This window comes from Strix uralensis, chromosome 13 (assembly GCF_047716275.1).
Source record: "Strix uralensis isolate ZFMK-TIS-50842 chromosome 13, bStrUra1, whole genome shotgun sequence".
Taxonomy (NCBI): Eukaryota; Metazoa; Chordata; class Aves; order Strigiformes; family Strigidae; genus Strix; species Strix uralensis.
The window spans coordinates 23,305,616-23,882,331 of NC_133984.1; the positions used below are offsets into that span (position 1 = coordinate 23,305,616).

General features: G+C 40.8%; 1 protein-coding gene across 1 annotated transcript; it reads left to right on the forward strand.

The window, feature by feature from the left end:
• The first annotated feature begins 426,553 nt into the window (after window positions 1-426,553).
• On the forward strand, window positions 426,554-428,837 carry LOC141949219 (transcription factor SOX-3-like). The gene has a single exon (XM_074882551.1). The coding sequence runs from the start codon at window positions 427,038-427,040 to the stop codon at window positions 427,992-427,994; it is 957 nt and encodes a 318-aa protein (XP_074738652.1). The 5' UTR covers window positions 426,554-427,037; the 3' UTR covers window positions 427,995-428,837.
• Window positions 428,838-576,716: the final 147,879 nt, after the last annotated feature.

The window sequence follows — 576,716 nt, forward strand, 5'->3', positions numbered from 1 at the left end:
AATTTGAGTGCAGAAGGACAAACCAGATTTCTACACTGACCTTTTCTGCCAACATTTATAGATGAAGACCAGTAAAAACGCATATTTGAAGGCATTTCATTTTTTTTTTTTTTAAAGAATGTAGAAATCTGTTGAAAGAATCCAACTCCTATCAACCAAAAGCTAACACACCAGAAAACTGCCCAACCAGTTAGAATTTAATTTTCCTTTCCCACAAATACCAGTATCCTCAGTGGTCACTAGCTAACTAAAATATAAAATTAAAAAAAAAATTTAAAAAAAAAGAAAAACCCACTGATGTTAGAAGTTGGTTTTTTTTCTTTTCAGAAGTCATGATAGAACAAAATAGATTCCTTAGCATGCATACTTCACTTAACTAAAGTGATAATGGACCATCTAGCTTGTCAATCTGGTGTATACCAACATTTTTCTACTGACTACCCCTAACTAATTTATGCTAACTAAGAATGAAGCTCTATGCATCTCGTCATTATATTCTGTGCCGTGCAATTCAAAGATAAATACACACCCTTTTATCTCTGAGTAGGATAAATCTGGAATAAGCCATCTAAAATTAATTGGGGTTACTGCAGTCTTACTCTGATGTCACTCAGATCTGTGTGTGGTCTAGAATAAATACAGAATATCTGCATAATAGCAAATGGATTCTACTGCAAGAAAGGATTCAGAAATTTGCGAACAGCATGGCAGTTCATCACCTGAGAGAGAAATTAAGCCACCTAAGAAGTGAGGCCATTATTTGGCCATGTGCCTACACTCAGTTGCCCCTGCAGAGGCGTGACTGTTGGCTGAGTGTGGGTCTTCACAGAGTTCATTGTGATCCAGCATAGTAAGTCTGACTTCGAATCAGCATCTCAGCCCTCCTAGAAAAGTCACAACTGGAAGTTCTAGACCTTAAACTCACAAAAATGAAAAACTCAGTTATCCCAGTCTTACACGTTAGTCCACAGCAGGCTGCATTCTTCACTTCTACAGCACCAACACCAATGAAAGCTTTTAAATGCATAGAATTAAAACTAGCTTTGCATGTCTTACCTATACTAAGTAGCACATAGTTCAGGCTACAGCTGAAGATAAATTAGTTGAGCTATTCTTTGAAACAAAAAAAAAAAAAAAAAGAAGTAATTTAATACGAAAGAAAAGAAACCAGAACAGCTGATTAGGAATATGGAAAGCAAGCTAATAATGCAGTATATAGTCTGTGTAAATATTAGAGTAACTGTTCTCTTTTCCTGTTCTGTTTAGCTGACTATTATGTAGAATTCAATGATTAGTCCTGGCAGGAGGAGTTTCTCTTTATATTTAGGGGATTTCGCATGCATGGCTATGTAGAGTCCGCTCAGCAATATGCGTGATATCCCAGAGGATGACACAAATAACATGCAGCTGGACCAGTACAGGTTCCACTGATGCTGATGGAATTTTGATTGTTCCCTTTCACGAGGCTGACAATTGTAATAAAAAAAAGATGAAATCCCAAAATGACTCTAACTTTGTCATTCAATATAACTGACACTGCAGGAAGTACCCTATGCAGTTAGAAAAGAAATTAACTGTGTTCTATCCAGCATATCCATCATGCACGAGCAGTATAGCAACTTTGGATAATCACAACTGCTTTTTTCGTTTAGCTAAAAATAAATATTGAAAACACAAGGTAATCATCCATACTGTGAAAAAAAATATTCTTTCCATCTTAAATCATCCTGACATCCATCTAATTGTCAAGATGCTTATGAGCAAGTCTCTCCACTGAGGGATGAAAGATAGAAGACTGATACTTCCCCAAAAGACCAAGTCATTATAGGAAGGATGCTTTTTGATAGTTTCTCTATGTCTATGCAAGCCTTGCTTGCTAGGAGATAAATAAATTTCTACCTTAACACACAATCATTCTTCTGAGACATTAACCCTGTCTATGCACACTAGCACTTCTGCATCCCCACTATGTAATTGCTTATATGTCCATGAGACACATTTACTCCTATCAACCCCACAGAGCCCTGTGGAATTATCTACATGACTCAACACCGGGACACCAGGAACAAAGAGCATGGGTAACATTATTTGCATTTCTAAATTTATCAATTATTGCGCCTCAGTTTCCAGTCTAAAAATAACAACTTCTGGCATTCACTTTAGCATACTGAGACAACAGGAAAAGGTATTTTTTTCAGTCAGTTATTACCAAATATATTGGAAAACATTGCTTGCATGTAATGAAAAACTAACTAGAAACAACACAAACACCTCCGAAGCCCCATCAATTATTATCTAGAGACAGCACCACTGTATGTTGCAGAAAACTGACAGTTCCTTGGACAGAGGAGTCACTGATTTAATAAATGTCTGATGTATAAATGAAGACTTCACCATAACATCTGATAAAAACAGCCTAAGACTTTATAGTGAACTGAGATTAGAATTACAGGTTACCCTGGTTACAGCTACTGATGAATTTCAAAAGAAGCTAGAATTAGCTTGAATCATTCATTGCATGCATTAGCTATCATATGAAAGAAAAAAGCTTGACAATGAATTATCACTTGGGAAGGCAATTTTGATCTGAACTGCTGTTTCACTAAATGTAAACAATTTTTTAATTAGTTTTTTCAATGACTTCAGGTTGTTCTATTATTGATAGTACCCCAATTGTTATTTGCAAATAAGAACAGGCTTTGCTAAGTAAGTTATAGATCACTTTGTAATTAATTTTGGTGTGATCTACTCTTCTTGATAAATCCTCTGGGAAATTAACTCAGATAGATACCAACACAATTATTTGTATTAAACTCTCTCTAATCTTCTACAGATAAGTTTACTTTGATAAAAATATACGGGCTTGGAAGACTTCACAAAGCTGGATTTCAACTAAACATTTCAAAATTCAATTAAATACTATGAAACCTGATAAAAGAAGTTTTAATAATTAATACTTGAGGAATTTTAAGAGAATTTAGCAATTGTACAGTTACAAGAGATCAGACAGATGGGAATGGTGGCCTTCCTAGCACCATGACTACAGAAGTTGACATACAAGAAGGCTGAGAACAACTTTGTTCTTTTCTGTTTAGAACAGGCAGCATTGTGTCATTGTAAGAGGGAGTAAGTCAGCAAAATGGAACATTTTCAAGAAATTTTTCTACAGTATAACAATTAATAAATGATCAGAAAAATATATTATCAACTGGTCCTGTATTCAGGACAATGCCCACCAGTGTAACTAGATTAGTGTTAACTTTCTATACATATCAATGTTTTTCAGAAAGCAAAATTTTTTCTACACAGTTAAGGGACTTATCTTGAAAGATAATTACATGTAAAACTGCCTACTGTGTTCTCAGGTCATCACATACCTGTGAAAATTGTCCTTAAACATCCATATTGTTGTTTCTTCTGATGGATTGAACATACTTGTCAAAATTATCTCTTGTCAAGGACAACATGCTGTTTTGTAACTGCAGTGGAATAATACTATTCACGCCAATCGATCCTATCCTGCAATACTCATTTTGTCTCACAATTCCTAATAAAACTGTAGTATCAGGACATGAAAGAAGTAGTGACAAATCAAATTTAAAAGTCTAGAATACAGTGGATTGTGAACATTTACAGGAGATAAGTTCATAATCATGAAAACTATGTAATTAAACCTGCCATCTTAAAAATAACAGTAATTTTATAATCGCTAAACAAACTTAAAGACTGAGACAGTTCTGAGACAGAATATCAAAAGCATTGTTTGGATACAGATTCCTGTCTAACAAAGGCAGCATTTCAGGCTGTTGATAAAAATCACATCTTACAAACAGAATCTAGATGAAGCAGTAAAGCTTCCAATATCACAAACACTTCATAAAAAAAGGGTATATAAATGAATCATTTCTCTAATTTATGATTCCAGTGGCAATGAATACAAATTAACATCACAAAACTCTATAGACAGACCAACTGTTATTCTATATAACAGAATAGAAATATACTTATCTCATAGCAAACACTGGGGGGGGGGGGGGGGGGGGGGGGAAAGAACTGTGAAACCATTATTAACTTAATTCTTTCTAATACATACTAAGGGACTGAACATCAACAGGCATAAATGAAAAAATCCATTTACTGCCATGCTAATACAGTAATTTCAGTCAGTTCAGAATCTAGCACACACAGCAAATATTATCATTTTTTTGAAACAGGCATGCTAAATATTTATCCAGAAAAATCAATGTCTTTTCTTCTAGAGGTAACTCTTCAGTGGTACACCTCCCTGTGGTATGGGAGAGTTCCTGGCAGAGAGATTTAATGCTGGAGAACAAAGATTAAGTGAGACATTTAAAAATACTAAAAGAATCGCATAGGAAAGTTTACGTGATGTTAGACTTTGGTGTACCCTAGGAGCAAACCACTCTGAAGATCAAGCTCTCTTAGCTTCACAAGCTATTTTGGCCATCATTCATGAGCTATCATTATAAATAACCCTCCTTGGCAAAAAGGCAAAAAATGGAACCAAACACAGTGTTCTTTTGTAGGTGGAAGTTCCATAATGGAAGCAATCTGAAGATCAATCACTGACAATTCTAGCTCCTACTAAAAGTCAGCAATTTTATGAATAGCAGCATTTTGTAACCCAACACATAACAAGGCAAACATCTCCTATCAGTCCTGCAAATGTCTGCCATCAGCAATCATTGCTTCTACTCTACCTAACATCCTCCAAGAAGGAAAGAAACAACCATGGGTTTACTTGTAATTGATGCCAGATTTGGATACATTTGAATTTTCATCTAGTTGTCAATAGCTCATTAAATGTAACTGCCTCACAATCAAGACATGAAAATAGGATATGTAAATTAAGGCATTTTAACATTTAGGCATATGTTTAAAGTATATGAGGTATCTAAAGATCAAAAGATTTCCAGAGTAACAAAAAAGGTCCATGAATATCAGTCTAGTTTCCCAGTGACACAGCAGGTTTAACATCTATGTGCCAGAACACTCACAATGTTAAAGTTCCTTGAGAGTTCCAGGAGAACCCTGAGATCATAACTTGTAGGCACAAGTCAGAACCTTACCAAGCATGTGGCTCCTTTTAAAGACCATTTTGTGATGAAGATGCTTACGTTTAGGCCTATTGTCATGGTTTATGCCCAGACAGCAACTAAGCACTATAACGCTGCTCGCTCAGTCCTCCCCCCACCACAGGGTGGGGAGGAGAAAATATAAAGAAAGGCTTGTGGGTCAAGGCAAGGACAGGGAGGGATGACTCACCAATTATGGTCACAGGCAAAAGACAGATTCAACTTGGAAAAAAACCCCATCAGTTTAATTTGAACACCACCACCACTACTAATTTATCAATCAAATCAGAGTAGGACAGTAAGAAATACAACCACATCTTACAAACCCCTTCCCCCCACCCCTCCCTTCTTCCCGAGCTCAGCTTTGCTCCTGATTTCTCTGCTGTTCCTTCCTCCTCGGGAGCAGGACTCCTCACACTCTTCTCCTGCTCCAGTGTGGGGTCCCCCTCATAGAAGACATTCCTCCATGAACTTTCTCCAACATGAGACCTTCCCACAGGCTGCAGCTCTCCCTGAACTGCCCCAGCGTGGGTCCCTGCCGCAGGGTGCAGCCTTCCCAGTAACAGACTGCTCCAGCGCAGGCTGCCCTCAGAATCCCGACCTCCTTTGGGCGCCACACCCTGCTCTGCCATGGGGTCCCCCATGGGCTGCAGGTCAGCATCTGCTCCCCCAGTGACCCCCATGGGTGCAGGGCACAGCCCACCCTCTCCCCACAGGCTGAGGGGAGTCTCTGCTCCAGCACACCTCCCCCCACCCCCTTTCTTCACTGACCTGGGTATCTGCAGAAGCATTCTTCTCACATCTCTCTCCTCCCCTCTGCTTCCCCCTTGCCCAGCAGGTTTTTCCCCTTCTTAAATACGTTATTGCAGAGGCACAGCCACCATCACTAATTGGCCCAGCTTTGGCCAAAGGTGGATCCAGCTTGGAGCTGGGGGAACTTCAAGAAACTTCTCATAGGAGCCACATTGTAGCCCATTCCCTCACTACCAAAACCCACCACACACAAATTCAACACACCTAGCTATAATCAGGAGACCCACATGTGATGCTTTTTTATGCTTCTTCAAGCCTATTTTTTCCATTCTCCTAGATACCCTACAGTCAATGGACTAAGTTGGATGCAATTGTTCTCCACCCTTTCTTTGAAGCAGGGCTAATATGAATTCAATGTAAGATTCTGAAAATAAGGAAAAATGGCATAAGTTTGTAACACAGCTACTAGGAGAGTTTTCTAAGAGGGCATATCTTGGGTGTGTTTCTGACTTCAGGGATCATCTCAGATTTCAGTAACCAACTGTCCAATGACTCTTTATGATAACCAGTTGCTCTTCACATAAACGCTTCCACTTCAACAACCCTTTTCTACTGCTGCCCAGCCTTCTCTTCATAGGTAGTTCTAGTATGCATTTGTGGGTTTTACTCTGTATCTCTCTCCCTCATTTAGTCCCTCCTGACTTCATTACATTTACAGATAAACCTTCTTTTCCCCTCTATCCTGGCAAGTTTGTAACAACCCTCTGCTGGATCCCCTAGAAGAACCATTCTTCCCACCCAGATGGGGTGGATGAAAACTATGTAGTTTTATAACAAACAAACAAATAAACAGGAACAGAGGGTCAACAGAGCAGCCTGTATTTTCTAAAGGGAATCTAACTATCCAATAACCTAAAATTTAGTAGCAAAGCATTCTCTGAATTGTCTAGCAAAAGCAAAACTAAGTGGGAAATCAGTAGACTCAACCAGTACACTCTTGGAAGCAAGACAGACCCATTTGCACCTAGTAGGCACTTCACAGTACAGAGAAGAAAACACTTTATGCTCAGCAAAGGATGCGAGAGGTTATCTTCCTCCCACTGTAAATGCAATTTGGAAACAGCTGATGGACTTGTCAGTGAGCAGCAGAACCAGGGTTGTTCTACAAAGGTAAACAGACCAAGAACTGATGTTGACCACAGCATGGCAGCAACGACAATCTTTCCTAGCAGGGTGCAGTGCCACAGTACCCAAACAGGGCTAGGATGCTGATAGGAACATGCTCTGATGGCCATACAGTGATCATCAGAGAAGACCAGGTAACAAACCAAGTCCAAGATAAATTTTGGAATCCCATTTGGAAAGTCAGGACAGCAGGAGACAGGACTAGCTACTACACAGCTGAAAAAAGGAATAGGAGCCATGGCCACAGCTTAAATGTAGCTCCTGAAGAAAGAGAAGAGCAGAGGGGATGTGGGTGGTGGTCCCAGGTGAGGCTGCCACAGGCAATCAAGGCTTGTTGGTGTGCTCAGGGCCCTGGAAAAATGGTCTCCTGTAGCAAGTGGTCTCCTTTACTAGCAATGGGTGTCAGCTCCATCCTGGCAGGCACCAAAAGGATGGGAAGAGGATTTTTGCCTTGGAAAATGTGCCTGTTTCATGCACACACACCTTGGTCCCATGGCAATGACATCAGGGGCTCCTCAGGTCTCCTCTTACCTCATAGGAAACACGTGCTCTGCCGAATCCAGCCAGACCTAGGAGCCACCAGCACCTTCTTAAAGATGCTTAGTATCAGGCAGGGATTTAAGAAGTGACACTGTTAATTTTGACTGCATATTCCCTATGCATCTTTGCATTGTAAGCAAAATTTATTGATTCTTTAACCGAGTAACCTTCTTTCAAACTAATGGGTTAAGATGGACAGTCTTCCTAGACAGAGACCTTACACATGCAAAATTGTATGTTGACAACAATTCATCTTTCTTTTCCCCATCCAAAACATTCTCCGCCTAGTACCTGGTTGAAATAACCTAACCTATCACTTCTGTAGAGCTAAAAAAGATTTATATCAGCGGAAATCTGCCCGTAGTCTACATTTTAGCTCCTAAAACAATTCACATGCAGTGCTGTACTGAAGGTTTTTCATCTAAAGACAGAACTTCTTTAAAAGAAAATAACAACTGTCAAAAATAAAGATTCTAACCAATACAATCTGGCTTGATAAATCTAGGCACAGAAAGAAATTTGCTAATATTCTGCACTGAAGCTAAGTGAAATAGGAGATGGGAGCAAAAGATTACTTTCTACTATATGTTTAATCTGCATTTCATTTTGTTCCTGGGTGAAAACGAAAGGCCAAGAGAAAATAGCAGAAATGGAGAAACTAGAACACATAATTTTGGTGGAAGAGTGTAATAATTTTCATCAGAAATATATCTAGTAAGTTTTTAAAAGTTATTAGTTCTGTCTTCAGTGCAATCGTGATACTGTATGATTCATGTTTTCTATTTTCTGAGCAAGCATGTTAAAAGTTGTTAGATGAAAGAGAAAGCAAAACGTAGAACACTGAAGTATTTTTCTAATCAATTTGCAAAGTAAAGAGCATTGAAAACTGTAATTTAGTCCTAGGCCTTTACAATTTTCTAACAAAAGTATCATTAATATGATTTTTTTAAGATCTGCTTGCAATAATAAATACAGAGTTCACTTCATTTATGCCAGTGTATCTACAAGAAGGTGAACAATTTGCAAAGAGAAATTTCTATAAACAAGATTTTAACCTACAGTTTTAAGGCTTCAGAATTGATAGGTAAAAAATTATAGACAAAGATGTTTTCAAGAGCAAATTCATGCTCTTATACATTTGAGAAAAAAATAAGTACTTAGCAGGTTTCTGAGACCATTCCCTGACCTAAAACAACCCCATGGTCAGGCTTCTACTTTCATTTCGCAGTGGTTCTGTACCAGAGATGTTCAGCCTTGCTTTATTCACAGGAGAGTTTCATTGTCCCCTGTCCTTAGTGTATGCCATCAGTTAACCACGGGTCATCCCTGGAAAGACTATTGAGTGTTAGGGACAGCTGCCTAAGTTATATAAATCTTTCCATGTGTTGCATAAAGGGTGTAAGTCTACAGCTGACTACCACCGTGCCCGCTGTTGTGGCAGCCACCTCTGCTTTGGGACCACTGACATATTGCGGTCACAGTGCTGGTACAGGGAACATCCCAAACCAGAGCCACGGGCATACATTAAACATAGGTGCTTGGGAATTTCCAGGCCCTCCAAGTTTAAATGGCAAATGGTCAAATTGCAAGCATCCAAGTCTTGCCTGCACCTAGCTGCCATCCAGATCCAATTTCCGTTAGCTAAGCTTACAAATTAGAATTAGCTATTACCCTATGATTACAACATGAAAAGTTTATTATTTAATTTCTGTATTTGAATATTTTATCTTTTTGTCTACCTTTTTTCTCAGCTGAAATTCTTTTAGCTACACCTACTCCTACGGCGAAAAGAATTCACCAATTTCCATCAAAGCCCTGGCCTTTAAAGGCAACTTGATATGTCATCAAAGCAGTATTATTATTTTCTGAAAAAAGAGAAAAGTCTGCCCTCTAAAAGAAACAAAGGAGGAGAGGAAATTGTTTGAAATATTAAAATGTGTCTGCAGTGAACCATTTAAAAGACAATAGCAAGAGAGACTTTTACTGAAAGGATAATGAGAAAATCACTTAGCAGTCAGTACAAAGAGTATTTATACGTGAAGACTTTCCCTTGTAGCTTTCTGGTTTCAAAAAGACAAGCAACAGTTGGAGTATCCAGACAGAGGAATGAACTAAGTCAAGAAACTAGGCTGTTGCAATTTAAGGTGTTACCAGTGTAATTGGCCATGCCTCCAGGATGCCCTAGCATGAAGCAACTGTTAACAGTTGTTTTAAGAATTTTTCTTCTCATATGACATGAGCTAAACACAGGCATATATGGTATATGCCTGGTATATATGGTAACATGCATGCGTTCTACTAATAATCACCAGTTTGTTAATTGTTGTGATCATGTTTGTTCCACTTATCCTGAAACCATCAGCACTATACAGTAAATGCCATCTGGTTTGCAATTGTTTCTAGTCACATTTTGCCTAGGTTTTCCTCATTTATTTTGCTTTCAGACCCTTGTTTCACTGCATACTGTTCAGAGGAAGCAGGATCTGGTTGGGAAAGGATTTTAGGGGGTCTTGTGCAATTTCGCGTAAACTGTATTGAAAATAATAAAAGCTAAGAAACAAAGAGTAGGATTAAATAGGATAAATTTGGGGAAAATAATTTTCATAATGGAAGAAATACTGTTCTTCAGCCTCAAATTGCTGTAGTTTTTCACTGTTATGGTTACTCTTTCAGTCTTCATAAAATAAGAAAATGTCATTTCTTCCACTTTATGGAGAAAGAATTGAAGCACTACATGGAAAAATTACTTGGAAGCATCAATATCACTCTGGAGCACTGACTTGAACCCAAGATAAACTAAATGTTAGAAATAAAAATCACAGCTAATTTCCTTTCAGCTTCCCTTCTGCTCATTGAAAAATCTGAAAGATTGCAGTCCGTTCGAAATAGACAAGAGTCCTCTCTCTTCTTAGTAAAATTCCTGTCTTTTTCTTAGGGCAGATGTGGCAGCTGCACCAAAAATTTACTTATGAAGCTGGTCCATCAGGCCAGAAGTAATAAAAATCCTTGCTATATCACTACAGTGGAATAACAGAGCATGTGAGTTCATAGAGGCATCATCTGAACACTTTCCACAGCCATTAAATTCACTTCTCAAATAGAAAAGAAATTCAGTGGGGTAAAATAGCCTCTATTGACTAACATTTTCATTACATAGCACCATACAGCTCAGAAAAGAATGGTCTGTTACTGCTGGTTTTTAATGGGTGTTCATTATCCCCAGGCATGCTGCACTGTGAGAGTACTGCAGGTGATTAATGATTTTACCTGCTGTAAAAGAGCAATTGGAGAAATGTCCATTTCATTTATTATCTGAGAAAAACTACTAACGTGTAACTATCCAGGTACTTGTAGAGGAGGACACTTCGTAATCAATAATGAATAGACTCAGTCACCTTAAAAGCCATATAATGTGGAGTTTAGAAGTAACACCTTTTATGAACTGACAGACTTTCCCCAGCTGGTGATTGAGTTACAAAATAGCTTCATCTTTCAGATGAAGATGTTTTGAAAACATCTTGTCACAGAAGGAACTATGCTATCTATGCTGAAAATAGACCATCCAGTCTGGGGATGAGTGTGCCATATGTGTTACAAATTCTGGTCCTTCTAGACCTGCAATAACTCCAACTCTAGAGTCACACTGGTTTTAAATTGGTTCTGCTGAGATGACACATTTCATGCCTACGTAATTCAGTATATTTATTAGCGAGGCCAAACTTTTCTGTAGGTCTCAGTGAGGCCTGACTGCCTCTTTCATACCTGCCAATGTTTTTTGTACCTGCAAACTGAACTGCAGTTGCCTAGGAGCTTCCACGCTGCTAGCGACTTAATGCATGTCAAAGACAGAATTCTCATTTTTAATGAAAAAGAGAAAGAATAACTACAAACCCCAGAGCTCAGACATTATGGCACTCATCTAGCACATTAAAAGTACAGGTTCAAGCTTTTAATTTAGAGCAGTGATTAAAATCTGAGCCTCCCATATGACAGATTCTAAGTATTTTAAGTGCCTGGCTGTTCTCAGGTAGGTGGTTTTCTGTCTCATTTTCATTGTGGATACTGGCCATTTTGTGTATCTTTTTCCTTATCTCTCATTTTGACCAGACCTTCCATTCTGCATCTGTCCAAAGTTTGGGATCAGGAAAGATTCAGTTTAGGGGAATCAGCATTTTTCAAACAGAAAACCTCTAAATCTTTTACAGAATGTTCCCAGCTGATTCTAGCTGTGAACATTTATTACCCCGAGGGCTTCCACCTTACTGCATTTCAAAGGTCTTTTACAAGCAGTTGAGGTGTTGAAAACATTCAGGTAAAGGTTACAAGAACCCTCTATAATAAGAAGTGGCAGGCAGCATAAGAATTGCTACTAGTTCCTCCAGCAAAAATTAGCTAGGATAGCACTGTAATAATGATGGCATTAGAGAATATGAATGTCTCTAATTCCCAGATGGGCTGTTGTCCTGTAACCTACAGATCTGTCTGGGATAATTCCCTCTTTCACTGGCATTCATATCCCAGTGCCCTAGCAGCTATCCATGCGGCCCCAAGAATGTTAGAGATGACATTCTGAAGAACAGCAGCTCCAGTGATTACAGAGCCTCCCCGCTCCAGCCTCCCTGTGTATCATATACTAATATCAGTAAAACTTGCGTAACTCCTAAAGCATAACCTGATTAATTATCAATAACATGCATAATGGTTTTGTGGCAGCTTTTAGGTCATCATGACCATAATAGAAAAAAGGATGTCGTATAGCCATGTGCCAATACCCCTGCAGCATCCACAGTACCATTTCTAAGTGAGACATCATTCCTCTTTAAATTCACTTCCAGGGATTTAGATTTGAGTCAGGACATTTCTTTTCAACCAAGAGACAAAAGTCCTAAATCCCACACCAGTTTTAAGCTGTACAATTCCTCTAACTCCTGTGGAGCAGTTTCTGTCATACACTCATGTGAATGATATCAGAATTAGACAAAAAATCTCTGAACAGTCATGCCTGCTTCCTTCATGTATCTTTGCCACTTGTGCAGTCACAGTGTCTTTGGGTCTTGCTGACAGACTGCCTGAGCTCCCTCTTGCAGCAATTTGGCTACAGAACATACTGCAAAAGCCCGTTGCTTTGACATCACATTTCTTTTCCCCCTACTTTGTCCTTCTTTAATGGAATCATTCATGTTTCCTTTTCCTGAAACGACTTTTCCAGTATTAAAAAATAAACATAGAAAACCCTGCAGAGTGAATCTTCCAAGCCTCCCTCCTCATTTCACCAGTCACAGATTATTCAGAGCTATATTCTCTTAAACAGCAAGTGCTTATGTAAACCAAACCATCACTGTATGTTTGCCACCCACGGGATATCTCTCTCTTTTAAGTTCCTGGGTATCTACTTGTTCCCTCCCAGGCTCAACCTTCCAGCTAACATTTGGTCTATGAAAACACGCAGGAGCAAATGGAAGTTAAATTGGATTTTCATCTTTCTGGATCCTCAGGTGTTTCAGCAAAAGCAAAGGAAGTTCTCTTTGGCAAAAACTGACAAACCCACAACATTCTGAGACTACTTTTTCCAAGTTTCTAAAATATTGTAATAAATACAATGATTTTATCATTTTTGCTCGGTGAGAGAAACCATTTGCACAGCTTTTCCTTTCATCCCAATGAAAGAAAATCATGTGTCTAGTACCTATCATGTGTACATAGCCATACTGGCAGGAAACTTGCATAAAACACATTTGCATGTTTTATCTAAATAATCCCATTACCTGCCAGCAAATAGTGTAAACAGTGTGATACACAGAAACAATATCAAACTGGATTTGAGTCAGTAAACCTCAGAGGAAAACACTAATTTATATTTCAGAGTATAGGAAGTACTCTTAGCAAGTATGTTGGAGTCTTACTTTTTTCATATCAAAACCAGGTTGCAGGGGCAGCTCATTTCATTTCTCTGCCAACCAATCTAAGGGTGGGATATTCACAGAAAAACGGGTGGCTGAAGACAGCAGAGACTAAATACCTAGCTTTAAGGCAACTTAAGCATAATGACATGAATCCTCCTGTTTCCAACTTTGTAGTTTGCTTTTTATCAAATACTAAAATGTGACATTATATAGGGCAGGGAGAGGCAGGTTAGAAGTATAAGGTGTCTCTAAACCATTAATACGCACTCAATTGATCCAATGTGTAAGGAAAGCACTCAGTAGTTTTCCAGTCTTGTCCAAATCTGTCATACATTTGGCTTCTCAACCCACATTCTCACAAGCTGGTCTTAAAGCCAAATGTGCTTTTGTTCCCCCACAGTCTTAGGAGGAAATAATTGCTCATTTCTAAGCATAGTGAGGCAAAGAGAATCAGGAATCTGTAGGCACTTTAGAGTGAAAGGAAATGTCGAAAGAGGAGGATAGTGAAACAAGAGGAGAAAAGCATAAAGAACAAAGGAAAGAGAATGGAGAAGGGATAACAAATGGAAGCCTTCGATAACTGCATAAAAATTGGGGAGGGCTATGAAGACCAGGGGGAAGTTAGTCTAGTGAAAACTAACCTGGAGATCTCGCGTCACTTCCTAAACTACTTATTATCTAGTCTTTTCTTGCACAACATGTGTGTGGAACTGGGTTTTGCTCCAGACCAGCACTTAATGGCAACAGATTTAAGAGACAAGAGACAATGGTACAGGAGACACGCAAATATATATAAGACAAATTGCAATGACAGGGCTGTATTTCTATTGAAGGATGTAATATGTGGCAGTGAAAGAATCCCCCTGGCCAAACAGCTTTCAGTGAAGCTCTACTAAAAGACCTTTGTGCTTATGAAGGCTTCAACTTAAAAAAAGGAAATGTGATATGTAAGCTGCAGGCAACACCTGACATACTGTACTGTAAACCCAGAACCAGTAAACAAAGACGGCTAGGTAGCTCAAAATGTGCACAAAGTGTTTATTATATTTAAATTCTGAACATTGTTATTAAGTCAAATAACAATATAAAGAAAAACATTACAGCCCCCAAACAACCATCAATCTAAACATAGGGATGAGACAATGGTAAGAGCAACATGTACTTAGCACATTACCCTGTTATGGTTTTCAAGCTTCAAACACTTTCATCTATCCCATCAGACTGCTATGAATGAAAACAAACATTAAAATGTATTAATTCTCCTTCTGTAGTCTTAATTCAGTCCAAGCATGAGTTGAATATGAAAATGTGAAGATCAGTTTTCACCTTGTGCTGTAAGAGTGAGTTGTGTTGTTCCCTGAAAAAGATTTTGTTATGAAAGGCCCCATCCCTGCAGAAAAAACTGTGAAATAGAGGGTGAATGCATAGGCAAATGGATAATAGAAATTCTTTTAAGAGAACAAAGGATGAACAAAAAGGGCTAATACCTTATTCTGTAAGTAGCATCTTAGGGTTTTGCATAGCATTTCAAGTGGAAGCAGGAAGTCTCAAAAATTTAAAACTATGCTTCTTTGTAGTCCTAGCTATCATTCCCCTGTTCTTTCCTACCTTTGAAGTTACATCACTGCAGGTTCAATAAAATATACCCAGGACAGAATTGTTTTACATGCCTTTCCAAAGAACCACACCTGAAGTCACTTCAGAGAGGTGTGCACCACTAAATGTACTGGTAATGTTGCTGTTAGCCTTAACAAGCAGATTGTTAAAGTTTTAGTGTGTAATAAAGCAGCCCACTGACTTAACGGTGCTTCTCATTGAAAGCATATTATATCTGTGATCTGTGATCTGTGCATATTCTCAAGTGGCTTGGCATGCTGTAGGTTTTATCATCAAGCGGTTTAAAACTTTCTTACACTGGCCACCAATGTAAAACTCTAAGAGACAGCTATAACTTCAGTCTCACTTAACTGTAATGAGCTTCATTAAATAGGAGTGAAAAAAACAAAAGGCCATTCTGCCAGCTCTTAGTCAGAGGGAATTTTAAGGCTCCAGGACCTGCCAGAGGTGGGGAACAAGTCCTGTTATGGCAGTGAAGTGAGGATGGACAGCAAGCAATGAATGGGGAGGAGGAAGATATTAATGGGAACAGAGGTGTCAAGAGGAAATCCCTAGGCACTGCGGCAAGGCTGGTACTACCTTCTATCAGTTTATCTGGTTAATCCAATTTATCTGGTTATTCCTGAAAAAAAAATAAAGTAAAATTCTTCCAATTGGCGAAACATACTCTGTAACACAGTAAGCTTCCTGAAAAGTTCCAGAACAGTCATTTTTTTAAACTACTTTCCAGAGTAGTACCTAATTCCACAGCAACTTGAGATAAATTGAGATAAATTTACTCTTTCTTAATAGACATGTAAATTGTGACTTCCTGGTAGGCGAGACAGTAAATGCTAGAGGAGAAGGTAGTATCAGAATTTTTATTGTGTTTCAGAAGTTTATTTTCTGTGCAAATGTCCAATTGACCTTGAAAGTAGATTAATTATACAGTCTTCCGACCAAAACAAACCAGCAATTTATTTTTTCATCTTCTTTCAAAATGTACCACAGCTTTTCAATAGATTTTGTGAACAAAAAAAAAAAAAAAAAAAGAGGCTTTGTCTGCTTGCTTATTTTTCATACCAAAAAGCCCATTTTTTTAAGTAATTCCTGTGCTCTCAAAGAACCATTTTGCATTTATAAAAGCACAGAGCAAAACTTCTAGAACAGGCGCGGGCAGAAAGTGATTTTTCTCCCTCTCTTTTCTCTGCTAGTTCACTAAAAGCACATAATATCTCTTTCACTATACGACACAGCATTGCATAGAGATGCTCAGGTTAGTTAAAGTTAAATAAGCTTGACTGGATACTGGAAGTAAAGCCTCCCTGTTAGCATAGTGCTCTGTCTCTGTTCATTAGCCCTGGTGAGATAGCTGGTAAAACAGCACAGGTGGAGGCATGCTAAAATGGCTCGACAGCCTTCTAGTACTCAAGCTGGTATATCTTTTGCAAATCAAGCTAGAGTATCCCCACCGCACTGGGCTTGTTTAAACACAGCTGTTTTAATGCAGAAGAGAAGTAAATACTAGTAATGGCTTCCTCCTTATTTTCATTGCTCTGGTCATAACACTTAATTCTAACAAGGAGAGAATAGCTTCCAGAAAATTCATCCACCCCCCCTCTCCAAAAGTCTGTTCTTAAAATACACACATATGCAAAGAGACAGTCAGAAAGGAAAAGAAAATAGTATCTGGAAAATAAGAACACTCTGTCTTTATACCTCTGGGGAAAAAAAGGATGGGGTAACTTCAATCATAATCCCATTGTACTAAACTGAAAAATATACAGCCAACATTTTTACTGCAAATCTTCAAAACATACTGCTTTTTCTCTTGAAGAATATCTTTCGGGGGGACATCAGGACTATGCAAGAATTTTGACTTTCTTTTAAGAGAAAAATATTCGATTCTTACAAGACAATGTTTGAAAACTTAAATCCTGAATGTTCAAATGCAGTTAAGTCCACCACAAAAATTTGAAACTATCATCATTTTTGAAAGACAGCAGTTGACAGTAGAATAATAAATTCACAATGGCTGTACCCTTAAGAATCTGAGATGAATTTATTGTAAAATCTAGAAAACCAAGAGGAAATAAAGGAGGCTGAAGACTTGCTCTTCTCAGAAAGAGAGAAAATTTCCAAAAATTTTCAGGACCCTCTCAATTAAGCTACTTGTTGAGGACTTAGCACAGATCTTAGAGAGTGAAAACACTTGGTAAGATAACCTTCATTTTACTTCACTTCTCATTACTGATAACTGTAACAAAATGTATCCTTGTAATACAGCATAAATGAGGTTGGGCCTCATTCATTTATTGTCAGCTTTCTAAGAGTTAAGATCAAATTCAGATCTTGAGCTATTTCCATCTTTTATTTACAAGGACTTTTTACAAGGGCATGTAGTGATTAGACAAGGGGTAATGGTTTTAAACTGACAAGATTTAGATTAGATCTAAGGAAGAAATTCCTCCCTGTGAGGGTGGTGAGGCCCTGGCACAGGTTGCCCAGAGAAGCTGTGGCTGCCCCCTCCCTGGAAGGGTTCAAGGCCAGGTTGGACGGGGCTTTGGGCAACCTGGGCTAGTGGAAGGTGTCCCTGCCTGTGGCAGGTTAGGTTAGGTTCCAGCTTAAATCATTTTATGACTCTATGATTATGACTGAAATGCACCTTATACAGCCTCTCCCTTACTATTAGAACTTATTCTGAAGAGCCTTGCAGCAGCTTTTCAACGAATTTAAGTATTATCTTTCCTAAAGTTTAGCATGCAACTTTTGCAGTCCATACACACCAAATCTTCAGAAGTTAATATATATGATCCATGATCACATTTGGCTTTTGAACTGGACACCTATGTGTAAATATTCTTTGGTGTCTGAAATCTGGTTTAGATTATGAAAATTACACCAAAACACACAAAATATATTCCTACATGTTTTGTCGACAGATTTATACATTATCCAGAATTTTCTCTGCAAAGATTAACCTCTGCCCATCTCATCGGGATGGAAATTACTGAATATTTCTGGCAGACAAAATACATACTTCTCAAGCATTTGTAATAATGCTATATCTAATCCCAAACAAGAACTGAAGGCAGGCCAGCAGGGTCTGGTCATACAGGATGCAACATCAACATCCAGACTGGTAAGTTTTTATGGAGGAGAGTCTGCAGCTGATGGCTGCCATGACGTACTCTGATTGTTGTGCTATTAAAGCATATGTATCTCCTCCTCTCAGTCCCCTCTAATGGACAAGGAACAGTAAAACCAGACAGATCACCTGTGTACAATTCACAATATACAAAAACACTAGGATACAGGCTAAGTAAAATTCAGGCACCTCCAAAAGCATATGAAAATTCTTCCTCCGTACTTGTATACATTTATTCATTTAGTACGTTATCATGAAGTGTTGGATAGACCCCATTAACATTCAGTGGCGGGTTACAGAGTGCTGAAGTGTGAATTTGCATACTAATTAACAACAGAAAGTTCTGCAATCAGAAATATCAAAGACACATTGGACTAATCCCTGAAAGAAAAAAGTTCCGATTCTACTTGATATTTGCTAAAATATATTAACCAGTTGTCAATTATAAAGTATTCCTGACTGACAGATAAATTCAATTTGGTTGTAAGCAATTTAAGCATGTCTAAGTTCATACCATGTCTTCAGGAGCGACTTGTATGACATAAAATTTCATTGCATTATGAAGAAAATGAAGAAAAGAAGACTTTCCAAATTGTCCAACCTGATTCTGTGCTGAAAAGAAAGAAGAAATTAAGGCAGACCTTCCATACATGTTTTCCTCCATCAGCTAGACGATCACATGTGGATGTATTCTGAATATGGTGAAAGGCAAAGATAGTCTCTTCTTTTCAAGTGACAAGATGCAAGACTCTCATCCCAAGAGACAGCTGGTCTGTCTCCTGTTTTGATAGCTCATATGGCTGATGAGTACTGTATTTTTTACCTGTTCTGGGATGAGTTTTATCCAGACTGAATGTTTCCTTTGTCCTTTTATCCCTCCCCTTTCCACTCTTTATTAATATTTAAAAGAATTAAAATATTACATTCACCACTTCAATTAGAGAGCCTGTCTTGTCTAACTATTTGCTCTTGCAGTTTCTGTATCATTTAAACCTTTCAGGAGCTTTGAAGCAGGTGGCATCATCCACTGGGCAACAGTAATAGCACAAGCAGTCCCAAAAAAGTACTTGTTAGGCAAACATTGAACTGTTTCCTTTATGCTCCCATGAACAACTTGCAGGATGTGCAATGTGCAATGACAACAGGAACTGGCTTTTGTGTTTAAATTCCCAATTACAGCCGTGTGGAGAGGCCCTTACAAAACAGCCTGTGCAATCCTCCTCAATTGCATGTAGAGCCCTTCGCAGTACAGATCCGTGTTTATGCAAATCCTGCCATCCCCAGTACTCGGCACAGAGTGCTCCAAGCCAGCAACATCAGCACAGCAGTTGGAAAATGCTGTGGGAGGCTCACTTATGCCTTCCTGCTCTCCTCCACTGCTCTGGATTGTTTAGGCTTAGTCTAAACTCTCACCAGAAGAAGTCTGTGCTCCTGCGCTACCCAGTGCAGCGGGCTCAAAACCTCTAACAGTCAACTCCCCAAAGGGCAAAACCAGGCACCTGAAAATGAGGAGATGAAAACTATGGAGTATTCTTTTGAAATTATAGGCCTTGGTGGCCCCTTGTAAGAGAGGAAGCCTCACAGGTTCATTCCTGTGTTACAGAGGGCTGACAGGCATGGAAATGCTAAGGGTGCAAGATTAAAGGCCCCAAACTCAGAAACAAATGCACTGTTTTGCTTTGCAGTCCGTTATGGCACATCGTTTCTCAGTAAGATCTAAAGTCTGTGTCTAACGAGACACATATGCCTAGAATACCTGCTTAGAATACTGTGCTAGCTCAAAGCTTACCAGACATACGTTGTGTCACAAAGTCACCATTATGTCAAATAAAAGAAAGCAAAAATATTAACATGACATCACCGCCTTTATCAGCAAAATTCAGCATCATGTGGAAATACTGAACTAAATTTGTCCGTGACTTCGCTTTCCCTCCTGCTCATATTAGTTTTTCATCTGGTGGTGTAAAGTCATCAGTTATATCCCTTACATTTGGCATTTTGTTTTATTTCCTCTTGCCTAAGCATTACACCTTCAGGTATTCCAATTATATATGAAAGATGGATCTTTTGCTACACTGTGGATGTTTTTCATTTGCCCTTTGAACTTTGTAAATGAATGTTGTCAGCTTTACTTAACTTCAGAAGCTATTCTTTGGATCTGTCTTTTTATTTTTAATGTATAATTTTGTTAGGTTTTAGCTATACAGTTCTTCATTTTATACTGATGGAGGAAAGCGTACAATAAAGTATACAATAAAACAGCAGCTGTTATTAAAGAATCCACTTTACAACAATAAACTTGGAATATCAAGCTCCCTGAAAAAAGAGAAAAATACAGAAAAGAAAGGAAGAAATGATAATAAGAAGCTACAAAGAAGATTGAATTAAAAGGAAAAAGAAGCTGTCCCAAACATGTCGATTATTTGACCCAAGTAATTTTCACAATTATTCCAGTATCATAGAATTTCTGAATGACATTTTTTCAGATTTTCTGTCAAAAAATCAATTAAATTTTTAAAAGGTGGGCAATAATATCAAACTACAGTTTAACCCTGCTTCTAGTTTCTGCTTTTTATCACATTGTAAATTTTAAAAGAGGGTTCAAACTCAAATTTTCTTTAAAAAACTTAAGAAATAAATTTATTGACCATCCCTAATCATAAGAGTTACTCTAAACATGTAATGTTTTATCATGGGAGAGTGATTAGGAATATTTTTCAGATGTGTAGGATCTTGACTTAAAATATCTTGAGAATGTTTCTCAGCTACAGACTTTGTCCTTCCAGCTTGTTGGACTTAATTGCCAACACCTTAAAATCCCCACCCATTTTTTCAATATAGTCAAAAATATACCAATATACTGGAAGATTTCAGCAGAGTCTGATGATGCACTGGCAGCTCGCACACTCTGCTATCAGTTATACTTACTTTCAGGAAAGGCTGGTGTGGCTGTTTGTATTACTAACAAGTATGTACACAGGTAAGCTTTTTAGGTTCAAGCTCAGTGATTTTTTTAAATTTTTTTTTTTTTTTTTAATCTTTAAAGTGTTCAGGGAACCATCATATAATAAACTAAAAAATTCAGTACACTTGGCAGCATCATACCATCCCTCATATCTCAATTATTTTCCTTAATAATTTTATCTCAAGATTGTATAAATTTGTTCAACTCCAAATCAATGCAGAATGGCCTGATTCTGCTATTTCTGCGACCAAAGGCACGGTGTAACTCCTGCCAGTATGGTGTTCCTTATCACACTGACCAGCGAGTATCTCCAGTGAGAACCAGGTCAAGCTGAGTTCAGCGATATTTACATCTCTTACCATGTTTGAGAATTAAATTGTAGGAACATAGCAAATTTTCAAAGCACTGTATGAGCACTAACCACAGCCTCGCACTGCAGACAAAGATTACCATCCTTTCACTGGCAATGCAGAAACACAGCCTCGGAAAGACTAAAGAGGTCCCTTGGCTGCTCAGGGAGTTGGTTACACCAGACTAATCTCCAGAACTCCAACTTTACACTTGTATCTTCCTATAGAAGCTTTTAGTTCTATACTCCGTATTTTTTACTTTGAGATGTTTACAGCTGCTTGGTAGTAGCTATTCAGAGAACAGCAAGTTGGAGTTTAATTTTCCTTTTCTCAACTTTCATAGCCAACCATTTTCTCTGGTTCCTGCTTTGTCCTTTGTACCAGCTCTGCTGGGTTTCTAGTCAAAAGTCTTGAATTTTGGATTGGACGTAATCCAGAATTAGAGCTTGAGTAGTGTGACTTTTCTTGGTTGGTTGAACACTTGTCAGACACTTGTGAGTCTGGTATAAATTGTACACCACTCTACAGTAGTCTGTTAGATTGATTTGCCATACTGAATTTTAAATTATTTACCAACTAAATTGTTTAATCTGTATGCCTGTTATTTGTGCAGACATTAATCTACTTCAGACATTTAATTTAGGATTCCATAGACCACAGTTAAAAGCTTATGTTCCATCCATGGAGTGAGGTAGGGACCTTCAGGAATGTGATTTAAAACATCTAATGAGATGCCCTAAGTAGGCATTATATTTCTCTCCGTATATTTTTGTCTAACCCTTTTTCATCTATCCTAAGTACCACATTGCTGAGTAAGTTCTTATGTTAATTTCTTACATATCCTTAATGAATTGCATGAGGAGCATCTCTAGTTTCACCTCAGCTAAACTTCTGCTCACTGAGAAAATTCTATTTCTCTTCACAATTCATCAAATGTTTCATTAGTTTCAATTTAGAGCATTTTCAACTCTATGTTTCCCCTGAATTTATTCCTGGTTTGAAATGCTGTCACAAATACTTTTGTCTTGGTATCTTTGTGGTAAATATGTCCCTGCTATATTCTGGTATGCTGATTATTGTAGAAAAGACTGCACTGTTTCTGGGTATGCACTTTCCAGAAGTGCCCCCCCCGCCCCTCCACACGCACTGACACTTTTGTGAATAGACACAAGTAGGAGTACTAAGGGCATCTATTCTCAGTAGGAGGTAAGTTAACAGAACACCAGCAATCATGACTGTTCAGCTCCACTAGAGCTGAAGCATTAAGAGGCTCATCTCTATTTAGCCTGTCAGTATGTTCCTTCTATCATAACAGCAACTGCCTTACTCCTTTTACAAAGTGTACGCTCTGCATTTCACTCTTTTCATTACCCTTTGAATGCTCTACTCTGCCCTTTATCTGTCTCATTACCGCAGTGCCTATCACAAGAGGCTGATGACATCTGAAACTGCGTAGCAAAACCTGACACATAAAGGTGTACATGGAGGTAATTCACCGCAGCAGGTGACTAACATAATGTACCTGATTGAAAACTGGCATGATGTCCAGGGCATGGCAGAGGTGGGCTGCTTGGTGTAAGTGATACTGCATGTGTTAAGTACTGCTAAAAGAAGAGAATATAACCAAAGGAAAGAGAGCTACAGGACTCAGTGCTACTGTGTTCATTCTCACCTCCAACACTCACTCTGAAAAGGCACGTTATAAAACTGTCATCTCCGAGGTGTGAAATCCAGTGGTCTGTGTGCTTACCATTCACGTTGTCTCCATGACAGCCCACTGACACACAGAGGAGCAGCTCCCAACACTTCTCAGCACTTAAGGACAAGGACAAGGTGTCTCCAGCACCAGGTCAGCAGGACATCGAGCTTTCTGTACTGGGGACAGGCTGTATTCAGGTGTTTTCCCTGGCTATCAGCAAAGGATTTGTAGATGCAGCAAAGTTCACATACGTTTTCAGGGCTGGGAATGTCAGGTAAAATGACACTCAGACCAATTCATATCTCCCTCCTACAAATAAGCAGGGTGATACTGATACGCTAGGTGTCAAACAGAAAGTTATAACAAGCAGCGGTAACAGAATAACAGATAGCTGGAGTTAAATACAGAGGAAAAAAGTAATATACTGTGGGAAAAGAAGGGCAAATGGTGTATTCTAAATGAAATGTTAGATTGAATCTTGCCTCCAAACAGAAACGGGTAGGTGAAAGGAAGCAGAAATATCTGGTGAAAAGAGAACAACTCTAAGTAGTAGGAAATCCCCTTCTGGCATCTCTGTTTTAAACAATATGACACGTAAAAGAATAAGCTGTTACACATGTGAGAGAGATGGGAAAATAGTTCTTAAGCAATTCCAATTTTTGCATTATTTTTGAGCTTTGCAACTAAAAAAATATACCATTGCTATTTTTCTATTAATTTTTTTAATCATGTTTGACAAGCAAGGAGTTCATGTTATATCACTTTGCACTTCAGTTCTTTTCAGAGGTATACATAAATCAAGCTGAAGAGCTCGTTAACCTTGAATAGGATACTGTGCATGTGCTATTGCTCTTGAAGACTTTTAATACTCTGCTACTTTGGAAAAGGCCACGTTTCTCCCAGGCACATGATATAATCAGAACTTTTCTTGGGTATCTGCTCCTATTGAATGAGCTAAGTGAAAGATTAGCTGTGAAAAGTATCTCATTTATCCCTGATGCATGATGAACCTTGAACAGGAACTGTAGTTGATTTGAGTAGCCCTGTTATGTCTCATTTTTCAGACAGATAAGACTATTTCCGGACTTACTCCAATACCTGTTTTGTGCTTGATTTTTCCTAATGGATTTCATTGTTTTTCTTAAGGAGCGTAATGCTGCCAGTTGCATAGGTTAAAATAGATTTCTAGATTTTCTGATACCACCTCATGGACCTTCACTAATCCCCCTTTCCCAGAATCCTTTGCTATATCTATATTTCTAGACATTATTTTCCTTTGTGGGGTAACATCATGATGATAAAAAGTTATAGCACAGTACTAATTTCAGACTCCACAGCTATGCAGCTACAGGGGTGGGCTCTAAGTCAGGGTCACAGGGTAATGCACAGCCTTGAGTACTTCTTCAGGTACAAAGGTGTTGAGGGCTTTCCAGCCATCCTTGAGGGTCTATAGATTCTGTATCATAGCATTTAGGTACTTTTATAGATGCAGCTGTAAAGAAAGACTTTGAGGTTGAGCCTCCAGCCTCTGCCTTATGTGCCAATCAGAGGCCACCCAAAGAGGGAACTGAGCACACACACAACATGGATATGCCGGTTCTATTTGAAACCCCTCCAGAGGAAACTGCACCTGCTCCCACCCATGCTACAGCTTCAAGCTATCCAATTAATAAATAGAGATAACTTCATATTTTCAGCTGGGCACACCACTTTCTGAAGTATAATAATAATAGGTGATGATGAAATGTTGCATTAAAAACAAATTCTGTTTGATATGAAAAATGCATTGTCCCCTTGAGAGAAAATGTAATACTGTGGCCATAAATCTGCAGCTGGAGCTGAGTGAAAATAAGGAACTTCAGGTCAGGGAACTGCACAGAGGTAGAGGTGGTATAGATCATCTTATAATTTAGAGGCAATGGTTGCAATGTGCTTAGCTCTGATGGGGAGAATTATTTACAGCAAGTGCAGAGAATAATCTAGTGATATGTGAGGCTCCGCAGTTAAATAAAAGAGAGATATCACCCTTTGATCCAAATATCTGTGCACTTATAGCCCTCATTACAGATGTTGATCATCCAAGCCTTCTGCATTGCTGCCAGATGAAAAGAGATGAGAGTGATATTCTGTCTCCTGCCCAGCAACTTATCTATGGGAGTTGTGGAATTACCTGAATGATGGGACACAGGGCTGTACAAAAAATGGAGGCTGTAGTGATCACTGTTCCTCGGTGACTTCACCTTGGAGAACGAATGCAGTGAGTTCTGCCACACAAAACCACAATGACTGTAGAGCAAACAATTTTTCATCCTGAAATAAGCAACTTCTCACACAAGCACCAACAGAAAGATGTACTTTTCTGTTCACTTATTGCATTATGCTTATTCTGTTCACAAATCATTATTATTAGTCAAATGTTTTTCTTAAATAGAACACTTTCCTACCACAACTATAGCCAAAAAGTTGTGTACAGCAACCTGTGTAACAAGATCTCCATCAACTCACTGTTCTCAGTCTTGAGAAACTTACATTTACGTAACTGAGATCTAAACATGAAGCTTGAGGATACTGCATGAGAAAGAAGACAAAAAAACCCCACATCTAAACCCGAGGATGTGAATCTACAGGACAAACACATTATCTCAGAGGGGCGGGTTGTATTCACTGATCATTCTGAAGATTCTGTTGTGCTAAAAGCTGCTTTACTTTCAGAGTTTAGACAATGCCATTCAGCCATTTTGGGTTTAAATCCTCTCTTGCATGGACCTCATAACTCCTAAAAAACAGGAGGAGGCATCAATTGAGATGGAGTTTTTTAATGTAATTTTCCTCCATAGTCAATAACATCAATTTTCTTGGGAGGTCTCGCTGCTATTATATTATTAGCCTGGATAAACTAACCTCCTCAATCACTCTGATTATGGTTGATACTCTTTGAGATTTATGTGCTTTCAGTCAAAACAAGAAAGCTTTTCTGAAACTTACGATTAAAGTAGTGATGCAATTTTTATCATGGCAGGCCAAAAATTCAGTAGAACTAAACAGGAAATGGGGAGGGGCAGCTTTCCTTTGGAAGACTCTGGATTTCCTAACGTGTGTTGATTCAGGTACTGTTCATATACAAAAAAGAGGAACCTACTGAAATGAAGATGGAGAGCTACCGATTTCTTTTTTAAAGGAACTGCAGCTGCAGATAAAATTATCATCGATAAAATGATATATGATCATTCATGCAGCAGAAATAACTAATAGAGCTGAGACTGCACAAAAGTGCAATGTTCATCTTCAACAAGGCATTTTTCAATAAGACTATATGCAAATCAGGTTTTGTGCTGTTGAAGATTCTGATTAAAGTTATAATTTAGGTTTTTAATTGAACTTTTTTATTGGATTTTTCACAATAATTCTGCTTCATTTATATGAAAAATTAACTGCTGTAAAATAAATTGCCAAAATAAATTCATAAATTCTAAGGTGATTTTTTTTTTTTTTTTAAATTCTGGCAAATTTCTGCAGCATACAAACTCTGAGCATCCTATGCTTGGCTTTTACTGTATTCCATACAGATGATCCTAAAAAATCTATACAAGGACAGAATTTAAATAATGTACATCTGGAAATGGTGCAAACTAATTATGAGTTTTTTAAAAAGAGATATACAGATACATATATAAAATAAATCATAGAATGATACAATCACTCCTAAAGATGACTGTTGTCCTGCAGAATAGCTAGCTTTGATACTAAGATATATATCTTATATACAATGGATTGTTATTTTATCCTTAATTATTTTGGCAATATGAACAGATGAAGTAAGGACACATTAGCATCAGTACTCCTGAATTTAATCCTGGTATCTCATTGGTTTACAAATTAATATCTGTCAGCTGAGGCAGTAACTTTATAGTGCTAAACATCAGGGTGATGCAGTACTTGAAACTCCAACAAGATAAAGGAAAAGTAAAACACATTGGAATGAACATTCACGAGCAAATTCTAGGAGAGAAGCTCAATGATCTTACTCATCAACTAAATTAAACCACTTGATGTTAAGCATTTCAAGTTAAAAACCAAGATTCTCCAGACAGATAAAAATAAGACTAAAAGCAATCACAACGCTAACATATCAGACTGAAAGGGAAAAAAAATACCCTGCTTTGTTTGTATATAATAAAGTATAATATGGTAACATCTCAAAGATCATGTCATTTGGAGGTTTAATAAGGGATTAATAGCTGATAACAGGTCATGCAAAATCTGATCGCTATTGATTTTTGAAGATAACACACAGAGGATGCTAAAGATGGTCCATGTTTGTCAGCAACCCATTAGCCCTTACAGCAATCTATAACAACTTATCAGCCATTTATTATCCACAGGGAGATGATCTAGTGGAGTAGATTGAGAAAGAGGGATTGTAAAATAGACACTGCTGGACCCACAGTGCTAGCTACTGCGTAATGGCTGCGTTACTGTATGGTCTCTAAGTATACAGAGATATCACAGGTTTTCAGGGACATCTAGGAATGATCCTTAGACATAAATGAAGTTTATTCGACACTTCAACTATTAATAGCTACACGGGACCTATTCAAAGTCCTATGATGACTGAACTGAAGAGGCATCCATCTGACCATGGGTGTGCCATGCTAATAACAAATGACACCACTGCTTTTAAGAGTCCCCTGGCTGAACTGAGATTACAAACTTAATGCCGCTTTATACTAGGCCTTGGAAAGAAAGAAGTAGCACTGCATTACGGAATCAAGCATCAGACTTCTTTTTTTCTTTTAAGAAGAAAAGGGCTCCAAGTTAACTGCATACCTAGAGATGCTGAATTTATAGTAGTGTAATTCCAGAAAGCCCATTAGCTTCAATGAAATCATTTCACTTTTATGCTGGCATAATTTAGGTCAAATTGTGAATCACTAACTTTTAAATTCCAGCTTTAAGGAATTTAATGTTTCTTTACATCCAGCAAAATCCTGCTTTACTCCCTACTGTCCAAAGCATTTTCACAGATCTGACTGGTAAGAAATCTATTATGTTACCTGGAATTCCATTATTAAGACAGATATTTAGCTGCTTGTTCATAACTAACTAACTTACATCAGCAAAATTAAAATACAGTCCATAAACTGCTAAATGAAATATTTAATAAAGCTGAAACAGAAAGCACTATGGACCAGTGAGTGAAAGTCACACCAGAATGCAGGGGAGAGTTAGTGGCTTTAATGTTGTACCTCCTGTAAGACGTAAAATTTCTTTGGTTTCAAATTCAGTGTTTTCTATGAGGAGACATACACTATACGACTTAGCTGTGTTGTTTACCAACTCCGTAAAAACAAACCACTATTTGGAGGCAGCCCCTCATTCCGTGATGGAAAGTTTGGCTGTCCTGGGCCGTGGAGGCAGGCTTGGAGTTAGTCGTCCAAACCAGTCACCTCAACTTCTTGTCAGAATCAAATCCTGTTTGGTCTTTTTTCCCTTTATAGAGAGAAAGGTACTCCTGCTTGCTGCTCTTGCTGTAACCACTTGCTGCTAAGAAGCAGCCTGGGAACATTTCCAGTAAATGCAACTGCCGTAAACACTGTCTTGAAGTTCTACCAGTGTTGTCAACAGAGGTAGGCACTGAGCAAACTGCCGAGCTAAAAGGAGAGGAAAAAAGTATCCCACACCAAAAGGAAGTTTTTCTTTTCCATTAACTGTTTTAAGCCTCCTGGGTGACTTTGTGGAATCACTGCAGCAAGTTGTGAATGATGTATGAAATGAGAAATCCCTGCCCAGCCAGCTGAAAAAGAATTTACAGACAGTGCTTTGCAATCGTTCATATGCTCTGCTGTTTGATGTAGTATTTAGCCAAGTTACAACCAGAACAGCCTGGCAACCACTGAGACAGCAGCTTTTTTTAAAAATGGGGAAGGAGTCTTCTTCAGCACTAAAAGTGTGGAAGAAAAGTCTATTCTGCAGTCTATAGGGGGAGTTCAAAATTTAATCTGCATTTGTACAAAACAAACTTAATAAGCAAGTGATATATGCTTAATCTAAGACTAGAAGAATATTTTTATCATTTGAGTTACACTACTTAATAAATGTAGAAGAGTTTATATTTCATTTTATTTTTATAATCTGATTATATTTATTTTGTCTATGTAAACAAACGCATTCTTCAAGATATAACAAATGGAGACACAGTAATTTAGGAATATGAAAGAATTCAGTATTTACAAAGGAGGGTATGTATTTTCCTTAATTGTTTATTTATAAAAACAATCCTTATCCATAAAAATGCTGTTCAGTAAGCACAACCATATAAAAATACTGTTCTGTAAGCACACAACTGACCTCCTTTTGACTTAGAGACTTTTAATTTAGAACATGCTTCAAGCCTACTTCAAGGTTTTCTCACTGAACTGTTTCAAAATTCGTGAGGATCAGAAACCCGTTATATAAACCTTAACAGTTTCAAGCAAACATGTTCGTTTAATTTTTAACTTTGATTCAAAAAGAAAAGTGGCTTTATTGAAAAACATTATAATTCAACAAAAAAAATAATAAAAGATGTATGAAAGAGATGTTATTATTATGCAGCATTATTAATAATTAACCACATCACAAGTTTCTCTATTTTTGTCTGAATTCATTCTAAGGGGTTTGAAACTGCTTGCAAGTAAGCATGCATTTTTGACTTGGGAGCCTTTTGCTCCTCAAACCAAAGACACAATCCTTAATCCACTCTGCAAAATACAAAGGACAGACTGAAAGCCCTTTCCCTGTTTAAATCAAAGAACAATTTCTCATGGGTTCAAATATGGCAAGATTCTTTAATGTAAACTATTAAAAAAATTGGTCCTAAAACACTTAACCTACTATTTTAATGATGCCAGAAAGTCTGTAGTTGACTTCAAGGAAAGGCAAATATTTAAAGGAATTTCTACATGAATGAGGGCATATTAATACACATATTAATATCTAGCTCCTGTATAGTTTTTGTCTGTAACAAGGACTAATAGTTAGACCCCAGTTAATCTTTTGCATCTTTTCATATGAAGAGTTAATGGAAAAGAACAGATGTTCCACTGTTTAGGTTCTTCTCTACCTATCAGGGATTAAGCAGAAAAAATACTTCTAAAACTACAAAAAGCCCCAATACTATATTCACAGAAACAATATAATTATCTAAGCTCATCACACAGTAAACAAACTTCCATGGACAGATTCTAGCAGTGACCACGATCACCATAAGACCTAGACGTGTGCTCAGTCCTAGCAGTAGCTCCCTTGACTACTTTGACTACTTGCCAGGCGAAGTCTTACTTTCACTGGTAACTGTGCTATGACATTCACTGTGGCCATGATTTCAATTGGCATGTACACAGTCAAAAACATGAATCAATAACTGAAGGCTCATGGTTTAGTTTCTAAGTTATATAGGAAATTTGCACAAATTGACAAGCCCTCAATTTATTCCCTCCATGGCAGACAAAATAATTTCCATCCAAAAATTCTGTCTTAAGAATATTTTAATTAATAATAAAGGTATTATTCATACGTATTTTTTCTAAATATAGCATAGAAAAATTTTTCAAATTTATTTATTTGTCAGAAACTGGGAAATCTGAAATGAGCATTTTTCCCATGAGATTTGAGCTCTATCCATGTAGGTTCTTCTTTAAAAAAAAAAAAAAAAGAAAAAAAATCTCCAATTTCCAGTGGAAGATATTAAATGATATCTAGATTATTCAGATCAGCTATTTATTGCATTTTGTTCATCAGGTCACAACTGAGATGAACTCAAAAGGCATCTAGTGTTAAACTGGTACTTACATAAACTTCGTAAAAAAGTCTATTGTTTTCAACTGATATTACTGTTATGGAATTATTTCCTCTTCTCCTCCCTTGACCTTCTACACGTTGAACTGTAATAGTCTTTCAAATACTGTAGTTACATATTAAAAAGACAGATCTGCCCAGCATTAGAAAATCTCAGTGGAGTTACATAAATACAGTTTCAGAAGCTTTTCTTTCACAATCTCATGGGCATCCGAAATTCTTGGAAATAATAATTAAAAAATGTTTAACAAACATTTTGGTTGTCTGGGACTTGGTGAAATGGAGTATTCAAAATGACAGTCGATTACAGCAAGATGGGCAAAATATTTGGAAAAAGATTCCGTAGGAAAGTCCACTGCAGTCCATGTGGTTTAAACATGAGTGTCACTTATTGAAAATGTCATCTGTAAAATCAGATTGCCTCAGGCTCTGGATTAGCAACTGATTCATTCATTGTCATTTCTATAAATGCCAGAAGCATTTCTTTGTTGTCCAAATACATTTTGTCATAACAAATCCCAGTCAATAGCTAATATTTTATCTTCTCTTTGATGGGGCCTTACTTTCATTTGATAGTACCTGATTTTAACCTCTATTAATTGTTCTAGTATCAATTTTCTAGTTAATAAAAGGAGCCATATTTCAGGAGTATATTTGGAAAATTATTTCTTTCTTCACTCCTTTCAAACTGCTTCCAAATTCAAGTCCCTTGGAGTTAAAAGAATTCCTCTGGACCTCTGCACAAAACCTCTTTTGTGCAATTCTGAGCAAAATTATGAGGGATACATGTGAAACTCCTATTACTGAGATATATTGGCACTTAAACGCATTCTGCATTTATGCCACGTCTTTATTATGAGCTCAGAATTACTAAACAATACTTTAAATCTGCGCTGTGCTGGTAGTGTGGATATTAGATCCAGATTGAATTTGCTTTCTGCTACATGGAGCATTTCCAGCCATTCAGCAAGAGAACATGCTCTATGCAGCCATGAACTGATTTGGCCCGGAGCTACTGTGCTGGAGGAAAGTGAATGCATCTTGTCAGCAAGAATCAGAATTACTTTAGGATGGAAAAATAAAAGATACCACTTCTGCAGAGACCCGAGCTAGGTGAGATGGAAGGGGGCAACCTCTATTCAATAATTTAAGATTCTACAGCGTTGACAATTTTTTAAAAAGGAAAAGAAAAAAAAATTACACACAACTTATTTACCTGCCTAGCCCACTCTAAGTGAAGAATCTCAGGTCCAGGTGTGACAAAAGAAAGTAAATCTGCTGGCACTTGTTTCTGAGGACAGAGGTCTGAAAATACAGACTTGGATTAGCACTTAGGGGTTCAGAGTTTGAGCATCGCTCCTGTTTCATTTCTCAGTAACATCAGCACAGTTTATGAACTACTCAGGATTCAAGTGAACAAAAACAAGATTCCAAGCTAGCATTTAGTTTTCAATAATTCAAGTAATTATAACTAGTTTTTGCTTCTAACTTTAAAAAAGGCTCAGATGCCTCAAAAATAAAAAAAAGATATGTCCTGAGAAATTTACGGTGAAAAGAGTTAACCAATTAGGAAGAAGTGCCTCAACAGAAATAAGATGTCTCACTCCAAAAAAAAATCAGCTGAATTGTAACAACTGACAATAGTAACTGAATTGTAGTGCTATAAGATGGCTGTACAGAATCAAACTTCTTGCCAGAGACTGATCACAAGGCTTTTGCAGCTCCTCTCACTCACCAGCAGTGGCAGAACCTTCAAGTACAACCCAGCATCCACGCTGGCAACAACATGATTGTCTAATTCTGCCCATCAGTTTACACCAACTGCTGCTCTTACAAAGAATCAGGCCACATGCAAGCAGCAGTGTACATTGCAACCAAAATACAACCACTATTTGGCCAGGAAGGACATTGGTAACATTCTTCCATCCGAGTACAGTCACATGCCAATAGGACTCAAGACAATGTATTTTTGTTCCTTTCTGTAAAACTTGTCTGTTCTCCTCTCATCATCATCTGAAACCGATTCTAGTGGTTCCAAGAACAAAACAGCACATAGCTTTACTTGAGAGCTATCATATCACACACATCCTGAAAATATGAAGGATGGCTTAAATTGAAAGGGACTACTAGAACTGGAAAATATCACTTAGTCAAAAGATTTTTTTGCTGGCAGTTTAACAGAATTTGCTGTTGTTTAGAGGGTGTAGCGCCAAAACACAAATTGTCTCTGCTGAAAGGAGCTGATAAAGTCAGAGATGCTCAATTGTCTGTAACTCAAGAAATGGAAGTCCAGGCATCAGAAAAAGTGAGACAAGTGTACAAAGATATGTGGGCTTGTCAAGAACAACCGATGCTGGATTTCTAATTCGTCGGTCCTTTCCGATAAATTGTGACCCAAATGCTCTTATTTATCTTATTTAAGAATAACTATACTTCTTACTGCATGAATCATCTTAGAGAAACTTTAGGAAAGCATTCGGGTTCATTTCAGCACTGTCATCCATCTGTACAGTCTAGTTCTAAAGCAGAAACTTTTCAAAGCAGCGTGCAGGGTATACAGAAGACATCCCTGAAACAATTCTGATGAAAATATGCACCTGATATCTGTTCATCAAAGAATCATTATTCTTCCTGAGCTCTAGGCACAGTACATTCCTTTCCTAGAATGTATTGTGAAAACAAATGTAAGTATTACATCAATATGTAAATCTAAATCTCTACATCTAAATAATATGGGAAACCTTATGATTCAGCAAAAACACCAAATATTGCAGATGTTCTTAAAAGAAACACAATTATGTTTGAAATTTGCCAGAATCTAGAAGAATAGAATTTGCTCAGCCAGCTGTTGGCTGTTCTCTCAGATTTTCTGATGAAGAAATTTGATATTGATGACACATGGAGAACTGGTTACAGTACAATCCCTAAAAGTTTCTCTCCACACTTCATTTATGACAAGCCTGTGTTAGCTCTGTTGAATCCAGTATAGCAACACCAACGCTTGGTCCTTTGCTATTTTGGTAATTACCACATGGGGACACCTGCTGCAGAGGTACAGAAGTTATTAAACTGAGGATAGGTGCTTCCAAATGACTCTCTAATGTGTACAGTTTCACCGTGACCCCATACAATATTCTCTAATTCAAAAGACTGGCTGTTTGTCTTACAAGGACTGAGTTTTACAAAGCTCATCGCAAGAAGTGCAAAACCACAATCTGGTTTAATGCACTCTCTCCACCACTCTTCTCTTTGTACTGTCTTCATGAGGTGACAAGTACCAAAATACCCAACCCAAGTGCTTGAGAGTAGATCTAGAACTTTTGAAGACAAATACCCAGGCAACACTACTTCTGAATAGTGCTTGCTAACGTATGATTGTTTCATATAATTTATACCTTTGACATTTTTTACTCGATACTCACTTCGTTCTTTAAACCGTAAGGATGAGGACAGCAAGCATCAGAACCACAGGGGTAAAATATGTGCTTTGTTTTACTATGTCAGTGAGAAAATACAGACAAATTCATCTTTGGGATTATTTTCACTGAGGTCCATTCTCCCTTATACAAGGATGATATCTAATACAACACTAGTGTGAACCTCTTTTCAAACAGGGACAATTCACTATGATTCAATAACTCACCATCTCGTTCCAGTACTCCTCCATGCAACCTTTAGCCCTGTGCCCCAACTGCCTTTGCAAGAAAATGCAGAGAGAGAAACGAGCTTGACATTCAAAAGGTCATATTTTGTTCCTACTGTAGCACTGCCATAACTTCCAGGGCCTACATGGCTCTTGCAGCATTACAGGCAGAGAATTCTTGGTATGGTTCTGGAAGTTTTGTTTGGCATGCTGTACTTTTTTAATCAGAGTTTCTCTTTTAGTCCTTAGAAAATTAATTAAAGTTAAAATGCCATGCTTGAATGTGTCATGTATCAATTTTGAAGACTTAATTATAAGAGGGAATTAAGCTTTGATTAAGCTTTCCTTCTGAGAGCAGTAGCTGTCATTCTCCTTTGTCTTAAAATAAGAGAATCTTTCTGGCTCAGTCTACAAAAATGCCACCACATTATTTATTCCCGACAACAGAGCCTAGAAGTCAGCTTTGTCTGAAGACAAAAGCTGCAGATACAACGGTCATTTTCTGCATTCCGCATCCACAGAGAGCCATGGCGTTACATTCTCCCTGCAAAAACTAGCTGAAAAGATCAGTTCAAGGTGGCAATAACAAAACATTTAGAATCACATTGTCTGGTTCATTTTGTTGAGGGAAGGTGACGTTTGAAGAGGAAATAGTTTGTTGTGTCAACCTAAGTGCTGCAAATTTCTATTGTTTTTTTGAGCTCTTAGACATGATGAGAGTGTGGGTAAGTTGCAGAGACTCTTGTATTTAAATTGATACAGAAAAACCTAGGAAAATTGAGTTAATTAAAAATAAATCAGGAAATTTCAGAATCAGAACTCTGACAAACAAAGCACTACTAGCTGAACTAACCCTATCTAGAATGGGGGGGCAGGGACAGGGCCAGACTGAGAAGCAATTCCAGCTGCTATAACTCTTAATCTGCATATTGAGAAGACACCTTGGAAACACCAAATGGCTTGAAATACAGCAAACTTATGAACTCTACAGGTAGCCGGCTTCACCTATTTGATGTATTCTCATGAGAGCAAAATGTATGTAGAGTGACAGGTAGTATGTTCTCAGGCACTAAGATCTTCTGAAAGTGCTCAACACTCAACACCCAGGAACAAAAATTCATCTGCAGCAGAAATAAAGGCTTAGTTTGAACCAGAACTGAAGGCTGCTCAACAGGAAGGAAGTAATACCCATAGAATAGGACCATTTTCACATAATGCACGTGCCCCTCATTCTCTTGGACAGATTCCTATCACTCAAAGTTCTCCCAGAGGTATACATTAATTTTAATGTGGGTATACATTTAACGCTACATTCAATTTGAAAATCGTAATTAACAGCCTCTCCTGGGTTAAAGCAAACTAGATAGCCCCGTAGTTTGGCGGAGGAAGTGTAATCCGATTGATGCAAAACAGAAACAGCAAGAGCTTCTGTTATTATTTGTATTATTACAGCGATTAAAGGGCCCTACTACTGTATTTAGAAAATGGAAGTCAAGACTGCATTTGTACAGACCTGTATTGCTGCAGACAATACTTGCCTGAGAGAATAACAGGGAAGAAAAAGAGAAGAGAAAAAGCAAGCATTCTTCATTTTATAGACAGCAGGAAAGGCAAGGAATTCAGTGTTTTCATACCACCTAAATAAGGTCAAACTAATTGAAATGCCTTAGTTAAGAATACAGAAGCTTAAAGCTTTTTGTATATTCAAGGGGAAGAGATTGGTACAGGTATGTAGAAATGCCACACTTTGTCCATTAACAATTCTGGAAGCCTTAGGCAACAGCCTACTTTGTGTATCATTAAATATCAGAAGTTAGGTGGGATAAATCCAAGCCAGAGAGGTTAGAAGACTTGCCCGGGGTCAGAAGGGGTGATTCGGCAGAACAAAGAGCTGAATCCAAAACTGGGAGTCCCAGACCATTTCCTTGGTCCCAAGTCATCTCTAACACCATTAGTGAAACTGAAGGTACATAAAGCTGAATTTAGCACTAGCCTTGCCTAAATGAAGCCACAGGTAGTTTGGTAAAACCTAGACATGCTGAGAATCTCAACCACACAGCCCCCTTCTGAAAAACTCCCACAGGGAGCAATTGTGATAAAACATTGCTGCTGCTATCTAACTGCCCCCAGGAAAACCTAGAGTGCCTCAGAGCACAGACAGAGTTTCCATTCATTTTTATGTTTGTTTATTGTCATGTATAAACCCTTACAGCTCAGCTATACCACAGAGAGGTTGCTCGCCAAGGATGCAGGTCAAGCCCTCAGGAAGGGTGCAAGTGTCCATTTGTACTCTCTGTTATTTCTGCCTCGGCTTGTTTTACCCAAAGGAAACTCCATGGAAAGTGAGGAGAATAATGAGGTACTACTACTCACCCAAAGCATGCCGTCTTTGAGGTACTTGGAAGAGATGATTGATATCTGAAAGAATGAGTTGACGCTGTCTGTAATTGATGCCTGTCTTAATTGTTTTAATTTCTCTTGCATTACTTTGTCTTGAAGTATGGGGAAAGTTAAATCTGCAATTGTACAGAGATTATGGAAAATTAGGAGGAGGAGGTAATAAACAAAAATATACCACTAATAGGTATCAAGAACAGTTATTTAACATAACACCTGTATGCAACCTATCTAAATACTGACTTCTTTACTTCAGTGTCTAACCTATTTGGATTATAATCTTTTCAGGACATGGACAAACTCTCATACTCAATCTGCACAGGAACTACTACAGGACATTCACTGTCTTATTGGAGGCAATAGCTCCACTGAAATATATATTAATAAGAACATTTCAAAATCACACCAGAGTCCTAATTCTAACAGTCACTAAAATGAGAGGATGCTTCATCTAAAGCCATTAATGCAACCCATAAAACTATTTCTCTCTATAAAACAATTCTTTAGTACTTCAGAGAAAGGTGACAGACACTTCTCATTAATCTCTTTACACTGCACAGGTGTTTGCTTGTGGCTGAAGGGAGGGAATTCCTAGATGGAGGCCAGCATTGTACCTGACTGCCCCAGCAACTGCAAATGACCTGTGATACTTCAGCCAAACATTTAATATTCTAATCAAGCAGAGGAAACGATTATAATGTAGAAAGCTTATGACAGAAATGGCTTTGCAATATTTATATTTAACAACCCCAAATAAAAAGTTACATACAAAGTACAATACATCATTTTCAATTCTATGCATATACTCCCCAGAGCAGCCTACAATAACACAGGAATGCAGGATAACCATATCAGAGCAGATGATTGCTCTATCAAGTCCAGCATTCTGCCTGCATTTCAATGATGGGGGAAAGTATGCCTTGGTGTAGTTTGTATTATAATTTTTCAAGGTTATTGAGTACTTCTGGATCCTTCTGAATGAGAAGTGCTATGTAAACACTGATAAATATTTTTATTATATATATGCAGTTGTGATTTAGTACTAAAGGGAGATAGGCCATGGAGTGCAGTTAAAACTCTTGGAGCTCAGAAGCAAATAATTTTTCTTTTTTTTTTAGCAAATAAACCGAGTGGGAGAGCCATGAAATCATTAAATCATTCTAAAAATTTGTTTATTTAGAAATATATTATTCCTGAATGCAGGCTTTGAGGCAAACTGATTTGAATACAGTGAGTCATGTTGGTTTTTAAATAAATAAGCAGGAAACGTAAAATAACCTCAGCAATATCAGTGCTTACTTGGTCTTCTTAGGTAATTTCCAGCTGGCTTTGATTTGTGCACATTTTCAAGCAACATTTAGGTTTCTCAACACACTGCAACGTATACAGCACACCTAGAGTTCAAATTCTCCACACCAAAATCAGCTCTGAGCCGAAGGGCATAGCCTATGTGATAGAAAGAGGTGTGAATTATCCACCAGTTTAGTCTCACTTCTACTTTTGGGCTTATGATTGTAAATCTGTACTAAACACATTAAATGAAACATGTTTCAAAATGCCAGGTGGAACCAGATGGAGCAATACCTTGGGCAGGCTTTGGAAATATTTATTCAATGGAACATCAGAATAAGTAGAGTGGTTCACCTGCTTAATCAAGTTGTTGTTGCATGCTGTCAACAGAAGCCATCGCTACATGCCCCAGAAGAAGTTATAAGAAGCCCTCCTGTGTCAAAAATCTAATTAGAATTTTAGGATCCCTAATAAACAGGGATGTGTAAAAAAGCCTCACCTTTTATAAGTCATTACTCCGAATTGTTCTGCTCACAGGCGGCCAGAGGCTGGCAAACTCTACAAGACAAAGTCCGAGGCTAGTCATAGTACCTGTGCTCTCTGCTCTTTCATTTGCATTTTCAGGAGTCGTGGGCAAATTTCTTACTTACCCTGCGACCCTATTTCCCCATCCATTCCAATAGGCCATGAAGGGTTTCAGTTAAGAGTTTGTTGAAAAGACATTTTAATCATCCCATAGCCGTATTTGTTGCAAGATACAAATATTTACAACATTCCAACATTTGCTGAAGCTGAGTGCTACCCTCCTCAAGGGATGGAACTTGAAATGATCCAGCAGTATAACGAACTTCCATGCAAAGTCAGGCACATCACACCTACACCCTCTGCAGAATACAGTTTATTGCTAATTACAACATAATGTGTTAGTAGCCATAAACACAATAAGTTTGGAGTTCACTGACACTAGCTGGAATACATGTGACATACTTTCTAATTACATCGACTGTATGGTCCAACACGAATTAAATCTGATAAACCATGTAAACAGGAAGGACCTAGTTGTGCAGTGTCGCAAAAAAAAGTCAACCTCACCTTAAAATATTCAAACAAAAGTAAAAAAATATCTTTGGCTATAAGGAGACAGTCTGTAAAGTGAGGGCTGATTAGCCTTTGTGTGAACTTTCGGTCACTAATTTGGCACTGTGACTCAAAGAGACTTTAGAGATCTTGGCCAGTTCTGACTTTTCTCTGCGGTCTCCTCCTCTGAAGCTCATTGCGCAGTGTGAGACGACCACTTCCTAGTGGGGTTGATTCCTGATGATGGAACAAGTGAGCCTTCAGGGGGTTGACATTTTGTTTATTAAAAAAGAAAAAAGAAAAAAAAAAAACAACCTCTTACTTTTTTTACAAAAATGCCAATTTATTATAATGCTTATCTCTTTTGGTTTGAACTCTGGATTTTCTAAAATGATTTGCTTTAAACATACTCATAGATTTTTTTAGTTAAAGAAAACATTCTGTAGACAGGAAAACTATATGCAATGTGTTATTGGCCTTTACCTTAACCCTTCTGAGCTCTGTTTTCCTGAGTGTTTTTCATTCTGACTATGCAGCACTTCACCTCCCACCATCCTTGTGTTTTTCCTCTTTACCTTGTACCCTAGGAATCTCTTTTGACTTAAATCCCTTCACATTTGAGGTTAAAACATTTAAACACTTGAAATGAGATATAGCAACCTTACTCAGTCTTTATGTAAAAATGGTAGATTTATCACATGAAAAACATGACACTGGATGCCAGAAAGCCTCAGCTACGTTCAGACAAAGAACCACAGCTTCTTGGTATTTGGCAATAAAGGAAATTAATGGCATTGTAACATGAAAGCTGAACACTCAGTACTTTGCAACAACATATTAATCATCTGGTATGTACTAGAGAATGAGAGGAGGATTTGATTTTTCAATACCTAAATAGGAATGACTTCCAAGTTCTCCCTTCAGATAAACTCACAAAAAAATCCTATCTAGAGCTCAGAAAGGATATTGGTCTTGAGATAAATGTTTTTCATTTTGCTGTACCTCTAGTAAACTCTGCCAAACCAAAGGAAAGATGTTTTATATTTTCCTACATAACAATACATGACTAGTTTATTTTGGTCCTGTTCCCCGGTTCTAGAAAAGGAGTTTTCTACTATTATAGAGGGAAAGAACAAACAAATCCCATCCCTTACTTAGGAGGTTAAAAACACTGTTACTACATTTATGTATCTTAACCTATGAAATAGGTAACAGTCCCAGCTGCCTCTCACCTTCATTGGCCAAACATAGGAAGGGAAACTTAGTCACCTTTTCTTTTAAATAACTTGTTCTCCTACAGTGGGTAAGGGTGGCAGGACCATAATACTCAAGAAACCAGCCTGAGGTTTGCAAAGCAGTCTAGGAATTGAGAATAAAAACATTGAGAAGACTTGTACTATTTTTGCAGGGCAGCAATGGAAATCTCAGCTTCCTATTACCAGTTCTGATTTGCAGATATGCCACCTTAAGCTAGGAATCTTTACCAAAAATTTTCTTCATTTTGGTTTCCCTGTGGGGTGGTGTTATAATTAGTTTTATCTGCAGTACGCCAAACTAAACTAATTTTTCATTTTAATTACAAACTGTACTCACTAAATACCAATTTGCAGAGTTTTCATTAAGACTGGGAACACTAGGATAGTGGCATTTTAACAGAAGGTAATTTCTGTAAGACATACTGTTACTGCAGACAGTTCTCTCAGCAGAAATACAGCAGCACCAACAGCCCCACTGGAAATCTAGTTTCAGTGTGACTTGTGAAAGCATACACACACGGTGTGAAACACGCTTTGCTACGGAAAGCCTACATAACAGAGAAGGGCTAGGAAGAAAGCAAAATTGCAGAAAATCAGAGACCTTAATTATACGACTAGGAAAGAAGGGAACAAAATTCAGATCTGTTGTCTCATGGTACAGTACATTTTCTAGAACCAACTCTTACTCTAAGAATTTACCTTAACGTGACGCACACTAATTACCCTTCTCACATGTTTCCGTGTTTGGCTGCTTTTCTTTGCACTATCCTCCTCCCCTGTGGAATCTATGAAGTCAGTGATGTCTTTAAATACTCTGCCTCCATATGGCTGAACACAGCCTAAACATTTTGGGTGCTGTCATAAATAAAAATAATTATTTAAGTCTTTCTGATTAACAGATTAAAGCTCCTGTTGTACAAGGGTCTGGACACAGATTGTGTTTTTCATGGAATAAATCTGTTTGAGTCTTTGGCCTTTAGGGACCTTTTTATTTATCAGCACCATTTAGCATTTTCTCAGCTTTTAATACTCTGTTGTTCAGCCATGCATGACACTCTTCCAGTGGTAAGTTAGCATAACAGCACAACATGTTTTGCCTGCTCATTTGGATTGTAAATATTTGTACTGCTTGCTATCAACAGCTTTGTGATTCTGTACCAGGCTGCATATATATATATATATAAAGACACTATATATAGAACTAGACACCACATTTATGAATAAATATATTTAAATAAACATTAGGCAAAACAAATCCATGTATAATAAGGAATAGCGTAACTTGCAGGAACGGGCAAGTCTTGAAATTGAAAGATTCAGGATGTTTATGGTTAAGGTACCCACATTAAAACATTAACTTTCATCCACAGTGGCAGAAGCTGGCAGATGTGATTTTGCTTGTGTTAACTCAATAAACACAGGTCAAACCCAGTTAATAAATCAGCCATCACTAAGTGTCAAGCAGTTCTGTTGCTCAGAGAGAAGGGAGGTGAGGAACCAGGTTTATGCTTCTCTGTCACTCAGACGCACGTATCTCTGCCTGCTGTCCTCAGAACGTGGGGGAAGAAAAAGAGTTTCTTTCCTCTTTTAATCTCACCCAGGAAGAGACATTCAAGCTCATTCCCTGTTGCTCACATTACAACAGGACTGATCCAGCCCATTTCTTGCGGGACTCAAACTTGTTCAAAAAACTGGCGGCCACGGAGTGCTCTGGCAGCAAACTCCTTGGGCAGCCCAGGGGAATCACACTGCCACATGAGGGCTTCCAGCAGCAACCAAATTACTATGGACAAGTAAGAATTTTACCCAAAATGGCTTCTTAAAACATGTAATTGCACTAATATTTAAATCAACAACTAATAAAGTTATTACCCACCTCTCCGATGCCTAGTACCCATCTCCCTACGTGGATAAGTAACAGCACTGATACAGAGGAGACCAACTGATTCACCTTTTCAAAGGCACAATTTCTCTGTGTGACTTCTGCGAATAGCAATTGGTGTAGAATTTATGATGACTTTTGCTGGCTTCTCAATTATACCTGCTCGTTACTCATGTCTGTTTTTCTTCGACTGAAGTGAGGTATGATGGATTTTTCCATAGCTAAATATAGAAACTGTGTGATTCCGACCTCACATGTCAGATCCAAATCCAAGCCCATTTCTCCTGACTTACTGTGAATGGAATCAGACCCAAATACCGGGTAACAGCTGATCACCACTAATAGCTAAATCATGGCATGGTGGAAGTATATGTTGACTTCTATGTCTATAGAGGTGTATTTGGTTTGTGTGGCAAGGTTTTGATAGTGGGGTGGCTGCAGGGGTGGCCCTGTGAGAAGATGCCAGAAGCTTCCCTCATGTCTGATGGAGCCAGTTCCAGTCGGCTCCAAGATGGACCTGCCACTGGCCAAGGCTGAGCCCATCAGTGATGGTGGTAGCACCTCTGGGATGATGTATTTAAGAAGGGGGAACACTGCTGTGCAACAGCTGTTGCAGCCAGAGAGGGGAGTGAGACTATGTGAGAGAAACAACTCAGCAGAGCCCAAGGTGAGTGAAGAAGGAGGGGGAGGAGGTGCTCCAGGTGTCAGAGCAGAGGTTCCCCTGCAGCCCATGATGAAGACCATGGTGAGGCAGCTGGGCCCTGCACCCAGGGAGGTTCATGGTGGAGCAGAGACCCACCTGAAGCCCAGAGGGGACCCCACGCCGGACGGAGCAGGGGGATGCCCGAAGGAGGCTGTGACCCTGTGGGAAGCCCATGCTGGAGCAGGCTCCTGGCAGGAGCTGTGGCCCCATGGAGAGAGGAGCCCCCACTGGAGCAGGTTTGCTGGCAGCACTTGTGACCCCGTGGGGGACCCATGCTGGAGCAGCCTGTGCCTGAAGGGCTGCACCCCATGGAAGGGACCCACACTGGGGCAGTTCATGAAGAACTGCAGCCTGTGGGAAGGACTCAGGTTGGAGAAATTTGTGGAAGACTGTCTCCCGTGGGAGGGAGCCCACGCTGGAGCAGGGGAAGAGTGTGAGGAGTCCTTGCCCTGAGGAGGGAGGAGCAGCAGAAACAACAGGTGATGAACTGACCACAACCCCCATTCCCTGTCATCCTGCACCGCTGGTGGGGAGGAGGTAGAGTAATTGGGAATAAAGTTAAGCCCAGGAAGAAGGGGAGGGTTGGGAGGAAGGTGTTTTAAGGTTTGGTTTTATTTCTCATTATCCTACTCTGATTTGACTGGTAATAAATTAAACTAATTTCCCCAAGTCAAGTCTGTTTTGCCTGTGACAGTAATTGCTAAATGGTCTCTCTCTCCTTATCTCAACCCACGATCCTTTCAGCATATTTTCTCTCCCCTGTCCAGTTGAGGAGGGGGAGTGATAGAGCGGCTTTGGTGGGCAACTGGCATCCAACCAGGGTCAACCCACCACAAGAGGACACAAGGTGTTCAGCACAGGCTGCTTTTTAGTTTGTTAATGGTGGGAGACTGGCCAAAAATAAGTTAACAGTCTATACATAAATCTGCTGGAAGTAAAATACACTGCAGGGCTCATACTGCATTTTTTTAAAGGTAATATTAATCACATCTGACAACAGACTATCCGTGTATTATCTGAACACACTGGGGAAGGTAGAAGGTCATGAGTCCTGTGGCTGGAATAAGCCAAGATTTGGAAAATTTGCATTCACAGTAGGATTCATCTGGTAGATAAATATATCCTAGGTGAAAAAAGGCAAATGTAGCATGTTGAGCAAGGGGAAAAACATCTCATAACCAGTAAAAACCCATGGGAATTGCATAAGGAGTATGGGTTAGAGGGGAACATTCAAAAAAGAAAACTAAGTAGAATAGGATTCAATGCCTCATACACACAAATACAAAATCCAGACTCCGTGATACACTGGAATATTGAGTTGGAAATCCATGTTCCTCTTAAAAATGAATAAATTTTGAAATATTGAAAAATGAAGAAATCACAGAATACATTGATCAGTGACCTGCATCCATTTCATTTTTTTAGTATCTCCACTAATTGCCCATGGCTCTGCCATGTGTCTGGATTTCACTATCTAATAAAATTTATAGTGGACAGATTTGGGGGACATAATCACACCTACAGTTACTGGGACTTCTGAGGCTGAGGCACAGAAAACAAAAGCGTCCACTGGAAAGGGAAAAAAGAATCTGGTTAAGGAGAAGGGCGCAAACACATTAAATCATCGCTGCTTTACAGATTCCCAAATAGATTTCTGCACTGAGATGAATGGGCAGTTCATACCTCCCAAGCCATTGGGGTTTTCTGGCTAGTCATCAGCTGAGTAAAATGTCATTTCATTGGCTACGTGCCTCACTCAGGTTTCATGATTATTTTTTATTAAAAGCTAACTCTGTATTGTTGTTATCTGACTAGGAATTTGAACAGTATCAAAATTTATAGTTGGACAAAACAATGGAGTATTCATAGCAAAATAAGTGGAAACCAAACGTGAAAAAAACCAGAAGCATCATGATGGGCCCCAAATTTGTATTTAGTCTCTTAAATAGCGAGAACAGCTCTTAGCAGAGTTGCACATTTCCCTTAACAACTCTTCCAGCACCAGGGACCAACACTGCTGCCTGCTGGAACTTTGCATGATAGTGCAGCAGCAGTAGGATTAGATTCATAATGCCTTGCTTGCTCCAAAATTGTCCTTTTTAAGCTACAAAGATTTTTTTTCTGTTGCCTGAAGTCTCACAGATGGACTATTAAACAGGCACTATAATGTCTGCCGTACTATATAAAAACAAATCACAAAAGTCTAGATGCCACCTATGACCACAGACCTATAAGCCTCACCATTAAGTGATGAGTAGAGCAATGAGGGAGTGCAGTGGGCAGGGTTTGGAATTACACTAATGTGCAGCATAGATCATCACCTAGATGGCCATATATGTGGCCATACAGTTCTCTGTGTGGCATAGAGAACTATACCACAGTATATCAGCTTGAAGTCATTCTACAGTGAATCATATCCCTCTGCTCTCACTCGTCTCATCTGGATGATGTGAAGGGGTGCAAATCCAGCGGAGATGCTCTGGAGCAGCAGGGGTTTGAGAAGACAGGCATTAAACAGCTGTCAGATGGTTCAAAATCCTAGTTCAGCTATCTCATTTTACGTACTTAAAAAAAAGAACAACAAAACCAACCAAAGATATCTGACTACTCTTTGAAAGTATCCAACAATCTAATTCAATGTGGAAAAGATACATCTGTTTATCATGCAAAAAAATTATTTTGGTTTACTACAGATAGTACCAATTAGTCCTCACCTAGACTCACAGGTTTTGGCTATGACCAGAAAAGTATCCAGAGTGCGAGTACACCAGAGTCACCCTGAGCTAGAGACACCCAAACAAGTTGCCATCATTCACTGTAGCAGAGTGGAGCCCTTCCCTGAGCTGAACTAGCCCGGGACCTGCACTGTAAGTGCACAGTCCTGGGAGCTGACCCCTCGGAGCCCAGCGAGGTACAACTGCACAGTGCTACACTGCAGAGTATTGTATGTGCTCCGAATAGCATGGGAGCTGCCTGGATGACAGACTATCTGAGACATTGTTGAAAGATAATTAAATCTGGGGTAATCAAAAGACAAATATTTTTGAAGCATTGCAAAGAAGATTTTGGGGCAATATTGTTTGCTTGCGTTTCTGATATTTTTAACATGGAAGTACTGTCCTTCACCTGTTACCTCACCCTCCTTTCCTACACCATCCCCTGGAAGCTTTACGACCCCTTTAAAATGGCATGGCAGGTCCTCAAATCCCACAAATGTTGCTTGTGGCTGCCAAATGGGACTCGGTCTGTCATGCACCAGGTCTCTGAGGGTCTGTTAGAAGTCTACAATGCTTTGAGTTTATTTTGAAATGTAGTCATCCCAGAGGAAAATCTTCAAATTGCTGTCAGGACAGTGACGGTCCTTTGTGATGCTACAAAGCCCTATACTTTGCCTAGGAGGGATGTGACGCTTCATAAGTGTATGTTCTGTTTTTAACATCTCTACCCCCTTCTGCATCAATGTAGAAAGAATGCACAGTAACAATTTTTTTTTCCCTTCCTTCTTTTGCATTTTTTCAGGTAAATGTTAAGTATAGTGCTTGTTTTTCAAGCTAAAGTGGCCTTAAAGGCTAATAGCAGTAAGAAACAAATTACTGAAGGAAATGCATAATATGTCCAAGGAAGAAAGCGAGCTGGCACTGCTATGTATTCCTCATCCAGCAATAATGCAGGTTTTGCAAAATGCTGTCAGGTAGCAATAAAACTCATTCACCTTTCTTATAGCCTGATCCAGGTTACTGCGGCTATAATGTAGGAATATGTTAAGCATAGAAACAGAAGATATCAGCTACTGCATATGGTTATTTTAATTAGGACCTTGAAAACCCGAGTAGTGAAATTTTAAGTGTATGTACTGACATTTTAGGCATATGCATAATGAATATTTAAACAATCCTGTGAAATACCTGCCTAGAATTAGAACCACTGCCTTTATTATGACCAATGATATTCTATTAGCATGGGTTTAGACAGTGTCATTTTTAACATTTTTATACAATAAGAGGCTGCTGCATTAGGTGTGAGTCTTAATTTATGGATGTAGAATGATAAATATCTAAGAAATGATCTCATTACAGTACACATTTCCTGTGTGCTCCTAAACGCACCAAACAGGCTGGATGTTTTCAAAATTGTATATTAAAGATAGATAGATAGATAGATAGATAGATAGATAGATAGATAGATGGATGGATGCCGAGAGAAAGCACGCACACTAGAAGGTGATTATTATACATATAACATTCAAATGACATATTGACAATATCCAGGGTAAGTATCTGTAATGAATCATGCACAGCCCACATCTCTCTTTTTGTGTAAGGCCATAGCAAATGAGGTCCTGAAGCAGGAAAGTGAATAGTCTACTATTACTACACTAATTAGTAGTTAGTAAGTTAAAACTTGAAAATATTCTGCTTGCCATCTTGCACCCTGCAAAGCTCCTGGCCTTGGTTCCCAAAACTTCCTGGACTATAGGGATGGATTAATACACTGCAGAATGCTTTCTAATGTTAACTGTAACAGTCATTATTTGCTTGATGCCCAGCCTCAATCACTGACTGTGTTTCTGCTGGGTGCAGAGGCCTTTTTCACATAGAAGTTGTTCTTTTATAGCCTCTATAGTCCACCAAAAAGATAGAATTCAAAATAAGTCCATAGACAAGAGACAGCAGTTGTAACACAGTTTTATAGCGCAGGAAAAATAAAATGTTTTTGCTGCTAAACACATCCGTTAAAGCAGTATCATTTTTATTCCCTGCATTCTCAAGGAATACTGCTTTCTTTTTCTCCCTGCTCTTTAATTGATCCAGTCAAGCTGACACTTACTGCTTCAGAGCTAGAGAATACAAAGATACAAGGTAGAAGAATATTTTTTTTTCTTTCTATGACTGATATTCAAGTTTAATATATAATACTGGGTAGTCACTGTAGCTCTTGAGCACTACACTTAAAATTTTTGGAGTATTTTTACTAGTGAAATTGCTGCTTCCTCTTCTGAATATAGATTTCTGCTAGTGTAGTTCCTGACTAGCAAAACAGTAAACTTTCTCCAAGTACAGATAGACAAGGCTGAGGTAAAGTCACTACAATTATATTCATTTACACCACAGTCTCCACATCACAGTCTCTTACACCTCAGTCTTAAGGATTTTAAAAGTTGTTTAATATCACTTTTTATTATCTCATTCTCCAATCTTAAAAAAAATGGCTGAAGAAGGGCAATTTTCCAAATAAAATTAACCAGAAACATTCACTTTATGAAAAGCAAAATGGTGCTAGCCATACTTCATCGCTAGCAATTAAGCATAATTTCTGGTGCCACGGCAATAGGAGTAAAGAGATTTAAAGGCAGATAAGGAAACTGGCTTCATGTCCTAGACAGATATAGTACAGTTTGAAAGATTTTTGAGTTTAAAACTACAAAGTATTTGCCTGGATAGTTACCCGAGTCCAGAAACACAAATCCAGTCAAGCTTCAAAGAACTGTCCTTAACCTGTCCTTTGCTTTGAAGGTTGCTGCTTCTATCTAACATATGAAATAAAGAGTAGGTATCTGGGGGGAAAAAAGTTCATTTTTCCCAGCCACATAATTTACTCTAACAAAATCCTTTTGCCTGTAACCTATGAGTCTTGCCTGTCATACATGCTTGTCTGTTAAATGCACACCAGAATTGCTATAGGAGCAGTAGGTCTGACTGCTCTGAAATTTGAAGGCCTGGTAGCCAGATAAACAACAAAGAGTCACGCGTATGACAAATTCCCAGTGGCAGAGGGGTGTTAAACCCAAATACCACAGTACTACTGGCTAACCTCCTTTTAGCACCAGAAAAAAAAACAACAACAACAACAAAAAAAAAAAAAAAATTTAAAAATAAAATAAAATAAATAAAATAATAAAATAAAAGCAGGCATAGCACATCTCATCACTTGCAATCAACTGGCACATGCAATGTTCTTACTGAAAAGTTCACAGAGTTTAAATGAAATCTTCTTTAACAGATATTCTTATCACCATCTGAGTGGTAACACGCAGCATCCGTTGCACTTTAAGTGTGCACATAACAGTAAAACACTGAAGCATGAAATGGAAGTCATAGACTGTGGGCTATCTTGCTAAGTAGTGCTTCACTTGCCCACTGGAAACAGATCATTTGAGAAAATGGCAGGAGCTTTGGCAACTACTGAAGCACAGAAGTTCTAAGGCTACAACCTCTGGTCCAGCTGAAAAATCTGTTCATTCTGACTACCCTGTAATGCCATAGTGGAGTTTATCATATAAAATTCATTACTTACCCTAATGCTTTATCAATATTCCACTCAAATCAACATGTTTATGCTTTAAAACCTTTGCTGGGCATTGCTAAGCATAAAGCCAATAAAGACAAGACAAAAAATAGAAAGGAACAAACGACAGGAAGAGAAGAATATTCCTGTTCTTATTTATTACATTTCAGTGTTACTAGTCACTGAGAAGTTTGGTGATGGAGTCTAACAAATACTGATATTCCTGTCTGTGCTGTACCACCACAAACAAATATAGAAATATTAGGGAAGGTCAAATTCTAGTATATTTCAATGTATGTAATTATAAATCAACAAGACTGGTTAGTTTTAACAGAAGCCTGGCCTTAGTCTTGCTTTTAGCTGATGCCTTCCAGTAAAGCCAGAGATGGTAGAATAGGAAACATCACTCCAAATGAACACGAGCTCTTCTAGACTTTGAGAAATTATTATAATTAGTGTGCATACACACACACATATGTTAGCATAAGCTTGAGCATGTCTAACTATGTTTGAAATATAACTGGCAACACTGAAAAAGTAACATACTAGTCTCAGAAACCCATATTTGCCTTCTGCTTAACTGTGACAACATGGAACATAAAAACGCACAAATTTAGAGCACCATCTGGAAATATCCCATAAAAAAACCCCCATTCTTGGATCTTAAGTCCTTAGCAATTAACAAAAAGTATTAACAAAAAAGTACAAAATCATTGTACATAAGCAGAGTGTATTCAGACAGATCTGTTAAAGGGCCATACATCTACCATGACAGGGACAGAAGAGTTAATATAAATTGCTACTTAGTCTAAAAGTTCTGTTTGTGGTATAAATATGGCCGTAACACAACATTTCTGGTTCTTTACACAGGAGATGACTTACTCCAGTTCTTTGTCTTGCTGTTTTCCTGACAACTTATGGACTTAAGGTATTGATTAATTCCCACCCCTGCCAACATAACTTTTATATGGTGTCCTCTGTAGGCACATTACTACACAAAAGAAGAAAAAATAAAGAAGTAGGAGTTACTATAAAAGAACAAGGGAAACACTGCATTGCTTTAAAGCATTCTGATAGAGTTCTTTCATTTAGTAGTATTTTTTCAGTTGTCCATATCCTGCTGCAGAGCTGAAATGTATTCAGCATGGATGAGAACTCTGCAAAATAAAATAACCTACTGCTCCTACATATCTTCTTGAAATACATCATGGAATAATGCCTTTATGCTTGCCATTTACATAAACATGCAAAAGGTAGCCTTCCTCCTTGAAAATCACTGCTAAAATAAACAAGGTGGGCCAGATTAGCTGTTATATAAATGATGGAGGTCCATATTGATGAGAATACGTCTCCTCATTCAGGATGTCAAACAGGGACTGACTAAATGGCATACTCAAACAATGTAGCCTTCCAAAGCCCCAGTACAACAGAAACACTAATCCTCTCCGATAATCTCCCCAAACCTTTAAAATTTAGGGGATTTATGAATGTTGATATTAAAAATATCCATTTTATGTGTCTGTTTTGGAACAGTTTTGTAGTAGCTGAAAGTGGGAAAAACATGGAAGTGGAACTTTTAACAAAACAGTGTTTTGAAAAATATAAAAACCCCTATTCTTTTACTAAAAAACATGAACAAAAGCCTTATTCTCCAAGGAGAACAAAAGATTTAGAGGGGCAAAAATCAACGTGTGTGTGTGAGGTGTGTTTTTAAATGAAGGTTATGAGCTGTCAATGAAAATCTCTTTGGGCTTATAAAAAAGTTCTTTTTTAAAATATGCATTCGCTAGACATCTTTAGAATAAGTGTGCTTCCTACTTTACAAACAGGTCTGAATCCTAAAAGAATTGACATTCATGCTACTATAAAAGAACTTTCATCCAGATTGTGCTTGTATTACTGGCCACACATTGAAATAGTTTTTCATCATAACGATGATGAGTACTATAAAGGGTAGATTGAACCAATTCTGAAAGAAGTAAGGACAGATTTTGACCTTAGTTTGAAATTGGAATTGCATTGTCAAGGGCATACAATGACATTTGACTCCATGAGAAATATTAAACACATTTGATGCATCCAGGGCTTGTTTCAAGGAAACTTGTTTCTGGATTCATGAAGATTATGTTAGATTCCAAACACCTGTTAAATCCACGCGTGCTTTTAGTCTTTCTATTTATTGTACTCTTAACATTGAGGTGACTGAATTTTCTTTTATGTATTTGTGAGATTGGTTTACTATTTGTATTTTTTCTTTTTGAATGGTTGTTTTTCTTTTTTTTTTGATGACATTCTTTTATATTTGGTGCTTGGCATTCTCCATTTGGTGGATACTTTTAAAAATGGTTTGTTTTGAAAACAGAGTCACCTAAGGAAAAGGACTAGTAAGGCTTTCTTGTGAGACTGCTAAATTTATCTTGTGACTTAGATGATGATCATAAACCATCACAAAACAAAGTAGGTGAAATGAAAAGATGTTTAACTATCCCAAGCAGCAGGCATTCTTTAAAATACATGGTGTATCTCTATGGAAAATAAGTACAGCACCAGAAATTAATATCAACTAAGAACAGACAAAAGGGCTACATTCATCAACTAATCCAGCCTCCAAGATTAATCTAGCTACCTCTCAGCTCCTCTGACTTTAATTAAATCCCTCTGCCTAGTTTCATGAGTTGGTAAATCTTTTGAAATTAATTTCACACTCCTGTTTGCAATATTGTGTTTTACTCCTAAACCTGGCTAGCGTGGCTGAGAGTCTGGTACCTAGTATATGTCCTCATTTGCTTCCATATTTAAATAGGCCGTTTAAAATGTTCTTCATTTCTAAGAATTGAGTTTAAATATATTTCTACATCCAGTAATAGAGGATTGCAGTCACACCAGTTACTTTGAAAAGACCATGTCCTGTAAGCTGTTTAATTATCCTATAAGGATTCAAGTGATTTAAAATGTTCCACCCCAAAACAATCCTGTAAATCATTCCACAATGCTTTATCACATTTAAGTACTCTCCCATTTGTCTTCAAACATGTGAACCATTTCCAACCATTATTCTTCTGTTTTATGGGAGTCTGCAATTTGTTTTAAAGAAACTGGTTGAATTTCAAATTGGAGCTAACATCAATCTATCATGTGTGTATATTAGTGGGGAAAGCATAGAAAACTCCCAATGCTGTGGCATGCTCTGGCTATATTAAACGTCAAGTCTGCCTCTACACTTTGCTTTATTTCTCATCTCCTGCTTTTCCTTTTATACAACACAAGAGGGAAGTTCCTATAAGCCAGGCTGCCTATGGCACTTGCTTCCTGACACGCAAGAGAGCCACTGACCACATGTGAAAATCATCAAGTTCAGCCAGGTGTAGCTGAATCTCTCTCCAGATCTCTAGCCATGACACCTGCATAAATAATGGAAACAGTCAGCAGTTTTGTAGGCAGTAGCAGCACAGTATGACAGGCCATAATGCATCCCCACAGCTAGATACAAACAATACCAGACTATCTTGCCATATGAGCCTGTAGACTCACGTGAAGGTGAGGAATCCACACTACCGTAATCCACTTTCCAGCAGTTCCTTGTAAGCATTAGACAGAAGGCAGAAGCGTGTAATATGTCATTAAGAAATTGCCCTGCTAGCACAACACGATCACCTCTCACTGTGACTGCCTTGTTACAGCTCACTGCTATCCTCAGCTTCCCTCGATCTGTCAGGAGGAGGCACATACTGTGAGCTTTCCAGGTCTATTGATTCTGACATGCCTGCCATTTCCTTAGCAAAATAACTTGCCTGTTTTCTACATAGAACCCAGGCAAGAGAACATTTACCATCTGGCTCTTAAACAAGGGTCAAGGAGCAGTGCCAAGACATATTGTTCTGTTCAAACATGTCAGCAATCCCTTTATCTTCAGATGGGATTTGGTAAGTTGACTTGACTAGCAGAACAGCATCTCTGCTGTGTCACTCTGCCTTTGAAACAGAGAAACTGAAAGCCCTAAGCCCTATATTGCACCCTCTTAAATCCATCAAGGTACAAATAAATATCCTGCCATCTGCACCTTCCACAGCAAAAAAAACCCCTAAGCCAACACAGACCCCTTCCAGCCTCACATATTTCCAGACATTTAAAACACTGATGACCCTGGTGAGAGGAGAGATGGTACAGACTTCAGTGGGCAAGGTTGCAAGATTCAACAGCAGTTGATGAGCAGCTTAGGATCTGGTTCTGTAAGACTCAAGAAAAAACATCGTGCTCTGACTCTGAATAGGGGGGTGCCCTTGATGGTGTTGGGTTCTTGCATCATTTTCTAGTGAGGAGTTAATGACCAAGGGCAATGGTCCCTTGAGGGTAGGGTCTAACAGGAACCAGCTGTGGGGTTTATCAGGAGCTGCAGGACAGCCCCGCACCCTGCTCTAAGCCACTCATATCAATTTCTGTGTGGAAATGCAGCGCATTGGAGACTTTCCGAATGTTCCTGTATTGTCTCACCTGCGACACTGTCTTACGGAAATGTGACACCTCCACAAACAGCGAGTGGTGCTTAGCACAAGTACTCACTCGTTTTACAAAGTACCTGGCATAGCTGTGCTGGTACATGTCTGCACACTATGTTAATCACTCAGTAATGGCATATTTTTTATGGAATCAGAAACTGCTCAACAAAATGGAGGGTCTGATTTTCCAAATCCCTTTTCATGGAGACAAAAATCAGCCAGCAATCTGACCACATCTGCTTCATCTGCTGATGATCACAGCTGAATTCACATCTGCACAGGCAGCCAGTTTATCAGTGTCATGATGATGCCAGAAAAGAACAGATTAGTAAAAGAAGAGGTCTTGGAATAATTTGTAAGGGTTGAGGCATGACTTAACATGGTGGCAATTAAAAGGCCAGAGAAGGTGATAGTATTGCTTGCAAAGGTGTATGTGAATTTGTATGGTTATGATAATTAAAATTATAATTATGAAGATAGAATAAATATTAGTTTATTAATTTACTTCTAAGATTGATACCTCAGGCAAAGAAGAGTAAATATCTTCTGAAAGACAATCCCTGCTGAATAGCACTGCAAGATGTGAAATAAGGATGCTCTTTAATATGATTTCTTCAAAATTATAGGAGCTATCCCCCCCGCTATGAAGAACAAAGCATGTGATATACTTCACTCAGAAAAATTACCCACATGCTGAACTAAAATCAGCAAAATTGTGTGCTCGCAACAAGTTGTATGATAAGGGGCTCCATGGGGAAAACATCTTAAACAAAAGACTACCAGAAATGTCTCTTGCCCACTAAAATAAAGGAAACAACAGTCACTTGCAGAACTTTATGAATGGAAGAATTGAGTTAAAATTATTTAAGCAGTAACTTATTTAATTTTCTATGCTTCTATCAAATTTAAGATTCTGAAGCAAGATTTGCTCTGTTTAGACTACACAGTTGGCTAGAGGACAGTAGAGGTACTTAGACATATCAGGAAACACCACATTTACATGTGTAGCTTGTCAAAATTGAAGACAGCAGTTCAGCAAATCCAAGTCAGAAATATCAGAGCCAGAAATACCCAAAGCTACAAATAAGACACAAACATTTGGTGTTGCAGACTTTGGTACTATTTAGCTTTGTCAGGAAGGGTAAGTATACACACACTTTTGTTTTCCAAATTGTCACTGACATATCAAAGGGGGGAAGATGAAAGGCTTAGGACTTAACTGGTACCATCAAAAAGAAAAAGAAACTTTAAATCGTGGCTCGGATCCAGCATGGTGTGCTAGTTCTGAAGCTGGAAAATGCCCTCTGGAATCTATTTGAAAGAGAGCATACTCCTGAATTGAAATTCCCTCTGTTTTGTTAGGGAGCTTAAGGAACCAAATGGAACTTGTCTGATTATATCTTCTAAGCTACAAAATGGTTAGAAGAGAGAAATCAGTTTATTTCAGGTAAATGCCTGGGACACGCTGCTTTTACTGGGAGCCCACTCTGAAAAAAAACGATTCAAGGTCAATTCAGAGATGGTAGTCTTGAGCAAGTATCCGACTCCCATTGTTTTCTACATGCATTCTTTGTGACCACCCGGCTCTCACAGAGTACACTATATGCATTTGTTCCAAAAGGTGAACAAATTCAACATTGACCTGGCAACTCTGCAACCCAACAGGCATTTCTTAAATAGGAGGAAATGTTCAAACCTCATGCTGAGAATATATCAACCACATCCATTTCCTGAGAAAAGGAACCAACTCTGATGGCAGAGAACTTAGTTAAAGCAACAAGAAAAAAGAAATTAAAAAAAAAAAAAAAAAAAAGAAGAAGAAGAAACACAGACTTTCCATCTGGTTTCCCAGCTGCTTCTGTAAAGACAAATCTCTCCCTGTTGAAAATTATAAAATTGTTGTTGTAGTGCAGCTTTTTCAGAAAAAGGCACAAGAATTCTTGATTGACAAGCCCTTTCAACAATGGCACAAGTCAAGTTTTGTCTTGCACTCGTTACATTATTTGCATGTGAGAGACTTTCAGAAATTACACAGATGAGAGATGAAATAAGACTGAAGGAATTGTAGGAATATGCTATAAACAAAATAATAACTTTAAAGAATAAAGGAAGCACAGGCCAAAGAGCTGCTTGTCTAAAAAAATGTTTTTATTTCCTTGAATTTAAATTCTATGAAGGAATTTTACATGCCTGCTGGCCTGAAGCAGGGAAAGATGGGGGAATGCAGTAGTTCTGACTGGCCAAAAATGCAATTTTTCAGTAGAATTTTTTGATAAAAATGAGGAAATCAGTTTTCGTTGGAACATCCCACAGCAATGTTGTATTCCCTAGCAAATAAACAAAAATGAAATGCACATATAGAGGAAAAGACATTATTGCTGAAAGCCAAAGACTTCCACTCTGCAAATGCCATTGTAGGTCTCTTGATGGGTGTACCCTTACCCTCTGCAGCCCAAGCTCCTTGGTCAACATGTCCCAGCTGGAAAACTGACCCCATGTTGGAGAACAGGGGTGTAAAGAATGCTAAATCCATCTCAGATATGTTGCATTTAGGCTTAACATTATTGCTTTTCTTAAAAAAGATATTTCATATTCTGGCTTTACTCGGCAGCTGGAGGAAAGCTGACTCTTTCCACTCTTTCCTCCATACTTCTCCATGACAGATAGCAGGCAAAGGAGGGTATGCCCCGTGTGAGGGTGCTTCCCACAAGCTGCTCCTGTGTGCAGAGCTCTGCAGCACAAGGCTCCTTCCCAATCCTTGTGGCACCACTTCTGGCCCTTTTCCAATCTCTACCCATGAGCCTCTTCTGGTGTGCAGCATCTTTCTCAATGCATAGTCATCCAGTGCTCTCCTGATTCACCTGGCACATGGGCACAACGGCTGATTCAGCCACCAGTCCAGCCCTGCCACCGCACTCCACCTCCATGTCCCAAGCACCATTCAAGACCCAGAGGACGATGTGGATGTCCCTTTTTGCTTCCTAGGGTTAGAAAGTGTGCTCATACTGTCTCACTCTATCACAAGTAGAGCTTGTCTTGTATGAGAAACTGAGCACCACCCACGCTTTTCCCCAATCCAGTCAGATCTCTGCTTCCACCACATCCCTTCATTTTCAGACTCCATTACTGCTAAGCTGCCTTTTGAAATGCAGCGTGACAGTCTCATTCTTTGCTTTTTTGAGACAGGGTTCTTTGTACTGCCTGGCAAATCCTGGGATTAGTTAATCTGTAAATTCCACAATACATTCCTTATTTCTAAAAGCTTATTCTTATCTAAGCGGAAGCTGCTTTGACTATTTTTGGTTTCACTTTTTTTTGTATCTCAGGCCTTTGGGAGCTGAGTGCTAGCACCACAGCTCTGGGGAGGTAGTTAGTGGGGGCAAAGTTCAATTAATTTGTAGCTGGGCAAAAAAACTGTCAATAGATCTCCACACATCCATAAAACAGACGGAGCAATATGCATATAAACTCTCCACAGAGTATTCTGAGTATTTGTACTTCTCAAATTCTTTGCTGCACCAATAGTCTCAAGGCTGATGACTTTTCACAAAGGACTGAAATTAATGAAGTACTCCTTAACACTCCCTCTTAACTTCATAAGATATGTAAAGTAGTTCCTCCTAATTCTACTCAGCCAACTCCTTGAATTTCAAATGTAATTTGGGATTGTTTTGGTTAAAGAAGCAAGGGCTGTCAGAGAAAATCAACAGTAAGTCAGTTATGAAGATGGAACTTTGCTAAAACAGATGATGTTATCATTTTTCTTATGTCAGTAACTGCCACATGTTATTTTATTTCCCTTTATATTTCTTCCAGAAGTAATAAAATATTACTGTAATATTACAGTTTGTCAGGGAAACTCCTATTAACAAGTAGGAGAAGTGGAAAAATACAGGCAAGGAATCAAAAAACAGAGACAGAAAAAAAAAAGAGAAGACAGAGGAAAATGGAGACCACAGCGTACAAATAAAATTGATATATTTGCTTTTATGCTTTGTGGAAATGGGTGAGACTCATATTGACTAGTAATATTCCATTTAGCTCCACTGGCATCAAAGGTTCTATACTGAAGTTATGTTAACTAACCCCATGTAAATGCATTTTAAACCCATTGTAACAGCTCTCGATGTTCTAGAACACACAGATAAAATGAAGTTTTATTTTTCTCCTTAGAAATCCAATCGTAAATGATGCTTTTTCTTCTGTAGGCTATAAGAAGCCTTTAATTTTTGGACTGACAATTTCAAAAGCACATGAAAAACAGATTCCTGGATTAATAATCTCTCATTCTATGTACTGCAAAATTTAAAAAAAAAAAATCCTGCAGAATTTAACAGAAATGAAACTTGTCAGATTCTCTAGGAAAGTTTCATATAAGATTCTCTAAAGGGAAGAATATGCCCTTCCTATAGGTCTTTTGAACTATTATGTTAGACTCCAAGAGCAGAACTGTAATTTTCTATTAACTTTTATGGGATGTTAAAAAAAAAAAAAAACCTAGGGAAAATTAATTTCTTATTAAATTCCATGATTATTTCTTGAGGCATATTGTAGAATTATTATAAATAATGATAATGTATCATTTGTATTGCACATTCCACCTTTAAAGCACTTCACAAACAGTAAGTGATATTTAACTTTTCTGATACAGTAGAAACATCACTGCTTTCCAGAGAAACAATGTGAGCTTGTCACAACCCGGGCTGGGATGCCAGGGGGTCATAAAGGTTCTGTGATCCCCTTGGGTTAAATTAAGGTGAAATGAGACCAAACAACCCGTTAAAATGTTTTACTTGTGGTAGAAATAGCTTAAACTTGGAAAAGGATAATAAGCAATGAGGTCTCTTATAAATCTATAAGAAAGAAAAGAAAGGAAAGAAAAGAAAAAGGAAGGAAAGAAAGAGTCAAAGAAATCCAGTCACAACCCCTGGATCCAGCGTTGTCTCAAGTCCGGTAATCTTGGGTGATGGGTGCACACACAGCAAAGTTTTCTGTTGCCTTTTAAGTTCATCTTATCAGCTGATTAGCAAACTAGACAAAGAGAGGCAGGTAGTCCATGAACTCATTTCCATGAGAGATAAGGAAAAGGTGGAGCATGGGTTTAGTGCACGCATTGGGGGAAATGGGGTACATTAACCCTTTTGCCCCATTGAGTCAGTGGTCACGATCTCCCCCTACCACCTTTACCTTTTCCTCAGTTTTTGTTTCTTGGGCCATTATAGCTCCATCTGGTGTCAGTAGTTTCTCTCTCTTACCAATCTTTTAGCTCTTCTTCAAGGCTATAGTCGTAAATTAAGGTGTAGGCATTAACCTGAACACACGGCTTTACTCAGTCTACATCTCCTCCCTTTGAGGCTTATCTAAGGAATTTGGCTACACAACTGCAAGGGAGCAGAGCCATTCACCCTTCAATACACTCTGTGCTTCTCTAGGCAGATAATTAATACTTTAGACTAATCACAAAGGCCACAATTTGTCCTTGAGGTTTTCTGTGTCGATGAATGTTCGAGGCATTAATTCCTTCAGTTCCTTACAGAGCCCTATCATCACCTCAGAACTGCATTCAGAATCATGTCTGCCTTTTCTGCATTTCATCATTCCAGTCTACTGGGGCTGAAAATATGGCAGTGAATCTAAACTTTGTCCAAAATTCAGAACTTGCAGTTATGGACCGTTAAAGAGATGCCACAAAATTAGATATAAGTTTCTGAGCCTGGACACAGTTTCCAAGCAGCTGTCAGCACTAAGAGATGGATAGATGCAGAAAAGTTACATGGCTTGCTCAAAGCCACTGATATCAGCATTGAAAACTCCGAGTTGTTAGAATGAAGCAGTGGAAATGTGAAAAAGTGGTGACTAAAACTGTCTGTGCCCCATAGAGTTCCCATTTAAATCAAAGGCAAAACTGACTTCAAAGGAAGCTGGAGCAGCCACAAATAATGTATGTAAAAAATGAGGAACATTTTGCTTATGAAGACAGCTAATATTTTATAACTGTGTCTGTTGTGCCTGAAGCTTATTTCTCTCTTCAGAATGTATTCCCCAATATTTATATCCATTTATATTCACAAGGATTAAGAACAGTGGAGCTGTCTCAACCAGTTAGTAAAATCTCCCATGCAAAGACTGTAATCCTGAACATTACTGGAGTTGAATTGCAGACCATGACCCTCCAAATCTGCAGACAGCCGTTCTCCGAAATGAGCTTCAACATGGCCAACCTGGACTAAACCAGCTCCAACTGGAAATAACTTCTAAGTAAACGATACAAAATTTGATGGTCCAAATCAGTCTTTGGCTTACTGCCACCGACTTCCATGCAGTTACCCCAGGGATTAATTGTTCCATTTTGTCTAAATTAATTTGCTCATATGTCTTGCGGTTACATATTTTTATGGATGCTTTTATGAAATCCTGCATGTAACCTCCACTAATCAAAAAGAACCTCAAAAGTATAGCGTACTGAGTGAATTCCAAGTTCAAAATTCTTTCTGGTTTTAAAATAATCTCAAGTCATAAGCAAAGCATCTAAATAGCCAGATTTAGACTGCATTTTCACATTTCATTCTAGATAGACCCACGTCTATTTTGCTAATAGCTTATTGCTCAGTTATTCTAGTTCCTGGAAGGGAATTGCATGAAAAATTGTCAGGCTACATAACAGACGTGATTTAAAACCAACTGTGACATGAACACAAGGGAAATAAGGTGTCATTAATCTTAATGAAATGTGATTAGAAATTATGAGATAAAAATACCAGACTTTCATTTTTAACATTATGATACAATGTCATGGGGTTTATATTTGTGTGTGTATATATTTGCATATGTATTTGTAAATTCTGTATGCAATATACTGTCATAGCTTGCCTGATCTGAGCCTAGGGAGAGGACTTTCATTTTGAAATCTGTAGGAGTTTTGTTATAGACTTCTTTGGGAAACAGATATCCTTCCTATATTATTCATAACAGTTGACACACTAAAGCCCAGAAAAAGTGAGAGGGATCTGACATGATGTGCAGGTATTATTTTTGTACTCCAGAAGGTGATACAAAGCTTTTAAAGGAAATTATATATCTTTGTTGCTTCAAAACCTATTTGAAGTCTTTTTAGCATTCAGCTATAAATCTTACCAAATTTTCACTATGCCAGCTGCAGAACAGGTTGGCATCACTAAATTTGTTGAACTGTCATAGTGGTCAACTGGACCCATACGTTCAGCATAGTGTTGTAAGGAAAGGGAATGTTCGTGATTATATTGTGTGTACTTGTCAGATGGTGAGTGCTTAAGAGTCTGTCACTTGGATGTTAGAAAATCCAAACACTGTAAAGCATGGGAAAGAAGGCTCCAGTGTTTATCTTGCTTTTGAAACTAGCTGCTTCAAGTCAGACAAGCCCTTTGCCACTGCTGGGTGACAGGACAGAGTTGTGGGGAATAGGCCATTAGTTGGTGGTTGCCTTTTAAAGCTCACAACCTACTGATGACAGAATAAAATTAGGTGAATCAGTTACTGTTTTCAACTTGATAAATACCAAATTCTTACTGGTAATCACAATGCAAAGGAAAAGCAGAAGATATAATTTCTGGTTGCAGAATGTTTTCTAAGTGTCATTTTCTCTGATAAGGGACCTTCATCATAAAAAATAGTCTGGAGAAATGCCAGAGAGTTGTCACTCACACAGACCTCTTCACTTTTCCAGGAGAGGGTTGGTGAAAACAGTCCCTGCAGAGCACTAATTCAGAGCATCCCTAGGCCACTTTATATGGAGGAGCAGAGCTTTTGTGAAAGCCCTTTTCACAGAATAGGAGAGATTTTACAGAACAAGAGAGATTGACAATGTTTACCTTCCTTCAAGGGGGTAATTAAAGGACCATTATGTCTCTGTTCTGCATTGACATTGGTTAATCAGTTTCTCTATAATTACCACCATGTGCATATAATGCAGTGCAATCCTGTATTTTCAGTACGTGAACCTACCATTGCTGCTCACCAGAGCTCATCAACAACACAAGTTGGAAATATGCAACAGATATATGTGAGAATTTTCCCCTAATGGTCTGGTCCTGGCCTTTCTTCTTGGGTAAGAGTTCCTCTGCAGGCAATTGGAGCTGTGTTTCAGTAAAGACATCAGGATGAGTCCTCTGGCTTTGCTCAGCTAAAAATTCTATCTTTGCTACCTTACCTCCATTTTAATGTTGCAAAATAAAGCCCTGGAGTAGACAGGACTGCAGTAGAGCTATTGCCATTGTTACAGAGGTACACCAAAGCAGCTTCACACAGATAATAAACTTGAACAAACTTTAATTTCTAACCAAATCCAAACAGCCAAAACCAATGAGGCAACGGGGGCAATCAAAACAACTCTCTGATAACATTTAACAAACTATAGGTTCAGTATACCAGTTGGGGAAGTTATTACTACACAACAACACAGAAGGACAATGACACATAAGAATGATGACTCCAAAGTGTGCACATGCTCACTCACTGAAGGGGAAAACTCTCACTCAGTGCTACCCAAAAGAGGTAATCGCTCACCCAAAGGGGGCAAGGGCTGGCTCAAGGATATCCAGAAGAAGTATGCACTCACCAAGGGGGAGGTGAGGGCACTCAATCCTGGGAAGCTTCCTTGGGTGGCATCCCAGTCCCAAGGGGAAGGGTTCTGATCACAGACCCGCTGCTCCAAGGAGAACCACTCAAAGGCAATCTCTGGCAGGGGCCCCATTTTATAGCCTGGTTGGCTCTGAATTGTGGTTGTATATGGTCAGCATTCCAGATCCTTCTCTCGACCAAGGTGTTTTGTTGGCCAAGGGCCTTGTCTGTCAACCAGAGGTTCCGCCTTCCTTCTCCCACCAGGGGAGGCAGAGGGGGGGCCATCCTGGTCTGCACCAGCCAGGGTGCGTACGTGGCAGCAACGACGGTGTGTGCCAGAAGTGTGGAAGTAAGGGCATGAAAGAGCCAGTGGCCACCATGCTAAAAGCCCTGGCCCCTCTGGGGGCAGGGGGAGTTGTTCCTGCCACAACCATGGCAAAGCATGGACATGAAGAATTACGGAATCAAATAGCAGGATACACGTGTTAAATTTTCTTCTCCCCGTGGCAAGTGAATGCAGCTTATGTGAAACACTGCTAAAGACTCCAAATATTCTGAAGCAGTGTCTAGTGACAAGACTAAAAAAGCTTTTAATTCAGAGACCCTTTTCTAGGAAGATATAAAGGCGAAGGTAGGAGTCCATGTTCATAAAGGACTAATATCAGAAGCCTTTATTGCATTAGGAACTAATTCTGTTTCACACTCAGGCTATTTGAGTAAGTCTAGCTTTTTATTTTCATCAGCTGCTGTTTATTAAATGTTTGAAGCAGAAAATAATGGCAAATCATTTTCTAATTTTTAATTTAGCTCTAAGATTGTTCTGATAACCGTATTGGCTTGGAAATAAACAACAATAAATGCAGATTGGCATCCACAAAAAGGATAGACAGTTCTCTAACCACTGTAATTAATATTGCTAGGCTGGGTACTTTAAGGTCCCTGTGTTTCTCAGAGTTGTTGTGTGCTAGCTAAAATCTGTTCAGTCAGGCTGATTTTGGCTTTCATCCACATATATTAATTTTGCCCAGAAGCATTCCAGAAACTTAATTAAGCTGGCAGGTTGCGTTCTCTTATGGTCCATCTTGAACACAGTCACATTTTTAAAACTTGAATTAGGGAAGAAAATCATTTAGGCTGACTACTTAAAACTCTTACAGGAGGGGAAAAAAAAAAAAAAAAAAGAACACAAAAAAGCAAAACAAAAATATCTTCCTTTAAAACATGATTATTTAATTTTCCATGAAAAAGCAGGGTTCTTTATACTGAATTATGTTTTTAAAGCACTCCTTTTCCTGGAAGTGAAGGTGCAGGCTTTGCAGTAAAAAGTTGGTTAATGTCTCGCAGAGTGCACACAGTCTGCTGCTGGTTCCCTCCTTCAGAAGTACAGTTCATTCCCTGACATTTTGTGATATACTCAGACCTTGATAGTTTAGCTACTGGCTCAGCACTCCTAACTGTTTAAATCAGCCATGACAACCTTTTTATTTACTGCTAAGCACAGTGAGAGGTGGACCTGAACCAAGACTTCAGAAGACTTTCTGAAGACTCAGAGCTGTATCTTACACCAATGGAGGAAAAGAAGGACATTTTTAAACATTGGAACACACTTTTAACTCCATCTCCAAAACTGTGCCTGTGCTCTAAATCAGTGAAATTCCGTGGCTAGGGACTTTCAGGGATGTAATTTATTAATGTTTTGTTCTAGGTTTCCTGAATAGAGTTCTCTTTTACCCTGTAAAATGAGAAATATAGAGCTGGTTAATTTTTATACCCATTTATGACAGTCACAGCACCAGTGCAGAGGTCCAGTGGTACATGTGATCCGCTGGGCCCTGGGCTGTGGTCTGTGGCAGAACCCCTCTAAGGAACACCAATGAAGTTACTGATATCCTTGGGAAGGCCTGCTAGCCAACAGAAACAAAAAGTCTTGACTTAATCCAAGAGAGATATAATTTACTCATTTTCCCAGATGACTGAAAAGGATTGGAAATTTTGAATTCATGAAGTCTCAGCTTGGATCATTCCAAAAAGCGGGTGAAAAGAGGGACAGAAAGGTCCAAAGCACACGTGCTACGTTAATAATACGTTCACTGAGTTTTGTGTCAGTTTGCCTCAGTAAGAGTTAATTGATCAGGCCCTGCAAATATTTGGTTTATCTTTGAATCCTTATATGTGCTGTATTTTCTGTAGGAGGATTTACATGCATTACTGCGGTAAATGGAAACTCCCACTGAGAAACCGAGCACAAGTATTATTTCACCTACAAGTGTATTGTTAATAGCTGTATAATATATTTATTGAAAAAGATTTTAAATAAGCTAATTCAGTGAGTAGTTGATAGCAATTATGTGACTTCCCCATGCTGAACACAAGCCGTCAAACAGAGAATAGATCAAAGCTCTTTGTTTTTCTTACCCATGAAGTCCCAAGCCACCTATGTTCAAATGACATATTCTCTATTCTGCCTACAGAGGACTTAACTGAAAGAAAGTTATTCCCTATCCAAAGATCAAATTAAGTCTATTCAGGAAACAAAGTTAGAAACTGAATTTCAAATCATTTAATTACACTATATAATTACTTTATAGGATCCGTAAAGTATTCATTAAACAATAGTAATTCCTACCTGATTCCCACCATGACACATATTATGCCTTTGAAACATAAAAGACCTTAAATTCTTTCTTTTACTGAGCTAATGAAAATGTTAAATTACACTAGCAAGAGCCAACTGAGCAATTGAAACAACAATTTCAAACAGATGATTTGGGATGATACAGTGTGTTTCAAGGTGGAAAAACATTATTAAATAAATTGCTAAGGCATGAATGCAACACCCAGTAGTTAAACTCAGTGGGCCATAAATGATTTTAACTATGATTTCAGCATTATTAATGTGTTCATATCTCTGTTCAAAACAATTGGTGAAAATGGATGAATTTTTGTAGACAACTTCTGCAACAGAAAGAAGTCTCATGTTGCCATTCAGTTACCACATGCATTTATGGAGTTACAGTTCCTACTTGTCATTTAGATAGCTACTGATTAAAACAAAAAAGAAAAGAAACCCTCATCATTGTTAGCTGCTATTTTGTTCTTGTTCATTGGGCATTTTAATTCAGATTTGGAAACCCAGGCTGCACTCTGTTGTCCCAGTCGTTTTAGGGGAAATGCTGTTTGGATGCATACTGCACTAACTGTCCCTTCAGTCAAAATTAACACCAGTCTCAATCCATCCACAGTGTGAGAGTCAAGCCTGCATGCTCTTCTCAGAAGGAATTACAGGGTGGGTTTTCCTACTCAGCATTGAAAAACACACATGGGAAGCGGCTGTCACTGAGCGTATCTGGAATTGGAGCTTCTCAGCACTGAGGTTCGACTCATCTTGCCATGCTTTGGGGCAGAGCACTTCAGGAACCAGCCAGGCTCCTCGTAAGACCTGAGCTTGCATCTTGCTCAGGACTGCACTGATGGCTACGTGCATATCGGCGACAGGCAATACCGTGGAAAGGGTGAGGGTCTGGGCTGCTGGGCTCCCATCTCTGCTGCACATTTCTTTTGCAAACACAGGCTGCTCACTCTCACTATTCTTCACTTTTCCGTATTAAACAGAAGAACTGTTACTTCTATTTGTCCATCTTGTCTATATGGACTTCCAATAGACAACAGGTGGCTGTTGGGCATGTTTACATTTAAAATCAGGCCCTCGGGTTGTGGTCCTAAAGCATTTCACATCTGTGCTGCTTTAACTACAAATTCAAGCAGCAATGTCACCCCACCTGAGGTCCAGAGACCCACCTCTCTTGTGATCACTGCTATATTGATATTGAAAACTGAGTTGATGGGTAAAATGGGCAATCCCAGCTGGCTTCAGAGTTCCCTTCTCCCCTGCTGTGCATGCAAGAGAGGTTCCCATTTTTAGCTAGCTTAATTTAATTGTAAATGTAGCTACACCATGTTTAAGCAGTGTCTGGCATAAGGGAGTCCCCAGTCAGTTTATGACCCTCTGGGCATTGCTGTAGCACAAATTATAAAAGCTATTACCAGTATGACAGACCAAGCTTTTCAGTAAAAACCACTGATTGCCACAGATATTGCACACAATCCCAGGGAGCCCCCCAGTCAAATAGATGCCCTTGTATGAGAGCACACCAGTGCGTCTGCTCTGTTATCAGTGGAATGAAAGAAACAGACTTAAAGCGGATGCATTTACAAGGACAAAACTCCTCATGCAGCTCAAGAAACTTCACGCCAAAAGTGGTTTTTTAGTTAGTACCAAGAGTGTGACCATTTCAGAGACTCCACAACATTTTTCCAGGTGTTTTAGGCATCCTCTCAGATAGGACACTGTGACTGGTAGAGGGTACAGGGAAAAGAGCTCTTCTGAGAGCCAGATGAGAGATGGGATTTCTTTGAGTCTAGTGCAGAGCACTTTACTTCCCACAGACCATGTGTGTGCCAGAGGCCTTCAAAAGCACTTAATGGAGCTGGGGACACTCTCGGGTTTCTAGGCACCTTTCTTGCAGGTTCAACCCAAAATTGCATATAGTTTGTCCAGGATCAGGGCACATAATTTTGTCTCATACTGTCATGGTTTGAGCTCAGAGGGTGATTGAGCACCATGCAGCTGCTCACTCAACCCCTTCCCCCTCAGGAATGAGAAGAGGAAAATAAAGCAAAAGGCTTGGGAATCAAGATAAAGACAGAGAGGGATGACCCCCCAATTATGGTCATGGGAAAAAGACAGACTCTTTAGGGGAAATAAAAAGAACATCAATTTAATTCAGACCCTACAAACAACACAACTTAACAGACAGAGTAGGACAGTGAGAAGTGTAACCACATCTTAAAAACACCTTCCTCCCACCCCTCCCATCTTTCTGGCCTCAGCTTTGCTCCTTATTTCTCTATCTCCTCCCCTAACAGCAGCACAGAGGGCAGGCAATGCGGCGGGGGAGGGGTGTGTGCAGTCAGTCCAGCTGCTCCTTCCTCTTCAGGGGGAGGACTCCTCACACTCTTCCCCTGCTCCAGTGTGGGGTCCCTCTCATGGGAGACAGTCCACAGATTTTCTCCAGCGAGTGCTTCCCATGGCTGTAGCATTTCCTGAGCTGCTCTAGCATGAGTCCCTCCCTGTGCGTTGCAGTCCTCCCAGTGACAAACAACACGGGGGCTTCCCACAGAGTCCCGGCCTTCTTTGGGTGCAGCCCCCTGCTCTGCTGTGGGATCCTTCACAGGCTGCAGGTCAGCATCTGCTCCCCCAGTGACCCCCATGGGTGTAGGGCACAGCCTGCCCTCTCCCCACAGGCTGAGGGGAGTCTCTGCTCCGGTACATCAACCCCCGCACCCCGCATTTCTCCTTTCTTCCTCTGACCTCAGTGTCTGCAGAGGTGTCGCCCTCACAACTCCTCCTCACAAACACAACTGCTCCTCCCAGGCTCCCCTTCTTAAATACCTTATCACAGGGGCGCAGCGACCATCACTAATCGGCTCGGCCTTGGCCAGAGGTGGGTCCGACTTGAAGATGGGGGAGCTTTGAGAAGCTTCTCACAGGCGCCACCCACCACTGTAGCCCCTCCCCTGCTACCAAAACCCACCCACACAAACCCAACACACCAACCAATGCCGGGACACCCCGAGGACAGAGGTTGGCTCCGAACACGGGCACCGTGGAGCAAGGCCAGCGGATGCCTCGGCCGGTCGGGAGCTGGAGCGCCGCAGGCACAGGCAGAGACCGAGGGCATGGGCTCTGCTCGGCCTGGAGGGAGCACGGGGGCTCTCCAGCTCTGCCTGCCAGCACGGGCCTTGCCTGCACCTGTCTTTCTCCCGAGATGGACCAGGCACAGACGAGCACTGGGGGGGAACTGTCATCTTTTATTGGTCTCAGAAAAAGTCCATGGCCGCCCAGCGCCGGCTGGCAGCACCGTGTCCTCAGGGCAGCCGAGCACCCGAGGTGCACGCACGTCCATGCAGCCATCCCTCGCGGGCTGCTCCCTCTGGACGCCACACTGGCTCAGGGCCCGCTGCCATCTCCGGGGGACCGCCTGGCGCTGGCAGCGGGGAGCTAATCCTCTTCCCGTGCTGCCGAGCAGGTACAGCAGCAGAAAGCCCTGCGCAGAGCCTTGAGCGCCCTCCTGAAGAGGGAGGGCCGTCGCCTTCGAGCCAGGGCATGCGGGAGGGCAGCGATGCCTGCGGGTGAAGAAAAGCTGCAGTTGCAGGGCAGGGCAGGCAACAGGCAAGCTCCCGCCTGCCCCCCGACACCCAGGGCTTCCCCCAGGGAGGGCTGCCTGGGACACGGCCAGTCCCTGTACTCACATTGCCGCCGGCCTGATTTGTGAACCAAGGGAGAAGCCGCTGCATCTCCTTTGTTCTCCACTGTCGGCGCAAGGTGGGGTGTGCCAGCCTCTGCCGGAGGGTTTTGAGGCGATGCAGAAGGCACTACCATTGCCGCATTCACGCTGTGTGCCAGGGTCCGCTGTTCCACCAGCTGCTGGCCAGGTCCCTGCACCACAGCCACAGCCTTGGCCTGGATTGTGTCCTGCACAGCTGTGTCATAGGCTGCAGGGCTGTGTGGGGCAGGCACCTGGCTCTCTGCCTCTGCTGCCGTGGCCCGCTTGCTGGATGATGGAGAGGGTGCTGCTGGCAGCAGACGCAGCCTGCGGCAGGTGCTGGCAGCTCCTGCTGGCCGAGCAGCGGGTGCGTGCCTGGGTGCCGCTGCATCCTTGGGGAGAGGTATCCAGCTTGGCCAAAGAGCTCTCTCCTCCCACGTCAGAGAGATTTGGGGCAGTATCCTGCACACCAGACTGTCCGTTAGCAAGAGAAGCCAACGGAAGAGGGTGAGTGACTGCAGAAATTGCCCCTGCACCACCATGTCCCGGCCAGAAGAGCTCCAATGTCTGGGCTGCCCTGCTAGCTCCTGGCCAGTGCTCAGCCCAGCATGCGGCTGCTGACCCACTCCCAGAGCTGGTTGGGGAGAGCACTGGACCCCCTGTGGCCCTCTGGGAGACTCCAAGGAGCCCTGCACAGCGGCCGCCACCGTGCCATCGAGGCCGTTCCTGCCTCTCCTTCCCGCCCCGTCCCTCAGCTGCTGCTGCCTCTTCTCCTCTTCTCTCGGCAGCTGGGAGGGGGGCTGGGAGTGGCCATTCATCACCTCACCCATGGGCATCTTTGGCATCCTCTGCCACAGACCTGCCATGGGTTGCACCCAGGGGAGATGCTGCCTCCTGAGGAAGCGTCTGCTCTCCTGGCAGTGGGCACCCCAGCGCTCTCGCTCCTTAAATACCCCCACGGTCACCGCACGGGGCCCGTGTCACAATGGTCTCCAGGGACGATGAGGTCCCCGCATCACAAAGCCCTGGCGGTGGCCATGGAGACGCCCACGCCCGTGGGCCTGCGCCTTGTCCCCAGGCATTGCTCCCACACAGGGCCCCTGGGCCCGGAGATCATTTAAGATTGTTAAATGACTATTTTATATCTATAAACATATCGCTACTTCTCTCTTACAAGTGAACCACATCGCTCAATCCATGACACGAGCTTGCTAAGAACACACAAGTAAGTTGATGGAGGTGATGGGAGCGACAGAAGAACGTGTTTCATTTGAAACCCTATTTCATGCATATGAGCCTGTCCACTCAGAAATACACTATTCAATCACTTTGATTACACTAGCACTTTTATCATGTAGTTTGGGCAATAATCCTTACTTCTTGTTCTTCCAGCCGCACCTAGACTCCTCTCTGAGGAGTCGTCTTCTTAAGGGTGTCCTTTCTGAACCTCGTGACTCAACGGGAGGGTCTCCCTGACAGTTTTGTCCGACTCTGTCCTCAATGCACTAAATATCAAGTGAACCTTGCCATCAAATCTTGTTTGTTAAACCACTGTCGCATTTACCATCAAACCACTGTCGCATTTACCACACATCCCCGACAAAGTGGCATAGTTGGCAGGATGACAAGTAGTATCACTGATTATTTACGGAGCAATGGGGTGAATCAGAGGCCCAGCTTCTCAGAAGAATGGGCTCCTGACAATTGGCATAATTGAGAAGCCACCCAAGAGCACCTAAAAGTAACTAGGGCCCACACAAAGGATGGAAAAGATCAAGGAGTTCTCTCACAGGCGCCACCCACCGCTGTAGCCCCTCCCCTGCTACCAAAACCCACCCACACAAACCCAACACACCAACCAATGCCGGGACACCCCGAGGACAGAGGTTGGCTCCGAACACGGGCACCGTGGAGCAAGGCCAGCAGATGCCTCGGCCGGTCGGGAGCTGCAGCGCCGCAGGCACAGGCAGAGACCGAGGGCATGGGCTCTGCCCGGCCTGGAGGGAGCATGGGGGCTCTCCAGCTCTGCCTGCCGGCACGGGCCTTGCCTGCACCTGTCTTTCTCCCGAGATGGGCCAGGCACAGACGAGCGCTGGGGGGGAACTGTCATCTTTTATTGGTCTCAGAAAAAGTCCATGGCCGCCCAGCGCCGGCTGGCAGCACCGTGTCCTCAGGGCAGCCGAGCACCCGAGGTGCACGCACGTCCATGCAGCCATCCCTCGCGGGCTGCTCCCTCTGGACGCCACACTGGCTCAGGGCCCGCTGCCATCTCCGGGGGACCGCCTGGCGCTGGCAGCGGGGAGCTAATCCTCTTCCCGTGCTGCCGAGCAGGTACAGCAGCAGAAAGCCCTGCGCAGAGCCTTGAGCGCCCTCCTGAAGAGGGAGGGCCGTCGCCTTCGAGCCAGGGCATGCGGGAGGGCAGCGATGCCTGCGGGTGAAGAAAAGCTGCAGTTGCAGGGCAGGGCAGGCAACAGGCAAGCTCCCGCCTGCCCCCCGACACCCAGGGCTTCCCCCAGGGAGGGCTGCCTGGGACACGGCCAGTCCCTGTACTCACATTGCCGCCGGCCTGATTTGTGAACCAAGGGAGAAGCCGCTGCATCTCCTTTGTTCTCCACTGTCGGCGCAAGGTGGGGTGTGCCAGCCTCTGCCGGAGGGTTTTGAGGCGATGCAGAAGGCACTACCATTGCCGCATTCACGCTGTGTGCCAGGGTCCGCTGTTCCACCAGCTGCTGGCCAGGTCCCTGCACCACAGCCACAGCCTTGGCCTGGATTGTGTCCTGCACAGCTGTGTCATAGGCTGCAGGGCTGTGTGGGGCAGGCACCTGGCTCTCTGCCTCTGCTGCCGTGGCCCGCTTGCTGGATGATGGAGAGGGTGCTGCTGGCAGCAGACGCAGCCTGCGGCAGGTGCTGGCAGCTCCTGCTGGCCGAGCAGCGGGTGCGTGCCTGGGTGCCGCTGCATCCTTGGGGAGAGGTATCCAGCTTGGCCAAAGAGCTCTCTCCTCCCACGTCAGAGAGATTTGGGGCAGTATCCTGCACACCAGACTGTCCGTTAGCAAGAGAAGCCAACGGAAGAGGGTGAGTGACTGCAGAAATTGCCCCTGCACCACCATGTCCCGGCCAGAAGAGCTCCAATGTCTGGGCTGCCCTGCTAGCTCCTGGCCAGTGCTCAGCCCAGCATGCGGCTGCTGACCCACTCCCAGAGCTGGTTGGGGAGAGCACTGGACCCCCTGTGGCCCTCTGGGAGACTCCAAGGAGCCCTGCACAGCGGCCGCCACCGTGCCATCGAGGCCGTTCCTGCCTCTCCTTCCCGCCCCGTCCCTCAGCTGCTGCTGCCTCTTCTCCTCTTCTCTCGGCAGCTGGGAGGGGGGCTGGGAGTGGCCATTCATCACCTCACCCATGGGCATCTTTGGCATCCTCTGCCACAGACCTGCCATGGGTTGCACCCAGGGGAGATGCTGCCTCCTGAGGAAGCGTCTGCTCTCCTGGCAGTGGGCACCCCAGCGCTCTCGCTCCTTAAATACCCCCACGGTCACCGCACGGGGCCCGTGTCACAATGGTACCGCACGGGGCCCGTGTCACAATGGTCTCCAGGGACGATGAGGCCCCCACATCACAAAGCCCTGGCGGTGGCCATGGAGACGCCCACGCCCGTGGGCCTGCGCCTTGTCCCCAAGCATTGCTCCCACACAGGGCCCCTCGGGCCCGGAGATCATTAAATTGGTTAAATGACTATTTTATATCTATAAACATATTGCTACTTCTCTCTTACAAGTGAACCACATCGCTCAATCCATGACATGAGCTTGCTAAGAACACACAAGTAAGTTGATGGAGGTGATGGGAGCGACAGAAGAACGTGTTTCATTTGAAACCCTAGTTCATGCATATGAGCCTGTCCTCTCAGAAATACACTATTCAATCACTTTGATTACACTAGCACTTTTATCATGTAGTTTGGGCAATAATCCTTACTTCTTGTTCTTCCAGCCGCACCTAGACTCCTCTCTGAGGAGTCGTCTTCTTAAGGGTGTCCTTTCTGAACCTCGTGACTCAACGGGAGGGTCTCCCTGACAGTTTTGTCCGACTCTGTCCTCAATGCACTAAATATCAAGTGAACCTTGCCATCAAATCTTGTTTGTTAAACCACTGTCGCATTTACCATCAAACCACTGTCGCATTTACCACACATCCCCGACAAAGTGGCATAGTTGGCAGGATGACAAGTAGTATCACTGATTATTTACGGAGCAATGGGGTGAATCAGAGGCCCAGCTTCTCAGAAGAATGGGCTCCTGACAATTGGCATAATTGAGAAGCCACCCAAGAGCACCTAAAAGTAACTAGGGCCCACACAAAGGATGGAAAAGATCAAGGAGTTCTCTCACAGGCGCCACCCACCGCTGTAGCCCCTCCCCTGCTACCAAAACCCACCCACACAAACCCAACACACCAACCAATGCCGGGACACCCCGAGGACAGAGGTTGGCTCCGAACACGGGCACCGTGGAGCAAGGCCAGCGGATGCCTCGGCCGGTCGGGAGCTGCAGCGCCGCAGGCACAGGCAGAGACCGAGGGCATGGGCTCTGCCCGGCCTGGAGGGAGCACGGGGGCTCTCCAGCTCTGCCTGCCGGCACGGGCCTTGCCTGCACCTGTCTTTCTCCCGAGATGGGCCAGGCACAGACGAGCGCTGGGGGGGAACTGTCATCTTTTATTGGTCTCAGAAAAAGTCCATGGCCGCCCAGCGCCGGCTGGCAGCACCGTGTCCTCAGGGCAGCCGAGCACCCGAGGTGCACGCACGTCCATGCAGCCATCCCTCGCGGGCTGCTCCCTCTGGACGCCACACTGGCTCAGGGCCCGCTGCCATCTCCGGGGGACCGCCTGGCGCTGGCAGCGGGGAGCTAATCCTCTTCCCGTGCTGCCGAGCAGGTACAGCAGCAGAAAGCCCTGCGCAGAGCCTTGAGCGCCCTCCTGAAGAGGGAGGGCCGTCGCCTTCGAGCCAGGGCATGCGGGAGGGCAGCGATGCCTGCGGGTGAAGAAAAGCTGCAGTTGCAGGGCAGGGCAGGCAACAGGCAAGCTCCCGCCTGCCCCCCGACACCCAGGGCTTCCCCCAGGGAGGGCTGCCTGGGACACGGCCAGTCCCTGTACTCACATTGCCGCCGGCCTGATTTGTGAACCAAGGGAGAAGCCGCTGCATCTCCTTTGTTCTCCACTGTCGGCGCAAGGTGGGGTGTGCCAGCCTCTGCCGGAGGGTTTTGAGGCGATGCAGAAGGCACTACCATTGCCGCATTCACGCTGTGTGCCAGGGTCCGCTGTTCCACCAGCTGCTGGCCAGGTCCCTGCACCACAGCCACAGCCTTGGCCTGGATTGTGTCCTGCACAGCTGTGTCATAGGCTGCAGGGCTGTGTGGGGCAGGCACCTGGCTCTCTGCCTCTGCTGCCGTGGCCCGCTTGCTGGATGATGGAGAGGGTGCTGCTGGCAGCAGACGCAGCCTGCGGCAGGTGCTGGCAGCTCCTGCTGGCCGAGCAGCGGGTGCGTGCCTGGGTGCCGCTGCATCCTTGGGGAGAGGTATCCAGCTTGGCCAAAGAGCTCTCTCCTCCCACGTCAGAGAGATTTGGGGCAGTATCCTGCACACCAGACTGTCCGTTAGCAAGAGAAGCCAACGGAAGAGGGTGAGTGACTGCAGAAATTGCCCCTGCACCACCATGTCCCGGCCAGAAGAGCTCCAATGTCTGGGCTGCCCTGCTAGCTCCTGGCCAGTGCTCAGCCCAGCATGCGGCTGCTGACCCACTCCCAGAGCTGGTTGGGGAGAGCACTGGACCCCCTGTGGCCCTCTGGGAGACTCCAAGGAGCCCTGCACAGCGGCCGCCACCGTGCCATCGAGGCCGTTCCTGCCTCTCCTTCCCGCCCCGTCCCTCAGCTGCTGCTGCCTCTTCTCCTCTTCTCTCGGCAGCTGGGAGGGGGGCTGGGAGTGGCCATTCATCACCTCACCCATGGGCATCTTTGGCATCCTCTGCCACAGACCTGCCATGGGTTGCATCCAGGGGAGATGCTGCCTCCTGAGGAAGCGTCTGCTCTCCTGGCAGTGGGCACCCCAGCGCTCTCGCTCCTTAAATACCCCCACGGTCACCGCACGGGGCCCGTGTCACAATGGTCTCCAGGGACGATGAGGTCCCCGCATCACAAAGCCCTGGCGGTGGCCATGGAGACGCCCACGCCCGTGGGCCTGCACCTTGTCTCCAGGCATTGCTCCCACACAGGGCCCCTTGGCCCGGAGATCATTTAAGTTTGTTAAATGACTATTTTATATCTATAAACATATTGCTACTTCTCTCTTACAAGTGAACCACATCGCTCAATCCATGACACGAGCTTGCTAAGAACACACAAGTAAGTTGATGGAGGTGATGGGAGCGACAGAAGAACGTGTTTCATTTGAAACCCTATTTCATGCATATGAGCCTGTCCACTCAGAAATACACTATTCAATCACTTTGATTACACTAGCACTTTTATCATGTAGTTTGGGCAATAATCCTTACTTCTTGTTCTTCCAGCCGCACCTAGACTCCTCTCTGAGGAGTCGTCTTCTTAAGGGTGTCCTTTCTGAACCTCGTGACTCAACGGGAGGGTCTCCCTGACAGTTTTGTCCGACTCTGTCCTCAATGCACTAAATATCAAGTGAACCTTGCCATCAAATCTTGTTTGTTAAACCACTGTCGCATTTACCATCAAACCACTGTCGCATTTACCACACATCCCCGACAAAGTGGCATAGTTGGCAGGATGACAAGTAGTATCACTGATTATTTACGGAGCAATGGGGTGAATCAGAGGCCCAGCTTCTCAGAAGAATGGGCTCCTGACAATTGGCATAATTGAGAAGCCACCCAAGAGCACCTAAAAGTAACTAGGGCCCACACAAAGGATGGAAAAGATCAAGGAGTTCTCTCACAGGCGCCACCCACCGCTGTAGCCCCTCCCCTGCTACCAAAACCCACCCACACAAACCCAACACACCAACCAATGCCGGGACACCCCGAGGACAGAGGTTGGCTCCGAACACGGGCACCATGGAGCAAGGCCAGCGGATGCCTCGGCCGGTCGGGAGCTGCAGCGCCGCAGGCACAGGCAGAGACCGAGGGCATGGGCTCTGCCCGGCCTGGAGGGAGCACGGGGGCTCTCCAGCTCTGCCTGCCGGCACGGGCCTTGCCTGCACCTGTCTTTCTCCCGAGATGGGCCAGGCACAGACGAGCGCTGGGGGGGAACTGTCATCTTTTATTGGTCTCAGAAAAAGTCCATGGCCGCCCAGCGCCGGCTGGCAGCACCGTGTCCTCAGGGCAGCCGAGCACCCGAGGTGCACGCACGTCCATGCAGCCATCCCTCGCGGGCTGCTCCCTCTGGACGCCACACTGGCTCAGGGCCCGCTGCCATCTCCGGGGGACCGCCTGGCGCTGGCAGCGGGGAGCTAATCCTCTTCCCGTGCTGCCGAGCAGGTACAGCAGCAGAAAGCCCTGCGCAGAGCCTTGAGCGCCCTCCTGAAGAGGGAGGGCCGTCGCCTTCGAGCCAGGGCATGCGGGAGGGCAGCGATGCCTGCGGGTGAAGAAAAGCTGCAGTTGCAGGGCAGGGCAGGCAACAGGCAAGCTCCCGCCTGCCCCCCGACACCCAGGGCTTCCCCCAGGGAGGGCTGCCTGGGACACGGCCAGTCCCTGTACTCACATTGCCGCCGGCCTGATTTGTGAACCAAGGGAGAAGCCGCTGCATCTCCTTTGTTCTCCACTGTCGGCGCAAGGTGGGGTGTGCCAGCCTCTGCCGGAGGGTTTTGAGGCGATGCAGAAGGCACTACCATTGCCGCATTCACGCTGTGTGCCAGGGTCCGCTGTTCCACCAGCTGCTGGCCAGGTCCCTGCACCACAGCCACAGCCTTGGCCTGGATTGTGTCCTGCACAGCTGTGTCATAGGCTGCAGGGCTGTGTGGGGCAGGCACCTGGCTCTCTGCCTCTGCTGCCGTGGCCCGCTTGCTGGATGATGGAGAGGGTGCTGCTGGCAGCAGACGCAGCCTGCGGCAGGTGCTGGCAGCTCCTGCTGGCCGAGCAGCGGGTGCGTGCCTGGGTGCCGCTGCATCCTTGGGGAGAGGTATCCAGCTTGGCCAAAGAGCTCTCTCCTCCCACGTCAGAGAGATTTGGGGCAGTATCCTGCACACCAGACTGTCCGTTAGCAAGAGAAGCCAACGGAAGAGGGTGAGTGACTGCAGAAATTGCCCCTGCACCACCATGTCCCGGCCAGAAGAGCTCCAATGTCTGGGCTGCCCTGCTAGCTCCTGGCCAGTGCTCAGCCCAGCATGCGGCTGCTGACCCACTCCCAGAGCTGGTTGGGGAGAGCACTGGACCCCCTGTGGCCCTCTGGGAGACTCCAAGGAGCCCTGCACAGCGGCCGCCACCGTGCCATCGAGGCCGTTCCTGCCTCTCCTTCCCGCCACGTCCCTCAGCTGCTGCTGCCTCTTCTCCTCTTCTCTCGGCAGCTGGGAGGGGGGCTGGGAGTGGCCATTCATCACCTCACCCATGGGCATCTTTGGCATCCTCTGCCACAGACCTGCCAGGGGAGATGCTGCCTCCTGAGGAAGCGTCTGCTCTCCTGGCAGTGGGCACCCCAGCGCTCTCGCTCCTTAAATACCCCCACGGTCACCGCACGGGGCCCGTGTCACAATGGTACCGCACGGGGCCCGTGTCACAATGGTCTCCAGGGACGATGAGGTCCCCGCATCACAAAGCCCTGGCGGTGGCCATGGAGACGCCCACGCCCGTGGGCCTGCACCTTGTCCCCAGGCATTGCTCCCACACAGGGCCCCTGGGCCCGGAGATCATTTAAGTTTGTTAAATGACTATTTTATATCTATAAACATATTGCTACTTCTCTCTTACAAGTGAACCACATCGCTCAATCCATGACACGAGCTTGCTAAGAACACATAAGTAAGTTGATGGAGGTGATGGGAGCGACAGAAGAACGTGTTTCATTTGAAACCCTAGTTCATGCATATGAGCCTGTCCACTCAGAAATACACTATTCAATCACTTTGATTACACTAGCACTTTTATCATGTAGTTTGGGCAATAATCCTTACTTCTTGTTCTTCCAGCCGCACCTAGACTCCTCTCTGAGGAGTCGTCTTCTTAAGGGTGTCCTTTCTGAACCTCGTGACTCAACGGGAGGGTCTCCCTGACAGTTTTGTCCGACTCTGTCCTCAATGCACTAAATATCAAGTGAACCTTGCCATCAAATCTTGTTTGTTAAACCACTGTCGCATTTACCATCAAACCACTGTCGCATTTACCACACATCCCCGACAAAGTGGCATAGTTGGCAGGATGACAAGTAGTATCACTGATTATTTACGGAGCAATGGGGTGAATCAGAGGCCCAGCTTCTCAGAAGAATGGGCTCCTGACAATTGGCATAATTGAGAAGCCACCCAAGAGCACCTAAAAGTAACTAGGGCCCACACAAAGGATGGAAAAGATCAAGGAGTTCTCTCACAGGCGCCACCCACCGCTGTAGCCCCTCCCCTGCTACCAAAACCCACCCACACAAACCCAACACACCAACCAATGCCGGGACACCCCGAGGACAGAGGTTGGCTCCGAACACGGGCACCGTGGAGCAAGGCCAGCGGATGCCTCGGCCGGTCGGGAGCTGCAGCGCCGCAGGCACAGGCAGAGACCGAGGGCATGGGCTCTGCCCGGCCTGGAGGGAGCACGGGGGCTCTCCAGCTCTGCCTGCCGGCACGGGCCTTGCCTGCACCTGTCTTTCTCCCGAGATGGGCCAGGCACAGACGAGCGCTGGGGGGGAACTGTCATCTTTTATTGGTCTCAGAAAAAGTCCATGGCCGCCCAGCGCCGGCTGGCAGCACCGTGTCCTCAGGGCAGCCGAGCACCCGAGGTGCACGCACATCCATGCAGCCATCCCTCGCGGGCTGCTCCCTCTGGACGCCACACTGGCTCAGGGCCCGCTGCCATCTCCGGGGGACCGCCTGGCGCTGGCAGCGGGGAGCTAATCCTCTTCCCGTGCTGCCGAGCAGGTACAGCAGCAGAAAGCCCTGCGCAGAGCCTTGAGCGCCCTCCTGAAGAGGGAGGGCCGTCGCCTTCGAGCCAGGGCATGCGGGAGGGCAGCGATGCCTGCGGGTGAAGAAAAGCTGCAGTTGCAGGGCAGGGCAGGCAACAGGCAAGCTCCCGCCTGCCCCCCGACACCCAGGGCTTCCCCCAGGGAGGGCTGCCTGGGACACGGCCAGTCCCTGTACTCACATTGCCGCCGGCCTGATTTGTGAACCAAGGGAGAAGCCGCTGCATCTCCTTTGTTCTCCACTGTCGGCGCAAGGTAGGGTGTGCCAGCCTCTGCCGGAGGGTTTTGAGGCGATGCAGAAGGCACTACCATTGCCGCATTCACGCTGTGTGCCAGGGTCCGCTGTTCCACCAGCTGCTGGCCAGGTCCCTGCACCACAGCCACAGCCTTGGCCTGGATTGTGTCCTGCACAGCTGTGTCATAGGCTGCAGGGCTGTGTGGGGCAGGCACCTGGCTCTCTGCCTCTGCTGCTGTGGCCTGCTTGCTGGATGATGGAGAGGGTGCTGCTGGCAGCAGACGCAGCCTGCGGCAGGTGCTGGCAGCTCCTGCTGGCCGAGCAGCGGGTGCGTGCCTGGGTGCCGCTGCATCCTTGGGGAGAGGTATCCAGCTTGGCCAAAGAGCTCTCTCCTCCCACGTCAGAGATATTTGGGGCAGTATCCTGCACACCAGACTGTCCGTTAGCAAGAGAAGCCAACGGAAGAGGGTGAGTGACTGCAGAAATTGCCCCTGCACCACCATGTCCCGGCCAGAAGAGCTCCAATGTCTGGGCTGCCCTGCTAGCTCCTGGCCAGTGCTCAGCCCAGCATGCGGCTGCTGACCCACTCCCAGAGCTGGTTGGGGAGAGCACTGGACCCCCTGTGGCCCTCTGGGAGACTCCAAGGAGCCCTGCACAGCGGCCGCCACCGTGCCATCGAGGCCGTTCCTGCCTCTCCTTCCCGCCACGTCCCTCAGCTGCTGCTGCCTCTTCTCCTCTTCTCTCGGCAGCTGGGAGGGGGGCTGGGAGTGGCCATTCATCACCTCACCCATGGGCATCTTTGGCATCCTCTGCCACAGACCTGCCAGGGGAGATGCTGCCTCCTGAGGAAGCGTCTGCTCTCCTGGCAGTGGGCACCCCAGCGCTCTCGCTCCTTAAATACCCCCACGGTCACCGCACGGGGCCCGTGTCACAATGGTACCGCACGGGGCCCGTGTCACAATGGTCTCCAGGGACGATGAGGTCCCCGTATCACAAAGCCCTGGCGGTGGCCATGGAGACGCCCACGCCCGTGGGCCTGCGCCTTGTCTCCAGGCATTGCTCCCACACAGGGCCCCTGGGCCCGGAGATCATTTAAGTTTGTTAAATGACTATTTTATATCTATAAACATATTGCTACTTCTCTCTTACAAGTGAACCACATCGCTCAATCCATGACACGAGCTTGCTAAGAACACACAAGTAAGTTGATGGAGGTGATGGGAGCGACAGAAGAACGTGTTTCATTTGAAACCCTAGTTCATGCATATGAGCCTGTCCACTCAGAAATACACTATTCAATCACTTTGATTACACTAGCACTTTTATCATGTAGTTTGGGCAATAATCCTTACTTCTTGTTCTTCCAGCCGCACCTAGACTCCTCTCTGAGGAGTCGTCTTCTTAAGGGTGTCCTTTCTGAACCTCGTGACTCAACGGGAGGGTCTCCCTGACAGTTTTGTCCGACTCTGTCCTCAATGCACTAAATATCAAGTGAACCTTGCCATCAAATCTTGTTTGTTAAACCACTGTCGCATTTACCATCAAACCACTGTCGCATTTACCACACATCCCCGACAAAGTGGCATAGTTGGCAGGATGACAAGTAGTATCACTGATTATTTACGGAGCAATGGGGTGAATCAGAGGCCCAGCTTCTCAGAAGAATGGGCTCCTGACAATTGGCATAATTGAGAAGCCACCCAAGAGCACCTAAAAGTAACTAGGGCCCACACAAAGGATGGAAAAGATCAAGGAGTTCTCTCACAGGCGCCACCCACCGCTGTAGCCCCTCCCCTGCTACCAAAACCCACCCACACAAACCCAACACACCAACCAATGCCGGGACACCCCGAGGACAGAGGTTGGCTCCGAACACGGGCACCGTGGAGCAAGGCCAGCAGATGCCTCGGCCGGTCGGGAGCTGCAGCGCCGCAGGCACAGGCAGAGACCGAGGGCATGGGCTCTGCCCGGCCTGGAGGGAGCACGGGGGCTCTCCAGCTCTGCCTGCCGGCACGGGCCTTGCCTGCACCTGTCTTTCTCCCGAGATGGGCCAGGCACAGACGAGCGCTGGGGGGGAACTGTCATCTTTTATTGGTCTCAGAAAAAGTCCATGGCCGCCCAGCGCCGGCTGGCAGCACCGTGTCCTCAGGGCAGCCGAGCACCCGAGGTGCACGCACGTCCATGCAGCCATCCCTCGCGGGCTGCTCCCTCTGGACGCCACACTGGCTCAGGGCCCGCTGCCATCTCCGGGGGACCGCCTGGCGCTGGCAGCGGGGAGCTAATCCTCTTCCCGTGCTGCCGAGCAGGTACAGCAGCAGAAAGCCCTGCGCAGAGCCTTGAGCGCCCTCCTGAAGAGGGAGGGCCGTCGCCTTCGAGCCAGGGCATGCGGGAGGGCAGCGATGCCTGCGGGTGAAGAAAAGCTGCAGTTGCAGGGCAGGGCAGGCAACAGGCAAGCTCCCGCCTGCCCCCCGACACCCAGGGCTTCCCCCAGGGAGGGCTGCCTGGGACACGGCCAGTCCCTGTACTCACATTGCCGCCGGCCTGATTTGTGAACCAAGGGAGAAGCCGCTGCATCTCCTTTGTTCTCCACTGTCGGCGCAAGGTGGGGTGTGCCAGCCTCTGCCGGAGGGTTTTGAGGCGATGCAGAAGGCACTACCATTGCCGCATTCACGCTGTGTGCCAGGGTCCGCTGTTCCACCAGCTGCTGGCCAGGTCCCTGCACCACAGCCACAGCCTTGGCCTGGATTGTGTCCTGCACAGCTGTGTCATAGGCTGCAGGGCTGTGTGGGGCAGGCACCTGGCTCTCTGCCTCTGCTGCCGTGGCCCGCTTGCTGGATGATGGAGAGGGTGCTGCTGGCAGCAGACGCAGCCTGCGGCAGGTGCTGGCAGCTCCTGCTGGCCGAGCAGCGGGTGCGTGCCTGGGTGCCGCTGCATCCTTGGGGAGAGGTATCCAGCTTGGCCAAAGAGCTCTCTCCTCCCACGTCAGAGAGATTTGGGGCAGTATCCTGCACACCAGACTGTCCGTTAGCAAGAGAAGCCAACGGAAGAGGGTGAGTGACTGCAGAAATTGCCCCTGCACCACCATGTCCCGGCCAGAAGAACTCCAATGTCTGGGCTGCCCTGCTAGCTCCTGGCCAGTGCTCAGCCCAGCATGCGGCTGCTGACCCACTCCCAGAGCTGGTTGGGGAGAGCACTGGACCCCCTGTGGCCCTCTGGGAGACTCCAAGGAGCCCTGCACAGCGGCCGCCACCGTGCCATCGAGGCCGTTCCTGCCTCTCCTTCCCGCCCCGTCCCTCAGCTGCTGCTGCCTCTTCTCCTCTTCTCTCGGCAGCTGGGAGGGGGGCTGGGAGTGGCCATTCATCACCTCACCCATGGGCATCTTTGGCATCCTCTGCCACAGACCTGCCATGGGTTGCACCCAGGGGAGATGCTGCCTCCTGAGGAAGCGTCTGCTCTCCTGGCAGTGGGCACCCCAGCGCTCTCGCTCCTTAAATACCCCCACGGTCACCGCACGGGGCCCGTGTCACAATGGTCTCCAGGGACGATGAGGTCCCCGCATCACAAAGCCCTGGCGGTGGCCATGGAGACGCCCACGCCCGTGGGCCTGCACCTTGTCCCCAGGCATTGCTCCCACACAGGGCCCCTGGGCCCGGAGATCATTTAAGTTTGTTAAATGACTATTTTATATCTATAAACATATTGCTACTTCTCTCTTACAAGTGAACCACATCGCTCAATCCATGACACGAGCTTGCTAAGAACACATAAGTAAGTTGATGGAGGTGATGGGAGCGACAGAAGAACGTGTTTCATTTGAAACCCTAGTTCATGCATATGAGCCTGTCCACTCAGAAATACACTATTCAATCACTTTGATTACACTAGCACTTTTATCATGTAGTTTGGGCAATAATCCTTACTTCTTGTTCTTCCAGCCGCACCTAGACTCCTCTCTGAGGAGTCGTCTTCTTAAGGGTGTCCTTTCTGAACCTCGTGACTCAACGGGAGGGTCTCCCTGACAGTTTTGTCCGACTCTGTCCTCAATGCACTAAATATCAAGTGAACCTTGCCATCAAATCTTGTTTGTTAAACCACTGTCGCATTTACCATCAAACCACTGTCGCATTTACCACACATCCCCGACAAAGTGGCATAGTTGGCAGGATGACAAGTAGTATCACTGATTATTTACGGAGCAATGGGGTGAATCAGAGGCCCAGCTTCTCAGAAGAATGGGCTCCTGACAATTGGCATAATTGAGAAGCCACCCAAGAGCACCTAAAAGTAACTAGGGCCCACACAAAGGATGGAAAAGATCAAGGAGTTCTCTCACAGGCGCCACCCACCGCTGTAGCCCCTCCCCTGCTACCAAAACCCACCCACACAAACCCAACACACCAACCAATGCCGGGACACCCCGAGGACAGAGGTTGGCTCCGAACACGGGCACCGTGGAGCAAGGCCAGCGGATGCCTCGGCCGGTCGGGAGCTGCAGCGCCGCAGGCACAGGCAGAGACCGAGGGCATGGGCTCTGCCCGGCCTGGAGGGAGCACGGGGGCTCTCCAGCTCTGCCTGCCGGCACGGGCCTTGCCTGCACCTGTCTTTCTCCCGAGATGGGCCAGGCACAGACGAGCGCTGGGGGGGAACTGTCATCTTTTATTGGTCTCAGAAAAAGTCCATGGCCGCCCAGCGCCGGCTGGCAGCACCGTGTCCTCAGGGCAGCCGAGCACCCGAGGTGCACGCACGTCCATGCAGCCATCCCTCGCGGGCTGCTCCCTCTGGACGCCACACTGGCTCAGGGCCCGCTGCCATCTCCGGGGGACCGCCTGGCGCTGGCAGCGGGGAGCTAATCCTCTTCCCGTGCTGCCGAGCAGGTACAGCAGCAGAAAGCCCTGCGCAGAGCCTTGAGCGCCCTCCTGAAGAGGGAGGGCCGTCGCCTTCGAGCCAGGGCATGCGGGAGGGCAGCGATGCCTGCGGGTGAAGAAAAGCTGCAGTTGCAGGGCAGGGCAGGCAACAGGCAAGCTCCCGCCTGCCCCCCGACACCCAGGGCTTCCCCCAGGGAGGGCTGCCTGGGACACGGCCAGTCCCTGTACTCACATTGCCGCCGGCCTGATTTGTGAACCAAGGGAGAAGCCGCTGCATCTCCTTTGTTCTCCACTGTCGGCGCAAGGTGGGGTGTGCCAGCCTCTGCCGGAGGGTTTTGAGGCGATGCAGAAGGCACTACCATTGCCGCATTCACGCTGTGTGCCAGGGTCCGCTGTTCCACCAGCTGCTGGCCAGGTCCCTGCACCACAGCCACAGCCTTGGCCTGGATTGTGTCCTGCACAGCTGTGTCATAGGCTGCAGGGCTGTGTGGGGCAGGCACCTGGCTCTCTGCCTCTGCTGCCGTGGCCCGCTTGCTGGATGATGGAGAGGGTGCTGCTGGCAGCAGACGCAGCCTGCGGCAGGTGCTGGCAGCTCCTGCTGGCCGAGCAGCGGGTGCGTGCCTGGGTGCCGCTGCATCCTTGGGGAGAGGTATCCAGCTTGGCCAAAGAGCTCTCTCCTCCCACGTCAGAGAGATTTGGGGCAGTATCCTGCACACCAGACTGTCCGTTAGCAAGAGAAGCCAACGGAAGAGGGTGAGTGACTGCAGAAATTGCCCCTGCACCACCATGTCCCGGCCAGAAGAGCTCCAATGTCTGGGCTGCCCTGCTAGCTCCTGGCCAGTGCTCAGCCCAGCATGCGGCTGCTGACCCACTCCCAGAGCTGGTTGGGGAGAGCACTGGACCCCCTGTGGCCCTCTGGGAGACTCCAAGGAGCCCTGCACAGCGGCCGCCACCGTGCCATCGAGGCCGTTCCTGCCTCTCCTTCCCGCCCCGTCCCTCAGCTGCTGCTGCCTCTTCTCCTCTTCTCTCGGCAGCTGGGAGGGGGGCTGGGAGTGGCCATTCATCACCTCACCCATGGGCATCTTTGGCATCCTCTGCCACAGACCTGCCATGGGTTGCACCCAGGGGAGATGCTGCCTCCTGAGGAAGCGTCTGCTCTCCTGGCAGTGGGCACCCCAGCGCTCTCGCTCCTTAAATACCCCCACGGTCACCGCACGGGGCCCGTGTCACAATGGTCTCCAGGGACGATGAGGTCCCCGCATCACAAAGCCCTGGCGGTGGCCATGGAGACGCCCACGCCCGTGGGCCTGCACCTTGTCTCCAGGCATTGCTCCCACACAGGGCCCCTTGGCCCGGAGATCATTTAAGTTTGTTAAATGACTATTTTATATCTATAAACATATTGCTACTTCTCTCTTACAAGTGAACCACATCGCTCAATCCATGACACGAGCTTGCTAAGAACACACAAGTAAGTTGATGGAGGTGATGGGAGCGACAGAAGAACGTGTTTCATTTGAAACCCTAGTTCACGCATATGAGCCTGTCCACTCAGAAATACACTATTCAATCACTTTGATTACACTAGCACTTTTATCATGTAGTTTGGGCAATAATCCTTACTTCTTGTTCTTCCAGCCGCACCTAGACTCCTCTCTGAGGAGTCGTCTTCTTAAGGGTGTCCTTTCTGAACCTCGTGACTCAACGGGAGGGTCTCCCTGACAGTTTTGTCCGACTCTGTCCTCAATGCACTAAATATCAAGTGAACCTTGCCATCAAATCTTGTTTGTTAAACCACTGTCGCATTTACCATCAAACCACTGTCGCATTTACCACACATCCCCGACAAAGTGGCATAGTTGGCAGGATGACAAGTAGTATCACTGATTATTTACGGAGCAATGGGGTGAATCAGAGGCCCAGCTTCTCAGAAGAATGGGCTCCTGACAATTGGCATAATTGAGAAGCCACCCAAGAGCACCTAAAAGTAACTAGGGCCCACACAAAGGATGGAAAAGATCAAGGAGTTCTCTCACAGGCGCCACCCACCGCTGTAGCCCCTCCCCTGCTACCAAAACCCACCCACACAAACCCAACACACCAACCAATGCCGGGACACCCCGAGGACAGAGGTTGGCTCCGAACACGGGCACCGTGGAGCAAGGCCAGCGGATGCCTCGGCCGGTCGGGAGCTGCAGCGCCGCAGGCACAGGCAGAGACCGAGGGCATGGGCTCTGCCCGGCCTGGAGGGAGCACGGGGGCTCTCCAGCTCTGCCTGCCGGCACGGGCCTTGCCTGCACCTGTCTTTCTCCCGAGATGGGCCAGGCACAGACGAGCGCTGGGGGGGAACTGTCATCTTTTATTGGTCTCAGAAAAAGTCCATGGCCGCCCAGCGCCGGCTGGCAGCACCGTGTCCTCAGGGCAGCCGAGCACCCGAGGTGCACGCACGTCCATGCAGCCATCCCTCGCGGGCTGCTCCCTCTGGACGCCACACTGGCTCAGGGCCCGCTGCCATCTCCGGGGGACCGCCTGGCGCTGGCAGCGGGGAGCTAATCCTCTTCCCGTGCTGCCGAGCAGGTACAGCAGCAGAAAGCCCTGCGCAGAGCCTTGAGCGCCCTCCTGAAGAGGGAGGGCCGTCGCCTTCGAGCCAGGGCATGCGGGAGGGCAGCGATGCCTGCGGGTGAAGAAAAGCTGCAGTTGCAGGGCAGGGCAGGCAACAGGCAAGCTCCCGCCTGCCCCCCGACACCCAGGGCTTCCCCCAGGGAGGGCTGCCTGGGACACGGCCAGTCCCTGTACTCACATTGCCGCCGGCCTGATTTGTGAACCAAGGGAGAAGCCGCTGCATCTCCTTTGTTCTCCACTGTCGGCGCAAGGTGGGGTGTGCCAGCCTCTGCCGGAGGGTTTTGAGGCGATGCAGAAGGCACTACCATTGCCGCATTCACGCTGTGTGCCAGGGTCCGCTGTTCCACCAGCTGCTGGCCAGGTCCCTGCACCACAGCCACAGCCTTGGCCTGGATTGTGTCCTGCACAGCTGTGTCATAGGCTGCAGGGCTGTGTGGGGCAGGCACCTGGCTCTCTGCCTCTGCTGCCGTGGCCCGCTTGCTGGATGATGGAGAGGGTGCTGCTGGCAGCAGACGCAGCCTGCGGCAGGTGCTGGCAGCTCCTGCTGGCCGAGCAGCGGGTGCGTGCCTGGGTGCCGCTGCATCCTTGGGGAGAGGTATCCAGCTTGGCCAAAGAGCTCTCTCCTCCCACGTCAGAGAGATTTGGGGCAGTATCCTGCACACCAGACTGTCCGTTAGCAAGAGAAGCCAACGGAAGAGGGTGAGTGACTGCAGAAATTGCCCCTGCACCACCATGTCCCGGCCAGAAGAGCTCCAATGTCTGGGCTGCCCTGCTAGCTCCTGGCCAGTGCTCAGCCCAGCATGCGGCTGCTGACCCACTCCCAGAGCTGGTTGGGGAGAGCACTGGACCCCCTGTGGCCCTCTGGGAGACTCCAAGGAGCCCTGCACAGCGGCCGCCACCGTGCCATCGAGGCCGTTCCTGCCTCTCCTTCCCGCCCCGTCCCTCAGCTGCTGCTGCCTCTTCTCCTCTTCTCTCGGCAGCTGGGAGGGGGGCTGGGAGTGGCCATTCATCACCTCACCCATGGGCATCTTTGGCATCCTCTGCCACAGACCTGCCATGGGTTGCACCCAGGGGAGATGCTGCCTCCTGAGGAAGCGTCTGCTCTCCTGGCAGTGGGCACCCCAGCGCTCTCGCTCCTTAAATACCCCCACGGTCACCGCACGGGGCCCGTGTCACAATGGTCTCCAGGGACGATGAGGTCCCCGCATCACAAAGCCCTGGCGGTGGCCATGGAGACGCCCACGCCCGTGGGCCTGCACCTTGTCTCCAGGCATTGCTCCCACACAGGGCCCCTTGGCCCGGAGATCATTTAAGTTTGTTAAATGACTATTTTATATCTATAAACATATTGCTACTTCTCTCTTACAAGTGAACCACATCGCTCAATCCATGACACGAGCTTGCTAAGAACACACAAGTAAGTTGATGGAGGTGATGGGAGCGACAGAAGAACGTGTTTCATTTGAAACCCTAGTTCATGCATATGAGCCTGTCCACTCAGAAATACACTATTCAATCACTTTGATTACACTAGCACTTTTATCATGTAGTTTGGGCAATAATCCTTACTTCTTGTTCTTCCAGCCGCACCTAGACTCCTCTCTGAGGAGTCGTCTTCTTAAGGGTGTCCTTTCTGAACCTCGTGACTCAACGGGAGGGTCTCCCTGACAGTTTTGTCCGACTCTGTCCTCAATGCACTAAATATCAAGTGAACCTTGCCATCAAATCTTGTTTGTTAAACCACTGTCGCATTTACCATCAAACCACTGTCGCATTTACCACACATCCCCGACAAAGTGGCATAGTTGGCAGGATGACAAGTAGTATCACTGATTATTTACGGAGCAATGGGGTGAATCAGAGGCCCAGCTTCTCAGAAGAATGGGCTCCTGACAATTGGCATAATTGAGAAGCCACCCAAGAGCACCTAAAAGTAACTAGGGCCCACACAAAGGATGGAAAAGATCAAGGAGTTCTCTCACAGGCGCCACCCACCGCTGTAGCCCCTCCCCTGCTACCAAAACCCACCCACACAAACCCAACACACCAACCAATGCCGGGACACCCCGAGGACAGAGGTTGGCTCCGAACACGGGCACCGTGGAGCAAGGCCAGCAGATGCCTCGGCCGGTCGGGAGCTGCAGCGCCGCAGGCACAGGCAGAGACCGAGGGCATGGGCTCTGCCCGGCCTGGAGGGAGCACGGGGGCTCTCCAGCTCTGCCTGCCGGCACGGGCCTTGCCTGCACCTGTCTTTCTCCCGAGATGGGCCAGGCACAGACGAGCGCTGGGGGGGAACTGTCATCTTTTATTGGTCTCAGAAAAAGTCCATGGCCGCCCAGCGCCGGCTGGCAGCACCGTGTCCTCAGGGCAGCCGAGCACCCGAGGTGCACGCACGTCCATGCAGCCATCCCTCGCGGGCTGCTCCCTCTGGACGCCACACTGGCTCAGGGCCCGCTGCCATCTCCGGGGGACCGCCTGGCGCTGGCAGCGGGGAGCTAATCCTCTTCCCGTGCTGCCGAGCAGGTACAGCAGCAGAAAGCCCTGCGCAGAGCCTTGAGCGCCCTCCTGAAGAGGGAGGGCCGTCGCCTTCGAGCCAGGGCATGCGGGAGGGCAGCGATGCCTGCGGGTGAAGAAAAGCTGCAGTTGCAGGGCAGGGCAGGCAACAGGCAAGCTCCCGCCTGCCCCCCGACACCCAGGGCTTCCCCCAGGGAGGGCTGCCTGGGACACGGCCAGTCCCTGTACTCACATTGCCGCCGGCCTGATTTGTGAACCAAGGGAGAAGCCGCTGCATCTCCTTTGTTCTCCACTGTCGGCGCAAGGTGGGGTGTGCCAGCCTCTGCCGGAGGGTTTTGAGGCGATGCAGAAGGCACTACCATTGCCGCATTCACGCTGTGTGCCAGGGTCCGCTGTTCCACCAGCTGCTGGCCAGGTCCCTGCACCACAGCCACAGCCTTGGCCTGGATTGTGTCCTGCACAGCTGTGTCATAGGCTGCAGGGCTGTGTGGGGCAGGCACCTGGCTCTCTGCCTCTGCTGCCGTGGCCCGCTTGCTGGATGATGGAGAGGGTGCTGCTGGCAGCAGACGCAGCCTGCGGCAGGTGCTGGCAGCTCCTGCTGGCCGAGCAGCGGGTGCGTGCCTGGGTGCCGCTGCATCCTTGGGGAGAGGTATCCAGCTTGGCCAAAGAGCTCTCTCCTCCCACGTCAGAGAGATTTGGGGCAGTATCCTGCACACCAGACTGTCCGTTAGCAAGAGAAGCCAACGGAAGAGGGTGAGTGACTGCAGAAATTGCCCCTGCACCACCATGTCCCGGCCAGAAGAACTCCAATGTCTGGGCTGCCCTGCTAGCTCCTGGCCAGTGCTCAGCCCAGCATGCGGCTGCTGACCCACTCCCAGAGCTGGTTGGGGAGAGCACTGGACCCCCTGTGGCCCTCTGGGAGACTCCAAGGAGCCCTGCACAGCGGCCGCCACCGTGCCATCGAGGCCGTTCCTGCCTCTCCTTCCCGCCCCGTCCCTCAGCTGCTGCTGCCTCTTCTCCTCTTCTCTCGGCAGCTGGGAGGGGGGCTGGGAGTGGCCATTCATCACCTCACCCATGGGCATCTTTGGCATCCTCTGCCACAGACCTGCCATGGGTTGCACCCAGGGGAGATGCTGCCTCCTGAGGAAGCGTCTGCTCTCCTGGCAGTGGGCACCCCAGCGCTCTCGCTCCTTAAATACCCCCACGGTCACCGCACGGGGCCCGTGTCACAATGGTCTCCAGGGACGATGAGGTCCCCGCATCACAAAGCCCTGGCGGTGGCCATGGAGACGCCCACGCCCGTGGGCCTGCACCTTGTCTCCAGGCATTGCTCCCACACAGGGCCCCTTGGCCCGGAGATCATTTAAGTTTGTTAAATGACTATTTTATATCTATAAACATATTGCTACTTCTCTCTTACAAGTGAACCACATCGCTCAATCCATGACACGAGCTTGCTAAGAACACACAAGTAAGTTGATGGAGGTGATGGGAGCGACAGAAGAACGTGTTTCATTTGAAACCCTAGTTCATGCATATGAGCCTGTCCACTCAGAAATACACTATTCAATCACTTTGATTACACTAGCACTTTTATCATGTAGTTTGGGCAATAATCCTTACTTCTTGTTCTTCCAGCCGCACCTAGACTCCTCTCTGAGGAGTCGTCTTCTTAAGGGTGTCCTTTCTGAACCTCGTGACTCAACGGGAGGGTCTCCCTGACAGTTTTGTCCGACTCTGTCCTCAATGCACTAAATATCAAGTGAACCTTGCCATCAAATCTTGTTTGTTAAACCACTGTCGCATTTACCATCAAACCACTGTCGCATTTACCACACATCCCCGACAAAGTGGCATAGTTGGCAGGATGACAAGTAGTATCACTGATTATTTACGGAGCAATGGGGTGAATCAGAGGCCCAGCTTCTCAGAAGAATGGGCTCCTGACAATTGGCATAATTGAGAAGCCACCCAAGAGCACCTAAAAGTAACTAGGGCCCACACAAAGGATGGAAAAGATCAAGGAGTTCTCTCACAGGCGCCACCCACCGCTGTAGCCCCTCCCCTGCTACCAAAACCCACCCACACAAACCCAACACACCAACCAATGCCGGGACACCCCGAGGACAGAGGTTGGCTCCGAACACGGGCACCGTGGAGCAAGGCCAGCGGATGCCTCGGCCGGTCGGGAGCTGCAGCGCCGCAGGCACAGGCAGAGACCGAGGGCATGGGCTCTGCCCGGCCTGGAGGGAGCACGGGGGCTCTCCAGCTCTGCCTGCCGGCACGGGCCTTGCCTGCACCTGTCTTTCTCCCGAGATGGACCAGGCACAGACGAGCGCTGGGGGGGAACTGTCATCTTTTATTGGTCTCAGAAAAAGTCCATGGCCGCCCAGCGCCGGCTGGCAGCACCGTGTCCTCAGGGCAGCCGAGCACCCGAGGTGCACGCACGTCCATGCAGCCATCCCTCGCGGGCTGCTCCCTCTGGACGCCACACTGGCTCAGGGCCCGCTGCCATCTCCGGGGGACCGCCTGGCGCTGGCAGCGGGGAGCTAATCCTCTTCCCGTGCTGCCGAGCAGGTACAGCAGCAGAAAGCCCTGCGCAGAGCCTTGAGCGCCCTCCTGAAGAGGGAGGGCCGTCGCCTTCGAGCCAGGGCATGCGGGAGGGCAGCGATGCCTGCGGGTGAAGAAAAGCTGCAGTTGCAGGGCAGGGCAGGCAACAGGCAAGCTCCCGCCTGCCCCCCGACACCCAGGGCTTCCCCCAGGGAGGGCTGCCTGGGACACGGCCAGTCCCTGTACTCACATTGCCGCCGGCCTGATTTGTGAACCAAGGGAGAAGCCGCTGCATCTCCTTTGTTCTCCACTGTCGGCGCAAGGTGGGGTGTGCCAGCCTCTGCCGGAGGGTTTTGAGGCGATGCAGAAGGCACTACCATTGCCGCATTCACGCTGTGTGCCAGGGTCCGCTGTTCCACCAGCTGCTGGCCAGGTCCCTGCACCACAGCCACAGCCTTGGCCTGGATTGTGTCCTGCACAGCTGTGTCATAGGCTGCAGGGCTGTGTGGGGCAGGCACCTGGCTCTCTGCCTCTGCTGCCGTGGCCCGCTTGCTGGATGATGGAGAGGGTGCTGCTGGCAGCAGACGCAGCCTGCGGCAGGTGCTGGCAGCTCCTGCTGGCCGAGCAGCGGGTGCGTGCCTGGGTGCCGCTGCATCCTTGGGGAGAGGTATCCAGCTTGGCCAAAGAGCTCTCTCCTCCCACGTCAGAGAGATTTGGGGCAGTATCCTGCACACCAGACTGTCCGTTAGCAAGAGAAGCCAACGGAAGAGGGTGAGTGACTGCAGAAATTGCCCCTGCACCACCATGTCCCGGCCAGAAGAGCTCCAATGTCTGGGCTGCCCTGCTAGCTCCTGGCCAGTGCTCAGCCCAGCATGCGGCTGCTGACCCACTCCCAGAGCTGGTTGGGGAGAGCACTGGACCCCCTGTGGCCCTCTGGGAGACTCCAAGGAGCCCTGCACAGCGGCCGCCACCGTGCCATCGAGGCCGTTCCTGCCTCTCCTTCCCGCCCCGTCCCTCAGCTGCTGCTGCCTCTTCTCCTCTTCTCTCGGCAGCTGGGAGGGGGGCTGGGAGTGGCCATTCATCACCTCACCCATGGGCATCTTTGGCATCCTCTGCCACAGACCTGCCATGGGTTGCACCCAGGGGAGATGCTGCCTCCTGAGGAAGCGTCTGCTCTCCTGGCAGTGGGCACCCCAGCGCTCTCGCTCCTTAAATACCCCCACGGTCACCGCACGGGGCCCGTGTCACAATGGTCTCCAGGGACGATGAGGTCCCCGCATCACAAAGCCCTGGCGGTGGCCATGGAGACGCCCACGCCCGTGGGCCTGCACCTTGTCTCCAGGCATTGCTCCCACACAGGGCCCCTTGGCCCGGAGATCATTTAAGTTTGTTAAATGACTATTTTATATCTATAAACATATTGCTACTTCTCTCTTACAAGTGAACCACATCGCTCAATCCATGACACGAGCTTGCTAAGAACACACAAGTAAGTTGATGGAGGTGATGGGAGCGACAGAAGAACGTGTTTCATTTGAAACCCTAGTTCATGCATATGAGCCTGTCCACTCAGAAATACACTATTCAATCACTTTGATTACACTAGCACTTTTATCATGTAGTTTGGGCAATAATCCTTACTTCTTGTTCTTCCAGCCGCACCTAGACTCCTCTCTGAGGAGTCGTCTTCTTAAGGGTGTCCTTTCTGAACCTCGTGACTCAACGGGAGGGTCTCCCTGACAGTTTTGTCCGACTCTGTCCTCAATGCACTAAATATCAAGTGAACCTTGCCATCAAATCTTGTTTGTTAAACCACTGTCGCATTTACCATCAAACCACTGTCGCATTTACCACACATCCCCGACAAAGTGGCATAGTTGGCAGGATGACAAGTAGTATCACTGATTATTTACGGAGCAATGGGGTGAATCAGAGGCCCAGCTTCTCAGAAGAATGGGCTCCTGACAATTGGCATAATTGAGAAGCCACCCAAGAGCACCTAAAAGTAACTAGGGCCCACACAAAGGATGGAAAAGATCAAGGAGTTCTCTCACAGGCGCCACCCACCGCTGTAGCCCCTCCCCTGCTACCAAAACCCACCCACACAAACCCAACACACCAACCAATGCCGGGACACCCCGAGGACAGAGGTTGGCTCCGAACACGGGCACCGTGGAGCAAGGCCAGCGGATGCCTCGGCCGGTCGGGAGCTGCAGCGCCGCAGGCACAGGCAGAGACCGAGGGCATGGGCTCTGCCCGGCCTGGAGGGAGCACGGGGGCTCTCCAGCTCTGCCTGCCGGCACGGGCCTTGCCTGCACCTGTCTTTCTCCCGAGATGGACCAGGCACAGACGAGCGCTGGGGGGGAACTGTCATCTTTTATTGGTCTCAGAAAAAGTCCATGGCCGCCCAGCGCCGGCTGGCAGCACCGTGTCCTCAGGGCAGCCGAGCACCCGAGGTGCACGCACGTCCATGCAGCCATCCCTCGCGGGCTGCTCCCTCTGGACGCCACACTGGCTCAGGGCCCGCTGCCATCTCCGGGGGACCGCCTGGCGCTGGCAGCGGGGAGCTAATCCTCTTCCCGTGCTGCCGAGCAGGTACAGCAGCAGAAAGCCCTGCGCAGAGCCTTGAGCGCCCTCCTGAAGAGGGAGGGCCGTCGCCTTCGAGCCAGGGCATGCGGGAGGGCAGCGATGCCTGCGGGTGAAGAAAAGCTGCAGTTGCAGGGCAGGGCAGGCAACAGGCAAGCTCCCGCCTGCCCCCCGACACCCAGGGCTTCCCCCAGGGAGGGCTGCCTGGGACACGGCCAGTCCCTGTACTCACATTGCCGCCGGCCTGATTTGTGAACCAAGGGAGAAGCCGCTGCATCTCCTTTGTTCTCCACTGTCGGCGCAAGGTGGGGTGTGCCAGCCTCTGCCGGAGGGTTTTGAGGCGATGCAGAAGGCACTACCATTGCCGCATTCACGCTGTGTGCCAGGGTCCGCTGTTCCACCAGCTGCTGGCCAGGTCCCTGCACCACAGCCACAGCCTTGGCCTGGATTGTGTCCTGCACAGCTGTGTCATAGGCTGCAGGGCTGTGTGGGGCAGGCACCTGGCTCTCTGCCTCTGCTGCCGTGGCCCGCTTGCTGGATGATGGAGAGGGTGCTGCTGGCAGCAGACGCAGCCTGCGGCAGGTGCTGGCAGCTCCTGCTGGCCGAGCAGCGGGTGCGTGCCTGGGTGCCGCTGCATCCTTGGGGAGAGGTATCCAGCTTGGCCAAAGAGCTCTCTCCTCCCACGTCAGAGAGATTTGGGGCAGTATCCTGCACACCAGACTGTCCGTTAGCAAGAGAAGCCAACGGAAGAGGGTGAGTGACTGCAGAAATTGCCCCTGCACCACCATGTCCCGGCCAGAAGAGCTCCAATGTCTGGGCTGCCCTGCTAGCTCCTGGCCAGTGCTCAGCCCAGCATGCGGCTGCTGACCCACTCCCAGAGCTGGTTGGGGAGAGCACTGGACCCCCTGTGGCCCTCTGGGAGACTCCAAGGAGCCCTGCACAGCGGCCGCCACCGTGCCATCGAGGCCGTTCCTGCCTCTCCTTCCCGCCCCGTCCCTCAGCTGCTGCTGCCTCTTCTCCTCTTCTCTCGGCAGCTGGGAGGGGGGCTGGGAGTGGCCATTCATCACCTCACCCATGGGCATCTTTGGCATCCTCTGCCACAGACCTGCCATGGGTTGCACCCAGGGGAGATGCTGCCTCCTGAGGAAGCGTCTGCTCTCCTGGCAGTGGGCACCCCAGCGCTCTCGCTCCTTAAATACCCCCACGGTCACCGCACGGGGCCCGTGTCACAATGGTCTCCAGGGACGATGAGGTCCCCGCATCACAAAGCCCTGGCGGTGGCCATGGAGACGCCCACGCCCGTGGGCCTGCACCTTGTCTCCAGGCATTGCTCCCACACAGGGCCCCTTGGCCCGGAGATCATTTAAGTTTGTTAAATGACTATTTTATATCTATAAACATATTGCTACTTCTCTCTTACAAGTGAACCACATCGCTCAATCCATGACACGAGCTTGCTAAGAACACACAAGTAAGTTGATGGAGGTGATGGGAGCAACAGAAGAACGTGTTTCATTTGAAACCCTAGTTCATGCATATGAGCCTGTCCACTCAGAAATACACTATTCAATCACTTTGATTACACTAGCACTTTTATCATGTAGTTTGGGCAATAATCCTTACTTCTTGTTCTTCCAGCCGCACCTAGACTCCTCTCTGAGGAGTCGTCTTCTTAAGGGTGTCCTTTCTGAACCTCGTGACTCAACGGGAGGGTCTCCCTGACAGTTTTGTCCGACTCTGTCCTCAATGCACTAAATATCAAGTGAACCTTGCCATCAAATCTTGTTTGTTAAACCACTGTCGCATTTACCATCAAACCACTGTCGCATTTACCACACATCCCCGACAAAGTGGCATAGTTGGCAGGATGACAAGTAGTATCACTGATTATTTACGGAGCAATGGGGTGAATCAGAGGCCCAGCTTCTCAGAAGAATGGGCTCCTGACAATTGGCATAATTGAGAAGCCACCCAAGAGCACCTAAAAGTAACTAGGGCCCACACAAAGGATGGAAAAGATCAAGGAGTTCTCTCACAGGCGCCACCCACCGCTGTAGCCCCTCCCCTGCTACCAAAACCCACCCACACAAACCCAACACACCAACCAATGCCGGGACACCCCGAGGACAGAGGTTGGCTCCGAACACGGGCACCGTGGAGCAAGGCCAGCAGATGCCTCGGCCGGTCGGGAGCTGCAGCGCCGCAGGCACAGGCAGAGACCGAGGGCATGGGCTCTGCCCGGCCTGGAGGGAGCACGGGGGCTCTCCAGCTCTGCCTGCCGGCACGGGCCTTGCCTGCACCTGTCTTTCTCCCGAGATGGGCCAGGCACAGACGAGCGCTGGGGGGGAACTGTCATCTTTTATTGGTCTCAGAAAAAGTCCATGGCCGCCCAGCGCCGGCTGGCAGCACCGTGTCCTCAGGGCAGCCGAGCACCCGAGGTGCACGCACGTCCATGCAGCCATCCCTCGCGGGCTGCTCCCTCTGGACGCCACACTGGCTCAGGGCCCGCTGCCATCTCCGGGGGACCGCCTGGCGCTGGCAGCGGGGAGCTAATCCTCTTCCCGTGCTGCCGAGCAGGTACAGCAGCAGAAAGCCCTGCGCAGAGCCTTGAGCGCCCTCCTGAAGAGGGAGGGCCGTCGCCTTCGAGCCAGGGCATGCGGGAGGGCAGCGATGCCTGCGGGTGAAGAAAAGCTGCAGTTGCAGGGCAGGGCAGGCAACAGGCAAGCTCCCGCCTGCCCCCCGACACCCAGGGCTTCCCCCAGGGAGGGCTGCCTGGGACACGGCCAGTCCCTGTACTCACATTGCCGCCGGCCTGATTTGTGAACCAAGGGAGAAGCCGCTGCATCTCCTTTGTTCTCCACTGTCGGCGCAAGGTGGGGTGTGCCAGCCTCTGCCGGAGGGTTTTGAGGCGATGCAGAAGGCACTACCATTGCCGCATTCACGCTGTGTGCCAGGGTCCGCTGTTCCACCAGCTGCTGGCCAGGTCCCTGCACCACAGCCACAGCCTTGGCCTGGATTGTGTCCTGCACAGCTGTGTCATAGGCTGCAGGGCTGTGTGGGGCAGGCACCTGGCTCTCTGCCTCTGCTGCCGTGGCCCGCTTGCTGGATGATGGAGAGGGTGCTGCTGGCAGCAGACGCAGCCTGCGGCAGGTGCTGGCAGCTCCTGCTGGCCGAGCAGCGGGTGCGTGCCTGGGTGCCGCTGCATCCTTGGGGAGAGGTATCCAGCTTGGCCAAAGAGCTCTCTCCTCCCACGTCAGAGAGATTTGGGGCAGTATCCTGCACACCAGACTGTCCGTTAGCAAGAGAAGCCAACGGAAGAGGGTGAGTGACTGCAGAAATTGCCCCTGCACCACCATGTCCCGGCCAGAAGAACTCCAATGTCTGGGCTGCCCTGCTAGCTCCTGGCCAGTGCTCAGCCCAGCATGCGGCTGCTGACCCACTCCCAGAGCTGGTTGGGGAGAGCACTGGACCCCCTGTGGCCCTCTGGGAGACTCCAAGGAGCCCTGCACAGCGGCCGCCACCGTGCCATCGAGGCCGTTCCTGCCTCTCCTTCCCGCCCCGTCCCTCAGCTGCTGCTGCCTCTTCTCCTCTTCTCTCGGCAGCTGGGAGGGGGGCTGGGAGTGGCCATTCATCACCTCACCCATGGGCATCTTTGGCATCCTCTGCCACAGACCTGCCATGGGTTGCACCCAGGGGAGATGCTGCCTCCTGAGGAAGCGTCTGCTCTCCTGGCAGTGGGCACCCCAGCGCTCTCGCTCCTTAAATACCCCCACGGTCACCGCACGGGGCCCGTGTCACAATGGTCTCCAGGGACGATGAGGTCCCCGCATCACAAAGCCCTGGCGGTGGCCATGGAGACGCCCACGCCCGTGGGCCTGCACCTTGTCTCCAGGCATTGCTCCCACACAGGGCCCCTTGGCCCGGAGATCATTTAAGTTTGTTAAATGACTATTTTATATCTATAAACATATTGCTACTTCTCTCTTACAAGTGAACCACATCGCTCAATCCATGACACGAGCTTGCTAAGAACACACAAGTAAGTTGATGGAGGTGATGGGAGCGACAGAAGAACGTGTTTCATTTGAAACCCTAGTTCATGCATATGAGCCTGTCCACTCAGAAATACACTATTCAATCACTTTGATTACACTAGCACTTTTATCATGTAGTTTGGGCAATAATCCTTACTTCTTGTTCTTCCAGCCGCACCTAGACTCCTCTCTGAGGAGTCGTCTTCTTAAGGGTGTCCTTTCTGAACCTCGTGACTCAACGGGAGGGTCTCCCTGACAGTTTTGTCCGACTCTGTCCTCAATGCACTAAATATCAAGTGAACCTTGCCATCAAATCTTGTTTGTTAAACCACTGTCGCATTTACCATCAAACCACTGTCGCATTTACCACACATCCCCGACAAAGTGGCATAGTTGGCAGGATGACAAGTAGTATCACTGATTATTTACGGAGCAATGGGGTGAATCAGAGGCCCAGCTTCTCAGAAGAATGGGCTCCTGACAATTGGCATAATTGAGAAGCCACCCAAGAGCACCTAAAAGTAACTAGGGCCCACACAAAGGATGGAAAAGATCAAGGAGTTCTCTCACAGGCGCCACCCACCGCTGTAGCCCCTCCCCTGCTACCAAAACCCACCCACACAAACCCAACACACCAACCAATGCCGGGACACCCCGAGGACAGAGGTTGGCTCCGAACACGGGCACCGTGGAGCAAGGCCAGCGGATGCCTCGGCCGGTCGGGAGCTGCAGCGCCGCAGGCACAGGCAGAGACCGAGGGCATGGGCTCTGCCCGGCCTGGAGGGAGCACGGGGGCTCTCCAGCTCTGCCTGCCGGCACGGGCCTTGCCTGCACCTGTCTTTCTCCCGAGATGGACCAGGCACAGACAAGCGCTGGGGGGGAACTGTCATCTTTTATTGGTCTCAGAAAAAGTCCATGGCCGCCCAGCGCCGGCTGGCAGCACCGTGTCCTCAGGGCAGCCGAGCACCCGAGGTGCACGCACGTCCATGCAGCCATCCCTCGCGGGCTGCTCCCTCTGGACGCCACACTGGCTCAGGGCCCGCTGCCATCTCCGGGGGACCGCCTGGCGCTGGCAGCGGGGAGCTAATCCTCTTCCCGTGCTGCCGAGCAGGTACAGCAGCAGAAAGCCCTGCGCAGAGCCTTGAGCGCCCTCCTGAAGAGGGAGGGCCGTCGCCTTCGAGCCAGGGCATGCGGGAGGGCAGCGATGCCTGCGGGTGAAGAAAAGCTGCAGTTGCAGGGCAGGGCAGGCAACAGGCAAGCTCCCGCCTGCCCCCCGACACCCAGGGCTTCCCCCAGGGAGGGCTGCCTGGGACACGGCCAGTCCCTGTACTCACATTGCCGCTGGCCTGATTTGTGAACCAAGGGAGAAGCCACTGCATCTCCTTTGTTCTCCACTGTCGGCGCAAGGTGGGGTGTGCCAGCCTCTGCCGGAGGGTTTTGAGGCGATGCAGAAGGCACTACCATTGCCGCATTCACGCTGTGTGCCAGGGTCCGCTGTTCCACCAGCTGCTGGCCAGGTCCCTGCACCACAGCCACAGCCTTGGCCTGGATTGTGTCCTGCACAGCTGTGTCACAGGCTGCAGGGCTGTGTGGGGCAGGCACCTGGCTCTCTGCCTCTGCTGCCGTGGCCCGCTTGCTGGATGATGGAGAGGGTGCTGCTGGCAGCAGACGCAGCCTGCGGCAGGTGCTGGCAGCTCCTGCTGGCCGAGCAGCGGGTGCGTGCCTGGGTGCCGCTGCATCCTTGGGGAGAGGTATCCAGCTTGGCCAAAGAGCTCTCTCCTCCCACGTCAGAGAGATTTGGGGCAGTATCCTGCACACCAGACTGTCCGTTAGCAAGAGAAGCCAACGGAAGAGGGTGAGTGACTGCAGAAATTGCCCCTGCACCACCATGTCCCAGCCAGAAGAGCTCCAATGTCTGGGCTGCCCTGCTAGCTCCTGGCCAGTGCTCAGCCCAGCATGCGGCTGCTGACCCACTCCCAGAGCTGGTTGGGGAGAGCACTGGACCCCCTGTGGCCCTCTGGGAGACTCCAAGGAGCCCTGCACAGCGGCCGCCACCGTGCCATCGAGGCCGTTCCTGCCTCTCCTTCCCGCCCCGTCCCTCAGCTGCTGCTGCCTCTTCTCCTCTTCTCTCGGCAGCTGGGAGGGGGGCTGGGAGTGGCCATTCATCACCTCACCCATGGGCATCTTTGGCATCCTCTGCCACAGACCTGCCATGGGTTGCACCCAGGGGAGATGCTGCCTCCTGAGGAAGCGTCTGCTCTCCTGGCAGTGGGCACCCCAGCGCTCTCGCTCCTTAAATACCCCCACGGTCACCGCACGGGGCCCGTGTCACAATGGTCTCCAGGGACGATGAGGTCCCCGCATCACAAAGCCCTGGCGGTGGCCATGGAGACGCCCACGCCCGTGGGCCTGCACCTTGTCCCCAGGCATTGCTCCCACACAGGGCCCCTGGGCCCGGAGATCATTTAAGTTTGTTAAATGACTATTTTATATCTATAAACATATTGCTACTTCTCTCTTACAAGTGAACCACATCGCTCAATCCATGACACGAGCTTGCTAAGAACACACAAGTAAGTTGATGGAGGTGATGGGAGCGACAGAAGAACGTGTTTCATTTGAAACCCTAGTTCATGCATATGAGCCTGTCCACTCAGAAATACACTATTCAATCACTTTGATTACACTAGCACTTTTATCATGTAGTTTGGGCAATAATCCTTACTTCTTGTTCTTCCAGCCGCACCTAGACTCCTCTCTGAGGAGTCGTCTTCTTAAGGGTGTCCTTTCTGAACCTCGTGACTCAACGGGAGGGTCTCCCTGACAGTTTTGTCCGACTCTGTCCTCAATGCACTAAATATCAAGTGAACCTTGCCATCAAATCTTGTTTGTTAAACCACTGTCGCATTTACCACACATCCCCGACAAAGTGGCATAGTTGGCAGGATGACAAGTAGTATCACTGATTATTTACGGAGCAATGGGGTGAATCAGAGGCCCAGCTTCTCAGAAGAATGGGCTCCTGACAATTGGCATAATTGATAAGCCACCCAAGAGCACCTAAAAGTAACTAGGGCCCACACAAAGGATGGAAAAGATCAAGGAGTTCTCTCACAGGCGCCACCCACCGCTGTAGCCCCTCCCCTGCTACCAAACCCCACTGCCACACAAACCCAACACACGTACGCAAAGTATCGAGCATAACAACTGTTTCATTTCCTCTCTCCAAGTGGTTGAATTGCAAAAGACATGGTGGCCATTCCCACAGCACATGGTACGTGCTGAAGTGTCACCAGAACGTTGTCTCATTAGGGCTTTCAGTGCTGCATCCAGAACTGTGACAAATCCAGAACATCATGTGCCCTGTCAAGATGGCAAAAACATTGCAGGAAAAAAATTTGCCAAAAAATGTCCTTCAGAACACACCAAAATGCTGTAATACACCCCAAAATCCTGGAAAAACACACTAAAAATGCAAAAAGAACCCACAAAAAATGCTAAAAACTTCCAAAAAATGTCCAAAAACCACTCCAAATTCACCAAAAATGCACCAAAATGCCAAAACCAAACAGCCCGAAAAATGCTAAAAAATGCCAAAAATACCAAAAAGGACGCAAAGATGTCCCAAACCACCAAAACTGTCAAATAATGAAAAATGCCTTTCAATGCTAAAATCGCCCAGAACAACAACAAAAAAAGAGGAATTGAAAAGAGAAAGGTCCAAAAATTAAAAAAAAAAATAAAAGGAAAATGCAATAAGGGGAAACAGTTCCAAAGAGCAAAAAAAAACCCACCACAAATAAAAGAAAATATCCTTCTGAAATTCCCGCAAAGCAGCAAAAAGCCCCAAAATAAAAAAAGCCTGAAAATGGAAACAAATGCACTAAGGGAAAAAAAGCATATAATCTGCAAAACCACCAAAAAGAAAAAAAAAAATCAAAAGACACAGTGAAAAGCCCACCAGAAAAAGTTAACAAATGCAAAATTACAAACGAAATCATAAAATGCTGGGGAAAAAAGCCAAAAATGAACCAAAAATGCATGAAGGACCATGATGAATAAAATGTGCCATAACACACAAAAATATATACCATATTGCAAAAGAAATGCATTGAGGAGGCAAAAAAAAATTTCAAAACTGAAAAAAAAACCTCCAAAAACACAAGGAAGCCAAAAATAGCACCAATACTTACCAAAACCAGCAATAAAAAACAGCTAAAATGGTAGAAACATGGACTAAATACCCGCCAAAAAAGCCTGCCAAATGCACAAAGAAAGCCTGCCAAAACCAAATGAGGACCATTCCTGGGTTTTTTTATATTATGCTTCTCCAGGTTCACCCTGGGTCTGCTCAGGTCCATGACTTCCCACAGGAAAAAGGCTCCTGTGCTACAGAGAATTTTTTCTGATGTAGGAAAATAACCTTTACTGCTATTTTTACATAGCCTGGACAGCAGAATGACTGACTCTGGGACAGCCGTACAAATCTGTGGAGTCCGAGCCCAGAAAAAAACAACAGGAACAACAAAATAATTGAACAAACATTTAAACTCAACTAAACTGAACATATCTCACCATGCAGTAAACTGAGACTGCTACTGCTTATCGAAGACATTGAGTCAGCCTGAGTATGACTTTCTGGGGACGACCTGTCACAACATGGGCTGTCTGTGCCTTTTCAGCAAGTTGAAAACAACATGGTTTATTTTCCAAGGAAAGAAGGCTGGTGATAAACAAAAAAAAAAGTGGTTACAAAATCTTATTTGTCTTGAAACATTTCAATTTTCATAAAATTGGAGACTCTCCTCAGCTTCTATATTTTAGTTAGAGGCTGGACTTGAAACATTCCCTGCATCTATATCAGTGGGCAGGCAATAGATGTTACTGCAATATAAATGATAAATAGTAGTAACTGGAAAGATGATAGTGCTGCACCGTATTCTTAAATTTTCCTGTTTGCTGCAGGACAAGAATACACAAATATTTAGAAAACCCCGGAAGAAAAAATTCTATTGCATAAGAAATCGGTATAATATATTTATTAGATAATTTACCACAATAAATTAGCCAGGCTATGAGCAGGAATATTATTTAAATCAAGGCCCAGAGAAGCTGTGGCTGCCCCCTCCCTGGAAGGGTTCAAGGCCAGGTTGGATGGGGCTTTGGGCAACCTGGGCTAGTGGAAGGTGTCCCTGCCCATGGCAGGGGGGTTGGAACTAGATGATCTTTAAGGTCCCTTCCAACCCAAACCATTCTGTGATGCTATGAAGACTGTTGCTTTTGCATTTCTTCACCTAATTTATTCTGGTTACTGCCTATCTGTGCAAATGCCTTCCTAACTATGCAGACTCACAATTTGACTAAAATAGCAAAACAGAGAAAGCATCTATTACTAATGATGCGAAAGACTGATTTCTGTCTACATTCACTGTTTAATTTCCTATGTGTTATCTCTTCAGCATGTCTGGAAAGATGTATTTGTCCAGGTGGTCATGCCATTACTTGGTCTGCAGGCAGATTTGTATTGCAGCATGGAAGTGATCTATAGATGTGCTGTGTTCTGTGTTGAAGGATCAGTTTGAAAAATGTACTTATGATTTATGGACTGCTTAACTCTAAGATATTTTGAATGAAATCATTCGCCATGAATTCAATTATAAGCAGAGCACCACCTTATCTTTACATAAAACTTTCATAGTGACTTTAGGAAACGGTAAAATACAACCATTGCCAAATAAATGAACTCAGCATTGATTTCTTACATGTGAGAGTAGGAGGTCACTAGCAAAGTTTTATGGGTATGAAGCTGAAGGATATTTTACTTTCTGGTTTGTGTTGGGACTACCAGTGAACTTCTTACAAAGTAAATGGGCACTTGCTATCGATCACAGGGTCAATCTCCTGAGGTCAACATCGCCTGAGACAGGGCGCTCTGTGATCCACCTTCCTAGAGAACATCGCCTGCAAGGTGAGGAGAAGCAGCTTAATCTTTATAGAAAAAAATGAGGCTAAAGCACAGTTGCTATAATTCCTGCAGAATGATAGCAAGATCACGGCTAATTGAGACAGCAGATTCACTGCAGTGTTTTAAACCAGGGTAACTTGGCTGTATATTTAAACCTAAGAAAACCTTTCACCATGTGCTGCCCCATGTCAGCTACAGTAAAAGACATACATGAAATGTTTCAAAACTGCCAGAAAGACAAACTTTGTAGGGATTGGCCCTGAAATTTAGCAGGTGTTGCATCCACTGGCCTATCTACCATTCCAGTAATAAATGGAATAGCTTATCTATACAAATTGCTAAAATGTGCTTTTACAGTAACCTCAGATTTCCATGGCACTGGCTTGGCCTAAAATTTCTGCAGTTTCCTCCACTTTACTCACTGATTTCCCAAATTCCTTCCCTGTAAGTCAGGACACCAAACAAGAAAAGGCTTTCTCCAGGCCTCCATTTCTTTTGTGAGCAAGATAGGACTACATTCAGCATCACTTCAAAAGTTGTTACAGACCAGCAGGTAAATGCTGACATGGCCAATACTCCACTCCCTGTTTTGGAGGGGATTCAAGCAAGTCATTTGAGGGCACTGTGGTTTAGATCCCACAGAGAGGGCATAACACTATCCATCACCATCAGCTGATTCCTACTGATATGATTCAGATATCCAGCAGGCATGTAATCATGAGCTCATTACACATTCTAGGGTTTATTTTAGCTGCTGTGTCTCAGGACCAAAAATCCCCAGTCTGAGCAAAGAAATCTTTAGCTGTAGCTTTTAGGCTCTAACTCTCACCACCAGCTGTGGTTCAGAAGCTTGCAGTCTCCCCGTCCCAGCCGCGTAAAGGCTGTCTCTATTGATTGAGGATTCTTCGTTCAGAGACTTCCTCCTGCACAACACCAGCCAATAATCTGTCTGCCAGCATTTTAGTCATGCTTTGCTTCCTCCAGACCATGTTCCCGGACTTAAAGCTTCTGCTGTGACAAAAAATCCTTAATTTGAACATTGGATGACTAAACACTAACAACTACAAAACACTAATAAATACAGAAAAGTTTGTAACTTCAGTTTGGATAATAAACTCTTCAAGCTAGATGTTCATTTAAACTTCCCAAACCTCTTCCATCATCATATTGTTCAGGAGAGGAGCCCACTCTGCCAGAGACCTCTTAAAAAAATATCAAGGTCACCTTCTATCCACTTGGAAGTATTTAAACATACACATCAACTGCATGGGACACTCGTAACTCGTAAGTTTTGATAGTGCTGGCTTCTAAATTAAAAGAGTGAAAATAATTACAGATGCTTTTACTTCCTGTCATTCAACTCAAAAACCTGGTCAAGGTGCCTAATTTATGCACTTGCATGAGATGTTCTGAACGCTGAGCAAGATTTCTCAGTTGATTTCATAGTCAACTACTGCTAGAACCCCAAAACCCTCAAAAATAGAAAATGTATTTCAGGTAACAGCCAATTTCCAGAAAACAACCTCAGATATTTATTCGAAGTGCATTCCTACTTTCTTTAATTGTCTATCTAGTCCATTTTCTTGCAAACATGTAACTGCAAAATTCACATACTTAGCAACATGAAAGCACTCTCTTTAGGGATCTGCTACTTAAAATATATATATTTTGAAATAAAACTGAACATAGGGACTCCCAGTTCAAACAACTTTTTTGTCTTATACATACTTAAAGGAAAGAAAACCTATCAAATTTGGCTACTAAAGGTTTGTTGTGCTTTCAACCGTTAAGGACAACATCATCTAACAGCTATTTTCATGTGTATCCTCCGCAGATTGATTTGATTTTGTCTCTGTTGGTCTATGTTATTTGAGCATACTTGTGGTCATAACACCTCTCCAAGGGTAGCAGAAGAATTATTTCCAGCAGAATAGCCTCCTGTTACTCTGATTTACTGGACAACAACATCAACAAAAAAAACCCCACAGATGATTCCAAGAATCTGCATCTTGAAAGCATAAACTCCACCAGCGTTAGCAAAAAATGGACTCATACATTTAAGGGTCTGACCCAAAGTCGTTTTCAAAGGTCCCCAGAGCTGACCAGAGAAACTCAGTTTTCCAAATCCTAATAAAGTGCCCTGACCATGATATTACATCTTTTGAATTCACCTTGCACAGTCAGGGATTTGATTTTCAGAAGGGAGAGTTTGCTAGCTGTACTTTTCCACTGCTTAGCAGAAACTTGGTTCCATCACGTTAGATAAGTGACTTAGAGATACAACAGAGTAAGAGAGACAGTATCTCAATGAAAACTTAAAGGGATCTGAGGGACTTGAATCAGGAGAATAAACTTTTTGCCCATTCTATTACACACACTCTCTGACAAGGAGACCTTGAGAGAGCAATATGGGGGGGGGGGGGGGGGGAACAGCAGTGAAGTCTGAGTCCTCCCTAAACCCTTAGTGATTTTCTTCTGTAGAAATCATTGATTCCCCAGAGATTAGCAAGAGGAGGATTCACAGGAATGGCACTGTCTGTACACATTAGGGCAGATGATCCTCAACACAACAATTTAAATACGAGCAGCTCTAAGATTGCATGTAATAGAGAAACAGTGTATTGTCACATTTTGTTAATACTTAGTTGTTTAGAAGTAGACTTCAATACTCCAGATAAAATATGCATTTACAGAAACCATTGCAGAGGTATCACCTATTTAAAGCATTTTAAACATTGCGATTGACACATGTTTGTTTATGTGGGCCTTAAAATTATGGGGTTTGTGTTGCCACACTGGCCCTGTAACTGCAGATGAAAGACCAAAATGATCACATGGGGCAAAATTCAAAGTGAGATGGGTCTGAAGTGCCCTCCATTCAATAGGAAAGATGTCTGAGAAGCCTAACTTTCTATGTATAGATATACATATGAATGTATTTCATGCTATGTTTATTGTATATATATGCATATATAAATATATATGTATATATTTATATACATATATTTTATATTATAACATATACTTGTATTTTACTCTCCTAAAATGAGAGTAATAACACCAAAAGAAAACACGAATACACAAAAAAAATCAAACCCAAATAAACAACAGGGAGCTTTGCACACTGAGTTAGATTCTGCCAGCACCTGACTCCAAGGTAGAGTGGTCATTTAACGGTGAAATCTGCAAGTATAATAGCTTTCAAATAAATATTTTTTCTTATATTAATTATAGCAAATGATACAAATACATTAGACAGGGTTACCCATTGTCACCACTGCTATTTGCAGTGGATTTAGATCCAGCAGCTGTGAGGATATACTGGGTATTAGAATGACTGCCAGCCTATATAAATTCCTTCAGGATGAGGATGGCACCCTGTAATTAACAAATGATCTGTGTGAAACTATTGCTCAGACTTCAGAGAGAGGGGTATAAAACCCTCAGGGTCTAAAAATTGGCTATTATACATCAGAGAAATCACTCTGCATAAGATTCTCCAATGTTGCTAACTATACACTTTGAGAAATTTAATGTATACGCACAATATATGCAATATGCATATAAATATCTAATTTAATATACACAAACATATGTAATATGCAACATATACATATATGTGCACATGGATACATAAAGATATATATATATAAAATGTATGTCACACACAGACATGGAGCTCGCTTTGAAATTAAGGACACTGTATGCTTAAAGCAAGAGTTCCGGAAAGGTGAACTTTTTGATGATCACCTTAAAACAGACATTCTGGAATTTGTTACCGCTATACGCCATCTATCAAACATTTGATTTCTTTCACAAAGGACATATGCACCTACTGAAGAAGGCGTTCAATAAATTCTGTTTTGAATTGCCCTACATTCCAGGAAATACTTCCCTTTGCACGGTGCTTGCCCCTTGTACTTGGAACTATGGGTTTTCAGAAACAAGGTTCTGGCATGACTGCTTCCAAATTTACAAGATTCAGTTAGCTCATTATGCAAATTAAGCATCATCTGATAACTTATCTTGCTGCATCTTGTTATAAAATATAATCAAAAGCAGACACAGTGTAATATTAAATATAAATTACTGTTGGAATAATATGAATGCTAAGAAATAACCTGCATATAAAGATTTAAAGCTGTATAATACCAGAGGAGCCATTACGATGCCTCACACAAATGCATAATTACAGGTATTTTGCAGAACATGCATTATATTAGCATCACTTTTTAACGTGACAATTGGGGTCCAACATTTACAGCTGTATTATAAAAGGGGTTCCTTCTAGCTGGTAGTGGAAAGAATAACTAAGAACACTGTGGCAAAGTTTAATTGAAAGCTTATTAATACTTCAATGCATCATGGTTCGATTAATTCAATTTATAGCAGATAATTTTTAAGATATTATAATTTTTAAATTAATAAAATAATCTCCAATCTCCACAACAAACTGACTCTTTATCTGCTACTTTTCATTTTATAAAGCTGTAGCCTCCATGGGTATGGAGATGCTGTGGAGAAGTTAGCAATCAGCACTCATCTCTTTTCAGAGATACTTATCTGGTCTGTCTCATTAAGTTTTTTATTATTTTTTCACTACGTATAGATAAACTTGGCTCACGGCAAAATCATCATAATCACAGCATCCTTTTGAAAAGTTCTCTAACTTGTTTATTGACAAGGAAATAGTGAGATCTCTTTTCTTCTTTGACCTAATTATAAACAATTATCCCCCAGGGTAGAAGGTTAGCAGCAGACATATGTAGGAATGGCCACTTTCCTGCAGTATTTCATATCATGATCATAGATGGAATAAAAAGATTTTGTCTTTGGAATCCATGTAGTTGTTGAAAATATTATTTTTTTAAACATATAAAACAAGTGATAATGATTCTGGGTAGGGATGGTGAAACTTTGCGTGTTTTCAGGGGTCAGATGAGCTCCACAGCTCTAGATCACTCATGCTCCTTGGCCACAGTAGGAGTGAACAGACTCACCTGAGAACTGGGCCAGCACATGTAGGTGCAGCCTAAGAGCCCATCAAGGTGCCTCATTACTGCCTCAGGTGCACAGAAAGACTCGATACAGGTCTGACTGCACAGGCTATAATTGACATCACAGAAACGTCTAGGTTGGAAAGGACCTTGAAGCTCCTCCAGTCCAACCGTTAACCCAGCACTGACAGATCCCAACTACACCAGATCCCTCAGCACTATGTTGACCCAACTCTTAAACCCCTCCAGGGATGGGGACTCCACCACCTCCCTGGGCAGCCCATTCCAACCCCCAACAACCCATTTCTGTAAAGAAATACTTCCTAATATCTAGTCTAAAATCAAAATGCAGAATAGCAGAAACAGACCTCAGAGAGAGTGGGAAGAGCTCTCTTCCCTAGCAGCTCCTTTTGAGTATCACAAGAACTGGTCATGTGGATTTGTCAGCGTGATCCTAACAGTCCATCCTATCAAAATTAAACCCAGTTGAGAACAAGTGACTGAAGGTGAGAACAAGCAAACCCAAGTGGACTTCTGCTCCTGTATGTGCTAGCAGCTTTACATGTGTTTTGAACACCTAGTAACAACCACACCGCAGCAGTGAGTGCCTCGTCCAATTTAAACTTTAAATCTTTTCTAACCTACCAGTCTATAACCTGCAATTCCAAAGCTGAAATGTGAAAATCTGGTTTTGAAAGATTTGGTATATTCAGGGATCTCCTGCTTTTCAAATAAAATTCTTTGGATGAATTTTACATTACAGTAGACAGCATCCACCCTATCTGGAGGACAGAAAGAACTGGAAAGCTTACCAGTGGTAACAGATATACTCTCTGTACCCTTCCCAACAGCAGTGAAGCAACAAAAAGGAGTAACAAAGATAGACAGAGCCATTGGAAAGGTATATCGATAAAAGCCTTTGGCAACACGGCCAGAACCCATGATCCTGGAAAAAATTTCAAGTTACCTAGAGACCTTTAGAAAGATGGAGCATGCAGACTCTGCCTAACTTAGCTTTCCTGCATTAACTATTCAGGAGCAGCAGGCCATCCACAGCTCTCACCAATTCCTGGCATTTAGATACTGTTATAGGTGCCTACATCCATTGCAGTGAGTGCTCTGAGAATGACCCAGAGTGACTGGAACCATGTAGGGAGTGGGCAAGGATTAATATTTCCAGCAAGAAAGATTCATCTGTCTTCATGAAGCAATGCTGTGCTCTATGTTGTTTGAGAAATCCTTGGCATCCACAGTAAAATGTACTTCACATCAAGCACAATTTGCTATATTATTTGCATACACATTTCTATCCTCAAACAGGCTGGCACTGCAGCCAAGGGAGAGAGGGTGAGAAAGGAAGCAGAGATACAACTGAATCAAGTGTTTGGAGCTTTGGTTGAGAGTAAGAATAAATCTAAAGATGATATTTTCAAATATCAATGCACATTGGACATTTTACTTCTGTGGCACATAGAAAAGTGCAGAAGCTGAGGACTATCACTGCCAGGGTTCAAAGGGATGGGACACACGTTACTTCCTAATCCCCTACAGTGCAACATCAGCCACTCAAAGCACCTTACTGGGCAGTTTTAGTTAAGATAACCATACACTGAAGTGTGAATAGGACTAACTCAATCCATTCCCAGGCTGCATACGTCCTGCAGAAAGACAGTAACTGCTAGCTGACAGAAGGGCAGAGCACCTAAGATCTGCTCTAGCTATTTGCAATGAGCAATAGGAATATGTCTGTTCCCCAGATGTCTACTGAAAATTAGATTTTGCCTCATAAGTAAAAAAAAGCATTTTTGAAAATTTCACATGAAGCTTGGACAGCACTGGAATGACCTCTAAATAGAACTGCTTTAACTATCAAATATATATTAAACTGAAGAACCCTGAAAAAATGAGGCTTCATTCTCTTTCTTTGGTACTGTGAATCTGTCATGTCAGGGCCTAAAAAAGGTCTTATTAGAGTAACATTCACTTGGTAACTCATCACGGGAGCTTCAATCCACTGAGGTCTAGTGTGTCAACGCTTATGGAGAGAACGTTTTTATTTCATGGCCCATTGAGTCAATGGATGGAGCTGTTTCAGTCTGCTGGGTTAATGTGGGTGCTGCTGATACACAGTGAATGCATTTACAGTATTAAAGAGCCTTACTAAATTTTTCATGAAAAAGCACATCTCTATATTCAGAATATTATCCTTTCAAATTAAACAAATCAGTTATTAAGATTTGTTTTTCAGAAGAGGAAAAACAATTAATTCATCCTGTAATTTTTTTTGCAAGCTTTGCCACCTCTATTAAAAGGGAAAAACACACTTTTTCTTAAATTATGGTAGCACAGAGAGCATGTTTTAAAGGTCAGTCTTCCATACTTCTACTCATACGAGGGATAATTATACACACAAACAGCTCTGCTTTTATGATTGAGACTGTTTGTGTTAGTAAAGTTTTGCAAGTTTTTGCCAGTTGAGACTGAACAATTCTAAATTTCAAAAGAGGCAATCAGATTTTACAACAGCAGCAAAAAAGGAAGCCACAGCCATCCTCCATGCAAAAACAGTTACAGCATTAAAAGGAGGTTTTGGGGGATGAAACTGATGCACAGACATCTAACACTGGTGGTACAAACGGTGCTGCTTTAATGTTAACCCTCCCTCAGAGCCCCGGTAACTCAGTGCTCATCCCATTTAATTCATAGAGCATGTGAAAGACTTGAAGGTCTGGCAGCCTCACAGGAGACGCTTCATCGGCATTTGTTATCCGCTGTTTTGCTGACTCTTAGTTTGGGAAACTTTAGAACAATATGAGAGAGATACTGACAGAAGTTCCACTGACTTTCCTTGTGAAAGTAAGTAGATGGAAAGCCAAATAGCAGCTCTCTAGGACTGCATTAATAAAAAAGAATATTCCTTCATGAAGGAAGGCTTTACATGAGAACAAAGGAACAAATTAAGAGAAATTAGTACGTATTTATGAACGTCTCATTTGGTTATTTATATTTTAAGCATAACATCCACTGATGGAGTTATTTCTTTATGACATTACCCAAATAAAGACTCAATCATCTGGGAATAAAATGGAATATTTTCACTTCACATGTCTTAGCGTAACTTTCATGTCCCTTATAGATCCTTCTTACATTCTTACATTTAGGGAAAGTTTTATAATAAAATAAATCTAAGAAGCACATTAGAGATCCTGTAATATTTGTAGCTTTTGCTCATGAATATTTTTGATCCAAATATATACTTAAGGGTTAATTAAGGAGAAAGGTATCTTTTGCTGCACAATCAAGGTTAATATTCCAAAAGAGTCAAAGCTTGCTTTGCAAGACAGCAAAAAGAAATGCAGATAAGAAAGATGAATAGGGGTCATAAAAGAAGTCTCCTTTCATTTAACAATCCCATTAAAAGTTGAAAAAGAGAGTTGACCTGTTTCCTGATGATCTTCCTCAAGCATAAGATTTTTTTTTAGCTGTTGATTTTCTTTAGTGTGCTTCTACTGTCTCCTGGTCTTAAAAACGCCTAGAAAATAGCATGGCCATATTTTATTTTTAATTTTCAAGTTGCATCAGGGCAGATATTCTAGCATTTATAAATTCACCTTCTCTTATAATTAGTATTACAGTAATACCTAGGACCTAAGAACATGGAACAAAACCTTAACTGTATCTCAAACACAGAGCTTCAGCCTTTCATCCTCCCAACCTCTGACACACAATTCTTTCCAAAAGCATCAGTGCAACCAACTATTGAATCAAACATCCATAAAAACAATTTGAGAAAAGCTTATTTGGCTAAGAGGCTGGAAGTGGTGGTTGTAGTGCACCACATTGTGACATAGAATATGTATGAATCTGCATTTATAGAAAAGAGGGTTAGCTATGCATTTTGTGCTTCCAATGAGAACAAGTACAGTAGGTGATAGACCGTGTATATTAATTGGCTTATTACACCCTTTAACATTAATTCAGAATTGTTTTACCTCCTGTATTGTCATTCTGCTATTGGTAGATGAGAAGGGGGTCAACAGACAAGTGGAAGTATAGTTTTCAAAAGTAATTCAGGATCTAAAATAAGAAAACAACTGCATAAGTCTTAGCTATTCCATTTTGAAAACCAAAAATGTCCTAATGTGAAATGGAAAGCCAATCTTCAGGGTAAAAATATTCAGAACAAAATGTAACTGTGTTCAAAATGTGCAAATTACTTTTTATTCACTTAAACTGGTTTAAATCTGTAATAATGCAGTGACTAATTGTGCCCTGAGTAGGCAGAAGCGTGCCTGACTAAAAACATTGGAAATGGCAGTTAAATAATTAATGTAAAAATATGTTGATGATCCTAAATAAGAAAATGTGAGATATTTGAAATCAAATTGCTGGCATCAGGTAATCTACTTACTGCGTAAGAGGCATTAGAATATCCATTAACTGCATATGCCATAAATAAACAAGCCTATGAAGGAGAGTGGTAACATTTTTCCACTTTTGCTTAAGAGGAATATACCACAAAGCAGTTAGTTTTTCAACAAGTAAATAAATAACCCCAGCCTATATGTATCTAAATACATTTTTAAGGTACCAATACAAACTTCGCAGTTTATTTGAGACTGAAATTAACATCTGAAGTACTAAAATAAGGGATTTTGGGGGGGGGGGGGGGGGGGGGGGGAGTGATGGAAGAACCAGATTATACACACTTAATTGATATTAAATGAAGATGGATATTATTGATATGTGTGCATATTGTAAAGAAAGTTAAATTAAAAGTTGTATTCAAAGAGAAAGCCAAAATAGGAAGAGCAGTCCCAAGCCAGAGCTGTAGCTATCTACTGAAGGTCTTTGAGAGTGTGGTAGACAAGCACCTGCCTGATGCAGAGACAAATGACTGCCCTGAAGCACGGCAAAAAAAATAAATAACATTCTGAAGTCTTCTTGAGGCTGATTTTCATAGAAGTGTGTGATTGTTGTTCCTCTTTGGCAGATCAGTAGCATTACTCAGAGCAGTAAGTGGATCAAAGAAAGCTGTGGCCAGCAGCATAACGGGACAACGTCATTAGAATCAGAGTTAGCATTAAGACTATGCAACAGCCTATGCAGCTGGGAAAGCCCTGCCTCAGAGAGCTAATGAGGCACTGCAGTAATAAACAGTTTCAGCATCCCTAAAAAAAGAAATCATTCAGCTTCCTCTGCCTTCATATTCCCTCCTCTCCACCTTCTTCTTGAGTAGATAGGGTAGAGCTGGGCTTTTACTGTTGCTGTTGCAGAGTTTTATTATTGATTCCAGCAATATATTTATAATTTGAAATATATTTTGAAAGCCAGACTCTTTTTGCAGTACAATTTAGTCCTGCAAAACTTCTACCTATGTTTCAATGTGAACTCTTGGGGCTGAGCTTACAGCAGTCTGTCAGAGGAGTGAGTGCTCTAAATGACGCTATCCATCTTCTGGCCACGCATTTTGCAGATGAAAAGAAGGATAGATGATTTTAGACTAATCTAGTACCTGCCTAGCTAGACCTTAACATTACTCTCATCACCATGGTAACACTGAAGGAGAAACACACAACTAACCTTTAAGTGTTAGGAATAAGGAAAACAGGTTTTGTTATTTTCTTTGGGTATTTTTTTCAAAAAGGTAAAGAATGCAAAAGATTCAAAACCAAAGACTTAATTTACTCCCCAGACCTTGGGAGGTGAATCTAGTGTACTCCTTTTGGTTTTATAAATTCAGCCTGTGCTTCAGTGGAGAAATTCTGTTGACAAAGTTGCAAATCAGGAATAATTGAAAATGTAGACTGACGGTAAAACTCATGTAAGGAGCTGTATAGTAAAGTTTCTGTGACCTTGACATCATCTTGATGAATAATACAGCTTCTTTACTTCTTTCAGTTTAACACTCAGATTGAAAACTATGCTGGGAGCCTTCACTAGAAAATTACATGCATACAGCCACATATAAAACCAAAGGGAACCCTGGCCATCATAGAATGAGCCCTATAAGACTAAAACCAGAAGATAGCTGTCTTTTAAAATCAGCTTTCTACATGTAAACATCAACTGCTTCACCACAAACACAGTTTATGTGAAAACTCAGAGATCTCTGGGCCAGGGGATTTCAGAGAAAGTCTTTCCTCTTACAGGTGTCAGAAGAAGTCACGCCGGAGCAGCCCTGTTTTCCACAGAACTTGTCAGAATCACATATTCACGTTGGGACAACTGCCAGTAAATTCCCAGCACGTAGCACTGACTTATCACAGTGGAAAACAGGCTGTAGCTTCATTGATAGGATTAAGGTCTATTTCTGGGTCTTGTGTTGGCATCCCAGGTTTGCAATGTCCCTGTGCGATGCAAATGTGATCACATGTGTTATTTAGCAAGAGCTCTGAGGAGTCTCTGTTAAGTTTCCCACACCAAACACCACCCTGACCTTGCAGAAGAGTGCCCTGGGCAAACTGCACAGCTGTCCAGATGTCTCCTGCCCTTTGACTGGAGCAGGCTGTAGAGTAAACAGGACTCCACGGCTCCTCACTGCTTGCTCCGGGCAGACATCTGTGTCTTCGTGTTAGTCTGTTCATCATCTGACAGTCTTAACCCGGGCGTAGTCACCATTTGCAAAAAGTGGCTTACAATATCAGAGAGAGTCTGTAACCATATTTCTCTTCTCTGTCGCATCCAGTGTTTGTAGCAGCAAATCAAACAACAGATGTATAGCATCTAAAGTCAGACAACGTGTTATGTTCCAAACAGATTTACTCTGCAAATACTGGAAGATATTTTCAATCGCTAATATTATAATTTCTCCATTTTTCTTATGAAGCAACCAGAAGATGATAATAAAAGTGACTATGTACCTTAAATAAATAGATGTTTATCTGTTTAGGAAAAAAGAAATATAACTTGAAAAAAAAGCAATAGATGCCACAGAATCATGTATCTGTTCTGCTCTGTTTTATATCTGAATAATCAGGATCACTCTTCTTCATCTACTCACAAGTGCATGTTTTCTAACACACATTCATTTAGGAGGAGAGATTTTACTAACGTTTTCGTATACTCAAGGTGAGGGCAATAAATGATGACAATGTCTAAAATTATTATTTCCCCTTGCAAGTTTCCTTTTATGTTAAATTTTCAATTTTCTAATTTCAGGTTTATCTACTAGTCCTACAGGAATACACCTGTAGAATGTGCTTAAAAGAAGCACTAATAAAAACTACCTATTAAGCTTAGACTCTCTGCAGTTTGAAAAGGAAAATTCTCATTTAAATTTTCAACTCTAATAATGTGTAACACAAAGGAGACAGAAAACTAGAGAAAGTAAGGTCCAGAAGTCTGGTTTTATTAACGTGCTACCACTCATAAATGAAGCTGTTGCCACACTAGTTCGCTCAACTTCAACAATAAATTAAGAATATTTAACCTAGGCAGACATGTCACATTTTGACAATTAGAACAGATTAATTTCAAGTTTGAGCCAAAAACAGTTGTTGCATGTGAGATGATCCCTGATATCTGATAGATGTTTAACTAACACTCACTAAAGAGTATAACACACAAGTTTCAAATGCATTTAAAAAAATTGTGCTCTACTAGGTCAGTGGTTTTAACAAAAGCACAAATCTAACCTCTCTCCTTCCAGCCTGCTGTTTGGTGGCTGCATTAGGAAACTCAATTTAGCTAATTATTCAGTTAATCTTTTTCTAACCACTCACATAAATCTTGAATAAATCTTATGAAAGTTCAAATATTATTTTAAATTACTCCTATTTATAGTCATGTCCAAATAAAAACAAAATACTGCAGTATTAACAGTCTAACAAACGTATATCCAGATGGTACAAGATTCTAAATCAAAGATTACTTCACGTCCATATCCTTCCTCTCCTGCCATTTTAAAGCTGATCCATTTCTTATTTATTTCCCTTTTCCCTTCTTTAATTCCATTTTCTTGTACAAAACTGATCTCCAAAAAAACAAAAATGGCCAACAAACCTTCAGATGTTTTGTAATTAAAGTCTATCTACTTGTCTTTTATGATGGGCAATGCAAATTTTGGCTTGTAGAAATAACCTTATTAGGTATGCAGGCTTTTCTTTAGAAACACTATCATAAAAACCACAGCTAAGTCATTAATCTTTTCAAAAAGCTTGTTGAGATCCCCATAGGCATTTAAATGGATCATAACAGCCTCACATATGAAATGTAGAGCTGCAGCCAAGAGTCTGACAGAAGTGCAAATTTGGACAAATAAGACCATCAAAGCTTCAGCTGAAGAGATTTCTGTCCTCTCCACAGGACAAGGGGTTGATAAGACCCATCATGGAAGATGAAACTGTAAGTAAAGAGATAAAAATGCCAAATTCATACCAGCAAGCCACGGACTGTTAAAAGCATACCTGCCTGAAGACATCAGCTATTAAATGATTATATCATTGCAGAGAGACCGGCACCATAGGATAAATGATGGAGTATTTGCCCAGAGGTGAGTATCCCTGTTTGTCTTGGTGGATGATTATATTGCATTCGCAGGAGTGAGCTGAACACCCGGTGTATTAAACCAAACAAATTATGACATCCTCCTGCATAAACAGAGGAAAAGACAAAAAAAGAACCCCAGAAATTAGCGGTTATAATATCCATAGACAATGAAAATTGGACCAAACAGCTTACAAATAAACCAGTCCTCAGAAAGAAAAGGCCCAAATTTCATTATTCTTCTCTGGACTAGCTCCAGGCTACTTTCCAGATTAGGTATGTTTAGTCCAGGTTATCTTTCAAGGAAGTATTTTACCTAGAGATCCAGACTCAAATCTATTGTACTCTAAAACTCGGGTGGTCAGACTCATGTATCAAAACTATTCAGGTATGACTATGAGCTGAATTAGAGTTAAGATGCTGAGAGCTTCATAGAAGCCATACGATGAGACTGAAAAAAGTTGTACCAAATCCTGAGAAAAACATGGATTTGGCCGGAAACAAACACTCTGAAGTTGTTTGGGGTTTTTTTAATAGGAAGTACAGAGTAAAAAGAATTGTTTTTTCAGGTGAGAGAGACAGCAGGTGTGAGAAAAATTAAAAGAAAGGTTGCAAAATGAACCTCACAGCTACAGCAACAGTAAAATTTCCTAATCTCCAGGAAGGACTTTGAAAACACACACACGATTTGTTTTTATAAACCACTCCAAGTTTGTGTCTTCTCAGTATCAGTCAGGTAAATATGGAAGATTTTTAAAATTTAGTGTTAATTTAATATACAAAGTACCACCATTTTTCCTGCTTGCCCAGCACCAATGGAAATGCTTAATGTTGCGTAGGAAAACAAACAGCACATTATCTGGCATTTTAATAGTTATACAGCAATGAGACACAGAAGAGTGCGACTCTGTTTGCATTCAGGAAGGAAAAATATGCAGCCTTTGTGATAAGTTACACTCTCTTACACAGGCATGCTTTCTGAGATTTCTGCAACCTCAGTAGTCAATAATCTCATTTTTCTTTTTGAGCAGAGTGTAAAACAACTTGGAAGTGTTGAGCCAGCCACATGGAGAATTATTTCCAGTTACAGTTAGCTTAACATGCAGATGAAGCACAGCTCTAGCATCTAATCGTGTCTCATCTTGTTATAAAAGGTCTGAGGAACTCATCTGCTTGAAGTACATGCAGTATTTTTTGAGAAACACTTCATAATATACCATAAAAGTGTAAGCAAACTTATAAATACACACGATTAATAAGCAGAAGAACATCTGTAGTCTTTCAGTTCTGCTGCAGAGCAGCTAAGAAATCTAGTGATTGTTAAGTGTCCTGGGCTCTTCATTCCCAAACCATTTCAACTCCTGCCTTTCTGTATCATCCTTGACAGCTTTGTACCACACAAGCTTGATTTCTCTACCTGAAAGTGCTGCCTCCACGCAATGAGGAGAGTCCAGACTGGCCCCATCTAACCTCAAACACTTCACCAAGGTTGCAAACTGGAGCTCTGTATCCCAAAACACTTCGTAAGTACTTCAAATGGACAATTCAGTTCAAAGTTACAGGAGATGAACCTTGGGCTGCTCCCACTGCTGAATTAATCAGCAAATGAGGAGCTCTTGCTCTTCTGAAATAGGCTGAAAAACTATTTGACTCAGGAGAGTTTTTCAAGTTTCTCAGATTTTTTCCTATCTCAGAGTGGAAAGAAAAAAAGGCTGAAAATAGAAAAAAGAAAATCTACGCTGGCTCATCTGGATTGTTTGGTTTCAGTATTTTGTGTTTCATTTAATGTTATTTCTTCATATTTTCCAACTAGGAATTAGCTTAGCTTTCTAAAAGAAAACCTATTTCAAACAAAATCCTAGAACTCCTCGATTTTGAAAATGTCAAAACAGAAAAGAGTGACAGCTCTAAAACTGTTTGCAAAATGGAAAATTAATCAGAATGACTTTTTCCCCACGAAAATTATGAATTGGTGTTTTACAAGGCGCAGATAGCAGAATATCACCAATGATAGCTCTGTTACTGCTCAGTCATGATGCTCGGTGAGCTACGAGCACTCACCCACCCTCCTGCTCAGAGAGAAGTCAGCTGTCAGAAACGGAGCCTGGGCTGGGATGCTGTCTGGATTTCCCTCCCAAGACAAAACTGAAGCCAGCCTTCCTGCTCCCTGCAACGTCTAACGCTATGTAATGTCTCACATTTCTCAGACAGCAAGAAAATAATTTAAAAAAAAATCAAAGAAAAATAATCAAACCAGATTAGTCTTATTAAAGAAACAACCATTTCTATTAAACAAATGTTTTCTATCGTCTTTTTTCTACAAGCCTGTTTTCTCATTTACTCTTTCTTCAAGCTGTCCGTTACCAAAAGCAGTCAATACAATTTGTTTAAAGATCATTTGAGGTCTACAGAAAAATCACAAATAATCCCTACGAAGTCCACTTTGGGACATTGCTCCTCAGCAGTTTCAATTTTTAACAGATTTTTCTGTTTTTCCTCAAACTGTCTTGTAAATTTACATCAGGAATGCAGACTCATGAAACCAAAGTTACAGATGCTTTACAACTGATCAAAAATAAACTGCAATTACTATTTTCCTCTTCTTTATTTTTCTGTGGTCTTATTTAGAGATTTTATATAGATTTTCATTTACATTTAGGTAATCAGACAGCTTTTTAATGCAACAAGAATCTTCCTACTTAGAATACATTTATTTAACAAGAAAATGCTGATTTATTCAAACCAAACTGTTTGGCTGTAACTGCCTGCCGCTACCCTAATTAATATTTAATTATTTATACAAATTAGAGCAGCTTCTATGGGAGTGTGCCAGCCTGGAATAGCCAAGGAGCTTGGGAACAGAATCATCACTTGCAGGAGGCCCAAGTTCAAATCCATATCCTGATTTAATTTTTGGCTTTGGGAGACAAGACAGTGACTGTCTCCCCTGTGATGAGAAGAATCACATATGATCTGATTCGAATTCCTGCTGAGCATCTCAGTGTCAAGATCTAAGTAAGATCTGTTGCCTTATATGTAGAGTGGGGACAATACTAAAGTACTTCACAGAGATGTGCTGAATAATTGGCAGTTGCAGACTGTTTTGAGATTGAATCTTTCTTTGTTGGAGGAGGTAATGGAAGGATATTATTTTGAACAGAACTTCATAACAACTATTCATATGACCCACTCATGGCAAATCTTAAATCAGAATTTGGACCAGGAAGAAGCAGGAAAAGCTTCCAGGTATATAAACATACAATTAATGAAAAAGAAACATCACACCCTCACGTTATTAATCAATGCGATAGGCAGTTCTCAAGTCTGATTTAACAAACACACACAAAGGTATAGAGAAATAATCCATTTGTTCCTGTCTGGACTTATTTACGTTTATATTGTTTTCATATTTAAGGTTTGCTATACTCCACGTGGAATTAAATCACAAAGTTCAGTGAAACTGTCTTTTGAACAGAGGTAGGAATTATAAATAATTTTAGTTATGCTTTTTTCCTAGAAATATTTTACATAATGTCCATTTTATATATATAAAATGTCCATAAAAGTCCACATTCACAAACTTTTAGTCTACAGACAGCCCCACAGTAAAATCTTCCCTGTGCACTAGTAGAATTATCTCACCACTTACCCAAATAATGTCCTACATTATAAAATTTCTTTGTCAGTTGCCATATGAGTATTGAGGTGGGCCAAAAAAAAAAAAGCAGGTTAAAAAGTGCCACACCCATAACATAACTACGAGATGACATGACTTTTTTTTTTCCAGGAGTCATTTCCTAATCAAAGCCCAGAAGCTGTTGAGGTAATGAAAATGTCACCTGCAATTTCATGGAGATAGTTTTGATTGCCTAGGTGTCATCATGCATACTGCAGTGTTTTCTCAATTACTGAGAATATCTCATTTTCCTCCCTTGAGTACAAGGTCATTGATAAACACAGGAATGATGCAGAGAAACATGAGCTGTGCGGCTGGTGGCTAACAGCCCCTTCCAAGCACACACTTGACCGATCCCTGAACACATCAGCTCACCTATCACAACCAATAAAAGCTGGTTAATGGCTATTCAGTGCCAAATGAGTTAATTGTACACCTGTAGGTGTAAAACCATTGTCAGGGTAGTTTGGTAATTTTTTTTTCATTTGAAAAATAATGTTTCATGAAAAAGGCGTGTCAACATAATAAAGAGGGTTTTTCCAGCATTTTAAGTCTCTGACTCAAAGTGAGAGTAAGACTTGAACCTCCAACTCCTAAATCCTATGCTGCTGGCCTAGCAATGTAAGTAAAATTTTGAACTACAACATGCATCCAAAAATAACTATCAAAGATTTACTCTAAACAAAGGAGTTTGCAGATGAATACTATGGCTTTTATCCATACAAGTTGTTCACAAGATGTTCATACAAGTAATTCCTTTCCATTTTGTCAATGATAAATGAAACAAAACATGTAAATTTTGCTCTTTTGAAGGAAAAAAAAAAAATCACCCAGATGAACTACAATTCTGTTGAAGATCACAAAAGGTTTACTTCAACATTAGCACTGATGAATCAATCAAGTAACCTCACAAGCCCTTCAGACGGACTGGACACAGAAATAATTATTTATTAGGACAGTACCCAACAAGATTGTTGTTTTGATGAATTGGCACACATGGAACTTGGAGATGATGAATTGCACTGACGTTAATTCTATTAAAAGTTGCCTGAACGCACAATATTTGATTTAGGAATTTTTCAACATAGAAGAGCACCCTCAACTCATATAAAGCCAAACACATTGCTAAAACATAGCGATAGTACAGGCACTAGATATTGAAGAAAATCTTCCGCTCTATAGCTCTTTACATTCTCAGCCTGTTTAATTGTGGAATATGACAATCAATACAGGTATCTGCATACTTGTGAAGTCTATCATCAGAGAACGGTGAACATACCTAGTAGTTTTACATAGTCAGCAATATCTGGCTTAAGTTATTATTTGCTGAGTAGACAAAATAAACATCCTTGAGGTGTTTCTAGCTCAATACACTAGGAAACATAATTTTTTAGGTTCTCTTAGTCATGCAGTTCTATCATTCTCTGATCTGTAATACTCCTAACAAAGCTAAACACAATGGAATAGAATAATTCATTAAATCTAAAATGCTGCATGTTTATACATATTTGATTTATAAGCCTCTCCAGAGGCTTGTAGTAGCACTACTGACAAGCTTACATAAATGTCTCTTCCTATGAATCTAACTCTAAAACCTTGTATGATGTGATTTTTACTACTGCAAAACAAAGAGGGGGAAAAAAAAGACGTTTTATTTTATAAAGAGAAAAAACATTTTTTCCCCTGCTTCAAGGGTAACCCTGGCCATGAATATGTAGATAAAACAAGTTACCTCAGAATAAACTGAAAATCACCTGGGGAAATGAGGAACTTCCAAGATGAGCCAAATATCACAGATGTCAGTATATTTGCTGGACTCTATATTTGAGGACTCATCAGAAACTAGAGCAAAAAGCTTTAAAATGTACACAGCTAAAATACACAGGCAGAAGTAGTTTTGTACCAGCCAAATACCCTAGCAACCTAAATCTCATGCAGAAAGCCATGTATGTATGTGTGTACTCAGCCTTTTTCCTGCCTCATGCAGGTTGTCTTTATTCAGAAGACCTAATACCTATCTTCTGAGAATATTTGAGAGTCTTATGGAATGGACCTAAATCCATACAGACTTTGAGTACATTTGGGGCACCTATAAAAATTGTCCTTTACGTTTAGGCAACATTTTGAAAAACATTCTTTTGACTCCTTTAATTTCCTTTATAACTGTGAGACAACAGGGGAGGGTCCATACTTGGAAATTCCCCCTGACTAGGGAAATTTCCAGTAACAATATGGTAGTGAGCATCAATGAAGCTATACTGCCCGTTCTCCAAAGCCACATTCCGCTAGCACTGTGACTACAGCTCAGTAGGTTTCACTTACCAGCCAGAAGGAATCCTATATGATACAGGCAAAACTTCAACCATAGCCAAACCAATCATGTGAGAGCACCAGAGAGGTCACAGGCACGCTAAACGAATGGTTCAATCTGAAGTAGCGAGAAGAGTACCATAAAAAATTCTGAGAGGATTAGTTATGTTTTTTTCCAAAGGTCAGGAAGGATTTGATTTAGTGGAAAAAGTTAAGAGTTGTTTTTGTGCTGTCTGGCCTGCTTTGTCCATCCGTAGGTGTTAACGGTTAAGAGTTCTTCCAACTGGATAGTTTAGTGGCTTCCAGTTTCTATCTCAGTGCTAAAAATTATGCAGAAAATTTGCTATTCTTTGCCTCCCTGGCAATCCATCAACCTTAATTATAATTGTGCTGAGAAAACATAGCACTCTTAATAGAACTTTTTTAAGCCTGACTTGTTCTGCTGCCATTATAAGAAAACTAAACAGCTGAGCAATTTAATTTAATTTCTCCGATACTGCCTCATGTTTTCCAAACAAGAACCATAGCTCTTCTAAGTTTGAAACATCTGAAATATTGATTACACTACACTTTCTTTTGAGAGTAAAATGGATTAAATGGGTTATTTTTGTCATTTGACAAAAGCCATAATGAACCATGGGTGACTAGAATGTGTTTTCTATATATTTTGTCTGTCCTATTAAAACTGAAGTAAAATAGAGTACTTTGTGATGAGTAAGCATGGGGTTATATATTTCCACTGACAAAAGGAAGCTTGTTTGCCCATAGAGAAGCTGTGCTCATAGCTATGAGCTTCCCTGATATTTTGACTGGTAGGAAAGGTTTAAAGAAGAGGAGTCTGTGAGCTGTAGTGTCCTGTGGAGTTTCTTGTTTCAAGGTGGGTTTATTAGATGCCTGATGACTTTTTTTTTTTCTTTTTGTCAGATCGAAGTCTTTTTTTGTAGATTGTCAACATTATTTTTTTCCATGTAGATTAAAGGGGAGTTTCCAGTCCTTTCCACACTGGAATCTTTAATAGTATTTCTTTTTCCTTTTTCTTGGTATGACAAAAGGAGAGAAAAAAAGAGAGAGGTAGCCAAACACTGGCAGCATAAGTAAAAGTTACTATCTTTGTTTCATTCTCTTAGAGCAGTATACTAAAAAACAGAAGAGAAAAAAAGAAATTACAAAATGCCCCTATTTGTCGTGAACCTATAGCTTCAGTGCCCCTTTTGGGACCTGGGGAGGGGCTATATTTCAACTCACACAGTGTCAGATGGATTGTGCTAAAGCAGATCAGGAAAGAATGAGACATCTTTAAGGCATTTATGCACCTTTCCCTCTTAGATCTCTCACCTCTGCCCAGGTCAGCTTCTATCCAGTTTTACAGATCTGCCACCAAATATATCAGCAGATAAGAAATAATGTTGAGTATGAAAGAGCTCATGTATATGTATATGTATAAATTATAGCAAGCTTGTTCAGAAGGCTGCATTCCCAGAGGTCTATCAAAGTTAGGCAGCCACGAGAGCCAAGGTATCTTAAATCAGTTGAACAAAACCAGAAAAAAGGGAGATACTGGATTGCAAAGCTTCTGATAGAAGATGAGTACAGAATCAGAGAATGAAGCAGCTGGCCACATATAGTCCTGAGAAGACCCTTCATCTTGTATAAATCAGTAAACAGAAGGAATAAGGGAATAATTACTACAGTAGCTGAGGGGCTTTTTCTCAAAAAAATGTCATTTGTAAACAGAAAACTTTAGCATTCATTAGACCGAGAAGCTAATGTGGCCTTATTCTTCTCTATGGCTCCCACGAGCGTCTTAAGAAACCCTAAGAACAACATGAAGTCAAAAAGACATAACTGGGTCTGTTTAACCTGGCCATTCACACCATCAGTCCTGCCTGGTCAATAACTTTTCTTGTTTACTTAGTTTTATTTCATTTGCCAACTTGATAAATGCCTGTTTTTCATGGTAAGAACTAGTTTTGCACCTCAAGAATTCTTACTTTGGCTTTTGTCAATATGAAGGACTATTTTCACTAATAAAAGTGGTAAAAACTGAAATGGATTTTAGCTTGCAACAAAAACTTTAGGACTTTGTTAAATTTTGAAAGAACAAATACTAACAAACAAACCCTATGCTCTATCACTTAACATTCTGGGAAGCCTAAATGAGTATATAGCAGCATTTTTTGTCAATACTCAATTTCCCATATTAATTGCATTCCAGTGGAGAAAACTACCTGGAGATATAGAAATCTATCATATTTGCCTTCCAGATGCACAAATTATGACAGATAAAATCCTCTGCAATGTACCAAGATGTCTAAAGAGTTACAGAAACAGCCACAACAAAGGAGAGATCAAAGAGACAGTTTCTCACGATTTCGATGGTAAGCGAGCAAGCAAGGAAGTTTGAAACTTCAGTTATTTAATAAACAAGCTAAAGCATAATCAGAAAGAGCCCATCATCTAACTTTTATGCAACATTAATGGCAAAGGATCATCTAGTTAGTCTTTCTGAAATGGAAAGAAATAAAAAGCTCTAGAGATAAGGAGACCCTTGCTAACAGTGTCAGTCCTCATGATCTCAAGGCTTCTTCATTTCCAGGTCTGAATTAAATCTGGATGCTGTTGGGCAGCAGATGGGATGTTACGGAAATGCTCTAACGTATCCCATAATTAAATGTCTAAATCACATTAACTATTTGAGTGTTCTTTCCCATTTCCTCCAGAGATAAGTGCATGTAGAAACTTGCATTGATACAATTTATCCCATCAAATTTTACACACAGGAAAAGACTCACAGCTTAGAGAAGGCTGACAAGGCATATTCTCTTCCTCTTAAAAAAAGATATATATATATTTATATATGCACACATATATAGCAAGAGAGAGGGAGAGCGAGATTTGTCATAATCATTGCAGCAAATTATAAATGATGCATGAAATGAAAAATTCCTGTTGAGTGCACTGAGAAGTGTATAGACAGTGCCACCATGGAATCAACGTTTGCCATGTTATTCACTTACTGGGTGCCACTGACTCAAAAGTCAACAGAAAAAGCACTTATACATATCAACTTGCACAGTATTTGTACATTTTCCATTTGTTTTCAAAATCAGTTGAAAGTAAGCACATTGCAGACTTTCAATCACATCAAGCTCTCCCAACTTCCAACTATTAGAATCTAAAGTAGTTTTAAAACCACATATAGCAATGTGCAACAGGAATCCTAAGTTCTAAAATACTGAAATAAAATAATCATTAAAAAGCAAACTGGTTTCATGTTTCTGTGTTAGAAATAGGCAGAGATGGTCAGTGATTCCAGATTATTATAAAGGCATCTCAAGGATCGGTGGATTGCTAAAGTGGGTTTTACCTGTGCAATTAAAAAAAAAAAAAATCAAGACTTAGTTTACTCTGAGTTATTATTTGCAATCAAATTAGCTATATTTATTAGTTTGAATTTTGTCATCATAGCTATTCTGAGCAAAATCTTAATTTTAAGGAATTCATAATTGTATAAATATTCAACTTTGTGACCATCAAAGCTATGCGGGTATTTAAACATTTCCATTCTAGTGTCTATGGAAGAGCTGTTCCTCACTTTACTGCTGATGTCATAGCTAGAGTATTCTCTGTGTAAGAAACTGAGAAGCCTCTTATAATGTAAGTTGATAACAATGTCTCAAGATTTGGGAAAAGGTAAAGCATCAACAGAATAGCTAAAAGACAGACTGAAGATACTAATGAAAAAGGAGACATTTTGGAGTATAAAGCCAGATAGGAGCATTGATGGTCTGGTCTGATCTAATAATCTTCTGTAAATCATGGGGATTTTATGCTTGTGCAAACTGTGTATGTGCGAAGGGGCACACACAGCACATACCACCAGCTGCAGACAAGACACTGCTACATATCCTGCTGTACACAAAAAAATTAAAATGTTGTTCAAATTTTCTAAAGGACAAGTATCCATTCAGGATATTAATCCAGTTTGAAGCACACAAAGTTCATAAATGTAAAATATTTTGTTTTCACAACTGGGGAAGACAATTCAGACATCCTCCAGGTATCATTACTGTCTACGCCTCAGAGCTAAAATGATCTAATTTCACCCGTTTGTCTCCTCTTCCGCAGGCAAACGCATATCTGAAACTTTAATTCAGACACAGGTGCAGTTCCAGATACTTATGCTTCTAATTAAACAGTATTGAGTTGCAGGTGTAAATCAGTCAGAATCTGATTCACATTTTAGTTGGGCTTCATTACTGGGTGCAATTTTAGTCTTGGTAAAATGTCAGTCTTAAATTTGTTCTCTCTGTGCAAAAAGTAAATCCAAAGAACACCTTATTCCATTATATGATGTGACAGAATAATCCTAACTGACTAAATATGAAAACAAGGAATAAATTACTTTTGAAAGATGTAACATACATTAAACACAGTCAAGAAACAGACAAAATGAAAATCTGACCACAATCAGCTTCCTTCAGCATTTCATTTGGATTTGCTTTTAAGTGAATGATTAAAGAACTACGATGCAAAATTATGTTTAAGAATTTGCATGACGGGGCAGAAGGTAGGATTTGTATCTATACCTTTTCAGAATGCATCTCAGGATAGTACTTTCCTTCAGCTCATTATGTACATGGTATTTTCTCAGATCTGTCTTTTTTCTTGCTAACCAATAGAGACATCTGAAACCTCACAAGCTTCAGAGCTGAGTCTTGAACCAGTGGATTTACAGTCACAATACACTATTTTCAGAACTTCTGACATGTATTTGATCACCCTATCCAGATGAAAAACAATTTCCAAAAGGAAAACAGACTGGAAGCCCCATTTTAAGTTGCCCTCAAACTCTCACGTATTACTTATGGATTTTTCATATTAAGTCAGCTTCGTATTTTTCCTTCCTCCCATCTCTATCTTGGACAGTCTCCACTAGCTGACATCTGGCTGTAAAACCCTTCGACTTATGCAGATATATTTTATCCATATACTTAAAGATGATGTTTCAAACACTGCTCAAGGACACCTCTTCCCTTTTTAATTTGCACAGGAGAATTTTTGTAATCGCATAGGAGAATTAGGCAAATCTTCCTATTAACTTAACCTTGAAATGGTGGTCTGTCGCAGGGCAGAGAACTCTACTTTCTAAGTAAATAGGCACAGCAACTGAACAGTCCTTTGAAATCGATGTACGACTGAAACACTAATGCAGAAAATTCCCAGTCCCAACCAAGGAATTCGCCTTCCCTCCACGTTACTCACCAGCAACTCTCTGGAAACAATGTGGATACACGTACGCAACTGAGCAAGAGGCAACCCAATCAGGGAACCTCTTTATTTGCCATAGCCATAAATATCAGTGTATTTCAAGTTCTGGCCTCACATGCCTGAGTAGTAAAACAGTGATTTAATCTAAATGAAGATTTCTTCTTTTAGTATCTGCATTTTCTCAGAGATGGACTAATTAGTGATAGCAAATCAAGTTAGTCCTTTCGCTCAAGTGGTAGAACATGTGCTTTCAGGCCTATAAATTCAAGGCTTAAGGAACAGCTTAGCTGTGTACAATTAAGCAAACACTCAAGTGTCCTGCTAGGCTAGAGCCTCTATGTCCAAGGCAGGTAGTCCACAAAGTCTCAAGCATTCATATGCAGGTAGAATTAAACTTCCATGAATATAAGGAAATCTTTTTTTTTTTCCACTCTTGCTCAGCAAAAGGATATGAAATAGGAGCTGAGAGCTAATGATTTTAGAGATAATTGTCTCACAGAAGAATTATTATTTACTAACAAAATTATGATCTAAGAAAGAAGATACTGAAAGACAACAAACTAGACCACACTCACTTCTCTATTTCTATACTTCTTTCACTCTGCTCAGAACCTTTTTTCTTCCCAAATGAATGCAGGAGCCATGCAGCTATACTGTGGCAATTACACATAAGTTCTAGAATGAAATATTCCAGTAAGTACAGCAACAATGTATAGGGTAGAAAGCCTAGACTGAATGCCAATAAATAAATAAATATCTTAATATTAATACCTGGAGTTTCACATGCTTGGCTTTTAAAATTGAGACTCTTATGTCCGGGCAGATGCTCATTAGTACAGTCTTGGTGAACAATGCAAAACATTTATTTCCATGTAAATGCTGATTCAGTGAAATTTACGTCATTCCATGTTGAGTCAGAGGGTCAGGTACATAATATTTCCACTGAATTAGAAGATTCCGTCCCACTTGTTACACAGTCTGTTCCAGTCTGATCCCCAAGTCCTTGAACTGCATTTGGCAGTCAATGCAATTATACAATAGAAAAAACACAGGCTATTCCTAGTCTCAGATAAGGTTAAGTCATAAACCATGGTCCTCCAGCAGGCTAAGTCATCTCATTTTAGCACTAGGAAGAAGGGAATATTTGGAAGTAATTCAGTTTTTCTTTGCTACAAACTCACAGCAGAATTTGACAGGCCATTGTGAACGTGGGTCTTCATGTTCCTCATTTCCTTCATATTCATCTTTTTAAAATATTTTGTTTCCTTATTCTTTTATACCTTCCTTGAAACTCCCCTCCAAGTCTTCCGATTTCACTATAATACTTTTCTATTTATTAAAAAATTATTTGCTTCGATGACAACAACCCACTTTTCTGGGGAAAAATAACAAGCAGAACATAATGTTTAAACAATGAAAAAATCAATTTTCAGGATCCCTCAAAAAGAGGGAGAGGCCTATTCTAGACTCATGGTGGAGTTACATTCTTAACTGTTGCTTTTCAGATTTAAAATATTTACAGGCAGAACATAAATTCAATTTGACAATCTTCCTCTAAAACTGGTGTACTCATGGGAAGATTAATCTCATGGGTACTATTTATACTATTTTGTAAATATTATTCCTGGAAAAAGTAGAAGCCAATTTTGTTTTATCTGATTATTTAACAAAAAAACAAAACTGGGAGTTCACTTGTTCTTAATAGCTAGAAGATTCACATACTTTGTATTAAGGACTTGCTTTTAAATAAGATATGACATTCTCCTTTTAGTGCTCAGTTCGCATTCATTAACTAAAGCATAGCAAAACCAACTCTCAGGTATCAAAAGTGAGATCCCTGTTAACGGCAGCATCATTAGTCTGGAGAGGAGGAGGCTGAGGGGAGACCTCATCGCCCTCTACAGCTGTCTGAAAGGAGGGTGCAGAGAGCTGGGGATGAGCCTCTTTAACCAAGTAATAAGCGACAGGACAAGAGGGAATGGCCTCAAGTTGCACCAGGGAAGGTTTAGACTAGATGTCAGGAAGCATTTCTTTACAGAACGGGTTATTAGGCAGTGGAATGGATTGCCCAGGGAGGTGGTGGAGTCCCCATCCCTGGAGGTGTTTAAGACATAGCGCTGAGAGATATGGTGTAGATGGGAACTGGCAGTGTTAGGTTAATGGTTGGACTAGATGATCTTCAAGGTCCTTTCCAACCTAGTTGATTCTGTGACTCTGTGATTACAAATAATTCTGGTAAAATAAGCAAGTGAAATTCTCTTAAATAATTCATACACATAGCTCATTGACATCAAAAGCACCTCTCAAACAGCACCACAGCAAAAGTGTAACTTCTTGATTAATCCAGAAAAATATTATCTGTACAAAAAGTATACAGTTAGCAGGAAGAGAGGGCAACAGAGGAGACAAAATAATGGCTAGTATTATAGGAAATGCAGTGGTATTTCAGTTTAGTCAAGTCAACTTGAACATTTGCAACAGGAGAACAGGCACCCTAGTTATCAGGAAAGCAAAAGACAGTTACAAAGAAAGGACAACAGACATACAAAAAGGACATGCAATGGGAGGAAGTGACCAGCATACTCTGAATGTGTTATCAGTAAAATATACCAACACAGCAAGGATTGGTGTCAATATTCTTTTGCTGATACTGAAGATTGGGGTTCAGGAGCTGAAGGCCTGAATAGAACAAAAGTCTTACACTACAAGGCTGATGATGCGAATCCTATGAACAGGGCGGGTTTCTGACTAGTTCACCTAGTTAGGGAGTGTTTACAATTCTTACACTGCATGGCAGGATTTTAACCCATATAGGTATGCTTTCTCAGCTAGCTAAAAACATAAGACCTCTGAGATTCGTGCTTCTTGTTGGATCTCTGTGAAATTAAACTAATCTCCTTATTAAGCTTCCTTAAACGTTTTACAAAGGACATAATAAATTGGGCCATTAATCTCTATATTACATGTATTGACCTTTTCTCCAGACAGATGTATACCAGTCATATAACTTCCATGGAGGTCTTATTAATTCTAAAAAATTCAGAGAGCAGAAGATAAAAAACTGTCATTCACTGAAACACACAGTGTAAGAAAGAAAATATGTAAGAACCATAACAACAGTCAGAAGCACAAAAGGTGTTACTGAAGCCAACTGGTTCACTCGGAAGCTCTTCGCTTTCTCGCAGTTTTTGCTCCAAAATACAGTAAAATTCTCAACAATTCTTACTGAATTTGTTGCCAGATCACACATTAAATTTAAAAGGTTGGACCTGACCATAAATAAGAGCGGAATCAAGTTCAATCTCCACCTCCCAAACACTGTCAAAAGGTACCTATAACTTTTACAGCAGAAAGGCTTCCCATGAGCAATCTGCACAGGTAACAGTTTTAACCAGCTCAGATTGAGATCAAATCTTGAATATGTAATCACAAAGACAAGACACACTGGTGACAGTATTTGTTTTCTTAGTCAGTAGTTACTATTGGCTCTATGATCTTATTTACACAAATTAAACAAGTCAACTTTATTGTCTGTAGGTACTTCCCTGGTATTAGCTGTATGTACTCTCTTAGCTCTAGAATTTAAGGGAGGGAATTTTTAATGTTTTGTAAACCAGCTCCTAAAATCACATAGATGACCTCAAAAGCCTAAGCTGGGGTTATATGAGAATTCACAGGTATAGACATGGCAAGAAACAGGAAGAACATCCTCCAAGGACCTACTTCTATAGCAAGGAGAAGGCCACAGTATGACAGCTCTGGGACTTCTCCAGTGTATAACAGTTGTGTAGGGTTGGGTTCAGGAAGGCACAGCTGGAGCTGAACTTGGCAAGGGAAACAAAAAATAAGGGCTTCTATAGATATGTCAGCCAGAAAAGGAAGGTAAAGAAAGCGTACCACCCCTGGTGAACACGACTGGCAAATTGGTAACCACAGATGAGAAGAAGGCTGAGGTACTCAACAATTTTTTTGCCTCAGTCCTCACTGGCAACCTCTGTTCCCACACCTTTCGAGTGGATGGGCCATAAGACAGGGACTGGGGGAGCAAAGACCCTCTCTAAGGGAGAGAAGATCAGGTTTGTGACCACCTGAGGAACCTGAACATACAACAGTTTATGAGACCTGATGAGATGCATCCCAGAGTCCTGAAGGAATTGGCTGACATAGCTGCCAAGCCACTCTCCATGATATTTGAAGTCATGGCAGTCAGGTGAAGTCTCTGGTGACTGGAAAAAGGGAAACACTGCACACATTTTTTAAAAGGATAGGAAGGAGGACCCTGGGAACTACCAACCTGTCAGCCTCACCTCTGTGCCTGGGGAGATCATGGAACAGATCCTCCTGGAAGGTATGTTAAGGCACGTGGAGGACAGGGAGGTGATTCAAGACAGGCAGCATGGCTTCACCGAGGGCAAGTCCTGCCTGACCAACCTAGCGGCCTTCTATGATGCAGTGACTACATCAGTGGACAAGGGAAGAGCTACAGATGTCATCTAGCTGGACTTCAGTAAGGCCTTTGACAAGGTCCCCCACGACATCCTTCTCTCTAAACTGGAGAGATATGGATTTGATGGATGGACTGTTCAGTGGATCAGGAATTGGTTGGATGGTCGCATCCAGAGAGTGGTGATCAACAGCTCAATGTCCAGATGGAGATCAGTGACGAGTGGTGTCCCTCAGGGGTCTGTATGGGGACCAGCACTGTTTAATATCTTCATCAGTGACACAGACAGTAGGATCAAGTGCACCCTCACTCAGCAAGTTTGCAGATGACACCCAGCTGAGTGGTGCAGTTGACACACCTGAGGGATGAGATGCCATCCAGAGGGACCTGGACAAGCTCAAGAAGTGGGCCCACATGAACCTCATGAGGTTCAACAAGTGCATGGTCCTGCAAGAGGGTCAAGGCAATCCCCAGTATCAACACAGGCTGGGGGATGAAGGGACTAAGAGCAGCCCTGTGGAGAGGGACTTGGGGGTACTGGTGGATGAAAAGATGGACATGAGCTAGCAATGTGCACTCACAGCCCAGAAAGCCAACCATGTCCTGGGCTGCATCAAATGAAATTTGGCCAGTAAGTCAAGGGAGGTGATTCTGCCCCACTACTCCGCTCTGGTGAGACCCCACCTGCAGTGCTGTGTCCAGCTCTGGGGACACCAATAAGAGGAGGACATGGACCTGTTGGAGCAGGTCCAGAGGAGGGCCATCAAAATTATCAGAGGGATGGAATGTCTCCTATGAAGAAAGGCTGAGAGAGTTGGGGTTGTTCAGCTTGGAGAAGAGAATCCAGGAAGACCTTATTGCAGCCTTTCAATACTTAATGGGGGCTTATAAGAGATGGGGACCAACTTTTTAGTAAAGTCTGTAGCAATAGCACAAGGGGTAAAACTTTCAAGCTAGAAGAGGGTAGATTTAGCCTAGATACAAGGAAGATATAAGGTAGATGCTCCATCCCTGGAAACATTCAAGGTCAGGCTGGACAAGACTCTGAGCAACTTGATCTAGTTGAAGATGTCTCTGCTCACGGCAGGGGGGTTGGATTAGATGACCTTTAAAGGTCCCTTCCGACCTAAACCATTCTATGATAAGACAGCTCAGAAAGGCTTCATAAATAATATATGGCAGCCAGGTCTACATTGTGGGAGGGGCATTTCTACAGGCTGGAAAAGGCAGGCGCTGGAAGGCACAAAGAAGTGCTAGAGCTGCTGTTAAACAGCTACTGCTGTGTAGACACATTTCTCTGCTGATCCTTGTACACATACAACAGAACTTTACAGGTGGAGTCTATCAATCTGTTTCAAGGTACATGTCAGTGCACTGATAACAGTGTAAGAAAACCACATTTAGTTCATGATAAATAAGAATTAATAAGTGGGAAAAAAAACCAATTAGAATAATTCAGCTCTTTTAATCTGGTTTTAAAATACCAGATCTTCAAATTTCCTCACATTAATTCTGTTCTGAATAATGTCTTAATACAAAAGATCACACTCTATGTGATAAAAGTAACAGCTTAAATGATCCATTTTTCCTCATAAAGTTTGAAAGATTTTATCAGATATGTCAATGATATGGAAGCAATAACACTGACATCTCTGCTTCTTGTTTTCTATTTTTGACATTGGATCTGTATAGACGGAATGCTGCACCAATACGTGTATTAGCTGAAAACAATTCCAATCAGTTGATACAAAATTATTCTCAGAAGTTGAGCTACCAATTTTATAGCATTTTTCCTATCATAACCGTAATAACACGTGCTTCTTTCTCTTCATACTTCTGCTTAAAAGAAGTGGCACGGAATGATTTTTTTACTGTTTTTCTTTTGTTCATTACAGTAGTCTTTAATCTCCAAACAATACCATTAGCCAAGACATAAACATTTACTTAAATAGGCACTTAGGAGTAAGTAAACCTACCCCACTAATGTTATGCTGAAATTTACTCTCCCTTTTCCTAACATAAATCCATTTTATTTGCTCACTTGAAGAATTCCACCATATATGAATGGTGAATCAGTACAAGTGCCTTGACCAACCCCTGATCAGAGGAAACAAAAATAAAGGGGAAACAGTGTTTCATCTACTCCTCAGAAGCAGTAAGTCAAATGTTGAAAGAGTCTATAGTAATCTAAGAAATAACTGTTTACAGAATACAAGTATGTTTCACCACTGCATGCTGGTCAACCCATCTCACTTGAGGATCTACTGATGAAACTCAGAGTGAGCTCAGACCTGTGCCAGGGACGTGGCAATTCCTACAGATTCTGGCACAGCACAGATTTCACACAAGAGGACTATTTTCTCCTTCTTGTATCTAATGTGCAATTTTGCAGTGAAAAACTGAAAAGAGAAAGGGGAAAAAATTATGTTAGAGTCACATGGTTACATATGGACCTGAGAGCAAGTAGAGGCAGAAGTCATCCAAAAGCCCAGGCAAAAGCTAATACACATGGCTATGAGAAGATGTTTATGAAACAAAGATGTTTTGGGGAAATTCAAGAGTGGAATGATCCTCCAGAGAATTTGTGCCTGTGTCCAAAGTCCATCTTTCTGAAAGGCCAAAAAGCCTTTCTGGAGAAGAATGGATTTATGAAAACTGAATAGTTTTAGATTCTATTTCAGTGCCACTGCAGATTTTGTTTGGGATATATCTGAATACCATGCTGACAGAATGGAACCTAAAACTTAAATGAAGACATGCACAGATTTGATTGAAATCTAACGCTATCAGTAAATGTGTTTCTAGGGACCTCAACAGGATTTGGACCAAGTCCTTTACCTAACCCTTATCTTGACATGTGGTCTCTTCGTCATGGATAAAACTGAATGTTCATATGCGTTGTTACAGGCTTAGAACACTGACATTTATCTTTTTGCTAAGGGCTTCTTTTTTAAAATATTGTTAAAGAGAAGAAAGGAAAAAAGAATTCCTTAATTGTTAATTATCTGAATATATATTTCAGAAATAGTCACAACTATGAATGCAAAAGGATTTATTTATGAAGCAAGGCAACATGCAATAAGCAGCAATTCATTAAAGTTAGCTTATGGTTTGCTTTCATTAAAGTTGAATAATTTCTTACTAAGTAGAGTCACTGTATATCTAATTTTCTTGTAACTGTGGTGAATACTCATTAAACATTAGTAGATTTTAGAATCAGATAACTATTAAGGTCAAAGTTATTTTTAGTAGTTATACTGTTAAAAAGAAGTGACACTGTAAATAAATAAATAAGCTCAGATTTTATCAAAAAAACAGAATAGTTGTGTTTTCCAAGGCAAACTTTCAGTTAGGAGAAAGTCTAAGAGCCAAATAATTCTAGTAGAGTTTCTGGCAATAGGCTAGCTGGACCTTGTATATCAACATCAATGAAGGACAAGCAAGAAAAAAAGGTTGCTCTTCAGAGGCTGAGGGTTTCCAATGTTCTTCCTATACTAGGTTATGACATCTTCTGCTTCCAAACATGTTCTGAGGAACAAGTTTGTCAGGGATAGTAAGCTGTGCTGAGTGTTACCCAAACTGATATACTTTGTCTTTACAGATGCTGAAAAGAGGGGTAGAACTTTATGTGATGAAATTCATAAATATGTGAGCAAGCTCCTCCTTATAAATTACATCAGTCACCTAAGCCACCTTTTCCAAATCTTCATACTTAGTGCAATACAGGGCCTATAATTTTATTTTTACATACCTGACTACAACTGCATGGATTTTCAAAGGACTGGAGATTTCCAAATTCCACTCAAGTTTCAGGGATTTTTCAACTGCTCTATGGCATTAGAAAATCTGGATTTTTATATTAATTCTCCAATATTAATTTACTTCCCAACTTAAGGCACCCAGTTTTTAACATACAGATCTAGTGGGATTTGTTCCACTTCAGCAAATTGCAGTGTACAGCCAATATAGAGCACCTTTATTTAAAACAAAATATAAAATATATAAAGTTCCTGGGGTGGTTTATTCCCAAGGAGAAGGAAGGACCCATGAGGGAAATAGGGTTTGCAATATTTAAACGTAGTAATCCCTCTGGATCTGTTAAATTTATATATGTTAGTGGCTAAATGAAAACAGAAAGCTTTAGAAGCCATAGCATCAGTAAGAACAAGAAGGACTAGTTTCTCATTTACAGCATAAAACAAGCCCGGCAATGTAAAGGTGCATATTAATATTGTCCTGGTTGTTTGATTAGAGAGACCTGCAGTGGTAGCTGCAACCATGCAGCAAGAGGTTGACTTAAGTCTGCTCTGCAAAACCCTTTGACAAGAGAAATGAAAGAAGTTTCAGCTGCAACTACAAAAAAAAAAATCACTGTTTGCAAAGTGTTTAAGCAAGAGCCTGTTCAAGTTCACCATCAGTGATAACAGTGAGGAAGGAAAGATTGCACAGTCTTCTAATGAGAAAAAGTGATAATTCATGATTTTAAACAATCATAAATAATATTTACCAAACTCTGACTTCACATAAAATGAACTCAGTGAGGCACCAAACTCATGTGCTCAAGTGATCACTATGCAGCTAAGTTTCTTAAAAATAATATAGACCTGAATCTGAAATGTGTTTCGAATGGAATGACATTGCCCATCTCAGAGAACTTCATTACCTTTATTAGGTGTGAGCTGTTTGATGGAAAGGTACTTAAAGGGTATGAATAAATATGCCAAACAAATTTAATACTCATTTTTCTGACTTCATGCTTATACAAGCCCAGGTGCACTTAGTGTAAGGTGAAGTAATCTCTATAGAAATAGAATGGAAACACAAGTAAGCAACTTCCATCACGGAATTAAATAACTGAGAGTGCAGTCGATGTAGTAATGACACCTTCCCACAGCAAATGCCCTGTAAAATTCCCTGTAAGCCTAATTTAAAAGTAAATGTTTGGTTGTTAGTAATAACTGCTTATGGAAAAGTGAATAAGCAAAAGACACAGATTCTCAGGTCATGATCCTCTGCAATTATTTCAGAGCCACAAAGTTAGTATTTGTCAAAATTGCTGTGTTTTGAATCGTGAGTGTTTTAAATATCCAATCCCATTTGTTAGCAAACAAAATGGAAAATCTATTAAATCAGGAATGAGTACATGCAGCTTTGGCACTTTTATACTTTTCCCACATATTAGAGGGCATTTGGAATTTCCTTTCACTAAATCGTTTCATGTGACCACAGTGTCTCATGCATTTGCTCATAACTCCTCTCAGCTACGTTGTACAACATAATCCACTGCTGAAGGAATGATGCCCAACAAGTATCATTATGGACATCATAGATGTCTTTATTGCTTAACTATCATATCATAAAAGCAGTTAACTCCCAAACAAGAAATCCTCAGATATGTTAGAATTCTTTTGCTAGAGCCATTATCTCAAAAAATATCATGCACAGTAGCATGTTTTTCAGAAGTCTAAAAAAGTCTTCACAGACCTTATTACAAACCACCCAGGGTTAAGAATATCAGGGATGGCTCTGAAAACATGAGGAGTCAGGTTCTGTTACTGAAAGCCTCTGTAGGAAAATCATATATTGAGAGAACTGTTCTTGCTGTCTCCTCATTGGACTGTTACAACTGTTAGCTTGTTCTCACCAAATGTGGCACCTGATTTCCCAACGTTCCGATACAGAAGCAAGCAGCAGAATTTAATGACGGAACAGAACAACTGCAAGTGCAGTATGTTTCCTTTCAGTCACTTTGTGCAACTTCAAGAAAGAATATTTCACTCTTCCACAGCTATCCCCTTCTTTACTTTAAGGAATCCTATAAAACAATATTAGAGTTATGCCATAGTAGCAACGTCTATACTGTTCATGGTATGGCTGTGGGGCCGTGCTGGAGGCAAGATTCAGAGAACACCTGACTGCTTATCTGGTGCAACATGTCCAGGAGCAGTTCTAGGCCAGTTGACATACACCAAGAGAAAGTTTTGCATGTGGTAAGTGTCATCCTATACTTGTGAGCCTCCTTATCTGTGGTGTGGACAGGCAGCACTTCGAATACAGCTTAGCCACCTGTGGGGACCCCTTTTCTCTTGTTGCTCTGTCATAAAATATCATACTGCAATGGCATAGCCTCAGCAACATCCAAGCAAACAACAGGTCTCAGAAACATCATCACCTTCGCTCTGCCTCTAGAAGAAGCAGAATAGTTCAAACTCTGCATTTGTGTTGATTGAATAGTGGGCACGGGACATGAAAAACAGTCAGGTATGCTCAGAGGCCCAGAGCTCTGTTAGTATTCATAAACACACACCTTCTCTCTAAAGCAGAGAGAGCTGGGTCCTTTAATCTTTTCTTCTCTAAAGACTCTGAAGCAGAGTCTTTTGAAGCACATTTCTCAAACTTTCTTTTACTGCACTTCATTTTTTATAAAACAAGTTATTGTTGACTTGCTAAACTGAATGGGAGCTTAGAGCATGACAGTTTATTACACTACCCAGCTCCTCCACATCCTCACTCCTCTAGCTAAAACTACGCAAATAGTTTTGAAGTGCTGGGTATGCCTGTACAGCTAAAATCCTTTTGCTGAAGCAATGAAAACAACAGTTATTTCTATCTTGCCTTTAAAACACCTGAAACATCACATCTGACATGAAGGACATGTTTCGGTTTTGAAAATTGCTCACCTTGACATCATAAACTGTGTTTGAGCTAGAAGGGAATGCAATAAACCATGCTTTGTCAGAAGCAAATATGCTACCTGAGGACAAGTGTTTTCAAATAGGTATCCATAAAAAAAAAAAACAGTTGACATCACACTTCTAATGGAAATACTAAGAGATGCAACTTAGGATATCTGTTGGGTTTTGATGGAATTTTTAAACAAATCCTGATCTTACAGTCTCTTATATGTGCAAGTATAGTCCTCTAGAAAAAAAAAGTTACTTTTGGAAACCATTATTTTAAGCAGTCTGATGTAAAAAAGTAACTAAAGTATCTGAACATATGCCAAGTGGAGGAAATTACCTTTAAAGTACATTCTACATGGCAGCAGCATTCACAGAAACATGTAGTACACTTCTGCAATTTCAATCTCCCTGAAATGGATTCTGGAGTGTAATGCAAATAAACACTGTGTTGAAAATATATTTGGACAGCACAGATCTGCAAAAAATTGGATGATTTACTGATTAAAGATAATAATCTGTTGAAGAACTGCTTTTTAAAATATGGTTGCATGTATATCTAGACACACACATAGGTACATATACACAATTATCTTCAATAATATAAGCAACATTGTTACTTTGAGGTATCTACGATAATTAGGAGCAAAACGGAACATGGGGAAAAACATTTATGATTATCAAAGCCAGTGAAAATTGCCGCTTTTGTATTGTATAAGTTATTTGCAAAGCATCCATTCCATCTCTGCTTGATATACTTTTTCTTACTCTGCACTGGCTTTGTAATAACAATAACTGTCTTGATAAATTACTTGGAGCATTATTCAATTTCAAGTAGCCACATTTGTTTTCATGTTTCCAGCAAAATTATTACAATAGAAATAGATTATTGTAATTGCTTCTTCAAGCAAGGACTACAGGTGATTTGTTTTTTTCATGACTAATAACTCCCATTTTCCTCTTCATTCAGTCACTGGGATGTTCAGACTGTTGGCAGAGGGAGGAGGTGGTGTGGACTTTACTGTGGCACGAAAAAATATAAAAATGATTGAGCCTTAAAAATATCTTATTGTTTGCAAATGCTGTTCCAATATTTTAACAGAGGCCAGTGAATTCTGGTAAAGTTTAGTCAAAACTGTCACAGAAGTGCCAAATCAGGAGGTAAAGAGATGATCAGAACAAACTGACAAGAGAGAAGTACGCTGAAACAGGATACAAGAAGGTCTCAACTAGTTTCTAAATTATCTCTGAAAGTGTTGACAGACTCAGAATTTTCTGCTGTTTTAGGCAAATTGGGGGAATTCCTACGATGTTCCCAATCACACATTAAAGAACAAACTGTGCTGCTGTGGACAGAATGATTTTCATGTGTTGCATTTCTGTTCATTTAATATCTACAGGTGAAATTAATTTGAGTTTAACATACACTAGAAAAGGAAGGTCAGCCAACAGGACACAAAATACAATTGTCAGGTTGCTGCATTTTTCATAAAGTACCCAAATTTGATGTGACCAAAATTTTTTAACCACCACAGGACTAGCTAATCTTAAATTATTATCACATTTCCAGATTTTGCAAGTGATTTCATTTGAACAAGAGCCCAACAATACCAGAGATTAAAAACATAAGGATTATAAGATACTTCAAATGTACATATTCAATACAAAATATCACAAACAATAGTTAGAGGAAAAGGCTAAGCTATTTGATAGACCTCATGGTAAACAACAAATAGCAGAAGTTATTAATCATACTCTTAGAAAAGTCAGGCTCAGTGTACCACAACTAGCTACACGAGGCAGCTTATGATGAATTACTGTTTCAGAAACTTTTATTAAAAACAGCCAGGTTACTTCAGAAAATTAGTAAGAAAGAGTAATACATTTTCCCTTCAAGTTCTGTAGGCTTCTTTCCCCACTTAGTTCACATTCACCTTAAAGGAAATTTCTCTTAATCATCTACCAGGAGAGACTCTCCTCCAGGAAGAAGAAATCTTGCACAATTTGCCTACCTCACAGTTATGAGAAAATCTCCCATAAACAAAGCCCTGGTTTGGGTTAGACCTTCTGTAGAAGCTTCTGTGCTTAACTGCACACATAAACAGCTCTCTTGTAACTTGAGAAGGAATAGCTATGCCAGGAGTGTGGCCAAACTACATTTCCCTGCTGCTATAATGGTCCTTTAAAGATGCTGACAGCCTGTCCAAGAGGGAGCAGCCTTTAAGACTGGAATCCGTTCCAGAGAAGCCTGGCCCAGGAAGAGGAATGCAAAGGTGCTTAAAGCTGCTTTTGTAGACATCAGGTTATGTCAAACGCCCTCAGCTAGAGCTGGGAATGAGACATTTAATATTTGACACAGTAGATGCTTTTTAGTGCAGCCTCCCTCAAAGAGAGAATTTCTTACATTGAGGGATGATATCTGTGAGTTCCTCCTTTGACAAAAAGGGTCACAGGTTTCCTGCACTCTCTGTCTTCCTAAGACATAGAAATTTAAAACTTCAGCTCTCTGCACAGGTGTTTGTTGAAGTCTGATCCCAGCACAGCTGAAAGTGATGCTGCAGTGCAGGCAGCACAGCCAATACATTGGAGTGGCATTTTAAACCCTCTGCTGCAGCAGGGCTCCTCATATATGCATCCTGCACTGTGTATCTGCTCCCTTGCTACCTTTGCTTCCTTACAGTGGTAAGAATAAATGAATGCACTGTGAGAATGACTGAAGGCATTGTACATTACCATCCCTTTCGCGGACTCTGCAGTAAAAATTATTCATATACCAAACTGTTTCACTTCTTATACCTTTAATTCAAGCCTAGGGCTTGCAGCATTCTAGACTAGTTTGGTCTCTCTAATACTTCCAATGCAATATTTACAACAACCTATACCAAACCGAAGTTTATATTTGCCCAGGGACCCTCACACCTCTTTCGCTGTTCCGTCTTCTGTCTGCTTCTAGCAAGACAGTCTCATGGAGAAGCCAGATGACATGCTAATAATGTTTTTTTGTCAAGGTTATAAATTCACAAGTACTTGCTGTGTCAGTTTACTCAGTGTGAAAATGATTTAGAATAAAAATAATCAAGCTTTGATTTCATTTTAGTAAGAGATTTTGTGTGGTTTCATAAAAGGGCTGAAATAGAATACAGGCCATATGGATGCCAATTCACGAGTTTTATATATATATTAAAAAGTTATAAAACTTTTTAATAGAGTCTCCATCTCCTGGGATTTCTGAACTGCTTTTCATTTAAGGACTCTATTGAAAGTCTTAAAGCACATCTTTCCAGCCTGTTTGTTATGATCACCATAGAACTTCTTGCTTCTGAGAAATTACAATTTGTTTAGTCACGTATGTGCTGGAGTCTGATGAAAAGTTAATAAAATGCTGCAGTATCTGAGACCAGGACCATAACTTCTGTAAGAGGGGATTTCTATCATACAGGGTGTCTGATCTGAAGTGGTCACTGTGTCCTTTAACAGCATTAATGCCTACATACAATGATCCACCACAGAACTGCAGATCTGAGAGTAAATTTCATCCTCTCTCTGTGTTCCAGTGAGACTAATTTACATCTAGAATGGTGGTGTGGTTTAACCCCAGCTGGCAACTAAGCACCACACAGCCGCTACCTCACTCCCCTCAGTGGGATGGGGGAAAGAATCGAAAGAGTAAAAGTGAGAAAACTCATGGGTTGAGGTGAAGACAGTTTAATAGGTAAGGCAAAAGCTGTGTGCACAACCAAAACAAAGTAAGAAATTCATTCACCACTTCCCATCATCAAGCAGGTGTTCAGCCATCTCCAGGAAAGCAGGGCTCCATCACACCTAACAGTGACTTGGGAAGACAAAAGCCATAACCCTGAAGGTCCCTCCACCTCCTTCTTCTTCCCCCAGTTTTATATGTTGAGCATGACATCATATGGCCTGGGATATCCCTTGGGTCAGTTGGGGTCAGCTGTCCCAGCTGTGTCCCCTCCCAGCCTCTTGTGCACCCCCAGCCACTCACTGGTGGGGTGGGGTGAGGAGCAGAAGAGGCCTTGACTCTGTGTAAGCCCCACTCAGCAATAACAAAGACATCCCTGTCTTATCAACACTGTTTTCAGCACAAATCCAAAACGTAGCCCCATACTAGCTACTAATGAAGAAACTTAACTCTATTCCATCCAAAACCAGCACATTCTCCACACCTTGTTCCATACCATTTACATCATGCTCAGTTACTACACTATCCAATACACCCTCATTAACTGCCATCCCCCTTCTCATCCTTTGACACAATACACAGATATCATTCCCTTAGTCTATGGACCACCACTGTAAAATGTCCGTAAAATGTCCACAATATGCCCATTGAGTTAATTGACTTTGGGCTACATCTGTTATGGTGGTCACTCAGGACGGGAGAGACGGCGTGTTGTGTGGAGTTATTGGGCACCAAAGCCAGTTCAGGTTGGGTTGCTGCTGCACTCACACCACTTCTTGTAAGACTTACCCTCCACTGGTTCAAGCAGTTCCTGCTATAGTAATTCCTGTAACATGCAACTCAAGTCATGGGCTACAACGGTTTAAAGATAAATCCATTACAATCTCCACCCCTGGTCCCTTTGGACCAGTTTATAGTGTTTAACATTGCAATGAACTCCCCTTGCTCCTAGCCAGCTCACAAAAAGGGGTTCCTGCTATAGAAATTCCTGTAACATGCTACTCAAATCATGGGTGACAACAACTTAAAGCTCTTTCCATTACAGTCTCCACCCCTGGTCCCTTTGGACCAGACCATCGGGTTTAACATTGCCGTGAACTCCCGCCCTTGCCCCTGCTCTGGCTCAGACTTTTCCATGGATCGCAGTCCCTCGGGGTTGTACCTGCTCCAGGTGGAGCCTTATCTACGCGCCACAGTCTCTCTAGGGCTGTACCTGCTGTGGCACAGACTTATCCACAGCCACAGTCTCTTTGTGGTGCGCCTGTCCCAGTGTGGCCTTACCCACAGCCACAGTCCCTTCAGGAGTGAACCTGCTCCAGCGTGGCCTTACCCACAGCCACAGTCCCTTCAGGAGTGAACCTGCTCCAGCATGGCCTTACCCATGGCCACAGGATTCTTTTACATCAGCAACACTGACTACTAACCTTTAATTCATGGCTCTTCACAGCTGCTAGATAAATAACAGAAAACCACAAATAATGTAAACTATTATTTTAAATTTAGACTCCCTTCATGATTTATAGTTTATGTGAAATAGATACTGTGTCTTTTCCCACTTGGTATTAAATCTGGAGTATGAGTACTCCAGTCTAGTACTCCAGCAGAGTTCTAAATGATTTAGAGATAATTGAGATAAATGTGAACATGGTGGTGCTATCTGAAGAGATATTCTCCTCTTTTTCCATTTCTCCCGTGACAATCAGTTGAGTTACCAGGCTTGAGTAACTGCAAAATATGAAATTGTCACTTTGATTTATAATACATCTCCTAACTGATATATCTGTGACTGTCAGGTCAACTGCTCGTGAGATTTACTGTCAGTCCTCAGAGATAGTGATCTTCTGTAAATCTACATTAATCCACAGGTATGTAGGACTTCCATACTTCTGGATATATTCATTAGTTGTTCCTGGAGGTACGTCACTGGCATAATAGGCTTGCACATATTTACAGCTTTTGGGCTTAATTATTACAACATCATGTATCAAGCGTTAAAACCCTGTAGAAGCTCCAACTGGAAGAAGGCTCAGCAGCCCATCTGCTTTGTGACACGGGCCACTGACAGTGCTTTTGTGCTGTGCTCTAGATTTTGCACCAGTTGTCATGGAAATCTGTTTTTCTCAGGGATCTAGCCCTGGAGCCCTACAAAGCCCTTCTCCATCCGCAAACACGTACCCTGCCACAACTGACTTCCACCAACCAGTGCAACTGCCGGCTCCACTAGAGCAGAGCTTCATGTTAGACCAAGTCCAGTATGGGCACCTGGGCTCTGACCTTAACCTCCGGAAAGATAAACAAGCTCAAAGACCATATAGAACTCCATCCAAAAAAGAAAAGATGGTGCTAAAGGGGGACTACTATGTAGGGAAGCTAGGGAGTTCTGATCTCTGCTCTTTGCAGATTTACTATAGGATATTGCATAAATTATTTAGCTTCAGCAATAAAGAGATATGATACTTATGTTGCTGTAGAGAGAAGCAGGAAACCTCTATTACAGGTAAAGAAGGAAAAATACAAACCAAGAAACACTCTTTAGCTCTGTCTCACAAGAACTTCTGCAGTAATTGAAGACCAAGGAGACCAGCATTATTTTTCAGAGAGACAGTAGAATTTACCACATTAATTACCATGTGGCTTACTTCATAAAGTATTCCTTGGACAAAGATAGGTAAGGCTGGGCCTACAGAAACACTAATGAAGATCACGTGTTTTTTTTAGGAAATTAGAGGTTGTTATTTATTTAGTCCCCTCAGGACTCCTTGAAAATCTCAGTAAGCATCTACTTGCATCCTTGGCTTCTCAAATGCCTTTGAAAAACTGGACTCATGCCTAAATGAGCACACAGACAGTCCTTACATACAAATGCTAAAACAGGGATTTGTATACTCTTGTGCAAGACCCTGGATGTGCCACAGGTGAGCACAGATGAATGAAATATCCATTTTGTAGCTGGTATATGCCAGACTGACATATGCATCTTCTGCTGTTACAATTTACCACAAGGATAATCTATTACAAATAAAAGTTAGTGAAGATTATATATTCAATCTGAATCTGTTGTCCACACATTTTGTCTCTGGACAAAAATGACTCACTCTTAAAGTGAGTGCACTGCCTGCTTGTTGCCATAACCCCGCAGCAGCATATTCTTTTTATAATGCAGTACAGAAAACAAACACATGCACAGTAAAACTCCAGCTGGGAAGAATAATGAAGCATTTAGCAAACCAGACAAAGACCACATGGCTTCATCTCCCTCAACACAGCAGAACCTATTACTGGATATGATAAATAATAAGCTAATGACAGACCTTTAACCATCCAACAAGTTTTTCTGAAAGTTATAGACTATTTTTTTCCTTTCGGGGGTCAAATCAGTCAAACATCTGAAAACTTTTAAACACTTTTGGTACATGCCAAATTCACTGCAACTCTCAAGCAGTAAAAGCTGTACACAGCCCTAAGTACTGTTGCAGAACCAAGTGCTTATACGCTACTTGGAGAAGCATGAGCACTACCTAACTTCAGGCACCTCACTGAAGTTGACTAAACCAAGACACTGGAATTCCTATATGGTCAGCAGAGAGGAAGCCAAGCTAATTAGAAAAAACCCACAGAAACATTTCATTTCTCTTATGGCAGCACACCAGCCCACTGAGGTGCCTGAGGCATGACAAAGAGGAAAAAAAAAAAACTTAACTGCAGGCAGATCTTGCCAGGATTTTCTGCAAGACATCACTCTGGAATCCCTTCTCCTTCCCAACTCCAGTCCTGTATGTGGGCACACTTCTATTTGTGGGCCAGAGGATGTGTTTCAGCAAAAGAAAATAGTTTGTGGCAAGCACTGCACTTTGATTGAGTACTTTGTGAAGGGGCCCACATCTTATAAAAGCAAAGCCAAGCCATGTTGATAAGACTGGTAGGTGTTCTTGTCAATGTTGAGACAGGGTTTTATCTAAAAAAAAAACCAAGTTCAGTCACTAGCCCTCTAATTAGTTTTTCTCCCAGATCGATTCTCTGGCCACTGTAAAATGATGGCAAGAAAGCCACATGTGTTTCAGGGCTTGGTACTGAAGGAATGAAATAGCCCATCATTGTGACTGGAAGTAAAAATGCATGCTCTGTAAAAAGTCATCTGTTCATGACAAGCAGCTTGCTGGTTCAGGTGGGCAAGCCTCACACAGAGAAACTGTGATCACTCACCGAAATGTAAGAGACAGACTAAGGAAGAAAAAGTTCTATTTAAGCTCAGGGGCAATCTTTACACCAGAACAAAAGGCAAATGAACTCACCATGAGTAACTCTACAAATCAGAAGGCAGTTTCTAACAGAAAGGTCTAGAAGTGTCTTCCAAAGTGACAGTGGAGAAAAAATTAGCTGGTTTTAAGTTTCTGAACAGGATTATATAAAACAGATGTCTGTAATACAGGAGCTTTGGATTTAGCTTCCATTCCCTCTGCCTCCCCTGGGCAGAACAACTATACAAACAAATATACAGTTATTTTAAAAGAAAGGGTTGGAAATAACAAGCAGAACATAAGGCAGAATGTAAAGATGCTTGCAAGAAGAGACAGGCTTCTTGTCCTCACGCTGCCACTGAGCCACCTCCAAAACACTCTGTACTTTAGTTTCCATCTTTGAAGAAAACTACATAGTGGAGGGTCCAACTCACTGTTAGGTTGTGCAAAATTATTAGTGTGTTTTGAGAGTCTTATTCATTGAGAGCAAGATCCTCAGAGTCCAAAGTACACAGTCTTATCAGTCTACTTCTAAATTTCAGCCGACAATACTAAGTGATGATGAACACATCAAAAATTACTTTATTTTCCACTGTGAGAAAACACTTATCTTAAAATCCTGAACTGCTATCAAATTATTATCAATAATGTATAAATCCCCCAAAGTATGATGCCAAATCACCACACAAACGTAGGATAAAATAAAAATAATCCCAAATGTCTTAAGCATCCAAAGGCTAATGTCTGTTACAGATTGAGACAAGTTTGCTACCTTTTTGTGTGTAGTCATGTTTTTAACTCATATTTCAACTGGAATCAGTGGCGTGCAAGAATTTTAACTACATTTCCTCCCACCTGAAGAATTTTGATTGGAATCCAAACTTCTCATATTGTTTGACTCAAAAAACTTTCAAGCAAATATTTGCTGCTGTCAAATTGATTAAGTTAAATAACTTAAAAAGTGAAACAAATTTGTAATGCCATTTCTTTTTAATGTGTAGTAAAATTATGGTATTTTTTAAAAAGTTAAAATGCAAAGAACAGTCTTTTGATTGTTTTCAACCAGGGTTTAGGGAATGAAGATTGTTCACAGAAATTCTCAAGTCTTGATTTTCTATCCCAATCCACAAGTGAGATACAAAAAGTATTTTCCAAATTGTGACTCTAAAGAGAACCAGTCATCACTGCAATTTACAGTCAGTCTACATTTAAAGACCTCAAATCTTCCAATATCTTAAGACAGTGTTTACAAAGTTAGGTACAGAGTTTTCTTCACAGTAATTTAAAAAAAAAAATAAAGTAAGCCTTTTTATCTGACCAGCTTCCCTTTCATTCTCAATTTATTTAACCCACCTTGCAGAGGAGCCTGGCTTCCTCCACTCTTTGAAATAACCCTCAGCAGAAAGTGGACAAAATATGATGATTTCAATAATGATAGACACACTTGGTTTTCTGGCAGTAAAGCAGTGGTGGCTATCTATGTTGATTTTCTCCAACTTTTTACCACACACCAATACATTTTTCTGGCCATTTGGTAGCTTCCCACTGTAACTCTTCAGTCACCCCACTCCTCTCCCAACTTGGTCTCTCACTGGCCCAGTTATTCCAATGAGAACATTCTTTGCCACAACCTTTTTAAGTACTGTAGACTCTTTCCTTGCCCACACCTCTAACCCATAGCAAATATTCTCTTGGAAGTATCATACTTGCAAAGACAAGGGATATTTCCTGTTGTACATGTTTTTCTTCTCACACTGTGGTGGGTTGACCCTGTCTGGACACCAGGTTCCCACCAAAGCTGCTCTATCACTCCCCTTCTCAGCTGGACAAGGAAGAAAAAATACAACAAAAGGCTTGTGGATCAAGATAAGGACAGAGAGATCATTCACCAATTGCTCTCACAGGCAAAACAGACTCCACTTGGGGAAAAAAAATAATTTATTGCAAATCAAATCAGGGTAATGAGAAATAAAACCTAAATCTTAAAAAACACCTTCCCCCCCCATTCCTCTTTTCTTCCTGGGCTCAGCTTCACTCCCTCTTTTCTCTACCTTCTCCACCCCCAGCAGTGCAGGGAGATGGGGAATGGGGGTTGTGGTCAGTTCATCACCCATTGTCTCTGCTGCTCCTTCCTCCTCAGGAGAAGGACTCCTCACTCTTTCCCTGCCTCAGCCTGGGGTCCCTCCCATGGTGTGCAGTCCTCCATGAACTTCTCCAACGTGAGCCCTTCCCACAGGTTGCAGTTCTTCACAAGCTGATCCAGCAGGCACAGGCTGCTCCAGCGTGGGTCCCCCACGGGGTCACAAGTGCTGCCAGCAAACCTGCTCCAGCGTGGGCTCCTCTCTCCACGGGGCCACAGCTCCTGCCAGGAGCCTGCTCCAGCATGGGCTTCCCACAGGGTCACAGCCTCCTTCGGGCACATCTACCTGCTCCAGCATGGGGTCCTCCACAGGCTGCAGGTGGGTATCTGCTCCACTGGTGACCTCCATGTCTACAGGGGCACAGCCTGACTCACCATGGTCTTCATCATGGGCTGCAGGGGAATCTCTGCTCCGGCTCCTGGAGCACCTCCTCCCGCTCCTTCACTCACCTTGGTGTCTGCAGAGTTATTTCTCTCACATATTCTCATTCCTCTCTTCTGGCTGCTGTTGCCCCATAGTTTTTCACCCCTCTTAAATACGTTATCTCAGTGATGCCACCACCATTGTTGATGGGCTCGGCCTTGGCCAGCAGCAGGTCCATCTTGGAGCCAGCTGGCATTGGCTCTGTCAAACATGGGGGAAGCTTCTGGCAACTTCTTACAAAAGTCACTCCTGTAGCCCCCTCACTACAAAAACCTTGCCATGCAAACCCAGTACACACACATTAAGTTTCAGTGTTGTGATGTATTAAATTGTTACGGTTGCTATTACATTGCTGTAGTAACTGCAATAATTACTACAGCGTTTCTCCAGGTCTGCGGGAACTGAGTCTAACTTCTGATATATGAAGTAGTTGGTACTGCAACATCTGCCTGCATCAGCATATATTGTTTTGCAACAGGGAGCTCTCAGAGAAGAGTCTGTAAACAACATATATAAAATACAGCTACTCTTGGTTGCAGATGCATTGAAGGAAGCTTAATAGTGGTTTGGATGGGTTAAGTGGTTGTGAGCTTCCAAGATGATTTATCACCAGTAAAAAACAACCCATTTTGTAAAACATATCCTATTAGATAAGTATTAAATGAAAATCAGAGCTGGAGAAATTGTCTTCTCTACAGTTCTGGGTGGTTTTCTCTTTTTTTCTTTGTCATTATCAGCAATACAAACTTGGGCAATGAAATAGCTTTTTTGATGATGATGAATTTCACGTTTATTTTGAAAAATAACATGGATGGGAAAATAAATTCTTGAAAAAACAGGATTTGAATTAATGGTTAGGCATAGTTTAAAAAAAAAATTAAAGCAGAAGAATATTCTTTTAAGTCAGGATGAATGCATACATTTGTATTCCCTTCTGCACAACTGACTGAACTTCACTTTCAAAATGTCAAGGATAAATATCCTTCAAATGGTTCCATTAAAATGATGATAACCATAGTAACGGTGTGTAGTTTGCTTATATCTTTTTTCTTTTTTCCTTTTCGGCATGTATTCTTTGCAACAATGCTGCTGTCAAGAGAGCTAAAGAAAAGCAATCCCTACCAAATTCGTGATTTGAATGTGGGTGTTCATAGCCTTCATATGTTAAGTTATGAAATTAGCTTTTGTTTGGCAATTTAAAGATCTGTTTATGGATATGAAATCTGAACAGGCCATTATGAAAATATACTACCACCTGCTGCAATCATTGGTATTAGAGGGGATACTATCTACTGTTTACTACTTCTTCTCCCCGAGTAATTATTTGCATTTTTATAGCAGAATCAGAAGAGGGGAGAGTATGAAACCAGAAAATGTTAGAATTAAGTTAAAGATAATTAAGAGATCCAGCTACACCGCCTCCAATCACTACCAATACAAACAGACTTTATATCGCTAAATCCCACAGATGTCTGGAAAAAAATCTCAATGCAAAGTGTTGTGGCAATATTGTTAAGGCACTTAGTAAGAAATATAGATTTAGATCTTGTTCAATCATACCAAGTGTAATCCAAGGAAAAAGGCAGCTTGCCAAAGGAGTGCAATGACCCCAACAGTTGCTTATGCACCACTGGTTCCAGAACACTGCTGCCATCACCCCATTTGCACAGTAAGTGGGCTGGACACAAGCTAACTTTGGTCTTGACTTTGAGATAAGAACAGTCTGATTAAGGATGAGAATTAAAGCCAAGAAACCAGAATTGTTCTCCCTTATACTCACATTTCTGACAATCATTAAAGGCTAAAAATACAGGTACCACCCTACTACATCAGAACAGCCCTGTCATGTAAATACAGCACTGTAGTACCTATATTACTGTCAAGAAAATAACAGGCAAAGTTTGCATTCTTTTAGAATAACCAGATGAATTAGTATTGTCATTTTATGTGTTTCCTTGAGAGTGGGAAAGGAAGGGATTGTGCTGCTATAGCATGTTTATGTATAAACTATCTACAAGAACATGCACTTCTGATCTAGTGTATCTCTCTGTGCTCATTTTGCCACAATAACTAGTTTGGCTACTCTTGTTAGAAAACATTACGGTGGACACCTGACCTATGTGCATACCTGTGGATTATTCCATTTAATGAAAGAAATATACTTGAATCCAGTGCCAAAATAACATGTTCTTACTGAAAGTTAAATAACTACTGATGAATTTGAGACTGAGTTCTAAAGCTGTCCTTCCACGTCACTATCATTCCAACACAACATACCAATTGCTTCATGCAGTGTGGATATAAAGGAGGCAGTAGCCTTGCCTTTTGGACTTGGCATGGTTTTCAGCTCAAGATGTCTCTGCCCTTCAGTGCCTGAACTTCTAGAAAGACAACTATAAAACCTTAAGAAAATTTTACTTTGTGGTAAATATAATAAACAAATCTTGCACAAACAATGGGGGGTTTTTATCTATATTTGGGACCAAATTTTCTCATGTCCTGTATTTACTGTGAATCTATTGTGGACACAAGATGGACACTATGGGATTTTTGGCAGTATGCATTCCTGTTTCATTCATTTGCCACATATCCATCACAAGAAAAATGAATAAAAAGAACAACTTAATGAAGAGACTCAGCCTGGATCAAAACTCTTTCTCCTGAGCTTGTGTCAAGATTGTGAGCTTACATAGTGGTCTACATATTCCATTCTAAGGCATATTCTATTGTAAGGCAGCCAGCATACTGGGATGCTACAGAGAGTTTATGGTTTCAGGGAAGGATTAAGGAGAAGGTCAGGGAAAGTCACAAACTGCTTTGGTACTGTCACAAGGAAAAATGGCAGTATTATATGCTGGAGGGCTTTCCTGATTCATGTGACAGACTATCCTTAAGGGTTGAACAACGATTTGCTGAACCCCTTCTTGAGTGTGCAATGCAAAATCTCCTAATTTGCAAGCTTTGGGAAACATAGTACTGTTAAATCAACTAAATCTTTTTTACACTGCACAGCCAATTCCTTTCATTCTGCTGCAAAGTACTTGCAAATGGTACACCATCCTTCTCAGAGTTATCTAGCATTTACTACCACATTCTCCATCTGATCAGAAACAGAGACCTTATGGATCTCTTACTCTTTTTAAACATTAATCTTGTGTTTAATAATGCACTTCCCTCTTTCACTTGTCTCATAAAATAATGAGGAAAGAATGACCCAACATCTCCATTTTTTAACGGTGTTATATGAACAGGTTTTCATTGATTTCTGAGAAAGGAAAATATTTTGTGGTAAACTCCCATGAAATCTTATCCAGTTAGAAGATAGATGTGGGTTTCTGTTATCTGTCACCAGAAAAGCAAAAAAGAGAAAACTGCTTTTGCTTTCAATACAGAAGTGTCTCCCCATAGAAATATTACTTTTTGTGAAATATTTACTCATTGGTCTCACCACGTCTGATGTTTTTGCAGCACATAAGATGTAAGTTTTATCCCATCTGAACTTATAGTGAGCTTATGGACATCTTAAAGAGTCTAAATTAAACATGCCATCATATCATTGGATGACTTATTCCAGTGACTGACAATAACTGCTGTCATTTAAATAAATGGTTTGTGGTTGTGGGGTTTTTCCAATTTTAATTTCTGTAAGTGTCACTTGATGCCAGCTGTTCTTTTTTGTATTTCTGATTTCTATGGGAAAGTTTCATTGACTATCAAGTTGGGTTTTTTCAGTTCTGTTGTCTTTACTCTCCATATTCAGATCAGAAAGTGTTGCTATATTAAAAATCTCAGCAACTGGACTCTTCTTTCAGTGAAGTTTGTTTAGTGAGTTATTTTTTATGCTTTTTTCCCCTCTGATTTTCTAAATTATTTTGCAAAACACATTAAAGGCTAACCAATGCTTTGTGAAGCTCTCAAGGAATCTTCTACCACTCACACTCTAACAGCATATTTGCAAGCCTAAAAATTAATCAAATTTCACCTTAAATAATTCAAACAATCAAATTTTATTTTATGACCAAGCTCGCTCTTCCTAGAGGTTCCAGAATAGACTGGCACTTAAACATACGCCATTTTTAGACAGGAACCTGAAACTTTTCTCCTAAACTTAACTGCAGGAGAGGCAGGAGAGTCTGTGTCAAGTGCAAGGCAGTCATTTAATTCCTTGCTTATAACATTTTAAGTGGATGAACTCTGTATCTGAAAAGAGAGGCTAGTTTTGTTGTTGGTTTTCTGAGTCATGATTGCACTCCACATGTGCCTTGCAGCAGATGCCTGCAGAGGCTGCACAGCAAGAGGTCCTGGAATCTTATTTTATAGTGGTTAGCATGCAGTAGTTAGAATTTTTATCTGGTTTAATGCTTTATCTAGTTTTATGTTCCTGAATGATCACTTGCATCTCTTCACACAAACAGTTCCTATTTAGGTAGATCAGCTTTATTCCACCTTCCACTTGTGACTCATGATAATTCTGAGCCTAATTCAAAGAGAAAACTATCACAGGGATTATAAATTGAGAAATACATGCTCATTCCACTTCCAAGCATATCATTCTAAAAGAAGATTCCTAGATCTTCAAAATGTTATGACCTTTAGCTGCTAAAAAGCTCCAGATTCCTAACAATTCTATAAATATATCAGGCCATACTGATATAATTACAAAAGTTCTTGTTACTTTGATGAGTTACATATATACATACATACAGAGATGGGAGTTGAAGCCTGGTTCTCTGACAATAGGGGAAATTCTCAATTTTTATAGGGCCTTACGAATGCTACTATGAGAAGACTTTCCAACTAACTGTATTTGTGGACATTTAATCGCTCAGCGATCTGATATCTTTTAAGAAGAGCTGCTACCATTCTATAGATATTCTATATCTATTAACAATAGCAGAGTAGTCAATATATATTCTAGTTTCAAATGTTTTCACTGATCTGTAGAACTATCCAAGTACGCCTTAAAAAAATCAACAGGAATTATAGTGAATTGAATGTCATACATATTTATAAAATCTTTAAGAGATTTGAGGTATTTTTAATGTATAAACTAGTTCTACATTCCAATATTGATTTAAACAGAAACAATAATTTATAAGTATTTACACTGTCTAGTCAACTTTCCTCTCATTTTTAGTTTTTCACAAAAAGCATCACCACTGTAAAAATAAACTTGTTATACATCATTGGTTTGAGCCCAGTGGGCAACTGAGAACCACTCACCCCTTCCCCTCAGCACTAGGAAGGGGAAAAATGAATTAAAAGGCTCAGGAATGGAGATGAGGACAGGGAGGTGTTGCTCACTCATTTAATGGTCCCAGGCAAACGACAGGCTCGTTAGGGGAAGAAAACAAGAACATCACTTTAAGTCAAACACTAACAAAACCAACACTCAGCAGACAGAATGGGACAATGAGAAGTATTACCATACCTTAAAAAAAGCCACCTCCTCGCACTCCTCCCTTCTTCACAGGATGTTTTGTTCCCGATTTTCTCTACCTCCTCTCCCAGCAGCACAGGGGATGGGGGGTGCAGTCAGTTCATGCTTCCTCCAAGGTGGGGGAAGCACTCCTCTGCATCCTTCCCCTGCTCCCCGGGGCGTCCCTCTCACGGCAGACGGTCCTCCACCAACTCTCTCCGCGGTGCATCCTCCCCACGGGATGCAGCTTCTCCAGATGCTCCGGCATGGGTCACCCCCACGTGTTGCACCTCCCAGTGTGGAGCTACAACAGGGGGGGTTCCTCTTCCCACAGAGTCCTGGGGGTCCTCCCCAGACTGCAGGTGAATCTCTGCTCCTCTGTGACCTCCATGGGTGCAGGGGGTGGCCCTGCCGTCTGACCATGGGATACAGGGGGGCTCTGCTCCGGCACACCTCCCCCTTTCCTCCCACTGACCTCAGTGTTCACACAGCTGCCCTTCTTGTAACTCAAACTCCTCCCACCACCACTCAGGTTCCCCTTCTTAAAGACATTATTGCAGAGGTGTGGCCACCATCACTAATTATCTTGGCCTTGGCCACAGGTGGGTCTGACTTGGAGCAGGGGGAGCTTCGAGAAGTTTCTCACAGGAGCCACCGCTGTAGCCCCCTGCCCCACTACCAAAAAACCCCTCCACTCAAACCCACCACAATGATCATAGTGAACAATTTCTCCAACGTTTTTAATAAAGCATACATTTTAATTTAAGCTCTGTTCAGTTAGTAACATATGGATTTTTGACAGTTTTTTAATTCATAACAATTTTTCAAAATATATCTGAGCATTTCTTTCCTGCTGGCCAGTATTATTGTTCAGTTGCTCCACCTGATGAAGACCAGAACTTACACACAAACATACACACATTAACAATTATTAAGGAAAGTTAAAACTTCATGAATCACTTGGTCTTACAGTTGCCTGCATCTGACAGCTTATTCCATGCATGAAATAGTAAAAGCAAGCTATGATTTTGTGACTGCCTCTCTGTTCTCATCCCCAGCATAACAATGAATCCCATTGTTAGTTCCCAAAGATGCTCTTTCTTTTCATACAAATGCACTTACTTTATATGTGATGGATCTAGAATCTCTTTTTAAAAGAATGGAAGGATTTCCCCAGAATTAGCAAATGAAGACAGACCCTGGAGTCATCCAAACCCACGAACTCCAAGATCCAACTCAACTGTTAATAAAAATAAATAATATTTTATTAATATATATTATATATAATAAATAAAATAATAAATAAACAAATAAATAAATAATAAGAAATACAGTTTTACTCTTCTTTAGTTCATTCACTTATTATTTACAAGTTTGATTTTCTTTATAATCCTGAATCCATTCCTTTTGCCAGGCCTCCTTTTATTTTGCTTTGAAAGAGAAATTTGCTTGCCTGATACTTAAAACTTTTAACCTCACTTGACTCGTACCTACCAGTCTGTTTCCTTTCTTTCCATGACTATTGGATTACATGGATGGATTGTTCTCTTGACTACTTCTTCTTTGGCTAATTCCAAGTTTATCACATCACAGAAACTTTTATTCTAAAGAATAATAATAACCTCCAGCCACACAGTTCCATAGCCTCTTTCACTATCTTTATTCTCTTCCACCTTTTTGACAGAGTACATCAGCTTTTCCTATTTGGCCCTATCACCCTGCTACCCTAGTGATAGGTACTGATGTCTCATCTGTAAATGTACAGTTTCTAAAGACAAATAGTTAAGTTCCTTGTCTAGGGCACTAATGAGCCATATTTTCTCCACCTGCTTTTATCCTGTTATTCATTGTTCCTACAAAGGCTTTTCCCTGGGCTTTCTCTCTCCTTGAATTAGCATTTCAGCAGCGCTGGCTTTAGTGGGTTTTCAAATACTGCAAACTATTTTTTATGGTAATCGCCTTGTATTGCTGTTTGTTTGCACCATTCTTTCTCTTAAATGTGCATTCAAGGTTAATATCTCGTAATTTAGGTTTATCATGCCTTTAAAGACTCGAAATTATGTAGGTATGTACAAGTTGCTGTTCTGGGGACCTTTCAAAAGAGTATAGTCTGGAAGTACTTCTAGTTTGACACGAGATACACTGAGATATAAAATACACCATCAAGCAGAAGTATTTCAGTTATGTTGTTTACTTTCTTCCACTGTTCTTTTGCTTAGAAATAAAAATTAGCAAGCTTAGTGTCATACTATGCTGATAGAAGAAAATACTCATAGTGTCCAGATATGGTCCTCAGATTAAGGAGGTGAAATTCTGAACTGATTCCTACGTTCAGGGTATCCTCTTGTACTGCAATTATTTAAATGCAATTATATTTTCTATTGTAAACGGTTCTGCAAATAAATAATATAATGTGATGGCCTCAAAAGCAAGGCTTAGGGAAGCCCTGAAAAACTTGCTACAAACTTGCTGCAAAATTTCAGTAAGCTGCAAAAAATCCTATGCATGCAGAGAAATATTTGGTGAAAAGTTAAACTGTTTATCCACAGGAATATGAAAGACTGATAGCACAAACAGTTGAATGCCATGGGTCTGAATTCTCAGGTCAGTAGACTATAGTGATTAGTGCACAGGAATGCACATCAAAGTACTTTTTTGTGACCATTTCATATTTTGAGAATAGAGGAATCCTTTTTTTCTTTTTTTTTTTTTTTTTAATTTGCATCCCATTTTTGGTTAATCCAAGATTTGTGGACAAAAATCCTATATAGCACATAAATGACAAAAGATGTAAGGTCATTTTCAATACAACATACTTCATGGAGTGAATGATGTTAAAAAGCTGCGCTAATGATGCATGAAATGTCCCCTGTTTAATACAAGAGAAAGAATGAAAATCTAGAAAAGCACAGCTCACTTATTATTAAATGTAAAGCTCTGTAATCACAACAGTGTCAATTAGTGGGGAATAAGCAAGATCCTTTGCTGTAAGCATGTTAGTTTGAATTACCTCAGTATGTTCCTAAATCAGCTTTAAGAGACCTTGGGAAAATATGGAGGCGGGTGGGTAAAACAAACTGTAGCCGTGAGTTGGTACTTAGTATTTTGATCTATTTCCACCTGGGTAGCTGTTGGCAGCCTACTTTATTTTGCAGACTTTCTGAGTCCATCTTTGTAGGAGTGGGTTCTAATGAGTCAAGCCATTAGCAACAAATCTCAGGCAGCAAGAACAAGACAGCAGCAGCATTTCTACTGGTTGCTCAAACCCTTCTGGGTGTTACACTCCAAAGGAACAAAAACAGACAAGGTCAAACTTGAACAAAAAGTCCTTTGTGAAGTGTTATTTGTACACAGTACATTCCTCATTAATCTATTTCAAATGCCTACCATATCCACGTATTAATGTCTCATGTGTGTTGTTCAACCATTTTCTCCTTTTTGCATGCTACAAAGCTCAAAAAAGTAGCTGCAGAGAAAAAGGTCGGATTCATATATAAATTGTTAGCAACAACAGAAAATCAAAATGTCTTTTCTTGACAGACTAACAATATTTATTAATTAATACATCAGAAACCTTTACCAATATTTCATTAACTATTCAGTCCCTCCAGTAGTGACTCATAAGAACAGCATAAGGTCTTCCTTTCTCCTTTCATTTGCTCTCCCAGAGAGCACTTTTGCAGCATAAATCTTAGACTTTCTTTGAGCTTTTGTTACCTTGTTTACATTTTTTACAAGCCTGTCTTGAATTCTCCGAAGTTTAAAGTGTCACTTTGATAGAGTATTATTAATTTATTCCGTTTCCACAAATATCCTGAAATCTGCCACAGGAAGGGATGAGATTGCAGCAGCAACTTCTAAACCACATGATTCCGCCCACAGACACTCTGAAGCTAAAAGCTTCTCCTGGGTAACATGACCTGTCAAACACAAAGATGTGAACTGCAACTTTTCCCTTATTACCAGAAGAGTTATATTCAATTGCTAGTTTCTTCATTTAAATTCTTCACGTTTTCCCAGCAATTCTCTAGTATTCCACATCCCTTTCAAATCCACATCTATAGAATTAAATGAAAAAAAACCCAGCTATCCAAATCTAGACTTTGCCCTTTGTTTTCTGTTATTAATTATTGGGTTTCACAGCCCAGTATGCTTCAGGGTGTCTGGGTCAATACATTTCAGGACACCCACATTTTGAAAACATTTGGTTTTTTGCTTTTTTATTTCTTATTAGGAAAGTTAGATAGTTATGTACCAATTTATGTATTAGGAAAGGGAAGTTGCCAGGCTTCTCATTCTACCAGGGAGATTGTCCAATCCAGTAAGCAGATCTGGTTACCAGAGTTCCTTTGAACCCATGAGATTAGAGCTCTTTCCTGACTTTATTTTCCCCACAGACTCACTTGCTTCTCCCCAGTGCTACAGTCGCCAGGCCTTCATGTCCCTTCCCCACAAGGAGATTACAGCTGGTCGAGGAAGGTCAGGCAGAAAGTCATGTTGGTTTGTGCTGTGCCACTGCTGACAGCTACAAGTCTCTGACATTACCAGCCAAGGTCCCTGGACATCCCCAGCATCCATCTCCACAAATCTCTCTGATCTCCAGGATCCTCCTCCACTTCCAGGATCTTTCCTCCAGTCAAGACCTTCACCACCTTCTTTCCCGACCTCCAAGCCTCTGAATGTCCTAATTAGTCTATATGCAGAAGCACAACAAGTGATCCACTTCCTAATGGGCAGTTTGGTGTCACATCTCTTTATTACCTGGAGGTTTCAGGACATGACACTTCTCTTTAGTCCAGGTGTTGTCCAAACCTACACCTAGCTTCCAGTGACTGCAGCTAGCAAGCAGGGGGTATCTGGTTGAGATTTCAAATGTTCAGTTTCAGACATTGACCCACACAATACAATTATCTTCTGCCTGTTAGCATTCACCCTTTAACTTATTTTCACCCATGACAGTTCTGAGGGTCCTACCTTGGCTCTTTCTCTTCAGACTTTTAGCAGAATGAACTCTGTTTAGTCAAAAGTGCATTTCAAGTTGCTTGGATTTATGAAAAACTTGCTTCTAGTTCACAAAGTTCAGACAACGTTTCCATAATTTATTCACTTCCACTAGTGATACTTTTATGTTCCCATTCCAGTGCTTACTCTAGCACAGGCAATTAGGAAGACTCTTTCTAGACCTTAGTAGCCTTTTATGGTTAACTATTTAAATCATTGTTTATAAAGAATAAAGCAAAACATCTGCTTATTTCTCAAAGGATAGGAAGTGTCCAACCTTGCTTAAGAACCACACTCTCTTCTAAGAAATCCTAGTGTAAGAAAGCCTAGCCAGCTGAACATGAGCCAGCAGTGTGCACAGGTGGCCAAGAAGGCCAATGGCATCCTGGCCTGTATCAGAAATAGTGTGGCCAGCAGGGACAGGGAAGGGATCTTGCCCCTGTACTCGGCACTGGTGAGGCCACATCTTGATTACTGTGTTCAGTTTTGGGCCCCTCACTCCAAAAAGGCCATTGAATGACTCAAGCATGTCCAGAGAAGGGCAACGGAGCTGGTGCAGGATCTGGAGCACAGGTCTGATGGGGAGCGGCTGAGGGAACTGGAGGGGTTTAGTGTGGAGAAGAGGAGGCTGAGGGGAGACCTCATCACCCTCTACAACTCCCTGAAAGGAGGGTGCGGAGAGCTGGGGATGAGCCTCTTTAACCAAGTAATGAGTGATAAGACAAGAGGGAATGGTCTCAAGTTGCACCAGGGAAGGTTTAGACTAGATGTCAGGAAGTATTTCTTTACAGAACGGGTTGTTAGGCGTTGGAATGGGCTGCCCAGGGAGGTGGTGGAGTCCCCATCCCTGGAGGTGTTTAAGAGTCAGGTCGACATGGCGCTGAGGGATCTGGTGTAGTTGGAAACTGCCAATGCTAGGTTAAAGGTTGGACTAGATTATCTTCAAGGTCCTTTCCAACCTAGATGATTCTGTGATTCTGTGAAACTTCCAGATTACCCTGACTGCATGCACTGAAGTTATTAGCTGTCAATTTCGATTCAATTTCTATTTATTGTATTAAACCTGTTTAGACCCAAACCCTGTGCCACCAACCCAACAATTGGACCATGAGGTTATTCAATTTTTTCTCTACATGAGCCTATGAAAAGCATCAGCATCTGCCAGCCATTCCTAACAAGCATCTGGGCACACTCCCATCACTCTCTGCTCCCGCCAGCACTTTGCAATGGCTGCTCAACTTTCTGTAGAGCAGATGAGAAGTGTAATGAATAAACCTTTTCTTCTGAAAACTATTGAAAAATTCTCAGCATTTAGGCAGTGTCTTTTTCATCTCCTTTTCATGAGCTAGTCTCCTAAAAGACTGTATTTAGATTTTTTTTTCATCCATTCCCAATATTGTTTTAACTGAGCTTCCTCCTTGGAGTACTCAGGATCTTGCAACATCAAGCTTCCTCCACTTCAAAATAAAATACCTATAATTAAAGAAGAGTCCTTTCTGATATTCTGGAACAGGGAGGAGATTGAACCTGCAAGTCATTCCTCTTTAAGGTCAGCTCAAGATTTTCCATGACTTTTCCAGGACCTCTTTCCAACTGGCGATGACATCTCTCCACTTTGTTGACAGGTTAAAGACACATGCTGCAAAAATCATACTCCACCTTTTAACCATTTCTGCAACTAATCCTGAATGAATTCTCATGGGCTTCCCTTCTTCCTCTTTGCTGGTCTCAATCACATTTTGTGGGGTTTTTTTACTTTCTCTGTTTTCTTTCTCTTCTTTCACAGCTTTTCATCTGAGCTGCTTTTCATTCTCCTTCATTTACATTTCTCAGTCTCATTCAGATCTCAAAAATCTCTTCATATAGAGGTTTCACAGATGCCACTTTTATCTAGCTGGGAAAGCAGTGAAGTTAGGTGAATTTCCACTTATTTTCTCTGTTCAGTGAGGAATTTTGTTCTACAAAATAAGCTTCTGCTATAAATCGTTAAACCTAAGTGAATATTGTGGAAATGCTTTATTGTTATAATGCAAACACTGTACACATTAAACATTTGTCAGAAGAAAATTTAAATTGAGAGGAAATCTACTTAGCTTAGCTTTAATCTGATAGTCTACTATGGGTAAGTAGTAGGAACTACCAAAACTCAGAGCCTTCCTATGTATTTTGAAAATATTATGGTTCTGGAGTTGATGAGACAATAGCAGACTGCTTCCTCGAGTTACAAGAACTCACTGTTGAAAATAAATGGGTACCTTCAGCCTCATACAGAGAAATAAAAAACTACTTGCACATAAAGGCAACATCACCGTCCAAAACAGAGTTTTGTCTACTTTCATCAACTTCACTGGTAAACAAATGTAAATTTAAGTAAGAAATAAAAGGAAAAGATGCACAAAGATGTTTTAATTGTTTCAATGAGGAAATGCTAAAATAAATGCATGGAGACTAGGTCTGAAAGGCATGGACAAGACTTTGAGGCATTGGTAGAAAAGTAGAACCAGAGGTGGAAGGACTGGATCTTGGAGAACCTGTGGAGTTAACTGTCTAGAAGACCATGCAGCCTAGTCTGTAATACTGTATTTTTGTTTCTCTGTTATTTATAATAAAATACAACTTTCTAACAATATTAAGGATAAGACCTTAAAATCAACCAGGATGGTCATAATTAACAGAAGATCTTCCTAAGAGGAGACGAAAAATATAAAGGAACTGAGGGTTAGTACGATTGCAGATAACACGAATGAGAAGGAAGGAATCAATAACTACTCATAGTATGATAACTTGTAATATTGGACATGGGTAAAAAAGAGGAGAGGGCAATATTTCTAGAGAAAATGAGGTTTCCCCACATCAGCTCGATTAGACTTGTGGTGGCAAAAAGAAACCCATTAAAAGATGTGGAAGAGGAAGTCAGCAGTAACAAGATGAGGGAAAAGCAAGGTATTGCAACAGAGAGCAATTAGGAAGCAAGCACAGGAGAAAGGACAATGTGGCCAGAGGCAGAGTTGCTGCGGAACTCAACAGAAGCAGTAGAAACTCGGGACATGGTAGAGATAATAGAGGTGTCTAGTGGGGAGGAAAGAAACAGCACGTTTTACTTTGGGTTGTTACTATTTAGCACTGAAAAAAGGAGACATTTCAGACAGAATACTTAAAAATATCAAAACTTTGAAACGTTGATTAATGCTGTCACTTTAAGTGAAACTGTAGCTTGTTTCACAGAACATCTGCAAAACAGTGGAAACATGAACAGAATCCTTAAAGCAGATCTTTCAATATTAGTCACTTTATGTGTCATCTGTTGAGAACTGCGACTGCCAAGTCATTTAGTTTTCCACAGGCCGACCCTGAAATAACTTCTCGTAAAATTATACTATTTTTCTCACTTCCCGTAAGAAAAAGGCATCCTAACTTCTTTGAACTAGGTTATGGAATGGCTTGCAAAACATCAAAATACACTTAATAAAGGTCTACTAGCTCATTCAACAGGTATGCCATGAAGTTGGAGAGACCTTTAATATTCCACTAATTTCACTGTAAAAAACAGTTCTCTAAACAGAAATAAATTCCCAGACAATGAAGAAATCTTCATGATCATTATTTCTTTTATTGAGGCAGACAGAGACTTGACAAAGAACTACACCACTTGCGGCTACTAACATAAATTCACTAGATGTCCAATATAGTATCACACTAGGTAAAAATATATATAGTACCTGAGCTTTCAGAATGTTATATTACAGTAATAACTAAATGTCATGGTAAATAAGCATGCAAAAATCAGGAGATTCCTGTTGCATAAACAAAAGAAAAAGGAAAGTTAGTGAAAAGAATTCATTAAGTACGTTTTAAAGGAAGAAAGGGACACTGAAAAAATAAATATAATCTCAAATTCCCTGGATATGGTCTGAACCTACAAAAAAAAAAAAAAAAAAAACAAAAAAAAGAAAAATCATACTATCTTCTGTGCCTGCTAGAGAAGACACGCTTCTCATAACAAAGCTGCATTCACCCGTGTTTCATCAAGCAATATGAATGAAAGAGAAAACAGAATGATGAAGGAAGAGAAGATGGGAAACCTGATTGCACTGAATTCAACATGAGAAGTGACATTCACTGCAGTCTGTCCAGATTGTCTGTTTTTTAAATCACAGTGACGTCACAAAGTATTCATAATGTTCAAATCCATTTGTTAGTAAAATTTCTGACCTGAAAAACAGAAATATCAACTAGAAGTTTAAAGTTTTATTTACGATATGCATAATGATTATTTGAGAAAGGTCTGGCCAACAGCAACACATTTACATATTAGAGAAATGAGTGACATCAGCAAACTGCCCTGATGCTGCACAGGGGTTCACAGACGTGGCATCTTCTCTTGCATGAACTCTGACAACTAACTATGCCTGTTTCTCATGTGGTTCTCACCTGAAAGCCTGTATTACTTTCAGAAAGAAAGGGTCTATATTGCCATTTCATCAGGGAAGAAACTGTTCCACAGATTTGCTCAAGGTTACGTAGAAGAATGAGGACCCTGCTCTATAATAAGTTCATTTTGTCATAGAAGTGGGAATTTCTTAAGAGGAATTACAGGTATTTAAGAGAAAGTTAAACTTTATCAAAAGGCATTGAAAAAGACCTCCATAAGCAAGGCGGAGTAAAACATACATATACAGTAAATAAAGTAATTGCCAATAACAATATTGACATCCAAATACTGGAAATCACTAGGAATCTGTCCTGGCTTCAGCTGGGATAAAGTTAATTTTCTTTCTTGTAGCTGGTACAGTGCTGTCTTTTGGATCTAGGATGAGGATAATGTTGGTAACACACTGATGTTTTAGCTGTTGCTAAGCAGTGTTTATACAAAGTCAAGGACTTTTCAGCTTCTCATACTGCCCTGCCAGTGGAGGCTGGGAGTGCACAAGAAGCTGGGAGGGGACACAGTCAGGACAGCTGACCCAAACGAGCCAAAGGGATATTCCAGGCCATATGACGTCATGTCCAGTATAGAAACTGGGGGGAGTTGGCCAGAGGGTGTCAAAACTTGGGGATCAGTCAGCAGGTGGTGAGCAATTGCATTGTGCATCACTTGGTTTGTATATTTTTATTTTCCCTTTCCTTTTCTGTCCTATTAAACTGTCTTTATCTCAACCCACAAGTTTCATGGGGTTTTTTTTCCTATTCTCTCCCCCATCCCAGTGGGGGGTGGGGAAAATGAGCGAGCAGTTGTTTGTTGCTTAATTGCTGGCTATGGTTAAACCATGACAGAAGCCAAAGAGAAATTCACTTGAATTAAGATAATGTCTCTGGCTGCTAACAGCAAATATGTCAGTTCAGCCTATGTCAACACCCAAGGTAAGTCAGATACATTGCCAGAATCATTAGTTGCCCTTAAGGAACTGAAATAGTCCAATAGACAGAAAAGTTTGCTGTCTGCATAGACCTATGCTGCCTGGACAGATATATATAATATTATGCATCTCAGTGCTTAGTTACTTCAATGGAGTTACAACAAATTGCAACTGAAGATCTATGCAAAATATATTCCCATAGCTGAGTTTGTTCAATCAATCAATACCTCCCTTCAGGCAGAAGGTTTTCCAAATATGAATACAATAAAAGATGGGTGAGTGACTGTGCCAAAAATTAATGATTCATTATTAATTTTAGAAAAAATGAATTATTAATTTTAAAAATAAATCAGTCTTCCCTTGACCTGAAGCCAAGCCAAAAGTTTGGAAAAAATGCTAGGTTGTCCATTTTGTTACACTGGTTTTGCAATAAGACGTCTAATGCAGTTACATTGGTACAAAGTCAGTGAATTCAAGCACTGTGGCCCAGTAATTAAAAACAGAGATAAGCTAATTTTTCACAGACATAGCTTTCTTTTCCATAAAGTGATTTTAGATTTAGAGTCAGAGGACAATTCTGGTGGAAGAGATCTCAGGAAATCAAGGAGGTCAATCTCCCACTAAAAATAGTCAACATGGTTTTGGTGGGTTGACCTGGGCTTGGATACCGGGTGCCCACCAAGCCACTCTATCACTCCCCCTCCTCATGTAGACAGGGGGAGAGAAAATATGTTGAAAGGTTCATGGGTTGAGATAAGGACAGGGAGATCACTCACCAGGTACCATCATGGTCAAAACAGCATTGACCCAGGAAAACTGATTTAATTTATTGCCAATCAAGTAAGAGTAGGGATATGAGAAATAAAAACAAATCTTAAAACATCTTCCCCCCACCCCTCCCTTCTTCCTGGGCTCAAATTCATTCCCAATTTTCTTTACCTTCTCCCCCTAGGCGACACAGGAGGATGGGGAATGAGGGTTGTGGTCAGTTCATCGCATGTTGTCTCTGCCGCTCCTTCCTTTTCAGGGGGAGGACTCCTCACACTCTTCCCCTGCTCCAGCATGTGGTACTTCCCATGGGAGACAGTCCTCCATGAACTGCTCCAACATGGGTCCTTTCCACAGGGTCACAAGTCCTGCCAGCAAACCTGCTCCAGCATGGGCTCCTCTCTCCACAGGTTGACAGGTCTTGCCAGGAGCCTCTCCACAGGGTCCCAGCATCTTTCAGGCATCCACCTGCTCCAGAGTGAGGTTCTCCACAGGCCGCAGGTGGGTATCTGCTTCACCGTTAACCTCCAAGGACTGCAGGGGCACAGCCTGCCTCACCATGGTCTTCACCACCGGCTGCAGGGGAATCTCTGCTCCGGCTCCTGGAGCACCTCCTCCTCCTCCTTCTTCACTGACTTGGTGTCTACAGAGTTACTTGTCTCACATATTTTCATTCCTCTCTTCTGGATGCTGTTGCCCAGCAGTTTTTCCCCCCACATCTTAAATACATTATCCCAGAGGTGCCACCACTGTTGCTAATGGGCTCAGCCTTGGCTAGCGGTGGGTCCGTCTTTGTGCCAGCTGGCATTGGCTCTGTCAGACATGGGGGAAGTTTCTAGCAGCTTCTCACAGAATCCACCCCTGTAGCCACCCCACTACCAAAACCTTGCCATGCAAACCCGATACAACTGTAAGCAGACCAGCCTGCTTAAGGCTTGGTCTAGCCAGGTCTTGAAAAAGTAAAAAAAAATATCTGAATTCAAACCAGGTGTACAAGGCAGGATTTGTACCTACATGCAATTTCAAGTATATATTCTATTTTTAAATGCATTCATTTTCACATCTGGAAAATTCAATGGATAAGGAAAGTATGTTATGAAGTAATGCCTCACAGTAAAATACATTTAAATCATCAGACCATTTTCTCTTCTCCTGCTCCATTAAGTACGTATCTAAATTTTCTTGGTGGTCTCCAGTCTCCTTCCACCCAAAGTCCTTTCCTCTGCCGTTTAGCGTTTTCCTTCTCCACTGTGGCAGGTGCACCCCCCCTGCCCTAGGTTAAACCCTAGGGACTGGGGCTTTGTAAAGCATTTTGGGTTGCCGTTAAACCCTAAAAAGTTGTTCTGTTCTCCTCCCACAGACATTTGAACCTGTAATTTACGGAGAGCTAGTTAACTGTGTTAATAATTAATTTTTTTATTTTTGGTGGTTGATTGTTTATTTGAGAGCACCCGTAACAATTGTTGTAGTCGGCAGGATGTCAACAGAGGAGTTATTACAGAAATATAGTTGTGCCCCTTCTCCCCCAGAGATACAATGGGTGAAGGAGAGGTGGTTTGATCCGGTGGAAGTTGCGAGAAAGTTGGAGCAAAGCCGGGGAAGTTGGTGGAATAGCGGAAGTGAAGGACAAATGTGCACCGTTTTAGGTGCCTGCTTGATTCAGGTGCAGGATTATTTTGTAATAGTGGAGAGAGATGCCTTAAAGGAGCGGTTGGAAATCGATCATTTAAAGACAGAATTATTACAAGAAAGAAAGAAAAGGTGGTTATTAGGAAAAAGAAATTGAAATTATGCTGGCACAAGCAAAAAAGCCTCCTAGTGTTGTTCAGATTCGAAAGTTAATTACCAGTGTAGATCCTGAGGAGTGGGATGGAGATACATGGGGAGAGTCTGATGAAGGTGGCTTGGAGAAAATAAAGGAATTGGAGGAAAGACATGTGCGACCTCTCATTAAAACAGAAAGGCATACAGGTCCACAAGGGGGGAACCCCGAACCTCCGTCCGTACAACCCCCTGGACGGGAGGTGAGCTTAGTGAGCTTCAGGTTAAATATTCGCGTAAACCGGGTGAAACTGAAACTGAGTATTTGTGGAGAGTTTCTTTGACGGGGGGGGGATCGAATTTTGTGGAGTGATGCCGAGGCGGGAGGTTTCTGGGGTCCCGGAGTGTTTTTAAGTGATGGACCAGCAGGTAACCAGTCGATAACATCTCGAGTGGCTCACTGGGCTGGGGGTGTGGACCCTGAGGAGAGTTTAAACCGCCCCAGGATAAGTCAGGTCGGTTTTACGATACAGGAAGGAATCCTCTTTGGCGGAAGGCGTTGGCACTGGGGGTACCCCGGGCAATATCCCATGGGCGATCTACTGGTAACATCTCGAACTTGGTGCAATTGCTGGAGGGCAGAGCTCGAGAACAAAGGAAAAATATTCGGGTTTGATGTTCTGGCAGGTAAACAGTGGTGTTTACCACACAGCAGTGTGGAGTTTTGGAGTTAGGGAGATGGAGGTTACCTGCGTCTCTCAATATCCCCTGAGGACTGCTGCCAAACAGGGTATTTTTGAGGTGATTCATGATACTGAAAAAAGATTATAAATCGTACACATTCCCCTTAGAATTCTCCAGTGTGGCCAGTCCCCAAACCAAACAAAAGGTGACAATTAACAGCCAATTATGGGCGGCTGAATGCCCATCCAGGCCTTTGTCAGCTGCAGGGCCTGGCTGGGCTGGGCGGGCCTGCAGGAGGCGCCATGTTTGGGACCAGCTCTTTGTGGTTTCTTTGTCAGAGCAGAGATGGCTTTGCTCCCACGTGGGACGGGGCAATTTACATTTGCATGTCTCTCGCAGACAATTGCTTGCTATGGACTGGCTCAAAAGCTCGCTAAAACCAAGCCTGGAGAAGGGGTTAAGATCTCTGGAACACCCCCCCCACCCTCCTGTGGGAGTCCGGCAGTTCCTCACTGCTGTGTGCAGTTAGATCATTATTGCCACCTACCGCAGATAGAGAAGGAAACACCCAAATCAATTTAATCAGGTAACAGGAACCACTTTACTGCCAGGGTGGTCTGGGAGTGGGCACACAAGGCATCAAGTGGGTGTTTCCTACAGCATATTACCCTCAAGCTAATGGCATGGTTGAGCGAATTAATGGCTTGATCAAGAGACATGCCAATGTTTCACGCCCTAACTGGGATATAAGTTTGGCACAAGCGGTTTTTATTGTTAATAACCACTAGGGACATTATGTGAACCCAAAAATACAAGCATTTTGTCCTACGGGATTATCAGGTGATGATGCTCCTATATTTGACAATCATAAGGGCCAGTTCCCCCTGAAAATATATGCAGGCCAACCTGTCATGGTGAAGTTGCCCTCAGTTGGCGTTGTGCCTATGACCTTGGTAAAATCTAGGGGGTTTGCACACCCCATACTATCCTCAGGCTAATGGGCATAGTTGACATGCTTGGGAAACCTTAGGGAAAGGTGGAAAAACTCACCATATTAGTGTCCAATAGATAATTACTAAATTTTAACTTGATGCCCGGGTTCTGATCCGAGGCCTAGTTCTGTGTTTTTAGTTCGGATCTTGAAGGAACGATGACTTCGACATCCTGCTTGGCCATGGGGATCCACATGGACAATCAAGACTTGGATGACAACATGGTGGCGAATGAATCTTGTGAATTTGGCGGCATTCAGAAGAATGTGATTGGACTTGGTGCTATTGTGTTAATGTCACTTTAGGTCAAAAAATGAAGAAAGTGGCAAGAGACTTGAGGCAATTGTTGCTATATTGGGCATTGACTGATTAATTGGATATGTTTGAATCTTCCTTGTTGGAATGGTTAATCACCTTCCTTCAATTTTGAGTGTAATACATTGTATGGTTGGAGGGTTGTTTTTTTTAAGATTTGATTGTATAATCATCTAGGGATGACAATCCACAACGAGTATGGAGACTCACCAGGACCGCACTGCCTTTTAACCTTGGAGGCAAGAGGTGACTGCACCATCACTTCAAGGAAACCAGCCGAATCATGACTGTAGTCACAGGGTGGATTGTGGCAGGTGCATCCGCCCAATGAAAGCAGAGCTTCTTGGCTGCTGAAGTGTAGCAGCTCCTGACTGCCTTTGTTCGCAGGGCCTCGTGGTAGTTGGGGCCTTTGGCCAATGGGAGCCGCTATTGACTACAGGTCAGACTGGGCCTGGGTATAAATGGAGTCCCCTCGGGGAGCCATTTGGAGCTTGTCCCCTGGAGCTGCCCGCTGCGGTCGAGGACTCTCCCCTTGGGTCAGGACGCTGCCCAAGGAAACTCCTCGAGGTGCCTTGGGTCGGGACGCTGCCCTGAGCAGGTCCTCGAGGTTGAGAGCCCTCACTTTTCAGGTGAGTGATAAAGTGTTTTGGGTTGCTGTTAAACCCTAGGGAGTGGGGCTTTGTAAAGCGTTTTGGGTTGCCGTTAAACCCTATAGAGTTCTTTGTTCTGCATTTTGGGTTGCCGTTAAACCCTAAAAAGTTGTTCTGTTCTCCTCTCACAGACATTCGAACCTGTAATTTATGGAGAGCTAGTTAACTGTGTTAATAATTTTTTTTTTTATTTTTGGTGGTTGATTGTTTATTTGAGAGCATCCGTAACACCCACATCTTAGAAATCTTAGAAGTAACATACATTAAGGGATGCCCTGGACACTGCCAGCACATTATCCACATGTCTGTGAGTGTATGGTGCTTGTGGTGGATCAACACTAGTTAACACTGCTACATTCCATCTGCTGGCTTTTAACAAAGTGATCCTTGCAGAAACAGTAACGTAACCCCTTCTGCAGCCTGGTTTCCACCCACCATTTGGGAAAGAGGTATAATCTTCTTTTCACGTTCAAAAGGAAGAAAGCAACTTTGAACACTGTCTCTCTCACTCCAGCTGTGACATGAGAATAGAGACCTGCCCAGCTACCACGAACTCAGTCATAAAAGCAGCAGATATGAAGGAAACTGCACTTCTTAAAAACAGAAATGATAATCCTAGTTAAAACAGAAAGAAAGTCCCTATCCCTCAGTGGTGTAAGATGATCTCTCCTGCGTAAAAGGATTTCGGACAAAGATTCAAAAAACCAAATGTACAAATATTTGCCATTTATGGCTACATTATGGTGACAACAAAGTTAAAACCCACAACAATACAAAATATCCAGTTTCTATATTTATTACAGTGTCTACTTAATTTCTAGGCTAGATTCTCCATCACTGGATTATTGCTGTGACGTCCTGCAGCACAAGAGTTGAAACTTTCCTGGATGAAAATTTGTGATAATGCTTTTGACTTTATTTTCCTTGACAAATTTACTTCTTCATAAACCTATCTAGTCTTGTCACTACCTACATGAAGTATGGCGGTATTATTTTCATATTGATTTAAATCAAGGATGATTTTCTGCTGCCCTTAGCTGATTTCTTTCCACCATGACTAAATACTTTCTCTTTTCTATAGAGCTTCTTTAACACTCAGAATTTGCACTGAACCATTATTCCACTCCTGTTCTATTATTTTTATTTGTCACGTGACAGTGTTGTGCTTCTCAACTCAGTTTCTCCCACCTGAGTTTTATTTTCAAGATTTTTCTTTGCTCTTGTTTTATTCGTTATGTAGCGTTAGCTTTGTGTTTGTTTACCTGCACTAGCTTTGAAACAAAATATTGCTGTGAAAATCCCTGTTGCACTTCCTATTTTTATTTTGATCTCAGCCTTGTTTATATTATTCATTTTTGTCCCTCAGATAGCGTTTGGATTATGTTTCAGAGAACTAGTGGAAATGCTTTTCCCATGAAGTGTCTCCCTTTGAAAATGAATCAACATGTACAAATTCATATGTTTTTACTCCTCAGGAACAGATGTTAAGGGAATGTAGGTTAAGCTTTAGATCCAAACTAGTCTCTGCAGGACTATAATTTGCTGTGATAAACAGAAAGATGGAAATGCAAACCAACAGGGGCATCCCAGATTTAACATCCCTTCTGTTCTGGCTGAGATACATTTGACTCTCACTTGCAGATACACTTTGCTACCACAGTAATCAAAACCAGCTCAGAAATCTCTCTTAATCACTAAAAGATTGCTAGTCTTGTCTAAAGCTGTAAACATGCAGTTCAACAGAGACTGAAATTTGTGAATATTGCAGATAAATGAGTATCACCCAATACTGTGATTTTTCTTCTGTGAAACATGTTTATAAGAATACATGCTTATAGGAATATTTGAGGAACCCATGAATGTCACACAAAGCCAGAAATGGACAAAAGCTTACATAAATGTTCCATGAAGACAGACAATCTTTAATTAATTACCAAGAGAAGGCTGATAATTTTTACATTGCCTTTGAAAATGGCAAAAGAACCCCTAATGAATTGGTTCTTACATCCAGTCACTGCTCAGTTCTGCTTTGTACCTCCAGCAGACTCTTGGAGCATGCTGGATTGGGGCTGCCAGCCAGCCTTGAAAAATTCTCTCACTCACTTGCATTTGGTTTGAGGCCAATAAGCTATGATTAGTTTTTCATTATCATACTTAATGTAGTACAGATTAATTAGTTGATTTAGGCACCTGAGTGGTAATTTTTTACTTGACTGGGAGGATATACACGACATATCTCACCTCCAGAGACTTTTTGTATTTAATACTCGTCTTGGTTTCTGCAACTTTTTTGACATCCCTTCCAAAAAGACAAGTCTTAGGGGAAAAAAAGTCATTTCACTAGACAGAAGCACTAGAGAAGAAAAGGCATAAGCCTACTACAATGCAAAAGTAACCTGAAAAGAAATATAGAGGAAAAGAGGGCTCCAAACTGTGCATTCAGGACAGTTTTCCAATAAGATTTCACAACACCTAGGTACCACATGGATTGGTATCATCCCTGAGCCAATACTATGGTCCAGATAAGGAAACATGTCCAGGAAAACATATCACAGAATCACAGATTGGTTGATGTTGGAAGCCACTGCTGGAGACCACCTCGACCAGTTCTGCCCTGCTCAAGCAGAGTCACTCACAGCAGGCTGCTACCCAGGGCCGTAGGTTTTGAATGTCTCTGAGGATGGAAACTGCAGCCTCTCGTGGTGACCTGTTCCAGTGTTCAACTTCCCTAACAGTAAAAAAAAAAAGTTTTCTTCTGCCCACAAAGAATTTCATACGTTTCAGTTTGTGCCCATTGCCTCTTGGCCTGTCACTGGGCACCACTGAGAGGAGCCTGGTTCCTTCTCCCTCACACCCCCCATCAGATAGTTAGTTATAAGCATTGATAAGATCTGCACTGAGACATCTTCAGGCCGAACAATCTGAGGTCTCTCAGCCATACGCTGAGATGCTCTATGACCAATACTATTAACACTTAATAAAACTGAAATAAATTGTCATCTTACCATTGAGCTTACGTTTAAATATTTGTTAAATCAGGAGCAAGGACTCACGAAATACGAACTGCTTTCATCGAGGCCAAGGAGGAAGCAAACAGTTAAAAGCCACTATCCCAAAGAAAATACAAATCACAATGATAAATATCCAGATCTATTTCAGACAAATTCTGTTTCTATGATTATTTTGTGATTGTTTCCTTCAGATTTAAAATAAATATATTTTCATTTGAGATGTCCTCCGGATAGGAATAAGCTTTTGGAAAGCACCAGTATACAGTCTCAATTGTATCTTGACAGAAATTGGTGTGGTGCCTTATTCAACCCCAGGCATGTTACCTAGTAATTCCTTTGTAAATTATGACAATTATTCCTTAGCAACTTCTTTAACATTTAGAGTTTTTCCTTGACACATGCAAAATAAATGCCATCTACTTTCTGCAAAGCACAAACAACCATGGAATTACTTTGCGAAAAGACTGCAATTATCATTTAATCATGCTTAATTATATGGGTAATGTACCTCGAGCAAGTGTTACAGAAACTGAGAAACAGATACTTCATTACAGTTACAAAAATGGTATTAAATCTAACAGAATGTTGTCTATCATGTAGTGTTGCACTACTATCATACCCAGAGGCATCCAACTGATTTTACTATTCAGAAAGTAACTCACACTGTGGGGAGGATTTTAGCTGCTTTCCATCCCCTACCGCCTGACACTCTCAGCTGGGACAAGGCCTGTGGTTTACAAGTTTGCAAGAAAACAAAAAAATGGGAGCTATGTCATAAAAATACAATTTGAGGTCTAGTAGCTTCAGTTTCAAGAGTTCCAGTGTTGCCTATCTACACTTAGGCATTCTTTTTTTTTAATATTATGCACAAAATTAATGAAAAGCCTCATAAATATGTACCCATGACTCACTGAGGACATAACACCACCTTTTTTATAATATCATCAGCACCAAGTACACTGTATAATACACAGAAAAGCTGATAGTGGAAGACCTGTTCTCTCCACTAAGGGTTTTACAGACCAGGGGTTCTGTGCTGCTGCTGTGAAATGTCTTCTCCACAGTACTCAGCTCTTCTTCCCTAAAGTAAGGGATTTGGCAATCTGAGAATCAAGACTTACAATTCAGAGCAGCTGGGGTATGAACAGAATTGATTTATGTAAGGCACGTGCTCTGGGCAGGCCTGGGTATGTTAAACAGGACTGCAGATTCACTTCCAGAAGCTTGCTGAAAACACAGTCTGTAGTGATTTATAGCGGTCTTACCAATCGCTAAATCACTTATTTGACTTTGTAGAACAAACATTAGTACATTTTTCCTTTTAGTTACTTTTTTATTCTCATCTGTAACATGCCAGCTAAGTCCTAGAACTAAATCTTTATCAATATTTGTAAAAAGTTTTCTATATAAAAGGCAGTTCCTACAGCTGGTACCTAAAACATCAACTGAACGCTTTGGTAATATAAATGAGGAGCATCCCATAGGTAATATATGGTTGATGCTCTTCTGATTTAATGTTGGCAAACAGTAATGGCATATGTAAAGATCTTTGGCCTACTTAATACTATGCATTTCATAACAAGTAATCTTGAACAGCAAATGTGAAGGGAAAATTACTCTATGTACTTCTGGTTTTAAAAATCACCACATATTTCTGAAAAGAGAAAAAGTTATTCAGCTGCTATTTGTCCAGCTGTACATTAATAGGAGCTACTTTAATTTTGCTCCTGTTGAAGCCCAATGCAAAGATGCCCCATGGCCAAGATTTCCTCTAACTGTTTTTTGCACAGTCCTCTGTCCATTCAAAGGCAGTCCTGGCTAAGAAAGGGGTCAAGGATTCCCATCGCAGGGCATTATGCACAGCTCCAGTTCCTGTGCTTACCAGCTACAATGCTCAGTGAGAGAGAAAGGGAGATAAACCGGCAGGTGTCAAGTTAAAAATTGCTTTTCAGATCCAAGAACAGGCAAGTTGATAGTTCCACTGAGGTAAATCAAAGTTTTTTCACTGACCTCAGCACAAGTTTTGTTATTTAAATCTTGTTCAGCCCAGGACACTAGGCCTTCTGGCCTCAATATCACCAAAATAAATGGCAATACACTACAAAATGAGTCACATGAGAAGATCAAACACACATTTTTAATTAAACGCTGTTTAGTGTCCTATGGTTCAAGAAAGAGCTTTTCCTGCTAATGATTTATTTAAATTCTGTTTGATACTATGCTTCATCCGCTTTTGTTTTCTTTTTTGATCTTAGACCATTATTTACCTTACAAACATTTCATGCCTACTTAGCATTCTCCAGAGCTGTGAACCATGCTGCTTTATCTTCCTCAGAGGCATTCGTTCCTTCTTTTTTATTGATGTTCTACCTCCTCAAGGTACCTGATCTTTGTCCCTTTATTGATGCCTCATTGCATGCCTTTTTCTCCATAGTCAAACAGGTTTCTTGAAGAGAGCGCAACACAGAGTCAAAGCAAGACATCTAAAAAATACTGAGAAAGCCACAGGGCAGAGGTTACGGAGTGCAGCTAAAAGCATGTTGGCCCTGGGGAGACTGGGAATGGCCTGGCAGACTGATTAGCATGTGGAGGGGAAACACAAAAAAGCAAAGAAGAACCGTATGTAAGATTAAGTGAAAATGTATAGGAAGAAGAAAGAAAACCCCTGGCAAAATGAACAGTGAAGCAGAACCAAACATACAGAACTAATTTAAAGATATGACTAAATGTCTAGCATCTTGTATGACAAAAAGTAATGTTAAACATTGAAAATGGACCAAATTCTGTTCACCTGAGTCTGCTGAATTATTTCATTTATAGCAACACATTATAATCCATCTACTCAAGCAGAAAGATACTACTCCTCTGACAGGAGAAGCCCTTGCTATTGATAGCAATTATTGTTCCATACAGTGGGGCATCATTATGTCCTAGCCTGCTGCTACTTTTCTTCTGCATGATCCTCTGACTTAGTTCAGATCTGACCTTTAATTGATGGGTACTCTTGTGGGAGTGTGGTAGCCAGGCAAAGGTGAGGGCCTGGGCACAATTCAACCTGTTAAATCCCTTTTCAGTGCAAAGCCCTGTGAAGCTATAAAGTGTAAGATGCTTCTCTGGACTAAGAGGGTTAATTTAAATACAGTTTTGAAACTATCTGTTGGATACTTAACTCCACACAGAGCCAGATCTTAAGAAATTTATCAGCAGGAGTGTATGGACTTGATTCAAACTCAGTGAGTCAGAGATTTTTTTTCCGTTAGCTTCAATGGATTTGGAACTATACCCAAAGGATCTGCCAACAAGAGTGCATTAGCAGCCAGACCTATTGAGCTCCTCCTCTTCCAGTATGTAAGACTTCTTGTACGTCACCAAACAGGGCTGAGTGACACAGAAGAGATTACAGTAGCAGATAGCAACTGGAGAAGGGCCCTTCTAAAGCACAGGGATGTGAGGCGGCAGGGACGTGAAAGCAGCTGCTACAGCTGGTTAGTGGGTAACGGTTGGGGCCGACCGGCTGCAGCTAGCACATGGAGAGTCAGAGCTAGAGCAAGTCTGCAGCAACATGCTGCAGGACTTCACTGCAAGGAACAGGACAGTGAAGTCAGTAGCATGTATACCTCCCTCAGCTGGAGAAACTTTGTGTGAGGTGACCTTTGAGTGAGATAGCCCTATGACTAGACTTCACATTTCACGTTGCAGAGCTGGAAAGCAGGAATTTCTACCTTGTCTCTCCTAAAGACAAACTCTGTCCAGTGAGATATAATTATGGGAGCAGAATTAGACCAAATTTGTTCTTGATGACAAGTGATACTTATGAAAAACTGTTTCCTCTGTGAGTGGGTGACATTTTTGTTTTGGGTTTTTTGTTTGTTTGTTTGGTTTTTTTTAATGCACTGTTAAATATCTAGATATTGTGGACACTGAGAATAATAGTTCATATTATCTTCTGTCTGCTTGTGCTGTGTCAACACAGCTCTCAACACAGAAATAAGCGAGTGGAAACACATTTTGTCATTTATTTTAAAAAAGAGCCTGAATAGATTTGTCTAGATTCTCAGGCTGTTTAACTAATATTGATCATTTTCATAAAAATGGCTTTTTTGTGTAATGTTAGGTTGTCTAAAAGATGTAGTATGCATCATATGGAATGTCAATTGTGTTCTTTTACTTACGTGCTTTAATAAAAAACGTGGAATAAAAATAAATAATTTTCAGGACTTAAGCACTCTGCATACTCAAAAATTGATAACATGTTCTGATTATGTAAGTACTAATGTAAAGGACCTTGAAATGGCAGATTAGTTTGTAGATCTCATTAGTATCTCACTTAGTTTTACCTCCTGTTTTATAACAACTGCTTTACATTGTGGCTGATAGTTCTTTTATGAAAGTGACCTTTACGGAATAATTTTTACTTAATCTAGTATACTTAGGGATCAAAATCAGACCCATCATAGTTTTCTGAGACAATCACTGATGGATCAGCTTAGCATAAATTAGTTCAGCTTTATTTTATGTTACCCACTGTAAGGTATACTTAGAGACTCAAACTAGCAGATTGTTGGAAAGAGATTTTTTTTTTTTTCCTAAATCAGTTTTTACTTACAAACCTCAAAATAAACAAATTATGTTCTATGCACACAGTACTGGAAAAAAATTCCTGTGGTTGGAATAATAATGATGCTGAATAAAGATAAAGTCATGAGGTATTACATTTCTCACACAGGGGATTAGAAATAGGGTAAGGATTACGATATCAGTGTTTTACTGATACTGAGAAATAAGTTGACATATGTCATCACATTTCAGTATTGACCAACCGTTTTACTTTTCCAAAACTGTCTGAAAATCAGGGGAAAAGAACTAAAGGATTTTTAAAAAAAAAAAAAAAAAGTTGTCTGGATAATGCATGGATCACTCAGATTGTCTTCATTTGGAATAATATTCAATGAAAACAGGACAACAGAAATTACATGACTGACATCCAGACCTTGTGTTTCAACCAGCCAGTCCAATACTGGCCACGTCAGATGTCCCCTGGATCTCCACTCTAAAACCTGTTGGGCTGTTGCAGACTGGGCTGGGACATAAGCATGTCAGAAGAGGAGCTGAAGACAACAGACAGCACTTCACCAATTCTAGAGACATGGAGACAACTTAGTAGAAAGTATGTAGAAAAGTTACAAATTTTCAGGTCAGATTTGTTCTGAAATACTTTGTGCCACGGTATTTAAAAAAAAAAAAAAAAAAAAAAAAAAAAGTAGCTGACGACATTTTGGCCATTTAATACTTACCTACGATATAACAGTAGAAGAAACAAAAGTAATCCTGATCTTTAAAAGACAAAGGGAAAAAATACTTGATACTATCTCTGAGCCAGTTACATCTTTGCTAGGTGGCAGCCCAGCAAACACAGCCTTCTTAATTTTCCAAATTGAATGCCTTACTGAATTTTGCAGCATGGCTCAGTGTTACCTCTCCTTTCCAGCTTCTCTACTTGACTGGCCTCCATGCTGGAGGCTCCTTCGCTTCTGCACATGCAAGTTGTGATCACCTAGTCTGGAAAATCTCTCTGAAAGTGGGGTATTTCTGAAAGGACACACTGATTTTGTTGGGAGAAATGAGCTTAGGGTAGCTGGAAGGCCTTAAGACAAAAAATGAGTTTCATCTGACCCCACTACAGCACTAAAAGGCACGGTTTCTGGCTCCCTGTCAGACCTAGTTGATTGATGAAGATTTGGAAATGTTCAAGCTTTGGAAGCAATGGCTGAAATAAGAGCCCCAGAATATGGAGTTGATGAATTCAAATTTTTGTTTGGATGGAAGAAATCCTGAGCCAAAGCTCCCAGAGCTTTCCAGATCTTCAGCAGGAACATCCAAATCATTAAGATCCATGAATTATAGTCAGGTTCTTACAGTTTTCAGTATAACCTGCTGTGAAGTCAGGATTTGTTATACAGCACTCCTGTCTTCAGCTGTGGGACAGTGTGCCTGTCAGGACTGACTAAATCCATCGACCCTAGAAGTCTGTATTCTCAGCTGGCCTGACAGAAACCAACTGGCAAGTTTCTGAATCTTCACTTAACTTTGGTTTTAGAAGTTTACTGAAATAAAAACACTTACAGGAGAAAAAGAAGAATTTGCCAGAGGGAATTTAGCTGACCCGCTGTGCTGGTTTTGGCTGGTATAGAGTGATATTTTTCAGAGTAGCTGGTATGAGGCTATGTTTTGGGTTTGTGCTGAAAACAGTATTGATAACACAGGGATGTTTCCGTTATTTCTGAGCGGGGCTTACACAGAGTCAAGGCTCACCCCACCAGTGAGCAGGCTGGGGGTGAACAAGAAGTTGGGAGGGGACACAGCTGGGACAGCTGACCCCAACTGACCCAAGGGATATTCCATGGCATATGACATCACACTCAGCAATAAAGAAATGGGGGAAGGAGGAGAACAAGGTGGACATTCAGAGTGATGGTGTTTGTCTTCCCAAGTCACTGTTACACGTGATGGAGCCCTGCTTCCCAAACCCTGGCCTGCAGATGGGAAGTGGTGAATGCATTCCTTGTTTTGCTTTGCTTGTGTGCACAGCTTCTGCTTTACCTATTAAACTGTCTTTATCTGAACCCACAAATTTTCTCACTTTTACCCTTCTGATTTTCTTCACCATCCCACCAGGGGGGAGTAAGTGAGCGGGTGTGTGGTGATTAGTTGTCGACTGGGGCTAAACCACGACTACACTAATATAGTCTGCTTAATACTCACAGAAATACAGTATTAATCAGGTACGGTTCTGCACTTCTCTGAAACAATTTACACAGGTGACACTCCAAATCAACTATATTTTCACATGCAAGGTCACTGCCTCCAGACATAAAGCAGAAGAGAAACATGGACCCCAGCCAGTGAGCCAGAACTCTTAAATCAGGTAGCTATCATCTCATTTAAGTCTTTTCACTTTCTTTTCCTACCCTTTTTCTGACGCGGTTTTGAAAGACTTCGGGGAAAATACCAATAAAAGACATGATGACATCTCTGTTTCAAATGGACATCCCAGATTTTCAAAGAGATATTAAGCTCTCCCATAATGCTAATAATAACAAGTAACATTATCTCGATTGAACAAATGAATGATGTTCTTTTGACACTTGATGGGACAGAAGTCAAAACATGTTATAGCACAATAGATATATATTATTCAGTGAAACTGAATGGCTTTAAAGCTGGAAGCATCAATAAAATTGATGGAAAAATATCATGGGATAAGCCTCATAACAGTACCATGGTAACACTTCTTGCTGTACTGCAGCTGAGTGCTAGGATTACTTTGCAAGGGAAATAGCTTTCATATCCAGACCATTCAATCAAATATTAAGTTATATTGCCACTATAGGCAACTGGGGAATATAAATAATAGGAAATGTTTATTATGCTTCTTCTAGTATCCTTAGTTATTAAGCTATTGTTTCAGCAGTAACAATAAGCAGTATGTATATTTTGATTCTCAAGTAACTTGCTGGAAATTAGTTTTCACAGTAGTGTTTATATATTAGTCTGATCAAATGCTGCATTATCTTCTACACTTCTTGGTGGTATTTATGTATTAAGCTTCTTTTTATTAAGTTTCTTGCTGAAATATGATGTATTAAGTAAAGGCTCCCCATAGTAAATTATGTAGGTTTCTTGGTAATATCACTGCATTACCATGCTCTGAATGATCTTATGTGCCTCATTAGCATAACATGAATTGCAATAGGGAGTTTAATCTCCAGTCCTACACTTTTCTATGCACATCTTTTTCTCCCTACAACTTTTCATTACTGCAGGCTAGGAGTTTAGGCTGATCACCAAACAGGAAGGGGAAAAAATCCTGTCCAAGATGAATGAATGTAGCAGTCTACAGGAATAAAATCTGAGTGTTCTCTCAATGATGATAGCAAACACGAGAATGGGATGAAATTTCAAGGCATAGGTATATCACATTTACCTGCCCTGCATACCTAATGACAGAAGAAATGAACACACAGTTTGTCATAGTGCCGTAAAAGAAAAGAGTGAAAAGACCTAGATTCTTCCTATGGATTTTGTGCACCTCACTAAGCCACTCGAGTCAGGAACATAGTTCTTCCACACCTCAGTGTGAGAGAAATAGGCAATTATAGGAAGCAATGTAGATCCTATGAAGAAACCATTAATAGAGCTTTTTGTCAGTATGTTACCTTCTACTGCCACTGTGTAAGCATATTTTTTCATATCCATTTCTTGATATGGTTATATGGACACATTAATTGAGACACTTGGCACCTATACACGAACTTTTTTTAAAAGACAGAATTTTTCTTTTCCTAGAGGCAGAGAAAATTACATTGAAAGAGATTTTATATATAAAACATTCTGATATATATTGCTTTGCTTCAAGCGAAGTAATTTTTTTTTTTTGATGTTTTAAAATAAGTTTCAAATGAATGACTCAACCCAAGTGCCTTTGGAGCACTGAGCAGATGGGTTAAATAAATAATGACTTAATTATGGATAGCTTTCATCTGTAACCCTAATATCTGATAGGCTTTTACACCTGCACTTCATAATTAGAGAGGGAAACTTAAATTTTGTTTGACTTTCAAATGACAGACTGATTTTTCTTGAAAATGGCTCAAGTTGTTACAGATATGATTGTTGTTCTGTTACTAACTTGCCTCACTACAAAGTAGTTTGGATCAGATCAGACATGTGATATCAATTTAAAGTGCTTTAAAAAGGTCCCTAAATGCAAGTTTATCTTCCAGATCTTAAGGCAAAAAGATAATTTTCCTGGTACATACCTAGCATTTCTGAAAAGCTCTAAAGGCTGTTCATGCAAGAAGCCTCCATGACTTAGTAAGAGTTGTTATATCCTAGCAAGGACTTATGTCATTTTCAAGAATACCTGTTTAAATATTTATGTAGATGGAACTGGTAATACATTTTAGATATATTTTTTAAGGAGTTTGCTTCTTACCCTCATAAAAGTTACTTTTTTTTAACCTGAAAAAAGAGAAAATATGCACCAAAAAAGCAACTCCAGAATCTACTTTGATAGGACACACATCTACCTGGACAAGGGGTGACAGAGTCCCAGGTGTGAGTAACAAAAAAAAAGATAAAATACCTCTAAAATATATGCTGTTATTTATTGTAATCACTGAAGCATTTGTTTAATATTGGTTACTTTTTGCATAACCTTGTTTTGAAAATGAATTATACTATATGTATGGTATTTTATTAGTGACTTGAGTGATCAGAACTTCTGAAGATTTCTCCCTGACTGAGCCCAAAGCACACAACACAGAACAGTTAACCTGCCAGCTGTGTGACTATATTGCGCTTCTTAAATGGACAGTATTTCAGAAATGTTTGGTATTACCCCATGACATAAAAAAGCCTGAACCGTAGGCCTTGAACCAAAGTTGACTTCTGAGTGAACCTCCTGACCAGCATCATATCAGCATGAAATATGACCATGGTAATAATATCTTCTGAAAACTATAAACTAAGGAACATATATTTTTGGACCCTAAGCCAGATGTTTCCTAGAAAAGCAGTAACTCCTTCAATGCTCCTGTGATCCTGGCCAGATCTGGGAGGCACCCGAGTGAAGTGAAGCCAATCTACCAGATATTTCCATGCCCCTTTTTTTTTATATGATTTATTTGTTAGACTGTGTAAAAGCAGGACCCTCTCACAACGAAGATGGAGACCTCACCTACGAGTGGACGCACTGCGTAGGACTTCCCAGTTGCCAGGAGAGATTCTCCGATCCTTCACTGTGACGGGGCTCCCCAGCTGAAGCACAGATCTGGATGATGGTAAAGTATGAGGGCAATTGGAGATGTGTCTTTCTTTCTCACTATAGCTAACTTTATGTAGTAATGATCAGGTGCATTACCTTGCTTATTCTCTCTGCTGCTTTAAACTAAAGTAAATTAAGCTCATATTTTTAACTTAGTGTCTGTGTCCTTGCTGTTGACCGTGTCAATTGGCAAAACACCCCGCTGAATGACTTGTGAAATAAGAAGATATGAATATTTTTTTTCTGAACTTGTGAAGGGTTAGCCTAAATAAATAAAAACACTCTGAGTTTTCGATTTAAGGTATGATTTCCTAGGAATTCATCTCCTGATCTTTAAAACAGAATCTTCTATGTAAAGAGACCACAACCTGTGTTTTACTGGAAAAGTGCAACTTTTGGTACTTCTTTGTCATATTGTGGTCTCTCAACTCACAGCGTGTGACTATGGGTCTCTTTAGGGTGATAATGTTTCTGGTAATATGAAGCTATAAATGTTTATATTTATCTAAACACTAGCAGTGGAAAGTGTATCGAGTCACCACAGAATCTTCTCCTACAGCCCCTCTGGGCACTAGCCTACTGCTTTCTGGTTGTCAGGCCACCTCTCTATAAGAACTCCAGGGATTTATGTATTTAAATACCTTTTCTATAGCGGTGTATTCTGGAGATTTTCAGATTCAACAGAACAAAATTTAAATGGGGATCAGTCCTCTCTCACGCTTTCTAACAAAAACAGTCAGGTTATTATTTGAGTTATACCAGATAACGAAATGTGTAACCTGCTTCTACTGTAGGGCTTATTCATGTTTACTTATGGATGTTTGCAGTTATCTATGATTACATTTCAGCAAGACCTCCATATTCCACTTGGGAATTTACAACATTTTTGTCCTTTTAAAAAAGGATTTAGAACATTGCTTTTGAAATACCCTCATGTCCTAGTCAAATTGAACTTTGCATTTCTTTGCAGTCTAGCAGAGGTTCTGTTATTTTTTTCATAATACCTCATGTCTCATCCATCTTCCGACCACATGACAAAAAAAGCAGCACTGTGGATATAGCCCTGTCACAGCCAGTGAGACCTGTACCAGACCTGCTTCTGTCTTGTATTTGAACCATAGACCACAGTCATTCCTGTTTGGATTGGGTATCAGATCAAATTCAAGCTTTTGGTCAAGAACACACAAAACCAGAGCAAAACCCAACTGTTGTTTAAATTTACTTAAATAGAACTACAACTATTTTCAACAGGGTTGAGTTTAATCCAACATCTCACAATCCAGAGGTTAATTTTAATATATATAATCAATCACAACTGAAAAAGGTCACTTGGGGTGCCTGAATGTATTTGGAAAAACTTAAAGAGTATATCTATTCAGTCTCAAATGGAAATACAAAAGCATAAACCAGTGGAAAAATCATAGTAGATGCAGGGGAGGGGAAGCAGAAATGTGTGGGCAATTTCACTGGTTGCTTCTGGAAATAAAGAAGTGCAAATATTAGAGTATATATAAGCAAAGCCAGATAAGTTGTTTTGCAGGACAGTGGTAGTTACTGATACAAACAAGCGACAAAATCTGGGGCCACTTATAGCATCATTCGTCAGTGCTTTGCACCTGCAGAATCTAGCTCTTAATTTGTAGATGTTAAAACTTCTGCCCCTTTGCTTTGGTTCCTTGAGGTTATTATTCATGACACAAAACGTCTCTGACATTTCATTAAAAACAAAAAAATGGCATCTCCATATACAGAAACACTCTGCTGAAGGACCCATCTCAGTTCTGGGTAAAGTCTTTGCTTCCTCTGTTAGCTGCCTTTCGATAGGGCTTTTGTTAGAGTTAAATTCAAGAAAACCGTGTCTTTTCACCACTTGTTTTTAGCATTAGACTGTATGTCATGCAGTATTATGAAATATGCTCTTCTCTGAAGAATTAATTTACAAATATATTATTAACCTTTAGTTGCCTTATTCCCAGCAAACCTTCCATTTTGTTTATTGAACTGGTGTGTGTAAGAAGCAGTGGACTATAGAGATGTCTAGTCAGAAAAAAATCGTAAAGAAAAACATTTACATTACAAACAACTCATGACAAACATTTATGTACTGATACAGTAAAACATATGACAGTGTCACTCAAGGCAACAGTAGATCTTCAGTGGGACCACAGTGGTTGAGAGTCTACAAACAAGCCACCGCAAACAAACTGAAACTTCTTGTCAGTGAGCCATAACAATTCAGGCTTAAATGAGCAACTGTAGTTAAGGCATGACAGGTTTTGTACAGCATCCAAGAGAGCAATGTGTGGCTAGTGATATGTTCATCTACCCTCTACTCCTCAACAAAATATACAGTTAGGTCCATTCCTAGTTGGATCAACTACAGTTGGCTTTTGGCATGAATCTGAAATGAGACAAGCTCCTGCCTTGGTATCAGCAATGTCTTACTCTTGTTCTGATAAGCCATAACCAAGAGTCAACCTGATTTATAGTTCTTTTGTGACAGCAGGTTCAAGACAGATGCAAACGTTTCATTCTTCCACTTTCTGGTCTTAAAGAGTAACTCCACTGTTTGAGCAAATGCTAAGTAGAATGGTAAACCCACCATTAAAGGAAAAAGAAAGTTATAGGCTAATAAATTTAATTCTTTTTCATTTAAATGGAGTAATTGGCAGATTGAAAAATGTTTCTGCCAATTCAGATCAACAGAACATTCGCTTTACAAATTATCCTTTTGATAGCAAACATAAACGATATGTGAGAGACTATAAATTGAAAAGATCAAATGCCATTAAGCTGTGCACTCAGCGAGACAGCATCAGAAAAAGCAGTATGTATATGTGCCATCATACCAACACGTAAATCGCTCAAATTATACAACGATGCGGTAGTAGTTTCCCACTTCTGACTACTGCTGATTGTACGCCTGTTTGTCTCCAAGCATGAACTGATCTGCATGATTAGATACCTAATTTATGCATCAAAAATACCCAAGTTTGGTAAAATCAAAAACCATTACATTGAAGAAAAAGGATCTTAAAGATCAAAACAGTATTTGGGGCAAGGATGTGCAGCACATTATAATGCAGTACTGGGGTGATTATCTTCAGCCTTCATTAAATGTGCTGAATAGCCTTCAAAGCTTAATTGGCATATTGTGATAAATGCTTATGTTCTTTGTTACAACAGCAATTATTTGAAATGTCAGCTCCTCCTGCTATGCTACTGCAAACAGGCCTAAATAATAAAGGAGATGGTCTTAAAAATGTAAATTTTCTTTAAAATTGTTATGGGCAAGAGCATTTATTCATTGCCACAGTGCTTTGACTGCATTTTATTATTATTACATTTTGCTGCTGTTATACCTGAAATGTCACGTGCTATTGGTGACGGTATCTGACAGTTTTATTGCTTATTTTAATCTTATTAAGATAGATATCAAGTTGCTGTATATTAAAAAATTTCTCTGTATTTATTAACTTCTCAATTTGGTCAAGCTCAGTCAGTACCTCATACTTTATTTAAAAATAAAAAAATAAAATATATGAAATTAAACAATTTATTTTCATCAATACTATGTCAGAGCAGTATAGTCTACTGGTAAGACTGCAGGTCAAAAGTCAGTACACTAGGCTTTCTACTAGGCTCTTTTCACTCGCTCTACAGCCTTGAGCAAGTTGCTTAATCTCTTTGTCTATCTCTGTATTCATCTGGTATATTGGACACACTAATAACTTTACAGCCAGCCATTTTCAGGAGTCTTAGAGGGCACAGATGGAAGTCGTTATTCAGATGTAAATCTTTGTTGTTTTCTTATAAAATCTACAGAACAAAGTGGTCATGATGATTTTAAGAAAATCCTAGAGAACTGAAATTGCCAGTTCGACCACCTCTGACAGCTGAGTTACTTCACCTAGTCTACAGTCCTATACCAGTCTTATTTCTTGGGAAGTGCCCTGATTATTCCAACCCCAGCATGAGAAATAGTTCATTCCAACAAAACAGCCAGACTGTATTTTTTCATAATAGGCTGGACACCCGTAGACTCTCAAAAGGGCAAATCAGACTACTTGAGATCTGGGACATTGCTTTAGGAGAGGTTGGTGAACCATAGAACATATATAATTAATACATGATAATTATAGTGCATGACGGAACCGCACAGATAACACAGCCCGTCCAACATCCTGTTTAACTCTGTTCTAAATCTGTTCTGACACAAATATTAATCAGGACTTCTCAAGTGGAACTTGACTGAAAACTGAAATGGCCTCTTGTATCTTATCAACTGTGAAGTCAGTATTAACAACCACTTCATAGCATTGATTTAAGCTTAAAGCCTGTTATTTACAGTCTTGTTTCACATATGAATCTTTTATAAGTACAATGGACAAAACCAAAACCAGAAGTTTCATTTCTCTTGAATTTAAGACCAGGAATATCAGTATTGTTACCCTAAACTTCATTAGCACTTTGGAGCTCAGATATGGCCCACTATTAAAAAAACCCAGCTATGAACCTGTCTTCAGATTAGTAATTCAGGTCAGGCTTCTCTCTACCAACGGTGGAGCAGAAAAGACAGAGACTGGATTTTTAATATAATGGGCCCAATTCAATAACCCATTATTTTGGTCTTACATCAGTGGAACTTGGCGTAGTGCCATAAATTCAAGATATTTACATACATCTTTTTCCATAAAAGCATAGAATAATTACAAAGTGCACGCCTGAGAAACATATAAAATTGCCACACCCTGCAAAAACGCATACACCCTTTCTCATCACTAATGAGAAACAGGACAAAAGGCACACATATTCTCTCACTCAAACTGGCACAAAACTAGCAGTAACTCTAAAGAGCACAGCCAATTTGAACCAAAGAATTTTGGAAAACTGAGTAAAATCCTCACGTCATTGACTTATACCACAGATTAGTATGTCCGGTGACACAGAAAGGTAATAAAGGTAAACTACAAAATCTTAATACTCTAGTCAGTTAATAATTCCCGTTAGAAATATTGTACAGGACACGATTATAAATTCACATCAATAATTCAGTGGAGCAGGTGTTCCATTCTCTAGAGGTCACTGCACAAATCTTACCTTGTAGTGATATTTACAGACACCAGCTCACTTCAGAAAGTGCAATCTTCTCTCTGTCAGCTGTAACAGCAGCAAGGCCTGGAGTTTACAGTTCCATGTAATGCAAGAAGGGAGGTGAGAGTCATACAGTTTGAATGTGAATGGAACATGTGGGCTAAATCAACCTAAAATAATGAGAATCGCCCTTTCTGAGCATAAAAAATTTAGAAACACTGCCTTTTAAACCTCCATTTTATTAACCTTTATCAGCTGCTGTGAAACCAGCTCATGATGAGATTTTTGAACTTTGCTGTCAGTAGCTAAAGGGTAATGCTTATAGTGATTGCTGTTTTGCAAAATTATAATTCTTATATCCAAAAGGTCTTCTATCGGATTTATTTTCAAATGATTACCAAGTGGCACTGGGAGAAAATGAGCATGCTCTGGCACTTGCATCACAGGACAGTGCAGGGAGACTAGCTACAATTGCTGACTTTTAGCCCTGCCCCCAGAAACTAAATCACGGTCAGTAAATTGCTTCAGGTGAGAGCGCTGTTTCCATTCTTAGTTACGGTCAGTGCTCCAGCATATAGATGTGGGACTGTCTGCTCCCAGCAGCCTACAGCCAAGTCCCTACTGACGTCAACAGGACAGATGAGCAAAGAGCTAAGTTAAAGCCTTTCTGAAGTCGTTAAATTTGCAGTTACATAGAGATGATCAGCGCTAGGTTGAGTGACACAAGGACAGATCTACAGCTTAACCCTTCCACGTTCTTGCAAAGCTTTAGAAAAGCTATCCTTTGGGGAATAACGTACCCCAGTAATCCCAGAGGAACAATCCTTTATTGCAGTGTCACTTTGGAGTGATGTCTTAAGAAACCTCAAACATTTCAGCAATACCATTGTAGACTGCAGGATGTTAACGGGGACAGACAAAACATCTACCCTATGGACAGAATTATTAAGGCAAAATGCAGTAACCTTCACTTTTAAGTTTTTTGCCTATATTGAGACATCCATCTAAGACTTGAGATAAAAGAAGCTCCAGGGAAAGCATCCAAAAAGGAAAGTTATCCCAACCAACTCTTTCCATGATTTCTCATACCGGATCCAAGACTCACTGAGGGAGTTGGGCTGATGTTTGGCAGATAGAACCAAGAAGCAGAAAGGTCAGGAGAAGCCAGGCTTGCTGGTTCTTAATAAAAGATTAAAAGGGAGAAACCGCCCGAACAGCTTCTTATAACTGAGGCTGGGCAGCTAGAAACAATCAGAGAGCAAAGACCTAGATACAGGGTCAGAGATCCTTAAATAAACCTTGAACTTCAGCAAGAAAGAAGACTTGAGAGAGCAACTGTAAGAGGATTTTCACTGGCAGGTTGGCCACTGAGTGTTCCCCACTGCTGCATTTAGCTGTTTGAGAGAGACAGGTCCAACCACACTCATTTCACATGGCAGAGTGCAGGTTTTCTAGCATGTAAAAAACCCAGGATATTAATTTTTTCCCAAATAAAGTTTAAATACTCTTCTTCCTCAAAGAAATTATATATGTGGTTCTCTGATGGGTGCCCAGGAAAGGTATGTCCACCTGTCTGCATCATCTGCTGTAGGAGTACTGGTAACTGAAAGAAAATAAAATCTGTTACCACCAAGAAAGAAACAACTGTTAGCAAAATACCCCAAAGCAGAAGGCAGGTAACCAAGTGGGTAAGAAGTGTCAAAGCAGGAAGCAAGACTGTGGCAGAGCACTTCTGACAAAAGGATTAGCACAGCCATAAAGTAGTCCTGAATAATTTCAGTTTCTCCTCTATTGAACCTCAGCCCTACAAGGCAGGGAGAGAAGATGCCACGTGCCCAGGCAAAGTAGTGACACTAAGAAGTAATGACAGAAAAAAATTCAGAATAACAGAAAAAAAGCAGTCAAACAGGCATACAGTGACAGCCTTTCCCAACTTCTAGCACAGCCCATCCATGGACACGTGTCATTCCTTAGTATGGAATCTAGAAAATAATTTAATCAATCTCACAGCTACAGCAGATCTGCATTAAAGGACTCTTTTCCTAGATGTTTTGCAAAGTGGAGACTGTTTCCTTGCACTATATATGGAAAATACACAAAACTAAGCATCCTTTCTAAGAGGTGCTTAGAGTGGATGAGCTGCAACTCAGCTCATTATACCTATTTACAAATTCCAAATCTATGAAGCCTCTTCTTCTCCCCCAACAAACCAGTTTACACAGTCAGACCCACATGTAAAACACTTATCTATATTGTCTGTAGTTTCCTTGATAAAAGGGAGAGTGCTGGAATGAAATGATGACTATATAATTGCATCTGCTGCAAAACAAAAGCAAATATGGGTCCAGCATAGGAACTCCACATTGGAACACATCTGGAGAGGGAAGTTGTATCTAAGAAACCTTGCCACTTTGCTCCTTGCTTCATCATTTAAACAAAAGTTTCAGCTCTGTTCACTTTTTTTTTGTAATGTAACTCTTAGCTTCCTGCCAAAGGACAATATCAAACACCAGAAGTCCTTACTCAGGGAGAATAAACAACCACAAAAAACTTTGAGAGCAGTTTAAAAGCTAGTGAGTTTACAGACAGAGTGTGAGAGGACTGTATTATCGTTATTAAAAAAGAAAAAAAAAGACAAAGGGGAAACTGGAGCTTGCATCAAGACTCTGGAGGTCAGTATTATCTTTTCAGTCAGTAGAAATAGATACAACTGACTTCAGTGGAGCTATGAAAATTTATATCTTCAAGCTCTTGAATCTTACTCTTTTTTTTTTTTTTTTTGAAATAACAGATTCATGTTTGCTTTCAGGCCATTCCTATTGTCTCTCCAATGCCTTATTTTCCTTATTGAAAAAACAGATATGATAATTTTAAAATACCTTTGGGAAATGTTTTCAAATCCATGCAAATGCAAAGTATCAGTATTATTATTGTAATTCTTGTTCCCTTTAAGTACCTATGTCCTTATGGCAGACATTTCTACTACAGCGCATAAAAGACAGAAGTGTAATTCCTATAAAAGAAAAGTACCTGAATGACATTTGTACACCTGTCTCAGAATTTTGCAGCACACAAACTGAATTTAAAAAGGCACACTGCAGCAGCTCCTGGTCATTAAAAGAAAATGAAACAACATTATAGATCAGTAGCGAAGGTCTAAGCAAAATATGTTAAAATATGTTTGTCTAGTTGTGTGTATTTAAGAGAAACACACTGTAATCAAAGCTCAGCATTTGACCATGCATTCCTGTCTGACAGCATAGTTATTTTAATGTTACGTTATTATACAACAAATGTCCTACACAACAGATGCACGCTGAGCATTTATTTTCTGGGGTGATATTCTGGTTTTTGAATTGATTTGTTATGTATTTTTCCACTTAATTCTGAAAGAAGTAAATTTTTTTTTCTTCTAGGACACACAAAAGTCCAAATGAACAAGATGACAGGAGACAATTTTTTAATAGCATTACAGGGAAGGTCACTGAACTTGGTGAACTTTCCTTTACACATTGACCGTATACCTCTAAATGATAGGCACAGAGAAAGGGTGCAATATATTTGATTGTGTAATCCTACAAAGAAATCATTCCCTAGAGAAAACTTTGTCTACATTTAAAAAAATGCAAACTGCCTCCCTGACTATTGGACAACTAATTTGGAAGTTTAAATCTGACCTTAACTCAAATTTTCTTTTGTTGTCACTTGCAAAACATTTCTCTCCCTTCTTTATACTTTAAATATAATGACAGCTCCATTTAGAAAAAAAAAATAGTATATACATCCTACCTTCATACAGTTTTCATTCAGTTCAGAAACATCTGAATAAATTTGTTACAGCTTTACTTTGATTTGTCTAACCCAAGCAGAAGAACCTACTCTTATTCTGATTTTTAATTTCCTATCACACATGAAAAAATAGCAATAACAAGTATGGAACTAAAACCAGTTTTATAATCATTTTCTGTGCATTGGGCCATATTTTCGCATATGAACTATGCCAACATTTTTCCAACCAGATCTCTTCAGACTGAGTCAGTCACTCATTTTTCACAAAAACCAAGTGTTAGATCATTTGATCTGGACCATGACCATCATTCATCACACAGTACTGTATAACTTGGTGTCTTTATCATCACTAATATCTTATGGATGGTAAAATTTTATTGCCCATTTTCACTCTTCCCACTACAGAAATTTTGTTAACTTCTTCCCACCACCACAGCAAATATCACGATTGATGTTTATTTATTTATAGAGATATATATGTGTGTATATATATATAAAACACAGGATGTGTGAACTTGTTAGGGATGATGAGAGGCATGTTAAAGACAACAAGCAGAAAGGTAGAGAGAATCTCCTCCTACAGTATAAAACAAGAAAGGTCATTTAAAGGTTAACTGAAAAAAGCTTTTATGGGAGATGTTCATACTTGGTAAACTTGAATTGAAAATCCTAATTCTGGTCAAGCAGTACGAAAACACAGTTCTCTAAGGATTCAAGTAAGGTCTCCAGAGAGACCTTATTGCAGCCTTTCAGTACTTAAAGGGGTCATATAAAAGACGGGGACAGACTTTTTAGCAGGGCCTGTTGGGATAGGACAAGGGGTAACAGTTTTAAACTAAAAGAAGGTAGATTTACACTAGATATAAGGAAGACATTTTTTACAATGATGGTGGTGAAACACTGGAACAGGTTGCCCAGAGATGTTATAGATGCCCCATCCCTGGAAACATTCAAGGTCAGGCTGGACGGGGCTCTGAGCAACCGGATCTAGTTGAAAATGTCTCTGCTCTTTGCAGGGGGTTTGGACTAGATGACCTTTAAAAGTCCATTCCAACCCAAACCATCCTGTGATTCTATGGCTCTAAGTAGAATGACCTTAGTATTCCAGTTTGGGACATAATATCTTTAAAATGATGACATCTCTCAGGATGGCAGAGGCTGAATACAGGGATGCATGGGGGTGCGGGGCAAAGAGGCAACAGGACAAGAATTTGGCATGTAATTATCAGAAAGAAAGTATTTGAGAATCCCTTATATAAGCAAAAGAGTGCCATGATTTAAATTTAACTTGGGAAAGTAAGTTAGAAACTACACATGTAACAGTCTGTGCCACCTAAGAACAGTCGGTGCTACAGTGAAAAAAATAGTTAGGAACTCAGGACTAACAGAATATAATACATGAGACATTTCTAGACACTAGGGATGGAGCTAAATTGACAGCTTTTTAAACATTGTAAAACATATTCTGAGATTCATGTATTGTGTTTTCTTGCTGTTTTGTTTTTTCTAAAAAAGCAAGGAAATAGTAAAGAGAAAAAGTATGAAGGGTATGGTATTGTTAAGTTCATCTAATTATGATGACAAACTCCTTGCAGAAGTAGGCATTAAATTACACCTAAACAATCGATGGGTGTCTGAATAAAAAAAAATTTTGTAGGAACCTGACACAACATATCGATAAATAATTTTCCCTGCTGGAAAAAAGTGGATCACAGTACTGCTGGGAAACTATTTAGGTAAGGGAGGGTACTGAAAAAGAGGATGACAGAGTGGAGGTTCAATTGCAGTTGCAACCTTTCTGTGTTTTCTGAAATCAGTCTGAAGTTTTGAAATGGCAACTGTCATTCTTCACAGCACTAAAGTGCTCAATGAACATTCACATTAAGAAATTGTCTTTATTGTCAACTGACTTTTACAGAATGTAAAAAAATACCTCCAGTTCAACAATGCCCTTGAGGATGCACTTAAGTATTGGAGTCAACAGGATAACCTGTTAAAGTGAAAAAAAATCCCTATATCATACTGGGCTGTGTGCCAGGAGCTCACATCACAGAGCTGAGGCAGATGGGGTCAAGTAATCTGAAATTTAACATTTCTCCATGCCGAGGAGCAAATGAAAAGATGGGACTTTAAATTTGTAACATTTATGTCATAAAACTCTGGCTGCACTAATTTTGTATCTTCCAAGTGTGCGTTAACTGTTTACTTTCTTCCAAGTTAAAACGTAATTAGCAGAATTAACTGAGTAGTCTTGCTCTCTGCTGTTAACCATGGGGCATATTTGGTTCAAGGGCTGGATTTATTTTTGGAGGCAAAGGGCATATTCTCTCTGTACAGAGGGCCAATTTCTGCCCTTTTGGATTCTTTACATGAATTCAGGAAGAATTTACTTGCTTTAGCCTGTTCCCCTTAATACAAAAGACAATTTGGAAGTCCTTACAAGTACAGAATTTCTTGATTATCAAGAGGTTAAAAGAATTTTAGAATACCTTTGACTTGGAAAAATACCGGAAAGGGAAGACAAGTAAAAAAATGCAACAGAGTTAGACCTAATATTACAAGCAAAAAACCCCAAGCTTATTAGTATTTGAAACTTACTAGTTTGAAACACAAAATGGAGATTCAAACCACAGTCAGAATATAGTCCAGATATACACATTGTTTTTAACCCCACTTTGCATTTGGAGATAGAGCACCAGAAACTTAAGTATTTCATTGGGCTTATCTTATACCATGCTATCTCTCTTCTGGTGAAAGCTTATATGAATCTGCAACATTCACTGTTGAGATAGCAGTTTGTACATAATGCTAAATTAACATACAGTTTATCTAGTTTAGATCAAATTTACCCCAAATAATATAACATTTTCAGGTTTCCAGGGACATGTATCGACATGTAGCTGATGTGCCTGAAATGTCTGATACAAGTAAAAAACCAACTTTGATTAGTTCAGATGCCACAATAGGTTTATTTAACAGATTTATCTTGTTTATATATTTTGATATAAAACCAAAATAATTATAATTCTTAAATTAAGGGATGTCTATTTTGAGCAACAGGTTATTTTAACGGCAATCATTTCCTTGTAGCTCTTAATAACAAGAGGGCTGAATAGCTTTTGAGGCCAGATGATATAATTGAATTCTCATGCAAACCAGATTCAGATGTTCCTGTACCGAGCCTCATCGTTTACACTGTGTCGAGTTTTGATTTGAAAGATAGATCTACCACTTCAAATGACAGTTTAAGGTTAATCAATTTTTGTTATCTCTGATTGGCACTAGTCATTCTTAATTAAACATGCAGACATGGATTCTAATTTAGCTTCAAGCCTTTGTTTCTTGCTGTTTTTTTCTGCTGATGCCCACTTGTCATTTCTTTCCTTCTGAGATACCACAGATGTAAGTAAATTGGGGGGTGGGTGAGACAAGACACCTGGTTGGTTGATTTGAATAAATTTAACAACTGACCTCTTTGATTTTCTATCGTATGACTTTTAAAGCTCTTCTCTCTATTCAAGGTTCTATCATCCTTTCACAAATCTACATGCAGGGAGCAAATACAGAATTCCAATATTCAGTTCAAATCTGCTGTGTACAGAGGTAATCTCCCACCTCACTATTCTCATTACAGTTCACAATTATTGTATAAAATAGGGCTCAACATGACTGTGAGAGCGCCATTCACCTGCCTCTGACCTAAATCATTGCTGACAGACATATGAATCACTTGCTACCCTTACAATACTTTCCAGTAACATCATATTTAAAAATTAAATACCTTGAAAGGCATGAGGCCTATTATAAATAGTTTCCAAACTGAGTAATTCATCTCACAGTTCCAAAACTGTGCTTCTATAGAAAAATCATTCACATTTTAAAGTTTTTCAGGCCTACAACAGCCCCTTCTTCAGTAAGACAGTAATAGGCCCATCTAAAATCATCAGTAAGTTTAACAAGAAATAGAAGAAAAAAAGATATGAAATATATTAAATCTTCTTATTAATATTAAAACATGAGCAAGTATGCTCGCATTCTTGCTTCAGTAAGAGCTTCTGAGACTTAAGAGAAGTCAAGGGAAGAATATTGAATTCATTAAAATGGACTTTGGATCTGATCCAGAATGCCTTCCTTGGTACGTCACTTTATTATACATGACATGACTAGCGGAGTTTTTGGTTTTCTTGTTGGGGTTTTGTCATATAATGAAATCTTGTGGGAAATCTTAAAAAAATGAGAGTATTCTTTTAAACTATTTCTATCAAAGCCACCAGAAGAAAAATGTAGTATTTCCTTTATGTATGTGAAATAGCAGTTGATCTCTTCAGAGATGAAAACCAGACAGTCTGTTTAATTAGCTCTCACTTTGTAACCACTTTCATTCATCTGCCAAGATCTAACCAATATGAGATTTATTATCTGGGTTTAGCTCTGAAAAGCCACATGTCATTCTCCTCTCTGTACAACACCACCTTGGGATTTAGCAGATCAGCAGGCTTCTATTCTGTCACTCTGAATCTGCTCCAACACCAGTTTTGCAATAACGTGACTGCATTTGTTGCAGCGAAGTGTCTTCTGCTTTAGACAAGTAAAGCAGAGAACAGAATCAGGCTCAGTGATATTCTGTCAAACTTGCTTGTGTCTGACTGTAACATTAAATTATTGAGATTTAAAAAAAAAAAATAAATAAAGGGAAGCACCTATAGTATCTTTTTTTACAGAGGAATAGTTGAGAGAAAGTTACTATCAATTGTAACTTGAACATCTGTAGATGGTTGTAACTGGCGTAAGTAGTAACTAAGATGCAGAATTTTCATTAAGTTCCCTTATTAATAAAAAAAATAGATTCCATCTCCCTCCATGAAAGTCATATGGGGACCTGAGACTAACTGTGGTGCAGAAATGCAGTACAAGTGTTCACATATTCAATAAAACTCCAAACTGATTGGTGACCACTCAGGAGATGTCTTCCTCTAATTAATGTCTCTCTAGTCAGTGCACACCCTACTGACTAAAATCCTTTCTCCTGGAAGGAGAATACCGTGGATGTAATTTACAGGACTGATGTGCAGTTGTTCTTTATAACCATCATACCACTGCATTCCGCTGGGGTGGTGGTGCTAGTTGAGGTTAAGCCTCAGATTAGAATTGTGTCCTTGCTGTGACGTAGTCCTATACCTCAGGACTTCAATCACCAAAGGTGAAAAAGTGTTCAAAGAAAATACATGGCTAAAAATCAATTAAAAGATAAGCAAGGCCCATGCTTTAAGTTCCCAAATCTCTTTAACAGAAGAGGCAAGTAACAAAAAGACTGATAAACAACAGCACCATTTTCTAACTAGAAAATATAATGCATTCTTCTTCAAAATACATCTTGAGAACTTGTTGATTTTTATGACAGCTTCAGTAGGAAAAGTCTATGTGAAATCTTGGCTCTTGTTTCATTTTGGAAATGTCAGAATGCATTGTTTCAAAAAGGTTAAAGTAATTTTTCAGTTCAGTTTTATCAGGGTGATTCATCTCATTTAGGCATTTGTACTATGTTCTAGTATGCTAGAAATATTCCATGAACACTAGGATTGTTCTTAGTTTATAATCTATTAATTATTTGGTTTTTTTAAACTGCCTATTTTACTACACTTGTGTGTTTTGACACGCTATATAATTTTTGAACATAAAGAGCATTTGTCACTTGAAAAAATTTAAACTCAAATTATTGAATAATCTCATTGAACATATGGGGAAGGAAATTTCCAAAACATTTCAGATTGAATTTTACACTTTCCACTTCAAAATAGTATTTTAATTGAAGAAAATTAAAAGAGAGCAAAACAAGCCAAAGATGCATGCTTTGCATATAGAACAAGGAGCTTCAGAGTGAACTTAAATTTATCTTTCTTATTTCCACAAAAGAATAAAAAATAGAAACAAGAACAAAACATATTTTCAGAATTTCCATCTGAATCTATTTTTTAACTTAACTTTCACTGCCGTCTTGCTCCATATACTTATCCCCCAGCTCTAATCAGAGTTAAGCAATCTCTGACTGGATTTTTTACCTGGATTGTTTTCATTCCGAGCAGAGAGCATCTCCAAGGAACATGCATAGAGCATACAGGTGATGTATGAAGAATAAAACATACAATTCATGTCTCATGTTTCTTTACTTCTGGTAAGTCCACCCATACACAGTGCTTGATTTTAGTCAGCTAATTACTTGAAGGCAATGCAGGGTAAGTCAGTTCTGAAAGATAAGCGGAAGTCTTGCTGAAATCTGAGGGGTCATGCTTTATGCACAGAAGAAAATGGGAACACTGCTGTAAGAAAAATGAGAAATGAATAATTGTGTGTGGGAAGAGGGAATAGAAGGCATCAATCAAAGCAGAAGGGAAAGGCACAAGAATCAATAACTGCTTCTTAACAAATCTGTCCCTATTTATACTTGGTATTTGTGACTAGTTCCGTCATGCACCTGCTTTTTGCCCAGTCATGTCTCTTTTTCTATCTGGCAGTCTCTCTGGAATGATTCTGAAGGGCTGGATGTGTTGTATTCCCTAAGTGTGTTTTTTTGGTTTGGTTTTGTGGTCTTGGCTTAATGGACATTCCCCAAACCACTATACATCCATATACAGTGGTTGAAGATACTTCCACAGCATCTGCTATCAGCCTGGAAATCCCCTGCATGCTGCAGAGAACACAAGCAGTGGCTGCATGGTGAATATACATTGATCAGACCTCATGTAGTATACACCTTATAGCAAACCCCCACAAACTGCAATCCTTACAGACAGCCACAGTCTCCACTGTCATTGCACCAGTCATAGAAACTTTTCCCTATGTCTTGCAGAGAGGGAAAACCAATGTAGGTGTATTACATGGCCATAATATACTCTGCCAAAATTTCAGAGACTGATTTCCTTGTGAATTGTGCTATACAGTTTGAGGCGGATGATAACTCAAGTCATTGACATCAGTCAGACTGTTCAGGTGAAGAAGGACTTGTCACAGGTAAAAGGGTTTACAGGATCGAAGCTAATACTCTGAGCTCTCCTCTGTTTGAACTCAAACACAGTGCAATTTGATTAAACCTCAATTCAAAACAAATCTCTTTAAAAGTGAAGGATTTATACCATTCTATTTTTGTATGTTGTAATTAGATCCTTCTTACATGTACTTTCATTTCAATATTGTTTCAGGTAGAAAATTATGATTTTTAAGCTTTACTCTTATTTTAAGGCACAGTGAAATGGTGACTCAAAATGCCAAAAAGTCAGTTACAAAGAACTAAAGTGTTACATCAAAGAATGTTTCCTGAAAACTCAGCCATTGTGAGAACTTGAGTAATATAAATTAGACAAATACTATTAAGAAAGATTTTATTACATGTTTATAAAGGAAAAGAAATTACTCAAAGTATCACAGCACATTAATTAAATGGAAATTGAACTTCTGTCTGTTAAGCTGTGATGAATTTAACAGTGACTATAAAACTGGCAAGTTTGCATGAAACATCTGCATCTATGCTTCTAACTCAAACACCAAGTAAACTGGTAATCTCTTTCTAATTCAAACTACAAAGTAAACTGGTAATGTCCAGCTCTAGAACATATGCATTCTCTATCATGACATTTCAGGACTTGCTCACACCAAGCATTTGTGTATATTAACTGTAAAATGCTCACAAATTTGCTATCTAAATCCAAAGTCTTCCAAGGGAAGCCCTCATTAACTGCCATACTATAATCATTTACATGTGTTGGTTTATTAAACTCGGATGACACTAATGCTTGTAACTGGGTTTTAACAGGATTTTCTTAACAGAAATTTAACATTTATGAAAAACTTCTGTCATCTTCCATTTCTAGATAATCCCCTTTTTTTTTTTTTTTCCCCCAGAATCTTGGTAATCACAAGTAAGGTGCCACTAAGGTTTCATGTTAGGTAAATTAATCAGTTCTTGAAAAATCAGTGTAACTAGCAGTCTTAATAAGAAGTCCTAGGAAATCTAACAAAATCTAACAGTTGCATTCACCAGTTGATGGCAGGGGGAAGACCAAAACCTACAACACAAAGTCTGCTATACCACTATTTTTAAAATCCAGGTCCCAAATATGCGTACAGCACATTCACAGACCATACATAAATTCAGTTCCTTAATCAAATTATTCTTGTGCCTTTCTATACCTCCTGACATCTCCCACCTTTATTACACAGGGAGTGGAAGGAAGCAGCAGAAATGCCTTTATTTTTGCTCCCCACAACACCACAAAATACAGGAACAATATAATCTTCAAACTCCTTACTTCAGTAGCAAGAACAAGTGTGCATATACATAAGCTAGAAGAGACAGAAAAAATGATTTTAGGAAGTGTTGGTCCAAGTCTTAGTGGACCGGAGTTCCACCTGTGACCCTGAGTGGATTATTGAAGAACAAGTCCATAATGTACAAAGGAAGAAAGACTAGGAAGGTAGTCTGAAAGTAAGATTCAGGGTAGCCCACTTTCATACTTTATTTTTTGGCCTATATCCTTAAAACATGCTTGGACTCCTTAGCATCGTGTTCAGTCTTTTAGAAACTGTCCATTTTCTGATTCTCCTGGAAAAATCTTCTTACATTTCCTAAAAAGGCTAAGGGGACCTAATACAGCATTTTTTTTTTTTTTGGTCTTGAGAATCACACAAACACTACAAAGCAACTGGGTGTGGAAATATTTTTGCCTGCTTTTATCTTCTGTGCAGTGGGAACACATTAAGAGGTAAGAAAAAACTTCAAAGTCCTTCCTTTTCTATGTATTACATTAAAATGATCAGCAATTCAAGAGATATGAAGTCAGATGTACAAAAGTTGACAGAATGTGAGAACGTACCAAAAAGTCATGAGAAAAGGGTGAAGGCAACAGTATCTCAGGGAACAAAAAGAAAAAAAAGGGAAAAAAAGTCAAGAATCCAGTAGTAAACTAAGAATAATTTCATGCAGATATGCTAATTTCTAGTTATTTTTTTTCTGTTCTTAGGTGCTAGCCAAGCAATGTAAGAGTGTGTGGGTAAAAAAAGGTAAGTTTCTAAATCACTGAAGGCTGAACCCACTTTAAGACACACACAGAATAATAATGTCTGATAATAATCCCTGGTTTTATAATAGAACACAACATAATACAGGCATTACATTCTGACATGAAATCATGGAGGAACATCATTGTTTCATTTCTAAGCTGCAGTACGTAGTCTGGATTGCACAAGTGTGTATCTGCAGATAACTATGACAGCAGACTAATCAGGCCACAGGTTAGATGGGCGGATACACTAGTCCAGCTCTGTATTCTAGCACCTGCATACCTGTTTATATTGCTGTGGATCAGCACTGGCGTTTGAACTGCTCTGCAAGTTCACAAATACTTGTGCTGTTATTTGCCAGCATCGCAATGTGGGAATTTGTTTGTTCTGCAGCTGTTTGCTTTCATAAATTGGTATTTGTATTTCTATAAAGTGCATCAGTTAGCATAAGATGTGTAGGCATCAACTCTATTTTGTTAACATTACATAATGCTTAGCATAATGACAGGCTGGCTCTGGTTAACAAAGTTGCGAATAAACTTGGCTTCTTTGCATCTGTGTTAAAACACTAATTAAAATATCTGTTCAAAAATTGTTTCAAAGAGAAAGATTTAGAGTGCTGCTATTTTTACCAACATAATTACATCCTTCTCGGTGAGGTAGAAGGCTTGCAGGTAGAAAGCTTTCAGCTACAAAATTATGATTAATAAGCTTCTCTTCCGAAATAGTTATAGGTGTTCAACTGTACGTTAAAGCTGAGTATCATGTTTGGGGGTGCTGTGGAGATACAGTGCCCTGAAGTCACTCCCTCCTACACACTAACTACTCTCCCACTGTTCAGGTCCCCTCAGAAGATTCATCATGCTCTCAGCCATGCAGCCAGCCCGTCACCATTTCTAGTCTGCAGGAAAGGGAGAATGTCACTGTCACTCAGAGCCACGGCTACATCTTCAGGTCTGTGTATTGTAACTTCTCCAGTGCTGACCAGTCTTGTCTGCCTGTACTGTGCATCTCACAGAATCCCAGAATCATCTCGGTTGGAAAAGCCCTTGAAGCTCCTCCAGTCCAACCATGAACCTCACCCTGACCGTTCCCAACTCCACCAGATCCCTCAGCGCTGGGTCAACCCGACTCTTCAACCCCTCCAGGGATGGGGACTCCCCCCCTGCCCTGGGCAGCCCATTCCAACGCCCAACAACCCCTTCTGCAAAGAAATACTTCCTAAGAGCCAGTCTGACCCTGCCCTGGCGCAGCTTGGGGACATTCTCTCTTGTCTTATCGCTTGTTACTTGGTTCAAGAGACTCATCCCCAGCTCTCTGCAACCTCCTTTCAGGGACTTGTAGAGGGTGATGAGGTCTCCCCTCAGCCTCCTCTTCTCCAGACTAAACCCCCCCAGTTCCCTCAGCTGCTCCACATCAGACCTGTGCTCCAGACCCTGCACCAGCTCCGTTGCCCTTCTCTAGACACGCTCGAGTCATTCAATGTCCTTTTTAGAGTGAGGGGCCCAAAACTGAACCCAGTAATCGAGGGGCGGCCTCACCAGTGTCAAGTACAGGGTAAGATCCCTTCCCTGTCCCTGCTGGCCACACTATTTCTGATACAGGCCAGGATGCCATTGGCCTTCTTGGCCACCTGTGCACACTGCTGGCTCATGTTCAGCCGGCTGTCAATCACCACCCCCAGGTCCCTCTCTGACTGGCAGCTCTCCAGCCACTCCTCCCCAAGCCTGTAGCGCTGCTGGGGGTTGTTGTGGCCCAAGTGCAGCACCCGGCATTTGGCCTTATTGAAGCTCATACAGTTGGCCTCAGCCCATCTCTCCAGCCTGTCCAGGTCTCTCTGCAGAGCCTCCCTACCCTCGAGCAGATCAACGCTCCCATCCAACCTGGTGTCATCTGCAAACTTACTGAGGGTGCACTCGATCCCCTCGTCTAGATCATCAATAAAGATGTTAAACAGGAGTGGCCTCAAAACCGAGCCCTGGGGGACACCACTCGTGACCGGCCGCCAACCGGATTTAACTCCATTCACCACAACTCTTTGGGCCCGGCCATCCAGCCAGTTTTTTACTCAGCAAAGCGTGTGCCCATCCAAGCCTCGAGCAGCCAGTTTTGCCAGGAGAATGCTGTGGAAAATGATGTCAAAGGCCTTACTGAAGTCAAGGTAAACTACATCCACAACCTTTCCCTCATCTAATAAGCGGGTCGCCCTGTTGTAGAAGGAGATCAGGTTTGTCAAGCAGGACCTGCCTTTCATAAACCCACGCTGACTGGGCCTGATCATCTGGTTGTCCCGCACGTGTTGTGTGATGGTATTCAGGATGAGCTGCTCCATCAGCTTCCCGGGCACTGAAGTCAAGCTGACAGGCCTGTAATTTTCGGGATCATCCTTCCATGATACCATTCAGTTCTTGAGACACCACTGCATCGCATTCATTAGCTATTCAGAGACTGCTTGCAGTCTCCAAGTAGGAAGGCCACTAAACCATTCTACAGACAGGGTAAGGTGCAATCAGAAAAATGATTCATAGCTTTGTCACCTATAGCATAGACAGTTCAGGCAAACTATCTCAGTCAACTATATTCTTTACAGCAGCTTCCAAAACTAGATTGCTGTAGGCTTTATTCTTCTTAGGAAAAAATGTCATACTGCTTGAAAAATAAAAGGTCATGTAAAGGGAAAAAAAATCAAACTGCCTTCAAAAATGTTAATCCTAGTAGTTATGCAATGATTTTGGCTAAAATCACTAAAAGTGTCTTAGATTAAGGTTTCACTCTATTACCCTCCAATACATATGTAATTCAAGCTATTTGAGTCCGTATTAAACATCTATTTTAGAATAAGGTTTGCATAATTTTGTTATTTAACTTGGTGTCCAAATTCACATTCCATATATAAATTGTGTTGGTTTATGAGCACTCAAACTTTTTTGCACATCTGCGAAGCAACAGACTTTTGAGTTCAGATTTCTTTCAGTTCATAAGTATATTGGTTCCCTTTTTTCTGCTCACAACTGTGCAAGGTCCCAAGCGCACCAAGTGTGTTAGCTTCCAGAGAACTAACCTTGATGCATTTTTAACTTCTACTGTGCTAAGTACTTCTGTCCTTTTTGACATGAAGCAATTCTATAGCTTCCTTCTCTTATTTCTTATCTCCTTCCATCTGTTCTGTTACTGTCAGCTCAAAACAAAGGCGAAGGTGACAGCAGCACTACCAGACAAACCATTACATGTCGCTGTTTGGAGGTACTTTGAGACCCATTGACTGAGGTTTAGCTCTCAATGACCCCAAAATTGAAATAAATTTATTCCAACTCCCTGAAAATTGTTGCACTTAGAAGACACTTAAAACCTACCAGGTAACATCACATCCAAACTTGCTTTTTTGTTTGTTTGTTTTGTTTTGTTTTCTATTATTCAAGCACAAATAATTTTCTCACTGCTGCTGACAAGGACAGATGATGATGTTATGAGAATGACTGTTTTTATACTGATGTTTTTAGTAGCCATTACTATTCTGTCTTTTCTCATCTTTTTTAGTTACCATCTCAGCTTCTCTCCCACACAGACCTTCCTGCACAATAGGAGCCTTCATGTCTTTTTAAAGATGACTTTTAATACTGTAATAGAAGTAAATATACATGATTTATTCATTTGTGATGACACCAGTCACCTGGGGATAAAATGCCCTGCAAGTACACTATTATTTCAAAAGGATGCAGTGCTTTATTTGAGGTCAGCCAATAAGTGCTTACACAGGAAAAGACCTAATGAGAAACAGCCCTTGAAGATTAAATCTGTTGATTAGTTATTCACTATGCACCAAGCCACCTTCTTCCACAAGGTCCAACTTCCAACCTACAAATACTCTTCTTTAAAATTTTGCTTTGTTACAATTCAATAGCCTCTTCGCTTGAATTTGCAGTTGATACTCCAGGATCCCTCTGAGTTTGAATGAATTTCAAAGAGTAATTCTTATGAATATGTATCACCTGTTAAGCTAGTATTTTAGTTATATGTCCTTTTTCAAACCTGCACACAATTCCTGCACTAAGAGAGCTACAGAAAACACTGGCAGATATATTTTTTATTATTTGAAACATTGAAAAATCACCCAAATTAAAGGTCTCATGAGCAAAGGAGATTTCCTAGTATTCTGAGAGCTCAGAGGAAACTCTAAATGACACAGTTCATTCCCATTTCCACTGACACATGAAACATTTGAGTCTATGGAGAGTCAGAATTCGCAACTCTGTGGTCTGAAACTAGAGTCCTATAGTCTTTCTCTTCATTTGGACCAGTGTTTATGGGGAAGGTAACACTACGGGACTGGGGAGAACTAACATCATCCCTGGCACACACAACACACAAAATCAAAGCCTTTATCCACACATACTGTATAAAAAAATCCCTTTGTTCATCCTTGTGCTTAGAACCGCAGAACTCTGTTTACCAAGTATCATTTGACATTACCTTTTCCTCCCTTGCTGTACATTGTCAAATGAAACTCCCTATAAAACTTTATACATACATAAATAGTTCCTTCAGTTAGTCTCCTTTTATAGTATAAATACCATACTTTTTTAATTAGAATGTATGCAGGTCAAAGAGAAAAATGTAGAGTGTTCTTAAATGACTATTATAGATATCCTTTAGTGTAGGCTGTATCTTTAATATTATTGAGGTGATATTTCAAAGAACTGATGTATGCATAAATCTGATTTCTTTAAAATGTTAATCAAAAGCATAGGAAAATCATTTGTACAGCTAGCCTTTCTGTCCCACAAAAAAACCACAGGAAAAATTCTAAATTAATCAAGAAGGATCAGGCTCTTCTACAGAAACTCGGAAGTGAAGTTACAATTTTTCTTAAAGTTGCTAAGTCAGTCTATGTGAATTTTAGTCCCTAGTTCTGCAATTAGATGCCAATTCCATGAAGAACTCTTAACAAATTCAATAGGGAATGGAATGCTTTACAAGAGCTTGTTTACTTCATATTTTGCCTATAAATAATGAGAATGAGACGATGAGAATCTTTTGTCCTTGTGCCATTCTGATGCATAAATCCGCCCTTGTTGGATATTGGAAGATTGTTCTCTCAGTGGACAGACTGGGGGAAGCTTTCAATGTTGCCAGGGGTCTTACAAGGTGCAATGCCTGGCCTATATAACAAGGAGAATGTCAACCCTTGGCCTGTCCTCTCATTGGCTTTTCTGATACACTTTTTAATTAGAGGAATCTCATGAAAACTTTGATAATCAGGGTACACACAGCCCTGACTCTCACAGGCCCAAAGGATTTAGGCTCCTTCTGCCTCCTCTTTTCTCCCTTTCCACAGTTGAAATTAATTATGAAATTACAGTACTCTGCAACATGAGTAAGAGGATCAGTTTCTGATCCCATGTTTGATGCTACAAGCCCAGATGGCTTGATGATTTGACCTATATACCTCTCCAAAGAGCAGGGATGTGTTGCTTTTGATATCCATTTCCTGCTGGAGCTAATATCTCTCTCCCACACAGCAGTCCAACATCTCTTAGGTGTATAAACCTCCTTCACTTCCTGACACACAGGAAGCTTTACAGTTGTATGGTGTTTCTGGCAATTTGGAGAACCAGACTGTTATGGCACTGCTCCTAACCTTCTTAAAAGTAGGCTGCATCTCTGAGGGTTCCTCATCCCTTCTATTCCACTGTTTGAAAAGGCTTGGCAGGTTCCTCCCTTAACAGTGATACATCAAAAGCTCTGTCAGTTGGCATGTCATTTTCTTCTCATTTTCCTTAGATTTCCTTGATGGATTCTTACCCAAAATAAGAGGGTTTTCTAGTTGCTTCTACTGGTTCTATTGCTGTAATACAGACTCGCTGCTATGTAGAATATTTTACAGAAACAGAGAGGATTCCTGACATAAAGAATTTACAGTGTGTACATTCACTTATAACAGTGAAGCTTTCCAGTTTGTCTGCTGTTAGACAAGGTAAAGGGTTGGAAGGAGATTCAAGATGAAGCATCCTCCAGCATTGTACTTCATTCCCTCTTAGCAGTACATATCTGTCCTTCACTTCAACGTTGTCTTCCACAATATAAATCAGCCAAACTCACTTGATCTCTCCAAGACAAAAAAAAAAATCAAATGTGCCATGAAAATTATTATTTTAATTTGTACTTGCATGCACTTTAAAATACACATTTTGGCTCAGATTTCATAAGGATTTCTTAGTCTTCCTCACTGACCTTCTGATTTTTGAACATTCAGAATTCATACTTTCAAACTATTTCTTGTAACCCAGGTGGCGTTGTTCCAGAAGCTGAGCTCTACTGAACTACGCACATCATGGAGTATATGGTATGTTTAATGCCCTTTAATTCCAGAACACATCACGAAGCTACATAATTGCTACTAGTAATCAGGAAAAAGCGCATCCCTGCCAAGGAATAAATGTAAATCTTAAGCTCCAAGTTCAGCTAATCTTTTGGGAGAGAGAAAATTTATTCAACTCAAAAATCTCACAATAAGAAGAGATTTTCAAAAGGAAATCTTGTATATTCAAAGGTACTACTTTACCTATCAAAATCTATTAAAAAGAACTTTTCTTTAGTCAGAAAATATTTGATTCCAGAAACAGAGACCTACGTTTGAGTAATTCAGCATATGTGAGCATTTTATTCATAATATGTACAGCAATGGCAAAGTAGTGCCCTATCATTGTCTCTGGGGGAATAATAAGAAGCAATAGTTTATATTCTAAGAGAACTCAGTTAAGTAGTAAACATCTGTATTTGGTGCTAACTTGCATTGAAACAGAATTCATTTCACCTTTTCCCAGTATTTTAAAAATACTATTTGCATCACCTACAACAATGATCAGAACACCAGGGTGTAACGATAAAGGGCATATTTGATTAATATTAAACTAAAATGAATAGCACGTTTGTTTGTTACTATACCCACAACAATATTAAATTAACTCATCATTAGCAGAACTCAGGCAGCTGAATATCAAGTGAATTAAATGTTACGGTTTTTAAACCAATACAAGCTTGACCATGCCCTTTTCTCCACATCCATCCTCCAGCCCTCCCATCACTGGAGAAGTGCTGTAAAATAATATATAACAATCCAAACTCTGCCTGAGTTTTGATTTGCTTAATCATTACATTAGCCTTACTCTCCTGTCAATCATTTCAACACCTGTGTACTTACTACAGCATTTAGCACATATTAGGAGAAGGTCATCTACCCAGACAATGGATTTCATTTCTTTACTTAATTCTTTTTTTCTTTTCTTCTCACATATTTAACCCAATTTTATTGGGCTTTCATTTCTCCACTCCCAGTGTTATCTCTTTTACTAATTATTTCTGTAGCAGCTTAAGCTGACCATTTCTTGGAGCTGCAAAACCAACAGACTGATCACAGGATCTCAGTGACATGCTGTACAGAGAAATGTGTTAGTTGCACCCCAAAAATTTGCACTTTAAAGTCAAGTCAAAGCAGCAAGAAGATAGAAACAGGAAAGAAAACATGTTTAAAGAACTAGTATAGTAGCCATTCTGGAAAACATTAACATATCAACAAGCCACAATATATCCACAACTTGAATTCTCATATGAAACCGTGCAATAAACATTAATCTTTCAGCTTAGTTATATGAAAGATAATGAAAATACTGCAAACCACAATACAAGATTCAACACTTAAGTGCAGATATATAGGATGAAATCCCAGTCTCAGTGAAACACATGCAGTTTATATGCAGATTTTTGTGAAGACAACATTCTTTTTAACCTTCCACCTCATACCGGTCAAGAGCATGAAAAAGGATTTTAATCTAAAGTCTTGGTTTTGATCATGCGCACACATTTTATTACACCAGCCTACTCTAAAATTTCTCTCACCTTCATTCCAAAATACAAGCAAATTTGGCTGTCATGCTGTGGGATATGACCACAAAGAGGGAGGCAGGAAATTGGAAGCAGAAAAGTGTGCTTGGCTCTAAGCTTCAACTTCTAAATCCCTCTATTTTATCAAAAGAGAGGAGACATTTATTGACACAGAAATCTTCCACTGCCTTTCATCCCATCTCAGCTTTTCCGCCTAGGTGCAGAAGCAAAGGGGTGGTCAGCAGCATCTTCGCCACTTAGAGCTGTCATAGCTCTTGCAGATACAACACACAACACCAAGAGAAACTCAGGCTCCCATAATTTCATCACATTCTAGACGTATGCAGCTGGATCCCGATAGCCCTGTACTAAGTACTTGGAAGTCAGTGGAACTACATAAGGCATAAGCATAAAATTAAGTAAAGACTGCAGTCTATACCAGCCTTTGCCCTGTAGTGCTTCATGCTCTTGTGACATTTTAAGAAAATGTTTCTAAAGTGTACGTTATACACTTACCATTTTTCATAACCACACTAACTCCAGAACTGAGCTTTTAGACACTCTAAAAGGGCATTCTTGTTAACATCTTCGGTAAGTTAATATCTGCATAAAACTTATTCTATGGAGTATTTCATAATTAGAAAATGCTTTATGTAAATGTTTTTGTATTTTGAATTGCAAAGTAATTAACTGAAATACCCCTACATTAAATTTAATCAGCTCACTACAGATGAAAGGAAACTTAAGATTTTGTTCTCTAGTCATTCCATGTGGTTGTCAACCCAGAGAAACTGGCTCCAGTTCTCCTTTGAGAACACATTGGTTTAAGTCAGGAGGAACTGAAGATCAGAAGAATAGACCCATTATAAAATTAATCAAGTGAAAAAGAATCAATGCTGACCTGTTTAACAGAAAATATTAGAAAAACATACTTTTATCTGTCATTTACTTATTTATACAGCTACCTTCTTTTTACATGTACTTGGATAGTGGGGATTTCATCTCAGGTGCAACATTTTGAGTGAAAACTCAAGCTAATATTCAGTTAGTTTATGGTCACTTCATAAGCTTTCATCATGGAAATTATTTTTAAAGAGACTGATATTCCTTTACTTGGTTTACTTTAGAGATGTGTCACTGAACTGAAGATAATCCAATTATCATTAGATGTCCTGTGGGTAACAAAATAAATACTATCTATCAACTCACTCTGCAGTAGTTAGCTGTATATAAATTAGGCAAGGAATATTGTAATTAGATATTATAATCCACAAAAGACACTACTGTGAACAGGAAAAGTCTACTATTCTGTTGTTTCCCTAAATAAAAATAAATAAAATTGCGGTGTTCCATTTTTCCATCAGTAGTATCAAAACTGTTTTAAGACAGTGCCTAGAGCCCAGAGGTTTTATCAGATGCTGCATCTAGAAGTGGATTAGAATTTTTTTCCTAAGGTGAGTCAAGACTTTAAAATATCCTTATTCTACCATGATATGAAAGTAAACACCTCAAAGTTTTTTTTAAAAATGACAGATTTTTTTCACACCCTCACAAAAAATGCTCTTGTATAGAATAGGTTGTAAACTTTATGGTCTTTCACTCCAACCAATAAATAATGGTCTGTGTAGCCTTTGCTTAGTCCAAGCCCCTGGCCCAAAACACATTTTATCAATGTGAACCTGTTTCTCCTGTATTCTAGCCTAGAATTTACATACTATCTGCTGACCAGTATATAAAGATTCTGGCACTTCTGTTTCTACGTTTGAAACTACTACAGTTGCCATGTCTTCGTCACAAACACAGAGAGAAAGAAAACCTCTTCACCTCATTACTTCCTCAAGGTACTTGCAGTAGGATCAAGAATCTGGCACTATACTAGAAATCCCTCTCTACTCGACCTTTAGATATGGATATTAGAGTAAATAATTAGGAAGTTCACAGAGATTCTATAAAGACACGATCTGCACTAATCCCAAATCTAACTTCAGAAAAAACCCTACACCTGCTTTACTGTAAGTCTGCTGTTGTCAGTATGTTACCTGAAGGTGTTCTTCCGGAGAATGAAAGCAAAAATGTTGTTCTAATAACTAGCTCAGGTGTCAATCTCAGCAGCTGATTGTTAAATCTTGATAGGCAAAGAAAGGCTACTACCTCTTTGCTAAGGATGAGGAGGGATTGAGCCATGAGTGTCTTGTAAACATTTTATCTGAGCCTACAGCAGAACCCAGTTATTATCCATAGCCTCATCTGATATTTCTGGCAGTCATCTGTCATGTAAGTTGGAAACCAGCACAATAACTTTAGATATTATTACTAAAAAGTATGTTTAAAATACAGTAGGGTTTTCCCTGGAAGGAAAAGAAAAACCACGTCATACTTTTATTTTCATCAACATGCTACATGCCAACTACTAGCCCTATAAAGATTTGCTTTGTTGTGTGGGTTTTGCTGCTTTAAATTAAAAAGGTCAGAGTTTCAATTTACAAATTCATAACATACAACAGATTGGAGATTTGTGAATTTATAATGAAAGAAGTTAAAAGTGGGAAGCTAACACTCATTTGCATTTCACTGGGGAGGTTTCTGAGACATTTCCTAATAAGTGCAGTGACTATGTGCAAGTTCCTTTATGTTGTTCTCCCAGATGTAATTCTAAAAGTAGTTGAAATTTTTTCAAGCACTTCTGATTTGCACGTGTATTGCATTTGAGAATCTACCAGATCATATTATTACTGTATAAAATACAGGTTTCCCTTCCCTATTCTAGTAAAACTGCTTGCAAGTACAAAGAAACAAAGATAAAAAACAAGAAACAGAACCAACTTACTTACATACTTCCTAGGCTACCTAATGAGTAGGTTTGAAGGAAGAGGTAACAAAAATTATTTCAAAGATAATTCTGGGGGGAGTGCATGTATTTAGGAATTTATGTTTCTTCAGGTGTAATCAGGTGAAAAGAAATATTTGAATATCCAAATTTTTAATGAGTTTATAGTGATTCTGTGCTTTGCCTGCCTTTTTGTTTCCTTTTAACAATATCCAAACAATGTTCAATGAATTACTATTGCACAGTATTACTAGACTAAATATGCTATCTTTAAAATCTCACGTTTCACACTAGACATCTGACCCAGGTACTAAGAAAAAAAAAAAATTCTTATGCCTCTGAGCAAATAGATAATTTTTATTTTACCATATGATACTATATGTTAACTATCTTTTTACCTATGCTTAGCTAAGTATTTCTTTTCTTACCCTACCTTCTTGGTGTCTTGTTGGGACAGACATACTTAAAGCAGAAAAGATTACAGCAGAGGTACTGTAACCAGATAATAGGATGGTGCTGAGGTATGTGCATCTGGCACAAAAGAGGAAAACTCTCCAGTGTCCATATTGCAATGCAGCAGCACCTCCAGGAAAAAAAAACAAAAAAAAAACCAAAAAAAACAACATTCTAACTCATCTTTTTAGTACATTCAAACCTGAAAGAACTCTTTCATTGTATTTTTACTTTCTGCACATCTCCATCAGGGAAGAACTGGGGTTCATTTGTGGTCTCACTGACATACTAAGAAGTCTAATATTAAGCAATATTAGCCCTGTTTAAACAAACACCCTAAACCACAGTCATCCTCTTCCACCCTGCTGCAATAAATGCCTTGCTTATCATTAATTTCACATCAGTATAAATAGATAGCACGTCAGTATAAATGGGAGTAACATACCAGTGAATATGGTTCAGAAGCCTCAAAGTCTGTTTGTTTCAAAGGCAGTATTGTTTGATATACTGGTATCACAGCGTTCTGGTGCAGCACAGTTTTAGTCAGCAGTCTAAGCCAACCAATACCAGACATAATTATTTTATTACAGTAGCATTAGTTTGAAATACTTCTTACTTTAGCCACTTCTAATGTTTTCATAGCTCACCCTGAGGCTTGCCTGCATATAAGGTCTCTTTAAAGAGAAAAATGTATCTAAGGGTTGGGTTATATCAGTTCCCACATGGCCACTGTTTAATAGCTATGCTGAACCTGTCCAGTGCTGCAATACAGTACAGGCAAGGGATCCATGGAAAAATACAGGCAGTGTATATACATAAGAGATATCAAAAAGCACATTCAATTGCCCCACATGCTTATTTAACTATCAAAACTTAATTAGCAACAGATATTATAAAAGCTTTGCAGAGAAGAACACAAGCGCTAGTCACCGATGAAGTCCTTGCAGACCTGCCAGGTTCATATTTGGTGCCCAAGGCTGACAGACGGTGCTGAAAGTTTTCAGCCTTCTCCTTTCTTCCTTTACAGTCTCATCCCTGCAGCACTTTGCCTAAGGCTACCATCGTTCTCTTTGCTGATTCTTCATCTTAGATCCGGAGAGAAGGGACAGTGGGGGGAAATAAGGAAGAAAGCTTCAACTTTTATTCATTTATTTATGTAATTTTTTATACACTGCACATAAGACAGTGTGAAACCTGCTCAGGTTCAGATCTGCTTTTGCCTTACAGAGGGCCTGGAGACCCCAATTCTTCCTCTCTTATTTTGCATGCTAAATTAGTGTCCTACCGGGTGTGCTCACACACCCGTGGGACACACTTGGCATGCTGAGGAGGAGGATATTCAAAGGAAAAGAGAGGGCCCTGTGATAGGAGGGTGTTAGCTGTGACAGGAGTGGCAAGGGATCAGAAGACCAGTGTGCACTTGGGCCTGTGATGTCTGAAGCCAGCCAGGAGCAGCTCACCTTCCCTTTTCCCACACAGAGCCCCTCTGCCTACACAACAGACACAAGAGATGCTCGGCAGGGTACAATTCTGTTTGCCAAACACCTTAGCTCCTGCAGGTCTGCTGATTTCTGCAATAGACTGCTCCTCAATCTGGCCATTTTAAAGTAAAATACATCTTCGTAGCAGAACTTTTAAAAACAAGCAGCAAAATATGAATGCCATTCGCCCTCCACCTTGCCAAAGGATTATCCAGGTAAAACTAACCAATTCTTATGACAAGAAAAGAATTTTCAGTGAGACTTGACGACAAAGGCATATATGGCACAAGCCAGATTTTTGATTACTCCCCTCTTTTAGCTATAATCCCAAAGCTGCATGTTCATTTACCTAGCCAGTGTTGGAGAAATTAAGAAAATTTGTCCCTCCTGCCAGTCCAAGGGACTGCTAGAGAAAACAGGCACCTCTGGGACACCAGACAGCCTGTTCATATCCACCACACCTGGCAGAGGAGCTGTTTTGCCGCCTTTGTCACCCTGAGCATTATTTTGCAAGAGACTGTACTTCCCCAATGGGGTTCTGCACTGAAAGAAGCTCCAGAAGGGTTAGAAGGCATATTTCCAATCCGCAACTTTTTTTACAAAGTTGGCAAAAAATTGCATTTTGGTGTTGTAGACGTTCTCTCCTCTATAATGAGCAATCCAGGACGCTAGCCGGCCACAGGAGTAGTCTCTATTCTACAGACAGGAGACTGTAGAGACTCAAGAAAACAGATTTTAAATAGGCTTTTTGCAAATGTGTTGCATCTGTGCCTAAGACTACCTAAGGACAACTCTCTAAATGTACAGACAGAATCACAGAATCATCTAGGTTGGAAAGGACCTTGAAGATCATCCAGTCCAACCGTTAACCCAGCACTGACAGTTCCCAACTACACCAGATCCCTCAGCGCTATGTCGACCCGACTCTTGAACACCTCCAGGGATGGGGACTCCACCACCTCCCTGGGCAGCCCATTCCAACGCCCAACAACCCATTCTGTAAAGAAATACTTCCTAATATCCAGTCTAAACCTTCCCTGGTGCAACTTGAGACCAATCAGGATATGACCAAATATGGCTGAAAAAGAAAGCAAAACAGAGAAACTGCTTGTAATTTATTAAATGATTTTGTTACTCAGTTGGTCTCCTTGCTGTATAAAATAGGATATTCTCCTCTTTAAGCAAGTCAGTTAGCTCTTGGAAGGAAATTAGCAGGATAATTTTTTTTATTATTTATTTACAATTCAGCTTTTGAATTTATAGTCAGCCTACGTTCTCCTTTATCTCTGCACCTTCTTTGTGAGAGGTGATAAAAGTCACTCAGGGGAACAGCATTTCAGGAAAAGCTCATTTATTTGTTTGTTACTCATTTTGCCAAGTCCTGCGAATCATAATCAAATCCTGAATGAAACTACTGTGGAGATTTAGCTAGCTCAGCTTTTTAGCTCTCTCACTCCAAGAGAAGAGTTTGATCCACAGAGAAAGCACAGAGAAGAAAGGAGGCAGGCGAGCCTAGGGAAGTAAAATTTGGCTAATTGAGTTGTGCTGTGTTCAGAGCCAAGCTAATGTTACCAGTTGATATCAGTGTAATCCTGACATAAGAAGCCTGCTGATCAAATAGAAGAGATAAACACACAGCCACATTTTCAAAGGGTGCTGAACTCCCCAGTTGTTTCCCTGTTCTACAAGGAACTCTCAGTGTTTGGTAGCTTTGAAGACTGGCTCACAGCACTATCTATGAAGTTAGCTGGGGGAAAAAATACAAATCAAAAATACCCTAACAATGCTCATAAACTTAATAACTGGCATAATCTACTCAAATGGGAAGGGTCTAGGAAAAAAACCTGGAACCTAGGAAGAGAAAAACATGAAGAGATAGGGAGAAGGGGTCAGTAAGTGTATTTCTTGCTGAAGTTGTATATTAGAGGCACAATAATAAACATGTACCAACTGTAGATTGCTTTGCTTTTTATGAACTTGGACTGCATTAGCCCTAGCTAAAATGCTGAAATTCTCTTGAAACCTATGGATGCATCTGGCAGCTCAAGAGGAATTATGTCAGAACCTCTTATCCTCTGTGCGCAGTATGCTTGTCTGTCCTCCTAAACCTTTTAAACTTCTCCTCCCAAGCCATACACAGATACTCTGGCTCAGTTGGGGGAATGCAGAAATGGACTGACTTTCAGAATTCCAACTGTCTGTTTTGGAATGAATCAGAGATCTCAAAGGACTGTCACAATATTCAGAATCATTTTTCAGATACCTCGAAACACATAAAAAAAAAAAAAGAAATCAGCAGAACTGAGCTAATAAACTATTTGTTATATCAAGCAGATAGAAGAAAAAGCATGTAATACAAAATGTATAAACACATCAGCAAGACAGAAATATGTATTCCAGTCTCTTCACAACTTTAATTTCAGTGAAAAAGAACAAGATGATATATGGAAATTAGGAAGTTTCAAGAAGAAAACGAATCACCAAGTGTCTTACTGAAATGCTAATGTGTTATTCTGTTATTTAACTACCAAAGAAAACTTATTTGACGGTACCTAAGCTTAACATACCCGGGTTATTTTTGTAAAAGCAGAGCAACCAGAGCATAGAGCTATCACATTTTAGCCACATGGTTGCTGTACACATTTGGGAGAACACATCAGCAATGCCAGCTGCTACCTGATGCAAGTGACAAACTAGTAAAAGCTTTTGAACCTTACAGGGGGAAGAAGTGAAATGCATGGACCACTACAAACCCAAGCAGAAGAAACTACATTGACATTAAAAAGGGAAAAGAAAGACCACTAGAGATCATCGTACTCTCCTTTGTACAATGGGTGCAACAGCACTGAAGGAAATTAGCATCATCCACACGTGACACTGACTAGAACTAAACCAACTATTGCATGGAAGCAATAAATGTGTGGGTGGTCAATTTTTCAATAAAATGAACTCTGAAAAAAATAAAATTTAAAAGCATGCTTTTAGAAACATCAAAACAACTTAAAGGCTTTTTTTTCCCCACAATTGTAAATATTACAGTTGCTCTTCTGTCACGTCTCCCATTTATGTAACTGTGAGCTGCAACATGAATTATACTTCAATTCCATACAATATTATACTATTAGTAATTATGTTTCCTCTAGCGTTACAGGTCAAGCATAAATAGGTATTTGTACTAGGAAATGCCTCACACTCAAGTCCTGTTCTGTGTATCTGCTATGTGCAGACAGACTTGAAACCAGAAAGTCAAAGCAGAGAAAGTAAGATGGACAAATTCTTTCCAAAAAAGAGGGAAATACTAATGTATTAATTCTGTCTTTACTTTTGCGAATATAAAGAGTCATGACGAAAATCAGTTAATTCTTCTTTGCAGCTCTAACCTAGTAATTTGTTTCTGCTTTACTACAGAGCTGGAAGTATTAAAAATGACTGAGACTGAACATTAGGATTCTGCTGACAGAGATTACCCACACTTATAAGGGACTTGATAGCAAATTGTCAGTTCAAGCTGATTTTCAGGTGCAATTCGAGTAGATGCACTGTCAGAAAATTTACTTTAGATAAGATTGAAGCTGGGTTGGATTTTGCTGTTAGCTATCATCTTACAAGGAAGTAGCAAATCACCAAAATAAAGGCTTGAGGCTAACTTGGGGGACTACATCCACGCTTAGTAAGTGAACAACGTATAATCCTCATGAAATCATTTTCTCTCCTCTTGATTTCATTGAATCATTTCCCCTTCAGTAACAAGTTGCCACTCAACCAGCACATTTAAGAGCAGCAAATCAGAAATAGTTCAACAGAGAAATAACTTGAACATCAGATTGGAAAATAAAGTTTCTCAAAAAAGGTATTTTTATTATTATATTCCTATCATTAGAAATATTTCTATCTTTAGTAATATTCAGAGAGACACTAGCAAAAAGCATAAATGGAAACAGTTCAGAATAGCCAGATTCAATCCAGCTATGAGAAAAAGGAATGGAGTACTTGCCCCCAGGCAGCTTTTGTAATCTAAGGTAAATCTTTGAAACTGTATGTGAAACTATGACTGTCTGGATACTCCCAAGAAATAGGACTCCATTGTACTATGGATAAAGGTACGGAGGTACAACTGAAAACCTGTTTTTACCATAATCCATAGATCAGAAAGTGCAAGCAGGGGGATAAAATTAGTAAGAAATACTTTACAAATTCTCCTTTCAGATGAGATAATGTCATATTTTGTAGCTCAGAACCTTTGAGTGGATGATCTGCTACATTTTCCATTTTCAAAGAAACTTACTACAAAACAGTTAATATGCTGCTTACAGAAAGTATAAAGCAACAGATCAAACATATCATACTAGTAAGCAATGTGGTCATAAGAAAGTCACAGCATCATGGACTGTGAAAAAGACAAAGAAATACTGGGAAACATTAGACATTTGAGATGCCTTTCAAATCTAATTAATCCACTGTTCTTTTGAAGTAACAGGGTCCCACGTGCTGCTGATCTTACTGTCTTGACTTCAGATGGATTGGGGGACACTCTACTGGTAGGAACTTTTTCCTCCGAAGAATTATTGAAGCACTAAAAATACTAAAGCATGTACACTAATATAACTTAATGTTTGAACATGTATACATAATACTAATATATTTTAGTAGTTATATTAAGGCAAAATTAATTGTTCTGCAACATCAGTCATCTTGAAAGCAGCTGAAGCAAGTATAAATTAAACTGAGCTTTTTAGGCCCAGCTTGTCTTTATTTCCTGAGATAGTATCCAGCACGTGACTCCTCAGAAGACCACCATTTTCACATATACATCCAATATGATCAAAAGTAATTTCCCATAAATTCTTCCTGAACTAATGATACAGGTATAGTTTGGTAGAGATTCACGTAGAATACTCTAAAAAGGCAAGCCCTGGAAGATGATAACTAAAGCTCCTAACAACTCTCTAGTTTTCTTAGTATCTCCAGTTTCTATTTTATCTGTCTATCCACTCCCCTGAGCACTGGATTGCTTTTTCTGTATATTTATATGTGGACCAGTATAAACCAGCAATTATATACTTAGGGCTGAATTTCTAAGTCAGACTAGGAGATAAGTTTTTCAGAAGCTTAGAAAGTTTGATTCTATTCTCAGGAGTTACATTTATATGCAATTTGTTGAGCCTAGGGTATATGGGAATATATTTTTGCATGTGTGGCATCATGAATAACTACCTTATTTCAGAATATCAGTATTGAAACTCGTTTGCTACCAGGAAAAGTAGAACCCTCTGTCTACAATATAGAACATTTTCTTGCTTCTTATAAGCTCTAATTCACAAGTCAAGGAACCTTAAAGCAAACATGAAAAAATTCAAGAATAATAATTACATAAGTTTTAAGGAACCAGATGACTAAAAATCACAGGACTGTTTTCAATAAGCTCGTTTTTAAAATGTTTTCAGTATCAATAAGGAAGTTTCTACCCTTGTTTTGTCACAGACAATGACAAGTATGGAAGCTACCTTGCCCCTGCCTAGGGAATTGGGTTGAAAAAGTAAAAATTTTTGTTACATTGGTAAGTCAATTATTAGACTAAATTGATTTGAGTATTATCTTCCAAGCTTACAGATAAACATACTTTGAAATAATGGAAGTGACCTGTAAAGGGAAAAGACAGAGAAAGTCTAACTTTTGAAAAGATTATGCATACAAGAATATCTGCTGTGACACCAGCTTTTTACTTCGATCACCAGTGAATATTAACTTACCACAGGCATAGTCCCCTTGTGTTTGTATCACATGGAAAATCATATTTTCCAGCATGAAAAGCCAATTATATATAAACATTAAACAATGTACTATATTTTCAGTGAAGCAGATCACATATATTTCTTTCTAGTATACTTATAAGTACATTGCCAAGTAACTGTAACACAGACACCTTGAATTTCAGTTTAACTCTGTGCAAAGCCACTGTAGTCAGTTTAATCAAAATCTCCCTGATCATAAAAATGTTCCTAGTTGGGTAGAACTTCAAGCATTAATGCATGTATTTATGCTCTGAATAGGACAAGTGCTTAAATGGTTTGTGCAGCATCCTGATATATGCCGAGATATAATTTATTTATTTATTTAACTTCAGTGCCACCTCCACCTCCCCCTCAGCTAGTTTAAATCAGATAGCATTTTATAATGTGTCAGGAGTAGCACATGAAGAATACAGGCAGACTTTAAAAGCTCAAGGAGTTCTTTATGCAGTTAAGTAGTCCATGACATGCGAAACATCTGTGACTACAGTTCATTCATCTCATTCAAATCTCAAAAACCATCAGCAGAACCTCATAAGAAATTTAGAAAAAATTTTTTTAAAGAAAGAGGATAACTACAAATTAGAATAGAGAACAAGTAGAGTGTGAATGGTGTAGTTATTCTTTCGTTATGAAATCCCTGCAAAGAGAGATTAATTCTTCCCTTCAAAAGAGTGTTGCATTTCTTCCTCCCCAGCCACCTTTATTTATTATCAGGTATTCTTTTTAAAACTTCCAAGACTCAGATTATCACCAAAAGCAAGATGATACATTTTTCTTCCTTTTTCCCTCAGCCCTTTCCTGTCTTATTTAGGTCAAAGCATCCTTAGAATGTCCTCTCGTGTTTGTAGCTTACAATGGTAAAGTATAGTTTGGGAGGACATAATGCTTCAGCAGTCCTAACAATACTGATACAAATACACATGAAGAGCAGAACATTTGTAAAGTCATCCCTATAAATATTACAAATACAAAGATCCAGACATTGTCTCAACTACAGGATTTATAAAAACAGATGTTGCCAGTGACTGGTTTTAAATCTATATAACAGTTATTGAGCTCATGAGATATACAAGAATGATTGCTTGTTACAATCATTTTCCTTTTTTATAATTCTATTTCTACTATATTCTCTAGAGAATGAGAAGAAACCTTCAGGTTCTAATTACTAACAGAAATTCTGTTTGCACTTTGTCTAAGAAACTAAACTATCCCTTCTGCCTCACTACAACAAAATTTTATTTGATAGCGTGGATAAAATGTTCAGAAACAGAGATTAGAGAAGGGAAGAAAAGAAAGTGGAGTAGATTAACCTAATACAGCATTGCCAAAAATGTCAATAGAGACAGAAGTCACTGCTTTTGTAATGCACACAAAAAGAGATTTGTGTATCCTCAGAGACTTCTGTAACAGGAATAGTTTGTACCAGAAATGGAATTCAGAACCATGCCTTGCACTTAATTATGCAAAAGCTGAGGTTTTTGTCATGATAAAAGACTAAGTTGAGCTTGTAACAAATAATAGACCTATCAATTATAGCTCTTGATAAAATAGGAGAGGTATGAAAAAGAGTGAGGGGATTTATTAAACAGAAAATTGACAAGATAAGACAATAGCTGATTATTACAAATAACAAAGACAAACAGGAACACTATTTAACAATAGAACATACTGAAACTACTGGCTTTCACCGCTTCTACCACTGGCCTTCAAAACAACACAAGTGACCAGGCTCATACCTCATCTAATAGATTTTCCAAAGCTAAAAAGTCAGTGCTTATCTCTCAGTTCAGACTAATGGAAGTAGTAAGAACTTAACACTTAAATTTTCATTTCAAATATTCCTTTGATTCTTTCTTTTCTAAGAGTGGTGGTACAAAATTAAGACCGTTAATCTAGAATTGCTGAGGTACTTCCCAGTCTAGATGAGCAAGAAAACAGATAAAATTCTGTCTTTTCTTACTTATTGAGCAATTACTGAATGTTCCCTCTAGATATTCAGTGTACCTAACAATCCCAGGAAGAGCATACCTCTGGGAATAGGAGAAAACTTCTGAGCAATTTTCAGAATTCTCAATAAAAGCATGGTAATGTGAAACATTAGTAGTTTAGCAAAGCAAAAAGCAATAGGCATAAGCTACAGCACAGGAATTTTCAGTTAGATACAAGCAAAAATTCTTCACAAGTCAAACTGAAGTTCAGTTAGACAGAGCCTTGAACAATCTCATGTACATTCAAAGTAAACCCAGATTTGAGTGAGGGGCTGGCCTCTAGTAGTCGATCCATAATAAATGATTCCACAATTCTGTGACCAGAAAGCAATGGCAGCAAACCATTGGAATCAGATCAAATGCAAACTTCTAGCTATTCAAGTAGGAAAAAACATGGCCAGAATCTCAGAATAACTGAAAAATTTCAAGTACTTCATGTTTTTTTGAGCATGCATTTATCCTATAATATTCATTTTCTTCTTGATCTAATCCTTGAGCTGCCACGGATTAATCAAGTTTACTAGAGTGAAAAAAAATAAAATACCTAGAATTCAGTGTGTTTAAAAACCCACCTCATCTTTGCTCGTTATAGTAAAGTAGTGGCAAGGATGAAATTATTTGCACTGCATATCATTATTACATTGCTCTGGCCAGCCTAAGGCATTCTTCAAGGTGAAAGATCTATTTGAATGACCCTTCTCACTAATGGCAGGGAAAGCATCATATTCCTGCAACTTCCCTAAATGGGATTTATAGTGTACACTCATCCACGATTACACAGTAATTTCTAAAGTAAAGACTATGGCTTTTTCTAAGACATTATCTAGAATCTGTTACTTTTTTGTGAAGCGTAAAGTATCATAAGGCAGAAGTAAGGCACGATGTGTGACTCATTCCCACTTTGCCTATCTTCCCTTTGGAATGGTCAAACCCCTTGATAGTTTTCTACCTTGATATATCCCCTCCTGATGTGATAAATCACACCAGATCAAAGAAATGATGGGCATCTTACTGCTGCTTTAACAAGAACCTCATTTATGGCACCTCACATTTGATAATTTTTTTGAAGACATTTGAATTTAAGAAAAGAAAGAGCCATTTCTTTCTTAACCTGATCATTTCACAGTAAGTCAGCATAATTTAAGGTAATTGAACAAGCTGATTGATTTGAAAGTCTCTGATGTTATTACAAACTCATAATATTGTCTATTTGAGGATAAGAGGCAAACCTGGTTAATCTGCAAGGCATGCAGACTTGAATTTAATATACTATCCTCATACCCTGCTTTTGAAATGACAACAGGCAGCAAGTGAAAAGGCACCATTCAAACTGCACATGGTAAATCATGCTATAGGCAATTTTGAAGGAGTTCGAAGATCTTGAGAAGACATGAAAACAGTCAGCCTGGCTGCAAAAAACCCATAGAAGAAATAATATTTTCAACTCCACATGATGAATCCTGAAGTCCTTGAGGAAACTTGGGGCTGAAAAAATGAGAGCACTACCTTGAGTATTTACACTGTGTTCTATAAATACTGATATTATGTATTCTCTAGATCAACAGTTAATTAGCTACCTGAACCAAATAAAAAGGATTTATTTCACTTTTCAAATGAGGGAGATCCACTCCAGTTTGTACTGATGGGATTGTATTCTTAGTATATACTCTAGAGAATGAGTTTTCTGGCAGATACAGTTATACAGCATGGGATATGTTTCTGCAAACTCTGCTGCCTTTCAGGGTCCCAGCATTCACAATGACTCATGCAGCTGCAGGTCATCACATTTCACAGACACCTGCTCTTGAACATTACCCCTAAATGAATGGAGATACTCGCCAACAAGTTAGGGATGTAAAAAACCTATTAGTACCATCAGATACAAAAATGTGAAATAAATGGTGCAGATCAGCTGGTTCCACAAAGTACACACATGCAAACGTCTGTATCATGCAAGCATGTCATTGAAGATGTTCTTTCAGAACAGAGAAGAATGTATTTTTAAAAAGCTTTTGCAAGTGAAGCCCCTTGAAAAATTAACTATTCCAAAATTAGAATTTGCTTAAAACTGACTTAAAGATTTTTTGAACAAAGCCAACCTTGCTGTGTACTAATTGACAGTCCTCTCAGATTCAAAGAAACAGGTATGTGCATATTTGTTATCTTTGCAAATACGATTATGAAGAGCTATTTTTGCTGTTATTCTTCAAAACAGTTTTTAAACTTGACTAAATACATGTCCTATGGCATTCAAATCTTCAAAAAATAAAATTAATTAGGATTTTTCCCTTTTATAATCTGTGCAGGAAAACCTTGGCAATAGACAAGGTGACCAGTACTAAAAAAATAAAAGCAGAACTCATGCATGCATGGGGTTGTTTTTTTCTTCTCCAATCTACCATTAAAAGGCAATTACCCCAAAGGCAGAAAATCCTAATACTAAAAGTATATCATCCACTTATTTGTGCTTATTGTGTTTTCCAGCAACTTAGAAACTTAATGACTTTAATCTTTATTTACATTGAAACACATCATTTTCTTCCAGTTCATAGAATCACAGAATGGTTTGGGTTGGAAGGGACCTTAAAGATCATCCAGTCCCACCCCCCTGCCATGGGCAGGGACACCTTCCACTAGCCCAGGTTGCCCAAAGCCCCATCTAACCTGGCCTTGAACCCTTCCAGGGAGGGGGCAGCCACAGCTTCTCTGGGCAACCTGTGCCAGTGTCTCACCACCCTCACAGGGAGGAATTTCTTCCTTAGATCTAATCTAAATCTCCCCTCTTGTCAGTTTAAAACCGTTACCCCTCATCCTATCCCTACACTCCCTGATCAAGAGTCACTCCCATCTTTCCTGTGGCCCCCTTTAGGTACCAGAAGGCCACTCTAAGGTCTCCCTGGAGCCTTCTCTTCTCCAGCTGAACACCCCCTACTCTCTCAGCCTGTCCTCACAGGGGAGGTGCTCCAGCCCCTTGATCATCTTTGTGGTCTCCTCTGGACTTGCTCGAGCAGGTCCATGTCATTCTTATGTTGGGAGCCCCAGAGCTGAACACAGCACTGCAGGGGGGGTTTCATGAGAGCAGAGTAGAGGGGGAGAATCATTTCCCTTATTCTTCAATAATCTTTCTTCAACATCCTTAAAAGGTCAAGTCAAATCGGTTCATCAGAACTAGAATGAAGAGCTGGTTGCATACAATCCATTTTTATCATGGAATACAAAGCCAGTTTCTCCAAACACATCTTTATTCCAAGGCCTCAGTGGACTCCTTTCAGATTGTATGTCCAGCAGGATTCCTCATCATCTGCAAAGCCACAAACAAGTACAAATTCTAATTATTATGTCTGAGACTAGTTAGATCTGAGCCTCTCAGTTTTAGGTGCTGCACAAAGATACCATGAAAGGCAGGCAGCATTGCTTTCATCTTCATAACAACTTTTAATTGATTGATTTGTTCTTGCACTTCAAAAGCTGTTCTTCTAAATATTTTCTACTGTAGAACACTTCTATGCAACATCTAGAAGTTAAAAGGTGACAATTGCAGAACAGCTGAAAAAATGAGCCCTCCCTAGGAGTTTTCTTTCAGGTTCATGAATAGCTGAGGTGATTGAGAAGGAAAACAACCATGTCATGCTGGTAACATCCCAGTCTCTGTTATCCCAGCATGGGTAACCTCAAGTTCATCCACACAGCACTTTTTTGTTCTGGCTGTGTTGGATTTAGCACATGAAAAGACAAGGGCTTTTCAGGGAGCTGACCAATTGCAGTTCAGTGTGGTCTTCCTTGTTTTCTTCCATTTTTAATATAACATGCTTTGTATTTTAAAATTTAGCAGATTGCTTCAGGGAACAGTTTCCTGAGCACTGGAACTAATGAAGCACCATTTGCAATAGATTCAAGTCTCTTGATTGATTGCCTTTTTAAACTGAATTATATCGATTTTTTTTCTGACACTTTCATAAATCTATAGCATTTTCATGGAAACATATGAGCTGCTAACCTCAGCTATAGAAATAAGGTGACAGCATCAAAAATTATTAGGGAAAAAAACTTGAAAACATTCATACCATGCCTCTCTGTCAAGTATGTTTGAAATAGATCATGGAGTCAAGCAGTCTGGATATCTGCTTCTATTTGTGCCACACTCCTGAATTTTTAAAACACACCTTTCATGACAGCAGTATAAAGAATACCACATTTTTTTTTGTCAAGATACAGTACTCAGCTCCATAGCCAATCACCTCAGAATAGCTTCAAGTCCTTGGAGAGGCTGAGGAAAACAACATATACCCTCAGGGGACTGTTACCTTTTTTCACTTAGGAAAGCTCTTCCCTACAGGCCTGAGGCCCTGGGGACATTTCCAGGCAGCCTGCAATCCCAAAGGGAGTCCTGAAAGTTTTGCAGCCTACTCCAAACTTCACTGGCTGCCATAATAATCTCTCAGTCGAGTTCCACTGTGAGCCTTGCTCAGCCACTTCATGCTGCCTTAGACTTCCCTTTAAGTTTTCTGACTAGTGCAGGTTTTACACGCTCTTCTGATACTCAGTGCTCCATCCACAGACGCAGCAGTACACTGGCTGGCTTTGAGATTAGGTGTCCCTGAGATGTCAGAAAATCTCCTCAAAAACTCTCGACTCTGTGCATTTTATAAGCTTTCTGTGTACTCCTCCCCTCTCTCGCCCCTTGTATACAACTCTATTTTTATTGTCCTTCCTCTGATTCTGTTAGTCAAATTAAAATGTCTTAGCATACACCTAAATCAAGTCACAGAACTAAAGCCCTTTCTTCTATCATGCTTCACCAGGCATATTATTCTCCATATTATCAGCTTTCCACAATGCCATGTCTTCTCCCAGTGTTGACCTCCAATCCTTTTTTCTGTTTCTCCTATCAGTCATTTGTCAAGTATACTATACGCTTTTAATTCCTTTAAATTGCCTTGGACTTATCTTGCCTGCTTTCCAATTTCAGTTCATTCATCCTCTCACTGCTGCTTTTATTTTCCATCAACAGTCCTTTATTTCTCTCTACTTTAGAGCACTTACTACAAGGAATTTATCAAAATCAAATTATAGGTGTCATCTCAAAACATCTCACGCTTGTAAACACCTAGGGACAGAAGTGCTAAAATCTTGGGAAAGTTTCCTTTTCATATAGATTTACAAAGGTTCATCACAAAGCCTCTTGACCTCATCTACTTTTAAAAAATTCCTCAATCCTATAATTACTTTACTCTCAAAATTGCCACAGGTAATTCAGTATCTGGTTCTGGTGCCTCCTGATGGGTGTGGGAAATGTGTGAGGTCTTTCAGGCACAGATTCTTTTGTCTCACCTCAACTACCTAGTACTCAAATAGCATCCAGTCCTACAGAAAACAACTTTACTCATACCCATGTGGGTATTGTTCTGGCTTCTATTATATGAGATCTGTGTCAGCCTGTCCATGGTTAGTTGTTACTGTGAGGTGAATAGGCAGGTACAGATTGAGAATTAATGTATTGCTTTGTTTTGACATGGTTTTTTTCCTATGTACACATAAATCTGGATTTACCCTTCCACCTGGACATTTCCAGGTAGTACAGAAGGCTTGAGAAGCATTTTTAAGAATTCTTAACATTCTATAAGAATGTTGTTTTTCTGACTCACAATGGGTTTTTTCCAGAGTTTTTAAGTGAAAAGGGATATGAAATTTTATTTTCTCAGATTCTCCACTAAGAGGAATTTCTGTCAACGGAGATTCATTTCAAGGCTGATACAGGAGCAAAGGGTCTCCCACATAAGCTCAAACACAAAAAGTCTCAGTTCATCTTTCCCTTCTCTTACCCCCAGCAACTGCATAATAACCTGCCCTGTATTTTGTGTCAAGACACTCGGTTTCCAAAAAAAACCCAAAATATACCTGGTTTGAAATGCATTTTGGCAGTCTGGTTACTCTAGTTAATTGTCAGTCCCTCTGTTTCTGTCGACGTATTTTAGCAATGTTTTTATAAACTTGTTTTGCTTATAAACTTGTATTTCTTCCATATTGCTTCAAGCACTGAGCTGTTTGAATCAGCCCAATAACAGACTCAGTGTGTCAATCCCACCCCTAAGATTTCTGTTTCCCCGTACGCTATATCTTCTTTTTTCTGTGCTTTCTGAAGTCCATAGTTTCTCTAACATTTTTTTGAGGCCAAATGCAACATCTGACATGTGCTCATAACCCTTATTGATTTATAATAAGAGAAAGCACTACTTTAGCTGAGGAACCTGCATGACCTTTTTGCATTTCAGTTGTATCTGATGAATAAGATCTACCATAATGCTCATTTGCTTCATATTTGCTGTGCAGTGAATATATTTTTATGGGGAAAAGTACTATTTTATTAGTTGCTGATGTCTGATTGTACTTCGGTTCAAATTCTTAGTGATAAATTAATCTTCTCAACTAAACATTCCCCTTAAGAAAGGGAGTCCTCTATTTTAAATCAAACAACAAAAGACAAAAACAGTTGTTCCACGAAAAAAAAAAAAAAAAGTGGAGTCAAGCATGTCTTCTTTTGTAAGCCAAATGTTATCATGCTTCTCCAAGGAGGAAACAGGAAAGTTCAACACCAGTTTTGCAGTACTATAAGCAAGTAAACTACTGAAAGCAACTCAATACGTTTAATACTAATTGTTCATGGAGCAGATTAAATTGAGCTTATACAGTGGCAGGAATTGGTGTGGGAGGAAGAGCTTTTCTGCAGATATTCTGACGAGAAACTCATTACAAAAAAGAAAACTACCAGAGCAGATAAGATGAAATGTTATTACAGAAATCATTATAAGTGTTTAGGGGAAAACTACTTCAGACCACAATAAATAACCACCTGCCAGGTGGTTAGGTCCTGAGGCTAACGGAGAAAATAGAAAGGCTGCATTAGAGATAAAATTTAAGTTTAATTAAAAGTTAACATTAAAGCAATCAACTTTGTGCACACTTTGATAGAGCAATAGCAAAACCATAAACACATATTTGATATGCATTGCAGAGAGGCAAAATATACACGTTATTTTGCTGAATGTGTGACCCATTATCTATAGGAGGCAAATCAAAGGCAGAAAGAATTCTCTTCTGTGGCTTGAACTTGAAAGAGCTCACTAAAAAATCATGATGGTTTACCTTGTTTTAACCATTCATACCAAAGCACTGTAGAAAGTACATAGAACATAAAAGATGCTCTACTGCTTTGATAGACTCTGCTGATCAGCACAAGCAGGAAAGTAGATCCCTTTGAGCTAGTGCTTTGAACAAAACAGAAAAAGCCTGTGATCTACATTCAGAAAAGAGAAATAAGACGTTCATCTTGTGCCCCAATCCCTACAATTAGGCAGAGCCATGCCCCAACCATATGCAGAAAGAATGTAAAAGGATCTTCAATAATGTATGGCCCTGATTCTATAATTTATAATATGATAAAGGAATTGCAAAAGATTTGGCTTGCAGAACAAATGTGACTATAGTTGCTTAGTCTTTCAATTCACTCATCTAGAATGAAATTTTGGGAGAAGAATAAAAAGAATAGATCTAGATCTTTTGTATTACTTACCAAATCTTAGACCCCTGCATTCTCAGGAACTCGAGAAGTCCTGTTTCAGTAAGGAGAAGGAAAATGAGAAAAAAAAAAAATCCCTGTTTCTGAAGTTAACTCTAGCTGTGAGATGTTGGTTTAAAAATACATAGGCCAGATGGAGGCATGGATTTTAATCTTATCTCCAACTTTATGGTCAGCAGAAATGACATACCACAGATCTGGTTTTTACTTTTTTCTGTATTTACCAGTACATCCCTCATTAAATGCTTCCAGAAATTTAAATAAATATATCATCAGTTTCCCAGTAGGTGTGCCTTAGTTCCCTGAGAAGACTACTACTTCACAGCTCATGACTGTAAGGCATTCAAGTTTGAAGAGTACTGTTGTACTCAGCATCTTAGAACAATTTCCTCCAAAATTTCACACCACTTTGCAAGAAATTAAGCTTCATATTGTCTTTACAAGAAAGTGCTCTGATCTTACTTCATGGACAGGCAAAGCGAATCCCCAAGTTTAAGTCCTTTTTTCCTAAGATGTAGCAATAAACTAAGGTATTCTTATTCTCAGTTATACATCTCACTGGAAACACCCTGCTTCATTTTGGGCTGCACACTTTGCCTGGTACTGAAGAAGCATACAAAAAAAGCATCAGTCTCACAACAGTCCAAAAACTACTTCTTATGTCACACACACCACATTTCAACATAAATCAGTCAAGACACTGCCCTCCCTCCTCTGAGCCAGTTCTGAGCCAATGTCCCAACATAGTACAAGAGATCAGGGCTCTAACTGACCTGCTGTCACTCAGGTGTGACATCTGCCAGGATCCTGACTACTTCTGGTCATTCAAGACCCTGTAATATTTTTTTAATTAACTCCAGTGTCCTAGCCAAATCCCATTTTAGCTAATTACATTCAGTCTGCCTAACATACCCCCTGTAGTTTCAGTCTGAATAGGTTATTCTTCACTTTTCTGTTCAAAGATTTATGTAGCTATCTTGTGCAAAACAGTATTTAAGGTCTTTAAAAGTGGAAGTCGTTGCGGGTTAGGCACAGATTACTGTATTAGTCTCTCTTCTCTGCAGATTTAGGAATCAAGACAGTGATGACATCACTATATTTTCTGTTTGTGTCCAAAGGTTTTAACACTGCTCATCTTTTAAAACAGCCAGCATGGGAACTGATGCAATTTCCTGATAAAGTAATAAAGACTAAGTACCTATAGAAGACCTGAAAGGGACAGAATTTTGTGGGGCAACTTTCAGCTTCAACACCTCAGCAAAACCTCTAATCAGGAACAGCAGCAGAGAAAGTTTTAACTTAATTTTGTCCATACACTGCTAATAGAATAACATTGACCAGGATATGTTCCTCTACTAAAAAAAGTGTCCCAATGATGAACTGTGAGATATTTTGCTAAAGTAAGCCTAAGTCAGAGCTATTTCTACTTGGAACTTGAAATCATTACATTATTAAACTGTTTTCAAGGTTCTGAGTCCACTGGTCAGTCATGAAATGGCTCCCACCCCAGGCACAATAGCTAAGATATGACATACTTTGTGACCAGTTTCATATGTACAACTTGTAAAATTGTTCAGTCATCACCACAAGCTCCAAAATTTCAGGAAGCTGCATACCTGGCTTTGTTGTCCCACAACCTCAATCTCTCAATTTCTACTGATATCAGACAAGAAAAGATTCTGAACTTCTTTCAGATTCTAACTCCACACTGATGGGGGTTTTGCTGCTACATGCTTCTCCCATCCCATCTGAGTGGTTTTCCACATGCTCCCTAAGGCCTGACCAGCTTACTCTAACACTGCTCTCTGCACATGCTCCATCAATTTTGGCTGCACTGCAGGCATACCCACAGCCTTCTTTGGATTAGCAGCTTTTTTACAGATGAGGGAGATGATCAGGTCTTTCACTAAGGTCATACTTGTTTAGTAAAGCACATGCACTTAACTTCGTGCAACATCAAAGTCCCATCAAAATCACAGACCAAAGTGCTTGACTTAATACCAAAAAACCCAATACTGATAGAAGTAAAAGGTCACGTCATATTTTAAACTCTTTTTGAACTGAAGGAAACTAGATGGGAAAAAGGGACAAGTATCTAACTGTCCACCAGGAATTCTTTACACCTTTGGGAGACTTCCATGTCTGACATCATACCTTATTCAGATCATTTATTTCCTTCCTGGCAGTCACTGTTTAACACAGCAGTTTGTCTCTCTTGATTACCAAATGAGCTGTCCCTCCCGCTAAAACGCTGTGCCTTTGTAATGGAAATGTGCCCTGTGTGATTTACTCCTACATTCTCTTTCAGAAGAACCCAGGAATTTGTGAGCTGTGTTATGCTGACAGTGGGAAACTGTTGTATCCTACTAGGATCAATAAGTTTCACTGCTGCAAAGGTACGGCACCTCAGCCTTGCCTTCGCAGCAGGCTTCAATTTAAGGATTCATCTGTTATTTTTCAGTCTAACATTCTCACTGTTTAGACGCAGTTTCCTCAACCCTTGGTACAAAGCAAGGCATAGCAAAGTACAGAGTGTTCCCTGAGTAAGGTTATTTCTTACTGGTAGCCTAAGATTTATAAAATTAAATAAATTTATCTTCTGCTGGTCCTGTAATCTACTTGTGAACTACACTGACATATGTGCTCTGACCTTGACCAAAAATTATCTATCTCCATGTACTTCTGTTTAGCATCCTCAACACCACGTTGCAGTTTCTGCAGCTTTGCAGGCGAAACACAGTTAAACACAAGAAACTCCTACTAAAGTTCAATGTTGTGCTCACAAGACTGGGTAGCTCAGCACCACAAAGCCAAATAGTCACAAGCCCTACAGTGACCAATGCAACAGAAATAGCATCACGATTGCATTTTGTAACACCAAGGAAAGATTTTTAAATCCGTGGTAGCCTGACAGCCTGTTTTACGATGAATTAAGTTACATTCTAAGCAGTGGTGAGAATGTAGACCCCCACACTAACATGGGCTGCCACGTGGAACTGCATTCATATCTTGGATTTCCATGACAAGAATGTTTCCTGACGTTATTCCCAGAGAGGGCAGACAGGTGCCTTTGTAGATTACTGTGAACAAAAACTGCAGGACGCAACTCAAAGCTATGAATCATAGGGATATGCTTCCAATGAGCTGTTCAGTTGCTCACAGAGACAATGTTGGCTGGCACAGAAATAAGACATGACAGTTGCATACTCTTAAAAGCAGTGTGGATGCCTTTTTTTTTTCATTAGTCTTAACCAACCCATGATAGTTTAACCTGTGGCTTAGCTACACTGAAGCTATACCTCTGTCATGTTAAGTATTGTCTCATTTAAGAGCCAACAACTTGGTTTCTGTGTTAAACACAAGTCACAAGGTTAATATCCCAACACATTGCTAAAAGACACAGTTTCCTTCATTTCGTCTGACTGCTTTTAAACACTACCGCTGACTGGTCAATAGGAGCATTATTTGTTCCTTGACAAGTTGTGAGGTCCTTTCAAAGCAACATTTCATAAAAATCATTGCCAGCACAAATTGCTCTCAAGTCAATTACTCAACATTTATTGCTCTTCATGAGTATCTAAAGAAATGGATTAGTTCTGGACAAAAGATGCTGCATGTCAAGATCAATTTGCCTTCTACAATGCTTTCATGTCTATTCTCCTGTTAATTTCTTTTAGTTCAGGAACTGAATTTCTCTTGACTGCCTTAACCAATCCCCTAGGATGCTTATTTGCACAGAGGACTGCAAAGTTTCCAGTCTTTCCTTTCAAACTGCTATAGAAGACAGACGCAGCCCACTTCAGTCATAAATCATTAAAAATATTAATCTAGGCATAATATGTCTTTTTATTTCCCCCATGAAACCAGACAGTAAGTAGTTCTGCAGCTGACCAGTAATCTGTGTAGTACCTTCACAAGCAGTTTGTAGTTTGACTTATTTTCAGTGGACTGATGTTTTTAAAAACAAAGGGTCAGACACTGGTATCAAGCAGTATACAAGAACCTCACTTCTCTGATCACTCTTATTCTAATCCTCTACAACTTTTTATAATAAAGTCATAGAAGTGACTTGTACCCATGTCAGCAAGTCTCTCACATCTGGTTATGATCCTTTCAACCTGCACAGGACTTATTTCTTTGGTGCTATCCAGAGCATTTGTCCAAAAAAGTGTTTGTCTACATTCTTCACTCTGCCAGGCAGGTGTTTGCAATCTAAGCACTTGAGGCAAATGGAGAGAGTTTCCCCTCCTTTAAGGGATTGCTGTGGAACTCCAGTTAACAGCTACCTCCTTCTTCCCCATTGACAGTTCTATCTAGCAACTATTCTTACAGATGTGTTGAGTAACTAAACATCTTTCTTTATGACAGCAGTTAATAGGTAACATGCTGGTATATTTTACTCAGAAATATGCATTCCAGCCCTGTTAGTCTGTCTGCAAGTGTGTGCAAAGAGCTGGACACAGGAACATAATTCTCCTGGATCTACAAACGTCCATTACTGGAGTACCCAATTACCTTTGAACTCTGCATTCAGCATCATGGTTTAATCTTCCTGAACACGTTATCCTCCCATCTGTTGTTTGAAGTAGAGGAGCAAAGCAGTGGGTGTCTTACCCTAAAGGGATTTGTTCTCAAGGTTTTGAAAAGAAAACTTGAGACAGCAAAGTTTGTTCACTGAAACATGAAATTAGGATTCAATTATTGTGTGAAATTTGTTTTTCCTCAATAAATCCCTGCTACCTGAGCAGAGAAAGACACCTCAGTAAGAAACAGAGCAGTATAAACCTCTTAACTGCCTCAGACAAGGGATTTCCAGGAGCCAGTGGTTGTGAAAAGGGCATATTGCATGGCATCCTAAAGAGTGAAGAAACGGGCACATTCTCAAAGCAAAGTCTTCCTATCAACTGGGACATAAGTTTTTAAACGAGAGACAGAGGGCGTGCATGTGTGCACTGATACCTGCAATTCCTATCTGAACTGTGTAAGATGAGAACTTTTTTAGAGAGCAGAACAGAGGTGTAAAAGTGTACCTTTTACTTGGTTGCTACTTAATTCAGTTTTAAAGAAGAAACACACTTTCATGAAAAAGGGGAGAGAGGAAAAAATGGTTTTGGGAGTGTTTCAAAGCTTGTGTGTAGTACATAGAATATTTTGAAACAATAAAAAAGTTATACACAGCAAGTAATTATTAATTCTGTTTGCAATTACTTATCACCATAAATAGTTACAGCGCTATGAAAGTTTCAAATTCCAACTGATCACACATTCACAAGTTTTCCTAACAAAATGTAGCAATTTTTCGTAGAGACCCCTTTTTTCCCCACTGTGTGAATTGACATCCTTTCACCTTAGTTCAAACATCAAAATATGTGAAAACTATGGCACTTACCTATGAATACTGGCAAAATAGTAGTTTCATATTTCTTCTACCTTTAAAAAAAAATAAGACCACTGCTATCCTGGATGCTATGCACAATTGTGTCTGAAATTATTTGCAGCCTCACGACCAAATGTAAACTTGGGTGGCATTGCCTTTAGGATTTTGGAGTGTTGGGGGTTTTTTTAAACACGCAGCTGTAAGCAAGAAAAAAATTGCTAGCACTGTTGTGTCAGTGACTCTTTTGCTACACTATCAACATTTAACACCTCCTAGAGCAGGTCATCTATAATAGATACCAACTTCTTAGGAAAAAAATATTCCATAAGCAGGGAAAGATTGCTTTGAACACGTACTCAAAAGACAAAAAAATCATCTTGCGTCTCAGTTTTTTACAAAGTAATCAACATTGTTCAATAATGAGATAAAAATTACCTCTTGATTATTTTTTCCAGATAGAGAAGCAGATAATAATGTTCCCAGGACAGTGTTCCCATGTGCAGCTTTATATAACAGTACTAGTCTAAAGAATTGCTTTTCCTCTATGGAAGTGCTAGCAATGTGCTGGAGTCAGGAGTGACCCTGAGGGAAGCAAATGGGGGTGTTGTTAGGATGCAAACCTGTTATCAGTCATGGGGAATCCCTGATGACTGTGTTTTTGTCTTTATCCATAGTAGACAAATAGGAGGTGTAACTGAAAATGACAGTACTCCACCTTCAAGTACCTTGGGAATCCAAGATGCCTTCTGTTCTAGTTCTTCCTTCTTGTAGGTAAGTATAGGGTGAAGGGGCAGCTTCTTGGGTCTATCCTGCAAAATACAGAACTGAGAATATGAACATACCAGGAATGAGAAATAAATTGTCATAGGACAACTTTTCTTTCCAGCCTTTTCCACCACAAACTGTCAGGGAGCAGCAAGACTCAACTGCTCCCTAAGGGATGGGGAGCCAGGAAATAATCCTACCAGCAGAGCAGGGCCTCACCGGACAGGGTCCATCCCACAGTGGCCAACCAAGCCAAGCCAGAGGTGGCAACCAGGTTCAACCACAAGTCCAGATTACCAGGCAGTTTCACAATGATGAAGCAGGCATGGGTTGAAGCCATAACGTCAACCCATAGCTTGGGATCACACAAAGCCCAGCTAGCTCTAGGCAGGTCCAAAGAGTTAAGACAGGTCTGAGATCAACCTGGGAAGTCAGGCCATGGCTAGGCAGGGGCATGCTGCTGGCTGAGCTGGAAAACAGCAGTTGCAGGGCACTGCTCAGGCCAGGTACAAAGCCTCAAGACTGAGCTTAAATAAGGATCCTCGGCCCATAAGTCAGGGTGGGGTGAGGAGGTTTAGGAGCCCATCAGGCCTCAGGTGTGGCTCATCAGAGCCACAACAGCCTACTAGTGCCGTCAGAGCTCTGAGAACTGCATAAAACATCTGTTAAGCATTAAGGTTAGGTCGCTAATGAAAGTGTAAGCTTATAAGAAACATGGGAAATTTCCTTTTCTGTTACATGAGAGAACTATTACCCAATTTTAAAGAAATTATATATAAGGCAATAATTTCATTTTGTGCTAACTCTAGCCATTCGTATTTTGCTGGTATATATAATAAGAATTGTACTCAGAGACAACTGCACTGTTCAGTGTTTCTATTTACTGATACAACATTTCAGCAGCGCTTCAAAGCATTTACAGAATTCAAGCAGAGTTACTCCAGATTGCCTGAGGGAATCTTCAATGGTGCCCTTCATTGACAGGCATCATGATATAAACTTGGTTTTGTGAAGTTTTGGTAACCTCCACGGAACTTGGGCTCATTACTGATAACTACCATTCATACACGTCTTGTAAAGTAGTCTAAAAACAATAGTTACAGAACGTACAATGGTCACCACTGGATGTGTTTGCCAAAAACTGCTATTCCATCAGTCAGACTATCCCCTTCCATGGAACAATCCTTGGTCTCCTTCAGCGAGTTTTCAAGATCTTTTCGGAAGACTTATCTTTCTCAGCACTGAATATTCCCAGATTAGTTTAATTTTATTACTGGAAGAAAGTGAAGTTTCATTTCCGCAAAAGCTTCACACGTGCACTGTTCCTCAAGAAAGAAAAGGCAAATGTGTAAGTTCTTTAATGTGATTACTGCTTAGAATCTTTCCTTTATTTTCAAGTGTTGACATGATTCCCAAATAGTTCTAGGGAAAGTTTTAATGAGAAACTCTATTGTGTTTTATTTAAAATTCTTACCAAAATGCATCAAAATTTCTAATCTCAGCTTTCCTTATATTGCAGTACCTCAAAAGGAAGCAAGAAAAAGTATTACAGCAAGCTGAAATGCATTTTCACATTTTGAAATAATTATGGATATTTTTCAGCCAACTCTAGAGCTGACAACATCTGGCATTTGTCTGTTCTCACTGTCTGTCTCAGAGCTGTCTGTTCTGGTTGAGCAACAAGACAGTCAAACTAGCTAAGTAAAACTGGAATCTTCAGTACAATCCAAGAAGGCTTTGCAAAATTTAATACGCTGCTAAAGGACTGTTACCCAGTATGTTTCATACTGGAGAAAATCTGATGCTATCTATCACAGTACATGAAAACAGGTGTGCACATTACCCCTCTGAGCAGAGCACCTGAATTTTTATAATTGACATTTTCCTGCTACCAGTGGAGTATGCTGTGATTTGCAGAGTTATTTGAGGCAGTCCCTGCACACACACAGATTTTGTTAAAGATTTCTATGTTACAGAATTTAGACTTTTTTCATGGTCTTTTACTCCTCATAGTTAATAGCATTTTAGACAACTTCAGTGTGAAATTTAATCATGTATCTATCTGCCTTTGGTTTAACACACTGAGTACTTAATAAGCTCGTTGCCATCTAGCTCTTATCACTCATGATGTATTCTAGATGTCTGAACATACAAATTCCATATACAATTACTAGAGAAAATTCAGCCCTTGATGAAATTATATTCTTTGCAGCTATAGTAACTTTAATAGCTAAAGACAACTGGTGATACAGCTGAATGCATCATAAACCAAATAGTTCCCTTTTATAGTTAACAAAACAGCTTCTTCCTCCCCCTCCAGTAACTGAAGAACAAATTATCAATAATAGGCAGATGGTCATTAGCATAATCCATAAAGCCAGAAGACATTACAGTACTTTGTATCTATCAACACTGATTAGCAGCATAACGTTTAATTAGCCTCTATGAAGAGAACAGTGAGTAACAGCATAGAGATATGACAAAGGAAATGGTTTTAATAATACACTGGATGTTTTTCAAAGTGAAATAATTTCCAGCTCACAAGCTCTTCAGCAAAAAATGCTTTAGCAAGGATTGGTTCAGAATGCGCACATTGGTTAAAACAAGGAAAATTATAAGTTTTCATAGGCGTCAATTTAGCTCAAGTATGAGAATCTGAGCAGAAATAATCTTGTATGAACTGAACCAATTCTAGCTTGTTGATAAAAAAGCAAATGGATTAAGGGATAGAAGCATTTTGTGACTGCAGGAAGAAAGGGTGTATACTACAGTCTAGTAAGCATTGAAAAACTTTCCTTGGATTATGTCCAACAGGCCTGTGACAAATCCTTTTTTGCTGGCCTTCATCAAACCCAATATATCCCTATAGCTAACTATATAAAAATATAAACTCAAAACAAAGCATAATAGCTTAAGTCTCAAATATTTATCAAGTAGTATAAAAACGCCAGTGGTTTAACCTTAGCAATTTTCTGTTTCACAGTCTTTTTTTGGTGGCAACAAATAAAGTGATATAGGTAACTTGCTCTTCAGGTGAAAAACCTGGATTTAATGATTATGTAAACATTGAAGGATGCATGTTACACTGGAAATATTTTCAAACATTAATATGTATTGAAATACATATACTATGAGGTGGAACTTACATCTCCAAATTCAACAGAGAGATGCTCTGAATCAGAGAAGACAGAAGAGTATCATTTTCTTGTTATCTGTATTTGATATTTGTGTGTGTCACCATTGTTTCCATTACGATCTCTTCCACTCTCGGGTTATCTGAATGAGAACACGTGCATCAGCATGGCTGCTGATGGCAGAGGTGAAATTGTAACCCAGACACTGAGACATGTGTGGTGGGAACAGAGGTGTGGCATCAAAGTGAAAAATTCAAGATCTTGCAGTACAATACAATTGTATTAGTCTGTTGCTGTTAGCTATACGGAAGACATAGCTACAGAAAAACACGCAGTAATGTCAGTGACTGTGGATCTAAGGTGTTTTCTTTCCTCCTCCATCTGAACAAGATGGTTATTAGCTCAGTGGAGAATGGGAACAGCTGGGAGAGCTGGGGCAGAACTGTCACTCAGAAACGTGGACAGAGTAAGAGACAGAAGGAAGTTCCTAGAGTTGCCAGTAACATTGACAAGTGTCTGAAAAAGAAAAACAGAGTGGTATATTTCTCTCTTTTGATTTGAAACACAGACAGCTCCTGGTGCAGACAGTATATCATGGGAGAACAAGAAAGTTTCCACATGGGAACATCCACTTCAAGAAGCCATTTTCTCATTAAGCATGCAATTGAATGAGATAAGCATCTGTGCAGAAAAGCAATGATGCAGTCACAAGCCACAAGCACGGCAGGGGACTAGCCTAAGTCAGATGCAAAGCAGAAGTGAGATACATTGCTTGTCAGGGACAGGCTCTCTGTCTGCAGATGCCTCACTGAATGGTGTGAAAACTGCTAAAACATACCACCACCTGTTCCTGGAGAAAACAGCACACAGGCACAAGAAGCATCAGATGGTACTACCTACTTCAACAAAAACATGTTGAAGGGAAATATTGCTGAAATAGTTTGAAGATTAAACAGGATTTCATATCCCTACCCCTTCTTTGGCAGAAGGACAGTCTTTGGACAACTAATTCATTCCAGCGTTCCAGGTGGGAAGTGCAGAAGAATTCCTTTTCTCACTACTTAAAAAGAGCTTAAGAAAACTGCAAGTCATGGTGCTGTTCAGCTTCATAAAGTTCCATTAACTGTGACCATCTCAACCGAGGCTCAACTAAGACTAAATTAGCAGCTTCACGAGATTACAAAATGTGCTTCTCAAATCCATTTTCTACCTTTCTACCTCTACAGGCCTCATAGTGGTAAAGGAAAGGAAACATTGCCTAGACACTGAGAGGTCTCTTCTAACTCTCAGATGGTCTCTGTTAAAATGTCCTGATTGCAGAGTCTCCCATTGCCTACATATGCTGTACAGAATGTCTGTGAATGGACACAATACAAATTCACCTTCTGATGCAAAGATAATGGCCTTGACAAGGCTATCTGAATATAGAGGGGTACTTCTTTCTAATTAATTTCTTTAGTACTGGACTGCTTGAATATATAATCAGTTTTACGGACTTATCTATTTCTGGCCATCTATTTCCATTTCCCAGTTCATCTTTTCACTTTGTATGCTGATAACTCTGGGCATCTCTCATCCCCAATTCAATGAGTTTCCCTCATTTTGATAGAACAAAGTATACAAAATATTAGAGAGGCAGAGCATGCCATCATAAACATCAATCTTTTACATGGTTCCATTGCTTGACATAACCACAGCTTGCACTTTCATTTTGCATATTAATATGCTGTATGTTTCCCAATTAGTCATGGCAAATTAACTGTCCTTGCCTTATCATAGGCAAGGACAGTTCAGTTGGCCTCACTGTAGCATTTTGTCTTGTGAATTCTTAGCTAAGAACAAAGGTATTAAAATTAATTTTTGAGTTAAGGTCTTATTAAGAGGATCTCTCACCAAAGTCCATTCGGCTGGAAAGATGCTCAGCTGTGTGGTGCTTAGAGAATTCTACCTGCTTCAAGGGATGAAGAAATTCAGTGAATTTTATTTCAGAGAAAACACAAGTAAATATGAACATAAACTTCATCTACAAAACCTACTTTAATGCAGATATCCCCAAAGATTTTGTGGGCTTTTTTGCTGTTCCTGCACACTAAGCATTGATTTCACAGAACAGTCAATCATGACTCCAAGATATACTATAGATATACTATATATATATATATATATATATAGGCATCATATACTGCATGATAACTGCCCATTGCAAGATCGGCATGGTTCAAGTTTTCTTTCCCTAGATGCCTCACCTTACTTTTGTCCACAGTGAATTTGACTAATCTCTTTTCTTGCCCACTAAATTTTCAAAGTTCCTTCTGGAATTCCATGTCATTAGGATGGTGTGGTGATAAGGGCTTAATGTCATCCTTAGACCTCACTGTTTGGTGTCTTCTGCAGTTCATCAATTAAGATCAATTGTTAGTGGTCCCAGACTGGTCCTGCACTGGTCCCCAGTCAACCCTTTTCCGTAATGAAATGTGATCCCGGTGTTTCCTACCCTTTAATCATTTTTCAGTGTACCAAAGAACTCTTCCACCAGTCCTGAGGCAAGTTAATTTATTTAGTAACTTCTGAAGTGGAACCATGTCAAAGAACAACTGTATAAAGTCCACTAGGTCTTCCTTATCTTTTTTTTTTTTTACTGATATCCTCACAGAAACCCAGAAAACTGGTGAAGCATGATTTTCCTTAACAGAAGGCATGCTAACTCTTTCCCAATTGACCACTTTTATCCATGTACTCAGTGACCTTGGTTTTTTTATAGATTCTACCATACAGCTGGGATGGATCTCAGACTCACCAGTCTGTAGTTCCCAGGATTCTCTCTCATGTCCTTTTTGTAGATGGCAATTACTTTGGCTCCCCATCTGTCCTCTGTTCAATGACTGTTCGTCACGGTAGGTTACACACCTTGGCCATCAGTTCTGCAATTTCATACTTGTATTCCTTTAGGCATCTCAGGTGAATGCAACTCAATTCTGGTAACATATTAGCATTAAACTTACCTATCTGATGCAAATTTTCCTTTAAATCAACCTGACTTCACTGGTCTATTAGTTGCAAAGACTGTAGTGTTGTGATGGGTATAGAGACATCACCAAAATCTTCAGAAGTTAAAACCAATGTACAGAATTCGTTTAGATTCTCTTCTACACCTTTATCACTGTGTGCGTTTCCCCCGCCTTGGTACTGGCTTCTGGCTTTTGCTGTATTTAGGAAGCATTTCTCTATGAGCTTGTACACGCTCTGAAAGGTGCCCTTCAAATTCTTTTTTCAGTCTTCTTACTGTTCAGATCCCATTTGACCTGCCACGTTTCATGACTTTCCATCTCTTTTCTTTTGGGCAAGTTTTCCATTCCTGAATACTGACTTTACCACTAGGAGAACCTCTTTAATTTTTCTATTGAAGTGCAGAGAGGGTTTGGTCTCCATTTTGTTTTCTGTTGAATTGTGGTACATAGTTTAGCTGGGCTTCTAATATTTTAAACAGCCTGTGGGCTGCTGGAAGGTCATATTACAAGGTCAATTTGCCCACTAGTAACTCTAAATTAGCCTCTATCCAGTACTTAAGAACAAAGGCAGAATAGCATTTTTTTCTTCTAGGCTCTAAGACTAGTTGCTCCAGGAATCAGCCATTTATTGCATCCAAAAATTGCATCTCTATGTCTTGAGCCACTGCTTCAGTCTACAGTTCATACATTCCATTATTAGTCCTTGCCCTATATTTGCAGCCTCTTTAGTGCACTTAACATTTCTGCATCACTATAAATCTCCTAACTGATGGATTTGTAGTGCAATCTTCATGATACCTTTATTTTGCAAGAGTATGAGATTCTATAGCAATTCTCTTTCTCTGTAATGTTTTTATTCTGTTACCCTTTCACATATTCTCCGCACACAACATCACTATTCTAACAGTACATCCCAGTCTACCACTCCTGCATAATGGGTAAGCTGCTCATTGATTATCCCACATCTAACAGGCTTCTAAGATGCTTATGTTATCAGGGTTGTCATCTGAAGCCATGCTTTCTAACACCCCCATTTTAATATTTAGGTTGCTAACACTGGTGCGGAAGCACCTGCTCTGACTTTTGCAAGTGCCAGTCAGCAGGTATTCCAACCAGTCTGCCTTTCCTGTTTGTTGTGATTGTGCTGTTAGTGTGTTGTGCTCTTAGCTCTTTCAAAAGTGCAGGAAGCACTATCCATGTTTCCCTCATTCATTTTGTTCATCGAAGCCAGAGGTGCTCTTCCACAACTGTTAGCCTTCTCCCTGCTTTTACTTAAATACTCCTTTTGAAGTTTTAGTTTTCAGTGCCAGCAGCACAGTTCCACTTTCATTAAGGTACTACTAAAATTTCTAAAACACGTAAGTAAAGCCACGCTGGCTCATAACATTCTTATGTAATTGGCATCCACACTCCTGCAAAACATGTATTTATTACCTCCTTAAAAAAATGGAAATTAAAGTCTTTAAGCGTGGTATGAAGCTGCTCTTTTATAACAGACACGCTTAATACTTTGGTATTTAAAATTTGTATGTAAAGAAAAAAAAGTTTTAGAGAAAATACAAATCCTTTAGGCAATATGAACTGTTATGCATATATTTTGATATTTGCTGTCTTGTAATATAGAAAGGAACTCAAAGGAACATAACATCAAAAGAGGGCACAATTACATGGATAAAGGCAAAGTCAGAGTAGCTTACAATTTGTTGCTTGATAAGTTTTCTAAAGGTATATTTTGATTTTTTTCTTACTATGAGACTAGAAACATGTTTATCATGCTGGCTACAGGAAAATAATTAACTTCCATCAAACATTTATTAAAGGTATTTATGAAAATAGTCACTTGCTTTTCTAAGAACTAGGCAAGTATCTTATTTTGTTGGCTATTTAATCTACAGCTTATTGTGATCTGGACCCACAGAAATCTGGCTTCATGACGACTTGCAGTCACAGGCCTCTTTGCATTACCTCAATTGGTAGAAGTCCTCTCCAGAAACCATCTCTAGTTCCAGGTTCAAACCCAACTCATATTTAATTACACCCACACATGCAAATGCAAAGATGAAACTGACGCTTCCATTTCATCCTCAATTCAGGACCTGATTCAAACCTGTTCAAAAGTAACTGAAAAGCATTCTTTGATGGCAATGGGCTTTAAATCTGTCCTGGATTCTTGGCTTATCTGAACTAATCTATTGAGTAAAACATAGTGGTGTAACTATAATGTCTCTATGTTTCCACTTAGTGACCAAAATGCAAAATTTTACAATTAGCTCTAATCAGGAAGACAGTTCATTTGCCACTGAAAATCAATGGACCTCTTGAAATGGATCACGGTTGCAGCATTCAGGCCTGACATAGTGTTGTCAATTGATTTTAGTTACCAAAGAGCCAGGAATGGGAATGACTTTCAGCCTTTTATAAGGACCTACAGACAATCAAGAAGTGACAGGAACAATGCTGAACTACTTGTCCTCTTTACTATTCTCTGGCCTGTAAACTTTTTGACTGTGGGATTATTTCTCAGTCAAATCAAATATTAATACCAAACTCAACAGCTTGTCATATGAAGCAAATCACTTTTCCTTAAATCTGAGTGAAATTAATTTCAATATTTCTTTTGCTTTAAATGTGCAATTAGCAGACATTTTTCTGTTGCTCAAGTGACAATTTCAATCTTCACACTTGACATAAAAGTTGACATATTTTTAGACAATAGAATTGACTAGAACATTTTTAAGTATTTCAGAGTGTGGTAATTGTAGATCTGCTGGTGTTAAATCAAATACAGGAATGGCAAATATTGTACCTAAATAATTTGAGGCAAACAATGTCTCGTGTCTTCTGCCTATGTCAGCTTCAAATTAGCATGTCAGTAAAACACCTGCCTTGTTAAATCCCATGCTTGCTTACATAGCTATGCTCAACTCTAAGTTTTCTGTGGAAATTATTTGTGTGTGTGATAAGGAGAGTTTCAATGCCCTAGAATACCCTTTGCTGTATACATCTCAAGAAGTTTTTCTCTGGTACGTTACTTCAGATTTGCCTTAGCAATGGCAAAATACATAAAATAACTCTAAACAGCTGAAAAGCAACCTTAGCATATTCGTATTCTCTCCATCACACAGAGACTAGGTGGGTTTTTAAACAATGTGTAACTCATAGTAGATGAATCAGCCTGAAGATGGCAAGACTTTGTCTGAAATCACAGCAAGAGCTACTTGATCCAGCTTCTTCACTTCACCGTAATTATTTTTTGAAGTTGCAGCTGCACTTTCAGGGGAGAAGGAGGAATACATTGACAGTGACTGTGATACAGATGTCAAAATCCTTCTACCACACACTCAAAATTATTACTGGACTGCAGAAGAGTCAGGGAAAGAGGAAGATCATTTGCAAGAAGCAGCACTTAGCAGTATTCTTATGAACTTATTAATGTGTTCTCAATTTACTGCCATTTTCTGTCTTTTGAACATCCCAAGAATCACGGTGCTGTAACAGGTAAAATCTCAGTTTGGAGGATGTGCTGATGTCTGTATTAATGACTAAACCAAGACATATCTTTTATATGAACTATTTTTAACTAGTAAGGGTGTCAATATTCTTGCACTGCAAGTGCTTAGGTTACAGTTGTAGTCAATTCCAGGAACTGCTGAGAGCTTTCAGCTTTGCTAAAATATGTGAACAAATGAACTTCCATCTCTCTTAACAGAGTAACACATCTTTTTTAGGGTGTGAAAAAATGAAAGGAAATGAAAACCTTTTATTTCAGTGAAGATAAAATATGACATTGTTAACAAGAAGAGATGAATAACAGCTGGTTCACTTGATCCAGAAATAACTTGGATACTGAAACAATCAATTGGGCAAAGGGTTCAATTAAGCTGAAAGGCCTCTCAATGTGGCCTCAGTTCCTTGACAAGGAACAACTTTCTAGTACACATGTTCAATTTTTTTTAACAATGTTTTTCATTTTTCACATTTGAATCCTAGCTAGCCAACAAAAAAATACATGGAATAGGAACCTTTGGAAGAAGAAACTATGAAGTTATTTACTGAAAAGTTATGCTGGACTACAGTTACTTAGGAAAAAATCAGATTAAAAATGTGGAGACAGTGAAATGAGGAGTTTAACATAGATTAGAAACATATATTTTTAACTGAATGTAAGCAGTCAAAATGTAGTCTTGTTATAAATTCAGTGAAGCCAGTAGAACCTAAGCTTGGTTCTAGGAATAACTATTTCCCTCAGTAGGAAATAATTTAATTAATTGGTAACAGATGAATCCTTATTGATCTGCATTTATTTCTAGTTTGCAAGCATAAATATAAGCAAGTGGCAAATTGTTTAGTAATGTATCAGCTGGTTTTATTCAAATTTCAGATAGCTAAAATACATGCTTTTAAATTCCATGACCTGCTTCTAAGTGTAATCTCCCCAATCAAACAGATGCTCTAAAAGAATATTGAGTATTAAAAGTGAATTTTAAAAAGCAGTATGTTTATAAAAAAATGTTAGCATTGCAATGGAAGGGGATTTAGTAATATGCACATCTCAATTGCTGATGAAATACTTGTTTACTTGCTTACTGTTGCTAATAAACTGTGTGGCTTAGAAGGCTATGTAGCTCAATCTGTAAAACATTAAATTGGATCAACAAGGTATATTTTTCATAAATAAGAATCACAGAGAATAGTAAACTTTGTATCTTGAATATAAAACTATGCACCCAATCAGCACAAAAGTGTGCTGATAAAAGTGTGTAGCAAAATCAAGGGCACATACAGCTTTGTCAGTATATTACACTTCATGATTGTACAATAAGCAACTGTCACCAGTGGCTACCCTAGAGCACAGCAAAGATTTTAAGTATACAAAGTATACAAGTGGTTCATATATACACAGGCAGAAGGTTGGAATTCTCTTTTGCTACTTGAATTTTCCACTAAGCCTTCATATATTCTAAATTAACAATGATACTGATAAACTGGCCAGTGGAATATAACAAGCAATTAAAAACTGCAAACTATAGTAAAAATACACATAGGGGAGTGTAAGCTAAGGGGAAACACTAAATCTCACGAGAGCAGAGTAGAGGGGGAGAATCACCTCCTTCTGCCTTCTGCCCACACTGCTCTGGGTGCAGCCCAGGGCACGGTTGGCTTTCTGGGCTGCGAGTGCACATTGCTGGCTCACAGTCAGTTTTCCATCCACTAATATCCCCAAGTCCCTCTCCTTGGGGCTGTTCTCAATCCACTCCTCGCCCAGCCTGTATCTGTGCTTGGGATTTCCCTGAACCATGTGCAGGACCTTGCCCTTGGCCTTGTTGAACTCCATGAAGTTCTCATGGGCCTACCTGTCAAGATCCCTCTGGATCCCTTCCCTCCAGCATGTTGACTGCACCACACAGCTCAGTGTTGTCGGTGAACTTGCTGAGGGTGCCTCAATCCCACTGTCCATGTTGCCAACAAAAATGTTAAACAGTGCCGGTCCCAACACCAACCCCTGAGGAATGTCACTTGTCACTGATCTCCGCTTGGACGTTGAGCCATTGACTGCAACTATTTGAGTGCAACCATCCAGCCAATAGCTTATTCACTGAGCAGTCCATCCATCAGATCCATTCCTCTCTAATTTAAAGACAAGAATGTCATGCGGGACAGTGTCATATGCTTTACATTTGACAGAGGTGTCTTCAAGTGTCTTTAGAATATCTACACTAGCTTCCTGTAAATTATAAGCCATCAAATGTCAATCCAGATACAGCCAAGAAAAACAAAAAAAATTGTTTATCTAAACAGCCTATTTCAGGAAGGCATCCACTTGTTTTGGAGACACTGAAGAATGGAGAATTATTACTTTTTTCAAATGTGCTAAATACTCTTTCTATAAACGTGTTGGTTGGCTTTTTTTCACTCGACTAGGTAAAGGTCTTCTAAGTCTCTAACCATCTAAATGTTGTCTCTAACCATCTAAATGTTTTCTCTAGCCTTGCTATTGTATGGTTCTCTGTAGCTTCTCAACTATTCAAGCATCTTCTTTTAGCAGAACCATTCATTAGATTGAAGGCAGAAGTCCAGCACCAGTTTCCCCAATATCTTTCACACAGAGAGAAACCATGCCCTGACCCTTTTTTAGGAGTATGTACTCTCCTTTTGTACAGGTAGCCCTTTCTTGTGTGAGTTTAAGTGGTATTGAACTCACATCCTTCACAGAGTCACTGCTTCTTATAATCTGTAAATCAGACTGGAATTCCCTGTTCCTGTGGATATAACATTTTGTTTGGCTCTGTTGCACTATAATTTGTTTGAATTAGTCTAGTTTAGCAAATCATCTGACCACCTCTGTTCTCACCGTTGCTTATGTATGCTTTACATCATTTACAGGTAACGCAATGACTTCCTATGCCCTGAGCCATAAGAAGCAACATTCTTAATTAGCACCAGGCCTTATTACTGATTTCTCAAACCCCTTGCAGAAAGCAGTCTGCTTGCTGATGAGTGTTTTTGAGATCTGCTGGTACATCAATCTTAATACACAAAAAACCCCCCACAACTTTATTTAATGTGTGCTTTGCTAATACAGTATAGTGAGTTTTTTGTGCATCTCTTATTTCAAAGCACCAGGTAAACCTTTAAAAAGTATTTATTTATCAGATAATGATATTCCACACAAGCTTCTGCATTTGGCATCATGTTCAGATTTGCTTTTTCAGGACACCGAGACATTGGAGAACTTTGTTGGCTGAACTCGGGAATAATGTCCTAAACATTTTCTTTTCCAACTGGACTGGAAGGAACATAGCAATGTAACAGTGTACATCCCAAGGAAGAGTCATCGATGGTTTATCCATGGATTTGAAAGCATCTGCTCATTAGTAGGAAAATCCACCGTTGACTTAACTGATAAATACAGGAAAAGAGCCGGCGTTTTATATAGTGAGAAGAAACACCCCAGAAAAAAATACAAATAGACAGTTTTGAACCAATATAAAAATTCCCCTACAATTTAAAAAGTATTATTCTAAAGTTTTATAATTAAATAATTGTTATTTATTTCTAGTACGGTTATGCTATTTTTTCTTCTACTGCGGCTGAAGAAACCATTTTTCCATCATTCCCTATGCATAGTACAAGTTCTGAAATAAATACATTTCCACTCTGATGTGTCTTATTATGATAGCTGGCCATACGTGAGGATTTTGCAAAACCCCAGGAAAGAAAACTCAAAAAATGAATGAAATTTATTAGCATTTTGTCTGAGTTTAACTTAAATCAGTGCTTCTTCATATAGTCCTGTTTAGCATATTGACAAGCAAAATTTACACTTCAGGGTAAACAAAGAGTTTGTATTTAATAAAGTGTTGTATTGCTCACTAAAACTTACACTTTCGGTCAAAAAATTTGTTCAGTGAGACTTTATTTTATACAACCACTCTTTAGGAGTCCCAGTTCTGAATGCGTAGTAAAGGTCTTCAGCTCAGAAGCTACAAGAAATTAACTATCACTTCAAATACTGTCAAATATCAAGCAAATAACTAGTATTTTTGAAACAGGCTATCATTAAAATATAGTCAACAAACCTGGCCAGCTAGTCAGGTAAGAACTGTAACTGGCACTGAAATTGGAAGCCTTTCCACCTGACTTCCAAAATAGAGCTGATTAGACACCAACTAGGCAGAATTTCCATCACCAACATGTACATGTTTATCCCATACCAATGATGCGAACCTGCAGGTATTATCATTGTCACGGGACAGTCACATGAGACAGAGAAATGACACAGAGAAAGAACACTAGATTTTTAACATATTAAATCTTTAGCACAATGGCAGACATGCTTTATGGTACTGAAAAAAATTCCTCTAAATAGTCTAGTGACATTAATTTGGATTTTTAAAAAAAGAGTAATTTCACTCTCCATGTAGTCTGGGCTCATTTATGGATATTTGCCAATAATGGTAGCTCTGTTACTTTGATATCTCTATTAATTTTTGCTATAGCAATGACCAGTCCTGAGACTCCACAGATTCCTCTTAAGCCGCAAATAACAGCTGTATCTACCTAAGTGCGTTATAGCTGGTCATTTCTCTGCACATATAAACAATCTGAACAGCAGTAGATGGACATCCCAAAGATATGCTTTCTGTTGCAAGAATCCAGACAGCTGATGTCTCTCCCATTAAGCTTCGCAAATGACTAGAAAAATTTCCAATTGCATTTCGGCAGCTTTGCTCTCGGGTGACTTGAATGCTACTTTCCCTGGCCCTTAGCCCAAGCTCTTTGGAGTCTGCGGGAATCTTTCCATTTGCTTCAGTAGCCTTTGGATTAGGTCCATATTAGCTTTCAGATTTGTTCATATGTTTCAGATATATCTGGCATTTATTTTCAAGGGCACGATGTGTAGAACAATAGCCTGTTTGCTGAATGCAATTTGACATAATGTACTCTACCACGATGAAAATTATAAAATTATTTCCCTTCTTGGTATATTGCTTACATTTGTGCTAATCAAGCAGTAAACTAGTTTGTATTACCCAGGTAATAAATGAGTTGCCTAAGGAAGTAAAAGCTGAATTCTTCATACGTTCTTTTACTGGAACACTTAAATTACAACATTTTTATTTTAGACAGAAAGATGTGAGCTGAAAAAATAGTGGTTTTATAGAACTGTAATATCAATTTACACTTTCAAATATTATATTTAATGGCTGTAAAGGCCACTGACAATATTTAATTTCCTCTGTAATACTTAAGGAATTATCTATCTTCACAGTGTAGATTGCAATCTGAATTATTTTCTAGAACTGCCTCAGTGTTCTTAAAATATGCTGTTATCATTGTGTAATTTTATCCATAAAATTCACACATTGTTTTGCTTAGTGCTATTACCATGTGTACACAATTCTTCAAATATCTGACTTGGTAACAACTGACACCATTAGATGGAAGAACATAAGCCGCTGAGAAACTGGATCCTCCTGACCTGTCTTCTCTCACAGTACATTTCTAGTGCCACATGGTGACGATGCAATAGTGCTGCATACTAATTGAAGAGAAAGCTGTGCCACTACAGAGGAAGATAATCCTAAAATTGTGCCATCTGTCATATATCCTAATGATCAAGAAATTAATATACTAAAATAAATGACTGATTAATAAGTAAAAATAAAGTCCCATTTAGTGAAAGGAGGAGACTAAAGACAAGAGGAACTCATTCTCAGCACTCGGCTCTAGTCCCTTCGCAGGCAGGGCGGTCAGGCAGTGAGTGGGTAGGCTGATCCCTGATGCCTCACATATGCTGTGCCAGAAATACTGGAGTTGCATCTTCTCACCAGGGAAGGTCCAGATGGCCTCGTTAGCTCACTTGGACTACACCACAGCCCTCCAGCTGAGCCGGCTCATTCTGGTTCATTTGGAAAAGGAAGGACTCCTGAAAACAAGCTGTGAGGAGCTGGAAACCTTTATCTGGGGAAGGGTGATGAGTCACAGAGGACATGGAGGACAGCTACTATGAATCAAAACAATAAACCGAAAAACCACCCAAACCCAGAATGGTCAAGCCTTTACTGAAAAGCATTTCCCACTTTAAGCACCTGCTCCAGCCCTTACACCTATCATGGGTGTAACAAGATGGGGATATTTTTACTCAAATCAGTTCATTAGCCCTTTTTCAGATAGAGTATGTCCTACCATTTTATGTATGTCAAAATACATTCCAAAATTTAAGAGCATAGTAAAATACAGCTTTTGTGCCAAGGTAGACAAAGGCCGGAGTAAAAATGAAGAGATAAAATTACTTGTCCATAGTAACTTAGTGGCAGAGCTGACATAGGAAGTCCTGCTTTTCTAACTCCAAATCTAATGTCCCTTCCCTAGACTAAATATAGCAGCAATACCCATTATTGCAGGTAGCTCAGAACACAATTTGACTTACTAACCACAGTCAAAAATGGTAAAAATATATTACATTATAAAACACAGTAGAAAGGACAGATATGTTTGTTTACCAGCTGTTCAATTATTTATACAAAGCATAAAAAGTGGGTCAGAAAAAGCCCAGTAGTTGCCAAATTGCAGTGCATCTCCCTCTTTATAAGTGGGAGCAATGCTGGCAAACTTCCATGTAAAGCATATCTACTTCAGAAAAAAAAGTATGGTACAAAAGTAAGCCAGAGGGTAGAACAAAATCTGCTAAACACCACTGCCTCTCTGTGATCTGTTTATGACCAAATTACCACTTCTCAAATACCATTATTAAATCACGAGCAAGTTAGTAAACTTTTGGAGCATGTTTCTTAAATAGTTGTGTGTTGTCGTATGTAAGAAACATGTCACGGTTACATGTTTAATACATCCAACCATTCTTAAGTATTGGGTTTCATGACTCCAACATAATTTGCTACATCTGAAAATAATTTCCATCTTGAAAGTACATATGATGGCACTAATTTGAATTCAAGTCCAGTTAAAATACTGGGAAGTATATAGTGCAGAACAAAGCAGCCATTTGGAAAACAGGTTTTGAATCCTGTCCAAATAAAACAAATAACCTTTAGCACTATGAATGTAAACTTTCTAAGCAACGACTTTTTCTGTGGTTTGGAGAAACCATTGGAGTAACCGTATTAAAATGGAAATGACACATTCAGAAGCCACCACTCTCCATCCTGCTCACATTTCACTGAAGACTTTGCTTGAAACAAGCCTTTTGTTCTCTTTTTGTTAGACACACCTAGTCCTCTACTTGTTATTGCCATGCTACTGAAAGCTCAGTTTGGTGAAGTTAAACAGTGCGGAAAGCAGTTAGAAATGTATACAGAGCAAGAGTAATCCAAGAAGTGCAGCCTGACAATCATAAAACACCTCACAACACATGAACAGGAAGCAAAAGACAATTTTCTTTAACTGAACGCTCCGTGGTTCCATCTTTCACACTGATCTGTACTGAGTTGCACATCTAGGATAGGACATTGCTTTCTACCTTTCAGAAATTTAACTCTTTCTCAAAAATGAATTAATTCTATTTGAGCAAACCATAAATGTTGCAAGAAGTGTTAAGTCTTTGAGATGAAATCACAAAATATATTAGCTTGTAACGAAGAATTCTTCTTTAGGTGTGCTTCTCTATTCTCAGCACTTTCTGATAAAAATCCAGCAACACAAAACTCAAAGTTAGAGACTGTTTAATGATCAGCTCTCAAGGTTCTGAATAATGTCATCCATGATATTACTGAAATACTTCCCTGGGTAGTTTCCTAAAGTTCACACTTTTGATGACTTTACACGTTATGGTAAAACAGGGACTGGAAAAAACCTATGATTTCTTCAGCTAATAATGATTTCCAACCTTTATTTTTAAAAAAGGCCTCATTTCATCAAGCCATGTTACACACCCATCAAATTCCTGTTCCTGCTAAGCCATATGACTTTGTATAATAGCAAAGTTAAGTACTGTGACCGATCTTCATCAAGCAGTGCCTGGAACTGGCAGCAGTTCAGCACTCAGACCACAGTTCAATTTACAGTTTTGGCAACTATTTCCAGGACATTCTCCAAATTCTTGCTACTGTCTTTGAGACAAAGTGCCTCTTAGCAAAGAGTCAGTGAACCTGGACACTGGATGCTTCACTCTCTGAGCAAAAACAAATCACAAACCACTTTCAGTGCACCACTAATGGTCACTGAAAAACAGCTTCTTCAAGGTAATGTTTTCACAAACTTCATTGACTGCACTAAAGATGTCACTCCCTTGCATAATCCCTTTTGATGAACAGCGTAGTGAACCATTGCTGTCAGTTAGCAGCCACTTTAATGCTCAATATGGAATATAGCAACCTTTTGGAAACTTGTAGTCAGTTACTTGCTGACACCTTCAGAAATATGTGGGATACTGTCCTTGACATTAAATCATCTAAGGCTTTTTTTGCTATGGTGTACAATTTTTTTTGCTGTCAGAGATGTCTTCAAACAAGTTGTTAAAAGTGTTCAGCAATAACCTTGTTGATAAACTCACCATCCGAAAGACAGTTACTGAGTTTTATAGCGCAGTGTAGAAACTGGAATTGTCTTCTATCTCTTGGCTTCAGTCTGTGGACAACTTGTAGCCCAATGAAACAGCACAAACTGCACAAGTGTAGGAGGTTTCCTTCTGAGTATCGAGCATAAACCAATCTAATTTTTCAAACAGAAGAATTCGAACAACAAATGACAATTCTTCAAATGACAAATTTATGGTCACATATGCTGCTCTGGAGTATAAAATTACAAGCCCAGCCTACTCTTCAGCCGTCTATAAACATCTCCCATTCTCCTTCATGAGGCATTAACACTCCCCCAGTCTGCTGGCATAGCCAAGAATGATCCCTAAACCAATTCTTCCAAATATACCTGAATTTAAAACAGAACAACCAAATAACAGTTGAAAGTATTTAAAATAACCTGGATCATTTTCATAGAATCAGGTAAAAGCTTCAATTATAAATATTTTTCTCATCAGCATTGTTGACCACGGTATATCCAAGACAGCATGACTGACACCAGACTCAAGCAACAGGGAAGTAACTCAGTTGCAAGTGCAGATGTTTGCTGGATTGGAGACTCAGATATTCACATTATTGTAAGTAAGAGTGAATATCACAGGGCAAACATCAGACCTTTACGTACAGTGTTAACTGAAATTTTGTAGGGAATATTTACAAATAAAAGGTTTGGATGTCTTTCCCTGATATTTAAAGAGATGGAACAAAAAAATGCAACACAATAAACCACAAGTCATACCCTTTCTGGTATTTTTGAGAACATTTCCTTTAGTCTTTGTGTAATGATTTGTGTCCTCAGCAAACACACATTTCTCCTCCACTGAATCAAGAGAATGGCATTCAACCCCGGTAAAATAAGGCAGTTTCTGCTCAAAGCAGCCTAATAAACCAGTCTCTACTCAAAGGGATAAATAAACTAATTTGACTAGCAGATCAGATCTGCTACTGCTGATTCAAAGCCAGATATTTAGTTCGTTTCTAGCCTGCCAATGCAATTTCAGACCCTTGGCTTCCTGACAGACCCTGGTTTTCAGTTCTCTAACCACACCTTTAGTTGTCATTCACGGGAAATCATACCAGAGACATCTGATATTTGGACCTGTTGTCCCTGTGTAAGCCAGGGTGGAATCCAGTCTGTAAGACTGGAAAGGGCTTTAGGATTATCGATATAATAGTCACATGGGATGAAGCTATAATGAGCCCTGGGCACTTGCTTTTTGTCCCTTTGAGAACCTGCGATGAGGAACATAATAACAAACTGCCTGTTTGCAGTGAAGTTGTGAATTTTGTGAGGATTGGATAATTAGCTGGAGAAAGTTATTTTAAAATAACAAACGATCCATTTATGCCTTTCATTTTCATGTGTCCTAGACTTCGCTGTGAGCTACCATATACAGACTTTCCATTAACTATAAGCATAGCCCACCTTCACTAGTTTACAAAACCATAGAGATATTGGCCTGATGTTTACTTAGAGACCGACTCCTCGCTCTCTGCATGCATATGCCTGGAGGAAACTACGAAGAGACTACCTACAAGGCCTTGAGCTTCCTTTGTAACTCTGGGTTTAGGCATCTCACTGCACAGTGATGTCAAATGGTTGAATAGATTCCATTCTCTTCTGCTTTCAGATTATTTTTGTCCAGGCAGCCAGCTCTAGCGGTCAGCCCACTAGCTTGTAATTACTGGTCTTATATCTACTTATATCTATGGCACTGGGAAACTGTTTCTGTTTGAATCCCTTAATAATAATTTGAGATCATCCTCATGAATATGGCTTCCATAAGATTTAGGTCAAGAAGAGGTCAACTAAAAACATTTTGTCAAAATTTGAACTACCTTCTTTAAGAGGATTGATTTGTTTTATAATGTTTCTTTTCCTAGCCATGTCTCTTGAGAAACCAAAAAATGATGGAGGAAAGTAAAATGCAGGCCAGAGGCGCACATGATGAGACAAGAAAACCTACGAACAAATGAGTGGGAAAGTAAACCAAGGTAGAGGGCATCTTAAAGACACAAAATTCTGGTGATTATAGGGCTCATTACAATAAGAAGAGAAAGAAATTGTAACTGGTAGATTTGAAATGAAAGTATGATTAGTATAGCAAATTGAAAATGCAAATAAAACAGTAATTTCATAACTCCAAGATACAGAAGTATAACCTTTATGAGAGTAAGACGTGGCATTTGCAATGATTTGCAGACTTATAAAAAGGAACAGATGTAGTTATCCTCTCTATTTAAATGATTGTCAGAAAAGTGCAAGTAGGCTGACAGGCATTTTAATGATGATTATAGATTAAGTTAAATAGTGCTGCTGTGCATTTTGTTCATTTATACTAGCAAGCAAACAGGAAAATCGTACCACTTCTCCAAGTCTCTTGTGTATTCTGATGGGCTTCTCACCTTCCTTAAAGTTGCTATAATTGGATACATTTTGAATGATGGTGCCCATTGGCCTTAATGTTTTTCTTGACAATTCTAGGTTTGACATATGCAGTTCTATGTCCAGCTATGTTACAAAGTGAGTTTGATGGACGAGATTGTATCATAAGGATAGGAGCTGGACTTAAGTTTCTGCACCGATCAAAAGTGTATCTCACTGAAAAAAAATATGATATTTGGAATATGAATGTTTCTGCACCTATCAAAAGTGTATCTCACTGAAAAAACTTATGATATTTGGAATATGAATGTGTTTTTTTCAGGATTCACAGTCAACATTAAGAATCTCTTTTAACTTCTCATTCGCAGGTATCAGGAGACTCTCAGGAGGTATTGGAAAACTGAATGCATACACATAAACTACTAAGAAAAAATTTGAGGGGAAAAAATATCTGACACCATTAATCACCGTGGTACATTAAGTTTTTTAGAAGTTATAAAGACCCTGTGAAAAAGTGAAGTCTTCTCCATACACGAAACGCATTCTAGCAAGTTGTGTGTAAAATCACAATAAAACAAACCAAAAGTATGGAGAAGGCATGAAAACTGAACATCAAACTTTTAAGAAATACATTATGAGGAAACCTTCCAGGGGCTATGCAGAGTGATCTGATGATCACAGTATAGAACATACGTCCATGAAAGACACAGTCGTGTTCACCATGGAGATCTGGGAAGGTGCTCCTACTGAGAATGTTATTTCAAGGTAACGCACTGAAAGATTTACCCCAAATAGAAATATTAATGTGAAGAGCTTACAGAACAAATGAACAGTAACAAATTGCCGCAACCAGATGGTATTTACCCAGCAATCCAAAGTAACTTAATAGAAAATAAATAAACTATAAGTGTGTAACCTCCCCCTTAAAGATGCCTCTGTTCCAGAGGACTGGACGATAGCTAATGTGATGCAGTATTTCAGAAATGCCATAGAGGGCCAGGCAACAAGAAAAAAAAGAAAAAAGAAAAGAAAATAGACCTTCCAATGAAACACATTTAATCCTTGAAATTTTCTGCTACAGAATCCTGAAGAAGCTAAAGGTTCACTCAACTTCAAGAACCAATTGAGAAAATTCATATAAGACAAATCCATAGTTTCTAATGACACCATTTCTAGGTCAGTGAGATCTGAGGCACACACAGGGGCTGAATAAGTAGTGTGGGAGAGTGTCAATGCATGCTTGCACTTGTGCTTTTGCCTATGTATCACAGTGCTGACAGTGTTCAAGATAAACCTGGGTTATATGAATGCTCTGAATGATCTATTAAATTAATATTTATTTATAAAAGGGTTTTCATTAAAGAGAGACCAATTTGGCATTGGAAAATCTACAGCAGTTAAGTTTTTTAAACAAAACATTTTTTTCCCAGATTCCCTAATGAGGCCACTAAGGCACTTCACACATGCACAGAAAAGATCTAGATGGATTCAGAGGACTCTAAATTAATGTAAATTCATGCTGTGTGTCATAGCCAAAGAATTTAACACTGTGAATCCTGTGACATAAGCTACAGTGAATCTGTGACAGATTAAGATCATTCTGTTTTCAACTGCTTTCCAACCCTCTTCCTGGACCTGGTAAAAGGGGTTAGGTGCTTATCCATCAGAAACTCCTACCCAGTGTCTCAGCTCATGCTTGTCTTCATTGATGTCTTAACCTATAATCTGTGACCATGGGCTAACGTGGCCAGGCACCCCGGCTGTCAGCTCTGCAGGGGAGCCAGCAGCACCTGGCTGGGGCAGAGACACAGTAATGGAAGTATTTTAGATGTCATTGCAAGGTTTCACCAGAAGCTATCTGGCAGAGGATTAGAAATCAATATTGTGTGATTTCAGTTATTGTTTGGCTACTTTGATGTATTTCTCTATACTTCAATTTTCCTTTGATGCAAGTTTCCAACAGTAAATATATTTTCTGTATATATTTTATATATATATACATATATATATTTTGTTGAATCACTTTTGTTCTTTATTAAAACATATCAATATCATGAATTTACATGATAGAGCTTTTTTCATTTTTTTTTCTTTTTTAGCAATGGGAATTAAAAAATTAAAGCGCTACACAGAAATTTCCATTTTGATTTCTTTGGTAGGTTTGCAACTGTCAGGGCCAATTATTACCTTCAGCTACTCTGTTCCATTAGATTTTTTCCATATTTTTCATAAATATACACAACAGGAAAAAACTGTGTCCTGCCCTGCTTTCCTTTCAGTTGGAGAAGGCGGCGACCAGATTCTAAAGAAACATTTTTGCAGTCTGAAATAAAACTGGACAGATGTACTGAACCATAGTTGCAAGAAAAAATAGTGCTCTAGTAAAGATAATCCAAATTGTCCTTTTTTGACTTGTTTGGAACAAGAAGAAACAACAGACACGTCTGAGACAGAAAAACTCAGGGGTTTCTTAAAACTTCAGATGCACAGTTTCTGTTAATTTCAGTAAAACTGTAAACTCTCTTGGCAGCATCGCAAGTTTTGGTATCTCTGCAATGCTAATGTAATGGAGATGATAGGAATTGTATTATACTGCATATGTAATGCATGGGTGTTTTCTGTATATGCATACAGCCATATGCTGTTATTTATCACTGCAGTTGGCAATTTTGCTTAACTACAAATTGCTAAAGATTTCTATAATAAGAACAAAAATGTGGAGTCTCTAAATCAGCCAGTATGATTTTCAACGTTGTGCAGAGCAGTCAGCAAACAGTACCTCTATTTTTCTGCAAGTTCTTGACTGCTGCCTCAGACCCTGCATTCCTATTTCAAAACCTTCACATAACCTGAAGAATCACTCTGAGGAACAGCAACCAGCGTTTGAACAATGCCACTGTCTGGCCTAACACAAAAGCACTCTGGTTTTTTATTATGTCCCTGTTACTGCTGTCATAGAAGAAAGGACAGCAATGACAGAGAGTTTTGTGTTGGTGTAATACCATCTTTATATTTCATTATTTTTATTAACTTTTGCTTTATTAATTTGCAGAAATAGCTGACAGGAGAAAAAAATAAAAATCTTACAGTCATGCAAAGCTCCCAAGTAAATATGACACAAGGCTGCCATTGCATTGTTACAATGACCTATTTCTGTTTCCTTTAAATGAAATTACCTTCATATTCTTGTGACTAATCCATATACATCCCCAGGGAAATTCCTTATGTAGCATAGGCATAGGGTGAAATTCATCTATTGTTAAAGGTAATTCAAAGTCAAGTTAATCAGAAGTAGATTCTTGAAGAGTAGTTGAGCCTCAACCTCTGGGAAAAAACAGTCATAGCCCAGAAGATGATAAAAATGAGTGAAGTGAACAACTTAAGGAGGAAGAGACATATGTACAGCTGAAAAATTCTAGCAAGAACTCCTCCAATTAAATCAATATATCTCCCAACAGCATAGGAGAGAACAAAAGTGCTTTAGTGGTCAGGAGTTAATCTAGAAAATCTACCATCTAATCAATGTGAAGTTGCAGACTGAGAAGCAAATGCTGTTTTAAGCTGCTAAAAAAATGTCTATGTGTATTTTGCCATTTCCCAAGCCTTCAAAAAGATCACATTTTCAGGGGAAGGTGCTAGGGAATGGGCAAGAATTAGAGTCCTCGTTTTCATACTAAAGCTTCTAGGAATTCTGGGCATTATATAGACAGAACTGACACTACAGAGGGGAAAAATAGGCTCAGGTTTTTGATGGGGAAAACAGAGCAACACGTATTTTAGAATTCTGGAGAACTATACCAATTTGATGGTATCTGTAAAGAGAGGAATGGCATACAGATAAAAGAAATTTCAGTAGCAAAGAGCATGCATTTTTCATGTGCAAGGAGCAAAATGAGTGTGCTTGCATAGGTAGCTGCAAACGGATGCCAAACTAGACTAGCACTGGCCTGCTGCATTGCTAGGTTAACATTAAAAGTTTGGACAAGCTGAGAAGCCTTGCTGGAAGCTTCAGAGGATAAGAACCAAAATAAGTAATGAGTGGGGAACATTTCCAGAAAAATAAAGTAAGAGAAAATAAGGATTTGGACATATATAGCACTGCACTAAGGCCAACAGCTATTCTTCTGTTTACTCCCTTGGTTTTTTTCTAAGGTAGTCTTTGTGTTTGGGTTTACCCATTTTTGCTCTGCTATGTAAATATTATAATTTATCTTCTGGATCTGATTCTGGCAAAAATTAGACAATTGGACAGGTACAGACTGAACAATAATGTTATTTGTCATGTGATATGTTCTTTCTCCTTTGACGGGAATTCTGGAGTTGGAAACACATCCACCTGGGTTAAAAGATACATGACATACTGCAAACTGTCTGTTGTCGAGATTATTTTTCTTTCTACCACCAACTTTACATTCCCACAGGCTCTCTTCTACATTATAAATTCCCTGGCTGATGCTTTCAGGTGTAGCCAGAAATTTCAAATCAAACTTACTTCTTGTGGGTTTTCACTTACAGCTGCAGAATACACAACGATCCAACTGTGTTACTACCCCTTTGGAGACCACAAATACACCGGTGTTGTTCAGACCCCCTGTGACAAACACGAGAAGCAGTTACTACAAGGGAGGTGGGTTGTCCACTACACGTTATTTCCAACATGCACAGAAACACAGACCAAAAGAGTAAAGTCACAAATCATAATGTGAATGCTACTCAAGCTATGGTAGTATTCCCACGTATTTCAGCGGGGGGAGAATGAAGTGTATTTTTTCGGCCACATCAAAATTAAATTAGTGAAGTTTCTTACAAACGCTCTGAACTAGACATAAAAATATTGCCAATGAAATCACTGACTGACTTTACTGGAGCAAAGTGAGACAACAGAGACTATTTTAATTTACTTTTACCTCAGATCCATGCAACAAATAAAACACGTCTTTTGGGGAAGGGGAAAGGCAAATTGGATTTTTTTTTTTCCATTTTGCTACTAATTTCTATTGTGTGTTGATGTTAAAATTATAACCATCAAAAGCACTATGTTTTTCTCTTAGACACCATCTGGCACTGTTACAGTTTTTAGGGAAGGCTTCATTCATCTTAATTAAAGGATTAGATTTATCAATTATGATATGAAAAACATAGAGGTTATCCTTGATAAGTGAACTTTTAATTGAAGGCAATGATGGGCAATCTCTATAAATCTCAAACGCAACTTGAGAACATATAAGAAATATGTTTTGTAACATATTTACATTTCAAAAAGGATTATGAAATATACATTTCTGTGCTATTTAATTTTTATCTGATACTCTTTGTTCTTTTTAATTTAGAGAAACCCTGGATCAAACAGAAGTCAATTATAGTCATGCACTGTTATCAAGCAAAAGCAAGCCTTAATAAGGTTTGTTCCCTATTTAACCAGTGTGTCATAATAACAGTGAAACTATTTATTAATATTAAAAATGTTACCTTATTTTAATTATTAGAGTAGATGTAGCATTATTTCTCAAAGCCAGTTATACCACATAAGACTAAAAACAAAGAATTCAGACAGTTTCACTTCAAAGAAAGCCATTAGGGACTTGTTTGTGAATACTTTCAGCCTGTATATTTTATACTTAGTGAAATTTATCTGTGGAGCAATTTTCTCTCCAGACTGCAGTAAATAAGCGTGAACAGCTGCATCCCTACCAGCCTGTGCACAATCTCATCCTATCGTTTAACTTAAGCACTGGCAGACTTGGTATCTGGGCAACAGGCATCCTGCAGAAAGACTGTGATTGCAAGAGACACTAACGAGCTAGTGGAAAACTATGTGAAGCCATGAGCAGCAAGGGATATCTTTAGAGGACCTGAACTCTAAACAATTTTTTCTCATAATTAATAAATCTAATGAGAAAAAGGTTGACCAAAAAGTTGACCAAAACTCAATAGCAGTTCCAGCATATGAATCCCCCCTGTAAGTGCAATGGCTTTTTTCTCTGACCATCACAGTTCAGGCAAACCCAAGAGCCACATTCCATAAATGAAAACTGTTTCGATCCTAAAGGAAGAAAGAAATAAAACAAATCTAGAAAACATTTTAAAAATTAAAAAATAAAAAATATCTGCAATAAACAGGGTAAATTGAGGTAGGACAAATAAAAAATATCTGCAATAAACAGGGGAAATTGAGGTAGAACAAATAAAAAATATCTGCAATAGACAAGGTAAATTGAGGTAGAACAAATAAAAAATATCTGCAATAAACAAGGTAAATTGAGGTAGGACTCCTTCCTAAAATCATTTGGTGGAAGCAGGATACAATCTGCTTCCATTACTTTAACCTACAGCATTAAAAGACTGCAACAGCATTCACTCCAGGGTAATAATCCTGCATTAACATAGCTCTCCATTATGATTGAGTTTCATTATTGTTTGTTTATATGAGCTATGAAATAAACTGTCATGATATTTTCTGGCATGATTATGACAGCTAATATCCTATCTCAGGGCAACAACATCTGGATACTTTTTTACTTGACCATTATTGAAAGGTCTTGCATGGGAGTTTCTAAACTTTCTTTTGGAGGGGAGACTGTCTCATTTTTTTTAAAAAAAAAAAAGCTGTTTTGTCAAAAAGATGTATTTTAGTACACAATTTTAAACTACATTTTTTTTCAACAAATCCTATAACAAAACTACCTATGCATCTGAAAGAAAGATATTCTTAAATACAACAATATGTGGTTTATTAATGAGGTAGATCAGTGTAAATAAAATCAACTATTCAACTATCAATTTCATTACTTTTTTGGAAGTCCTCTGCAAAAATGAACCTGAAAAGGTAATTCCTACTGCCATAGTTATTCCACATCTTACTCTATTTCTTACAATAGGATGCTATATTCTAGCATATCTCCAATCTGTAAGCAACACATATGAGGATGAAAGGAATAAAAATTATGTTAAAGGTAATTTAAAATCTAAAGATTAACGACCTTATGAAATAAGGTCATTAATCAGAACATCTTTGAAAGAGGTAGAGGAAAATTGCTGTAATTGATTGGCAGAAACTGCCTAGTAGAAAAATGCCTCCATATAAAGTTTCTCTGTATTCCTATTCAAGGTTATTTTAGCCTTGGGTCTCAGAAATGAGCTTGTCCTTTACATATTTATTACATACTTATATGTAACACAATCATGTGAACTTAGAGCACCAGAGTCAGAAAAAATACCCCCCAAGTATTCCATGAATCAGAACACCTTTAGAAGAAAATTGCCAAACAGCCAATACACCAATCAGAATGCTTATGCTCAAATCCAGACAAACTCTCAAGAAGATAAGAATTAATCAAATGTGAAAACTATGTCAAGGGATGGGCAAAACCTTTGAGATAAATGAAAGGCTACTAACAGGTCTATAATCAAAAACAGTTAGTGGAGAAAACAGATTGCTGTAACAATAAACAGATTACTGATAATTTGCAAGAAAATGGTTTGTGACCCAAAGTCACAAACCTGAAAATTTTTGATATGTGAGCCAAGGGAGACATTTATATAAAAATGCAGTGTGCTCAGGAATCAGAAAGATAATGTTTTATTTACAGCTCAGTAATGTATCAAGCAAACCAGCATCTGAAATAACGTACGTGCAGCTAAAGTGACTGAACTGATTTGTCAGCCACATGCTGTGTGTGGTTATTAGCAACCGCACAGTATTCACTGGCTGCCCTTTGACAGGATTCTTGGCCCTGAAATAACCCATTGGTACTCAGGGGCATGTAACAAAGCCCTGCTCTGCCCTGGGTGGTACAGCTGAGGGGCTACAGAAGAAGCACAGGGAGAGTGGTACTGGCACACCGACGGAGAAGGGGGGCAACCTGCAGTCCCCGAGGGCACAGGGACAGGACAGCAGTTAGTGCAGCTGCACGGGGGCAGCCAAAGGGGGTGGCCCATCAGCAGTGTCACCACAGGCTTCCCAGCCTCGGACGCCAGCTACAGCAAAGGCATCACCTCACCTTGCAAAAGACGAGGAAGGAAATGGCAAGACTCTGCCTCTTTCTCACCCTTCCTCCCTGCTCTGAGATGGACGTGATTTAGGGATCCTCACAGGCATCTGGCTTTTCCTTAGCGCCGTGGTGGGGTTTTGCGTATCTGCGTGCTATGTGTGGTGACAGTCCTCAGGTGGGTCCTTAATACAGGACTTCTGCAGGTGCGACATTTTATTTTAGTACAACAGCTATTATAAAGCTCTCACATCTTACCCCTCAGACTATTCAAGTTTGAGTCTTGCTTACGTATTATATTAATATTTTGTGCAGAGTCAGGATACCCAAGTGAATAAAAGCCACTCAGAAAAAACAGAAGTTGCAAACTCTTTCTGTTTGAAAATAAAAATAGATATCTGCTGATCTAATGAGCTAGCAAATTATTATGATGATGATTTGGTTGAAATTAGATTTCTGAATATTGCATATAGAAGCTTAATAACTGATTCAGTTAGCAAAAGAAAAAAGAAGAAATGCAACAGCTGACCTTAGGCAAGTGAATACTATTTTATAATAAAATAAACCTCTAAAATTGCTCTCTTGTTTTAGAGATATACCATAAGCAGGGTTGTCTGACCATAATAAGCAATGATAGCTACAGCTGCTTGATGGACTTTCACTAGCATGACTGAACTAACCACTAGATCTTCCCATCGGGGGCAATACATGACAGATTCTATTAACATATGTAAGTAATCTGGTACTCTGTTCTTATCTTCAGGTGACACTTCACGGGGAAGAGCACACAGGTGAATTAACTTTGCTCCTCACAAACTATTAGTTAAGCACTGTAAAAAAATTCAAGGACAATGAATACACAATAATTTGCTTATCTGGTATAAAGAAACTGAAGCTCACAGAGAAAGACATTATAGGAATTACCTTAGCTTCGGCTTTATGATCTTTATAGTTTGAAAAAAACAGTTTGTTTTCATTATTACATGTTTTAATAAGCTTTTCAGGTCCTGAACTAGAAAGTCTTCACTAACACCTTTTATTGCAGGAGTATTAAAAAATATCTTAAATGAAAAGCAAACATTTGTAGCAGAGTCACAGAGCCGGGATAAATTACTGGACTGTTTATCATAAGAACACACTATTATAAACTCAGTTGATATCTCTGCTGGTTTCTGTTAGTATAAAGGAAATACTAAATATAACAAGACACACACACATTGACAGAAATACACAATGCACACACTGAGCTGACCACTTTTGTGAGGCTGTACTGAGAAAAATAGATCTGAATTTGGAATTCAAATACAAGCAAAATTGTATTGGTGAGGTAAGGTCAATTAACAAAGAAAAAAACAGAAAAAAATGTAAAGTTAAATGTGTAATATTATAGGATTGCTTTTATTTTGTTCTTATTTCAGGGGAATATACCGTTTACAAAAAAGAACAGAACCACAACAATGAAAGTACTGTATTTATGAACAGAGAGAACATATCTCAGAGGATATAACCAAGAAAATTGTCCAAGAAAGTGAAGTGTTAGCAGCAAGCTAACTTTGAATGGAATAGACCAAAACCAGGGATAAATTTTACATGACCATTTAGTCTCTTTGCTAAGACCACCAATTTCATAACTAAGTCCTTTCAAACTCTCAAACATTTCTTCTATCTCATTTAAAAGTGTATTAATTTGACAATGATATTAATGGGTGCTTTAAAGTTAGTTTAGAGTAAGGGATTAGATTGTGCTTTACCATAAAACAGAATTCTCCAGACAGAAACTCCATGACAATGATGAAACAGTAACAGCCCTGTTTTTTCTGACCTGGAATTCAGTGACTTAAAGATTATTACCTTTATAGTAGCATACCTTTATATTTTATTATACATTTATGATATAAATTATAAACGTACGATACATAATAAACTTAACACCATAATTATGGCAAGGTTATTGCCGATATTATGGCAAAAGGCAGTGAAAGAGATCTGCAGTGTTATTTGTCTCACACTGACAAAAGACATGACTGGACAGTAAGAACAATAATTTCTCTTGTTGAATTACAGGAGGCAACAGGTATGAAATTAATGCCCAAATAAAGCATGACTGCTTTGTTGACTGTTCAGGAGTACGTATTTTTTCAGAATATCCATGATGTTCTGCTGGTCTTTACATTTCAGAAAAAGGCCGCCCAAATATCACCTAGTTCATGCTGAGTACATTCCAGGAAGTATAATTAGTTCAGCTGCAGAGAAGAGGATCTAGGACAGAAACTTGCCGCCAAGTTCACAGAGAACTGCACTGGAAAACACAGGAACACAAAGGGCTTCGCCACCTCCTGCTCCACACACATGGATTACCAGACCTTTTTTGGAGTATCTCTATTCAATAGTCCACCCCAGAATGGTTGGTCCTAACCACCTGGTAAACGGGATTGTTTTCTCATGTTATTACTCCTTCTCCCACTTATTTTTTTATTTGTTGATTGCACTAAACTTCCGTTCGGGATTTCAAAACTGTTTTTCAGCCAGCTCTTACAGTTGTCTCCTTCATTCTTCAACTCTGTACCACACACAATGACTTTCTCATTTGGTTTTGTTTATTTCTTTTAAATCCACAAAGAAAGTTTAGAAGAAAAAATACAGAAAGCTGTATCAACAGGCACCTCTACTTCTGTATACTAAATGGACCCCTTCTAAAAATGCATCAACTCATCAAAGTATCCTTTTAAAAGAAAGAGCAAGCAAGAAACTTCTCATCAAAAGCCCGCTGCTTCCAGGATTGCCTAGAGAAAGCTAAGGTCATGTTCCTTTCACAGATAATAAACAGAGTCCGTGCAACGGGAGATGCAGTATGTGGATTAATAACACCTTTTGCTACAGTAATAATGTGTCTGTATTACTTGTTTTTCAGAAGAGCAATTTTCTTCACACTAATAAATCTAAATGGAGATATATGGCTTATGTTACAAACATGTATTGCAGCAGTGTAGTCTTTATCACTAAGGTGAACAAGACCTTTTATGTTTATTACTACACTATTTTAAAAATGTATTTTAAAAACGTAAGCAGTGCCATCACAGATATTCAGTCGAGCCAAGTGCATTATTCATGATATACGTGATAAGCCACTTGTCCTATAATGCTTTATCCATGTTATGACTCTTCAGTATTGACTTTCAAACTTAGAGGAGCACAGAGGCATTAACACTTCTCGCAAAGCATGGCTCTGATTTCCTGCAAGTGCGGTTCTAAGCAGGCTTACTGGAGCAGCTTTTCTGAAAGCTCCCCACCTGTGACAGTAACTAGTCTTTCCTGTAAGGGTTAATGGCTCCTCTGCATATGAAAGTGGGCTTGAGTACCAGAAAAGATGTTACACTGCACAGATATCACGTGCTGCTTTCTCAAACTCCTGAGCAGAGGGTACCAAATCTGCTACAGCATAGTTCGTATATCTGAGAGTGATGCTTGTTATTTGTAGTGATGTTAAGTCGGTCATTTCTATGAGTTCTTTTAGGACTTGTAGGGAAGGCAAAAGAGCAAAGTTGATTTGGCTTTTAGTCTAATTTGTTGCCTGGGAAATTTCCATCCAAGTTTCCCATTCAGTGGTTGGTCTTGTCAGGTATGATACATACGTGTTTCCAGTCCAGCGATGGATATAAATGAAAAACCTGTGAGTAATACCATTTTATCTCATAAGAATTAAATGATTACATAGGTGATATGGTGCATAGCAGACACTCCACTATGGCTATCCATATTCACCATGGAGTTGATTCCCAAGAGCACTGGCAAGCAGAACTTAACTCCTACTGACTTCAAAAATGAGAGGGCTATTACTCAATTCATGTCTATAAATAGAAATTTTATTAATGCCATTCAAATACCCTTTAATAGATCAGGAGAAATCCAAAGCTTTTTTTTTTTTTTTTTTTTTTTTTTTTTTCCCCCAATGGGCAAGAGCCATCATAAAAACTTTGGGCTTGATTCTGGTCAAATTTGAATTCATAAGTCAGATTCAGAAAAATTCCACTAGATCAGTGGCAATAGGCCAGCATAAAACCAGAAAAGCATCAGCCCCATTTTGTATGTGTTTTTCCCTTCCTTGAGACTGGCATTGCACTGAATATCAATATGGCAATTCATATGCCACCAGGAACTACATGACTTGTCATAGGCAGTTCTATTTCACAGCTTAGAAATCACCATTGAGAGCTCTCCAAACATCTCAGTTTACTTCTTATTCTGCCCTAATGTGGTCCCAGTCTCTTAGTAGTTTCTTTTTCTTTGATGACAATAATATATTTTTGTCAATATTTTTAGTGGAAGGGCAGGACAGCACGTACACTAGAAAACAACAGTATTAATTATTATTCTAACAAAATTGTAATACTTCATAAAATATCAATAAATGAACTTAATGGAACAAATTATTCTGAAGAGACAACTGCTTAACACAGCAGTCTGTACATATGGATTCTGCTAACAGACATACTGTAGCAACACACAGAACCAGTTGGGGGAAAAATATTAAGTATGGAGTTCTTTAATGATTTGCAGAAAACCAAAACTGACTACTGTTTCAGATGTTGACTACTGTCCAGGATAACATCACATAGCCTAATAAAGAAGCTTTTTAATAATAATTTTAAATCATTACTGGCATTAAGCAAAAGTGAACAACTATAAAAAGACAACTGCCACACAAAAACTAATGGACAACGCTACAGTAGCAAAATCAAAATAGTTGAAAAACCAATCTCTGAAACTACAGTAATGCCAGCATCAACCAATGCTGTTTAAACATCAGTACACATGCATAGGAATTATGGAATTAGACATACAAAAAGTACCTGGCAAGACAGAATGCTTTACTGGACTATTATTCCATGTTGTCCAAACAACTGGCAAGATACTCTATTACCTATTTAAAATGTTCCTGTAAATTGCCTTTTTCTAAAAAATAATTGTTACTGTAGATGAGGGGAACACATAGAAAGTATTTAAGGGCTGTGGTTTTTCAGTTTTGGGGTTTTTTTTTTTTTGTTTGGTTGGGGTTTTTTTAAATACCTCATTCATAAAGGAGTATCAGTGAAGTTTCTTTAATTTTCTCAACGACACTTTTTAAACAATGTTTTAGTAATAAAAAAAAGATGTTACCAGTACACATTTCAGTTTTATCAACTTTTAGCTCACATAATCTAGAGTTAACTTTGCTCTTAGTTACTTCGCCACCACACACAATACAGCCAAGAGGTAAACTTCACAGAAAAGTGCAAATACTGTCAGAAAAATAGAAGGAAGAAGACAAAAAGGAGGAAAAATTTTAAAGGAAAGCAAAAAGGCTGAAAGGTATAAAAATAAAAGAAGAGATAGAAAATGATCCATATTCCCAATTTAGCCAAGCCATCACAGAAATGATTCATCCAGATTGTGAAGACTCTACTATATCAGCATCATAGATTCCAGATACTTTGTTCCTCCACAGAATTTGCTTTTATAGTCAAGAATCCGACCTCACTAGCAAGAACAACACTACTGGACCTGGAAGGAGGGACATCAGCCTAGGGGCCAGTGAAAAAGCATAACAGTCCAGATGCTTTTGGAGAGATCTAAATGCCATTTAGTTTCAAACAGAACAGGCTCCATCTAGAAATGGGGTAAATAGAGAAGGGGACTCAGAAGGTAACTTCATAGAAACCTCTTCCTGCTACTGCTGAAACAAAACAATTTTTTACCCTGGCCCTTCTGACTAATACCTTCTGTACCAGCATATGTAAAAATGAAAAAACTTGCACTTTAATTTTCCTCCAGCAAGGCAGGAAATAGCAGTACAACTTTATCATTCACTGATTGCATAAGGCCTGGATGGATGAGCAGTAGAGAAGAAATTTTGCTGTTCATTTTTCTACCTAGTGACACAGGAATTGTGCTGCCATCACTGAGCTGTCATATCTGAAAGTGCTGGTCCCCAAAGACGCACTCTCTTGCAGGATTACAGACTAGTCATCCAGAGGAAAGAATTTCTTATTCTGGAAGTGACATTACAGATAAACTGTTCCTAAACTCATGGGTAAGCAGGTATTCTGAGAGTCATGTGTATTTACCAGCTGGCTTATATGCATGCAAGACTTGGACCATATTGGATTTACTCCCTCTGTTTATCATCAAATGAAAAGTAATTATGTACAAGAATATTTGTCTGTGAACAACTCCATAAATTACCAAGCAAGATTCTTAAAGTAATTGAGGTTGGAACCCATAATTGAATTGAAAATGCTTCTTCCAATCTGTGATTCTTTACAAGACAAGTGATATTATCTTTTCAACATGCTTACTGGATTCAGCACTGTGCCTCTATAGTGCATTACTACATTTGGAAAAGCAGCTGGTTATGAACATGCAGTGCTTCTTCAGTCTAATAATAAGAGTATAGAACCTAATGATTTTGGCAAGCTTTTAACATTTTATTACTGGCAATGTGTTTTGCAATACACATGTAACATAGCGATAATAAAGAAAACAAAACTGTCTGTTGCTTAAAATGTTTACAGAGCCAAGATGCACAAGTTCTTTGCATATCTGATAGAGACAGGATATAAATTGACCTCTTCCACTTACATTCCACAAGGTTTATCTTAAAAGCAAGCTGCAGAACTGAATATACTGTGGGAAAGGTCTTTTTCACCAGAAAAAAAAAAAACAGAGTTTCACTCCCACACCAGACTCTCTTTCAAAAAGACCCACGAGTTCTCCATCCTAATGGCACATAATTAGGAGATTCTGGAAAAGCGATGCCAACAGTCCTTTCAGATTTCACTGGGTTCTCTCAGCGACCTTTGAAGCCACGCTGCAGTTGGAAGATTGATGTGAGTGGTTACCGCTGTTCTGTAAATGCTCTGTGAGACTCAGATGTCTACGCCTCAGCATTCTTCTAAAGCAAGACTGTACTTCAGTTCCTTTCTTTACATTTATGGTGATTTCTGTCTCTCTGAGTTCAGGTGCTGAAGAATACACAATAACAGTTGCTTAAAATACCTGATTTGTGATTTTTTTTCTGGAGGTTTGGTCTTCCTCTGCTAACACTAATTCCTCTACTACCGCCATTAAAGTGCAACAAAAGTATTTCCCACTTCCTGACATGAATAGCTTCACCATATAAAGATGTAAAATTAGCAAAAATTGCCACAACAATTATAAGTTTTCTAACATGAGTTTAAATTGCTGGGGACATGGTGTGTTCTTGTATTACTGAATGCTGAATTTTATTGAAGAAAATTTCTACGTGTCAAAAAGTTATATAAAGACTCCAGTTTTAGAGGCTCAAATTAAACAGATCTCTATGTCTGGCTCACCATTTCCCTCCACTAGACAACGCCCAGTGGGCTACTGAACCTGGACACTGGAGGAGACAAATGGCATTAAGTGTAACGTCTAACAGCTATATGCACGTCCTGATGTTCTCAGGACATCTTTTGGATCAGCTAAGGTGTTCTTTTTTCCTACCTACTTTTTCCACACTTTTCTTCAATCTTTGATCAGGGAGAAGTACAGACACTGCAAAAATCTGCCTTAAATTCAGACAGTATTCTTCTGTAAAATATCCCAATAATGACTCTATATTCAAAAGAAGATAAAAAGGCTAGTAACAGTGAAGGGAATAGCAGTGGTTGAAAATAATTCTAAGACATGAAATTAAAGAACCATTCAAAGATTCAATACTGTATTCATGGCAAAAGAACAGGGAAACAAACTAGTGATTCAGTTTCTACAGAACTTTTCTCACATTTAAATGCATGTCATTCCGCTAAAGAAAAAAAAAAAATCAAACATTTTATTGATATCTTTTCTTCCTGAGTGAAATCACTTGAATGGTTCATAACTTCTTCATTTTGTGATATTTACATTTTCGTTGTACCCTTTCAAAATGGAAACATAACGATGATAAAACTTGCTTAGTTCACAATAATGCAGAAAGCATAATGAAGCTTTGTTATAGTTACAGAAAACTTTCAGAACCATGAAAAAGTTAAGACCAGTAGAGAGTTTCTCTGAGTCAAGCCACAAATTATACCAAAATGAATTGTTTTCTGTTATAATACCATGATTCTCTTTGTTCTAGTAGTGGCTTTTTTCTCTTGGTTAAGTCTCTCTGCTGTTACTACTGGAAAGACACGCTGAAAAAAACAATGCAAAGAAAAGCACCTCCCTGCTTGAAGTGACACAGATGGCATCAGAACTGATAGATCATTTAGTTTCTGACATCCATACGTTACGTGATCTTATAGGTGGTGATGTTGGGTTTTTTCAAATTAGACATCTCCTCTCCTAAGCAGGCACCTGTTCTATAATTAGATAAACATGGGTCTTAGTAGATTCCTGCAGGAATTTCTGATGGAAAACAAATTTAAGTTTTCCATAAGTGCTAAAATATGTAGGCTTAACATTCTGTTTCCCTCTGAGCATTTACTCTGGCAAAAGCCCAGTCAGTGCAAGAGAACTCAGGAAGCAACACAAAGCATCTGAAATAAGTTCACTTAACATTCACAGAAATATTTATGGGAAGTGTTTTGCACTACTCACCCTGTTCTTGTACTAAGCTTAATCAATTGATGTTAATAAATAATAGTATACTCTGAGGCTATGGAAGGCCAAAATATTGTTTTGTTATTGTTATTGCCACTTAATAATTTTCTATGGCTCCTAAGAGTCGGTTGATTTGATTCTTATTTTAAATATGTGACACAACACATCGTGCAATCTTTCTCATTCTTAGGTCAAAATAAGAAAGCAAGGTTATAAAAAAATAACTTATTGAAAAGCATCCCATGTATTTATGCATCTGTTTGTGGTATGCTTATCCCTAAATGTTCATTGAGAGAATAAGAGTAAAAATGCAGAAAAGAAAAAAGTGCCATTTATTGAACTAATCCAATAGATTTACACAAATAAGGCATAAAAGATGGGGGTTTTTTTTCAAAATTTTACTTCTGTAACACCAGTGAATTTGACACAGAGACTTACTGTTTAAAAGAAAACAAAGAAAACTCAAAGGGAATACTGAGTGATTTTGCCTTTAGTTAAACTGTTCTTGCTGAACCCTGGGCTAGGCCATTTTAAAATGAAACATTTGGGTTTTTCATTTTAAATATGCAGTAAGAAAAAATTCATATATTTTAATTGTATTTTGAATAGAAAACTATTTTAAGTTCAGTTCCAATTTCCTTGCCTATCCTAATACCAGAAACCCACTCAAGTGCTCCTCTCCCATAAAAAAACCCACATGGCTGCCTACTGACACCTCTGCATGTTTTCAAACCTCCTGAAAAAAGAAGTTACTCAAATACGCAAGAATCTTTCTGCAGTCCCCCGTGGTCAAATTTTCTGCAGGACAATTCAGAGTGTAAGTAGATATTAGTGAAAGCCCAGGGTTCAAAGTGTTCTTTCACTTATCTTATAACACGTTTAATAAAATACTATTGCAGACACTGAGAACAAAATTGCAGAGATTCATAACAAAGTCTAGCCAACCCACATGTCAATAATGGACAACAAAGAATTCTTCCCAGTGTGTGCCAATCAATCCCCAGCAACTTGCTTCATCAGCCATTCAAAAACAAAAGCTTTTGTTAAAGCCCATGAAAAACAGGTTTTCTTTGTTCCATTTCCATCGTGCCCCAAAATGACCTGGCTTTACCCATTATTTCTCTTTCAAGTAGGAGAGAGACTCTGAAAAAGCAAATAATGGTTGAAAGAGCAGTTAGCATGCGAGAGGGCTGTAAATTTAAACTGCAGAATCTTGCCACTCGCTCTTGCCACTGTAAACAAATTTATAATATAGAACTTCTAACAGAACTTTTAGGCAAATAATTGACCTGGTGTCAGTGAATCTTCTCTTAGTTTAAGTGTCAATATGGTTCAGCATTTTGCTGAAGGAAGATCCATATGCGAAGTATAAATTACGTTTCTTAAATATGAATTGTACAAAAATGCACATTTGTGAAAAACAATTGACATTTTACACTATTAGTAACTTCAAATTTTTAGAATTCTTCCAAACATTAAATTATATTTTGTCTAATTTTTGTCTTTTATTATTTATATAAACTAATTTTCATTTCCTTGAATACAAACACTGATATTCAAGGTCAGTGATTTGTTTTACGTTCCCCGATAGAATATTAAAAAATTGCTGCACAGCCTAGAGTGTCTTGGTCTTTATCAAAAAGGTAATGTTGAGAAACACACACTATTATTATTCCTATCACCTGGAAGGTCACTGGCTCCCTCCCATTTTCTTTTTTGATCAGAATTATATGCTGCAAAAGTGAGAACATATTTAAGAATCTGATTGCACTGGGTAGTCGGTCATAGCCTCTGGGGGACTCTCTTGTCCCTAAGAAGGATGAAAACAATCTCCTCAAATATTAAAGTGCAAGTATTGTTTCAACACGATTTTTGTAATCAAAGGTGTATAGAGAAGTTCAAGACCTGGCTGAGAAACAGAAAGACCACAGGCCCTAGAGAAAAAGAGACCACACTGGAAGTCAAAAGACAAAGACTCTGTTCTTGGGTCTTCTTGGGGTGTAGTGGGTGTTCTAGGGTAGTCATTTGGCTATCTCCAGTTCATCATCATAAAATGTGAATAATGTTGATATCTTTGAGATGATTGAAGACATAATATATGATGGCAGAGAAAAACATTGTCTAGCTCTTTCTGTTGTGCCTTTAAAACTTACATATTTGAAGTAGTTTCAATTAACTTCTCTAAAAGGAAAGGAATTTTCCCAAAGCATTTATGTGAGGCTTGTATGCGTAGATCTTGCAGGACGAGGCTTTAAATTTATAAGGAAAAAATGCAGAATAGGTTCTGTTTCAGATGGCATGTTTCTGCAAACACTAGACTCCCTATTTAGCTCCACTTCTCTACAGTATCCAACAGACAGCAAGTGGAACACCCCTGCTCAGCAGATGACTAAGTATTTACAAGACACCGGGTCTTAGCCTGCAAAGCAATTTGTTTTAAGAACAAAGTAACAAACACTTTAGTTTTCTACTCATTTATCACTTTCCTTCAGTACTGGGAGCTAACAGAACTTCTGTGCTTCATCTCTGATAGTCATGGTCTTTTCTTGCTGCAATCCTACTATGTTTTACATGTTTAAATCCACTGAATTTCATACTAAAAAATTTCTTTATAATGCTGATTTCTTAGCAGAGTTATATTTTACAGAATAAGTTAAATATTAATTCATGGCCTAATCTTCTCATTTTAATTCACTTACAAGTTCAAATTTAGTCTCCAAAATACAGTCATTTTAAAAAACACCTAGAGTTTCTACATTTCAGCCACTAATATGATGTAGGAGTTATTTGAAAATATACATTTTCCCAGTGTAACTAGCACATTTGGACCTAAGAAGCATAGAAGTATTATACATATATATTCAGAAATGAGAAAATATAATTTAATGACTCTGTTACTTCAGGTTTCATTCACCAGTAATTTCTGGCTATCATCATAGAGATTCCCACCTTGGCATTTTTTTGGCCATGGACAAAAGAGTACTAATTCTAAGGCCCTTTGACAGGAGGTGTCTGAAAAATAGGAAGAAAGAATATCTCTGAGTAGATTTGCTGATAAAATATCTAACATTACTCCTTTCTTAATTGCGGGGCATCAATATGTTTGGTATTCTAGGTCCTAATGATAGAATTTCCCAAATAAGAGGAGAAAAAATTTCAACCTTAAATCTGCCATAGATGTTTACATTCCATGTAAATCTCATAAAGAAATGGAAATGGTGAATCTATTAAGAAGCTTACATGCATAATTCTTCTTTTCAGATTAAATCTGTAAAGTTATAACACTGTGTTTTAAAGGGCCTGTAAGCAGAAAGAGATGTTTAAGCCCATAGCTCTGAATGTGATGTAAGTTTAGAACACAATGGATAAATAAACCAAGAAAGCTAAGGAAGAAAGGAAGCAATGTAACCTTCTGAACTATTGCACAAATCACAGAAAACAAAGAAAAGGATGCTCATCTTTCATATAAATATTCTAAATATCTTTTAAGTTACTGAAAATACAGATCCAGGAGGAAGGAAAAAAGAAAGCTAAGTTCTTTAGCTCCCTCCTTTAGGAGAAGGAGGATTTCTCTGGGCCATTTAAAGCCGTTCTAGATAGCAGAAAGAAATTGTGAATACAGAAGCAGCTCATTAAGATGACTAACCTTTGGGTGAAGAGAATTTGCAGTTGTCAGCTGCCAAGCTGGTTAAATTATTAACACACCTTTAGCTCTTGATGGAAAGCCGGTATGCCCAAAAGCTCCTCTACTTTGTCCACCTACATTAATTGGTGTAGTAAAAGACTTTGCCTATAAATCTTGGCTGCCCGTAGGAGACTAGGTACGTTGTGAGAATTAGACTCATGCTATGCCCTATCAAGGGCAGTTTCCTAGTGGTTACCTTGATGGAAAGGATGCAGACTGGATTCATCTTCAACCCAAGTGACAGTATTCTGAAAAACATTCCTGAAAGGAGTAGTAGAAATAAGAGACAATCAGCTTTTTAAACCTTCTTTTTTAGTAAATGTGTTACCAATATTCCAAGCATGTGTTTTATCTCTAAACTTTTAGGGCAGAATAAAGTTACTGTTCTACCTCTATTTCTACACAGAGATGTTTTGGTAGACAAGAATAACATGGTATTTTTAGTAAACGGTTATGTGTGTGAAATATCATATGACTGTGCCCTCTCATTGCCTGTAGCTTCCCAGTTACTGTTGATCTTGAATTGCAATTACTGAAGGATTGTTGGGTTAGCTATTCATACCAGAAGTGTGCTGTTAACTCCCACTTTAGTCGACTAACCTCTGGCTTCGGCAGTTTTGAGTCAGTACTTCGGACATCAATGACACTGAGAGGGCCTGAGCTTTCTCTTTTAATGTACATTAAAGAGTCGATAGTATAAGCAAACTGTTCATTAAAAACTCAGGCACACCCATCGTGTTAAGGTCATTACAAAGCAGCAGCCAAATATGTTGACCTAATATCTGAGCACTCCACTATCCCATTTATAAAGCAATGCATGAACTTAGGAACAGAAATATTAATAGGACCATAGAATAGTTTGATTTGTATGGGTCAAAAGAAGGTTTTTTTGGATTTTGCATACTCATGAGCCTTCCTTCTTTGTGAATGTGGAATGTTTGACTTTGATGAGTTTGCCGACATAGACATGTCTGCAAGATCACAGCCTAAAATAACTTTTGGCAACTGTAAGGCTTTTCCTGCACCGGGACCCACTGCTGGAACAGAAACTCAACAGATACATAGATGCTGAACTTCAATGGCTGTATTATGCAAAGGTGCTGCTTACACTATACAAACATGTTCTGTTGTCAACCTCTTTGTAAACATGAATACCTTCTCATCCCTGTAAGCTTTAAGATTCCACAATTTATTGGTAATAAAACTTTCTTTGGATAGGTAATATGTACCCCACCAATATAGAGGAAGAATAGGACAGCTTTTATAAATAAGCAGATGTTGTTCATTTTTTATTTCTCTCCTGCCAAAAACTGATTTACTGTAAATTCCTTCCATCTGGCAGGAAGCTAATCTGAATATGAATCAATCTACTCAAAAATAACTTCAAAAATTTTAGGCATTCATAACAGGGTTTTTTCTGTACAATACCATTTTTCAGTCATTCTACTCAGACAAGTAACCTTTTCAAAGCAAATCAAGCAGAAATATTTTGAGAGGATTCTGCAACTTACATTTTTCATGAATTTTATCACAATAGTACCAACTTATTTTGATTGTTCTGCAGTCCAATACAAAACAAGTATTTTCATGGAAGTAAAGCAGAGTATTCCAAAAATTGGGGGGGTAGGGGGGGAGTAATAATTGTCTATATATAGTGTACATAAAATAATGTTCAATAAAACTATTTTAAATATTGTTTTTATACTTTTGGTCCCTCTTTTTCAAACGCTCTCTGCCATCACCGAAAGAAACAGATAAGTAAAGATATACACACACTCACTTTAAAAAGAGCAGTTCAGGAATAGCATCCAACAACAAAATAACGCGATAACTGAAGCTTAGCTGACAGTTCTGTGTAAGTATATGTTACACTTATATACTCGGCAGGAAAATCTTGTCTACAGAATCTGAGAATGATAAATAGATGCCTGCCCAATGAGAAAATAGAGATATGAACTAGTACAACACTCTCTCTTAATTATCTATAAAAGCACTATATCTTTTCCTGGTCAGTTACTGCAGGTAATTAGAAAAACAAAAATATGTTTCTTGTCGGAAAGAACTTAAAATCAGGGTCAAACACCTCTACTTAGGAAAGCACTTAAGCACATACATGTTATAGATATCTGCTCAATATACACTAAAGATTTAATGACATTTATAAACCCTCATATTCAGGCTTTTAGTCTCCCATTCAGAAAAATGCTAAAGGTACCATCCATTCTGAATTGTGAAAAGCACGTGTTTAAATTTTAATAGTTTAACTACTTATACTTAAATTTGAGCATCTGCTTAAACACACTGGAATAGCAAGACTAAAACACTCAGCATCAAATTGAGAGCTTGGGGGGAATACTTGAAGGGCAGAAGAGAAATGTATTCCGGAGGATCGAGAAGTGTATACCATTGTAAACAGAAATAGCAATATAATCAAGAAGAAAAAAAAGGCCTTAAAAGGCAAGAAGAGTTGTAGAACCCAAATGGGCAACAAAAAGGAAATGCAGATGAAATGAACAGCACTACTAAAGAGAGCTGCAGCATTGTGTGGGAGGAATATGATCACTGCAGAAACACAGACACATAAAAGAGTGGATTTACTGAAGGATAGAAGCATGGGAGGTGATTGCCCTTCCAATATCTTGAGCCAGTGATATGGGCTCGTATCATATGGCTGAGCAAGAAGAGGCACCACTACACCTTCCAACAAAATGTCAGAAGCGTTGATAACCGAGCAGGACCTGTGACAAGGCTGTCCTAGAATGGAGAAACATCACAAAATGGTTTTACTGAATAGGTTGGAAACTAAACGCTGAAGAGGACCCAGAAAGGACAGGGATTTAACGCATTATATATAAAATAACCCACCTACTACACACAGTGGAGGCTACACCAGTGGAGACTTAGGTACCTGTTTCTGTCACCCAGCAGGAGGAGCCATATAAGAGGCTGAGAGATTCACTAGGTAATTAAGATGTTCCTGCTTTAAAAGGCACTTGCACTGAGCCTGGTATAAGCACAAGAGTGGAGCAAATGATTTTGCTCAGTTGGTTTATGGCTCCAACCCAAAAAAGTAATTTTTACAGAATTGGGTGAATGTGCACTTAGTGCATAGAAAAAAAACAAAAGAGAAAAAGACAGAGTGCTCAAACAGTCTTCTGTTTAGAAGGCTTAAACAGACAAGGTTATAAAATCCATCCTGTCACAATCCTTCCATGATTCTTGTTTTTCACGGGCATTTTGTGATATGTCTCAAAGGCACTTACGTTCATTCCTCCCAGACCGTACTGTCATTTGAGGAGACAGTTTATCATCCTAGAGCTGCAAAGAGGCATTTTCGCCCTAGTGCCCCCTCTCCCTGTAAGGACAGAGCTGCATCTCCTACTATCCAGAAAGTCTAGCAGGGCAGGGAGCTGAATTCATGCAAGGCAACTGTCAGGCAGCTCTGAATGGGGCTTTAAACTTCCATGCTGGACTTTCCAGGCTAATGAAGGGATTAAATGGCTCCTATGTTTGCCTTTTTTTTTTTTTTTTTTGTTCAGCACAGTGCTCACTCTGCCCTGCTCCTGATTTCCAAGAGAAACACAGTTTGTACTTTGTCGCTCCACAGCTTCATCAAATATTCACCTGATGCCTGATCCACCTGTAGCTTTGAACTATTTTGTTAAATAAAACCTGATCAACTAAAAGCACATTTGTAGAATCTAAACCAAAAACCCCACTCATTAAATAGGGGCAAAATAACAAAGTAGAACCCCTGTCCCATTAGTAACTGTATGCAGTGAAAAGTATACTACAAAATCCCTTATGAACTATATAAAGGAAATATATTTTCATTTAATTATTTTATTGGTGTAATACATTGTTTATTATAAGTACTTTACAAATCACTGTACTTCACCTAGAGGTTTTATGTGTGCAAAATGGATTAATTACTTACCAGATTTTCATGTCGTTTAAGACATTACATAATTTTGGATGAAAATTCAGGGATAAACTAACTTAAATTGCAAACTGTATCATACTTCAGGAAACTCCTTAAAATATAGCATAAATTCTGATTGTTCAAATGGAAGTATTGCATAAAGTCATGACCCCAACAGCCCTATTGCCTGTTCATGATTTTATTGGCTTTAGATGATATCCTGAAAAAATGAATAATCTACTTGGATAAAACATTTAGTAGTTTAGATTGGAGAGCATGTTTCATTAAAAGCAGAAAAGTGTGAATAGAAACCAGCTATTGTAACATTGTCTACTTATACTAAGTCTCCAGAAGAAAAATACAAATCGGATTTTAATATAAACTTTATAGCAAAAGGATATTGTTAAGTTTTTTAAGTCGTAGTATCTTTAATGAAGTAATCACAGTACGTATATAGATTAATCTTTACCCCAAAATTTTAAGCTACAAAATAACCTTTCTTGTAAAATAGAAATGGTACGTTCAATCTGCTTACGTACTTACCCAATTTAAAGATTGCTCTATCCAGTTAAAATAATATCAGAATTTTAAACATCTAGGTGCAGCTGTGGTCACACCGAACTACAAACATCATGAAGCAGATGTGGGTTATTTATTCTAGAATGCTGTTCAGCACAGAAGTATACTTACATAGTATAAAGCACTATCTGCCTGGCTTTTTCCTATACATTTTCACTGTATTTTCGAGGAGACTGCTAGCTGAGTTATCCTCGCTCTTCTCTTAGTCCTTGAACACCTTCAATTTTCCCGGTTGCACTGTAAGACCTCTGAATTGCTGCCAACAATTTACCAAACAGCAGAATGCTAAACACTTGCTGATTTTGATTAAATTCCTCACCAGCAAGAGGAGCACAAACATGGTAATCACATTTAAATATGTCATGTTCAAAAAACACCAATCACTCCAAGACAATATTTCTCCCCAAAACAACTAAAAGAAGAGTTGTAATAGTCAACACTTTGAAAAAGAAACAGCAGCAAGGCACCAGGACACTGGGAGATGGAGCTTAAGCCAGCTGCTGTGTACGCTGAAGTTACTCTTCCAGCCCTATGCCCAGACCCATCATTACCTTCAGCTGGCAGAGCATCACCTAACACACATCAATCACTGTCAGCTGTGTTAACATGAGCTATGCTAGCCAACATCAGGATTCACACCAATCCGGCTAAGGGCATTCTAACTGCAACTGAAATACAACATTTCTCTGGAATATTGACTTTCTGCTAAAAGGAGGAACATCACACTGAAACACTTATATTTGGAAATACTAAAATGACGTTTGGAATTTACAAATCTGCTGCTTGTGCTCCCATTCTCTTTGAAAGACCAGACTCCCTGGTAAACAATAAATCTTGCATATAAACATTCAAGTAAGGTTCTCCTTTCACAAAGAAGACCAAGTGTAATGCATCATGTGCTGATCAACGGGCCTACAATAAAAGAACTGACCAGAGGGACTCTCAGATTGCAACTCTTCTACAAGATACAAGCCATGATATCAAAATAAGCATTTTTGGTTTTCAGTGAAAGTAGATTCACACTTATATCAGAAACAAAGCTATTGAAAATGTTTTAAAATAGGGAGTTTTAATTACTGCTTTGAAAATTTCCTTCCAGGAAGCAAATTACATCAGCTCTTGCAGCAGCTGCTACATCAATTGCCCTGTTGTTTTGCTGTACAGGAAAAGGTGCACAATTTGTATCTTCAGACACATCAGACGGGATGGTTGCACTTTGTTAAACTGCATAACATTTCTTTGGATTCACTCACTGGTCATCCCTTCCTATTTAATTCCAAGTATTTCCTGGTCAAATTCTGGCTCATCAATTCACAGAACGCACATACAGCCTCTTTCATGCGTTACACTGAGCTTCTACTGAATTATGCTGGAAACTCCAAATACAAACTCTGTTATACTATCATCCCTTAGAAGTTCAGAACCTAGTTTAAGGTGACATAACCAGTGGGTATAGCAATGAACAAAAAGAATGAGAGGCAAAGCAGGTCAGGATAACAGTCAAAGCAGCAGATGGTTAGTTACACAGACAGATATGCACACAACTGAATGTTGCTATTTGTAAAGATAAATTTACACTAGGAACTTGTTGAGGTCATTGAGTAAAAAGGCCTTAAGACTTGGTCCTGTGTGATCGACTGCAAAATGTTTAATCACATACATTATTAATGATAATTACACAGTTCTGCGTGCTTTGGAAGAATCACTATCATTCAGCGTGGGTCTTCAGACAATGTAATTGATTGTCCTTATGCATGAAATCATTTCTGTATGCCTGACAATGCACTGCAAGTGCGACACAATTTCAGCCTCTCTCGGTCTCTGTAACTAAAAGCTCTGGCTCTTCACCTAACCCACTAAAACACAGGGAAGATATTTGGGTCCCATCAATACCTAAATAACAGATGAAGTTGATCTTGAGCAATACGTCTCTGAATATCTCAACAATCAAGAACATAAGTTTGCAAGCAGGATGAGATTCACAAGCCCAGAAGCATTTTCTGAAGTACTTCCTTATAAATTCCTTCTGTAAGTGAGAAAACATGTAACACTCTGGAAAAAAAAATGTATTTCAACAGCCTTTCCATGGCAAGACAAGGCTGAACTGGCACACGAGGGAGATCACATAGCATGGTTGTCTGTGACAGAAGGAAAACAGTCAAGAGCCCTCAAGCTTTTCTCCCCTAGCAACGCACAAATACGCAAAGACTTTTTACTGCAAGAATAGCTATAATAGCTGGAATTACAATTAGTTTACGCATGTAACAGTATGATTTCCAAGAACTACTGTGATAAATCCATCAAATTGCCCACAGCTTTGCAAACAGACCCTGTCTTAAAAGTGTGACAGATTTTCTTCACCTTCAGTACAGATTCCTCTTTAACTAAGACTGGAATTCTCGTGAAGTGGGCATGAAAGTATTTAAAGGAGGAAAGTTTAAGCTCAGGTTATTTAATTACATAGTTTCTTCATTTTGATTAAGTCTCATTTTCTAAGCAGATCTCACTTCTTATGAAAGTGCAAAGAAAATTGCTGCGACACCAAAAAATGTAATGCATACCTAATCTGCGACTTTTGTGTGGACAAATGGAGGGTTTCGTGTATAGTTAGAGAGATTTTAGAAGTTTTGTCCCCTTGCAGGACTGTAATTGAAAGGCCTAAAGCAACATTTTAACATAATTCAAGAAAAATCCCAAACTGAAAAGTGGATGCACATGAAAAAGTGAAAGAATCAAAATGAAAAGCACTTCTTATCAAGGCAATCAAACTGAAAAATTTTAGTTTCAGTAATCTTGTGAGTTATTTTTAAGAATGTTAGGTAAACATATATCAGACACAAGTCTAATGTTCCAATTAACAGTGTTTTAAGTAACAAAATCTAGGAGGAAATGCACTTTTACAGCACCCAGAGACTACTACTGATGTGATTAGTCTCTAGCTCTTTGGTAACTGTTGTATCTAGCATCACTAAGAAAAATTCCTTGTAGATAACAGCATATTTCTATATCAAAGCACCTCATAGCTACACTTCACCATGGCTGTATTGCCAGTTTTCTGATTAAAAATAAGTGAAATATCTTGCAATTATACTGTGTTTTCTTTGTAATTATGCCAAACCTGCTTTGCAATGCTTTTAAATAGAGTGCACTGCAGTTGCTCTGGAAAATACAAATGCATCCAAATACAAACTATCACTGAAAAAAGATGCTTTGCAAATAAGAAAAAATATCATGGAAATAAAGACAAGGTTCAGAAACTATTAAAGAAAACAAGAGTTTCTCTTGCAAATACATGAAGAGACAGAAACTACAAGAATTTTACATACAAGTAGGATAATTTTACCTTGTACTGACCTTAAATGATGCAAACAGATCTGTAAAAGTATAAGGGGAAAAGACATACATTCATTAGATTTAGCCTTTATATAGGGTGACTGAATTTAACCAAAGTCATCAAGAGCTCACCATGATCATTTGCTATCCAGAATTATCTTTTTGTCCTCATATGCATCCATAACATAGATTAGCTCCTGATAGGATTAAAGTACCCCTTGGGCATAAAAAACCTAAAGTCACTCCAAGTCATTTCCCTCACCTGGGTCAGCTTCAGAATTTTCTCCTTACGCAGAATTCTGGCTGTGTTTTTAAAATGTTAGCTTTTTCTCAGGGAGGTCTGTGGAGGTTCATTAACACTTCCAGGTGATGTCAACCATTCACGTTCAGAAAACTCAAAATGTACTTTCCATTTATCTACCTGTCATTCCTTTTATGCACTTGATGTATGCATGCGTTCCTATTATCATGTTAATTCACCAGCACACAGTCCAAGGGAAATCTTGAGCAATACTGAAACAAAAATATTATCAATATTTTCCAATATATTACAGCTTTGCAGCTCCAGGCTTGCAACAGCAGGTTTGTTTCTGAGTGGGGTGAGGATGGAGGGGGGTAGAAATCAACAGACAATGAATACTGAAGTCTAATTATTCACTATATGAATGTATTTAAATTGGAAATATGCTCTGTCATATGAATAACAAGTGGTTTCCTTCCTGGTCATAGTTTGTCCAACCCCACGATGGGAAGATGGCTCACTTATAAGATGTTTAAATCTTCCAAATGAAGCAGTGTCCAACAGCTTGTTGTCGGTACATCTGTAACATTGTTTAGAATAAAAAATGCAGTTTTCAGAACTGCACTGAAACAGAATATCTAATGCAGTGTTTAGAGAGAAATTGCAGGCAGAAGTCTCCGAGGAGAATGAAGAAAATGACTGGACTGTGGAGAAGCAAAACTAATAATAATGAGCAAATTTACATATGTCTAGAGCTAGCTGAAGATTTATGTTAAATCGTATGGTTGTGTTACTTTTCCTGCGAGGGGGAAGAATTATGAATGTTTTATTGTTTTGCTGCATAAACCATCTCTATGACTTTAATATTCCATGTTGAAATGTAGCGTCAGTTAAATGGTCCACAGAGATAAAGAAACATATATCTGCTCCTTTCTCACTATAGAGAGGACAATCAGAACACACAGTGAAAAGGGGCCAGTTGAATCAGTAGTAGGAACAGAGGAGGCTGTGGCTCCTTACCCAAATAAAGCTGTTTAGGAGAAAGACTCACATAACATCACAGAGATCACGGCATGAGCCAGGAAGGGTAGTTCATGAATCTCAGCGCTCTAAACCCAGTAGCCCTGGGACCACTGTACATAGGCATAAATTCAAACAGCCTAAGAGATGCTTTAAGTTGCTAAAACCCATGAAATTACATCTGCTAGAAGAATGGGTGATCAGCAGCCTCTTTACTTTCATCCATACAGATCCCAGAATGAGGGAACATGGCCTCGGAATCTCCAGACCAGCAGGTAAACCTGTTCCACGCAGGGAAGAAAATCTGCACTGCTCTTCCTGTGCCAGACACGCTGGTTTCACTGCCAGACTCTGCTGGCAGGAGAGGAGCAGATGCTGCATTCTGGTAGTCTGGCAGGAACATAGGGCTCTGCCCATAGCACTGGGAATTGAGTAGCTATATAGGAAAGATACTGTTACATAGAAAATACCAGAAATATGTTCCATGCAGGCAGCTGGCATCATTAATTTACACTCTTTTATTAACTCTAGAAAAACAGGGTACCAGGGTGACTTAAGCAGTGAAATGACTGCCATCCATTTAATCTTCATGCCCACAATTCCACATAAACTGCTGTGCTTTGGCCACTCATATTTTCATTTTGATGTTATCTCTCCTACAGTGCTAAATTCCACGCCAGCTTACAAGCTTGCTCCCTTGGCTGATCAGTGTACTCAGGATGCAGGGATCCAACTGCACAGACAGCCAGTCAGGATTGCATGTTAAAGATATTTCAGCACTGTGCAAGGATGCACCGTGCTGGGATATCTCAGCTAATTCTCACATACACCTCATTCCAGAACTGGAGACACAACACTATGAGGATGGCACTGCCCTGGGGTAGCACGCTGGGTGTACTGGATACTGTATGCTGCTTCCAGGAGCAGAGCCAGTATCTCTGCATGAAACCAGAATTTGCTATGTAGACCTAGCATCTACCCCAGGGTTAGCTCAGGGATGAATCTAAGGGTGTACCCAGTGTAGACATCCCCAAACTGACGGTGTGTCTATCAGCATCACCAAGCTGTGCTAAATCTTGGTGGTCTATCTTACTAGCACCGTGGTAGGTGAGTCACTTTCCTGAATCAACACCACCCAGTCAGATAAACTCTCTGGCAAAATTATGTCTTGTAGGTAGAATACCTGAATGTGTAACTTCATGAACCCTGAAAGACATATTTTACTGAAATAACTGTTGCAACACTTCTACACATATCATAGGATAATGGAACACAGTGTTTTACCTTAAAGCCAGTATATAAAAGACAGGCAGATAAAAATAAAGATTTTTTGCACAGACCTTTGTCATTTTTACTTATTATTATGAGTAAAATAGTGCTTCATTTTTCCTTATAACTTCTACAATTTTTTTTATCACATTCTTCATGAAGTATTTAACGATCTTTTATTGTAAATTATTGTTCCAGGGCTAAGAAACACACAACTTGTTATAGCCATATCTGCCTCAAAAACAGATACACAAATCCAGAATGCCCTTTCTACCCTTTTTGGGGGTCTATCACTAGCATGAATCTTTGGGGGGGGGGTTAAGGGGGAGTAAATAATCATCTTTGACTAGCAATATCAAGAACAGACTGATTCAACTTTTTGAATTGAAATACCTCCTATATATCATGTTTAGTAAGGCCCCTAAACCATTCCTTCTCAGCACCTTGATTATATTATTGAATTTTTCCTCCTATGTAAAACTTTTTTAAGCCTATAAAAAAGTTCTTGTGGACACAGGAACTGAACCTATCTTGCTGCAGACCATCCTTTCCTCTCGCCTCACCTAAGGAGTTTTGCAGGGTCAGTGCGGGACTTCCTCTGGAAATCCCAATCAAAACCAAGTTGCCAAGTGTTCTCAACAGCATAGAAATCAAGCATCAATTAACCACATTATGTTGCCACAAAGGAAAAAAGAAAGTCTTTTCTGAAAAACATGACCTTACTAATAGAAATGAAACAGTTCAAAGACAACTGAAGTAAAATAGGTTGACATACAATTTACTGCAAAAGGAAGGGAAATGTTCTCCTTAGTACTTGGGTTAATGGAATAAAATAATGCATTTAAATAGAAGCAAGAAGATTTATATTGAACATTAAGATAAGATTTCTAAAGGTAAGATTAGTAAATCACTGGACTAGAGTGGCTGGTCACTGTAAAATTTCTCCTATCGGTACTTTTAAGAACAACTTAAGTAAACATCTTTCAGGAATTTTTTACATATCCACTGACTCTTGCCTGCAGATGAATGGACAAAATTGCTTTTCAAGTCACATCCTAGCCTTTGTCCCCACTTTTTTTTTTAATTGTGTTTGCGTGGCAAGGTTTTGGTAGCAGGGGGGCTACAGGGGTGGCTTCTGTGAGAAGCTGCCAGAAGCTTCCCCCGTGTCTGATAGAGCCAATGCCAACTGGCACCAAGATGGACCCACCACTGGCCAAGGCCGAGCCCATCAGAGACAGTGGTAATGGCTCTGGGTTAACATATTTAATGAAGGGGGAAAAAAGAGCTGCGCAACGGCAATTTCAGCAGGAGAGAGGAGTGAGAATACGTGAAACAATCCTGCATACCCCAAGGTCAGTGAAGAAGGAGGGGAAGGAGGTGCTCCAGGCACCGGATCAGATTCCCCTGCAGCCTGTGGTGCAGCCCATGGTGAGTCAGGCTGTGCTCCTGCAGCCCATGGAGATTATCAGTAGAGCAGATCTCCACCTGCAGCCTGTGGAGGACCCCACTCCGGAGCAGGGGGATGCCTGAAGGAGGCTGGGACCCGTGCGAAGCCCACACTGGAGCAGGCTCCTGGCAGGACCCGTGGCCCCATGGAGAGAGGAGCCCATGCTGGAGCAGGTTTGCTGGCAGCACTTGTGACCCCGTGGGGGACCCATGCTGGAGCAGCCTGTACCTGAAGAACTGCACCCCATGGAAGGGACCCCACGGTGAGGTAGTCCGTGAAAAACTGCAGCCCGTGGGAAGGACTCAGGTTGGAGAAGTTTGTGGAGGACTGTCTCCCGTGGGAGGGACCCCACGGTGGAGCAGGGAGTGTGAGGAGTCCTCCCTCTGAGGAGGAAGGAGCAGCAGAGACAACAAGACCACAACCCCCATTCCCCATCCCCCTGCATCGCTGGTGGGGAGAAGGTAGAGAAATCAGGAATAGAGTTAAGCCCAGGAAGAAGGGAGGGTTGGGGGGGAAGGTGTTTCAGTTTTTATTTCTCATTACCCTACTCTGATTAGATTAGTAAAAAATTAAACTAATTGCTCCAAATTGAGTCTGTTTTGCCCGTGACAGTAATTGGTGAATGATCTCCCTGCCTTTATCTCGACCCACGAGCCTTTCATTATATTTTCTCTCTCCAGTACAGTTGAGGAAGAGGAGTGATAGAGAGGCTTTGGTGGGCACCTGGCATCCAACCAGGGTCAACCCACCACACTATCTTAGTAAATAGATTATAAATATTCATATTTATTGACAGATATAAATAAGGACTAATTAAGCCAAGAGAACAAGTTTTTTTTATCCAAAAAGGAATCCATCTAGTTTGTGATTAGTTTGTGATTTCTGACCTAACATCTGCCTAAAATAAACAAGCAGAAATCACACGTGCAGTAGAGTCTGACTAGGACAGAATTTACTCCATGAATCTTACCTCAGTGGGGGTGAGAAAGCTAACCAGACTTCTACTCAAACCTAGCTGCTTGCTGAAAGCAAAATATTGAAAATTTTTATTTAGGGAGGGCTTGAGAGGTAATCATGCAGAACTCATTGCTGTTCTTGGAACCCCTCTAAATATCTTGCATATAGTATTTCACTTTATAAATCTGTCCTTTCTTTAAATGCCTTCTGAGAAGGTTTGTGCAGGCTCCAGAGCTTTCAGTGCTTTTGCATCCACCTTTGTTACACAAGGAAAGCGGCAACAGATTTTGTTTGAAAGTGAAAATTAGGCCCATTGCCTGGTATACTTAGGTAGAAAGTCTTCACCAACAGGGTTTATACTGCAAATAAAACAAGGTCTGACAACTTTCTGAACATCACTGTGGTTCTTGTTCTTAGTTTCAGGCTGTTTGTGCTGAAGGACTTACAGGAATGCTTTCAGATTCTGGCAATATTAGTTTTGTCACGATACAAATCCATTTAAAATAATGCTGTCTGCTTTTCCCTATTCTGGCTAACAATAAGTCAAAACATTTAGTCCTTGTACAGATAAAGTCCCAATAAATGAAGCTGGATTTTGATGCTAGGATGGCCCACCAGAGCTAGCTCAATAGCTACAGGCAACGTTCTTACAGCAAGTTTAACCAAAAAGTCATCCAAATGAAAATTACTAAAACTCCTGTTTTATAAAAGGCTGTACACATTCTCAGTTAAGGAGAAACCATTCTCTGATTTTTCATGCTACCTATCAGCAGTGACTCCCTTGCCTGGCAAACAGGGCATTTCTCACAGATGTGTAAGGAAATCGGCACAGGACTGTCCACCACACCTTCAGCAGTTCCCTCCTTGGCATCTCACACAGTGTGCAGCTACAGTGAGAGAACTGAGGAGAAAGCACACCCCTAGCTCACCAGCTGTTCCCATGCCTACAGCAGCCAGCCCAGCACCCCACAGCAACGTTCAAAGAACAGTATCTTTCTTTCTTGCAGATCCTTTGGAATCTTACAGAAGTAGATTCAGACCGCTTCTTTACTTCACTGTCCTCATCTCATTGGGTTTGTCCCTACTAATCCTTATTCTTCACCATTCCACTGCAAAATTTACAAAATGTAGCTTGCCGCAGCCCATGTTTCGGTGCTTTGAGTATTTGTTTTATGACCTTGGGCTGCACAGTTGTTACACATGAATGCTACTTCAATATTTTTCTCAGCTAGTACTGTCCCTAGCATTATTGCTATAGGCTGCTTTATGTCTGGGTTTAGGGACAAATATCACACAAAGGGAAAGAAAAGATGTGATAGGTGATTTTTCCACATTGACTTTATCACGGAAAGGATTATCTTTAGCAATTAATTTTTTCTACCAATAATGCATGGATGTCCCAATGAGACAGAAAAAGTAGGTCAACTCATTATCCCAGCTGCACTGACTCAGCAGCACTCTAGCCATTTTCCTACAGCTTAAACAGGCACTACACAGAGAAACACATACAAATTAGGGTGGAAATATCAACATTGCGTAGGTCAGCAAAACCATACGGTGTTTAGATAAAACACATGCATATTCAGAAATGGCTGGTGTCTTCAAGCTGCATATAAAAACCTCAAAGCACAGATAACTTAGCTTTGCAGTCCTTGCTTCCTTTTTCTATATTCTAAAGTGAGCTCAGAGCTCATGAAGGATTCTGGACTGACAGCTCTGGATACCAAAGTGTCCAGCTGCAGGCAGTGGCAACTCAAGTTTCACTATGCTGTTCTGCCTGACCTGAAAAGACCACCTGTCTGGATAAGGAGGCATTTCAGTCTCTCTCATTAACCCACTGGCCTCTCAGTTGAAGATGGCAAGAGGATACTACAGTGGTAGGCTTTGAGATGACAGCCACTGGCAAATGAAATGAGGTCATTCAAATGGCCTTCAGCTGGGTTTCACACTAGATGTGAACAATGGCCCGATGGAAAGGAACTAAAGAACAATACAAATCAAAATCCCTAGAAGCCCTTTTCTTATTTTCTTAATGACTCCCTAAAATTATTTTCTCAGGACTGCACTATTAACTCTTGAATTCCTCAGTTTAAAACACGTTTTGTTGTATGGTTATCACTACTCCCAGTTTCAAAGGAAAGCTGGTACAGAGTCCATCAGAGCTAGGTTATTCCTTGTCACTCTGCAAGTCTGAAATCCTGTTTCTGGTTTTGTAAAACTCTAAGTAGTAGAAACACAAGAAAATTCCCTGTATTCCCTTGAACTCTTTCACTGCTCCTCTTCCATCAGACAGAAAACAAGAGCAATAAAAACCCCAAGGTGGTTCTGGAAAGAACTCAGCTTTACTATGGTGTGGTTGAAAAGCCCTAGCATTAGGTATGTCAGAGCACTGGCATAAATTTTGGAAAACATATGGCCAAGTCCTCAGTGTTGAGCTGAGTTAACTAAGCATTCCAATGTAGCTTAAATTTCTCTCAAAACCACACCTGAGCTCCCAAAAGGAATCTAATAATATATTCTATAAACTACCAAACTACAGAAAAAGCAGCTACTGAGATGGAAAGGAGGTATAACACGGTGTCTCTGAAATGTGGAGGTGCTCCACTCTGCTCTGAAATTCCAGATGTAATTTCACTGTCTCATATAAAAAAGAACGAGAAGCTGTAACTTTTCATTGCTACATAACCATATCATCCCTCAGAGCTATTAAAAAAGACATTGTGTACTTCTACCGCTTTTAATTTCCACTTGTTATTGTTTTACTTCTCCATCTCAGTATCTTTTAAGTACAGTGACTCTCACTGAGTTTTTAGCGTTGATGAGCACATTACTGTAAAATTGTTTTGCAGACTGAGGAGTAGTTTTTCTTGTAGAAATATCATTAACCACTGAATGCAGGAGATAAGAGAACAGTTATTAAAAGAGCCAAAACTTAACAAGCTAGCCCAGTGAAGGTAGCTGTGTGGTTTCACTCAGTAAGACCAGAACATAACATCCAGTAACCATATTGTTCATCTGAATGGTGTGTGACAACTTTTCAATTTCATAGAAAAATTTTGATTTTATCACCTTTCTGAAGAGAAATGGTTACAGTGGATAAACTGACAAACTTGCTCATGTCAGAGACTCTAGTATAGTTTATATCTCCCTTTGATGTACATTGCTTAGCATACAGCTACTAATAAATATACTCACATATAGTAATGTGTACAACATCTGCTGACTGCACAGGATCATACAGGGCATGGACTGATCTCATGCAAAGCACCAGGGCTCTGTTCCCTGACTTCCACTTGGTGGGTCTCAAGGCAAAATAGCAGAAGCAAGGAAGCAGCTCACAGGGTTTTCAATAGGTATTAGCTAACTTGCCTTGAGTATCATAAAACCACACCATCATCCTTGCATCATTGAACTGGGCTGTCAGTCATCCTACAGCTCCTGGCATTAGCAGAATCAAGAAGAAATTGGGCAAAGCAACCCAGGATTTGATGTATTCAGTCTGCAAAGGAACTGCAACTCCCAAAGGTCTGAATTACACACATTCATTGCAGCTGAGAAAGAGTAGGGTCCCAACAGCCGAGATCTACATCAATACACTGCACTGGTATTTTCCTGTAGATTGAAGAAGTCTGTCAGACCCTGAGATGTGGCTCATCGGAACAAACTGGGAGGAGTGCTTGATAAACTGGTGACCTTGAGAAGCTGCAGTTCCAGGCTGACAGGAATCTCATGCTGGAACAAAGACAAATGCAGACTCCTGTGCTGAGGATGGCAAAATCCATCAATACAGGCTGGAGGCCAAACAGCTGTTGAGCAGTTCTACAGAAAGGACTTAAGGATCCTGCTGGAAAACAAGGTGAACATAACTAACCACACTTCAGGCAGTGCTACCACAATATAACCAGCAGGTCCAGAAAAGTGATTATTTGGCACTCCTAAGACCACATCTGAAATACTGTATCCAGTTTTGGTCTTTCTGGCACAAGAAAGACATTTATAAACTTAAGGGAGTCTGACAAGTGGCTAAAAGATAGCTAAGGACTGAATGTCATTACATAAATTAAAATATCCTAAGTATAACTGAACTTTTTAAAGGTCAAATCCTGGTACACTCATTGGCTTTAGCTACAGAAAATGATTTGGCTTCAAATCTGCTGCTTAAAAAGTTGCTTCTCTAAAATGGAAGAGAAAAAAAATCAGTTCATACATTATATATAGCATATTTGAGCAGTGGATAGAGTACAAAATAGGTTTGTTGCTTTGGAAAGTTGGAAGTCAACAAACTATTTAGGAAAAGGAGTCTCTCCCATTAAATTATCTGCTGTCCTAAAGGGCCAATCTGAAAGAGCTCAAAAGCACAGAAGCCGGCAAGATAACAAATGCAGAGACTAAAAATCATAAAGGGAAAGGTGAAAGAAGAAAAATCTAGAAAAATGGGTCTTGAAGAAGGGGTGGAGTTAGACAACACCATGAACAATGCAAGAAGAGCTACTTTAGAATTCCACAACTAACATTCAGCTGGGCATGCATGTAAGTACTTTTTATGTTATAAGGTACAAAATAGTAGCTTTCCAGGGAAAGAATTAAAAAAAACCCAAACTCAAGCACAGTTAGTGCATATAAGTTAATTAACTATTTACCTTACTTTCAGAGCTTTATAAACTATTAAGAAGGGGGAAAAAAAAATCAGTCTTCGAAAGCTGTTTTGTAGCATATTACTACTTTGAAAAATACTTGTTACATACTGCCCTTTAAACAAGGTAGTGAAAATATTTACAAAATCTAATCTCTGTATTCTTTAAAAATTGAATTTTCATGTTACAGAAAAGGTCCCTATTAAGGAAATATTTTGTATGGAAGACAGAATTGAAGAAATACCTACTTTTCCAAATTCTTCAGCAAACTTTCCCTCACAGAAAAACACATCACTCATTTCTCAGAATCACAAGACATTGTCCATATAAATATGAAGAGTCAACTGGAACAGTTAAGAAATCTCAAAGAATGGATAACTGCAGTAGAGTCGTGCTTATTTATTCCCAGACAAGTTCAGAACTACTTTGACTGATTGGACATGTTTTTGCATGCCAAAAGACTGACTCTGAGGTACTGAACAAGATGAAACTGAGGAGCAACCTCTAACTCTTTCTGACAGCACTGATGTATGTGGATGACAACTGTAGACTAGTTCATCTTTTATCTCAAACCACACTGCAATTGACTCATTCTGCAAACGCAGTTGCTTCTATGTTTGGATTTTTTGTGTGTGAGGAGAGTAAGAGTGAAAAAGATGCATCCCGGTCACCGAAATACTGAACTGTCTCACTGTTTCACTAGTAAGTCAGCTGTTTCATCTGCAAGCAACTTTTCTTCCATAACTCTCAGTTAAGCTCATCAGCAATCTTTAAGTCATTAAAGCCTGTAAAGAACTCACTATGTTTGTGTTAAGAAATGTTCACATTTTTCTCACTCCCATGTCATGAATAGGTCTTTCAGGAAGAAAACCTGTGACTGTGATATGCCAGCTCTGAGACCCTGCTGAACCACACTCATACAGGCTGTTTACACCTGAAGGATATGTATTTTCAGAACACAATCTGTCACTAATAGTTCTCCGTTCCTGTTTGACGTATTGTGCCATTCTCCCTTAAATGCTCTTAGTATTAACAAACATCTGTTCTACAGGCATGTGGGACACAGCAGAGCTTTGTTTTCACAGAGAACAGAGGCAAAAAAAAAATCCATAACACTTAAGAAAGACTACACTTAATTATAAGTAATTAAATATAGGATTTATTTTATTAACAGAAGTATGGGTAAAATATAATTTTTTCCCAAACAACACAATACTGTATTTTTTAACTTGGGTCTTCATTTCCATTTTGCTTGAGCTCCGTTTAGTGACAGAGGAGAGGTATAGCCACAGAGAATTGATCTTGATTCATTTTTTTGCTGAAGCACAAGCCTGATGGACAAGTGACAGAATGGGCATAGCAGGGCTAAACTTTACATGTTCCTCAGCGTAACCTTCCTTCTTTTATGCTAGGGAAAATTAAGGCAACCATCACAAACTGCAGTGACTTTACCTGGTGGTATTAGTGGAAATTCCCCATACAAAAAGAGAATTCCTTGCTAAGTCTCAATCAAGTTTCAAGCATGCTTTACCTAAGCACTCAGCCCACACAAGCTTGCCTCTCTACATGATTTTTTTAAAAGCTCATGAGAATGTCAGACATAATCTTTAGTGCATTCTTTATCATCTTCCCTCTAGAGATATGTCAGGATTAAAAAGTGCTCTAAGTGGTTTTTGTATATGCCACTATGCAAGGCATCTGTAATTTTGTTATTTTAGAAAAATCATCCTTAAAAACAGCCACACAGAAATACATATCTGATTTTGTTTTTCAATATTATGTTTTAGTAGTTTGCAATGCAGAGCTATTCAATTGCCATCAGTGCTTGCTGTTAGGTTGAAGAAAAAAAAAATGCAATTGTGTGTCCTATTCTACTTGTACAGGAAATCTAGTAAATAAAACTAATTCCTAAATAATAATTTGGCCTTTTAAAAAAACATATATTATTAAGACTGACACAAAATTTCCAATTAATTTATAGTTAGACCCTATTCCAAATTTTAAAAAGGGATGCAAGAATTGCAGTGTTAGATTGGCTCTTGTTTGGAAGGATCCTATCCCTCCTAACAGCCAGTATCTGATGCTTCAAGGGAAAGTGCAAGAAATTCTATCACGACAGATAGAGGTCAAACATCCTTGCAAAGGGAATTTTAACCAGAGGCAGTAAGAATATCTGGTAGCAATGGCAGAAAGCAGTAGATTTCCAGCATGGCACACAGAAGTCCACATATTTGATATTCTTTCTAGAAAGCACAAGTATCATCTTGATTTAATTAATAAAGGTGGCTTTGCTACTGACCTTGATATAAGCAGAATTTGGCTCATTTCCTGCTACTTTAAGAAACCCTTCTCCTGGGCACAGGAAGATTAAATTGACAATTTAATTTCAGTTCAGGGTATAAGCACTGGTAATGGTCGCTGGCTGCAGCTGACTGCAGTTATGCATCCCTCCAGCAGAAAGAGTTCTCAATGAATGCTTCTTCAGCAACTCACCACTGTCACAAACACTCCTTTGAAGGGGCTTCTGATCATGGTGCATGCTACCATAATGAAAGTGTCTGTTTCCATTATATGCACCTACTCACAAGGTAAGATACTCCAGAGTTCAGAAGTTTTCTTCAGGCTAAAGCTTAGGCTGTCCTCACTTGGAAAATACAGCATACTTGGTGCCTATAAAGGCATCTCCCTTGCATGACTAAATACAATGCTAAGCAGTTCCTAACAGACCAGGATTCTACCTGCTCAGTTTGACAGCTGACCATACCATGAAAAATGAAGAAAAATAGATACTTGTGCATCTGTTTGCTTGTTTCCCATTATTTCTACTAATACTTTCTCCTTAGCAAATAATTAGATTGAGTACTAACAAGAAGCACCTTCTTTTTTCTAAACATGACCTGCATTTTCCTCAGCATGCTCCCTATTACACTTTAATGATGACTTAACGACACTGTATTTAAGCTTCTCATTAACTACATTACTACTTCTACTGATGCTTTCTGGATTCACAGATTCTTAAGGTCCAGAGAACACCAGCCTGACATCACGTGTAACACAGAGTACTGTAAAAGTGCCATCATTGCCTCTGCTTGATTTATGATACATCCTTTAAAAGGAAATAACCTCTTTACTGACACAGTGAAAGTTCTGAAGATAGCAATATTGGAACATATTGGAAACTGAAAGGAGAAAGCAAGGAGATTTTTCTGGATAACTTGGAAAAATATATGCCTTATTTATTACCAAAGTATAACATTATCTCTGCCAATTTACAATGATATGGATTTCAGTGTGATGGGTATCCATATTTCTGTTTTCTAGCACACTGGCCAAAATGTCTGGTGGCACTGGTACATTTTAAAGACCACAGGTGAACCAGAGCAGAGTTTGTAAACTCAGTTTGTCAGTTTATACATAGACGGGAAACCAGGCTTAGGCTCATGCATGCGTTTTCAGAACCCATTTAGCAAAAGCTTTGCATTTGTTAGTCATATGAAAGAGTTCAACTTTCAGCTAAAATCCCATGCATCTATCTCTTTGTACCCCTGGAGGTATACGATCTAACACTCAGAGAAATATTGGTCTAACACCAGCAGAAGTAGATTCTTTGTCCAAACAATCTAGCTATCACTTCAAGACACCATTCTCTATAAGGAGAAGTTTAGTAGTCAGAGAAAGGACAATAACATGGGTGACGGATTTCATGACATTATACCATTAACAACTTATCAGGTTGCTTGACTCAGATATAGTATGCCAGTTATAGTTCTAGTTCTTCAGGGATTGAGCTTAACTCTTTTCTAAAATGCTCTGAGATCCTCCTTTGAAATAGCTGGGCAAATGCAAGTTATGATGCGTGGTCTGAGAACTGTTCAACGGAAAAGAATTGTATTTTTATGTCCTCCATCTGACTAAAGTCTGCAGCTTTCTTCTCTTGACTTGAATGACTCATACATAAATAAGGTTACCAGGCAGAAAATCCTTTTAAGAGAAGTGATCAGTAGGAGATGAAATACAACTAAAAAAAAAGTCAGACACTTATAATCTAGGACACAGAGATACAGAATAGAAACCTCACATAATACCTGAATATATACTGCAATCCAAGGGAGAGATTTATTTCATCAAAAAGCATAAGAGTTTCTGATACTACTCACCAGGTTGTAAACAATTTTAAAAAACTAGCATACAGAAAACAATTCTGAAAAACTGCTATTTATTTTACACCCATCCTCATAATGTACTCTTAATCCCGAATCTTGTTTATTCATGTTAAACAGACTAGCACAAATTGGCAAAACACCATGACTTAAAAATACAGAAGAAAAGGAATAGCACTGTTGCAAGTCAGGACTGAGATAGAGTAATGCTAGGGGTGTAAAAGCGAGCAGCTTCTGACCCAGTCAGCACTCTTCCAGCTTGCATATATTGTGTACACACTCAGATTGTCTATATTGACTTGCATCCCAGCAAAAGCATTAAAGAAATAATTTTCCCGTTACCTTTATGTGCACTATATGCATTTATTACATCTAAATGTGTAGTTGTGATAAGGGGGTTAAAAATTTACATTAAAAAAATTTTTCAGTGTGAGATGAAGTAAAGGCTGCAAATGACAATAAAATGAAAGTATGAAAATAACACCCTTGTAGTTTGGAGGTAGTTTGTTGGTTTGATTTGGGTTTTTTGGTTTATGTTCTATTGACATCCTTCTTTTCACATGGGTTAGCTCTACTGTTTTTTCTAACTGTAACTAATTATTTGTAGAGGCCTAAAGATGTGCATTAAAATAGCTTCTTCTTGGATAAATAGCATAAGGTGGATTTTAGAACTCTCCTAGAAAAAAAAGTTATTTTGATATTGAAAAATTCTTAACACTTTTTAAAATAAGGCTACAGCTCTGACAAATTCACAAGAGCCACAAAGACACCAAGGCTATGACTAAGCTTTAAAAAAATGGAAGTAATATCCACAGAATTATTGTCCCAAGAGCAGAACCTATCAGCTGAAGCAGCTACATTGAATGTTAGTGTTGTAAAAAGATTTATAACACATATAAGTCCCTGAAACAGAAGTTTATGGTGAAGGAGATGAAGGAACTTGAATGATTTTCTGACTGATAAGAAAAATAAGAGTCGCTGGTAGCGTGAATAGACAGTCAGAGCCCTTAAAGCAATGTCTTGCCTGAATAGAGACGACAAAACTGAAGAGCACAGACCCATTCAGGGCTCGTCCCCCATGCAGCCCCACCAGCAGAAGAAGCAGCTGGGCACAGCAGAGTTACTGCTTCTCTTTGGCCCCAACATGCTGAACATCTGTAGTAAACTGTCCATCCATGATGGAATGAGCTCCCACTCAAATAGACAAAAAGTCCAACTCTGTTCAGTGTGTCTATAGTAATGCTGTTCTTTTCATTTGCTAGGAAAGAAAGCAGTCACATCTTTCATAATGTATTTTGTGAATGGCAAAAGAAACTCTGCCTCTATGAAATTACACAACACTGCAAAACTGCGAAAAGTGTAATCCACGGCTAGTTCCTTCCATCAATAAGGCAGTCCCACGGTGCATTTAGGATCTTTTATGTATGCTATTAACCAAGTCTTAGATGTTATTTATAAGGAATATGGGAATATGAAATATTCATTTTTATCCCGAAAGCATTTAAAATATGCAAATAAAATTTGTAAGCATATATTCCATTTAGAATTTCAATTTTATGCTGATTTGCATAATTCAGTAGAAGAAAAAAAAAATATTATTACAAAGTTTCATGATTAATTTCTACCTTAGGCTTGCTAAGGATATCCAGACCAGGTACTTGACCATTCAGAGCATCAAGTGAATGTTTAAGATTATTTAATCTAATCTGAACAAGTAAATATCATATTCTGAAATCCTTCAGTACTTAGACATGTGTCTTACTTGGCATTCAAATACACCCATGTAATTGTTTTAATATCTTTTCAGTTTTGTAAATTGTTCATGTGAATTTCAAAAATAGTGATTCTTAATATCATTTTTCACAGCAAAAACTTTACCTGCAAACCATTTTCATAACAGGCCAAATGTCAGGCATTCTAATTAACATGGCTGTTCCTGGGCTCCATTTGGGCGTGCTCACATTTATGGTGAAATCCATACAACTGCAAACTGTCAGACACCTGTAGTCTTGTGTGCAGGTTTTGGCTGGGATAGAGTTAAGTTTCTTCATAGTAGCTAGCATGAGGCTATGTTTTGGATTTGTGCTGAAAATAGTGTTGATAAAACACGGATATTTCCATTATTGCTGAGCGGGGCTTACACAGAGTCAGGGCCTCTTCTGCTCCTCACCCCACCAGTGAGCAGGCTGGGGGTGCACAAGAAACTGAGAGGGGACAGAGCTGGGACAGCTGACCAACTGACCCAAGGGATTTCCCAGACCATATGGCATCATGGTCAGCGTATAGAGCTGGGGGGAGAAGGGGGAAGGGGGGGACCTTCGGAGTTTGGCGTTTGTCTTCCCAAGTCACCGTTACTGTGATGGAGCCCTGCTCTCCTGCGGATCGCTGAACACCTGCCTGCCGATGGTGGATGAATTCCTTATTTTGTTTTGCTTGTGTGTGCAGCTTTTGCTTTACCTGTTAAACTGTCTTTATCTCAGCCCATGAGCTTTCCGACTTTTACCCTTCCAATTCTCTCCTCCACCCCACCATGGGGGAGTAAGCGAGCAGCTGCATGGTGATTAGTTGCCAGCTGGGGTTAAACCACAGTATCTTGCCATTTCAGTGTCATTATTCAATTAAAGCATTTCAACATATATGAACCATGACTCAAAGCACAGATACTGACAGTGTCAAACTCAATCACACATACCATTTGCCTATTTGCAGATGATATTGCCTTCTCTTACTTTAAGAGTATCAGATCAGGGACAGTTATATTGTTGTGGCAAGCAGCAGATGACAAATACATTTGAAAAACTATTTCCAGCAGAACTAGTATGTTTGGCCACCTGGTACACCTGCAATGTTATCTAAATCTGAACTGATGCTTCATCAATTAATTTTATACAAACTTATATTTGCAGATAAATTCTGTAAGGTTATGAATCCATGTGCTGACTTCAGATTTCCCAGACTTCACATTTTAACAGACATGGTCCAATACTGCTGGAAGAACGTAAAGACCAAAGAAAAAGGTACAATGTCTAAAAATCAAATACATTAATTTTTCGGGATGCGTCTAGTCTTGTATTTCAATATTCAATCTCTGTAGAGAAACAAAATGTCAGCTTTATTCCAGTCACTCAGAATAAAGGCAGTGGGTTTTTTTAAGGTTCATAAAGGTGTAACTGAGAACAAAAATTTAGTCCTTTTAGCACAATCAGCCCAGCCTGACTATGTAAATGGAACCAAACAACAAAACACTGTTACTTGGAAGTGCATGACTATCTCTTTGCAATTTGAAACTATTATGCTGACAAATACAACACAGTAGGGATCAGGCACCACTTGGAGATTAACATTTTTGAAGCCTATATATATCATAAAAAAACACACTACCAAATACAGTGGAACAGATGGATCCTGATCAGAGACTAGGAGAGGCTGAATGCAGCAAGTACTGAAGATTGATACCTACTTACAAAGAAGCAATCTGGGCACAGTGAACAGCAGGTTGCTACAGATATTTGGCATATTTATTGAAGCATTAAGGGAGTTCCACAATTCCATTAACAGGACTATGTAAGAGACATAGTATATTAGGCTTCCCACACACATAGAAACCTTGAATTATAATGACTAGCCTACACATAATAAAACTTAAGCGAAACCTGTTTAGTGTGGGATAATCCATTGTCAGCACTGCAATTTAACAGTACTTCCATTTTCAAATGCCAATAATATTTACAGCTCAAAATGCCTGGCCCAGTTTTGTTTCCAATAGGAAAATCAATTACAAAACTCCCATCAAGTTGGAACGGAAGCCAAATCAGACACTGTTGTATCTGTTAAAGTACAGGTACAAAACTTTAACATAAATATTCACAGTTTAATTGCCCTTCTGCAGCATAAACAATAGCTGCGAAGCAAAAACATCTCTGCTGCTTCTTTAGAAACTTTGATGTTTTACATGAAAACGCATCACTGAAGAAAGTCTCGAGGTAAAGCTGAAAAGTTAAGTAATAGTTATTAGAGGAAAACCAGAAAAAACTAACAGCGCTACAGCTTCAAACTACTCATCTGTGTTCAGAGGTATGTTCTTGCATTCATCATCAAGCACATTGGAAAAGACAGATTGCATCCTTTCAGCACATACCTAAAGCCACACATCTGTCCTTCTACCTCCAATGGAGTTTAAAAGAATTTTTGTCACCAAATGAAGTAGCTGCTGTATTAGGTTTTTCTCTTCTTAAGCAAGCGTCTTAATAACATTCTTGGCTGTTTCTCTGCTCTTCAGGTATCACTCTACTCCATCAACCTTTAGCTCTGAACTAATATTTTTGATCACAACCTGATCTTGACTTGCCCTTTTTTATTCTGAAGATAATCTAGCGTTTTAACTTGTAAACAGAAGTTTGCTCAAGTCTTTACATTGACTGTTTTTAATCTTGTTTGCCATTGTACACGCTGTACTAAAACACGTGTCATGAGTTACGTTGTTCCCTTTATTTGGGTAGGAGTACATCACACACAAATCTAAAGCTTGAGGGGCAAAAAAGAAAACAAATATTGGAATAGCAACGTAACTTTTGGATTTAGTGACCATTTCCTATGCTGTAATACTGCACCAAGATCTTTAACCAATCGTTTTATCAGCAATGAAACATAAAATTGTATATATCCAGTCAAAATTTTAGCAACACAAATGTATGTCATAACCAAAGAAGCATGCAAAATTTACACCCAATAAATCTCTTGAGCAAAGTAATCTGAGTCCTTCTGTGGCACCTTTGAGGTTGACTTTCTTCTTAAAAATGCAGATCACATTCCCTTGAGATACTCATCTTTTCCCATAATGCACTTGGCTGACAGAACAACAAGCTTAGTGCACAGAAATGCCACTGGGGTTGACAAGAAAATTCCATCAGTATGCAGTGTTTACACGGTACAGTTTAGTAATAGCAGTTCACACAGTCCGTTGCCTTGGAACAGAATTATAATTAAGCTTTAAATCTTCAGCATTCAGATTAATTCTTATCACACAGGTCTTATATATTTTCTTGTGTAAGTCTGAAAATAGGCTTGTCACTGAAGAAAACAACATACAACAGTTAACCAGCTTTGAAGATGATGTTGTTTGTAAGATGCCCAGGTACAATATTTCTAGGACTTGAATATCTAATATCTAATATTTCCTTCATTAATTATGAGCTTTAAAAATCTCAGCAGAATATTCATGTTTTTCTGAAGTCACATTTCTTTGACACATGAAAACAATATTATTATATGTGTGGTAAGCACTAGCTGTAAGGACTTGGGAGCTCAGTTCAGTTTAGAAACGTCCTCTGTGTTTTATCAAAAAGTATTTTCTAGCCATTCATAAGTTTACAGCAAATACAATCTAAATCCAAGAGCTGTATATACCTACAAGCTTCTAAGGAACACTTCAGAAAAGAAAACATGGAGGTAAAACGCCAGAGAGATCCCTTTGAGGCTGCCACATTCAAGCATGACTGTGCCTTTCTCACACAGATGTAAAAGACCATTGTAGCATAACATCTAGCACAGAAAAAACCCATTATATTGCCTCTTTCCCTTCTATGTAGCCCAGCCAGAGGACCACTTGGAAGAATTTTTTCCAAGTAGTCACAGGCAAGGGCAGCTGTATGGGCTTAACATGGAGAAGGATACAAAAGGCATCTCTTTCTCCTCAGACTTTTCCCCTTACCATACAGGAAACAATTTTCTCCTTCATGTCAGTACAATAACTAACATTTTTTTAAAGCTACAAATCAGGTGGGGAAAAAAAAATCACCATATAAATCTGAGCCTTTTATTGCACTCATTCTTTCTCAAATTGCATTTTATTAGCTCAGCAAAAAAGTCTCATGTTGCTTTATTACCCAAAATCCATTATACCAGTACCTCTGAGCTGCAGCAATTAATTTTAATTCTTTTCAGCAACATATGCAGATCTTCATAAATATGTGTACACTTTTCCATAAAACATGCATTACACCTACTGCATTGCAAGCAAAGAAAAAAAAAAGGCAAAAATAAACATTTTAGTAACCCTCTTACTGCTCTAACATAGATTAAGTCTTCACAGATGCATCCCTCAGCTGTTAGATTAAGCAAACAATATAATAGAATCATAGAATGGTTTGGGTTGGAAGGGACCTTTAAAGACCATTTAGTCCAACCCCTCTGCCATGGGCAGGGACATCTTTCACTAGGTCAGATTGTCCAAAGCCCCGTCCAACCTGGCCTTGAACCCTTCCAGGGAGGGGGCAGCCACAGCTTCTCTGGGCAACCTGTGCCAGGGCCTCCCCACCCTCATTGTAAAAAAACTTCTTCTCTATATCCAAATCAATTTATCCTCTTTCAGTTTAAAACTGCTCCCCATCGTCCTGTCAGTACAGGACCTAGCAAAATGAATTTCTCAGTCTTTCTTATAAGCCTCCTTTATATATTGCAAGGTCACAATAAGGTCTCCCTCTCTTCTCCAGGCTGAACAGAAGAAACTGCATGTCAAAGAGGTGTATGTTTACTCTGAGGTCCAGTTTACAGAGAATGATTTGTACCAGTTGAAAATCACTAACTAGGCGATAAAATAGAAAAAAGGTCACAGATACAATCAAAGGTGATGGTATATAGCAGATGCTACAACCAGAAAAATTTGGTGGGCAGGGTCTTTTCTACAAGATCTGACAACAACAAGGAATTTTTATTACAGAAGTAACTGTTGGACAAACAGTACAGCAGAACACTAAGTAGTCAGCAAATTCCTGAATCCCACAGGTGCGTGGTTTTTTGATACGTATGGTGGTGAAAAGGAAAGTCTTCCTGATGTCACACCAAGTGCAAGGAAAAGGTTAAGGATGACAAAGTGTAAGGTAGCTTGGATGACAGCAGTCATGAAATAATAATAAAAAATGACAGAGAAAATAACACCCCAGTAGAAACAATTTGCATTTCAGGAAGGCAGTTCTCAGTAAATAAGAACTGGAAGCAAGCTGTCCCAGGATGCTGGCAGCTCTTTAAAGAATCATTTTTAAAGGCTAAGTACAAACAATTCCATCACAGAGTAAGAGATAGTCTTGGCTATGTTGTGAGCTCTTCTCTGAACCAAATACAAGGAAGCATGCTGGAGATGAAAATAAAATCTGATTACTGAAGAAGAATACGAAGTTATTTCATATTTTCCCATATGAACTTCTAGGAGAAATCCAATCAATAAAATGAAGTACAATTACAAGAAAAAGTAATTTAAACACACCGAGTCCTGTGTATCTGAAAGAATGATGTTAACTGATTCAGTCCTGCACTCAAAGTGACCAAAAGGGGTACAAGTCTGAACACCCTGCCCATTGGCCTCTTAATCAAAACTGGGTCAAAATATCCTTTTTCATTTTGTTTTGACCAGCATTTTTATAAAGCAGCATTTAAAAACAGAAAAAAATAAGAATGGTGACTCATGGTCTCATAATGTTGTTCGTAATCTTCAAAATCAGGGAAGAAAGCATTACTACAGAAGCACATCTGAAATCTATTGAGACTGAAGTCCAGATCTCCCTCTTTATAGATACTCCACTCACCTCCCCATACGCACTTCTGCAGCCACGCATCTAGCTAAGAATACGCTGGGATCCCTCATACTGCAGTTTCATTCATTACACAACAACGCATGCGTACCTCAGTCTACTTGCCTGATGCACAATACAGGTATTTCCCAGGGAGGTCAAAGGGAGTTTAGTTCAGGCCTTCTGCATGTGATGAGATTTTCGTAAAGTGATGTCTAAAATAAGTCTCAAATGAGACAATCATCACGCACCACCAGTGCCACCTTCTGGTGCAGAGTTTACTAGACTATCACTACCCTACTGTCAAAATAATTGACTTGAAAACAGACTGGCAACAAGCAAAATTATGTTAAACGCAAACATTTTTTTTTTTAATCAACTGAGTATATACCTTCAGCATTTCAAACTTAGTATCCCTCTAGGGGAGTTAGAATGAAATGACAGCACCTAGATGCATCAACAAGGCAGTGTAAGGGTTAAAACACGTTTGTTCATTGACTATCTGGATCCACAGCTGCAACCAATGGTTTTTAAGTCCTTTTGGATACAAGAATTTTCATTCCCCATTCTTGTTTTTTTTTTTTTTTTTTTGGACAGCCACTAAGGGATAAAGATCTCTTGGATGTTTCTCTTTAAGCAAGTATACAAGCAAACAGGTAAAAAAAAAACCCGTGTGATCATGACTCCAGCCTACCTCCAGGCACAAGGAAGCATGTTTCTTGACCGACATTAGCTAATCTCCTCTGTTATGACTAACCTCTGACAATTCCAACCCCAGGTAGGCTGATGAACAAGTTTCACCTTGCTCCAGAGCCTTGCTTTCTGGTGATAGTGAATGGGCTTGCTGACAGTATCTCTGCTCTCAGCTAATCTCTCTGGGCAACCCCTGAAAAGTGTTTAACTCATTCTCACAGACTGACAGTGCTTGTTTTATATATACTAGACTTTTTAAAAGTATGGGAAATTAAGCTGTTACAAAGTCGATTATTTGATCAAACCAAAATAAACTAAATATGACGTTTGAAATTGTCTCTCTTTACCCTCTGCAGAGCTATTTACTCTGAGCTTCTAGGTTTGATTTATATTTCAGTCGTGTGCTAACATTGTATGAACTGGCCAGCAACGAGTTAAACAACCTGTTGTGGCCCAAACTGAAAAGCTAACCAGCAAAACTACGTCTACATCCTCATTATGCAAATGAGGTATGCAGATAATTTCATGTTTCATCTTATTGTTTTGATGTCTTAGAGCAGATGGCAGAAAATGAACCACACTGGAAGTAACCAAGTGAAATTTTTGCAAACCATTACTTTCAATGACTTGCTACCATTCTTCACATTATGGTCCTGACATTCAATCTGTCCTCACCCTATCAGATCGCATGCACTGCCAACCACCTCTTATCATCAGCGAGCAGAAACTACACTTTGGCCTCAATAAACTGGTAGTTCCATTTGCAGCCAGATTTTAAAAGGAGAAACTCAAAGTTCCGTAATTCATGGAAACAGATGAGTCTCTCCTCCTAAATCAAGATGCATAAAACTGCTGTTCTTAAAGAATGCATCAAAACCTCACATCTTTTTGTTTGTCATTGCAGGAGAGTATACTGTAATATGCTCTATCTATAAAACTTCAACAAAAAATTATTGTAATCTTCAAATCAATTATTTGTCCAATAACACTTTTGTTGGTTCTTTCCTTTTGATGGATTTTCTGTTTAACCTTCTCTGCTATTATTATTATTGTTCAATCAAACTCTGTACATTTGTATACTACACAGAGGTCTTCATGAGAGTATAAAGTTTTCCACTTAAAGATTCAGCCTAGTTTTCATAGCTACATAGTACTCACAAGGAAAGTGTTTTGGGTTTGCACTCCTTTTAAATAATGTATGACAAATCTGATTAGTTCACATACAGAGCTTTGTTTATTTTATTGCACAAGAACATCTACTTAGAGAATAACTTTCACCAGCCATCCTCCACCAAAACTTAGTAGATCAATTCCCATTTAACAGTCTCAGCTATAAGCCAACCATATGAATATCAAGTTGGTTTCCAAAGGATGTTATTTTTCACACAGAATATCAAAGCAATAACAATACCTTACTACTGAATGTGGACTTTCTGAAGTTGAAACACTGCTAACAGGTTTAATTTAAAGTTTCATTTATCTACCTGACACCTAATGTCTTGGAATATGAAATATTTACTTTGCTGCCTCTAGTTCCAATGCTCAGTAATCTCACCACTAGCAAAACCAGGCAACATTTAAGTGTCTATCTCTGAAACAGATTGCATTACTTTTTGTTCACCTAAGGAGTATATTTGTCAACTTCTAAAAACCATAAATAAAATTTTACAATCACCATGTGGGTAAATCTGGCAATAAAAGATTACATTACTTTGCTCTTTATTGAATTTGAGTCATTCCCGATGAAATCAAGAGAAACTCATCTAAATACCTTTATAGAGTTTATACCTACAGATAATACTAGATATCTTCAGTCTTCAAATAAAAATTAAAGTTGAAGCTTTATTCAGCATAATCTGTTGAGTCTATAAGAGCTGACACCACTTTTAAAGGTAAAATATCACTTATCCATCTTACATGAAACAAGGACTTGTTACGACTCATCAGAAAATGACAAACAGTAATTCTCAAATGCAATTCTCCATATCCTGCATATCCTTAAAAACTTTGCTTGTCTTTAATGGGACTTTCTCTAATTGTGATTTAGAATTAATCCAAATAGAAGCATTTTTGCTTTTATCCTTCATTGATGAATCAAGACCCCCTTATTTCTGACACCTAGGATATTAGGTTCTCTATATCATTCTGTGAGTCTGCTGGGCACACTAAGGTCACTGGAATTTTTTCCAACATGTAGGTAGCTTTAGAGTAGGTACTTAACATTAGAAACCAGCCTGATGTGAAAGACAGAAAAACATACTTTTGAACCACAGCCAATTTTTCTTCCCCAATAAGCCTACACACCAAGCAGAAAAGACTGTAGTAGCTGTATCTGTGAGAGGGTAAGTTTGTTACATCACTAATGTGATGGAAAGTTTCTACTACAGAAAATCTGTAGTATATGCAGAATCTGCCTTTGCTCACGTACAGCCTTTGCTGTATTTATGCAAGCTACCTGGTATCTTTTAATGATTGGGCCAACTCTATGTTTGATGGAGACATCTGACAAAGATCTTTAATAAAGCTTCACTTATTCTTTAAGGTAATTTTTCCATATTTCCCTTGTGATGGTGAGGAAGCTTGGCTTCCACTTTGGTATGCCAGAGTAGTTTTCAGAAGTGCTTCAGAAAATATAGTCTACTTTTATTAATGAATTCTGTGTGCAACTGAAAAGTCCCATCTTTTATTGGCCAGTATTTCTAAAGTACAAAGGAGTAATTTTTACTTAACACCAATGATTCAGCATTCATTAAAAAAATTACATGTGAGAAAGGGACAAAAGTTAGTTCCAAAACAGCTAAAAGCTTGAGAAGACCATAAAAGTTTGAGGATGATGAAATTAATAAATTTGGATTCAGTTCTGTCAAGTTTTGATTCAAGACATGACCTTGGACCTGCGTCTCCTACATCCCACAGTTAAGTCTCAACAACTGTCCTTCTAGCTATTTTTAGTCACTGTTTCTCCTCCTTTTTTTCATCTGAACCCAAGACATCCCAATTTTATTCTCACACAACACAAGAAAACCTTAAAGCCAGTTTCTTCCCAGTTCTTAAATTTCCGCCTAGAGAATATGAAATATTGCAAATGCTGGAGTCCAGGTAAATAAACCTTGAAATAGGTGAAGTATATCTACCAATGTTTTGAGCTTTCTTGTTTTGTAAAGTATTTTGCATGACTAAAATGTATTGCATAAACAAACTGTGCATAGTAATAAATTCTTCTACAAAACAGTTTGCATTCGGCATGAAGAGAAACATATCTCAGTGCTACAAAGCAAAATATGCAATCATTGCTGAGGAGGAAAGCATATTGGTTTTTTAGAAGTTGCATCTGAAATTAGAGTCATCAAATAATTCCACAATACTAGAAAACTGCTATGGATTAGATCTGAGCACAGTGCTAGCATTTTAGTGAAAGCATAATTTCTGTAATTTACATGTGAACTTACTAAGAGTACTTAGAAAAAAACCTCGATAAGGACTTAAACATATCAGAGTTTGAGCAACAGTTGCAGAGGAGGGGCTGAAGAAATTTCTAGGCAAATAAGACATTAGACTGCAAAGTGCTGGGACACTCACATTAAAATTCATCAATGGTAGCAGAGGGTATATAGTGCTTGCAGGAGGCACCCAGCTCCCAGTGGAGAATACTTAATAAATAAAAAGAAAACTAATAACAGTGTATGTGCTTCTGCAATAGAAATCATTCTAGTGAAATAGTTTGATAACTAAAATATCATTTTACTATACAGGATACCAAAGAAAACATAATAGGGCGTATTTTATCAGTTGTTTCAGCTTCCAGAAACAAGGATAAGATGATCTGAAGAAACTGAGGGATTTAATATTATTCTAGAAAGTATCTGGAATGGTACGGCAATAACATTTTTTCAAAGTATACAAGTTTTGTAAAACATGTAAAAAATAATATTGTACCTTTCACAAAACATTAACTCAACCACATCTCAAATTCCACTGTTCCAATCTTGCAGCAGAACCAAAAAATTTTGTTGTTCTAGTATAGAGATATTTGAGGATTTTTTAAAAAAATAATAAAATGAATGTTATTATACCAAAAGAAGTTAAGTTAGACAAGCTGGTACATTTTCCTTCATAGACATACTGCCCAAAAATGTATAAGTCCAAATAAATTTTACGTTTTATATTTTCACATTAACTTTATTTCAAAAATACATTATTTCACTTTCACCCAACTATCTTTTTCAGTAAATTTAAGAACTTTACTTCAAAACACAAGTTCCTGTCTTCCAAGAGATTTTTGCAATCTTAACCACTACTTCCACTTTCGAAAGCATGGGCATCCTAAATACAGCATTATCTTTGAGAGGGTGAGCGGACTAAAACCAAAATTTTGCAATTCAAAATCTGCCCGTGCATAAAAGTTCATATTCCTAACAAAGCTGGTAAAACTTTTCTCCCTTGAGAATACCAGCTGTCATTTTGCTATATGTAGGCAAATCACATAATAGGTAGGAAAAGTACCAATAGGAAATAAGACTTGAAGACAAAGACAAACACACACAACTCTATGAATATACATGACAAACAACTCTATGAACTCATATGACTGATGGTTTAATTAACGTTATATTATTCTGTTCCATCCCCCCAACAAAAACGGTTATCTGATGGACTTTCACACCTGAAAGATCAAGAGGGTCTGGTCTGAAATTTAGCAGACCTGCTACATCAACTTAGATAAATAAAAACAGTTCTATTAAAGGCTCATACACTGGCAATTTGTTTTCCCATCCCTAAAGGCTTTTATTCTCATCCTTCACAAATGTACATATACTTTTAAAGATCATTGCCTTAAAAGGCTTATTTGTGAACTGTGCCTTGCCACAGTTAAGGTGTAGATCATACTCTATGTTATCTCACTGGGGTCACTGGATATTAGGAAATATTTCTTTACAGAAGGGGTTGTTGGGCGTTGGAATGGGCTGCCCAGGGAGGTGGTGGAGTCCCCATCCCTGGAGGTGTTTAAGAATCAGGTCGACATAGCGCTGAGGGATCTGGTGGAGTTGGAAACTGCCAATGCTTGGTTAAAGGTTGGACTAGATGATCTTCAAGGTCCTTTCCAACCTAGACGATTCTGTCATTCTGTGGGCCTAGGTCCAGGACAATGAGGCTTAAGAGATGCTGCACACTCTGTTTCTCTGCCCTGAGTTTCTAACCAGGGAGCACATAGACGACTGGTTTCACCAAGTTACACCTCTCATAGGCCCCAACTGCAGACATAAATGTAAATCCAAACTCTTCCTTCAAACAAGAGGCACTGAGCCCACTCTAAAGTTAACTAAGTTTTCTGAAAGCAAGAAAAGTATAAAATGAGTTGCACAGGGATAGAATTCAGAATGCATTGTGAATTATGAACAACCTTGGCAAAAAGTTCCCCACAGAATCACAAACTTCAAGTATTTCAAAACCAGCTACAGCTTCATCAGGTAAAGCAGTCACTGGTAGAGGTGTATTTTGTCATCCTGACACTGTGAAGACTATGAGACACTTAGACAATTCTCTGTAAAATGCTTCAGCAGATGCATAAATGCGAAGACAAATGTATACAAAAATACTTCTGGAAGATACAGAATTTATTGCTGAGCACGTCATGTGTTTTTAATAAAATGACAGGTTTAATGTTAATGGCTGCTAATCAGAGACTTCTTCAATGTAATTTAAATATATTTAATTTCCTAATTTAAAGTTTGATACTACACGATCTTTTAGATTCAGAACGCATGTTCATCCTGGTATGAAATATTCATCACGTGTTAACAGTATTAACAGCAAATTATTATTTCAGGGCTTCCTTGAGATGTTACTAAGCCTGGGAAATGTGTGCACTCTGATATAAAGAGGCAGTTTCCCCTTGTAGCCTGGGAAAAGTGGGTAAAAAGTTACACACAGCAGTCCTTGCAAAAACAGAAGTCAAGAGACAGCTCAACTAAGAATCCCCAAAGGCTGGTTTAGCATTTCATAAATGTGTGTGGAACCACAAGTGACAAGCATGCTTCAGGGAGCAAAACTTTTTCCAGACAGATGTGGAGAACCTTGCATTCCAGTCAGCTGAGGAAGAACTCACTTCTTAAATATTTGCCTATATATTAGCAAATTTCATCAAAACACATAAAAACCAACCACTGTGACAGTGCCCCCATTCTAGAGTTTTCACAAGAGACTGCCTACAACCTACACACACCCCTCTCTACACTTTATGGAGGCTGAAAACAAAAGGCAACAATGCCTCTGAAAAACAAGAGGGGATTTTTTTGTTGTTACTTTGGTTTTTCCCACAATACAAAAGCAAGACAAAGCTCCACTTCATAACCTGACACGGTAGGAGTAATTGAAGAAGATTATGGGATTCAAAAGGTTATGCTGAAGTCAGAAATCAGTCAAGGCTATTTCCTCTAGCAGTGCAGAAGGTTACTTGAAATGACAGAGCAAAGGTATTAGCCAAAGAAATACCCAAAACCCTACGATAAGCTGAACAGTCATGGCTCATAATACAAACTGGTGACTGATCTGCTACCTTTTAAATTATTCTATATTCTCATAGCTCATGAAACAGTTTTGTTGTTTGGGTTTTTTTAAATAATTTTTGCCGCCATTGCATACAGCTTTGATTTCCCATATCAACATGTAAAACCTTTAGCTAAATGAAAAAAAAAAGTACTGTATGAAGAGAGGCACAACTGCTTTGTGTGGTCCATTTAGCAAATGTAGATAGGTATCTGAGTACGCATGCAGACAGTTGCTTTTCTAGAGATCTGCATGCAAACCCTCAGTGTGTTTATTCACACCATTGTTCAAACACACACATAATTAATATACACATTTTTTTAATCTGAAGTTTGGTGCATTTAATATTTAAATAATTTTTCAGCATCAAAGCCCAATACTGTAGTCTAAATTCCATCAGCAGCACTATCAACAAGAGGGTCTTACCATTACCTGCATATCTGCACACAAATAGCATGCACAGATCCACCTGAAAAGTTAATTTCCTAAAAACATAGGTCCTCGTTGTGACATGGGTTTCTACAGTCTACGTATCTCACCCACAGAAAGTCCTCTGTCTGCATCCACAGATGTCACTGCAGATATCTATATATTAATTACTTAGGTGAGCCTTGCAGCAAGTAGAGAGAAACAGGCATTTCTATGGCATTCCTATGAGTCCATGTTAGAGACTACCTTCAATTTAGTCACACAGCAACAATCTACCATTTACACATCTAAACTGGGACTAACTCTTGCACGCTGTCATAATGCAAGTAATCTAAAACCAGAACCAAACCCAAACCAAAGTATATTCTTCTATTATTTCTGTCCTAGTTTTTATCTTGCTCAAAGGCCAATATCCAGACTAAAAGAATTAGGATACACTAGTGAATTCCACTGTAATATTCACTACAAATTTGCAGTGTGCATTATGAATACATCTCAAAGACTGAGTTACACAAGATTTAGGAATAATTCTTCACTGAATAGTGTTAATCAACAGGATACCGGTCTGTCCTTCCAACAACATTGCTACTACCAGTGGTACTATGTAAATTTTGAGTTACGGCTCTGAAGCTTACTAATTATATAAAAGACACTCAATCTGCAAGTTGTATAAGATTTTTTTTTGTAGGCATTAAACGCACCTTCTCCTGACCAGAACAAAAGTTAAATGCTAAGACCTCACAGAATACAGACTCAAACACTCAAAGATGTATTTATTATATTAACATTTTAAGCACATTTATGGTCATGCTGTAAGACCAGAGTCACAAGGGATATCCTGAAAAAGTGTTCTTTGCTAGATTATCCTAGACGAGATTCCCGAAATACCACACAAAGGTGAGAGACCAAGCAAGTCGTATTCTGCACCCTTTGTTAAGTCATCTTGGCTCTCATCAGGAGTTTAGTTTAAGCAAGAAAACTAAAAAGAGTACGGAAAAAAATCTAAGTGACTTATAAGTAGCCTGCTTATCCCATTTTGCCTAGCATATGGGAGACTGCAACTGAAATACATGAATAGGGTTGTGTGGCATATCCATGTAAGCTTAGCATGAATACAGGATTGTATTATATTTGTTTTGTGTGTAAAGAAAATCCAAACTATTCCACTACCATTCCAACTACAAACTAATCCAACTACCGTTGTTATCTGCTGGTTTGGTGTACAAGATTACTGAAAAATATCAGGATATATGGAAAGTCAACTCCTAATGAGATTTTAATCTTATAGTCTACCGTGTAATAATACATTTATTACAAATGTAAAGGAATTCACTAGAATGACAACTACAAGACTGTCTTGTGTTCATAATGACCCAAAGACTAAAGTATAGTATTTTGGGGTGTAATACAGTTGCCTATTACACCAGCATAACAAAAGGATGTAAACATTTAACATTTCAGCATACATGTCTACTGCTTGAGGTAAAAACTGTATAAACAGAGATTGACATTGTCCCACTAAAAGGAGACAGAAGAAACTTTGCTAATATATTACAATTGTACAATATCTCTCAGGACACCCAAAGCAAGACATACACTGCTTTAAAACTACTAGTGACACAAAATCATATTTCTGCTTAATGAGGAAAATAATATATGACTCACCAAGAATAATGGGGGCATTACAAATTCAAAAAAACCTTAATGCATCTTTCATCTCCAGTTAATATTTTTTTTAAACTAAAGTGAGAGCAAATAGAGCTATAAGGAATAATTATTGAATGAGAAATATGTCAATCAGATATTTCTGAGCACAATTCGACTGAGATAAATTTGCCACATTATTTTGCCTTTCTAAGGTGCTAAAAAGACCCTTACCATCACACATACAGATAAGACTCTGAAAATGGCCTTGAAAAGTTTAAATTCTTCCCAAATTACATTAATAATAGGAGTTTCTCAGATACACTGAACAGCAAATAGAACTATTAATCTCAGTGGCTGACAGCATATATTTTACCCGAGATTTAACAGTGAGAGAGACAGGGCCACCTGGACTTGCTGTTTTAACTGCCCTTGCTGATATTCTACACTTAACTGCATGGAAAGGTATTTTCCTTGAAATGGATGGCCTTTCTTTAGAAAAAATTCCTCAAGTTTTTTCAATAAGTAATCCCATAATAACCAATTAAATAAAGCAGAGCAGCTTTAGGTGCATTACATTACTGATGTTCTCAGAACAACACAAAATTAATCATAAGGTGGCTAAATTAAGTGTGGTCAACTTGACATCATCAAAGCCAAAAGGGAACCAGCAATTTCCATAAATGGACCATCTTATCACAAGCAGAAGGATCTAGCAGAGTCAAATTAACGACATAATACTGAGCCATTGTAGTCATACACATCCTAGTCATGCTGCCCTTTTCCCAAGATAGGGGAAAAACACCATTTCTGCAGCAGTTATTCCCATCACTGAACAACCTATGACATTATGGTCAATGAATAGGATGGATTTCAGCTCATCTGGTGTTACTTTTAATTACTTCATTGTGATAGTTTCAGGCTAGTTTTTCAAACATTTTCCTATGCTTTAAGTACAAGCACTATATTAACAGGAGTACAAGAAGGTCAAGTAATGTTAAGCTATACAAAATGAATCAGCAATTCATTCAGAGGAAAGTAGCCAGAATGTATCTCGGTCTGCTTCAAATATTCAATTCATTAATATCATGTTAACACTCACTACAAAACACTACTAAGATTTCAAATAACGATATTGTATTGCAGTTAAATAATATTTTGCTGTATCACAGCCAGACATGGGCAACGACACTTTTAGCAAACCTTGTCTTAAAATCAAGTAGTTTCTTCCTCCCAAACCCACTGCCCTACAGTGAATCTCATTGCTCTGATGTGCCAGACTCTCGAAATTTCTAGAAAGTTCACATCCATCATCTTCTGGGCCACATTTTTCTCTAAATTCTCTTACATCCCTTAGTACCCCTAAAGAACAACTATATCTTTTGCCAAGACAAAACAACATCTTTTTTTTTTTCATATTTTAAATAGGACAAGTCTTTCTCCTGAAAATACCATGAACTCTGGGTGCCTGTTTCATCCTTTATTCCTCATTCCTCAGCATAAGTGACTGGAACTTACAAAGTATCCCAGATTAGATCAGTAATTTTCTGATAATGTTCAGCTGTAACTCACCTTGTGCTTAGACAGTAGCAATAAATTAATACAGGAAATTTCACAGTTTGTTCCAACTATAGGCTGAATAGAAATAAATTAAGACTCATAACTCACAACCTGTATTGTAAATTATTTTTATGCTAATTACTAATATCATAATAGCAGAACACTACACTCATCTTTTGTTTAATAAAAAGAAGACATTCCAAAATTATTCCTATGTGTCAATGACATTACTGTTATGAGAATTCCAACTGATGGGAAAATTTTGTTCTCAGTAACATGTGTGAACTATTGAAGAAAACAAGAGCAGAATCTGTCCAGATGAACCTTTCTTGAGTTATAGATGAATGGTGCTGAAAAAAATATTTTTGCTACATGAATTTAAAGCAATTCATTAAATTAGTTGTACCATGAAATTAAACAATTATTTATTTCATATACATTTAGAAGTAAAGCTGCTTGGGACACATCAAAAAAGGAAAGATAGTTAGCGTATGCTGTTCAGCTGATGTTAAAATATTTCAGAGATGTTATCTGTTCTGTTATTGGAAACGTTTTTTGATAAAACAGATTTGCAATGTCTGTGCCAGCAGCCTGTGAGGTGGCAATGCCAAACTAGAATTCCCACTCCAGGTTAGTGAGTGACTACAATGGAATACTGCCCTCATTTCAGCTGAGCAAGGAACTCAACCTGGCTTTGCCACATCGCAGACCCAATCAATAAGCCACAAGCATTGGGAAAAAAAAAAAAATACCACCCACATTTTCTTCCAATATGGGGTGAAAAAACACCTTGAATCCTTCATTTTGAAGGTTTGTCATCACAGACTTATAAATCTGCAATTGCAGAGCTACCATCCGGTGGGCAGCATGAGACTTTGTGTATGATTGAAAAGTCTCTCTTCCTTCCCTTTCCCAGTTGTCTTGTATACTTAAGTGTTATTGAAATCTAATGAAATACATAAAAAGGAAGAGATTTTTCTAATAGATTCTCATTCTAACTTAAGACCAGTCAACTGCATTGTATAAACTACAGTCTGTGGTATCAAAAATAACAATTGCAAAGTGAAGACACTGATATTGTTCCTAATCTTAAAATTATATAAACCATTATATCTGGAAAACAATAATAAAAAGTAGTTAAGTAGTCTTTAAGCTTGGCGTAAAGTTAACAGAGATTAATTAGCAAATTAAGTTTTCCATATAGAAGTCTTCTCATAACTGAGTTCAAGACGTATGAAGAACATTTACACAACGAGTGCTAACCACATAATTTGCTGTTTTCTGGTAAATGGCACAGCCCCAGACTTCAACTTGAATGGGATTACCTTCAGGTAAAGGTTGTCACCAGAAATTTCACTGATCAGATAAAAAGGCAAAATTCTACAAAATAACTGAAGACAACTAGTAGAGGGAAGTTTAAGGGAAAATATTAAAAACCAGCTCCTTTCTCATACATATGTATATATGGTAGTGCTGAGACATCAAAACAACATGAATCTTTCAAGTACAATAGGGAAATTCTACTATCCTGTATTCTGTACTTAGATGTTGTTTGGTATATGATTGATAGTTCTTTCTAAACTAACAAAATCATCTTATAAAGATAGATTAAGTGTTACTTAACACAGTGAAGGATCTCTGTAGTGAACAATGTTATCAGCATATAAATGGATATTAAAATATTTATATATCATACAGAAATCATTTATGAAGGTATGAGATACATCCTGGCACTCACCTAGCAAATAGTACCTGAAAATTCATCAGATCTGCAAAGATGCATCATTCATTCAGATAATCAAATGGGCAAGACAGAATTCCAAAATAAACATTTTGGAATCACCAATTCCATCATAAGTTTTAAGTGGTAGCGCCACAACATCAAAATCTTGGGGGGGGCGGACAGGAGTGAAAAATTACATCAGGAGTTATCCATACGATTTGGATACAACTCAAGCACTCAAGCATTAGTTCAAGATGCAGCTCAGACATAATACAAATTGCAGACCTGAAAATCAACGTGTATAAAATGCCTTACTGATACGTGCAATTCTAAGCACAGTTCTTTTAAATATCATATCGTGAAAAACAGGATAACTAGCTGTTGAAATCCCTTTTAAAAACACAGGTATCATACTAATAACAATAAAGTAAATAATAGAAACTGAATATTAGCTGACTATAAGTAAAGGATCAATACAGCAATTTCCTGCATATTTGCTCTGGTGTATAAAGTAAAATCAACAGCTGCATTAAGCTGTTTAAAATGGAAGACCTCTTGCCTATGTGATGCATTATGCAATGCATACAGTGCTTGTCTTAGAATTAAAACATGGGTGGAGGGTCAAAGTGAAGAGAAGATAAAATATAGACACTTTAATGAATCAGTGTAATAGTACAATTTATATTCAAGGCACAGTGCATGAGACTACTTTCTAAATTTCAGTTTTTGCTCGCTTCGAAAATAGACAATCACAACTAGTACAAAGACTCTGGTTCTCATACTTACGTGGAAATTTTGCTATTTTGGTTTTATACAAAATAAGTGTAAATGTGCTCCTGAATATCTACTGCAAGTTCCTCTTTAAATGGAAATGTCAGAGAAGAGTTCAGAGATGAAGCAGGACTAGTGACATTTCCAAGTCTTAATGTGTTTCTAGAGGGCATAGGAATAATTTCTCTAGATCACAATAAAAGCAACTCAAGGTTAAGTTAACATCAGAGTTTGAGTGAATCACACACCATGAATAATTTATTTCAAATGTAGCTTTTCTCTTAATTGTCACAAATGCAGAAGCAGAGTTATTTCTGTATGCAATATTTGCATTTACTATTCAAACATCATTTTGAAGCTCCATAGGTTGCCTGTGACCTTTAGAAAATGTAGGTTTCTTGCCTCATTGTTATCAGTCAAACAATGTACATTGTTATCTGTAAGCCAATTATATATACAGAAATGCTTCCTAGATATATGTTTACATTTGTAAATTTAAGCTTTGCTTTGGTAAGCTGTTGCCTACCTAAGCTGAAAATTCACTTTTCAAAGCATTTATACTTATAAAACTCAGCACTTGAAGTAGTCACCAAAAGCAAACAAAAAAGAAACTGAGCACAACCAAACGATACTTGTTAAATATCCAATTATTTTGTACAACACTTTCTAAGTTCTAAGCAGGAATTAAGAAAGAAATAGCCTAAGATACACTATTTATTGAAATATTAAACTTACCTATTTCAAAATCATATATTGATCCAGAAAATTATATAGAGGCACACAGGTTGGGGGTGGAAAGCGGTATGACTAGGTTTGGCACATCTTTGTGCTTTTCTTTCATTCTGTTTCTTTTACCCTGGGGGTGAATTATATGTATGATTAACAAAGGCAGAATTTGGCCTAATATCTTTTGAATTACCTTCCCTGTTCTGGTAAAGATCTGAGTTTTTATTATACTTGTTCTCCGGGCTTCATCCGCTGGCACTTTAGGTTGTTTTTTGAAAGTTCAGTAACTGAAATGCAGAACGCGCTATGATGAGATGTGGAAGGCCCTTGTGGGCTCCTGGGTCATGAAATGTAGCTAAAATTCATTTGTAACCAGACAGCTGGTAAAGTTGTATTTACTGTTTTATTACAGTGGTTTTGATTTGGTGAATTTCTTACAATATGTTACCAGAAACTCATTTCCAGTAATTTATATTTTTCAGTGGATCTAAAAATATAAATTATTTGTGATATTAATTGTGATAATATTGTGATATTGTGATATTAATGGAAAGTTGATTACCCTAATTTTTATTGTTAATGCTAAATGCTGTTGGATAACTTGTTTGCTTTGAGCAAGGAAAAAAATTTGGGGGAATATAGTCATACGAAAAATGCTTTAAACAGTAATTTAAATGCAAACAAAATGTACTGCTGCAGAAAAAGAAGAGATATTTTCCAATCCAAGGACAAAAGTGTAACATTACAAATCATTAAATAAGGACATGATGATTTAGCTTTGCATTAATGTGAATAGCAACTATACGTATTAACAATCTCAGCTATATCAGAAACAATGTAGGTGTTCACAGATATGGGTATAAAACCATCAGACCTCTGGCTCTCATTATGCTAAGCTGCCTCACATGCCTCTCCGGATAGTGTGTGCAAATGACTGATTTTCTGTTAAATGAATAGATTGCCTTACAGTTTGTAGACTGCAATTAATGTTGGAACAACACCAGATGTACTCTGAAATCTTGTGAGATAAATGGGTAGATTTACAAATCAATTAAAAATATTTGTCTTCATGTGTCCAATTATTTCCTAGAATATTAATAAATCCTTATTAAAATGTATTAATGCATACACAAATATTATATCTGTACCAAATGCTACTGAAAAAATATTGAGTTAAATTTTTTCACTGCAGAATTCTCCTTGCTTTCTGCCTTGTAATTACAGAAAGGAACATAATCTTCCTCCTGGTTGGTTTAGTTTGGGGTTTATTGGTTTTTGTTTGTTTGGGTTTTTTTTTTTACAACTCAGTAAGGAACTTTCTAGGTGTTGACTTGTACTGGTAATTGCTATGTTGTCCTGTTTGGGTCTGCAGAAATTGCTCATTTCTTTAATTGTGGTCCTCATTTGTCTGTACAGAAAATAACCTGCAAAGCAGTTAAGAAAATGAAACTCAGAACTTGCAAAAACATATCATTTGTCTTCTCTCTTATGTTTACTTTGTGTTGTTGCGCTTAAAACAGTGATGAAACAGCACTCGTGTCACCAGTTGTTGTAACACAGCGCATTGTTAAACACAGTCACAACTGTTGTAACACATAGAGAGTGCCTGTAACTGCTTTGCCCTTTTTCTTATTGTTTACAGAGCTTATTTGTGACCTCAGGCTCGCAGTTTAAACTGAAAGCACCACTTCACCCCAGCTAGAGGGTTTTAGTACCAATGAAAAACAGGTTTCAGGAAATTATTCAGTTGTATCTCAAAACTGACACAGAAAATACAGTCGCCAACGTCCTAATTGGTTCTGAATGTATATCGAAGACCTCTCTCCCTAACGCCATCCTCTTATATCAATGGAGTCTTGCTCCCAGCACTAGCACCTAGCATTATGCCCATCCAGATTTGTTTCTCAAACTAAGTACTTGCATGAAAATTGGAGAAGGAAAAAAGTTTCATAATGCAAGAAAATAAACGTAATAGGCTACTTCGTGTACAGATCTCTCTACATATAATTTGACAGATTCAGGAAGATACTAACAAGAACTAACACGAACTTTTTGTAACTTTTTGATACAGGAAGATACTAACAAGAACTTTTTGTAACAACACATCTTCCATTAGAAACAAAACTTTTTTAAAATAAAGATGCCTGGTTGCTTTCATCAACTTCTTCATCATTAACCAGAACAGACATGAAATCAAAATATGCTCTCTGAAAAAGAGAATATTCTCTTTTGGTCAGGAAGTGTTGCCATGATAATCTTTGTGGATTGTAATTTGATGCCTTTTGCTTCTCTCTTCTTTGCCATCAAAGAATCATATATCAGTCAGGACTGAGTCTAATCAGGCCAACAGAATCGCAATTTTTTCACGGAAAGCTTAACCAAGAGCTGTTTTAATCAGCTGCAAGTTGAAAAATTCCTTTTTGATAAAAGTTTAGGAAGTGTTGTAATCTTGCTTTGACTGTAAAGCAAGCTGTCTGGCATTGTGATGCCAGATTGCTTCTGAACGTTCTGGCTCTGCATGCTTCGTAGTTTCACCTGAGGTTACTAGTTTTTGTTTTACAGTAGTGCACAGTCAGGGTGTTCTTTTTGCACCTGAGATGCTCATTTATACCTGTTGCTGTATTCATGTTATTTGCTTCTTGCTGTGTAGGGTTACACAAATTCCATTTCCTTTTGCCTCTAGCAACATAACAAGTTCTAATGTAAAAGCTACTTGAAACTTTCTTTATTTGTTGACCTGTACTTGACTAAAAAGTAAAAAAAAAAAATAAGCTGCCTTTGTTTTGTTATTCTGTAACATGAAGTTAGTGGTCTTGCATATTTTTTTCCTTAATCATAATTTTTCCCAAAGGAAAAATCCACTAGGGAACTCACACAATTAGAAAATATTGTTAGATTCATTTTGGTTTATGTATAGATTCCCAATACCTGTATACAGGAAATGCAGAGAGAAAAATTATGCATAGTAGATCACTTCCAACTATGGATCATTGCTTTGAGCTCCAGAGAACCTGGGGGTAAACTCTGCTGGGTTTGGTCCTTTAATCTTTCTTCAATGCTACTATCTCTAAGCAAAAATTGCAACAGCCACTGTTTTACCATGTGTTCCTCTCCCATATCTTCTTAGTGTTGGGGCCAGTACTATCTACACCTGCCAAGATATGGACTATACACTTGTTCAAGCAGCACTCTGAATCCAATTGCATTTTATATATAACCACCCTGTCTTAAAGCTGAATATTTTATCCTCTCACCTAACAAATACTGAGACTGAAAGGAGGTTAAGCGTATTAGCTCATGTTTAAGTGAGTCATTGCCATGTTTTTCTAACCAAATTTTAATCCTGAGAGAAGTGAAGAATTTGCAATCCCAGTAGGATGACTGGATGTTGTTGCAACTTTATACGTTGCTGTAAGGCTGTACCACAATTAATGATAGAAATTTTAAGAAATTAGGTTAAAATAAACAGTTGCTTCATGTTAGAGGCTCTCAAGTAAACAACCGACCACCAAAAAATAAAAATTTATTGTCAACACAGTTAACTAGCCCTCCACAAATTACAGGTTCAAATGCCTGTGAGAGGAGAACAGAACAGCCTCCTAGGGTTTAACAACCACCCAAAACACAGAACAAAGAACTCCCTAGGGTTTGACAACAACCCAAAACACTGTATCACTCACCTAACAATGAGGGCTCTCAACCTCAAGGACCTTCTCAGGGCAGTGTCCCGACCCAACTCACCTCAAGGAGCTTCCTTAGGCAGCATCCCAAGCCAAGTGGAGAATCCTCAACCGCAGCATGCTGCTCCAGGGGACAAGCTCCAAATAGCCAGAGGCCTCCATTGATACCCAGGCTGAACCTGAGCTGTGCTCAACAGTGGCTCCCATTAGCCAAAGGCCCCAGCTGCCCTGAAGCCCTGAAAACAAAAGCAATCAGGAGCTGCTCCACTTCAGCAGCCAAGAAGCCCTATTTTCATTGGACGGGTGCACCTGCCACACTTCACCACTTACCAAAATCTTTGTGGGATGGCCTTTCATCCAAAAGCAGTATAGTGGTGTTGGAAACTAAAATAATGAAAATACCTAGTTATTATATTCTTAACATGAGCAAGATTGATCAAAATCTGTGAGGATATGTCAGACCATAGCCTGAACCTGTGCTTATAAGGACCTGCCTCTGTATTTGGCACTGTAAGGCAAGCAGTGATGCTCAGGAAGCTCCATGCATCTCTTTATGATGTAAAGCAGATTCACATTCTGTTTGGCCACTTCCACAACACTTCATGTTTTGAGACATAATTCATATTGCTGAAGCAGTTAAAGCACTTTATAAGCTGTACTAGGAATTTTCCAATGAAAACAAAACCACTTTATAATGCTGTAAAGAAGTCAGCCCAGAGAGCATTTGGATCTACTTACATCCTGAGCATAACTAGGGACATAAAGAGAATAAGGAGAGTTCAGGGCAGTGGCCTTGTTCCTGAGGATGGCTTCTAGTGATTTAACCATCTGGCTTGGAGTAGGTGTGTAGTTGCAGCAGAGCTGTATATGCAAGTTCCAGGACTACCTGCTCTCTCCTGCCAAACACACAGGACTTTTGGCCATTTGACAGCGAATGCCTGACTCGGGGATGCACATGCTGATATGTGTAACTCTCTCTAGCAGCAAGTCCTGCCAGGAATTTTTCATACAAGTTTCACATCCTCAGCAACCTGGATGGAACAGTCTCCCCTGTGTGCACCAAGTGAGAAAGCAGCTCCAGCTCAGCATCTCTGTAATTTCTTCAGGTGATTGAGAGTTTCATTTTAGGACGTGTGGCATCTTCTCATGGTATTGATGCCCTGTGTGCAGTGCATGAAAGGGACTTAAACAGGCGATGTTTCAGTGCTATACTTCATCGGTGAGCAAGCCTTTTCAAGACTGAAGAAAGACACTCCAAGTGACAAAGTACGTTCTGATGTAGGCGATGGAGCAAGATTTATAGTTTTTTTAAACTGCTGTAATGAAAAATAGATAGTTCCAAAACATGCTATACCAGAACTTATGTTGCTCCCTTCTAACATATGATCCAACTCCCCCAAACAAAATTCCAAATGAAAAGCAGAGCATATTTTATACACACTAATTTTGTAAACGTATTATCTGCAGTTAGTTGTATATATGATAGGTTTGTATAATGCATCTTTTCTTATACTTTTGACATGACTTATTGAAGACATTGGATTTTTCTTTTTTTGCGTAGGGTATGGTAGAAATGATACATGTGGTAGCATGTAGCAGATTGCATTTTAAATAAGAAGCAAACAAAATATGTTAACAATCTTTCCTGAAAGAAGACTAAAGGGGTTGCCATGGAAATTATTCTAATTTGTGATGCATTACATGAACAAATATTTAATTTGTGATTTTTTTTCTATCTCTAGATATCATTACAACCTTACAAAGATAGTCAAAGAGTATTGTATTATGTTTTCACAGGCTGCCAACAGCTCTATGTAGCACAGAGTCTCTAAGGGTTGTCAGTGCACTGAGGAAAAAGGTGTTTCTGCATTGATATCACTGTCCAAACTGCATTTAACCAAATTCCAAATTCTGTTGCTGTCTTCAGACCTTATTCAGAGTAGCTTTCCTACAACTCCTCTGAAGGAGATTTATTTTTCCTCGTAGTTTTCTAAAAGGAAATAGCTAAATTTAGATTTGAACATCTCTGAAGTTTAAGGTAGTTCACATCACGCACTGAACTTTATACCTAAGTTCCTTGTTTTATTGAAAGAGGAGTTTGGGCAGTGTTGGGATAAAGCAACATACTTCCAGAAATATATAGCTAATTTCCACCTTGGTTGCCCTACCATTTCATGTAATACTGTTTTAAGAAATACATTAATATTAAATAGTTAATCTTTGATCTTATGTTTAAAAAAATTTACCTATGCTTGAGAGCTCACACTGCAGCCTAGAGTCACATTTCTCATGCAGCCTGCGTACAACCTTGCGTTATTCTGCTTAGGAAAAATTTACTCAGGGATAATGTTTCATGGCAAGAGCAATGTTGCAGATTATTTCCAATAAATTAATTGCAAATTGCTTTTCTTCATTCACTATACTATGATAGCAACATCATTCCCACTTCTGCAGCTAACTTAGGGCTTTCAAAAATTTTATGTCCATTTACAGGTTTTTAAAAGCCTACCTTTCAAATTCTTTGTAGGTTATGTCTTCTAGGGTAAGGTCAATTGGGAAGGACACTTTTAGTTGCCAGTTTGGGGGTTTTTTAAGTAAAACAATTTTAAGCTTTCATTACTGGTTAAATAGAAACTTAATCTTTTCAGTAAAGAAGAAGGAATACTAGCAAGGACAGCATTTTGAGCATAGATTTAAAATAGATCAATTTCCTCCTCTGTTTTTGGCTGAGAATTGATTTTAAATAAGGATATTTCCTTATTTAACTTCACCAGAAAATGCAGCATGTTGTTGGAACAATAATTGCAATGTTTGCCTTAAAGCCCCATTATAAAACTAAACATCAGCATTTTATTTTGTTATTTTCATTAGAAAATTACTTCATTTTTACTGAAATATTTCTTTTTTTAAACAATCTGACTTGTTCATTTGCACCTTGTTTTTTTAATTTTTATTTGCATAATATTACCTATAATAACAATATAGATAACATTCTTGTATTATGAAGTTGGACATTAAAGAAAATATAGGTATACAACACTTTCATAAGACTTTAATTTAGTTTTGCTGCAGGTGGGCCTCATTAAAGTCTGTGATGGTGGCATGCTAATTTTTGCAAAATGGCGTGTATCAGCTCTAGGAATGTCTAGACCCTTTTTAATATAAGAAGTACTATTTTCCCCAAAGAATCTCTTTGAATTCAGTGGATTATTTGTTTGGGTAATTATTTCTGCATCAGGTACCTAGTGTAGAATGCTACTAGTTTATTTGTTTGTTCTTTGCTCATATATATGCAGTCTGAAAGCATCTAAATCCATGGATTATTTTTTTCAAAGTTATATTGATGGTTTAGCTTTCTAAAAGGAGCAATTATGTTGCAGTGCATTAAAAAAAAATCTACATTTTTGAAAAGACTGTTTTCTTTTAAAGGCAGGCTGTTGAAGTATAATTTTAAAAAGCTGTGCAGTTTGAACCTGCATTCCCAACAATAGATGTACTTTTAATTGTAATTTGCAGAATTTCTTTAAGACAGATAAAGATATAGCTCTTTCAAAGTCTGTCTAAGGGTCTTCAAGCGAAAGAAAAAGCAGTTCAACTGCCACACTAGAGTAATAGTATCTGTTGTAACTGTAATGGCGTTTTGTCACTTATTTTTGTTGTCTGTAGTCATGTATTTTTGGCTGACAAAAATTACACTGGCTTAGTCAATAGCTTTTCAAAAATAAATTTTTACACCTCAGATTCTTCCATTTGCAGCTCACAGTCAAGTGCATACCACAAGGCTGAACCAAATACTGGTAGTATGAGTGGCTATCTCTGTTTAGGGTGCCAGTCTGTATAAAGCACCTAATAAACATCAAGAAGGTGGCCCAGTTGTGGCCTTAAGTGTGATGTTGGTAGCAGAGCGCAGAGGTCATTCCAGGTATAGACTGTCTGAGATGAAACCCAACATCGTAAGGATTTTGGATAAGTCTCTATTCTCCCCATCATTCCTTAGCTTAAAAAAAAAAAAACCACCCAAACAACAACAAAACCAAAAAAACAGCACAACCTCTTGCTTTTTCTTTGTTATTCAACTCTTTTCATGAGCTGGCTTTTTCAAATACTTAGCTGAGAGGCCTGGTACATTAAATGGATATACATGTGTACTTCACCAGGACAAATTCACCTCTGAAGAGGAAATGTGTAAGCAACAAAATTAGCTGGGTAGCAGAATGGCAAAAATCATGCTGCATATTCAAAGTAGGATTTTTTTGTATTGTATTAGTCTGACTATGAAGTTGGTTTTCTTCTCCCCATTATAGGTGGGCTGCTTAATCAAAGTTCTTTAGTGCTATAAGAGACGTTTTGGGGAACTATAACGATGAGTGTGGCCATATGTGACCATGCTGGAAAAACTCTGGGCAGTTCCACCTTTTGAATGAGTAAAATCTTGGAATATTTACTCTAAAAATCAAGAACCCACATTTCTCCACAGCAAGCTTTGAGTTGGCTTTGAGTTGCTAACTGGACTGATGTTGAGATGTGACTATTCTGACCCTCAACGTTCTTTTTTGTCAATATGCTTTGTCTGTGTTTGTTCTGCTACGTCCTGAACTTAGGCTATAAGCTCTTTGCTTTGCTCATTACTCAACATTTAGACAGCAAGCCTTAATGAGGCCCTTCTAAGTTATGCTGTAAATGAAGTGTAACAGACCTAGACCCCTTTAAAAATATACCTTGTTTCCTTCACTCTGAACAGAGCAGGAGAGAAAGTCTACCACCTGGGTTTTGATGCATTTGCTAAACACAAGATGGCCATTAGTGTTCATCAGAGGCAGTTTTTCTGGTTTTGTTCATTTTCTTTTTAATATGTTGTCATTGACGAAAAGGTAAGCAGTCTGTAAATGTAAATCTATGGGTCTTTTTTAGAATTCTTCAATAAAAAAACAAATCTTCTCAAATCATTGAAGGTCATTAAAATTTAATGCTCTGTAAAGTTCAATGATCAATGTATCCATTTAGTAAACATACCTTTTTGTACAAGCTTTTAGCCCTTGTCTCTTATTAGTATTCAGGTGGAATCATTACTGAAGTATTCCAAATATATATGTTAAATTAAGCTTTTAAAAGCTTCCTCTGGCTTTTAAGTTTATACTCTTTAAATTACTAAAAGGTTCTTCTGTTATGTGATGTCATGTTTTGCAATGTCTCTTTGTCGTGGTTTAGGCCCAGCTGGCAACAAACGAACATGTGGCTGCTCATTCACTCCTCCCCCCGACCCTGGTGGGACGGGGAGGAGAATCGCAAAAAAAAAGGTAAAACCTCGTGGGTTGAGGTAAGGACAGTTTAATAGGACAACACAAGAAGAGAAGAAACAACAATAACAGTAATACTAATAAAAGAATTATATAAAGTGAGTGATTCCCAGTACAATTGCTCACCACCCGGAACTCGATGCCCAGTCCATTCCCAAGCCACCATCCCTCCTCGCCCTGACCAGCTCCCCCAGTTATATACTGGGCATGATGTCATAGGGTATTGAATATCCCCTTGGCTAGTTCAGGCCAGCTGTCGTGGCCATGCGCCCTTCCCAGTTTCTTGTGAACATTAATTCTATCCCAGCCAAACCTAGGACCCTGTTTATATAATGTTTTTATTTTATTGTACTCTGTATTTTTTTGTCTTTTGATACAGTTAAAAAGAAATATATTGTTAAAGCTGTTTATAAAATGGAAAGCTTTCTTTTGTTTGGCCAAATATAAATAGGACACTTATGAAGAACAAGATGAACCCTTCTATTGCTTAAGTATTCTTAATATTTAAGTCTAATAAAGATCATATTTTGCTCAGCAAGATTCTGACTAGTTCTGTCTCTTGTTCCAGCTAGACCAAACTACCTTTATATCCTGTTGGAATAGCCATGACCTTATTAAGCCCTACTACATAGACAGTCTTCAGCTTACCTCTTAAAGACATTATCAGACTTATGCCAGCATAGATATTTTCTTCAACGTAGAACTTTAGCATGATATTGGAGCTGGAAATAATATGTACGTGTCTGTCTAAATCTATCTTCTCTCTTTTTCTTGTTTAAAACTGAAATAACGTTTTGCTTTAGGATCAGATCTTATAAAGGGATTTTCTGAGCAGATAATTCCACTTTACTGGATTCTGCAGGAGTGAGGTATCTCTCCATTGCAGACTTCTTATAAAGAGTATATTCAGTTCAGAATTTGCTTCCCATAGTTTTGGCACTACTAAAACAAGTGCTGGTCCATGAATCCTCCTCCTATGAACTTAAAATAAGTATTTATTAACTAGACAAGAAATTAATTTCGTTTTCTCACTTGTCCATGTATCTGAAAAACTATTTTTCCATATAATGCTTATCGATAACTATCCATTTATCATTAACTGTGTTGAGCTGGATGGTGATCTTGATTTGAACCTTAACTTGAAAGCTTAAATGGAAGAAACGCAACTCAAAAGACAGTGTTTCCCCTCACTCCAAAAAGGACATTGAATTACTCTGGCGTGTCCAGAGAAGGGCAATGAAACTGGTGAAGGGTCTGGAGCACATGTCGTATGAGGAGCGGCTGAGGGAACTGGGGGGGTTTAGTTTGGAGAAGAGGAGGCTGAGGGGAGACCTCATCGCCCTCTACAGCTACCTGAAAGGAGGGTGCAGAGAGGGCGGATGAGTCTCTTTAACCAAGTAATGAGCGATAAGACAAGAGGGAATGGCCTCAAGTTGCACCAGGGAAGGTTTAGACTAGATATTAGGAAGCATTTCTTTGAAGAACAGGTTGTTAGGTGTTGGAATGGGCTGCCCAGGGAGGTGGTGGAGTCCCCATCCCTGGAGGTGTTTAAGAGTCAGGTCGACATGGCGCTGAGGGATCTGGTGTAGTTGGAAACTGCCAATGCTGGGTTAACGGTTGGACTAGATGATCTTCAAGGTCCTTTCCAACCTAGATGATTCTGTGATTCTGTGATTCTGTCTTGGTAGATGCATAACTGAATGTGTATATATAGAGAAAATTACTTTCATCACTTCAAGTCGTTTAAGCATATTATGATTCAGTATAGGTAAGCTGTTGTTCTCACTCTGGGGTTGACAAGTGACCATAAAGCTTCGGTATTTCATATAATGTCTCTGAATGACTTTGTGTGTGTGGATATGTGTGTGTATACAAATGTAGAGATATCCAAATGTACATACATATTTGCAAAAACCTGTTTGCAAAATTGATCAAATTTGTCTATTGACACAAACATACTGACACCATTGCATAAGAATGTATTTAAACATAATAAACATTCAGGGCTAAGTGTTTCAGCTCCTTGTCATGCCTCCAGTTCTGACCATAAGCAAGAGGTGAATTTGGCAGCCTGGCTTCCAACTGTAATCACTCAATCATTTTCACCATAATTGATAATGAATGTTAAACTGTAGGTGAAAATTAGAAGATATTTTTCAACATTTAGTCTTGAATTACTATGGTACATCTGCTACTTTAAATGGACATTTTCCTTTTAATTAAGAAATCAAACCAGGTGTCACCATTTGAAAAAATGTGTTTTTTATCACTGGGATGAAATGATTATTTTTCCTCCAATCAGCTGTATTTTTTCTGTGTGCAATGAGTAACAAGGCTTTTTTTAGCCTGTCTCACAAACATACACTTGCAGATGCATTTGCAGTTCTAATCCCTTACAAGAAATAAGCTCCCCAGTTCCATCTAAATTCCAATAATAGATGTTTTCAGACAGCAGGCTTGGGTACTTAATTTGGCTAATCGTGACTATCTAGACTGTCAATCAAAGAGATTAATCAGTAATTCTTTCTACACCTGAATGCCACATGGTCAGAATTGTTTCTCAGGCCAAAAGAGCATAAACAAACAGGGTTTTTTGTCTTTATGTGAAGTATGTACTCTGGCAGTGATGCCCACTGATGTGATACCTTCTTTCGCTGTGCGAAAGAAGAGCACAACCTGCTGTTTGAATTTCATCAGATTCTCTGTTTTGAAGGTTAAGTTCTGTCCATGGTTAAGGCATTTCAGCATTTGTGATTGAATTGGACTCCAGCTATTAAAAGCTCCGTTATTCAACCTATCTCGTGATACTACCATGTTCTGTAGACAGAACGTGCCAAGAATTTGTGTGCTTTGCTGCCTGTACGCAGAGTGCACTAGGAGTTTCAGCTTGCCTCCTGTAGGATCATGCACTATGGAGCAATGAGGAATGAGCAACCTCTGCGAGGTATGTGCTGGTAAGAATATTCACTGCAGAATGATCATGTTGGTAACACTTTAAGATGTACCCAGGCTGCTGCAGGCACTTGTTATCAGGTTTTGAATTTTCTTCTACTGAGATCTCACAGTCTCTCAGCTGGGTTTTGTTTAGCAGTTCAAAAGATAGTGGGACCACCTGTGCCTGGAGTCACCTGAGAGCAAGGTTTCTTTCTCCTTCTAAGCTTTAGAGATAAGCAGCACCTGTATTCTATCCATTCACTTTCTTTCATTGTTTCCTAAATCAAAATCTGTGCATTTGAAGGTCATTGAATTACTCGATGTGTGAATGTGCAGTTGTTTCCTCTCACTCTGCTGTTGCTATTATTGCTAAATAAAGCACTCCTTCCTTGCTTGAATTTGAGAATCCATATTACAGCAGTTTACAGCATGACTAGAATTGCATTCCCTCGGATGCAGCTTTGCAGAAGTATAGACTGGGCTAGAATCATCCATCCCATTCACCCACTGTGGATATATTCAGCCAGTGGAGAATGCATGAGGAATCACATTCCTATATATGTTATTGTCATTATTACCTATCTCCCTGGATCTTGCATCACAGACATAACCTTGCACTTGCACAAAACAAAATTCATCTTTTTCTAGAGATGTACAGGCCAACTCAAAGAAACTGCTTTGTACTGAAGTCTGAGAACTTCCTTCTTAGGCATTTTGTGCCTGAGGCTAGTTTGTGCTTTTAATAACTACCTGAATAGTTGTTAAGCTGCATTGCTGGGGGAAGCAACAAGGAGAGGGAGACCTCAAGGGAGAAGATGTGAGGTCTTGTCACAATTCTGCTTGTACATGTAATTCTCTAGTCAGAGTTTTGTTGCACTATAAGAGCACACCTTTGTCTTCCAGTGATAGGTAGTGTCACTCCACTGATAGGTATGCACAGACTGAGACATTTACGATTAATACTTTCAAGTTAGCATTAGGGCAGTTTTCAAAGAGAAACAATATTTTTCATTTATTGCACAAAATAATTCTTGCAAGTAAAACCTTGTCTTTTGTTGTATATCCTGTTGCTCTTGAAGTGAGGGAATAGATTTTGTGGTAGAAAGGCTTTCTCCAAGTCCTGTACTGCTTTTAGGACCTGTATGAAGACTGCCATTCATGATCTGTGTAAGAACATTTATCGTTAGCTCCAAATGAGTTTTGGCTGATTTTCTGGCTCATCTATCAGGAAGAGATTAAGCTGATCGTGTAGCTGAAGTTTTCCAAGATGGTGAAATATAAGGCAGGATGGGCTCTCTATAAAATAAAAATGTAAACACAAATGAATAGAGGTGATCAAAGCTTGATGAATTCTACCAGTTCTGTTACCTTTGGTATCCAACTCCAGAACAACTGTCCTGAAAATTGCTATTAAGCACTAGTCAGTGAGCTGTTTATCCCAGGGTGGTTTTCAGCATATTAGGATTGATTAGGCAGTAGAGCAAACTACAATCCTTAAACATGGCTGTGGGCTTCGGTTTCATCTACACTTAAAATTATTTTTGCTTGATTATATTTTTTTTCTCCTAACATTGATTTAAAATATCATAGTATATAACACAATGACTCTGGATATATCCAGATTTATTGGGTGCTCGGATAATTAGAAACCATACATTATTCCAGTTAGGATCCCAGAGTGTACCAATGAGATGTTAAGAGATGCTGGACAAGCTCTGCTGGCTGCAATAAGAAGGGCAGTGCTGACAACAGTATGTTACTGGTGGCTTTGACACTGACAAAATGTTACGATGTGAGAGGGAATCACAGTGATACTGATGATATTAGAACCACTGCTGGCTTGCTGACAGTCCCATGTCAGATAGCTCTGACTAAGTTAGAGCATGACTAGAGTTAGTGCATGCTAAGCTTTTTACGTTGCTGTGAGTGGGTAAGAGGATGCAAGGATTTTCAGACTAAGTCAACCTATTTATCAATTTTTTCCATCTCACTTTCTATCTTTCAGAATAGTGGTGCTGAACACTACCGAGATTTCAGGAGTGCCAAGTGAACTCTTGTGGTGTTCCGCTGGTAGTGTATATAAGGCTGCACTTGCAACTTGGTTACTGAGCTAACCACAGCCCAGCATCGCCAGGCTTTGATACAGGTTCTGGCCTAAAGTGTTCAAACTTTAAGGACAGCATTTTTTCCTCCAGAAAACTTCTGAGATAGTTAGTGGAGTGGTTTGCACTTTGCTCCCCTTTACAAATAGGTCATAAAGTCTTATTTTCTGCTAAACCTGAATATTAGCATGGCACGAATAATTTAGCTAATGGTATAATTAAGTGAAATCAAAGGTGATGCCAGCAGAAAATGGTCATGCAACCCAGAAACCATATTGTCTTGTCTAAACTGAAACTGGGAGTTCAAGAATTCTTTTTTTGTTTGACTGATCCTAGTGCCTACATTCTAAAATAGCATATGGGCCCATGTCCATGCCTGCCTTTAATTCACCTACATTTAGGCAAATGTATTCTTTCTGCTTTGGTCTAGGTCTATATCAATTGTATCTGAAAAATCACTGAGTCTATATATTATGTAAATGGGTGCAATAAGAGAAATCTTTTGAAATCTGGATCTCAAGAGCTCGAAAGCATGTTTCTCAATAGTGTTCCACAATTCAATAAAATCCTCCGTGTTGCTGACCATAAATTCAAGCGCTGAGAAGCAGAGTGCAAGACCTAAGACTAACAAGTTCATTCTCTTATTTTATTTAATGTAGACCAAACATTTCAAAAACTATCTCTATCTGTGAAGATAGAGTGAAGATATCTGTGAAGGGAGTGAAAAGAGAGGGATTTTATTACTCCTTTTTAAGATACTTGGACCTACAGATACAGGAAGATATTGTGAATAGGTAAGCAAATTAGTAGACAAAGTACACTACAAGATGTCTGAGAAATAATAATAATAATAAACTCCATGACTGACCTAATAATAATGTGGCGTCTTTCAGAATTTTCTCTTAAACTTTTTAATAGTATTTTATAAACTCAGGAACCTCCTAGTGGTTTGTTTGGTTTGGGCTTATCTCTGTTCTCATTGCATTAATACCTAAAAAAGTGAAGTTTTTGTACACACTTCAAATAGCAATCCATAAAGGAAATGGAAGAAAAATCCAAACAGTTTTATGCAGTTTACTATAACTGATAGTCCTTGGGAGACGACTGAAAAAATAATAGTAGACTAAATCACTTTGTGAACTTGGTTCAAGAAACTTTAAAATGATAAAATAAATTTAATTCTCTTACAGCTGATGGGTGTTTTTTTTCCTCTTGCCCTTGCAGAGGATGTAACTGTTTGTTAAGTACAGCAATAGAGTTAGACTGCAGACTACTTTACCCAAAACAAAGTCTTTGTTCTTACCTTTCAAGTCTGCAATCTGGTAGGGTAGATGTGCATGACAGATGTTTGATAAATAAATGCATAATAAGATGTGGTTAGATTTTATTTTTCCCCAATGTATTGTAATATCAAAAAGAGCTGGGCAGGTACTTTAACTTTGCTGTGACGGTATGCACACAATTATTCCTCATCCTTGCAAATGTTAAAAAACAAACCAAACCAAAACAAAAACCCCAAACCAATTTGTGGCTGGCCGGGATTAAAAGTGAAGCTTGCCTTGTGGTGGTGACATGAAGAAAGGAATTAACTTTGGTGGTATTAATTTTATCATCTAGCTATTCAACACATTTCATTCACTCAAGGTCTTTAAAAGTTCTGAAAATAAAATGCAGGGAGGCAGGATTTTTTTGAAGCCTCCACAGCACTCATTACCTTCTACTGACCTTAGGAACAACAGCCCTCCCTCTTACTGCTGCTTTTGTAGTATCATTTTATGGGGACTGTCGCACGCTGAGAACAGAGGTATCTGCATTGCTATTTTCCGTAGAATTAGGCATAAATAAAATTTAAAACTGAATCGCAAGGACTGAACAGATCATTAAAAACAAGAGAGAGACAAATGTGAATTGCAAAGCCACTAAATAAATTGGAGTGGAAACTATTCATGTGCTAGGGAGTTAGTAAGAAGAGAAAGGTGGAGGGATGACAAAAAGGAGAAGTGACGGTCAGGGTGGTGGTCAGAGACAATGGAGGGAAAAAATCAGAGCAAAGCCTTTACTGACACAATAGTTGCATGAATGGCTAAATCTATAGTGAGTAGGAGCCTTGATACAGGGTTGAGAATCAAGTGTAAGGTAACAGGAGAAGGAGACTGGGAGTTTTAAAGGATGACCACTGGTATCCCAAAGTAAAAGCACCGTTATGATGAATAGAAAAAGAAGGAACAGGAGACCAAACCAAAGGAAAGTAAATGGGCTGTAAGCAGGTTGGCAGAATAATTTGGGAATTTAGGAAAAGAAGAGACGCTTCACTTAAGAGAGATTAGTACAAGTTAAAAGGTGGGAGGAAAAAGTCACTCCCATAAGAATCAGTCAACAAAAGAAGTATCTGACCAGGAGATAAACCTTTATGCAGTGTGGGACATGCAAACAGCCTTGGGTTGCAGCAACTCTGAGGATTCCAAAGCACAAGGAAGTGGTACAGGTCAGGTTGAAGAGAGACTGTTGAAGGAGACTGTCAGGATAGTTATGTTGTGATCTGTATGACTTAATGTGATGTAGAATGAGATTCAATAACTCAATTCATGCTACTTCCTTTTCTTTGTCCTTCATTTTAATTTCCCACTTTACTCCCCGCTGCTCTTCAACCAGATGTTTTTCCTTCTCATCTTGCTTTAGCCCAACACTGGAAAACAGTGGAAGAGGGCTCAGCTAGAATCCCTTTGCCTTCACTGGGGTTTTTTTCAACTCTCCAACAAAGCCTGATGCCATTTTATGATTTCACTTTGTAATTGTGGGGTTTTTTCTTTCTTTCTACTGCAGAAAGAATTACACTTTTTTTCCAGGAATAGTGAGACTCTTAACTTTGTATAAATCAAAGCAGATATACAATACAGCAGAGGGATCCAGAAACTGCTGTTAGCAAGTATGAAAATCCAGAGTTTAAACAATAAGTAACTTTTTGTTGGTAATAGTGAAACTCTTAACTTTTCATAAATCAAAGCCATCCTCTCTAATACAAGTATCCTTTTCATAAACAAATTACTACTGATATGTAGTTAATCTATTAAATAGTTTGCTTTAGTTCAGAGACTTCATCTTTTATGACAAATTATTTTTGTAAGAGACCAAAGCTACTTCATTAGCTTCTCAAAATATGAGGCAATTATTAATTAGATACATCTTTTTTTCCTTACCAATAAATAATCTATTGCATGTTCTGCTGCAGTGAAGTCTTAGTTATGCTAGCTTCTAGCTTCAATTTCAGAAATTACCTTACTACATATAAAAGTGATCCTAGGAACCGCTGAGCAATTGTGACCTCTGCTGGAAGCCTTCAAATTGATTCTGATAGATAGCAACCGCTGGAAATCACTATTATTCTTACTTTAGGCACTAATCTGCAGTGCGCTAGGCACTGTACAAATGGATTAAGAGATTGTACCTACTCTGAGAAATTTACAGGATAAATAGAAAAATAGATAAATAGAAAAGGCAAATACAACATAAATAGAAAATATAAATGAAGAGGGCATCAGTGGCAGGACTAGAGAGAGCGAATTTGTCTGCCTCTTAGACTGCTTGTGCTACTTCTGAAATATCACAGAATCATCTAGGTTGGAAAAGACCTTGAAGATCATCTAGTTCAACCAAATAGTATAAAATATGGGTGACTAATCGCCATGCTTATGGACATGGCTACAAACATCCTGATAGGATAAATACTCCAGATTCATAGTTTGTAAAAATATTCCCTGGGATTCTGTATCATTATTTCTAAATACAAAAGTGAAACAGAAGAAAAATTTTGTTCAGGAAGAGATTCGGTATTGAGTTTCTGCTGGAAACAATATGACAGTCATACGTGTATGACAGAAGGAGCCTTTTATGGAAGTACCAAGAACTATAGAATCATTGATCTGGAATTGCCTTGAGCCACCCCTTCATGATTCCAGCCCAGAGTAAATCTTCAAATGCTTCAGTGCTTGAAGTGATGCTACTTCGAGGCTGTGCTCCAGCATGAAATGTACAATAAAAAACAAATTTCATTTATATTCTTAGAAAGAGACATTTACATTCGGCAATTTACAGTGAAGAATAAACTGATTGTGGAGGTTTGAAAAATGTAAATGAATTTACCACTTTTCTTGGAGTGGAACATTTGCCATCCTGAGCATATGGTTCATTAAGCCTTCAGCAACTGTTTACTGTGGATAAAAACAGGGTTGTGGGAATTCTAAAAAGCAGTGCAGTAAGATCAGAGCTCTTGATGTCAGAAGGCCCTGAAGCCAAGGCCGTCTCGCTCTTCCCAGTGCACCCCTGTCTTCTGTGATGATCCGTACAGTACTTCGTGTGTTATTTTTTAAATATCTTTGTACTGTGATTGTGTCAAAATCCAGGCATATTAATAAGACCATTTTATGTGCAAGTGTCGTATGATGAAAAATTGGCCTACATGAAACTAGTCGGGAAATAGCATTAGTTTAGCACAAACACTAGCCCACTTGCTGGATACTCAGGCCTGCTGATCATACTTGAATGAACCAGTTCATTATCCAAATTAAACCTTTAGGCACTATTTAAATAAATGGGAAAACTGTCATTGATTTTGGTCAAGTGATGAGATTAGCCCTAGATAACTTACTTTCTATAAATAGCTCTTTTAAGAGAAGGGGAAAAGAGACTGGGAAGAGTCAAGAGATAGGATGTTTGCCTACAATAGGGAAAGAGCACTATGAACTCTCTCCCTATTCTTTATCCTTTCAGCAAAGCAATTGGGAATGGTGGTGTCATTTCTTTAACTTCCTGGAGAGGGAGAATATTTCAGAGAAGACTTAAAAGATTATTTACTGATGACAGAAATGAACTGGGAATGTGTCTCTTCTTCTCAGGAGAATAAGTCTTCAGACAGTCGTTTTGATGAACTTAGATGAAATATAAACCAAATAGCAAAACAATCACATTCTTTATTTCCTATGGATTTTAATCTTTTATACATCCTTTTTTTTTTTTTTCCAATGTGTCTGTTTAACCCTTCTTGGCTTTTGCAGGGACCCTCAAGGTGCTTTTGTGTCATACCCTTAATAGTCCTGTTTCAATCAATAGGCTCTGAATTACTCTAGATCCTTCCAATACAGCTGTAGAACTAGTGTAGATCAGGTGATGAAATTGTGAATCTTTAGGAATGTTAGATGATATTCTTGTCTGTTTATTTGCAGATTCTAGAATATTTTTTTTAAATGGTTCTTAGTTTTTTTTAGGTGAGGGAGAGTAATAACGTAAAAATCCTTGTGGAACAGTTGAAACAGAATTCACAGTCTTGCAGGAAAATAAGTTATCTTTTTTATTTAAACATTTAGCAAAGATTGCTTTGAACTATTATTATTACAGTTGGCTTTGAAGCAGTGTGGACAGACTAGAAGTTATGGTTTGACACAGAGCTTATTGCATGTAAATTTATAGCATCTGTTTATACAGGAGGAAGAAAAGATGATTTGTGTGGATTCTGTTGGCTTCTGCAAAAATACTAGATAATTAGCATGGACTGTATGATAGGGTCCATAACTGGTGAAGATGATTGACTGGATTGCCATTGTCCACAACCCAGTTTTAAGTTTATTTTTATATTTTTAATGCAAGCTTACATGAGTCCTAAAAGTATACAGAAATGGTTTCTTCCCCTATCATTCTCTTCCAGTAAGACTGGCTGATTTTGATACAGTTTCTCCAGATGCACCTAGAATATTTTAGAATGGATGGAGATTATTTTTCTAGTAGCTGTGGTAAAGTATGAAAATACATATCTCTCTTCACTACTGTCTTTTAATCTAATAATTTCATTTGATAATTTGCAGTCTTTTTCCCTTTCCCTGGGGGAAACTATTCACAAAACAATTTTACACAATACTATAATTCTTTTCTCCAGCTGTGTCTTTCAAATAATCTGCTTTTATGGATAAGGTCCATATGTTGACACAGTATACATGATATATAAAAAATGTTATTTCTGACTGGCTGTCTCAAATATATTGCTGTGCTTAGATGAAGTGGGTTTTTGAGGTTTCCCTTCCTTTTTTGTATTCTGTCCTACAAATTCTGACAGAAATGACTGTAGGCATGTACATGCACTGATAGTTATTTGTGGGTGTAAAAGCAGTCCTTTCTTTTGAATACGTAATTATCTAATGAGGAACTGAACTATCAAAATGACTTAACCAATGGTCCAATATATCATCTACTGTTTATAGGTTTGGAAGGTTGTAGGAGATACTTTTATTCAAACAGTATACAGAATGAAGGAAACCAGATTTGTTTATAGGTAAATCAACCAATAAATGGCTTCCATAATAATAGCTATACTAGTTTAAACCAAAGTTTCATCTCATCCCACGTCTTTCTGTGCTCGTAGCCAGTAAAGTATGATGGAACGAGAACTATAGGAAACAGCAAATTAAATTATTTCTTGGATAAGTCCTCCTCACCTTCATCGATGAGAAGTATGGGGATTTTGATATCTGGAAGCTGTTGCTGGACCATAATGCTTAATAGCAATTGAAAGGCATTGTTTCATGAAGTTCTGTTATACTTTTTAAATCATCAATTCCCATTGAGTTCCACAACATACACAACTTACGCTTAATGTGAAAAATGCTTTAATTACACCCTTTAACTTTTTTAAAATTTACTGCCTGTTAATTTTGCTGACTAGCTTAACTGTTCCTTGTTCACATTTGTGCTCCTATTTATAGATTTCCTGGGTCACCTCTTTTCTCAGCAGAAGAACCCTGGACACTGCATTGATCTAAGTGAAGCCCATCAATACTTACCAAGTACAGTCTGTGTCATTTCTCCTAAGCTGAACAGAACTATGCCTTGTTCTAACTGAAAATACGATCTCTAATGACACAGTGAAAAGAAAAAAGCTGTGTTGATGTGGACAAGGTTGCATCAGTGCCCTAGCATGGCAGAGGGGATTAATGTGGTATGAACATGCTGCTTTCTAGATGAGCAGCATCTAGAGGTCACTTGTCACCTCTTTTATAAATATGTTCACAGAATCACAGAATCGTCTAGGTTGGAAAAGACCTTGAAGATCATCTAGTCCAACCATCAACCCAACATTGACAGTTCTCAACTATACCATATCCCTAAGCACTATGTCAACCCGACTCTTAAATACCTTTCGATAGACCAGTGGTTTCAGCCCCAAGATTTTGGCTAACTTTCAGATTACCTAGAATTTCTTCATCCATTTAGGTGGATGTTGTATATTCCTCCTTCCTATTCCAAAGCATTTATCTGTATAGAGGAGCTCAGCACAATTAGCATGCTCTAATCCTGATGTAGCTGAATGGATGGGAGCAGGAATTCCACTGTGTAACTAATAAAGCTCCTTTTCATTTTGCGGGATGGATTTGTAGACAAAATTAATGTTAGTGTTGATACTCTTGAATGAGATTCTCATATAAGGAATTAGACTACCATCATGCTAAAGCTGATTACAAATCAAGAGATTACTATTTTAATTATTAACATCACTCATTACAAAATAAAAAATTTAGAAAGGCCTGCCTACAAGGTATTCCAGACCATTATCATTCTTCTCACAGATTTATTTTTCCTAATACCCTTTTACTAAATGTAAGGAGCACCTTGAAAACTTTTTTTGTACCTGTGTCGGTGACAGCCTGCAACGGGAAAGGTGATAGTTGAGCTTTTCTGAAAAATGGGACATATAGAAATTAGAAAGTAATTGTAGTGATCACCATTTGTAGAAAATTTTTGTCAATTGCTTGATTAAAAAGCTTTATCAGTAAAAAAAGTACTTCCCCAAACTCATTTTATAGGTTTTGATATGCTTTAGTAATGAATAGATGACTCAAGTGAGGGATGAGAATTTTTTCTTGGCTTTGTGGGGGGAGTTGTTTGCTTGCTTGTCTCTTTGCTTTCAAACCAAGGAGTGTTCCATGCCTTAGTGTCTTACAGGGATGAAGACAAGGAATGTTACACCATTTGAAATTGCAATGAAGAGCCAGCAACTAATTTGTCTTTCCAATGAAATACAGCATAGCAAAAATAATTATGTCATATCAAAGTGCATATTAAGATAAAATTCTGATCTTTTTGAAATTACACTGATATTCTACTAAGGACATGAATGGAGAAGGATATTAGTTCTCATTTCTGCAAGAATGTATGTTTTGGAAGCCTTTCAGAGTTTTTGTAGTAATTTATTAGATCCAGCTTTGAAAATGGAATTTTTCCAAATCAGAGAGTTTTGATTTTACCATAAACTCGGGTGCTGAACAAACAAGTAGAATGAGATTGGACTAACTTGATATAATACCTAAAATGGAAGAGTAATCATGTCAGGTTTCCTTTGGAATTACTGGGGAGAAAAAAGTCTAACTCAGTCTTTGGATGAGGTCATCTGTCATTGAGCCTAATGTGACTGCATGTTCAACCAGAGTCAACTGACGAGCCTGAGTTGGAGTGAATCTGACTCAAAGATTGTAGACGAAGAATGTTCTTGGAGACTTCATGGTAGGACAGTGCCTACATTTTATTGGGACTGTGAATATTTAAAACTCTTGGAAATACAGGGACTCAGCTTCCTAATAGCTACAGGGTGCATAGTCCAAAAGGGGTATTGGTTAGATTTTGCCACGAGTCATAAAGATAAGCTTGCAGATGAGCAAATGAAAATGTGATTTTTCTATAAAGATATACTCTCAGACTGTGAGCAGCTGTACTCACTTAAATCTGAGAAACTACAAAGTCTACCTAAAGTCTTCGTGAAGACTTAAATACTCGAAGTATACATTGTGCACTATGTTAACATTTTGCAATAGTGGGGGTGAAATAGTTGAAATTGAGGAAGTTCTGACTATTAAGAGGTACAAGACAGATTTTGACTGAAAAATAACACAACTGGCATTAAACCCTAAGGAGGTGGGAAGGCAGGGTGGAAGGAAATGTATTTCTCAGCTTTTGGGTACATTGCCTGAAGCTGAGCACTGAAGGCAGTAAGTACAGCCTCACCTAAGTAGTATTTTATACGTAATATTACTGTCCCTAGTTCCAGTAGGTTCTTTATTACATTAGTATTCTGAGTCCTCTGCACTGCCTTTGTGGAGGAAGTGCTCTCTAACTTTGGCAACAGCAGTTTTCCAGCTCTAAGCCTATCAAAAAGGGAATGCAAGAAAAAACCTTTTTATTTGATGTGTTTCTGCTGCTGAAGAGCCAGCAGAGGGAGTTTAAGTAACAAACCCTCTTCCCAGTGCTTATTAATAATACAAAGGTACATAAAGAAATAAACAAAAGTCTGCCATGATAACCTATTCCCTGTAGGAAACAGGATGAAAGAGAAAATCAGTAGCTGTTGAATGGAAAAGGGTAAAATCAGTATGGAAAGGAAACTTTTCTAGTAGATGAGAATGCACTAAAACTGACAGCAAAAAATGCATCTTAAAATCTAGGAATCGCTGTCAAATTTATAGAGAATAAATGGTATTGCTATGCTTTTAGACTTTTCTCCATACTCAAGAAACTTATTGACGTGCTTGTTTGCTTTTGGTCTTTTATGAATGCTCAGATTTTTAAAAAGCAATGTATTGATTTCTTAGTTTACATACCATTGATTTACAGGTGCTGGGACTTTAAGAAAAACACTTGGGATAGGTTTGCACTGTGCTTTCTAATGCAGTACAATAATACCCAAGACAGTCCTAAATCCTTTTATCTCTTTACCTATCTCAGCAGGACAATCAACTCTGTAGAAAGTAATAGATGAACAAACAGGAAAATAATATCCAACTCTTCTTCAAGGAGCTACATGAGGTCACTCAGTATCTGACTTTTGCAACTAAGACAAGCAAATGCTGTGCTCCAGGATCACTTCTCAGTAACAGAGCTAGGTGCAGTCCAATTTGCATGACTGGCCCTACCAGATTTCCTGTTCACCTGGGGAGGCTAGTGCACTTGTTTTACTTGCCATGACCATGACGTCTTATTTCAAGCGTATAAAGTTTTTCTTATTGTTGGCATCCTTGAGGAACAATTTTGAGAAAGGATTTAAAGGTCTGGGAGAGACATGGAAAAGAATCACAAGAGTGTTCTGAGGTGGGGGGGTGTTGTTTTGAAATGTGTGTATTTTTGTGCTCAATATTTATGGCAATATCTTTGTTATAGAAAGGTTGAGGGGTTAATTGAATTATTATATCAAATATTTGTTAAGAATTGGTGGATTTCTAGAAAAACTGGTTAGTATTATCAATAAGAATTTTCTAATAACAACTCTGCTGTTAAAACCCAATATTGATTGCACAGCTTGTTTCAGAGCTGTCCACTATGAACATTGTAAAATTATGTCCTCTCACCTACTTTCTTTCACTTGAAGCATATTAGAGAACAGTTACTGGAACAAGTGTCAGTGATCTACAGACTTGTTGGATGCATGTTTTATTTCCAGTTACCCACACACATTTATTTCATGTTGCCACTTCTAAGTGCTTAGTTTTGGGGTGTTCTGCTTGAAAATGCAAGCCTTGTAAGTTATGCACACTGTTCCAATTTGTTTTTCATCCCCATAAATAAATTTGGTTTATGGCTTTGTTAAAAGGAAGGTAGATCCCTCAATAAAAATTTTCTGGGTTCCTTTCCTCTTCTTATGGGTCAATACACCACTTGGCTACCTGCCAAGCAGTCAACCCCCTTCAGAAAAGTCTTAGACCAATTTCCCACTTGCTGCACACTTAATAATTGGCCTGGTTCATTCCAGTGTCAAAATTTATTTTGCCAAGGTGATAATCTCTTTCCAATAGTCCTAAAGTGTCATCTTGTGGCTAATACTGGTTATGATTTTGTATCTTCAAGAGAAAACATACCCAAGCATCAAATATAGAAAATCTGTAAATTCTTCTCTGGGTAATGATAAGATTAATTTGGGGAGTCAAGATTATTTTATTTTAACTGAGATTGCATCATTGGCTTTCGTGTTGGAAATAACTGATGATAGGTAATAACAAAAATCTACTAAGAAGTTCATAATCCATTTGGAAGCTACTGACAGATGTTTCTATGGTTAAATACAGTCACATAACTTAAGGACGCATGAAAAAACAAGTCATAACAAATTATTAGATCTTTGAAATGCTCATCTGATTGCTATGTAATACATCTTATTTTCACACTTTAATGAAACAAACAGAAATGAAATATCTTCAGAAGTGAAATAGTTAAGTTATCACACTGGTCCCAGAATAACAACTCAAATATAAACTGTCTTAAATTAGCACAGAACATTCCAGCTTGCTCAGCTACACAATCAATCTGGTGTCCTTTTTGAGGGCAGTAAGAAGCCAGTTTGAGTATCTGACTGAGTAGACTGCAACTTCTTGCATCAAGAAAAGGAATCCAGGTCTCTCTTAGAGGAATTTCATCTGAGAGCTTTGAAAAATGGAGTAGGGAGGAACTTTGACTATGTTGCAATATTTTTTGCCTCAACACTTTTCAATGGCACTTCCATTGCCATTTTAAGTTATTTTGTTTTGATATAAATGTTTATTAGGAATAGAAACCTTTTTTACATTAAACTTTTACAGTTTCTGAAATTTTTCTAGGAAATTAAAAATTTCTGTCTTAATCCCAATTCAGAACTGTGGCAAGCTCTGGAAATCTGAAATTTTAAATCCTTTAGATAAAAACCTTCTGTTCTCCATACTTATATGTAAATCACTCACTGATAGTATATTACCTACATTGTGGGGTGTTTCCTGTATTTGTGAAATTCTCCTTGGAAGAAAGACATATATCATTTCTGCTTGCTGTAATATTGTACAGGATCCAAAACTATTTTCAAACAAGCAAGATGAAATTTCATCTCGCTCGAATATGAAACAGCCCATTTGACCTGAAATGTAGCGTTTTATTTTCAGGCACTTGTAAAAAAGTAAAGAGAATAAATAGATTCATAGAAATGAAGCTGAATTTCCACTTTCTTATACAACAATTTTAGCCTTACAGCTCTTGTGCTGTATGAGAGCAATCCAAGTTCATTTTCTTTTTCTTCCTCATGGACTTGAACAACTATCCCTTTGTTCCAGTGTAGTTCTTAGGCTATGACTATTTTGAACTTTGGGAATTATAATAGTTTTGTGCCACTGTCTCCTGTTGGTAGTGTTCCACTTCCTTTAGTCACAGAAACAGACACTAGGTCTCAGTTTCCCACCTCCCGTGTAAGTGGTTTGATATTTTGGTCATTCTCTGTTACTTCAGTGAGCTCTTGATGACTACCTGATGCATTCACAAGACACTGAATGATACAGCAGGAGTGTCCTGATGGCTGGAATGCACCTTTGTGAGACCTTGGTTTGCCTGAACTGCATAATGCATGGATTTCTTGCTGTCACAAAAACTATTCTGACATCTGGTGTTCACCCAGTCCAAGATTATACAGCACTGCAGATCTCTGTATAGGTGTCTCAAAGTAGTGTAACTACTGCAAGGGTCTAACAGAACACTCTGTCTGCAGCGTCTTATGCTGTCCACACTTCTTCTTTATTACACCATATTTATGAAGTTATCATAATTATGAAGATAGTTATGAAGAAATCATTCCTTCTAAACTGTTACTGCAAAGGTCTGTGATAATGTTATAAAAATATCTAATTTGTTTATTTTTTCCGACTATTTGAAATCAGATCAATGTAGATTATAATCTCATTCCTGAAGAGGAGAAAGGGCTTGTGTCAGAGTTAGCAATGTGACTTCAGTAAGTAAAATGTTTATAGTAATGTGCAGCATGTTCAAAACCAGTTCTTAGTGTTAGTAAAAGGTAGTCACTTTATGGATTTAAATTAGAGCTGCTACTGGGTCTGTTCATCGGGTGTCTCTAGGACTGAAGTGTTGCATGACTAGTCATCCCTCCAAATTTTGGGCCATCTCCAACACGCTCGTAGATAATGGGGGGCAGGGATTGTGTTCAGTTTTATGTTACAGATGGATTCCCCAACAATAGGAAAACCTCCAGCTGAACCGTTTCAACTATCTCTCTACTATTTGCATTTTGTAAAGCAGACTTAGGCAATTTGAAGTTTTTTGTGAAAGAATTTGCAAGGAAAGTCACATAACTGATTCTAGTAGGTTTCAATTTTCTTCATGATCTAAACCAAATCCAGTGCAAAGCAGGCAAAGCCTTGTCACTTGTGTTAAATATCAAGTTGTTCAAGTACATGTCAATATCTGATGACCTGTCTTGCGGGAAACCACAAATGGACTTACAAGGAAACAGCAAACTTTTCTCCCACTCTTTGGTCTCTCGTTTGAAAATAATAGTGTAACCTTCTAAGAGGTAGAGAATGTCTTCCCTACAATTTCTAGCACCAAGGACTTTGGAAAGTCATGCATGTTCTTAGGTGTGTCTGTAATAAAAATGCTATCCCACATTTATTTATATTGCAGTGACATGCCATAGTTACTAAATTATTTTGAGTGAAAAAGTATGCATTCCCTGCCACAGAGCACATGAAATCTCAATTCATTTGCACAAAGGGCAGAGTAATTAATGCATAGAGACAAGATGACCCCTGTCAGATGAGAGTCACTAATGAAAAGAAATACTCCTGTTGTTTCAAGAAAAGTGTTGACTGTTTGTTATGAGCTCATTGCTGTGTAATATTTTCTACTGCAGAACATACCTTTAACATAGATTTTTTTGAGTTACAAGCTGTGAATGAGCTAGCACAGATACTCACTCTAGTGATAACTTCCAATGAGTTCTGCTTCTGAATTACTGCTAAGGTAAATTAGATATTGATTTCTGACAAAATGGAAGATTTGTCTCATTGCTGAATTTTGAGTCTTACAGATTAAATAAGAATTTGATAGCTGATACTAAAACATACTGTTCTTTGTGTTATAGATGTATCCAGCATCCTAAACTGAAAGGTTCCACTGCGCAAATACACCATTAAAAAAAAAAAAAAAAAAAAAAAAAAAAAACACAACAGTAGAAAGAGAGAATGGGGAGGGATGCATAGAAAACATTTGGGGTTTTGCTCCAGAGGCTGAAACTTCCTGGGTCAAATCTTCTATGCATGATCGTACAGGAGCAATCAAGCAGAAAGATTACCTTGATTTTCACTAGAGATAATTGCTCAAATATTTAGCCATATCCTGCCTACTTTAAGATTTCTTTATGATTTCACCCTGCTCCCTGGCAGATGTTCTGGTTTCTGCAAGTGTGCAAAATGCATATCTATACCATCTTTCATGATATGGCTATCGAGATGTCGTGAAGACAAAGCATCATAATTACGTGTTACTGTTCTTTTAAATCAATTATAATTCTTCAGAGAACATTTAAGGGGGTTTTGTTTATGTGTTTTTGTTGTGGTTTTTTTAATCTAGTCTGACCCAGAGACAAAAAGATCTGATCTCATATCACAAGACAAGGAATTTGCAAATCCTTCAGGCACGGTTACTTACTAGGATTAATTACCACAACTGTTTTCTCGTTGCCCTCCATAACCCTGACACTCTTTTACAGCTTCCACAGATGATACAGAATTCTGCTCCTAGAATATCTTACTTTTGTAAACACAGGTATCACTGTGTTTTACACCCACTTGGTAAATATTTTATTAGCATTAATATCATGCTGAACATAGTATTAATTACAAGTTCTGTGTACTGTACGCAAGCTTCATATGTTTTTCTTTATGCTTGACTGCGTGCATCTTCCTTGCAATCAGTTCTGATTTCCCTATCATTCTTGAGTATCACTTGCATTTTTGTGGGTTGGTTGACACAGATTTTTTTATGCCCTACATTACAGACATGATCAGGTCTACCAGGTCAGACCTAGTACTCACTGAAAACAATCAGAAGTCTTACATTGACTACAGTTCTTTACATTCTAAAAATCTAGTTATGTGTGTATCTCATTTCTTTCCAATGTTAAGTGTTTGAGTTGATAATACAATGCTTGGAACAGTGTGGTTTGTTGCAAGTAGTCGATAATGCCATTTTAGCTTAATTTAACCTAAGGGATTTTGAAGGAATTCCAATATGACATAGTTGTTCGTGTGTTAAGATTTGGTAAAGAAGATTGAGTCTAACTCATATGTTGTGAATGTTCCTCATGCTTAACTCTGCCACAAGTCTTGTTTCAGATATTTGTTGTGATAAAGCTAATGAGGCTAACCTTTCTGTCACTTTTATGATCAATATATGTTTCAACATCACTGAATATCTCTGTGGTCCAAGCAATTCTTTGTAGGCAGCAGCGGTGCCAAATAAGTCTTGCTGCTCACCACGGAGGACCCATTTGTTCTAGGATGCTCCCTCTTCTCATTTCTTCCAGCTTTCAGATAAACTAGAAATACATTAGACATTTTCCTTAGTACTGCTCTTCTGTGTCAGCAATTGCTATGGTTGTTAGAGGATTGTTAGTTAACTTTCTATATAACTAAAACAAAGAAAAGTCATTTTTGAGAGTTATCAGTTTAAGCTGATAGTATGAAATGGAATCACTTTCTCATTCTGTGCAAAGAAAGAGGATCACATCACAGAATAAAGTATGGACCATAACTTGAAATACATGTATGTACATATGTTCAGTCACCTTCTCAGACAGCGTGAAGATGTGTGACACAAATGCCTGACGCCAGTTAGCTATTCATACTTTTCTACATACACAAGAAGGGAGCACTGTGTGCTTGACCTGCAGTAGTGAATCTAGTACGGAATATAATTCATCTGTGAAATTATTTCATAAGGGTTTCATCAAAACTACAAGATAAAGCTTGACACATTTTTATGTAAGTTTGACAGCTTTTCACCAACAGTCCCAGCTGGATACAAGTATCCTCTATTTTATTGTCCTTGGACTCTGTGGTGATCCAGTACTGTCTCTGCTTGTATTATAATACATCGTGAGTTTGACTGGGTGGCTCTGCAATCAAGTCCAGTTCTGCCTTATTGAATTTTACTTGACCTTTGGAAACATATAAGTGACATATAAGTGAAGTCCAGCCCCATTACTTCGCTTGTGCCCTGTTACCATTCTCTGTTCATACACTATTAAAAACTCTGATGCTTCATTTTGGTCCTAACAGATAACACGTGTGACAATAGCATTTTTTTTTTTGCATTCTTAACATATTGTGTAAAACAAAACAGGAATTACTGATTTATGAAGTAATTCATTGTGTCTGAGTGGGATCAAAAATTGGTTTGTCAATAAAATTTTCTGTTTCCTTTCATTCACCAAAAACTGCATAAAGCTGCATCTCTAAACATTCACAAGGTCTAAATTTCTTTTGGGAAAACAAATTATGATGTCCTCTTTGTTTTCAGATTGGTGAGGTAACAGTGTTTAGAGGAATTCTGTTGAAAGTAAATTTTCATATAAATGGAAATTGAAATGTGTTATCATGTCTGGGTGAAGGCACAGCTAAGTTTCAGTATTTAATCTGAGTTTGCAGTTCAAAAGGAAAAAACGCAATTTGATATTTTAACATATTCAAAGCTTTATTTTATTTATTCTTAATGTCTATTAAATCTGCTAGTAGTAGTCTGTTAAATCTGTTAAACTTGGTCTTTTTCAGGATGTGCATTAACACAAATTATTGTCCAAACAAAATAAGACCATCTGCATATTCAAATACAGCGGCCACATTTAAAGCTCTGTCACATAATATACTTCAGATCCATGTCTCCCTTCTAGCCATAGACTGTCATTGTCTAAAGATTTATGGAATCCAATCTTTGCATGGATAGAGAAGTGATAAAAAGGTATGTGAATCAAAATAACAGCTTTTCATAACAGTTTTGGAAGACATTTCTAAGCAGCCAAGTTAAACTCCAGGAAGGATCCAGTTAATCTTCCCTGTACTGTCTCACTGTGTGTCAGCCTAAAGGCAGCTCTTCCCTCAGGCCTTTCAGAGGGCTTGGTGTGAATGTGAATGGCAAAACATACAAGTAAAACATTGTTCAGGGTTGTGTACTGCCTGTAGGCTGTGCCCATTAAAAACTGAATAATCTCAATATTTTATTGTTTATTAAACTGAATGCTAACCATATGTTTTATGAAAAAGCCAGATTGAGACTTTCTTTAAAAAGAAACAAAACACACACAAACAAACAAAGAAAACCCAAGCAAATCAGTGATCACTTCTGATACAACTTCTTAGCCTGGAAACTTAAAGGAGGTCTCTGTATCCATCCTGTTGGGATAGTGACATTTTGTGATGTTTTACTCATGTCTTTGACCCAAGATCTGCCAATAGAAATTATTTTCCTTTAATCTTTTTCCAAGATTGAAACAATGGAGAATAGACCAGATTTGAGATATGTCATGTTTTGAACCTAAGAGGCACCTCAGTTCCCTCCTTGCTTCTGTCTGTCTGCTTTCCTTTGCTGCAGTATCACCCTGTCATACTTCGCTGCTGTGGCTTTTCTGGGGGAACAGCCTGTTCTCCCCCCGTGAGGAACTCACAGTGCAGTGAAGCAGCGCTGCGTACATTGTGCTACCCAGGAGTGCTGCATTTGGCACTCATTTAAGAGGCAGATTCCCTGGACTGGCGCCTAAAGCCACTGATGTTTTCTCACTGGATGCTTCAGCATGGCCATCATAATACACTGCGTATCTGTTCCCGTGGCACTGCGCTGAAGGCTTGCACTGGGCTGGAAAGCATCACAGAATCGTCTAGGTTGGAAAGGACCTTGAAGATCATCTAGTCCAGCCATTGACCTAACACTGACAGTTCCCAACTACACCAGATCCTTAAGCGCTATGTCAACCCGACTCTTAAGCACCTCCAGGGATGGGGACTCCACCACCTCCCTGGGCAGCCCATTCCAATGCCTAACCACCCATTCTGTAAAGAAATACTTCCTAATATCTAGTCTAAACCTTCCCTGGTGCAACTTGAGGCCATTCCCTCTTGTCCTATCACTTATGACTTGGTTAAAGAGGCTCATGAAGAAGCTAAATGTCATACATGTCTTTTCCCACTTCTTGTTTTTCAGGCACTGGGCGCACACTGCTGCTTGATTTGTTTGAAAATGCAGAGTTAGCTCTTTGTTCCTTGGCAGGTTTTTCTTCAGTAGGCCTCAGCAAAAGGCCTTAATTCCCCAAATGAGAAAAGGCGAGCCCAGGAGCCCTTTTCTATTGTGTGAGAAATTGCTAGATGAATCAAAAATAAATTTCAGGACTGAACAGTGTAATAGGTATGAAAATCATATGAGGTTTGCATTTAAAAAAGCTTTCTTCAGGGGTTACTCAACTATTTTAAAGTCTCAATCTTCTGTTTTAACTCCACCCCTTAAAAGTTGAAGTAGCAATCACTTTAGTTAACTGCCTGGAGGGCTTTCTAAATCTTCTGCCCATTACTGGTTGATTTGCTTTTACAGTGAGGAGCTGGTATCTTTAAATGAACTAAGTCCCAAGAGTTTAGAAAGACAAAAGTTCAATTTAAACTTAAGAAAATATGATGCCAGACATTAATAAAGCATTAGATGGATATTACAAGGTCTTGGTATAATTTTCTCCTGGAAGCTCTGTATAACTATGTATGAGTATCTCATCACTTTTCTGACTCTGAAATGCCATCCCAGGCACTTGCGTCATCAAGCTGAGGGAGTGCACAGTAACAACCTCCAGACTCTCTGAACATGATAGTTCTCCTGGAGTTTTAGTCTTTTGTGAAATGGCCATGTGCATAATTTACATGTTGTGACAGTGATGGTTACATTATATGTTCCTACAAGGGATAGCCAGTTAGATGTCTTTTTGTACTTGACTGACACCATTTAGTAACTATCATTAGATGAATGTTAATTAGGTTTATTTTATTCCCATGATCACAAAAAGATCTGAGCTATTACAGATGTGTAGAACTAGTGCTGTTTCTAAGTAGAGCTATATTTAATGAAATCGTTCTCAGCTTCTAGATGACAGAAAGTGTGTATACCCATCATTTCAAAGTCTGAAATACTAAGATGTGTTTAGTTTGGGAACACTTGACTAGTCATGATTTCTTCTCCCTTCTTAGGAAAAAACAAACATGAGTAACAGGTACTAAGGTTTACTTTTATGAAGACTTTATTTTGTAGATATCTAAAGCCAAAAAACCTTACTGAAATCAGCATCTAGAAGATTAAGCAGCTTCTCCTTCTTTCTAAATTTCATCAGTGCTTTCTTTTTTTTGATCTTCACATCTTTAGGTATCCTGGAAACCTGTTTGGAAATGTACCACTACTCAAGTGTACTCTGCAACTGCACAGTATTACCTTTCTGTTGGTTATAACAGAGTTGTTACTGCATTTTAAGCGGGTTTTTTTCTTGTTCTAGCTTTCTCTTGATGATGGAATAATGTATGTAACTACAAGATAACTATCAGAACAAGTTATGGAGTTCAGCTTCAATTGATAAAAAACATTCTGCGTGATGTATTTTACCTCCATATGGCAAAAGCACTTTTAAAATTGTACACATTTTCTCAAAACTAGAACATTGCAATTTACTTCCCAACTGGTTCTGGGCACAGAGAATGTTTAGACATAAATGAGAAAATGACACAGAGATTGGTTGCCAATTTTCTGATTCTTCCTGCCGAGTAGAAGTCCGTGTCACTTGCTTGAGTAGATGAGCACTCCTTAGATGCAGACTGCCAGCTCAAGGGGTTAGGTGCAAATCGATGTTCACCCAGTTAACTCTGCTCTGCTGACTCCTTGAGTGACAACTCTGAAGTGTTTCTTGCCTTGAATTTCCTTTTTGCCAAACCATTTTTCTTGAGGTATCAGGTTATTTCTGATATATGCAGTAAATTAATGACAGCTGTGATTGACACTGCGTTCACACATTCAGGTGAATTCCTAACTGGTTGACATGGTTCGCATGCTGCATGGCTGTGACTGAAAAGCAACATGTTAAATTCATTGTTACTAAATGTCTGTTATCTGCAAAAGGCTTTCAGAAAAAGCTAGAGATATTTCTGAACCAAGAACTTTGAGAAAACAGTTACTGATAGTTTAAGACGGATGATTTTTAAAATTAATTATGTAGCAAAAAACAAATCTTTTTCTTCACTGTTTTGCATTTCTTCTTTTTTAACATTGAAGTTATAAACTCTGTGTGAGAATATGTGATAAGATTCTGCTGAAAGTCATTAGCAATGGCATAACAATACTAAAATTATTTATGTCAAGCAACACAAAGTGAGCTAGACCTTGAGTTCAAAGAGAAGATGTGGTTTTAATGTAAATTAAACCAGATTCTTACTGGCCACTAATCAAGTGTTTACCTGTTTCCATTAAAACTACATTGAATTTAATCAGTATGCTTTCTAATGCGTGCACTTCTCCCTAAATAAGAAGCATATTTGGCATGAATATTTAAATTGGATTTTAAGTCCATGAAAGTTTAATTTAAATAAAAAGTGAGGTGTTCTTTCAGCATTGAAAGTTAACATCTTCAAATTCTATTCAACAGTTGTAAACAAATTTTAAAGCTAATAGTCTTGAGGGAATTTTTCTTAGCATTTGGGATTAAATGTCTTTAATAGCAAAAGGCTTAAATGTAACTACAGTTTATGTAATGTTACCTGTACATAAAATTTAAGTTTTTGTTTCTTGTAACTAAATAAAACTACTAATTAATTCAGAAATTGGAAGAATACAGAGTATTTTACATATAAAATGTGTATATAAGGCAATAAGTTGTAAGACATTTTTTGCACTTCTCACTGTAACCACTGAGTAGGATATGGGAGTAATTCTCTGTCATGATATATTCTTAACTTTTCAATACACAGGTAAAATAAACTCCAGCTTTATTTCTGTGATTCCTATTCTTTTCTCACATAATTTTTTGTTTCCAGCTTGTTTATTTTTTATAATAATAAAGAATGAATTGAGTCTTCTACAGTGGTAGGAGTATGGGCTAAGAAACCAATTAAAATTATCCATTAAACCAAAAAATCTTATGCTTGCCTATTTGTTGAATTAATTAGCCCCTGTGAATCCTTCTTGCAAAACTGGGCGTGTATAGTCTCAGCCTTCATTGTAGGTTGCTTATCAGGTTATTGATAAATAATTCCATTCTTGCTAGTCACCTTTTTATTGTTCAGACATCTGTGCTCCAGTTATTTTCTGATATTTCGCAGACATTCATGATTCAGACTGTTTTTTTTCTGTTGATTTTGTTTTGTATGTAGACAGCTTTTGATACAAAACTTCACTAGATTTTATGGCTTTGTTTTAAAGCAAGCACAGGTAATTGAAGTTTGAACTGTGTATTTGATTCAAGTGATATAAACCAAATAGATCAGTGTGGAAAAATTATCACCTTTTTACCTACAAATTTTATCACAATTTATCACTTTTATTACAGATCTTAAAACAGAAGTGTAATAGATGTGCTCATAAAATACGTGTAAATCTCCTTGGTCAACTCAAATCCTACATTCTCTTGAGTGCAGTACACAGCCAGTGGGATATGGGGCAGCTTCTTTGGATGGAGTTTATCCTTAGTTGTGACAATAAAAAAGGTAGCAAAGACTTGAGTCAAGACTGTACTTACAGGGTTAGAATTTCTGGTGTTTGACAACAGTGGTGCCATTGTCAAGTCTTCAAATATAAAACATATATTTGAGGGAAGAATCCCCCTGATAAGCTTTGGTGTTGGGACCAGGGTTTTGGAAGAGAACACCACAGGTAGCTTTATTCCCCTTTGGACTGGGTTTTCCCCACTGTGCTGGCAGCTGTCAGGATTGGAGTTTGTTTCTGGTATACTTCAGAGCACCAGTGTTGGAGCAGAGAGAATTGGTTAACTGAACCTTGCAGCACCTTACTCAGATCTCCACAGAAAGGTTTGCATTAAACAAGCATAGAAGTGCACGTGGGAAAGGCTCTCAGCCGGCTGGTTATTATCACTTGTCACTGTCACAGAGGTCTTGCATTACTGTTTAGTCACTGAGTCAGTTAACTATTGCTGGAAGATGAAGGGTTGGATATAAATGATGTAAATGTTCGTGAACAGATGCATTGTAGCATGATACTGTCTGTCACTCAGATTCACAGAGTGTACAAATTGTTATTCCTTGCTAGAGGAGCATCATTTCAGCAGTTTGAGGGGCTTTCACATTGTTAAATGCTAATGCATCCTAACAGACATGATATACTGCAAAGATATTATCTGAGGAAAAAGTAGCAGACATGGGCAGGGATAAACTTTGAGAGAGGTTGTTCACACTACAGGCACATGAAATCTTGAAAGGCATAGAGCTGAAGGCAGAATTCCATGAGGCTTTCATGTAACCAGGGTTTCACTCTTGATTCCTAACCTGGACACTTGTTACTTCCAAGTTTTGATGTGTTGTCCCTCCTTCCCTGCCTTTCCTTTCAACAGTGGTATTTGTGCGTCTTTGAGATAGAACACTACAGCTGCTTTCATTCTGTGGGTGAAGGAGTTAGGTACAAGAGGTCTGGCAACAGCCCATGACAGGCTGTGAATAAAGTCTTGAATTCATTTTACAAATACTAGTTAATGTCTTCATGACTGGACTGTACTTCATTCTCTGCTTTGCTGCTGGAATCCCTGTTTGGATGATGGAGAGTAATTTGGACCTACATTAGCTGATAACTGAAAGTGAAACTCAGCTAATTTTGTAGGAATTTATGATGTTACTTTTTAATAATCTCTTGAATAATTGGAAACTGAAACGAGCTTTTAGACTGACTAATCTGTTAAAAACATTGAGGTGTAAAGTTATGGTGAACTGTCTGAATATTAGAGAGAAGTTGAATTCTCCAGCTAAAATATATTCATGAATAGCTCTTTGTCCATCAGTTAGTTAATATATAAGGTAACTTCTTAGGATATTTTTTTTACAGAGTTTGATACTTCATTCAGGCATCATTAACAACTGCTGGAGTAAATAAAAGTGATTTAGTGTTTCCTGTTACTGCTTTCTTTAGACTTGTCTGGGAGATGATGTATGCCTGCTTCATTTCTGGTTTATTTATTTGTCTATAAGAATGGTTTTCCATACTGGCCTGCGTGTTTGAATGAAGAACTTTTCTCCTTCACAGCCTTTATCCATTCAAGTGCTTTTAATCACAAAGTTTTCTTGACCTCATCCTTAAATTCATTCACAGACATCTTGCCTTAACTTTGTTGATTTCATTGGTTTGTTTTTTGTCAAATATGTCTTGTTTCACTTGTAACTGTGCTCTTTGTGATTGATTTCATTGTTTAATATTATTTAATTTTATGTTTTTATATATGTAAAATAAAAACATGCCTTTCTGACATGCTCAGCTATTTTTTCATGTGTTACTGTAGAGGAATGTGGTCTATGCTCTGTAACATGCAGCTTTGAGGAATGGTTCTCTAACAAGTATACAATTTTCTGCAAAGCACAGTGACTCCTGTTGTTAGACATCTCTATGCTTCTGCATATATTTCTTTGTTCTAATAAATTAAGTGAATTTTTCAGAATACATGTAATGTTCAAAAATAGACAGAAAGATGGGTTTGCGTACTCAGCTTGAACAAATTTAATCCCAGTGACAGACAGCCAAACTGCAGATGTCAGTGTGCAACATGGTCAAAAAGTGTATTTTTCTAGAGCTGTCAGAAACATCATAGCAGAAAAAAATTCAGTCATCTATGAAAGGGATCAACAACATTCAAGGTAGTATTCAGCCCTCCGGGACCACTGAAGAGGCTGTACCTTATGCTCTTCTAGTCCTCCTCGTGTCAGTCAACAGAAACCTCACTGCCTATGGAATAGGTGAGGCATGTGTGGAGGCAATTTCTGCATTGTACTCTTTTGGAGAATTGGATTGACTTTTGCTCAACCAGCATTTGTTGAAACCACCAGCATTGCCATAAAATAGGATTTTTGTAATGTAAAAAAGCAAATAAATGAGAGCTGCTTCTGTCAGTGAGTGTTCTGAATCTGACTGTTGCCTTCTGTAGATACTGTGTGATCAGAGAATTGTGATTTGGTAGCATTGCTGGTCACTTTGTACAGATAAGTATGGCTATATGTAATTCAGTGCAACCCAGGCGTTTGTTTAGTACCTGTTTTAGCACACAGGTGGTAGCAAAGCATTTAGTTTCGATTTATTTCATGTAGGACAACCTAGTGGTTGACTTAGCATCTATTGCCACCTCTCTGCATCAGTGTTCCTGAAGTTTTAACAGTCTCACAGAGTCAAATAAAGTTTTAGGAGAAGAAATCAAAAGCATTGTCTTCTGGTTTTGGTGGCTACCAGAATGGCAGAAAGACTCCATCTTCCAAAAAGGATTTTCTTTTCTTCAAGGTTCAGAGGGTGTCTTTAAACCGAAAGAATACCATTTCCTTTCTCAGACTGTTGGAAAGATTTCCTTCCTGTAATTTTATTTTTAAACAAAGTAATTCAAGGCCAGAATTTTGAAATCATGTGCTTATACAACAAAGGTTGTTTGTTCTGTTATTTTAAAAAAGCACGTGGCACTTACCATTTCCCACAGGATCTCTTGTGGACTGAGAATCGGAAGAGATTTTGGAAAGCTAGGAGTGCATTTGCTGGCTGGGTGTAAGCTAGGAACCTTTGATAATTCTGCCCCAAATTTCAGTTGTTGAAAGAAGGTCTTTCTGTGGAAATTCTTAAAAACCATCTTTCCTTTTCTTTGTTGTCTGTACACATTTCTTCTCTACCAAGCAATTTTGGCTTGATGTTTACATTGTGTGTTAAATTGACTTTAACTGCTTCAGTCAAGACTTGTCTTAATATGGTGTAGAAATTAGCCTGTTTTCTGTGTTCTATGGGATTTATAAAATTTGTCTTTATTCAGTAATTATATTACCTCACATTTTTATAGGGCTTTTCTCTCTTAAATACTAAAGCATTTTACCTGCTGGGTCACCATTTGAAAATTGGCCAAAACTGACCAGATTTCCGCCACTGGCAAGAATGATGGTATAAGAATCGGACAAGGAATGGCGGTGGAGGTGTTGGAATATTCTTGTATTCCTACTCTTGAATACAATTGTTAATTCTCTAGCTTTTTGACATGGGTCCTTCCACAAAAAGAAATAATAAACATAGGTGCATTACTTTCTAATTTAACAGTTTCCAAACTGTTTGGAATATATTTAAGGAAGAGAGAAAATGCTCTCAATTTTCTTTATTTTTGCTATTTAAAACAAACAGAACAGAAACTACTCAGGAAAATAGTCTGTCAGAGAACCCTACCAAGTTTAAAGACAAAGAAAGGAAATCATTGCAAAACTATTTTCAGTCTTGAGAAAAGGAACGTTAGATTTCATAAATGGTTCTTGAAAATGCACCTTCCCCATCCCAGTGATTGTAATTTGCTTGTTCCTACTGACTGCCTTGTTACAGTTGTAAGAGGAGTATGAGATGCCTCATGCGATCATAACTCGCCATCTAGTGCCATATTTGTGAATTACTACAGCTACATCTCTAAATCCGTTAAGGATTATGTTCATTTATTTCTTTAGGAGAGGATTCCTGTTTGTCCATTCATCATCCCACAGAGGGAAAGCCAGCTCCTAGGCCAGTGCTGGATGCTATTCTATAGCACGTATAGGGAGGTCATAAATGGTTGAAACAGGTGATATATGACTACTGAGTCTCCGGTGGACCAGAGAAAACGTGAGATATGCCAATAGATAAAAACAGGGATATCAGACACAGCACCCTATATTACAGCCATATTTTTAATTTAAGTATTTTTTTTTCTCAGCAATATTTTTGCCATATTGTATAGAATATTCCTTTGCTTTTAGAGTAATGCCTTTGTTTTCATACACCTGCAACAATGCTGGTTGTGTTGTAAGTTACTGTGTTACTTCTATATCATTAATTCATGTGACAACATTCAAATAAGTTAGTCTGCAAACAGGAAGACAAAGGCTACTTGCAAGAAATGTTATGAAACTGCTTAACATCTGGTGCAAATCTCAAGCAAACCGTTTGAATTTACATATGATGAGCTAGGAACAGCGTCATCTTTGCTCAAAAGAAGTTACTTTGTCCAGGGAGTGGAAGAGAAATTTTTCTGTTGCAGGGGATCCACAGTCTTCTTATCATCTCTTCAAATTGAAATGTGGACTCACTTGTCCTGTGTTCTTGCTTGTCCTACAATAATGACTTGTTCCCATGATTTGTGACATCTAGCTAATACAATATGCTAAAATACAACTTGACACAGAAACTCTATACCTTGGAATCGTTTTTGTTCAAATAGAAACAAGGTAGTAAGCTCTCTAGCAAAAGTACTATATCACACCAAAGAAGGTGAGGTGAATATAGACTTCTGTGGCAGTTAAAAAATACAACTTCTATCATTTCTGTTAATCAGTGTGATGTATATATAATATGCTCCTTATGGTATATAAACTTAACTCACTCTGGAGCTTCTTGCTGTGCTTATTACAGAAAATGGAAGACATCTGGTCTCTGGAGCACCAAAAATACTGTACTCAAGAGCTGAAATTATAAGGGAGTGTTAGGCACTCTCCCAAGAATGCAAAGCCAGCATTTCTAATTAGGCCCAAAAGGCAGTACTGTTGATGTGCATATGGCTATACCATGTTGCAGCTCCTTTGAAAGAAAATAAATATTAATTAAATTGCAGCCCTGAGATATGATCAGTTGAATCTAATTTAATGTGCACTACAAGCTGTTAAATTATAACTGGGCACTTTTAAGATTCAAAACACCTAGCTTTTTAAGAGTTGGTAACTAATTTAATAATACAGATGTGTATTCTGTTGTTTAAAGGCACTATGTATTATTGGAGTACAGATGGATGTAGTGGCATATGTCTGAGTCAAGTGATTTAGGGACTCCTAATTGCACTTCACATTAAGAAAAGTCCTATCAGTACGATCAGTTTGTTTACTGTTCAGGAGGGGAGATGGCCGGGACATGGGTAGGATGTTTGCCCATAACTTGGCCACAGATGATAACTTGTGTCCATCACAAACTGATATCCATTTTGAGTTCAGGTTGAATCTGTCTGGCTTCAAATTTGTGTTGCAGAAGTAGCAGTTAAAAACATACAGGGTTTGGATGTGCCTATATAAAGTGTCTCTGGCTGAAGATCTGTGCTAAAGACAAGATGTGCACGCTCATTAGGAGAGAGACTTTCTGACCTGTGGTGCACAAGTATGTGGTAACTCAGCAGTGGCCCAGCTGGGTGCAAGCAAGGCTTTGTAAGAAGAGAAAAAAATCAATTCTCCTGAACTGGAGCTGAAGCTTACTAAATTTGTAATGGATTCTGCTTCTCGTGAACAGAATCATATATGTAAACAAGAAAATACACCTCGAAATATGAAACTGAACCTTCTAATACCTTGGCTAAATGGGGGCCAAGGTACGTTTGATATCTAGTTACAGCTTTTTTCCTCTTTTTTTCCCTTCGACTTCTATTTTATCATAGGAATTAAATGCTGTGAGGAATCTTCTTACCTTAATTCTGCATCTCTGACTATGAGCAAAATAATTTTCCCATGCGTAGCGTCACTGAATTGTGTGGTCCAGAGTATTTATTAACCAGGATTTAGTGCTTAGGGTACATTTTTGGATCATTAACTGCAAAAAGTCTAGAATAATGAACAAATGTACCTGGCCCAAATCCAGCAGTAAGCCTCGTTGAATCAAAACATAAATCTCAGATATCTATACCTGTGTGAGCTGAAATCAAAATTACCCAGAAGAGGCTACTGTTCAAGTAAACTACTAAAATACACTCTAGGAAAAAGATGACAGTATAGTAGGTGTTTCTTATTTTCCTTCATCTCCATTTCAAAAACACTTACTAAAAGAGGGATGAAAAAAATGTAGGCATGTACAGTGCTTCTACTTCTGACAGTATAGCAAGGTCCTGGATTCATACTGCTCTTGTACATGAGGTCCTCCACTCACTGCAATCTGCATGCACCCAACTGAGCTATTCTTAAGAAAATAGTGTTCATGCTTCCAATTTCTATTAATTTTTACTTTTCAGCTGAATTCAGTGAAAAGTTGAGAATATTTCAAATCAAGAGCTTTAATGCAATATGGATTTAACTTGTCTCATCCTTTAGGTCTTCTGGATTCCTTATATAGTGAGATGTATAAAAGACTTGATCCTCTACTGAAAATATCAAAGATTATTTTTAATTGGAGGAAAATGGATGGGCAAGGAGTGCAAAGGAGAACCAACTTTCCTGGCCAAGGTAATCATTTCAAGATTAAGCTCCCTTGCTAAAAATTGAAAGAGGAATCAATTTGTCATGTGTAGCCTCTTAGGAATTACAGATTTTGAAATAGAATCTGACAGAAACAATTCCTGATTTCCCCATATTTATCTGTCCCTGAGAACATCTCCACTCCTGGAGGTTTGGCTGCCTAGTCTCAGGGCAAACTTCACAATAACATAGTTGAGGGCTACCCTCCTTCCCTTGGGTGACCTTGGAGAGGGTGTTCCCAGATAGTTCTGCAGGAGACCTCAGTGAGGGATGGACCCCCTTCCCAGGGGAGATGAACTTGAACTGAGCCTTTAGTGCTTGACCCCTGCCTGGGCTTCAGCTCCAGCCATGTCACAGCCAGGCCTGTGCCTGGCCATGGACCTCACTGATCTGTACCCCTGCCATGACTCACAGGCTGACTTCCTGGCCTAACCTCAGGCCTGCCTCATCCCTATGGACTTGCCTTGCAATCTGTCTGACTCTGGTTATCTTCACTGGACTTCTCCTTGAAATTCGGATGGCATTCTAATGAGGTTTTTCTCAGGTGAGCCAAAATTGACAGGTATTCAGAGAAGGAGCAGTGAAATGGGGGACACTTTCAGTGGCAATAATTTTCTTTTTCGTTAGGAGAAAAATCACATAGGCTAGCTTAAGGTTCATTTGTCAGGCCAGATTTATCTATATCTGATAACAAAGGTATGTTGACCTACCACATGCAATTAAAGGAAAAAATCCTTAATGCACTTTGTATGTCCGAAATTCCATCAAAACCTTTTTCTAGCTCCTGTAACTGCTTATGACATGCCTCAGAACACTGTTCAGCCAGCCTTGGGAATGTGTGTTGGATTGTAACAAACAACTGTTGAACATTTTCCAACTCTTCTGGTGCATTCCTGCTGGATTTGTGTTCACTTCAGCTCTCAAGTGTTTCTATAGAAAATTTTTACTTGTTTGGTTAGAACATATGTGATTGTTACTTGAAGACAGAGAGAAAAAGGTTATTTAATCTGTTCAATTAGAAACCATGCACCATCTAAAAATCCCAATATCCTTCACTTGATTCCTGTTGCATCATTGTTTTTACCTAAAGTTAAGGAGTTTGGGATCATATCCCTACAAAATCTGTAAGTCCCAAATCTCTCACTTAGAACTCTGCTTAGATTTCCATCTAAGCTCAGAACTCACTTCCCTATGTAGCTGTTACAGTTGCAAGGGACTCAGCAGACTTGTATGCCTGACATCTTGTCCTCAGCCCACTTCCAGAGTTGCCTGCTGCACTACAATGCAGTAGGTTGGAAAGTATCAGCATACTGGGAATAGTCTTGGGACTATAAAAAATAGTGGGAAGCCAATCAGAAGTGTCCTAGTCTCTGTAATGAAATTTTTTTAGTTAAAAATCAGAGGGAACACTTTAGTGATTGAAAATCACAGTCACAATCTCATCCTTTTAGAACTTCAAGAGTCATAGATGTGCCATGAATAGGATAATCCTGATTTATGTCATTATGTCTCTTTCTAACGGGCTCTCACTACAGAATTTGCAGGCAGTGACAGCTCCCAGGCCAACGGAGGCCTCATTCAGAATTTAAGGCCTCATCCCTTGTTCAGGAGATCAGGCCACTGGAGCAAAAGTTTGCAGTTTTTTATGTTACTTATCATGAAATGAAGTCATAATCTCCAAAGAAGCTTTCAGCAAAGGTAGTATATAATCAATCCCAGGTAAATTGTCATTAAGGCCCCAACACCTCTTTGAGGAGAGAGGTAAAAAGCAATTACAGATCATGTTAAACTTAACAGCTGCTTCTTTTGTGGGAAAGAAAAGTAGAAAAGGGAGAATTTGAATTATTTTGAGTATTTTAAGTATGAAACATGGCCGATACATTTAAGAAGTGATCAATATTTCAAGATTCTCCTTAGAATGAATTCATATTGGTCTTCATCCAAAGTTACCAGCAGTAGTGCTGATTGAATTCTAGTAATGATAAGATAGGCTTGTCACATAGATGTAGAAGCTTATTTAATAAAACTGGACAAAGGAAAAAAGAGGCAAAAGCAATGTGTGAAGTTTTTAAGAGACATAGTTCAATGTTAGGTTCACTGTGGTATATTCTGCATTAACACAGGGCATGCTTATTTGCACTTTTATATAGAATGATCCAAATAATGTCATGCTCTCCTATGTCATAAATTAATGGGAGTTAAATTGGCTCTGCTAGCTCAGCTTTAAATAACAACAAAGTGGTCTGGACAGTATCTTTACATGTGCCAACAACTCCCAAAGAAAATTGCTCTAGCTAAGAATTGCATAATACCATAGCTCTACCATGTCACCTCCTCTGTGCTATAAGGTTAGTAAGTCATGTGGCCAGGCTTTAATTTCTACCAAGAGTATACCTGAAATGTAAGGAAATTCTAACTTAGCTGAATACTTCTGATCAAGTTTAGAAGCCTTGAGCAACTCAAAGAAATGTAATAGATATTTGAATCCTGTCCCTGAGTTCCATTAGCCATTAGGTAAAGACTACATCATAAGCCTTGTCTATATTGCAATAGCCTTCACACATCTGCTCTGAATTCATTAATGGTACTCAGAAATTTTGTAGCCTTGACTTACACTATATCGCTTGAATTGAAGTGGATAAAATCTATTTCCTGCATTTTTCTTTGAGTATACTGCTGTAGATATGCCTATTATGCAATTTTTAAGGAATGTTCCCAGTTCTGCTGAAGACAGGGAATATTGTCTGTTCTCCCTAGTCTACCATGAATCTTCCAAGGATTGGTCTTTTCAGTGATCTGGCTCTTCATTTGATTTATCAGTATGTAATTATACTTCTTACTTCAGAAAACAAAACAAAACAAAAAAACATTAAAAGCATCTCAAGCGAATCTATGCACTCAGAAGATACGAAAAGAATCATACTCACCTGTGCCTGGTACATGCATATGTAGATATGTAATATGTAGAGATATTTGAACCCCAGCCTGCAAATCTAATAGCACTAAGAAAATTAAAATAATAACACATAGATGTGGTCTGAGTCATAGAGTGTTTCTTAGGAATAACAATTCCTTAAAAACAAATGTATATACTTTTTTTTTTTTTTTTTCACCCACTAATAATCTATTTAAATATCTCAAAGTTCCACAGAGGTCCTGTTTTATTCACTTGGTCAGTAAGAATCATTTTCTTTATATGAACAGTGATGCAAAACCAGCCTAGCTTGGCAAAGATTTCTGTTACTGGCTTTGTGGCGATCACTCTTCCACCGCTGTGTGGAGCTGGCTTGTGTTGTTTCTTCTAGTAAGTATGTAGTTATCATGCAGTCTTGTCAGAATGTTAATGGGACTATTTACAGTCACATCTGAACAGATGGACCTAAGCACAGATGCCACCTTTGCTCTACTCTTGTAGGCTCTCCATAGGAGTAAGAGCCTAGTTAAACAAATACACATCAACATTGAGTCCAAGGTCATCCTGAATGCAATTAGTAAATATACTATGGTTTTTATGAGGAAAGCAGTGCATAAACACCTGTCAAGCAAAACAGGTCTAGACAGAGAAAAAGAGACGGATGACCTGTACAGGTGAAACCCGGATCAAAGTTGTGACTGTAGGGCAACCTTATTTAAAAAATAATGTTGGGAAATGTTGGATTGACTTGCTTTCTCATACAACTACAGAGGCCACAGTCACACCTGATACTGCAACTTCCCTACCAGAGAGGAGAGTTCCAGCCAAATGCTTTATCTTTCCAACATTCCAGGTAGCAGGAATGTGCAGTTGCAGGGAAGAACAACCCCAAGGTATCACTTACAGTTCTTCTCGCTCCTGCTTAGTATAGAAGTGCAAATTTAAAGCTTTTTAGCAAATATGTGTAGCTCACAGAATTTTGCTTTGTCAGTGATATTCCAATTGCTATTACTGAGCTGGAGGGGGCTTCTGCTTTGTTTATTTGTTTTAATAACAATTAAAAAAAAACATTGCTGGTTTCTCTTGTCTGTTCATTAACACATCAGGTTTTGACTTCCTTAATGAGAAAGTACACAACATGCCAAGATGAGTTTCTAAATGTCTGTTCAGCACTGGGCTCTACTGGACTCTTACTTAAGCTGTACTTAGAAGGTACAAATTGCTTTCACTTGACTGTACAGCCTGAAACTTTTTCAACAGCATTCAGATGACTTACTGACCCTGATGATATGTCAGCTTGTATCAATTTTACACATGTGCTGTTTCATTCACTCCTAATGTATATGAAAATATATGAGAACAGAATGCAGGTACATCTTGTTTCCAGGATTTTCTTACATCCTGATACTTAAAACAATGGAGATGTAATACACAAGTCAAAGTGAATAAATCTTCAGATGGTGGGTTATGACATATCTGTCTCGCCTGAAATCATTTCAAAGTAAAATTTTTGAGTGAAAATGATGCTTCTTGAAAGAATTTAGGGAGATATTCTTCCACAAAAGTTAGGGTAGGGAAGAACAACAAAAACATACAAACCATATAATGATAGCTCCTGCTTATCAAAAGCTCCAGATTCCTGGAAGCTTTGAGCCAGAGTAAAAATGTCCAAACATTTTTTTGATTAAAGATTCAAGTAAGAGATTAAAATAGCTGCAAGTTCGGCTGTCTTTTAAAGACACAGATGGATATGTGTTTCAAAGTACCTTATTTCAGTCATATATATGTAATGTGACAGCAGTGTAAAGCCAGGGCACACTCCTGACACTGTATGTCTGGGTAAGGACCCTGCCCTAAGTGCATGTTTGAATACAGGGGTGTTAAGAAGAAATTCTGTTCAATCCAGAGTCATATATGAATTGTGTAACAAAAGCAGTTTTTTTCTTATGCTTGATGGCCATTAACTTTTAAAAGCCTCTTCATCCAGTAGCCCCATTGTAACATTTATAGTCAATTTTCAACAGGACTCACTCTCAAAAGGTAGCCATTATTTTAAGCATTTTTGAAAATCTGTCTGCTTTTGATGCCTAAATGCAGTGTGTTCTGTTCTGTCACTCTTCTCCATCCTGTTCACAGAATAACGCTTCATTTAATAACACTACAATTTTTATTTCAAATTACAGTGATTTGGGAAGTTCTTTTAAAAAAGGACTAAAAGCCTTCTACGAACTCTAGTCCTAAAATATTCTCTCTTCCACTCCCTAGTGGTGTTAGCTGTTGATTTACACAGGATGAAGTTCAGTTCTTTTTCTTGCTATCACACTGATGAAGAAAGTCAGAATGTTGACACTTCATCTGAAAGTCTCTTCTAAAATTATTCCATTTTTTAAATGGGTCCAGGGGCTTGGAAGCCGGAGTGGCAATGAGAAACACAAAACTTATTGACAGACTCTTGGAAAGCTCAAAGAATTTAACCTTTCAGGTGTGATTTGCTGCCTGATCGATCAGTAGGTTCACTTTTTTCTCCAAAGTTCCTGAGAGGGCTTTGTAGATGAGCTGCTGTAGGGTGATGATCTGTGAACTGCTAAAAAATGCGTGTAAACTTTTCCTTGAACAGGCTCATGTCAATGTATTTTTCAAAACAGAATAGTTTATGCAATCACAGACAGGCATATCTTTGCCTCTCTGTGTCTTTATAATCTGTCTTCATCAGTGTACCAGCATGTTGGTATAAATCTGGTAGCATTTTAAGTATTCATTGGATTGCAGCTAAGAACCAGAGGACTTCTCTCATTATAACTGGCACTGGCACTGTAGGATCAGTTACCAACTTTAAGCAGGAGGGCAATTTTCTTTTTGTATCATTTGTATCATGATGAAAAAGGTAAATTACACGTTGCAAGGTAGTTACAAGAGAGAGTAGGGGTTGTTCGGCTGGGAGAAGAGAAGGCTCCAGGGAGACCTTATTGTGGCCTCTCAGTACTTAAAGGGGCCTATAAGAAAGATGGGGACAAACTTTTAGCAGGGTCTGTAACAACAGGACAAGGGATAAAGGTTTTAATCTAAAAGAGGGTAGATTCAGACTAGATATAAGGAAGAAATTTTTTACAATGAGGGTGGTGAAACGCTGGAACAGGTGGCCCAGAGAGGTTGTAGATGACCCATCCCTGGAAACATTCAAGGTCAGGCTGGACGGGGCTCTGAGCAACCTGATCTAGTTGAAAAGTCCCTGTTCATTGCAGGGGGGCTGGACTAGATGACCTTTAAAGGTCCCTTCCAACCCAAACTGTTCTATTATTCTATATGATTCCATGATTTCCTGAACCCTGTCAAAGTAAATGAATAAACATCAGTTCCCCAGGTAGCCCAAGAACCCAGTAAGGCTTCCTACTTCTGAGAAGGACAATTGGACTCTGCCAGTTCTTCCTGTTTCCTTTATTGTCATACCTCTTCAGGTCTTAACCAATGTCACATTTCAGTTTTGAAGACCAAGAAGAAGAAAGGTAAAAGAAACAATAAGAAGAGAGAGAAGCTTTCAAAAAAGAGAAAGAACAGGAAAATAAATAGAACCTGTCTGAACCAAAAAAGGACGGGGCAGCTGGGCAGCTGATCATCCAAATGTCAAGTATGAGAGGCATCAGTCAAGACCTTAATCTTCTGTGAAGTTGGTCAAGTGACATAACTTCTCAGTGTTTCAGTTTCCTTACCTTCAGTATTCCTATCTCTACGTATCCTGCATAATGGGTGGAGACCTCAGTGTTGCAAAGGTAAAGATGAGCCTTAAATCTGTAAACAGACTTGTATAGCAAGTGGCCATAAGAAAACTGTAAGTAGCCTTAGCTCAAAGATTAACATTAGATATGTGCAGTCATTGAGGTTGTGAAGGGAATGATGAATTGCTCTTATTTATGGCACAGTTCTAGCAGAGACTTACAACACCCTGATTTGAAATGATTGAAAAACAACGTTTGTTGTATCAGCTAACCAGAAGAGCGGCCAAAATGTGCTCCTCTTCAAGGACACTGTGATCGAATCCTCAAGCAGGGAAATGATCTTGGTAGTAGTATTCTGAGTGATCATCAGCACAAGAGGTTAGAGCTTGTAGAGCTTCCAGAGAGAATGATTTCTTAATAACAGCTTCTTGTGGTTATCTTTCCTGTGGAGGAGCCTAAATGCTGAATCCATCAGTGCTGAAAGTAATCTGTTTCTTCCTCCGTTTATTTCTCATCTTCCTTCTCTCCCCTTTCCCCTTCAGAACAAAACACTGAATCTCACAAGCTTTGTTTCAAGAAATTAACAAGTTCAAACACAATAATACTACTAATGATAAGTAAATAATTATCTGTGTTTGCCATTCTGGAAGGGTGAAGACTGCCATGTAAATAAGTTAATACAATAGAACTCGACTCAGACTGCTGAAATCAGTGGGCTGATCACTATAGGTTTCACTGCTCTCCAGATGAGACCTCAGGCACAGTAATTACATAGCACATCACCGACTGCCTTTTCTCCTGCTGCTAATTGTTACTTCTTGGTTAGCTGAATACTTAATAGAGAAGAAGAAGAAGATCATGTTGTGTTGTATTTTATCCCGTTTTAATTTTTTTGACATTGTTGTTCTTTTCCTTTTTGGAAAAAAAAATAAAAACAAACAAACAAACAAACCCCAAACAAACAAACTGGCTGCTGGCAGTGAGATTTGTGAAGTTGTAAAGTCACATCTAAATGAGCAGGGTCTGCTAGAATAGCTGTGCTTAAGAAATCGTGTGCTCCAGCTGATGTAACAGTCTAAGAAGGCATGAAAAACTGATATAATATCAATATATGCTGACAAATAATTCTGAATATAATTCAGGGAAGGAGTGTAGATACATCAACAGAACAACTTTCTGCTGGTATGTGCTGAATTTCCCCAGGAGGGCTCTGACCGTGCAGCTGGGCTCCGCCGCGGGAGAGCACCTGCATCCAGCTGCGCTCACATCTAAAGCCCTGCTCTGCATTTAGACTCCCTGGGTGTGGAAGCAGAAGTTCACTTTCATCACTACACTGCAATTGCCTCGTGTAGTCTTGCCAGTACACTGCAAGGACCGACTATCAGCAGTACCTGCCTGGCTGTGCATCTATTCCCTCACACCTGCCTTCTGCTCCCTTCCCATCTCTGCTTCTTCTCAGTTAAGAAAAGATGTTCTTGGCTGCTCTTTTTTGCTTCCTTATCTGAAAGCAAATCAGCTTATTATATTCCATCCATTATCTGCAACAAATGTTCATGGTCCAAAAAAAGGTTGGGAAGCCCTGAACGAGATATTCCGTTCAAAATTCCTCCTAAACCGAACGATTTTACTCTGGTTGAGTCGTTCTTAATATTGAACTGTTTGAGCTAATTTAAACACACCTGTTAAGAATTTATAATTTATATTCCAGTGCTATGCTGCAGAAATAATACCGGGTTTGTTCCTTTCAAGGTTAAGAGGAGCGTTTCAGCGATTTCCTCGCTACTCTTGTCGCGTGCAATTATGCAACGTGACCACAAGAGGTCAACAATGATACGTAATCACTAATATCCCCTTATTTTGTATGTATGAAATACATTATAATAGAAATACGTAGTCAGGCTAGATTTTCTGGCTATTTTAGAGAATATTTTCTCATGTTTATAGAAATAATGATAATAACATTGTTAATCTTTTCTTCTAAACGTATTTGAATGATGATTTTCTAGTATGATTTCTAGAAAACTTTTTCACTGTTTGTTTTCAAACAAAAACCAAGTTATCAAAAACTAAGTAAATTGCCTAGCAAATGTATGTGTTCCCAAATGACACGATTATCTTTATTCATATAATAATAAAATGGGCCTGTGTTCATTGAGTGAAATTTATCAGCATATCCAAGAACGTGAAAATTTATTCATATATCTGGGCACTGCACTGACCTCAGTGCAGCTCTGCAAATCCCCAGACGTGGTCTCTCGTGGTTTAGACTGCAGCTATCTAGGTCCCTGCTCATGACTTCAGCCAGCACAGACTGCGTGTGTGTGTATTTTGTGCCACTGTTACTTTGCACCTTTAGCACCACTTAGCCCTGGCGCTCCTTGCAGATATATGTAAATATATTTCAGACACGCTAAAGTGGCGTGTTGACTTCTTTCTTAAAATTTGTGTCTGTTGTGTAGGGCTAAGACTTACTAGCTGATCACCATATGACTGCTTTTACTGTAGCTATTTGTATTGCTATAAAGGAAGCATGTACCTGTGCCTATCATTTACTTTATTGGCACTTAAACTTCAGTCATTCACTGTCTGTGCAATTGGAAACTGCATTTTTTCCTCACAACCTCTTTTTGTCATTCTATGTGTCATAATCAGATTCTCCTTTAAAAATTAGATTGAGATCTCAGAAGTAACTGTTTTCAAAGGAGAAAAGGCTGACCATGGTCATCTGTGATGAAGGGAAGCAGAGGTCAGCAACGTACAGCATTCTTGTCTGTTCATCTAAAAGGGACTCCCACATATTGTAGATTGGAGGTTGCAGAGAGCTGGGGATGAGCCTCTTTAACCAAGTAACAAGCGATAGGACAAGAGGGAATGGCCTCAAGCTGCACCAGGGAAGGTTTAGACTGGCTCTTAGGAAGTATTTCTTTACAGAACGGGTTGTTGGGCATTGGAATGGGCTGCCCATGGGAGGTGGTGGAGTCCCCATCCCTGGAGGGGTTTAAGAGCTGGTTGACATAGCACTTAGGGATCTGGTGGAGTTGGGAACTGCCAGTGTTAGGTCAATGGTTGAACTAGATGATCTTCAAGGTCCTTTCCAACCTAGACGATTCTGTAATTCTGTGATTGCATTCTCATTAGCAGCCCACCTTTCACTGAATGAAGGTAACATACCCAACTTTTTAACGGGCACCAGTTGCATTTCATGCTCATTATAGTAGCATAGTAGACAATGGAAAGTTTATTGCAATACTTTCCACCTGAAGGGCACTAGTATGATATCAACTAATGTAACTAGTAGTTGCTGTTGCATATTTACACATTTTGCATGCGCAGGTAATACAGAAAGTTACTTTTAGGTTTTGAAAAGGAAAAGGTTTTCATGTACATACTTTCAGAAGCTTTAAAAATAGATGATGTCTTGAATAAAAATAGTTCAATTAAAGGAAGTCATTTCAAAGTATAATTGATAATTTTAAGTAAGTGTGGCCTTGTAACAGAATGCAGATGGCAAACCCACTATCCAGTCAACCCCAGGGTGTGATCAAGAAAAAAGCAGGAGGTGCAATACATTCTATTAATTATTTTCACTGCTACAGTTGTTTGCTATATAATACAGGTCAACGGGGTTAGCCTGAAGCTTCTCCTAATATATTAGTAAATAAATTTGAACAGATTTTAATTTGCTAATGGAAAGGTCTGAGCCAGTTGCAAATAAGAGTGGAGCTACTTTGTCTTGCTCATTACTATGCAACATGGCTGCTCCCAGCCATTCATACAAAATGTTACATTTCCATAAAGCACAATGTAATTTGTCACAGGGAAAAAAAAAAAAAAAAAAAAAACAACACCCAAAAAAACCCACTCTGTAAACTATATTAGATTAAAGACAAATGTGTATCATGGAGCAATCATTCTTATGGAGTCCGTAGGATAATTACATGTTGAACACCTGCCTCTGAATGCTTGCCAAATAATCCAGTATGGTACCTTTGTAATACTTATGTTTCAGGGAGAAAAAAAGAAGTATATGCTATTTCCAAAGGGTATAAACAAGAGTGAGCCTTTTTTCACATGCCTCCTAATGATTTCTCACCGTTCTGAAGCCTTGCTACGCCCCTGTTCCAACTCATACAGCTTCCCGTGCTGTGCATTCACACAATTGTAACGGAGCACCAGCTGCAGGGACTGTTTGTTTCTCACTCTTTTTCAATTCATAATAACAATCCCTAGGGTGGGGTTTTTTTTTTTCTATAACTCCCTTGTAAACATTTGTAAATATTCTCATTTCACAGATGCAGAATCAGAGGCATACAGGTCTGTGTCTTGCCCAAGATCTAGATTGTTAGTAGCAAAATTGGGAAGAGAGGCTGTTTCCAATCCTAGTAGCACCGTCTTGGTTTTGCTGCCTCCTTCTTTACATTGCTTAGAACAGGTCTGCTGCAAGCAGAGAGAATGATCACTCTTTTTAAACAATGACAGCTGATTAAGAGGTATAGGCAGTACACTGTTGACAGGTGTTTTAGCCCAGCAATGCTACCTTGTTGCTTCATTTCACTGTTTGTGCACCATAGGTATTGGGACTTGTCTTAAATATCAATTTTTTTTAAATTAGATCGTGAAGCTTCACATGTGCATCACTAGTTCAGTTACTTTAACATCTCCCCCTCTTGTGAATTTTAAAACTTAGGTTGGCCTGGTTGTCCAATTCGTTCTTTCCATCTTAACGAGATAAACAAGGCTCTATAAATATTTAGAGTGATTAGAAAAGCTGCTGTCATTGATGTTTTCCTAAGACAGGCTTCTAAAGGGGAGAAGGACAATTTCTTGTCCAGGAGGGTTTATGCAGACAAGGCATTTAAGGGTTCATGCAAAGAGGGGTCACAAGTTGGCAGTTTAAAATGCATGGCCTTAAATTGTATTTGCCTTATCTTCACACAGAATATTTCTGGCCATCAACAATTTTCTCCATGTTTAAAATCTCCCTTGGTTTTCATGGGTGTGGTTTTTTTGTGGGGGTAGGATTTCTGTGGTTTAGTTTTGTTTTAATGGCCTCCCGGTTTTAAATATTCCACCTGTTTGTATTGCTCAGATGCATGAGGTGACAGGAAGGGCTGTTAATGTTTAAACCTTTGCCATTTTCACCTCTTCTCTCTTTTGTGATGAGAGAAGTGGCACTCGATTTTAAAATGGACACAAATTAAGAAGCATCTAAGGATTAGTCCCTTAATTACAATAATCCTTAAAGGATTATTCAGAGATTGCCCTTACTAAAGTTTTAAACTTAGTCATGCATTTTAAATCAGGAGCAGACTGATCTATGGTACAACAAAAGAGAGGGTTTAGGTTTGAGCATAGTTTGCGTAAATATGTTTAGGTTGAGAAAATAGTCTACCTCAGACAACACAATACTGGTTCATGCTCTGTTTGTTACTGGTAACCTGCTTGCCCAGTGAATCTCATAGCATTTTACGACTTTTCAATAATTCAGTTCTATTTGACATAGAAAAGCCTCAAATAAGTGAGCAGAAAGGGGGCTCCCTGGCTTCCAAGGTCAATGGCATGAGTTTTCAGGTGAATTCCTTTCTACCATCCCACAGCCTTGAATATGAGAAGTAGGTGAAGTCCCCAGGTTATTTTTGGTCATGTGGATTCCTACCACCCAGATGTTTCAGTTGCTGATTTCAGTAAAGCACTGATTAAAAGAAAAGATCTTCCAAAACTTCTAAATCACAGTGCTAACTTCACTGACCATGCCTGCCTGGATGACAACAGAAGAAACATTTATAGGACTTCCACAAACTGTGTACTTTATACATATTAATTAATCAAGATTCCAGAGGCAACATTCACTATGTGTCTTCTCATATTCTGGCCTGAAATTGTAAACAACTCTAATTTGACTGTTCTGGGGAGAGTGAGGGAGGAAGGGAAGGAAAGAAGGAAGGGCAGAAGGTAGGTTATCTTCTACTTTTTTCACAAAGTGCTGTGTAATCACCGATATTTACCTTGACTCCTTCCAGGAGCAGACAGAACTGCTGTTAAATGGCTGAATGGATAAATCAAATGAAGGACGTTTATACATAATTCCACCCATTTTGGCTCAAGGCATGAATAGTAAAATAATTAACAATGGTATTTAACTCCCCTGCCTTTTTGTCCTAAACAACTTTATTCTAATCTACCTCTTTTCTTCTGTCCAAATCTTGTTCTACCTACTTACTGTTTTCTAGTTACTTTCCTCTTCTTTTGTCACTTTTCATAGGGAACCTTTTCCCACACTAAGAAATAAAGTCATTACATCAAGGTGTACCACAAGGTGTAGCAGAGGGATGAAGGGGAACAGAGGCAACACCTCTCCTATGAAGAAAGGTTGAGAGAGTTGGGGTTGTTCAGCCTGGAGAAGAGTCCTGGGAGCCCTCATTGCAGCCTTTCAATACTTAAAGGGGGCTTCTAAGAAAGATAGGGACAGACTTTTTAGTAGGTTCTGTCGCAATAGGACAAGGAGTAATGGTTTTGAACTAAGAGGGGACAGGTTTAGACCAGATATAAGAAAGACATTTTTTACAATAAGGGTGGTGAAACACTGGAACAGGTTGCCCAGAGAGGTTGTAGAAGCCCCATCCCTGGAAATGTTCAAGGTCAGGCTGGACAGGGCTCTGAGCAACCGGATCTAGTTGAAGATGTCCCTGCTCATCGCATGGGGGTTGGGCTAGATGTTCTTTAAAGGTCCCTTCCAACCCAAACCATTCTATGATTCTATGAAAACAACTCAGTCTGCATTGTCCTTCACAAAATGCTATTCCCAACCAAAATGAGAGAGCAGAGAATAATAGTAAATATCCTCAAGTATTGAAACTAATTTTCCTATTCAGATTAATGTTCTGCTAGGATTCTCTTCATATGCTGCCCTGCGTTATGCTAGAGAATTTTTCTACGTTCGTTTCCACCCAGGAATGTCTTTGCCTCCAAAAGAAATTATACTGTCCCTTTGTAGTTGCTGAATACAGCTACAGTTATTATAGAGCAGCTTAACCTGAGGGTGTATCTACAGTTTTAATAACTTCATTGTAGAGGAGCAGTTTATATTTTAGAGGGCTTCCTATTTCCATTTCTCTGCAGTATTTATGGGTAAACCAGTGCAAAGAAAGACAGCCACTAAAGTGTCATTGTTATATCTCAGTTCAATAAAACAGTCATATGAAAATTAAACACCAACAAGTATTGAGGGGAGCAAAATTAATTTCAAGACTATGTCAAATATTAAGATTATAAATTATTGTGTTCAAAAATGATCCCGAGATCTGTAAACAAATGGAAACAAATCATTGTACCATCAGAACTTTTTAATCACTAAGTTTGTTAAATTCTAAACACCGTGCCTACACACTTGTTCTGCTGCAATCTTGATTAGCTTTCTGCTGTTCTGGTTGTCTTCTTTGAAAGCTCGCATGAAGAGGTTGGAAGGCAAGGATAGCAATAAAAATTAAAAACAAAATCTACACAGCTGAAGCTCAAGAATTTGGGTTTGTAACTATGATAAATATTTTATTACATACTAGACAGCAGGTAAATATTTTTGCTGAGAATAGAATTATTAATGTGAATTCATCTACTGGTAGATACAACACAATGGAAACTCTTTCCTACGTTATTGTACAATAAATACTCATTAGAAATACAGTGCTAAAGCACTGAATCAATTTTTGTGACCATCTTAGAAGTTACTTCTATTTTTGCCTTGTACACAGGGTAATAAAGGAGTTTATGCAGAGTAATAAACTTACTTATGTTGCTCAAATCTTAAGAAAGCAAGCAGTTGCTTTGGTAATAAGCTTAAAGAAAGTTCTTTTGAAAATTAGTTACACATGTCAGCTACTTATTTAGGACAAGATTTCGGTCACTGATACTTAAGACTAAGGAAGAATAATCCACACATCCACAAGGAAATCTGCATTGTAGAGAGCATTTTCCCCACATGTTGCAGGCATTTAGAGGAAGTATGTGGGAAAGGCAATAAGCTCTTAAAAGAAAAACTTATTTTAAATGTCCTTGAAAGCTAAACAATAAAATTCTTAAGACTTTTAATGTATTATTGTACATACGAAAAAAATTAGTTGCCTATAGCTTTCCCTTATATAGTTAAAGAAAAATGCAATCTTAAGGCAACCTTACATTACTTTCAAAATCAGGTCATGGTCATGTGTCTTACTACAGGAATGCTTTGCTTTCTAATGTCAAGACACAAATATTGAAATCAAGTTAAATATTTTTTTAAATAAAATTATTACTTGTCATTTTTGTCATTTTCTTATATATATCTATACCTAAAATATATTATTTCCCTTTAAGGAAAAGGTGCTGTGGGGTGAATTTTTAGAACGATTAAAATTGCACGGGTTTTTTTTAATCATGCCTTTTTGTATAAGAAGTCTTCTTGCACTAGAAATATATTTATAGACATAGCTTTGTGAGCTTTGCTTCACTACCCAGTTTGCTTCTCCTTGTTAGAAGTAGTTTTTGGTTTTGTCTGTCCATCCAGTTTCTGCATTAATGCTAGAGTAGAAAAGAGAAGTAAATAAAAACAACTTTAAATGGATAGAAATGTGGATCTAAGCTTTGGGGCAATTCTAAGCCTTCTGGCATTGTTTAGGAAGCCTGATTATATTATTCATGCCAGCCGCTCACCTGGTAGGACACTCACAGGCTCCTCAGTGAGCTGCAGAATCACAGCAGTTTGCATAAAGGTATTCAGAAGCAGAGTAGAATCAGCATGCTTTGCCTGAACGTGCTACACTGAATAGCATGAAGGGTCAGCAGTGATTTTAGGACTGGCTCAGTGCTCTGCATCCATTGGGAAGAAGAGGTAATATTAGTAATTGCAGCTGCTTCTCCACAGCACGCTGTCCTCCTATGTTAAATGGAGATGTTGGTTTAAGGCTTATCTGTAAGTGGTTGTTCCTTATCAGCTGTTGTGAATTAACTATATCTGTGCATAGGTTGCAATAATTATTTTAAAGCAGTTCCAGTAGCAGTAGAATGTCTACTTACATTTCCAGTGTGAAATGCTGTGGGAAATCTTTGATGTCTGTAAAAGATGAAAGTGATGGTGGGAAATGATGACCGGTCTCTCAGTGGGGAAGAGAGTGGGGTCTTTTTTCACTGACTGTTTTCATCAATGAAAGGTTAGAAATGTAGAACATCTGAGAACTCTGCCACTGTGTCGGATTTGTTTGAACTTCAAGAGTAGGAAGTGAACTGACCAATTGCTTTTCTCTAGCCTTTTCCCTCTCATGCACACCTCCACAGACAGCACACTTGACCTTAATATTTATTTCTTGAGGAAAGCAAGCTAAAACCAAGATAGCAGGAAATGGATAAGATCAAGAATGTCCATTTTCCAAACAACTAAACAAGTTTCTGCTGTCAGGCAACTGTTTTGAGACATCAGAGAAAAATGCTAAATTTAGTGGCTCCGTTAAGTGTGTCTTGGGTATGGCACTGGTTTGGGACATGGAGACAAACTTTATTTCCTACTTTGCTATATGTCTCCTGACAAACCACATCACCTCCTCATGCCAATGCCCCTACTTTGCCTGTCTTCCATAGCCCATAGGCTCTTCACAACAGAAACTTTCTCCTACTGTTTGATTGTGCAGCACCCATCACAATAGGATTTTGATAGGAAAATCTTTTTAAAAATCTATTGTAATACTAGTAAGAATAAGAAATAATATGGAATACATCACTCCCTAAGACTAGAATAAGGGTTTACTACAAATTCGCTACATTCAGATATGCATGTCCTTTGCAAATTGACAGAATACAAATAATGTTTTTCCTGCACTCCCTGACCTATTTTCTAATCTGCTTCTGCTTTCAGAAAAGACATAATAACTGTCTTATTTTTACTCACCTTTCTGACCTTGCTTCATCTGTGCTATTCCTTTTGTCCTCAGTAAATCAGCTTTAGTACTGAGAATGGCTCCTTAAAGAGGGAACATGTCCTGCATATGTTGCTTTTTCATTCCAGGCTGTCTGTGGGTGTTTGTGTGAGGGGGTGTGTGTCTTCATCACCTTGTCGACTATAACAATTAATTATTTTTTTTTGTCAGCTGACAGCAGAAATATGTCAGTATTCATAGGACTGATATCCTTTAATGCCTCTCTTAATTTTCACTAAAGCTGTTAATTGTCACCAGACTACTCAGCTTTTTGTAGGAAGACCATTTACTATGATGAACACTTCATTATCACCTGGCACTATCCTAAATATTGTGGGTCAGTTTCCTTTAAAATTTAACCCATGATCCAGGAATGCCCATAAAATACCTAGGACACTAAAGGTGAAAATGCCCTGAGATGATTCCTAAAATGAGCATCAGCAGTAAGAGTTGGGCTGGTTTTGTGCAATGGGATGCACCTTTTTGCTTCAGTATTCCTATCTTGAGTTTTAACTTCTGAAGAAAGACTGATGTTTTCCTGGCTTTCTGTCCAACAGTTTTTCTTATTTTTTGTTTAATTTAAATATTTTAAAGTTTATTTTTTCAGTTCCAGAAGGCTGCTAAAGATGTAGCAATTGGGTCCTTGCTTGGGTCCCAGAACAGAAAGGCGTGAGCAGGCCAGAAAAGATTCTAGCTGAATTTTCATATGCAAGTTAAAGTCTTGAAGTACTCCGAAAGTGCTGGCTGCAGATCACTTCCCATGGGGCTGTCTGTTTAGTGAAAATAAGCAAAACCCTGGAATGATGCCCCAGTGTGACCTCAATGCAAAAGATGGAAGAGATCTGGCGTTAATAGTTATTCAGGTGGTGATCAGATCAAGAGGGGGGTGTGCATATTTTAAAGCAATCTTAATGCAGGTGTCATGGTTTTTAAAGAATTCCTAACCACCACCACCTTTTGAAATCTTGCCCTTATTCCTCTAAAAAGCACATATGGGTTCGTCCCTGGTCAGGAGTAAGCATTTGAATGTTACCTCCAAACTTGTGGACTACAAATCTCTTTCAAACCAGTACATGACCTAGTACATGACCGTCACTATTTGCATGTGTAGGTACAAGTGTTACTTGTTGCAGATTAAAAACACTGGAGAGCAATCCAGAGGGGATTTCCCAGTTTTCACGGGAGAGTTGATAAAAATTGAAGAAATATCACCAAAGTGACTTAATAGCTGCCTCATCAGATGCGATGCCATATATTACACTTGGGGGAGGCACGTTACTGCAGGTGACATTTGAAATTATTTCTGTGAGCAAAAATTTAGGGGGTTTGGTGCTGGTTTGCCTCACTCTGTTCAGTCTTTATCAGCCCTGCCACTGCCTGCGTTATCTTCAAGTGGAAAGTTAATGGGACTAATGCATAATCCATGAAACCTTTGCAAGTCATTTCAGAAAGTAAGGCCATCAAAAAGTTCATGCTAAGTAGACTGCTCCATTCAACAACAAAGTCACATAAAGCACCAACTATTCATTCAATATAAACACTTAAGACAGGGGGCAAAAGTGCTACAGAAAAGCATGTTTTGCTACAAGCAGCTATAGCCACATTTTTCATTTCATCTTTCACCCAAACCTTTATCATCAGTGCGAGTACTACTAAACTGTTATAGGAGATTGGCTCTTTCCTGATAATGTTTTTTCAGCCTCTTTGCTGATGTCAAGAACACTAAGCTGCTATATCTCTCTATTGCACCTTGAAGGAGGTGAAAGACAATAAAGGCTTGAAGTCAGCCTCTTCTGAAAAAAACCCCAAAACATAGACATTTAAAGAATCTTTTATTTTAAAATGGACTGTGCTATACTGGTCACTGTAGATGTCTCAGCTCTCCATTTATTTACAGTGGGATTTTTATTTGACTTTTCTGTGCTAAATCAAGTGAAGGGAAGAACTTAGAAAAGGCTAGGTGGCTCAGGTTTTTCAGGGAGTTTTTGTTTCTAGATTGGTAGCGGTTATCAGCAGTAGGAAATAAAAACGGCGTCAAAGTAGAACGACAAGGAATTATCTGAAATGCCATTATCTGCGTCTGATCATCCAATAACCAAGGTACTGTAGGTGGTTCTGGGAAAGCCAGTATTCCTATACAGAAACTAAGCTGTATTCCAGCCACTGTCCCCAAACAACCCATAAAATGGGCAGAAGTCAGTTTGGTCATTTGAAGTGTTTTATTCAACAACAGTCCCTTCCCGTTGCTCTGTTTTTCAAAGGGGGACTGATAGCCTTTCCCCATAGTATCATGGCAGAGAGAAATGGAGGTTGTGCAAGCACTCTCATACTCCAGATTTACAGGAGACTTAGCATGAATTGCTTTGCTAAATTAGTTAATGCCTTTCTTTGGTTTTGCCCTGAGTCATTAGTGTTCCCTTAAAATAGTTTGACAGAGGGAAAGAAGGCCCACCTCAAAGGCAGACGCCAACTGCCTAGAAAAGGAGTCATCAAAGCAGTTGGGTGGACATCATCTTTAAAATACTATTTTTCCCATTGCTCTCTTAAAAAAACAGTTGGGTGAAATTTAGTGCAATCCTTAAACTGCCTTTCCTGTACATATTACCTCAGCTCTGGCCCTAGGTCAGCAGTGCTTGAAAAATCCTCACTTGTTAGAGGCTGTGCTGTGCCCTGTATGAAAAAAGCTGGTGTTCCCAGTTCGGTTCTTAATGGACAGGTGTTCACAGCACAAAACCCTCTATTACAATTGGCCCTAATTAGCACCTTTATCAGCAGCCTCCCCAGAGAGGCCAGAGAATGAACAGGCTTGGAAACTGAGCCACCAGCCCGGCTCATCGCTAGAGGTGAGCCCTCCAGGTCAAGGTTGAGGGGCAGTGTGAGGAAGCTTTGCTGCTACTGCCTGGGCTCTAGCTGCTCCATGAATAGAGGACTTCAGTCTCAGGACTGTCAATCTGGCACCTTTCAAAAGCACTAAATTCACTTAATTAACAGACAGGAAAAAATAGCCTTCCATAGCAACTCTCGCATCAAATGGCACTTATGTTACCTTATATTCTGAGCACCTAACCCTATTAGCATTGCATTGTGTGTTTCTGTTGGAGTGCCTTTATGTACACACCAATCTTAACATACACACTAATGTATACTGGGAGATTTAGCAGCATTTTAAATTAAACTGACATTATCAAGTAGAATTTATGGCTTTTTTAATTTTATTTTCCATTATCTGTTATACCCTCTTAATTCCACAGAAGAGCATTTTTTCCCATATTAATATTCTTTTTTTCCATGCAATTAAATCAATTTCTCCTTTGAATTTCATGTTTTCCCGGATCATTTTGTACTTTTTCTTCTTTTTTTTTTCTTGGCACAAGGCAACATTTTGTGTTGCTGTGTTCTCATGATAGGTCAGCCTATTGTCTATTAAGTCTACAACACAACATAAAAACATATGCCTGGTTTTCTTTCCAGAGAGCTACAGGATATGCAAATTCATACAATAACATAATTTGGAGATATAAATTATCTATTTTTGCACTGTCCTGACTGTGATTGTTCATAGTTGTGCAATTTTTAAGGATACAGACTTAGCTTTATGGCACGAAGGATTCTACACTTCACAAATGTGTTTTAACAGTATTCTGTAGGTAAGAGGAGTTTTCCTGGTACAAAACTCTGATTTCTCAGAAATCTCTTTATACTCTTCCATGTTCCTGTATTCATTCCAGTAGATAATGTTTCCCAGCGAGAGTGTGTTTACTCCTCAGGTAAGATTAGATCCTTATGCTCTAAATTAGCTATCATTTAATAACCAAGCTAGACTTAGCAACTTTGATTTTTCACCTTAGAACATCCTTTCACATCTCCATTTTTATTTCACTTCTTATAGCTCACTCTGGATGACCAAGAACATGCTGGTAAAGAAGGACCCAGAAAGCAGCCAGTGAGGTCTTTCTCAGCTGTCTGTGACCTCTGTTGAGTGTCTTTTTTTATTCTGCATCTCTTTCTCTACATGAAAATCTGGAAAAGACGTTCCCAGCTCTGAAAGTGTGAGGTGAAAACTATTCTGAATATACAAAGTAATGTTGTGAGGCTGCGTGATCTAGACTAGGCATTTTATGAGGTAAGATTTACTGTGCATACATGCACATTGTGCATATTGTGCATCTGTTTTTTCCTTCTCTAGTGTCTCTTTCTCTAGGTTATTTTCTCTTAGAAGTTCTGTGGATCAGGAGCTCTTTTGTTATCTGTTTGTACAGACCACTCCATGGTCAGCTGGACCACAGTGTCATACAGTCCAAATTAGTCTAGTAGAACAACCCAGTATTCCAGATGAGTGGCAGAAGAATAGCTACCCACCTTTGTTTGTGTAAGGAATCCAAGCTGGCTGCTCACAGATATATTGTACCAAAAACTCAGATATTCTTTTCTGAACAATGGCAGCTGTAGGACGTTTTCCTTCAAGAAAGCAAGGTTATCTTCCAGATATTTGCAATCTATTATCTTAAAGATGACAGAGTAATACTTTCCTCAGTGAAACTGCTTGCTGTTGTGGCCAAAAAGCAATCAATTTTTTGCACTACTCCCTTCAATTGTTCTTTCAAAATTACATGTAGCTATTTGAGACATGTGGCCAGATTATTTAAAACCCAAACCAGGTTTGAATTGCTCATTCAAATCAGAGCATTGTCTTCATTCAGAAACAATACAGAAATAAGGAAGAGCCATACAAACGGGAGGGAGAAGATGAAACCTGCAAGATGGCTAACAGAGATGAGTAAAAGCTTTCTACTCTTAAGATTGGATTTCAGCCAATATTTCCTGCTCTTTGTGTTTCTGATATGATGCATCATGTTCTAATCCATCACAAATAAAGCAGCTGGCACCTGGCTAAAATCAACGGATTAGCACTGCTAACCTACACCCATCTGATGTATGAGTATATAATTTTTTGTATGTCTTCGTATGTAAACAAACGTGCTGATTACCTTTATTAATAAGGCTATAACTGTTGTTCGGAGTGGACATGTCAAGTGGCAGTAGTTTTTCGTGCTCACTTTTGTGCCTGCATTGCAGCCACTAGTCCAACACACATTTCTGACCAAACTCTGGCTGGCTCAGGAGGAGCTTGCTTTGCCTGGTGATGAATGAATGAAAAGTGGCTGTGCTGGATGTTGGATGTTGGTGCTCCACAGGGCTATTTCCCAACACTTATTGTTTCTACCTCGCAGTACCTAACACACATCAGATATCTTGAGGTAAAATCAAAACCAATATAAGGTACGTTGATTTCACTGTGTAATAAACCTAGGTATGCTGGCGTTGACCCTCAGTGAGTCAACTCTGGGACTGACTGGACCTAATAAGCTCCTGATCTTATTCTCTTTAATGAGATATCATCTTTTTTTTTTTTTTTTTTCCCCAGAAAATCTGGTTTACATTGATTAATCTGGTGTAAAATTTCAATTTATTTTTAAGCAATGAAGAATGCCATCAAACTATAGGAATATACTGTTGCTGTTACAACCTACTTCCTTCTCTGGGATTTTAACACCAGAGAGGCTACAATATTAAGAACAAAATTCTTTGAATTACACTTTTAAATAGATGTTAGTGAATTTTAGTTTGAATCATTCCCGAGTTGATTCCCAGGCTTCCCCAGTTTTAGTTGGTATTTTGCCAGTATTGTTCAGCAAAGGTCCATCAAGAGTTCTTTCTGAAATTTGTCCTGGCTACCCACTTATGCTCCGGTTTTGTAGCCGATTATGTCGCAATATGTCTTTTGTCCCAACGCTGGGCGACAGCAACATTTACATTTGCAAGAGAATGAGCAATGAACTCTGAGTAGCATGCTACAGGTTCCCAGAACTCCCCATCACTGGCACATTTTCAGGGGAGGCAGCCAGTCTACCTGTCTCCCCCGGCAGCAGCAGAAGTATGCATGTCCTGCGGCAAGAAGGGGTTTCCTGCTGAGTCCCAGGCTTTTTCCTTCCAGGCACAGCAGGATTCCTGTGTTAAGGTTACAGGCAGGACTTCAGTGGAAAGTAAAGCTCTCTCGTCTAAGATTAGTCTTTTTGCAACAAGACCTTTACCTTATCTTCAGTGGCTCAGAGACTTTTCCTCTCATCCCTCATTATTTCTGTGTTGTATTCCAAGGTGTCATGGTCCAAATCTCCACTGTGCTATTCCCTTGCCCCCATTCTTCCATCTGGTTACTTACCTTTTGCTTTCTCCTCTCTTCATTTCACCCTAGTGGATGATAGCACTATGAGTTAAGGAAATAAAATACAGCACTCAATCGAAAACATCGGTACAGTAACTTTAAAACATAGTGAGTCTAGAATAGAGCAAAATTTGCTGAAGATTGATGGAATGTCACCAAAAGTCTCAAAATATATATAATTAGGCAAAGAATACAAAGAGCATTTTCATGAGATGCATGGAGGAGAGTTAATAAACAAAACAAAGCAAACACAGTAGTGATTAAATTTTATGTCCAACACCTGAACCAAAAGTGTATTGATAGGAACACTGGGGAATTATCCAATAGATGTTTCAAAACACATCACCTATTACCTAAGTATCTAAAACCACAAGTCGTATGTGTACTGCAACTACATTAGAGATATTATGTGTTTTTTGTTTTAGGCTATTTTCCAAATTGTGTTTCTCTGAGACTAATCTAGAGCAATCTGGACTCAATACCGTCAATCATTTTAAACACTTTAATTTTGGTTATTATTTTTCTGTGATCATTTTTAACTTAATTTGTGCTTGATATAATTCTGGGATTCTAAAAGGTAAAAATGTAATAATTAAACACTAACGGTCATAAAGCTAACTCTGTTATTCCTACACATGGAATTCATATGACTGACATGATTTTAGCAAATTCATCTCTTGTATAAAACTGGGCATTGTGAGGAAACACTCTTTCAGCAATAAGCACAGGTCTGAGCATTGCAGACCTTGAGAGCTAATTCTAGCTGCACCATGTACTTGGTAAAATCTAAACTCGTTATAAATACTTAACCCCACTGTAGAAGGCAGGACAAAGTTTTATACCTAAAGGAATTGTACCAGGTTATCAATAGCAAAAGCTAACTGATTTCTCTGCATATTATCTTCTCTCACTGTCAAAGACAGGCTTCCTTGGGAGTCTCTGTTGGTCCATTCACTTCACCACTGCAACTTTCAGTAAACTGGAAATGAATGTGATAGCACAGGATACGTGCATGTTAAATCACATCTGTGAACTGCAATTTAGGGGAAAAAGGGGTTCTGATTTATCTCCAGTAGAAGGATTAGCAGAATTTAACAGACTTGCACATGTTGCTTTCAAATGCGATTTTCTTTTTCTTTATAGCAGAGTAGTAAGTGAACACAGCAACTGAATTTTACAACTCTGGAAATTATTAGAACTTTTCTTTAAAGCAGGGAAGTCTAAGAGTGACCAATAAAAGATTTTGGAAAGGGTCTGATCAGCTGAAATTGCATACAACTTTGGTACTGTAGAAACCCAAGAAATGAGATTTTTATGCCTGCTGTGGGCTTCTCTCGGTCTGAAATTGGATGCATTCTTTGATCAAATGGGCCCCAAAAGAAAAAATATGTACACGGTTCTGATAAAACAGCTTATTTTTAAGTCAGATTTATGAATCTGAATCCACAACTGAAAACAAGGGCATGCCGTGGGAATGAAGACGAATATTTAACACAAAGTTAGAAATAGGTTTCTGAAAATAAGAGATTGTTAAGTTAGGGTGAACATGTGCAAATTGCAAAATATCAGCAAGTCTTCTCTGCTGCAAACTGATCTAAAGCAGCTTTCCTGTTTCCCCAGCAACCTTGAGCAATGCTAGCTTGTTTCTTTGGAAGTAAATTAAATGTGACTTTCAAGTAGTTCATTATTTCAGTAGCCACAATGCCTTTCGGAAGCAAGGACATTCGATAAATCATATTAGGATTTGCTGCACTTCTGAAGGGAGGCAGATAAAGGATTTTTGCAGAAATAGTTTTCAAATCTAGTACATTTTTTAGAAATTACAAAAATTATGTTTCTATTGATACAGGAAAAAAAGAATAAAATGTATTTCCCATGTGTAAAGAAAGCTAAATATTGTTTGGTGCTGCACTGAAAGGCAGCAGGTCCTGCTCCACGTGCATACAGCCAGTGCAGATGCAAACAGCCCCTACATACAGCTCCACTTGGATTGTGTAGTTGAAACCTCTGCAAAAATTCTTTAACAGAATGCCCACACTCAGCCCGGATTGTGCAGTGTTCAGTGGTTGGTAGGCTGAGGAATCCACAGCCTCTTCCATGACCCAACCTGTATATCTCAACAGCATCATACTCTTCAGAATATCTATATGTTGCACAAAAATGGATATAAGATTTCTGTACTAAATTGTGGTTTGCTTCTGATGGCAGTGTTAGAAGAAAGATGCGTAGGAAGTATGAGATATACATATGGAGCTACCATTACACAGTGCCTCTACAACAGGCAGACGCTCTCCCGGTGTCTTTCAGAGGCAAAGGTGGAAGCCTTTTAATTTGATGGCTACATATTTTTTAATCTGGACTTCAGGTTTACACTGTGCAAATAGATTACTTTGCCTGTCTACTTGAATTTCATCATTAATTTCCACCAATCTGTGACTGCTGGACACTCAAACCAGTGCATTTTTCAGTTAATTTCAGATTTGACTGTGACTGGAAGTTGTTTTGGTTCAGGTATGGTATGAGTTCAGTAGAACGTCAGGTCATCGGTTCAGATTTAGCTTTAGGTTGGAAAAAAATCCCTGAACATTCAAACTGGGTTTTGTTTGGTTTCACTGGCTCACATTTGTATTGATTTTCAGGAAGCTGACAGAATCATCATGGTAGAATAAACTGTCAAGCGACCAAAGCACTCAGCTTTATCGAAGGCTGCTGGAAACAAAACCATTTGCGGGGGGGGTTGTATTTTTTTTTCCCAAAAAATAAGGATTTGGTGAAAAGAGTTTATGGAAAATAATTTTTTAATGGAAAACAAAACAAAAAAACCCCAAAAATCTCTCATAGAAACAATATATTTTTTACCATCAGAAGTCTGTATAATAAGAAACCTATTTTCCACTGAAAAGCAGTTTCAAGGAAGTGAGCTTATTGTCAAACCAGTGTGGGTCATGACTGGTCCTAGCTGAGCTGATCACGCTGTACATGTTATTTCAGTTAGTTCGGTACATACGGTATTGCTATTCAAAAGGACTTTGAATGGAAAGAACCATAGTAGGGAATGGAGCATCCATTAAGCACAGTACAGAATACTTGATCTCCCATCACCATAATTCATTACTTTTTAATAAAGTTTACTGGGCTGGAGTCTTGCTCTGTGTGGTTAGAAGAACCGTTTTGGTAAGAATCATAATTTTATTTTCCAAAATATGATTTGTCTACAAAGACATCCATTTGTTAAAACAGAAATGGAGAGAGCTTTGCATGTATGAGTTTTCTGTTTCAACATACTTAGGTAAGAAATTTCACAGTTATCAACATGCCATTTCTTTTCATAAATAACTTTTCCTTCTTAAGAAATACAACTTTTAAAAAGATTGAGAAATGCTAACATAAAAAATGAAATAACACATCTCAAAATCACCTAAAGCTTTGATTGAACCAAACTGCCTATGTTTCAGATTATTGACGTGGAAAGATTTACAAGTGTTAAAATTTCCATCTCATTTGGGAAACAATATTGAAATATCAAACTGCAATAGGAGAGTAAAACTATTTGCCCTGCAGATTGACCAGTTTAGCTGGTTAGTTAGCTGATCAGTTAGCAACTGCTGGGCCATGTGTTGCATGTTAGTTCAGTACAACAAATGAGCCTGCACAAAATTAATTTATTCAGATTCACCTTTATGGTACCTGCTGTCTACAGTGTATCTCCACTTAATATTTCATAATTGTGAGTTTTGTCATTCCCCTCTTGAAAACCATTGAACTATGCTTAGGGTCTGTTACCAGCATTTAGGTATTAGGAAGGGCTGAGAAAATACTGCCATGCCATCAGCTGACGCCTTACAAACGCATCCAGTTCAGGAGTGGGCACGTGTGTGATGCACCTCGTAACTGTGATCACATTTCAAGTCCAAGCATTGACACTGAGTCCCAAAAAGAAAACAACATCCCAGAAATACAACATGCAACTGCCTCGCCTTTGGCTCCCCTAAGATAAAAGCCAGCCCTCCAGGTGTTCAGACAATGCTGGCTTCTCCCGAAGAAAGCCACCCCAGCCCCTGCCATACAGCTGGTCATTAACAAATGTCTGCGCTTTGTCTTGGTGGCACATATTTGGAGCTAAGACACCAGGTGAAGGTAAATCTCATTCTGACACGTGGTAGCTAAAATAGTCGTGTTGCCAAATGCGCTTAACTAGTAAAACTCAGTCGTAGGAAGCTCAAGGGAAGCAGGCCCTCTCTCCAAATTACAGCAGCGGATCTGCCCTCCTCCCTCCCTCACCCAGGAACCCCAAGTCTAGCAGTGTCCCTGAGTATGAATATTTCTCGTAGTGTTCTTATAAGTGATTGCTTGTGGCATCTTATAGTCTTATCTCAGCTTGTGCAGCCCCCTCATGAATATTCTGTACATATGGAAGAGTTTTCTATATCATTGCCCATTAACAAGGAGGATAATCACTCATTCAGTTATCAAGAAGTCAGTGAAGGCCTTTCCTTGAGCCCTTAGTGCAAAGAATCATGGGAGATCAAAGGAGGTTAAATGTGGCTGACATTATGATAGTTACTTTTTTTCTGTGTAATTACTGTATTAGAATAAAGTTGATCTAAGATAAGGAAAAGGGGTATTAAAGTCTTTTAGGGCTAAAAGACCATATTCGTGACTCTTTACCTTTCTTAGTCATGGGACAAAATGCATATTTCAACTGATACATTTAAATGAGCATTCTTTCACTAAAACCACAGTGAGGTCATAAGTGTACATATAAATGACATATTATTACAGAATTGCTTTTAAAAGAAGTTAACCCAATGTAAATGCAAAAGGAGAGGGGAAGGTATAATGATGCATCATTAGTAAAAACAGCGACACTGAATTTTAGGTTCAGGCTGAAAACTGTCTTAATCTCTGGAGAATCTGAACTTTTTAATAATACATTAATGAGTTTTACCTGTTTTTTCTTACTGTTCCATCACAATTTAGTCATCCTTTCCAAAGCCAGCACACTAAACGCATTCATATACATTAGCAGAATTCTGTATTTACAAAAGCAACTTGCCCTGTGCAAATGACATAAATGTAATTCAAAACTGGCTCATTTACTGGCTGTTCTGGATGTTACCAACAGTGCAGCAGAGCTAGTGAAATTAGCTGACTGTATCCACTTAGGACTTTAACACAAAATGAAGTTTTCTTGAAATTCCATTGCTTGTCCCCCAAAAAGAGCAATAGTATCTCGTTGCAGAAACATCATCATTGCTATAGCTTTTCCTGCAGTAAACATCAAAAAGAGCCATCTAAAAAGGTGAGAAACACACTATTTCTGGCATAAGGCAATGGCCTGTAGCCGAAGTGGTAAATATCTCTTGTTTCGGAACCTGGAGTTTTTAATTGTTAGCTCTAGGGTCTTTCCAAGTTATCCTGCTTTTTATCTGCACAAAAAGTTTCAATCTTGTTGTGCCTGGTTTTGAATACTTTTTTACTTGTGAATGACTATTTGGGTAGAAACTCATGTTTTGAAATATAAAGTTTGAACTCGCTTTGCAGTATTTTCCTATTTCACAGGCTTTAAGAAATTGCCGCAGGATTTTGCTTCTTGCACATCTTTTACATCTAACACATTTTTTTCAGTTTATTTCAGAAAATAATAGACTGCTGATTTCATGAGTCACCTGATGCCCACTGCCTACTGTTACTATCTTCAGGAGCATTCTCTAGGGCACAGAGGTTATGCCTAATTACTTGATATACAGTTCCTTTCAGGAGCAATTTTCAATGTCTAAAATCTATTCGTAATTGAGGGACAAAAATACGTAAGGCATTAAAGTCATACTTGACTAGGAAAGCTTTCAGGAGGAACAGAGTTTAAAAAATTGTAAATATTTCCTAGTAAATACGATATTCTTTCTTAAACACCAATCAGTGGGATATGGTACCTCAGGTGCCACGATACCAGAAGCAACATTAAATTTCACATCTGAAGAAATGGTAGTGTGAGGCAAACAAAAAAAAAAAAGACAGAGACAGCCTGAAGGTGCCCAAGTTGACTGCTTAACTTGTAGTAACCTGGAACAATATACATGCTATTGCACTCCACCTCTAGGCGCAGAGAAACTTCATCTGAGAGTGATGAAGTTATTTACATGTGGTGGCCTTTCCCTAGCACGTGTAACCTCACAAAGGCACTCCTTTTAAGACATGGGAGTGCTTTACTGCACCTGCTATTACCTTGGGGGAGTAATTTATAGAGTTTGAAGTTCAGTAGACTAGCTGTTCAAGGTCTCTCTACACTTGCTGAGTTTCTCGGTTAGCTGTCCCCAAAATACGTTCTTCAGTTTCTCAAGTTTTCTAATTTTATTTTTTTCTGAGATTTTTTTCTTCTGATTCTTAATCTTCTTTTCCAGTTTCTAGTCTACCATTCGTGATATTAAATAACTCACCAGGTGAAGTACAGAAATCATTGTTCATTATTCTGTACATTAAAAAATAAATAAATAAAAATATAAAAACCCTTTCAGTAAGGTAACAAGATTATAGTTAAGTAAAGAAATATTTAGTAAACGGGCCGGAAAAAAACATAAGAATGTTGAAAATGAGTGTGTCAAAACTCTCAGCTATGCCACCTCTTCCAGGAGCTACTAGGACAAAAAAAAAAAAAATCTGTGGGAATGTTTCCAAGGATACTTGTTGCATGGTCAAACCAGGTGACCAATGACTTTATCAAGTACATTATACTACTGTTGGGCATTGCCTGATCAAGGCGTAGTTTTCTGGGCTATAATGCTTTTCTTTATACTATGATTTTGGCAGAACTATACCTGCGCTGAATCTATGCAGTCTTCTCTCTGATTAAATATTCAAGGGCATCATGCAAAAGGCAAAATTTTATTAGGTCAGTTGGCAGGCAGATTGAGCACCCCTATACAAATAATGTCTGTTATTAAAATATACTGTAACCAATTTTCAAAACTATCTGCAACTTTGAGGCTCCATGCACAGCTAATGGAAAACAAGACTTCTTTAACAGTGTTATCAAGTAACCTTTATCTATGGAGGTATTAGTGAAGGTCTTTTTTTAAAAAAGGGAAATATCAACTCTGTGGCTACAAACTGGTTAAGACTGAAGACTAGAAAACAAATACACTTGAACACACAATTCCAGGCTTTAATATAATTATGAATAATAACTTTCCCAACCAATATTAGTGTAATAACAAAAGTTTCAGATGTTCACCTGGCCCTACAGGTCTTACAAGATCTCTACCACAGCACCCTACCATCACAGAAGTGAAGCACAGGAGCTAGATTATTTCCCTTTCAGATTGTATCCTTCCTGCATTTCTTCCTTGTTTTAATTCAATGTTCAGGATTAAACTACATCTCCCATCAAGCAATGCAGTCTCCTCCCTAAGAGAAGGGTGCAGTCACTGCAAAGATTTTTTTTCAGTTCCTCTTTTATTAGAGATTGGAATTCATCTCACAAATTCTTTGGGGTTTAGAAATGTATTTTCCACATTCCTCTCTCTTTTATACATTTTCTGTAGCATATCTGGGCAGCTACACAAGAACATTTATTAAATTAGGTGAGCTGGTCAGGGAAACAAAATTATGTGTGTGGCTAATTAACTCTGCCTTAAGTGTTAATAATGATGACAGGTTGGTGTGTTTAATAGGAAGATAAGTGCTAGAAAGCATAATGTGATAATGGATCAGAGGCCTTTTATGTGCTATGAGTTGTTCAGTAGCTCTTCCTTGTGAATTATAGTTACTCGAATATGTGTTCGCCACACATTTAAAATTCAGCACAACTGCACAGTCATGCAAAACTCCTGTTGCTAAGACAGTCACAGACATTTGGCCTGTTTGGAAAGTTTAACTATCCTTATTCCTGCAGTTTTATACCTCATCATAACCTCTGGAAAACAAGAAAATAAAATAAATATTTGTCAGTAATGTTCAGCCTAACAATTTCTTGAGAATCCATTTAATTGTTTCCAATAGACATTCCTGTAGTACCAATCACTGTATTTGCTTGAAGCTTTTATGTAAATAGTCCCCAATTTGGGCTGTTGTTTTGGTTTGGTTTTTAATCCTTTTGTACTTCTGATGGGGACCCTTTGTCTCTGCTTCTTCATCCTGCAAGCTGAGGAATACATACAACATTGTACTACTCTTCATGACTCAACCCCTCCATACATATTCATCGCCTGTAGCAGGCACTAACTTTCTGGACAGTTCTACTTTTTAAAGTCATAAGTCAGTGGGGCTGTACTCATATAAGTATTCCATGAAAGCAAGACAATCTGATGGAGTGGTCTTCAAATTCTACTTTTGAAATGCTAAAAGTTAAGAAACGTAATTAAGCTGCAACTGCATTAACATTTATATAAAATATAAACCAAATGCTTATCCTGATTCACCAAACAAATTACAGTTTGAACATTATAAAAAAAAAAAAAAACACCCGGCTACTTATCAACGGCACCATTTGAAATTATTGCTAGTACTACAACTCTAAATGCATAAGATGCCTTAAATACAAACCCTGAACATTTACATACTGATTTCATGAGCAAAGCAAAAGGTATTTGCCAGTAACAGTACAGGACTCAGCATTTTTATTGTCTGAGTAATCCTGGTTCGCTCTGATATGAAAATTCAATTATTTTAGAACTGGTCGTCTCATTAAATTTTGACAAGGAGCACAAGCTCAGTACCAGCTCTAGCTCTAAGAGGCTGTGGGTGCCTGACAGCTCCACGGTGAATTTTAAAATGTAGTATTTTTACAGGACAAGATTATCTGACAATTTTATATTAAAAAAGAAAAAATTAATCAAATACATTGTAATATCCAACAGTGGTAAGTTGGCCTTTTTGTAGATATTTTTTTATGAAAATTTATTGCAAAAAAAAAAAAAAAAAGAGTCCACTGTTTATTGCATCTTTTCCCCCAAGCCCACCTCCATGTCTTATGCCCCACAATTGTGCTAGAAAAAAAAGTGTGTGTTTATGTGAGCAGCAAGTATTTAGCCACTCATTGTTAGCATTTTCTACCTTTCCTCAATTGAAATGTATTTGTAATCATTTTTATAAATATGATTTCTAACAATGGAAAACCTTTTATTTAACCTATATATATACCATTAGTGCTATCAAGGAATGTTTAGACAAAATGTTTTTTAATCAGAAAATGTCAGTTCATTGAAAGTAAAACTTTCCAGAGGATCATAACACTCTGTAAGACTTTCACTGGAAAGAGCTTCTCAAGTTTAACATGACATACCATGGAACAGTAGACAGTCCACAGAGCGTTGGAGTATTCAGAGTTAGGACCTGAACCTCTCTTACACCAACCTTTCACCACCCAGACAATTACAGCTTGACCATGAAGCTGTTGCTTATTGTATCATAGATTTGCCCTCATTTACGCTGTTGGAAGTGTTGCACACTTTATAATCCAGTTAAAGCAGCCAACTGTGGAGGGACAACACGGAAAGAAACAAGCTGAGGGCTAGATTTGTGAGAGTTACCCAGTCTTTTGGCAGAGTCTTTCATGCCATGCTTAGATCATTCTCTTGAGTTGTAGCGGGTCTACATTCTAATTCCTGTGGAAAGAATATTTAATTAGTTTGCAAAATAGAACAGGTCCAATAAGAAAGATGAAAGTATGATGTCTTTCAGACTGCTTAGTAACATAGAGCTTATGGTAACTAGCTCTGGTGGAACAGACTAGGAAAACAAAGACTTGAACTAGGTCTTCCATATCATAGATAAGTGCCCTAATGCCAGAGCATGGCTTTTGCAGTAGGCTTCAAATTTCTGGACCCGGGGGGTGGAGGTGGAATTCGGTGTTTGTTCCACCACAGCCTAGAATGTGAAATCTGGGGAAATACTGAAACACTTTGTAGAATGAGAGAGTAGTTATATATCCAGCTCTGATAGTTTCCTTATTTCATATAGGGCTGTGCCTTTTCAAGCAACTTATTTTAGCTGCTGAACAGCTAGTAAGCAATGAATGTATGAGAAGTAATTTTCTTCAAATTTGAAAAGACATTGCAGGTAAGCATTGATTTATTAGCTTGTTCATGACCATTTCTTTAATATGACTTTAAGACACTCACTGGCTTTTCAGTCTGTGATTTCTTAGAGCTACTGTTATTCCATCAAGCAAACAAAAAATTATGATTTGTGCATTACATTATTTCTAACACTTTTTTCTTACTGTTGTAAAAGAATTCAGTAAACCAAAGAGTCTGCATACTTATTACTGCAAATGTAAGATAGTGGCATTAAGGAAACAAATCATTAGATAGCATTGCAAGATCAACACAAATGTCCCATTTGTGATCTACCTGGGATTTCTCGAAAACAGAAAAAGTGTTCAAAGTCTAAACCAATGTCCTATCTGGACTGGCAAAAGAGAATTACCTTTAAAAATGTAAAAATCCAAGCAAAAGAAGGCATCCTCACTATGACAATCTCTAGAGGGAAGTTATTCAAGGGGACCTTGTCTGGGGAATAGCAGACATATTGGACTATCCCATTTATTAGTTAGGGTCAGGGACATTTGAAATACAAGCTTCCTAGAAAAAAACAGTTTGGTTTTTTTTCTCCATATTTTAATTAATTTCTGTGAAGGTCACACATATCTCTAACTCTGAAATGCATAGTGTGTCACTCATTTTAAAAATCTGGATATTTAGCATTATCTTGCCATTATAGTCCAACTTTTTTTATCCAAAATTTCACTTTAGTGATCAAATTAAAGAGATGACAAGCTCCCTATCCTTACAAGCTAAGCATTTTATGTTTTATACTCAGATACACTCTGTGTGATATAAGATGAGACTTCATAATGGGATTCAATGCAGCTGAGTGCTAAATTATAGCAGGCTTATATCACAGAAAATTATAACAATGAGAGAAGAATTCATATCATGGCTTTAGTAAGAGAGGAAAATTAAGACTTTGCAATTAAAGTAGTAACCTAAAACTTTAAAATAATTTAAGCAGTTGCTGAATACATGTAATGTTCTATACTTATCTGGAAGCAGGATTGGCAGTCGTTTGAAAGGATCCAAATGAAATGTGGACAAGGTGTATGTTATGTCCTCAGAACACAGATCTGTCATTTTCTTCATTGTTCATGAATACATTGGTATTGAATATCTCTTTCCCACAAATTCACAGGCTCCATGCAAGACTAGAGAGAAAACCAGTGTAATGTTATCGTTAAATTGATGTTGCATACAACTTTATGATAGTCCTGACAACTGCAGTTTGTGAATTTGCCAAGAGCGACCTAGTAAGTGATTTTCAGAGATGAACACTGAACTATGTAGTAAAATAATCCTTTCCTTCAGAAGGATAAAACTGCAATTTTCTTGTAGACATAATTCACAGAATTATTACTGACAATTTTAGAATTCCACTGGATGAAACACTGGGGGTTTGAGAACAGAATTTCTTATCCTTTTAAGAACAGACAAATTTTAAACAGACAGTGTATCTATAGCATCTGTGTAATAACACAGGAGGAACTTGACCTGGAAAACTAGTGGTGGATTCCTTTCCTTATTCAAATCCTCTGCCTGTTTGAAAGCTAAGGTGCGCTGTGATTCATAGCTTTGGATAGGATGTAAAAAGAGCCCAGGTTCATATTCTGATTTCTTCTTACATACCTTTGGAGTGCAGCCTGTAGTGCATTTAGAACTAGGTTTTCATATGAACACTACTGCATAAAAAGCTATTTAGAAAATTTCCTGCCCTGGCACAACTTAGAAGTTTATGTAATTGTTTAGGTTGCAAATTACAGTGAAAAGAAATCATTTTAAGTGTCAAGAAGGAAGAAAAGCATGTAAAAAGATATTGCAAATTGTATTGATATTTGATGTTTAAGTTTCTTGCTGAAAGTTGTTTTAGTAATCTCATAGGAACAAGGGAAAAGACAATGGTGTTCAATACAGATGTCATATCTCTTGTTGTTTTAGACCCAGTCCTGTAGACTGCAAGCACATGAACATTTCCACTGACATCAGTGAGTTAACTGAAATCAATGGAACTAATTTCAATGAAATAGCTATATGTATCTTTGTATGACTTAGACTTGAAGGCCAGTTGTAAAGCAAAATGCTCTGTGCTTGTTTGATTTCTTTCTGATGTAAAAGAAGGCATCAAGCTTGTTCCTTTTTAACTTAGAAAATATCTTTCATTGTGAGCTGGAAAACTTGCAGGATTTGATTGTCTAGAATGGGTTATCTTTAAGAAGACCAATGCAATTATATCTGTTCTGTGTTCTTAGTTTGTAAATTCTAACATCCAAGGATCTAACAGATGAGCTGCTGAGACACTTCTAGCTGCAATGATATAAGGCCCAGTAGTTTTCACTCCCGTTTTCTTGGCTTTCTGTGGTTGAGCAAGTGATTTCAGTGCTTCTGTTCACAGCTTCTGTTTGCAAGGTCAGAGAAAACCTGGTTTATAGTGATACCATATAATGGATGTTCAGCCAAAGCATCTTAAGTTTTACTGTCTGACAGTGACTTCTATGGAAAGTCAGGATGGATGATTTGTCAAACGCAACTGAAATGGGGAGTGTCTTCTAGGACTCTCGAGAAGGACCTGTGAACATGACTCATAAATTGAAAGGTCTGTACCCATTGTGCTTTGCAGGAGGGCAAAGTATTCATCAACCGGTTTCAATTCTTGCCTTTAGGGAAAACATTTTAAGGGAGACACAGGTAATAGGCATTTAGAAGGATGTACTCAAGGCCACTCTTCCCTGCACAGAGCCCCTTCCCTGACATTCTGCACAGAGTCATCTGTTGATCAGTTCTTGCATTAGTTATACTCACCGACAAATATGGTTTTGCTGGGGGGGCAGACCAGTAATTGTAGGCAGCCTGAGTTCAGGTTGAATTCAGACTGACGAAGAGGACAAGTTATGTGCTTGATGCCAAGTGTTGGACACACCTGGGCTTTCAGACATTTCCTGGAACAAGCATCTCAGATACAGCATAGAGAAACCAAGTAACAACCTTTCTTCAAGGAAGTCTAAATAATGTAGGTGATGTCTAAATTCTAGTAACACACCTAATAGAACTAGCTGAAAACAAGAGGGAAAGATGCTCTATGAAATACAGTTACCTTTCACATTCAAAATTCAAGTTCAGAATTAGTGGATAACATAACAGGGCTAACAAACATCCTACTAAATTACTCTACCAACATGCATCACAGAATCACAGAATCAACTAGGTTGGAAAGGACCTTGAAGATCATCTAGTCCAACCTTTAACCCAGCACTGCCCAGTTCTACACCATATCTCTCAGCGCTATGTCGACCCGACTCTTAAACACCTCCAGGGATGGGGACTCCACCACCTCCCTGGGCAGCCCATTCCAATGCCTGACAACCCGTTCTGTAAAGAAATACTTCCTGACATCTAGTCTAAACCTTCCCTGGCGCAACTTGAGGCCATTCCCTCTTGTTCTATCACTTATTACTTAGTTGAAGAGACTCATCCCCAGGTCTCTGCGCCCTCCTTTCAGCCTCCTCTTCTCCAGACTAAACCCCCCCAGTTCCCTCAGCCGCTCCCCATCAGACCTGTGCTCCAGATCCTGCACCAGCTCCGTTGCCCTTCTCTGGACACGCTCGAGTCATTCAATGGCCTTTTTGGAGTGAGGGGCCCCAAACTGAACCCAGTCATCGAGGGGCGGCCTCACCAGTGCCGAGTACAGGGGTAAGATCCCTTCCCTGTCCCTGCTGGCCACGCTAGTGCTGATACAAGCCAGGATGCCATTGGCCTTCTTGGCCACCTGGGCACACTGCTGGCTCATGTTCAGCCAGCTGTCAATCAAAACTGTCATCATAAACTGCTTGGTCTGGCTTGAAATAATCTGACATTGTTCTCCATTAAAAAGAAAAAATAAATGGAGAAAGGAGTACTGAATATATCATGAGTGAAGAAGAATACAATTAAATCCAAAGCAGAGCTGGAGACAATCATACTTCTGAGCCACAGAGTTAAGTAGAATGTTTTGTTAGAATATCTAAATTAAAGAAATAAAATTGTTTAAACTCATCCTTTACTAGGATGCTACTTCTGTGCTAACCATAGTGGTTTTAATACAATCTACACGAGGTGCTTCAGGTGTGTCAGTAGCAAAGAAAGAGATCTACTTGTTCTGATTCAGCTTTTCAGTTATACAAGGTAGAATTTTACCCTATTGGCACTGGAAATTTAGACAATACAAACACAATACAAATAGTTGTTAAAATAAACTGTTATCCAAGATGTATAAGAACTCTAAAGTTTTGTGAAGTTCTTCAAGGACTGCAGTGGACATAGTGGTCTGATCTCTTTTAACTGAGGAAATAGAGGGGTAGGAGATAATAACGGGAAATATAAATACGTGATTTTTCACAATTTTCAAAAGCATTTCACATTAATCCTTTTTCTGATATAATGACTGAAATGTATGTTCTCCTCAGCCTAGGCAGATGGGTCTAACAATTAATGGGAGGATCGTTCAGTGATTTTGCAAATTCCTTAATTTACATTAGCGGGTGGTGTATGTGAACCATGGAAGCATATATCTCTCTCAGTGCCAACATTTAAAACTGCACCTAGACTTTAACAGATTAAAAGAATTATGGTTCATATTTTATTCTTCCTTTAAAACTGGTGGAATTTCAGCATGCTAAAGATCAGTTTATTGCCACAGACAGGGCAATTAAGTATGAGAATCACATATTTATTGTCCATTTTTAATGATTTTTCCTTTCTGAACCCAGACTCCAGGCCAGCCTCCTATCCAAGTTTTCCTTCATGCCTTATTGTCTATTCTGTTCAGCTATTTAAAAAATGTTGAATATCAACAATGGCTTTCAGTAGTGTATTGTCAACTTTTGTATGAAGCAATCTTGGTTGAATGAGAAGATCCCAGAGCTTATAGTTCTATCTACTGTGCTGCACTGGGTTTCTGCTTGAATGTGTGTGACAGATAACAGGACAAATTTCTACCTTCGTTATTACATTTCAGCTACATAATTCATTTGCCAAAATCTTTTAGGAAATATCTTTATAGCATATTGCACGAGACATCAGGTAAGTGCTTGTAACGTAAAAATAAGTAAAGATTCAGCAACTGCCTTGTCAAATTTGTTTGTTAATTGTAGATCTGCTTCTGCTAGGATGTTTTGCAGACTTTTACAATTTTGTGGGTAGCTGTGTGCCCAGAGACATCTCTAGCTGAACATCATTGCTCACATAAAGAAATTCATACTGGATCTGCATTGCTGTTAAAAACTAAAAGCAATATTTAGAAATATCTGTGGAAAAATGTGGCAAATACGTGCACAGCTTATGGATTTTCAAGTAACAGATGTTGCCAATGTTATTGTCAATATGCAAGCTTGTTTCTGTCTCGAATTTGTAGTACTAAAACCATTTGAAGCATCTTTTTTTTTTTAACTGGTTGTTAATCTTCACAGTCTGATATAATTTTATTTTGCATATGGGATAATTGTAATTTAACTTACATAAACTCAGTCACCAATGTATCTTTGAATGGAACCTAATTTTCTAGACACTCTTTTCAGGAAATACAACAATTCTCCAACAGTATTCAGTTTATTCATTCATTTCAGTTAACAGGTGGCAAAACAGGTAAAACACAAGCAGCTGGTTTTATTTTATTCTCCATCTCATTTGTTGACAGTTAATGTCGCTTTGAAAAAGATTAATTTGAGAGGTCATTGTTCTAAATTATTTGATTGCTACAATGACATAAAGGGATAGTACTGTGTAGTGCTTGATCCTGTTAGAGAAACTGAATCAGAATTTCCATTTCAGCCTGTATTTTGCCTAGACTAGGAGAGCAGGAGGTAGCCCATCATCTTGTATAAAAATTAATTCATGCCTTCACTACGTATCACATTTAATGTTCTTTACTTAAATCTCTTAAGTTTTTTCACAATAAAAAAAGGTAAATACAGATTCACAAAGGCAACAAATATCAATAAACAGTACTGACTCTGACTGGTGATCTGAGAAGCTGCAGTCATGGAGCAAAATGATACTACTATGAGAAAAGATCTTACATATCAGACTCCAGAGAATGTGTGCTGTAGTAAGACTGGCATTATATACCAAACAACATAAAACTTAGATGTGGAGTATCCTTCTGGGGAGAATATCTAGGTATTGAACAGCGTCCTGTTTGACACTGTGTTATCAGTTTTCCATTAATTCATCTGCTTGTCTCTTTGTCCCAGATCCTGGACTCTTTTCAGTGCCTGTGTCTGCTTTGTCTGTATACTGTCTGCAGACAAACAATGACCATTAAAGACCTTACAGTACGTGTGTGCATATATATGCATGAGCAAAAAGCCAGCATACAATACATTGTTTACAGATTGCAACCTCTTTGACAGATATGGAATGTACTCCTTATTTAAGATATGGAATGTACTCCTTATTTAGAGGTATTTACACAGTTATATTCTTGTCAAATACATGAAAGATTTCTGGGTTTTAAAAAGTGTATAAAAACGTCTTAAAACACAATTTATTTCCGTGGAAATGAAAACTTTAGAAATAAAACCTGTCATTTTTATACCTGGACTCTGATACTGAACAGTGACAACAGAATTTTTTGAAACGGTATATTAATGATGAAAGTCTGCTTTCTACATCACTCATTGGCACCTAGTATGTTTATAGTTTTAATAGTTTTGAAACATTATACAGGTGTTTATTCATGCCATTGTTATACTGATTATCGATTATAGTGCCTGTCAATTTAATGAAAAACTTCATAATAAAATTTTACTTTTACCTGAAGGAGTTAAGGATCTTTGTGCAGACAGCATTACATAGGTGGCACAAGCAATCAGGTAGGGTAAAATGTGGGACTGTTTTACATCATAAATAAGGAATCAATGTCAAGCAGGCTTTGCAGAATGTAACTTCTGGTTTTGTCTTTTGATTGACTTGAACAAAGGTTTCTTTAAAAAACAAACAAAACAGCAATTCCGTTTGATTTTAAAAAGAGACTTTCTTTATATTTCAGTCTTCATCTTTAATGAAAGGAGATTCAAGGCTGAGAAAGCCTAAGAGAAAAGTCTCATGAACGTCTTGAAGAAGATGTGAAAGCATCAGCAAACAAAAAGGTACAGTGCCCAGTACAACTGTCGTGCTTTGCATACACGATATATAAAACATTCTTTCCAGAAGTGTCCTGCTGATGAGCCAATTGTTAAATTCATTGCAAAACTGTCTTTCTGTATTTAATTAAGAGACTAACTAGTTACTGAGTCAATATCTTAGCATTTCCTTAGCGCTTTGGAACTATTCATGTATCTCTTGTAAAATACGGCTATTCATTAGGTGTCATAATCATGGCTGTGGTCAAAAGAAACCCCAATAATAATCATAATAAATTTTGAGTTTTTAAGATTTTATTACTTTTCCAAGGTGAAATAAAAGGCTCTTCAATGATCTTTTGATTTCAGTGAATGATAGAACTCATAGAACTTTATCGAGAAAATAAGACAGGTCTTGTTTGTTGGATCTGCTTTACTCTGTACAATATAAACTCTGAGGGGATTCTAGTCTGTTTTTTCATTTTTAAATATCATTTCGATTGCATAGCAACAAGTTAATTCCTCTTCAAAAATAAAAAGTTCTCTGTGGAAAGTGATGTTTAGGAGTCATGCAAGTTTTAATTACAAAGAGATTCTCCTGTTCTCTTTATCTAGAACCTCACATGTGACCAGTGTTAGTTGTCCATATGATATACTGGAATATTTTTCTTAGTTGGGCACTGTCCATATCTAGTAAGGATGTTGTTTAAGCTGTCTGTGTAACCCTTGGTGACCGCTGATCTTAAAGAAGTTTGGCTCTTCACTACAGGCATGAGACTGCCTCTGATTCTTAGAACTCTTAGGTCAATGTATGGCATTTCTATAGTAATTTTCTATAGAAGTATCACTTTCAGGCATTAGAAAGTACCCTTTATAATTATGAGGCAAATAAAGATACTCATTGTCATTTTACAAGAGGAGAAACTGAAGTGTGACTTTTACTTGTCTGAGACCAGCCAGTCAGCTTGACAAAACAAAGAGTTCAGATCTGTCTTGCCAGTGGAAGTGAGTGTTCAGAATCAAGTCATGGAGTCCGTCTCTGTAATGCCATGTAGTCTGTGTTCCCAGTCATGGTTTAGACAGGAAAAGGCTCTTTTTCCTCAAAATGCCTTCACTGTCTCACTCCACATACCAACTTACCATACGTATTTCTTGCCTTTCCAGTACTCTTTTTTTTTTTCCCCCTCAGATAATGTTACATATATTCTGCGGCAGTTTTGTTTAAGTAGGGGATGATGCTTCACTCATGCAATATTTCCCACATTCTAAAAGCTCAGGTAAGCACTTTGCCAGCTGATCTGCACCCAGGCGTGGTTTCTTTATCCATATATAACCATGGAGTTGGCAGGGCCTTCTGTATGCAAAGGAGTCATCAGCTTGTTTACACAACCATTTTTTCCTTGTAGAGGGGAGTAGGAGAAGGGTTTGCAAGGTCATGTGGTGACGTCTAAAACCAGACTTTTAGGTGTGTATCTGCCTTATGTTTTAGAAGTCCTACTACTCGATAAGGCAAAGAATCCTCACCAAAATTTCCAAGGAATCTCAGTAAGACTGAGAGGTCAGGAATGACCATCTGATATGCTATGACAGTTCACACAAGTTGAGAATAGGAGCCAATACCTTTCTCTTTTTTTTCTCCTGAATTCAGCACCCTTTGAAATAAATCAAGCACACCATGTGTTTTCACCCCCACGAGGTGTGACAAGCAGGACAACCTGCTCACCATAGTGTCCTTCTGATCTAGCTGGTCAAGGTTACTATTTTGCTCTTCTGACATGTTATCAATTATCCTGCCAACAGACTGATACCGGACCTGTAGTTTTCTTATAAAATAAAAAACTGAGTTTAATTAAATCATCAGTAACTTGGACCTAATTATTTCAGACAGTATTTAATTAATGTTTCATGGATACCTAATGTAATTAGGATTCCTTTAATAAGACCCTCTATGACATTAAAATATATGACCTTTATCTTTCTTATCATCCATAGTCTGACAACTCAGATTTGTCATTTTCACTATAGGTATAGTTTGATTAAGTAGAACAGAACATAAAATTAATCTAGCAAATTATACTTGTTTGTTTCCTTTTTTTTGCTACTTAAAGACTAATAAGTTAAGTCTTTTAATTAGCAGTGTCGGTACAAATGTTCATGCTAGCGTTTTACCTTTGTGTTTTTTCAGACTGTTTCTTTTGTATATCATTTTTTATGACAAAAGTAGATAACAACCAGACTTTATTAATCATGGTGAGGGGGTTGATCTTTTAGATATGAAAAATAAGGAGCTATTCTTTATAGTAACAATGACTAGTAATTTTTTTAAAATTTAAGATAATTCTGCAAAGGACTTAACTCCTCTGGTCACAAACTTCCCAAACAAAACTGTAGTTTTAATGTGAATGAATATAAGTGCATTACTAGGCTGGCCCATGCTTGCTCTTTAGGAGATACAGGTTCTCTCTTTACTATTGTTTTGGGGTAGTTACTCAAGATCCAGTGAAAGAGCATTTGTCATACGCAAAACCTAGAGAAAGAGAATGTGAATGAAGGGATATTGTAAGTTTTCTTGGAACAACACTCATGTGATCTTGTTTCCTCACTCCCCAAAAGAGCTTTTCTGTCTCACCTTCAAAAGTAGAGCTGCTCCAGTGACTTCACTCATGTTTGATTAAGTTCCACTCACTGAATTAGGGCTTACTAATGTATGTAAAGTTTAGCACATAGTTAAGAGTTTTGCTAAATCATAGCACTGACATTCATAATCCTGTTACTTTAGTTGAAGAGGAGGACTTGAGCTGCCTCAAGGTATGAAAAAAAAAGGCATTAAAAGTTAAACAAGAAGAATGCAACCTGGCTATTTAATAAGCCAATATGAATGCTCCATGCACAACAAAAATACAGGTAGAAGGTACAGAAGTCTCTAAATGGAATACTTTCAAAGTACTTCTAATAATGTTTTGCTTATTTTAAATGTCAGATCTTTGGAATATGGATAGTTTCCACCAACTCTGTATCTAGTAAAAATAAACTTAAAAATTAGAACTGATTTTTTTCAGATGTTCATCAAAAGGTTTAGGTAAATTTGTAGTTAGAAGAAAAACACAAAGCTTAAAAAGCATCACTGAAATATAGTGAGCTTTTTTTCATTACGCTAAGAATCTGAGGAGTGATCCTCTAGAGAAGGGAAACAATTTCTGTTGTTTTCTGTTCTCTCACTCAATAAAAACTGGAAGGACAAAGAAAACTCTTGGCTCAGAACCAGTGCAGATGCTGAGGTGGAATCGCTTTGCTTTGTTTCCAGTGGAGAATGTAGAGAAGGGAGCAGCTTACTGACTCATGCTTTTATTATCTTCATAAGAGTTTTAATACCGGAGATGTTGACTGGAGAGAGAACATGTTAAACAAGTTGATGAACAGAGTACATTTCAGACATGAGGAAGAGGGGAGTTTTCCTCTACTCCACTCCAGAAAAGGGCAGGAAGTCATGCTGAATTTTAAGCCTGGGAAGAATCCCATTTAAATCTGTGAAGATACTTCCACACTTAAAATTAAACATGAGCTGAAGGGTTTTGCTCCATAGGCAAGGAAGAGGCTTAGTGAGCTATCTGGTCTACACAGGGTCTGTTGAGGTGATAAGGAAGAATAAGCGAAGAGCTGTAGTTGTGGTAATTAAGGGTGGGAAAACAGTCTGAGCAGCCTAAAGGAATTAAATGCCAAGTAAACACTGGGCACCTCATTCCCTTTGATTTATTCCAATATTGTACCATAGCTACCTGGAGCAGTCTGCAGTTCAATATGTGCATAACCCAAAATTTAACATGAGGATTTTACAGTGGTATCACCTGAGTAACATCACCAACAATACATCTTAATTTCCTTCTGCAACTTCAAACCTTTATGTACTAACATCACCAGGCACTGTTTCAGATCTATTACTGTCTCTAAAGATGACCTGTAACATTCTAGCAAGTCCTGTTCACTATAGAACCGTGGATTTGTAGCAAGGCCTTCAAACTATGGAAATCCATGATGTCCAAGAAAAGAAAAAAAAAGCTACAAGATACCGGAGAGAAATGGTGTCTGAAAAAGTGGTAACAGCAACTTCTTATTAAAAATTACAGAAATTCTTGTATAGAGTCCATGATTTTCTTCCCATTGAAATTAAAATAGTTACATTCAGCACACAGCAGCCCCCGACTTTATACATTAAATAAAATTGTCCTGTTAATTTAATAAGTCTTAATTAGTACCTATGTGTCATTTGCTGATTGCAGACTGTGATTAGTGTTGAGAATACAGTCACTAACCAGTACGATCAGTATTCAATTAAGATTTAAAAATGTAATAAAGTCAGTGACCAAGATTCCTCCCACTTGCATAAATTCCCAGTAGGGGAAGAGGATGTGAAGGGGTTAAGCCCAGGAAATTTATCACTACACAAACAGGCAGCTGCAGAATTCCACTCCTATTGCTGCGGTGAGTCTATGCTGAGCAAAGCCTCCCTCTGAACAGTTTTGGTTTGGGGGATAGGAGAACAGGAAAAAAACCTTTCCCCCTTTCTGATTCACCTGTCTTACAATCTTTTCCATTTGATATTGTCCTCTGATCGTCTGATGACCTCATGATTCTCTCCTTGCAGTTAGTTTCTGATATTTTACATCACACATCTTTATGGTCGCCACGGTTAGATTTCACCATTTTCTTCATTAACACAACAAAAATTGAATTACATTGAGCCCCTGTCTGAATAGAAAACACCTAATCTATCCATGGATATTCAAGAGAAATATGATTAATATAGAAAAATCTACTGGAGAAAAAAATCTTGATCCAAGCATGTAAAAATAAATTGATCTGATTACACAGATTACTGAAAAATGGTCACCTTGGCTACATTAGGAACTTTAAAAGCAAACACAAATCAGTGAATCATTTTAATCAAATTTAATTTAGATTATACACTTTCACATAAAATCTAATTTAGTTGGAATTACTCGGTCATGACTTGTCTGCTCCCCACAGGACAAGGTTAAAGAGATTACATTTGGGTTCATGTCAGCAGCATCTGCTAGTTAGCCCTCTGAATGCTGATTTAATGAGAGAGGTTATGCTTAGTCTCTTGGAAAGACTTCTGGTTTAGGCAGGTGCTTGAGAAATGTTATTAATTTGGTATGATACAAGGAGTGATGTTATCATACTTGGAAAACTCTTGTACCATTTTTTTCACGTGTATAAAATACCCTGGTGTTTTTGTTTACATCTGTTCAGCAGCTTTTGAGGGTTTCCCACTAATCTGACTTTAATATATTGGTTTAGAGAGATAGAAGATTCCTGTTAAAGAAGGAACAGCTTTTTTTAATATGAACAATTGTCTTAGGGCTTGTCTATTAGAGGCAGCAAGCGAGCATTACGCTACTATATGAATTTACAGAAAACTAGAAGGTACCAACTCTGTATGTAGGCAATGCCTTATTGTCTCTCACCTATGGAAACTCTACACCCACAGATCATTCACAGAGAGCATCGTGGGCTAGCCCACTTGCCCTACAAGCAGACCTTTTATTTCTGTGTATTCACAGAATCCAGCTATTCAGCTATCCAGAGCCAGATTCCATCCCCCTTTGATAGGTAGCACTGAGTTTTTACATTGAAATTAATACTGCATTGCAGTTAGTTACTAATTGATGAAAAAAAAAAAAAAAGTCTGAGTGAGTTTAGCCTTTGGTGTTGAATGTAGTGAGGGCAAGCTCCATTCTGATGGAGCAGCTAGTTGACAGCAAAATCAGTGGCCATTATTTCTACTTCTTCAGCCCTGTTGCAGAAGATAAGAAGGTCAAAATAATTCTGAAAACCTGTTGCTCAGTACCTCACTGGGAATCAGAAAATTTACACTGGCATTATGAATCACCAGGGTTGCCAAAGATCCATCCATGATTCTCCAGACAGAGATCAGTGCACAGGCACAAAATGCAGTGTGCGTAAGACACGCTTACTCGGGTATCTGCTGCCCCTCTGACCTAACTGCTGGATGTGCAGAAATCAGAGACAAAGAGGCTAACTCCACAAATTCTTCCTGGAATGAATTTCCACAAGGAAAGAAAGGACAGGTTGAGAAAGTCTGAACATACGTAACTTTAACTGATTCCCCAACCCAGCAGGTAAACAGTGGACTTAAATGGACTTAACTGTCCTGAAGTATGTCCCTGCCTACCCAGGAGACTTTCATCCTAAAGTAGTTTTCTCCCACACATAGAAAAGATGAGCCAGGAATTCATTCGGGGTAAATCAGCACCATTTCACTGAAATTAATACGAGTTACATCAATTTTAGACATACTGCATGTTTTCTTCTGGTTTTTTAAGCACTGTTTATGGTTCTTCAGAAGGAAAAAAGTACTGGAACTATTAATCCCCGAAGTTCTGATAAAGAATTTTGAATAACAATTGAAATTCATTACAAAATTTTACTATTTCGATGCATAATTTCCCTGGTGGAGGGGCTTAAAACTCTCACTGTAATTACCATAACAGCATAAGGGTCGAGCCATTAAAATAATCTCTGGCAATTCTGTGTGATTCATGTTATTTATGAAGAATGCTGCAGACACAATGTTCTTTGCTACACCGTCTGTTTTCTGTATGTCTCTCTACCCTTTCTCTTCCCCTATGTATAAATGGTCAATTCTTATATATGTACTAGAAGAATGTACATCTCCAAAATTAATAAATCCACCCTGAAGAAATACCATTTATATATGACATCCATAATCATATCAAAGAAAACTGGGCAAAATTGAGAAAAATGGGGACATACCTTATTACAATTACCTTCTATTCTAGCATATTTTTCTTATTAGCAGTGCAGACAAAAGGCAGCCCTCCTATTTTATTTTAAATGAGCCTGATAGAAGTATCTCATCCGCTTCATTTTCATATAAAATTGCACTGTGGAGACTGATCCTCCTGCTTTTACTGGGGCAAAATACCTACTGCTGTCCCTGGAAACAATGTCTATGTACAGATTACAGGGTTAGGACCTAGCATTTACACTTTTGCCCTGGCTAACCACTGTTATTCATTCCATGTTGCATGTGGCATTCCCAAATCATCTTTTAAAGAGGGAAACATGCAAGTGATGGACTGAACTTGGTCAGCCTTTGATAAGAACAAATATAAGCACGTAGCAATTTCATTTAGAAATGGCGTGGTTCTGTGGCAGTTGTGACAAGGTAAAGATGTGTTAAGCTTGCGTGAATGTATTTCCTAAGATGGTACTAGTGTTGAAATACCCAATACTTTTTGCATCCAAATTACTTATTCGAGTTTATAGAAGTTTTACATTCACGATATACAGAAGAGGAGATACTAAAGTTTTGTGGCAGTGCCCTACAGATATGCAGGCAAACCCTTGGCTGGTTGAAGCACCAGCAAGGACAACAGAAATGTGGCTCATGGGTACAGCCAATGATAGCAAGAATTCCTGATTCTGATGAAATTAGGTGAGTCTGAATTTGAAGAAGCATTCACAGTTATGCCACACAAACGTTGTGTAGCTAACACAGCTATCTAGCTGATTATCTGTATGGAAACAAACTCCAAACTTAGTTATGTTTGTATAATTCTGATCCAAATGTACATCACTTACAGCATGTCCCTGCTGCCCTGAAATGGGCTTCTATGCCCAGAATTCACACAAGTGAAATTCGAAGAGACAAAAAGGAAATAAAGTGAAACATAGTCAAATTGTGTAATATTGCATTCCGAATTAAACATCTTATGCATTGAAAAATAGATTTTGACACATTCTATATTTGAGGCATAAATTTCAACGTTGGAGCAGTATGAAGAAAGAAACAAAATGAAAAAATAGGAAAAAAAATAGAAAAATGCTGACCCTAACAGCGCCAAAAATTGACAGTTAGTTCTGAACTCCCTGATTTGAACCTCCTTCTATTAAATTATCACAATTTCACAGTTATCACAGTCTAATCCAAAATACGGTACAGACACCAAAAAACTCCTGCTTAGTTCAAGTTCATGGAGGAAAGATAAATAACATTGCCACTCATCAAAATGAAGATTTTTAGAAAACTGGTAAAAAATTGCTGAGTTTAATTACCCCTTTTATTTAGCTCACTAGATAGCTATTTAATTCCTGTGGTTATAGAAGGACAAGCAGAGCCTTTCGCGTACTCTTTCTGTCAGAATTCTTCAGATCCAGAAAAACAATTTTTCCTGCTATTGCAGTAATTTTTATTTATAGACCATTTCTAATGCAAATATTGGCCTAAAATCAAGTGCTAAGAAAGCTGACTGACTTGGCAATGGAGATAGAGTAGGAATGTAAAGGATTAGAGTGCTTAATGTACTGGAAAGAAGTTTATCAATACTGACAATTCTCACAGTGCTTAATCAAACATTTAAGACAAGTGGAGAAGCAGACAGTAAAGACTTTGGGGCTTTTGAACAATAAAAGCAAACACACTGTCTTGTTAGAACATGTCAATTTATGGTGGAACAAAGAAATGCCTATAATTTAGTTACTCTTTTCATATAGATAACTAGTGGCTTTAGGTAGCTAGCTGAAGTGTACTGACTTTAAAATAACTCTAAGTAACTCCTGAGGAAAATGAAGTATAACTTTTGTCCTTTTTGTAATCGAATTTTAATATTAAGCTTTATTTACAGCTTGATGACTATTAAGGAGGATTATTATTTTTTTTTTCCTTAAAGGCAAATTATTCACGGATTCTTTAAAACCCACACATAATAACAGACATAAAGGTCTGATCCTTCAGTAACACATCTTGTGTTTACCTTACCAGATCTTGAGTCTGTGCTAGAGACAGAACCAGGACCAAAGGTGGGAGACAAGTGCTGCTCTGTATGTCTCTGCAGGGTTAATCCGGGCAAAAAGCTCATAGACCTGGATTGCCTGGGCTAGATCTTCTCAAATAACAAGTCTGCAGATTTCCTACTTGAAATTTTGCCATTGATTCCCGATATCTAGAATCCTATCTAAAAGGCTTGACTTAAATCCTGCTGTAGTTTTGAGTAATATTCTTAGTGAAAATCTGGATCCGATTCAAAGAGAAAACAGATTCCAGTTGCTGGTTGGATTTCAGTGGTACTGAGATAAACGTAAGGTAACTCAGCAGTATTCATACTGTGTCACTGGATTTACACTCATATCAGAATGTTTTTAATCCAGCACTTGGTATCCTGATATCAGAACTAAAGATCAGTAAATATTTTTAAAGAAAACAGGTGCTGTAAAACCAGGAATGTTAAATTCCCATGTGACAGAGCAAGCGGAATATACTACAGACTATGTGAGCAGAGAGAAAGGGAAGTTACTTCCTTGAGATAATCTCATCAGCCAACTAAATAATAAAAATGGAGGTGACCGCTTATCAAACTACTGGTAATATGACGCCTACTACAATAACACATTTGTCATCCAGTACCTTAGTTAAATGTAACTCTCAGAAGAGTAGAGCAGGACCCTGAGCTGTTAGCTAAAAACCAGAAAATGCAATAAAAGATGTTCAGTTCAAGAGTGAAATTAATTAGGAAGCAGTAAGCAATTGAAAAGCAGTAGGAATTCAAGATGACGTTTTTATTCACTTTTTCAGAAATGAGTGAGTATGATTCCAATTATCTTGAGTTCCTTTATGTAGCCTGCTGCTGCAAGCAAATATCCTGTTCTTACTACCTCCCCACATAGCCTGGAGTTCATGGAAGCTGTGTGTCAAATTCCCCCAAAACACTTCTGGCATTTTAACTTCATTTGTATCTATTAGTCTTTAACTACATAACACATGCAAATGTTACTAGACTTCCAATTACTTACTGTTTGCTACTTGATCTCAATTAGCACTCAAAAATTTTGTTTGTCAACAGGCTAACTTCTGTTCAGTTCATGTTTTTCCACAAAACTGGATGATGCTACTCCAAAAATCATTGTTCTGATGCAATTGGTTTTGACTACATGATAAATGTCCTAAAATAGAATATTTTCTCTTAAAGAGCAACAGCAAAAAAAAAAAAAAAATTCATCTAACAAACAAGATTAAATTCTTCATCTAGGCAGGGTGCATATTTGAACTTTCTTGATATTGGTATCAAACTTGCAGATATACAGCATATCCCATTTGTTCATCAATAGTAGGTAAGGAGGTAATAAGCTGTAAGCTGATTTCAATAATAAAAAAATCTAGTAAACATTTTGGCAGCCTAGTGATAGTTGTGTTTACACCAACTCTTCCAGTTTAGAATTGAGTATGACTTCAGGCACGTTACAGTTGGACCTTGTAGGGCTGGTACTCAAAACTTAAAACTGCCCTGGGTAGATAATGAATATGCAGATGTGAGCTTAATTTGTGTGTCTGTTTACCATTAGCACATATGCAAATAGACCTTGTTAGCCATTCACACCTGCTAATACCCCATATGAACATGCAATCATGATAATTTCACGTGCAGATTGTAAGAACTGTTGCATTTCTTGAAGACTGAAAAATCCCATGTAGTGGTAGTATCACTTTGATATTTGTATTAAAATGGTTTTACTTTATTATGTGTAATCCTGTTCTTGTTCAACCATTTACATTTTTTATAGTAATTTATCTGCTCTCCACTTACACGGACACATCTATTTTTTTAGAAAGAAGCTATTGCACAAAATATTGCACCAGTCTATTAGCTGGAGCAACATCACCAAACACATTCCTGTTACACAGAATTCATACCAATCAAGTGAAAATATGCTATGTGCAACCATTTTCTTTTTCTTTTTTTAAAAATGTTCATGTTATGGAATCCTATTCTTTATAGGGAATATACAGGTGGAGACATCTATGAATTTAACTAGTTCTAATAAGCCAGTTGAAGCCACTTGTAAAATCATACCATCAGTGTTAACCTCAGTGACTTAAATTATCATTCTTCTATCCATTTTATAAAGATGGAGTAAAGGGATTACTTATCTGTTTTCTTAAAAAGGCAGCAGGTTGTATTTTCTTATGCTGCAGGTTGCAGGTGTAGTAAAGTCAATGGTACAATGACATTGTAAAATTTACATTGATAGATAATTTATCCTGAAGACTATATACCTTATTGTCCATAATTTTAATCCTGTTTGTCTTTAACTACCCTTTCCCCAGAAACACAGCAGAGAATCATTTAAAACAGAGAATCTTCTCAAACTTGTCCTACTCCTGTGCTTCATACTTTGGAAATTATAATGCAGACTGACTTGTTTGCAGAACAAATTACTTGGGAAGACTGATAATTGTATATAGTATTACCTTAACTCCAGGTGAAAAGAATGACAGAACAAAACACGTTCTGCTATTAATAATGTAGGGTCTATGCTGTATAGTGCCTAGCCTGCAACTTCACCATTATTGAAGTGGGAGCACTGATTCAGTCTCAGACAACTCCCACATAAACCAAATAGAAAGAGATTTTTCAGTTCCATCTTTTTCTTGCTCTAAGTTGCACAGTGATTGTGTCTCCCAGTGTGTGTGTACATATGTAACATTTTTATCAATCTAAACACTAGAATTTGGGGGGCATGAGAAGCATAACATGAAAAGCTAAGCAGTGCTGATCAGGCTAAGAGTTGGTGTAATCAGAGCCTACGTTTGATCGATGTGTTACAAGTATCAGTTAGCATCACCCTTTAGATATTACATGACCTTCAGATACATAAGCTGTAATCGTCATGGTTCTGAAACATTTTATTGAGCAAATGTTCATAATCCAGCCTGATGCCTTGAGCATAGTAAGTGAAAATCATAATTTAGAAAAGTTCCTCTCATTTTGCAAGCATGTAGCTGACAAAAAGGCAGGTGTGTTATCTAATGGCAGGTGCGTGGTATAACCATTTCAGCTCTATTCTAGGCAAGAAACCCAGGGTCAGGTATTTCTTCAAGTCTATAAATAAATAGTTCGTGTTGCTAGTTGTCTAATTAGCTCAATGGAACATTACAAGGAAAATTTGAATGTTACTTTATATTGTAGTAACAATTTTTCTAATATAATTCTGAATGTGGAAATACTGCTTTTTTTATGTATGTGATGTTAACACAGGAATAGGGACAAATACCTAATTAACATTTTTTTTCAACTCAGAAGTCCTCTATTTCATTGCAAGTGTAATGGTATGAGCAGAAACGAGACCTGTTTATCCACGCATTCCTGGCAGTTTAACTTGCAGGGCTCTGTATGTGCAGGAGCACCGTGTACAGCCCCCTTACCACACTCAGTTCATGATGACTGAGTTATCATTCCAAGTTCTCGAAGAGTTAATGATGCAAAAATGAGTACAGAGTAAGGGAACCAAGGATTTCCAGCTCAGTGTACATAAGCCAGCAACACCTACCAGACAGTAGTTATTTTATTTTGTAACTATCTGGGATCAGCCCCAAAGACCTAGAGATAAAGGGGTTTCATTTGACCGGTTCATGTCCTCTGTGCCATCCTGTCCTTTTCTGAGCAGCGAGTTAGCACATGTCAGCAAACAGTGGAACTTGGCTTTGCTCTTAATCTTCAAGCAAAGTTTTTTTATGTAGACTGTAACAGCATAAGTATCAATCCTGTGTAAATCCAGCAGGTCTCACATCAGCCTTCAATCTGGAGGTGTGCAGGTTTCCCTAGCATAAGGTAGTAAACCTTAAAAATGTGTAGTCGTTTCAAGCTCACTTCTTTACTTGATTCATCTACAGTCATGGTGTAACAGTTATCAATGGAAAATGATTAGTCGGGGAAGTTTGATTGTTGCTTAATTCTGATTGTGCATTTTCATGCTATACAACAGCGCGGACCTCTTTTCTCTGTAGCTCTCATTTCCTCAGACACTTAAAATTAAGGAAATCCAAAGGAATAATAACACTGTAAATTTAAATATGTTCTATGGCTCGTGATTAGTTTTGAATAGGAAAATTGTAACACTTTTCCCTTACATCACAATGTTCTACCTGGTAGCTGAGCATCCTGTGGCAGCACTTGAGAAGCACCTGAAGGCTGCAGGAAGCACAGAGTGCCTCTCCTGGGTTAGGAAATCATCCCACTAACCAAGCAGGAGCCCCGGGACCTTCGCTAAGGAAGGACATGTGAATACTATTCCCATTTACACTGGTACATGAAGGTGTACGTTTTCTGTTTCAATAGATTTCCTAGCTGTGAGCCAAGACCATCTGTCTTAACTGTGTCTTGCTTGAGCTTGGAAAAAATGTATTTTGCAGGCTAACTCTTACTCTTCAGAAAGTTTGATCTTTTTTTTTTTCTATAATTACTGTAATAGAATGTTTTTGATGTTACTCTAGTCAGTCCCCAGCTCATTCAAAACATATTCCTAACATATTACTTAACCAAGTTACAAATATAGAGAGCTTTAGATGAGATTGACAGCATTTCCTCCATTCTCTGGATTCTTTCATCCTGGTGTTTCGTTTGGACTGTTCCCAGTGAGTTACAAAATGTAGATCTGACTGTTCCCTTTCCATTAGTTTAGGTTTGCTTTGAGTCCTTTTCAACCTGTAATATTTATGGGTATGATCAATTATGAATACGCAAAATGATCAAGCCCTAGGCTAATCTGATCTAGCCCAAGAGATCTGATTCCACATATTTCCTATGTCTTTCAGAAAGTTTTAATGCATTACTGTTAAGGCCATTGACTGAATCTCTCATCTGTAAATAGAGCTAGTACTTCCTTAACTCACATGGAATGCTGTTAAGTAAAAACTGCACTGATTATTGTAATATATTCAAATACCATGATAGAAAGAGCCATAAAAGCATCAACATAGAACCTGCAGTTCATTTTATTTTATGGAATCTAGAGAATGGAAGAATAAGTTCCTCATTTTTATTTAAATACTGTATATGAATGTTACGATGCTTCCTGTGAGTTAGCTTCCATTCTTCACGAAGTTTAGCTTGACTGAACCTGCACTGAGAAGTAGTGTCACTGTTGATAAGAACAGTTTGGTTTTTTCCACACAAACTAGTGTACAACTACCTTCCACTGATTTTCCATTAGTTTTACTGGGAGCTGTTGGTGTGCAAATAGTGCAGGCTTGAGTCTTTAGAAAGTTTGTGTAGACATATTGGAAACCAGATACAGAAATCAAGTCTGCATTACCACCAATTAAAATAATAAATACCAAGTGTTTTCTTATCAACCTACAATTATTTTTCAGCTCCAATCCAAAAATCCTCTAATAAATAAATAGGACCAGACACACCTATGGTTTAAATAACCTCTATATAATCCACTTCCAAATGCTAATCGTAGCACTTCACTGGACGACCTTTAGATATACCTTGTTTATGAAGTCTTCAAATCAAGTTAAATCAAAGTCAAAATCAAGTATAACAGTTTTCTGAGATTACAATACTTTCCACGGGGTCATGGAATCCTTTTCAAAAAGAAGCTGTCGGGCTATTTTGCGAAAGTGTGAATGGGGTGGGCCAGGAAGATGGTGGCAGCTGACAACGGAAAAAGAGAGCAAAAGAGAAACCAACAGTCCAACAGACTGCATGGTCTCCCACCTGGCTTCCCTTCTCTGACACTAAATGGTTCCTTTTGAAGCCTTTTCCCCCTGCATCACACAGCATCCTCTTCCTCACTTCCTAACAGGGTTCTTCAGGTAGTAGCCTCAGGACTGTATACCAAATCCCCTCTTCCCCTCCATGCTACACTCATTGAGTAGCCTTTTGTTTTCTTCTGTCAGAATAAGGTTGTGTTTGGTGGTTTGGGGTTTTTTTCTAACATGATGAGGGTCCTGTGACCCTCACCCACATTCAGACCCAATGTCTAATCCACCTGGAAACACACTTCTGTACCTCACCACTGTCTCATGGATCAAGGAGCACCATCTCCCAGTAATTACCCTGCACATGTTCCTAATAGGTCCAGAGAAGGGAATCTAGCAGAATCAAAAGAGCCTCTTAATCGAGAATGGAGTTTTGATCAGATTATTTGAATGAGAAAGGTGATGGGTGCACCAGCAGCAAGATCCACCATGTCCCTCTAGATGCACATTGTGTGACTGGTCCACCTGTTTCAAAAATGGCCTTGAAATACCTATTGCACAAGTCCTTAACTCCTGTATCATTGCATAAGTCCTTCTTCTGCCCTACTGGAAGCAGAGGTGTTACCCACACAGTCAATGAAGAGCTTGACCACTAACGTAGATAATAGGAACCTTGAACATATGCTTCATCGTTCATAGCCCTAAGTAGTCAGTGCATCTCTAAGTAAGCAGTAGTAGAGAATTCTGAAGGTGCTTAGTCATGGGTCTTTGCACTGTTCAGCAAGACTGGGAGTTGAGCAGTTCTTGGGAGACACCTTCAATATCAGGTAATTGATTTATTGTAGAAATAGAGGATGAGTGCTGAATATTAATTTAAATGGTGTAGTTATCTGAAACTCACGTTCAGGTCAGAAATGTATTTGTGCCATGAAAACAGTCCATATAATAACTGATTTCTCAGTGAGTTCCATTTCTGTTATTCTGTATCTGTTGTATATGTATATACATATATTTCCTTTACAAAAGTCTCTGGAGCACAGATTGCCCTCGTTTGTCAATATATGTCAGGAAAAAAACGAACAGAAAGGATCTTCAGGTCTAGTGAGTTGTTCTCATGGCCACCCATGTCTTCTCCATGGTGGACTGGGAGGGCTAAAGGAATTGAAAGCTCTCCCAGCTAACACGGAGCGTGTACTGATGTCTTTTAGATCCGATCACGTCCAACGTCTCCAACATAGCCCCACAAACTGTTCACTCTAGTTTTCAAAGCTCTTTAGGTTCCCTAGGTCTCTATTCTTAGTACAACTTTGTGCCAAAATCTCACTGCTCTGATACTTCAACTGTTTCAGGTGAGATTTTCAGATTTTGAGAGTCAAGGTCAGTTTAGATTCACTAGTTCTGCAGACAGTTCTTTACCCTTCACTTGTTTACAGGGACTGAAGATAGTGTCAGAAGTAAAACATCACTGTGAGGTCTGGACTGAGAATTGCAGCACCGGTACTGGGTTTTCCCGAGTTCTTCATCTCCTCACACATGCAAACCTTTATGTAGGTTTTGTATTGTGAATTGCAGAAGTCTCAATGACACTTGAGCTGTCTATTTGCATGGAGGGAAGTTTTGCCCACTAGCTATTATGGGTAACTTTTCTCAGACAAATTACTTTCAAATAAAATGAAATTTTAATTAAGATCTTACAAAACAAATGGAAGTTTTGTCCCAGTAAAAAGTGAGGCAGAGACTTGGATTAATCATAATCCAACTACTCTCAAAGCAGGGAGATTGCTTAAAGTACTGACATTACTGACTCCAATTTGAGAGTTAGGATATCATTCTTAACAGATTAAACTATTTCTTATTCTTTATTCCTTATATATCACAAGGCCAAAGCAGGAGTGAAGGGGGATAGAGACACTGAATAAAAAGCTGTCATTCATATTTCATATTAAAATCATTTCTAGGTAGAAGACAAGTGTGATTTAGTTTTCTGAACAAAGTAATTTTTATTGAACACTTACTTGCTTGAGGATGAAAAGAATAATTATAAGACACCTTATCACAGCAAAACCAATTCCTATAAATTTGATCACCCCTTTGAATTAGCCATGTAACCTTATTTCTAAACAAACAGTACAACAGGGAGAGAAAGAGGAAAATAAAGGAAAAAGAAAAGGCAAAGAAAAAGGAAAAGGAAGAGGAAAAGGGAGAAAGGAGGAAGAAAGAAAGATAAATAAATGAATAGATAAATAGGAAAAATGAAAAAATAAGGGGGGTGGGGGCAGAATCTCTGTGATTTTATGTTATTTGGTAAAGAAATCTTTAGTCCAGCTGAGTCAACATGAGAACAGGACTTGTTTATGATAAAGCTTTGTGGCTATTCTATGTTCAGATAATCACTGAAATATTATTTCAATTACAGTATATTGCATGGCTAATAACAAATTATTATCTACTTGTTACACCTAATCACACAAGTATGGCCAGGGAGAAATGGTGGAGGAGGAAAGGTGTGCTTTTATGATTGTGTCTCAGATTTGTAAGAGAACTTATAATACATTTATATTCAGAAGAAATAACAAAAATAATGTCCAAACGAAATAATTTGAAAGAGAACCCATATTTTAAAGTTATTACACAAGAAGTTGATTTTAAGTTTTAAAAGTAAGAGTATGATTTCTAAAATAACTGAGATGTATGAGCTAAAAGTAATGTGGGGAGGTAACATCTGAAATAATCTCTCAGTCCTGAGTGTAACGAAAGAACGTTCGTTTCAATTCAGAAAAACTGGAGTTACTTTTTTACTCTAACCAAAAGACAGCAGAGTGTTATTCAGCATTTTGTTTTCCTCGAGTTCTTCAGTCTTGTTTTGTTTTCTCTGAAAAAATGCACACAGGAATGAGATGCACGTGCAAAATATATCATTTGATGTGCAGTGGAAACATCCAGCTACCTAACTTAAAGTTTCTTATGTTTTACTCGTTCCTTTACTGAATATAGTCCATCTTGATTGCTTGACTGACCTAGAGAACACTATACTGGATACTCTTGGTATTATAAAATGCACAGTATTAGTTAACTGATTCTAATAAAAACAAAGGGAAATGGGAAGACTGCCTGCCTGCCCTATCTTGGGCTTTTTTGGTGCAACAGAGTTTATATTCCCCCTGTGTTTTTCCACTTTCCTTATATGAAATGAACAGCTGTAATTGAAAAGCAAGAAGCTCCATGGTTTATAGAAATAGGTGTTGTTAAGAGCCTTAGCCATCTAATTTTCTTCCTATTGCAGGGCAGGCTTCCTATTGTCTGTCCTTTAGAGCTAATTTCTTTTCTGATCAAAAGGCCCACATCATTGAAAAGGTAGTAATGACTATTCATTTGGTTGAAACCTCCATTCTGCAGCCTGCAAAGCTTTATTTAGAAACTGCTATTTCTTTCTAAAAGGAAAACCTCATTTGTGTCCTCTATAATGTCAATTAAAGTAGAATATATTTTAATTATTTATCCTGGAGAGAAACCTTTCAGGATCTCAATTTGCTGTGCCAGTGATACAGGCTGTAGTTTGAAACAATATGTGCCTTCAAAATTGTGTGTCAGAGAGTAGGAATAAGGTGTGTTTTGATTTTAATTTGCCACTAATGAATAGTTTATTTGCAGCTAATTAGCAGGTTAGAGTTTTACAATTAATGTTTGATTTCTAATCTAACTCGGAAAAAGGAGCCTAGCCATCATTACCAGCAAATAAGGTGGGTACAGAGAACATTGTAGGAAAGATTCACGAAGTTTTAAACGGGCAAAACAGAGATGATTGGGTTGGTTTGGTTGTTTTGTTTCGTGGGTTTTTTGTTGTTTGGTTTTGTTTTTTTTTTTTTTTCTGAAGGAGCGCAGCGACAGTGTCACCAGCGCCAGAGAAAGAGTCATTAAAGCCCCGCAACAAGTAACGGCGGGGGACAGGTGGGTCCCCGGCGCGGGGAGGCCCCTTCGGCCTGCCCGGGGCGAGCGGCCGGGGCGCGGGGGCGAGTGGCTTTGCATCTCGGGAGCCCCAGGGCCCCCCGCGGCAGCCGGGGCTCGGCAGGAAGGGCACGCTGCGCGCAGGGCTGCCCCCCGCGCCCCCTCCCCACGCGTGTCCCCCCGCCACGCTCCGGCACGGCGGGGAGCGGGGGGGCTCGGCGGGGAGAGGAGGGTGCGGAGGGGGGGGAGACCGGGGGCTCAGGGGAGTCCGAGCAACGAGGGCGCTAAGAAATGCCCGGCGCGGTGTCCTCCGCTGCGCAGGGGCGGGAGGAACGAACCGCGCGGGAGCGGAGCTGTTAGGATGACGCCATCGCAGGATGGGTTTGGGTTGGGAAAGACCCTTAAGCTCATCGAGTCCAAGCGTTAACCCAGCACTGCCGAGCCCACCGCTAAACCTTGTCCCTCAGCGCCACGGCTACACGTCCTGTAAATACCCACCCCCCCAGGGATGGCGACTCAACCGCTTCCCTGGGCAACCTGGTCCAGGGCTTGGCAACCCTTTCGGGGCTACTGTACAGTCGGTACCGTCACAGCGAAGGGAAGCTGCAGAAAGTTCCCATTACTGTCTCGTCTCTTGGGAAAGAGACTCCTGCCAGGCTCGGCACAGCCCGCCCTGCGGCAGCCGGTGGTCCGTCCCTTCAGCATCACTTTTCGTGCTCGTTTTTCCCTCGGTGTTTTCGCGTGAAAACACATGAGCCACGTCTGTCGTTTCCTCGGGGCTCCGCAGCGAGCCCTGGCGAGTTGTCCTGTGCTGGTGGTCCCCTCTACAACTCTGTTAATTGGTAACTTGGAGATGGAGAGAGTCCTTATTAGCAATGCCCCCCGCCCCCCCGCATCCCCCCCGCTCCCGCTGAAGCCAACCCCATGAGGCGATTGCCAGGAGGAGCTGTTTGTCAAAGGCTAATAAACAAATTCCTCGCGAACACCTGAATGAAACGAGGGCCAGGAACAACCCAATTAAGAAACGGAGCTACTGGTTGTTTTTTGTGGCGGTGGAAACAATCCGGGCTCGAAAAGGGTCTATTCAGCGAGCGCTCCGAGAGGTCTGTTTGCAGCCCGCTATTGTTGTCAGAAGCCAAATAAAAGTTCAGCTGGGGGGGAAAAGTGATTAAAAACAACATTCGCCGCTGCCTCCTGAATGCGCTGTGCTCGGTGCAAAGGAATCAAGCTATACCCAAACGACGCTGCCCGGGTTTTACCCACGCACTTAAGATTTTTGTTCTTAAATGTTGCTAATTTTAATGATGTCATCAAAAGTATCCCTTGCTTTCCCCTGTACGTGAGCAGCAGGGACAACTGTGGTCTCTAGTGCAGCACCGATATCCGTGCGGCGAGGTAATGGGGAAGTCACAGAAAGGAGCTGGAGCTCGTTTGTCGGAATTAATGATTTGTTCTCCCTCTCGCTGGGCTGGAAGGTCGGTCCAGCCATGTCAGCCCCCAGCAAGGCAGGCAGCTTCGCAGGCAATGTCGAGCTGGTTTTTTGACGTGACACTGTTAGATAGGGAATAATAATAATAATAATAAAATTCTCCTAACAACCTTGGGCTGCAGAACCAGCCTGAAACGATCCATTTAGCAGCCACGTTACCACGCTGGAAACTTCTGGGGGAGGATGTGGATTCGAGCCTAAAACAGAAATCAAACAGAAAAGCACGTGAACTTTTATCTTAAGCATCGCTAAGAGTCTGGACATTTTCGGAGGATCATCCTAGCGAAGGTCAGCACGGTCCAAGCTCAGCTCCCTTGTCTGGACAAGTTTCGAGGACAAACCCTCGCTGATCTCGGTCGGGAGTTAGGCTGGGGACCAGGGGGAATGTTTTAATAATAGGATTAAACAGGGCCAGTTTGGTGCATAGCGTTATTCTTTAAAAGCCAGCGATCCTCCCTGACACGGTTCCAAGATTCCCCCAAGCTCTGCTGGAGCTGCAATTAACATATATTAATGGCTGTTGCTTATTAAGCTCTGATTGCGTAAGAAGCAGACGGTCCCTTTCAAATGTGCCTTTTCAACAGTGGGGTTTCTCTCGCGTTCAAGTTGGATTGTGCTGTGAACTCCTGATTTCGCCTCACGCTCCTTTGTCACCAAAAAGAGAGGAAAAAAAAAAAAAAAAAAAAAGGGTGGGCTTCTCTGCCTTTGACAACTGTATTTACACCCCCCCCCCCCCCCCGAGTGTTCCACCAGACACACGGGGCTCTCCGGCCCCGGACGGCTTCTTCCCCCAACCCCGAGCGGGGTCGGGGAGTGAATTTAAGAAAATGGCTCCGGGCATGAGGCTTCCCCGCCCCGGTTATTGCGGTGGCTGGGTCCTCTCCTGCCTTCTGCCCCTTCCCGGCTCCGCAGCAGCTCCGCAGGCTCCGTCCCCTTTCCCGGGACACGGGCCGGGCAGGGCCGAGGAGCAGGCGGAGGCTTCAATTCAGCTTGTGGCTGCCAAGGGCGGGGGGGCGGGGATCGGGCCGTTTAAAGCGCTCTGCAGGTAACTTTAGGAAGCGGCAGCTGGTGTAGCGGGGTTTGCCTGGCTTCCTCCTCTCCCCCATCCCGGGTGGGAGCGCGGAGGGGGAGCGCGGAGCCGCCCCGGCTGTGCTGCCGGCGGATTCGGGCGAGCTCCGGCCCGGGCAGGGGGGAAAATGCGGCTCCGAGGTGAAGCCCCGCGGCGAGCCCGGGACTGGCCGGAGCGGCGGAGAGGAGCTGGCTCCTGGGTCTCCTCACGGGTGCTGAAATCGCTCAAGAAATCCCACTGCGAGTTTTCTGTGCGCACCCATCACTAACGCGTTCCAGCAGCGTGTCCCTACTCACCCCTTCTTACGGAAATAGAAATCAGCCAAATTTATAAGTATTCCCCGGAACATGTGCGGCATAGAAACCCCAGTGCAGTGGGAGAACTACAGGGATCTGTGAAGTGTGGAAATACACGAATCTATACTTACTTTTTTATTGAGTCAGGTTCAGTTCATCTACAAAGTGATTGGCGATTTTTCAAGAGAAATGTTGCTTTGAAATAATACGGAACTTAAAGTGTTAAATAGCGTGGCCTTTGGGAAAAAGATATATAATTGAAGTCTCAGGTAGCAAAGGCCGATTGAAAGACAAAGTAAGAGTCTGAAACTTAACGTTGTAATATTTATTTAAACATCGAAGGAAACAGCGTTCGCAGGGCTTTAGATGCCCTCTAATCCCCTATAGCGCCTCATTTTTCGTTGCATGCAGGCTGTTCAGTCCCTTCAACAAGCGTTTATATAAAGTAATTTCAAAGAACTGTCAGGATATATATCAGTCCGCTTTCCAGCCCAGCCTGGCACGTCTTAAACCTCGACTGGAGCGGTCAAAATATTTGTAGGGGTTTGAGGTTAATCACAGCTGTCGGAAGCTTTTCCAGTACGTTGCAAAAGTTACAAGCGAACTACGCCCGAAGTGTGATTTCTAGTGCGATACCGCCTGAAAGAACACTTCCCGCTGTCACCCTGTCCTCTCGGGCTGCGAAATTTTGACTTCACCCAAGAACACATCAGCAGCAATCCAAACAACAAAGACAAAATGCTGACTACACCAGAGCTCGTCGCGAGTGGGATTTATTTCCCCTTCGACTTTGTTCAACAGATGATTTTGTCAAAAAAAAAAAAAAAAAAAAAAATCCGTACAAAGCGGGGGACCACTTAAACTGCTAAATCATAGGAGTGCTCAGATCCCCTCGAAAATCCCACCACGACACCGTGCTGGTCCCAGAGTTCCTTTTGGAGCCGGCTCGTTTGGTTCCCCCGACCGCGGGAAGCGCTGCGCGGGGCTGCGCGGTCCCGGCCCCCGGCTCGGTCCGGTGCCCCCTCCTCGCTGTCCGCAGAGCAGGGGGCTCGGGGCGGGCGGCACCGGCTTGTGCTGCGGGTCCGGGCCCAGCCTGGAGCCCTGCCCGGTGCCGGTTACCGTCGTGATCCCGGCGGTTTTCTCTTTAGGACGGCTGCCAAGCCTGGGGGAGCTGCGCGGGCAGCCCCCCCCTAACCCCCCCCGGGCCCCCCAGTACGGGACGCGATGCCCAGACACGTCCCTACCTCACCCCCCCCCTGCGCCCCGCACGCCCCCGGGGGCGGTTTGCTCAGAGCTACCCCGCTGCTGCCCACCTCCTCCGGCACCGGGGCTCTCCCAGCGCGGCTCCAGGCTCGGTTTGCCTCTCCCCCCGCCCCCCCAACCGGGACAACCGTCCGGCTTTCCCCGGCGGAGCAGGCGCGGGGCGCATGGGGAGGACGAGCAGGGACGGGCAGCGCGCCCCGTCTGGGCAGCTCTGTGCCCTCCCAAGGAGCTGCCAGCCCTGCCCGTGCAGGTGCGGGTGTCCGCGCCTCTGGGGAGGGAAGGAAGGAAGGAAGGAAAGATGGAAGGGGAAGGGGAGGGGAGGGACGGAAAGGGAAGCCCGTGATTGACAGCTCCAGTCAGCTCTGCTCCACTCACCCCCCCTCCGCCAAAGTTTTCTTTCACACGGAACTTTGTCGTTGCCATGAAACTTGGGGGTTTTGCAAGCGCCGTCCCCTCCCCCCCACTCTCTTTGGGGCAGCCGAGTGGAAAAACTCAAGTGGCAATGGGATGGGCGATGGGGGGGGGGGGGTGGCCGGGAGCGCCCCGCCGGCAGCCAGCCCGGCCTCGCTCCCCTCCGCCTCCCCCCGGGGCCGCGCCGGCGGAACCGCGTTTCTCCCTCCCGGCGGCCGTTCCCGGTCCCGGCGGGGCAGTGCGGATTCTCCCCCCAGACAGGGCTCAAGTGGAAGCGTTTAACCCATTCTCCTCCCTTCCGCCGCTCCGGGGCGGGGGGGGGGGGGCGGTGTCCGCGCAGCGCGGGCTCGCTCCGTCTCCAAGCAGCTTCTCCAGGCTTGAGCGCAGGGCTGGGAATCCGCCCGGTGCCCCCAAATCTCCCAGTGCCCGGCAAGCGCAGGGCTCCCGCCTGCAGCGCAGCGCTCCGCCCCGCTCCTCCTCCCCGCGCCCGCGGAGGGCAGCCCCGCTCCTTCCTCCGCGCCTGCGGGAACCCCACCGGCCCCTCCGCACCGCGCGGGCCCGCCAGCCCAGAGCCGGGGGCAAGCGCGGGGCCAGGGGACGCGGAGGGGGGGGTCCGGGAGAAGCAACCCCAAAACACCAACTTTTTGAGTCCCCCCCACCCCCCCCCATCGGTCGGTTACCGGCGTCGGGGCTGTCGGGAACCGCTCGCTGATTGGCTGCCGCCCGCTCATTTATAGCCCGTCAATCAAACGCCGCTGGGATTGGTGCGCGCATCGCTCGGCGCTGCCCGCGGGAAGCGCTCCGCACCGCTCCGCAGGCGCGGCCGCCGCAGCAGCAGCAGCAGCACCTCGGCAAGCGGCGCCTCCGCCCGCCAAGCAGAAAAACTTCCTTCTTCTGCAGCAGCCGCCCAGGCAGGTTCTTTCCCCTTCTTTTTTTTTTTTTTTATTTTTTTAATTATTATTTTTTTTAACTTCCTCTCCCTGACCTGGTGCCCGCCTGCCCGCCACCCTGGCGCACCTCTTGCCGGCTCCGGCCATGTACAGCATGCTGGAGACTGAGATCAAGACGCCGCAGCCCACGCCGGGCAGCGCCGGGGGTAACCCCGCTCCGGGGAGCAACGGCAAAGGCGGCGGAGGCGGCGGGGCCAGCAACGGGGCGGGAGCCGGCTCGGACCAGGACCGGGTGAAGCGCCCCATGAACGCCTTCATGGTGTGGTCGCGGGGCCAGCGGCGGAAGATGGCCCAGGAGAACCCCAAGATGCACAACTCGGAGATCAGCAAGCGCCTGGGGGCCGACTGGAAGCTGCTGAGCGATGCCGAGAAGCGGCCCTTCATCGATGAGGCCAAGCGGCTGCGGGCCGTGCACATGAAGGAGTATCCGGATTACAAATACCGGCCCCGGAGGAAGACCAAGACCTTGCTGAAGAAGGACAAATACTCGCTGCCCGGTAATCTGCTGGCTCCGGGGGGGGGCAACACGGTGAGCAGCCCCGTCGGGGTGGGACAGAGGATTGACACTTATGCCCACATGAACGGCTGGACCAACGGGGCTTACTCACTGATGCAAGACCAGCTGGGCTACAGCCAGCACCCGGGCATGAACAGCCCCCAGCTGCAGCAGATGCACCGCTACGACATGTCGGGGCTGCAGTACAGCCCCATGATGTCCACGGCCCAGACCTACATGAACGCCGCCTCCACCTACAGCATGTCCCCCGCCGCCTACGGCCAGCAGCCCTCCACGGCCATGAGCCTTGGCTCCATGGGCTCGGTGGTGAAATCCGAGCCCAGCTCGCCGCCTCCTGCCATCACCTCCCACTCGCAGAGGGCCTGCCTGGGAGACCTGCGGGATATGATCAGCATGTACCTGCCCCCGGGGGGGGATGCCACAGACCCTTCCTCCCTGCAGGGCAGCAGGTTACACAGCGTCCACCAGCACTACCAGAGTGCCGGGACTGGCGTCAATGGTACCGTACCACTAACTCACATATAAACTTGGCTGCTCCGGACGGCTCCCCGGCTTAATCCCTAACCCCACCACCGCTCCCTGACTACACCGGGACGTACGGCAGTGTTGCTCGGCTTAGCAGACTTAATACTAACTTTGGAGAAATTTTAAAAAGGAAATCCGTTAGTTGTGTCCTTTGTTTTTTTGTTTGTTTTTTTTTTTTGTACAAAAAAAAAATATATTTGAACAAGTTATTTTAATAGAGCACAACTCCTGCCTCCTAGAAGCCTCTGTGAAGTTTTCAAACCACGGCAACTTCTCTCCTGGTTTCTGCTAGGTTGGGCACTGTTTTATTCGCTTAAAAGTTTTTTAAAATATCTCGCATCTTCCCGTTTGATTTCTAGCGTTGCAATGACATAAAAAAAACCCCAACCAACCAACCGGCGGGCTTTTGTTTTTAAACTCAGTTGTTCACATTATCGTTGTGGTTTCTTAAGTTGTTTTGTTCTTCTCGAGCCTCGCTTGGTTTCTATCCACAATCTGTAGCTTTCACGACTTTTTAACTTTAGGGTTTTGTTCCTTAAAAAAGGGGGAGGTGGGAGAGAGCTGTGCGGGTCGCAAACACATTTCTTTTATTTATAGTAAGTTGTGTGTCTTGGTTTTTCTTAAGCTGTAAACTTATGTAAATCGGTTTGTGAATTTTACTGTGAACCATGTTTTGACGTATCGGATGAAGAAACGTTTTAGTTTTGTTTACCGGATTTCTTCCAAAAAAAAAAAAAAAAAAGAAAAAAAGTCATCGAAATACTCCTTCCCTCGCCCTGTCCCTACTCCTCGTTTGCTTCCTTCTTCCAAACGAAGAGAGATCAATAAATTTTATATCGGGCACGTCGGCAGTCTCCGGGCGGTTTGTGCGGGCGCGCAGGCGGTGCCTCCGCGGCGGCGGGGGAGCGCGGAGCGGGGCCGCGGGGGCTGCGGGCTCCTTCCCGGGGTCGCCGCGGTCCCACCGCCCGGCCGAGGAGCCCCGGAGCTGCCATCGCTTTTCGGCCGGGTTTCTGCGGTGTATTTTGGTTGAGGGCGGGGAGTGGGGAGGACTTCTTCAAGTTGATTTTCTTCTCCAGACAAGCGGGACCTGGGCCGGGAAAGCATCGCTGTGCTGCTGAAGCTGCCGCTCCCTGAGCCGCGGGCCACTTGTTGCCTCTCCGCCCGGCTGGTTTCTCTCGCCCGACGGGGAGGGAACGGGGTTACACGTGTGCGCCTCGTTTGGTTTGGTTTGGTTTTTCTCTGGAGGATTTGCCTAGAAACCCGAGCTCATCTGAAATATTTACAAAAGTAAAACCCGTTGGGGAACTCTTAATTAGACTCTATTAAATATGAATGGTTACAGGAGTCCCCAGAGGAAATAAATAATTCAATCTTTTCAGTATGTTTGAGGAGTGTGTTTTTAGTCTGGACAACTTTTCTTCTTTTAGGGATCTGCACCATTCCCGGCCCTATTCCTGCGGGCGCTGCGCAACAGCCCCGAGATGCGGAGCCCCGGGGCCGCCGGCCGAGCGGGACACACCGCTTATCCCTCCGTCTGCTCGGCGGGGAAAACCGTGCCCCCGGCCGCCCCCCCCCCCCCCCCGCGCCTGCCCTCGGCTCCCCGGGGGGCGGCGGGCCCGCGGGCCGGGCTCCGAGCGGGGCGGCCGCTCCGCAGCCCAGCGCCGCGCAGCCGGTCAGCGCATCCCGCCGCGCAACCCCCCTCGAGCCTCTGCCTTGCGTTTACCTCCACTAATCTTCTCGCTGGTTTTCTTAGGACAGAAAGAAAGGGCAGGGGAGGGGGCTTTGGTGGTTTGGTTTGGTTGAAGGGGCCCGCTTTGCTCGCCCCCCCTGAACAGCGCAGACTTTGCGCCTCTCCGCTGCGCGCTTGCGGCGGCCGGGATCTGCCGGGGGCGGTGGGAGCCGCTTTCCCTTCCCCGCTGTTTTACTCCCTCCCCTACCCGGCTGTTTCCCGCCCCCCCCGCGCCGGTCGGGCCGGGGGTCCCACGCTGCCTCCCGGTCCCGTAGCGCGGATGCCTGGCCGCAGCGCCTGCCGCCTTCTCCCGCCGGGAAGCCCGTCCAGGCTCGGTCAGGGCCTTCCCCCGGCTCTTCCGAGAGAGGAAAAATCAGTGTTGTGCAAATCACACCGAGAGCCTCCTCTGGTGCGAGGTGCCTGGCTCCGGGCCACCCGGGGAAGGGGGTTGGGGGGGGCTCCGGGGGCGGCTGCTGCGGGTCTTCAGCCCGGGGGGAGCCCCCGGGCCACGCTCGCCACCCCCTGCCCAGCCCCAGCCCTGCCGGGACTGGGGGGAATCGCTCTGCAAGGTTTCATACCTTCGGCTCAACTCCTTCCAGAGCATTGCGGGTGAAATCTGGCCAACCTGTAGCGTTGTTTTCTCCCTTCTCTGCGCTGCTGCCCCTCAGGTAGGAGAGCACCTGTTCTTAGCTCTGAGGAGAAGCAGCCCCATAGCCCGGAGGTCTGAGAGAAGGTGATAAGATCAGTGGTGTTGGTACAGTACATGGAGATATGGGGGGGGGGCAACAGCAGGTCCCATTTCATCTCAGCTTGGGGGGGTCAAACTGTCCCCCAGTGCTCTTCTGGGAGGGGGAGTGCGATGATCCTGTTCCGTGAAACAGGTTTCCCTCAGACTTCTCAGACAGGCATAAGGTCCAAGTCTGACAAAAGTGAGGGCTCCTGAGCAGGTGAACAGCCCCGGAATTGTATTCGGTATCATCAGAGTTGAATTGCAGCCGCATCATTCTAAGTAGTTGTTGTCTTCATCTGAGTGCTCTGGAAGTGGGTTCTCTGCCATGAAAGTGGAAAACCACTGTTCTTCAAAGTTTTGCAGTATTTTTAAGTTCAAGTTATCCTCCTTGTTTGCCATAAGTCAGGGCCTAAGGAGAGTTTGTGAGCGAGTCCCTGAGGGGTCGCAGAGAGATGCTTCTGTATAAACTACCTTGTTCTCTCTGAAAGCTCATCTCAGTGGTTTGGCTTGTGGATGCTTTTCCTGAGCTATTGATTTTGAGATGCCCAGATAAAATCCTCCGCACAGTTTTTAGCTTCTTGGGGCTGAACTTTATCCTGAAGTCCCTAAATTGTGGGCAGAGCTTGTGGAAGGGTTGTAAACAGGCACACCACTGGATGGGGGAGAGACCCACTGCAAGCTGAAAGCAATGAATCCAGCCTTGCACAGAAGTACAAGCACAGATACAGTCTCTTCTTACCCGAACACAAGTATATTTTCCATCGGACAGCCAACAGCATAGAGGGAGACATTGCCTGAAAGACAACTTTTTTTTTTTTTCAAAAAGCGCTGTTACACCCTTTGCTTGCACTCAAGAAATTTGCCTCGAGAACAAATGCAGAAACATGCTCCCTTTCGAATTCATGAAGGTATGTTTTATTTGCACTGAAGTTCGTTTTTAAATTTTCAGTTTATTCTGGACACAGACATACGTCCTGCACGCCTTAAATCTAAATGCCTTTTGAGCAATGCCCGTGCGGGATTTCATGCTCGTGCTTCTGTGGGAGGGATCAGAACCAAGCCATTAACATTCCCAGGGAGAGCAGGTGAAGTTACAGTTATGTACGAGACATGTTTGCTGTTCTGCACAGCATCCTTCTCTCCAGAAATCCGCAGCACTTTGCAAGACAGAGCTGTAAGTTGTAAGAAATGCTGAGTTGTTGCATGTGCAAAATCATTAGCAACCGTTTGCACGGTTAAAAACCCGACAAGCCTTATTCTAGAACATCTAGAATAGATGGAAGTGCGTCCATTATCCTTAGAAAGACTGAACATCAGCTGTGGAGAGGTTAATAATGTTAGCATTTAAGTGTAATGACAATATTTAGGCTTTTGAGTTAACACTTTTTTGAATGGAAGAGGGGAAGATCATACTTGGTGCTACTGTTAGTCTGTCAAAAACCAGTTGTATTGGGTTACATTTTCACGGTTCCTATACCAAAGAGCTGCAGACTTAATTTATTTCAACAAAAATTGGTAAGTGAAAATACTTTAAATTAAAATTTGGAGACAGTCTGGTTGGGGAGTAAATTCTAATAATTAGCAGAGAAATCTGCTTGTGGGTGTTTTAAGAATATTTTTTAAACCACAAATAATTGTATTTCTAATATTTTTTGCTATAAGAAGAGATGAATACTAAATTCAGTAAAAGGTGTGTTATTAGCATAAACGCTTTATGAAAACATTTATAAATCAGTGCTTTCCCATATCAAACACAAGACTACGAAAGACACTTTTCAGGAACATTAGAAAGACAGGAACTTGTCGTCTTCCGAAGTTAATGGAAATAATTATTTCATAGGAATGAATACAGCAGAAGAGGTGAAGTTAGGTGATGTTCGGGACTGGAATGTTGCTGCTGTTCCCAATGCCTGCAAAAGTAAGAAGTTTGATATGGCTTCTTTTCTACTTATATAGACCTTGATCCTAGATTTATTGTAGTCAAGTCCAGTTGATTTACATGGTGAAGATTCAGATTATTTCTATGGTCAACCTGGAGTGACAAAACACAGAAATCTTTAAGAGAGAGAGATAAAATTTGAATGCATTTCTTTTCAGATTTCTCAGGGAAGGAGTGGAGAGCTGTTACTGCAGATCTGTTTGCATGGGGTACTTCAGTGATTGATGCAGATTAGGTTTTCCAGAATAGTTTCACTATCGTGACTTTTTCTGATACCACTGGATGCAATAATAATTACAACACAGTGACTTATTTCACAACAGAATGCCCTCAGGATGAGGAATTAATTATTCTTTGCTGTGGATACCATTCACAGCCAACTTCTTTGTGTGGCTCGTCAAGTAAACAGGATTTCAGATTTGTCTCCTCCAAAGACATCCTCAGGAGCTCTTTATCCATTTTATGCCTCAGTTTTCCAGTTTCTGAAATGAGATCTATACCTACTTAGTGCAGCAGGGGAGGTTGCAATGCATGTGTGTGTGAGTGAGAGCAAGAGAATGGGGGGTGTGTCACAGTAAATCCATAAAGAGATGCATTTACGCCTTATCTCTGATTTTTTTTTTAAAAAAAAAAAAAAGTATATACCACTTAAATGTTATTTAAGTCAACGCTATGCTCAGGATGCTCATCTTTATTGTTGTTGCTAAATTCAGTTATACCATATTTATGCCAGGTTACTTTTATTTAGTGATACATCAAATTAAATCAATCTGAGCATGATTTGGCCTCTTTAAAAATGCTTGCGCTGAAATAACTGGAGTCTCCAATTCATGTCTCCCTAAGGAAGCAGTTGTGGGGTTTTAACGCATTACTGCCCCAGAGCTGTTTGCTCAGTTGATCTTCTGGAAGTCACTACACCTTTTTCTATGCTTCGGTCATCACTGTTCACATGCTGGTGGATTGGTGCAAACTCACCTCGGCTGATGGGGAGAAGTGTGAAACATAAACTACTGCATAAGCTGTGCTGCTTCCAAAGAAATGCAAGTGAACCAGGTTCTCAGAGCCCCAAACTGCTATGTGTGTATTCCACATGCACAGCAGCCCCGAGGTGGAAAAGACTCAGGCGTAAGTGGGGAAGGGCCTAGGAATAAGAGGGAAATTAAGCAATGTTAAAAACTTGTGAGCTTCTGTCATTTATCTCTTCTGGGGCTTCTGATTGAGACTTCTGGCCTTGGTGAGCTTTTTTCTTTGTCTCCGTGAAGAATATTATGCATCTTTTCTATACAGGCCAAAGGAAATAGTATAGCAGTGATTGCACCAAGCCTTCAGGATTTCCTCTTTGTACTAGACTCAGCTTATTCATTTCATGCATCATCATTCACAGCTTGCTGTGCTGATTTCAAAAATTCTATACATCTACTTGACACAAAGGGGAGAGACAGAACATAGCAGTGGACGTGCCTTAGGTACATGTAAGGACTGTTCTTGAATTCCATTTGCAAGGGAAGAAATCTTGAAAGTCAATGGGAACTTTGCCCATTCAGGGTTCAGGATAAGGCACTTGGCATTGATTTCATTTTCATTGTACTGTGCTGCCAAGTCAGAAAAGCTTCTCTTCCACAAAGCTAAGAAAAGATATTTTAATCCAAATCATTCTTTTATTTTCCTTTTTTTTTTTTTGTCTTTTTTCTCTCTCTCTCTCTTTTTTTTTTTTCCCTTTAAGATTCACTGGGCAGTTTTCATTTTACAGGCTGTAAACAGCAAATGTCATAGTAGGAATTCCTTTTAAAAAGTAAGTTATACTTTCATTATTGAGCGAAAAGTTCCTTTCTTTTAAACTTTAGTCTGTAAACATTTAGGTCAACATTTGTGAAACAGGTGTGAATTTTTTATGAGCGTACCAGACCTGGGATAGTAAGCGAGTTAGCTGTCATGCCCCTAAAGCAAAAGGAAGTGAAGGAGCTGAATATACAAACTAGCAAACGTATGCATCAAGGTAATTCTGTGTAGTTTTCCAGGCGTTCAGCAGGTCCGCATGAGTTGCTGCAGTAAGGATTAGCCCTGCCTGTGTTCTCTTGGAGAATGTCCTAAAAACCGTTGAAGTTTTTCTGACTTGGCCAATTTTGTGCAGAGCATGCGATGTTACAACAAAAGTTTTTTTAAACTATTGTCAAAGTAAGAAGACTAACTTCTTAGAAGTGTTTTGGTTCCTTTTCCAATAACTCTTCTGCTCCTCTTCTCTCAATAGATTTCAGTCTGTACTTGTGTCAAAGGGAATCATTCTAGCCAGGAACAAGATGTTTTGAAAGTCCCATGTAAGCAGGTACTAATAATTTTTGATTAATCGTTAAAGGAAATAAGGATTTATTTGTTGTTTTTTGTTTAGACAGCAGTATAACAAAAAGACTATTTAAGAGTTTGGACTGTGGTGTCATTGAAAGATCTCCCACTGGAGATTCTGGAGCAGGAAACCCGATTGTACATCTGTGGGCTGGAGTTACTTTGTCGTTCAATGACTGACAGGCCAATTAACAATAGGATGAGACTTGTGAGCTACACGGAGAAGCATGGCACTGCCAAAATCTGGCAGATTGTTTGGATTTTCTGTTACACAAAATTTCTCTCACAATCATTTTCTCTTCAATTATTCAAGAGAGGACTAGAATTTAGGCCAGCCTAAGCAGATTTCAGTAACACTGAACAAGCATTAGATGAGATTTGGCAGAGCTGTGTCTGATTCCTGTGCTCTGGTTGTGCTTGGCTCCACCTCCCTCCTCCATCCTGCCAAGATTCAGAAGCTGGGTATGAACATAGCCTCCACATCTAGGGGAGTACTGACCACACGGTCCTACTCCTTTTCAGACAAAAGCATTTTCACTGGGGTGACAGAACGTCAGTTCAGGACACAGCTCCGATACGCACAATCTTGAGAAAGTTCATTTCTCCTTACATTGAGGTTTCATCATGGGAAAATCCCTCCTTTCCTAACAGAACTACTGATATCAGTAGTTTTCATCAAATTATAGTTCCGAATGGCTTCACACCAGAAGATTGTTGATAGTCCCTAGTCAGTTGTTGACAAGATATAAAGATAGTGCTGACATGGTATGGTGAGAGCTGGGTGCTGAGCACCTCCATACCTGGCTCTGTATGGGACTTCAAGAGGAGGAAGGGGGACTAATGGAAAATATGGCCCAGGAATGGTGTTGGGAAGGCACCGGCAGATATTTGGTGGTTGATCTGCTTCATCTTCAGTGCAAAGTATGTAGAGGAGTAGCACATGTCCTTTTGTCTGTATCCCCTTACAGGTAAGCTGGGCTGGGTTGAAAGCATTGCTAAGTGAAGCCAGAGTTTCTGTATCTGGATGGAAGCCAGAAGGACAACTTGATGCTGAAGTAAGGGCATATTAACTTTCTCTGAAAGTGCTGTGTGGTTATAGCTCGAGATCGTCTGCTTTGATTTGTGACAAAGAAGTAGGTGAATGTGGTCCCTGAGTGAGAAGCAGTCCGTAGGGCAACCTCCTTGGTGAGTTCCAAAACTGTGATGTTACCATGATTGTTACCAACCCATGAGAGAATTTCTTGAACGATTCCTAAAAAGAAGCACTACCAGTTATAGGTTTTAAGATTTCTACCTTGGCTTGCCCACAGAAGCACTGGGGAGAGAAGAAGCAAGTGGAACAGACCTTCATCATCAGGGAGATGTGAAGGTCGGGGTTATATAAGCATAGGGCTAAGCAGCTCAGGTGGGAGAGGGGGGATTTGGTTTTACTTTGCCTACTCATGAGAAACAAGAACGCTTCCAAAGGGGGAGCAGGTGACTTTAATAAATTACATCACAAATTTTGTTGCAAAAATAACCCTTGAGCACTTTTTATTTTAACATGCTTTAGACTGCGAGCTTTTCAGAGGAATGGGACTTGTTTTCCCCAACTTCTAAAGCATTAGGTGTGATTTTGATGATCACACTCATTCATATATCTAAGCAGGTTTAATCACCATTCGTGCCTGTTTTAATTCCAGCTCCAAAGACTGGCAGCCCAAAGGGAAGTGTGGGAAAGCAAATAGTAATCCACAGCATGGGAGGTAAGTGAAAGCTCTGGCTCTGTGAAACGCATTGTTCCTGCTAAACTGAGACCCTTTCCTTTTCTTTGAATCCTTACAAGGCAGTGTTCATGATCTGCAGTGGTGCATGTGGAAGGGAGGACTAGAGACAGAGTGCCAATTTAAAAGTAGGCTTTTATGATTTAATCACAAATATCATTCTCTTGCTGCAGACATGAGAAGTACGCATATAGAAAATGGCATTGTGACAAATAGTACCAAGAGGTTTTTTTCTGAGTCCATTTAGTGAAGGCTGGGCAGGGAGGTTAGATGTAAAAGAGGAGAATGATACAACTAATGGAGATGGAAGGGGAAGGCCCAAAGATAATGGGATGAAAGGAGTTTATCACCTTGAAACATGTATGTTTCACTTCTGAGGATTATTTAAAACTGTGAAGAAAACAATGCAGTGTTATTTTGTATTTAAAATACATCTGTATTTTCTGTGTCTGAGTTACTTTTTCAGTATGCACAACGTGACCAGAATCTAGCTTATCCTTACCTTGAAGTGTGAACACAACAGAAAAATCAGTTGTAGCTGATGAATGAACAGGAACAATAGAGATCTACTGGCATTTGTCCCTAAAATCTCTGTGTGAAGGGGGGGACAGGGGAGCTTTGGGACGGAGCTAGCCCAGATCTGCTGAATTTCTATGAGGATTTCTCTAGTTTGTCTCCCATTCTGGTTGGCTGCATTATTATTTATTTCATCACTCAAATTGTGGTAGGTGCTGCTTGCCTTACAGTATGAATAACAAGCTGTTGTGCTCAGTAGAGTTCACTTATGCAGTAGGAGAGAATAATTCTCTCCTCTGCAGGAACTGCTGGGTAAAATTTAATAGTCTTCGCTGTGCCCCAGGGGGTTAGGGTAAAGGATCATAATGGTCCCTTCTGACCTTAAAATATATAAGTATATAACAATATCTAAGAATACACCAGGATTGTGTCCTGGCCACAGTACAGTCAATGAATTCCCCCTACAGCGTCTTCTCTGACATGTTGCAGTCTAAAAGCTTAAGAAAGACACAGCATGGAGCAGCATGACCGCAACAGATGATGTTAGAGAATAGGCAAACTGCTAAAAGAAGGTCCTGTGGTTACTTGGGTTTGTCATATAGCATACATAAATGAACATATATCCTTTAGCACAGGAACTATCAGTAGATTACACATAAATGCATGTGTTCATGCACATTCCCTTGTATCCCTGCAATAACTTTTGCTAAAGTATAGGACATAAAAATTACTTCAATGACTGTTGGATAAAGTAATACAGAAAACAAATGTATACTATCAGGTCCCCATGCTGTCCCACAAATGGTGCTGCCATAGTCCCACTTCTTTGATAGCATCGTTCATATTCATTGTCAAACTTAACCTGAAGAGGGACATTAGTAATAGTTCTCTGTTAACATTTGACTAATCATAAACTGAAAGTAGCAACTTTTTCACTTGGAACATCTGTCTGAGCACATTCTCATTCCCTTGGTCAAATGAAGTGTGTCATCTTCAGATTGGAATGTTTGTCAGTAGGATCAGCTGTTAAATGTCTGACAACATTTTTATTTCAGTGGCCTTAAGTACCTTCAACATTTACAGCCTCCTCCCTAAGAGGGAAAGGGAAGATAACACCCAGCTAGTGCTAATGATTCTGATGGCTAAATAATGAAGAACTAGTTAGGACTGCTTTGTTCAGGTGTCTTTAGAGCCAATAGGCTAGGATACTATTTTTATCATGAAAATTTATATCATGCAGAAATTGCCATACATACCAGAGATCCTTGGGATCTGTGGATTTATGTCTTCACTGGCAGGTAGAGTAGATGGCAGATTTCACAGTCCAGTAATGATTTGTCATTTGCTCTTAAGGAATCTCTCAAATATCATGGCTGTGACAGAGGCACTGTACAGACATACAGGAAGAGTATGTGCTTTCCATTAAAGAAAATGAAATCAGGTAAAGGGAAGGTGACCAGGATGTTGATGCAGTCTTCCCACGTGTCGGTACTTGGGATGTCACATGCATGTCTGCACCACACTGTCAGTCGCACAGAGCCGTTGGAGAAGTCTGAGACCGTGGCTAAAAAAATTACTTTGGGGCAAGAGGTCTAGAAGACATCCTCAGGAGAGATATAAAGAGGTGGATATATGTGGGACCGTGTGATGACTAGTGAAGGGAGTAAGAAATCTGTATAACACCTGAAGGATGCAAAAAGAAAAAACTAGTTCTGCTGGGTGGCACCCTGTGACACAACCAGGAAAAATAGGTTAGATTTAAGGAGGGTTTTATCAAAGGAATGCCAGGAAAATAAAAGTCAGATGTACAAGGTTCTCTCCAGGAGAATGTTTCAGATCTTAAGGCAGGACTAGATCAAATAGATGTGAACCGCAGAGAAGAATCTTGTGTTGGAAGAAGGGGGGATCGGTGTTTCATGGCTGTTCTCTGCACGTAATTTCTATGAGTCAGCACTGGCAGTTAACAGGCTGGTCAGTGTGACTTGTGTTTCCAGTAAGTTTCTCTGTATTGTTCTCCTGCGTGAACTTGGGCTTTGGCTGAGCTGGAGCACTCAGTCATTTGTAAAAGAGTTGATGTGCTCTGATTGAAGCATACATGATCAGGTGCGTTCCTGAATGGTGTGGAAGCCTGGGAGTGCTATACTGGGACAGAATTCGTGGTTTGATAATAAACCCTAATTTTGGGGTTCTTTTCCCTGTTAGATCTCAAAGCACTTTGCAAAGTAAATCAGTGCAACTGAGCTACATTAGGAAAATGATCCAGGGACACCCAGTAAGGCAGTGGTAGAGCCAATAGTCACCCCTTGTCCCAGATTGATGTTCTGCCCACTGTTTGGAAGAGAAATTTCAGAACTGGGCTTATTATTGTCCTGTCTGCAGCATTTCCTTATGTTGATGATGGCTCCAGAAGAGCTCCAGCAGCCCTAAGAGGGAATTGCTCCCAATTCTCTCCTTACACCTCTGCTAGGGATTACTGGTCTTGGAGGGGGAAGTGCATATATGCCAGCTCTTCAGCTACTGCACACTAGCTTAAACTAGTCGTGTTTTCAGATGCACTGGACTACTTAACGATAGAGAGCTGGTAAACTTGGTGTGTCATATGGACTCTGTCACCCTGGTAGTGGGAGAGCAAACAGTCATGCAGTTGTTGTCTATTTTTCCCCAGTGTAGACTGCCAGAGTTTATCTAGGGACAGCCAAATTAGTAGTGTGTGAGGATGACTCAGCCACTCAGCACTGCCTGAGCCTTCTTGGTGGCTTTGCGTGCGATGGCTTTGGAGATCTGAAGGATCTGCACGCCCTCCGTGGTGCTGACAAAGCCCTGTGTGTGTTTGTAATTAGCAGGAGGGTCTTCATGCTACAAACTAGGTGGAACTTCAGAAACCAATCAATACAAATTCACTGAAGTATTTTTAATTTAAAGATACCCTTCCTCCTCCCAGTAAACAACCATACTTAAATGTTGAGCTTAATGTCATTAAAAATATAATCTCTTGAAGCATGCATCACGCTTTTCATTAAATACAAAAGGCATTTTATGTGTTTTGCAGTAAAGTATACAGATGAATCCTAAAGACAAGGAAGGATAATGGGAATTAAAGTCTATCAGTGTTCCCTTGCAAAATTTCTAAATTATGGGGATTTGATGTAAGTTTATTTCGTTTCAAATCAATTCTGTGGCAGGGTCACTTGTAGCTCAGTTTGCTGCTGGTTTGACGCATCAGTTGAATCTACTAGCAGCTGCAAAATTCCAGGAGCCTGGCCTTTTCATGATTCAGTGACCATGTAATTGGCCATGGGATTTATTCAGCCTTTTCATTCTATGTGACCCTTCCGTACAGCATCCTACCAAAATGTCCCGATTAAATTCTGTGGCTTTACATTGTGTGTTCTGAATGAACAGCTCACAATTTAGAATCCATTTTTCCTTGCACATACAACCAGATAAAATATCATAATAATGGCTGCCTGTTTATCTGCGTCATTGTTAAAGTATACAATCTGGCCTTAAGACATAGTGAACTGGGCCTTTGTGAGCAAAAGGCATTGGATTTATTCTCTGTGTCTGCTTTGGGTACTGCCTGGAGTCAACTGACATCGGACATTTCTGAAAGCCAGTTATTAAATGGACCATCAGGAATGGACACAAGCACATGCAGAGGGATAAACAGTCAAGCACATACTCATCCCCCATCCGGCAAAAGTCTTAAAATACTGTGACTTAATCATTTAGCAACACTATTTGAGCATTTTCAAACATAACTACTCTTGGGAGCCAGCTCCCTTGTCTTTATCCGCCCTCTGGCTGGGAGCTCTGGGTGTGGGAGGAATGCAGGATTGGGTGTTTATCTCTTCATCTCCTCTCTGCTGTGTTTTGAGTTGCTAACTTGAGTGGTGATGTGCCTGGAAAAGATTGGCTGGGGGAGGTCACCTACTGCACTGATAGGCACTGACGGGAACGGAGGTTGAATATATATGGGGAATGTACTTTTTGTCTTGTGGTCTAGATTCTTTATTCTAAAACCATGTAGTATAGTTGATATTACATACTTTTACGTGCATGATGTACGTCTTTAGTAAGACAGCTTTATATCTCACATATGGCTCACAACTGGGAGTCTACCCAGAGGTTATCATCTGTGTGAGAGTTGTTGCTTCTAGCACTAATGGTCAAGATTTCGATCTCTGTTATACGCTTTAGTGTGGAATAACTAGTTTTACAAAGGTGTGGCTGAAATAAAAATTTACTGTAGGTTTCACTTCCAAGGCCTATGGTGTGACAGGATTACAACTGCAATATCATGCAGGAGAACTCTGCAAAACCACCAACCAAGGCAAAACTGCCTTTTACATGCGAGAATTAAAGTTTTAGGGTGTTTCAAGAAAGGAGGGAAAGAGTGCCCTGAAATGCTGCTGTTACTAAAAATAGAAAAAAAAAGTCTTATCGAAGTGAGGTTCCCTTTCTTAAACTAAGTCTGATTTTTTTTCCAGAGCAGTAAAGCTCATCCTATACCAGTTGTTGCTGACTTAATTCGGAGGAGATGAAAAGTGATTATGCCAGTTACCCAGCTAAAGAAGCATTATCTATGTCTTGGTGAGCAATGACTGCTGCATGGTACGTGAATGAAGGGTGGTGAGGAAGAGGAAGAGCTTTGCTCAGGTGTCTAGTAGAAGGATAATTGAACAGGACTGTAAGTACTCTGGCAGCCAACAGGACTGTCAAAGAAAGTATTATGATGGCATTTGCCATGTGCTACCCCTCCCAGTTTACTGTATTCACAACCAGTGTTAGTGGATCCAAAATCTTTCTTGAAAAAAGCACTTTTAACCCTTTGGGATCAGCCTGAAACCTCCATGACAGATTGCTCACAACTGGTCTGCTGTCTTCCACGCTTTCTTCCTCTCTGACGAGTGAGACAGCTATCCAGCTGCCATGTGATGGTGAGCACTTCCAACGTGCTAGCTCACTTGAGAAAATTAAAATATTGCAAAGCGTGCTATATAGAAAGGTTCGTTTGAGTCCAAGGCTTCCTGAGTGGTGCTGCACACCACCATACCTCCTTCCTTGTTGTCTGATCCCCTGGGCTAGAAAAAGGTGGTCAATACTCCATCAACCAAACAGACAATTGGAAAAAACTAAAAATGGGAGATGGTTAGCTGTAGGTGTATGGGAAAAAGGGAACAGTCCAGGGCTAACAGTGTTGCAAAAATCTTAAGTTAAAGGGGACTCTGACCACGTTGCTTTTAAGTGTCTCTTTTCTAACATTTTTTAAATTCTATAAGTTGCTGGTCAGCCTGGTCCACAGTACAGCATTGAAAAGCACAGCTGCAGTATGAAGTAGGCTCATAAGAGAACTTGTGAGTTTGGTATTTTTCACTCTTAGATGAATTTTCAACATTTCTGAGTTAAAATGGCAGATGACACAAGGTGATAGCAAATGCACAATGGGTTAATTCTCACTGGGTCAACCTCAGGGGTGCCAGAGTGTCCCATCAGTCCCAGTAAATGAGTGAGCCATCCAGGGACTGGAGGCTGCTGGGTGGCATCCTGCATCTGCATTCATATCTTTGGTTTCCCACAACACATTCCACCCAGGAATGACCTCAAATCACTGTGCAGACTTCAGCGAGTTCAGCCACAAGTACCTGTACTTCCTGGTGCCCAGAATCCTAGCAGTCTCACAACATCCTTGGATAATGATAAGAGATCCCTAGAGATTAGAAATACGTAGCTTTTGCATAGGTTTACAGATGATAAAGCCAAAATGTTAGATCCTGAATGCATAAAGAGAGGGTGTGTTCATGCACAGAAGATAACTCAGCTTAAGATTATGCCTTTAGCTGAAGTAGTACAGATTTTGATTAACTGCATTTTATTAATCTTCATTAATAGAACAGAAAATCTTTGGTTTTTTCCACCAAAGACAGTCACTTAACTTTTTTTTTTTTTTTTTCCCAACAATGTATCTTTTTTTCACCCTTGAGAGCTGGGCAACTGATTGAGTCATGCCTGAACGGATTTACGTAATTTAAAAGTTCATCTTCAAAAATCTTTACCTTGAACCACAGGCCTGAATTAGAACAGTTACTTATTAGCTTCCAGATTCAGTACACAGAACATCTTTTCTCTTTATTTCCAAGCTGAATATTTTTCTTCTCTAGCTTTCTGGGTATCTGGTGGATGCCAAATGTTTTCACACTAATATTCTATTATCTTGCCCCAAAGATAAAACCTATGTTCACTTAGGCTCTAAACCTTCTCTGGTAAATTCCTTTCTTCCTTTTGGGAAAAAGAGACTTGCTTTCCAAGCCCACTATGGCAGGTGTAAGAGTAATGAAATTAAACCACTGAGTTTTGTTGACATATCAGAAAAGAACCAGTTGCAAGATCAGGACCTATATTTATGTTGGAGAATACAACCAGTGGCTAACTCATTAGACACCAGCCACTGATATACACTATAGCCTTTAAGTGTTAGAGAAGGTGTTAGGAAAGATGCTGTAAAATAAATAAAACTCATTTGGTTTAGAAAAAGCATTAAAGTCAGGTTTTTGTTTTTTATCTTCTCTACGTCCTCCAAACAATGACATTTCTGTGGAAAGCCAATTTTAAGTATTATAATGAAAAAGATGAAGGCATTATTTATGCTGTGATAGTTTAAGTGATGAATAATTGCAATTAATTTAACAAATATTGACTCTATGCAACAACTCTTTGTGATGCCAAGCCAGGATCAAATTTATAACCCTCACTGGTACGTACCAAGCTCAGCCTCAGTGCAGTTGGGGGCACACATGCATTAGGACACCCTCTTCAGCAGTTTGCCGATATGCTGAATGATCCAGCTGCCTTTCCTGCTACTCTGCCGGAGATTACCTGTTGCCTAAAGCTGAACTGCAGCAGGGATGTGCTCCTGAACTGCTGCAATTCACAGGTTGGTTTATCAGAATAAACCACCCTTAGTCCTGCTTTATTGTTCACAGTCCGGAATATTTACACAGCGTTGGAATGGAGCATCTCTGCAGCTTCCACCGCTGAATCCAGTGGGAATTGTGCAGCACTTTTTCCAGGCCCTAAATGAACAGCACAGAATGTAACTTTTCAGAGCTCGCAGGGGCGCAGAGCATGTAAATACTGGTGCCTTGTGCTGAAATCATTGAGAAGAGTTGGGTGCAGATCTGATTTATTCAATACCTGACTTCGAACTGCTCCGCACAGTGCAGTGCAGCCAATTCCCGCTGGTTGTGGGACATGAGAATGTAAAATTGTCATTTTGTGTGTCACTGGACACAGCCTTGGTACTGTTAAACTCTAGGGCTTGTACAATGCTTCTCAAGGAATATTGTGGAGGCAGTTAGTTTTGTAATTCCAATTTTAAGGACTAGGAAACTTGTGCCAGAGGAGCCCAAGGTGCTTCTGAAAATTCTTGCAGGCAGTGAAGATCAGGAGGATTGGTGCCTTGTCCCCCCCCATCCCTCACTAGTGCAGCCCCCCAGCAGTCACAGCAGAGCTTTCCTGGCTTCTGTGCTTGGTGTGCTAGTGAGGGCCACGGAGGAAGGTGCTAAAGTCTCACCCTCCTGAGTAGAAGTGCAAATCAGGCTTAGTCACAATCTGGACGTAAATGTTCCAGCTCAGAAGGATTTACAGGCAGGACCTGAATGAATGGAGGCCAGCCGCGTGTTGATGGCTGTTTAAGTGAAGGGACTGACAAGGGGATCTATAGCTGCAGGCAGTGGACCAGTTCACCACTCCCAGCTGTCCACCCCACCCACATTGCCCAGGCAGCTCAGCAGCTCATGAACGGGTTGCTGAGCTGCTGCACTCAGCAGAGTGCCATTTCAGAGCAAAATGGGCTGATTTTAGCTCGCCTTAAAATGTGCAAGGCTCGCAGCTGCCTTGCTCGTGGCTGTGCTGGGGTGTGCTGGGTCATCCCCGCTTCCCAGCCAGTGCCCTGAGCACGGCAAGTTTTGTGCTAGCAAACAGGCTGTACCCTTCCAGGGACTACTAATAAGCAAGCGGATAATTAATGCTGTTCTAGCAACATTGCCTGCCGTGCAGAAATGGGTTTTGGAAAACTCCTTGAGGTATTGAGAGGGGTTTCACGTTAATTTGACATTTATAAGCAAGCCTGGTTGAACATCCCGGCACTGGTGAGGCACTGGTGAGGCCGCATCTCGATGAGTGGGTTCAGTTTTGGGCCCCTCACTCCAAAAAGGCCATTGAATGACTCGAGCGCGTCCAGAGAAGGGCAACGGAGCTGGTGCAGGGTCTGGAGCACAGGTCTGATGGGGAGCGACTGAGGGAACTGGGGGGGTTTAGTCTGGAGAAGAGGAGGCTGAGGGGAGACCTCATCGCCCTCTACAACTCCCTGAAAGGAGGGTGCAGAGAGCTGGGGATGAGCCTCTTGAACCAAGTAATGAGTGATAGGACAAGAGGGAATGGCCTCAGGTTGCACCAGGGAAGGTTTAGACTAGATATTAGGAAGCATTTCTTTCCAGAAGGGGTTGTTGGGCGTTGGAATGGGCTGCCCAGGGAGGTGGTGGAATCCCCATCCCTGGAGGTATTTAAGAGTCGGGTCGACATAGTGCTGAGGGATCTGGTGTAGTTGGGAACTGTCAGTGTTAGGTTAAAGGTTGGACTAGATGATCTTCAAGGTCCTTTCCAACCTAGACGATTCTGTGATTCTGTGATCCCCGCAGGAGCCACGGCTTCCTCCAAGCCCACGGGCTGGGGACGGGTCCAGCTGCCCTTCTCCCTCCTGACTGGGCACACAGGGCGCAGCCAGCCCGGGCGAGGTGTCAAACCTGGGACCTCTAAGTGTGATAAACCCATTCCTGAGCCCTAAGGCGATCTTCTTCTGCTTGGCATTACGGTTATCTGTGCTGATCAGAAGTCAGGGGAGGAGGGGTACCCTGACCTGTGAAGTGCCCTGGAGAGGTGCTGGGCAGGGAGGAGGTGGATGCCACCCCGGGCCGGCGCTGGGAGGGGACCACATTCCTCCGCTCTGCCACCCAGGGGTGGAGCACAGTCGGAAGCAGCATGTTTGCTTTCATCTGTCCTGATGATAAGCAAACAATATCCAGGTAACTCTGAAACATCTTTCCCCTGGCCCTTCTCCTCTGGAAAAGAGACATTCATATTAATCTTCTGCTCAGGATTCATAAAGATATGACTGGGTGTATAGAAAATATGCTGAGGATTGGATGAGGGCTGATCAGGGCTGAGTGCCCTGAGCTACATCAGAAGAGGCCCCTTACCATAGCCTAGACTTGTGCAAAGAGGTGCTCAGCAACGGCTCTCCACACTGGCCTCACCTGCACTTCCTTGCAGAGGGGACAGTGACTTAACATAGTGATGCTTTCTGTTGTACTATAATTTAAAAATGACGTTTCACAGAGGCGCAAGAAGAACAAAACCAAAACCTCTCAAACATGACGTGATTGCCAAAACTGGCCAAGGAACGAAACCAATACTGACAGTAAAATACACGAAGGAGCAAGATTTCCAAAACTGATGTGGAGAAGGATTATAGGATTGTCTAGAAGCAAAGGCCCATAGCTCTGGTTATAGGGCAGGACTTTGCTACATAGGTGAGCAAAGGACTCAGTGTGTTGCAAATAATATTAAAGGCAGGAAAGAGCTTCTTATTAAGATTTTAAACTGGAAAAATGTGGGATCGACTTTTTGGTTGGTGTGGTTGTCCAGACAGCTATATAAGAATATGTGTAGGATTTTTCCTGGGAGGGTAATTACAAGTTCTTTTATCCATTTCTAGAGAATCAGTCCTTACATCTGCTATGCAAATGACATTTGTTCCCCCACCCCCCCACCCCCACCCCCCCCAACCCCCCCCGCCCCCGTTTATGCCTTAGTTTCCTGATCTTTGGCATTCTGTAGCCATGCTAACCTTTATAAAGTGTTTATGGGTTGAAAACACTGTGTAGGTGATAGGCATTACTTAGCAGAGGTATCAGTCATTGAGCACAATCAAGGGCTGCAGATCTAGCCCATTGCTTTTAGCAGGTATTTTGTCTCTGTGCAAGTTTACTTCCAGTCAGACAGCTTAATAACATCGGCACTTTTAGCTCCCAATTAGATTTTTCCATTAACCCTTCATTAAGGTGATGGGAGATGGTAGAGACACATTTCATCGTAATGAATATAAATTAAAGGTATATTCTGCACCCCCGTTGGGCTGGAGACAAGCCTCCTCCAGGGGCTTGGAAAATAACTTCTTTGAGAGTTTAGATTTGCAAAGGTTCTGTAATCGCACTCATACATACACAAACATATGTGTGTTTAGAGAGTAACAATTGGGATTGCTTGAACAGGGGCATATGGGAAAGACATAAATACTTTGCAGAGGATTTAGCAGAACTACCATTGCAGTATTTATAACAGCTGATTGTTCATCGTGACTTTGGGCAGAGTTTTCACCTGTCTGCCGAGGATAAAGATTCTCCTCTCAGTTTAGAAGCACATACTGAGTTGGTATTTTTGCAGCTGAAGGCCACTTAACTGTTTGTTGGGGTTTTTTTTTTGTTTTCTAGGTGGTAGTAAAATCTATTGAAAGAAGTTTGATTTTTTTGTTGTTGTTTTTTGAGGTCCTGTGTAGAGATGTGTGTAAATTGACCCAAAATATACTACGGCTACTTAACTTGGAGATCATTGCACATTTTGGGTGGTATGAGTCCAAGCATGAAGGAATGATATCTCCCTGCCAAACACCCTCAAGTGCTGGGCTGGCATTTTGTTAATTATATATGCTATTTTATTGACTTAATGTTCATGCCATGGCAGTGCTCGGCAGTAGGGCTCAGAGGCCCTGGGGTACAGTCTGATCTGCAGCCAGAGGTGATGCCCTCTGCTTTGTGCCAGGGCTAATGTTCTTATGGTCACCTGGATCAAGGACCCGATGCTGCTGTAAACTAATGTTTTCCTTCCAGAATAATTTTTCAGCTGGATTAACTCTTGCAAGTTATCAGTGCAAGAGGAGAACAGTTGTGAGCGAGGAATGTGAACTGTTTTAGTGTAGCACAGATTTAAAGCAATGAAGTGATGTCTGTAGGTGTGGTTGGGGAAGTTGTGATGCAGTGTGTCTCAAGGATACATGTAATAGTCAGAATGGTGGGTTTAAGGGATTTGGTTAAAAATATATCAATGTGTGTGTTTGGCCAGTGTTTCAAGATAAACAAAAGTGTACCTTTTGCACACCTATTTATTGTCTGTGCCTGTTTCTGTTGCTTTGGAATATGAGTACTCTTAACAGTAAAGGTAGGCATATGCATAAGGCTTTTCAGGACAGAGTTAACATCATTATTTTTCTTTATCAGGACGTTAAAGCATTCTTTTTTATCAGACTCCTCTGTTTTCAAAGTCTCTTGGGTTTTAAACAACTTTTAAAGAAATAACTTTATTTATTTTTCAAGTCTTCCTTTTTGCCATGGTAAAATACACTTTCTTTTCCCCTCAAATAAAATGTTTCCTCCTGTTAAACACATTTAAAAATAGAGACTTGTATTCATTGCTGCTATATTCAAAACAGCAAGGTTTAAAATTCTCCTACTCTCATGCAAAAATACGTGCTGATTCCCATAACACAGCCAAGAAATTATGGGCAGCTCTTAATTATTGTGTATGCTGAAAACCCTGTTCCTTCATTCCTCTTCCAAAGATTGTAGGTAATGGCTGCAATCTCTAAACGAGGAGAAAGGTCTGGGAGGGTGTGTGTCAGACACCAGGGCAGAGGAACAGCAAAAATCTGCCTGTTGCATAGTGCTTTCCCTCAATAGCTGAGAACACTTTACTAACAATAAGTAAGGAGAGCTGTGAGCACCTTGGCTGACCAGAGCCTGAGGCAGGAATAACACTTGAGTACCTTGGTCTCAGGTGCTTTAGTGGCCCAATACTTACATAATGCAGCAGACCCATGTTCTTTTTATTATTTTTTTTTTTTCAAACATTCTTGTGTTTCTTACTGTCTAACCTGTGTTCAAGAACACGCTGTCTTTTGGTGTAACAACTTCCTCTCATTTCCTGGAAATAATGAATGATATTAGTTGAGTGAGTTCTTAACAGTCCCATTTTGTAGCTTTAAAATGTCTCTCATCGGTCTTTCTGAGCATGCCAGATCTACTGTGTTGGACATTTGCACAGTCCTACTTGATTTTTGTAAACTGCTTTTTAAAGAAAGTAGTTTATTTTAAGAGTCCTTCAGTTGCCACCAAGCCACCGGAGTGGAGAGTACCTTCAGTATCTCTCCAGATAAGTAAATTGACAAAGGACATTTCCCTCAACATGCGATGTACACAGCCGATTTCGGCTCTTTATATCTAGATTTGCTCTGAATGATCAGGAAATAGCAGAAGGGAGATGCCTGAATGTAATTTCTCTGCGGCGATTAACTCAGCTTGCTCCCTGAACATTTCAAAATCGTAAAACAGATTTTCTTCAGAATTTTTTTAATACGAACTTTTTTTCTTTTGTGCAAACCACATCATGAGAAATGTCAGCCTGCAGAAGTTAGATAAGTCACCAAAGCTAGTTGTAAGAATAAAGGTAATTTCAGACTTCACAGTATTACTACCGAGGTACTTTAACACAGCATTTGCCTGCAGTGACAGAAAATTTATTTGAAATATTTTTAAGAGTTCTTTCCAAAGTGACAGTGCTGTGGTAGTATTTTTCTAGATGAAGTGGAGAAGTTATGAAGTTCCTTTAGCAAAGGCAAACTGTTCTGCCACTCTGCTTCCTGCTTTTTACTCTGTGTAGTTACAATATTCCAGCTGGGAACTTTGTCTGAAGCACACCGTTTTGCGTCAAAGGGTGTATTCAGGCAACGGCACTTTGGACGCTAGTTATTGATGGCTGTTTTAGGGTTAAGAGTAGCCAGGTTCTGAAAACTGTGTGTTACTGCTCATTTTAGAACTATAGTCTGTATTTATTGTTGGTTGGGGGAAAACTAACTGGAAATGAGACATCATCTTTCATGTGTTTAGCTCCAGTAATTTATTTTATGAAATAAGAGAATCGCGAGGTTGCATTATCAGCTTCATGGATTCCATATTGTGTCATTTATTGATTAGGTGCCATTGCTAATTTGTCATTTTTTTCATAATTTTGTCCTAAAGCGTTACCGTTAGCCAAATTTGTCGACTGGACTCATGTGACCAGACATGCTGTCAGTTCAGACATTTAGAAACAGAGTTGATGCACAGAATAAAGGTGTAATGATTGTTAGAATACACATTCCATTTTTCCACAGGGGAGAAAAGAAGTCCTACTGAAACATATCTGAGCCATTTTGAAAACCTGCTTTTTAAATGACAATTGTGTATTACCAATACCATATAAACGATACAACTCAAAATCTATTTCTGGACCAAGGATCATTTCTAAGTACTTGAACCCCTTACTTCTTTATTCTGTGTTATGGGAAATAGTGTATGTGTGGGAAATAGTGTATGTGTGGAGGTGAGAACAGTCAAAAAATTGTTGTTTATGTTCCTGTCACCAAGGTTCACTTGGTGATACTACTGTGATTCCAGCAACAGAAGTTGTCCAGGAACAGTCATTTAGCCTGTTTCCTGAAAAACTCAATCCCAGAGAATGAGTTACCTCTAAACCTCGCTTGTTTTCACCCTCTGCATTGTATCGTGCAGTGCCACCACTACCATCTTTTTTTGTGCAGAGGTCCCTCAGAGGGGCTGCTGAGCTTGTTGAGGGCTCTACCAGTGCAACATAAGCAGGTAATTACTGAGATGGAAGGTTTCTTCCAGAAACACCACGTTCAACAGAAGGTTTTATAAAATTTTCTGTACTCTGTACCCAGAGCAATGCTGCTCTTTAACAATCAACACACAAATACTGCAACGACAGGAGGTTTGTAGAGCTTTACCAGAGCTCTGTCTCCTGCCACTTGCAGATGAGAAGGTCTGTGTGCTGCCTACTCATCTTGCCCAAGAGTTGTCCTTGATTTCTCTCTACTCACCTGTCAGGGGATCTTCTATTCAGAGATACCATGCCCCAGGAGCTGATGAATCCTGGTAGGGGACTGGCGTAATTTAGCAAATTCTGCCTCTGCTGTAAAAATTTCTTCCATGGAGGCAGCAATGTCAAATGGCTGCCACTGCTTCTTCACACTTGATGACACCTGTGGACACTTACGTACATTGACAGCTGAACTAATGGCTTGCTTCTAGCTTCCTCACTTCTACTTGTTATTACTAAGCACGCTACAAATGGGAGACATCAGCATCTTACTTGGCAGAGCCAGTTAGAAAGCTGCATTTGGTGCCTGAGAAAAGCCCTTGTTGATTTTCCTAATGAACAGCCATTTTGTACAAGACAAGCATTTATTTACAAGGCTGATCTTGGATTAATGTATCTATTACAGTGAATAACATTGGAGACACGTCATCATGTAATTTTACCCTGTACGGAGTTTCTCACCATTTCTCTTGAGAATCTGCTTGAACAACATGTAGAGAATAAGAAGGATGAGCTCTCTTGGGTATGAAGAACAAGCTACGCTGTGTAGCTGGAGCTGTGCTGATAACTTTACAGTTGGTTAACAACTAAGGGCTTCAACTGTAGAAAATCTAAGAAAAAGTCTTTCTTTGTGAATATTGCTGCAGCAAGCTTTCCTTGTTGACTAAGAAATAGTCATTTGGTATGGGAAATAAATAGAAGTTTTTAGTTGTTCAAGGTCTTAGTCCAGTGTAATGAACTCTGCTGCCTCTGAGGGGTAGTGTTGTGGTATAGGGTTGACAGATGTATCTTCACTTGCTGGTTTTTCTCTCCATCCCACCTGAGTGTGCTCTGGGGGTGTTTCACGGTATCTGCTACTGTTTGATTCTAATAATAAAAATTGCAAGATTCAGCACAATTGTCAGCATCCAGTGATTTCAGGGTCTCTGTGACAGCAAATACAGACGGTGACTCCCAGGAAAATCCCACTGTACCCTTGGAGAAATAGTCAGCATGCTAATAAAATATGCTAGAGAGCAAATAGGTCCTGCTCAGGGCTATAGAGAAAGCTGCTGACTCTTAGAGAGTGTTCACGTAAAAACTTCACTTAGTGGAGGATACTGAATCTGAGTTGTGACAGCAGAAAAAATCCGCAGAGAAAGCATCAAATAAACCATGCAGAGACTTGACTGCAGGAGGAAGCTGACAAAACAGATTCACTCTTCCAAAGTGGATTCAAACCAGAAGTGGTCACACTGTTATCCCAGAAGTGCTGTTGGAATAACTATTGCACAGTCATTCCAGAACAACATCCCCATGTCTGTTTATTAACAAGGGGCAAGAAAAATCTGTTTCCTGAGGTTGGACTCAGAATTAGGCTCCAGGCTGAGCTGTGACAGGGAATCCCACACTGCTTGCCCAGGGTGCTCTGCCAGAGTCCCCTGTGGTCTGCCCATGGCAGCGTGCTCAGTCTACCCAAACCTCTTTCAGTCTCATAACCTGGCTGGATTGCAGGCTGTGTGTTTCTAGGGTTTATACCCCCCTGTCTCACTGGGACTGGGGTAGAAGTGCCCTTACAACCTCCTGCTGGCAGCAGCAGGGCAGGTCTCAGCTACCAGTACAGAGCTACACAGCTATTACATATATAACTAGTTGTGAGTGGGCTGGAGGCAAGAACCTCTTCCAGTGGTTTACGTGGATCTGAGACAGGACACAAGTTTAGTCCTTATGTACTCTGCTTCTGCAATGCCTATGTAATCAGCTTCTGCCTGGTAGCATCACCTACTAGTGTTGTTCCTCCCACCCTTGATAGTTCATTGTTAACTTATGTAACTCCAGCTTCTAAGGATGGCTAGGAAGCTGACACAGTGAATAGATCATTGCCTGTAATAATCAGCAATTTGGAAATTTGCCTCTATGGAAAGTGTTTGGCAGTCTTATTTGTTAGGGGAAAAAAGACAAAGTGATAATTTCTGTAATTGGAAATCTATCTCTTTTCATACAGGGTGAGGGCACTTTCACACTGAAATTGCTGTAATATAACTCTCATAACATCTTTTTAATTTGTTACGGCTTTAATTGCTGTTTAGATGAGACATTGCAGAGCAGAAAAATCAAGTTCAGACTATTTTTTCCTTTTCTTTTTGTTTTTTAGACTATTCACAGTAAAATGCAAATAGAAAATACTCAATGAATAGGAAACTTTGAAGTAAACATGCTGAGATGATGTGGAACTTAATGCAAGGCAGCAAACAGTCAACAGTAATACATGATTATGTAAGGACTATTAAATCTTAATTTAGTATTCGTGCAGCCCCATTGGCAACCATAATTTTTTTGGTATCTAATTGGGCAGTGTTCTGTGACTGTGAGGCAAAAATGATGATCCAAACTCATACCTGTTCTGATAAATGGAGATATCATTAGCAATATGAAGTAGGTGATCACGACTTCTCTCTTTTTCATAAATTACACTAAATAACCATAATGCTGCAATTTAGCGGTCCAAAGTTCATCCCATTCAGCAGGCCATCCATAGTCAACAGTTTAAAGAAAGGGGACCTGCTGAGAAAATGGTGGTCTAATCAGATGCCATAAAATCTGGCTGATCAGATGAGTCCCATTTTCTTTTTTTGTAAGGAGATCCTAATGAAGCAGTGCACTGAGGGGATTCACAACTTTTGTTCCTCCGTTTGATTATTCAGGTTGGCTGCACCAAGTTCTAAACTAAGCAAGTGGAGTCTAATCCTCTGGGCTGTTTGCATACATGCTGTGTTTTACAGGAGACTTATTAAATCCCACTTTGCCAGCTACCAAATTGTGTGCGTCTTATCTTCAGTCCAAATGATCAAAACACTAAAAGATGCATCAAATCAAATCCAGTCATCAAATAGGAATCTACTATTATTGTCTACTCCCTGCTTGCTGGCTAATTTACCAAGCATAGCAAAAATGAAAAGTACTTCACGCTGCATGCTTCATGAATATCTGAACTGGTGCAAAGCAGATGGGATGCCGTATGCATGTTTAGCCAAAGGTTAAACTTGCAAACTTTGGGGCTGTTCTTAGTTATAACTAAATATTTTAGTGTCATTCGAAGCAGTAAAAGTCTAGTAGTGCACCCATTTCTGTCCAGTTGTGGGCATGGCAGTTTTGATTTGGCTACTTAAAATAGGCATACTCTTTCTTTAGAAAAAGATTTGGTACATTTACTCGCACTTTCACTTAAATGGGATGGTGTTTGTTTCACTTCAGTTGAGTTTTCAGTTTTCTCTTCCCTTTAACCACTGTTTTATAACTCTTGATATCTTCACATCTTCCTCCTCTTTGTGCTGCCCACTGGGACTGCTGCACACAGCTGGGCATTGCTCCCTCACATAAAACGTGGAGGTGACAGCAGCCTGATCAAAAGCCCACTGAAGTCAATACTGTTTAAGTATGAGCCTGCTAGGCCTGCCTCTGCGAAGCGATGAGCTCCTGCGCTCCCTTAGTAATGGGAATTGGAGCATCTAGCCTCCACTTACTGTCTCAGTGAATCAGCAAATGGGAAAATTGCTGACAGAAACCTCCCAAGATCACAAACAATTTGGTTCCTCAACCTCTTTTCAGAGCATTGCAGCAAGGAGCGATGAGACTTGCACAGAACTGTTCATCAAACATGATGACCACAAACAAGCACTTGTTTTGTTCTGTAAGTGGTGAAAACGGTGCACCAGTGTAAACAGCTGAACACGCTTATGGGAGGTATCACCTATGCTGGGTGGTTTTCTCTGATTACAGATGTACTGGGTTCCCTTTACAGCCATAGAAACGAAGGGAAATTTGCTTTCATGCTACAGGAACCAAAACTCTAGGTCTGTGCTAAACAAAAAGATAGCATACTGCCATGCTGTCTTGTGCTCCAAATAAATCCTCACAGGCATGATAACTGTCTAACAAAGGTCGAAGCAGCTATTTTAGTTTGGGATTTTTTTTTTCATGTTCCTATTATGGTGGCAAGGGCCTTGATTTGGTTTCTCCCACCAAGAAAATTTCTTTCTGTGTGGGAATATTATGGAAATCTTCCATTGGAGACTCCAGGGAAAAATGTCTCTGTGCTTATTGCTGCCTCCTGACACCTTTGATTAATTCACACTGGGATTATTTCAACACTGAGCTCACTAGATAGGACATTGGCATGTCCTTCACAGGAGCACAGAAGTCATTAGTTTTTATAATTTTCTTCAGCATTTCTTTTCATTTCAAGCTCTTGGTGAGCAGTTCTGTTAGTGCTTTCACCCTGTAAAATGTCTTGCTTTGATTTTCTGCATTGATTATCAGGAAGTCAAAATTCTTGTGGTAAGTTTGCCTTCTTTAACCACTGTTCTAATGACTTGCAACAGAGTCCTTCCCATATCCTCCCATGTAAGCAGTTGACCCCCTACCTTTTATCACCCTCAGTAAATTCAGCTTATTCCGATGATCTGCTTTTGTCTTTCAGACAGTCATTAGGTATGCAATGCCCTCCCCATGCCAAGCTGGAGAACCATCTCTGTGGTTACCTTCCTTATAGCCACTTCTCCTACACTGATGGCTCTAAAACTGCTAGCAGAAAATGGTCTGATGTTTATCTTCCTCATTTACGTCTTTGATTTCAATCTATCCAGCCTCAATTCACCTGACTTTGTAGGTATGTGCTTGTGTTTTAGGGAAATCTACCGACCTATCTCTGTGGCTCCAGTTAGGGTTCAAATGTGTGTGTCTCTCTCTAGGTTCGGTCGTGCTGGTACCACAGATGTTTACAACTTTCCAGGGGTTACCACTGCTCAGATTCACCAGCAAAGCTGTTTGCAAGAGCACTTCCAGGTTAGCTTTAGGTTAAGCAAACCTGAATCTGTTTAAACTGTTCAGGTTAACCTGGCTTGTTCTGATAGAAGCGTCTTTGGAAGCAAACGTGTGAGTAGTGCTGCTAGGGCTGAGGAGGTGATGACCTTTGGCAGATGGTGTTGCAGAGATGCTTGGGGGCAGACTGAGGAGCAGCAACCTTTTTCATATAGTTGTCTGTAGACTGCTTGTTTGTCTCATTTTACTGGCATGGTTTCCTATGTGGATGTGATTATACCAGAACAAGAATAGCTTTTTTTTTTTTTTTTTTTTCTTTTCCATTTCAGTTTGCCACTGCTACATAAGTGAGTGTATCTGCACTACATAAAGCAGTATAATTCAAACGTCAAAATTCTACTTTTAAAAATCCCTCTGCAAAAGAAACCAGAGATTGGCTCTTGAGATAGAAACTATTTTCTACTCTGTATACTGACTAGATCAGTAAACTTTCTGAAGGCTATAGATATTGCTGTAATAAAAATAGTTAATGATGTTGGCTAATCAACTCCACCTATGCAGGATAAGACTATCTTCAACAATAAATATCTTTAAAAAGCGCTTAAGAGATAGTCTGTGTGTATATGACAGAAAGAGAAACTCTTATTTCTCTAATTTTCAGTAGTGTGATTTTGGGTGGGGAGAGTGAACTGTATTCTAGGGCAAAGGAGAGCTTTGATTGATAAAGTTAATTTTTTTCGGCTCTAACACACCCAGGATTTGTTACCTCACACAGAATTTGGTTAAAATGTGCTCAGCAAAGTACTTTGTGTGTGTCTGATTTCTGAAGCCCTGAGACTGGTGGCCTGCTAATCCCAGTAACACCACCCCTACACCAGTGTCGAGTGTTTTGGAAGAATCACATCCTTTGCAAGTCTTATTCTTTTAAAAAATCATGAAAAAATGGACTATTTGCAAGCAACTGAGCTGCTGCTCTTCCTCCTCTCTATGGTTATACTCACAGAAAGAGAATGCTCAGAGGTAATTTTAACCATATTTCTCTGCAGTAGTTGTGATCACCTGAAATAGTTTCAAATACCAGGATATTATAGATTGTTTTGTCAGTGGTCAGGATCTTAGGGTACAGAGATTTGTCAAGCATTTGATTTATTTTAGTCAAATATAGCTGTTTAATGATATTAAAATATTCCTGAATTTTATCAAGTCAGATTGCACATGCTGTGAAGGAAAAGCCTGTATCATCCTCTGTTTGTTCAACACTGCTCCCCTTGAATAAATAAAATATCCTAACAGTTTCCAGTGCCAAATGAACTGCTGATTAATGACTTTCAGGCTCTAGTTACACCGGAGAGTGCTAGATTGTCTGATTTCACTCCCACTTACTTCTGCTTTGTGCATGTTCAGCCCTTTAACATATGTATGTTGGCTATATAATTTGGAACAAACCAAACACATTGCTGTGAGAGGTAGATCAGTCATTCCCCAGCCAAACAGCTGATCACCTGGAAGCTAAAGATAATGTGAATGTGAGTCTGTCACAGTGCTAGCTGTCACTGTTAAAAATTCCCCAGGCTTACTATTTCCCTTCTGTCAGACCTAAAGTGTTATAAACTAAGAAGATGAACTGACATGTAATTTCTTGCCTGCAGTTCATAGTAACCTAACAAGTCATTTGAGAGAGTAAAAGACAACGTGATTTTTATTTTATTTTTTTTTTTAGGTCAGGTGCTACCGCACTGCTTGAGCATCCAAACATAAATACGAAAGTTTGTAAGACTGCTTTAAAACCCTCTATTGTAGGTTCTGCTGTTGACAAGTTGGGAAGAACAGCTGAAGCATTAAGAATATACTTTCAAGGTAAAATGTTAACCCTCCTCAAATGTTACATGCTCGGGGTTTTTTCCCCTTCTTTTTTTCTTTAAAAAAACCCCAAACCCAAATAACACAACAAAACAGACACACTCATGTTCAGACTTCTGTAGGTTTAGACCAATGTTTTACTTGAAATAACACTTTATTGATGTTTGGGATTCCCCAATTTCCAAGGAAGAAAAGCTGATTATCTTCGGAGGCAGTTTTATACAGAACAGCAGACCCCCACCAGCCTTCCGCTCCAGACTGGATCAATGCAGAGAAGTGCTCTTTGATGGACTTTCAGGCCCTGTGATCTCCCAGCCCTGGGGGTTTAAAGGATGAGCATATCAATCCAGGACCACTGAACTGCATTTCCATTGCATGAGGGCTCCTCCTCCTGGCTTTGTCCGGACAAACTCGGCTCCTCCTACTTTTGTCACTATTCTTTCATGCTTTGTTTAGCAAACACAAAAAAAGCTTTGTTTGTTACTGGGTCTTTTTTAAGCTTTGCATAAAACAGTTTAAAGTGCCGTAATGCTGTGTACCTGTGATCACCTTCGGGGTCAAAATCTGTTTACAACAGATTAACCTATTTATCTTTTTCCCCCCCCTGTCTTATAATTCGCACAAATACAGATTGCTGTGCTGGTGAGCATAGTCTTCCTACTTTATGCTGAATTCTGACTTTGCAAGAATCTCTAACTCCATGGATTTCCCTGGGAACAGTCTTCTCAGAAGACAGCACATGTGTGCCTGCCTTTCTTTACCGCTGTTGTCCTGCTGTGTTTCAGCATACTGAGCAAGAAGAAAACTGGCCACATGTAATTTGTAGAAGTTTTGGTAATACTGGTGCAATTATTTTGCTTGCCCTTGGCATTAAAAATGTGTGTGTTTAGGTTTAAATTTTGATTTCAGCTGTAAAGTTTATTGCAACTACAGTGTTATAGACCCTCTTACTTATTTCTGGTATCATCTCCCTCTAAAACAAACAAAAAACTCCCACTCTCTGTGATATTTCCCATTGTGCCCACTGCTTTGGGGTAGATCACACCTAAGTCTTGAAGTGAGAAATACTCAACAAGTATTGTGCATCTTTAATAATGAAGGTCAATGAAATAACTCACCCAACAGTATAATGGATTTTTCATTACCTGCATTCTTTAAAACCATTGCCCATGTAAAATATCTGAGTCCACAGGAGAATAAATTTGTAATTATTAGTGTTAAACTGGAAATATCAGTATAGGCAATGTTGTTCACCCCTTCCCCCCGCCCAAACCAGTATGTGCACACACCTTAAAAATCCATTAATTAAATGGCTTCCCAAAATGCCAAGACATAGCCCTAAGGGAAGGACATTGTCTGGCCATATCACACCCCAAGTCACCAGAGATGCTCATGAAAGCCATGTTAGATGAAATGGTGGAGTAATCCATCACCTTGGGAGACTGGCATTTGTGCAGATAATGATTTCCTACAGGGCTCCTTTCTGAAGTGTGCATAGGTTTCCCATAGGTGAGTCTTCAAAATCTTTATGTGACTGAGCATATCATAGCTGGAGTCCTCATATGCTGACCTCAAACCTTTTCTAGTTCCCAGAAAAAAAAAGTCGCCTCCCCTGCTCGAGAAACCCCTTATGTACTTTCATTACTACAAGGAGCAGAACTACAGCTCTGTGCTGCGCTTTTAATATTCTTGGGTTATGTTTTGCTGAAGGACACTGATCCTAAAGCATTGCAACATCCCTGCAGCAAGGATTAAAAACTACTGTTCTGAAGAGATGGCCTTGGAAACTTTTGCCAAGAGCCGTCTTTTCTGAACATGCCAGTCAAGAGCTGGGGTGGATGCCACAGATCCATCTCAGCCAAGCCTCAGGCTACAGCCAGGCACGGAAAGAACTCTTGTAGCCCTGATAGATGGGCTGATCCTAATGGACTCACTGTAGCACTTGACTATTATTGATCCCTGTGCGTGTTCGTCTGTCCTATTTCCCAGAGCTGTAGGAGCGCAAAGGAAACATTCTGAAGTGGGTCAGTCCTTATTTCTTAGAGTGAGCGAGGGAAGGCCCCCTGAGCTCAGACAGCTCCTTGGTGATCAGAGCTCCTGTCCTGAACATTGTCAGAGGGCAGTTTAATCTCTCAACCCTGCGGTAAGAGGAGGTCCTGATCCTTATACCCTTCACTCCTGATTACAGCTCTGCAGTCCTGTCATTTATTGACCCAGTGGGGGCTGCTTTTGGTAGAAAAGTAATGTGCCAAAAGATAGTAGTTTTCTCTCTATTTGGTGAACTGAACTGGTTTCTAAACGTGAGCATTATAACAAGCGCAGATGATGGGGCATGACTGTGTGACCGAGAATAGGAGCAGAGATGTTGAGACTACAGTACCAGCAGGTCCGTAGCAGATTGGCTCAGGCGTCTCCTGTGACTGTCTTCTGCATAATCATACTTCTCTGACGTGTGAAGAGAGTGGGAGAATTGGTGAAATAAATAAAGACAAAGACCAAAAAGTTAGAGGTAGATCAGTTTGCTGCCTCCTCTATGTCGCCCATTCGCAGCATGATCTCTTGGCTGACCTTACATTAAATCTAATTTGGCAGGGCTGAGGTTGTATTAAGTCAAGACATGCCTCTGCTGCATACTTTCAGGACAGTTAAATGTTTAGAGGTTAAGGTGGGGAAGCGTGGGACTGGGATAGGGCCGTATGCAGCCTTGTGCTCCTTTTGAACTCCTTGCTGCTACAGATGCCTACAACCATGGCAGCAAATTTCCCCCTTCCATCTGCCATAAGAGGTGTCCCATTCAATTGGGCCAGGGTCTGACCAGGATGACCTATGCATTCCTGACCTCCCGACCATTCAGTGAGGCCACACATCCTGAAAACTTCAGTACAAAAGACAGCTATCATCTCCCTTTGCTTAGCAACAATCATTACCGTGAGGACATCAGCTTGATGTTCTGCACTGAGGACTGACTCTTTAATGCAAAGTGCAGTTCAAGGTCTCTGCCTTAACTCTCAAAGTCCTTTGCAGCACTGCCTTGATCATTCCCGCAGGACAGCTTTGTTGCAAAGATGCAGTGGTAAAATGTGAGGTGACAGGAAAACCTCTGTGGGATTTCAGGGTTGTGGAAGCAAGACAGGTTGGGCTCCAGTCATACGTAAATGGATTTTCATGACCGTTTCTTCTTGGACTCTATCTTCTGCTCATGTACATATACACACAATGAAAAACTTAAAGTCTGCCCCAGATATTCCTCTAGTGAAAGAAAAAAGGGTAATTGATGCCATTGTTTCAGTTTATAGGTGTTTCTAAAACATTTGAATGCAACTGTGATGGGGCAATAAAAGTACTTAAGGAAATCCAAGAGAAACCTAAGTTTAAATTACTGAATCTGCTAGCCTCTGAGTCCATGAATGATGTTGCATCCATAAATCAAAATGCTCCAACCAGGCCCTTTGGAAGGAAACCATCCTGTAAAGCAATATTCAAACCTGCAGACTGTGGCAAAACAATAAATTCAATTGTCAAAAATTTATTTTCAGAAGCTCTATTGTACCTACTGTCTTGCTAATGAGTAAGTTTCTTAGACTCTTAGAAATAACCAGGTAAGAAAAGACTCTTACTTTTAATATGGTATAATTTGACAAGACTTCTATGTTCATGCAGAAAGAAGGAGCTGGAAATAGTCTGAATATGTGGAGGGTAACTGGAATCCTCTTTGCATTCCATGTATTAACAGATAATTGTACCTTTCAAAAAGAATCATCTATTTCACAGAATCATAGAATCACAGAATCATCAAGGTTGGAAAAGACCTTGAAGATCATCTAGTCCAACCATTAGCCTCACACTGACAGTTCCCAACTCCACCAGATCCCTAAGCGCATACATACCCCTAAGCGAATACAACAGATTTCTGTAATGGAATCAGGGGAAAAAAATCTCAATACTTGTACTTAGAGAATCAATGGAAGTGGTGTTGTGGAGACTCATCTTCCATTTCCAGCTCTTCCAGATATAGGATATTACCCTCTCTTCTTTTCTCAAGCTGCATCTGTCTTTCTCTGCTTAGTTTTTGGTAGCCCTCTTTGATCAATGCTTGTGTGAGTGGTTCTTGGTTTTGTCTAAATAAGCTGTGTTAGCTTAAGTAATGAAAATAACAGGGGTTTTTTTGCTCACTGATGTTTTCACTGAAGTGGCACAAGTGCAGTTGGAAGAGGTCACATGGCCTGAAACAGTTGGCTCTGTGGCCTCCCATACCACTGGCTGAAGCAGGAGTCAGCCAACATCGTCCCACAGGAAGCACCGTGGCCCAAAGCTGATCCCCTGCTCTGTCTCTCCACTTACAAATATATCTGCTCCTGCCACTCCTCAGTTCTTGAAAGGATTCCTTGCTAAATCAATTAGTACTGAGGCCTGACCTGCACCATCATTCATGCTAGGTGATGGCATCATTTAGTATTCCTGCAAGAGAAATATTTCTTCAATAATTGTCTGCTAATTAACAATCACATCATAAAACTCATTCCACTTAGACTCAGTGTTTGAAGAGTGGAACTTGTCCCTCGTAAATCAGAAGGACACCCCACCTCCCCCCATATTTTCCTCTTTTTAGTAAGTCCTCCATCGGCTAAAAATCCATTTGTACAAGTCCTGCAGTTAAGCAGGAACACCTGCCTCCTCCCCAGGAGCCTGGCTGTCGGGAGGAGTGTGTTACATTACACACCAGACCCATGAATGGGGCCCAGTGTGTGAGGAGGTCAGGATGCACTGGTCTTACCCACATCACCTCCAAATCTCTCATTGTTACACCGTGGGTGAAGCAGTGAGGTATTGCTCTGGGAGGGAAGGATACCCTGACATATACATCCCGTCAGTGTGGGACATGGTTCTACCACATGGTCAGCTTGAGACAGTTATTGGAAAATAAGGGTTATGATGAATATAATTCTGGAAAGCACTGGTGAAAGGCAAGGATTATGAGTCCAGCAAGGCAAACAAAGCCAATCATAACTCACAGAAGATGGTGCAAACAGGAGCTATTCTGAAATGATCTTGCTATCTAAAGCACAAGCCTTAAATACACATTTTTTATTAATTGTATTAACTTACTTTCAGGTTTTTACTTTGTTAAGATTTGAAGTTCTTGAAAATAGATGTACTACTAGTCTTTCCAAAGCTACTAAAAATCCTACACCTCACCTACAAAACCAGGTGATCTTCCAAGATCAAAGCTTGACTCTCAACTGGTCTGAATCCAGTTTTTAACTGGGAATGAATTCCTAGTTCAAAAATTATGATAGACTAATTCTAGGGGAAGAAAAGATAAAACCAAACATGAAAGGAAGTTCTAGGAGCTTTTACAGAAGGAGAAGTAACATAACTACAACAGTGAGTTTATCTGCTTGGTGTCACGTTTTATAAATTCAATGCTGTTGGCTGGAATGGGAGAGGATATTTCCTAATGATCTAAAATGACTGAAGAATATCAGATAACTGTTCTAGAATTGCACTGGTAATTTCTAGTTTATAGTAAAGGGCTATAATAATTAAGATCTCATCTTTCATTCACAGATACTCTGTTTGAAGTCCTTCAGTCTCATCCCAGTGGCAATTGTTAGCTGTAGCTCCTAGTTCAGTGGCTTTTTACTCTTTAGTAAAGAAAAAGATTAGAAAAATTCACCATCTGTGATGAGCTGTGAGAACAGAGCCAAGTAAGTTTTAACTACTGAAATCAAGGAAAAATGTGGTCCAGGATAAAACTCTTCTCTCTTTAAGAACTCTGAAGTAGTTCCTTTTATTTTTGCTAGAGTCACTTCAGATTTATGGCCGGTTGCTAAGATGAGACTCTGGCTGTGCTTCAATAGATGGAAAATATGGTGTATGTCTGCAGCCTCAGAGGGAATCAATTTACTTTTCATAATTTCAGAATACTTCACAATATGTGGACAGTGTCTGATATGGAACAGTCACCAAAGTCTGAGAGAATTCTCTGGCACTGTTTCACACTTTTCATTTCTTCCTGACATAACCTTAATAATACATTTGAGAATGACCACCTTATGTACAGTAAAATCTAGAAATTAAACAGAAGGTTATAAGGTTGTTAGAGTTATTGACAAAACTAATGCAGACATGGATCAAAGAACTGCGCTTTCTCCTTTCCAAGAAAATGTTTGAGAGCCATGTTTTCATCTTCCTGTGGCGCTGTAACAATTTTGTCAACTGTGAAGTGCTGCTCTATCCTATTTATGATAATTTATTTTTAAATAACTGTCAACAGCTTCCTCAAACACCCGACACTGGTGATTGTTAGGACTCCAGATGCACAATTCATGTATGCATTGTGAGATGAGACCTGCATGAGCAATATTCTTATCTGGTATTTTGAGTAATTAAGGGAATTTACCTGAGCAGGAAAGCCTGTTTATGTTTATTTTTAAACATAAAAGTAACTACTCTTGTTATCTTATGTCTCAGGATGTAGTACTGTTCTCAGACTTTCATTTTAATACAAGCAAAGCCTTCCTTCCTGAATGAGTGTGTACCATACCATGGGACTACCCCTGGCATTTAGTCTACTTACTGACAGGTATCTCCTAACAGAACAGTTATGTTATGTGTGTGCCACGGACTGTGATTTGTTTACACAATTGGCACTACGAATTGAGCCTTATAATTAACTAAGGCTGTTTCCTACCCATTTTGCAGTGAGAATCTCCTGAAGACCTGAGTTTCTTATTTGAGTCCCAATGCTTGTGAATTCTCATCCTTCTACCTCTTGCCTTATCTTGTGCTGGAAACCAGCAGTGGGATAAACTCTTTCAGCGTTATATTTTTACTCTGTCTGAGGAGTTTTGGTTTTTGTGCAACACTACCTTTGACCTCAGAAAATGTCACTACAGCCTGTGGCTAGCTAGCCACGGGCAGCTTCCAGGATGGTGGATACTGTTTGTGGGCATATAACAAAGAGTACAATTTTGGGGACAGAGTGAATTTTCCCAAAGGGAGAGGAAGTGGCAACCACCATAATTATAAGAATTATAATTATTATTATTGTTATTGTTGTTGTAAACGTTAAAAATGTGGATCTGTAATGGTAAGCTTAGCATGCATTTCAGCATACACTATTTTTACAACATTAGTAGACTAATAGTAGATAATGTCATTTGCCAGTTAGGTGGTGTCCTCAAAACAAGAGTGCAGAGAGAGGGGCTTTCTGCATAGAAGGGGCAGTGGCCTGGTTATCCATCAAAGTGAAGACTGTACCTTGCCCGAGCCAGGCAGTGTGTAGGTGAAATTCACTTTTGCAGCAGGACAAGGTGTGTGGATAGTTTGAGTAGTATCTGCAAGGTTTACACGCCTGCACACCTTTCCGTGAGCCGAGCGTGGGCACCTGATGGCCAGGGCTCCAGCACAGCTCCTGTATTTCAGTCCCCCAAATCCAGCTTTTATCTCTGGGTACATGAGATGTGTTCATGCATGGCTACTACAGCCTTGACAAGTCACTTTCTAAAATCAAAGTGGCACATCAAAGGCCTCTTAGCACCTCAGAAAACCAGCTTTCAAACAGTTATTGCAGCTTGGTTTGGGGTTTTCTCCTCCATGGTGTGTACAACCTGCTGCTGATTCAGTCTAATTATTTTAAAAATATCTCAGTTCTGGCAAAACATTTGCAGGGAATACCTGCTTGCTTCAGCTTTCCAAGTGGAATTTTTCATTCGTTTTGCCTTGCACACTTTTTACAGGAGGTTATATCTGTTAAGATTATTTTCTCTTCTTAAGCTGTCATTGCTCTTTACTTTCACAGGCTTATCTCGTAAAATACAAGTTTCCATGGAGATTTTATTTAAATAGCTCCTAGGTTCTATTTAATTCATAATTCAGAAATCTATAAGCCACACCTCTCTCTTTTTTAAGTGTGCAAGGACATTTTTTGAAAGAGGACGTCGTTCATTGGCTTGTCAGTCAAACGTGTATTTGCAAAGAGTGGAGCTTAGGTCTGACAGGGCAGGGACTAATGATTTGAACAGATTTACTTTTTCATAAAACAGTTAGAAGAAAAGGTGACTGACAAGACCATACTAGCCAAAATACAGTTCACGTGATTTCAAAGCATCAGAAATGCTTTTTTCCCCATGATTTTTCCATAGTTAATTTATGTGATATATCATGTCTTAAAAATAAAATATTTTATTTTCATCTGGATGAATGGAAGTCTTGAGCAAACGATTTTAATACCATGAGTATGGCAAACAAAATAATCTTCTGCATATTTATAATGTTCTCAAGTAACTTTTTTTTTTTAAAAAAGAAAAAGTACTTACTGATGCTGAGAATCAACAGGAGAAACATTTGCCAAATTGATGCATCTATTAAACAGCTGCACAGATAGAAGCCAATTTTATTAAATAATATTTGACCATTTTATAACACTCTTGACCAGAGATATACACAATGGTGGGTGGGTACCCCATCTGTACAGGGAGGAATCTGAAGCATAGAGCAGATGCAGCAGTGTGGTGTCTGGGTCCTTTCACCCCTTGGATCACCCCTTGCCAGCTGCTCCCAGCCCCAGGCAAATGTGAAGCTGCTACCTGTGTCCATTGGAGAGCGTGCTATTTCCATCAGTGAATGATGTCAATGTAGTAAAATAGGAGTAAGAAAATAAGTGATGGAAAGCAAAAATTGGAAGGACGTTGGTTGGATTGTATGTCTGTGTACCAGAGTGATGTTGTCAGTATAAAATATTGATACAAACGTCCTGGACTACCTGGGAAAGGGGGTTACACTGTGTCTGGGAGAAGGAATAGCTGCTTTGTGTCTTTTGATCTCTTTTTGGCACATGTATTTCATTTTTACAGTTCTAATATTACTGACCTTTAAATCATTAAGGAAAGAAACGCTGCTTTAGTTTCTGATTTTTTCAGTGAGTGTTTACTTCTCTGGGCTGATGGGTGCTGTGTTCATACAAATAATAAATAATTGTGACAGATATGCAGATCTAAAGAATCATCCTGGTGTAGCTCTGAGTTCACTCGACTGAGTTAAAGTGTGGAACTCAGCCCTCTGCTTTTCAAGTCTTGTCATTTCTTTCTCTGGGGAAAAAAAAAAAAAATAGAAGGGATGCATTCCTGATATTTACTGGTGTACTCCTTAAATGAGTCAGGCAGAAGAGTACAGGCTTTTTTTTCCAGATCCCACTTCCAATGCTTTCTGATACCTTTCTATTTAAGATTGCATCTTAGTTTTGTTACAACTATTGGAAGTTCTGTTGTGAGCCAGCTCCACTGAGTTCAAGGTGAGGCTTAATCATTTTTGAACAGAACAGTTCACTACAGCTTCTCTGCACATCTTCCCAGACTGGAGCAACTTGCCTGTACGAACAAAATAGGAGCAGATAATTAATCTGAGACACCCCAGACTTTCAGCCTGCTTTCCCAGTGTCTGTTATCTGGGACCACATGCAAAGATGGACAGGGACGTGCAGGAGTCTGCGGCAGAAAGGTAAAGCTGACCTTAGCAGGGACAGCAGAATAGACAGACTTGTCTGAGCACACTCCCACACTGAGGGTTGGACAAAGTAAACAAAATATCAGGTCCATTTTAAACTGGTATATTCTAGTGAAAGAAGGAAATCAAAAGGAGTAGAGAGAAGATGACAAGTAATACCTGTAATCACTCTAGTAACCTGACTCCAGTGTCGCCCTCTCAGGGAGTAAAGACTGGCAGACAGTACTCATGGATTGCTCTGTCTACTACAGAAAATGCAGCCATCTCTAGGGAAAACTGGGGAATGCCAGTTGATATTTAATACAGACAGCAGACCATGAGGTCTGGTTTTGGCAGCTATTCAGGAAAACCCTGAGAAATCCTGCCCCCAGACTAAAACTATATTCGTGGGCAGTATTGTGCCCTTTGGAGAGAAACATCCTTTCTGAGCATTGTGGTTATATTCCGAGCCAAAACACCTCTTTGAGACCACCTTAATCCTAGTATTGTTCATCAGAGTATACAATATCCTTCTCCAATAAGGTAAAAATAAACCTTTGTATAAAGTTTTTCCTTATTCTTGTGGGATTGGATGAGAGAGAGGAGAAATAAAACTGCATTTCGGTTGCACTGAAATATTATTCTAAACAGTTGTGTGATGGGGAGGTAGGAAATGCCAGCTCAGTGCAGTCATTTGCTCCATCAGTTGAACAGTTGTCCCAAATGATGGCTAATCAGAGATAAAGCAGGCACCAGCAGTGCAGTTTCAGTATTGCAGCTCCAGCAGATTTGCAAGGGAAATTCAGATCGACAGGTGGTCCTTACCTTTGGCAGAAGGTCAAAAGAACATCACAACTTTCTTATCTCCCTGATTTATCTGTCAAAGGTGGAGCGAACTGGGGAAAATATCTGAGTTTTCATAGCTTTATCCCATTATAAATACAGAGATATGCATGCAGGGACTTTCTGGTATTTCCAGGATTTTAAAGATTGCAAAATTATTATTTTTTTTTTACAGATCAGATTTTATGTTTAGAAGCTTCTTCTCCAAAACTCCATGACAAAGCTGAGTATCTATTAAAAAGTTACGGCAGCAGTATTTTTGACATCTTGTTTTGCAGAAAGAAAAGAGGTTTTGAACTGTAAGTTTCATTGATGCTCATCATCTGTATAATTTTCCCCTTGCTCAGGTCCTACAAAAGTGCTTGTTTTGCTCAGTAACACCCGTAGTTCAGGTGAAATGGTGACTGATCAGTACAACCCCCAATGTCAGATTACTCAGTAGTGTTACTGGATGCCAAGGTTAGGATTCAGATCCAGATTTCTGACATGCCTGCTTGGAAGGGTTGAGGCTTGGAGCATTAAAGCAGATCGTTAGCAAGATCCCTGAATCAGATCAGATCAACTGTAGATTTTTCCAGTCTGCATGAATTATACTGACCTACCTTTGGTGGCAATACCCAGATAACATTCCTTGGTGATCTATGAGATCTATCTTGCAGGCTGGGTACAGCTGGTGTTGTTAGACTTTCTGTCTTGAAGGATTTGCTGAAATTTTACTACTGGTGACAAAGCAGTAGTGCGTGCTTCTTCCCAGAGGAAAATATCATCTAGTCAGGTGTCTGGTGTTTTTCTCTGGTGGAGACTGTACCTGAGACAGGTTGACAGTGGGTACAGAAAGCCCCAGCTGTTTGGTCTGCCACCTTCTGATATGTGGTGGGAGTTGCATGGGTAATAAAGTGGTTGCAAGGACTCTTAAAAATAATTTGTTTTAAATGTAATTGAAGGGAAAACAATTAGATTATTCTCAGTTGATGATCCAGAACCCTTCTTTATAGAAAATTACTTTCTGTGTTCAACAATGAGACACATAACAGAACTAAATACAAATTATAAACATTCCCTTTCTTTTTACAACTGCAGTTCTGGCTTATTCATAGCACTGCTGCACAGATGGACCAGGCGGGCACAGAAAGTAAAGGTGATTAATTAAAAGAAGAAAAAGAAATAGAGGGTCAGGAAAGGCATACCGATGTGAAGGACGGGATAATTTGTACTCTCTGTGGTGCATAATTGTAGTGTTACAGTTAAATTTGTTGTTTGAAAATACATGTCACAGCTGTTTACCAGACTGCACAGCTTACTTGGGCTGTTAGCTGAATTTCAGCTATAGCTGCTGGAGGAAAACATCCCCTTGGAATAGGAAAGGGTTTTGGCTCCTGCTGCTTTGACTGTGCAGGGTTACTGTCCAGGCCACAGTTTAACTCAGGTGTAAACTTTGTTGTAAGATGTCAGAGCTTGAAACTGTAATGAAGATATATTCTGTATCTTCATTAAGATACAAGACATATCTTCATTAATATACAAAGTCACTGAGTGCAGGTAGTCAATGACTTCCCATAACCTCACTGAGGAATTGTTAAATTCCTTGCATTTGATTGTGGGCGAAACCTAGAGCTGCCTAGAACTGCACGCAGGATATATCTGTAGACCCATACAACCCGCAGAGTGAGGTCACAGCAGGGCAAGTATGATTTTGCTGTAATTATGGTGATGTCATGCTAACTGGTACCCTGTCACCCAAGATAGCTGTGCATTGCAGACCAAGATCCAGGGTGGTTGTAGCTGAGCATGGATTTTTTTGAGCTGAGGATTAAAACACAGCCAGCTCAAGGCTTTTCAGAATTATTTAATTCTTGTACATGTAGAAGAATAATGCAGTCTGCTGTGCAGGGACTGATCTTCAGTGCCACCCTCCCTTCCTTGCTGCTCCCCGTGCACTCCACAGAGCCAGAACCAGAGTCGTTCCTTGTGCTTTCCTTCCCCTTCTCCCCTGGCCAGGGTTCTCTCAAGGCCAGTAGGTAACAGAGCCAAGCAACTGAAAAATTATTTCTGCCACGATGCTCTGCCTCCCAGCCAGGCCCTAGGATGTGTGTGCTTCTTACACAGCTGAAGCATGTTCACAGAATCACAGAATCGTCTAGGTTGGAAAAGACCTTGAAGATCATCCAGTCCTACCATCAGCCTAACATTGATAGTTCCCAACTACACCAGATCCCTCAGTGCTATGTCAACCCAACTCTTCAAGACCTCCAGGGATGGGGACTCCCCCCCTGCCCTGGGCAGCCCATTCCAACGCCTGACTACCCGTTCTGGAAAGAAATGCTTCCTAATATCCAGTCTAAACCTTCTCTGGCGCAACTTGAGGACATTCCCTCTTGTCCTATCACTCATTACTTGGTTCAAGACGCTCATCCCCCCTCTCTGCACCCTCCTTTCAGGGAGTTGTGGAGGGCGATGAGGTTTCCCCTCAGCCTCCTCTTCTCCAGACTAAACCCCCCCAGTTCCCTCAGCCGCTCCCCATCAGACCTGTGCTCCAGACCCTGCACCAGCTCCGTTGCCCTTCTCTGGACACGCTCGAGTCATTCAATGGCCTTTTTGGGGTGAGGGGCCCAAAACTGAACCCAGTCATCGAGGGGCGGCCTCACCAGTGCCGAGTACAGGGGTAAGATCCCTTCCCTGTCCCTGCTGGCCATGCTATTGCTGATACAGGCCAGGATGCCATTGGCTTTCTTGGCCACCTGGGCACACTGCTGGCTCATGTTCAGCCGGCTGTCAGTCAACCCCCCCAGGTCCCTCTCTGACTGGCAGCTCTCCAGCCACTCCTCCCCAAGCCTGTAGCGCTGCTGGGGGTTGTTGTGGCCCAAGTTGATGCTCTTTCTCACCTCCTGCCCCAGTGACCAAGGAGGACAGGCCAAGCACTTGGTAGGACTGAGTGCTGAAGTAGCAAGGCCACATCAGTCCATCCATGGTGTTGTGTTATGCACCGCACAATGTCATTCTCTGCTCATGCTCAGGGGCTGCGCACCCTTGGTGGGTGATGAGTCGTGCCCCGGGGTAGCAGTCGCACTTCTCTGACCTCGTTCCCTTACCTTCTTCTCACCATCATGCTGGCATTAGCCACTGAGTAAGTAGATTTGGGGACTGAACACCAACCTCTGTGTGCAGATTGTGGTGGAGTTGGTCTTCAGAGGAATTGGCAAATCCTTTCAGCTGAAGGATAAACGCTTGTGTTTGGTCTTTCTAAATGCTGAGCATCCCCTGCTCCTGTGAATTTCAGAGGCCCCACAGCCTTATTCTAGGCTACCTCCTGTTTTGTATGAGTTTCAGTCTAATTTTAAATTTCTTACCTAGTTGGTATTGTTTCCCTTGGGAAATTTTGAATAATTCCAGGTATCTTTACATCCATTTTTACACATAATTCTTCTTCGAAGAGAAACATGACTTTCAAAGTGCTGTTTAAAAATAACAGGGAAGTTTATTGTAAGTGATTGATTTTCAGTGCAATTTTCTTAGCTAAAGAGAAACAACTATGTTTTTTGAGCAGATCTACGGGTGGAATCTGTGAGCAGACAAGATATGCTTGAGTTCCAGTTTATCAAGTCGGAACATAGCAGGTAAATCTTCAGTCCACATCTCTTGCTCTTTTTTCCCCCTTTTTTTAGGAAACCTAATCAAGGTAATTGGCATTTAACAATCAGGTTTTAGGATCTTGACAGTTCTGCAATGTGGTTTCTGTCACCGCTCTGAGAAAGCAAGACGGAGGAGGAAATGGGAGCTATCATGTCATGTGGATGAGTAACTGGCTCAGACAGAGCTTCCTTTGTATCAAGGCTTGAAGCCACACTGCTGTCTTATTACAGCCTGTGGCTATTGCAATAAAAAGCAGGTGCAGAAGAGAAATAGGGGAAATGGGAGTTTTTAAAAAAATGGCTGTTTTTTATATGTTAACACTCTTTTTTTTTTTTTTTAAGCTAGCTATAAGTCTTGGAATATATTTGAATTCTTCAAATCTTAGTGCAAAACCGTCAGAATAGATTTTGTTTGCAGCATAATTTTCTCTATCAGCAGTTTCAGCATGAAGTAGATTTTTAGCAGTCACCGTTGGCTTTTTGTATAACTCTTAATCACACACAGGTAAATGTTTAGCTCTTAGAAAAATGACTCACCTGTCTTAGGTGCTTGTAGCTAAATGTTTGTGTTCTTTTAAACGTATAAAAAATATACAATACCCAATTTAAACACTTGCCATGTTTTGAAACTTAATTTGTTTTTGAAGTACAGTATAAAAACTAAGTTGAACATGAAAATACATCCACCAATTCTTCTTACTATCAATTTGGCAAAGTAAAAATCTGAAGGTGAGTGGCTTTAAGTGTTTAGCTTCTCATTCAATTCCTGTTTGCCGTTTGTTTATTTAAGCACTTTTATTTCTTTGATGGGAAGAATTCAGCATAATAGCAATGGGAATTAATTGCAGGTTCAGCACCGGTGACCCTCAGACGTCTCCACAGTTTCTCAGGCACCAGAGGAAGTACAAAAGATTCTTTTGCAGAATCTGACCCGTGCTACCATGTTGGTGTGTGTTAAAGCACAGAATTTCTGTTTGTCAGATAGTTGTGTAAGTTGCTATTAAGGGTCTGTAATTGCACATTGACTGATATTTTTTGGAAAATGTATTTAGGAATAGCAGCCCATGGATCTTCACAGAGAGCAAACCTAACTTCAGAACTCTGAGTAGACTTCTGTAATTTTGTTGTGACAGGTGACTGTTTAAAACTAAAGCCTGTAAATCTGCTCTAGATAGTTGATTACCAGAGTCATCTCCTCTATATTTCCTTAGTAACTGGGTACAGCAGGCAGTGTGGACCAAAGAGGTGATGATAATTTTCTTATGTTGTCCACGGACATTGATCAACGTAATTCAGCTTCTCATCATTGGTCCTACAAAGGATTAAAATGTTTTCATATGCAAATTCTTCAGTAATGTTGATTTTTGGAAGTGTGGCTCAGCTGATGTGGGTTATTTTTCAAAGGTGTTATAACCAGATGTGTGGGCACTTAGTGAGAGGTTATCACTGAGATACCTCAAGCTGGGCAGAAATATCAGTGCATGTTTTTGACAAGGCCTCTGTTATATTTCCATATCTGTTTCCATCTGTGAAACAGGGGTAAGCAATGCCATCCTTTGCACCACTGGAGGGTTGGTACTGTGTTTTGAAAACACCTAGCAGGAGTAGTAACAATTCTTTTACCGCTGAACGCCAGGATGTCAGGCTTCAGTATCATTTGGCAACAGGACTGGACAGAGAAACCAAAGCATTTCTTAAATTCTTTGCTTTCCTCTAGTAATATGTTAATAAACCTAAAATTAATTAAATAATTATGAAAAAGTCAGAATTGTCTGTGAGTGTAAACTGTCTCAGCTAAGCTCATGTGAAAATGTCTCCGGTTCTAACACTGTAAACTGAAAAATCCTGATGAGTTCATTTGCCTTCCCCACGGACACGCTGGGGTATATGAATAAGAAAGGTAGATAGCAGCATATTTGAAATGACTGCACTCACAGCAACCCTTTTATCTCTCCTATGTTTCCTCTAGACTAGAAAAAACAAACCCTGGTTTTATTTATAAAATGTCATTATTTTTCTGTTATGACAACTCTGAGAAACATGTTGGACTGCAGAAAGTTTGTCAGAGAAAAACTTGTCATCATCTTTGTCTCTGGCACTGTTTTGAAAAGGAGTAGTAGCAAAGGTTTATTGACTGAGCTGTTAGTAATACGTACTTTGATATTAATCTATATGAAAATGCTTTCATGGTCCCAGGTTGTCCTTCTCTGATATAAAAACTTTTTAGTTACCAAAGATCTGTTTCTCCATTGTATCAATACCATCTCACTTACATGCCTAGCATTCTTGAAATAATAGAAAGATCCCAGTCAAGGAAAGAAAAAAAAATCAAAGTAAGCCCCATTTACTTGTGCTTAAACATGTCTCACAGTCTTGAAAAGGTTATTTTTGTCACTTGGTAGGTGCGAAAATTAGAGGTACGTTGCCAATAGGTTAAATCATGGCGTGGAGTGAAGATCACTGATTTTAATCTCTAAATATTCTCCAATACTGCTTGGGGATAGCTGCTATATATCAATTACACACTGAGTAGGAAGTTTTAAGACAACTGGTACTGCTAGAAATTCTGCCTGTCAAATTTGTCATAGTTTATTTAATTACAAGTATGAAGAAGAAACAACCTAGTAGCTTTTCACAGTCTCTCCCCCCTAGGGCAGATGGGTATTAAAGCCAATTCAGTCTGTTTCCTGATTGCTTCAGGCTACAGAAAATTGTTCCCCAGGGAAGAGAAGTAAATCAGTTATGATCTTTAGTCTCTTGGAGGGAGATTAGAGCCACCACACTGGTGAAACAGCAGTAGGCTTCCTCTGTGTAACTGATTTCACCTTTAATCCTACCATTGATTGAATATTGCTAAGAACGCTGCCATGCATTTTAAGGTCAAACCGATGATGAACACCCCAGGCAAAGGAAGTTATTTACACAAAAAGGTAAAGACAAGCCTTTAGCTTTACTGTTTCAAAAAAGCAGTAAAACATCTACTTTGGAAAAAAAAAAATTATTCCATTTTCAGTCATCAACCTTTCCCAAGTTTTTGTAAGGCTGCTTATCACAGTGGTATCTGACCATCTTCCAGGTAATATGGAATAGTGAAGTCTTTTGTGGTCTGCATTGAATCTCTCACTCTTCTTTCTTTTCCAGGTAAAAGTTCCCCTCAATGTGAGGCTTTTATTCCTTATCTGTTGGTGTTAATTTCCTTTTAGTATTAAGTAGAGACAGGATGAGAAGTAGTACTAAAGTTGCAAGAGTCATTTTATGGCAGAAAGTGGTTTTATAGGAAAGGAAAAAAAGGTTTTCTAAAAAAAAAAAAAATAATTTACACCAGCTACTGCTGAATGTCTTCCATGTCTGTCATTTTGCTTTTCATATCACAGCATGTTTTTTCATCAAGGTTGATTTTTTTTTTTTTTTTTTAAATCAGTAAAGGAGAATTCTTCTGTCTCTGATGGATTGGAAAGCCTAAAATTTGCCTGACAGGACACCTTTGTATACTTGTATGCAAAAATCTGTTTGTATTAAAGCTGTTGAGAATTACTGTGTATAGTACTGTGGTAGGCCATAAAAAAAACTATGTCTTGATATAGCTGCAGGTGAGGTCTGGCACAAAAACGTTTTCTGTTTATTTTGTATTGCTGCTTATAAACCATTGTGGTTTTTGAGAGTCTCATTTGTCTTTTAATATGGATGCACCAACCCCTGGATGGGCAGTGAGGGTTATTTCTTTTGCCTTGGGTGTTTATATAGGGCATGTAGAACTGTTTCTTTGATGTCTTGCATGACACTTGATTAGGTCTGAAGATCTTAGTCTGCTGAGAATCTGTAAGTCTACCCGGCAAAGATAAATTTCACCTTTTTTGTTATTCTTTCAGGCTTTCATATATCCAACTGTAACATGATCTGTTTCCAGGTCTTCACATCTCCTTATTTTTCCATCATAGAGGTTTTCCTCTATGAGTTGTATTTAGATCTTGTAATGACGTGTCCCAGTCTTTGGAATGCAGGAGATCTGATCTGTTGGGTGATCTTGGGCAAACCACAGGACTCCTGTTTCTCTTCCCAAGTGCTTACTTCTACTGAAAGCTGTTGGGGGCAGAAACTTGGAGCCAGCTCTTAAAAGGACTTCAAAACATCTGGGAATTATGTTAATGACATATTAAAGAGAATATAAACCAGAGTGGGACTTAGAGAGACATGTAGGATAAATACCTGGATTGGCTGGAGAGAACTGTTTGGGCTCAATCAAAGTTGAGAAAAATGCAGTAAATGAGAAGCAGCCTTATTTAAAACCAGTTTAGTTATTGCTTACTGGTTGGGACAATGTCATGCGTTCTTCATGTGGTCACAGCATTTCTCAGGAGACCTTTGGTGGGCTTAGGTATCCCATCTATCTGTACCTTAACACGCGCTCCTGGTTTGTTGATCTCTACCTAGGACATATCTCACATGACACTGCTTGGTGTCAAATAACCTTTATCTGTAGGATATGTCTGTGTCCTTTGTTGTCTCTTAATCCCACCATTGTTACTCATCACATTGTGGGAATCCTGTCAGCTACTGTGTGTGGGAACATGATTCATTAATACCAACAGAGCCAGCACTGGTATACGCTCAGCTTTGGCTGTGCCTTGCTGAAGGCTGTCCTGATCGGGGCTTGTGCCTGAACTAGTCAGCAAGGACCCAGCGACCTTACTGGCTGTGCTCACACCACACCGAGTTCTGGCCGTGACTGCAAACTAGCAGCTGACTCGCAGGTCTAGGCACATCTAGGACCCGCCACCCACACTCGAGCTTTTAGGGCAAAATCTAGAGAGACAGGGACCAAATACATCACCGTGTGCCTCCAGAAACAGTGATCAGCAGGCATTTGAGGCCTCCAATGCCATCAGCTTTCCAGAGCAGTTACATGCTCTACCCATGGCAGCAGGTACTGCAATGCCTCTAAAAAGAGATGCAGAAAGAGCTGCCATGGAGGTCAGTGTTTTTGCTGACCAGTGCATGCTAGAAACTGATCCCTGAGTTCAGGCTGACTTTTCTGCAGAGTCGAAGGGCACCCAGCAAAGCTGGTGTTAACCTCCAGGACTCTGGCTAGCAGATAAAGCCTGGGTCCTTTCTCCCCCTCACACACTGGATTAGTTGGATTTGTCAGTTCACTTCGCCTAGTGCAAGCCTCAGGCCTCTTCCCCCTTATCCTGCCTGCTGCTGGGCTGAGGCTTTAGGCCAAGTCCCCTGCTTGCACCCCCAGACTCTGTGAAGGGCTGGGGGCTACAAGGGGAGCCGCTCTTGGTGCCCTCAGCAGGCAGTGCTTGTGCAGAGCCTTGCCAAAGAGATGTCTGCAAAGCTTTACAGTGTTGCACCATTTCTGCAGCAGGAGGGATATGCTCTTCATATTATAGCCTTTTCTTGATATTTTCCTGGCTTACTTCATGCTTGTTCCTATTCCCAAGCATTTCTCTGGTTTAGCCACAAGGTGCCATCAGTAGACACTTCTACACCAGTATTACATCTGCTGGAAACAGAGAAAGCCAGGCAAAAAGTCCCTGATGTCATGTAGAGGGAAAGGCTAATTAATGAGCAGGAAATCCAAATATAAGGCAAAATGCACCTAGGAAAGGTGGGTTGAACTGTGTGCACCTTGCATGTTTTTTGCTGTTGCACTGACAACCTCACCAGCTCAGATTTTTTTTTTTAAAACTGATTTTAATACTCAGTGCCCCTAATGACAATGACATCAAGCAGTGTCTGTGAAGCTTTGTGTCCTATTATGTTTGCTGCTCTGAGAGGACAAATCAGAAGGCGTGGTCCCTGCCTCTGAGTGTTTCCCATCTGATCTGAGGGAGGAAGTACATCAGGGGGAAATAATTGGAAAATGGAGAGTGAGAATAAAAGTTATAGGAAAAGTAGATTTTCTGGAGCATCTCTGTGATTCTGAAAGAGTATTTCCTGCTGACCTTTTGCCTGCCACCTACCAGATGGCTATTTCACGTAGGCAGATCTGGAGGAGAGATCTGACAAAGCAGGTAACAGTGAATTTACAGAACAATTCTGGAAGGAGTCATGCTCGCAGAATAGCAAACATGAAAGGAGGCCCAGGACACACTTGTAAGATCAGCAGAAGATCTGGCGGAGACAGGTGGTGTTTACAGAGCAGTACAAGACCAAAGTATGTGATGCATCTGTAGAGTGAGCAGTTATTTTCTTACAGGCAAATCGGGATGTAGGTCCTGGAAAAGCAGTTTATATCACCGGGAAAGCAGAGGACACTAAAAGATTTTCCCAGCAAGCACCATTATATTTTTGCGGTGCAGCAACATGGGTGGTAGGGGCTGTTTCCCACTAGTCTGGAAAGGAACAACCAGGATGTAAGTAGGTGACAGTGCACATGGAGGAAGTTAGGAGGATAACGATGATTTTGGAAGAGGTACCATACACAAAAGCAGAACACCAGTGCTAGAGCAATGAGGTGAATGGGAAAGCTTGGGACGAATATGGGACCGTGCCTGGAAGTGAGGCATGTCTTGCCTTCTTGGATGTGAGGAACTTCTTCCTAATTGCATTTCTGACTGCCTCTGATACAGCATAGTTTGTTTGCTGAGTTTCCTTTTTGGCTCCTTACAAATTGACCTATTTGCTTTACTGTGTGTGGTTTTAATTTTCCTCTGCAAAATATCCGTACTTTGGGCTCATTTGGTAAATTAATATTAGTGTTTCAATAAGGCTGCTATCAGTCCTTATTTTACACTAAATCTTTCCTACAGGTTTTTCTTTTTCCCTCCTCCTCTCTATGACTAATAGATATAATTTCAACAGTTTGACTAACTGCCGTGTTATAGAAAAGGCAGTAATTTATACTGATGTAATGGCTGTGATAAAAATCATTTGTGTGCTGATTTTATAAATTAGGTAGGAAATGTGAGTGCCTCTGAAAAATGAAGTGCTACCACATGAATTCCAGTGTTGTTAATGCTTCATACCTTTCTGCTTCATTAAACCAATTTCACGGGGAGATGAGTTAGAGGAGGAAGCTGTGCTGCTTAAGAGACGCAACAATGGTTTATTGAAAGAAATGGGGATAAGATTAAATTAAGTGCTACTTGAGAAATATGGAAATACAAAAATATTCAAGCTTATAGATGGTGAATTCAAAAATATGATAAGTTAGCTCTTTCATACCCAAAGAACTGTCTCATCATAATTGCATAGGCTGAATTCACAGGCTACTAATTAATATTGAAGAGTTTCTTGAACCACTCTTATAAATGAGTCAGAGTGCCCTAGAACTAATTTATAACTATTTCCTTTTGGAAATCAAGACAACTTAAAATGCTGCTTTCAGTACATTCCTATCTTGGCTGCTAAATCCTTTGAAATGATTTCTGCCATATATTTTTAATTTATTTATTATTTCACATATTTCATTTATCAGCCAAATCTAAAGTGAGGAATAAAAAAGGCATAAGATTAAGAAGCCTTCAGGTCTGGTAAGATCCTTCTAATTTAGGATAATGATCCAGAGCAGCCTAAAATACTTTTCTGCCCACTTTCAATCTGAATTCAGCTGCACTGAAACCAATATGTTTCAGTTACATTTATATCAGATTTTTTTTCTGATCGAAGCTGTGGAATATGTAACTTCAGAAAGAAACCATTTGTGTCCACCGAATGCCTTGAAGATCAGGTAAGATCTAAAACTAAGAGGCTAATTGATTTTTTACCACTTCCATAAAACAGCTGCAACTATTTTTTCCCTTTCCCTTCTCTCCCTTGAGTACTAGAAGTTTTCATTCTCAAACGACTAAACCCTATTTGTTCTGTGGATGGTGGAACATGTAAATACAAAGGGAGTCATTCATTAAATAAGAGGCTTATGCATACACAAGTTTTAAAAAATGCATAGTTTCAAAGCACAACTGAGAGGCTGCCATTTTACCCCTGATTCACAATGAAAACTCTGTGTACAAGTGACCCAAGTACTGGGATTTGGTCCAGCTCTCAGATTAGCACAGAAAACACGTAGAGACATGGACGTCCCCCATCCCCCTCCCACTAATGATAATAGGAGCTCGAAATGTGCTCATCGGGAATGTGTGTAGGATCTTATTGACAGAAGCATATGCATCGCTACCTGCTGCTTGGAGAGACCACATTTCTTCTCATGTGTGATGGGTGCATCACCTAACATTAGCACTATTGCACCATTGACACTTGCTATCCATAGGCTTTCATTTAAAATAAATCACTCTATGAAATAGGATAATGTGCCAGACAGCTTTAAGGCTGGATCTTGCCAAGTGCTCTCAGTTCCCAATGAGAAGTAATCAGAGCTGAGGACGCTTAGCCCTTCTCTGGATCAATTCTAGTAGCAAGTTTGTAATATTACAGTGCAGCTCATTTCAATACTGGCAAGGATCTTCCTGACAAAGTGCTGGGCACCGTCCAGTCCCAGTGCTGCTGGAGGACTTCAGCAGGATTTGGCACCTTGTGGGACTGGTCTGTAAAATGTAATTAGGGATTCAACTGGTCTGCAAGTGCAGTGCATAGGTTTTATATCTTTCTTCCTTTCTTAAAAACCTGTTTGTTAAGGAAAGACGGAGGAAATAGAACAGGAATAAAAACTAAATTTCTGCTAGTGGAAAAATTCTGAGAGTCCAAAACCTTTGTCACCATGTATAACAAAAAATAAAAATCTTGGACTTTGTGAGCAGCAAGATTCTCTAAAAATACACATTTGCTTTTACCTTATAGAAATAACACATTTCAGCAATTTTCCAGAAAAACAAAAGGAACCTGTACAACCCCATTAGGTTTTTTATTATAGATGTATCAATTTCCACGGAAAAAATGTGCTTTGAACTAGCCATAGTTACAGAGGACCCATATGACTTATCCTTTGAATTACTCATTCCGTGATCTTCTCCCTCCCGACTGAACCAGAATGTTTTTCATTATACTGCAGAGATACCTGGATATTTTCTGTGCAATTTGGTGGGTTTTCAGAGGTTTGAGAATCACATTTCTTCCTCTGTGTAAGTTTGTGCATGCCCATTTGGCAGACAATCATTCCTTTCTTATTCCCTGCTTATATGTTCAGCACAGAGACGAGGCTCGCACTGGACTCGGTGTGAATTATGCCTTTGCGTGCTGTTACTGGCGGTGTTTGCCGTCACCCAGGCTGGCAGTGGTCGCACCAGCCTTTTTTGCTCCCACTGGGCTCCTCTTAGTAGCAGTGGGGAGCTCTGCTTGGTCCTGGGAGAACTCAGTATGTTACAGGTCTGAGTTTATTTTTAAGATTATGACTTCTTTCTCTCTTTGACGATGCATTCTATTTTATCCTTCTTTCTCTTTAGAATTTTTTTTCTTTTTTTTGGTGTCATTCTTATCCTTTCCTTACTCTTTCACTTCCTGTTTACTTTTTCATCTCTGCTACTCTTCCACACGGCACTGTGTCAAGTGAACGTAGCTTGTTTTGAGTTCAGGAATATAAATGCTTGCCACTTTCCCTTTGCTCTGCTCCAGGCATGTGTAAAGCAGCAGATAAATGTTGACAGCATTTTGTCTTTGTACATGTTGGGCTTACCGCAAGCATTGAGTGCAAATTGCAGAATAAATTCACATGCTGAATACTGGAGAAGAATTACATCAAAGATCTAATAATGAGTAACTGAAGCTGCCCACAGTTACTAAAGCATTTATCTTAGTGAGACAGTTATAAAAGGTAAACATATCTACGAAAAAGAACTGCATAATTTGCCTAAATGGAGTCTTGAACTCTATCCTTTTTTGAATCGGTCCATTAGAAGAAAACGAAAAGTAGAGTTTGTTTTACAGTGGCCACAAGATTTTGGCACATTACCAGATATCTTTTAAACCCTTAGTTGTGCAAGGAAGACAGTCTCACTTCCTAGCATTTTTTCTGCCCCCAGTTATATTATTACCCGGTTTAATTTGGCGACTTTCTAGAGTGCAAATTCTGTATGGAAGAATTACGTATCAGCTATTGTTAGAAACTACATACAGGTCTGTGAACCAGCTTTGCTGTGGAAATGTAATTAGTTTATGTTAGAAACATTTTGGGGTTGCTTCTGTGTTTTAGATAATCTGTATTAATTTTAAAGATTTAGTGGTGGTGGGTAACTAGGTGCAGAAGTAGAGCTTTGTAAAGAAATAGGACATTTCCAGGATTTGAGGGTCTTTTAGAGTAAAAATGAGATAGTTGTATATCTTAAAGGTGTGTTGACAGAGAAAAAACATGGTAAATTGACGATTAGCCTTCTTTTAAAGGCAGACTTTGAGAAAATGAGCAGGTCTTGAGAGGTAAACACACACTGTACGAGTGTTCTAGACGATGTCTGCGTTACTAGACCTGGCTTCAGCTGCACAGACTGAGTCAGTCTGCCACAAGTCTTCCTGCTTGTGCTCCCAAGTCTCCTTCCTGTTGAAACCATGGCTGGGTAGGGGAAGGGACTACAGTATCTTTTATCTTGCTCTGACTTGGTTCTTCTCTCTCCGTTCCAATTTCTCTCAGCTCTGCCAAGCGAGCAGTTTGTGTAAAGGTGTAAGATCCAGAGTTCTGCTCTTTTACTCCCCACTAAGCAGGTAGCAGCTTATCGCTGTCATATTAATGATTTCCTGTCCTCAAAACTATGAATGCTAAGCAGGAGGGATTGGTTTGTTTTGCACAGTGAAAATACGACGGTTTGGTATGTTCAGAGCATGGAAAATCTGGACACAATGAAGTGCTTTACTGGCTCATCTCTAGGTGAGTCTCATGCACATCTCTTGCAGAGTTATGAAATGAAACTCTCCAGAGTGCAAAACAAAAGTTTGAATAGTTATGTGGCACTGCTCATCGGCTGGCAAAACATCATCTGCTTATTGAAGCTGGATGCTTCTTGCTGTACACGGCACTTTCTGGAATGTTTTATTCACTCACTGAGCATTTTGAGCTTTGGAAGTGACTCATGAGCACAAATCCCAGTACATTTAACCTTTTTTTACTTTAGATTATGTGTTTCCAACATCAAACGTTTGTTGAATTTTCCTGTCAGAATAGAAATCTCTAAATGTGTAGATTCAGTGCCATCATCAGAACAGACTGGTAAAAAAAATCCTCTGTCTGCTATCAGAATGTGGAAAATTCCTTTATTTTGCTATTCCTCACTGAGATGCAAGTTCAGAGTTTTGAAAGCAACTCCTAAAGTTTTTCACTTTGTTTGACTTCACAGGCAAGAAAGTACAGGGCTGTTAGTGCAGCCTCTCCCCTTTAATGAAGTTGAGCAGAGCTTGTCCACAACCAGCTTTGGTTACTCACTCACCAACCCTGTGCTTACTAGGCTGCTGCTGCTGCTGCTGGTAAAGTAGATAGAATGTTTACCTCACCAAAGTCTTACCAGGTTTCAATTATTTTTAAACAATACTTAGCAGAAATGCCAAATAGCGGGTGGAACATTCATAACAAGGAGCTATCATGACATCTCAAGTAGAAAAGAAGGCAAAACATGAATACAGAAGGGGACAATGGTCAATACCATTTGAAGGTAGTAAGATGCCCCCATTAACTCCCACAGCCACGACGCTGGGTTTTTCCATCCTTTCTTATTGTTGATGTCAGTTTTTCTTTCCTATTATTGACCTGCAAGACGTCAACAGTGGACAAATTAAAAATGCTGCTCTCATAAATGTGTATGACTCCAGGAAAGTGAGAGGAAAACTCAGCAGTGCAGTAGGACTGTGCAACTTGGAAGTGAGCAGAACTGGCCCTGATAAATAGGCCAAATTAATACCATAAAAGGCAATGCCCCTGTACAGGATTTTTTGCAAGAGATTGCTGTTCTTTGGCTGTAGAAGTGACACTTTTCACTTTTTCTGAAGGTGGTGGTCTTATTTTCTCTAAATGTACCGTAGAAAAAAATCATTGCACGCAACAGTACTGGCTTGTCCTGCCTTTATTCCTGTGTTCCCATTCTGGTAATGCTCTAAGGACAAATACTGCACTTGAACGTCATGCAGTTTATGACTTAAGAGTGTTGGGCATCTTTCTGTCACGACCAAGTATGTTCTAATGCCTGGAAAACCTTTGCATGCAATAATGGATTTTGAATCCTGTGATGAAACAATCAGAAAAAGTGGTTTAAGTTATTTTCAACATCCAGCTTGTCTGTCTGTTGTGGAATTAGAAATCTCCTTCCCTCCCTAAGACTTTCTAAATCAAGTTGTAGCCTATGTAGTCTACTATATAGACCCTCATAAATGAGGTGCTTATATCAGAAATAGTGCCAGAATATGACATCAGGAAGGTGTTGCTATAATTAATGTTTTTCCTGAGAAAGAGGGGAAAGCATTCTTAGGTTTCTTCTTCCTTTTATGGATAAGAGATATAATAATATATTACCTCATGATAGCATGATTCCAATGCAAATGGCAGAGACTGGTGGCTTATTAATAGGCCTTGCCTGTAGCAAGCCTCCTTTCCCCGCTTCAGTTTGAAATTGATTATTTTAATACAGAATTCCTGAATGAAAGAGGTTCTTGGCCTTTTCCTGGGCTGTTGAATAATGTATGTGGGAGAAAGCAAATAGAAGCAGAGGGTCTCAGCTGCCGGAACAATGGGCTGTGCACAGAGCTGAGGGGGCACATTAGTTTATCATTGCCTTGTCAATCCTCATAGGCTGGGAATCGTGGGATAGCCTGGAAAGAAGCAGCTGCTGAACGTGTGGTAAACTGACCGGGGCACTTTAGAGAGACGACTGCATTTACACATCTGAAAACAAGATATTGATTTTCTCTACAAAGCTGGGGAGAAATAGTCATCCTGAAAATATATCTAGATCATGGTTTATTTGCAAAACGGCGGCACTTTCTGGCTGTTCTGAGAGCTGGGAGCCTCGTGACGGGGCTTGCAAATCTAAAAATAGTCTGCATAAACTTTGCTTTTCCTCTTAGTTGATTGACTGCCTTCCTAATCCTTTTAGTGATTCATTACAAGTAAAATGTAAATGCAAGCAAGCTGGATTTGTAAACGTTAACAAAAATATTTTCCCTAGATTAGTAGATTCTTTTAAAAAGGTAAAAATATTTTTGAAGTTACATATTCCCTTTCTGTGGGCCAAATTGATCTTGAAGATACATGTGTGATATCCCTGATAGCACAGGCTTTGCCCTTTCTAACAGAAGTAGAATTCACTTCTGAATGACAGTTTTGGTTTTTTACCTCCTCAGGCAGGAGGTTTTCATAGCTTTCAGAGTGATAAAAATAAGAAAGTGAAACAATACTTGGCATGAACAAAATGAGATGATTAATTATTTTGAATTATGAAAGATTTAAAGCAGAGATGAGCACACAGGTATAGTGATTACTATCTCAGTGAGATGCTGATGTCTTGTTCTAGGCCAGGTTATTAGAATGCTGTTATGTGGCTGTGATCAGAATTTATTATTTTGGCTCTCAGAAACCCTATTTATGACTCAGGATCTTGTCTGCTGGGTCCATACAAGACCATGTTCACAATGTGAACCACAACACGTTGAGAGGTTCCAACTGGCATAACGTGCCTTGTCAGAAAGGAAATATTTTTATCTGTGTAGGTCTAACTGCAGATCCAGATTCCCTGTAGGTGTAATGCGTTGGTTTGTTGTCCTTATCTGTGCAGCTTGGGTGACGATTACAAACATGAAGACACTTGGCCTCATGAGCTGCTTTCTTGGTTTTGTCTGTCAAAAAACAGGTGCCTCAGCACTTACTAGCAGATGTCATCGTTGCACCTTAGCAGACAGGTCTTGCAAGGGCAACGCATTGTAAAATAAACAACTTTATATTTTGGTACTGAATATAATCAACAGTAGTCAAAAGCCACTCCAAAACCAGGACAAAATGAAGGCATTAATTTGCCTGGGGGATTTTCAGACTATTACAGTGTTTTCCATTTGGATAGATGTGGGAAATTAGGCTCGTAATTGCTTTCCAGTCTGGTATTGTGATGAGGGCAGTAGAAGAACTAAAACAGAATAAAAAGATTTTGCCATATCTTTTTAAAGTCCAGGAAAGTATAACACCTTAAGTGTCATTTGATTCCTAAATCAGTGAGCTGTATTGCAAGGTATTACAAAATATAATCACTTAAAATCAGGTCTCTAAGTCTGGATCTGAGAAAATTAGTAAATGCTCAGGTTTTCTCATGTTCAGAGAAACCAGAATCCTCCTGTTGTTTGTAATGAGAATTCAGTAATTTTAGAAGTTGTTTCATTCAATCACGTTTGGACTTAAGACTCTAGGTATAGGCGACTATTGTCTTAATTAATTATTTCAGAATAATGGATCAAGGCAGATTTTTCTTTCAAAATGTGATAAAAGTTAAACTCACTGAATAAGTGCCCTCTGAGGAATTTGCAGATTTCCCACAGAAAATCAGAGGCTTCTCCAAACACAGTAATTGTGTTGTGTGATTTCCTGACATCTCCGTACTCTGGTTTAAACTGGTCATTATGAATAATGTCCTCATGAATAACCACATCTGTGAAAATGTTAGGTGAGACACTTGAAATCTGTGGTTAGAGAATCCTGACTAAGCAACAAGAAAAAAAACGCTGAATGACATCAGGCAAAGAGGAAGTTTATTATTTACTGGAACTTCACATTGTGAAGTTCAGAGATATTTTTAGAACAACAAAAAGCTCAACATGCCGTATCTTGCACTCCTTTCCCTGTGATTTCAGTAGGAGTTTTGCATGAGATGAGCCAGAAAGGACTCTCTTAAACCATGTCATGAAATACAGGAAGGGTATTTGTTTCTCCTCATTGTTATACATTAAAATATTCCTAAAAGATGTAGTTGAATTAATAGCAGAGGCAGCAAGTAGTAATGGGACAAGATGAAGTCTTGACCAAAAAGATACTGTTTAAGTATCTTCTTTCCCTGGTGAAATAAATTCCAAGAATTTATAAGCAAAGGAAGCATTGGTGTAGTTGTACTTTTAAGTTGCACTTTTAAGACCAGCCACAAACTCTAGACTCATTAAAATTCATGACCTGCAGAATGATATGGCTGTCAGCTCTACTCAGTTTTCATTCTGGAGGCCCATACTATCATGCCACTTGTCAATGGGTTAATCTTCTAAGCAATATGTCCCAGGTTATACGATTCTCCCCTTTCCTTAAATTCAAAACAACTACTACCCCAGAAGAGAATGTAATGAGGGAAGACACCCACGTATCACAGAATCACAGAATCAACTAGGTTGGAAAGGACCTTGAAGATCATCTAGTCCAACCATTAACCTAACACTGACAGTTCCCATCTACACCATATCTCTCAGCGCTATGATGACCCTACCCTTAAACACCTCCAGGGATGGGGACTCTACCACCTCCCTGGGCAAAAATATAGGCAACGATAACCTATCTACAGATACAAGTGTTATAGATCTACTAAGTAACTGAACAATATGTATAAATTATTGGGTTGTCTTTCACCAGCCAAGTTGTCAGAGTCCTGAGAAAGAGGAATATCTAGGGAGCCTGGTACCATTAGTTAGAAGATGTTTGTGACTTGCAGTACAGGCAAGATTGTTCTTACGTGTAGGAAGTATAGAAATAAGTAGTTGCATTACAAAGAAAGTACTGATTACAAGGAAGTGATTTCTGGATGAGATGATGGATCACATAAATGCAGTATTTCTAAACAAAATATTTCCGATCATTTAGATGATTTACGTGTGTGTATTTGCAGGGCTATGATGATAAAAATAGCCCTCAGCAGCAGTCATCAAAACACTGCTTTAGAAGACAAGTGTCATCAAGCAGTCATCCCCAAACCTTTCCAGACACAAAGTCAACAGTACCATGTCATAAGCCTAATCCTATAAATATACGATTATGAAAATCCAGTATTAATTGAGCTTGATATAAATTGCTTTTTTTCTATCTTTGTTCCATAATTGCAAGTAAGGTCTTTTAAATAACTTCATACTTGTCAGATTGACTTCTACCTCTCTTACATGGCCTATCACAGAGCAGTAAGAGCTAGAAGCATACACTAATTGTTGCCAGAAAGAAAGACTTCAGTGCCTGTAATACTGAATATCACACATCACATGATGAGTGCCATGTTTCAGAGCAGAAGAGGATGAAGAGAGAAGCAGAGACCACTGGAGGCTGTAGTTTCAAGCAGTCGCCTGAATATGATGCTCATTTTGTATAATCCTATGGGGGTGCCTCATCCAACAGTTGTTGGGTTCTGCATCTGATTACATTAAGATAAAATCTGAAAAACACAGGAATGTGTTGCCTGTTTATTGAGGATAAATGCAGTTTTCACACTAAGAGAGAGTTATCAGTGTTCCCTAGTATGTCTGGACACAGTGGGTTGCGATGAGAGGTCATTGAATGGGTTAATATAAAGCCTTGCTGGGCTGTAAAACTTCCCCTTTGTTGTTCACCTCTGGTGATTCAGCTCTTCCAGGGGAAACTGTCATTTCTTGACACCTTCAAGTGCACTAAAGGCATTTTAGGACAACAGAAGGCCAACCCAGGAGCTGACAGTGTAAAGCTCTGATCCTTACATTCTTGTTACTCTTTCAGTCCACTGAAATCAACAGTGTGCAGGAGTCAATACACAGAACTGGGGACTGATTGCAGATGATGTGCCATGAGTGAGGGGAACACGAAGAAGGCTGTTTTCCCAGGGGCATGAAACCGTTACTAAATAATGTTACATGCACTATAAGTAAAGTCCGTTGAATGCTCTGCAGCTCTGACAGGGAAGGTCTGCTCTACAGGCTCACTTGGTCGTTACCAGCTTTTTGCCACTGGCTCCTCCATCTGGCAAATTAAAAGTTCTTTGATTTAACACAATCTCAGAAATACCTGGGAAAAACAGTGCCGATGAGTTACAACACTCTCCAATCATAACTGCAGAATGACTTGTAGCTGCCACTTTACTCCTCTCCCAGCTGGATGAATGCTTCGCTCCCCTCCTGCCCTTCCTCACTGACCAGTGCAAAAAGCCTGCTGTTCAGGGTGTCCTGTTTCACTGCTGTCACTGAAGAATGTCCAACTTCTCCTTCCCCTTCTGCCCACTGTAAGTGGGAAGCAGGTCAGGGAACTGCATGCCTCCTGCTCCCCCTGGGGCTGGCCCCGGATTGCTAAACTCCCGCAGCATCGCTCGGTCACAACTTTTTCCACGCACACCAGCACCTTTCTCTATGACCAGTAATAGGATTTCCTGATTTTGGTTCACATTTCCATTCTCCCAGTTTACAAAGCATACAGCAAAGTTAAACATCAATCTGCCTTCACCTTTCAGCCCCAGTAATGTGCTACCGTGCTCTGAGTCCTGCCTTAGTAACAAGGACTCTATTACAGGAAGAATACCAATATTAAAGTAATTTTCTCAAAACATTTCCTTTTGTGCATGTGTGGTGTAGGGAAGAAGCAGGAAGTAATACCTGCATTTTCTTTCAGAGTAAATGTTGTTTGAATTACTCATTCTGTAGAGCAGCTAAATGCATTTCGTGTTCCCCTAAAATTTCGTATTAAAATATATGCTGATATGTATTCTTCCATTTCAAAAGATTTTTGGAATATATGAAAAGTTATAATACATAATAGTTACAGTCTTACTTTGTTTCCAGTGATGTTATAGAAACTTTTACATTTTTTCCCAGACTAATGATCCTTCATAGAATACAGTTTTATGAAAGGTAATCTGTGTGTATTGTTTTAGAGGACACAAATAGTGATTACTCAGAGCTATCTCTGTAGAATGAAAAATAGTTCACTTTTAACTTCAAACAGTGAGGGAAATACAGAAAGTCCTGTAACGTACTCATGCTTTCTTGCCCACAGTGCTGTGCACTGGCTGTAGTCTTTCATGTAAATTTTTTGAACACATCTGGTGCAAACTAGGTGATCTTTGAAAGTGTTGGTGAAGGTGTAAGGAATGGAGAGTTTGAGAATCTGAGTTGAGTATCCTTTTCTTTTAGTAAAATGTTTGTCTCAGATTTGTTGCTTCTATGTCCTTGCTGCTGTGTTATTCCAGAAGAGAAAACATGACATCTCTTCCTATCCATGCTACCTGTCTTTAAAGTTAGTGATATCCTTAATCTGGTTCCCACTTATCTGCTAACAGATAAGTCTCAGTGGTTTAGTTAGTTAAACACTTCTCTTCCAACTGGCTTATTGTGATTTATTGACTTGTTCAGAGAAAATGTCCGAGCCAGGTGCAATGCCAAAAAGGAGTCATTTACTAGCAGAGTTTCTGTTGTTTTTGTTGTTGTTAGTACACTGCATTTTCTTACTATTCCACTTATTTTCACATCCATCCTTGTAAAACCTGAAGAGCTGAACAGAGCAATACACAGTGGCTGTCCACTAAGCCGTGCATGTCTGATAATGCTCACAGCAGAACTGTGAGTAAATAGCATTAAGATGGGATGCAAACCAGCCAGGCCAGAATTGCACAGTGACGGCTCCCACTAACAGCCAGAAAGTAGCTAAGCTATCATAGAATCACAGAATCACAGAATCATTCAGGTTGGAAAAGACCCTTTGGGATCATCGAGTCCAACCATCAACCCGACTCTACAAAGTTCTCCCCTACACCACATCCCCCAACAGCTCATCCAAACGACCCTTAAACACACCCAGGGATGGGGACTCCACCCCCTCCCTGGGCAGCCTATTCCACTCTCTGACCACTCTTAACCATAGCAAGTCATATGGGTAGCAATACACTGCAGGACTATGATGGTAGACACTTTATAGCTGGTTGTATGTAAGAGTGGTCCTCCCATTTTAATGTGGCACCATTTGGGAGTGATGTCCAGGACCAGAAGCAGTGATCATAGCTTGTGATAAGTTGATCTGAGTTCATTTACAAGCAGATGAGATCCACACCAGCTGTCTTTCATGGAGAAATTATTTCTTTCCCTTACTAGCCGTTGCAGCATGCTGGCTGTAGAAACACAACTGTCTTCCATTCTTGGAAGAGAGTTACATCGCACAGACAGGATGAGGTGGGGAATTTGCTAGTGCAGTCCTTCTGGATTCAGAGTAGTAAATGTTTTACTTTTCCCCTGGACTGACAGTGAAGCTGGTGAAATGTAATTCTAGTTTAATGTCATCTAATGGAGCAGTATCTGTATTTCTGTGGGATATCTGCAGAAGCATCTTGTTGTCACACCTGAGGGCAGGTCGTCAGACTTCATCCCACCAAAGCATTTATCAAAAGTTCACCAGGTCTTTTCATCCAAGATCAGGTATCTCCAGATGCAGCCGAGAAGTGACTACGGAACCTCTCTGCAGTCAGACAGGCCCACAGGGAAGCAGCTTCTTGACCTCACCAGTGGTGTGGAAATTAAAAATATACACAACATTTTCAGGTAAACTGTAAATACCTCTGTTGTGTTATATATTTTTTGCTAACAGTTTCCCTATATGAGTCTGCTGAAATCAAAGGCAACTTAAGTTGAAGGTAATCAGAGGTAACTTTCTGTCAAATCTTGCTCTGCACATGCACTACATGCACCCAGAAATTACACTGCTTTCCTAAACCCCAGTATTGTTACACTGGTATAGTCAGGGACCAAACATGTCACTACAAGCATTCGCTACAGCTTTTCCCCTAAAGGAAGGGCAAAAAAATGGTCTGATGTATAAGAGATCTTTATATAGATGCCCACTCTAAAGATCGTATCATCTCATCTATTTATTTAGATGACATCCCCAACTGAAATAGTGTATACTGCTGCAACAGTTGTGTGTGGAAAAGGTCTCTGCATTAATTTGTCTGGTGAAAATGTATTAATGTAGTTGGCATCCACCTAATATCATCTGTCTTCAGATCAAGTCTGGACATCAGTAGGGCAAGACTCATGCAGGAACATTGTCTTCCCTCATTGTCCAAAGACCTTGAGAAGTTTTAAGGTAGGCTTCACTTTGTTTAGTTTACTGTTATAATTGAAAAGTTACTTTTTTACCTCCACAGCATTAGGAAACTTGGGCTCTTGCTGGGAAACACAGATCTTAAATTAGAGATTTCATCTGGATGCTTAGCGGTCCTTAGACTTGGCCATCTGTAGCTTCAGACAGAATTAATCTGGTGCTGATTCCACTCAAAGGTAAGTACCAACTGCAGAAGAGCAGGACATTCACAACATCTTTTTCATAATTTTTTCTGCACAGTCCAGAGACTGCACAACCATTTCAGATGTCATCGGAGAGACCCAGTATCCTGCCTTTGCTCCTCCACATTGGATCTGCTCTGCTATATGCTGCAGTATGGTCAATGCGGGAAGTCCAGTCATGAATCGAACCTATAGGGATCTGCTCTGACCTAGAAGAGTATTTAATGTATCTTCACTTTTTATGATCAAAAAGTGTAGTCTAATATGGAAGTATAAGAGAAAAGCTAAAAGCAAAACTCAGTCTCCAGTCTTCCACGGGGCAAGGAATTTGTACATTGATAAGGCAAAGGAAATCCCATAAATACAAATGTTTCATCTTGCTTATTGTTTTGTTGATTTCTAAACTATGGAAAGAAAATTCCTAACCATTTTGTTAGAGGTTACTTCCTATTTCCCCAGTTAACCTTCAGATTGCCTAAAATGCTAACATTTTCAATTTAATCCATTAAATATATACAAAGTGAAAATATTCAATAAATGGAAAAACAGAGTTTAAAGCTAATTTTGGGAAACTCGTATGTAAGCTCATCTTACAAAGGACCTCTGAGCAGAAAAGCAAGTCTTTATCTCTAGTCTCTTTACATTTTTTAAACTCACAGCCTAAAGCATATTTTCTTTTCCCAACACTGCTAGAATTCAAGATGCATCTTTAACTGGTTTAATGGAGCCACAAGGCATTACATTAGACAGCTTTTTCCTAGTTCACAGAGGTCATATTGACATGTAACTCATGGTATTTCCTTGTTTTCAAGATAAGATAAAACAAAGGGGAAGTGTTCAGTTCCAGGTGAGTGGGAGAGGGCACAAGAAATGGGAAGAAGATAAGAGTGTTTGATGCAGGTGGGAATTTATCATGCAGTGTCTTTTTGCACTCAAGCTGCAATTGCGTAGGAGTCTGCCTGCTTAGAGCATCTCAGTCTTCCTATTCCTAGTTTAAGAATGCAAGCAAATTAAAGAGTGATACAGTGGAGTAATGAACGGTTGAATCAATCAATGTCTCCTTTCAAATATCGTAAGGCTATAGCAGGTTTTACTAGTACAGATGGCATGATGCTGGGGTAACTCCCAGTCACCTCTCATGTTAGAATAGCAGAATAAATGCAAGCAGAAGCTACTAGTGGTTGGTTTTCAATCCCGTCCTCTTAGCCGAGCCAAATAAATTCTGCAGTTGTGAAAAAATGAATTGAATTTTAATAACCAAATGCAACATCTTTTCAGCAAATAGATTTATATATCTTTCTTCAGTGCAGTGTCATACACTTCTAGTCTCTTCTACACCAGTGCACACAGCAGCCTTGACTAGCAGTGATAGGCAATAGTCCATCAGTATTTACTACAGTGCTAGTTCAGCTAGTCAATGGTGCAAGGTTTGTAAGATTCCCTTGTTCCAGTTTCCCCCTTCTCACTGGGAACAATTGTTCTTGAGCCTTTTGTGCAGCTCATGTAGAGGTGAAAATGTTCTGCCAGTCTTTTTCTTAGGGTTTTTTAGTCAACTCATGGCTGTAAGGGACAAACTGGTCAATAGCATGCACACTAACGATGGTTCCTAGAGGGGGTTATAGTGGCTAGCTATCTTGAATGTGAGCATTATTTTTTCTTCCAGACTGAGGGTCTTCTCTTCAGCTAGTGTCATGGATTTGAAGGTCAACAGGGATGATTGTGGTCTTCTGACCTAAACTCCTGAATAACCAAAGCAGTGGGACTCCCCTATGAATTGTTGCTGCGAGGTCAGTACTTGCGCTTCAACTCAAATATCATCTTTACAGAACCATCCATGCACAGTAAAGAAAAATTACAGATTCTCTGCGCTTACTCTGTTCTGCTACTAGCTCAACTTTGGAGTGAAACCTGAACTTTGCAGTTAATGTGAATTTATCAAGTTTCAAAACCCAGCCACTGCATCTTCTGTCTAAAATACAGCAGCATCAGCTGTCAGCTTTCTCTTCCTTCTGTACTGTGTAGGGGCTATGAGTGAGTCGGATGGTCTTTTCTGAAAGGAGCTAAATAGACTGAGATCTTGGAGTCTTTCTCCACAAATCATATTTTCCTGTCTTTTACTCATTCGTGTGCCTCTTCTCTGGACTCTTGGATTCTCCAGTTTCATTTTTTAATTGCCAGAACTGTGCACGGATTTCAGGAACAGTAGTACCAATATCAGGTAAAAAGGCAATATAACCTGCTGCTTCTTGAGGTTCTCCTGCTTATATACCCCAAGATTACACTGGCCACCTTGGTTACTTCATTGTGCAGGAGACTAATTTTCATCCACAACCCCACAGATCTTTTTCAAAGTAGGTGGTCCCCGATATAGATTCCTCAGCCTGTTATTGTGGCCTGCATACTTCATTTCCAGGTGTGTGATTTTATATTTGACTCTACTGAAATGTGTATTTGCTCATTGTGCATAATTTACCAAACCATCCAGCTTACTTTGTGTTACTGTTTTAGTCTTCTTGAGTTAAGATTCCCCCAGTCTGTACTCTTTATCAGTAAAGTTTTTATATTTGTTTTTTTCTCCAAGTCATTGACAGAAATGTTAAGTATCAGAGAACAGACCCTTAGGGACTGCACTTGAAACAGCTGTTAAACACAATTCCAATTATAATTACATGTGGAAACCTATTATTTAACCAGCTTTTAATCCATTATATGTAATTTTAGGTTTTTATTGGTCTGGTTTATTAATCAAGATGTCACCCATAAAACTTCACAGACATACAAACACTTTGCATCTGCTGCTGGCACACAAACTTTTGATTTTGAGTTAGTCTGACAGCGTTAAGTTGTAGATAAACCAATGCTGATTAGCTTTGGGCTGATGCCTTCCTTGTTACTGCTGTCTGTCTTTAGTAGGTGGTGGTGTCTGGCTCTGCTGGGGAGATGGCTCTTAGCAAGTGAGAGGTTCAACTCCCAAAGTTCACAGAAAGGTCCAAAGTGGGAGATGGATGGTGTCCGTGGCTCACCATGAGCACTAAGGCAAAGTGCAACTTCTTTGTTGCTGCTGCAGTATTTCATACTTGTTTGTTTGGACACCACATGGTTTAATATTTCCACACATAGCTGATGAAATTCTCAAAATAATATCATTACAACCTGTTCCAGTTTCTTTATCGGTGGATTATTTTTAAATAGGTAAAATAGCTAAAATAAAGATCATGCAGATAAACAGTGTGATTTTTTTTTTTGAGATCTAATCATCATGTAATGCAAGAAAATACTATTACTTTATGATATGGTAATAGCTAATGTTGAAATCTGTTACTGTCTACAGGTAAAACACCTGTATTACTTTAATGCAGCACAATTATTTCTGTGTTGTTAGATTATATCTAAGTAGATATCTGGACTAGCTTTTGTTAAAAAAAGCAGAAATCTGTGATGAATAATACCATGTGTATATTGCTTTGTGTGTCTCATTTCCCGTATAAAATAAATAGTAAATTACTTTCAAAATCTCATGAAAAATGTTTCTCCTCAAAAAACATATCTCAAAGCATCTCTGTCTTACCACTGAGTTTAAATAAAAGGGGGAAATGATCGTAGGTGGCAATTAATGTGACCTCCCCCAAAATTCTTCATCATCCAATTAATATTTTACTAAAACATCTCATTTAGACAGAAAAAATGCTACGGTAAAGCCATGATGACTTGTAAATTGTTACTCTGTGAATGATCTGCTGTTGTTTCAATTATAGTGCTTCAATATTTGCAAATGCATAAGACCATTGTTAATAATTCTTCAACACAGAGATGCGATGCATGACCTGTATACACGATTTTGCAAAATTGAAGACTGGATAAATGATACAAAAAACGATCTGTCCTATTTATTCCATGTAAATCTTGAGCAAAATATTCTAGATTTATAAAAAATTAAGTATCTTACTGAAAACAATTTTTATAAGGGGTATTGAGCCACTGTCTTGTACATTTATACTAAGTGAAAAAGTCACCAGCATATTCTCCAGACCTTTTACTAAATCAGTTCACTTTCTGAAAAGCCATGTTTCTTTTTTCACCTTTAAGTCAACGGTCACCCTCTATCGTAGCACTGTGATGGAAGCATGCTCATGGACTTTGACTCGGAGCATTAAGGGTTAAGCTTTTTGAAAAGTGCATTAAGTTTCCCAGAGGGTGAGTCATCTTGCAGTGCATTGCATCGAGGTGCATCAGTCATGTAGCTTTATGTCTTGGAGTCATAAAGTCACCTAATCAGATATGACTGACACTATTTGACATGACAAGTCACCCAGGAAAGTGCAAGAAAACAAAAAACATGTTTTTCTGAAAATTCTGGTTAAAGCTGCTGTCTTTTCCCATGTTTTGTTTTACATTGCACTGAGGAACATATGTTTTATAATGGGTAGGGGGAGGGAAAATACATGAAAAGATTTTCTGATGTAGAAAGAATACAAGCTATTGTCATCTGGGCACAATAAAACTTATACAAAAAGTGTTCCTGCAGTCTTTTCACAGTGGAAGCCTTTGGGAACATTATTTCTCTTTAGATATTAGAGGTTGAAGAGGTACAAGACCCTTCACACAAAGCGCAAAGGTTTTTGTAAAGTAGGGACAAGCACATATGCACACAAGGGCTTTTGACAAGGTCCACGGAAGAAACTGGACACCTATGTCATTTTATATGGCAGCACATCATACATGTTGAAGATTTCTTCTACCTGACAGTACTCCCACAAGACAGTTCTGGCACAAGAATACTGGAAAATATAAACCCAGGAGTTTCACAGACCTAAGGAAAAAGGCTCCTCTTGCAGGAGAGTTGTTCTCTTCTGGCTGAGTACCATGCTCAGGATATGATACGCAAAATTTTCACAGGGCTTCTAAAGTTATTCTCAGGATGAAATGCAGCCTTCTTCCACTGCTTCTTTGCTTGAGCATCTATGCACACACACTGTTGCACGAAAAATGCTGTAAATCCTTGTACATATGCTTATATTAAGCGTGCTTTTCAGTTCTCCTCAAGTGCTGCATAATTGGAAATGTCCAACAAGTTTATGCCAAGAAGAATTCAGCTACAGCTTGTTTTTGCAATAGTGTTCTCTTTTTTAGTGATATTTAATAGCTTTATTTAAAAACTGATTTATAAGAGTTATGTAGCTTTGACATTATGACAGGCCTGAAAGATAAATGCTTGAAAGGGGTCTATAAGAATTCAAACACCGTAAGATATAATAGTAAAAATTATCTGAAGAGTTTAGGTAGGTTGGCTCTTGACTATTTTAATGCTTATGGTAGTCAGTAATAAAAAATTGAAGCATCTTACCATAGAAATTTTCAGGTCCTAAGAAAATAATCGCGTAATTAAGTGCTCAGGTTCTAGTGTCTGTTTTTCTATTTAGCCATCTTATTCCTTGTAGCCTTTTCCCAACTCCTCATTCTTTCTCAGTGGAGTTAAGCAGGTAGGAAAACATAAAGGTATAATGTATAGATATAAAGGTATAAAGTTCAGGTTTCTACAGCCAGGCAATGAGAAACCAACATTCAAAAAATCAAGTTATTTGTTTTTTTGTTGCATAAATGTGGATTTAGGAGCTTAATTGTAAGTCCCTGAGTTGACGATTTGTGCTATGCAACAGTAAGATTCATGCTGTGATAAAGCAGCTTCTCAAGAAGCAAGAAACTGAGCCTAGCCGAGGTATCAGCTTTCAAGAAGCTGGCTTTTATTTTGCTTCTGCAGTATTTATCTGCTAAGCCTCCTGTCAAACATAGGAAGAGCAGCAGCTGTTTAAAATTAGAACAGTACACATGTTAACAAGCAATTTTACATCCGCTAGCAGGAGCATGGGAATATACTAGAAAATAACAGTCTTTCAAGACTGCTTTAATAGCACTGGAAGTTGTTGATGTCTGTGAATGTGTTTTCCAGGCAAGACTTTTCAGCTGCCTGCACATAGGCAAATTTCCTAGCTCTGTACCTGGCATGGAAGTAACCTGCCAGTTACATGGGCAAATAAGGAATAACCAAAGTTGGCAGCTGCCTGTTTTACCAGTGGATTGGCTTCCAACATCCTTATTTTTTTTGATAGGCATTGGCACAGAGCATTCTGGTTTAGAGGAGTTTCTGGGATGTGAACTTTATTCCTGTATAGACTAGAAACCTCCATTTTCCCATAAATAGAAGTTTTTTATCTTCAGCCAAGCATAAATGAGTGTTTTGAGCCTGTGACATGCCCTGCCTGTGATTAGGAGTCCTGGGGGGGGATAGCTTGGCCCAGGTAGAGCCAGTGCTCCTTAGTTTCGGGATATTTTTGCCTTCACCTACTCTTCCTCCACGCGCTGCCCCGGCTGTGTTTGGACAGCTCCACATCTGTACCTCCGGCGGGAGGCCCCTTCCCGGCTCACAGCGTTGCCTTGTCCTCAGAAAGACCCTCGAAGCCTCATCTTCCCCCAGGGACTGGAAACCTGAGACTGTGAGCCTTCAGCTCCCAACGGGAAGAATATCACATTAGCCTGGAGTGATAACCTGGCCAGTCATGTTTCCCTTGGGGTCTCTTACAAGATATTATTTCAAACCTGCGATGGCCTTCTCAGAGCCACAGTATTGAGTGTCAGCAACATCCCACCTGACCCTCTGCGTTTCCATACATCCTCAAAGAAAGTTAGTCTCCACTCTACTATTTCTTTTCTTTTTTTCTCTTTCCTCCTGCCCCTCTTTTACCTTCACAGCAGCTCTGTCCAGATGAATCTGTACTTACTTGGGCTAAATTTGTTATTGCTTGTATTCTATAAACCCCACTCCAAAACCAGGGATTATTGTAGGTTGTTAAATATAAATGCATTACGCTTCCCATTTGATTTTAAAGTGTCAGTTTTGCATGTTTAAAAACTCCTTCCTGGAGTTTTCCAAGTAGAAAACATACTTAAATATGCACTAAAGCGCTGTCAGGTGGAGGTAAAAGAGATTTTGAAGCAGTCAGTTGAAACCCATTAGTGAGAATGAATCTGTTCTCCTTTTGTTTAAATCACATGGAGATTAAGACTTTATTTTAGACAAGTCCTTGACTAGTCCCAAGAAGCACTGTAGCATCAAAAGGAGTCTTTCCAAAATGGTTACATTGCCTGTTACTCTGACAAGAGGTTGCAGAAAATACTAAGGCTAAGCTTCATATTGCTCTTTCAGTTTTCCTAACATTCTGTTTTCCATGTGTGATATAGTGATTGCTATCTGGATGGACAAAGCTATCTTGCAGAAGTACTTCTGAATAGTTTAATCCCAGCTCAATAGATAGAAGCAGCAACCTTAATTATTCTGAAAAGTATGCAAATAGCATTATTTTTATCCTCAAAAAAATAATAGACCTTTCTGAATTAATTTGTGTATGTTCCTATTTTCAGAGTGGATTGTTTAATTCCTGTTTACAAGTGTTCGGCTTTTGTTACCACAGTTTGATCTAAGTTCCACCCCCCCTTCCTTTTTTTCTTTCTCCCATTAGAAAGCCATGCTGCAACCTATTTGTTTAAACAATGATGTTTTCTCTCAATAAATCACCAGACAAGCTATTGGCTTCATAATCTTTACTTAAAAACAAAAATATCCACATGGGTGCACATCATTTGTCTAATTAATTTCTGATAATTTGCAATGTTAACAGCCAGCTGCCAGGGGCTTGTGTGACTGTTAATCTGCGGAAGAAGCCATGGTGAAATGATTTGAGATCTGCTCCTGCTGGTTGCCAGATAAATTCTTCTTATGACAATGTCACTAGGTTAATTAATTCAATTAATGATTCCCAGTGCAATGTTTTTTTTGTCTATTTCATTTGCCACAGGCTGCTGAACAGGTACTCCTATAGATGTATTCTGAAGTTGTGACAGATAAGGAATAGTGTAGCATTTTCATGTCTAGTTCTGGTGTCTTAATTTTTTTTAAATGAAGTTTGGAAGCTGTTAATTCCATTAGAAATTAGTTTATTCTCTCTTTTTCTTAAATGTAAGCAATCAAATATCCATCCCTTTATTATTTTCAGAAACAGTCATGATTTTAGGTAAGTTTAATGTTAGATCTTTTTTACGTTCCCTTAAAGAAAGAAACTCGTGGAACTTTGCTCCTCAGATGCCATGAACTGGATGCTTGCTTTTGTCCTTGAAAAGAGCAACTGCCAAGCCAGCTCAGACCTCAGGTGTATCTAGCTTATCATCCTATCTCCAATAATAGCAAGCACTATCTGTTTCAAAGTTCAAGAAGCAGAAAAATGCATGTTACCTCTAGCTGATTTTTTTTTTTTTAATTAAGGAAAAAACTAAAGGATAAATACTTCCGAAAGGAACATGTGGAAAGAATCTCAGAGACACCCTATGAGACTCTCAAGAGTCCTCTGTTTTGAATGCCATCTCGTATTCCTGAGCAGAACTAGGAGAATTTGGAGACAGTGCTTTAAAAAATGTAGCCATCACGTTTTAGATTAGCTCATATAAAAATGTAAATAAAGCACAGAGCAAACAATTCAGTGGGAATGCAAGCAAATTTTTCTTCTTGATCCTCAGCTAAGGAGCAAACCAGAGGCAGAGCATCATGACACTCATCCAGATTATGCTCTCTGTCATTCTGTCTTTGCACCACTACCCCTTCGACTTCCTGCAGATCACTCTGGATTAACATTATACATTGATATTTGTACTGAGGTCACCCTATGGCTCGCTGTATTCACTCTACTATGTTTCCCATTCATAGTTTTAATTTCATTACTTCTCTTGAATATGAGCTGAAAACATGCTTGAATGTGAATTCCAGGTTTGGAAATGAACTGAAGCAAGTTGTAAATCCAAATATCACTGACATTGAAGTTCTGCCCTGGTAGCTGTTCTGGGTTAGCCCTCATTTGGTATGTGAGTAAATCAGATTTAGAATAATTTAAATCATTTGGATGACTGATTTAAACCCAGTGAAGACTCTAAAAGGCTTTCAATGAAAGCTGAATCTTGTCCTGCGGTACTGCAGCAACTCAATAAACCTGGAGGAGAAATGTAGTGAGGAACAACTTGAGCTATTACCAGGAGATTCATTCTGGCTATTGGCATCACTCAAACAGCGGAGGAGCAGGTGATGGCTGATGTTACTGGTGCAATAAAGGTGTGCGCATGGAAAGCTGCCTCCCTCTGAAGTATCAGTGGGACCTGCATGTTCCATTTGCTCTGCATAGGAATATCTGGCATTTTTTATTTTATTTTCAAAGACTGTCAACTGACTTCACAGAAGCTCTCTCTCTCCTGTGCCGTATCAGCCCTGCTGAATTGTGGATGCAAGGTCAGCCTCCTCTTTACAGGTGAGCTGAGGGTAAAGTCTTCACTACGTGGTTGGTGAGATGTCTTCTCTTCCTAAACCAGATGCACACCTTTGAACAGCCAGTTCAGGGAGGAAAGGGGGGACTCCACAAGTTCACTGCTGAGCTCTGTACAGCGCTGGGCCCTAACAAAGCCTGCCATGAAGTTTATGGCATCTTTTGACACTTGTTATCTAATTAAAAGACTATTATCCCCTTAAGGGGGAAATAACCATGTGCTTTTATTTAAATTCAATCCAAACATATACTTTTTAAACAGAAACACTCTGAGGTTTCATGTCAGGGCCCTTTAGCATAAGCAGCTGCCCAGGCAAGCCATACACGAGAAGCATAATTTGAGCTGTCATTTCCCACAGTAAATGCTTTCCTTTGTCTCTAGGAGCTGAGTGATAGAAATCAGGATATGTAAATTTGGGCAATGGATCTTAATTATGAGCAGCAGGTGTCTGTGCAAGAGTGCTCAGGTGAGGGGGGTAGTACAGCTACTGTGACTTGCTTGTTGTCGGTGTACAAAGGGAGGGCTACAAAGCTCCAATTAATTATCCACATTAATGAGCTCAGTGACCCAAGTAAAAGGAGAGTGCCTTGTCTGCTGCTCCAGTTTAGTCTTCTCGGCAGACTGTGGTTTAAAAATCAGTTATGCAGCTCAGTCTCTGAAGAGCACCAACAGTCAGCAGTGAGGGTTAAATTACCATGATAAACCCTGAGAAATCAATCTGTGGGAGTATAGACTATGATGAATAATCCTGTTGGAGAAATTAATTGTCTGAGGAACATTTCCTTTAGATGTCTTGACCAGAGAGGAGCATCTTCCTAGTGTGTAAATGTAACTGTCTTTTGGGAGACAACACTGTTTACCTTTTACTGATTTAAAAATAAGTAATTATTATGCTTTTTTTTTTTTTTTTTCAGCACACCATTAATCACACCAAAAGCATTAAGGTCAGGTGAGCTGGGGGGCATAATTCATGTCTAATGTAACAAGTAGTTTACTGTTGGATGGTAGTGTCTCTGTCTTGTGTCTGGACAGGCGCAGGTAAGGGAGGACAGACAGGAATGCTGCCTCCAGACCAGGTGCAGACCACGCTTTCTTCAGTCTGACTCCTAATCTGAGTGGATAATTCAGTTTCTATCCCCATTCAACCATGGCTTTTCTACAAAGGGTATTAATATTGTACCATTTATTGAAAAATCAAGCATTATTGATCTTTTTTGCTGAAGTTATCAGTCTGCTTTGTAAGAAAAGGCATGCAGGTGAAGTCATACTTTGTGTTTGAGCTGATTTAAGGTCTTGCTACTGTGTGGAAGAGGGGGTCTCTGTCCCTGGTTGTGTGATGCTGTCCTTGTGCTGGCTTTGACATACATGAGGCTCTGTACTGAGTCAGTTCAGTTGAACAGCAGAAAGCTACTCCAGAAAAAACAGCAGATGGCTGAGATCGTCCTTCCTCACCCCTTGGTGTTAAACCATCCCTTTTTCCCCCACCAGAGACACCATAATTCTCTTTTAAGTAAGGCAGATTAAGTAGTAATAGACAGGAGCCCCCCGTGTGGACAGTAGGGACCAGTCTGTCACCTGGACAATATAGTTGAATCAAGTGTTTTTTCCCTTGCAACTTGCTTCCTGTTCCCTGCACTGATGGGTTGAGATCTTCAGCCATTCCTGGGATAACACAGTTTTGTTGTATAACTCCTAGCTTGGAGCAGACTGCTGTTTGCAGCCTTTCAGTCAGTCATCTTCCCAACTGTTTTTTTTTCTTCTTTTTGCCTCCTCCAACTGTGGCGATGTCTAAGCAGACATATGGGCCCTCATTATGCATTGTCCTACACCTTGTGTGGCCACTGAGGTTGGTGCAAAGTGGGTGTTAAACAGCATCATTCTTATGTGGCAGTGTTTTACACCCCCTTGGTAAATGATTACACGAGGACCAGAGAACTAAACCTTCAGCCCCAATACACCACAGTGCAGTTTTGCTACAAATTTGGGGCACTGTAGTTTGAAGAAACTAAAGCTCTTTCCTCTTTTGAAAAACAAAATCAAAACCAAAAGAAACAAAATCTGTAACAACTGTAATAGTGTGAAGGGAGGACATTTGGCCAGGTTATAGCAGAATAACCTAATGGGTGACCTCACGTCAAACAGTATATGGAGACATATAATTATTAGACAAAACCACTTTGCTTCTCCAGCTCTACTCCTTCTTGCAAAGCAATAGTGCCTGATTTGGTTTTCAGTAGGAAACTTGCGGACATGGGTGCAAGATTAAAATTGTAACATCCTATCCATTTGCAAATCTTTCCACAGCCAGGAATATTTCTGAATAAGAACTGAAGCATCTCTACTTGTTTAGAGGAAATGTTGTTACACAACGCAGGACAAACCAGTCAAACCACTTTAAATGGGATAAATGAACAAAGGCTTCAAGGTAAGATCAACTGTTTATTTACATCCATTGTCTCCTTGTTTCCCACACAAATATATTCTGTGTTTAAAATTTATAAAGCTGGGCAAGCCCTTCTCACGCTGTTCTCAGTAAAATATTGCTCGCCACATCTCTCTGAGGGGCTACTGACAAATAGGGTCTTGTTGTCTAACTTTCTCTCTGCTGAGGTTAATGATTAAGTGGTTCAGAAGGTTAATTCCTGGAGATAGTGTTGTCTTTGGCTTGAACAGATGTTGGTAGTGCTTTAATGTGGTTATCAAACTCTGTTGCCCTTCATTCTTTGCTCTGTGCAGTCCTGGGTATTGTTCAGCAATGCATTCCAGGCCCACTCTATGGAGATCCAGCAGAGCTGAACATACCATCACATTACCGCTGCAGAGCATCGGCTTTCCTGAGGTCACACTGGATAATGCCAATATATAACACATAAACTGATAATGACAGTCTTGATCTTTAAAAGATCCGTAAATATTTGTATATGCATAAAGATACAGAATACCTTTTGAGGCTCTCATTGAACGAGCTGTAAAGCCACTCACAGTCTTTATATCATCAGATCTCTCAATAGCCCCTGTAGAGCAGTGCATCACTGTGTAAACCCTGCCCCTCCTCCTCTCAGCGACTCATATCTTGTTAGATGATATGAATCTCAAGGGTTTCTGAAGTAATCTGTTGTGTAATCAGTACCTTTAACAGCCTGTTAATACACTGGGGGTTGGACCAATATTTACAGTGCTTGAAGCTATGTCATTATAGGAGCTGCTGGATATGCACAGAAGTCCTTTACTCCCACATCTCCTGTGTCATAAACCATTCATCAGCATCTTGCTAAGAAGAGCAGTGTCAGGAATGCATTTACCAGGCAGCGTTGCAAACACCTCCTGCCCTCTTCTACACACTGCTCTAGACCTGCTGACGGAAAAGCTGTTGGAGTTAAAAGCACCTAACCTCACTCTGTCTGGACATGAAAATGTCATCATTTTAATTATTGCAATGATTTTCTTATTATGTGTTTTTTAGCATCGCTAGCTCACAAATTATATACAGATTCAATACAGCATAAAGCACTGTGTTTTAATTCGGGAAAGAATTACTATTAACTTGTAGGAGTTAACTGGTTTATGAAATCAGGGCATTTTCCAAGACCCTTGTGTTTCTATAACATGGAGATTTTTTAAAAAGCAATTCACAGCTGCAAAAAGAAGCTGGGTCCTATGACCAAAATGCACGCTTCTATTTTAAATAGAACGCAAAACAGAATACAGACTTTATAATTTCTATAAGCAGTCCTTGAAAGAATTAATTTTAAGCCAGACTCATGGTGGGATTCATTATATTTGAATGCAAATACTGACAATGCCATAAGTGAATCATCATCTTGGACTTTACCTGTTCATTATTATTTATGAAACTGTAAATGGAGAGAAATTGTTGCTTTTTGCTTTTCTTTCATTGCAAGTTGAGATTAAACTTGAAGCTGATGATACCTGTGTCCCTACCCAGCAGTGCTGTGTGATGATGTGTCCTTGTGATGATGTACACTCCTGACTCCCCAATGGCCACCAATGCTGAGCAGCACCATGCCCTGTTTTGAGGTTCCCTGGTGCAGGCTGTAGTTTTAAACCTGCTGGAAACCATTGGTGTCATTGCATATCATCACAGGCAACGTCTTATGGCCACCTTTACCACAAATGCAATACCTGGGTTTAACTGGTCCTCATCCTGACAGATTTCAAACAAAATTGTGCCCAGAGGCTGTTCCGGATAAGGATCCTCTTCGGTGCTTCAGCTGAAGCTGTGCCATGGGGCAGAAAGGAGCGAAAACTCCCAGGGCCAGAAAAAGAGAAAGAGCAAATTATCACAGTAATGAGGGTGCTTCTTCGGGGACAGAGTGCTAGGCCCCTATACCCCGTGACTCTTCGCAAGCAGTTAATTTGGTTTTGTGTCAGATTGTCTTTTAGCTGAAGTAGCCTTTGCTCTCCCTTAATTTTACCCACAGGTGTCTCTTTAAAAAACAATTTGTACCCCAATTCAGTTGTAATCTGCAGGAAGCTCTTTTAATCTCCTTGCATAAAGCTATTTGTTTTTTTCTTTCTTTGCGCTGGATTTAGATTGGATCCCACTTTCTTAAAGGAACTGGGCATGGTTATACCTGCTGAGGTCTCAGTGGTGTCCTGTGTGATGGTATCAGTCCCTCCTGATAGCCAGCAAACAGCTCTCCCCAGCTGGGGTCTGGGCTCACCTTCACCTTCTTTTGCAGTTGCACCACTTCAGCCAATTTTTGTTGGCCCATGATTGATTAGAAACTCCCTCCCACCCTGTCTTTCCCTTTCTCTGTCACTTCCAACTGATGAACTTGCCATCTCTGCTTTTGCTCCTTACTTAAGGCTCATTTTATTTGCTATTGATGCTACATAAACCACAGCTTAGATTAAAAGGCCCTGTGTGCTGAGGGCATTTACAGCTCTGAGGAGTTTCCAGAGTGGGCATCAAGCAGCGAGTGTAAGTCTGGATGAGTTGGTCAGTCAGACTTCACTGGGTGAAGTCTCTCCAAAGTGCTTCTCTTCTTCACCCTGCTGAAGTTGGAGATGTGATTCCCACAGATCTCCATGACAACATAGTTAAATAGCTCCTTTCCCTGTTACAGAATCACAGAATCATCTAGGTTGGAAAGGACCTTGAAGATCATCCAGTCCAACCGTTAACCCAGCACTGACAGATCCCAACTACACCAGATCCCTCAGCGCTATGTCAACCCGACTCTTGAACACCTCCAGGGATGGGGACTCCACCACCTCCCTGGGCAGCCCATTCCAATGCCTAACAACCTGTTCTGTGAACAAATACTTCCGAATATCCAGTCTAAACCTTCCCTGGTGCAACTTGAGGCCATTCCCTCTTGTCCTATCACTTGTTACTTGGTTAAAGAGACTCATCCCCAGCTCTCTGCACCCTCCTTTCAGGGAGTTGTAGAGGGCGATGAGGTCATGTTGCTAACTTACATTTGGCCAACAATCTCAGTGAGGCTAAAGCTCTCTATACTCCTTGTATATGTATTCACACCAGGGATTTGCACATATACACTTGATTTGATATGAAATTTCTAGTGAATTTATCAAATCTTGGTTGAATATCCCCCAAATATTTCTCTACAGAGCCATACGTAGCAAAACACGAGATAGCTAGAGGGATGGCACCAGCAAACGCGCGTACTGAAGGGTAAGAGCAGAGTAGTTTATGGAAGAGAGAAGCTGGCCTGGGTGCTTGCTTTTCTGCTGCATGTACAGCAGAGGGAGTACAAGGTAACTGCCAGGTTACGAGTCCAGCACCGTGGGGGTAACCGGGGCAGTGCTGCTTGTGGCAAAGATTAGGAAGAGAGGGGTGGACAATAGGTAAAATCAGAAAATAATAGTTTTTATGTATTTTAAAAAATGCCTAACGCCTGGAGAGAAATACAGTTTAGGCAGATGGAGCTGACTGCAGTACGATAAAGAGAACGGTTGTGTTTCAAACTGACAGAAAATTGCTGTACCACAGAACTTAATCCCCTCCCAGCTACCTATTTGCATGGGTCTGTTCTCATTGGTAATGTATTGGAAATTATTCTGACACTGTCCAAGGGGTGTTTTGAGCATAAGTAGGAATACGCTGCAGTGAACAGATTTTAATTTCTCTAGGGCTGTATTTCTTCTGGTGAGCTGTTGTGCCCTTACGTGTGTTACCAGGATATTAATTAACATTGCTAGATCTCTGCACGTAATGGCAGGGACTTCAGAGGCTGGGAATGGTTTGATTTGCATGTGTATGAATTTCAAATTGCTAGCGATATTCCTGTGATGTGTCTGTTGTCATTGGTGTTTGTGATGTCTGAAAGCAGATGAAGGCCGTGGTAAGTGTGGTTACCTCTGAGGATGCCTGGCTTTCCCCTGATCCTTCGGCAGGTGACTGCTCTGCAGAGATTCAGTGGTGATTCTTGCAGAAAAGCAACCCCTTGTCCCTGCTGCTGATTTCCACTCTTCTCTGGCTGCCGTGCCTGTAAGCCACATCATCAACTGACACTGGCTGAAAAATAGCCAAGAAAAACTTAAAAAATTATCCTCTTTCAGTTGGATTAATTTCACAGCTAGGTTCATCACAGAACTGCACAGATGCCTGTGCTGTCATGACATATGCACATACACGAAGGAGGAACAAGAAACCCAGGATGGAGAGGGGGATGTGGCTGTTACCTCTGGTTTAAATGCACAGCAAGCCCCGGACCAAGTGCCTTTAACGAGTTGGTGCTGAGCAGAGCTTGCTCTGAATTAGAATTTATGCTATAAAAATGTTATTCTCCCTGGAAATACAAAGTCCATGTTCAGCAGTTTCCCACAGTGGGGGAGAAATATAGTTTATAAATAAATATTTTCGTTTTGAAGTCTTCCAAAGGAAATTGAGCCCACACCTCTACCTCAGAGGGCTGGGGGACATGACTGCTTAGCCAGAGCTGCAGAACCAAGGCCTGACCTCTCACACCACAGGAGCCTGGAAAACCTGAGAGGAGAGTTAATTTGCCATCTAGCACAGAGGGATGATCTCGGCTGGATGAAAAAAAGCTACTAAATAAAGGGAGCTGGTCAAGAGGAATTAAGGAATTAGGCTTGTCAGTGAAGCAGAGCAGGCAGCTCCGCAGTGGAAAAGCATCACGGGCTGAGAAAGGTGCAAGGAGGAAAGTGCTTTCTCTAGGTCCTTGTTAAGAGGAGTTTGATGAAGGTGCTCTAGGAGGTAGGACACACCACCAATGTCCTGCTGGGCAATATAATGGAGCAGAAAGTGTGAAAGATGAATTTTTTATGACTCTCAAGGAAAGAGGAAAAGTCCAGATTCCTTTATTGTTTCTTTGGTTTCAGGTGTAAATTTTCAAAGTCACCTAAGACAGTGGCGTATACAGATTACATTAAGATTAAAAAGCAACTGAATACTTACTGGTATCATCAGGTCCCTTTGTAAAACCTTGCTGGCTGCAGAATGTATGTGTTGTATCTGTACTTGTTTATAATGAGCTATTTACCAACGCAACAAAATAAGCCACGCTGCGTGTGTCACCCAGGCAGACCAATATTTGCAGCTGCTGTTGTGAGCATCTGTCCCCCATTGGCATGGGTAGCAGTCAGGCAGCTGAATTGTATGTTTGGGGAAGTCAGTCTATGTGAGATGAGCACAAATAAAACATGGATTGAAAAATGTGGAATTATTTCCTGCTACAGAACAGGGGAGCTCTCAGAGGCTGTGAAAGCCCTTCTCAGATCGCTGTTCCTTGTGATATCCGAGTGAGACCAGAGTGATACACCTGTTACCTAAATACCTGATGCTCTTTAGAGGATGAAACTATCTGTGGTGCAAGAACTTGTCATGGATCCTCTTTTCTTTGTCCATGTTCCTGGGCGCAGTGTTTTTTCACTTTGAAACAATGAAAGTTCGCAACAGAAATGTTCAATTAACTGTTAAACACTCTCATCAATTCAGGGATCATTTCCAAATCTGATGAATGAGTTCAAAATATTCAATTCATTCTAACCATCAGGCGGAAAAACAGTCGAACTCCTGAGGAGAAAAGAGCAGATAAATGCTGAAATGAACTTGCATATCTTTAAGAGGTATGGTGCACTGGAGACATTGAGTTATGAACATGAAAACTTCCCAAGTGTGTACTGTAAGAGGAATAATAATGGGAAATGTCTCAAGCTAAGTGTTTTCTTTCTCTGAGTTCATTTTGATCCAAGTTTAAAAGGCATGGCATTTGTGTTTGTATACACATGAACAGAGTCTCATACCATGCACAATTCAATTATTTCCCATGACAGTAGATAAAAAAAGAAAAATACTGTTAAAAAGTTAAAAAGTATGCAAATATTAAAGTCCAAGAAGAAAAACTGAAAGAGGACTTCATGAATTCTTGGCTGAGTAATTTTTAAGTTAGTTTATTTGTACAGTTAATATATATTTTGGATTTTTAATCAACTCTGTTTCTCACAGATGCATCCAACAGATTCATGCTGCAGAAACTTTGAGGAAGTTTTGAATCAATGCAATTTGTAAGCCACTAAAAAGTGAGTAGAAATAAATGCAATTTCCTGCTTTAGAACAGTATAAGTCTGTTTTGTGTCAGCAGTGCTCTTAAATTCACAGGTTCTATATTTTATTAAAAATAGGCTATGTAACATGAAAAAAACATTGTGAAGTATATTTTACTGAATCCCGTTACAGCTTTCTGTAATTCTGCATTATGTATTAACAGACTCAATTATACTTCCACTATATTTTTAGACTCTGGTTCCACTGGCTTCCATTCAAAACTGCATTGTGAATATGATGAACTATGAATTATCAAAAAAAACCAACAAAGCCAACAATAGTTGCACTGATAGCAATGGAGCAGTCTTATTGACTGATAATATCCACACTGTTACTTTTCAGAACATCCAGAGTTTCCATAGCTGAACTGTTTCCATTGTTATGGAGTGATGTGGTGCACGGCATAACTGATCTACTCAAGACAGAATAGAGGTCAGTATGTTTGCTTAAACAATTATTTTAATAGTAATAATTTTAATACAAAAATATATCACAGTTGTTGAATGGATTCCTATGAAGACAGTGTCCATGCTGTGCTTGGGGTTATATAGAAAAGGTCAGGAATTTGGAAGAAAAGGAAGAATTATTCTTCCCATTTTGTGGGTGGAGAATCCTATCATTAAGATGTCAAGTGACATATCCAGGTTGACTCCAGGAGTTGGTAAAGGAACTATTGAACTGACCCCAAATTTAGTAGGTCTCAGCGTGCAGTTCCAGAATGTACCTGAGCTACTAAAACTGTAGCTCCCACTGAAAAGGGAGATCTTATTTGCTCTCAACCACTCCCTTCTGCCAACGCTGGTGCTTATCTGACCATTCATTGAGCCAGTTCATGGAGTCCAACAAGCAAAAAACCCAACTCACCCCCACTGCTGGGAGTGGGAGAAAGGAGAAGGGGAACACCACTGGGTTCTCCTCACTTTCTCTTGCTGTGCCTTTTTGAGTTACTCAAAGATCTGATAATGTTGTGTGAGCCTGTATCAACACCAAAATCCCAGGGCAGCAGAGGTTTGAGCATTGAAAAGGGATCCTGCTGTCCTTTCCACCACGACTACTCTCCTTGTTCTGGTCTGTTAGGGCCTGGCACGCTTCCAGCACGGCTGCTTGGATTTCACTGTTAGATCCATTTAATATATCAACAGTGAAACGTAGACTGGGCTTCTCTTTACCAGCTACGTACTGTAAAATAAGTAAATTGTGGGTACGTGGAAGTAACTGCAGTTGGCAGAAAATGTCATTTGTGTGGTGTATATGTATCACATCCTACCACTTGTCAACTCTGTAAAATAACAAACTTCATTAGTTGACTCAAATGTAGGTACTAAAAATAAATACATCGGCGATACTTTGCCTGGTCTTTACAGAATAAAAATATTCTGTTATTTACAGAGCTGATTCTTCTGTTTCCCTTAATATGCTAACCTTTCTTTTACTGGCCTGCTTATTAGTAACACTTACTTTTGGGAGATTGTAGTGTTGCTGAAAGCACACAAAATACAATTCCTCTAGCCATTAATCCTTGTCTTGATGCTACCTCCACAGTACAATGCCTCTCTCTTTTACCCCTGGCTTTTTTTCTTTCTCTTTTTCTTTCTTTTTTTTTTATCCCCTCTGTTTACCCCAATGCAGCCACTCCACGAAGTAATTCCTTTTGTGGCAAGCTTGCTGTAGACTAACTCCTATTTACACTGGCTGCAATTTTCAATTAAAGACAAGAACTTAACTTTAGTGGAGGGTCCTATGGAAGCTGCAGAGTCCAGCATTTGGGACTTAGGTTTGCTTTCCCAGCTTGAGACTTTGAAGTTGGGAAGCATGAGAGAGTGCCTGGATGAGGTGGTAAAGTGCCTTTCAGAAAAGAGCTTTAAAGCAGAAAACATGTTAACCCAAGGGCTCTGAGGTTAGTTAAAAACAAAAGGTAGGAAAACAAATCTCATGCAGAAATGATGTATAGGCCTGGTACCCAGAAACCTGATTTAAGGCAAACAAGTTGCTGAATTACCCTTTGTACAGTATAATAATGTCAGTGACATAAAAACTGGACTTCTTTTAAAGAATATCTCTGAGGTTACCAGTCTAAACCAATTAGGCTTTAAGCAGAAGACTGTGAAATGCCACTTAACATGATGGTTTTAACCTTATAAAAAACAACTGTAGTGAGAAGGAACTGTAAGATTTTTGTTTTGCTAAATAAGCAAGCCACACGAGAAATTATAATCAGGCAATGAGAAGAATGTCAGTGTATAAAACAATTCCCTGTAGCTTCTCTTTTAGATCTATATATATTGAAATAGTTTAGTAGACTGCAAATTAATTTTTTATTTAAAAATTGCATATATACATGTGCCATTTAATTTGTCTGTACCTATCACACTGTCGTAAAAAAAATCAGCCAGGATTTTCTGGCTACTGTGTCTTACAGTGGACAGGAAACAATCCTGAGTATTGTTGATCCTGTCAGTCCCTCGTGTTACAGATATGCAGCTGTAGAACAGCCATATCTAAAATTTTTTTTTTCAATTTCTCTGTCAGCTAATCAAACTTAAAAACCCTATATGTTATCTGCTAATAAAAATTAAATCATGTAATGACCACTGGATAAAAATATTGGTAGTACACAAATGCAATGCTCTGCCTGTTTAACAATTTTTAAAATTATTTTGAGCATCCAAGAAAATCAGGATCTGAAAAGACTTAAATCTGAATTAGCTTAACTACTTTTGACAAGTTTACACATGAGAGACATCGAGACTGTGTGTACTACTTGTTACTTTAAGTTTCGTCCTGGCTTTCTGTTTGAAAGATTCCAGCCAAAGTTAAATCAACCCACCCTTTGCTGATTTCCAACATTAGCCATGTCCCCAACTTTTTTTTTTTTTAACCTTGCTTTCAGACCGACTTTCTCCCAATTGAAATTCAGTCCCTGAATGGTTGGGTTTTTCCTTGCTTCTAAACGTTGATAAAAAAGGGTTTTCTTCACTCCCTCAATTTGATGTGACAGGGCCCTGACATGAATAATGGACGTGTTTCTTTCACAGGCAAATCAACTTAATTTAGCATGCTTTTATACTTTCAATAGCAAAGCCACAAGCCTGTAAATTCCATGAGATCCTTTAGGTTTGCAGAAATCTTTAGAATTAGCAGAAAACGTATAAAGTAAACAGCACTTATTTTGTCAAAATACTTGAATAACTTTTATGCAGGAGTTAGAGATGAATATATCGCTTCCTAATCAGATTGTGATTTACATGCAGTTGAGGATGGGCTGCCCGGGCTCAGCCTGCTCTTTTGCTAAGGGAGAAAAGAGGGGTAGGAGGAATAAATCGTCACAAACATTAAAGAGAAATAAAATCCCAAACTCTCTTCTGAAGCTGAAGGAGAGAAGTGGAAGCAGTAGAAGAGGTTTACGCAGTAGAGGCTACGTTAAGAGAACCCCATTCTGTGCCCATCTCCCTGGGCAAATGCACTCAGAAGAGTTGTTCCTTTTCACAGGGTCCTGCTGCCTACGCAATGACAAGAGAAAAAGAATATTATTTACTATCTACACAGGAGGGTGAGTGACCAAAACAATCCACCAGCTTTAGAAAATAACCTGCGTATGTGCAGCCACATGCACTGATAGGTATTGTTTTAGGGAGGTCAGACTTTGTGCCCTGTCTAGCTACGATGTCATTGCTTTAAGGGTAGTAGCTCCATCTCCACAATGCTGGAAAAGGTGCAGTAATGAGATGCTATAAGATTTGTTTATGTTGAACAAGCAGCAAAACTCCTCTTCGAAGCTTTAGAACATCGGATTCCTCCTTGGATTGTGTGGTTTGAGGATGTACCAGAACAGACTGGTACCTCCCTTGTGACCTACTATAAATCTTATGTGAAGCCAACAACTGCAAGAGTGAGCTCTGCTCTTTTCCCCCACAGAACTCCAAGGAGAGGAAATCAGGGTAACTTTCTCAGCTTGCCCTTTTCACCATTAGGACTCATCTCCCAGGATCGCTGCTGGTAGAAAGTAGACTGGTAATGCTATCAAAGGAAAAATTAATTAATTCTACTGTCATTACTTATTATTGTAATGTTCAGCAGCTATTACAGATTCATTAAAATATCCTGATAGTGTTGATAACGTATCAATGGATAGTAAATAAGTTAGTTTGAGGGGTACGAACTCATTTGCTAAAAATCGTTCTGTTTGCATAACAAACTTAAAAAAAAAATGTTTGCTTTCTTTGTAGCATTAAATAAATAAAATAGAAACTAGTTTAAAAAAGAATCTTCTCAAATGAAATGCTACTTGACTCTAAGCCATCAGCCTGGGTAGGAGAAAAATGGCCCATACAGATGCTCGACAGCATTCAGCCTTGCTTCGCTAGATAAAATCAAGTTCTGTGGTTAACGGGATCCTGCATACCTCCAGGTCTGCCTGTAATAAGTAGTTAATCAGCCAATTAGGGGAACCAACAATTACAAATTGGGAAGAAGAGAAAAAAGAAAGAAGAAGGGGGAATGAGTCAAGGTAGGCTGTAATCCCTTTGAAAAGGTTTCTAACATTAACTCCTAAAGAATTACGTTCTACCATACCTTGACTGATTTGTTTTCCCCCTTACTCCCCCTTCCCCTTTTCCTACTCATTGGGTCAGTTAATTGGCTGATTAACTAGCAATTGCCTCTGGGACCAGCTCTATATAGGGTCTCTTTTAATCTAGAATTTTATTGACAAAGGCACCAGAGCAAATTCATCTCTGGTGTAAGTTTGTTGGAGTGAATGGGCTGACACCCAGGACAAAGTTGATCCATTGTATCACAGGCACTGTGTTTTTAAAGCTTTTGATTAACTCAGGACTTTTAAAATTACATTCCTTTTCTGCAAAATCTGTTCATTTTGGTTAGAAGAGGGAAAAAGAGCTTGCGAGGAAAGTCAGTCAGATGGCTGATAACTGTCTGCAGCGGCAATATCCTCCAGCTACTGTGTCTGTGTAATGATATAACAGCTAAACAGGGTGACACCTCCCTTCTCTCTCGTGCTGGCACTATTTCAGTCTTGCTGGCATAGACTTTTTACTTAGCATTGTCCATAATGATTAATTGGCCTAAATTCTAATTCTCATCCAAGCAGCGGCCCTGGAGGGTAGGGGATGTCTCTTATCTTTGGCCACTACGCCTGGTATGCACACTTGGCTTCCCCAGCGAGGGGGAAGGTGTTCTTAACAGTAATTAGTGACTCAGGACAGTGCAGCTCAGCTGTACCTGCTCCCCTCCCAGTCCCTGTTTGGGCCATCTTTTACATGATTTCCCCTCCCCTTGTTTCTGGCACTTCTGCTGGCTTCCTGAAGCCCTGCGAAGGGCATTTTGGGCTGTGGGAATCAAACCCAATGCATTCACTGCAGTGCTCTAAGCATCAGAAAACTTAAATAGGATGCTGCAAATAGAAATCTTTTTTCTTGCACACGCCTCTGTTGTCTGGAGGGTGGAAGGACTGACTGTTCCTGCTGTTTTGTCAGGCTGCTCTGCTAAAGGGAATGGACCTTACACACAGTTACTGGGCAGAAGGGAAAGCACGATATGGGATGGGATGGAGATCCTGTTTGGGGAGAATTCACACCAAAGAGCCAGCTCTGAACATTGGAGCCAAAAGGCAGAGGATCAGATTATTGAGTGATCTGGCAAATTCCCTAGAACACTGGGACCTGGCAGGAACACATCCCTTCCCACATGAAAGGGGCTCTGTATTTTACAGTTTCAAACAGTGCATGGGTTAAAGGTAGGCTAATCTGGGAAGAGAACAACTTAAATACAAGTAATATAGTTTATCTATGGGGGTGGGGAATGGAAGAAACAATGTCTGTTTCTCAGGATATGCAAGGACTTAAAGTCCTGCTGCTGGGTGTTATTTTCTAGGCAGGCAGAAGGGACAATAACACTTTTAGAAGCAGATCTGTAGCTGCCGCCCTGTTTGCGGTGCTACAAATGCTGCAGTGCAGGTGGGGCAAAGTAGTTTTGCAAATTTAGAGACAAAAGCCAGAGATACTAGTCGTAAAAATGACAGTGGGTGTTTTACAGAGGTGGAGGGACAGAGGTGGGCGATATGATTACATCCTGCCCATCTGCAGCTATGCAGCTGTCCAGAATCCCTGTGTACTGGTGACATCTTCCATAGCCAGCTCTGCCAGCTGGAAATGTCACCATTTCTACCTGGAGGTCACCTCTGCATGGGATTTCACTCTCAGTCCTGTGGTGAGGGCATAATGTGAGCGTTTTCTCACTTCAGGCAAAATTTTCCAGGCTAACCCAAGCTATCTTGTTAAAAATTAAATTAAGCCATGCGGATTTTGTCTGGAGCAGTCTGAGGGCACTCAGAGAAGCCATCCCACAAATCAAGCAAGCGGCTGGACAGTAGTAACTTCTGGACTGTGTTAACAGCTGCCTGCAGTACGGACATCTGCCTGTATCTTCAAGGGCTAAAAAAACCACAGGGGTTGTAGCTGCTTCAGTGCAGCATAAGTATGGGTAAAATTTCCATAGGATATTATTAATGATTAGGCTTTTACCTTTCTAGCCAAATCAACGTGGCTCTTTCATAGAGAACTCAAGGTCAAAGGATTGTCATGTCCCACAGACTGAAGTGTGTCTGCTGTAGAAATGCCACCAGAGCGCTCTGCACCTGAGAGCTGCTGGCTAAACGGTAGCTGTTCTGCTTCTGTACAAAACTGTTCTGAGCAGGCATTTCAGCCACAAGTTTTACAGGTCCCTAAATAATGCTGGCATTTTTGAAAAAGCCTAATCCTTTCTCATTCAAACTTCTGCACTCTTGAAATGAGACGAGATTTAGGCTGGAAAGGCAAAGAAAGAGAGGGGAAGTTCTTTCTTTCATAATGAAAACATGCTCTCTGGTTCAGGGAGAAGCTGAAAAATACCAGTGGGAGAACAGTCCTATCATAATCGGTCTCCCTGTAGAAGAGACTTGTTTTGCTGAAAAAACTCTGTTGTGCTCATAATGGTAAGAAACTTGTAATATAACTACCAGGATCTGAGGGGAGATACCAGCTTTGAGTATCACTGAACTGAGTTCAATCCCACAAGATATTTTTGAGTCTGAGGAAACACCTGATACCTGGTTTACATGTTTATTAGAGAATAATACATTTGCAGTGTCATAAAAGTGATAAAACACGTTCCTCAGATCTGGACAAAGCCAGCACAGACTTGTCACTTTGGTGACCACAACTCTGATTCCCTGAACCTAAACTAAACCTAGCCTATCCTAAACCTAGCCATTTAGCAGTGTTGTGAAGGGGTTTAGTGGAGAACTTACCCAGAAACCATGTGAATTACTAAAAAAACATTCCTGTCTTTGCAGCTCTGAATAGTCCTTAGTGCTAAAGGGTTTGGAAGCCTCAGGTTAAAGGCAGATATTCCTCAGATGCCAAGATTTACTATATGGAATATGGGCCCCATTGAGACAGGAGGCCAGACAAAATAATCTTTATAGTAATTTTAAAGCAATGTATATTGGCCTTATAGATTAAGATTCAAATTTACAGACAGAAGCACTAATATTATTACTGAGCATGAATGGAGAAAAGAAGAGAGTCCGGATTGAAGTAGTGTCTCTGATCCATCTCATCAGTGAATGTATTCCTAGGGTCAAGTCCTCCGGGAATAACTTAGGTGAGCAATGTCCCTGTCTAAGGATTAAGCTTTGGTAGGAGCAATTTGTTCTTCATTCTATCTTCCTCCACCTGTGCTCTTTCCACAAACCATTAGCAGAGGTTTTCAGCCATGGCAGAGAGTGTGAAGGGAATGAATGGCAGGTCCAGGAACATACTCCAGGACCTGGTAAAATCAACAGGTTTTCCTACAGGCTAGAAAAGTGGTTTTCATCCTGGGCCAGTTGAGGCCTGTAAAGAAAGAGGTGGATGCTATGCTGGGCTATTGCACTTAAACATTGCAAGTCTTCTGTCCTTGTAAAGAGGAGAGAAACAGGGATTTTGTGTAAGTTGCTTAGTAGAAGCCAACTTGAAGAAGGTACTGTTAGTCCTCTGTAGCAAAGAAGGACACCAGTTAGGGACTTTCCATGTCTAAGAAAATGCACAGCATGTTAGAAGTGATAAATAAAAAGTTATTTATTACAGCTTTTGAAACTCTTCTTGTCCTAAACTTGTCACTTCACGGTGAAAAGGTGTGGTTAGTGTGTTTTTGAGGTTTGCTTTAGAGATAAGGACATGGTTGCAGTGTGCAAAACTAAAAGGAGATTATTTGTTTATCCTATTCTAATTTCCTACTCATTTGATGCCTCTTAATGTGCTGTCTTCAATAGTCTCTTGTGTGTTAGGGGAGATGGAGGGAAGTCTTTAATGGGTGTTAGTCTCCTATACCTGCGTGGTGTCAGCAGCTAGATGTTTGGGTGAAAGCAACTTGTTTTCAAAGGTGTGGAATGGCAGGTTCTCTTTCAGTTCTGGACCGGGATTCAGACAGCTTTTGTTCACTGCTGAATATTGATTAGAGACGTAAAGAACGACAGCTTAAACAGCCAGCCCATCATAACAGAAGTAAAAACATTATGAAACAGGACAATAGGAAAAGAACTGGCTGCTTTTCAGTCAAGCAATCATTTCACCCTTTGGGCCATGCGCTGCGCCTCTGCCCTGTGCCCCATCTCGCCAAGATGCTTTCCCCTCCCACTGATGCCAAAGGTGATCACAATAATACAAATGAGTTCAAAGCAATGATAAACTGTCACCTTTAAAAAAAATAAAAATACAAAAATCTAGTTTTCCTGTTTTCCTTCTCATGCCCCCATGCATCAATGTACAGGCTCTGAACAGACAAGCCCACTATTACAATGTTGTCAGGGCCCTGCTAGTTTTCTAGTTCAAATCCTTGTTCATGCTGTTTGCTAAGTACTTGTTCACTGTGACAGCTTTCAGCAAAACAGAACACACTGAATGCTTCTTTCCAAACAGCTCTGTCCTGCTGGGCTTCAAGTGAAACAAGCCCTTCAGACTCCATCATGTGAACTTTTCATAAGGAACAATCTCCTTTAGACAATTCCTTTCAGAGATACTATCCGTGAAACTGGGACTTGGGGATGAGGTGACATCACAGCCTTCTTCCTCTGGCCAGGGTCATGGCCACCAAAGTTGTATTTGTCAGGAGGCCTCCACATGGCATGGTGCATGATTTCCTTAATTACCTAATGTTTCCCCATTAAAAAAAAAAAAACCTACAACAACTTTAAAGTGTATTTTAGTATGTTTTCTGTTGAAAGAAAAGCAAGTGCTTTTTGTGCAGACAGTCAAATCCTCGGTTGTAAAAATCAGAACTGATTACCGAAAACATAACTCACATGCAGTCAAATCTTAAAGGCAGATATACCAGAGCTGGTGGACCAAAACTGAGATAGATGTTTGCTCTTTCCCTTGTTGGTGTCTGTACCTCATGCTCAGATGCTCAATACCCCTCTGGCTCACCTGCCTGTGCTCTTCTTGGTATCAGTCATGCATAGAAACAAGCAGGAGGTTTGATGAACAAGGCAAGGTGTATATGCTCTTACCAATAAGTTAGCAAGTAAATGAGGCAAAAAGGGCTGGGTTAGAAATTCTGGGAGCATGCAAAAATGTTGTGTGCACTTCAGTGGCAAGAACTTAGCTCCCTGGATCTCCTCCCACCCCATTGCTGAGGAGTGACCTTAGAAAAGTACCACCACCTTTCCATGAGGGGGAGGTCAAATTGATGACCCATGAAAGCTGTCCCAACCCAACTGACCACCACCCCAAGCATGGTCAGGGGAGAAATAGTAATGTGGTAAAAGCACAAGAGAAGCAGTCATGTAGAGAAAACTGATGGGAAAAAAAAAATTGAAGGTATATGATTTGATGCAGAAAATGGTCCTTCTGGTAGTGGTGTGTCCCATTGATATGGGAATGGGCATTTATGTGGTTCTGTGCTTTTTACTATTCTTGGTTTGATAAATTAATATACAAAAAAGATATCTCTTGGTATTTTGTACTCTCTTTTACTTTTATATTGTGTTAAGAACTCTTCTTCTGCATTGCTTTACAAAAAAAAAAAAAAAAAGAAGATAAGCCCAAAATGCATTAAGAAGGCATTGAACTTAAATAACTTAAAACAAAATGCCAATTGGAAAACAAATGTAAAAAATGTCCTTCAACCCCAAGTGGCTTTCAGTCCTTCATGAAAAGATGCTAACAGCATTTTAGCTGCCTGTTGGTGAAATTGGTAACTGAAAACATTTTCTTTATCCATCTTACGTGATGAAATTGATTACATGATGAAGTTGCTGAGGAGAGGGGCTCCGAAGAGGAGGATAGCGGCAGGGGACCCTTCTGAAAGCATCAAAAACCCGCAGCAAAACCGCAAGGCGTGAAGGCAGAAACGCAGGGAAGAGGGAGAGTCTCAAGTCGCCTCCCCCCTGAGCGGGAAGAGTGAGCTGGGAACGAGGGCAGCAGGGACTCAGAGTGGACCGAGACTGGAGTAACGGCACCCAACGCCCCTCACGTAAAAGAGCAGCCCCCAGGGAGCGCGAGCGACCAGGAGCACGAGCGACCAGAGCACAGTCCATCTCCTGGGTCTAGAACTTATCTGAGCTAGTTTCATCTTATTGTCCTCCATGAATAGACTGAACCATGGTTTCCACTCGCGTTAAAACCACCACCAGAAAGAACGTGGTGACCCAGGTGGAGCTGCCTCGCAAACACACAGCGGTCCAGGTCTTGGGCTGCAGGGAGTGCCAGAGCCTGTTAATCCTGCCGGAGGACAGCAGTGACAACACCTGTGTGCGCTGCGTTCAGCTGGATGAGCTGCTCATCCTGGTGGCAGAACTCAGAGAAGAGGTCAAAAGTTTAAGAAGTATTAGGGAGTGTGAAAGGGAGATTGATTGGTGGAGTAGCACCTTGGCACCTGTGAAGCAACAGGAGCAAATGGAAGCTCCAAACAAGGCACACAATCCCTCATCCTCTTGCTACCAGGCAGAAGGAGGGGACCTAGGAGATGGGGGAGGCTGGAAACAGGTCCCTGCTCAAGGAGGCAGGAAAATCCTCTCCTGACCTCCCTCACCCTCCATGGTGTCCCTTCACAATAGATTCGGGGCCCTGGAACTTTTGGATGAAGAAGAGAAGGAGGAAGAAAATGAGACAAACAAGGAGGAGGACCAAGGTCCACCAAGGCTGGGTTGTTCTGGACCAGGTATTAAAACCAGTTCTAAAAAGAATCCCAGAAGAGTCATTGTAGTGGGTGACTCCATTTTGAGGGGTATCAAAGGCCCCATATGCAGACCAGACCCGCTTCATAGGGAAGTCACTGCCTCCCTGGGGCCCGTGTCAGGGACCTCATGGCAAAACTCCCAGCTCTAGTGAGACCCAAGGACTACCACCCGCTCTTGGTTTTTCAGGTAGGTAGCGATGACATTACCAGGAGAAGTCCTAAAGCAATGAAGAGAGATTTCAGGTCCTTGGGGAAAGTGATTAAGGGGTCGGGGGCACAAACTGTGTTCTACTCCATCCCTTCAGTTGGGAATATGGATGAAGAAGAATACCAGAGAACTCAACAGATGAACTTATGGCTCCAAGACTGGTGCTACCATCAGGGCTTCAGATTTTTCAATCATGCATTAGTGTACAGGACGCCAGACCTTTTAGCATTGTATGGGAAGCACCTGTCCCAGAGGGGGAAGAGGATCTTGGGGCAGGAGTTAGCTGGGCTCATTGACAGAGCTTTAAACTAGATCTGAAGGGGGAAGGGGCAAAACACCAGCCCATCTGAAGTGCATGTATACCAATGCACACAGCATGGGTGACAAACAGGAGGAGCTTGAAGCCGTGATGAAACAGGAAAATTATGATGTAGTGGCTATAACAGAAACATGGTGGGATGTCTCCCATGACTGGAGTGTGCCAATTGATGGCTACAAGCTCTTTAGGAGGGATAGACAAGGAAGGAGAGGTGGTGGGGTGGTGCTGTATGTCAGGGACTGTTATGATTGCTTTGAGTACAAGTGTAGTGAAGACAGGGTGGAGTGTCTTTGCGTTAGAATCAGGGGGAAGGCAAACAGGGCAGATGTTGTAGTGGGAGTCTGCTATAGGCCACCCACCCAGGACAGAGAGGTGGATGAAATATTCTATAGGCATTTAGGTGAAATCTCACGATCGCTTGCCCTTGTTCTTGTGGGAGACTTTAACTTCCCAGACATCTGCTGGAAATACAACACAGCAGAGTGGGACCAGTCCCGGAGATTCCTGGAATGTGTGGGAGACAACTTCCTGATGCAGCTGGTGAGTGAACCGACCAGAGAAGGTGCCCTGCTGGATCTCCTTTTTGTGAACAGAGAAGGACTGGTGGATGATGTGGCAGTTGGAGGATGACTAGGGCACAGCAATCACAAAATAATAGAGTTCTCTATTCTTAGGGAGGCCAGGAGAGGGGGAAGCAGAACTGACATCCTGGACTTTCAAAGGGCTGACTTTGTCTTGTTTAGGCACCTGCTTGACAGAATCCCTTGGGAGACAGTCCTGAAGGGTACAGGGGTCCAGGAAGGCTGGGCACTCTTTAAGAAGGAAGTGTTAATGGCACAGGAGCAGACAGTCCCCAGGTGCTGTAAGAGAAGCCGGCGGCAGAGAAGACCACCCTGGCTAAACAGGGAGCTTTGGCTGCAACTCAGGGAGAAAAGGAGAGTTTACAGCTTTTGGAAGAAGGGGCTAGCAACTCACAGTGATTACAAAGATTCTGTGAGGTTATGCAGGGTGGAAATCAGGAGGTCTAAAGCCCAGCTGGAAATTAATCTGGCTTCAGCAATCAAGGACAACAAGAAATGTTTCTATAAGTATGTCAGCAGCAAAAGAAAGACCAGGGAGAGTCTCCATCCCCTGCTAGACGCAGGAGGAAACATGGTAAAAGTGATGAGGAAAAGGCTGAGGTGCTTAATGCCTTCTTTGCCTCAGTCTTTAATAGCAAGACTAGTTGTATTGAGGGAATCCAGCCTCCTCAGCCAGAAGACAGAGACTGGGAGAACGACCCCCCCCGCATTCCAGGAGGAGACAGTCAGTGACGTACTGCATCACATAGACATACATGAGTCTGTGGGACCAGATGGGATACACCCAAGGGTGCTGAAGGAGCTGGCTGGGGTGCTCGCCAAGCTGCTTTCCATCATTTCCCAGCAGTCCTGGCTGACTGGGGAGGTCCCGACAGATTGGAAATTGGCCAATGTGACACCTATCTATAAGAAGGGTCAGAAGGATGATCCGGAAAATCACAGGCCTGTCAGCTTGACTTCGGTGCCTGCGAAGCTGATGGAGCAGCTCATCCTGAATACCATCACACAACACATGCGGGACAACCAGATGATCAGGCCCAGTCAGCATGGGTTTATGAAAGGCAGGTCCTGCTTGACAAACCTGATCTCCTTCTACAACAGGGTGACCTGCTTATTGGATAAGGGAAAGGCTGTGGATGTTGTTTACCTTGACTTCAGTAAGGCCTTTGACACCATTTCCCACAGCATTCTCCTGGCAAAACTGGCTGCTCGAGGCTTGGATGGTCACACGCTTTGCTGGGTAAAAACTGGCTGGATGGCCGGGCCCAAAGAGTTGTGGTGAACGGAGTTAAATCCAGTTGGTGGCTGGTCACGAGTGGTGTCCCCCAGGGCTCAGTTTTGGGGCCACTCCTCTTTAACATCTTTATTGATGATCTAGACGAGGGGATCGAGTGCACCCTCAGTAAGTTTGCAGATGACACCAAGTTGGGTGGGAGTGTTGATTGTCTCGAGGGTAGGGAGGCTCTGCAGAGAGACCTGGACAGGCTGGAGCGATGGGCTGAGCCCAACTGTATGAGGTTCAATAAGGCCAAATGCCGGGTGCTGCACTTGGGCCACAACAACCCCCAGCAGCGCTACAGGCTTGGGGAGGAGTGGCTGGAGAGCTGCCAGTCAGAGAGGGACCTGGGGGGGTGATTGACAGCTGGCTGAACATGAGCCAGCAGTGTGCCCAGGTGGCCAAGAAGGCCAATGGCATCCTGGCTTATATCAGCAATAGCGTGGCCAGCAGGGACAGGGAAGGGATCTTACCCTGGACTCAGCACTGGTGAGGCCACACCTTGATCACTGTGTTCAGTTTTGGGCCCCTCACTACAAAAAGGCCATTGAATGACTCGAGTGTGTCCAGAGAAAGACAACGAAGCTGGTGAAGGGTCTGGAGCACAGGTCTGATGGGGAGCGGCTGAGGGAACTGGGGGGGTTTAGTCTGGAGAAGAGGAGGCTGAGGGGAGACCTCATGGCCCTCTACAACTACCTGAAAGGAGGGTGCAGAGACCTGGGGATGAGTCTCTTGAACCAAGGAACAAGCGATAGGACAAGAGGGAATGGCCTCAAGTTGCGCCAGGGAAGGTTTAGACTGGATATTAGGAAGCATTTCTTTACAGAAGGGGTTGTTGGGCGTTGGAATGGGCTGCCCAGGGAGGTGGTGGAGACCCCATCCCTGGAGGTGTTTAAGAGTAGCATCGAGTTAGCGCTGAGGGATCTGGTGTAGTTGAGAACTGTCAGTGTTAGGTCAATGGTTGGACTGGATGATCTTCAAGGTCTTTTCCAACCTAGACGATTCTGTGATTCTGTGATTCTGAAAAGCATCCTAATTATGAGCTCCAGAATGTGTCTTTTCCTTAACACAGTTGTATATGAAGTTGTTTCCTAATAATGGATACAAAGGTTACCAGTTCAGAGGGAAAGGGGTCTGATGTGCATGGGGATTATTCACAAGAAGGGATTCTGAAATCCCAGCCTAAACTTTTCATTTTCACCAGGCTCCTGTGCCACAGCCAGAACCATAGGAAGTAGGTGACAGTTTTGGAGGGTAGCTGTGTGGACCCATGCATCAGCAGTGCCGTTGTGGTTTGATAATGAGATGAGCCAAGTTAAGGGCTGTCTGTTACCAGAAGGATCATAGTCTCGCTGCTTCCCTTGCTCTACTACTGCCACTCACCTGAAACTAGCAAAACTCCTAGCCAGGCAAAAAATTACGGAATGATGCTCAGAAACACTACAGAAGATGTGTTGGAGCACTGTATTCATGACACTGAGCAAAGGTGACACAGCAAAGGTGACCAAAGGAGACAGTAACCCGAAACTGCACAGATTTTGCATGGGCCCTTAGGTATCTCTGAAAGCTGTGGAGCTCAGATGGTGTTTCTTCCCTCTGTGCTTCTATAAATGTTAGTTTCCAAGAAAGGTTTTATTAATCTGGCTGACAGAGTCATTCTGTGGGCCAGATAAAGGTAAAGGACAAGTGATTTATATGAAAATTTGGTCTATAACATGTGTGTTCTTTGGGATATTTTCTGTACCATCTTTGGATGAAATTCATTGAATAGACTGAAAAATTTTGCTTTCTTAAGTCCAGAGGAGCAATTTGTTTTTTCTATTTGACTTATAAATTTTCACCCGTTTTCACTCAGATGAGGGAATAGCACTCATCTGTGTGAATATTTCTGGCCAATTTCTGGCCAATAATTCTGGATTTTGGAACACCTGCTGTGGAAGAGGCCAGGATAACTAACCTGAGACAATGACAGGAGATGAACCTCACAAGATTCAGCAATGACATCTCTTTGGGAAAACCCAGAGTGTAGGCTTACAGATTTTGTGGATACGTGGACAGGCAAACCTTTAGTATCCTACAGTATTTCCACATTGTTCCTTTTATTTCCTTTCCTAAGGGAGCTGGGCTGCTCCAGCTACACTCTGTACTGGCATCATCCCCTCCCTCCTAATTCCGGTAGTGTAGGTGGAAGCACTTGTGTTCAGGGCACAGAGGTTGCTAAACAGCATGTCCTCCTTGCTGACAACATATCCAAGAGCCCTGTCAGATGGCAATTCCAATAAAGGCATCACTGGAGAAAAATTAGTAGATGACACAAAGGCAGGTATCTCTTGTGGACCACTTCCATTTTTTCTTCACCGTCAAGGTGTGGTCGGTTTGAACCACTTCAGCGACTCAAAGTTGAAGAAGAAATTGGGATAGTGGCAGCTTCTTTTTAAGATCATAGAGTTTAGCTCTACTATTCATAGCAGTAGCTAAACTAACCAGAGCAGCATCCTGGATCACCAGGGCTCTTTCACCTGTGCAGAAATAATTAAGAATGTGCAACACCATTGGTCTTCCAAGGTCTACAAGGTCTACAAGGAACAGCGTAGGTCTTCCTTTTTATTCCACACATTTCTAATGAGAAATATTCGCTCATAAATGTTAGAAGTTATGCACTGGCTGCCTTATGCATTTTGCCTGCAGGGTTCTAGACCAAGTTAGTAAAAAACTGGAGCAGGCTTGGTGTAATTCCACAGGTTATTTTTGCTCCTGTGTAAATTTGTGCACACATGGAGTTATCCTATTGCTGCTGTTGTGGAAGCTATTCTTCTTTCTAGCTGCGTCCTATCTTAATGAGAAATCACTTCCATGTGCAATTCTACAGGTATTTCTATGCCCAAATAAAGAAGGAAACTTTGAGGCCAAATTTTAAAGGTATTGAATAGATAATGGCTCTGCTACATTTCAGCTGGAGATGTAATTGCTCAGTACTTGTGATTCCCTCATTGATATGGAAAAGGGAGACCATCTCCATGCTCAAGTGTTTATGTCTGTTCCTTTTCACAACTCGGGACTCCAATGCCGTGTAATTCCCATTGAGGGCACTGGGAGTTTTTCCTACACCACAATTTTAGATATTAAAGTCATTTTAGCAACAGTCAGTGACTAATCACCAATCCTGCTAAATTTAAAAAAAATTCAGAAGAAAAAGACCTCTGAAGAGTTCCAGAATATTTACAAACCAATTTGCTATAAAGTCTGTTTTAAATGTAATCATATGAAATCATACTTGACATTACTAATATGGCTTTAATGTGGTTTGCCTTAAAATGTTAATCATATCCCATGCTGTCTAGTTTACAGTCACCTGGAAGAGCCAGTGATAAACAACCAATTTCAGGGTCATTCAGGTGTGGGATTTAGTCATACAACTTAGACTGTGTAACCCGTGGCTGTATTTTACGGGATGTCATAAATAACAACCAGCTTCTGCCTGTTCTTTGTCCTTTAAATTCACAAAATAACAGAATGGTTTGGGTTGGAAGGGACCTTAAAGATCACTTAGTTCCAACTCCCTGCCATGGGCAGGGACACCTTCAACTAGACCAGGTTGCTCAAAGCCCCGTCCAACCTGACCTTGAACCCTTCCAGGGAGGAAGTGTTCATATAAGACCTTATATTCATCTAAGTCTTATAATACCTTATAACTCATATAAATTCATATAAGACCTTATGTATACACACAGAAGAAAAGAGAGCAAGAAGAAGAATGTATTCCAGATGGAAGAACTTGAACATAGAGTTATCTACAATCGTGCATTGCGTTTGTTTATGCTGTGTAGAGGAACATAACGTCTGTGCTTAACTATGTTTCTTTAAAAGTGCATATCATGGATTTCAAGTGCAGGCTGTAATAAACACAAACAAGTGTTGTATTCATTCAGCTGCGGGTTTCTCCCGTTCACTCCTCTGCATTCTCTCACCACTCTCAAAAATGAGAAACGCACATTTCCAAGTGGGGGGATGAGGGGCCACTGGGATTGAGCTTTTTCTATGCAACCCTTGCTTTTTCACGATTCATTAAACCTTTTCTCCCTCGTGTGTAATTGGACCCCTCTCATTTACATGCATGAGGGATGCATAATTCTGAGAGAGGTACTGTGGTCCAAAAAAAAAAAAAAAAAAAGAGAAAGAGGAGACGGCCCTTGGGCCAGGGTGCAGGAGACACGGGAAAACTTGGCAAGAGTGACCTGCGTAGCAGCATTGCATCCCTGGAGAGAGCAAACTGGTCCCACTGTGCAGTGCCTGTGCTGCGTGGGGAAGCGAAATGCTGCTGAGAGAGCTTTGGGCTGCCTTGACTGACCCCGGGGCTGGGGCTTACCTCAAAACCAATCTTTACTCCCCAGAGAAGTACGGCTCTGTGTCTGAGGCAGCAAACAGCTCGACTGCCTGGGATCCTCTGCATATTGGCACCTGATTAATTAATTAATTATTGCTGATCGAGCATTCAGTGCTATGGTGCAGCCTCCAGGGCTTAAATCCCAGCTGCTGAAGCTGAACTGGTGGGTTTAAAGAGGTGGAAGGGAAGAGACTCTACTTCTCCCTTCCGCTGCACTTTGGAAAATAACTCTTCGTATCCAATGGATTTTCTCTTGCAAAACAATATCAGATGTTTAATAGACTTGTTCCTTCTGTTCAGGGTGGGGAAAATTCTCCAGCCAGAAGGTGAAATATTTCAGTTGGTTTCTTACTTGGTTAAATTTCTACTTAGAAAACTGCACCCCATGCTTTGTAGAAACCGTTTCTGTCTTCCCTTGCACAGGCTTTTTTTAGCTCATCTTTATGCAGCTCTTAAAGTTGTTGTGCCAATGCTGAGCTATGGTAAAAAAATCTCTAACACCATGTGTCCCACTAGTAACTCCACTCCTGATTTATCAGTAAGATGAAAATGTAATCAAGCTCTTTAAGATCTAGATACTGAATAACAAAGCTTATTTTTTAAGCTGTGATTTTGACTACATAATGCATAGGCCAGGCTGCCTGTGTGTGGGTCAGACACAAAATTAGGCACTGGTACCTGTCGTGCAGGAGAAGACCCGCTGCCCCTCTGGGACTGCTCTGTCCTGCCCAGGCAGCCCTGCCTGGGGCTGAGCTTCCCAGCACTCCCTGAGGGGGAACAAGCAAGAATTATACTTCCCCTGGTACAAAGAATACTAGCGGCATTTGCTGACTGATACTGTGGGCAAAATATCACTATTTTCACATTGCAGGTATATTTGTTGCCAGAGAATCTGCAGGGCATGGAGCCTTAGTAATTTACTTCTAGAGACAGCAGTTGGCTTTACATGTCTTAAGACATGATGCTTTATGGTGGTAATAATTTTCAAACCCTTAACAGAAAAAAAGCATGTGATATTACCCTATGGCGTAGCACTTATGACTATGTCTCTTGTTAAATGTCAAAACTAATTTCAGATTTTTTTTTTTTAATTTATTTTTCTAATTATTTTTTATAAACCGGTTGAGTACGTTTGATGTAAGAAAATATTTAGACGCTATCAGGGCTAATATTTGTTTGCACATTGTTGATGGGAAAAGGAATGAAATTTTAAAAAGTACATAAATATATTAATGAGCGTTTCTTCTAAGCTCTTACTTTATATGCTCAAGCCCATCTTTTAGCTTAACTTCTATTTAAAAAGTTGAAAGAAACTAGGAAATCCCTGCAGAGAACAGCCAGCCACACTTCTGAATTTCAATGTGTTCTTCTAGACGAGGGCCTTTGATTTTAAATGGTAACGTTGTTGCTTTAATCAGGAGACAATCCTTATATATTAGTTGTACTGGCCTATAATTGTAAGAGCTAAATGATACACAAAACTGGATACACATCTTTGCAGGCCGATTAATGGGGAGGACTGAAAGCAAAAGTAAACACTAACCTTACAAAATAAAAGAAGTTAAAAGATAAGTGTTAAGGACCTTTTTCTTTTTGGAGAATAAAACAAGATTTAGTAGCTTTCCACTTAATTTAAATGAAAAGAATCGCTACCTTACATATTGCACTGATAATGCGGGGGAGAGCGAAAACAAAACCGTCTTTGTAGCAGTGACACCTCCTATAGTTGTTGTGAAGAAACTTTTCGCCTTGGTATCTACTAACCAATTCTAATTAATGCTGCACATTCCTCCACTGAAATCATTTAATGCATAACAAGGGGGGGGGGGGGGGGGGGGGGAAGAGGGAGAGAGAGAGAGAGAAGAAATTCTCAATGCTGATGATTGCCCTGTTCGAATTATGGGAGTGAAAGCCCGGGCCCCCTAACCTACTGTCTATAAAGCAGAGCTTTGAAAGAGAGCTGCGACCTACAAAAGCTGTCAATCTCCCTTGCCCCGAAAGCCTGGGTTCACATGGATTCAAGTGACAGCCCTCCTCCCCCGCACACAATACATCAATCTGTCTCTCCCCCGAGCACCCACAGCCCATTGTGCGAGCCGCAGGTGCCTAATATAGCACCCATGGCCGCCCCCCGGCCCCCCCTGAGAACTGGCCCCCGCACAAAGGGGCCCGGGCAGGGCAGATGGGCACGGGGCCGCCGGGAGGTGCCTGACACACAGTTGCTTGAGGTTTTAACTGTTTTTCTGGGGGTGTCTCTGCTTCAGACCGGCATCTTTCCTTTGGCAAACCTGCTCACTCACCAGTGGCGAGGGCTGGCACGGGGTGCTTGGTGCTCAGTTGCTGGCATCTTGAAAAAAATGGGTGTCACCAACGGAGGCAGCGCTTTCCGAGGCGTCGGTAAATACAGGGGCGATGGCTGCTCCTGCCTGGTGCAGCGATCTGTAACGGGGCTTGAACTCTCTTCCCATCATCTTAATGGGCAAACAAGCCCTGGGGATGCCTCTGTTCTGAATTACCTGCATCTGTTCAGTGGGGCAGTGTAGGCACCCAGCTGTCCAGGCACTGAAGGATGGTCCTGGAGGGCTGTGCTGCCAGCAGTCCTAAAAGGAACTGGCTGCCCATTTGATCCTGGGCTTTGACTGGTGAAGATCTGGCCTGTAATAGCATCCCAGGTTTTCTGTAGACTGTGAGTAAACTGCTTTGTCACCTGATGTCTCAGTTGTCTCTATGTAAAACAGAGTGAAGGTTTTCCTACCCACTCCTTTCCCTGTTGATAGAAACTGTAAACCTGGGGAGATGGGGATGTGTCTGTGTGATTGCACAATGCCCAGCCCAGGAGGACGTTTCTGCCATAAAACAAATTAGTGGCAACAGTAACGTAGATGATGAAGAAGACTTGCATCCTGTGCTACATCCTGCTAACGTGCAGTGATAAAAGTGGCATTTGTTCATCTTTCCATGTCTAAACTGAATGTTTCTCCCCCGCTGTTGCCTTTAGATCTGCATTACTGAGTCAGGTTTGGAGAATCCAGAGGATAGCCCTGGAGCTTAATGTGTCAGGAAACTGCACAAGGAAACGATGTGGAGAAGAGGAAGCTCATCCATGCACATGCAGCTACAGGTGGTGCGTAACTGGCTATTCATGTTGGTTTTTCCCAACACTTACAGCACAGATCTTCTGACCTCTTTCAGAGGAAACACATAGTCTGCTCCTGAGTAAACCAAGAAGCCTTGTAAGCCCAGAGTTACTCAATAACCTTGTCTTTACTGAAGTTAAAATTTGCACGCAATAAGCTTCTTTCAATTCCCCTTTATATATACCAAAACCAAGCAAGCAAGCAAACAAAAAATAACAGCACAAGCTCAACTTCTTTAAGTTCCTTTCCAGATCATTTTGTTCTAAAATGTCTGAGCAGCTGTCCCTTTCTCATCACCAGAGCCACAGCTCCCTGCTTTCAGAGCTGTATCCTCACCCGGAGGCTTTGCTGGGCGGTGGGGACGTCCCAGAGCTCAGTAGCACGGCTGCTATAGCAGCATGGCTCCTGCAGCACTGAGTGGAGTGCAGGCTAATTGCTGAAGTATTTCCTTTGCTTTTGGTGAGGTTTTGCTTCAGTGATTGCAAATTAAAGTGACACTGCAATTCAAGTCAGCACAATGAAATGATGCTCTCGCTGCTTTGATCTTGGTCCTTAGAGAGATAACTCCTTAAAAATAAAAAAGGAACTGCTGACTAATTTGGTACTAAGCATCAGTCAGAGATCAAAAATGTCAAAGTGCAGAGCCTGCTTGTAGGTGTGATGATAACATCTGTAGGTAAAGACAGGTAAAAATTTTCTGATTCTCCCGCAGCAGTTAAGCAAGCTCCACTTTGCTGGCTGAAGAGCTATGTTTCTACTTTCATTTCAGATGGATGTTTTTAAAAAAAAAAACAGAGCTGGGGCTGAGAGAAACACCAGTGCAGCACAGTCCAAGCCAGCCAGGTGAGCCTAGTGGCAAAACTGTTTTGAAGAAAAAAACACAGATGTAGGATGCCAGCTCTATTGCAGTGAAGCAAGAAGATGAGCAGAAACAGTTTCATGGCTGTTAACTTTTTCTATTTGGACTGACAGTGCACCTTCAGGCAGATTTTGAGCCTCCTGCCAAAATATATGACAAAAGCAAAATCAAACTGGCATTGGCTTGTCTCAGCAGTTTCTTATAGGATGTGATCAAATGATCATGTTGTCTGATACTTAGAGTTTTCTTCACTCGCCTTCAACTAAATGAGTGGATTATTCAGTATCTCAAACCATGGAAAAGCTCAGCTGTTTCAAGCTGAGCTTTATCTACAACAGGTTCCTACCACTGTCAATAGTAAAAATTCTCTAGCTTCAAGTGTAGGACCAAGTCATTCAATTGAAGGCTTACAACAATTCTCAACTTCACCTCTGGGAAAGTTGCTGTCAAGTAGCAGCTTTTGTCTCCTTTTCAGGGCTGAGTCAGCTCCAAAGTACCTTCAAGATTCAGCATTTAATATAGTTCATTAAAGGTGGGGATGCCCAACCTTTGCTGAGACAGGACAACAGTGCAAAACAAAAATTATCTGGGTAGCATCATACTTCGTTTTCCTTCCTGACCTCGGTCTTAGATTTTAAATTCTTGTGGCCACAAATTACATGTAAATGTCATTTGGTGAAGCCAGCCAGCACACAGGGCACCCTTTTGCCTTGAGCAGGGGTTCAACCAAGAAAAAAAACCTTTATGTGCCTGACCTTTCTGTAGTCATTATCTGCACAAGAAGTCAGGGTCTGGCGGTCCTCACTAAACAATGATCTGAATCACACTTTATTATCCTGAACTTAAACACCTTAGGAGAAGTTTAAATCCATGCCTGGCACTGAAAAAGGTAGTCTAAATATGACACCTTCATAGGAAGGTAGCTGCTGTCACTGAACAATAAATTAAAAAATCTAGGCTAACTCTTCAAAAGACCTATCTGCTTCTTTCTTATATAAACAACTTCTTGCAATCACACAAGTTAAAAATAAAAACAACAGCCTGGACACTAAGATGAGCTTAACTTATCTGCAGTACAATTTGCAGTAAGGAAACTGGAACTGAACTATGGAAGTGATTCATTAGCTGTATATTCAGCTCCACCGCAGTGTTGCAGACAGTTACGCTGGGCCTTAATTGCTTCTGTTAACATCATATTCTAGAGCTCATTAGTGATAAACAATGTGTATTAATATCATTCAGGCAAGAACTAAAGATTAAGGTGGAAATCCATTTGCTGTGATGGCCATTAGTCAATTCAGAGCTGTTGAATTGATGCTTGAGAATCTAATGTGAATTGGGAGAGTCAATATTTCATCAGGCAGATCCTCTCATCCTCCTGTGAAAGTTCTTTGTCTAAAAAAAGTTACTTAATGAAAAGTGCGTGCTTGAGAAGGACAGATACGAAGTACTGCCCTATTGGTCTCCTCAACAGTTTAAATTCTAAAGAGTGGATAAGGCCAATTTTGGGTCTGATAGAAGCATGACCACTTTAGGAAGATTGTGCTGCTTGTCACGGTGGTAAATTTGGCCCAGTGTTGCCAACTTAAGTGTTTTCAAATGTAGAGAGTTCTCAGCTTTAGTTCCATTTTCTCGCTCCAGGCAGGTCAGTTTTTGTAAGTGACTATACACTGGGATTTCTCCAGATGTGTCTGACTGACAGCACAATTTGTTACTTGTTGTTCTTAATTCATAGTAGGGAGATCCCATAAATAGCCTAGCATCAGATTATCATGAAATGTGCCAGTGGCACAAATAATCTTGTTCAGTCTCAGAAGCTGTTGTAGAGTAACTTCACCTCCTCCCTCCCCACTCACCATTTCATCTCCCCTGTCTTCCTGAGGGCCAGCAAATGTCCATTTCTCTTCATAAATTTGCTTTGAATTTTTCCTTAGGACATAGAAGACCAGCATTGCTGGCAGCCTGTGTGATCTGAGGAACAAACACGGTGCAGGAGATACAAAGACACAAGCAGCAGCTTCAGTCCTGGAGCGGGGCTCCTGTTCCCGGGTCTGGAGAGGTAAATCACATCAGTCCATCTGGTGTTTGTTCTCCCAGGTAAAGGGATGAGGTAAAGGGAGGGAGTATATCAAGTAAAGGGGGGGAATGGGGTCCTGAATATTTGCATGGGAGCCCGGTTGTACAAACTTGTAGGAGGATCTGGAATACCTTGAGAGAGTTCAAAGGAACTTGAAGAAAGGAACTTGAAGTCTTTAATGTCAAATTTGAGAAACTGACTGTTAAAAAAATAGTAGGGAGGTAGTTTGACTATTGAATTGCTTATAAAACAGGAGATCTGCAAAGGAGGCCTTTCTATGTGTGTTTATAAAAGGCCTGTCAAGATTTAACTGCTAGAAGCAGAAATTTGCTGCCTCCAGTGAAGGTGCCATTTCTTAACTATAAAGGTACATTGAAAGGTCTTGTCTGGGTGAGCTCATAGAGTGTCACTGTTTGGAATACATCTCCAAGATAGAATTTATTCAACTTCTGGGAAAAATTTTGGAACCTGTACATGCAGGAGGTCAGACTAGATGACCCTAATGCTGCCCATCATAGCCCTCAGAACCCAGACTTCTATGGAAGTTGGAAAAGTGCCAGAAAATGGGCTGGATGTATATGTATGGAATTGCACGTGGTTTCTCTTCACAAGTTTCACATATGAATTGCCTGTTCCTCACCAAATGACCCCCGATTCCTCCTACATTTTTTTTTTGGTTGATATCTGTGACGTGATTCATCTAAAGAAATTAATTCAGCCTACACCTGAGGAAGTCAGCATAAGGGTTTCTGTTGTTGGAGCTCACCTATTCCTGATACTGAATGTCTCGAGCAGTGTTTAGGGTGATAATTGCTAATGTCAGCACAATGATCTCATGTTTAGCCTTGCTTTTTATTTATTCTCCAGTGCATTCATTTCCTTCTCCTTTCAGCAGAATTAAGAGGGCATTTCAGTTTACAGGAGGCAGCACAGCTGATCTGTGTGGCTGCATTTGCCAAATCCCCGGACTTTTCAGAACACAAAACGCCTGAAGTTACCCTTCTCACTTTGCTCTCCAAAAGGCTCTAGGTGTACAATGCCCACCGCTAATCCCGCCTTTATTTCTCCCTGCTCAGAACTGGGTCTGGTCTGTGGCTCCCGCAGGAATAACTGAACTGCGAGGGGCTCCTCCCTGCAGAGGGGAAGGGGAAGGGGAAGGGGAAGGGGAAGGGGAAGGGGAAGGGGAAGGGGAAGGGGAAGGGAAGGGGAAGGGGAAGGGGAAGGGGAAGGGGAAGGGGAAGGGGAAGGGGAAAGGGAAGGGGCAGGGGCAGGGGAAGGGGAAGGGAAGGGGAAGGGGAAGGGGAAAAGGAAGGGGAAGGGGAAGGGGAAGGGGAAGGGGAAGGGGAAGGGGAAGGGGAAGGGGAAAGGGAAGGGGCAGGGGAAGGGGAAGGGGAAGGGGAAGGGGAAAGGGAAGGGGCAGGGGCAGGGGAAGGGGAAGGGAAAGGGGAAGGGGAAAGGGAAGGGGCAGAGGAAGGGGAAGGGGAAGGGAAAGGGGAAGGGGAAAGGGAAGGGGAAGGGGAAGGGGAAGGGGAAGGGGAAGGGGAAAGGGCAGGGGAAGGGGAAGGGGAAGGGGAAGGGGAAGGGGAAGGGGAAGGGGAAGGGGAAGGGGAAGGGGAAGGGGAAAGGGAAGGGGAAGGGGAAAGGGAAGGGGAAGGGGAAGGGGAAGGGGAAGGGGAAAGGGAAGGGGAAGGGGAAGGGGAAGGGGAAGGGGAAGGGAAAGGGGAAGGGGAAAGGGAAGGGGAAGGGGAAGGGGAAGGGGAAGGGGAAGGGGAAGGGGAAGGGGAAGGGGAAGGGGAAAGGGAAGGGGAAGGGGAAAGGGAAGGGGAAGGGGAAGGGGAAGGGGAAGGGGAAGGGGAAGGGGAAGGGGAAAGGGAAGGGGAGGGGGAAAGGGAAGGGGAAGGGGAAGGGGAAGGGGCAGGGGCAGGGGCAGGGAAAGGGGAAGGGGAAGGGGAAGACACTTTTGCCCAGTGCCTGCTTTCCGCCCAGGGAGAAGCTCTCGCGTCTCCTCTCCCGTTATTTGTGGGCAGGGAGCGCCACCTGCAGCCAGTACCACCCTGAGTGAGATGCTTTTGGGACAGGCAGGAGCTGCCTGTAACACTTTAATTTAACCTCACCTCCAGATTTTTGCAGCTGCTCAGCTCGAGGCTAGAGCTCAGATAATGCTCTCCTTAGCTGTCACTGACATCCAGGGTGCTATCAGAAGCACTGATGGGATTACTACAGCTTGTCTAGGAAAAGGAATTAATTGCACGTGAACCTTCTGATTTGATTTTTCAAATTTTACATTTTCTTTATGAAAACTTTATGATTTTATATTTTGAGAGGCGGCGCACCTTCAGATGTCTACAATACTGACGTCATTCAAAACTGCGTGATCTAAAAGGAGTACTGAAATGGACTTCTGATATTTTTGTAACCTAAGCCTTTGACAGATCATTTCAGCAGGTAGGGAGCAGCTAATCACCACTGTTACTCAGAAGAAAATCTTATTTTACACCAATTGAGGGTATTAATTTTCTGTTTTAAATGGTGAATAGCAAAAATAAAGGATCTGTTAAAAACAATCTGTGAGTCAGGACCCTCTCTGCCCATGTGATCTTGTGGACCAATTTGATCAATGACTGTCAGCACCCTGAAGGCACTAATCGGTCTTAATGGCCCTGAGCAGCCTCCCCTGGGAGCTCCCCTCCACACCCTGCCCATGGGGGGCCCACGTACCCATTTTAATCTGAGCCCTGGATGTCCAGTATCTGCTTGAGCTGCTCTGCAGAAAAGCTGGTCTCTGGCTCAGCCAGGGTCATAGCTTGGCTGTCCTTGGATCCTGATCTGTGGACTCATGTCCTGGATTTGTACCAGATCTGTCTCATCACCATGGCCCTGCCTGGCCGTTACAGGGCTGTGTCTGATGCTGGACCTGAGCTTGATCAGGATTAAGGATTGCGACTGACCTTGAGTCAATTCTGAGATTGACTTCGTAAACGTGACCTTGGATCTGCATTGTCGCCATGGACTTGTCTGGTGATCCAGGATCTTGGTTGAACCTGACTTCCTCCCCAGCCTGCACTTATCCCTTGCTGGGAGTGGTGGGATAGGTCCTGGCTGAGTTATCCCCTCAGGTCCAGGCTCCCCATCCCTTGGAGAGCAGCTGGCCTTTGCTGCAGCCTGAAAATGGTCTAACAGATGAGCTAAAAGGTACTGCTTTATAGCTGCTATGTGCTACCAAATCCTAGTAGAGACTAGGCTGATATGATGTAGTTTTAATATAAATGTGGATACCTCTTCATTCTTTTGTAGAACTCATCTCAGACAATTGTGAAGGAGTGGAAACTCTGTTTCTGAGGTGCAATTCAACCACTGCCAGCAATTGTGCTATGAGTCCTGCGTTGTTTTCCCTGCCCAGTAAAGCCTGCAGGTTAGGCTGTATTTCAGAAATAACATGGCTGGTGAGGAGAAAAGGACACGCTGGGGTAACCACATTGTTGCAGAGCAAAAGTGATGTGGAAAGAAAATGACAAATTACAAAGCTCAGTCCAAGCAAGGAGGTCACAAAGATGCCTCTAAGTATTTGGACACTGAGACTTTTAACATCTTGTCTGTGGACAAGAGCATGTCAAAACAGGTACTCATCATATTTACAACTGCTGTACCTCTTGGTCATAGCAAGTGTTGCATAAGTCTACTTGGATTTCAGGTTAGAAGACTTTTTTACCAAGGTGGCAAGAAGTAGTCCTGAAGCTTCATTGGATTGTACAGAGTGTGTGGAAGGATTAAATCTGTGCAAAAAAGCATTTGAGTAGGATGCACCACTGTATTTAGAGATATTTCAAATAAATGGTACCTCCCCCTTACATGAGATCCTCTCTTTAGTTTTATTACCCCAATTGTCTCCACTCCCTCACAACTAGATGTATCTGTGTGGGATCATTTTGCAGACCCAAGAGAGATGGAGGAGTCCAGTATGACTAGGGTAGAAAGAAGGATGTTGCGTTGCTTTGTTGCAGCGCTCTGGAGGAGGTGGTGGAGTTGAGCAGTGGCAGAATGCTCTTACCTGTGTTGGCCTGTGGAGTCTGGGTGTGGAATTAAGTGACTTGCTGGGCAAATGTGCTGGTGCCTCCCCAGGGCTCTGCCAGACTTTGTCAAAAGTGATTTTCAGGGTTAGTCTCCCTCTACTCGCACCTCAGTGGCCCTGATGCCCACCTTGCACTACACAGCCAAAAATCCCATGTCAATCCATGCCAAGTCCCGTATCTCACCAGCTCTGGCCTTATTGCTGTTTGGTGATTCGGGTCCCTTTGTATCTGGCACGCCTCCATGTCCTTTACTGTGTTCAGTTTTGGGCCCCTCACTATGAAAAGGCCATTGAATGACTCGAGCATGTCCAGAGAAGGGCAACGGAGCTGGTGCAGGGTCTGGAGCACAGGTCTGATGGGGAGCGGCTGAGGGAACTGGGAGGGTTTAGTCTGGAGAAGAGGAGGCTGAGGGGAGACCTCATGGCCCTCTACAACTCCCTGAAAGGAGGGTGCAGAGACCTGGGGATGAGTCTCTTGACCCAAGGAACCAGCGCCAGGGCCAGAGGGAATGGCCTCAAGCTGCGCCAGGGCTGGGTCAGACTGGCTCTTAGGAAGTATTTCTGTCCAGAAGGGGTTGTTGGGCGTTGGAATGGGCTGCCCAGGGCATGGGGGGAGTCCCCATCCCTGGAGGGGTTGAAGAGTTGGGTTGACCCAGCGCTGAGGGATCTGGTGGAGTTCTCTTTGCAGTTGTGCTGGTACCAATCTTCAGCATGAAAATCCAACTGCAGCAGAGGAAAACAGAAACCAGTGCTGGTTAGTTGTGTTCAGCTCTGCCTCAAACGAGGGTGGAGTACAACACTTAAATCATCAATATACTGTCACTTTCTGGCCATCTCTCTTATGTATACTGACTGTTGAGTAGAACTTAGTTGTACAGTTGTGGGTCAGCCAAGGCAGTTGCTCTGGATGAACGATGAATCAGCCTTTAAGTGTCTAAAAACAGGAAGATGCCAACATTTGGAGCTGCATTGCTACTTACTGCTTTACAAGGTATGTGAATTCTGGAAGTTACAATTTTCCTCTCATGTTGAGCCACTTGTGAACCAAAAGGTAGACCAAGATAACAAAAAAGGATGAGCAGCAAAATGATCATCACTGTGAAGAGTATAGAGTCATTCTGAAATCCAGGATTGTCCTGTTTGTGATTGTTCAGTGACACCCCTGCAAAATAATGAATAGGTGTTAGTTTATATAAAAAGTGCATCATGTTATAAAAATGTAAAAGTAGCAGGACTGGATTATGGAGAACCCAAGCATAGTGGTGTGTGCATTACTGACATGGGGAAATGGCATTTCAGCCTCTCTGGGATGCCACCTGGCATATACATCCAGTGCAATGCATTGAAAAAACACCTATACTGTTGTGTTCTGTGCTCTATTGCTTTTCAAAGAGTTGCTCCTCTTCTCATCCCCATGTTTTCTTGCATGAGGAAGTGGAACAGGAGCTTATTCCCAGCAGCAAAACCCAGAATTGCTGGGGCTATGCTTGGCAGGTTATTTCCAGTCTGCAGCGGTGGCAGGATTGGAGACAGAGCACATCACTTTCCAGACCCACGTTTCTCCTAAAGATCTCCTCCTAAAGTATTCTTTCCTTTGAAATGGACTCATATTCTCATTTTGCTGTGAGGTGTTGGCACCCACGGAAGTATGGTATCTTCTTGGAAAGTCATAATTAGGAGATGTTAAAAAGGGAGAGGGGTTTTTAAGCTAGAGTACATACACACCCTCTCTTGCCTCAGGTGTGGAGAAACCATGCACAACAGAACTAAGCAAAAGAAACATCAAGACAGAGCTGGCAGCCATGCTTCCCTGTACTCCCAAAGCCTGCGTGCACAAATGATGCCCATCCAACACGTACAGGACTCATATCAGTTTCACAGTGCTGTGATATCACTGACACATGTAAATACCTTTGAGGATGTAACGAAATCCTCGTAACAGGAACCTGGATGTGGGCATGACCTGCTAGCTCACTCTAGCTCACACTTAACAGCTTCTCTCCATGTTACCAATAGGTGTTTTTCTACAGTACTTTGCCATGTTTCATGGTGAGACCGTTTATCAGAGGTTGTGCAGATGGGCTTATGAAGAGAAATAAGAAAATCAGGGAGGATGCACAAGATGAGGCTAGAAGAGTATTTGGGTCCACACATCTAATCACAGTAAAAATGTGAGAGAGTGTTTACATTGGTGCATCTGCTTTATTTTACCCTGTGCTAGCCAAACCTATTATTTTCACCTAAGAAATAGAGGCAGTTGTCACCCTCCCTTACTTCTAGAGCTGACACAATGCCCTGACAAGGCAGCAAAACTCCTGTCTCAGCCAGGACCCAGGTGCAAAAGAGGAAGGAAAATAAATGAATCTGGAATTTCCTACATTGTAGAAGAGCTTGTAGGCTTTGAGTTTGGATTTGGTAGTAGCTGAATCAGTTCATGCATCTTTCAAGAGGGAATCTTGAAGCACCTCACCCTAAAAGAGAGCTTCGCCCGATCAGGTACCCCGTGTATTACAAGCAGCAAAAACTTGCATGTCCTGTTGCATGATTCTCCCACGATTGCACCCAGAGAGCTAAGGGGAGCGCAAATGTGTGGTATTTCAGGGGGTACCTTCACAGACAGGCACTTTTCTGAACTAAGGAGAGTCCATCAGATCCTTTTCCAAAATAGTGTCTGTCCTGCAACTAACTGGTTTTGGTGTGCTGGCAGTGACGCAAGTGTTTGCGACAAGCAACAGTCCCTTGCCCAGACAAGTGCTCCTGTTCCTCAAGAGAAATGGCTCCTCAAGAGAAGGAGCAGCAGCTGGCCACCCCCAGCCCTGGAGTCACACGCTTATGCTGCTTCTGTGCAGTGTGGCTGGTGAGAGGCTGCCCAAAGAATATCTCATCTTTGGAATAACACAAGAGTGAACCAAACCATGGTAAGGCACTATTTTGGAAGTTTCATGATGGTTTTTTGTGTGGGAAGTCAGTGGAGTTGTATTCACTTACACCCCTTTGGATTTCTCCCACCTGATATTAGGCAGTACAGATTTATTTTCCATGTCATGACAACTGGAAGTAGGGCTCATTACTCTGAGCACTTCGGGCACCAATGTGGAACTTGTGTCTTGTAAAGACATCACCTGAACCTGGTTTTAGTGCTTCTGGAATCTCTTACCTGTGAGGTAAGAAGTCTTACATAGGAGATAAGCTGACTGAGGGGAAAAACACTTTCATTGCAGACTGTGAGCATAACTCTTGGGTGTTTAAAGCAGTTCTCGTGTAGTGAGAAGATTACTCCGAGGCCCTTATGACTGCTTCAGTTCAAAAGCAGCTTGTTTAAGGCCCCATTGCCAAAAGGAAAAATGTGCAGTGATGCTGGAACAGAATTGCCTGCAGAGCCTGACCTGGAATGGGTTGGTCCATGGAGTAATTCAGATTGGAAGGGACCTCTGGAGGTCACTTATCTGACTGCCTGCACAAAGAAGGTCTAGTTCTGGCAGGTGGCTCAGGGCCTTGTGCCATTGAATTTACAGCTGTCTCATTTTTTGAAATGTTAGAGTTCTTTCTCCAGGCCTTTGTGGTCACTGAGCTGCATGGAGACTAATAGAGGTCTTGTGTGATGTTGGGGCTATGCGATGGCATGATGTGAGACCTCCTGTGTGGAGAAATTAAGCTGTGACCTCCCTGTGGAGAAGCCACAGGCAGCACAGTCCCCGCTGCCCACTTTTTCTTGGCTGGGCTGGATTGCTGGTGGGGTCTGGGTTAGCCGTGTAAGAGGTGAGACCATTTTCACCAGCAGATCCAGAGGTAGGTGCCTTCCCTTGTTGCAGCAGAGATTTTAAAAGTACTTTGCAATGATCTTTGGTTCTTCTGCCATCGTGTGGCTCACAGAAGGATGCAGGGCTGGTTATCCACTGCGTGTGACAAGAGCTTGCTTCCCTTAGTAATGACAATTTAATGAATAAAACGTCTTCTAATAAGGATTGACTGTGAGCTTTCTCCCTTGCCTCAACCCTATATCAGGAAGAAGGGGATTTACAAGGCTCAGGCAGCTCTCCACTCCCTGCCAGAGCAGGGGAGTTCTGGGAAGGGCACCTCAGCTTGGAGGAGTTTGGGATCCCCATCCCAGCAGAGTCTGGGGTGCAGAGAACTGAGAGCCTCCAGCCGCTGAGGTGTGCAGGGTGTTGCTGTGGGTGGGCTGGTTCTTCCTTCAGCTGCCCTGGAGACACAGCAGTGCTTCAGCTGTACCCTGCATGGCTTCTGCAGAGGGGAGCTGAGTCCTGCCCCACTGGGACTGCTACCGAGCAGGGTGTTAGACAGCCAAGTCAGCTGAATGCCAGCCAGTACAGCCCGTGCAGAGCAGAGAAAGGCAGAAGCCATTCCCCATCTCAAGGTTCCTGCAGCCGTATCAAGGTGGAGCACGAACAGGAACATGTGTGAAAGCACAGGGAAAAAGCCCTTAAGGGTGTGATGGGTCTCATCACTGGCATCCCAATCTATGTCACACACAAGTGATCTTTTTTAAACCACATGGGCACTGTTGGTGTTTGTGTGTGTATAAATGGGTGAAATCTGTGTAGGAATGCACATGAGTGGGTTAAATTATATTATCTGGAGATACTGCAAATAAATAGCACTCCTACAAGTGCTACAAGTCCCCCCAGTCCTACAAAGGAGCAAAAAGCAGATGGAGCCTTCAATTTCCAATATTTATTCATATTAAAACAGTGCTGCTCATACTGATTTATGACAGTGATTTATGGCCTTACAAATAGAACATATTAGTGTAAGTAGCTGGAGTTATACTTTCATCACTTTTTTAAAAAGAAGGAGAGAGCAAGGTGGTACAAGAACATCATTTGTAAAGGGGGTGGGAGAGAGGGAAGGAAACAGCAGGAAGACACTTCCTTCCCCAGCTGTGATGCAGTGAAAGGAGAGGAGTGATGCAGCTGGGAGATGAATGCGACTGTCAGCTGCTGCCTCTCAGCACTGGCAACACAGCAGTGTGATCTTCCCAACAAGGACCTGGGGAAAAGCAGGGGATGAGGAGCCACGTGAGCTGTCCTTTTGTATACTGAGAGCTGGGATTCTTCTGCTGTGTCTTAAATTAACCACACGTAGCTTTCTCCAACTCTCATTTCCAAGAGCAGAAATGATGCAGCATGTTGCTAATGTGGAATTCATGCTCAGCTATTCCTCGGGGAACAGCTCCACACTGAGGGGAGCACAGGCTGCTGGAGGCAGAGCACGAGGGTGTGTCCAAACATGCTGCAAGATTTACGTGCTTTACGCTTGCTTCCTTCCTTCTTGAAACATTTTTCTGATGGGTGATGAATGCAAACTCCAGTGACCGTTTCTTCTGAAAAACAGACTCACTTACTCTGTTGTGCTCCAGCTGCAGTATCCCCAGGTGGCCCCAAACAGCAGGTCAGAACATGGGCGAAGATGAGTTATGGGTACAGAAAGTACCTGTGAGTCCACTTGGGCATTCGGAGCAAAGGGAATCCACATCCCAGCTTGACTCTGCCAGTCAGTGGTGATCTGGTGAGCAAAGCTATGACACTGCCTTCCCTCGGTTGGGAGGAAAGGCTCCAATTGCTCACAGCAGCTAAGGACCAACTGCTTTTTGAAGTGAGGCAACAAAAACTGTCTGCTAACTCTGGGGAAAAGAGTTAATTCACCTGGGGAGAACAGCTAGGACACAGCACCCACCTCATGCTTGAGCATGCTTTGCCCAGTACTGTGTGCAAGTTGACATGCTGGTATCTGGCACAGGAATGATGCCACAGGGTCTGCGCTGGCGATTCTCAATGGAGCAGGATACCTTCAGCTCTCCTAGGACTCTTCTGTCTCTGCACAAGGAAAAAGAAACATCACTTCAGAGCTTCTGCTGTGTGCACATCTCCCTGCACCATCTGATGGCAACTGTCCCCTACAGAGACCTTTAGATCATAGAATTACAGAATGGTTTGGGTTGGAAGGGACCTTCAAGATCATCCAGTCCCACCCCCATGCCATGGGCAGGGACACCTTCCACTAGCCCAGGTTGCCCAAAGCCCCGTCCAACCTGGTCTTGAACCCTTCCAGGGAGGGGGCAGCCACAGCTTCTCTGGGCAACCTGTGCCAGTGTCTCACCACCCTCACAAGGAGGAATTTCTTCCTTAGATCTAATCTGAATCTCCCCTCTTTCAGTTTAAAACCGTTACCCCTCATCCTATCCCTACACTCCCTGATCAAGAGTCCCTCCCCATCTTTCCTGTAGCCCCCTTTAAGTACCAGAAGGCTGCTATAAGGTCTCCCTGTAGCCTTCTCTTCTCCAGCTGAACACCCCCAACTCTCTCAGCCTGTCCTCACAGGGGAGGTGCTCCAGCCCCCCGAGCATCTTTGTGGCCTCCTCTGGACCCGCTCCAACAGGACCATGTCCTTCTTGTATTGGGCGCCCCAGAGCTGGACACAGCACTGCAGGGGGGGTCTCACAAGAGCAGAGCAGAGGGGGAGAATCCCCTCCCTGTACCTGCTGCCCACACTGCTCTGGGTGCAGCCCAGGACACGGTTGGCTTTCTGGGCTGCGAGCGCACATTGCTGGCTCACAGTCAGTTTTCCATCCATTACTACTCCCAAGTCCTTCTCCTTGGGGCTGTTCTCAATCCACTCATCACCCAGCCTGGATTTGTGCTTGGGATTGCTCCAACCCATGTGCAGGACCCTGCACTTGGCCTTGTTGAATTTCATGAAGTTTGCATGGTCCCACCTCTCCAGCCTGTCCAGGTCCCTCTGGATGGCACATCCCTTCCCTCCAGCGTGTCACTGCACCACACAGCTCAGTGTTGTTGTTGAACTTGCTGAGGGTGCACTCAAACCCACTGTCCATGTCCCCAACAAAGATGTTAAACAGCGCCAGTCCCAACACCAACCCCTGAGGACACCACTTGTCACTGGTCTCCACTTGGACATTGAGCTGTTGATCACAACTCTTTGAGCCAGTTCCTTATCCACTGAGTGATCCATCTGTCAAATCCACGTCTCTCCAGTTTAGAGACAAGGATGTCGTGTGGGACAGTGTCAAATGTTTTGCACAAGTCCAGGTAGATGACATCAGCTGCTCTTCCCTTATCCACCGGTGCTGTAACCCCATTGTAGAAGGCCACCAAATTCATCAGGCACGATTTGCCCTTAGTGAAGCCGTGTTGGCTGTCACCAATCACCTCCTTATTTTCCATGTGCCCCAGCATATTTTCCAGGAGGATCTGCTCCATGATCTTGCCAGGCATAGAGGTGAGACTGACTGACCTGTACTTCCCCGGGTTTTCTTTATTTCCCTTTTTAAAAATGGCGGTTATGTTACCCCTTTTCCAGTCAGCAGGAACTTTGTTGGACTGCCATGACTTCTCAAATATGGTGCATAGTGGCTGAGCCACTTCATCCGCCATCATTCACCCAGACCTGTGGGTGCATCTCCTCAGGTCCCATGGACTTGTGCACCTTCAGGTTCCTTAGATGGTCTTGAACCTGATCTTCTTGTACAGTGGGCACTTGCAGTGGGGCCCTGCCCAGTCCTCATAAGCCACTCACCCTTGTGAGAGCCGCCGGCTCCGGGCAGGTCTCCACGCTTCCCTGGGGGTTCTCCCAGCTCAGGAAACCTCCCCTTTCTTGCCACAATCTCCCCCTCCACTGCTGGACATATCTGCATCAGAGCTGATCGCCTCGGCAAGTGACACTGTAGAAGACACCTCGTACAAATCCTGCCTCACCTCCCCTAAAAAGTTTTCTTTTCCCTGCTATGTTTTCATTACTTCCACTGCATATTTCCCAATGCTCTACACAAAGAAATGCAGAGAGGAGGGGGAGGGGGAAAGAAATTAAATCAGAACTCAAGGCAGTTTTCCATTGTCTTGCCCTAACATAAGCACCATAACAGGGTAACAAGCCAGAAAAAATTTAAAAGAAGAGCTACACTCCTGGATGCAGAAGTTAGAGTAAACAAATTATTTTTAGCAGGCTATTAAGTAAAGTGAATGCTGAGAAGCGCATGACAACAAGGAGCAGGCTAGGAGTAGGGGTGAGGTAGCCTCCCCTGTGCTTTGCCTAGCACAACGCCAACACTGATTGAGTCAAGACTGGGTCAGCTGTTGAGGAGTCCATGTTAGCTTGTCTCCTGCCCATGCGACTCTTCCCAAAGCACTAATCAGAGTAACCAGTCCTTAAATGTTAGTTACAGACCTTCTCAGGAAGCACTTTTTGCTTGCCAAGCTGCGCTATCTCACTCCACTTCATGTCGCAGCCATTCACCTCCCAACCCTAGTCACTGGGCCTTAGGGGCACCACCTCAGGGACTGCTGGGTCTCCTTCTGGGACCCCTTATTTCAGCCTCTAGGAAGTCAGTGGTCAGGTGTCCAAAGACAGATTAGGGTTTAGATTTGTTCACTCACTGGTTCAGGGCACTTCTGTATCTTCTGACGCTCCTTGTCTTGGGTGGGCTTGTGCTCCTCACTGAGGCTTAAAGCTCTTTCTGTCTTTATTGTATCAACACAACATCATCTGTGTTGGTACAAAGCTCTTGTGAGGAAAAAAAGCGCCAGAAGAACATAATTTTTGAGCAAGATTTCCCAATGGCAGCTCGCTTGCTTATACATACTCACTTGTTGCTTACAACACTGGGTTCAGGGTAAAGCACAAGGACAGATCATGCTTCCTTTGCCCTGGTCAGAACTGAGATGTAGCCCAAGAAATACAGGCATTTATACTTAGTAGCTTGATGGCAGCTTAAGAAGTTCTTCATATGTCAGAAGGTGTCCAAAAGTTTCCTCTTCATGCTTTTCTCCACCCTGATACTTTCCTGTCAGAAAAGAAAAACAGTGACTATGCTCCAGCTGAAACACCTCAGACCCGTCTCCTTTACTTCAGCCAGTGATGCACCATGTCCAGCGTGATGGTACACCTCTCATAGCCAGTGGGGTGCAGCTGTCAGCCCAGGTTATACCCTAGACCCACAAGGTAAAATTCATGGGGAATTCATGACATTATCCCCTACAGTTTCAGAATTGTGCCTGTTTTCTGAAAAAGCTGTACTGCTGACAGTGCCATGCAGGGCATGGAGCAGCACATCTCAACAGCTGTGCAGTGATTCACAACTGACTACGAGTACCCTCATGCCAAGAGGCTTTCACCTTATTCTCACCCCTCTGCCACCCCTCAGTGCATAACCTGTATATACGCAGACCTGTTCCAGTACACAACAGTGACTGCAGAACTGTGTCTGAAAAAGCTCATTCCCCTGCCTGACAGCCACTACCGCAAGGTAAAAAGAATATGCATGTCCTCCACACACCTATTTCCTTCATCTCACCTCTAGGACATTTCTTACTCAGTAGACTGAATAGGTCCATTTTCCTGACAGCCTCTCCTGAAACAGAAAGGAAGATACACAGTGCTCCAAATCACACAAAGAACTCTAAGTCTCTATGCCTGAACATTTAAATATTTACACATGCGAGCACTAAAAGCTTCTTCATAACTTCTCCACTCCAGAATGTGAAGGACAGAAGAGAGGTTGTGGATCATGACTTACCTTAAAAGCGGCTAAACATTTCACCCCAAGGACACTGGAGCTTCAGAGCCCCTCCCCAGCATTACACAGACATCAGCCCACAGATCCTGGAGCTCTTCACAGAGCACTTACTGCCACTGTGCTGCAGACAAGAGACTCAGATCACTCAGCAAACAAAGATCTCAGAACACACTTAATTTAAAAGCTAAATATAGTATTGGGATGATGCTTGATAATGTTCCTGTAATAAAAAAGTTATGTTGTTTGCCCGAAGATTTATACTTTTCAAATGAGAATTTGATACCTGATGATATCTCTTTTTCAAGTACCTGTGCTTTCCATTCCTGCAATTGTAATTTTATTCACTATAAAATCCCAAAAGCTGTATTAACTTGAATTAAACTGAGAACCTTTGAATATCCATGCTTAAGTTCAGGTACCCATGGCACAAAAGACAGCGATGTTGCCCCCCCCCAACATCCCTGTGGAGTGCTCAGTAATTCAGCTACTCAAAAATGAGACATAATAATCCACTCCTGTGACTTGCTGAAGGACACAGAGCAGAGCTAAGGGTTCACTCTGAGTTTCCCAGCAGCCAACCCATAACACACCACAAAGCATGCTGTAATTCGGCTGCTCAAAGCAAGACAGGTCAATGTCACAGGCTTGGCTAAAGGAAAGTAGAGCTCTTCCACTGCTCTGTGATAACTGCCTTCAATGGCCTTATTCTCTGCTTCCACTGGTCCGAGTCCACTTCCATTTGGGAGGGCAGAAAGTACAACCACCAGGACCATCATTCAAGATGACATTTGCATTCTGCAAGTCTTCGGTTTCACGTTTCCTCTCTGCTGTATGACCCTGTGTTCCCCGAATGCCCACTGTCTCTAATGAGAATCCAGGCAGACAAGCACAAATGAAAGTACCCCATCTCCCACCCAAGCCCAGCTGACATCAGTAACTCTTGCTTCTGAATACCTGCCTCTAGCCTTACAGTCAAGAGAGCCCCTTGTCATGCATCAGCACATTTGATATGCCTTGTGCAGATGCATTATACTTTAAGACATGAATTTTGAAATCACCCCAAGGTTATCAGCTATAAAAGCAACTAATATGACAGTGGAGGTTTATCCAAGCATTGCTCCAAGCCATGAGAGTGTCAGCTCATCAATAGGGAAGGGATACTAGGCACTGAAATGCTTCAGATCAAACAACACATCCTTAAAGAGGGTGCTAAAAATAGAAAGCAAACCTGCTCTTTCCAAATGCATAGCTCCCTTAGTGCTACTGAACACGCCCTGTTCCCACAGCCAGCATAACAGATGGGTATCTGCACTGAAGTCAGATATGAAAGGGGGGTGTGTGTCTCTCGCCTGCTTACTTAGCAGTCACTCAGCAGAGTGATTTGAGGTTTTTGAAAAAGAAAGTGGCTGGACCCAAAAAAACCCTTCCAGAGACGCCCAAGCTCCTTCTGGGGGCCTAATGGGGACCTATGCTGCAAATGCAACTGCTACTAATCTTCAGCAGCATTGGTAAGTCAACCAGGCAGAGGAGTTGAGAGCACCAAAAAGGGGGAGGGGTGTTTCTCAGGACATTGCCAGCAATTCCCTCCCTACCAGAGGATGTAAATGCAAGTGGGATGAAGAACCAAAGCTCAGTTTTGATTTGGACTTATTCAGCTCAGTGCCAAAAGTACAAATCAAGTATGTCTGAAAACCTCGACAAACCTTTTCCGTGTGTTCTTTGCTGCTGATCTTCTCTTCTTCCAAAGTTTTTTTTCTTGGGCTCCCTGTGGAAAGCTGCTCAGTAGCACAGGAAGCTGAAACAGAGAAATGCAGATATCTGAGGGCGCTGCAGTTCTATTTTTTTTTTTTTGGTGGGAACTCACCTGGTTTCTAGCATCTATTCCTTCCTAGGAGCACGGGCTCACACTATCAAATGACTGAGTTGGCACCTGTCAGCTGAGACATAATTGCTTGCCACATACACAAAGCTTCCTGCCACTGCAAAGAAAACACACCAGGCTGGGGTGACTGACACAAAGGCATTTTGCTTGGTATCTTGAATTTGCACAGTGAATGACTGCCTCATCTGACGAGCACGGACCTGGCCCCTCAGAAGTGCAAGAGGGTTTATCTGCTGCAGTGGGACTGTGCTTGGCTAGCAGGCAGCTCCACGTTCCCTTCTTCACTTTGCCCAGCAGTTCACTCCCGGGGTATCAGCCCCGATTTCAGTTAATAGCTCAGGTAGGTTCAAGTCAAGGACAGGTAGGTTCAGATCAGGTTGTTTCCAGCTGAGATTATTTTTTGTGTTTTTAATAAAGTTTGGTCACAGAGCATGCATAGGATACTTTACTACTCTGAAAATGGACCATGCACTTGTTATATACTTTAAAAGGTGGGACACAAATTAGCAGAAATGACATTCACATGGCACCTCAACTCTCACGTTCTCTGCCTGGGGACATGTTCCTCAAGACACAGGAGTCACTGGCTTTCTTCCCAGCTCCTAACACACATTCACTGTCACAAGCAAAAGTCTTGCTAGACCAGCAGTGTAGGTCTAAAGAAGCTTGTGCCCATGGCAGGACAGCAATAAAATTTAGGATGAGGTTTACATTCATCTTTATCTTATCTTTATCTATCTTCACTTTAGCAATCATTACTTTTCCTTCACCCACAAATACAGGTGGCTTTCAGGACCAGCTTTCATGGCTCCAGGGTCGTTATACTTCAGCAAACAAAACTTTAAGTCAGAGGACTCCCATTCAAATAACCAAAGCACAAACAGCACAGAAAAAGTGAAAAAATTTGCTAGTTTGGATCCAAAATAAAGTCATTATAGTACTAATACAACAATTTACACTGGTGTAACTTACCAGGAAGGGCCCAGAGGCTTTAGGAGGCTGGTCCACTTCTTAACCAAGTCACCAGTGCTGGCAGGTAGAAGAAAATCCAAGACTCAAAAAGGTTCCCTTTTCCTGGAAGAATTGGATATTTCTTTTCTGAAACCACTGAACACAAACCCTCTCTACATAATGAAGAAAAATTTACACAGCTTTTGATTTAAGAGGTTCTGATACCAGAGGCAGCCACTCGAATTGCAGCAGGCATGTTTAGAGCCGGAGGAACGATGCCATTCCTGCCAGGATGACGGCGTGCTGCTTCTGCCCGTATCTGGGAGAGCCACATGTCAGACATTAGGGAACACCTCACACTCTGCCAGAGCACAGAACCGGGAAACCAAGCAACACCTCCAATGCCACAACAACTGATCTCCAAGGAACTGTTCACATACAGGTTACTGCTGAAGGGGTCTGACTTCTGATTTTAGGAAGATCCAGACAAGCTTTAAATTTCAAGAAATTGCATCAGCATGGATTTCAAAGTGCCCTTGCTAATGTACCTAACATGGTAGGTCCTGTACTGGTACAGTCATTTGGCCTTAGCCCTGCCATATGGGACATGTCTGCATAAACCGTGGTACTGTTGTGATGCATAAACCCACCGTGGGTGAGAGAGAACAATTAATGAGTATAAATCTTTGTGTTGTTTTTCAGCTGAAAAAGAAGTCTGGGAATTTGGAAGGCTGTTTTCTTAAAAGCTGCCTGGTATGTCAGGGAAAAAAAAAAAAAAAAGAAGAAAAGAAAAAGAGAATCAGCTTTTTGCATGTGATTCATGTCTAAAAACACCCACGCAGCTCATTGCACTGACCTCAAAAGACAAAAATGCTGCAGCAAGACACTTCCAGAGAGGGAATCCATGGGCACTAAACCACAGTGAACAAAGAGCCCACGAATTATCAGCTCTTCAGAGCTAATCTGCCAAGCAAATATTAATATAATTAGTGCTGATCCCTGAGTCTCACAGTTTTTAAGTTATACTGAATTTTTTGAAGGATGGAAACTTGTCACTGTCTTCAGCAGATCTGAGCTGGGAGAAAAAAACCACTGAGAAAAACCTAATGAATCAAGGAAGCTTTTCTTTTCTTTCTGTGTAAGCAAGCAGCAACTGGATATGGCCAGAATGACAGAGATGATGCTTAGTGTTGCTTTCATCAGGCTGTTCCAGAAAAACTGCTCTTCCAGCTCTCAAAAACTGGTATTGCCCATGACTGCTTGCTGTGCTGTCTCAATCTGTCGTATGTCAAGCTGCTCTAGATTTACTGAGAAGGGAAGGTCTGAAGGGCCTGTCATTGCCCTGTGCTCATGCTCTGGGTGCCCACACAGTAAAACCATGCTTCTGAAGAATTTCATATGCCCCAGCTGTAGCTCAGCCCGCCCCGGGCAGGGTTTTGGTCATGGCTCCCTAGAAGTGAAGAGTTTGCATATTAGGGTATGACCTAGAGCAATAGGCCAGCCACTGTCTCATCTCTGCAACCCTCATTGAATCCAAGCAAAAAAAAATACCCTCTTTCTTTGTCCCAATTAGAAGAGTAAACAAACAACCTACTGCTTGGATACTTACAGATGAATCTGCATGAATAATTAGTTAATTATCATCTGTGATTTAGAGAGTGATCAGATCCCAGAGGTTTTCAACCTCTTTTCCCACTGCTTCATGTGTTCTCCAGCCAGATTCTGACTTCTCCATAAATTTTTGGACTCCTTGTAAGGCGAACCTGTCCATGCAGATAGAATCACTGGAGAGTTTGCACAGAGTCTCTCGTTTGCTCAGTACACATCGAAGTTTGTAAATTGTAGCCCTCAATGTTTAACCAAGCCAGTTCTTGCTAAGAAACAAGGAGTAGACTGCAGCTATCTGTTGTGTGAGCACCATAACCAGTGGCATTGAGCATATCTATCCAGAAACAATGAACAAACAAATGCACTGCTCAGCTATGAAGTCCACAGCAAGAATACCCAAGTGTCAACCATACCTTCAGCCTTCTGAAGATGGGGAAAGCCTATATACCGTTAGGCTACCAGACTCACAAGATACTCATAACTAAAAAGAAAAATCCCTACTATGACAGCCCGAGCACTGAACCCCCCAGCCCAGACCCCTCTGAAAAGTGTGCTGCTTGGAGTTGGTTTGGAATGAGATGACCTACGCATCAGAACAACCAGCTCTTACAATTCATTCACACCTTATCTGTATCCAGGATAGTTTTTCATGTTTTTAACACCATTAAACATCGTTCTGGGAAATTCATGACCTAATGCTGATTGTGGTTCAAAAATGGTGTGTGCCTGAAGGTAAAACATCTTGTGGAAATACAGAACAATATCAACATGCAAAACTGACAGCATTTTATTCCAAAAGATGAATGAAAAACGGTTAGCAGTACTCTAACGTATCAGTTAAAGCATTTTGTAAGAATTAATCTTTTACCTTACAAACATAAACACTTTTTAGAGTTAGAAAAAATGTTTGGATAGAATAAAGATCATGAGGACATAAAATTCTAAGTTTGAGAGAGCGCCATAATGAGTCACATGACCATCCACCAGTCCTTGTATGTCACTTCTAACAGGAGCTGAAAGCAAAGGGAAGGAAGGTGAGAACAAGGCAAGACTGTGAGATACTATTACTCTCTAATACCTTAAAACCCTTTCAGCTCCCGTGACTGAAGCAGATGCAATTCCTCTCTCTTTACCAGTCCTGGTAGGAATGTCTTTCATTAATTGACTATTTTCCCCTTGATTCCACATAAACCTTTGCCATCCGTGATGTCCCTTTGCAGGAAGATCTACAGTTCAGCTACTGGCCAAGTGAAGAATCACAGCCTTTTGTTTACTTCCAAACTGCTCCTATCACTTCTATCTGATGTCTCCAGATGCTTGTAGTGGAAGAGAGGTCAACAGTCACTGCCCAACCACTCTTTCTGTTCTCATATGTATACATTCTGTGGGCATATAGATGAAATATTGGAGTAGATCACAGAATCATTCAGGTTGGAAAAGACCCTCGGGATCATCGAGTCCAACCATCAGCCCGACTCTACAAAGTTCTCCCCTACACCATATCCCCCAACAGCTCATCCAAACGACCCTTAAACACATCCAGGGATGGGGACTCCACCCCCTCCCTGGGCAGCTTATTCTACTGTCTGACCACTCTTTCTGAGAAAAATTTTTTCCTAATGTCCAGTCTGAACCTCCCCTGTTGCAGATATTGGGTAGTGTAACAGAATAGATATTGGAATTCGGTATAATAATATAAAGTCTTTTGATAGACTGATAGATTCCTCCCCCCAAGTTGTCACAAGGCAAGAAATTTCGAAGGCTTCATCTTAAACATTTCTGCATGAAAAAAATTAAAAATAGCAGAATTTCCTTTGAAACAAAAAATCCGGCTTCTGCTAAGCACTGCTGTTGAACAAGAACATTCTGCGGCACTTTTCCTCTATTGTTTCTTTCCAGAGACAAGCTCTGTGCTGTCTCCTTTCCAGGTGACGTCTGTTACCAGTGAGAGGATGCGACAGGCAGTTTAGAAGTTTCCTTTTTCACCTACTCAAGAAAGAAAAGCTCTGAAGCTTGCAGTGGTGAAGCAATTTCTTGCCATTTTCTCTTTGTGCTTAGCTGCAGGTTTCTACCTCTGGTCTGCAGCACCCCAGGGAAAATACATACTACTTGTAAGCTCTCAAGACAAGGTAACTCGCTGAAGGAAGTCATAATCAGGAGGCTTAAATTAGCTGTAGAGCGGGCTGCATCTTCACTGAAAAATACTTAGATGTTGCATACTGATCAAAATTGAAAAGAGAGGGCAGCCATGGATGTGGTGGTTAACAGAGAAATGACAGAAACAGCATTTTTTCTTCTCCCTCCTATGTCCTGAAATATTGCTTCTCTTCTGTTTTAATTTATGCACATTTTTGGTCTCTATCCATTTTAACCAGAGCAGTGCATAGGCTTTCCTCTCCTAGATGATTTGCATTGGTTTTGTTTTTGGTTTTTTTCCACTTTTTTTCCCTCTCCTCATTTGCCCCTTTTCCTTTTCTCCAAAGAGCTTTCTTGCATAGAAAATGGCAGCCACCTGCTCCTATTGTGAGGCTGCTCGAAAATGCGGCCACTTTACTGAACACAACTGCCTTTGGGCAGAAGCGGGCCCAGCTGGGACTAAGATCTACAAGTGGACAATTAGCAGCCAAGTAGTGGACTAAAGCTGGTTATTTTTATTGCTGCCCTGAGGAGATAGGTCAAGCAAGGCAAAACATTAGTATAACCAGCAAACTGTAAGCATCTGAAGCTTCTGCAGGCCCCAAAACGTCTGTGTGCTACGTTTCTGCACAGCACTGGGTAGCAGCAGGAAGATGTTTTTCTCATCTCAATGTTTGTAGCAAGAAAGCTATTGAAAAAGAAGCATGAAGAACCCTTGATTATTATTTTTTGTGTCTCAGTTTTAAAAGCCAATTTTGGTTGGTTGTTTTTTTTTTTGCTCACCATGTTAGGATTTTTCAGGGCTGGCTGCCAGCACCACCAGTCACTGACGGTGCCAGAATGGCATCTTCCACTTGTGTGTGCATGAGGTGAGATGGTGACCCTCTGTGCTAAACCCACAGCTCCAGAACCAGCCCAGAGACACACTGCAGACTCCAAGTGACCCATCTGTCCAGCCCTGCTGCCAGAGGAACTAAAAAGGAGGTGACCACGGTTTTCTTACGCTTCTTTGCGCATCAGCACCGTCAACCAACAGTGGTGTTTGGCAAAGCTGGGCTGTCCTGTGAGGGGAGGATGTAAATCAGAGGTGGGTGTTGCGATGGAGAAGTAGCCTTAAGCTGGGGCTATGCCAGTGTGAAACTGCAAAGCCTGCTGGGAATGACTTCCCTCATCACAGACATCTGGCTGCGTTCTGCTTCTTTCCAATTTTCAGGCGTGTTTTATTGCAGGAAATGGGACATTAGAGACAGAACTGGAACCTGCTTGTCTGAATCCTCCACTGTTACGACTGCTCTTCAAGCCACAGTGACACCCCATGTAGTGCCAACCTGGCAGCTGAGTTCCCAGAATAGATGCACATGGGTTTTTTTTAAATCTGTTGTGATGTCAGAAAGTTTCCCTTTTTAGCTTTTGCCTCATCTATCAGCTATAACTTGCCTGTGGTTGCTGAGCCATAAATAGAGGCTAGCAGTTAACATAGGCTAAGATTCACAAAATCACTTGAAGAAGTTAAAGATCATTAAGAGGGAGCCGGAATCTCCTACATGGCTTTTATTGCCTTAACCTCATGACACGATGAGAGTGGTGAAAATGTGATGGAAATACACAATACTTCATTGTAATGCAGGGATGCTATTCTAACATATTTTAAATCTATCATCGTGCAAGACTTAAGGCACCAAGTAGATAAGTATTTGCTTGGCTTAAAAAAGTCAAAGGCTGAGAAGGAGGGACAGACAGAGGGACTTGTTCTCCACTTCAGGGCACGATTCATCTCTCCCTGCAGTGACTGGAAGGAATCACCTCCTAGAAGCGGACTATAAATGCAGCTTTGGGTGGAAGCCTCATATGCTGACATCTGAGCCATCCATGTCAGAAGTGAAACAAGGAACTATTCTGCACACCTGGGGGTGCCTGCAGCTCCACCAGTGAAGCTCCCTAGCAGTCAGGGTTCCTCAGCACAAGCTGAAAGCTGCTGGGGGCCCAGCAGGGTGAATCCAGACTGTACCCCCCTCACTCCTAAAACCCTCTGGGACCTTCTGAGGTGGTGCCAATTGGCAGGGCACTGACCAGTAGTCTTCCCAGACCAAAACCCGCCTCAGTTCTAAAAATAGATTCAGTCAAAGCATTGAACATCTCTGCCACAACCAGTGAATCAAAAACATCACGGAGTACAAAGAGCAACATGAATCTAGCTAAGAGGTTGGTAGAAATGTTGTATATTTAAGCCAGAAGCATTTGCTGTTCTTTCTTTCTAGTTCTTTACCACAAAGCAAGAACATGCAATGACACAACGCCTGCAGATACACTCACGTGCATCCACCTCTTAAGGAGCTTGTGAGCACACCCAGGGATCATCTATTGCTCTGGTAGTGGATAAAATCTTGCTTTGCAGTGTCAAATCCTGTGGAGGAGAAAGGCCAAAACTTTAGGGGGGAAAGCAAAACATGACAAAAACTCCCCCACCACCACCCCAACAGTAAAGCACCTCATCTTTTCTATCTCCATTCACTTTCTCCTATCTCCCCAGCTCAGAAATCACTGCTTTTCTTAAATACTCAGAAATGATTACATGGTGAATTCTGGAAAGAAAAAAGACTGCTTCTTCATATGTGACTGCACATAAATCCCAAATTATGCGGGACAGAAGGCTTCTTCCAATTCCTTTACTAAATGTCTCTCCTTAAGGAGATGTGCAAAGACTGTCCCTTGCCCACCTCAGCCCCCCTTCATTCACCTCCTTACATTTTCTGAAATTCAGGTTAAGCAATTCCAGATCATCCATTGTACCTGGTAACTCTCAGCCAAGCAGAGCTAGGGAGCGACACTTGAAGCACCTCATAGGAAAACTCCCACATGGCAGCAGGTACATTTCTGCAGCACGGAGTCAGAGCACTGTGCTGCAACACAAGAAATAGCAAAGGTCAGATGGGGGCTGGTGCCTAAGACAGGTTTGTCAACAGCTGGTATCAGTCATTTCCAGATTCTTTTTACTTTTGAGTTGGAATCTTCACCCTTTCATACCTATGGTTAAGGACAGATTTACTATTCTACCATAGTACCTTCAGCAACAAGACTAGGTCTTTCTCTATCTGATCATCATATCACCATATTCCACACCCCTTCCCATTTGTTTTTTTAATCTTTTTTAAATGGTTGAGGTTGCCAAGCCATCTCTGACTTCTTTTCCAGCTTTGTTTCCCTGGGAGCCTTTTGTAAGAGCACAAAGTCATGGCCCAGTCACCTATTGCACAGTTACTTGCTTCTAGTTGCTACGATGCAATTAGTCATCAACAAAATAGATAAATCAAACTACATTGCACCAATCAGCACCTTTTTTTGGTGGACAACTGAGTCGGCTATAGCACTATTAGCTGTATGGGGTCCCGTGCTGTAACGAGTGTTCAGCCCCAGAAGGTCCTCTTGCATGTAAACCAGGAAATCCACAGACAGGATCCACACAGCCATGAGAAAAAGATCTCCAGAACAAGGGGAATATATGGTCTCCAGTGAACATTTCTGAAGCTGACTGTCTTTGATCCCAAACAATTAAAGAATGGAATCATAATTATTTTGAAAATACAGCCATAACCACTCCTTTCCATTACTGTAGGACAAGCAACAAGAACACAGTTCTGCCTGGAATAATTTCTTCAAGAGAACTGCAGTGAGCTACAGAAGATAGTGCAGAACGTATAAAAGCACATCTCTAGGATTATTTATCTCTGTGGTAGAAGTACAGGTCTCTGCCTGGTGACTTTCAGGTTGTTTCAGATTGAAATTTTCCAAGAATCCCTATTTCAGATTAAAGATTTATGAGCTTCATGGTGGTGACAGTACGGCAAGTTTGCAGGTGATCTGTCCAAAGGCATCCAGTATTTGAGGGAAGAACTATTTTAATCCAGAGGGTTTGTTTTGATTTTCTTTTTTTTTTTTTTTTTTTAAAGAAAATAGAGGAGACTTGCACCTTTGAAATGCTTAGATACATACCTAGATCGGCAGTCAGGTTATAAAACAAAGTTCAGTAAATTCACTTATCTGTTACACTTTAATATTAGTTTTGCTAATTGAAGATTCGGTGCTCTTTCACTTAAACCAGTACAGAGCCTTCAGTAAGGTCAAAGATGGAACATTCCTGTGCCCTGTACAACTCCTGCTCATCCCTGGCAGGTTTTCATCTCTTTACCAAGATATCCCTTCAGGGAATGGGCCTGCTCACCCAAAACACCTGCTAGTCCAGACATGGCAACAACAAGTCCTCCTGAATTGTCTCAGCAGTTCTCCAGTACTGAGCAAGCTGACCTTAAAACTTGATGTCAAGACCTTGATGGCTTAGCATATTCAGAGCCCCTGATCAACTCGCTCTTGTCAATCTATCCTAAATTAGTTTCCAGTAAATTTATAAGGTATTCATCTTTTAGGATTTGTTTGCTGCCTTCAAGCTATGCTTTGCAAGAGACTGACACACTGAGGGTTGTAAAACAAGTATATGTAATCCCTTTCGCGTGGAGATTCGGGGCTGAATTTGTGGCAAGACAACTTCATGGAAACATAATTCCAACTAAAATTAGTGAGAGCAAAAAAATAAAGGGAGAGCAAGGGGCTATGAGATTATATCATGCAATTTTCTGGGATAATTTCAAATCCGATTTAAGACTTCAGTTCCCAAGGCCTGCCACTAGGTGGTAATACAAACTAAAATAATAAAAGTGACTTGGCATTATCATCTCTACCGACTGGGGCCGCAGGAGTTTCCCAACATTGCAGCACAGCCCCTCTATGCCTGTGAGCCCAGAAGAAAGCCACCTGTCCCTTCAAAGCCCAGCATACTGGCATTACCTTCTAACCACAAAAACTTGCAGCAGTTGGGCTACAGATTTCCAGCTGTGCTAGAAGAGCACATTGCACAGTTGTACATGCCAGAGGGGCTGGCTGGCGTGGGCACAGGACGGAGCTAACCCATGTTGTAGTCTCCTCTAGGACCCCGACTACACACCAGACAAGAGCTTTAGGTGAGTCTTCGCTCCACGTTCATGCAGACACCTCCCTTCCCAGAAGCCCTCCATGCCTTACGCACTGCTCCCAACCGAGCTGGGCTTCCAGACCCGCAGTTCAGAGAGGAAAACAAGTTTTTCCTGGATATGTCACAGAAATGACTGGGGGGGCCCTGCTAGGCTTTGTGTAACATTAGCCCCTTCTAGCTCTGATATCCCACTCTTCCACTGCATTTAGGGTGAAGGGGACATAGGCCACCTCCATTTTCTGCTCACAAAGATCCCAATTTATCTCAGATTGCTTAATCCACTGAAAAGCATTCAGTAAACCCGTGAATAATTGTAACCTTCAGCTTGCCTGGAGCAGTTATCATATCAGACATCATAGCAGGTCCTTTAACAGGGTGGCATAATTTGGGGGTCCAAGATCATCTGAGATATTCTGGGACAGAGCCAGGCTTTCAGCAGAAAACCTCACTGCCAAGCTTGAGGATGCCTATGGATGGCAGGGTGTTTTAGCAAAACAGTCCCCACCTAAACAGAGCTTTTTAAAACACTAGGTACTCATGGAAAATTACTGGATTTTGGGTATAAAACCAGCCTCAAAACCAGTATGAGCTCAAAGCCAGTTCAGAGCTCATCTTTCATCATCTAGTCACCAACAAAACCAGTGCTTCGGTAGAGGCACCCAAGCAGATGCACCTGCTTTGACATCTTTCTCCCAAGACCATCTCATATTTTCATCAGGTTTGTTACCCTGTGATTACCTGAACTACTTTGGTCTCATCTCCTGTGGCTGTGGTGATGAGAGTGTGGGGTTCACTGCTCTTCAGCTATCCCCTGTGGCCCATTCCTGGGATTTTTCCTTCCTTCACATACCTTTTGGCCTGACTTTATCAGAACCACCAGACTTAGAGCTTCAACTGCCCATTTCTAATCTTTCCTGCATATACTAGAGAGCATTCTTGGTCCGTGTTGTACAAGGTGGTCACACAGCTTCAGGAGCCCAGCTTCTCTTCAGATGCGAGATGACATGCATGAGGAATAGGAGAATTTTTCTATTACTGAATAGGGTCATTCATTACATTTCTAGTGAGGCAAACACAGGATACACTGGTCCTGGCCGCAGAGGGCTCCCAGGTGGTGACACTTGCCTTTCCTCTTAAGGAAGGTCTCCACAGAGCATTCCCCTCACAATGGCACATGTACCCAGGCAGGGGCTCCACCTACTGCTGCTTCCACAGAGATTACCATCTCCCTCTAGCAAGACTTGAGCAGTCTGGAAGGAAAATCTTAAGTAGAACATTTAAAACACTGAAATAAATGGGACTGCTCAAAGCACCACACTGCTCAGAAGGTGTCAGGAGCTAAATTATTCCTGAAGCACCGAACCATATGCTGTCAGGAGCAATCCAGTGTTGGCAGAGAGAGGATGGACAAAGCAGCCTGATAGATCCTTTCCTTCCATTCTAGCATCTATAATTTCTCTGTTAATGACTCGTAATTGCATCCTACATGTCAGGACACATTTTGATTCCTTGCTTGATAAAGCACTGGGGCCAGTAAGATCATTCAATTAACTGCACAGTCCAATACCTCCCCCAGCACCAAAACCTCCTGTCCTAAATCGGCCAGGATTGTCTTTCTGTACCTCTGCAAGGGCCCAAGGGGGAAGGGAGCAGAGCAGAAAGAAACATTCATTCCCCTCATTTAAAAATGTAAAACACATTCAGGACTGCGTGTAATAGTGTTGTAAATCTTATTTCCATAAAGTACCTCCAGGGCTAATTCATGAGACATTAATCATATTCCAGCTTCTCCCAGCTGTTAACTCATCTGCAGGGTTTTTAATAAAAGATTTTGTGTGCATTTTCAAGAGGCAAAATCATACCAACAAGGGCTGCTCTACTCGGAGCAGAGACTTCCATGGTCTGGAACAAAGGCCAACTTAGAAGCTCCCAAGCCCAGCAGGTTTCACACCCCAACTGAGCGCTCCCCAGCTCCAACCAGGGTTACCTCACCCTCCATTCAATGACGCCCTATGGTGATGAGGTTTGGCTAAGGGACAGGCAGTAATATATTTCCAGGTCACTTCCTTCAAGTGCAATCTGATTTATTCTCAGCCAGTTCATTGGCATTGTTCAGTGGCAGAACCCTTAATTATTCCTTTAAATCTCATTTCAAATTCCAAGCACTGCTTCCCTCCTCACTCCCGCCTCCTTCTAGCCTCCCAGAATTATAATCTGATTTGTGGATAAACACACTGTTTCCTTTTATCCCACCTGTCTGAAAGCTCTTCTGTCCAGGAAAGGCTTCGTTTCATCTCCATGTCGTGTTGGGGAGGTGACAAGCTCTCAGGGGCATGGGGTCTGCTGTCTCAGGGACCAGGGAACACCATTGTCCCCAACTGGGGAATGCCACAGCACATCCAGAGGGATGGGATACACCTCTTTAAAATGCTGCACATACAAATCTCCCTTGGCAAGACAGCAAGTGACTCCAAGTTGCTGCAGCAGGATGACCAGGCATTGGTGTGCTGCATTACAATGTCTGTTTAAAGTGCTCCTCCACTAACATCCCCCCCACCCCACCCCACAGCCCCACCTGCATCTATCTGCTCACTCATCCCATGGGCCTCACCAAGTCCTTGACTCTTTTTGCTCCTTGCAAAAGCAACCTCTCAGATTGCCAAGCTTGTTCCTCCCCATTCAACTTGTATGTTTTTCCTCTAGGTGAGCTTGTGATGTCAGGGGAGAGCTGGCCTCATGTTACCAGCCAGGCAGCAGGTCTGCCTGCAGCCCCTTCTTCCTCAAACTCCTTTTCCATATGCAAAGACAGATTTGGGAGGATTGCATTGTCTAACTCCATCCCCTAAATCAGCTTGCTGGCTAATCCTGTTTTAAGTGTACTCCACATTCAAGGGAACATCACTGTGGTTGCAGAAGCCCCTTTCTTGCCCCACTTAATTACACAGAATAACATTAAAATCAGCCTCAATCTACAGGAGCCCAATTGTCAAAGCAAAAGCAGCAGAGGCTTCCCAAAAGCAGTTTCCTCTCCACTGTGAAGGCTATAAAAATTAAAAGCCAGAAGCCAGCTGCATTCATCAAAAAGAGAGAAATCTGGGCATCTTCCCAATATCAGGACAGGTAGTTTGTAGTAGCAGTGCTCACTCAAGGTAGTATTCCCTCCTGATAATTTTTCTTTGAGTTACTTAACTACTTAAAAAAAAAAAAAAAAAAAAAAAGCAGCCATTTTTAAAATGAAAGATGTCACTTCACACTGAAGTGTCCAGGTGTTTAGATCTGTTGTTTTCCAAGGGAAGTGTTTCAACTTTTTCTTTCCTTTTTTCAGCTGAAGTTAATCAGCAAATTTGCCTCAATTCTTCAAGCTGTGTCTTCAGAAAAAGAAATTACTGGTGTTACTAAATCTAGGGAAACTTTTCTATCTTTTTTAAAAACAAAAGGATGTGGGTAATAGAAAGCCAAATTAAGCATAGGTGGGACTGCATTAGATTTAGACAGAGCCACAGTGAGAGACATGTCTTAGTTTTTACTGAAGGAGTAAAGGTGTAGAAGTTTAGGAGTAATTGGTGGTGGGCAAATAAAGCCTCCATATTTCAGCTTGTGCAACTTTCCCTGTAGTTTTTTTCCTTAAGGACTGGCTTCAACTTTCTACTCTTAAGATAAGCAGTTGCGCTGTCGGTGCCCTCCAAAGATCCCAGATGTGCAATGGGACTAGCAGCTATTCCCAGCTTCCCTCACAGCTGCTTGGCCAACTTGAAGGACCCCAATAGCTGGTTTAAGGCTAACGGGGGTCTCCAGCTGCTCACAAAAACCAAGCATCCCTCAGCATTGGGTGACCTTTCAGCCAGCTACATCACAAGTGATGCAAAGGCCGTTGCTGCCTGGACAAGCCATCAAACCAAGACACTGTACTTGCACCCAGGCTGGCTCCTGCTGTACAGCAGAGACAGATGACTGGCATTTGCTGGTAATGGGGACCTAGCTCTAAACCCACACTGAGCACACAAACCAGGGGACGTCTAACCTCACTAGTAAGTCATTCAAGGGTGCGTGAGGATAGAGCAAAAAAATACCTGAGCAAATCACAGTCAAAATGCTGATTGCTGCTGCATTTTGGGTAAGAAAGTACAGTCCGTGCTCCAAACCTTTTGTCTGTTGACACCTACAAAACTCATCTCCCCAAGCTCAGCACTGGCAAAAATGCATTCCCTTGGGACTGCACCCTTGTTTCCTGCTCTGTCTGCAACTCTCTCCCCAGAAGAGCTTGCACTGTCTCTCTCCTCCCTTCTCTTTACTGGTGCTTCTTCCATTCTAGGAGCCTGCCTTCAGAGATGACAGTCCAATATTGTAGCTATTCCAGATAGGCCACTCTCCAAAGAAAGGAGAACATTTTCCTATGATTAGAAGATTCTCTCCTATTAATCCACTGCCCATCATGCTGCAGGCCTCAGTCTTTCCTCCTGTTGCATGTCAACTTAATCTTTCACACCATAAAACAGCATTCCAGCACTACCTCATTAAAGGCAGAAAAATTCAAGAGCGTGCTATCTAGCACCCTGTATCACAGCTAAAATATGGTCTTGCAAGTGATAGAGCCAGCAAAAAAACCAACAAGAAACACCCCCACCCCATGATTCCTTTTCTCACCTTTCTTTTGCTTTCATTCCTAAAAGATGATGTTTTTGTTCTAGTATTTCTCTATGTTCCCCACTGTCCCACACAGCCTTTTACTATGAGAAAACAGACTCTCCACATCATTATCAGACAACCTTATTCACACTCTGAATTTGTTTTCTGTATTTCACCTTAGACAGTACCATTCGTACCACTGCTGTTATTTGTGTACTTCTGAATAGTAAAAAAGCCAACACCAAGTGCTATTAAACCTATGTGATACTAGCAGTTATCTACATATTTTCTGTGGGCAGCTTAATTTGGTCATCTTGGATAATCTATCTGTTTTCTTAGTGTTATGTAGTTTAGATTGATTTTGCTATTATTTTCAGCTCCACAGGAAAGAATATTGGTAAATAACCTTTTTTTAAAAATTGTGACAATCGTTAACTGTCAACACACCATCAGACAATCAAACTGCCACCAGTGGAGATTACTCCATAGGAGGGAAAAGACCACAACTCTCAGTCCAGGCTCAGGCAGAGCTAGTACTCAGTGATCACAGCAAAAGCCAGACAGTCCTCCCACTTTTGGCCCCTCACAACCACCAAAATCCAGTTTTCCTCTGTGAAGAGAGGCATTATGGCCACATAAGGCTGCTGCATGTTCTTGCACCTCTGGAAGGGTGCAGGCACACACAAGACATAGCTCTGAGTCTGATCTTCCCCTACAGAGCTCAAACCTGCCAGGTCAAATCCTGTAGCCAGGCATGCAACAAGCTGTCTGACAACTGCCCCGCTTGCAGGTCACCTGTTGGTACTGCCCTGCATCCCCTCAGTAACACATCCCTGAGCACAGTAGGGGAAAATTAAAACCACCCCAAGCTCTAAGCTCCAGACCTAAGACATAGGCAAAGCCAACTTTTCTGTTCCCCAATCCAAGCAGTTCCACATCTTCAGATCCTCATCTTCACACTGAACCCTCCTGCTTCACCCAGCCCCTAGCCAATAATACAACACAGCACACCCCAACACTTACCTAAAAGCTTACATCAAAAAACTACTCTCTGAATTCCACCACCAACCCAACCCTCCTCCTAAAGCAGTCCTCCCCTGCTGGGCTTTGCCCTTTTTAGCTCTATCTCAGTACAACTGTGGCAGGCAGGGCTGACTGAACAGGGCTTGTGAAAAACAGGGCAGCCCTGTTATATGTGAACACCAGTTCTTTTGAGCTGAGGCACCTCTTTTTCTCCTCTAAATTTAAGATTTCAGGAAGTCAGGGAGAAGTATACCTCGTGTTTACAAAGCACTGTTCTTGTAGCAGCACAACAGGGCTTGATGCTCCTCTACAAATTATCTGCAGGTATCATAAACAGGCTCCTACTGCTGCTTGCTCCCAGGATTAAAATTGTCTGGGGACTGGGACATAGATCTCCTAGCAACAAAGATCCTTCTCCTTACAGTTTCTAATTCATAAGATGTCAAAGCTATCTATCTGCCATCTCCTATCCTTAAGAAGCAATCCACGCTCCATTTCACTCCAGCCAATGTGGCCACTTCATGGCTCAGAACAACACACATCACTTACTGTTGCAATCTGCAGCACAGCTGCACCAAGGGCAACACTCTTCATTTCCCAGAAGATTATATGAAGTCTTTAACCAGGCCAAATACTTTAAATAAACAATTGAAGACATGTTAACATTCTCAGAATTCTTGAACACAAACAGATGGAACGATAGATGCAGTAGATTAGTTTGGGTACAATGTGATCCAACATGATCATATAGTTCACCTAGAGTACTGTGTCCAGTTCTGGGGACCCCAACATCAGAAGGACATGGACCTGCTCGAGCGAGTCCAGAGGAGGCCACGAAGATGCTCGGAGGGCTGGAGCACCTCCCCTGTGAGGACAGGCTGAGAGAGTTGGGGGTGTTCAGCTGGAGAAGAGAAGGGTCCTGGGAGACCTTAGAGTGGCCTCCCAGGACTGAAAGGGGCTACAGGAAAGATGGGGAGGGACTCTTGTTCAGGGGTTGTAGTGATAGGACAAGGGGTAATGGTTTTATACTGAAAGAGGGGAGATTTAGATTAGATATAAGGAAGAAATTCTTCCCTGTGAGAGTGCTGAGACACTGGCACAGGTTGCCCAGAGAAGCTGTGGCTGCCCCCTCCCTGGAAGGGTTCAAGGCCAGGTTGGATGGGGCTTTGGGCAACCTGGGCTAGTGGAAGGTGTCCCTGCCCATGGCAGGGGGATTGGAACTAAATGATCTTTCGTGTCCCTTCCAACTCAAACCATTCTGTAATTCTATGATACTCAAGTGATTCAAGCAAGGGAACCACATGCAATGCATCACTTAAAGAAAAATAATGTGTTTTCTTGTCAAGAGCATCAGGATGTTCTCACACTAACCCTCATGCCGCATACACTTCCCGTAAAAATATACCTTGCTATCATCCATGGCAACATGACCTCAGGTCCCTCAGTATTTCTCTAAGTGAGCATCATAGGGCAGATTTTGTTCCCACACACCCTGGATTGCAACAACTCCAGGGGAGACTCCAGTGGAGCATTTCCAGTGAGGCCTGTGCAGGACTGACAGCACAACAAGTTTTGTCCAAGGAGAGATTTGAACACCAGGCAGGGAGGAGAATCAGCAAATATCGAGCCTTAATTTTATGTTCAGACAGGCCTTCACATCTACTTCTTGCTCAACTCCACATAATAGGCTGCCCTTTTCCTAAATACTTATTTGAAAACAGTTCCCGAGTTTATCCTGGGAGCTGGAAAGAGAAACTGAGGTTTCTGTGTCACAGGCAAAGCTGCCTGTGCCACACCAGCCCAGCTCTGTCTGAAAACAGCGTCTCTCTCCCCAGGCAGGCTTTTGAAGAGCTGTCACACCATGAAGTCTAACGTCCAGCTCGTGTGCCCTGTTCTTGGATGCTAGCCTTTCACTGTTCATACTCGGTTTCATTTTGCTGTCACAGCAAGAAGAGCCACTGCAGAAACTGCAGCAGTTGTAGTCACTAGGTCTAAGGGTGGTGTAACCTCCGTGCAAAGGTGGCAGCACTGATGCCATGGTGGCAGCCAGGTGACCACTGATGACTTTGGCCTGTTTCTTCCTGGCAGAAGGGTCATGTTCTAGCTGAGGGCTGACACTGACACCTCAATTTACCTCCTTCCCAGACATTTCACCAAGCCATCCCCTTAGCAAGTGGTTCCTGGAGTGGTTTGTGGGGAGGGGTGGGACTTGCTTAACGCAAATACTTGCGTGGCTTTCCCCACCTGGGGCACTGTCAGCGTCCTTGCTTTTCCCTTGGTACTGAGACTTTTTTGTGGCTCTTGTCTCTCTTGGGAAAAGGACCAGTATACATGATGATCAGACAGTCTGATAAAGGAAAAATTACAGGTATTACAGGAGAAAGCAAAATGAAATATTTTTTTCAGGCCCCTGTGTGCACTAACAGGCTCTAGTTGCCTAGACCAGCCTCTTCTGGGACCCCCACCCATCACCCATGAGTCCAAGAGCTATAATTAAGCTCTGGCAGTTTCTCGCTTTATCTTCCACTTCTCCTGACTGAACTGCTGCATGGGAATTATCTTCCCTTGCCTGATGATGACCACAGACTCATCAGAGCCTCTTACTGTCACCAGTCTGCCTTGTTCAATGTGGTGATGTTGCACCCTGGCTGATGAGGGTACTTACTGCTGGCACTGTGGTCACCCTCTGCCCCCAGCTTGGTTCTCCTTCCCTTGGCTTTCCTTTCCCGATAGATTTCATGGGTAGACGAGATGGGAAAGGGAGGATGGAAGGAGAAAAACCTCACCCTGTGCTCAGACTGTCACTGGATAAACAGCAAAGGTTAAGCCAGGATGTGATTGCTGTTTGCAGCAGGCAAATCTAGAAATTAAAGAAATAAATCACCTGGTAGGTGGGGAATACAATGAACCACACTTTCTACTGTCCCGTGCACAACCGTTTTACTGACCTCAGAAAGACGGAGGGGATAAGACCACACAGCTCATGTGCTTGATTGTAAGTGTATGATTAGCTTGTGGAAAGCTGCATTGCCAGAATACAGCTCAGCTCTGGTGAAAGCTTCTGGCAAACTCCTACCGCTTTCAATAGCATGCATGGAGAAATCCAGGAACACCAGGCGCTCTGTTGATGTAACTTGATGGATTTGTCAAACACATTTTTGCAATTTTACCATGTTTTTATGTGGTGCAGAATCACGAGCTTTTTCTGCCTTTGATACAGCTTAAATGCCTTGAATTGCTTATAATGGAAAGCTGACCTTTTGCGTGCTGGTGCTGTACCACATCATGTTGAGGCAGGGAGTTTAGAGGCAGCGTGTGCCAAGGTTAGGAAGAGAGCAGTTTGCCACAGTGGGACTGTACTATGTGTGTGAGTCTTGACTTGGGAAGGTGGGAGGTGAGCTGTATGGGCAGTATTACCAGCTTTGGGAGGATGGGAGCATGTCCCTGGGACCAGCAGAGCTCCCTTACATTGGGTTTGCAGGATGGCACAGGAAAAGTGTTCCCATCCCTTGGCAGAGAGCGCGGGACCCATGCAAAGGGCAGCAGGGAGGAGAGGACTTCTGGGTGGTGTGGGCAGACCATGGCGAGGAGATGGCTGCCTGCACACTGTAAGGGATAAATGTGTCTTGCTCTGCCAGGTGGTGTGGCCTCAGTGTCTGAAGAGAGGGTAAGTGTCCCAGAAGGTACGGGGAAAGAAGTGTCAGATCTTGCTAATTGTCCTGTGGGCGAGGGAAGGGAGAGCGGCCATGCTCTGCAAGATACAAATGTGCCTGAGAAGTCGGATGCATGTTGGGTCAGGAGATGTGTTTGCAGTTCCATAGGTGAGATGCTGGTCCCCTGGGTCCTTAAGTTAGGGCTCTTCACAGCCAAGCTCTGTCTCTGGCCCTCCCCGTCCCCTCTGGCGAGGGTGGCCCCACACAGAGCACATCCTCAGCACAACTCAGGGTCAGATCCCTCTTGCAGAGGATTTCTTCTGCTTTCTGTCTCTTCCTTTGCAGCATGCAAGGCCTCCCTGGTTACTGCTGTATTTGAAGACTTGAAGAAACTCACTTTCTTTCAGGCAGTCTTCAGAAGAGTCCCTCTTGGAGCAATTTAAACTCTTTTTCCCTTAAGTAAGGCTTTGGCTGACAGCAGCTGCTCCACTGTCAGTGATGACAAGTGGAGAGGAGTGTGGAGCTGAACATGAAGGAGGAGCAGAAGGAACAGTAATGGAGAGCAGCAGCATTGCAGTGGCTTGTTAGTTTTGGCATCAGCCAAACTGGAAACAGAGATGTGTGGGAAGCAAGGTCAGGGGAAAGTGAACAGCAGAGAAGCTGCTGAACATCTCAGCCAAGACTTTGTACGGTTGCTCAGCATTAGCACCGCTGGTGCTGTTGTAAGGATATTTCAAGCTGTTATTAGTCCCCGATCCTTGCAAGCCTGACTGCAGCAGTAGATACGGGGTGGGAGCAGGGTTTCTGCAAGACCTAAGTCACAGCCTTTGACTGCTGTCTTCAGAAGTTGGTGGTGGGTGGTGCTGGGGTCCCCCATGCCTGTGACTGAGGTCAGAGTCTGACCAAGTTCCTTTATGGGCCACCACTAAGACCATCTATGTTGTGTTGCATCTCTTGGCCCCACAGATGTAGAAAGGATGTATAGGCTAATGGGGCATGAAATTATGGTCTCAGCCACGCCTATAGTCCACTTGGACAAAACAGTGCTCTGCCTTCTTGTCAGGGAACAAATGAGGACTCTTCTGAATATGTGTGGGGTCCCTACTTACCACACAAGCAGACCCTGTGAACTGCGTAGATATATTGCCTGTGTTCACACGGACAGGAACCGTTACCTGGGGACAGGCAGCAGCACTCGGGAAGACAGAATAGCTTTGCACTGGAGACTCCTTCCCCATTCTCCTGGTTGGTCCCAGTCTGAGACCACCTGTGCTAATGCTCGGTGGAAAGCAGAAGAGGTGGAGGAGGTGTGGGTGCTCCCTGGATAGCGGCACAGGCACCAGGGGCCATAGGAACTCACTCCTGCTTGTTTCCAAGCCTAACCCTGTCTCTTGGACTCAGTGCAAAGAGCCTCAGACATCAGGTACATTAACAAGTAGGCTTTAATGGTCCTCAGCAGGCAACCTTGGCCCTGCCAGGCTTCCCGCAGCACAGTTGGGAAGATCAAAGCTGTCATGTATGAGTGCCAACCTGACTGATGGTGACACAGGGGAACAAATACGTTTAAGCAGGAGGGATAAGGCTCTGCCCAGGTCTTCCCTGACAGCGGTGGGAGTTTGGAGAGCAGGTGGGGTTGATCTGCTATCCTGTCCTGGGTCAGGAAGGATGAGGAGCAGGTAGGGGAGGAACTGGTCCCCAGCCCAGTTTCACACAGTGCTACGTGGGAGTGACTCAGGTCCTGGCACTGCAGTTTTCAGCCCTTCCCTCTGCTCTGAGTGCATGGGGACAGTCTCTCCTTCTCCCTCCAGGCCCCTGCTCTGTAATTCAGAGAGGCACACTGAGCTCGAGCCTTTTCAAACCCCTCATTGGGAGCCCGAGAGGGGGATGGGGAATTTCCCTGCAGTGATCCCACTTCTGATGCTGACTTTGTAACAGAGACTTATCATGAATTAATTATGCATTATTAGCATCCATTATTCATTCCTATTATGTGTACATACATGTATGGTGCTGAATAATAAGGGAATTATGCCAAACAATTAAATGGCCCTCCACCAAGAAACAGCCTTGAGAGGAGGGAGTGTATCACAAACAGAGGGGGTTTAGTGAGGTCTGGCATAAAACTGGATGGGGGAAGGAGGCAAACAGACCGTGCAGGAGGAAAGCCAGGGCAGAAGGCAAGAAACTGGAAGAGACTTATGAATTACAGCTGGTTGAACAGACTATTTTCCATGCGAGTGGCTGAACCTAAAGCAATCAGAGGAAATTTGGGTCAACCATTTTGGCAAAATAAAATAAGACCTTAAAGATCATTAAAGTCAAGCCTATGTGGTTCCTTCAACAAGAAGAGAACAATTTATTTTATTGTCTTGTCTGGTTTTTAATGTTAGGCTAAACAAAATTTGCATCAGTTCTGAAATTTTAAAAAAGGCCAATTCAAAACATTTCTGTTTGATGTCAAAACAAAAATGTTTCAACATGACCTGCATGCTTTTGGCTGAAACTGTTTGTGGAATTTGACCCAAATTTGCACAGAGGTTGAATCTACCTCAAAAAGGAAATTTTTCAGCAATTTGGCATATTTGTGTTGATTATTCATGGCATGGTGGGGAGGGGAGAGGAAGGAATCACCCAGTGCTCATAAAAGAAAAGCAGATCCACAGCTCAGAGATGCAGTTTGTGTGTGAAACAGCAGAGCTGCAGCAAAACCGGAGAGGGGAAGCTCAGGTTTTCAGAATCCAGCTCAATTGATGGAGATAATTACAAGTTCCACATTCCCAATTTCTTCTTCCGGGAATTCTCTTCTTTAATAAACTCATTCTAACAAATTGATCACAGCCTCTCCGGTACTCAGCACATATCAAAGCCATTTTTAAGATTGAAGAGAACACTTTGGGTGAAAAATAGGAACCAGTGCCAGACTTTATAGAGATCTAAATCTACCTCAGCTGTAATACAATTGAATTAACTTGCTCTCTTCACATGCCCACTACTTAATATATTCATGAATGTCTGCTTCTGAGCTTGGGTCAGTGCTGAAAACAGTCTGAAAGTCTCAGGAGAAGCAAGGACCAGTGGGACTTGCCCATGGTGTTCCCTGTAGGCAGCTCATGAACTAGGGAGCCCCTGGCAATCTCAGATGAGTAACACACTGCAGTCACCTACCCAATGCAGCCTGGGGACATCTTGTCTCTGTGCTGTTCTGGGCTGACTTCAATAGGCTGAGCCCAGCAAGACAAGTACATTCATGTAAACCTTCTGGAGGGGTTTGGGTAGACGACTGCTTGGTTGGGTCTAGATTACTTCTCTTGGTCCTTTCCAGTTCTTTTTTTTATATTCTCAGTGAAGTGTTTGTACCAGCATAATTCTAGTGAAATAACTAGACAAAGAGTAACTTTTTCACAGGAGCATTCAACAGGCTGAAGACCTTGTTTTCTAAATCAATATAATTAAACCAACTCCAAAAAGAAAATGAGCAACTGCCTAGGTGAGCTTTAAACTGAGGATTTTAAGTGCATTTCATTAGACCTTTGCAAATGTTGTGAGGATGCCCTAATTTCCTATTGCAATTTAGTCTGAACCCATGAGGAAAACATTACAATTAACTTCCCTGCCACCAAAACAAACACTTCTTAACCCAAACTGAGAGCACCCAGACTGGCATTGTTGACTTGAATCAGCTACCCGTTCAGATTACCGGTGCAGGTAGAACCTGAGCTATGCGGAGATGGTTTGCTCTCCACACAGAGAGCAATGACCCATTCAGCTATTTCATCTGGCCCATGTTCCTGCAAAAGTCCATGTTTTCAGCTGCTTACAGGAACCAGAAATACAGGGATAGGTCTTATCCTGGACTGCTTTCCTGCTGTCCAGTTAAAAGAGCACTCAATCTAACGTGGGCTTCCCCTTCTGCTCTGTAAGTATAGCTGGAGGGTGAGAAGATGGTTTGCTTTCCTCAGGGAGGCTGGGAAGGAGAAGCTGAGGTTTGCATCAAGATCAACACATCTCGAGGGAGAGAGGGGTCCGAGTCTCAGAATGGGACATTTCTCTGCTGCAACTATAGCTGGGTTTTGTCGTAGTCAGGTCCTGCGGGGAGTTTCAAGTCACTTTTCTCCAAGATGCAGGAGCTTTTTCGCAGCTGCTGAAATTCCCAGTGGTGAGGGCTGAATCAGAGATCCTCACACTCCCCTTTCTGTTCCTCATGCTCTCCCAAACCTGCATCTCTCATATACCCTTTCTACCCAGGAGAGGCTTCATCTGCACAGAAAAGGTTGCATCAGTTTTACGTAACATGGATTTGAAGCCAAGACAAGCACCTGCACAAACCCTCTTCTTGGCACCCCTTGTGCAAGCTATCAGTGCCAAAAGCACCTCCTCCTGCTTCTCAGTGACAGCATTGCTAGTCTCAGGGCTTCACAGCCAGCCCCAAGAAAGGGAACGGCTGCTCCGTATCTCTCCTTTGCACTCCTGCCTCCCTTGGTCAGCAAGACTCAGGTACCAACTGGCCCCATTCCTGTCAGACTCAGGAGAATTGTGCCAGCAGCATCCCCCATTGTCATCTGCTGGGTGGCTAAAGCAGCACTGCTGGCCTTGCAGGGGGCTGTGCAAGCTCCCATCATGGCCACAACAGTGACACTATGTTAACAGCTAGAGAGGCACGCGGAGAGTTTACAGAACGACGTTGGAATGGGCTGCCCAGGGAGGTGGTGGAGTCCCCATCCCTGGAGGTGTTTAAGAATCGGATCGACATAGCGCTGAGGGATCTGGTGTAGTTGGGATCTGTCAGTGCTAGGTTAACGGTTGGACTGGATGATCTTCAAGGTCCTTTCCAACCGAGATGATTCTGTGATTCTGAGAGCAAGGCACAAAGCCAGCTGCCAGCACTACCTGCCTTTGGCTGGCAGGAGCTCAGCCCTGCAGGCAGGTGCAGGCAGAGCAGGGGCACGGGGAGCAGTGTGCGTGGAGCAGCCAGTGGTGGTTTACCAGCACGATGCTTCTTGGGACAACCCACTGGGCCTTTGTGAGAACAGCAGCAGCATTTTGCAGGCCTGGGACTGCAGAAATGAGCTGCTGGCAGACTGCTCATGCCCAAAGGGACTTTGCAAAGAGCTGGGTGGGTGGCTGACAGCCTGGGAAAGGAGCCATTCAAAAGCAGGGCGAAATAATTTTTCCACTTCAGGTGTGGTTTTGATGTTTCATATGCATTTATTCAGCCTAAATGAGGATGAAAATTTCAAATGGAAAAATAAGTTCTAAAATGGGCCAAATAAGCACATTTGAGCTGCTGAAACATTGTCCTTGTAACTTTTGTGTTTCGTTTCCTTGTTGATCTTTTAAATGTCATGTATTTTGAGCTATGAGTGAATATAAATTTATGGAAAAAAGATTGATCTTTTTGTTTAGAACATGTTTATATAGGGTTTTTTGGAAATTTTTTGAAAATATATAGTTTATTGAGATCTTCCCTATCCCACATCTACTTTTGGCTTTACAGAATTGTTCTTTGATTACTAAAAAACAAAAAGAATTCATCAAAAAGACTTCATCAAGATACTCACAACCCCTGTCTGGCTTCCTCCAAGGACTATGTACGGCAAGGCCTCACTCTGGTGAGGGTGAGCATGCAGACACCCAGCTGTGCCGTTTCCCCTCCAACCTTGCTGTACTTTTCATTTTTGGCTGGGAAGGGTGGTCAGGGGGAATTTCATTTTGCTGCTTTAAACACATGCAGGCTCATCTGCAATGAGAACATTGCTGTAGTCATTAAAAGCAAAGAGCACGCTGACTCCCAGCATCAACACCACCACGGAGGGACAAGGTGAGAGCCGGTGTCCCTCCAGGGAGTCAATGACTTTCCTGAGGTGGGGACAACCAGTCTTTTTGGAACAAGGTAAAGACACTCACTCACCAGCCCAGCCTCCAGATCAGCCATCCCCTGGAGAACAAGGGAAAGACCAAACCATCTATCCTCAAGACATAAATAATCAGTGCAATATCCTCAGCTGGAATAAAAACACATTATTCCCCTGGTTTTCCATCACCACTGCCGATTCGTCAGTTTTTTCACAAGACAAAGCCACACTGACCTGGTCTGGTGATGGTGACAGCCCTATGTTGAGGTTGGCCCAGATGGCCCCCACCACCAGTGCCTAAGGCATGGAAACCTGGGGGCCACCTGAAGGGGAGCCCTCACCAGACCCCAGCAAGGCAGGCCAGAAACCCTCAGCATTGCTAACAGCAGAGGGACAGAGGGTTCCCCCAAGGTGAGCAAACCCTGGAGCTGGTGGGCTCTTCTGCACCCACAGCTTGGCTCACAACCTCGTGGCAGAGGATATGTTATGTCTGAGATACAGCAAGGTTGAATTGTGGTGTTGTAAGGCCCCAGATTAGCAGCGTGTTAGCAAAAAAGCGCTGGCACCATGCAAGATCAAGCAAGAAAGGTCAAATCTATTACATCAACTCCTATTCTGGCTGAAAATATATTTGCTTTTAGCATTAAAAAAAAGTTTCTCCTGGGGTTAGTATTTTTGTGGCATTTATGGGAAAAGCAGACCACCGCTGTCTTGCTTTTCAGGAATATTTTTGGATTTGTTAAGGCTCCTGGGGTGTCCAAAGCTAAAAATATTATTTGGGTTTTGACTGCCAAAAATAAATCGAAATCAAATCCCCAAACAGAAACTCATTAGGTGCTGTTTAAAGGCCAATTAAAAGAGCCCGTATAAAATGGATTGCTAAGTTTGTGTTAGGTCAGCCTGGCCTGGAGCTTGGGGCAGGTCTGGAGAGCTGCAAGTCCCCCTTCTCTCTGCAGGCATGTTCCCTTGCCCTGGTGCCCACCAGAGCTGAGAGCTGTCCATCACTGGGCTAGAGCAGCAGTGATAGCAAATAACAAAATAACTAAAAAATCTTGGTGCCCCACAAGGCCTGAAGCTGATGCTCCCCTGGGGTGCATGTCAGCACTGGCATTTGGGAACAAGATGAGTCCATGGAGACAGAGCTGGGGGTGGGAAGGGAAGAGACACAACAGTGCAGATGAGCCACAGAAGCCATGGTGGGACATCACAAGTTCCCCCGAACAATCTGGTATACACAGAGGAACTCATTATGATGAATTCCAAGTCCTGAATTTACGTCTTTGAAACTAATACTGTAAGGGAAAAGGTTAAACTATTTTTTTGTTTGTTAATTTTCTTAAGTGGCAGCTCAGATTAGAGCTGGCACCAGAAGGATAAGCACTGAATCCTGAGCTAAATATTTCATTTCCACAGATGCTGACATCAAGCTGGTTACAAAGAAGCTCTTCTGCACTGGGGTTTTTTTTTGGGTTTGTGTTGTTTGCAGGCTTTCACTTAATTTTATTTATTTATTTTTACACAACCTTCTGCTAAATTTTGGGGTGGTCAAGGGAAAAGATAATTGAGTTAAAAAAAATCGACTTGGAACTGGAACGAGGCAAGTTACAAGAGAAAAAAAAAGCTCAAGAAGTAAAACCTCATTACCTCTGCCTTTCGTACAATTTTCATGTGCTCAGCTGATCTGCCTCATGCAAAGATCAAGGAGGGCTTTACCCCAGTTCATGGCAAAGAAGAGATTCTTCTTGAGTATCAGCAGAGATGGGGTTCAAATTTAGGCAGAAGGGACTGCAGCCAGGGTCATGGTAGGCTTTTCAACTTGCTGTTCCCTGTACCATGACAGGCATCCCTGACGTCAGGGAGCCCACCTGGGACAGGCTTGGCTTTAACAGTCCCAAAGAGCTGCTGCTCTGTGGCACTGCACCTCAGACATGCAGGTTACATTTTGCTTCTGGTACAAGCAGCAAAGGGCGGCTAAAGAAAGAAACGATGCTGAGGAGCCACAGCCTCCTTTTGTTATATTTCAGAGAATCACTATAAAACTTCACAAGGGAAATTATGTTTATGCTTCAATGCAGTGAGCAAAGCATCCCATTTCCCTCCTCTGCCATTCAGGCTAAATTCGGTTCTCCCTGACACTGGTATCTCTGGAATACATCCACTGAGCTTATTCTGGATTTCCACAGTGGCATCTGGGAGCAAAACGTGAACCTTATTTATTTATTAAGGCTATATGGGTTTGAGGTTTGTTGTTGCAAGAGGAAACTTCCTTAAAATTTTTTATGCTCAGTTGCGGAGGATTCAGTGCTACATTCACAGGAACAGAGCCAATTAGCAGAGACAGGGCTGCAGCTGTCTGTGCATTGCAATCCTCCCGTGCCACTGCTGAGAGCGCCAGCTTCCAGGAGATCTGACCAGGGTCTTTCCTGGCTGAGGAGCCTTTGACGTCGGTGCTGATGCTGAGGCGAGGGAGACACGGATGGATTAAAATAGCACAGCTATTATCAGTTTCACTCAAAATTCTGGTTCATTTTAAATTCATTTGTCAGGAGAACAAGAAAACTGACTTTTTCTTTGAGTGGCTGTTCTCCCTCCTGGCTCCAGAAGCATCTCAGGTGCCAGGAACTGTAGAGTCCAA

Coding starts and splice junctions, on each gene's coding strand:
- LOC141949219 (XM_074882551.1), top strand. CDS start 427,038: ATGTACAGCATGCTGGAGACTGAGATCAAGACGCCGCAGCCCACGCCG.